Source organism: Cyrtonyx montezumae, unplaced genomic scaffold, assembly GCF_038088225.1.
Source record: "Cyrtonyx montezumae isolate F1298 unplaced genomic scaffold, pur_monq_1.0 scaffold_14, whole genome shotgun sequence".
NCBI lineage: Eukaryota > Metazoa > Chordata > Aves > Galliformes > Odontophoridae > Cyrtonyx > Cyrtonyx montezumae.
The window spans coordinates 5,803,047-6,332,042 of record NW_027071870.1 but is presented as its reverse complement, the minus strand read 5'-3'; the positions used below and the strand labels follow the sequence as shown (position 1 = coordinate 6,332,042).

The 528,996-nt window shown below is 37.6% G+C and overlaps 7 protein-coding genes across 15 annotated transcripts; 1 reads left to right on the top strand and 6 right to left on the bottom strand.

The window, feature by feature from the left end:
* Positions 1-85,218: 85,218 nt before the first annotated feature.
* Positions 85,219-98,238, bottom strand: ARL5B (ADP ribosylation factor like GTPase 5B). The gene is made up of 6 exons (XM_065731574.1): positions 98,113-98,238; positions 91,534-91,594; positions 90,124-90,271; positions 87,244-87,327; positions 86,381-86,532; positions 85,219-85,280 (listed from the first exon to the last, which is right to left on the bottom strand). Exons 1-6 carry the CDS (start codon positions 98,156-98,158, stop codon positions 85,232-85,234), a joined length of 540 nt encoding a protein of 179 aa, XP_065587646.1. The 5' UTR covers positions 98,159-98,238; the 3' UTR covers positions 85,219-85,231.
* Positions 98,239-98,469: 231 nt separating this feature from the next.
* NSUN6 (NOP2/Sun RNA methyltransferase 6) lies at positions 98,470-116,053 on the top strand. Of its 2 annotated transcripts, none has more exons than XM_065731344.1 (12): positions 98,470-98,511; positions 101,312-101,409; positions 102,174-102,329; positions 103,679-103,758; positions 104,885-104,994; positions 105,933-106,086; positions 106,350-106,431; positions 107,080-107,199; positions 108,817-108,961; positions 110,873-111,021; positions 112,630-112,755; positions 115,444-116,053. In XM_065731344.1, exons 2-12 carry the CDS (start codon positions 101,335-101,337, stop codon positions 115,654-115,656), a joined length of 1,410 nt encoding a protein of 469 aa, XP_065587416.1. In that variant the 5' UTR covers positions 98,470-98,511; positions 101,312-101,334; the 3' UTR covers positions 115,657-116,053. The 2 variants fall into 2 exon arrangements, with proteins under 2 accessions (XP_065587416.1, XP_065587417.1); XM_065731345.1 differs by having other exon boundaries at positions 98,482-98,511; positions 101,315-101,409.
* A 2,720-nt stretch (positions 116,054-118,773) lies between these two features.
* CACNB2 (calcium voltage-gated channel auxiliary subunit beta 2) lies at positions 118,774-348,508 on the bottom strand. Of its 8 annotated transcripts, none has more exons than XM_065731335.1 (14): positions 348,413-348,508; positions 338,091-338,183; positions 194,941-195,060; positions 154,802-154,924; positions 151,909-152,045; positions 149,854-149,930; positions 146,028-146,161; positions 142,617-142,697; positions 142,237-142,295; positions 140,528-140,637; positions 130,402-130,553; positions 129,510-129,605; positions 128,491-128,676; positions 118,774-123,763 (listed from the first exon to the last, which is right to left on the bottom strand). In XM_065731335.1, exons 1-14 carry the CDS (start codon positions 348,506-348,508, stop codon positions 123,281-123,283), a joined length of 1,947 nt encoding a protein of 648 aa, XP_065587407.1. In that variant the 3' UTR covers positions 118,774-123,280. The 8 variants fall into 8 exon arrangements, with proteins under 8 accessions (XP_065587407.1, XP_065587408.1, XP_065587409.1 ...); XM_065731336.1 differs by having other exon boundaries at positions 118,774-123,760; XM_065731337.1 differs by lacking the exon at positions 146,028-146,161 and adding an exon at positions 145,863-145,882.
* Positions 348,509-374,755: 26,247 nt separating this feature from the next.
* Positions 374,756-405,047, bottom strand: SLC39A12 (solute carrier family 39 member 12). Its single transcript, XM_065731572.1, has 12 exons — positions 404,778-405,047; positions 401,114-401,395; positions 398,622-398,829; positions 396,504-396,685; positions 392,079-392,250; positions 389,439-389,611; positions 388,203-388,355; positions 386,966-387,076; positions 384,496-384,559; positions 380,726-380,884; positions 378,954-379,141; positions 374,756-374,884 (listed from the first exon to the last, which is right to left on the bottom strand). Exons 1-12 carry the CDS (start codon positions 405,045-405,047, stop codon positions 374,756-374,758), a joined length of 2,091 nt encoding a protein of 696 aa, XP_065587644.1.
* Positions 405,048-429,565: 24,518 nt separating this feature from the next.
* LOC136045460 (macrophage mannose receptor 1-like) lies at positions 429,566-463,172 on the bottom strand. The gene is made up of 31 exons (XM_065731334.1): positions 463,106-463,172; positions 460,739-461,137; positions 459,697-459,870; positions 457,975-458,139; positions 457,081-457,194; positions 454,725-454,871; positions 453,657-453,839; positions 452,951-453,108; positions 452,433-452,543; positions 450,882-450,997; positions 450,322-450,470; positions 447,569-447,768; positions 447,129-447,256; positions 446,289-446,376; positions 445,565-445,700; positions 444,217-444,255; positions 443,950-444,113; positions 442,873-442,940; positions 442,403-442,503; positions 441,581-441,723; positions 440,731-440,836; positions 439,751-439,947; positions 437,797-437,896; positions 436,868-437,100; positions 435,591-435,756; positions 433,952-434,104; positions 432,842-432,958; positions 432,435-432,602; positions 431,256-431,291; positions 430,790-430,915; positions 429,566-429,747 (listed from the first exon to the last, which is right to left on the bottom strand). The coding sequence occupies exons 1-31, from the start codon at positions 463,170-463,172 to the stop codon at positions 429,566-429,568; spliced, it is 4,434 nt and encodes a 1,477-aa protein (XP_065587406.1).
* Positions 463,173-463,808: 636 nt separating this feature from the next.
* On the bottom strand, positions 463,809-496,090 carry LOC136045465 (macrophage mannose receptor 1-like). The gene is made up of 28 exons (XM_065731347.1): positions 495,827-496,090; positions 493,203-493,364; positions 492,409-492,522; positions 491,261-491,407; positions 490,114-490,296; positions 489,154-489,308; positions 487,918-488,028; positions 486,598-486,713; positions 485,635-485,783; positions 484,611-484,810; positions 482,516-482,640; positions 481,489-481,576; positions 480,735-480,879; positions 479,545-479,580; positions 479,278-479,447; positions 478,567-478,649; positions 477,628-477,725; positions 477,131-477,270; positions 476,538-476,652; positions 475,369-475,547; positions 474,637-474,739; positions 472,888-473,117; positions 470,913-471,078; positions 469,398-469,544; positions 468,143-468,259; positions 467,359-467,532; positions 465,711-465,740; positions 463,809-465,176 (listed from the first exon to the last, which is right to left on the bottom strand). Exons 1-28 carry the CDS (start codon positions 495,891-495,893, stop codon positions 464,938-464,940), a joined length of 3,789 nt encoding a protein of 1,262 aa, XP_065587419.1. The 5' UTR covers positions 495,894-496,090; the 3' UTR covers positions 463,809-464,937.
* A 2,037-nt stretch (positions 496,091-498,127) lies between these two features.
* LOC136045459 (macrophage mannose receptor 1-like) lies at positions 498,128-527,783 on the bottom strand. The gene is made up of 30 exons (XM_065731333.1): positions 527,723-527,783; positions 526,260-526,661; positions 525,186-525,359; positions 523,682-523,840; positions 522,685-522,798; positions 521,883-522,017; positions 521,022-521,204; positions 520,070-520,227; positions 519,362-519,475; positions 518,933-519,048; positions 518,483-518,631; positions 517,287-517,486; positions 516,870-516,997; positions 515,801-515,882; positions 515,103-515,244; positions 513,451-513,486; positions 513,164-513,339; positions 512,193-512,260; positions 511,122-511,222; positions 510,023-510,159; positions 508,896-509,010; positions 508,123-508,319; positions 506,853-506,943; positions 505,305-505,537; positions 504,299-504,464; positions 502,962-503,114; positions 502,518-502,634; positions 501,885-502,046; positions 499,873-499,905; positions 498,128-498,754 (listed from the first exon to the last, which is right to left on the bottom strand). The coding sequence occupies exons 1-30, from the start codon at positions 527,781-527,783 to the stop codon at positions 498,609-498,611; spliced, it is 4,248 nt and encodes a 1,415-aa protein (XP_065587405.1). The 3' UTR covers positions 498,128-498,608.
* Between the last annotated feature and the right edge of the window lie 1,213 nt (positions 527,784-528,996).

Sequence of the window (528,996 nt, the reverse complement as noted above, 5' to 3'; positions counted from 1 at the left end):
AACTGAAGGGGAAAAAAAGAAAAAACAAAAAACCTGATCTCTCTTCTATTCAAACTGTGTACTTAAAATAAGGATTATTGCTCATCTTTGCTTCTGAATTTGTCCCCAAATGAAGTAAGCAATTTTGGAAGCATTCCTTATAAATAAGCTATTATAATGGTCTTTTAAAGTCATATAAAAGCCAAGAGTGGTTTTGGGAAACATCCAAATATTCAATTTCATTGTGGCCTTAAACTGTAGGAATGCATTCACATGCACTGTTGTCACATATAGCAAATAACATCTTCAAGCATAGCTCAGTTAAAATAAGCAGGTAAAAAATTCAAGATATTGATATAGGAATGGATTCTTCAATTCATCTTCATAATCAAAACTTTCTTGGCGCTCAGACACCAGAATGCAGAGGGCTGGAATTGAGCAATCTTTGAGACCATATCAACTGTTTTTCATGGAAGAGTCACACGGAGCAGATTGCTCAAAGAAACAGAAAAGATACCTCTCTTCACAAGTGGTACACTTTGATACAAGAGCTTATTGGTACTTTTTTTTCTGATGCTGGGACTTTTATGCCAAACAAGCCCTTCATCCATATCAGTTCAATACTGTTTAAGCAGTGATTTCTAACATTAACTTCTGATTGATATTGCTACTAATGAGAATTCTGGGTTTTCCTCTCCCACCATTTACTTCTGTTGGTTGCCAGAGAACATCATGAATTGAAACCGAGTAGTCAAACGCATCCAAATACAGAATTAATATTCCAAACTGTATTTTGAATAACAACCAATAAAAAGCATGACCTTCCAGTCATGTACTGCTCATAAACCTTAGACATGTTATACACACATTTTCTTCCTACAGCTAAACACCTTTAACAACTATTAAAACCAGAAAATAAAGCCATAGGACAGGTTCATATATCTTCTGGATTTGCCTTCTCAGCTGTTTAGGAGAACTGCAAACACGTGGCTTTCAGGATCACCTGCAGTGTTCAGCATACCACAGCTTGGTAACTTTTCTGCTATCAGTCATGGCTTGAAAAGTATGGTTAGCAGTGGTGTTCTTAACCATTATTTAAAGACAAGAACAGTGTTCAGATCTTGGCATCTAACGAGTTTATACTATTTTAAAAAAAGCACAGTCAGCTTATTTGCTTTCAACTAACCCGTGTTGCCAAGCAGTGAGTTGTGATGTCCTGCTGTTCAACAAAAGATTAATCAATTAATAAAAAATTACAGATAAGTTAAAAAAGGGGTTCATATTAATTAAGAAAACAGGCTTAAATATTTTAGATTATATTTTCAAGCTTTTCTGTGCAGCCAAGAGATAGGGTGAGCTACAGCTTCCTAATGTTCAGTGGAAGTTAATAGGAAGTCCAGTTTAATTTAGTCCAATCTGTTTCGAGCAAGAGTAGAGAGAGCCATAAGTAATGGGCAGCATAGTGCATACATTAACAGATATCAAATCTTTCCACACCACACTGTATTGATTCAAACTAGATAGTGCTCTAATATGCAGAATTATGAACCTAAATTAATGTCTCATTTGTTAATCTCACTTTCTGTAACAAAATCCGCTGAAAGTTATTGAATTCAAAAGCAGAAGAAATATAAATTCCATTAATAATTTTATTCCAAATATCCAAGAATGTATTCCATGAAGAAAAATCAAAATGCTTTCAACCTACTTGGTTTGAAAAGCAATTCTTCATCAACTGGGTGATAGACCAAAGCCCCAAGCAATTAACTAAATTAAAAATCAAATTGCTGGTTAACTAAAGGTCAAGAGAAAAAGCCTGTAAAGAACTAGAACTGTACCTAGAAAACTACACAAGAAACATAGCATACTAATGCAAAATTTTGTTTCTACAAGAACAGCACTACTGCTATCCACTTAACAGGTCAAACGGTGAAGCTGAGACTGCTAAATTCACTGATATCCAGGAATCACAGTTCAAAATAAGTCAATCATTATAAGAGTATAAGTAGTAGCTATTTTTATTTTTACATAACAAAGGAATGTATCAAATAGTTTAACTGATGGGTATCAGTATTTTCTGAAATAGAGGTTTTGAAATATTCAGATTTTCTAACCATTATCTCATGTTGTTAGAAGCTTGCTTTATGTGAGCTTTTATTAATCTTGATTTGATAAGTAGTTTAACCACTTCAAGTGTCTATATGTGGATCTTTTCATTTTGAAAATAGTTGGAAACCACTAATTTGTTGAATTCATAATTTATCAGTGAAACACACACTTGTTCTGACAAAGCTTCTATACAGATGAATCAAAGAGATTGAAACTGAGGTTTAAAAAAAAACTAAGAATAAAAATGGAGAGACTCGGATAGTCCAAAAACTAACCCTGGGAGAGAAGACTGAATTAACTCAGTATGGGCAGAGCAGGAAAATGGTATTAATCCAAAGCCTTAGATGCCCAAACCTAAGGGAAATAGAAATAGTAGGAAAAAGAGCTCATTGCAAAACTTAAAGGACAGTGTTAGCTCAAGGCAAAAGAATGTGAAAACTAGATAAATATAGGATGACAATCATGTAAACCTTCTGGAACTTTTTTTACTAGGGGGAAAGAAAAAGTAACTAGATTTATGAAAAATTTATATTACTAACTAAGCAGATAAAACAGTTGCCCAGCTTGCAACAATAACTGATCCCAGCAATTCTAGAGATTTATTTACCAGTAAATTAACATGAGCAAATAGCTGGAATGCATATATCTGCACATACCACCAATTTGCCTGTTAACCCCAGGGAGAAGAATTAAGACAACATATCTCTGCTATTGGCAGGGTAGTATGCACAAGTGCTGCAGTATTTATAAAGACAAAGAAACAACTTGTGTCTGGAGATGTACCAATCATTACAGAATCAAATTTTCATAATGTGAGAAATCTCTCATCAGGGACTGAGACCAAGATCTGATGTGACTTTCTATTAAATCCAACAGAAGCAAACATTTATATTTCAATAAAATTTCCAGTTCTGTTGGAAAAGCATTTCCCAGCTGACGTGGACAAACTTCATCTATTTCCCACTCCTCCTGATACTACTTTTTTAATGCTACATTTTAACAGTTTGCCCACCAGGCCAGTAAGATAGTGAAGACACAAAGCAGAGAAAATGGAGAGGGCATCAGAAAAACAGAAAGAGGGGCAATTCTTTTTTAAAGCAGTACAGAAATTCTGCAGAGAAACTGGAAAGTAGAAGGGGAACAAACTAACAGAAACAGGCACAAGGTTTGTTATCAAAGTTACTTTAGTAAACATGCAATTCTTATAAAATAAAATAAAAAAGAAAACTGTGAACTTGCATCAAAAATTAGGTTTAAAAAGATAAGTTAATCTATGTCAAGAGAAAATATATTGCATTTAAGTGAAATAAAGATTTCTTAATCAGTCTTTCCACTCAAGTAATTTTGATGAAAATTTTCTAAGTATTTAATCTAGAACTAGAAGTTCAAGCAGATTTTCAAACAAGAACAAAAAATTTTGTATTTTTCTTATTTTTCATACAAACAGAAGCAGAAGAAAATACAGTAGTTCTTCATTCAGTTTTTGTAGAGGCAGTTATGATAAATGTGTGAAACTATGGTATGAATTGAAAAAAATACTCTCGTTTCATCATCAAAAACCATTAAATTGAATATTAAAATTAATTTTAATGGCAATATTATAATATTTTATACACTAACAGAGTAGGAGTCATGTAATGTATGTATATATATACATTTAGCATCTTATTTTTCTCCTAACTAACAGCTTTCTGGAAACATTAAATTTTAATTAAACTTATTCTTTTTTTCCCCTGTATTTGAGAAAAGAAAGTTATCATGAATCTTCACAAAAAATTTTCACCCATATTAACTTTGGACATCTCTAGGCTTTAATTATCAAATTGGAATGGAATTGCTTTTAATAAATAGAGCAATGTCAAACAATCACAAAAACTGCAAATTGATCAGTTTTTAACAAGTATTGACAGGATTCTTGGCTTTGATGTGGAAGGTAATTACATACCATCTGTTTCCAATTAAGTGGAACTAATTCAATAGTTAACTTGAAAGAGGACTGAGATATAAATACATTAGGTTAAAAAGGATTATGGGTAAGTTTCCTTACCACTCATCCTCATTTGCTAAAATAAGTTAGTAGAATCAATAGAGAGGTTAAAGCCAAACCTAACTTACTGATCAGCAATATTGCACTAGTACTGCAGTTAGAACTAATGAAGGAAAAAAATCCCCTAACATTAAAGCAAAAGGTAGTAAACTAGATCAAATCAGCTGAATTAAAGTCCTATGTCACCACAGATTGAAATAAAGTAACACTTCAAGGAAATTCTTGGTATTCTGTTTTCGTAATGACATAGCATATCACACTGAAGAAGGGATATTTGATGCCGACTTGAAGCACAAAGGAAAAAGTCTAGAGAAGACAGAAAATACAAATCTGATCCCACTGTATATCATATGCTAATATTGGTTTCCACAAAGTGGAAACTAAATCACCAGTGGGTTCTTCAGGGTCCATATTAAAGCCAGTTCTCTTTAACATTTTCACGAATGACTTGGATGCCAGACTTGAAGGCATACTAAGTCAGTTTGCAGGTTATGCTAAACTGGGAGGAGCTGTTGACTTCTTCAAGGGTATAGAGGCCTAATCTTAATATCCAAGTAAAGATTATTTCCCAAACAAAACAGATACTTTCCAGTTCTGGAATTTGAGGAAATTAGATTAAAACATAACTCATTCAAAACATACTTGCAGTACAATTAATATGAAATTGAACTACTTACAATACAGAATGTGCATGGCTTAGGAAATTTCCAAGAAATTAAAGTACTTAGGAGATTAATGCTAAACTTTAATGCTTGCACAATGAAATTGTTTGAAACAAAGTCTGTGCTATGTTTTGAAACAATTTCATTTCTTGTGGGTTATTTCTTTTTCACTTGAGTTGATAGAATCTATGCTAAATAAGTTTTAATCTAGATATATTAATTAGTTAATGTGTCATGCAGTAAATTATCACAGATCAATATAAAATACTAGCAAATATCACATACCTTTCTTTCTGATTCTCAAATTTTATTTATATTGCTTTCTATTTAGAATGACTTTGATTACAGTGAAGAGTATCAACAGGGCAAGCAAGGAAATAAATGTAAGGTATTTGTTTTTTTTTTCCTTAAGAAAACCCAAAAGCCTTCTGACATTTTTCTGAAGAGTGATGGTGCTAAGTGATAAAAGGTGCTTGAGTTTTCTATTACTCTATGAGCTCTGATGGAACAAGAGTTATATCTATATCTTAGAAGAACATGCAATTTGCTCCTAGTGATATTTCTAGAGCCACCCCAGAAAGAGAATGAACCAAAACATCCTCAAGACACTATTTTCACCTTCCTACTACACAAAGTTCTCTCAGATCTCCTCATTATTTCTAGCAAATCATATAGATTTAACATGCTGAGTCAGTCCCAAACATCTGCTGAAAAACATCCTCCCAGTTAACAGGGAAAACAACTAAAGACAATTCATATTCCCTTCTCCCCCTCAAAATAAATAAACAAATAAAAGCACACTACTTCTATTTTTACCTGCAGCCTTCAGATCTTCCTGACTTACTACCCTTACTCAGCCTGCTACTTGCTCCTATCCCCCCCCCCCCATATTTTAATTTATCACACAGTAATGCACTTCACCTGCACTAAAACAAGAACCATTCAGCTGCTCATGCGGGAAATTGATAGATTGTTTTTGTGAGAGTTTAAGTCTCATAGCACAAAGATCCAGAAGGAAGAACATAAAAATGGATCTAAGAATTCTAATCAGTTTTAGTAACTGTTGCAATAGTCCACATTTTCTGAGCAAACTTCATAAATGCAGTTGTAGTTTTCTATATATAACCTTCCAAGTACATGCCCCTTTTCTTCATGCTGTGCACATTTCTCCCATGTTCCTCTGAAACACCAACAGTTTCGACCTCCCTCAAGTGATAGACTATGGAGATATAAATATCCATATAAGTCATCCAGACCTATTTAGTGAACTCATTAAGAAATGAATGGTACTTTCTATCAGTGTCACATAACTTCAAAATCTTCAGATCTGAAATATTCAAAATGTGCTACACAATGGTGAATCTCAGCACGTCCCTATTCTCCATAGAAAATAACTGATTAATGAGGTTTCTGATTGTCTTTGTAAAACCAAAAACTACACTTGCTGCAATCAAGGAAATTTGAGGACTTCAGATAATGTGGAAGTAATTTCATCATAACCTTTGTAGGAGGCACGATTAGAAATTAGGTAGCAATCAACATCAAGAGATGGTTACTTGACAATTGCCAGAGCTCAACCGTACACAGTTAATCTTCAATGATTGGTAAATAGATGTTAATAGATTTAATGCCTTTTAAATTCTGGTTTGGAAAGTAAATGCTTGTGACACAATAAATAAATGATTGGTCATTCAAAACTGAAAGAAAATTACATTTTTAGCATTAGTTGTGTAGAAATAAGGTAAAACAACAAAGAATGCTTCAGTAACCTAATATCAGGTAAAGTTTCTGGTAGGGAGAAGGAAGAAGCCTGGTGCAAAGTTTCACAAACAAAGAGAAATTGTAACAAGCAGTTAACTATTCTCAATATACGTAGTAAATACAGTCCAAACTTTACATCTTGTCTTCAATATTCTACGAAGAACCAAAAAAATGATTATTAATAGCATTTCAATTTTAAAAATCTAATGACAAAGGCAAAATCATGTTTTTGACTCTGTGTGGAGCACTCATTACATTCAGACTGGCCTGTAAATATACTTCAACAATTTTTCTTTTAAGTTAAGCTCTAATAATGAACATTTTCAAATAATAGATAAAATTGCAAAAAGTATAATCAGCTTTACAAAGAAAAAGAAGAATCTCAAGTTCTATGGTGAACCTTTGCCCTACAGATTGCCACCTCATATGTGGGAATGAGAAGTTAGCAAGATATCTGGAAGCAATTTTCAAGAAGCTTAAAACATCAAATCACCTTTAGATTTTTTTTTAATTTACTTCAGACTTAATCACTTTTCAACTCTTTAGTTCTTCTTAATTTGTTGCCAGCAAATGTGCCGAATTTGGCTGCTTCTGACCATGGACAGGACTGACATACCTTACCCATCTCATGTGAGAAAAGTAAACAGAACTTGGCAGATACTAATTAATTACAGGTACTGGTAACACTAATGAAACAGTCGCAGAACTGGATGAAGATATGTTTTGAAGGAGCAGGTGGTATAAATGTAGCACAAGTCTACTATCATAGATCTGTAGCATAGCAAGTATATAATTATATTACCAATGACTTAAGAACTTTGTTTCTGAAAAAACAAATTATTTGAAATCAAAGAGTTTAACTCAGAACCTAACACAGAATGATCAGCAGGAAATGAGAAACAATATCAAAATGTATCAATGACAGATACTAGATATCTCCTTAAGACTGTCTCTTGCAGGCAGCCTTCTAGCAAATGAATTACTGACACTTTAACTACACTGTCAGCTAACCCTTTACAGTAGGAAAACCAGGCGTAGCTGAGGGAATAACATCTACCACGGTCTAGAAAGACAGTGTGGAGGCAGAGAACAAACGGCAGTTAGCCAGTTGTCGTAATACTGCATGAGAAGGTTTTGTGGTCTTGCATATTTTTCTCTACAACCCACTGCATGAAATGCATGCCCACAGCTTTATACTGAAAAAGCACAATTCTGGCAAATACTAAAGGAATGTCTTATTTTTCTTAGATTTCTTATTGTCTTTATGAGATTGTAGTGGAAAAAGCATTCCAATGAAATTCAGAGAGACCAGTCATCGATTCCTGTTTGCCTGGAGATGTCCAGACCTGTTAAGGTATAGGCACATCTGGACAAACCAGCATAGTTGGATTACCACAGTAGTTTGTCATCATATATATCTTCAGGGTAAGCAATGACTTCTTAACTGAGAAACCCATTAGCAGGATATGTGCAGCCTGAAATATCAGAGGTTCAATTTTAGAGCATTTTCTCTTTAAATATATATTCTTTTTTTTTATTATTATTTAATGGAACTGCATTCCCAGTGCTTAACAGACATGGATTTTACTATAATTATTGTTTTGAGAAAGCATTCTTCAGGGGATGGGAGTAGAACTCTTGAATCTGCCTTGTCTGTTTCTAATGATTAACTTGTGATTTTTAGGACACTGGGATCCTCAGTTATCAGGATAATTCACTTTTGTCTCAAATTTTCTCCTCCCTTAAGCTGCTGTTAAAATAAAAAAACTATAATATCTTACATTTTGATCTTTCAACTTTCATTTGTATCACGGTTTGTTTGTTTTTTAATCAAGTAAAAATGACAGGGTATTTCTGGTGATGGATGGCCAAAATACTGACAAGACCTCAATATAAAAGAGTTGAAAGGATCTGAAAAAGATTTTAAAAATCAGAAAGTATGACAGAGAAAAAAAAAAAAAGATAAGAAAACCTGGAAAGACAACCTTGAAAAAAAAAACCTCATTACAGAAACAATGAAAAGGACGGAAATGTGCAAGGATACACTCAATAGAATGGCTAAAAACTGCTACATCTGAGTTCCATTCAAATGTCCAAACAAGTAAATTAAAGCAAGTTATTTAAGTGACAGAAGAGAACACATCTCTGCTAGGAAAGCCGCCAAAAAACAGTAAAATGTCAGAATTCTCAATGTTGCAATGTTCAGTAAATTTAATTTGTTAGTAGAATTACTTTCTGAATCCTTAAATAATGCTGTTACATTCTTCCCACAGTCACTTACAACTGAAAACAGAATGAAAGCACTATGCAGCAAAATGAAAACAAGTCTGTCACCCACACATCATATACATCTCCAAAGCAGTAGTAATGTGCATCTCTGCAAGCAGTATGCGAGAGCAACAGCAGCAAGCTAATCTTCAGTTTGGCTCATTTTTGGAAATTTTTTTTCACATAACATAAAAAGTGAATTAAAAACAAAAGATCTCACTTTAGATAGATACAGAAAAATATTTTGAATGGTATTTCATACTAAAAAATGTTTTTAATTTCTTTAGAAATGTGCCACTTCTTTTTCCATGTTAATTTTCCGTTCACTCCCTTGGACTTCCTGCCAAATTTAAACCTGCATTTAAAGAAATTTAACAAATTATCACATCAGGTCAAAAATAAAATTCACGTCATTCTGTAATTATTTTTCATCACTTCTAAGCTTACTCTTACAGGCAGCAGTACTCACTATTGCAGACTGGAAACAGACAGCACTTGAGAAGGCTCCAGGGAGACTCGTTGCAGCCTTCCAGCACTTGAAGGGAGCTTGCAAGCAGGATGGGGACCAACTTGTGACATGGTCTGACAGGTCATGGTAGTGGGTACATGTCATGGTAGTGACAGGTCAAAGGAGAATGGTTTTAAACTTAAAGGGGAGAGATTTAAGTTAGATGTTAGGCAGAAGTTCTTTACTTAGAGAACACTGAGGCACTGGCACTGCTGCCCAGAGAGCAGTGGATGACCCACCCTGGAGGCACTCAGGAGCAGGTTGGCAGGGGTCCTGTGCAGCTTGAGCTGGTGAGTGCCAGCCCTGCCCACACCTGGGGGTTGGGACTGGGTGGGCTTTAAGATCTGTCCCACCTCAGCCTATGACTCTATGAACTGGTTGGCTGGTCAAAGCCAATGGGTTGTGATCAATGGTTCTGTGTCTGGGTGGAGGCTGGTCACAATCCCAAGGGTCAGTCTTGGGATCAGTGCTCGTCAACATCCTTATTAATGACACAGACAATGGAATCAAATGCACCCTCAGCAAGTTTGTAGAAAACACCAAGCTAAGAGGTGCAGTCGATACATTGGAGGGAAGGGAAGTTACCCAGAGGGGCCTGGACAGGCTGGAGAAGTGGGCCCGTGTGAATCTAGTGACATTCAACAAGGCCAAGTGCAAGGTGCTGCACTTGGGCTGAGGCAACCCCAGGTATTTATACAGACTCTGGGAGGAACTGCTGGAGAGCAGCCCTGTAGAGAAGGACTTGGAGGTCCTGATGGATAAGAAGCTGGACATGAGCCAGCAGTGTGTGCTTGCAGCCTGGAAGGCCAACTATATCCTGGGCTGCATTAAAAAAGGGGTGGCCAGCAGAGAGAGGGAGCTAATAGTCCCCCTCTACTCAGCTCTTGTGAGGCCCATCTGGAGTGAGGCCTCCAGTACAAGAAATATGCAGAACTCTTGGAATAGGTCCAGAGGAGGGCCACTAAGATAATTAGGGCTGGAGCATCCCGCACCTGTGAGGAAAGGTTGAGGGAACTGGACTTGTTTAGCTTAGAGAGGAGAAGACTCTGGGGAAACCTCATTGTGGCCTTCCAGTACTTGAAGGGAGAGTATAAACAGAAGGGTGAAGGACTGCTTACATGGGTTGATAGTGATAAGAAAAGGGGGAATGATTTTAAACTAAGATGGGAGATTTAGGTTACATATTAGGAAGATGTTTTTCACTCAAATGTGAGGGTGGTGATGCACTGGAACAGGTTGCCCATAGAGGTTGTGGGTGCCCCATCCATGGCGGCATTAAAGGCAAGGCTGGATGTGGCTCTGGGCAGCCTGGTCTAGTGGTTGGTGACCCTGTCCATTGCAGATGGGTTGAAACGAGATGATCTTTGAGATCCTTTTCAATCCAAGTTTCTCTATGATTCTGTGATAACACTTCTGGTAAAAACTGAGCAAAAAGTTAACTTAAAGGTAGGCTTTAGGATCAGGAGCAATATGGACTTTCAAAAATTTAAATCCTGTTTTGTTTTCAGTAGAGAAAAACAGGGCGGTAGGCAACTGCACAGATGCCTCATCCAGGGAAAGCAATCTTTTCTTTTACTTTTTCTGTATCTGTATAAAAGTAGATGGCCAAGAAAGTGTGATGACCCTTTTTCATACCTGCAAATGAAGTGAGTCTCCAGAATTTTCATCTTATCTTCACAGCTTGGCATGGGTTCTAAAGATTATACTTTCTCCAAGGCTTTGTCCAAGGTTGGTAAAAAAAAAAAAAAAAAAGCCAAAATAACACAAGGCAACAAAGAGAACTGCATAACGCATAGTTACAGCTCCCTTGCCACCCTGAGCATAGAAATGGCTATCAGGAAGAATAAACAGTGAAAGACATAAAAGTTATACAGAAGAGGGAAGATTTGGTAAATGACTGCTGTGTGGTGGACAGTGCAGGTGTTTGCTAGTAGAAATGTGTTAGTATATATGCAGCCACGTATATTTTAACACAGTGAAGCACTGGGAATACAGGTTCCAGATTTTCTCCTGAATACAAACATTTGAAGTCAAAACCACTAGTGGAACAAGGTACTTCATGGAGAGGCTTCCAGTTCAAAGCAGAAGATTTGGATGAAATAAATTGAGTTAAAGACTCTTTCTCACTATTCTGTAGAAATATGAGGTCTTTCAATTCTGTCCCAGAGGTTAAACCAATTCCTCTACTACACACAGAATTAAAATTCTAATAAAACCAAGTGGAATTAAGATATGGACTTAATTACAACAATAAAAATAAGCTTTAAAGGTAAAAGAAGTATTCTTTTTACTACTGACAGTAAGTAAAATATGAATTAATGTAGCATAAATTGGAAAACCATTCACCATGTAATAGAAGCTCCAAATAGGATTATAGATGAAAATTAAATGAGCTGGAAAAGAAAGAACAAATGCACTGGGAATGCTGTTTTCCATATTATTCATTGTACTGGCATTTTCACTTTAGTTTAGATAGAAATGCACTGTCTTAAGAGAGAAATATATTTGCATTTCATTTCTTAACCTAAGAATTTAAGACTATTAAATTCTTTCTCTTGCCAGAAGTACTAAAAACCTATGTATTTTACTGTTAAATCACAGCATTATAATTATAATTTTTCCTATGATTATTAATCTCTAGGTATAAAAGTTTATTTGGTTTAAAAATTAAATAACTTGAACAATTTTACTGAAAAAAGAAGTAAAACTATAAATATGACATTAAATATTTCCTGAGTCTGACTTCAAAAATCATCACATTTTATGTCTCCATAGAATTAAAGCATCCTTAAGAGTAATGGGAAGCACAAAATGAATAAACATAGAAGAATGCTGTTAGCATCCTCTACCTCCTCAGCTAATTCCTAGAACAGGCTGTAAATCCCACACTGTCAAAATAAATCCTGTCAATGAATTCAAAAAGCTTTTAATCTATCCTTTCAGAAGTCAGCAAATCTATTTATGAGGGTATCATTAAAGCATAGTCATAAGTATATCCGCCTTAAAAAGCCAGTGTACCATTCTGCAACTGATTGTCAACCCTAAGCCTGCTTTGACAATGACAGAAAACAGTACTTAAATATTAGTACAGATTTAAATGGGTAGCAAAATCTTTCCTATATTTTTTTGCTTCTACTCATATATCTGTTTAAGGAATCCAATTCCAGTATTTTGTTCTAACTTTATATAATTACATTGCTTCTTTTTCAACTGCGTCCCTCCTGTATTTCTGTAATGCAAATATAACTGAAACTAATGAAGGAGTGTGTGTCTGAACACGCTTTTGACCATCTCTCTAGCGTTTTTCATCACATGGAGCTGATAATGTTTTCAAATTGTAGTGCTTAAGATAAATGAGATCTTTTTTCTATGATCAGTGAAGGCAGTTAAGACTTTTCTTTCTTCCAGTCTTTCAGTGAGTACATTAACGATTGTACAAAGACCATATTTAACTTGCTCATAATTACTATCCCTTTAGCATTATCATCAGATTTTCTATCAAAAGTGAACACTGGATGAACCTAGAACATAGATAAAAGATAAGAATGAAGAAGCTGCTGAAGAACAGTGTTTCAGTGTTTCCTGAAGCATTAAAAAATAATTACAGATCATACAGCCTTACTTCAATTGTTTGGTTTTTTTTGTTTGCTTTTTGTTTTTTTTTTGCTTTTTTAATTAAATTTGATTCTGACACTATATATAAAGCAATTCCTGAAGCTAAATGAAATAGAGTCTCCTGGCTCACCATAAGGGCCTCATCTGATACCAATTATATGACACTGAAAACCACCATTTTTGATCCAGTTCTTTATAATTATTCAAACAAAATAAAATTGAGACATATTTTTGTTCAGAGAACACTATGAGTCAAGTACAAAAGAGTAACATGAGTAAACATGCTTCATGTTATACTTTCATACAGTATTTATCTAAATGGTCTCTACTAGTTTTTTCTCAGACTTGCATTCCTAGTTTTTAACTACTGTGGCGTTGGTTACCTGTATCATATCTTCACTCTTTCTCTCAGAAAAAGCCATATTCACTCATCCAGAGAGGGACAGCTAGATGTTGTACTGGCGTACACGTGACTTGGTTTGTCTGAGTTTTGGATACTGCTGAGTACCAGCATTTTATGTTCTAGCTTTTGTTTTGGATATCACAGGAAATAGCCGAAGTTTTCCTTGAGTTACGGTTTAATTCACAGTTTGAACAACTTTCAAAGCATACCTTACAATTCGTAAAATTGTACAGGCGGGGCTAGAATTCTTAAAATTGCTCTGCTCACCTGCTTGTGTATTCATTTCCTGCTTTCTATGTTTCCCTAAAATTCACTTTTGAAGTCTGAAGTTTTCTCAAAGAAAGTTATGAACACCTCTTTCTCCCTACAGCATTTTTACCTGATCAAGGACTAAAAAAAACATCTGAGAGAATAGACTGCACTGAGGTGTATTTGACCTTAATGCATTACCAGCATCAAACTTACTATGGCAAATATGCTGTATTTTTTTCTCGCTGCTATGAGGTACAAAGCAAGACAAATCTAATGTCATCACCATTGTGAAGAAATGACAATCACCCTCCTGCTGTTCTTTTCAAATTCTTGAAAAGTCATTAATCAGTAAGTTAGATTTACTCTTTTGTTGTGCAATTTGACAAACTTGCCACTGTCAGATATTTATTTACAAAATACAGTAGAGAATACACTTTTCTATTTCTCTATGGAAAACTGTTTTGTTCTACTTCCACCCTACTGAATAGCAAATAGGCTAGCAGAACTTGCAGCACTCAAGGAATGAAACCATAATATCTTTTTCTGCACTATTTGAGCTATTCACGTAATTATAATCATCAGATCAACACCGTAGATAGATAGTCTTGCTAATATTGCTTAATTCATCAAACATCTACAAATTATGATGAGTTTTGTTCAAATTCTTTTGAGAGCTGCAGTACTTTGCCTGCAAAAACTGAATTTCATGCCTTTTTATCTCTAACAATCACAATTATGGGAGCATTTGCCATTAGTCCCCAGCAAGCACAAATATTAAACAACATTAAAACCACTACAGTTCTTCCAGGAAACTGATTGCTACGCTTATTGCTGTACTTATAATATTATTTGTCTACCAAAGTATATTATCTGTTAGCCATAAAATCACAGAACCTTCTAACAGAAGTTAGAAGGGATCTCTGGAGATCATCTAGTCCAACCTCCTGCTATACAGGTTCCCTAAAGTAGGTTACACAGAAATGCATCCAGGTGGGTTTGGAATATCTCCACAGAAGGAAACTCCACAACCCCCTAGGCAGCTTGCTCTATCACCCGTAAGCAAAAAAGTTTTTCCTTATAGTTTTATGGAACTTTCTATGTTTTAGTTTGTGGCCATTGTCCCTTATCTTGTTACATCTTGTTAATTATAATTACTTTATGTGATGTGAGAAATTGTCATTAACATGTCTGGGTAAAAAAGCTTATCTGTTCAGCTATAACTAGGTGTATACATATGCAGTTAACAGATTTCTTAGCCGAGGTATATACTTATGACATAGAACCAATTTCTGATCTTCTCACGTTACATATGGATAATTTTATGCTGTGAAATACTACTAAACAAAATAATGAAAAAGCAAAAATTTGAGTGATCAACAAACAAAATATTATTGGCAGTGTATTTCAGTGTTCTGTCCTACATAGCAGGTTTTCAACTAAACATCTCAAGAAAGAACATTTTATTCTTGCATGAGGGGAAGACTCTAAAAGCACAAAACAAAGAACTTGCACTAATTTTATTAGGATGCAATGAAAAATAGAGCAAATATTTCTGTTTAAATGTTGACTTTTTTAACCTGTTCCACTTGCAATAACATTATTTACCTGTTGTGTTAACTTTCTATGCTTAAAGTGACAGGATTTTTAAAGATGATGCAGCTTGGAATCAGTATGCCTAGTTCATGAACAGGATTAACGCTCCAAGCACAGTAGTGAAAACAACAAATGAATCTCATCAGCAAGTAAAACTTGGATATAGAAGTAATTATATGTATCAGAAGAATGAGCATTCTGCCTTCAAGGAAATAACAAAAGTTGTGTAGAATTTACATGCAGTATATGAAACGTTAATTTCTCTGTAAACAGTTGTGTTTTCAGCTTTGATTTACTGTCATCACTAAATGATGAGGATGTGCATGAATGCTAATATGATGATATTCAATTATTCATTTACTATGGAAGTGTAGAAGAGATGTAGAGTAAATAAATGGTCTTAGATTCATTGAAAGAATTTGTGTTTGATACAGGAGCTTAAGTAGGTAGAAAAATAGTACAATCAGCTTGATATTGAAAAAGTAAGTAGGAAGGTTATACGTCTTTGTATTTTTATTTTATAATTTTAATGTGAACATGAATGTTGGGAACAAAGAAGGGATCATATAGTTTCACCAGAAAAAGTGGAAAAAACTAGACTTTGTTTCAGAAATTATGTACAGACATGTCAGCATATATCTGCATCCATATTTAATGTGCTTTTTAATGCTAACAAATTTTCAAACACTCCTACTTCATCAAAAAAAGACTGCTACAAGTGCAAGTAAAATATTGTACGCTTCTTATGTCTTTGGCTCATAGAGATTTCAGGAAGAATTTTCATTACAAACAAACCTCTGTATCTGCATTCATAGTCAGAAATGTACATCAGGCTAATTTTCATAAGTGTTTACCATCCTTATATCCATCAGAGTTATCCAGAATTAGAAGTATTTAGGACTTTTGAGATCATATCATTAGTAGTCATCTAGCTAAATGCAAAACAGATACCTTATATCCAAAATAACAGTGCAAGCAGATTTCATGTGATTCAGAACTGAGATGAAAAGATGAGCATGAAAATTTTGTGTGTGGTGTACTGCTCTGAAGGTCCATCTTAAAATGCTCATGACATCATGGACTATGTTTACAGGATCCGGATGTTTGGATTCTATCTTAATAGTCAATATATACAGATCAATTACATTTCCATTATTATGTCCTTTCTCGTATATTTTTAAAATTATGTTCTGTTATGATAATTGCTTTGGATAATGACGACTTCACTGAATTTCAAGACAATTTTCCTACTGATTTCACTGCAGTGGAGGGTTTCATTCTTTTCATAAGAAAACTGTTTGTGAAAGTGAAGAGACTCAAATGAGATTTTAAAGTTATTACATTGCAAAAGTTTAAAGTTCTAATATGGATTCTTTTTTCCTATCAATTCTTAGGAATTAATTTTGAGTCAAAGTAACATGCTCACATAGTCATTTATAGACATGAAAACTTAATGGACATACAAATATTAAATAAGAAACAAAACAAACAAAAAACCAATAATGTGAACTTTTAAAGCCATATAAGATATGATTTATTCTATAAGAGGGAGTTAGGAATTCTTAATACTTTAAAGAAACAATAATATTATGCTTCAGCTTTGACATTTTGTATACAAGCATTAACACTGAAATACTTTTTTTTTTTTTGTATCAATATAAGTTTTGGTATTGGTTTAGTAATCAATCAGTTCAATTTCAGTATTGATGCCCTAATAAATTATTTTGTTATAAAATAACACATTTTGACAGAAGTCTGAGATTGTAAGAACTAAGATGACATAAGTGCACTTAAAAGACTTTGTATATGCCTCTGACCTCTAAAAGTAGATGTCAAGATACTACATTTAATTTTAAGCATTGCTGATAATATCAGCTGAGCAAACTGGTAAGCCAGCTTCAAAAAAGTACTGAGAAAAGAAAACACAGATTAAGTTGTTTATTTTCCTAAAAGTTTTTACATTTATTTCTGGGAGCAAAGTTATCTGGTGGGTTTTTAAGAGTACTTTTACACTGATTTAGTTAAATTGGTATGCTGCAAAGTTATGGTCACATTTACACTGTATATTTTTTATTCCGATTTTTTATTTTGATTTTTTTTTGTAAAGGTCAAAGCCATTTCTCTTAAACTATCTTCGTACCCCTCTTCCTACATACTCTTTCAGTGAATATACGAGTACACTTTAGACAAGATCAAGGAGAAAAATCTGGATAGGCTCAAAAGTAGTTTTGTATTCTGGCAGCCTAATCTCCACTTGAATCAAATAATCATGTATTTTGTGATCCCATTTCACAGACTGACATTTCCACTTAATAAATATATTAGTTTATCTATACATATGCACCAAAAGGTTCGTTTTATAGCTCAGAACTTCATTTAATCTGTTTCAGTAGCTCACAGAAAGGAATCTGTCTTCTACTGAGGCCTGTAAGAAGTTTGGATCAGATAGTTCAGAAAAATGAATCAAAGGATTTTTTGAGGATTACATAATTCATAATTCAATGCTAGATTCAATAACATAATAATTCCACCCACAAAATGGTATAATATAATAAATCTTCAATTACTGATATTTCTAATATAATAAATCTTCAATTATTTTTTCAGTAATGCTCACTGAAGTTTCTTTTCATGCCATTAAATTTAATTATTTGAAAACAGTTGAATAACAATTATTATGTGCATCAGCAAGCTAGATTTTGCCTTTAGTGATTTCATCGATGTATTTTGAAGTTTCAGTCTGACATTTAAGTTAGCTATTAAATGTAATGGTAGGAACCATCTGGAGAGCTATCATAGACGGAATAGCCTAATAAATGTTATCTGCCATGATGGAATGTCTTTAGATTATTTATTTTCTCTTTGACTGCAGACTGTGCTAGTAATTTCTTTACTAATTTTAGAAAATTCAGTGTTAAAGCCTAACTATTATGGATATTTGACTATAGCCATCTCCGTCAATCTTATGCTAGAATGAACTCAGACTTGTTTCTTAGCTTGATAAATACCAGCACTTTACATTTATTTTTCTTAAAGTAAGCAGTGCCCTAGTGAGGACAACTTACTGTTACTTGGTATCTTCACATTAAAAGGGTATGAAGATGGCATTGCAAATCCAAAATCCTAACTTGAGCTGTGGAAAGAATTTTCATGAATTCTTATAGGCATAAAATGAAGCAAACTCTCTGGAATCCACAAAAAATTAATCCAGGAATTCTGTGCTTAAATGTATGTGATCACTCACCCCAATATTCATGGTATCCAGCTCCATTCTGTTACATTTTTTTTTATATCCCCATATTAATCCTGCACATTCAGCCTCTCAGCAATTATGATTTCACTTCAGCTCCTGATAAAATTTCTCCAACAATGACATAGTTCTGCATACCATCTCCTTCCTGCAAGTCCCCACGTCTTCAACAATGCCGATGGAAAAACCCAATGTAAAATACAACAACAACATAAAAAGGGAGAAACATTAAATAATCAGACAGATTGGCTTTCCAGTAGATATTAAACATGCTACTACACTGATCTTACCTTTCAGAAATTATTTTTCTAGCTCTATGACCCTTTGCAATTTTTTTCTGTTTAGAATCCAATTATGATCCTGGAATTGTAGCTGGTATTCTTTAAATATTTTGGCTTCATGTTCCCAGGGCAATGTACAGTTCTTAACCATGACACAAAAAGTTATTGCAAACAGTGTTATTTTCATATTCTCTTTGCTATGCATGTAAGATTTGAGATTCATGGCTCTGATCCAGCAAATAAGTGCCTTTGTCTTAGCTCTTTTCTAAATTTCTGCTGATCACAGAATAACAGAACATCAAGGGTTGGAAAAGACCTAAAGAGATTGTCAAGTCCAACTCCCCTGCTAAAGAAGGTACCCTACAAAAATTCACATAGGCATCTGGACGGGTCTTGAATACATCCAGAGGAGACTCCACAGCCTCATTCCTGTTCCAGTACTCCAACTCCCTTAATGGAAAAGATCTTCTACATGTTAATACAAAACTTCCTGTGTTCAAGTTTTAGGCCGTTACTCCTTATCCTATTGTTACACCACAGAGAAGAGCCTGGCCTCACCTATTTATCTCCCATCTCCATGTAGACATTTATAAACATTTATCAGATCCCCTCTCAGTTTTCCCCAGTCTGAACAGATTCATCCTTTCCTCATATGGGTGATGCTCCAGGCCCTTAATAATCTTTTTAGCGCTCCATTGAACTCCTTCTTGGAAACCCCTGTTTTCTTTGAACAGGCAAGCCCAGAACTAGGCACAGTAAACTAAACGTGACCTCACCAGGGCAGAGTAGTGGGGAAGAACAACCTCCCTTGCTCTTTCTTCTGGGTATGCTCTTTTTAATACACCCTAGGATACTGTTGACCGTCTTGGCCACGAGGGCACGCTGCTCATGGCCAACCTGTTGTCCACCAAGACCCCCAGGTGTTTCTTCACAGAGCCCCTCACCAGCAAGTCATCCCCTAACCTGTACTCATGCATGTGTTTCTTCCTCCCCAGGTGCAACACTTTACACTTGGTCTAGTTAAATCTCAGCAGATTCCTTTCTGCTCAACTCTCCAATATTTCCAGGTCTTGGTAGCACAGCTTTCAGGTGCATCAGCCAATCCTCCCAGCTTTGCATTGTCAGCAAACTTACTGAGGGTGGTCTCTATCCCTTCCTCCAGGTTGTTGATGAAGATGTTGAACAAGACTGGACCCAGCACTGACTCCTGGGGAACATCACCAACTACAGGCCTCCAACTAGACTCTGCCCTGCTGATGACAACCCTTTGTGTATTGCCAGTCAGCCTGTTCTCAATCTAACTCACTGTCCACTCATATATCCCACATTTTATAAGTTTTCTAAGAAGGATGTAGTGGAATACAGTGTTAAATGCCTTGCTGAATTCACAGAATTGTAGAGGTTGGAAGGGACCTCTAGAGGTCATCTAGTAAAATGCTCCTGCCAGAGCAGGTTCCTTAGACCTGGTTGCACAGGTAGGCATCCAGGAAGGTCTTGAACGTCCCCAGAGAAGAAGATTCCATAACCTCTCTGGGCAACCTGTGCCAGTGCCAAGTCATCCTTACTGTGAAGAAATTCCCATGCACGTTTGTGCAGAACTTCCTATGCATAAGTTTGTGGCCATTTCCCCTTGTCCTATCACCACACACTGCTGAGAAGAGCTCAGCCTCATCCCTTTGCCTCCTGCTCTTTAGGTATTTATAGACATGTATCAGATCCCCTTCTAAATCTTCTTTTTTCAAGGCTTAACAGGCCCAGGTCTCTCAGTCTTTCCTCATAAGGGAGACGCTCCACACCCTTTATCATCTTTGTAACCCTCTGCTGGACTCTTTCAAGGAAATCCCTGTCTTTTTTGTACTGGGGAGCCAATAACTGTACACAATACTCCAGGTGAATTCAAGGTATGCAACATCCACTGCTCTCTTTCCATATACCCAGCCAGTGATGACATCATAAAAGTCTATCAGGTTGATCAAGCATGATTTTCCCTTGGTCAATCCATGTTGACAACTCCTGATAAACTTCTATTCCAATTGCTTGTAGAAGGCAACCAATAGGGGTAGCTAAAATTCTATGACTTGTATTACTTCATAATATTTTATTAAACTTTGATCCTCAAATGAATCTAGGCAACACTGGATTATGTCCATATTACAACTGATATTTCATTTCAGAGCAAACCACTCACTAATAAAAATTGCTGGGTACTCTAAAAAGAAGCTTGAAGAACCCAAGGATGATAATTAAAAAAAAAAGGAAGACGTCACCAGAGACAGTTGATGTACAGTCAATTTTAAGTCAAGTAATGTTAAAAAAAAATTGTTTACTGACTCCGATTTACCTCTGAAATCTATTCTCACTTGTGGTTAGGAAAAATACATTTGAAATATGTATCGTGTATATGTGAAATGCATCACTGTTAGACAGTCTTTGACCACACACGTTTTCTGTCTTACAAAAGCCCTAGAGGAAGAAAACAATGCATATTTCCTTCAGGAATAATTCACTTCTTTTTAGGAAGGAAAAACTATAACACAGAAAGCCATAATGTAGTGTAGACTTTTCAAATAATACTCGCAGGCATTTGATCACCATGGAATTAGAAACATCACAATATGCTATTCCATATTTTGCAAGCAAGAAAGTATCACACATAGAGTCTTATTACTTAGAAGAACACTGGAGCTTGAAGCCCATGCATTAAATTTGAGCAGCCTTGGTGAAAATTAGATCTCGTTCCCTCATTATGCAATCCGATATCCTTCATCTAAAACCAAATGAGATAATAAAGTAAGAGAGATGAGAGATATTTTCTGCATAAAGAACCATATAATCCTTTATCTCATTTAAATAATAGATTCATAAAATCTTTTTTTAAACAGCCAACTAAATGACAGAGTAAAATATTAATAAATCTGCATATTTTAATAAAACTAATACCAAATGCTAAATGGCACACAGACTAATTGATATCCCTAGAGATATATACAATAACACCAACAAGTTTATATTGTCAGTGGCTGTTGGTCTGAACTTTGTAAAGGATCATGTAAAGCAACAGATCACAGTAAAGCATAAATTATGCATAGGGTTGTGCATTGGCACAGCACAGCATTATAATACTGCTTTCATATATTTTCACTGAAGAGGAAATGATGCTGATGCTTAAGGCTGAATACCTGCTTACGTGCCCTGGTGGAATGGTAATATCCTTAGTGTTTTACCGAGGAATTTCTTACTTATCATAAGAATGGCAAACAGTTGTTGGGCATCAATTTGATGGGATGTTTTTAGGCATAACAACTGATTTTTCCTTATACATGTATGTAGAGTTTCTTTTCTCTGACTAACTTTTATCTGCATAAAGAATAAATATCAGTTTTTATTCCATTTTTTAAGATAGAAGTAGAAATTTTTCTAAGTGAAGTTTTCAAAGATTTCTAAGTGAAAAATAAAGGAAAGTTGACTCATTAAAAATCATGACGTTAGGGAAGAAGATGACTGAAGAATATTGTATATTATGACTTTTACTATTAATATTATAAGAACGTTAAACCAAAATGCTGACTGCGCTGAATATTTTCCAAATAAATTAGCTAAGCTACGAATACACAAAAACTATTAAATATGTTGATTTTCTACTAATAATACTTGTATGCTGTACAATTCTTTTACAATTTCAAAAGTGAATGTATATGCCTTTATTATTAATTTGAGAAGTTTAAAAGTGAATCCGATTTCCCAAGGGAAGAAGATAACAGACGTTGAAATTCTCAGCTGCTACACTACTGTAATCAATTCATACAAAACCACCACTGGAGATGTTCATTGCATAAATTTATATACCCTCCCAATCATGCAGCCAAATATAAAATGGCTTTATCAGCAAGCCAGGACTACTATTTTTATTCTCACCTTCACCACTAATTCAAAATTGATTAATGTCCATTCACATTATTAATAAAATGCCACAGTAATCTGACAGACTAATATCAAATTAGAACACTCTATAGCGTCTAGATGAAGGATACTGCAAAATTCTATTGAAGATATAATTCGTCCGGGAAGAAAATACTCAAAGGCATCTCATAGGATAAGCTCAGACTATTCTAAAATTTCTTAGTGCTTCCCTTAAAATAGACTTATCTGCACAATAAAATTGAAACAGAAAAAAACAATTATGTTAAATAAAAACATGTCATGATGATTATGTGAGAAGTAAGTGCGAATTCAAAATATACCTTGGAATTTCACTCAAACTATACTTACAGTTGTTGTCTTTAAATCTCTCCTTGCTTCCTCATATTTTAAATAAATACCCATTAATGATAATTCAAGGTAAAATTGGAGCCTTTTTAATGAGACATCATGGTCTGATGTGTCTTAATTGGATTTTTTTTTATCTATGTAGGAAGATAAATTATTTTATTTTAGTACCGACAGTGGATTTACAGGTGTGACAGATTCTTTTTAATAGGAAAGTGAAGTGATTTATTGCTGTATCATTTTAAAAACAGGACCTTCCAGGCCTCAGTATTTCCATTCCTTTTCAAAATCTAAACACTTTGCTGTGACTCCCTATTTTTTTTTTTACATTTCCATAAAACAGAGATACTTTATTAGTATATATTTTAATCATTTAATGGATTTTTTTTCTTTCTTTCAATATCATTCAAAGCTGTGTTTCGAACTGCACATGACATGCCAAGGATCAATGAAACCATTTTTTTTTTAAATCAGAAAGAATTACTTTTTTATTATTATTAAAGATTGTACAAGTTCTTGTACATGGCTTCCTATTGAATTCTGTAACATAACAACCTCATTAATGTAGGAATTATAGTCACTCTAGGGAGCATTAAATGAACAAGCATAACTGAATATAGGTGAGCAACAATTGTTTTTAATTGTGTGCTTTCATGTTGTTGGCATTCACTTTGTCTTAAAGAGTGAAATGACAAAAAGTTTGTATGAGCTCATAATGAAAATGAATATAGCCATGTCCTGAAAGATAAATGTGTGTCTACGTACAAACATGTAGACTTCATACATTTATATGATTAAATATACATACTTTTATATATGCATGTATACATATATGCACATTCATGTTATTCTTGGTGAAAACACAAAATGATTATACGCTTTCATTTTATGTGTATAATACATGCAGTAGCATATACAGAAATCATGCAAAAAGTGTCATTCTTGTCTGTAACTTTGAATTTATTACATATTAAGAACAAAGCTACAGAATATTTGGGAGAAGAAATAGCTGAGATTCATACCTCTATCCTTTGTATCAATTAAACAGTATAGAAAAAGGAGAAAAGTTCTAACATCAGAGCAGTTCTGGTGATCAGACATAGATAGAATTTACAAAGCTAAAAGGTTTTTAAACATAAACAAAGTCTTGTCATTAACTGTGAAAAAAAATCCATTAACATTGTTCCTTATGAATACAAGAATTCAAATGTTAAACAAAGCTTAAAAAACATTAACAGTTCCTAACTGATTCACATAAGTAGTCATCAGACAACAATATAAGACTTGTCTGCATGTTAAAACACAATACTAATAATAGTAAATTTTTACCTGCTATTAACTGTTCCCACAACCAGCTGCAGCATTAATTAAAGAATTTTTATACCCAATAGCGCCATGCCATCAGAAATATACACTTTTGGATCTGGTAGGATGCCTGGGATTAAAAAAGCAAGCAATCAACCAACTAAAACAAAAATCAGTGAGGTTCATCTTTCCCCAAGAAACTAAATTTAGAATACTTTTCACCTAAGCTATTGCCTGCTTTATAGAAGAGTCTGTTGCTTTCCACTATGGATAAATGATGGGTAAATTAAACAAAAGGAAGTGGATCTACTTAGTCCACATGAACTTATGCACTTCATTTAGGACATTTTTATTGGGTAAACTGTACTAAGAACTGTTTTGTAGCCAGTCATTTGAGAGATGAATAACTGAAAAACTCAAATGTATGTCAATTCTCTACATCTTTCTCTGACACTTTCCATCTCCCTAAAACCTTTTCTACACAACTATAATAGAGAAGAAATAACTGTAGAAAGTATACTTGTTATTTTCTTTCTGCAATGTATTTTAGCCCCAGCAATAGCATTTCAGAATTTAATTCTTATTGTAATCTTTAATCTCAGCATTTTTAATGAAATTGTGGGAAGCTGTAATACCATAATCATGAAACTCAAATCTCTAATGGTGTCATAGATGAGTGATGCACTTCATACAGTAGAAAAGCAGTAATATATTTTAGTGATAGAAGACAGTGATTTAACAAAGTTTTGTAGCAGATAAATCAGCAGTTTAACGAGATTTGATGGCAAGGTTCACTCAGTTATTTACTGCATAGAGGACAGGGTTGTATGAAATTGTCAGGGAGACCCTCTCATTAAATCATGAGGTTCAGAGTGGACCTCTGTGCTTTTCAGGCTCCTTCTTAGTCCCAGACATGGGACTTTTCAGTGTTTTTTATCTAAAGGTTTATGTGCCCAATCTGAGATACGATTTACAAGCTCTGTAAAGTTTCAGCAAGCTATTATTCATTTACCAAGGATCTCTCATTGGAAAGGAATCTCTCAACCTCAGGGCATAACCTTGAGAGGTATCCCTACTCAGGGGAAGATCCTGGCATGCAGCCCACTACCTTGCAGGAGGCCTCAAAGTGCTCTGGGCTGTACTCTTTTTACGTGGTAAAATGATTGACTGAGAGTCGTATTTGCATACCTGACATATTTTGGTTGGTGCATGCTCAATTAGACCTTGGCAATTGTGTTGTTATCTGTATTCAGATGCAACTATCATGACTGGACACATCAATCACAGTCACCACTGATGGTTATTGCTTGAGCAATATGGTTACAGGAAAAAGGTCAGGTTGGAAGGAAGAGAATATCATCATGGTGGTAATGTGAATGATGTACATTTTGAGAAAAAAAATCTTAATCCAAAATCGATGAGTGGGTGGGTAGATGGGGACTCATATCTTCATTGCTATATATGTACAAGATTTCCAGAGGACTCTGTTGTCCATCAAAGGAAAAAATATCCCTGCATAACTCAACACGATGACATCACACAGTATGAGGACATGGAGAAAAAAATGTCATCAGCAAGCATTCACCCTCAGTTATTAAGAACCAGCTTCATCAAGAAATGGCATATCCCTCAGCAGCAGTATAGAGAGGCTTGTGTTGGTTCACTGAAGATATACTCTTGCAAAAACCACTGTACAATAGGAAGGCATTTCTGTCTATTTTACAGTAATCACATTAAAAATATTTCAAAAGTTTTTGTTAGTGGCATTCAGATGGACATCCGTGGAAAACAAATTTTAAATCATTCCCTTTCATATTCACACGTTATCTTCTTTGTGCAGAGGGATGTAGTAAGTCAAAAAGCACGTCAGTACTAATGTAGGAATTAAACTTACCTGTACCTTGCTGCAAATGCAGGTCAGAAGCAGGTAAAGGTAGCTGAGATGAGATTTATCATATACATCATTTTGCACCACTGGCTACAGTAATTATGCAGCATGCTATCTATTGTCATCAGATCTTGTTTCTCTCTTTCAAGGGCACAGAACATTTTTTGGTGCAGGAAAAGCAGCGTTTTCCAATCTCTCCCATGAGGCTATGACAAAAGGTGGCAGAACAGAATCTAACTGCATCCCCCCCAGCTCTACACACATAAAAAAGTACATAATATTAATAATGAGATAATAATTTGATAAATTTAATAATAAACTGTGATCAAGACAGAAATAATATCACAAATACTAGGAAATTCACAGTAAAACTATACTTGTAAAGCTTCCCAAATTCTCTGCCTGTAAATGTTCACCAGCTCTTTCAGATGTATTCTTCAAAAAATAGTAAATGTCTCAGAAAATTGTCCTAGACACGTAACAAGAAATGAAATGACAATATCAGACGTCCACTTACCTGCCTAGTTCCAGTTTCTAAAACCAAATGCAGAATGGTCCTGGCCATCTTTCTCTCAGTAAGAAAGGCAATGGCAATTGTACACTTGAATCTACAAATCCATATTTTTATCCCATCTTCTCTCTGCCTTCTTTTTTTTTATTATTATTTACTGTGCTTACTGTAAGCAAAAATTCAGCAATCTACTCTTTTCTAGGAAGTGAAGCTCCACCTTTGCCACTAGATTTGTCTCTTTTACTCAAATTGAAATGTCTGTTAGATCTTCTGATACTACTGCTCTGTCTAAGTAAAGCATGATGAAGCAGAGCTTGTTGTTTTCCTCTAAAAACATCTCTTTGGCCTATACTCTTCTGGCAAATTTATATATCCACTAGATACTCAAGCCCAATAACCTGGGTATTATCCTAAGCTCTAATATCTGTCCTCAAATCCATGTAAAGTGTCCTTTCCAATATTTCCTGCAAAGTATCTTTAAGGCTTAAGCTTTCCTCGTCTTTCACACCCACACATCCCCCTTTCAGGCTTTTCTGTTTTTCCAATCTTGACAAAAATACCTTTACCCTATTTCGAGCAATTCAAATTGCTTTTGTACAGATTGCACTCTTGAATTTAATCTATTCATGACAGTTTTCCTCCTAGTTTTCTATGTTGCACTATTTTTTTTCACTGCCAGGTATAGCTTATGCAATATTGGCTGAATGCCCATTCTCTTTTGAATGGAAAGGTTAAGATAACTATAAGTAGTAATTAGAAATAACAGACAGAGAAAGATAAAATGGATATTAAATTAGATTAGATGTCCAAAACCTAACTTTAAACCATATTGGAAAAAAGTCTATCAACAGTTATATCTTGATCAGATGGAGGTAGTAATGATAACATCAGAAACAATCAAAAAAAGACTGAAGTGTTCAATAAAAAATTGTGTTTTACATTTGGGAAGAAGCAGAATAATGTAGATATCCAAAAAATGTAATTGACTTCACAACTAACAATAACTAGAGGGTCTGTCAATCAACACTTTACATGAAGTCACATAGGCAGTACAAAACTTGGAGTAGCAGATACACAAGAGAGTAGTGCTGCCAGCCAGAGAGACCTCAGCAAGCTGGAGAAATGGGAATCTCATGAAGTGCAACAAGGAGAAGTGCAGAGAGCTTCAGAAAAATTCGTTAAGTATTATAAGGGTCATGAAAGAAGAACCCTTAAGGTAGACTTCTTGAGATTCACTGTTGATCAACGCTGAAGAAGGTAAGTCCTTTTTGAGATGGATCCCATCATCTGCTAAGTGATGATGAAATGGCTTTGCATTATACATTTTTCTATTTATATCTGATGCCTTGGAATAAATGTTTTAAAACTGCAGATAGTTTTAAATGACCAAAATAAAGCTCTACAAAAATATTTAAATACTTAATACCCCACTGTAAAAAGAAAGGACCTGATATGAAAGAAGCACTTATGTTAGTGAAAGATGCTGATGTTTAAAGTTAAGCAAGAGTGAAACACAGAATAATGATTTCTTGTAATTGTGGCTATTAATCATGGGAGGGTATTTCCCCATTATAGCAGCAGACTCTACAGTTCTGTGTTTTATGTCTTATTAGAATCATTTACTTTTCCAGAGAAAAATTTTAGCTCATACTTGGTTGTCAGGTGACTCCTTGTTCTACAGCTGGGGTTGCTATGATCTGTTTAATGGTCAGCCTTCCCTGAAGGGCAGCCTTTGGCATTTCAGTATGGTTAAAGGTTAAAGCTACAAGAAAGCGAAGTAATTTTCACACTTAATTTGAGTTTGCAGTCCTGTACACAGTGCATACTAAAACCTATGGCCACTGAGGATTTGTTACCTTAGAAAAGAATTCTGAAACTACAGCCCAAATACATATTAGGCATATAGATTCTGATCTCGATAAATATATAATAACATGAGATGCTACATGATGCCATATAGAGGATGTTTGAGTGGATAGTCTACTATGATCTAGAAGTCTATTACATCCTTAAATATTCTGTCACTTTGCAGTCTTTCTCCCTTAGTGATCATTTTGTACATATCTTTAATTCTGTTTATTGGATGATACTGCATAGGGCTTAGCTGGACTGCGTGGTAGGGGTTGCCCTTCCTAACAGCAACAGTACTTTTCTGTTGTATATGAGAGTACATGAAGTTTTAATTAAGCTCCCCATTGACATATAACTGAAGATTTCAATAGCTTCATAAAGCAACATAATATAAATAGAGAGTCTGAAAGATTTTTCTCTTTATCCTTAGAGATGATTATAACAAAGATCATTCTCCATAGAAAAACTTAAGAAAATATATACCAGTTATATAACACAAGGAGCAAAATTACCTTCATTATAGCTAAATAATATTTTTAATGGAGTTGTTCTGACTAAAGTTATATTACTCCACATGAGATATGTTCAAAGACTTTTACTGTTCTTTGCCAGAGCACAAGGAAGATCATAACTCAACAAGAAATAAGTTGTTCCCTTGATTTCTTACTTGATTGCCATTCTAGTAAGGCAAATTCTGTAACACATTCACAGAACTCATTTTATTTTGATCAAGTTTGTTAATCAATTTAATCAAGTGGGCATAACAGAAAAATTGTCATTCTATCAAGTAAATATATGCACTGCACCCCAGAAATACATCAGAAAATCTCAAAAATGAAAAAAAGTTATCTTATGTACAGACTACTTTTCCTCTTTCTTCTTTCTACCACAACATTCACTTTATCATCTCCTATTTCTGCCTCATAGAGAAACGCAATTGTTCTTCCAACAGGAAACAGAAGGAATATGATTTAAATTTGACAGTAACCACAGTTTCACAATTAATAATTTGATCCTCATCAAATTGTCAATATTAGCACATAGATGATATTTAAAATGTTGTATTATTTAAATACCTTTTAACAAAGTATCAAAACCATTGCAGTAACAAAGAAATCAAAATCACCTCTGCCTTGGGAAATAAATGAAGGAGAAAATGGGTAAGTAGCACTCTCATCCACAGCAGCATTGTCTCTAGACAGCTATCACTCTCAAAAGCTAAGAACAGACAGTGTGAAAAGAATTTCATATCCAGCTGAAATGGCACAGGGTATTTGGTAAAGAAGAATGTAATTACCTGAGATGGAATTTCACTGGAATACTAAGTTTAAACCAAGGGAATAGTAATGATCACTTCAGAGCCTTCTTGAGGTTGAAAAGCAGGATTTAGGTGTAAGGAATAGAGCCAAAGAATCCAGGCTCTGCTACACAGAGATTTCCATTTTTGTGCATCCTCTGGATTGTATGCTGGAATGCAGGCCTGTTTCTTTTGAGACCTTTTTTCCCCACTTGGTGCTCTCACTGTAGTACCTGAGGGCCAGATCTTAAAAAGAACTAACATGCTAAATTTGTTTAATATAAATTAAATTGTGTTTCTCTAAAATAAGATCGTTGTGGGAATACAAGAAAATATTCAAAGCAGAAGCTGCAGAGCAAGATAAACAGCACAAGAAAGCAAGGCTGAGAACCAAGGACACCTCAGAAGATTGTATATTTGATGATGATTGTATATTTCTTTAGCACCCACATTAATTAATTTTTGAGTGTCAAATAGAACTGCACTTAGGCCATTTCACACTGCATTTGTGGAGTTGCTTATTCCACTTTTTTCTGATACTAGCTAAAAATGTGCTCTCTTTCATTATTTCATCTTTTCTTACTCATTCCTTGATCACTGAGAGGAAAATATATTTAAAATATTATATCAACATTAAGTTTTTTAAGGAAATATTGAATGAGGATCCTGACCTTTGATACGTGTAGATCACAAGGGTTCCAATAAGTAACTCCAGTTTGTATATATGTATCCAGTAATGCAAATAACCACATCCACAAAAAAAAAAAACATTTTTAAAGAATGAGATCTCTGATGAAGTGGTGATATTAAGCACTTACTACTACTAAGTGTGTACAAAGGAGTCCTAATGGCCTAAAGAAGATACAGTAAACATTAATTAAGACATAATTCATAGTCATAAACTAGGACAGGGACCATCCAAAAGATAGCTCTGTATTCATTAAAATTCAGTATCTCTGCACTGCTGTCTAACGATCTCCTTAAAAATCTTAGCTTTATCCCCTACAGACTTTTTGGAAACTGAACTTCTTGACCCCACGCAATCTTCCCAAGGCATACACATCATTCTGGCTATCTACTACCTGAAGAGGTCCTGATGGGGTCAAAGATATTATCTATAAATTCTGAACAATATCAAGTAAGACAGAAAAAAAAAGGGGAAAAACTTTTTCATATCACTAAATCATGGTTTTGGATAAAGGGGATTTTTTTCCAAATCTGATAAATACTTTTAAACATAAAATAGTCTATGGACTGCTGTATCTAATTGAATTTAGAAGAACTAACAACATAAAAGCTAGTAATTTGAATCAGAGATGAAGAGCCTATGGTCCAACAGAAAGTGAAAATATCACAGATCTTAAAGAAAGGTCTTCACATTATTTGTACCTATAAACCCCTCTACAGATATTAGAAAGGTTCTAATAACAGCAGCTTTATTTACTAAGAATAGTCTGAACTATCTGTCTCAGGTAAAAATACTACTCAAATAAGCCTTAGAAAAATACAGAAAATTGAAAAGTTATATCAGAAAAAAGTTCCGAAAATTTGAAATATAAAATCACAATATTACTAAATGTGCTGCTGAACAGTGTGCCTTGGAACAGCGTTAGTACTACAAATGCTAGTAGAAACTGAAACATTTACCTTAATGCTAAACATAGAATCACAAAGGTTGGAAGACAGTGCAGTGATCCTCCAGAGGTATCCCATCCCTCTGCTCAAAGTAGGACAACAGAAGCAGATTGCGCAGCTTAATGCTTAGTTGTGCTTTGAATACCCCCAAGAAGGAGACTTCACATATCTCTGACCAACCTGCTCCTTGTTTGTTGTAAGTAAAGTATTTTTCTTGTTTGAACAGAATTTCCTGTGTTTCATTTTGCCCCCATTTCCTCTGATTTTTTTCCACTGCATATCACACATAAGAACCCAGCCCCATTATTATTCGTACCTCCCATCAAGTATTTTTGCATATTGACAAGACCCCTTTAAGCCTTCTGCTGTCTAAGCCCTGTTTCTTTCTGTTTTCCCCTTGTGTGTCAGATGCTCCAAGTATTTCAGCTGTTTTTGCATCGTTTGTGACCAGGACCTCGTCCCCGTTCAGCAGTGGGTCCTGTTTTTTATTAGCCTTCCTTTTGCAGCTGATATATTTGCAGATGGCCCTCATTTTCATCTCCAGATATATCTTGGTTTCTCTAATCCCATTCCTGCATGGTCAGACAATGTCTGTATGCTCCTGCCAGGACATCTGTCCCTGCTCCTACATGTTAACTATTTCCTTTTCTGATTTTGGTCAGAAGCATTTTGTTTAACCATGCAGGCCTCCTGCCCCCTTTATTCAGCTTTTTACTCACTGAGGTGGAGGTTCAGAATTGTGACCCTAGTTTTTTACTTAGAAGCAATTCTCAGGATCCAGAACACCACCATCTCTGCAGCTTAAGGCTGTAACTGACCTTCATATATTTTCTGAAACTGACTGAAGGATAGTTAACTCTTCCATCAGTACCAAAGTCTGAAAATGTGAGGTTTCTTCTAGTTGTTCGTAGAAGGCCTCATCTAGTCCTAACGCTTAGTTCCTGCAGTCTGTAACAGATGCCCACCAAAACACTCCTTGCTTTTCTGCCTGCTCATCCTGAACCAATTGGAAATTGGACTAGTAAGCACAAAAACTAATAAGATACCTTGAAGAAGAACCAATACAGATTTTGTGGAGGGAGATTACAGTCTCATGGCCCATTGGAGTCCCTAGAAAACAGAATGATTCTTTATTTACTTATGACATTTTTCACAAAGTCAATGTCACATTGCTAGAATACAAGAGCCATAGGATAAGAAAGTCTCCCTGCTGACAGATGCAAAATAGAAAGTACAATAAGCATAAACTGTGTGTGCTCAAAAAGTGAAAACATACCCATTTGAATTCCAGAATCTGGTACTCTTCTACATACTCATAAATGGTACATTTTCATGAAGTAAGAAGTTATAAAGTGATAACATCATTATTATAAGTTCAGGATAATAAATACAAAAGCTAGAAGTAGAGGTCTGAGAAAAAACACGCCAGTAAAGAACTGGCAGGTAAAATACCAAGGACGGCAAGGTAATGCATATAGGAGAAGCAACACTGATAGTAGGCACACACACTAGTGCATTCTGAACTATAATCCCTCACGGAAAATACATTATACTGTTTTAACAGGTTAAATATGACACTTTACTTAAAGTAATAAGAATGTTAGGATTTTTTGGGAAAGACATATTGCAAATGAATGTAGCAAAAAATATCCCAAGATCACGAAGCACATCATAATTGGGCATTCCTCTTCTTTTGCCAAAAAACAGAAACTCTACAACAGTACCAGTATGCAGAGAATGTGAAAAGTTTGCTTGACTTCAGAAGTGACTGAATCCATTCATTAAAAAAACAAAACAAAAAAAAAAACACTGAAGACCACTAAACACAAAATAATGTCAACTGGAAAAAGCCCTGAGCTGTAGGTTGCATATAAATGGGAGAGCGTACTCTGAGAGTATACCTCCTCATCCCTGCCTTTTTCCAAACCATGCTCTTACTTCGCTCCTTAGTTTTGTACTATAAGTCATCATCCTACACTGAAGATAGTACTCCACTGAAAGAGAAAACAACTGAAATACATGAGTTGGAAAATTATAGTCATAAATGAAACAAAAATCTCAAATTCATGTGTCCTGAGAATTTAAGCATTATCAAAAAAAGGAAAGTAAAAAGACATGAAATGCTTTCTGAAATTCTACTCCTTTCTTTTTCCATATCATAAATTTTCATGAATTTGTTCAAGATCATACATTTCTCTGATCATACACTTCTGATCATTCAGGAAGTATTGTCATCTGCCAGATCTCAAAAGAAGCAGAGAATTGTACATGTGTTTAATGTGTTTCACTCCTCTCTAGTTGAGGGATGTAATATAAGTACATCCAAAACAATTTCCTATTATCTCTTTTAAGGTGAGGAGTTTATATTCTGAATAAAATAACACAGTGTAAGCTAATTGCCATGCTAAATAGGCCGTGTTCTATAACTTTGGATGTCTCCATAGTACATAATATGGAATCCTTTTGTTATCTCTTATAATCTCATTTAGCAAATTTTACTTCTTTACACCCATCAAATTTAGTTTGAATCACTTCAGGGACGTCCACATAATCTAAACTAAGCTATTTAATTTAGGCACCTTAGTACAAAGCCAGTTAATGTGAAATCACAATATAGGTGGGCTCCTTCAGAAGGCAGTTAAAATCCATTTACATTCTCCCCAGCAACATTATCGGAATCAAAATAAAAATGGCTTCCTTCAATTAGGTGCCTGAAGCTAAGTGGGATGAAGAGACCCTTGCAATGACTGGCAGCAATTCAAATGTTAGAATACACATCATGCCCTAAGCTTATAAAACATAAACTAATTATCAGTGTGATACCTTTATTATCTCTGTGTATTTTACTGTGAAAACAAAAAGCAAGAATTCCTGCCTGAGCAGAAGAAACATGAATTATTCACCACCTATCCATGAGCCCAGTTATGGCTTTCATATCTAAAGGTGCCATTGTTGAAGCATTCTCACTAAATAAAATGATTTAAATGAGGTCAGTCTGTCTTTCTAAGTTTGAAATAATTTTTTCTATATGTTGTTGTTTCAATTATTTTTCAGTGGAAAAAAAAACCACCACAGCATTCACATATGCAAATAAATAAATAGCCACCACAGAATATTTCTTTCCCCAGGACAGTTTTTAGAAATATGTCTCAAAAGTAAATGATCTCATCATATTGCACTGAAATTGCATACTTCAGGGAAAAGAGTAGTTTAAAAAAAAATACAATTGTCTTACCAAATATCCCACATGTCTATGGAAGAAAACAAGATACAAGAGAATTCAGGAAACAGGAATACAGGGCTGGCAAAATGAGTGGCACTATGCCAGAAACTGGTTCACTGCCTGTTATTTCATTCCGGAAAGACAGCATTGAACTGTAGGGACAAGAAAGGACAGTAAGAGAAAAGGAGAAAATGCACCTCTGATCTCCCTTGTACCACTGTGTATGAACAAGTCTTTTGATAAAGTCTCTAGTGTCCTCAAATAGCACCAAACAGCAGCACTATATACCTTTTCTCATTTTTATCATATCTTCTCCAGCTTTGAAAATCAAACTACCTGTTCATCTCCATCAGTAAGGAAAGCAAACTCACATGTCTCTTTGTCTTACAGAAGACAGCGAAATCATTGCCTTTTGTGCTTTTTTGCCAGCATGGACTTTTCCACAGTCCTGGAGAACACTTTATTCATTGCAATAGGAAGAGCACAAAAAGATGAACTTAAAGCTATTTAAAACATGTCTGGCACATGAAGTGCACGTTCCTTTGTGGCGCATGGGAAGAAGTACTGTATTTCAGTGTACAGTGGACTCGCATGAACATGATCTGCCAAATAAAAGTGGCCTTTCCCTTTTTTTTTTTTCTCGCATTCTTTCATTATTTCTAGAAATACTTAAGTTTCACGATAATAGCCACAAAAGGAGAGCTAAAGAGGCTGTGTCCCATTTCCTTTGCTGCATGGGCAGACATAGGGAGGGTAGCAGCCTGGGCCCTACCAGCTGGGCCAGACACATAGCCAGCAGTGCCAGATTTGTATGCATTTGTATGATTTGGATCCTGAGATACTAAATGGTGCAAATTATTTAACGATGACATAGATAGCACAAAATTGTTCCAGCTGAAATCACAAAATACATCACTAAATGGTAGAAAAATTATATAACTAGGGACATAAATGTTATCTTTACCATTTAAAATTTTCTTCAATTAACTAAGTACAAATGCATTTAAAACAAGGTTTTCTCATTCCTCCCTCATATTACCTTTATTCTTGCAATTTGAAGGAAGCAGTTTTGCTGCTTTCTAGGGTTTAAGGCTCTCAGACATGCCATATACACATCAACTAAAAAATGAAGCAATTAAAAAAAAACATTTTCCTTGCTTAGTTAACAGACAGTTATGTCACTGCATCAGAACTGGCTGATTTTGGTTTGGGTCACCTCATTATTCACCTAGTGCTTCAGTGCTGCTATCAGCTATGAGAGCTGTTGCAAAAATAGGGTTTGGCAGTTTGCTGTTGCTTTGTCTTCTGCCTGACAGCTTGCTTAGGTTTCAGTATTACTAAAGCATATATACTATGAAAAACATGTTCTGATTCTATAATGCTCAAATATGACTGTTTTGAAACAAACAGCTCTTCCTATATCTTAGTTTTTTTTCCCCCATTTCTAGATTCAAGCTGTAGGAATTTTTCTAAAAAGAAATTCAGATTTTCTATCAAGACGATGTTTTCTCATCTGAAGACCTTCACCAGATCCAGGTTCCAGCCTGGATACAGGAAAGCACATCTTTAATTCAAAGCACATGAGTAATGCCAGTGAGTTCTCAGACTCTGGACTGGTGCCATTATAGCTCATTTTTGCCTTGCTACGTAATTCTCCATAAGCAAAAAACGTAAGATACAACAATAGCTAATATAATACAGCCAGAGCATATCTTATGAGCATGAAGTCCTGCTTCTCTTATCCTTGGAAGCAGTGGCACTGGGGTGAGAAAAAAAGTGAGATAGGTGAAGTCTTATCATAGTTTCTCTTTCCAAACTAGCATGCATATTTTCACTGGATAAATACATAGGTTATAATAAATCAGCTGTTACACTAACTACAGCACTGGTCCACATCCATCCTACATGTATTTAAAATTAGGTATTGTGTAGATGGTCATAATACATTCCTAGGAACAACCATTAGTAGACAACCTATGTAAGATGGTTCAACTTTGGGAGTTAAACTGACTATCCATTAAATCAGCTGCTGAGAATTTCCAACACAGCCGTATACTCTAGGTAAAGCTAGGATTTCAGGGCCTTTTTTTTTTCTGTGAGAAAATAAGAAATGAAAATATCCATGAGTGGACTGATTGCTTCAGTTTTACTAAAAAATTGGTAAAAAAAATTGGTATAAGTTCTCCTTGGACAAGTTCCATTTCTAACTGATAAGCTCATATTTCACAAACACTACATGTTTTAAATCATTATCTTCTCCTCTACAAAAGTAGGCCTGTCAAAACAAAATCAGTGACAAACACATTAATGGATTTTTTTTGTTTTCTTTTCTTTTGTCCTTATATAGTGTTCAGCTTTAAAATTCTATCCACAAGTGTTAACATCAATCAGTACAGAAAGTCATATCACAGTTACTTCTGCATCTTCTATATCTCTTGTCTAGTTATTTCTGATTCATCCAATCTGTTTGACTTTGGTGGGACAGCTTCAACTACATCACCTATATGGCTCATAGTTATCCATTGTTATGGCCTCAGGAGACGGGCAGTACACAAACCACAAAAAAGCTCAAATGTTTTTTTATCCTCCACTCTTGTCCTTCCCTCTATAAATATATACATATTTTTGCATTTCATTAACATTCCTCCCGATCTTGCCATGCTTTAACAGATTCCCTACATTGAAATCTAAATTGAAAAGTTAAGGAGGTAATCTCACCAAATGAAATTAAACTGAACTCCTAATATAGTCCAAATGAGAAAATCCTAACAATGGCACTTCTCTCATACCACCTGAGAGAAGGAGTTTTCTCCCAGTGTAAAAAGGGTCCCACTCCCAGTAAGGATGCATGTGCTGCAGAGTATAAAGCTATAATTTCCAATGGCCAAGAATAAAGATGTGACTAGTAAGGTCTCCAGCGTACAGAACACTACCCTTGAAATTACATTAATGCAAACTGCTTATTCTAGTCTCCACTAGAGGTGGTACCAAGCATATCTTGCCTCTATAACACATGTCCACATTTCTAGACTGCCCTCTGTTTTTATTTTACACCATTTGGTAGACTAGCAAAATGGCCAGACCTGGTTTTCACAGCTTTACAGCACCCCATGGAGAATAGGCTTAGTGTCCGTCAGCCTCCGAGACCCAGGCAACAGTATCAGGGCCAAAAGTATAGCAGCTCATTGCACAGAAGAGATTAACAGCAAAGATGTCTATATGGAGGGGTAGGCATGCAGTGCATGCTACGCAGCTCTGATTCCCAACATCATCCCAGAGTGGAGGGTCTGTGAGAGCAAACTATAGCTCCTTTCTGACTTATGTGTGCAAAATAACTTCCCACTGGTACAAGGATATGGTGAACACTTGGATGTCAAGAGACAGAGCTGGATCAAGGCAAAGACCCTTATGGGCTCAGGAGGTGAGCAGTTCTCCTATGGGACCAGCACAGACATCAACACCTTGTGCTTCCTCCCCTCAGAAATATTGTAGAGATCAGAGTGACAGCCACGATGGGAAATGCAAACTCTATTATTACGTGAAATCCAGCTGCACATTGCATTGCAGTGACCTTCTTGGGTTTTCTGTGTTTTGATTACCTGCTGTCCCATCGACTTCATTCCTCAAAGGTTAATGAGGCTAGAGAATATAGAAGCAGAAAGGTCAGCCAACAAAATGTTGATATGTTGACAGAGCCTAAGGAATGCAAAAAGAATGCAGAAGGAATGCAGAACCACAAGAATATATGAAATACTCCTGTATTACTGATATAATGCTACAGCAAAACTATAAACACATCTTCATCAGAAAGCTCTGCTGTACATAAGGCAGGGAGCTGATCCTCTCTCTCAAGTCCAGAAGGATGCAAATTTAGAGAACCAGCGCTATTGCAGCCCCAAATCTGAAGCATTTTTGCTATACCTGTAGTATGGTGAAGCATGACGAGGATGCTGTCAAGGAAATTACTGCCTGCCTTCCTTATCACCTGCCCAGTCGCTGGAGCAGAAACACGTGGAAGTCTACGGTTTGCTTTCCAGCTTTATGGTGTCATTTCTCTCAGTCAGCTCAAGTCTTTCAACAAAGCTATGTAACTGACAGCCAACACAGAAACCTTGCTGCTTTCAGAGGTGGTACAAGCAAGCATCTCACAGCAGGAGACTTCTCATTTTGCCAAGACTGGGAGCAGAAAAGGGAAGAGGGTCCATCCTTCAATCTAAATGACAATTAAGAACAATATTTAAAGGTAAATTTATGATGAGGCCATTTCAGGCATTTTTTCCATCAGAAAAAATTTTTTCTGAACATTTTATTTTTATTGAACATTTGGGGCCAAAACTGTTCATCAGAAATGACACATTAGTCAATAGGTAGAAATCCTTGGCCAAAATTAGCAAGTGATCCTTCTGATCTTCTTTTTTAACATATAACAAGTACAGCACTGCATCTGTGATTGTAGAGACAACCCAGGAGGAAGGTTAAGAAATTTCTTCCACTAGTATTCACTTCTACATAGGCACTTCAGTTTCCACACAGAAGCTGGACATGACAGAAGATGAGACATAGCATAGGAAAGGAGAGGTAATCTTTTGATTTGACCAGTTGGACTCAAAGAATAAGCTTAGAATCATTTATTACAATTGCAAGATGCTCTTTGTGAGAGAAGAAGCTGGAGGAAAGACCTTATGCCTGGTATCTATTATTAACAGTAGTATTACAATCTTCAAAGAGCACCAGAGGCAGAAAGGCTTCCATTGCACAAAAAAAATGCAAAAACTCTCAAAGAAAAGCAGCCACAGCACGTTGCATGATTCCTAACTAAAGTCAGTGTGCATACAAAGTAGGTAAAGACATCAGACTTTAAATGGCAGCTAAAGTGCTGCATTTAAGTGCCAATACTTTTGTTTCCCATAATTCCATACTGTCCACATTACAAGTAAGCCTCGAGAACAGCATAAACAACCACAGAACTCCTGATCAAATGCAAGCACCAGATGTATGCTTCTTTTTGACAGCAGTAAAGCAACACAGGGATATGTAGAGATACAGGAGTAATGTGGCCTTTTCTGCTTGTCTGACTCTGACATAAAGGTGCCCCTGTAACAGTTGTATTCTTCTGTAGTCATGCATGTACTTACATACCTTCTAATGGATCATTATTTTTGTGGAGTGAACCACTAAATGGCCCTGGAACAAATATGTGTGCATGACTAGGCCACATCAACACAACATTAGTCATCAGGAAGACACATCCTGAAGTTTGCTGGAGAAAAACAGGATTATTGCAGCATAAAAAAGTAACACAGGAAGAGAGCAGAGAGTATAGATGTGGGATGGTATCAGCAATACCAGTACAAGCAAAAAAAAAAAAATCACTAATAGCCTATCACTACATATATATATAAAATATATATACATAATTATATGTGCTTGTGCTCTAAAAATTTTTAATATCTATCTAACTACAGTTATATTACTGGTATGCTAATTAAATTGCTTCAAGTAAATTGTCTTACTTTTCACTGATCTACAGCTTTGAGAACCAGTTGCAAGTTTGGAAATCTCCACTTTCTGCACAATGGGGAAAAATACTGGGGCAACACAGGCTCACAGGTTACAAGGATGCAAGCAGCATTCTCGCTTATCACCTCTCCAGTCTCCTTTCATTTGGGTGCTACAGCAGGCACAGAAGGAACATTTCTTCTGTTCAGAGAGTTTCTTAAGCCAGAGTAAATGCTTCCAAGTTCTTCCAGAGAAAAGATGCTGGGGACAGAATCAAATGGAATTCATCGCACATTTTCCATGAAGATCTATCTGAACAGAATATGTCATTATTCCTACAAAAGGTAAAAACCATTTCTATGCTTTACAGTAAGGGAAAACCGGAAGATTTGTCTTAGTTTTTACATAAATATTGTTTGAGAGGGAGCTGGGATAAACAGAGTAGTGGCTATGGCCTTCACCTGTGTAGAATTGTTAAGCCTGCTACATAGAGAACACCTTAGAATTTAATTTTCCACTCTATGCCTGTAGAGAAATGAGTTATTTCTGTTCATAGAAGGTTGAGATGTTCTGAAAGAAGTTTAATCGAAATCAGCATTCACAAGAATTATTTGGTTTTATTTTGTTCAGTGTGTTTTGTGCGAAGAAGAACTGCAGTTAAAAAACTCTAAGTTTAGTCAGGACCTTAAGACTTGCAGAATTAATCTTCATGCTACATAACCTAGAGCAAACAGCTTGATTTTTTGTGACAGTACTGAATATGCACAGATATTTCAGAGTCTAGATCTCCAGACCCAAGTTCACAGCTCTTGCTATTACCAGGTGACTAGAGACAGATGCCTGAAAGTTCACAAGGCAATATCTGTGGCCAAAGACTTGAAACAGACCTCAAAGTACTTTTTCTGCTTGGAAGGAGTTGAGTGGAACACAAGAGACAAATTGGCACCTAGTAGAGATGCAAGAAGACCACCTCTTCACTAAGCCACTGTTTTTGGTTTGGAGCTGAACCTCCCTTGCATTCAGGAGTTTCCTGATGCACTGGCTTCATTTGTACACCTGACCTTTCTCCTATTCGCAACATATTATTTTTTCAATCATTACTAACACATATACACTCTTCTATATATGCATGAATGCATGTAAATGAAGATTACATTCACTATGTACGTAGCAGTAATTAGATACAAAAATATAACTCAAAAAACATCAAGGTTGCTAAAAAGAACATATGAGACTGTAATCACAAGGTTTCCTGGCCAACTGCAGGTGACAATATTTATTATTTTATAGATTTTACATACAAAATGAACTTCTAAGGTAGCTGAGACTAAATTTTCACATAACAGAAATTATAAACATTATGGTTATTCATATCTTACCACATCAATTGGACCACTGTTACAGACATAATCCGATATCCTGTCAAAGAAATCTGTGAATACACCCAAAATGCAATTATGTGAAAGCACATCTGTGCTTTCCTCAGAGCTGTGGGGGAAATTTTTTTGAGGTATGAGTGGTAGAATTGTCCAAATAAGAAGCTAATCAATATTAAAGAGAACTCTATGTTAATTACAAATAAAATTGTCTTGCTCTTGTTGATTTGATTAAATGTAATGAAAAAAATCAAAATAAAATGAGAATTAGTACAGTTAGCTGGCTGCAGTCATATGTTCTCAGGCATATCTGTAGCTTTAGAGGATGCAAAAAGACAGACTGGCATCTGAACAGCTAGCATGGACACAGCCATTCTAAACTCATTCTTTCCTACATTTACCAACTTCTAGTTTTAGCTAAATAACATGCAAAATTCTGAAACAGCAAAAACAAATCCACTTAAAGGTAACAATATAAATCTTAAAGTGTAAACATTTATCCTATTCCAACTAAATCTGAATTGTTCTGTGGATAACAAACTTACAACTATGCTTCAGAAGTCTGACCAACTATGGCTATTTATTCATAGAAAATAGTAATATTTTTTTAATTTTCATCATGTGTAGGAAATTGTTGCCTCATTGTTGAATGTGTGATGACTTACTAACTTTCTTACTATCATGACTCAGAGTTTACCTTTATTTCAGCTAGCAAAATGATACATACCACTCCAAACTCTTTGGAAGAAAATTTTTTTTGTTGTTGTTGTTGAGTAAGATGACACTAATTTTCTGCAAGACTAATGATTAGCTGCTAAAAATAATAAGTATGTAATTAAATTGTTTTTCCAATATATCAGTATATAGCAAAGAATTGTTCAAATACCATACTAAGGCACTTTAAGAAGACATTCTGAACACATGTAGAATACATTTACTTGTAAACAAACAAAGTAATTAAGACCAAAATCTAATGTCTTAGTGACATTTTTTTCCTGTGTTTATAATCAAATTGTGATTTCCAATTGCACTGTTGAGGTTCCAGTTAAAGAATTAGTTTGCTAAATCAATTCTACCCTCCTCTTATGAAACTTAAAGCATATGTAACACTCATCTGTCAAGTTATTTACCCTTAGAACCAGAAGTATTCAACACACTAAACTTATTCTTGTTCTGGATAGCCAAATTAAAATTAAAGCATTACAAGAAAATCTATTTTGATTTAAGTTGCCATTTGGTTAAATTAACGTTAATGATTTTAAGGAATCTATATTCCATTTTAATCTGAAGTTCACATAGAAAGTATTGAAGCTTAGTATAAAATACACCTCAAACTACTGAAGACTCAGACATATGACCACTTCGCACAGTTTAACAAGGCTAAGGCAATCTCCAAACCTATAGTATTAAGAAGCCACTTAATTTTGTTTAACTATGACTGAAATAGGTTTAACTCATGATTTATCACATCTGACAAGTGCAGAAATTAGAAGTTAACACAGTCAAGCTGATGAGTGCCAAGTTAACTTGTGTGTGTGTGCCTTTATGTAAAATCTTCTTTATCTTCTCTAATTAGACTGACATTAAAAGTATTCCATTAGTTAAGACAAACCCACCATTTTCTTTTGTAACAATGAGAAATGGATGATTTGCAGGGTTTTAGAAAAAGAAGATCATAACCTGCACACTTATTCTGAAAAGAGACAGGAGAGAAAGAAGAATGAATGAAAAAATTTGAGAAAAAAAAATAGCCTTTCACATATACCAGAAAAATATTTCTTTTCTTTGAAACAGGAGTTTCAAAAAAAACCCTCTTTCTTTTAAAATAAAATCAGTCTTTGGAACATGATGCTATGAAAGAATTTATGTTTCCATTAAAAAGCTAATTAATTTTGTCTGGCTGTTCTGCTAAATTTGTGGTCATGTAATTGGCACAACTCTGAAGAGTGTGAGAAAACTACCGGTTCACAGCTGATAAAGAGCTTAACATTTTCTTTTCAACACTTCTGTTACTTCTTTTTATTATTGTTTTCTTGCCACATTCTGTCTTACAGTTTCCTTTTTCTCACTGAAAAATAACTTTCAGAGATTAAATGATTTCCAGTATGTTTGTGAAATATCAAACAAGGTAATAATGAAAACAGAAAAATAGTCAAAATAAAAAAGAGGGACTGTCAATACAGTTAGGAAGACAGATATCAAACTTCAGAAAAAATGCCATGAAAAACATTGACTACATCAACTTAGATTCCCTAAGATGATGTTCTATATATTTTCTTAATTGTTCAGCAGTTGTTAAAAAACAGTCCTAAGCAGCTACACTACACTGTTCCTGAACTAATCTAGGAAACAAAATAGCTTACAGCAGCACAGTCCCTTAAATATATATATATACAGTTGGATTATTAGGAAGACTTCAATCTAATTCTGTAGTAAGAGCATCAAAAGCCATATGAGTTAGAATACAACTTGTCAGGTGACTTTTCTCTAGGAAAGTAGACTGTACAACACTGAGAACTTTATAGTCCTTGGAAGAGTTAGGGATTCTCAGTATCTTGAAAAATCAACTGAACGAAATTACAGCTTCGTATCAATCTCATTCATAAGATGAATTCACTTTTCTCCCAAGGAATAAATTAAAGAGCTTACATATACACATACCCTTAAAACATATGTGGGGGAGCGTGGGAGTCTACCTTGTGATGATTGGGCTGGTCTTGTTCAACATCTTCATCAATGACCTTGATGAGGGGACAGTGGCCACCCTCAGCAAGCTTGCTGATGATACAAAGTTGGGAGGATTGGTTGACACTCCTGAAGGCTGTGCTGCCATTCAGCAAGATCTGGACAGGCTGGAGAGCTTGGCAGTCAGAAACTGGATGAGTTTTAACAAAAGCAAGTGGAGAGTCTTGCACCTAGGGAGGAATAATTGCATGCACCAGTACAGGCTGGGGGATGAGCTGCTGGAGAGGAGCTCTGCAGAGAGGGACCTGGGTGTCCCAGTGGAAGACAGGTTGACCATGAGCCAGAAGTGTGACCATGAGCCAGAAGTGTGCTCTCGTGGCCAGGAGGGGCCATGGCATTCTGGGATGCATTAAAAAGAGTGTGGCCATCAGATCAAGGGAGGTGATTCTCCCCCTCTACTCTGCCATGGTGAGGCCTCACCTGGAGTACTGAGTCCGGTTCTGGGCTCCTCAGTATAAAAAAAGACAGGGATCTCTTGGAAAGAGTCCAACAGAGGGTCACAAAGATGGTGAAGGGCCTGGAGGATTTCCCCTATGAAGAAAGGCTGAGTGAACTGGTTCTGTTCAACTTTGAGAAAAGAAGACTGAGAGGGGACCTGATCCAGGTTTATAAATATCTGAGGTGTGGGGGACAAAGTGACGAGGCCAGACTCTTTTCAGCAGTGTGTGCAGACAGGACAAGGGGGAACAGACAGAAACTGCAGCACAGGAGGTTCCGCACAAATGTGCACAAGAACTTTACGGTGAGGGTGACGGAGCACTGGCACAGCTGCACAGGGGGGGGTGTGGAATCTCCTTCTCTGGAGATGCTCAATACCCGCCTGGATGCCTACCTGTGTGACCTGGTGTAGGGAACCTGCTTTGGCAGGGGGTTGGACTCAATCTCTTGAGGTCCCTATGATTCTGTGCAACTTTCACACAGGAATAAAAAAGCTAGACCAAGAGAAAAAAAATGTATCTTTAGACAAATTCCTAACAAATTAGTTTTGCTAAACTAGCGTTAGAGAGTTATTTGAATGGGTAAATTATTTACACAAATCTTTGACAGTTAGGAAGATTATGGTTCAGTAAAAAACAATCCTCTGTCCATACATATGTTATATGCAGGTATAGGATTAAATGTTAACAAGAGTATTTAAGGAGAGTTAAAGCAAAACATGACTTGAATTAGAAAGAAGAAAGCAAAGGGTAATATAAAGTATAAGACACCATCGCTTACAACATACTACAAATAACTCTGCATGACAAATTCTACCAGTGAAAGCAAGATTACAAATAACAGAAATCCTACAAATTACTATAGTGTACTGCAGTGTTTTTTGTGTTTTTGTTTTATGACTATGAAATCAATCATTCTGTACTGATAAGAAACCTGATCAAAAAAGAAATGGCAAGCAAGTCAGACACTGAATAACTGGCTTCTTGTTCCCAGAGATTGTGACTGAGATAGAATATCATGTAAACAGATATATAGCCACACAGACACTTACAAATACTCACATTGAGTAACATCAAACCAAACACTTTAGGATGCAACAGTTACTTATTACAGAGAAATATCAGATTATTGTTCTTTGTAAAGTGTAATCACTCACTTCCTTCATCATTCTGCCAAGCCATGCTGTGATCTGTAGCAACCTTTAGAAAATAAAATTTACTGTTTTCTGTTTTCCACCGAGGAGCTAGTTTCCCCTTAGCTCAGAACACATTTTACAATCCCATTGGGCCTGCTTCTCTGGATGACATCAAACAACGGTGCACTAGAAGCGTTGTTTTAGCCAGCAAGTATTTTGGGTCCATGACATGCACAAGACTTTTTTTTTCCCCTTCTATTGCACTAATCTTACACACAAAAAAAAACGGAGCTAAGAAGGTGCCAAAGAGCAGCTAAATTCAGTGAAAAAAAGCACTCAGAAGTAGACAGACTATATGCCAAAATACTTACACAGACCAAAGGAGGAAAATAAGTTAGCAACTCTGAACAAACTTACAGAGTAAAACTGAAACAGCAAACTCAGTAATATTAGTTAACACTCCAGAAGAGAAGTCTGCCTGTCTTCAAAACAAGAATGAGTAAACCACGAAATTCACAATGAGGCATCATGCTCACTTGACAGATGGAGGCATGTGCTCTGCATTGTGAAATGACAGAGGCAGTCCCAGATGGAAATGAGAATCGGGCTTAGTTATGAGTTTAGGTCTACTGACTGTCCTTGGTTATATGGAACTAAGTCCATAAAAGACAAAGTTATAAATGTGTGAGGCAAAGAACAGCCAGGATAAAGACAGAAGAAAAAAAAGATGAAGGAAACAGCAAAATAATAATTTAAAATAACAATTTAAAGTAGACAAATAAAATCAAAGGCTTAGATAATGTGAGGTGAAAAAAAAATACTTGAGGATAAGAAAAAATGGCAAGGTAATGTTAAGTCACCTATTTGAGTTTGCGATGTCATATTGGTAGAGGTAAGATTTTTTCCCAAAACTAAAAATATTTGTCAGGAATAACCTGGCAGTGGGATTAATACAAACTAAGAATATAGTAGGAAGAAATGAATGAAGTTTTTCAGGATACATTCGATGCCTTCCTGATCTTACTTAAGTCCAAAGGTCTCAGAACTCCTCATATTAATATTAAGACAAGCACTAAGTAAAGTTTATTCTGCAGGAAAAGCTCAGTCTCCCAGGAGTACTTCTGCTAAGTACATGATTGTCACATCATATTAAGATCACATCAAAACTTACTTCATTAATGCTCTGAAAGATTTCTCTAGTTCCCCTGTAAGCACAGACTTATTAACAGAGATGACTTTAGTGGTAGGCTTCTAGACTTTGATCAATTTAGCATATAAGAAAATACATACACTGAGATTTGTGGAGTACTTAATTATGATCCTTCTGAATTAAGTCTGTTGTGGCTTTTTGTTCAAGTACTACTGAGTCCAATTATCCTTCTACCATATCAAGCTTCACACCTAGACGATTTCAATGCCTTTTGCTGGGTTATCTTGTTGTTCAATGAAACTTTCATTTTACAACAGTTACTGAATTATCCAATTTTTGAAACACCTTAATAGCTATTATTCCTAGGCAGTACACTGATTCCCTACTCTACAGCTGTCAGGTAAAACTTCAGTAATTTCCAGTAAGTTATACTAAGCCAAGCTCAGAGTGAATCCCAGCTTGTTCACGTCTTAGTGACAATGAGGAGATAAAATTGAAAATTTGAGTTAATTTCTCTTTGATTAACAGAGGTTCAAGCTCAAATGAATAGATAAGAAAAGGATCTTCATGTGACTCTTGAAAGTCAATCAACTTAAAATGAATAAACATCCACTGTAACATTTCGTTAATGTAGACATGACTTAATAAAACATGCCACAGAAATGCAATCTGTGTAACTTTCACCTACCTAATAAAAAGAGGGGGGAAGAGAGTGTAGGGAGCTGGCTTGTCAAAGAAAAAAAAAAAGCCTAAAAATCAGAAGTACTGTAATTACCTCCCAAATAGTAAAAACAATCAACATCCAAAGAGAAAAGATAATTCAAAATAAAAACAGCTCTTGCCCCAGGCTTTTTCTAAAATAAATAAAAAAAAAGTAAGAAACAAAGAAGCCCAAAAAATATATAAAATGCAATACAGCAAAACACACTGGGAAAACAGACAATTCCAGGACTGAAGCAAACTAGAGAATTAAACACACTTGTCCTCTAAACACTGAAACTGCTTTCAGACTTGTCTGTAAGGTGACAAAACATCCAGGAGGAGATTGCTGCTGTGAGAGAAACAAGTGAATATGTCTTCGGGGGAATCTCATCTTGCTTGTTTTTCAATTACTCTCCTTCATGCTTGAGGAGCTTTCATTCAAGAAGAAAAACGTTCTAATCACCAGTAGCACAAGTTTCTCTGTGCTGTTTTTCCACATCAGTCCAATGAGTAAAGGCTGTTCAGACCTATCTGTGCTTTCTCACCTCTATTGATAGTAGCACTTTCACGCATGGCTTTCTGTTCACATGACAAATAAATAAAAGTGAAAGTAAAACTGTTGCATGGTAACACTTATTTAATATAGCTTGGCTACTTGCTATGAAGCATAAGTGCAGAAGCATATTTATCTTTGGGCTAGTGTTTTTCTGGTGTATGGACTTCCAGTTCTGTGACTACAACCTTCTACTTCTTTACAAAATACATACGATCAACTGTTTCTGAAGATGCTTGTCTGAAGAAGGGGTAGTTTGGTACAAGAGAGTTTGTATTATTAATATTATTGATTGTGGGGTTAGTTTCTTACAAACATTTTAAGCATGTTTATAGAAAACAACATTATCAGTGTATCAGACTAAATACCAAACAATTTTTTCACTGACATTCGATAGCTGTCCTTGTGGCCTGCAGAAATCTGAAGTTTGCAACAACTGTCAGGACTGTCAGAGATACAGGATATGAAAAACACACAAAAAAAACAAAGCAAGATACAGAATCTTTCCAGTAAATTTATCAGCAGACCAGAAGAGGTTGTAGAGCAAAGATTTTTGTTTTGGTTGTCTATGTGCATGGAAGAATTGACTAAGCAAAAAGTTAAATGGTAGTGACCACATTTTGACAGTAGTATAGCATTTATCTGAATAAAATCTTTGAGACAGGTTAATAATGAAAAAAACAATGTACAAAGTAGATAGAAGCAGCGAAATGAAAATGAACATTTTCCTAGTTTGCTTTTCATAAGTTCTGATATAGATGGGTTCTCCTTTTAACAAGCCTTTATTTACAATTCCCAAGATTAGCCTCTAAGCAACCAGTCAAGTAGCCTTCTATCAGTCTGACACAAAAAGTTTTAGAATTGCTAATCCTTTAAATAAGAAGATATCAGCATTCAAAAGCATGCAGAGTTATAATAAAAATTTCCACTTGACTTAATGCATTGTTTCTTATTCATCGCTTGAAAAATCTTCTACTACAGAAGTGGTGATACTGTCTAGACTTGCAAATTTCAACAACTTTTAGTGCAAAATGGTATTGGTCCCCACTGAAACAAGCTAATTCACTGTTTTTATTTCTCCTGTGTTTTTTTTTTTGTAGCTATATATACAGGCAGAAGCAACTTCATGATCTTCATGGCTTATGCGATTGGTTTGTTGGCTTTGCACAAGAACTCTACAGTTATAATTCTGTATTGCAACTACAGGAGATCTGTGGCACATCATGAGCACCATACATCAGCTTGGGAACTAGCATAGCATCTATGTTCTTCCCCCTGTGATCTTATAAGCATGATATATTTAATATGCAAAATATGCCACCAGAAAGTTATTTTGACCTTGGATACAATGATTATTTATCTCTTGCAGCTGGTGTGTCTGAGGGACAGCAGTCAGCAGTAATCAGTTCTCGGGACGAAAAACCTTAAAGTTCAAGGAGACAAAGCTTGAGAGAGAGTTTTAGAGCAGATAGGGAAAAGTAATAGTAGACACCTATCACAGGACATAAAACATTCCTTAATGTTTAGAGATTGACAAACATTTACATCAGTGTATGCATACATACAGTCTATAATAACATAACATTCATATATATGAGGTTATTGTACGTATTTTGACATTATATATCTAACTTTTAGGAATTTTAATATCTTCACGTGTTTTTGTCAATATCATCCTTTAAGGTATCATCATCTCAGAAAAAAGAGAAAGAAATAGCATACTCCACAATGGGGAAATGAAGAGTACAAAGCTGCTTCTATAGTAGCAGACAGCTGTGTTGCACATTTATTTTTTTCTTCTGCTGCTTTTGCATCTAAGATAGCATTCTGCAGGACGTGAAAAGATATAAAACAGACAAAATAAGTCTGTATAAAAAGAAAGGTTAATTTCATGTAGCTAATCTTATTGTACTAGTTTTATCAACTTCATAATTACTAATAATGTCTTTTTAATTATTGCACTGAGCCTCACTCAGCACTTTAAAAATCAAAACTAGAAGGAGTAGAAAACTGGGTAATATAGTGTTAAGCTATCAGCTTTTCTAATTTTAAAAAGATTTTAATCTCTGTTGCCAAGATAAATAAGAAAATAATATGCTCACAACAGATACCTCCATCTTAACATGATAACACTGAACTGCCATAAGTCTACACAGAAGTCACAATAATTTTAAAATCTTGCAGACATCAAAACCTCTTCTGAGACATCCCAGGTATTAGAACCATCAATCTGAAGTGTTTATGAGATCTTAGGAACACATCAGCAAAGCAGGATGATTAATATATAAAATTTGTCTTCCACGTAAAAAAATTGTAAAAGATTTTGTAATCCATAAATCTAAGAGTCAAAACTACTGCAGTCTTGAGGAGAGTCGTTTGGCAACAATAAAAAGAGAGAGCAAAGGAAGTTATAAGCAAAAAAAAAAACCAACTAAAAAACACAACAACAAAAAAAGCCTGTACGTGGAATGGAAATCAGGGATATAAATTTATATAAAATAATACAGATGTATTGAAGTTCTCTAAATAAGAGCTGATCCAAATTGGAATGCTGGTATGACAATTTTTCTCTTTGGTTCCCTTTTGTCATTACTTAATTCATTTCATTCAATACTCTTAAGGAAAAAAAGCATAATTGCTTCTGCAAGAGCAAATGCAAAGCTACTTTTCAAAACTTCTTTTCTTCCCCTAAGAGATGTGTATTAACACATCCCATCATAACAAACCTACAGGACTGAACTCCACCTACAAAGAATTTCTATAATTTCTGGCTGAAGAAGCCTCATGAACATTAGAGAAAGGTATCAGTCAAATTTTTGGCAGTCTATATGTACATGTTCTTTAACGAAAACACATGAAATTTTTGTTAGGACACACATTAAATTGGCTGAATTACTTGCTAAACTGAAAAGGAATCTGTCAAATATAGCAACGACTCAGTTTGGATCTGTGCACTTACTTCCTAGGCAGAAATGCTTGAGAAGAGAAAAACTAAAGCTTTTACTGGTTCCTATTGCATGACTTTTTACGTACTTCTGATGTGCCAGTTTGCCCCCCAGGGGCATGGAGCAGAGAGGCAGAAAAGAAAACCTTGAAAAACAGATCCACAGACAAGGGGAGTTGCAAACTGCAGAGTCCAAAAACTTTGCACATTGCCATGGTCTCTTCCCCATGTCTGCTCCACTTCCGAGTAGAAGTAAGCCTTCTGACAGATTTGTCATTTTGCATGCTGAGTGTTACAATTCCTCTTTACCATTGACAGGGCTGGGCAGGCAGAGCAATGCTCCAGGCTGCAGCTTAACAGATTGGCGCATATCTCTATCAATATAGACAGGCAACATTAGACATAAGACATTTTGCAAAGCCTGCACATTCTTTTTGCAGATGTTTAATGGACCAAAAGCCATGTCATCCTCTGCAGCTCCTGTTACAACCTGCAGACTGAGGAGGGCAAGGAATCTGATAGAGTTTTGTTGAGGACAGCCAGTTGAGGGGCAATTCCTCCCGTTAAAAGTTTGCTATCAAAGCTCTGGAGTTGCTCATACTCATTACATGAACAGTCCTACAGCCTTATCTACATAACTGCTCTCACAAAGTGTAACGTTTTTAAGGGGATAATCAATTTTCTTTGAAGAAACTCATATGATACTGTGTTGGATTTTTAATGAAAATTGTAATAACACACCAGTGTTTTAATTGATGCAAAGAACTACTGCACAGTCAGGGACATTTCAACTTCTTATAGTGCCCTGCCAGCAAGGGGCTGGGGGTACCCAAGGAGCTGGAAGGGTGTAGGGTGAATAACTCAAAAGAAGAGTATTCAGAGAAAATAGTGAGGAAGATGGTATATTTTGTTAGGCTTATCTGGATAGTAAACAGACAACCAATAAATAAAGAGAGGCTCACCTTTTGCAGATGGTTGAGGTTCACTAATAACTCCACAGGGGATGGACCACCAACAAAGAGATCCTTCCCCAGTGGTGGTCAGCCCTTAAACAGGATCTGGGAGAGGTGGAGCCAGACTCCACCCCTTCTGATCACACAGGTACATTGCCTTCACCTGTGCTCCTACAGCTGACTCAGTGCTCACCTCAGGTGATCAATCAGTGGTTCAGGCCATGATTCAACAGTTCCCATACAGAGGGGCACAGACAAAAAAACTGATTCAGACTGGCCAAGTGGCTATCCCATTCTATATGGCCTCATACTCAGCAATAAAAGATGAGGTGAAGAAGGAGGATGTGAAAATGTTCAGAGTGATGGCCTTTGTCTTCTCCCTACTGGAGATAAAGCACGATACCAATAAAGTTGTTTGTTCTGCATTATAGTCTATATAGGGATAAAAAAAATTCTTATCCATCCTTTTCTACTCAAAACTAACCACAATTTGAATAGATGTCAACGGTTTACGGGCAGGTTCGGCCCGGTTCCGTGACGATTGGTGCGGGGGACCCACGGACCCACGCCCCAGGAAAAGGGAAGGGGGAAAGGGAAAAGGGAAAAGGGAGATGGGCCTAGGAACAAAACAGCGGCAACGATCTGAGGAGGAAAGCTAATTTACTAAATAAGATATCAGAAAGCAAAATAACACAATATAATACAATATAATTGGAATTAAAGCTAATAAATCAAATAAAATGAGCAAGAGAGAGTGTCCGATAAACCGAAGGCCTTACGCTAACGCTGAAGGCGGACGGCAGCGAGCACCCACTGCTGAGTCGATCCCAAAGGAAAGAGAGTGTCCCGTGACCGCAGACAGTTTTTATCTTTCCCTCTGAGCGTAAACACGTAAGAACGCAAAGCATCGCAAAGTCCTCTGGGGAATGGAGTTCTTCTTCTCTTCTGAGACAGGTATACCTGGAACTATCGATGATCCACGGAGCTGGAGCATTAACTCTTTAACTCTAAATGCACTACATGATGTTATGATGTGGAATACCAGTACCAAAAATCATAAAACCATGACAATAGACTAGATAAAGAAAATAATTCAAATATAAGACAATATTGCATCTGACTAGCTTCAGTTTCTAGACTCCTACACTGCTCACCTAGCCAAGCATTTCTAGAAGTAAGCAATTCAAATTGTCTTACTTTCACTCTAGCATCTCAGAGGTATGACTTGTATCTTTCTGTTATTAGAGCACATGAGAATATATGAAATTCAGAATTAATACTCCATCTGGTGGCAGTCTGTTATGCTTCACAAAATCGTAGGAATTGGAAGGTATCTGTGGAGATCATCTAATCCAATCTCCTGCTAAAGCAGGTTCCTACAGTAGGCTACACAGAAAAGCATCCAGGCGGGTTTTGAATATCTCCAGAGAAGGAGACTCCACAGTCTGTTCCAGTGCTGTCAAGCTCAAGCTAAGAAGTTTGTCCTCATGTTCATGTGGAAATTCTTATGTTTTAGTTTCTGCTCACTGCTCCTTGTTCTTTCACTGGGCACCACTTAAAAGAGCTTGGGCCTGTGCACTTGCCTTCCACCCATTAGGTATTCATAAGCATTGATAAGAGCCCTTCTGTCTTCTCCACACTGAATAGTCTCATGTCTCATGGACAGAGGTGAGGCTGACTGGCCTGTGATTTCCTGGGCCCTCCTTGCCCTTTTTGAATACGGGAGTGACACTGGTTTGCTTCTAGTCCTCAGACACCTCTCTCCTTCTCCATGACCTTTAAAAATCATAGAAATCACTGCCAGCTTCCTAAGCATTCATGTGTGCATTGCACAGGGGCCCACGGATTTGCGTACACTGAGTTTGTACATACAAGCTCTGATGACCTTTCCTGGCCAAGGTGAAATCTTCTTTACCGCAGACTCTCTCTCACCTCCAGGGTCTGGGATTCCTGAGGGGCAGTCTTAGCAGAATAGACAGAAGAAAATACTGCATTCACTGACTACACCTTCAGTGTCCTCTGTTATCAGGGTACCCACCTTATTCAGCAGTGAGCCCAGGAAGTGTGCTACACTGTCAGGACATCCATTTCATTGAAACACACTCTGACGGACTAATCAAATGAGATCCATAGAGAGTAGTGTTGTACTCAAGGATCATCTCTTCCTTATCCATGGTGAGACACCTGACCAGAATTTTCCTTTGCTATAAATAGCAGCCAATTTAGTTTAGAGAAAGAAAAATGGTGAATAATCATTGCAGATTCAGTCCAAAGCTTGACTCATTTGTCTTTCATTTTCAAGATCTTTTGTAGGGAAAGTACTAAGGCAACTGTGAAACTCATCCAAATGAGTCTCAGATTTAATATAACTAGACAACTCATTCCCACCCTCTTTGCTCCCACCAGGCCTTGCTGTTTAACATCTAGTAGAAGGTGAATTGTCAAAACTGACAAAAAAAAGATGCCTTATTTCTTTTCTTTTAAAATATTTTAATATTTCAGCAATGTCACACAAAGTGAGAACTTCAAACTTAGGACTCATTCTGTGTCTTTACTACTTTTCTTTCACTTTATAGCTACGGCCATCTGCCTCTGGGTGCAAAATTGTCCCAGCCATTTAAGTTACATACAATTGTGCTTCATAAACAGTGAAGATCTTAATTGTTTGACTACAGTACATAGCTAAGAATGTCCAGAAAAAGCAATAGCTAGTCTTAAATTTTGAAGTTGCCTACTGTCAGAGATCACAAATTTGTCAGATTACTACTTCATTGTCCTCACTGGCTCTCTAAAGAATAGTGTCATTCAAAACCTTTCTATAATGTATATAGCATTCACTGATTTTAGAATCACTTGCTTGTTCCCCCCCAAAACAGTCTCTGGAACATTCATTAAGAACAGAGAGAATAGCCACAAAGAACCAGTTTCATTTTTAACGCTATATTTATGTGAGAAAACTCATTAAAAGTGTGATAAGTACACTTCTAATAGAAATGATATCATACGATATGTTTGTGATTAAGGCCTCTCAGACTTCCAATACTTGGATAAAATAAAATACACAAATCATTAATGCAATAAGATTTTACAATCAGTATGATCGGCTCAGCAATCATCAGTAGGTTTATTTTTTATAAAACTTACATTTGTACCATTAAAATTTTCTCTAAGAGATAATGAAGAAAAAAAGAATCAAGCATTTAATATCTAAACACTAATATAAAAACTTTTATTAGGCCTTTTAACCTCACCTAGAAGAATACTTCCACATTACTATTGAAGCTTATGAAAGAAGTCAAATGAGAGAAAGAAAGTGAAATTCAGTGGACTCCAAAAAAAACAAGTGCTCTGGTTATCAAAAAAATTCTGAGAAAAAACGCTAATCTAAAATTAAAATAAAATAGCATGCACAAAACAAGGAAGAGAATGTACCTAAGTTTTAAAATCTTCAAGATCAGATTGGTCAAGCAACCTAAGACAAACATAGCCAGAGGAATTCAGAATTACTTTTTCTGATGAAATCTGATTAAAAATAATCACAAAAATGCTTTCTGTAACATAAGCAGTCAATCACCTGTATTTTATCTGCTATAATCTCGCTTCTACAGATACGATACTTTCTAACTTAACTGAAAGAAAATTAGAACATCTATAAATTACATTCTGAATAACTAAATTCCTTTCCTTATGTTAGTTACATATAAGGTCATTCATTTCTTATTCCCTTGCTAAACAGCTGATGCTTGCAGCCCTACAGTATGTCACATATACGTGCAGGTAAGAAAATTCTTTTAGATATTCCGTAACATAGCTGAGGTGGTAAAGGTACCATAACCTTAATATGGATAGACAATTTTCATCTGTTGAAGTTAGTGTTTTTGAACTTTCGGAATTTCTTCTCTATATATATATATGCTTAGGCCTTTCTATCATCATCTGCATCCCAGGGACATCACACAACAAAATAGCATCACCAGGAGAATTCCCACTGAAGGCAACACAGCTAACAACAGATGTGAGAAAGCACAATGAAAAATGAAACAAGTATGTATAGGTATCAGAAGAAATAAGTTTTCCTCTAAAATTCTGGAGTGAAGCAACTGTTAATGGGAAATAGAAAGACCTGGTGCTTTTAAAACCTTTCAGTACAAAAATCAGGTACTATCAGCTGTGAAAATATGATTCCCAGTACATTTGGTGGATGGATTTATTAATAAGTGTTTATCTCCCTAAAAATGTGTTTGGATAATCTAAGTAAAGATTATACTAAATTTGTTTCTTCTGGACAGCAAATTACATCTGACATTCTTGATTAAAACATATTGGGATTTTTGAAGTCTACAGAGAAAATTGTTCCAGTATAGCACCTTAACAAGAGCAGTTCGCTACCTAAAAATTAGCTACAGTGCTGTAACTTACTGCACATACGTTATAGAAATGAATTGGTCAGCTATATAACAAAAATATTTTAAGTTGTGACTTTGTATAATATTCTTTATTCCTCTAGTCCACAGCTGTCTGAGGAATAAAGGGGTAAGATTTTTTCAGACACTTTGATGGACAACCTGAGGTAAAGACTGGATAATAAACAGTTTAATTCCATAAGACAAAACTCACTGCTCACTGATCTTCCTATTAAAAACATTCCCTCCATAATTAATTCAACATTTCATCGATGATATACAATATAAAAAAATTGAAATCTAAATTCTGAATGATGCACTGTCAGAGGCACCTGATTTGGATGTCTGACATCCTGAGAGAATTTTTATTATCTGCCCCACAGAGAAACAACACAAGAAGCCTTTTAAAAGGCTCCAAATTATAAATGTCATTTGCCTTTTCTTAAGCACAGGATGGCATTTTCATTTAAGGAAAAGTAGCCTAAACATAGATGCATCAAGTTCTAAAGCTAAAGACTTTTTCAATTATTTTTCATGAAGACTTAGAAGATTTTATCATGAAAGATACACCAAGTTTTCCTTGTGATTTCATTAGTATTTCTCTATAGCAGTATCTGCAGCCACACCATAGGCTTGACCTATTATGCTATTCATTACATATTTATACTGTAAATTGGGAATACTAGAGAGGAAAAACTCCAATTACTCTCTGAAGCACTAATGAGCCCTTCTTTGGCAATAACACACCCCCCTTTTCTGCTGATGCTTTAAAATGGAACTTGAGAAATTGGAAAGCAAGCAGAAAACAGCTGCAAAAACTAGTCTAGCTTTGGGGAGTTTATTTTAGACAGACTTAAAAACCAGGATGTTTAATGGAAGTTAAAGAAGGGTACAGCCCAGAGTAAGCACTATAATTAGAAGATGTTTGACAGTAGAAAATTCATCTATTTTGGTCAAAAGGCAAAAGAAGTCAACTGAGAAGACAAGCAAGCTAATGTAACCTCAGTCCTTTCTTTAATCTAAAATTAAAAACAAAAAAAAAGGGAAATGACAGGGAAAGAATCAAAATGGAGAAGAATGGGAGATATGAGAGATTATTGGTTTTAGCACATTAATACAGAATGATAAATCAATATCATTACTTTGAGATTAAACTCCTTCTCAATAAAGTAATCCCACTATTTGACCAACTGCTTATCTGAAGTATTCATAAGTCTTCATCTTTACTTAAACTGTAGCTAAATCACAAACCCAACCTATTTTTAACTAGGACACTGACAATTGTACAGAACATTCCACATAATACAGGGACTTTTATCTCTTCTTCCCTGTGACCTTCCTGCAGGCCCACAGCTTCTTTTTCCAGTAGCTCGTTTTTCACCTACTTCTGCAAAACCCACCTCTACTTCACCCTTCCATTTTATCAGCCCAGGTTGGGGCCTGAAGCTCATTCCTACTCTGCAATGAGGACATTCAGGGCAGTAGAAAAGAAGGGTTGTAGACACTGTCTACAGAAGTAAGAATGAAGTCCGGCAAGTTAAGCAACCTACTAGTCAACATCTGTTTTTGACATGTAACTTCATGAAAATGTTAGTGAGCTAGGTAGAAACAACTTGGAAAGCAAGATAACATTCAGAGTCCTGAAGGCTGTTGAAGAGGAAAATGCACTACGTACGTGTTCAGCTCTCTATCTCTTTGCAAAGCATCTGTTACTATTATGATAAAGAGAATATTTGGCTGGGTGCATTTTTGGTCTAGCTTCATACAGCCAATTTTATGCAGTATCAAGGAAAGTACAAAATAAAGAAGGGGATAGAGATTAAAATGCATATATGTTTCCACATCTACTCATCTTACAGTGGTTTCTTTGGCAATATTTTCTCTTGCACTGTTAATGCTAAAATGAGTTCCACACCAAATAATTTATTCCCTTTCTGACTTCCAAATGCTTTCATGAACTCTCACTTCAGAGAACTGAGCAGCCTGTGGCTAAAGTGAACCATCTCCTGCTGCTTTCAGAGTGAACAGATGTAGGCCAAGCTACAGCAGCTGTGCTGAGCCCACACACCAATCACTTTCACTTGGAAGGAAGGGAACAGAGATTCAGCACCTGCCCTCTGCCAAGCTGACCATATTTTCTGTTTAACACTTTTTTCCCCTTTGGTCCTTCTTAAAGATCAAGTCAAGATAATGCATAATGACTGCACACAGTTGAGAACTACAGTCAGTTTCTCATGAGGAAAGGGAGCATTTTCTTGCCATTACAATCGTGAAGTTACACTAAAAAGAAAATGTGAATTGTACTTCTCATCCTTTCCCTATCAGCTGAGCCTGCCTTTGTGAAAAAACATTTTGTAATCCTAAACTTCATACGTGAGCATGTGCAATATATGAAAACTGTGGTAGAAAATTTGCCTCTCAGCTGTAGTGGTCTAACAGCTGCTCTACACACTGCTGTCAGAAACGCTTAGAGGCCTTTGGCACAAGGCACTTCACAACACAATATTCAGGATTATTTTGAGGATACAACTGTGTATTTTAAAGCTAGTTTTACATATAAGCAATGAAATTATTATTCAGACATGTAACTTCCTTTATAATATTGTAAACTGAAAGTTTTGTTTCATCACCTAATCTCTACTACATTTTTTTTTTTTTTTAATATAAAAGCACAGTGGTTTTAAGAACCCCAGTTAAAGAAAGATGTGGAACTTCCAGAACTGGTTCAGAAGAGGGCTACAAGAATAATCAGAGGGCTGGAGCACCTCTCCTATGAAGACAAGCTGTAGATGTTGGGCTTGTAGAGTCTGGAGAAGAGAAGGCTCTGGGAAGACCTTGTTTCAGTCTTCCAGTATTTACAGAGAGCATTTAAGATGCTTTAAGAGAAAATCCTGTTCTAGTTTTTTTTTTTTTTTTGAGTTAATTCATTATGCAAAGGTGGGTCCCTGTAACTTGTCAATGAAAAGTCTAATTAGAAAAATATATTTTCTTAAGAGTAAAAAATTAATTTCAATAAAATCAAGAGAATTGGGAACCTCAGCCTAACCTATTTTTAAAATTACTTTCAAAGCTTGTTCAGTCATATTAATGCATCCTTTTGAAGTAACTGATAGACAATGATATATCTACCAGCATTATAACATAGAATTGCTAGCAAATGATCCCCTTAGTAAAACCTATAGGGTAATACAATTACTTTCAAGGCATACATATTGGGAGACTGGCATAAGGGAACATCTTACTTTATAAATAAAGTTGAAAACTTATTCTGTAATAAGGGAAAGTGAATAAAAGCTTATATTAAACTTCAACTTACAAGATTAATTTACCAAACATTACTTGAAGTTGATAGAGCTAACAACTTCAGAGAGCAAGAGAATTGACTTACCAGCACAAAAACCTGAAGGAAGGGAAATCACACAAACTAAACCCTGACATATACAACAATCAAGATGTTCACTTTTCTTTGCAAATTTAACACTGGTAGTGATAGCACCATTGGTTCACAGGCTCATCATCAAGCATAACCTTCTTGTTTGAGCAGCATTAGCACTGAAGCTGTAACTTGCTGTAATGAGCATTTTCAAAGTCAAAAAACCCAACTTCATTTCCATACAGATAGTACATTTTTAGATCAAAAGCATTCCCATGAAATATTGACAGAAACTACATTTAAAAGATGATATAACTGTACAGTGAAAGAAACATCCTTTTTAACTAAAGCATTTACAAGTCGCCTCTTTTTTTTTTTTGAAAAAGAATAGATGAATTTGTATTATTGAATACAGAAACAAAGCATATATGACAGGTGAGACAAAATTTATGTAAGCAATTATAGGAAAGATCCTCTGGGACAGTGAGAGCCCAGTTTACAATAAGCAGAAGTACCAGAGGGACAACAATCTGTAGTTTATTTCTGTCAAAACTGTGTAATAACAGTAGAAAAGCCCCTGCATTACATTCTGCACCCAAACAATGGCTCCACTAGCAGCAAACTGCTAGTCAACTGGCAGTTATTGCTTCAGGTTCATAAGGTTGGAAAAGACCTACAAGATCATCTAGTCCAACCATCCTCCTATCACTATCTCTACCCAACTACTAAATTAAGTCCTTTAGCACCTCATCTAAACGCTTCTTGAACAGCGCTAGGGATGGTGCCTCAACCACCTCCCTAGGCAGGCCATTCCAGTGCCTGACCACTCTTTCAGAGAAAAAATGTTTCCTCAGGTCTAATCTAAATCTTCCCTGCGCAACTTGTGGCCATTCCCTCTCGTCCTGTCATTATTTATCAGGGAGAAGAGGCCCACCCCCTCCTCACCACAACCCCCCTTCAGGAAGTGGTAGAGTGCAATAAGGTCTCCTCTGAGCCTCCTCTTCTCCAGACTAAACAATCCCATCTCCCTCAGCCGCTCCTCATAAGACTTGTGCTCCAGACCCCTCACCAGTTTTGTTGCCCTTCTCTGAACACGCTCCAGGGCCTCAATGTCCTTCTTGTAGTGAGGGGCCCAAAACTGAACACAGTACTTGAGGTGCGGCCGTACCAGAGCTGAGGTACAGGGGCATGATCACCTCCCTGCTCCTGCTGGCTACACTATTTCTAATACAGGCCAGGATGCTGTTGGCCTTCTTGGCCACCTGGGCACACTGCCGGCTCATGTTGAGCCGAGCATCAACCAACACCCCCAGGTCCTTTTCCTCTCGACATTCTTCAAGCCATTCTGCCCCAAGCCTATAGCATTGCATGGGGTTATTGTGGCCAAAGTGCAGGACCCGGCACTTGGTCTTATTGAACCTCATCCCAGTACTATAAACTCAGTACTCCCAGTACTATAATTCCTCATTCAGTACTATAAACTTTTTTCTAGCAGGAGATGCTAGAGAATGTGATAACTTTAGTAACTTCTTGTTTCAGACTGTAAATGATATTATGGAAACCCAAAGTATTTGGTAGATTTTGTAGCTCTGAAACAAAGATAGCTAAGCCAAAGCTGAAAATGTAAAAGTTTGTATTTTTGTAATATGACTATTTAAGAACATCTACAGGAATTTTGCTACCCAAATTGCTACCAAGTGCTTCGCTTGTTTTAAATTATAAACACACACAATACTTTTAAAGATAAACCAAGAAATGCAGGCCAAACTAGCTTACCCGCTAATAGTCAGGTAATCTTTCAAGCAAACGATACAAGATACCTCAGTTAGATGGTCAAGTTGAGCCCTTAATACTCACTTTTCCAATTAAACTGTCATCGAGAAGTTAGATATGTTTTATTTCAGCATTATTTTCCACCATTTCTAAGACACAGAATGAATACATTGCTAGAGAAACTGTTAAAGGAATGAATATTTCATGATTTTGAGTGTTGCTCAACTCCCCTTAAATCCAGTGAAAAGCTCTATAGTTCCTACAATAGACTTAAAAAGGGTCATTCAGGAATTTCGAATCTACAGAAAGTTTGAAAACCTCTAAGATTAATTTTCTGTTTTGATAACTGCCAATGAAACACAATGCAAGGTCAAGTTCCAGTGAAAAAAGGATCAAACAGTCTTACTGATGAATTTTCCAGTAGCTATTTACAAACAAGCTCTTCAGATCAATACTTTATCCTGCTTTGCAATGGGCTTGAGGTTTAGAATTTGTGATTAAAATGCATTTCAGGATTAATATTAAATTCTTTCAATTCAATAATGCTGAATACATATCTTTGCCTGACAGTAATAAGCTATTTCAAATTCACATAGAAATACTTGAAAATACGCAGACTTTTCCACTATACAATCTCTTAACAACTGGAAGATATTGAGTTTAATTCTGAGAACATGGAAAATGTTTTGAATATGATGGGTAAGAAGTATATTTGTATGCTACCTGAAAATTTAAAGCACTTCATTGGAAGAACAGATCGTAAGCAGATGCTTAATGGAAACTGAAATTGCAAATAAATTCAAATTAGAAGGCAGAAAAAAAAACCAAGACAAATGGTCCATAGCTCAAAAGTAATGCTTTAGTACCTCATAGTACTGAGTAAGTTATATCAAGCAGAATTAGTTATTTTGTTCAGGAAAGCAATAGAGAACATTAATTGACACTAGAGGAAAAATAATGAAATAAAAGCAAATGAGCACTACATATAAAGAAAGCATATGAAAAAGAATGTGTGAGGTTATTCACATTTGCAATCGGGCTGCAATTTCAGATTACGTTTGGACACATTCTGCATTTACCCTCTCTTACAACCTCTGAAGTGAAAGAAACTAAATCAATTATAATCATGTACCTTAAAGAAGGCTTCTTTAAGAACTGCCCTATTCATTTTCAGGCAAAACAAAGTCCTTAAATTCAGCAGGATTTCTGGAGCCATACTGATACCCTTCTGGCTACAAAAATCTTGCAACCACCCTCTCTGTTCTTCCCTGTATCCCCACTCTGTCAGCCTGAGTTGAATGATCAAAGCTATCCCTCAAGGTGTGATTATTTTCCTCTTGGTGAGGGAACAGTCCTGGGTCTCTATCTGCGTGCAATCTTCTACTAAGATGTCAGTTTTCACAGGAGTCACAGAAACCGTGCTACCTATAAGGCTTTCATCACTCTCCTACACCAATGGAAAAGAATAGGGCCTAAAGGTATTAGGCAAGAACTGACAGGTGGACAGACAGCAATGGATTCAGTTCACTAGATGTTCCCATTTAATGCCATTTTTACACAAGCACCCAAGACTTTCACACAAGACTAGCAGATGGCATCCAGGACCTAATTGTACTGTTGCAGTAGTAGCTAGATTCAAAAAAGAAGTGTTAAGGTAATGAAAAACACTAGATGTTTTGGCACTAAAGTTAGCTGGCACTGTGAATATAAGAGTTTTGTTTCTCTACAAAACCAAACCTAGAAAAGAAGTATTTTATATAACATAGGAAATATTTAGGGCTCCTCAGATTTCGTCTATTCTCAGATTTTGTTCTGAGTGAGAAGACAACAGAAGTCTTTTTATGGCAGAACATATTTCTTTTTAGATGTAAGTTGGAGAAATAGAACAATGCATTGTTTCCCTTTATCTTATTACAAAGCTGTAACATTTCTGGATAGATTTCCAGGTATCCATCACTGTTCCATCTAGGTTTCATCTCACTTTCCTTTCTTGCATGGTTACTTTTCTATAGAGAATTACAGTCATTATTTTTAGTTCTTCAGTCTACTAAAATGTAATACTATCAAATGAAAAGCTGATCCTTTATGATCTGCCAGCTATTCCATCCAGAGATTAAATTCAAGGTAAAAATAGCCATATTGCTTTATATGCAATTAAAAGTGGAAAATGTATACTGCTTACAGGATAAAAAAAACACCATGAGCAGCCAATCATGAACACAGATCAGAGCTACGTATGCACTGGCACAAATGAAGGCTGACATTAGCAGTACCCATTACCAAGTGGAACAATTTCAGCCGTAAAGAGATTAAATACAATGACACAAAGTAAAAAATTGATTAGAATTTATAGTACATGGAAGTTCAGGGTCTTGAAAAAAATCATTAATATCTTCAGAAGCCTCCAAGAACAAAAGGAGTCAGTGAGATTTCACTATCTTTTAATGTAAGAAAAAAAGTAACTTTTCTACAGCCATGCAAAGTGCAGAGAAATAAGAAAGAGAAGATTACTGCATGGGAAAAAGACAAATGCAGAAAATAATTGCTAGGCAAATGTAAACTTCAGTATGGCCAATTAATGTGAATTAGTGATCTAGAACTTAAGGAAGACTTGTAGATATAAGTTTATTGGTTATTCTTTTAATGTCCTCTACATCTGATTATCTCACAAGAAGCTGCAGCTGGCATGGAACACAGCTTGCATTCTATTGCTCTCGAAACTCTAGGTTCACAGGCTTCCGAGTGATACTTACATTAAATGGCAGAGCAAGTAGCTCATCCCCTATCATCAGGAGAGCACTTGTGCCCTCAGAGAACAAATGACATAGCCCCATCTGCACCAGCACCCTGTACCAAAAGGTGTCCACAACCCACAAAAGGGGATTAAAAAAGGAGGGGAATCAAATTTTTTATTCAGGTAGACAGTGATAGGACAAGGGAAAATGGTTTTAAGCTCAATGAGGGAAGATTTAGATTGGATGTTAGTGGGAAGTTCTTCACAGAAAGAGTGAAGAGGTGCTGGATGGAGCTGCCCAGACTGTGGATGCTCCAACCCTGAAGGTGTTCTAGACCAGGTCAGATGGAGCCCTGGACAACACAATCTCATGCCAGATCTGAAGGTTGCCACCTGCATTTTACCATGCTATTTCCATGCAGCCTTTGTTTCAGGCATATTTAAAAAGTAGATTATAAAGGCAGGGATGTATAGGTCTCTATTATAGGGAATTTCAATTAAGTAGTGGAGGAAAGAAAAAACAACTTAGATTTCCAGATCAAATCCACTTCTAACTTTTATTAAAATAAGCTGAAGGTTAGGTGTATACAGTGTACTATTTAGTTTGGTCATTACTGTAAGCATATCACAGGATTTCAGAGATTTAGAGACAGTTTGGATTAGTCTGAATTGACAACCACCTACTACAGTCACCAATATATGTGATGTCAAAGGCAGGAAGAGTAAAACTAGTAAATATGTAACTGGGCTTTTCATTTTTGTTATGAAATCACACCTTTTAAATGTATCCCTATTGGTACCAAAGCAGATTCGCAGAACAATTATTAAAGTTTTCTGGTTTAGTACCAGTATCTCACACTAGCAAGAGAATATTTATTAGGTGGTTCCCTGTCTTAATAAAACCCATATTTTTAAATAAGATATATGGAAATCTGTGTATTGATTTACTGCTGCAGATTTATAACCTTTCAACTTCAAATCATGATGTTTCAGTACATTAATTTAATGCTGAATTTTCTGTAGTACATATAAATACAGTATGAGCCAACACCCCCTCATTTCTCCCTACGTTAGGAAAATATTACTGCTCACTTTAGAAGACACACCAACATAGAACCCAACTATAATAAAGATTGTAAAGGATCATTTTTTCCTCTGAAAAACCTTCAAAACCTTATAAGTTGTACAAAACTGCAGTGAACTAATATTGGTTTTAATCCTTCCTATTCATAAACTAAAATAAACCCACCAAAAATAGAAAATATATAGGATCACTTGAGTTGTACACATCTTAAAGCCACCCAGTCCCAGCCCCCTGCCATGAGCAAGACTGCCCCCAACAGCTCAGGCTGCCTAGTGCCCCAGCCAACCCGACCTTGAGTGCTTCCAGGTATGGATCACCCACAGCACTGTAGGCAGCAGTGCCAATGCCTCACCTACAAGTGAAAAACTTCCTGATGACTAATCTAAATCTCCTCTTTTAGTTTAAAACCATTGCTCCTTTTGCTATCACTATCAGGCTTTGTAAAAAGCTGGTCCACCTTCCTGTTTACAAGCTCCCCATTTCAGTACAAAAAGGCTGCAATGAGTACTACCCAGAGCCTTCTCCAGGCTGTATAAGCCCAACATCCTCAACTCTTCTTCATAGGAGAGATGCACCAGCCCTCTGAGTATCTCTGTGGCCCTCCACTCAACCCTCTTCAACACTCCACATCTTTCCTGTGTGGAAGAGCCCAGACCTGGACACAGGGGCATCATGAGATCAGAGTAAAGTGGAACAATCACCTTCCTCACCCTGCTACCACACCACTGTTGAAGCAACCCAGGATACTCTTGGTCTCCCATGCTGCAAGAATACACTGCTCACTCATATCCAGCTTTTCAGCCATCAGAGCCCAAAAATCTTTCTCCACAGGGCATCTTTAAGTTTATTCTTCCAGTAGAAATACCTGGGACTGTAATGCCCCAGACACAACCAGCTTTGGGCTTCACCTTGTTGAACCTCATTGAGCAGGCCCCTTGTGGGCCCTGTTCCCAAGCTTGGTATCTCATTGTATTGGATCTACAATTTCAGAAATCTAGAGATAGTATGGGATTAATCTGATATATTATACATATCTGAGCTAATGACAAGATTCTTTTTATACTCAAACAACTCTATACTCAAATCAATTCAGTCTGAGGAAGACAGGACACTGATCACATTGTCCTAGTGTTGACATATGAAGCAGGTCATATGAGTCACATCCTAGCTCTTTCTGCTGACTACAGCAGCAGTGTAAATAGCTTAACCACTGACAAATATATTTGTCTAAATTTAAAAGATAAACAGCAGCTACAATGTCTGCCAGGTGTTTTTGTTTGCTTGTGTGGATTCATTTTCCCACTGTTGCAAAAATGAACTGGGGGTATTTTCCTTACCAAAATGCACACCTTTTTAAAAGCAGAGGTAATTTAATCTTAACCACACAAAAGCAATCCATTTCTATAAAAATGAGAACTGGAATTGTATAATGGAGAACAATTATAGCTAATTTTGGTTGAAACTTCCTGTCACTTACTTAGCATACATTAACATTAGGTTCTAATACAGATAATAAATAGTCCACATTTTTATTTTGTTCCTCTGTTTTCAGAAAAGTTCTAAAGCTTTAATTATTCCTCATTGCATGCTACAGAAATGAAGGCATAATTCCTGCATCAGTCTAACACAAGTACCTAAAAACTCCCCACTCTTTTTTCCTTTCTGTGATTTAATGCAATAGTGACTGTTAAAAGTAGACAAGAAAGTTAAAATTTGAGGAGATACATGAACATTCCTTTGCTTTTTAAGCTTCCTCGACTTTCTCTTTTCCATATTCATAGCTGAAGTCAGCTTCTGAGAAAGGTCACAAGTGAAAATTCAAGAGGCAGGCACGTATAACAGTGCTTCTGAGAACTGTTTTTTCCTATCAACATGAAAAAAAAGTAATTTTAGCATCACATTGAAAACTTTTCAGCAGCCCATTAAGCCAATAAGAATTCTCACTGACACCTCTCCTTCTTCCTGAGAGGAGAAGCAAACAAAAGTAACTTCTAACAGCACTAGCAATCAATCCTCTCATTGATTTTGTGTCACGATCTGAAGACTGAAGAGATAGAAGTGTTACGTGACTGAATGAAGTTACAGAACAGTCGAAGCTTCCAAGGATCAGGATCACATCCAACATGCAAAGATAAAGGCTGCTCCTGTTGTACCTGCTACCTCTTCCTTTGACTCTAGTAGAAGGATGTGCCCAGTGCTTCAGACAGGCTCATTCAGACTGCTGCATGCTGAACCCAAGCAGTACTTGGGTAAAGAGGCAGCAGATTACACATCACACAGCTCTCCAGGCACAGCCAAGGGTGAGAGCTAAGCTAGCATGAATAGCAGTAGAGATAAAATAAACTCCATTCTTTATCTCATATCCATTGACTTGCTCCAACATAAAATAAACCTGTTTGTATCAAGATACAGGAAGAAAGAAACTGAGGAAGTTGCTATTTTTGTTCTACTAAAAACTATAAGACATGAAACCTATGAGGGCCTCAGAGTCACAGAATAAGGCACCTAATGGGCTTCAAAGCCTCTAGGAGTATAGAGAATTTCCATTACCTTTGTCTTGAGAAATAGCACCCTCCCTTGCATCTCTGACCCTGATTCACCTGCTGTACCCAAATATATATTATATACACACACACACTCTGGTATATATATCCAGAAAGACCAACAGACATAAGTGCTGCAAACTTCTGCGATGGTTCTTGAATGAACAATACATTCCCAGAGAACCAGTGTAGACACCAATAGTAGGACTTTGGATCTGAGTTAATGAAGTTTGTACATCCATCAATGCTTGCAAGGAAGTCTACAATGCTACAACTGGTACAGCTGTCTAAGCATTCTTCCAAAGAGATATGTGGATCTGGCTCCTACGTTTCAGCATTTTCCCCTTTGGCTATGAGATGCCCTGATAGAACTGAAGAAAAATAATCCTCCAAAGTCTGTAGAACTCCCACACAAGATTTTGTCAAACTCCTCAGAGAAGAAAGAGTACAACTAAACTTTGAAACAGAAAGAACTGAGAGTAGTTAAAAAAATAAACAACACAAAAACAATTTTTAATAGATGGCCAGAAAGAAGATTAAGAGCCTACAGTCACTGTCTCTAAAGTAATAAGTAAGTTTTATTAACAGCAGTGAGTTTCAGTAATAGACATCTAGTAGAAAAAAAAGCAATAGTTGTCTCAGGAAGACTAGATGCAGAGTAATTCCTTATTTCCCCTGAATACTTTCACTCCAGACTAGAGCAATAAGAGCACACAACTTGTTCTTCATTACAGGATATAGTAACCACTGTTTTAACGTTAACAGCTTCATTCAGGCACACTACTAATTCCAGAATATATCAGTAGTTATACAGGATAACTTAAGAGCCCTTCACAGCAATACACAAGACAAAGCATGCCATAGGTAAACTTTGCCTGTGGCACTCTGTGGCTGTAGTCTGTTGTTACTGCAACATTGAGGAAGGGACTGTTGGAAAAGATCAAAGCGGCGGTAAGCACCACTGAAAGTAAACAGAATAAACAGAAAGTAGTATAACAACTAAATTAGTATGCAAGACCTAGATCCCAAACCTCTTTAGCTTAGGAGTGCCAAGCTTCTAAATAACACAGATTTGCTAAATATGTCCCACAAGTTACCTCAGCTTCACCAGGGCCATAATAACTGCTTCTTGCTGGATGCTCTCTGAACACTATGCCATAGTTCTCCTGCAATAGGAAACAGCCCTACTACACTTGCCCAGTACTACATTAAATAGTAGCAGCAAGAAACAACCCCTAACAAAATGCCCCACCCTGCTTAACAGAGAGCTTACAAAATAAAGCCCCTCTCCCTCCTCAGGTGCCCATGATTCTAGTTTAAAAAGCTATCAGGAATGGAGCTTAGACTACAGCTGTTTCAAATAAGAAAATTGAATGCATCAGAAATGCTGCATCATGAAATGTTTACATTTTTAACTGTGCCGAGTCCAATTAATGTGTCTCCTTTCCTTTTGGAATAATTAAGTACTTTGCTGCTTCTTTTCTCTTTATAAAGCAGATATAAATTATTCATGTATTGGTCATTTTTTCCAACTCTCTGTTCCCAATATATTTTCTTGAATTATTCCTTATGTCTCATTTTCAGAAACTTTTATCATCTGCTTGTAAGAGAAAGTTTGTCAGCTGGGAGACTTCATTTAGCATCTCTATTTTGCAGCACCTCGGTTATCTAAACCAAGTAAGATTAAAAAAAATCCCAGTCTACTTTAATATATACAAATTACTTCTATGACAAATAGAATCATTTAGATAGAACGGCTTGGGTTGGAAGGGACCCCAAGGATCACCAAGTTCCTACCCCCCTGACTTTTAGGAAAGAAATAACAGTAGTTTTAGACAGTTTTCCTGAGGCAGTGTTTATTCAGCAGTAAATAAGGGGAACTTAGGTAGTGCTGGTGAACTCTTCTGTAACCTGGAGTTTCACATTCCCTGCCTTCATTCTCTTATTTTGAGTCACTTAAGATAATAGTAATAAATGAACAAACAAAGAATAAAAAAAAACTAATTAAAACTACTGGACTCTGGGCTATGAGATATGATACGTTTGGGAATGTAAGGACGTGTAGATATTGGAGAAAAAAAAAGGATAATTCTTGGAAACTGGGCAATAAGGAATAATCTTGGAAAAAGAGACTGTTACACCTGTGATCTTGGAAACAAATATACATGCTTAGGGTGTGGGAGTATTCAGGATGATGAAAATTCATTTTGCAGGCATTTCACTAAAGGTGCTCTGCTCTACTGCACTCGTAATTGCCTCGTCTCTTCCCTGGCAGTTCAGTGCTCAGAGGATGTTCTTGGCACCCAATCTACTTCTAGCTGCATTTTCTTTTTCTTGTTCTCCTAAGCAGGAAGATAGATGATGGCTATTTTGGACACAAGGAGGATATGGGCAACTCTGAGAGGGAGTCTGGAGCCAGGAGTGTAAAAAAAGATGAAGGATGAGGAGTGAGGTATTGAACGACACAGATTTTATGAACTTGGGGCAGACATATCAGCAAGCCTTATATAGCTAGATGGCTAGAATACATCTTACTTGGTTAGGGGAAGGAAAGCAGTTATCTGGACTGATGCAACTGTACTGTTACCAGACACAGAAAAGGGTGAGAATTTGTCAATATTCTGAGCGCTGGCAGTGTGACATACTCCAGCCATAGCAGCTATTTCTACGTAAATATATCACCACCTGCTGTTATTATCTATCATGTTAGTTTGCTTCCAAAATTCATCTGGTTGACAAAGACAACAATCCAAATAATATTTGAGCAGTATTAACGAAATCCCAAAAAGCTGGCTAATGGTGTATTTTAAATGATGCCTTTCAAAGACCCATACTGGATATGCAATTTATGAAACCAGTTGGCTGTGGATAATATTTGAAATTAAACTCTCAGAAGGAATCTGACTGCTACTTCCTTATTTTACATGAATCTTTAACGGAGATGTGTTTTTCAAAGGAGAGTAAGATGCAATTAATAGATAGAACACTTCTATTTTAATGTTAGTTCTTGAGTGGTGTTCCAAACTATATGCTTAATAAAAATAAAAATAAAACATATTGCCCTCCATATTTAAAGCATTTAAGCACTCTATACAAAAAGCTGTGATTTATCTAAGGGAAAAGTTAATTTATTTATTTATTTGTTTATGAATATATTATTCTCAGAACTGATTTCATATCAGGAGAGGCACACACAGAGAAGGCAGCCACTAGGAAAGCTTTTTCACTCTACTGCTCTGTCAAACTGCAAGTTGGCATTGGTGTAGAAATAAATGTTTCCCAGGAACAAGTGTGCAATCTCTTTTTAACATTATCCAAACCAGATTTGAAATCAAGCTGATACCTGGACATACAGTGATGGGAAAACTTTTGTGAGACTCTCTTCGTATGAAATTATACCCTAGTCTCCTCTGAGCAGCTAATTACAGTGATCTCAGAGAGGTCTCTTAAGCCTTGGAGAGTTGTGGCTCTGCAAATAGCTGCTAAATGCCCTAAAGCTTTCTAACATATAATTTATACATTCAGGCCTTACACACCACATTTTCTTCACATTCTCTAGGAAAGGGAAGTATTTTGATAAACACTGAACTGTAAGAAGTAAATGGGACAGCAAGTGCCCAAACTGAGAAATAAAATGAACTAAGCCATCAACATTCATACATGAGTTCCTCATGTATCCTAGTGTATTCTCACATCATCATTCCAACCATCTTCCCCTTGTCTTAACTGTCACTTAACAGGTAGTGGTTATATCAAGATACTTCTCTACTCACAGTAGAAATTACCTGCTAATATCTTAATGATGTGACTCAAAACATAACTAGCTATTAAGTGCTCTGTAGTTTAAATATTGAGGATCTAAGAAGTTCAGAGACATTTCAGCATAATACTTTCACCATCTCTAGATTTACAAGCTTCCCTTAATGCCATTGTACGTTTTTAAACTTTTTTGGACTAGGTCACATCTTTGTATTGGTCATTATAGAAATTTAATTTGATAAATACAAAGTCATCATTTATTCACAGAAAGCAAAAGTGCAGTTAAATATTTTAAACTATTTCTTTATAACCGTATCTCCTCCTCCTTTCTTACTAGAGTGAAGACAAACTTACAGAGAGAGAGATAGACACAGCTGTGTTTTTTCATAGTTTTTTTTTTTCATTTTAATCTTAATTCGAGTTTTATGTGGAATGTATTTTAAAGGAGGAGTTATCCCTACTGATAGCAGAATCTACAGTCCAGAGAAGCTCAGCACAGCTGCATATAGTTGAAACCAGTACACATTTCAGATGAAGTTATTATTATAGGATGTACCCCCTACTAAGCAAAATGACTAGAAAGCATCCCTTTAAGATCTCTGTTACACATTAGGTGGCATACACTATGAAAATGCAACAGGTTTTATTATTTTGCATCTATTTAGTGCTTAAAAATGCATACTCAGTGTTTAGACAGTTCAAATTTCTTCTCAGAAAGTGGTGATGTGCTGAAACTGGCTGCCCAGGGTGGTGGTGGAGTCACCAACCCTGGAGGTGTTCAAGGAAAGGGTAAATGTGGCACTGGTGGACGTGGTTTAAAGTGATCGTGAGCATGAGCTGATGGTTGAACTAAATGATCTTAGTGGTCTTTTCAGCCTTGATGATTCTATGATTCTACAGCACTGAAATTTCATGCAGATAAGCCTCATGCAGTACTTCTCTATGTCACAATATAAAAGCGAAGTTGTTTGTCTCTGATCTATGTTTGGCAGAACCTCAAGAGTTTTAAGAGGGTGATAATTTCTGATAAATATACTCCATAACTCAGTAAAGCATATTTAAGATTTTAGAAGTAATGTGGCACATTTACTTTTCACAGGTTGTCACAACAATGTAACCTAAGTTTTTCAACAGTGTTGGAAAACTATTCTGAACTCGTCTCATTTGTTTGGTTTAACTGTTTGATTTCTTCTTTACTGGATTTTCCTTAAATTGGCAGTGATATGCAGATCATCTTAAGTGAAATCTTAACAGTTTGAATTACCTGGTATAGAATACAAAATATGATTAGCTGATAAACAATACGCTGATTACCATGGAATTACTGATCAGTAACTAGGGTAAAAATTCACAGCTTCTGTGGAAGAGTCATCAAAATTGAAAGAATTTTGGATTATTAATTGGAAATATTACATGTACACAGAACAAACTGTCAGAAATCAAATTGCACAACTGCAGATAGTGTCAGAGTATCTGATGAATGATGTATTCACTTTCAACTGAAAGAGGAACTGATTCAGAATATGAATCAACCCTTGCTTTACTGCCATGTGAATACCTTCTACAGATCCTTCACATCTCACCATTAATTTTCATAGTTTGTAGCAGTAAATGTGTTGTTTTAACTCTTATTGCCTCCAAGATATTCAATCTCAAAATTTGCTGACTTCCATGAAGTAACACTGAATCTAAATTGACAATTTTAATGTCTTTTCTTTTATAACATTGCAGGGTGTGTATTGTCTATGTTTTCAAAGCACAATTTGCTTTCTTAAACGCATTGAGAAAATTGTACATCTCCCATTATTTTAATTTTCAGTTGCATTTCTGAAATACTGGTATTTTTCCTTTTAAGTCATGATTAATTATAGAAAACAGAGGATAGTTACCACGTTATTTTTGTTAATGTAATATTTTACAAGTCAGAAATAAACCTTTTTTTTTACTGGATCTATTTTTTTGTAACCAAACATTTCTATACAAAATGTGGTTTGAACTAATCTACATAGGAGGCCAATTGTTCTGTACCTATACAGATATCTGTCCTTCCAGGGAAACAGTTTATAATAGATATGTTAAATATAATTGCTATATTTTGATGGCAAATAGAAGGAAAATGGAGCTGTTAAAAACAGGAAATTTAGCAAACATCTTTAAGATGTTGAACTCACAATAAAGTTGGGCAGCATTGCATATGGATGAAATAAACTGATGAAAAGGAACTATGTTCTTTTGATCTCCAGATGAAGCAGATGGGATCAAATGAGATCATGGCTGACATTACTGAATAAACAATTCTAAATTTTTGGAAAAAAAATCTTTAACATCATTTGTCAATCTTCTACAGACTCCATCCAGTAGTTGGTCAGGAAAGAACACAATGCAGGACTGGTGCACACAGGGAGAATTAATAAGAAGTATTGCCTACGCTTGCACTAGTCTCAGTTTATTAAGCTATATTTTATGTTGTGGAAAGTATTCAAATGAAAATGCATGTAATATATAGAAATTATTAGTCCTTATGTAAGAATTACATTTGTAGCTCTAATACTCATTGTTTGCATAGCCCAATTTATTAAGCGTATCTTTAGCTCCACTTTAATATAGAAATCTGGAAATGAAAACTCAAAATCCTCTGAGTTGTTGCTTCATTTAGATGCTGAAGAAGGATAAAAACAAAGAATCATAGATAAATTCATGGAATGATGAAGAAGAGCAGAGTTCAGTCTTTATATATGGTTTTAGATTACTCTATCTGTAGAATATATCTTTGTATGTCAGCTGTACCTAAGCTTTCCATTTTGCTAAACCACATTCTCCTTGACTGCATTCTAATTGAGAAGAAAAAGAACAAGCATTTCAGTAACAGGCATAAATCTCTGATCTAGAACAGTTGAATTCAAATTACTATAACTTGATCTCCATGGCTATTGATCATTCAGTATGTTTCAAAAACCTGACCAGTTCAGCAGGTATCATTTAAAGATTATTTGTAAACAGTATAAAGCATGGAATGGCTATTAGAGTTAGCAGATTTGCATCTAGTGTCAGAGTGAATGCGACGGCACAATCCTTCCAAGCTCAGACCTACTAGAGGCTAAATTAAAGCTTTTCTATATCAAGGAGTTTAACAAAATGAACACTTTAAATGTTACGTGGCCTAAAAATTCTGCTGCAGAAAAAAGCTGACCAAGATACAGGATGGGAAGGCTTTGTGAGGTTTTTGTTTGCATAGTGAACAGCAGGGTTTTGATTTTACATATATTTTTCATACAAATTACAGATTAAGAATAGGAATAGAATTTTCTTTTTCAGTGATCTTTGATAAGGTTTGTTTTACCATGAGGTTTTTGGATGGGCCTAAATTTGAGACATTGCAGAGAAGTGTACTTACATATTTTGGAATTTTTGGAAGGGGAAATACAGAGAATTTAGCAACTCCTGATTCTATTCTCTGATCAGCTCCCTGACTCACACTGTGGTGACATGGATGCTCAAACTCATGCACTGAGCCTGGAGATACGACTTCAGTTGAAGTGGCTGACGTGGGGAGACATTAGCCCTCACTGTCCACAGAGGTTCAGGCCAGGATGACTGAAGAAGGCATTAAGTCAAAGTTAGAAGTTGGCTCTATATTGGCCCAAGAAGACTCTCACATTTCCACATGTGGGTTGACCTCAGGCACATCCACTGTCCAGGCCCTTGCCCACCTCTTCTTCCCCTACTCATCTTGCTACATACAGCCTTCTGACTACCCAAACACCCCTTATGAAAACAAATAAAGTACACACCTCCACTAAATGTCAAAAAGATTAAGATTTTCAAAAGATGATCTAAAAGAAAACATTTTAAAAAGAGCAACCTATAAAACTATAAATGTGACAAAATACACCCCCCTGCAAAAAAAAAAAAAAGCAGAAAGCCACACAGAACCCAACAGTGGAGTCAAAACAAGGCCAACAGTCACAGTGAAGCAGGGCAATGTTACTAACCAAGAGCATGCCCATCATTATTGGAAATAAAAGTAAAACAACAAAGAGGAGCCCATGGTTTTACAAGCAAATATAAGCATTAGCACACTATGATCAGAATGAACAAGGCTGGAAGCATTATTAACATACTGGAAGGAATTAACAGCACTGCAGGAAAGATGCAAATGGGCTATCAATTACAGGAAAACAGAATGTTAATTTTGAATTTGACACAGATGAACAATTTGGTGTTACTGGGACACAGTAATAGTTGTTCTTCAAAGAAAAGATGCAGGTAAACCAATGAAACAAATATTGTAGTAAAGATTTTATTCCCAGCTGAAGAAGTTTTTGAACTAAATGAACAATAAAATAACAGTGGAAAAGTTACAGTATACAGTATTACCAGAAGGGAATAAAAACCTCAGGTAGAGTAAAAAGATATGTCATGGACTGTGTTTCTTCCACTGGGGAGTGAGCACTGATAAGAGGGACATCAAGCCAAAACAACTGCAGATGTTCAAGGATATTTCTTAAGGTGAAGGTCCATCTATTTCACATTCCTCAGGCTTAGCAGGTAGGTAGAGCTCCTCTTAGCTGAATGGCTCACCAGCTGAATTTGGACATGTGAAACCAAAACAAACATCCATCCAATCTCTCGCTGTCCACTGGCTTTTGTGGACTGACTGCTTTCCAAGCTTCTCTTTGGCTCAGCACTGTCAGATTCAACCCTCTTACCTTTAACTTGTTACTGATTCATCAGGATTCCATCCACAGCAGAAATAGATCTTGCAGAGATATCCAAGTGCAAAATCATACTAAAAAACTTGCTGAGTTCATCACACCGTGCAATTTTACAGTCAATGTTTACAAATACATGCAAATAAAAAAGTTAACACTGTACCCAGCCACAGGTGATGGCAGGTACTTAGATACCTCATGGCAGCAAAGAGCATGCATCTATAGTATTACTATTTCTATGCATTACTCCAATGGAAATTTCTTTAGTGGTTATATTAAAAAAACAAATAGGAATTTTATTTAATAATAAACATTATTCTGCTCTGAAAAGTTGTATTTAACAATTTCAGATGTGATCAGAATACAAGTATGACCAAGAAAGGTCACAGCAATGGGATAATTGACCTTGCCAGCTAGAAGTACTCTTCTCTTTTCTTGGAACATTTAACTCATAGATGCAGTCAATTACCTTCAAGTAATGCCTGCTTCAGGGATTTTATTGCTCTGTTCATCTGAAACGAAGTAGATTTACTTGCCTAAAATGGATATATTTTGCTCGAAGTTCCAATGGCTTTTCAGCATAATTTTAGGAATATTAAAATTCCCTACAACTTTATTACCAGGCTTTAAAAATATCAACTGTCATCTGCATTTCAAAGTAATTATCTATGAAACTTATAAGTCAAGTTCTCACAACGTTGAATTCATTAGTACACACATCTTTAACGCAGATTTAAAGGTTCAGTGGTAATTTTCACTTGTCATAATATATGTATATTGGACAACTTAACTTAAATCCACATCCACAGTCTGTGGGAAGAGTCTATGGGTCTTTAGCTTAAGCCAGAAACTGTCAGAGGGAAAACAAGGCAGGGCAGTATGCCAGGTTTTGCCACTCTGCCACCAGCACAGCTTCCCAGGAGTGTTACAGATTTCATGGGTAAGAAAAAAAAAACCATCAAAAAACTCCCAAAAAACAGTTGATAAGTCAATGGAACAACAACCAAAAAGAAATAGATTGGAATGAGATTGGAATGTTAAGCCAATGGGTCACACATGGGCCCCTCATCCATTACACGTTCAGCACAATGGAAAAAAAAATAAAAGCAACTCAAGTTCCTTCTACTCCCAGGAAGTTTCTAAATCAGTCACAAAGCAGAAAGCAGGCAGAGCTTCATTTAAGACAGAAATAGCCTGACCTTAGAGTGCTTCCTTTTTATTTTTTTTAAATTCATTTATAATCGCCTTGTTTTATGAAATATATAAGAAATATTATTGACTGTGCAATCTTGACTGCACAGAAGAGACAATCAGACCAACAGCTGAGTTTAGAAAGTATGGAATGTAGTTGTTCATTATCCAGATACACACCACCGAAGTCAAACTAAGATCTCATTTTCATTGCAACTAAAAAACAAAGCAAAAAGATTCACAGGAAGCAAAAGAAACTTCACACAACACTTGCACAGAATAAGTGCATGGAATTGCAAACAGTCTAATATTCTGTTAATTACCTTCTAATTAGATAGCCCTGGAAAGAAGAAGCACTGCTAGATACAGACCCTACTCCAAGTCCCCAGACGCTTTATATAGCGTGTTTATTCTCACAAAAGCACAGGATTTAATTCTGCAGTAATTACTTCCCAATTTTCTTCTAGAGCAGAAGTATACTACATTTTCTACTAAAGCAAAAATTGATTCTATTAAGTAGCTGCTGTCCTACAATTTACTGAAAAAGAGCAAAAGGAAAATATTTTGAGTTTGTATTCATCTTGGAAAGGAGCAGGGTTCAATAGTAGCCATTTGATGGGAAAACCAGTTGTGAAGACTTTTTGTTGTCAAATTTTAAAGCTTGGCCAAAGAAACTTTTCACAACACAAGATTAGGATTACCAAACACCTGAGCACAAGATCTGAGAGCAGTTTCCTTTTTGAATCTGGCCAAACAAATGAAACTTTTGCTTCAGTTCTGCTCTCTACAGAATGGAAAGAGCAGCTGTGGGAATAGCTGAGGAGAAAAAGGACAAGCATGCAAATGACTCTGTGACAACGTTTCTTACAGAATGCAATAGTAAACCAAAGACAGTCCCAAACCAGAGTTTGGAGCTTTATTTTTAAACAAAATGGTTATATTTTCTGTCACAACAGATTTTTACTGATGTTGAATATCAAGATTTTCCTGAAGTAACTATCAGTTTTAGCAATACCAGTTATGAAAGTTGTATTCTGAGATTATTTTTGGTGGACACAAGTTCAAGCACCACATATGAGTCAATATTCTTGCCAACTGTAATGAATCATTTAAGAGGAAATACACAAAAATATGAGATCATGAAATATAAGAGGGAAAAGTATACCTTTCTATTTGCATTTATATAAGATTGTTTTTTTCCTCTTATGCATATTGTGAAGTATTTTACAGGAAATTATTTTAAATTCTGTCCATGTGCAGCATAGCTGTGGATTGAATACTGTTCTATGATTAAATATGATGACACCAGCCTCTAAGAAGTCATGAAGGAAAGATATAATGGGGACAGGAGGAGAACAGATTTTGCTATTTTACCCAAATTAACGTTGCAGTTTATTTGCAGCATTGGTCTCTTCTGAATAATTGCATCCAATCACTGTTGCTTCTCTGCGCTTCCTTCCATCTTCATCTGCCCTCATGGTATCACATTCATCTTGAGGCTCATTTGGTATTGCACAACAGGGTATCTGGCAGGTAACCAGCACATGAGGTTACTGACATTACACATGCATGCCAAATTGATACACTCACATGTATATCTCATCTCTCCAAAAGTACAATTAGAAAATGTAATACATTTGGAACAAATTGACATGGTTTTGTTTAAATTATTCTTCAGGCCTAAAATAGAAATAACTTGTGAACTGCAAATGAGCTTAGAACAACTGCTTTGAGATTAGCTTGATTTCATTAACCAACAGTTAAGAAGTCAGCTCTAGGTGCCAAGCAGAGAGATGCTAGATGGCAGGATGCGGTGCATTTTTGCATTGTATAGTTTATCAAATCAGAAACAAATGCATACAGATCTCCACAAAACTACTGGAGAACTGATAGACTACTCATTGGGACCACTGCTACCCTACTCACCACTAATGGTGGAAACAAAACTGCCATATCACTTCATTTGAGCCTGACTATGCAGTAACTCTTCAGGAAAGTACACAGACTCTTCCTTGTGGCTACACACAGCAAAGTGCCTTCATAATTTCGGAAGCAGAACTGCTGACCATCTGCTTTGTGATTTCTGAGTAGTAATTGTGCAACTTTTAGAGTTGAGGAACAAATATCAAAGTTCAGAAAAATAGTGCAAGTCAGGGGCAGCAGGCAGAAGTTATTATAAAAATGAAGTATCACCTTGAGCCTTGTGTTTGCTTTGTGCATGACTATCCTCAAATGGAGGTACAAGAAAACGTCTAGAATGCAATAAGTTTGATGACAGATGAGAGACAAAATGGCTTTAAGCCGTAGAACTGAGTTTCAAAGTCCTTCAGAACTCACTGAAAGCTTTGCCAACAGAAGAGACCCAACTTTCCTCACCTCTGTGTTTTCCATTGTAGCAAAGCACGGTTCCCGCAGCTGAGCTGCTACACACAACTACTCCATTCTGATGAGGAATTGTCTAAATCCCTCACGCCTTCCTTGAAGTGAGCCAGAGAGGGTTTGGCATGGCTATACCGATCCTCTCCTGCCATCTAGGGGACTCATACTGATGTGCAAGTAAAGGAACAGCAGACTGGTTTCTCAGTTGTAATGCAGCCCAACCCAGCATAACTGGGTTAAAATAATAAATTCTTCTATAGTAAACTTCCATTAAACACACAGCAATATATATATATATATAAATTTAAGCCTCATTTTAAAAAATACATGCATACTTTGAGTTACTTGGCTATATAAGAAGCTTTTTGATTTTCCTGGATACATCGACAGCAAGACATATGCTGCTATAGACTGCATATAATTATCAGCATCCAATAGACAGAGAGAAATAAAGGATCAAGATACCTGTGGCCCCCAGAAACAGTTAGAAAAACTACCCCTGATACTTCACTCAGGGCCAAAACCTTCTTCCCAATCCACCATTCATATGAAACACGCAATTTTTCAGAGCCCCATCACCCCAACCCTTCCACGACCTGCACGGACTACACGACTACCTTAGCAAAAGCAAAATATAATAATATTCAGCATTGAAAGGTCATCACATCAATTAAACAAGAAATGAACTAGTTAAAGATGACTCCAAGATGCAGATCTCCATTGCTCATGGCTAGCGAGGTATCATGACTGCATCTTTCTTACTGCTCTTTGCTATTGTCTGCAGGCCTATTGCACACAGCAGACTGCAACAGGAAAAAGTAAAACCAGCAGAACGCTAAGCGCAGTCACACAAACATACACACAAAAGTCCAAGCAAGCTCTTTTTCTGCTCTTCCATTCAGATTTGCTTTCCTGACCTTGAAAAGGAACACAAAAACAAACACCCTTCAATAAAACAAACAAAGACCCATATTCCCATAGCTGAACTGATGTGAAAGTCTCTTTAGGATCAAAGCTGGAACTTGTGGGACGGGAGGAAGCAGGTGCCCAACCAAAAGGCTCTGTGAACTGGCTGCATTTGCAATAGATGGTGGCCCTGATCTTGCCCGGGGAAAGGATGGAAAACAAAATACTTTCCCTAAAAAAATTATACAGTAACTCTTCAGTTAATTTTATTTTGCTAAAAATGTTTCGTAGCTCTGGCCACATTCTTTTCCCATTAACATGTGCAGTCACAAAGAAGTCGCATTCTGCCTAAGGAGAATTCGTGCCTATGAAAGCTGATGCAGGCTCCAGCTGTAAATTTCTGAAAACAAAGCAGATTTAGGTCAGATTGGACAGATGTGGACATAACGGACAGTCCTATGTAGGGACACCAAGACTGTCAAGGGATTGGAGCATCTCTCCTGCGAGGAGAGGTTGAGAGAGCTGGGACTACTCAGCCTGGAGGAGGCTCAGATAGGACCTAGCTGATGTATAAAAATGCCTGAAGTATTTGTGCCAAGAGGATGGAGCCAGTCCCACCAGCAGCATCCAGAACCAGAGGAAACAGATACAAACTGTAACTGAACTTTGGGAACCTTTACTTTGTGATGCCAAAGCACTGACTCATATCCAGAGGCTGTGGGGTCTTCCTCAGAGATCTCTAAAAGCTGCTCGGACATGGCCCTGGCACCTTCCTGGGGCGTCCTTGCTGGAGCAGGGCTTGGAGCAGATGGACCCACAGCTACCTTCCCACTTCAGCCATTTTAGACATAACATTCAAGAAATTTCATTTTTCATAAGAGTTTTGGGATTTGTGGAGGGAGAAAAAAGAAACAAAACCCAAACTATATCACACTGTACTAGAAAAGTCAGAATTAACATACAAAGGGCAAAACCTTTGAAAACACTATTGTTTAGAAGTCTATCCTCATGAAACAATGCTGAGATGAAACAGGAAAACAAATTCAATGGCTGTACTTTTATTCTTTTCCAGTTTTCCCAACTGAATGACTGACCTGTCTGTAAGTACCTGCCTACAAACCATTTTCTCCAGTTAATCTTTTGTTCTACTAAACAAAAATAAACAAAAAAACCCCACACAAACCCAAGCCCAGTCTAAAAAAAAAAATACCTTGAAGTGAATAAAATTGAAGAATGGGAGTAATTTTTCATCACAGCATTTTTTTTTCTCCACCCCAAAAAATGCATCTCAGTGTCTATAATACTTGCGAAGAGGAAGGGCTCCAGTTTGACTGTGGAATTTTTGTTTTCAAAACATTAGAAAAAAATCTATGTTGCATTTTTAACAGTGAACAGTTTAGAAAATAAAATGTAGTAAAAAAATTAAATATGAGTTATAATAAAATGACATACTTGCAATCTATAGCAACTGTAAGATAGCATGGTAAAAAAAACAGTAGGAAAATTGTTTCCTCTTCAGCCACAGAAGATCCAATTAGCATCCTAAATGAAAAACAAAAAGAAAATACAAAACATCCTGTAAAGCTTATTTACTATCTACACATAGATTGACAATGTATGCAGGGTTTTTTTTTTTTTTTTTTTTTTTTTTTTTTTTACAGCATCACAGAATGGCTGAGGCTGGAAAGGATCTCTGCAGGACATCTGATCCAACTTCCTGCTACCTAGGGTGTGCTGGGAACACACCCATGTGGCTTTTGAAGATCTCCAAGCACAGAGACTCTTATCCAACTTTCTGGGCAGCTCTGTGTTAGCGATGCTGGTGATATTTTGCCTAACAGCCAAGAATAATATTATACTTATTAGCATCAACAAAGTTTTGGAAAAAAATGTCAGAGCCAAGAAAGCTGTAATATTCTAAAGCATCCCACTTTAAAACTGATTTTAACTGAACCACTTATCCATAAAAGGCACTGAAAGTGATGAAGGACACCAACCTGAAAGTTCCACATCAAAAAGCAGCAATACTGTTGACAGGTGGGTATCGTAAATGGAGAACTGTCATAATGAGCTAAGGAGAAAGCAGATAAAAACCTCTGCTACCATCAAGAAAGATTTTTTTCTGTTTAAGGGTATTCAAAGGCCTTTAAGAAGTGATAAGGAATTTAAGGTTTTTCAATTTAATTCTAAGAAAAAAGAACCAGGCATGCAAGAGCTAAATATACAGGATTACATCCTAAATTATATAAATATAAAACTGAAAATAAATCTGAATTACAAATGGAAATCAAGTCACCAAACAAGAAACCCATTCACAGTATCATTTATTTTTTCATTTATAATTAATACTTTAAGAACAAAACAAAACTTATTTTCATGAATTAGGACAGTTGTTAGCATGAAGTTCACAGCAAGAAACTTTAGCATCAGATCTTTACCTTGTCTTTTTTGTTTTGTTTTTTGGAAGTACAGTTATTGTCTGTTGTTTTCTGAGCATTTTGGCTTGACAGTCGACATAGACTTACTCCTGAATGTGCCTTTTACTAGCGAGCACTGATGTACAACTTTGTTCAAACAATCACCAATTTGAGACATATTCAAAGTCTCCTTTTCAGCACAACATATTTGATGGTCCTATTAAAATTTCATAAGGCTTCGCTCAAATATGAAAGAAACCAAACTGAAAATTGACAAAACTTAAAACTTTATTTAAACTAAACTCACTGCGCCTGAATTATCAAAACCAGATTTATCAAAACCGTTTTATCACTGAAGAACTCCAGCCAATTAGCTTAATGTTTCTAATGAGCAGGCTCCAAGTAGTGTTCAGGCATGCACAAGTCCAGAATGCCTCTTCTGGAAGCCTGCCAAGTATTTACGTAGATTAGGTATCTCATTGCTAGGGGGATTCCACTAGTAATTGAGAGCCTATTTTGTTCTTTTTCTCCCCTCTGGGTTTGGGCATTGTTTGTACCTAATGCTCTCATCAGTTGGTTTTGTCTGTTGTTTCAGACAACCTTCACAGATCTAACTTTATCACCTTCAAGTTGAATTAAGAGTTCAGCCCAACCTTTTGCCACCAGTTTTATAATTGGAAGCTCTCTACTTTTTCAGCTTCCAGTTGCTATGTTTCACAAAGTATAGAAATAGTTCTCCTCTCCTGCAAATAATAATGAAAACAAAAATAAGGCAATATATTTTCTGTGCAACAAAAACTGAAAACATTTACATGAAGGTCACTTCATTGTGAAGTCCACAGACACAGCACCATGACTCTGTTCTGTTTAGAAGACTGGCTTCCCTTTTGATTATACATTCATTTGGAAAACATCACTCACCAAAAGGTAAGGCTCGTGTATGTACAGTATTTAAAATTTTAACAGATTCCAGCTAGCCTACACATAACACTGACTGCCATGGTTCCAAATATAATTATCAACAGGTTTATTTTTAAAAAAGTTTTTCAAGGTCTAAATGAATAAACCAACACTTAATAAGAAAATTGTTATTCACTATGCAGAGATCTATTTTCAGGTAAAAGAAAAAGAACCATAACCTAGAACTACTTATCAGACAAAAGGAGAATAACAGATGTTTTTTAAGGCAGAAATTAAATTATATGCTGAGTTAAAAGCCACCTTAATGTTAACTATAACTAACCCCTTCAGCATTTAAAATTTTGTATTAATAACTATTAACTATTACGCTGGCAAGAACTCTGCTGATGCTCCAGGAAGTCCAACTGGAGATATAGTTATCTTTGGAGACTAAAAACTATGCCAGAGTAAAGTCAACCTACTCACTACTTTTTCCATTATTAAACAAAATATCTAGATTTACGTTAGTGTTATAGAAACCCTTTAGAAAGAAGTATGAAATATTGGCAATGACAAAACAGATTTTTAAAAAGCTAACATTGAAAAAGTTAGAATACATAGAGGAATTTAAATGTTTAAAAACAGATTCACATATGTCCATCCAGTTGAAGATTAGTGTATTAAAAAATGTTACGAAAATACTTTGTGTTTCAGTTCAACTGCACTTGATTCAAGTACAGCTTGGAGATTGGCTGATATAAATTAAACATGATCACTGGCTCAGCAGCCAGAAGTACAGAAAAATGTACATGTTCACAGGATAAATAGAAGTCTCTTCTTCAGAAAAAAAGAAAAAAGCTATCTCACTCCAATACGGGAGGTCATCCACTCCAAGCCTTGGCATAACCTGAAAGAAAGAGATAAATTACATTACACGGTACTAGTTTTGTTCCAACATCTTAAAAGTGTTGTTAAAATAACCTACTAAAAATAAGTAAATTAGCTTGACTTGGGAAATATAAACAGCATAAATTAAACTAAGTATACCTAGGCTTTAACAAAAACAGTTTGTCAAGTGTGCCGTTTTACTGAAGCTTGGCAAGGCTTCAGTTATTTTCTTCTACAGCTATAACATGCTAATCTTAACTTACTTAGAAGTATGGAACCATATAATGAGAAACTACCTCCTTGAACACTATAGACTGTTCAGACTATGAGTGAAAGACAAAGGCTAAGTTACCCAGACTGAACTGGTTCAAGAGAAGGCACTGTATCAAGAATTCCACAGCCCCATTATGAAACTGTGAGTATGCTTTTATTGAACACCAGGACTGCATGGGATCTAACCTGCCTCCTCACTCAATTCGCATCTCTAGATGCATCCCTAGACTAGGTCTCCCCTACATTCTGGGAAGAATTCAGTGAACTAACTCTGGGGATTTTTTTTCCATAAGTTGGCATCACTACTGTCACAGTCCTAGAAATTTTAATTACTAATTTTAATTTATTATTTTTGTAAGAAAGAAGAATTGGGGATGATCAGTGTTTCTAAGGTGATGCTTGAGAAATTCTCTTCTCCCTAACAGGGGTTTGTTCAAAGATCAGACTTCATGCAGGTAAGTATTCAAAACTGCCCTTGCCAAAACTGGTAGGAAAGAAGCAGTTAACTCTGAGTAAGACAATACAATCCCAAGATTCAATTTAAATAAAAAAAGTAACTTCCTGCTAGCCTATCCCACCCTAAATAAATGCAAGCTGTTGATCACATCACAATGCATCTCCATGACATTAGAAAACATCACAGTAGGAATAAGAAAGACCTTCTCACTCCCCAATACTCAGTTGTACTAACTATTTGTGATGCCATAAGACCACACTGTTTTAAAGACTGTACAACACAGCTAAAAATCTCTAAGTATTAAACATTAGAAAACTGCTTTAAAAATCAAGATGAAAAGGCAGTGATCCCATTTATCACATATATGTACTGAAATAGTTAAAACTTACCCTTCTCCTGTCAAAGCACAACAAGACTGAATGTGCCATGGGTGATCCTTTATGGAGCTAAGGGTGAGGTATGTAGATATCTCAGCAGCTGTCATGCAACCCTTCATGTCCTGCTTGTTTGCAAAGATGAGAACAGCAGCCTTCCGTAAATCCTAAAAGTAATTCAGAATATACACAATTGTTATTGTAATAAGCTAACAAGCTACTGCATTAACTGAATGTATGGGAACTGCTGAATCATGGCCTGAGCCACTGATTGATCACCTGAGGCGAGCACTGAGTTGGCTGCAGGAGCACAGGTGGAGGCAATGCACCTGTGTGACTGGAAGGGGTGGAGTCTGGCTCCACCTCTCCCAGATCCCACTTAAGGGCTGATCACCACTAGGAAAGGATCTCTCATTGGAAATCCCTCCTGTGTGGAGTTCCAGGCAAGCCTTGACCTTCAGTGATAGGTGAGCTCTTCCTATATTACTGGGTATCTTTATACCACCTGGACAATCTGTCCAAAAATATACTATCCATCTTGATTATACTGTTTGGGTACTATTCATTTGGGTATTCACTCTATACTGAATTTCTCAGAACTGCAATCAAGCTACTTACAATTTGCAAAGTAAAGAGTGATTCCATTACAATTGAGCAAAATGTGATTTGGTTACACTTGCATTACAATTACACCAGAAGAGTGCTTCATGTTCTTTTTCCTATTTATGTTCAATGTACAGTTTTAAACCATGGCCAACACTCTTGCACATTAAAGCACAATTTTTTTTGACCATTTAATTTTTGTTAACACAGGAGGCAGGTAGTGCAATTTGACTGTTCATCACAAAGGAAAACAATTATCCCAATCCCTACCATACCTCATGAGCCAGCATTCTATAAAGTTCTTCTTTTGTAATAGAAAGTCGCTCTCTGTCAATGCTGTCAACAACAAGAATGATGAACTAAGGAAAAAAAACAAAAGTAGTATAAGATGCAAGTACAAAGTATAATTTATAGAAATCATGTTTTCAAGATACCATTAGCACAGGTCTTTCTACACGAGACAGAAGTGAACTTTCAGAGCTTGTTAGAAAAGAGAACAAGAGGTTTACTGTTACAGTCTTCCATTATGGCCCTAGGAATCATACACTGCTTGTGCATTTCAGTACTGCCATTAGGATCTACTTCTGTGTACTACAGTTAAATTTCCTGGTTGGATTTTCAGCCCTGACACCATAAGCAAAATAGATGTGTAGGTACCAAAAGTAGATCATGGATCACACTTAAAATGTGAATGACAAACTTGCTACAGATTTATCAGTGAAAATAGCCATTCCTGCCCACTACTATTGGCATGCTCAGAAAAACAAAAAACTGAAAGAAGCACTCTCAGCAAGTCACCATTACCTAACTCTCAAGGCTTAAAAAGAACCATTTCACAATCATACAGCAGACCTCAGAAAGCTGTTTACCTGTAGGGCTTTGCACTGTGATATTACATAACACCTTAACCTCATTAAGTTGGCTTCTCACAACTCTGTACCCTTGTACCTAGGCACTTGGAGATAGCTATGGCAGTGATTTTACCCCTACTACTCCTGCCAGGCATTCTGATGGCCAAGCATTTGGGGACCCTGAAACACTGCGATACTTGATACATCAGTATCTGTATGTATCACACTGCTACAGGAAGCAACTGTCACTGCTATGAAATTTACTCTTTATTCTCACTTCTGTACCTTCTAGTTCACAGCCTTATAATAGTGGGGGAAAAAAAAGACATAGCCTAACAGTCAGGAATGCTCACTTACATATCTTGTATGCATTATGCAACAGCATCCATACTCAATTCATCAGCATTCAACACTTCCCTGCTCAGAGTGTGCACCAAGCAGCACAAACAGCTTGGGAAAACCAGTAGGGCAATCAAGAATGCAGGATCTGATTATTTAGAGAAGCTTTAGAAGTTTAAAGTAAGATGGAACGCATGCTGCACTGGAAACACAGCAGATGACAAATGTGACTGTCTCCATCACTCTTCTACACAGCTCTTCCACTAGGAATACTTTTTAATCTCTTCCACTATCTCTTTCCCTTTTTTTATCCCTTTAATTTTTTTTTTTTACAAGAATAACCATGACAGCTCTCTCTCACTCTAAATCCCATACCTGTAAGCCTGTCAATATCTGTATAAAAATTATGATCCGATTCTTAAACAGATGGCAGAAAGTAGCCATGTTAACTTGAAACTAAGTGGAATATGTATTGAAAACTTATTTGTTTTTTTTTCCATCATTCCAAAGATTTTCTTTTAGACTGTTTCAATTTCTAGGTAAGGAAAGAGAGAAGAGACCTACAAAAACTGCATGCGAGTTAGTAACAATAAGGATTTGAAGTCACCATTTTAGTTCTCCAACATATGCTCCAAATCACTTTGTCTTATGAAATTGAGCTCGCTGCACATTGAAAATGACCACAAAGTATGAAAAACAAGTCAATTTAAAGCTGCTGTAACTTTGTGATGTCTAGCTGATGATGAGGAATGGTGAAGGAATTATTCATAATTGGGCGCTAGGATTAGCATACCAAACAGACCCTTTTCTTTTCCAGCAGTTCATAGCAGACAAAGCTTCTACACTGAGTTCTTTCCAAATACTAGAAAGCATTGGATTTCACATACTTAGTAGACAATACAATTAAGATAACCTCCAGATGAATAAAAAATGAACTAAGACATGCATATCAAATCCCCAAACCAAACATATTCAATGAACAAACAATTATTATTGTACCAGATCTTGCTGGCAGAAGTCTCTTCATCCCATGTGTTTTATGTGTATACATACTTTACTGGACAAAACTAAAAGCAAGTTTAAAATACTAAAGCTGAAGACTGGAATATCATCATCATCAGGCTTCCAGTAGATACAAAAACATTTCTGAACATCTGAGCTGGATCACCCAAGGAGGGTGATGAGGCAAACAGACAAAAACACAACAAAAAAACCCACCAAACCTCTAACATTTTCAGAAGGATGGAATGTTTATACAGTTAGTAACAGCCATTCTACTTAAAAACTGGAGGCATCCCTGATTTTAGTAGAAATCAGGTCTAGAGTCCTTTACATAAATGTACAAGTCTCAAAAGTGAAACTACACAGATCTGAAGTACATGTTGCATCCATAACATCTTGGCCTTTGGTACGTTCTACTGCAACCTTTCAAACTTATGGTGCATTACCAGTACCTTGTGACTTCTACACAGCCAGGATTTCCTATCCTTTGAATAAAAGCCACAAGGTGATGAACTTCTTAAATACTGTCATCTAGATAGGAATTTTGTTTGTTGTTCTTAATTACCATTACCTCAAAAGCATTTCAGACTGGATGTACAGAACTTAGGCTAACTGCTGCAAAACTTCAACGAATTTGTAAAGTACGTAGCAGAATTTGCTTTATAATCCACTTGAAAAGTACACTGAAGACCTCAATTTAATTTCTAATTTTATTTTACTGTAATTACATTGCCTAGAAAAGTACTCTAACTTCACATTTTCTACTGAAGATCAAACATTAAAGTAGATACTTAAAATATTACCAGGAAATTGGCTTTTCAGAGACACATTATGGTTTTGGGATTTTCTTGAAAAAAAAAAATACAGCTACAAACTTCATAAAAACGAGCAGTATTCCTAATAAAAAAACATAATTTTAAACAAATGTATTGAATTTGCATCTTTCAAAGAAGCTTGACATACCTCTGTGTTTGAATAGTAGGTATTCCATGATGACCGTAACGATTCTTGTCCTCCAATATCCCACATTAAGAAATGGGTGTTTTTCACCACTATTTCTTCTACATTGCTTCCTATGGTTGGAGAAGTATGAACCACTTCATTCATTAAGCTGAAGGAAAAAATACCACATCTTAAAAACCAGACAATAAAATTCATAAGTCTTGTCAATAACACAAAATTTGCTGCAGAAAGCATTCCTAGCTTCAATAAAAAAGTTGAAAGAATGGACATTTCTCCAGTTATACATTCACATTCTTAAGGTAATGAAGTAAAAAAAAGATTACTTTAATGTCAATCTAGTTCAGCAACTATGCTTGACAAAGTTCTTGTCTCATTTTTGTATCACACTGCAGATGCCAGCAACAAAAGGTAAGCACATACAGAGGCTTAAAACAAATACAGGTAGCATCTGCAATTTAACAGTGCTCTGTTATTAAAAGACACTGATGGATTTTTAAAATGCATGTTTCAAAAGGAGAAAAGTTGTGATTCTGAAGATCACAAATAAAAACATCATTCAATTGTGCAAAATACAAAGTAAAACACAATTTAATCAGAGCACTCAACTTAACTTGATCTCAGGACCAAAACAGACCAGGATCCTCTGGTCTCTTAGCTGAATGTTTCTGTTTTGTTTTTAAAGGTACCTCTGCTGCCTTCATACCTAAACATACAGACAACCAATTCATTACGTACTTTCCCTTTTCCACATCCAGAGTATTAACTAGGTTCCTGCCAATATTCTTGGATTTACCATAGATATTCCTGCAAAGCTGGCAAGATTTGGGAGTGAGATAACACAGCACAGTGATGCTACTGAACTAGTTTATGGTGGGGCCCTAGGAAGATAGAATACTATTATTAGGAAATCTTCCATCACAAGTTTTAGTCACTGCAATCAGGAAACATTAATGGATCATGCAGAGTAGCTAGAATTCTCTTAATTTAAAAATCATATTCTCTGCATTTCTTGGTCATGGGACTTTTTTCAACTTGCAGTAATAACCATAGGCTTTGATAGCAATGGAATTTGCAGGTCATTATGTGTTTGTATATACAATCTTGATAATCAATTTACAATTCAGTTTTAAAACCTTGCACTTGCTTCACTTTGCATGTCAATACTAAAACTAAGCACACTTAGAACAACTAATACCATTCATGTACAAACTGTGATTTAGCACAGCCCTAATGATTCTATGAGGTTGCAAAACTGAATCTTCAATGATTAAATTAGCAACAAATACTAAAGTGTAAGCAGAATAATAAATAAGAATCACAGAATCAATAAGGATGGAAAAGACTCCTAAGATATCCAGTCCAGCCATCCACCTACCATCAATATTGCTCACTGATACTTTGTATACTTACAACTGGTAAAGAATGGTGGTCTTTCCAGCATTATCAAGTCCCACTATGATTACTTTGTGCTCTGCATATATGGAAAGAAAGACAAGGATAAAATAGTGGAAATAATTATTATGGTTAGTCCCTTTTTCTTAATTGAGAAAGCAACAGCATGTTTGCCCAAGTTCAAGAGTCCACACAACAGTGTCAGCCTCCAGGAAAGAAAACAAGACTATCTTCTAGGGTACAGCTTAAGGACAAATCAGCATTGGAAGACTTCATACAGCAATGCTTACTAGTACAGTTTCTTCATTTAAAAATACATCTAATTTTAGAGATAAAGAGAAAGAAAAAAATCACTTGAAAGAAACATCCATATTAATACTTATAATACAACATAGTTGAATCACCTTAAGTTATTAAGAATTCTCAGAGAGCTAGTTTCCCAGAGCATGGATGAGTCTGTCGATCCTCTGTTATGCAAAGCAAATCCAAAGTTTGCTGAAAACATAGTCTGAGTTGCAAGAACGAACAGCGGCCATTAGTTAAGGAACCACCACCACCAGTTGCATGGTAAAAGGAGAAAGCTATATTTTCAATCAATCACAATTTCCAACACTCCAATTCTGAAGTGAAATGTTCCGCTTATACAACAGTAGGTGTTCCCAGTGCTGCAGTGTTGTTACGCCAAGCACAGGGGACACAGGGAAAGAACTCCAGAACACATCCGTTCCTTTGTACTTGGCCCTTCTTAGAATTTCACATACAACAAGACAGCCAATGAAGATGAGAGGTTTTTTGATACACATCTGAAGTTAGAAGACACTGATCTGCTTGCTGATGAAAAAGCAAAGCACTTGAGAGTAGAGAAAAGTTACAAATAGATATCAGAAGCAAAACTTGGAAAAAAAAGCTTGTGAACAGTGTCCCCCCCCCCCCCCCCGTGAGATTTTACCCAACAAGCGTTACCTATTTCCCTGTATTAATTTCCCTTTTGCTGCATCCTGCCTGTCCTAAGAAAATAACTTTCCCTGGCCTGAAGCCCAGTAATTCTTTTATCCACTTAAGTGGAGACACCACTAATTAACCAACTTCCTTGACACAAACATAGTATGAAACCCTCTTCTCTGCTTTCAAACCTAATAGTCTAGTTACATTGAACGATTTATCTTCTTTGCCAAATTCAGTTAAAGGGTTGGCAAAGTTTAGCACAGAAATATGCTTCTGTTGTTTAAAATGACCACGTTTTCAACTACAGTCTGGGAACACTACAGATTCTACTTCTGCAACACTGCATTGTTTTCCAGGAGGAAAAACAAAATGATTCCAGTTTGACATTATGTCTGCTCTTTCCAGCCTCTGCGATTGAATGCAGAGCCTTGCTTTGGAATGAAGGTGAGAAGCACTCGACAATACCACACTACTTAAAGTAAGGAAGAAAAAAAGTATTTTTCACCATTCAAATGACAGTTTGATAGATAAACAGTTTAACACTCATGGGAGATTTGGGGAGGAATATAGGTAAATAGTTCAGCACTAAAGGAGGGGATGATGACAACAGAACTTATCTGTGTCACTCTGAAGTCGTTAAGTACTTTAATCAGTAACTGAGTATGCAAAAACAAGTCACAAAAGTGTTTAATTAATGATGTAGGGATGAAAACAAAAGTGATAGAAGTAGTTTCCACCTTTTATTACTGATTTCAAAATGGTCATCTATGATAATGGAAATCGCAAACATACAGCAAAGTCAAATTTTTATCTAGTTGGGTTAGGGTATAGAATTTTTAATCATATGCATGAGGAAAAAGATATGAACTTAAGAACTGTCCTACAAAGACAGAATAAAATATTAACAAGTACTTGTTTACAATAGCAATTAGTTGAAGGTGGATTCTTTATATAAAAGAAAGGATGATTATAGTGTAAATCACAGGCAGCAATTTATTCTCCCACTCTCTCCTCTCTGTGTTCTGCATTTACAGACTAACCCAGGTTCTTCCCTTACACTGGCTGATACTCAAACTCAGTGAGGGCTGTATTCATAATATCTTCCCAGTCCACTGTGGTCCCAGCAATGGGAAAATAAAATCTGTAAGGCAGTTACCAGAACAGAAAAGCAAATTCATTATAAATCAGGTAAAAACAGGAAAAAAAAATGTAATAGGAATGAGTAGAAACAGTAAACAAACACATGAGAAGAGACATTACTAGACCACTACTTAAAGAATCTAAGAAATTCTGCTATATCAACCTTCCTTGGGTGGTTGTTTCAAAAAAAATATATATATACACACACATGTATTATTGTTAATATATTGCTGTGACTCTAATTTATTTTAACAACAGGAAAGCAGGGATGATTCTACAGATACCAGAAAATAAAAAGGGATATTATATGTTCTTTCCTTCAAAATATTACTAATCAATGCTCCTAAATGCACTCTTAAACATTCCCCTGTAAAAGGGATTCAAATCTAAATTAGGTTATCACAGTTTTGGAGCTTCCTAATTTTAAAAGAACACACACAAAAAAAAACCCAAACAACCAAACAAATGAGAAAATACCAACAAAAATCCCTGATTTCTTTAACAATGGGTATGATTCTCTTCTTTCAACATATCTGAAAGGAGATATCAGTAAGGGAAGGAATACTGATAATTATCAGGCTGTGAACCAAAAACAGTACATCCAGTTGATAAAGACAATTCTGGAGGTGTCAAAGCTGAAAGCAGAAGGTAGACAGAAGTTTGCTGGAGAGGAGGCAGAAGGAAAAGAATTGTACTGAAGTTCAAAGACTTATCAATACAAGAAAGATCTCTCCACACTAAGTAAAAGCCACTTTCTATTTAACACAACTGTAAATAGAACTTATTGCTTCCAGACTTATAAAATATGAGTGAAGAAAAACTGTGAATGCCCTTCAACAGTCACTAGACTCAAAATCCATTTGGTTTTTCAGATAATGGTCCCTGCTAACCTAACCCAACTGTAGAGTCTGGCAGCAAGCCTGTAACTCCACAGATTGCTTCATTTAAAAGTTCAGCCACCTTGATTTTGAGTCTAATATTATTTTTATTATGGTATTTCTTCTTATTTAACAATGTAGTGTTTATTCAAAGCAATCTCAACAGCTCTCATTCAAAACAATTAAAGATGTGTGAACTTCACGTGCTGAATCATTCACACATCCAAACAAAGGTACTGGCAGAAGAGTTGCCTTTATCAGGGCTGCTGATGTTCTTTTTTCTTTATAATTTCATTAAGAGTTACTCAGACAGTATTGGTAGAGTAAGAGAAACAAGTTTTACCTAACTGTCTAACTGCAGGCAGTAAGTTCCCACCACTTCTTCATACTACATGCTGCTACACAGACCATCTTGTTTAAGTACTGAATCACTGCTCAGGAATGTAATTTCTGAAGTCTGATTTTTTTTAAATACACTTTTATTTATTCAAAAATGAATTGTTAAAAGTTCAACCTAAACATGCAATAACTTACAACCAGACTTGAAATGGTAGCAGGGACAATACCTGAAGCCTTACTCAGGCAATGTTTTTTGTCAACTTCAAAAATACGCAGTAAGAATGAGGAAGCCATCACTGAGTCAGCTTCAACAAAGGGAACTTAGATTTTTAAGTTAAGTTTCTCTTGTAAAACACCTACATACCAGTTGCCATTGTTTACTTGTGACTTATTAAGAGCCATTACATACTGAATAGTCACAAAGACTAGAAAACCAGATTAAACAAGGCTTTGGAACAGTTTTGACGGCTATTACCACCATCAAGTCAAAAATTAAAAAAATAAAAGTAAAAAGTGATAGTCACTGTTCACTACTGTCAAGCTGGAAACAAATACTTCTAAACACATCTGCATAATTAAATAGATATTTGCTGACAGATTATGCTTAGAGACATTCGTATTCACTGACACAGAGATCAGCACAATGTTCCAATTCCATAAGCTTCCCTGTGCTGCAGCTCTTCCCACGTACCAGTTTTGGAGAGTAGATGGTGTGCTGGAACGAGAATCAAAGAATGCTCTGCAAGGGGAGCTGGAGAAAGAGCTGAAAGCTTTCCACAGCTAAAACTTTCCACCACTGGTTATTGCCACACATCCCCCAGTTTCAACTATTATTCCTTCCTTCATGACCCAGTACAAGTTTGCCAGACAGAACCATTTCCAAAAAAGACTGAGCCACCTGGTACCATTTCTGTTGTACAGGGTGCTGGAACTGAAGAAAAGGCTCAGTCACCCAGGAGAAACACACAGCTGCTACCCAAACCTTAATGTTAACAGAGCTGAAGAAAAAATATGCTCTTAGAAGACATCAGCTGAAGACATCAGTTAGCAGAGGTTATCACTGGATGCTTCCAGGAACACATTACATTCATTCTTTCCAGTTTGCCTCCACTTCCTCTTGCTTAACTTTGGAAAGGATGGTAAGAGAAACAAATTGCAAGAAATGTGTAAATTAATATAGTAACATTCAATGGTTTATTAGGATGTAAGGTGTCTTTGTTTACTACAAAGAAATCACTCTAAATGAACTCAATTTTGTGTGTCACACATCGACTGTGCTGAAGCCTAAAGTGCAGAAACACACAGCACTTGTGTCAATACATTAGCATCAGAAGATGGAAACTTTGGAGAAAGCAACTCACATTCTTCACATAACCAATCTGCATTCATTCACCAGCAGATAATTCTTTACCACATTTAGCTGTCTAGGTTATCGATCAAACATCTTTTAGATTTGGCATTTTCAGCACAGCTGCTATACACCATTATGTAAAGCAGGACTGCAGTGTGTAATTAATACTGGAGTGAAACACCCGGGACTAGCTGTATCTTCAGAACAGCCCCTCTGCTTTGCTCATGTAATTACTCTGACCGTGCTCAACAAGCAGTATCATGGGTCAGCTTACAAATGCTCTGATCTGACATATAACTAGTAAAGCAACAAAACCAACTCACTGATTACTTCCTTCATATCATGAAGAAAATAACTATTTAGAGAGGAAAATTCTGCTTGATGGGTCAAAAATATAAGGCTGAAGAGAGTTTTCTAGGAGAAAATTTCCATGCTGGTCAATTTTTTTTAACCTCCATTTAATGCAGTAAGACTCAGGATGGATAGAACAAAAGATGATGAAAACTCACCCCAAAAGCCAAAAGGTAAGGATTTCATGGTACTGCCTCACCCACTGTAACTGCTATACTAATGGTTAAGACTTCCCCCCTCACTAATGAAATGGCATCAACGCAATCCAGCGTCCTCACATACTAACAAAGAAAGAAACCAAAACAATGGAGCAGCAACTTTTACTCCCTTCCTGAGGATAAGTATTGCTATCATAGGGGACCATACAGAGCAAGATTAAAAGCCACTGAGTTAACTTCTAATCCGTTCTCTGCACATCCTGGTGGAGTCCTTGAAGGAAGGGAGCAGCAGTGCAGCATTTAATTGAAACAAAACAGAAGAACAAAAAACCAAGGCAGTATTTAAGTTTTATAGAGACCTAAAGGGGGAAACTACAAATTCTTTCAATGTTTTTTCCAGTTCAGATTTAAAAAAAACCAAAACATTTATCTGAAGATTTATTTAAAACAATCATTGCTGTAACTTAATTTGAAGACTTCAGGACCAACATTAAGGGGTGGGGTAGATATATGGCTTGGATCTTCCTCCTGCTCCCATGCCATGGGAAGACTGTTTGGCAGACATATGTTAATAAGTCAACACACTGAGACTGTGCTCAGCAATTCACAGAATAAGAACAGAATACATTCATTCACAGTGATAAGACTACTAAAGGGATACCAGGTGAACCTGCCTCCTATAACTTGAGAAACTGTTTTGGCAAAAGAGTGTGACATGGAAGACACTGACAACAGAAATGTTGAAATCTGAAAGAAGGAATGTAATACATTTAAAACAGGAACAGAGCGTGTATTTTGAAACCTGATAGCAGAGCAATCACATCATCATTTTGGCTGCTCCAAACTCAGGGCCTCAAGGAAAAACAATACAGATGACAAATTGCGCAAGTATTTTATTCTCTAACCAAAGGCTAGGTAAGCGAGATTCTTGGAAACAAACACATGAATAGATACCAAAGTGTATTTTATTTGACGATATCTGAGCTGAAGGTGGTGGCAGTTCCAAGTTCTGAATCTCAAAGCTGAGCACAGAGCACAAGGCATTTGGGAGAGAGCTGTCCCCGATGCTCTTTCCGTTCTTGGCTCGAGAAGTGATTTTCTTGGGTCACTAAATGCGTTTAACTAGCAGCTTTTGCCAAAACACAAACAGAACTTTACCTCAAAGGACCCAACACAAGTTTGTGGGTTGCTTTTCTTTTTTTCTTCTGCCTTGATACTAAAGATAAAAACACCGTGATTTCGGCAGCAGACTCCAGTTGAAAAAAGGAACGAGGGACCTCAGAAAGCCAGCACGGCCACCAACCAAAGCCGGTGGGCTTAGGTTAGGACAGACGGAGGAGGCGGCCCTCGCCCGCCCGCCCGCAGCCCCTCGCCCCCTCAGGGCTCCGCGCCCACGCTCAGCCCCGCCCGCAGCCCGGCTCGGCCTCGCGCCCACCTTGGTTCCCAAAGAGACTCCACAGCTTGGCGAAGATCAGGCCCATGCCTGGCCCAGGCTCACCTCGGAGCACTCGGAACCCGGCGAGGCGACGGTAACGGCAGCTCCAGGCAAAGACAACCACGGGGCGGCGGGCGGGCGGTTGAAGAGGCGGGCATGAGCAAAGCCCCGCCCTGCGTCACTCCGTGCGTCATCACGTACGCCCCCGCAGGTGGTGGCTGTGCGGTGAGCCGCGCTAGGCCGCAGTGCAACATCCCCAGCCTTTCCGGTTGCCATGGTTACAGCCGGGCCGCCACCGCCGCCGCCCTGTCCGCCTCCAACCAATCATCTTGCGCCTAGGGGGCGGGACTTCCGGTTCCTATGCCGGAGGAGGCGGGAGCGGCCCGGCGCGAGTTCCAGGTGGGGACGGGGACTCGTGAGGTGGGGGCGGGGAGAAGGTGTGGACGTGAAGTCGCGCTCGTGCGCTGATCTCACAGCCCAGCGATAGCTCGATTGTAGTCAGAGGATGAATTCAACTATCCATCCCAGCATGGGGGGGTGTAAACTGCGTTGTCCTTCCTCATTTGAAAGCTTTTTGTTAGGTCATCACCTCCCTCTGAGCCTAAAGCTGTGCTGCATCTTTCCTGGGATGCTGGCATTGAAGCTGCCCACGTGCAGTTGTGCTCTGAACCTCTGGTTGTATGTTTTTAAAGATCCCCAGTCGCTTACAATGGTTTTATGCTCTTCCCTGCTTGTTTGAGCTGAATTGCTCACTGTTTGTGTGCTCTTCCTCTTGGGGAGGGACTTAGAAGGGCAGGTAGTGACAGGACAAGGGGAAATGGCTTTAAACTAAAAGAGAGCAGATTTAGACTTGATACTAGGAAGAAATTCTTTACTATGAGGATGGTGAGACACTGGAACACGTTGTCCATAGAGGTTATGGATGCCCCCTCCCTGGAAGCATTCAGAGCCGGGCTGGATGGGGCTGTGAGCAACCTCGTCCAATGGGGGTGTCCCTATCTATAGTAGGGTGGTGGAACTAGATGATTGTAAGGGTTTCTTCCAACCCAAACCATCCCCTGGTTCTTCTGATACAAGATGTAACATTGTTAAGCTTACTAGTGTTCATCAATGGATCCCCCTGCCCTGCAATTTTTGTTTAGGTAAGAGAAAGAGCTATGTCTCTGAACCAAGGAGATAAGGAAGTTCTTCTGAGTCTTTGTGTCAAAGAAATAGGAGGTCCTGCTTGGAATCAGTCACTGAATATATAACCTACTTGTGGGAAACTTGCATATGTAACATAACTGAGAAACTTCTACATTTGTAATATAACTTTTGGAAAAATTCTGCTTCTGTAACACGAGGAACATGTATAATCTGAAGACCTTTTGTATTAACTGTGCATGATAGGATTATCTCCGTGCATCTAGTGCTGGTATTAAAGAATGTCTCCTTTCTAACACTTCGAGAGTTTCCTGATAGGCCATCCTACAGTGTCAGTTCCCTTCCCTGAACTAAACAGAGCAATAGTGGATTTCTTGTGTTTGCCACATGAATACATGTGCTGAGTCCATACTCCTTACTGTTCATGACAGAGCAGCTCTTCTGTAGTAACACTGTGTACCAGGCCCTGTGAAGTACTCAGGGCTTTTTTGCTTTTTTTATTATGTATTCCTGAACCAAACACTCAATGTAAGTGTTCATTAACTGTTGTTAAAAACACAGATCATAGAATAACCAAGGTTGGAAAAGACCTCTGAGGTCATCTAGTCCAACCATCCACCTACCACCAGTGTTTCCCCTCTAAACCATCCCCCTTAGTACAACAGCTAAACATTTATTGAAGACCCCTAGGAATGGGGGGTGTTTCCTGGGCAGCCCATTCCAGTGCCTGACCGCTCTTGGAGAACAAACTTTTCTTAATGTCCAATGTGAATCTCCCCTCGCACAATTGAGGACATTCCCTCTAATCCTGTGGCTAGTTACGTGGGAGAAGATGCCAACCCACACCTCACCACAACCTCCCTTCAGGTAGAGAGCAATAAGATCACTCCTGAGCCTCTTCTTCTCCAGTCTGAACAATCCCAGCTTCTCAGCCACTCCTCGTAAGGCCTGTGTTCCAGATCCCTCAGCAGCTTTCTTGCCCTTCTCTGGACACACTCCAGGGCCTTGATTTCTTTCTTGTAGTGAAGAGCCCAAAACTGAACACAGTAGTTGAGGTGCAGCCTCACCAGGGCGGAGTGAAGAGGGACGATCACTTCTCTGCTCCTGCTGGTGACAGTATATTGTGATACAAGCCAGGATGCCATTGGCTGCCTTGGCCACCTGAGCACACTGCTGGCTCGTGTTCATCCAAGCATCCACCAACACCCCATGTCCCTTTCCTCTACACACTGTTCCAGCCACTCTGCCCCCCCAAGCCTGTGGCATTGCCTGGGGTTGCTGTGGCTGAAGTACAGGACCAGGCACTTGATCTTGTTGATCTGTATCCCATTGGCCTCAGCCCAGCTATCCAACCTGTCCAATCCCTCTGTAGAGCCTTCCTACCCCTGGCAGACTGACACTTCCTCCCAACTTGGTGTCATCTGCAAACTTACTCTCAGTGCCCTCATCCAAGTCATCAGTGAAGATACTGAGAAGAACAGGCCCCAGTACTGACCCCAGGGAACATCACTCGTGACTGGTTTCTGGTCACGAGATGAAATAGGGGAAAATTACAGAGAAGTAAAACGTTCTTTGGGGAGGGACAATGTAATCTTTCACCAGACAGCTTAAACATTTTCCCATAAGGGTCAGCTGATCTTCTTTTCCTACTGTGAATTAAACACACTCAAGATAAAACTGATTTATCATGCTGCCGTATTTTTTTTGAGCCCATATGAAAAAGAAAAATAACTGTCCACACACACTGTCTGTTAGCCTCAACTGGGGAACATATGACATCAAAGATACTGGTAACATCTTTGCAGTGTGAGTGCTCAGTGCTGCAAATGCTGGACTTGCTACTTAGCCTGTGCTGAAACCTGATAGGCAATAATAGCATTACAGTCATAATCCAATCAATGTTTGGAATTTTACTCAAAATACTGCAATGTTAAAACAAAGAGTCAGAAAGTTGTGCAGCTCAGTTTGTGGGTACATCCTATGTTACATCTGTGAACTTAAGCATTGTGATGAGAAGTGCCAAGAAAATATGTTGCTCGTTTCATTTCTCTACCAGCAGATTTTAAATGCTAAAGGAAGATGTCCTTTTTCCCCAAAATCTCTTTCCAACATGAAGTTGAAGAGTATCTCAGCAAAGTCTTCAGAAATAATGAGGTATGTGAAGCAGATATCACTGCTAATCGTAGTAAATACCACTCTAATCAAACACTATTAATATTTATTATTTTCTGTAACCTTAGTGCTTTACAATAAGATATTATCTTGTCGTTATCCACAGATTTTTAAATATAGTTCTATTAATATTATAAAACTATTCTTTAGGACTGCTGGCTCAAAATAATGTTAAATATTTAACCTAAAGGGTTGAGTTTTAACCTGAGGCTTCAGTTTTGGATCCTACTGTAGGATGATCATGCTGGAAATTAAGCACATATATATGATTGAGAATATTAATGAAAAATACTCCCTTACTCCAGAGCAAAATCAAAAATGCTATGGATAACTTATGATTTCCTAACGTCAAGTGACACAAAAATGTTTTTCTATATTTGCTTAAGAGTTAATTCATATTTTTGAATGTGCTTGTCCATCTTCTCAGATATATTCTTTCTACAGTTCCTACAGCATTACAGAACTCACAGACAGTAGTCTTCAGTCACACGCCCTCTTGGAATATTCCTATTGGAATGATCTGGCTAATAGGACCATTTTTCCAGCAAGTGCTTTTCTAGAAACTTACAAGGTCGTGTCTGGAGTTTGGTCTTTGTTGCGTAGACATTCCTCACTACTGCATACCATACAACCATTATTCCTGCATTTCTGCTGGATGTTTATTTTAAGTTGTGCTTCCACAGGACAAGAGGCTATTGTGTGAATCTCTTTAATCATTGTTTTAAAATCTCTCCTTTCCTGGTCAGCTTATAACTGCTTTAGGTACGAAGGAGGCAGAGAGTAAATATCAATCTCTGTTAAGCCATCTATCTCATCCACCAGCTATCACAACTGTTAGAGTTAATACCAACTTGGCCTCGGTAAAACATGTGAAGAAATTGCTGCTTGAAGAGATCCAGAAGGTTTGTGCAATTTCTTTGTTGAACTAAAAATAGCAAGTTGTTTCATCTTTTGCCTGATTAAGAGAGCTTTTCATTACTGCAAACTATTCCTTAACTTAATACATGTCCACTGGTATTAACATTGTATAGTCATATTGATCTCCTGTCGGCATTAAGTATTGAAATTCATCGTCTAGCAGTGTTCAGCATCTAATACATCCAAGATAATTAACAAAAAAGGAAAACGACAATCAACTGTTTTCTAAATGGCTGGTAGAGACCTTAGATGAGACTGGGTTACCACTGTAGTAAATACAATGGAGGCATCTCAGTCTGGAGAAGATGATAGAAGAAATAGTTAAAATCTGTAGTTCAATATTCTGTGTTGGGCAACTTATTTTTGGTGAAGATTAAAGGAGTTTGAATAAATACTTTATTCTGAAAACTGTTTAGGAAATGTAGAGGATCTGTATGGTGAAGAATCTGCTGCCACAGTGATGCCCTACAGCAGCCATACTTATTTTTTTTTTTTACCTGCTTGTTAATCTGTTGATCATTTTTTCAATTTTTACTTACCTAAATTAAACATGTTTTTCTCGATAATACACAAGGCACAATGTCAAAGAGCTAGATTATTTGGAAGTTCTATCCTAAATCTTCAGTCTCTTTAAAAAGATCCAGATCTTCAAGTGAATTGTTGGTGTTAGTGGGTGTACAGGGAGCTGTTGCATGACAGGAGCCAAGATGCCTCTGTGATGCAGAGGCAGTTGACAGCATTCTGTTGGCTGGAACGGTAATGAGTTATGCTAATTTTAGCTCGAATCTGGAAATGGGTACTGCAGTATAATATTTTGCTTAGAGGGAAAATGCCTTGCTGAAAACTGAATTGCTTGGCTTTTCATAAGCTTCTGGTATTTCTAATAGTGGTTATATTAGAAAATTATGTAACACTTTCTAACAATGTTATGCAGATGGATCATTTACATTGTTAAGAGAGAACATTTATTAGATGCACAGTAATTTATAGTTCTATGTGTTTGGGGCACATCACTTAAAAGCCTCGAGCAAGCACACAGCTTTCTCAAATCCATATTTTTTTTTAAGTGGCAACTTGTCATTTCTTTTGCGACTTTATGCACAACTCATCTCTCAGTACCCAGTATATTTTACGTTGAAAAGAGAAATAGAAAAAGTATTGCCAGCTTGAAATATATATTAAGATACAGCGCATGAGTAGATTTTAACATTGGCTTGTAAACCAAAAAAAAAAAAAAAGTGTTTTCAATTTAATTAATGAGTTAAATATTAGTTTCTTAGTCTTATTTAATGTACTTCTTTTTTGTTGTTGTTTGTTTGTTTTAATGTAACAGCAATTTAAAGGAATCTCTGTTCCAGTTCTTGAGCACCCACAACTCCAGGACATCTTATTAATTCCTTCTATTGGGCCCAGGTTTGAATGTTTAACCTTAAAATACTATAATACATATTTTACTTACAAATTTAATTTTAAACAGGATAACTAACTGGCAGTAAGCAAAGCACAACTTCATTTATATTGATACCTAGAGGACAGCCACCATCTGAATGGGTCATAGTTTTATTCATTAGAGGATACAAGAAAGCACAGAGACAGTTAATTCTCTAAGAGATAAAGTTATTAAAGGGAAAATGTAACTGCATCCTCTCTGGAGTGCTGGGAAGGTGGCAGACCAAAGAAGTAAATTTTTGTGGGGGCTGGATAGAGAGTTACAGAGTAAAATAGGTAAAGCAGTGTTTTCTTCTCCTGGAATCTGGTCCACACTGAGACCTCAGGAGATTGGCATCAGTGATGCTGAAAGGATTCCTGGATAAATGTTATCCCCTTCAAATTGATTATTTGTTTGTAAGCTAAACTTGGCTATTTCCATCGTTACATCTGTGTTTGCCCCTTGGAGTTTCTTCACTGTTTTATGGAATTCACTGAAGAACACTTTATTTGAAATACCTTGTTCATAATTGAGACTATCCTACTTCAGTTTATAACATGATTAGATAGAGATCGGTAACGAGCAGTTCTAGTCAGTAAATACTACATTCACATTCAATTGTCTTTGTAGAAACTTGTTTGATTATAAAAAGAACAGAATGTTCAGAAAAAGTTTACACTAATTACTTTGGGTAACTCTCTTCTTCAATTCTTACTGCCCAAATGCCCCATGCCTTGTCATATATGTATTATGGAAGTATTTAGCAGGTGTTAAACACAAAGTCACTCGACAGTCTAGGAAAGGATAGATACTATTTCTTGATCTCAGTATAATTTATTTATATTCCTGTACTAGGTTTCTAATAGTGGCAGAATATATCTCAATCTGGTTTATTTTGAGAACTGTTAGTGTTTGGTTTTTTTTTTTGCCTCTGTCCTTTGATTCCTCTGGAACTAAAATTAAACTTTTTAATTGGCCACATGATAGCTACATATTTTTTCTTCTTTACTGACAGAAAAACAAATTACGAACCACAGAGTTTACTTGGGAAAGGGGTATATTATTTCAATATTTTGGTTTTGTTAACTGAACTGCATTCTGTGCTTTTAGGCAAGACTTAAAAAAACATGAGTCTGAAGTGATTGTTGGAGCACAGTGTGGGTATGCAGTACTTCGAGGAGCACATGTTTACGTTCCTGGGATCATATCTGCTTCGAGATGTAAGAGCTCTCTGCGTTTTAAACTTCTAAATAGGGAGGAAAAAAACATCACCCCTCCAATAAGTAATGTAATTCATATTGTCTTCAGTTCACAGCTGAAATGTATCTTATGTTATACCGTAAATACATATTTCATCTGGCTTTTGTTGAAAATTTTCAATATTGCTGTGCTATACATATAGAAAAAGGTATATAATTATTTCTCACTTTAACTTCCACTTACAGTATTTAAATCCTAGGTGAAGTATTAGTTCTCAAAGATTTCATTTTCTCATATTCATTTTGGAAAACTTTTTTAAAGAAAATTAAGTAAAACCTGTCTTTTTAGGGTTTCTGTTTGTTTGTTTTTGAGCTAGTGACACTTTCCAGATTTGTGGTGCTGTAATAAATGTATGCTGATTATGTAGTGAACAGTATTTCAAGAAGTATTTTCTCTTTCTGTAGCCACAATGGCAGTTGACTTTACTATCCTGTCAGATTCCAAGTAACAAATCTAGAAAAATGGATTTTTTCCCTACTGGTAATTAATTTTTTTATTGTTTGTCTATGAGACGTCTCATAGAAACTTCTTTTTCTGTTGATGAAAAAATCTTCAATTTTGATGCCAATTTCTTTGGAAATGGAAGTTTGTGTTTTTTTCATCTTCCAGTGCTGATGAGACAAGATAAAACTCAGCTAGTAAATAAACTAAAGGCTTGTCTAACTACTTAAGAAACAAGTCTGATTTGTGACCTAGTGGTTCTTAATAGCTCTCAATAATTGATAGTCGTCATTCACTGTGTATGCTTTCAGGGTCGATGCCTGTTAGGTCTTTTAAGAAACTCCAAATTTTGCTGTGATATAGGAGTCAAAGCAGTCTACTGAAAATCCTAAATTATTTGGTCCTTACTGTCTTATCGAGTATAAGATTAAATTCAAAATTTCTGTTCTTTGCCCAGTTGTGAAAGCTGGAGATTTTGTCTCAGTATATTCAGATATTGAAGGGAAATGTAAAAGAGGAGCCAAAGAATTTGAAGGAGTCAAAGTTTTCCTTGGAAATGGGATTTCAGAACTGAGTCGCAGTGACATTTTCAGTTCACACGGCAGAACAACGTAAGTCCTTACTAACTGCAACCTGTAGCTATAGATATTTCCTATTTTAAATGTAAGTTTTTATAATGGTTTATCCAACTTAATGATGTCATTTTAAAGAATATCAATTGCTAAATTGTAAAAGTAGCTGATTTATAACTGGCTTCATTTTTGTAAGGTTTTGTTTCAACTTTCTATGTATATGATTTTAATGCATAATGATTTTAATACTGTTAAAAATGATACGCCTGGGTACTTGAAATAAATTTTTTCGTGTTTTTCAGTGGGTTAGGTGTAAGAATGACAGAGCCAGTCTATCTTAGTCCTTCATTTGACAGCGTGCTTCCTAGTCATTTATTTTTACAGGTAAGTTTGTTGCAAAAATAAACATCTGTACTGGTTGCAGAACAGTGAGTGTCCTCTGAGCACTGGTAACTCCATACATTCACTATGCATTACAGAACCTAACTCTGTAAATAAAATGTTTTATCTCAAATAAGCCCTTCTTCAGTTATATTCCCCGAAAGAGTAAATTACTTCATTTGATAACAGTCACTCAGATTTGTTCTGCTCATACAGTTAGCACAGTTCAGCTTCTCAGTACCTTAATTCAGCAAGTTTAAACTCCTGCCTATTCATCTAATTACTTGGTCCTAAACTACACCAATACATTTCAATAAACCAGCTAAGTATAAAATACTGGTAATAAACAGAACTGCTGTATGAATTGTGCTATGAATTCATTTTATTTTCAGTTTTAGCAGTGTAGCCTCCCTAGTCACAAATCCTTAAACTTCAGTCATAGATACTCACGTGTGGGTTTCAATAGACAGAGCCAATGGAGACTTCAAACTTCTTCTGTCTTAAGTATTTCATTTTCCAGTAAGGAACCGACAGCAGTTCCTTAACTGCTGAATTTTATGTTTATTTTTAACATGTTTTGTTCATTCTTTATTGCAGGACTATTATAAGCCATAATGTTTGAAGTCTCCTGGTTTTGTTTTTATATGACAGAACTTACCTTCAGTGGTTGTGAGCCATGTTTTAAACCCTCAACCGGGAGAGCGAATTTTGGACATGTGTGCTGCACCTGGGGGAAAAACGACCCATGTTGCAGCATTAATGCACGATGAGGTAAGAGAAGTTGCTGAACATTTTCTGTCTCAGTGAAAAAAGTCTGAGCACCATCATTTTAACAGCTCACATCACTTCTCTGTCAGAATGCACACAGATAACTTAGAATAGCAAGCCACTAATTCACTAACTCAAACACTCTGCTTACCAGTATGCTTTGTTAGTAACTGAAATGAGCACAGACTACCAGAAGGTCACCATCCCATTTAAGACATGATGTGCTGCAAACTGATCGGTTGAAATACGTTTGATTTCACTTATTTGTAATGGAAGAATTTGTTGCCTTGCATGTTGCTCAGAAATACACTGGACTAATGAAACTGAAGATTTATGGGAATCACAGGTTGCTGCTGTGTGCCAAAAGAATGCCTGGCATTAAAGTAGGAATTGGGAATAGTTAAATCTTGAGGATTTGTTACTGTCCAGAGCCCAGTCCAGACCACCATTGTTCCCCAGATGTCTTAAAGGAAACTTTTCCAGTAGTGACTGGAATGGGCCAGGTGGGGGAGACCTGCTGGATTTCATCTGCTCCTGTTGGTGAGCACCTCGCATGAGAAGGAGTTACCTTAGTAAGCCCACAGTACAGCACACGTGCAGTAAAGCCACCATTTCAGCAACAGCCCTGACAACTTTTAAGCACCATCAGAACTTAGTGTGCATGTACAACATGCTGGATGGTAAAGGGAGAAGCAGTGGTGTCATCTCATATTAGAAGTGATAATGCTCAAAGCAGCTGGTGTCCAGATACAAGTGAAACAACGTAACTCCTTTTCTTTCTTTCCAGTCCTAGACCTACACCTTGGCTAACCTGGTCACCACAGTCAACCAGCATACCTTCACTAACTTCTTTCTCTTTCTTTCCTATAGCTCTCTCGTAGAGAGCTATCACCAAATAAGAAAAAATTGTCCTGTTTTCCCAGCAGTTCTTAATCATTATAGCAAGCCCATTCATAGTTATTGGTTTTTGAAGGATGATCACTGTTCTGGATTTCAGTGACGATACTGAAAAATGCTTTCTTTCCTGTTTACAAATTTCATCTAGCAGGTAGTGCTGTGTGCCTGCTTTGATTTATCCTGCAGAGGAAAAGAGAATTTTTATTCCAACCTGAAAGGAATGATGCAGTAGTTGTTATTACCACAAGTGTAGTGGTATTTTATGACCCTGAGTCAGAGGTACAGCTCTGGGTGTCCTTTTCTAAGAACTCAGCTGTATATAATAACATCTCCATGCAAATTTAAAACCCGTTGACCTATTTTACCACATATTTGAGACTTTACCTTTTCACAAATTATTAATTTTTTTATGTAATTTTGTGCTCAGTGAAATGATACATAACAAACAAGAAAATACAAACAAAAATTGTTGGAAGTCAGATATTATAGGTTCCCATTTCAGACTGATCATGTCAGACAGAGTATGTAGAGCTCCAGACCAGTATCTACCCCAATGGAAAACATGGGTGAACAATGACTACTAATAATATTCTTTAGGGAAAACTAAGCTTCACTCATTGCACTGATCAAAGAGAAGGGAAAAAATAATCAGGAACTGCATATCCACTTAGTCCCAGTGCTTCTGATTTAAAAATAAACAAAACAACAACTCATTTTTTTCAGGGTGAAGTAATAGCAATGGACAAGATAGCTAACAAGGTCAAAAAACTTAAGCAGAACGCTGAGTTACTACAGCTGAATTGTATAAAGGCATTTTGCTACGACGGAACAAAGGCACTGTCAGCTGAGAATAAAGAGGATAAACAAGGTAAAGTAAACCATTTGGGTAATAGTATTTGGAATAAATGTCAGTTTTCTATCAATAGTATTGCATCTGCCACTGGTCCATAAGTTTCTGAGATCTTGGCAGACTTCCTTTGGAAGTCCTCTTATTTTCTTCTCTGTGTTGTTTTCAGCTTCTCCATAAAGCAAACACAAAGCTTAAACTATCTGTCCTTATCACAACCTAATATGCTCAAAAGAAATGCATTCCCTTTCCAGATAGTATCAAAGATTGATGAATCCTTGAACCTTCTTTCGTGATAACTCCATGCTCTGAATTGTTTTGCTTAGTCTGAGAAATAAATTACTCGTGCAGAATGCTTGGTTTTTCTGCCTCAAAATCCTTATCTGTAAGATTGGGTTATTAATACCTAACTCCCAGGAGTATTGTAAGGTTTAGTTCATTAATGTTTGTTCAGCTGTTTAGGGGAAAGTAATATAGAAGCACAGTGTATTATTTTGAGTTCATTTGCTTTTCTGAAGTACTGTATTTACGATACTGGTTCTGTTCCCATGATGGGACGATTTAAGCAGTATCTGCTGTCCAAATTATTTTTAGTTGGTTGTGTGAAGTGTGCTGTTCTTTCTCACTCTGTTTTATTCCAGTCACTGGTTAGCCTAAGTAGGGATCACATTGTGTAACCCACCTTTCTTGTCCCCATCCCTTATAGTTATTCCTGCTTTGCAGGAATTAAGGTATTTTTCTTAATCACCTCTGAATGTAGGATATCGTAGGTGGTTTGTAGCACTTGCACAGTTGAATGAGAGCTAGCTGTAATACTGAGAGATCACAAAAGCTTTTCTGTACATCCCTGCAATTATGGCATATGACATATTTTGAAGGCTGTGGTAATGAATCGGAGGTAGATAAATCAATAGTGCCAAAAGAGTCTCATTTTGTGATAGTGGGACAAGCTACATAAGCAGTAGTGTGAAGTCATCTACTCATTTTCACTTGTGACCTGCTTGCATATTTGAGAAACAGAAGAGGAAAGAAGTCAATGCATATCAGTGTCTCTCTTCCTCATTGGTTACTCAGATACACATACAGAGCTCCTTTTGTCTTGGTGATTATGAGCTGAAGAGTCTCCTGAGCTCTAGAGCAATAGACATTTTGGGGCTGTTAAGGCAGTGGGATTTGGAAAGGTGAAAGGGTGGGCTCTGCAGGTATAGAAGGATCGTATTTCTTTATCTGGCCAGGCAATATTCAGAAACAGCACCTGCCTTTTTCCATCCTTGTCTTCTGAATTGTTACGTTGCAGAAACAGCACATGTAGAACACGTACTGGAATTAGAACATCTAGCATTTCTTGTTATTAAGTGCTCTATTGTCTGTATGAATTACATGAAGAGTTGCATAGGCAGTCCAGTTCTTACTATACACCTTATGTTACACCTGGTGTAGGGAACTTGCTTTGGTAGGGGGGTTGGACTCAATCTCTTGAGGTCCCTTCCAACCCCTATGATTCTATGATTCTTATTACTTAAGGCAGTCTTAATGGTTAACAGGCTTCTCTCAGTAAAGATTTGTTCTCTTATGAGCTGTCTGTGTTTCCTAACAACCTATACACACAGCTGTGCACCTAGCACCTCTGACCAATCTTACTTCAACATTTTTGTTTTTTACATTTTACTTTCAAAATATCACAGCTGAAAAATATTGATGTCAAAAGCGAGTATGCATTGTTTGAATCTACAGAACTGTAATTCCTTTTCTATCAGACAGCATCTACCACCAGCAGTGATGAAACACATCTCTGGATGAGACCGCTTTTGCAGACACTATCAACAGAACTTCATTGTTTTATGGCAATAAAGCTGTAGCAGCCTGCCACTTCCTATGGTGAACTCACAAGGAAAGAAAAGACATTTTACATTACTGTTTTTTTCTTTACAGAAGGGCCTCCGTTCTTACCAGAATCGTTTGATCGAATCCTTCTTGATGCTCCGTGCAGTGGGATGGGGCAGAGACCAAACATGGCTTATTCCTCAACTTTAAAGGAAGTGACATCTTACCAGCCACTGCAACGCAAGCTTTTCAGTGTGGTATGTATTGAGTAGTTAAATTTAATTTAATTTCTAATAAATTAAATTTATACATAGTTTGCACTGTAAAACTTACCTTCATTTGCCAGAATATTGCTTCATTTTCCATATCTTTTTAGCAGTTAGGCGCTGGGATGAACACATTTCAAAGTTCTTTCTATTCAGGGCAGATGTAGCACCAGAGTTCTGTTACACACTTCCATCAAACTGCTGTTCTGCAGGACGTCCCTCTTCCAAATACATTTCACATCTGTTGTTTGCCCATTTCTAGAAGTTTTATTCCTAGTTATTGTTCCTATCTGCTTCTACACCACATTCTTATTTGCTGAACGGTACTGGAAACCATTAAGTACCAACCTCCTTCCTTTTCCATCACAGGATAGCTCTATTAAGGTTTCATTTTTCCAACTGGAGTTTTTTCTGTCACAAAGCCATCTGCAGTTCTCAGCTTATTCCTAAATTTAATTGAAGTCTGTGCATCTTGCCTGATTTCCAGCTGCTCTTCTGCTGTCCTTTGTCCCGGGGGACCAATGGTTCCCAGAACACTTAGACTTGTTCTTCTGCAGATGTGTGCTAGGGTGCAGCCTGCCCCTGTGGAGCTCAGCTGTCTGATGTTAACTTCTAGCCATTGCAATCCTTCAGTTTCATACTCTCCATACATCAAAAGATTCGTCTTTCTTTTCTCACCTTAGAGGAAGCAGTGCATTTTTCTTATGTTCTGTATGGATTTGTTTCCCTTTGTTGCATCTGGTCTTGCATAGAACAAGCCAAAAAACTTAAGTCATATGTTCAGCTTTGTTTTCTCTCTTTCATAGCTGATGAAATCAACTAGGAGAAAAGTTGAAATCATTTAGGAACACTTAAATATTTATAAAACAAGATAGTGTTCTCCTGTCTTGTATAAAACCCTATCATTTAAGTAAAGATTATGATAGCATTCTGTAAGCCTTTCAGCTCCACCAGATCTGCTTCTGGGTGAAGTCAGTTCATTGGAGCATGGGAAAGGTGTCTGTAAGCAATAGTGACCAAAAAACTGTATTTTTTTTTCCCTTTGGTTTTGTCAGTTTCAGTTTATAATAATTGGAAAGGTCTAAGTCACAGAGCAGGTGAAAGGGTTTTCTGTGCAGCAGCATGGGCTCCTACCACTTCCTCACATAGCCTGCAGTGGTCCTATATGGAATAGATGCTGGAGCACAAAGCCAGGAGGCCGTATTACAACTGCCCTTGTTAGTGAAGTCAAGATATATGGAACAGCTGACATCTAATTTCACCAACAGAAATAGTGTGTAACCATCCATGCTTGGCAGCACGTGATGAAAACAACACTAATCTGTATGAGATATGCAGAGCTGCACAAATAACAAATCCCACGAGGTGAATCATCTTGGTATCATTAAGAAATGCTGATTTTGAAAAGAAAAGCCTTTCTAATCTGTGTGAACCTTTAATGTATTCCCTGAGAAGAATTAGCATCCTAATATTGTTTTAGACAGAAAGATTTAAGTGTTAATTTTTAATATTATAACTTAGCAGTTCCTTGGTCACTGTTACTTAGTATGAAACATTTTGCCTTTAAATATAAGCTGAAATGTTTCTTTTTCCCTGCAGGCAGTGAAATTGCTGAAGCCAGGAGGTGTTTTAGTATATAGTACATGTACAATTACACTTTCTGAAAATGAGGAGCAAGTTGCATGGGCCCTGGAAACCTTTCCATGCCTCCAGCTTCAGCCTCAGGTACTGGTATTTATAGGGTAGTTGACACAAGCCAATGAGCTTGTTTTGGCACCATAAGGGAGCTCAGTGTATTTACCATCAATAAATCTCTACAGTAGAGAGTTTTAACCACTATGGATAAAAATAATACAAGAATTTCTGATGCTCTTCAAACCTTTTTTCATGCTTAATTGAGCTTCGTTTAGGGAACAATAAGTAGTTTCCCACTGTGTGCTGAGGCTGTTTTGATTTGTACAACAATCATTTAACACACACAGGGATAAAAGATCGCTCAGACAGGTTAAAATTTCTCCTGCTATTCTTTCTTTATATGGGAGCCATCTTTGTGTTACATAAAGAACAAGGGAATGGATTTATTTCAAGTTCAGTGGCCCAAGGCTCTACTTTGTCTTTTTTAGAGCCACTGACTACCATAAAAGTGCCTAAGAGGAGATAGTGCAATTCTTATCCATACTGCATACCTTTCAAAATTGCATCCCCTTTATTAGAACCTAGAGGCAGTTTATCATCAGACCACACGTCCGCAGTGCTCGTCTCCTTTGTCAGTGAGATGAGTTGGAGTGGGTTAGTGGTCATCATCATGGCACTGTGAAAGCCTACCTCAGGTTCCTGTTTAACTTGTACATTCCTTCATGGCTTGTGTCTGTCTTAAGAGTTTGAATGGATCTTTTAACTGAATACATTTGAAAAATACACAGTGATGTACAAAAGGAAAATATATGAAGGCTGCCAAAGGTTTAAGAGGACCAAAGCTTTTCTTAAAGATTTATATGCCAGGGTTCTTTTGCACATTGGTACAAATTCAAACTTTCCATCTATTTAATTTGTTTTAAAATCTTGCTCTTTCAACTGAGGTCATTAAGCAAAGCTAACAGCACGAGAAATTGTACTCAGTACAGTGACAAAGCAAAACACAAGTCCTATTAACTTACATGCAAGATTCCAACTTAATACTTGCTACCTCACCAGTAATATACCTTGAATAAAGCACTTTGTCACACAAAAGTGACATTTATATAAAGATTAAGGTTTTGTGTATAGCATAGCTTAAATAAGATGACACTAAATTATTTACTCACAGATGATCTATTGTATCATAGAACCAGCTCCCCACATGAGGTGATCTTTTCCAATGAACATGAAGCTGGAGCCTGGGGTTGACTCACCTTACACTCCTTTACTTATTCCCCATGTTCTTTGTTCTCCCAGCAGACACCTGCTTTATACCCAGTCCACTGTTTCCCACATTCTCCCTTTGGCAACAGGTCTTGCAATCAGGCTGTGTGAGGCAAAACAGGAGGTGGAGCCAGTGGTATTGATCTCAGAGGTGGAGGTTACTGCATGGCAGCTGATCCCGTGCCTGTGCACACTTAATGCCTCTAAGGGATTTATGCACAGGAGATGGTATCGTCTATCAGCTTCAATGCAGTAACTGATCTGGAAGGAAAAAGGAGACAGAGAGTAAATCCACTCTCTGAATGAGCAAGTCACTGCACCCTGTGCAGTATTGTTTCCTGAAAAAAAACAACCCTTCTGCTCCAGTACTTCAACTCACAACCCCTTATCTCCTTTTGTATATTAATTGTTCTCAGTTTGCAACAGGTGCCTCTTTTTGCCTCTTACCTGGAAAGCACTGAAATCCAATTAAAGGAAAGGAAGAGAATGGGGCGGCAGCCTCCCAGCTGCTCAGCCTTACAGCTGGCAGTGCATGTTAAGCAGTTAACTGACATGGTGTGCTGGTGGTGAGAGCTCCTTCCTGTGTTAGCAGGCTGAGGGCTCAAGAAGCTCTCCGTTACAGATTAACAAGGGAGTTCTTTCTTTTGGTATTGCCATGCAAGCTTTTACAGATCTTGTTCTATCTCCTGACTGAGTGCATTAGATAAATGATCCGGCTAAGAATCAGCTTTTTCCAGGAATCAGCATTTTTTATTAAATGAAAAGGAGTCATGGGGAATGCTGAGAGGAGGCCTCACTCCTACGATTTTGATGCCAAATGCCCTCCTGATTTCAGATACCTACGCTGTTCCTTCCTCTGTCCTATACATACATGTCAGGGATGGTAATGCTGTTCCCATTTACCCATCAGTCCAATTACATGACATAGAAAATCTAAAGTGCCACATTTTTCTGGTGTATCATCTTCCTAAACAATGCCTCTTTAGGCAGCGTTCTTTCATTCTCTCCAGTTGAAGTTTTCTATGTGAAGGTATTTCTACCACTGTTACTGGGTAACAGACTAAGGAATCTCTTTTTGACCACTTCTGGCTCTTTACACAGAAGGGCTTCAGCATTTAAGTGAAAAACCCAAAACTTGCAGATGCGTTGGCTGCTGCTAACAGCCTTCTTGAGACTGATGGGGATTTCACCTTTTGGGACTGATTTAGACCTATGGATGTCACCATTCTCCATAAGTGCTCCAGTCACTAAAGTAGCAGGCTAAGCAGGCGTGGCCATACCACCAGCATCCCAGAGTTCCTTGGACGTGCTCTATGCACTCATGTGTGCTTGCCAGATAAAGACAAGAAAAGGAGGGCCATGTTACTTCTGAATTCCCCTGCTGTGTGCATGACACAAACCTAGCTTGTCTGCATTAAATTGGGCAGCTCTGCAAATACGGAGAGCAGTACGTGTAGGAAACCAGGGACGTTGTACTGATGCAGTAATTTGCTTTTCTTCTTACTTCCAAAGGAACCTCATATTGGAGGAGAAGGCATGAGAGGAGCCGGGCTGGCGCTCCATCAGCTGAAGCTGCTGCAGAGATTTGATCCATCTGCTGGGGCTCTGCAAGGAACGGATATGGGATCTTTGCAAGACTGCAGGGAAGAAGATTTGGTTTCACTGGCAAATAAGGACTGTATAGGATTTTTTATTGCAAAATTTATTAAGTTGAAGGGTAAATAAGCATCTAGCAATACAACCTGGAAAAATACCTCTGTGAGCCTAAGAGCAGCTCAGATGTGAAGTGCATGTGGTAATGCTGCTTGGTTGCCAAGCCAACGGGTGACGGCAGCGTTGCCATGGCAGTGCTACAGTCTGCCAGCTGTTCTGCTGGGAAAGAGCCACAGGTTGCAGAAAGTCGGGGCTGGGGGAAGGGCAGCATCATTTTTAGGTCTGATTGCTTTTATATTCACAGCAGGTCAGTGCCTGGATGACAAGTATGTTCAGTCACGCTTTTGTCTGATATCTCTCGCCGTGTGAGTGGCTTATCTAGTGCAGGAGAAGTGGGAGCAGGGGCTGGGGTGGTGAGCTAAGCTCCTCTGTGAAATGCAAACAGAAATAAAACGGATGGGAACTATTACTATGCATTCTGGAAAAAGATTTTTCTACGGTGTTTACCAGTTGTTAATGCTTCATTAAACAGGGCTTCATGAAACACTGTAATGTTTTACAAATAACTTTTATAAATTGATACTTAGAACCTCATTTTTATTTTAATACAAGCAAGATTCTCTGTACACATAGTATATACACAAAATACGATTAGGCTTTGTAGCAGGTCTTTTATAGCAGCATGAATATATTAAACCATCTCACTCTGGGAATGTAAATAAATATTATTTCAACATCAAACTTCCCATGCATAAACTGTATTGGTTCTGAAACAGCCGTCTGGAGTGGCTGACAAATGACAATTGTAAAATCAAACATTTGCAATAGAAGGGGCTACAGTTATGATGAAAGTATCAAAAGACAGAAAACAGTGCGTTAATATCATCTGAAATGTTGCAAATTACCTTTCAAACAACTAAGAATATTAACTCTTAACTGGTTAGAAAGCATCAAATCAAATGAGGTTGAAACTGGGGGAGCATGCTAATGAGAACTGACTCCATACACTGTCAAAGATGTAATAATTTGGATTTCTTAAACTTGTTGCATACATTTGCTTCAGTTACAGAGATGCTCTCTGTCTGAATAATGTTTTCTTTTTGCAGTACTGTTAGAAATAGCACAAAGATGCAGGGAAAAGAAAAGCACACTTCAAAAACCTAAACTGACGTGTGTGTTTTGTCGATGGTTCTGTTTTTCTCACTGATTAATTTTACACGTTTTAGAAAGTATTCTCTGTAAAAAAAAAATCTCATTTTGCACTCCTAATTATTCGGTTACTGAAAGGGATACTTATTTACCTTTGTACTGCCAGAAGTGCTCATAATCAAAATCATTTATACAGCTCAGCAGTCTGGTTCTTTACTTATATTTGTTGTGAGTGTTTTGATATCGTACATTATCTACTGTTCTTAAATAAATCATTTCTTCCATTCTGGTAAGGTTGATTAGCACGTGCTCTGTGAGGCCTATCCCAGCAGGGCAGGACAGAACTGGCTTCTTTTGTAGGTCACGCCTTGCTGTTAACCACGGCGTGCCAAAAGAAGACTGAAAGTTCTCTTCTTGTTTCATCAGTGTTAGCTGAGCAAGCCTACCTAGAATCAGGATTGCTTCTATGATCAATTACAATGTGTTGAGTCTAAATACGGCAAAAGAGCTACTTGCTAACACAAGGTATTGGTCTTTTACTGCAAGTATGTGTTGAAATTTATGACTCAGTGCTGGTAAAAAAAAAAAGAAAAAGCTTTTTAAATCAGAATATATAAATTCTGTAAACATTATCAGCATACATCGACTATATATTGAAGTTTACACATTCATATGAACGGAGGAACTTTTTGCCTCCGGTTTCAGTAGCAGGATCTGTGCAGTGCTGGATTTTAGTAAAACGTTTGATGAGAATTTCCCATATTTTTTCAGTTTTGAATCATGAACAGGCTTTTCAGGAGAGTGATCTCACTTGATTTTATATGAGAAACATCTTAGGGCCAAAAACACCACAACTGTACATGTCTTATATTTGATTCCAGTGTAGCTGCAGACCGGACTTAAACTGAAAAAGTCATTGCTGATATCTGAACTTTTAACTATGGGAGCTGAAAAATCACTGCTGGGTGTAAAATACCACATTCAGTATACTACAGGGATGCACCTCGCCTGTTTCCCTGCCATCTTCTCTCTCTCAGTAATTCCTGGGAGTCAGGGGGAACTGACAAGGAGGAAAACAGAGAGAGACAGGGAGAGGGAAGGAGAGACCTCCATCAGGCAGTTCAGAAGACAAATGTAGTTGGGACACTTTGAGTTATCCTTTGAAGGAGCCAGGCTCCTTACTTTGACTTAGCTAAGTTTGATGTCTTGAGCTGCACGGCTGCCCTTCTTTCTTTTTCCTCTTCTTTCCAATCTGATCGTGACTTTAAAATTGCAGGAATTTAAATACTCAAATCATTTTCACAACTTCGATGTGTGGTGCATATGTATTTTTGACACATAATAAGGTTACTTTCCTGGTAAGAATGCTTTGCAGACTGAATCATTATGCTTCAGTATCAGGTGCTGAAGCGCAGTATACATACATATATATTTATTTATTCATATATATGCATATATTAGATGTACGATCAGATCCTGTCTATCAAAAAAGGAAACCAAACCAGAATCTGAAAAGTACCTTTCCCTATTTGTAGAAACAGTGATTAGTAATGGTACCAAATCTAAATATTTATCTTTGTCAGTATAAAAAATATTAAAAGAGCAGCCCAGTATAGTATGACATTATTAAACAGCTTCTTTCTGTTTACTTGTGATAGAGCCCTCCAACTTTTAGATTGTGGGGTTTCATCCTTAAGGAAAAGAAATAAGAATTCATGGCATTTGACAAGAAGTGACTTTGGAGTAGGCAATTTGAAATATAAAGAACCTTTGTTTTTATGGTTTGTTCTTCACTACTGAAAAATTATGAGCAAATCCTCTTTGGTACTGTTAGAATTTAATGCAGAGTAGGTATATATGATAGATAAGTGGTAAGAACCAAGTAAGAAAGGAGACAGATAAGTTAGAAGAACCAGCTGGATTCCTATTATCTGATATAAATCTCTTTTGGGGGCTGCATAGGAACAGATCTCTAAAGTGGTAAGCTATAAAAAGAAACTGTCTATAAAATGACTGTAACATGATTTGTTTTACAAAAAAAAAAAAAAAAAGGAAATTATAGACAGTAAATATAACTGAATAACATTTGATTAAAAACATTTGAAATAAAATATCCTTGTATTTTAAAGAATGAACAACTAAAATGTTGGTAAATGATCTGCAATAAAATAGGAAATATGAGTAAATGCACAAAAGAAGTATTATATTACACTCAGAAGAAGAATGTGTCCTTCCTTTAGACTGGGTGTAATAGTTGTTTGCAGCGTGCTTTATTTTCATGGGGAAATAAAGAGGGAATAGAATTAAAGTCAAAACTGCAGGAACTAAAAAAGAGATTTATCAGAATGAACACTTGGGAAACAGCTTGATCAGAGGTCAAATGTGATCAGAAACAAAAGCACATCTCCAGGAGGCTTCAGCAGCTACCACAGGAGGTACTTGGCTGTTTAACCTTTTTACTCGGGACAGACTGTGATGAAAGCAGTCAGACCAGTCACTGCATTCCAGGTAAAGGAACGATAACGGACCATCTTAAAACCTCTGCAGTTGTCACAGAACACAAATATGACTTCACGACCCAACGGAGATTAAAAATGACAATTGACAGTGAATTCGTGAAAGAGAGTAAGTTTGAAGGGGCATGAGAATTGGGCAGGAACTGCACATAGAGAATGCAAAGGATCTTGATGAGCAACCAGGTGTGTAGGGAAAGGTGAAAGCAGGTCTCTACATTGATTCGGGGTTCGATAAGGAGGACTGACTTTCGTTATTCTCCAGGAAAGTCATTCTCCTGGGCATCATTCTACAAATTTCTGTGAAAACAACTACTCCACCCAATTCCTGTAGCTTTAAAACCTGCCTTAACTAACTATGGCCAAGTCCTTAGAAGGTACTCTTTATATTTTACACCTTGAGAAGCATACATTCTCAAAGACTTCTCAAATTCTAGATTCCTGATGCCAAACACACTGTGAATTCACTACTATTCTAGACAAGGTGGGTTTTTGTTTTTGTTTTCCTCTATAAACTCATCTTTCTAGGTGATAGATAAGCTTCATAAATCTACTTCAAAGCAGTTTCTTCCAACTCTTAATACCGTTGTGTATAAACCTTTCTGCTTATCCCTCAGTCCCGTCTCTTAAGAGGCCTGCAGACTGTCAGTCCCACCTCCTTCCAATCCCTCCTCAAGAATTCTTTCTTCCATGATGCCTGTGATGGTAAACAACTGACAGACCTGAACCTTTGTATTCACTGCAGAAGATATACAAAAAAACAGTCAACACCAGCCATACGTACACAGAAATGTTCCCATTCCTTCCGTACACTGAAATCCTTTGGAAAAATACAGAACTAGGGCTGATAAAATTCTCTATGTACAGCTCAACTGTTCTGTCTGCCTCCCTTTCCTTCTCACTCATTAGTTTTATCTTTTTAGTCCATTTGAACAGAAATGCTACAGGTTGTTTTGTACCACACAAACACAAGAAGACTCTGGAGCTCACTGGGACCTCTAGCGTTCCTCAGATTCAAAGCTCCTGAAACCACATACAGAAATATGAACTCATTGGTATATCCTTATGCAACCAATATTAAACTTCCTATTTGCAAAACTTTGCAAGTACATTTCATCACAATAACCTTTGATATGTTCTCCAGGCGGAGTATCTTTAAAGCTTCTTCTTGAAATAATTCTGTTAAAGTGCTTTTCAAAGTAGTGCTCAGCAGGCAGGTGGTATTGTGCAAAATCTGTAGTACAAGCTCACATTACAACTTGATTTGTCACTCTTAATTACTGAAGAAAAAAATACCTTAGCAAGGCTAAATAAAACCTACAGAGTGTCTGCCTAAGAAATGTGTTAGTATGTTGCCTATACATTGTTAGTTGAACTATACGGAACGTACTCTCACTAGCTGGATGAGGACATGGCTTTCTTTGAAAGACATTTATATCCCACAGATCAATATCCAGACCATACTTAAATACTGGGGCTTGAACTGTGTGCTTTATTTTTCTTTTTATTGGCCTGTATGTGGCTACCTAAATCTGTGGTTTTCATATACTACCGAGTGTCTTGAAATTCTGCCAATCAATTCTCAAAAAGAACTAAAGAAAGGTGGAAAAATTAAACACCTCCTGTAGCAAATTCAAAAGAAGAAAATAACAAAAATATTCAAGGTATTGTACTGGAATCATTACATCCCTTATTGGAGGCCATGGCTGTCATGTAACAGTTACAGGGAGCAACAGCATTTACCATAGCTGATAAAATACCTAAAGCCAGGCTATATAGAACAAGACAATACAACTTTTTGCATTACAATGTGATCTGATATGATTCAAACAACAAATTCTGTCAGTGTTTTTCTCCACTGATACCCTGAGAAACCCCTTGTACCAAAAGCCACTTTTTAGACGGTCTACTACAAGAGGTCTACTTACCTATGCTTCCTTTGCCTACAAAGTCATTTAGTGGTGTTTAAAGAAATGCTGAGAATTTTGTTTATAGAAAAAATACTCATTTCCTTGTGTTCCCCACAGTTCATGCTCTGAGCCAAGTATTACCCTTGAATAACCACAACGATCAGCAGCACGAGCAGGAATGTCCAGGTATCTGACAGCAGAATTTCACCCTCTTGAGTCATGCATTAAATAATGCATATTAAGAATATGGGAGAGCAACATATGTTTGAGGGAGTCAAACCAAACTGCTTGGATGCTGGATTAGATTGGAGAAAGCATGCACCTCCATTTCACTAAAATGATAGTCAAAATCAGGCAATGCTGATAATTCCCAGAATTAAAATAATAAATAAAAAGAAATTCCAGCTAAATGGATTACTATCCCACTACAGTTTTTATATAATGTGCTATTTACAGTGAAATCTAAGAAGTATTTCGTTCATACAATTACTACAAAGACTCTGTGGTGCAGAACAGTCTATGCAGTAGGCAAGGGTATGGAATCTGTAGCCAAAAATAACTGTGAATTTCCCCTCACTTACCAGTGTCACAGGTGATCAATGCAAAACAAACTGTTTTCACTCCTTTTGATTTCAATGCATTTTCTACAGTAAGCTTGCAACAGAAAATTTTGTCACATTTTGCTAATCTCCCACTGTCAGCACATTTTAAGTGAAGGAAAAGCAGCGAGCTGGCTGCAAAGTGGGAATGCAGAGGAATTGGAAAGTGTAGAAAAAGTGGAGAAGCTACAAAAATTTATTTTCCAACAAAATAATTCTCCACAAGCTGTGTAAACTTTTCTTACTAAACAAATACTCTAAAACACAAAGATTTTACAGTTCCAGTGAAGCACTCACAGTAACGTTTGCCTGGTTTGACACTCTTGAAGTCTCAACAAGAGCCAGCAGATTTATGCTTTCTCAATTACCAGGGTCAGTAAACTCCCTCATATTCCCGGACTGCAATTTGGATTTTTAAATTAATAACACAGTGCAGAAAAAAAAAAAATCGTTGGGCTTCTGAATTACCGTTGTTTTCTTCAATAGATTCTCAGACTTTGCTGCTTAATGTGCCCATGCACACATCTGCCTACCTGCCACCTACTCACTCACATACATACCTCTGTCACGTGTGCTCTGTTATTCTGACAACAGAACTAAGATTAGGTGGTGTCCATTGCAATTTTGTAACCTGTGTAAACAAGAATAATTTATAGTGGTAAGCTCTTTACCGTAAATTCAAATATAAAATTTGGTTTGCAAGGACAGGGTAAGGTGTAAGAGTTATTTAGATCCTCTATCTCAAGCACTCCTCTGTATTTACATTTAGTATACGCTTTCTGCTACAGAAGAAAAAGTATTTAGATTGAACACTGTAACAGATTTCCTAAATGAGGCTAGTTCCAGTTGCCAGTAATTCAAAAGCAAATCTGCTGACTTGGCATTAGGACTCTAAAACAGTGTGATCAAACTTATATAGTAAGAAGGTGTCTGCAGAAATAACATTTATAAACTGTATATACAGTACACAGTACCAGTACATAGAAAATAGATTTTGACCTCATGATCCCCTGTGTGTAAGGCAAGACTGAATTCCGTTCCCAAATGGAGTCCACCAGAGGTGCAAGCAACAGATAGTGGCTCTTAAACCAATATGCAAATCAAGTGCATAACAAATTAAAAATCAGAGCGGACAAAAATGTTTAGATTTTTATGTGCTGATTCTGGCTTGCTGAATACATGGGAAGTTATTAAACATCAAATGTACCTTAAAAAAAAACCAAAAAACACTAACAACACCTTGATGGCAACAGATATTGTTCAAGTGGCAGCTACCAAAAAAAGCTTGAAAAATGGCATAGTACAACATCAGGAACTCCGCAGCTGTACCACGCTAATTCATAGAGCACTAACCAAAAAAATAAGTATATGAATATTCTATTTCATGCTATTGCTATGCAAGCAACAGCAATACAAATCAGCATAGAGAAGGATACCATATGTTCTGCAGTGAACAACCCAAAGACATTTTCAAGGGGCATCATTACGAGACTTCAAAGAAACACAAGAGTGCCAGAGGCAAAAGTTACTGACGGATGTAAACATCCCTGTTCCATTCTCCCGCGTCGTTACGTTTTTTAGATATCACTTCCCCATCCTTGTCACAATATTGGTCCCTCGATTTATGACGACTTCGCTGTTTGTTGCATTCATTGTGGTCCTGCTCCCGGTCCCTCTCCTTTGAGCGATGCCTCGATTCTCTATGTCTGTGATCACCATGGGACTCGTCTCTATGATTGTGATCCCTGTGAGAATCGTAGTGGTCACCGTGCTCATGTGAGTAGTCCTCCTTTGGCTCTACGTAAGCCGAATCTCTGCTGTCTTGTGTTTCTGAGTCAAAAGTTTCTTGCCTCGGAAGGCCTCTAACACCGCTGCGATGGTTATGGTGTTGGGTTGAAGAGCGATGGTGGGATTTCTTGATGGGTTCAACCCGTGCTTCTTCTTCAATTTGTGAATTGCTGCGTTCAGGGACTGAGTGGTCATTCCTCTGGTCTCCTTGAGATCCCTGCTGTCACAACCATCAGTGAGTTCACACTCATGAGGCACACATTTTAAAACTTTCACCAATACAAAATTAATCTAGAAAGCATCATGAAACCAATAAAATTTAAGTACACAACACTCCACTTCGGACCTAAACTAGGAAAAAAATAACATTTGAATTCAACTTTTACTGAAAATTCAGTATTATAATACAAACAATTCCTTCCACTCTAATCCAAAAGGATAGTGGTGAGACTTTCTGTTCTCCTGTGAGATGCTTCTGAGTTTGTCAGTTACCAATAATTGCCTACCATACTCCAGACAAAAAGAGCATGCAAAAGTGAGACAAACTGCAGAAAAATTAGAGAGGACACATCACTCCAGGAGTGGGCAGGTATCAGCTCAGAATTTAGACACCTGCTTGGAACAGGCACCTTGGGAAAGTGATTTTAGAGGGCTGAGGAGAATCCAGAAGAGAAACAAGGAACAAAATCTTGGCTTTTTGTAGTAGCTATTGTTTCATTCTTTTTATTACCTTTTAATTTTTTATTTTTTAAGTTGAAAACACAAATGGATCTGTTATCAATAATGAAGTTTGTATTATGATACTAATAGTATCACTGACCTTCTACTTTCCTCAGCAATAAGTTGATTTCATCATGGGGACTAAAGAATGAACGCTGACCTCATAATTTTAAGAGATCAGGAAAACAGACCATTGCCAAGGAACGCAGAAGGACAGTAATATTATCACCTAAAGAATTTCCTAAAACACCACTACTAGTAAGAAACTAAAATATAAATTACCAGGTAATATCAAACCTACTCTCCACCAGCTTAATGCTTTGAAATCACTGCAAAACGAATAATTGGCATTATTTAACTCAGTTTGGGGTTTCATTCAATTAACCTGCTTTTATTCCTAAACCACAGCCAAAGGTTTGTCAAGCTTAATTGCAAAACCTTAAGAAATAGTTTATAGGAAATTTGAATTATCTTTCTCACGTTAAGCTTGTGAAAATCAAGACAGAAACATTGCTTCTGGCACAAAATTAAGTTTTAACAGAGTTACACAATCATTTGTTTGTGAAACTGTACTGACGTTACCAAAGTTAGCCTAAATTTTGCCCTCCTATGTTCAGAGCAATCTGAAAACGAAGATTGTCTCCAGGGGAGCTCACAGATATATTTCTTTCTGTTTTTGTATGTTGTAGCAAGGAGCTGGGAGGAGGAAGAAATTTGTCCTTCAGACACAGATCCTGGCAGGTGTGTTTCCTAGCAACCCGACAAGTAAAATTACAGGAAACAGGGCAGGAACACAACTGCAGGAATTTATCAGAATTTCAAATTAGCAATTCAACAACTTTGACATATCTTCATATCTAAGACAAAAGTTTGTATTATAAACTTCTCAGCAACCAGATGAGTTGCCTCATGACAGCAAAGCACCATAAATGGTGGTATATATATATATATATTTTTTTTTTTTTCAATTCTTGGTTTGATGGTTAGGAAGATAATTGTAATTTGCTGGATAAAGAAGGCAGTAATTGTAAACAACATTAGATGTGTTCTAGGTGAACTCTATGAAAGTGAACTATAAATGGAATCAAATTAAAAGCTAAAGAATAAAGCAATGCCTGCTTCAGATGTGTAAAGGTATTTTTATTAGTTTGTAACCGTGACTGTTTTTAAGGCACATAAACTGGATTCACACATGAAAACCCTTTAATTTTCATACGGTCAAATGTTGAACATAGAGGCTCCTCTACATACTTTCAACTAATAATATCTACCTTTGCTGTGATTTGAGAACAAATACAAGATCCAAATCTGCTTTGAACAAAACGCTGGTTTATAAGCTTAGATGCACCTTTTCTGCTACAATGAGCATATGTGGAGAAGCACAGTCAATACATTTAGAGACAGTACTGCTATTATCCTGCAAATGCAGACTAGTGTTGAAGCTATTAAGATTTATGGGCAAATTTACTGACAGTTAATTTCCCTAAGTATTACAAACACTGAGCAGGTAACGTTTCAGTATGGACTTAAGATCTGGCCTAATGTTTTATGGCCAAATTAGGGCTCTGATATAAATTGAATTCTGCAGTGCAGAACTTTCATGGCCCAATCTCATAAGATTTTCACCCAAAATGGAGGAAGTTTGACGCAAACCCATTTCATTATTCAGGTTGTAATTTCAAAGATTAGGGGTTCTTGAAAAGAAGTCCAAGCAGAGTTGAAGAAGGATAGAGGAAAGTCTGTGTTCACGCACTCAATTGGACTTGCTCTGTTTCTTCCCAGAGGTTCCCTAATCACCTACACCATATGTTTGCTCTCAGTCTCCTTTCTGGAATTTGCCAGCCATCTCCTATAAGCAGAAATCTGAGAAAAGTTGTCAAGACACTTTTCTCCCAAGCTCTCCACCAGACAGGCATGCAGGGTGTGGTCTTCCCCAGCTTCATCTCATACAATCCCAGGAGGCCTCATACCTTCAAGCATCTCATGCCATGCAACGCACACAGTCAGCATTGCACTGTAGAAGTAACAGCTGGCAACACAAATCTGTCATTGCAATATACACTTGTGACTAACAAAACCCAAAAACCAATTAGGTCTCATGGCAGAGAGGTGCCACATATTGGACCCAGAGGAGAATGAGTCAAATGCTTTGCTGCGCAGATGTGACCCTGCCAGGCCAACTGCCTGCTGGCAAAGTTTTTTCTCTCTAGAACCATCCACGAGAACAAGGCAAAACATAAACTTAAATTTCTTCCAATAATAGGTCTCAACATGACCAAGAAAATGGGTTCAGCTATCATGATTAGAAAATCCACTCCACTCCAAGACCTTGCAGGCTCAGGTTTGAGGTGTCAGCTGAATGCGTACCAGGAAATGGAAACAAAAGGAACACAGAAGTTCTGCATTCCATAAGGAAACCCCACTGCTCTGCACATTTGAATTAACAAACCTACAAACAGTGAAACTGCAAACGAACTTGCAATTTTAGTCCTTAAAATTAAAAAAAATAAATGTTAATTTGTAAGGAGATACAGCTAACGCAACATTCCGAAAAGTGCTTAGTTCCTCCAGAGATTGTGGTTAATAAAATGAGTGAGTTATAAATCCACACCCAAGAGACATTAAAAAAATAATAAAAAATAAACCCTTGAGTAAAAATAATTAACATGTTTACAAAGCAAATGAAGTTTATCTAGCAAGTCTGCACACAACAATACTGAATTTCATACTCAGAAATTCTTCCAGCTCACAACATTTTTTCAGGGCGTTTCAGCTCTGAGGATAGAAAAAAAAAAAAGGCAAAAAATGAGCTACAACTTAAAGTCTCTTTTCCTGCAATTGCTTTTGAAAGCTGAAGAGGGAAATGCCCTGCAAGTAGGATGAAACGATTTTTCTTGGTAAAGGGAGAAGCAGATAATTCTGAGGGAAATAAATTCAAATAGTTCTAATAATTCTAACAGGAAATAAATTCTTCTAGACAAAAAAAAAAAAGTTTTGCAAAATTGTAAAAACAAAAAGGAATTTAAAAAACAAATTGTCAGCATTTCAATTAGAGTGCAGAGACACTTTTTTCTTTCATTTTCTATAAGGAGTATTTTTTTTTGAAAAATTATGGCTTCTAACTGATAGATGCATGCTTTTTTTTGGTGCCCATACATCAGCTAGGTGGATCTAATAAGCCACCACTGGAGCTGGGATAGACACATTTTAACCTCCACTGTAATCTTTCTGACCTCAAGGTAATGAAGGAGCGTCTTTAAAGTCCTCATTTCATGCCATGAAATGTATATACAAGGGAGAAAATCTCTTTACACAGATAACCTCAATACAATTATGTAAAGCAAAAGTTGAAAGAGAGGACACAGTATGCCCAAAGACAGCAGGCAGGTCAGTGCGGAGGTGGAAGAAAAGCCTGATCTTCCCAGCTTGACAGGCAGTACCCTGGCAGTTCAAGGCAAGCTGCCTCTCAAGTCTGTCTGCTCAATATGCAGAGGGACTCTGCCTTTATGTAAGAGTTTGGCTTGGAAAGGAAGGAAATGTGCACTTTTCACAATGAAAAAAGAACAAAGGAAACACTTCAAGGGCCACCCTGACCTTGAGACTTCACTAATTCACTTAGCCCCTTTCAACCTCCACATCTCTACATGCTGTGGGGAGATGTGCACAGGTTCCCTCCACCCTTTGTGGTTCTGTTCTGTGCATAACCCAGTTTGTCATGCAAGGCCTCTAAGGGTGGGATTTGCCTCCTAGTGCCAGTGTGCCTTTCAGTCAGAGAGTTACCAGAGGCAGCAGTGTGCATAGTATTAGCTCAGTTTTATTCCTCTGGTTGGATTACATACAGCTGGCTATAAAAATGCTTGTGGCTAGTACTCATGTTACTGGCACAGTGGTGTTCCTGACACAACAAAACCTTATTCTACTCTGCATTACTATATGTTTTCAATCAAGCTTGCTTAGCCTCAGGAATCAAAATCTGCACGCTAGTCAATATGCAAATACATGCTACTGCAAATACAACAGCAGTAACAATAATGTGCCCATATCTGGCTTTCATACTAGAAATGGGCAACTGTCTACTGAAAAAGCACTTGCTTTATCACCAACCATAAAATATATTTAGCATATTCTAGCATCAGACTACCACTGTGCTTTGGAAGGGAAAGTCAAAAGAAAATTTATTTAAAAAAGAAGGGAAAAAAAAAAGAGAAGATGGTATAAAAACTGTACCTGTAAATTAATATTTGGACCTGGGCTAATAGGAAGAGTGGCTGTTGCAAGTGTCCGAGTGAGAAGCTGGTTAGGAGGATTGCTGCTAGGTGGATGTGTGGCCTTCCAGTAGGCTTCCAGATAGTCAGCAAGGTGCTCACAAGCATCTTCCAGCTGGTTCTCATCAAGAATTACATCAAACATTTCCTGATAAAGGAACAGTTTTAGTGAGGATTGCCACCAACTCAAGGGAGGTCAGTTTCATATAAATATTAGGCAAAAGATCAGTCACAAGCATCTAAACTTAGGGGGAGAATTTCTTCCCTGATCAGAGAGTGAGAAGTCTTCCTGATGGCAGCTGTGAAAGCCTATGCAGGCTTCTAGCATTGTTCATTGACTTTCTGAGGAGCTGAGAGACTGGTCTCAGTAATGAAAACATTCCCCTCACTCAGCTTCTTAACAATGGCAAATTTCCACATCTGTAACTGAACTGAACCTTTGTCTTCTGGGTTTTCATCACACTCCTCACAGCTGTTTGCTGCTTGCTGCATCTTACACATGGCCTACATGCATGTCAATAAAAGAACTACACAGTTCTCAGCTATGTGGTACCCCACAGCTCTTTGCCAAAATTGTGATCAAGAATGTGAGTGGTGATGGACTGTGGTGACATATGCTGAAGGAGAGCTACTCAAATCACCTGCCTTACCTTAAACTGCGCTGTCATCAAGAGTCCAGTTTTAAAACAATAACTCAGAAAAATATATAAAGTAAAACAAACACTCAGTTTGTTCAAGAAGTGCATGTATTCAGCACACATCCTAAGAAATGTTTGTGACAAGGAGTGTTTTTCCCCTGTATGCTTGTGAAGAGCTCAGAGACCTCAGGAGGCATTCTGCAAAAAGGCAGTAGTGAAATATGGCCAGAAGGGAGCAAACAGTCCTAGCAATTACATAACTAACTTGCTTGACAGGAAAGGCATCGTTAGACAAGAATCAGCTCTTCTTGGCCGAACAAGACACAAATCAACATTAACTCACCGGAGGACACTGTGCCAGTTTATCAGCTGCCACCATTTGAACATTAAGGTGTTTGGCCTGAGATTTCCCTCGAGATTTTATTAACCTCTGTAAGACCTGTGGAAAATAAGACATTTATAGAAGTATGTTGGTAGTGGAGAAACAAACAAACAATCAAACCAACAATAAGTTTGACCTCTCTTCCATTCATTTTGAGATTTTCCTCAGTAAGCAGCCTGTAAGCAGGTACAGACATAAAGTACATCTTTATCCAATTAAAATCCACTTGAGCAGATTATTTTCTTCATTTGTGGCTTCAGGAGCACCTCCTGTGTTGCTAACATTCAGAACAAGCTAATTTTCATTTACTCCCCAACATCTAGGGGCTGTTACCAACACTAAAAAGTTCCCTTCCTGTTTTGCTCCACTGCTTCTGTGTTTGTTTCTAAATAGAAATCATTTAATTGCTCTCCTCACAGTAATCTCACCATAATTCAATCTTGTCTTTCAAGTGCCTCTTCTCAGGGCCTTTGCAGGTTTTTCAGAGAATGAATGTACATAACCAGGAAGTATTAGATTTCACTACATCATTCTGAGATTCATTAATATAAAATCTTCCTTTTTTTTAATCTATTATTGGGATTGAATGAATCATTAGCATCGCTTAAAAGATTGATACTATAGGACATGGGAACACACATAGCACAGTGCCTATTTTAAAAAAGCACTGGAGCTACAGTGTCTTTTCCCAAATGTGTTTTGGTAACCTGAAAGCTAAAGTATTCTTTGATTAGTAATATTTCACTATCCAAATTAAAACATTAACAATATATAACTTTAATAAGGATGCATGATCATCTGCATTTACTGAAGAAAAACACCTACATAGCAAAAATATCAGTAAAATATTTACCTTAGGAGAAGAAATCTTTACATATACTATAATGGGTGCCAGAGAGGTTTTGCTCAGCTGCGCTGGGTGATTTATGGTATCAGCATCAAGCACTACCAACTGCAGTGTCCTTGCTAATTCAAAAATCCGTTCAATTTCACTTTGAACTTCAGCTGCAGGTACAGAGAAAATCATAGTCAGGAAAATGTTCAAAGGCAAGTAATTGTGAGCAACATAAAAAAAAACACCTGAGGTATGCTGATGTGTTGCTCCACCGAGGGATAATGCAGTTGGGAGCAGCCACTAACTGCTCATGCCCCTTGGATTCTGGGGAATGAAGGCAGCATTAGTGAGAGCCCCAGCTTGTTTTCCCTGCAGGGGGACTCTGCTCCTCTCTGCCTCCACTGCTCTGTGTGATTCCAGTCCAGAGAGACACTGTGCACACTTTCCCATACGACCCTATCCCAAGTACATAGGAGAAAAACCTGCTGCGTCACATACCTATCCCTATGCCATCATTCCATGTAAATAATTTTGTTTCAGGCATTAATTCCACATGGCAATCAATGTGCTCAAACTGGACTACCTAGGAGAGGCAATAAGATGTACTGAGGTGTTTACACTAGCAGAAGTTTCTGTTTTTCCATTTATTACAACTTACCAAAGCATCAAAAAATGTTAAACATTTGTGTTAAATATTTGGTTAGCACATGTAAAATACTTTTAGAAAGAAATAAATTAGTGTAAATTATGCTCCAGGACTGTCCTAAAAACCCATGAGCTCTGGAAAAGTTATTTTATCAGAGAAAATCATGTCTTCTGCTGACTCCTGATACCAGCTCCCCAGCATCCTGCCTGAGGGAGCTGCTTCAAGGCAAACCTCCTGCCCTGCACATGCTTCACAAGGGATGTAGAAACTGTCTTCATTCCCAAAGGAAACAGAAACAAATGATGCAATAGCAAAATTATCCTGGAAATGGAATGACATTTTCCTGCTCAAGTCTTCCCATATCTGTGCTTCACAGAGAAGTGTCCCTCTACTCTGCTCTCTTGAGGCTCTTTCTGGGGTATTGTGTACAGTTCTGGGGCCCCCAACACAAGAAGGACATGGAGCTGTTGGAGCAGGACCAGAGGAGGACTGTGAAGATGATCAGAGGACTGGAGCACTTCCCTAACACGGACAGGCCGAGAGAGCTGGGGCTCTTCAGCATGGAGAAGTGAATGCTCCAGTGGGACCTTATAGCAGCCCTCCAGAACTTGAAGGAGGCTTACAGGAATGCTGGGGAGTGCCTTTTTTGTAAGGATGAGGGGAAATGGTTTTAAACCAAAAGAGAGACAATTCTTTACTATGAGGGTGGTGAGACACTGGAACATGTGGCCCATTGAGATTGTGAATGCCCCCTCCCTGGAAGCATTCAAGGCCAGGCTGGATGGGGCTGTGAGCAACCTGGTCTAGAGAGAGGTGTCCCTGTCTAAAGCAGGGGGACTGGAACTTGAAGGTCTTAAAGGTCTCTTCTAATCCAAACTATTTTATCAAACTACACAAGTTGAGAGACTTATTGCGAAGTTAAGAGAGCCAGGCAAAATTGTAATCCTCATGGGTTTCCTTTTTAAGATTGTGCATGCTCTGTGAAACAAAACCAGAATAGATACCTATCCAGTTCAAAGAAAAGATTAGAAGATATCCAGCAGACACTTCAGTGCCAACAAGAGGTACCAAAAACTTATTAAAGCTTTTCCTGAGATTACACTATCGATTACACTATCAGCATGTTATCCGCTGTGCTGGCCACAAGCATTATGTTTACTGGAAAACACAGCCAATGATGTCTGGATAACTGAAGAGCCATTCACTCAAGAAAACCCTCTCCCTAAATAAAGACGTCCTTTTCAAGAGGTGTTATGAGATATATTTTTGTTTTCTTAGAACAGCATAAAAATTAGGCAGCACAATAAGGCTGAAAATTTTCCGGGAGAGTATTCACCTCTGTTAATCTCCATTTACCTTAAGGTCTTTTACTCCAAGTTTATAGGTGAATACTATGATCACTTTATAAATTAAGTAACATCTTAAGTGACCAGCAGAAAATTTGTGTGTGATATTCTCTATGTGAGGAGTTTGATGCTGTTCTGGATCTACTGAAGGTAAACTCCATCCCTTTGTAGTTACCTCCTGTTTTAGCTGAGTCCAAGTCAGTCTTTTACAACAGAAAAGACTGTAAGATGTACATGATGTTCTGGAACAGAAAGCATCATTGTGTGCTTTCCTGCTTGTCAATAAAAGCAAATGGCCCTGCTGTGTGAATTAGGACCACATTTTTGAAAACAGGACTTCTTGGCACATTTATGATTACATATTCTGCAAGTTCAATGTGTATAGATATCGTTGGAATGATTCAATACAATTACCTCTGTGATTTATTAGAAGATAATCAATAGCCTACCCTTAGCTAAAGTCCAAGCAGCAACTAGAATAAACAGAGCAGAGACTATTTGTCGCTGTATATTGACTGTTCTAAAGATGAGATTGAACTGCTTTCCTGCAATTGCAAACCAGATTCAACACTTCAGTCAATACAACAACATCAGCTAATGTAGAATTCTTAATACTATTTCATATAGCTGAAAACCTTTATTCAAGACAAATTGTATCAACAAAATCTGTCTTTTTGACAGCGTTTCTTAATTTTGGCTGGGGAAGCAGTGTTTGCTACACTACTGGAAGCATTTCTGTGCCAGTATAGGATACATCACTGTATACTAAGATTACCTGCCATGCTTTTTGAAACAACCCTTTGCTAGGGCTGAGGATGCCTTATTATCTTCTGTTGTGAATCATATTCAGGGCAATAACTACAGGTAACTATAGTCCTATGAACCAACAGTTTCCACACATGTCTGGAGGTGGAGAGAGATCTTTTTCATTGATTAAAGGTCATTTCAGTATTTATCTTTCTCAACTCTGGAATAGGAGAAAAGTTCAGAGACCAACACTGCATGGCTTCTGGACTAATATTGTGCTTCTGCCTCTAAAAGGAAAAGTGGGTGGAAAAATGTGCCAGAGGTCTCAGTCTTCTTTTCTTTCACTTGGAATATCTCTCCAGCTTCTGGAAAAAAAACTGATTTTTTTTTCCTGAAATCTTCCTTGCATTACTTCTAAGTTAGAATTTTGGAAAGTCAGAACCAAACTTCTATTTCAAAACTACCTGGAGAATTCATCAAATATATCAGATACTAACAGAAACAAGGGTGTCTGGCAGAAAACTCAAGAAAGCATTTGTAGACATGAGAGGCTGATAAATTAAAAGAGGTTCAAGATCTTCATGCCACTCTTTCCCCACCTGTGTGTAAAATGACATAAAGCCACATGATAATCCCAAGCAGCTTGAGGCTTAGCAGACTGCTTTACCAAATCTGAGAATTTAATGCCTACAACTGATGTTCATGACACATTGAACACATCTTTTCTTCGCTTTAATCTACATTAGCTCCTTGAAGTTTTGAAACAGAAACACCCTCTTGGTCAATTCCTACTTCTGCATTTCAGTTCCATGTCTTTTATAAGTAGGGAAGGAGTCTTCTGAGGCTTAGCTAGCTTTTAAGCTTTCCCCCTAAATCTGATTTCTGGGGTTGTACTTCCTAGAAACATATATATAAAACAATTGACATTAAATTGTCAAGCATTGAGAATACATAACATTATCATACATACTTCATGTGTGCATAAATTGTTACTATAGTTTCAAGCATTTAACTGGGCTTTAACATAGACATCAGTAAAAAAAATATACAATGCTGAAATTTACACTGAAACTTCATTACTATTTCTAAAAGTTTTTCTGCTTTACTTTCAAAAGCCAAAACTCTGGGATGCCAACCAAATGACGTGAATGGCAGCTTTATATTTGTCTTGAGACACATTTACAAAGGTAGGCATTTGACTGAACATGCAGACTGGGTGTATATAGCGCCTGACTTGTTACGTATGCACATACAGTTAGGTATACAGCAGCACAGATTCACAGCCCTTTGACTGTGATCAATTTACGATACACACAGTGACATTTTACATCAGCGTTAATGAGTGCATTAGAATATACAGACTAGACACCTTAGAAATTTATAGTGGAAAACCTAATCTTTAGTGTTTACTTTTCAATCTCAACTTTATTTTTAGAATTACTTAAGAAAAAATGGCAAGATTTACAGGGGGAAAACAACAGCAACAAAACAAAAAAAAATTAGCAACACAGAACAACATTGACTTTTGTCTGTCAGTGAGCCAGTTATTGGAAACACAGTGGTTTTGTGAGGTACAATAAAGCACTGAACACAAAACAGCAGGAAAAGTAATTTGCAAGCTTGTATACATACCCAAAACATCTGGAAAGGGAGAGCGTTAATGAAGCAAAGAATGGAAAAAGCCAAAACAATCAGGTTCTTGTACAAAGCATACAGCATGAGGCAAGGTCATAACAAATGTAATATACACAGAAACAACAAGAAGAAGGTTTGGGTCTTTTTGACATAGAAGTGCAGCAAAACACAAAGCTCATTCAGCAGTTTCTGCAAATGACACGTGCACATGCAGAAATTTAACTAAGCCAATTGAGACTGATTTTCAGGTGAATGGGATTTAATCTTGTACTGTACTTGCTTGAAAAGTCTTTTGTGAAATTAGATTTCTTTAGAGAAATGAAACAATTGCCCTTTCCTTAAATTTAGTTCTAGCATCTTGCGTGTTAAACATATAGAAATATTGACAAGCACCCGTTTCCCATTAATGAACAGAACAAGTGTTCATATAGAAGAATAATTAAACTGCACTGTTCTACTAAATCTTTATGAGCTAGTCACTATACTATAAGATCCTTAGATAGATTAATTTACACTAGAATACTCAAAGAATCATAAACAACCTTGGTTTCCAACTAATCAAATCCCCAAGTCTGTTTTTATCTGATTTCTTTATGGAAGCAAACTTTCATTCAGTGGGGGTCTAGCATTAAGCCCATTGAGACCTCCCTATAATCCCATAAATCTAATTCCTCACACTAATTCTTACTCCTCTTTATCACATTGTTTGTGTATGCCTCCTTGAAATCATTTTATTTCTTAAGTCAGTCCCAAATAGTAGTGATTACTTGACTGTTTCCTATATTATACACACTTTTAAACAATACGTATCATACTACAAACCTACATTAGATGATGAGGGAAGAGGTGTTGATTGCCCAGACAGCAGTATTTGGTACTGATATAGCAAGTACATTACCTCTGTACCATATTCACTCTTTCAAAGAACAAGAGCCACATATTAAAATAATACTTATATTAAAAAAATGAATATATATTTTCAAATATGTAAGAAATAGCCTTCTCTGCTGCAGTTGTAACAGCTGCTCACAAATGTGAACATTACTAGTTGTTAACTGTCTAGCCCCATGATTTACCCATGCACAAAGGTAGGTGAGAAAACAATAGCCTTCCACTGAATTTGGAAGAGAACTGGATTAATACAGAGCTGTTCTGGGGAGTTGTATTTGTTGTAATGGAAAGCCATTTTTAAATTATACCAGACATAAAATAAGCATATAGGTTTCAGTCCATGCTCACCTGTCTGTTCAGGGAGGAAACAGACCAAGAGGAAGACAGCATCTCCCACACCTCATAGCCATGAAGCCAGGGACTCAACCCAACTCAACCCAAACTTTTCTTCATTAGGACGAATTTCATTGCAACAAATACTATTTCTACACATTTAAAACACTGCAGATGATGTGGACAGAAATGCCTTCTTTTCCTAGGGGTAACTGGGAGAAAAGTCTCATTATATTATGCAAAGGAGAACGCAGGTTGAGAAAACTTATTTCCTCCAGCAGACTTGCAGCAGATACTAGAAAAGAACTAATGTAACCCAAATCTTGACTTAATGATTTATCGATGATGGATATATGTAAAAATATGTTTAGTGAAACTTTTAACAATATTCATCTGCAAATCTAATACTCAAATTAAGAAATGCTAAGAAAGCTGTTCTAAGTCAAACCTTTCATGGTCTGTATTATAAGATAACATTCGTGGGAACACAAGTTTTGTTTCTATAGGAATGCTGTCTCAATCAGTTCATAACTCCCATACACTATCAAATGATTGGCAGTATTAAATCAATTACTTTCCCTTTGTTGTCAAATGCTTGTAGGTATCTCAGAACATATTGTTCTAATCCTTTTCTGGAAACTAAATACATTATTTGTGGGCTATTTTATGGAATTTACTGTACTGGTGTTTCACTGATCCAATAAAATGATTTTTCACATTAAAATAACCCAGTTCAATGACAGGCTGTAATCATTTTTATTTTCCAGATTAAAAAAAAAAAAGAATGACTGATTAATCACAAGCTATCGCTCATTTAGCATGGAGTAGGATCAATTTCAGAAACGTTGTACCTGATTATTCAGAATAATTACCATAGCAAAATTTTATTTCAAACCAGGAAGCCATCCTAAAGGAAATTACAAGTCTGGAGATTATTTCTTCCAAAATATAACATGACCTTGAGACTTCTTTTACAAGCCACTACTAACACTTAGGACATTCTTGATGCTACTGTGCACATGACATCAGTACTGATTGGACAGAAAAGAATAATTCCTCATACTAGGTTGGCAATGAAGAGAATATCTGTCTAGTTAAATGACTGCCAGAGAAGCATTTAAATTAAGATGACTTCTAGAGAATGAAAAGCTGTAAGACTGGTATTTTGCAAAGCTTCCAACAGTAGTTCCAGCTCCATAAAGTACTGCCTGGTTTCCATCTGCATTTTGACAATCAGTGTGTTACCACGCAACATGCTGACTTTGATTACATGTTATTTTTCAACAAGTTCAAGGCTCAAATTTCAGTTGCAGCCCCAGTACTGAATACCTATACAAATCATGCCAGAGACATGCAGGGAACATTGTGGGGAAAAAAACTGCCACCTATAAAATGTCTGGGAGAGGTGTGCTGGATGCTGAGATTCAGAATAGACACTATTGCATACCACACTTCAACTCATAGACTATCAGGCTGTAGGCAGCAGAACTTCCTCTCCCACTGGGGCTATCCCATTTTTTATTAGAGAAGAAACAGCCACTCAACCAAAAGAGAGAGTTCAGCACTCAGTATGCTTCACTCTGAAATACTGGTCCCTCTTTCACACCAGTTGCAGCAGAAGCTTGACTCTGGGTATCGTACATTCTAAATGTGTTTTAATTACTGGCATATTAAGTGCTTTGAGTGATGACGGAGCTTCCCTCTTTATGAACAGAATTTTATGTTTCATACAAACGTTCTCTGTTAAAACTGATGGATTTACTTGCTCAAACAATTTTAGTCAAAGCAGTATTTTCTGTCTCGTTCCAGATTTAAATTGAAAATGCCCAATTTTACATTTACAGAACTTCCTTTGCATTCCTGAAGATTCTTTCTTCATACATAATACGAGAAAGTGAAACAGTGGCTGGCCTCTGTCGCTGAACAACTCTACTTCTCCATTACTACTCTGTAAGTTAAAAGAAGCAATAAAACAAAAAAACAACAACAAACCAAGGCAGAGGACTGATAGAAAAGTAGTCTGAAAACCTGTGACCAAAGACTGAACCACACCTACACAAACTACACTATTAACAATTTGAACAGTTTACCTTTATACTATTTCTTCCTAGATTGCACAACTGATATTTGTAAATCTAATAATATTCTTACAATGGAATATTTGGTGACTTACAAATATAGCATACTCATCACACAAACTGAGAATAAAAATTCCCCTGTACAGTCTGAGGTTGTCACCCATGTCTGAAACGTGAACCAACTAAACACTCACAGCAGTGGTATGCTGTTATCTTTTTTGTGAGCCGCTGCCAGAAGAGGACACCTCTGGCTATAAAGTTGTTTTCTGACTGACTATTTCTGCCCCGAGTTATGCTACAGCAAGCTACAGAACAAGCTGTAACACTCCTTGTATTCTCCTTTCTTTGTCCTTGCACAAGGGCTTAGCCACTGACTTACTAAATCAGGTCCGTTTTCTGACTCCAGTTCTTTTCATCTCAGTTTTCCTTCCAGCCCACTGCCATCATTTTTCCCTGACTTCCTTCCTGACCAGTTTTCTTCATCCTACACTTTTCCTCAAGCCTGGACCAAATTCTCTTCACCAACTCCTTCAACTTTCCCAGCTCCTGCTCTTTAAATCCAACCATTTCTGTGCTGGAGTCTCACACCTCTTGCTTTTTTCTACCTACTCCTTCAGCTGAACAAAGTTTTTACTCCATTTTGCCAGCAATGTAGAAAATGAAAACAAGCACAAATACTTTCCTGGTTTAGTTGAGTTTCACTGATCCAATATACTGCGGGATCAGCATCATCACTGGACCTTGACAAGTCAAGCCTGGTCTTTAATTGATTTAGATGTAAAACCTGGGCGGCACTAGCTGCTGTTTCTACTAATGCTTTTAGTAATTTGATCATGTTTTCTCACTATTTTCACAAAACTGTCCAGAAGTATATAAATGAAATACTCTTTAGCTCATTTCTAAATTTCAAAACCCTATGAGATAATAAGGCATACAGGAGCGTTGGAGTAATGGTTTTGAGAACAATTCAGAGATAAAATTATTTTTTGCCCTAACTTCATTGTTAAAAGTGACCTAGTTGCTCTAACATTTCCCAAGATAATTCAAAATGATTTTATATATCAGTTACATTTTATGACAGTTTTAATCAACAGAAACCAGATCTATAACGTGAAATCTTAAGTAATAATAATAGATCTTAGTTACAAAAAATACAGACATTTCTATACATACAACTATATGTATTTTGGATGTTTCCAACTGAGATCCTGTCAGTACTTCCATTTTAAATTAATCTAAACTGTTGATAGTCTTAAGTAAGGTTTGCCATGGTATAATGGTAAATAATTCAGAGCAACCATTTAATCTTTTCTGGTTTTTGTTTTGTTTTTTAATAAGACTGACCTGCATTTATTTTAAAGACTCTTTTCCTTTATGTATTTTTGTGATAGCTGTTTAACAAGTATGAACATATTTTATCACAGGGAGTAAATGCTATGCTTTTTACTGCTGCATGTGTTTGTAAAATAGAGTGAATTCATTCTTTGAAGTTCAATCTGGGAAATCAATCATAGCAACTTCTGTTTATGTTCCATGAATAGGCAACATCCATCCTTAGTACACATTTTCAGTTCTATTCATAAAGAGAACTACCTTTTCACTACATCATTAATCAGATTTTGGCCACAAAACAAATTTATGTGGAAGCAAATTCTTGTATATGAAGATATCTTTACATATAACATTACATATTTATGTTTGAAAATACTCAAAACTGAGACAAACTCAGAAGCCATCAAACTGTTTCTAAGTGAAGGTTTATACTTTCCACATAACTGAAAACAGAAGTTTTCAGAAATAAATCTTCAAAAAAGTAAGTCAAACTTTGTGTGGCAAAATAACATTCTACAAAAACAGCTATTTTATGCAAACATTAAATAGTCAATGCTCAGAAATTTTGTTATAAAACTAGGGATAAGTAACTGTCCCACAGATTTGTAAGATATGAGTTAGTGTCCAGTAGAAATCAAACTCTCCGAAGGCTTCAAAGAAATACACGCTTGTAAAGGAAGAGCCCTAGTTCTGTCGGCTTTAAATTCATGAAATGTGTACTTCAAGGTCTTTTTTCATATCTAAAATATCAATAGATATCATTGTCAGAATCCTATCAAAGATGCTATCATCAATATCTACGCCTGAATACGTGGTGTTGTTGATGTTAACATTTCCTCTGTTTAACCAGAAGAACATCTATTTAGATTTTATTTACCTTATGGACAACTACTTCCCACTAAGGCCAACAAACAGCAAACACAGAAAGTGTACATAAGCAGGATAAAACCATACATGCACTACATGAAGTTTATGTGGTAATGATTTAAAAATGACTTCCAGAGACAGGATTTCTGAACTACAGGAATCATGACTTTCTCACAGCAGAGAGAAGGCTATTTTTAAACTTACCTACAAGAACTGAGAGTAGTGAACTTTACAGCCAATTTGCAGGTAGCAACATTATAAGTACTTACCTAAGCTTGATCTTGTGTTGGATCGCTCTATTATCGCATGCTTACTGGGGTTGTTTAATACTGAGCGTTTGGCAAGCGAGATGTCTGCTGTGACTCGTGTAATTGATATACTGCAAAAATAAAATTAAATAATATAGAAGAGAATATTATGTATTTCGAGGACAAAAGAGGCTCATTTAACACTAAAAGTTGGCTAAGAACACGAAAAACAGGTTTTCCTTGGCGCCTCAGTATGGTTTGCAAAAAGTAAACAGAAGAGATGTAATTAATTCTGCTAAAAGAACGATTGGGAAGACATCCTTCTTTCTGCATAGTACCAAAGTGCAGTATGTCTGTGATCTGCAAAGTTACACCAGTCTGGAGAGAGAAAGGTAGGGAAATGGCAGAGTTGTGAGGAAGATATACTTCCTCCCTAAGGGTTCCAGGCCTGCTGTGGTTAGATCTTGCACCAGTAGGCCCAGTTTCAATTCTGCAGTTTCAGGGCTCTAGAACATTATGCTTTCTGAATGGAGGTGTAATTTGGCCCAATACAAAAAGGCTGATTTCTCCTTTCTTAATGTTGACTGATTTTTTAATTTTTTTTTCCCCAAAGGTACTGAATGACATCCTGGCTTACTTTATGCAAAAACATAGTGACAAGCAGAGTTAACAGGTAAAGGTAGGACTCACCAGGCAAAACATGCAATACTAGTTTTTATTCTTTAGTTAAAAGGTTATTGGGGTTTTTTTTGTTTGTTTGTTTAAACAGAGTACAAGAGGCTATCTGTATTTTTTCAGAAAGTTCCAGCAATATGCTGGCCATCTAAAAATCAGAATTGAAACATAAAGAATCTAACACAGGAGTGAAAAAGCAAAACTCTGGGTTGAGTATCTGGTAGGCTCAGTTCTGTGCTTAGGAGAAAAGAAGTGCCAAGAAATAAGTGATTACTTCCAGTTTGCACTGACCTGCTACGTAACCTTCTGTATGTTCTTCTTACTAGGAAAACAGTTAACTCAGTCTGTGTTGCTTTCCAGGGTCAAAATGCACCCTTTGGCTAAATTCCCTATCCACCTCTGGTCTAATGAAGTTTTAGAGGTCACATTTTTCCAGTGCTGAGAGTTAAAAAAGGCTTATGTTATTCAGTTCTTCTTCCCTGTAAGATTTTACTTGCAATTTAAAAGAAGGAAATAGATTTCGAGAGGGGGAGCTCCTCTCGAAGACGCATACTTAGATGCTATTCATCACAAGTGTAATTAAAAAGGCTGTTTCCCAGTGAGTTAAACATGTGTATATACTTCCTAAAACCATATAAAATTTAATAGAGCCAGAAACTAATACAGAAAAACAGGAGTTATTTCCACAATACTGATTAGTAACATGATCTTGAAAATTTAGGCACGATAGCCCATTAGCTTTAAAATGAAATTCAACATGTCAATTGGGATACTGGTTAGATATTTTTATTTACTAATTGACAACTTTTCCCCTGCCAATTTAATTCCAAGGTTGTATGGGGAAGAATTTTCCTGTTTTTCTAATGCAATTACGTAATTCTGAAGGAAACAGTTTTTCATTTTAAGATTTCAAAAAAATTTTAAGGTCTTTTAAATATTGTTGGAGATGGAAGAAGCCTGCTCTCAAAACATAGGCTATGTCACTGATTTTTAAAAATTAATTAATATCTAAGAAGGACCTGAATTCAAGCAAGTTTGCAATGCAAAGTACTTACCGCCCTTCAAATCTATGTTTTAAAAAATCAAATAATGCTTTTTGCATCATATCTGTTACCTAAAAGCAAACAAACAAGAAATTAATAATTAGATAGAAAACTGGTAATAGTTGATGCTAAAAATATAGAAAAAGATAGTAAAGCTGACAGTAAAACTTATCTCTAAACAATATGACAAGAATGTAAGTAATGTTGTCCTAGTCTGAATTTGGATATGAAATAAAACATATATAACCACGATATCCTATTGACATATAATCTGTTTTTATTTTTGTCTATGATGCAAATTATATTATTCAGCTTAATTACCTCCAAACATTCAAAACCACATGAAGCAAAATACTTTTGGCAAAATAAAACAGTTCACAATAATCTCTTACCTCATATCCCTTCAGAGAAGGTCCCACTAAAACTACAGGTCTCATAGAAGGCACTACATCATAGGGAGGGATGTGCTCTGTCTGTAAAACAGAAAAAAGCTTTCAGTACTGCAGGACTTAAGAGTCTAAGACATCACTTATAACGTTAGCAACTCTGAATTTCCAGTGCTATCACCAACAGAAGAATTGTGGATTCATTAACTTTTCTTGAAAATTAGTACCGCAAGGACATCACAGGTTCAGGGATTACTTTTGAAGAGGCTTTTCTTTGACTTACTGCTTTCTTTCTACTTTCATGTTTGCACTGAGTAGTTGTAAAACTGTTAGTCTGCAGATATTCACATGCGCCACTGCATAATTCATGACTGGTTGATTGAAAAGGTTAACTTTAATAGTTAATGACTTGACACAGTTGTCTCTGGAGGTGTGACATCTTTATTCCTACTAAAATTTTACTTCAGCAAATTACAAAGGATAAAAGTAATACAAAAAGGAATGGGAGAAGCCTAGAATCTCACTTTTAATGCTCAGATCTGCTGACTGATTTGCAGAATGTGACATCACTGCAAATTCTAGTGGAAGCATTCATAATCTGACTTCCACATTCACATAAACAATTCACTTCCAAAAGGAATCAAAACAATTACTGACCAAGTTAGTATTTACAGAAAATTTCCATAAACAGAACTTGGGATACCAATACTTCTACTCTGGGAAGGGTCCCAAGAGCAGACTGTGTTACTATAATATTCACCAAACTACTTACTGATGTACTGTGCTTAATTTACAAAAACTATTTTGAACAAGAAAAAAAATAAGAATGCTTGTTTCTAAAGACTGCCACAATTTTTTATATTGCTATTGAAATAACATATAACCAGATCAATCTGTTTTATTTTCTTTAATAAATGACTAATTGCTAAGTACCTCCAAAGGTGACATATATTGGCTTATCAAGAAGGGCTTTTTGTTTTTAAGAAAGAGTTTAGTTTATTTTTTAACATTTTATTAACATTTCTAATCCAAACCCAGGAACTCGTGGGTGATGCAGAAAGGCAGTATGCCTATTTTTCAGATACCTATACAGTAAAAATACATCAGTCAAGACCGTAGAATACAGTCACTGTTCACTGCTTCAGTACTCAGCATATCCCAAGATGTTTCACAATAAGGTTAAAAAAAGAATATATGTTCCAAAGCAGAAAAACACAGACGAACATTAATACAGTGACAGTACAAAATCCCAAACAAGCAGCAGTCTAAAGCAGTCTAAAAACACAGGAAACATTTTCATGAATGTTTAAAAAAATAATTTCTTACTTTTGGTTACCTATAGCTTCACCTGATAATCAGTAAATGTTAGTGAATACCAGTGCTCAAGGCATTGTAAGCATGTCAACTGAACTCATGTTAAACAGGACAGAGTCTAACTCTACGCATTTCAAAGCAAATCACGCTGCACCAGTGTTAAAATGCAGCCTTATGCTGTTCTTACTAACATCACTAATACTGTGATAAATCTGTTAGTCAGAAGACAAACATTACAAATGTGCATTTATAGCAAGACTGCACTGATGCAACAGATTTTTGTTTTAATGTGTCAAACTCAGTTAAATACATTCATGCTAGAAGTTAACTGGCTATTTGAAAATCAAGGAATGTACAGAAGTTATCCTAATTGATGGAATATGGAGTTCATTTAAAATCTGTTCTGTTGAAACAGTTTTGTTTTATTTTTAATCAAGTTTTCAGCAGGAGTTTATCTAAAGGAAGCATTTATGTTCTTCAATTTAGTATTAGAGAACCTAATATTCTCATGTCCTGGCATTTAGCTATACAGCTTTCACTTGTAGAGTCAAATTCAAATAGAAACTTGAAATAAAAACAAGCAAAGTTCAGACCACATGGTTCAAGCTCATCGATTTGACCTTGTGTGTCTAATTTGGGATGCCCACCCAATTTTAATTTAAATATCGGTACTACAAAAGCCACTGTGATCAGTAAAGTATCTGATATAGATTAAAAGAGATCCCACAGAATGGAGAGGGATGGAATTAATCACCGTTCAACAGTGGTTTGTCTGCAAGATGCATCTTCTAAAGAAGCTTATGCATCCAATACTTACCAACATGTGTAATTCCACATTGGCATTTATACTTGGTTATAAACATGGTTAATGAAGAAATTATTCAGAAGCATGAAAAAGCTGTTGATTTCCACAGTGGTAGACCGCAACCCTACTGCAGAAAATACTGGTGACTGAAAATGAGAAGGATCTAATATTTTTTAAGATTTCAAGAAAGAATAAAATGTTTTATTTGCTAAACATGACAGCATCCAAAACACTAGCAACAGCATCACTTGGCACTGTTTGCAAGCAGCAGATATAGTCTGTTGTCACCTGAAGATGCAAGTAGTTAAAAGCAAATGAAGAACAGCTATGAACACTTTGAAGATTTTTTTTTTTAAGTAGAAATGTAGCATTTAGTCTCATAAATTGGCTGCTACCAAGTGTCTTAATAATGTTTTCTTCCAAATATACTAGAACCATACTGCAATTTGCTCTAATAGGATGCCAGTGGTATAATTTTACAGCACTTAGTGTTATCTATGAACAGACATTGGCTCTTATGGAAACTAACAGTACCATTTACAATAGCTGAGGTACAAAAGCGTTTGACCAATGAAAGGCAAGAAGCTGGCTGGTAATTTGTACATGACAATAGGAAAAACTCGAGCTAAACTGCCAAAACAAGTCTGCACTTTCCACTGTTTTTTTCTCATCTGTAGATTTTTGCAACAAGTGAATTAAAAGTTGAAATACTGACTAATAAAAATTCACAGATTTAGAATCTTTGCTTCGTAACTACTGTCTGAGTATCTGATTAGATTCCAATAAAGATCTCCATAGATTGAGTTACAATGAATATACCTTGAAAAAGACGAGATAAAAAGAATAGGCATGCACTAGGGAGGTACATTATATTAATTCATTTGAAAAAAACTCCTCAGACATTTAGAAGGCCTTCTAAGTCTGTCCTATACATTCCATCAAAAAGGATAAATACTGTAGCAGAGTTTCATGGACACAATGAACTTAGGACTGTTCGTTTCAGTGCTTTGAATACTTGAACAGCTCAATTACTCTCCTCTTCAGTTCTAAGATAGCTGCATTGTTAAACTGGGGCAATAATCATAATGATGCCAGCAGCAGGATGAACACAGGTAGTGCTGATATAAACTTACCGATTTCTGCTTCTGCTTAGCTACAGCAGCATGGAAAAGAAACAAAGAACAACAAAGCATGCATGTTATTGGCTTGTCAAAGGACGCAGACATTTAACAGGACTAGAAATGTGACGCAGTGCAGGTGAGCAGGTGGACAAATGGGAGCTTGGAAGTCGGTGTTACCTTCTTAAAGAAGGGCATTCTTTTCTCTTTGGAGTGGGGTGATGTTACACTGTTTGCACTGGGTTTGGGGGAGCGATGGTTTGCTGGAATATCATTTTCTTCTGCATCTAAGCCAGTGGCATCTATGTCTATAGCTATATACAGACAAACAATTCAGAATTATCAGATGACAGGGAAAGCAAAAATAAGATAAAAAAGAAATAAAGAAAAATAAAACCGTTGAGAGTAAAATAAAATAAAATAATTTAATTATGAATACAAAACATAATGAAACAATGGGAAAAAATGGCATAATACAGTAGGATTAGAAAACACATGGCAGTTTTCCTCTGATCCCTTATTACAGAATTCAATCAGACACATATGGAATTAATTTTACCAAACAGAGGAAAGGCCAAGTTCTTTTTTTTGTTAGATCAGTGTAAACCCAAACTAATTCACTGGAATAAATAATACTTTCACAAATATAAACATCAGAATTTTTGCCAGCAACATCTGAATTATTTTATAGTGATGAAAGCTAATTAAAAATGAGTATCATCAATTGAAATTCAAAATGTACTAATGTGTTTTTAGCAAATAAAAAAGCAAAAAGATAGTTTCGGGCCAAAAATCAGCCTAATTGTGGCACATTAATACCTACATTTGTCTTATGACATACTACATTTGATACTTAACCATTTAAACAACAAATGCACAGCAGGCATAAGATACATTTAATAGGAGTAATAAAAGATCTACTGATAGTCAAAAGTAAAAAGAAGGGGTAGCAGAAGAGAGAAGAGATATAGGTAATCTGAAAGACCTGGATCCTATGTGAAGAGTGAGGATGCAGGCAGGCAAAAATGGAAGTGAAAGCAACAAACCACTGCTGTTCAACCTCTCTTCTCAAAGGTTGAAACAGAGCACAAAACTTGTACACATAAAATATATACCTTTCTTAGTGAACAAATAATTTCATTATAAGCAAAAAACAATGTCATCAGAAATAAACACATTTTCAAAAGGTCAGGTCATTCTGATGGAACGGTCCTACAGATGCCTGCTAACTACCCCCAAAACAAACAGAAAAATGAGAATTACATAAGCTTTCTTGTTACAACATTCAATCCTGATCTTAGGCGCTGTGGTCAGAAAACAAGTACATTCAAAATGTACAAATGCTATACAACATCACCCTTGTGTGTGAAGGTCTTACCCACCTCCTGACACCCATTACTAACAGGCTTCTCTTGCCCTGACACTATGGTGAACCGAATGTACCACTAAAGAACCTGTAAGCGTCATCATTTGCATAGACTTAATCCAAGCCTATAATTAATCACTGTAAACTATTATGAAACCATGTTAGTGACTTGCTTTCAGCTGCTTGATGAGCAAGACATCAATTAGTATAGTGGCATGTGTGTGCTAATGAAGTATACAAAAAATGAATATTTCTGTCAAGCCTGTGTACAGCTATTGATTTAAGAGACACCTGTGACAGCAATCTCTTATTTTTTTCCATATTTATAATCCCATGATCCTTGACAAGCCTTGAGTTTGCAGCTATCCCTTTAAGTCTGACCTTGACAAGAAAGGCTGCAGATCTGAACACAGCCTGTTCCTATACTTCTGCTCCTAAAAGCAGCTACAGAAATCACATAACACTTTCCTCTAGCAACAATGTTCCTTCATCCTCTTCATAAGTATAAAAAGAACATATTATCTTTTCTTGAATACAGGCCAGCACTATAAATCACTCAATCAGGCGCATTAGAACTCCTTGACTTCTATGTCCAACTAAAATCATCTGTAAGGAAAATTGGGGCTGTTAAGCTTTTCCTGAAAAAGAGAAATGCAACATTTTATCAGATAGATATTGATATATATTTTTCATTCTCAATTTTCCCACTACATAACGTCTGTGACAGTTGTTTTTACTGCTAATTATCTTCAGTTTGTTGTTTTTCTTTTTTGAACTAGTCAAAGTGAGGTCAGTGAGGACTGTAGGGGTTGATTACAACAGATTATTAAAGGATTAAGGGCCTCCTCTTCATATTTTTTTCAGTGACTCTTCACCTTGTTTATATGGGAAAAAAAATACCTGATCCAAAGTCAAAATATGTAATTATCTTATTTTAGTTATAATTTCTTCAATTAATTATATAATTGCTGGTTTTACCAGTTACTATACCTTCACAAAGAGGAGAACTGGTAACAGCAGTAATATATCATGTTAGAATTGAACTGTACTTAAAAAAAAAATCAAGTTCTTTTCTGTAGCACTAGTTACAAATTATGCTTCTTTCATCCTACTTGGTATAAGATAATCAACAAAACACCGCAAACTACAGATATAAACATCATAGAATAAGCTAACATACTACTCATATATTCTCCAAATCTTCAATGTAACTGAATCAATTTAAACACCTTTTCCTTGTTCTCCAGAAATCCACATTTCTGAAAACCACCATCTGAAGAAATGACTTAATGCAGCAAAAATTATAGCATCACTATCAATTAGTGTGCTGGCAACAATTATGCTCTTACCTCTAAATTCTGTAAAACATCCTGAAAATTACATACGTACTGCTATTTAAGTGTTTACAGTATATAAAAATATTCTAGCATTTCGTAAACAGAACATCTGAAATTACAAAACAGGTCCACAGGCACTTTCTACTTCAAAAATGCAGCCATTGAAAAATGGGGCCTTGACAGTACACATGACAGCATAAGGCCGCTGTAGAAGAAAAGATTAAAGTGTGTTCTACTGACTTGTAATGGACACTTATTATTAAAATAAATATTTTCTTATAGAAATGGTGGTCAAGGAACTTAGGTGGCAAAACTAACTAATAAACTTGGTCACTAAATAATTAAATACATGGTTTCACCAGAAAGACAGACACATTTTTCAGTTAATTTAACCAAATGAGGCTACTGCCACCATTTGATTCAACTTCTGTCTCTCTCTTAATGTGCAAATAAATACTTAAAAATCTTCATGACTATTTTAAGATGCCTGCTCCGTAGATCATTCTCCATATGAATTATCATGATAGGAAAATATACATCTTTACCCCAATAGACAAGATGTTAGCAATATTTGTAGTATTTTCTGATTTCAAGTATTCCAACTCTCCTTTTTCTTTCTGAGGAGTAGATAAAACCCCAAAATAAAGCAGCTGAATTTGAATATACATTTGGAAATAATATATTTAAAGCTAATGCCTGTGTCCTGTCCCAACTCATGATGATGCATTTGTTTGAACCTAACCTAACAAAAGTCAAAACCTGCCTATTTTTAATTCAGAACAGTACGTCTGTAAAAAACAAACAAAAAAAACCAAACAAAACACTGTCATAAAAGCAAAAAAAAAAAAAAAGCCAACCCAAAACAACAACCAGCCATTACTCAGATGACGCAGTTCAACATTATCAGAATTGTGATACTGAAAGCTACTGGTTGTTGATACTACTGCAAAACCTACTGGGAGTTCTTTTTCTTGCTGCTTCTCCCTACTAGAATGTATTTCTTATTCAGCAGGATTGCTTAGGGACTAAGCCTTTAATTATTCTATCAAAAGATAGTCTCACCATTTTACTAAACCTCTGCTATAAAACTTGATGGCAAAAACAAAGAAAGAAGGAATTACGTGGACTGTTAAGAACTCTATAATTGCCTAAACTTGATGGCATTAACTCTTAAACTACCCAAAGCAGCCTTGCAGGGCAACAAAACTGCACAGGAAATAAGAAAAATAGAACTAAATGTAATATAAGTTTCAGCAGATGATGCATCTGATCCTGTAAACCACAGGGCTTCTGACCCACTCACCAGATGATGGAGGCGTTGATTTTCTGGAACTAGGAACTATGTCACCCAGACTGGACGAAGAGTTTCCTCCTGATTTACTGAAGTAAAACAAAAAAAAAATTAGTTTGAAGTGTTACAGCTTTTTGAGTATTTATTCTACCTTATTTATTTATTTTCTAAATTAACTGTAACAGAAAATGTATATCTTAGACAAAATCAACGCACTTTGAACGTGGGGGATGTGCAAACACCAATCATGCTCCCCTCTGCAGCTTCACTCAGTTGCATGTGCTTTTATGGCCTTATGTCTGTAATGTGATCTAGCTATTAAACACATTAATACAATTATTAATATTATTGCTTACTACTATGATCGATCGTTATACCAATGAGTATATCTATCTCCTTTAACAGAATAGTTATAAAGAATGCTGTAGTGAAACTGATAGTGTGCCTGTCTACAATATTTTCAATTTCAGTAAAAATTTGTTCAGTATTTTGGTACAACCTTACAAAAAATAAGTGTGACAGAGGAAGTTAAAAACAGCCTAAGAATAAGTCAAGTTCTGCTTTGTGAAAGCCTACTCAAACTGTGCATATGAAATATTTTTAGTAAGTTTATTTCAGTTACTGTAATAAGAAACACAAAAATGAATGTCAGAAATCCTTTCTCTCTTTAATGTGGCAGTACTAGTTGACACTTTCCCCATCTTAAAATATTAATAATCACTAAGTAAATTCATTTGTAGTGCGGCAGTGTTCTCTCCAGTGTGAAGTGCTGGAGAATGAGTGCTCTTACAGTCTGGGTATAGACCAAAACATTGGGTCAGACTTGGTTGTAACAGAAACTCCAGGAGCAGAGCAAGGAACCTGACTTCTCCCTGCTGAGGACAGGGCCCTCATAGAAAAAGCATTTCACAGCCAGTGAACACAGTTGAGTAGCACAGCATCCTGGTCCCCTTCTCATGTAGGCATGCTCTTCAAGCACTGCTGCCCTTCCCACTGGAGCAGGAAGCCTTTCTAACTTCCCAAATATTTCCCAGCTGTTTTCCCAGTTCCAGCTCAGTGCCATTTAGACATACTACATACTATTTCCTACATAACCCAGGAGAAGCAAATGGCATTTGTTTCTACCTGTGTTACTATTTGATGGAAAACCACTACATTACAATTCCACAGTAAATTCCATATTATTATTGCCTAGCAGTATTGTACAAAATATTTATATACTAAATCTTTAACTGCAGCCATCATTATATAGAAATAGTGACAACAAATGAGTTGGCACAAAATTTCCATCGTAAAAGTATTTTAAAAGCTGTATTCAACTGCAATGAAGTTGACAAACCCAAATGTTTGTCCCAAGTTTATGAGCAAATTCATCTTAATTTTTTCTTTAATTTCTGAAATAAACTTCAAAGTTATTTCAAAATGTAATACTCTGGAAAAAGTAACAAATAACGTAAAATTTAGGTGGACTGATTTTTGTGTTTGCACACAGTAAGTGTAATAACTCCATTATAGATCATCAAAGACCACCACTTTAAGAATCTGTATTCCCTATGTAATTGCAATGACATTATTAATAAATATCTTTCATTAATTCAACATTCTTTAACAGCCAATCATAAGAATTAAAGAGATTTTTAGCTGTAGGGTATGACACAAATGAATAATACCAAATGATAGAGTCAGACAAGAGATGGTATATCTTAGAAGGATTATCCAGATGGCAAAGAGACCATCAGTAAGAAGAGGAATGCTCACCTGTCTCCAAAGATCGTGGCTCACAAAGGAAACACCACAATGGAGGGATCTCCAACAAGAGATTCTTCCCTCACAGTGGTCAGCCCTCAAACAAGGTCTAGGAGAGGTGGAGTCAGACTCCACCCCTTCCAGTCACACAGGTGAACTGCCTTCTCCTGCACTCCCACAGCTGACAGTGATCACCTCAGGTGATTAATCAGTGGCTCAGGCAGTGACTCAACAGGTCCCATACAATAGCAAACACAACTTCAATTTCCAAACTAACTGTTACAGCCAGCACTACTATTTTTAATGATTTCTTCTTATTACCTGGAGTAGAATTTCCCTTGCTTTGCCTTCTGTTCATGCTGCAGCCTCATGTTTTCTAGTTTGACTGGGCTTGGTATGAATCCTATTTCACAGCCTTCTTTTACCAACCGTCCTATCCACCAGTCATTGTTAAATTTCTAGAGAATGAAAAGAAATAAAGTATTGTACTATGAAATTACTGTGCTTGTGATCATTTAGTTAATATTTTTAACTTGCAAGTAAGTCATTTTATGTAATTCTTCCCTGCAGTTAATCACTGTACTATGTTATTACGGCAATGAAGAATAGTGGTAATGTTCAGAAATGCATAAAAATAATTATACCTTGCAAATTATTAAAATGCTACAGTACTTAAGCAGAAAGTTTCCCTCTCAAAACATCGTGAGTCTCCCTGGCTGCTATATCCTCCCATTTCACCACCTTTCTGCTTTGCAGCCTTTGCTCTTCATACATGGGTTGCTTTTACTCTACATTGATGCTTCTCCTCAGTAGACACCAGATTTCTGATCTGCTCTTCTTCACTGCAACAATTTTTACAGCTCTGTAATAATCTATTTTTTCTTATTCTGTTAAACAGTGTTCTCTATTTATAGTAAAAATACCACATCTCAAACGCCCCTACTTCTCTGAACTCACTAATATCTTATGAAATACAACTACATTCCACTCCCCATATATGCTCATGTGATCTGTATGTTAAGCAGAAAGTGACAAATTCACAAGGAATTGATATCTTTGGATAGCTAAATACAATTTACAAGTGCAAAAGATAAGTCAATTAACTGAATTTCAGCTGTATGAAATATGACACAATGGCTATTCTAATACAATAATAATTGTTCATATGCACATAGGAATTTTTTTTTCCCACAGTTCTGTAGAGATGCACTATTTATTTTTCCCTCTATTATTTATTACACATTTTTGCCTGAGACTAGGTCACAGTTACATATAAGCCCTGCATGCAAAAGTGTGATTTCCATGGGAATTACTACTGTCACATAAGAAATTTGGATAGTCTACATAATTTATGAAGCTGTAAGAGAACATCTGAACAGGAAGGAAATTTACCTTTCTAAATCTGAAGAAGAAAATAGCTATTACAGTATATATTTAATAATAAACAATAATAATTAACAATTGCATAGTTAGGTGTGAAATAGGTTAAACGTGTGGGCTCACATGAAATATAAATAATTTTACTAAGAATACCATGTTGGTGGATCAATGATATAAAGCCTGCTTAGTACAGAAATGCTGTGATGCCTTAAGAAAATTTTTTGATGTTAATAAAAAATAAAGGTTAAAATAAGCTCAATTTTAAGGTTATATAAAATATAACTAGCAGTGTAATATCTTATTCATCCAATTGGGTGCATTAATGAGTAAGGATACCAGCCTTTGATAGGAAGCTATACTGAAACAGTAATTTATCAAAGCTGTATTAGTTCAAACATCTTATTAAAATTGTAAACTTTCACTGAAAAATTCTAATTAAAGTTAAGTTACATTTCAAATATATAGGACAAGATGTGTTGAGGAAGACCAGTCATTAAGCCAGGAGAAGCTGCCATTAAATAGGTCTGTGCTGTGTTCTACATGAAGTTTGCAAAAGTAGTATCATTTAGCTTGTTAAATGGAAGAGATATATAATTAAAAAACAACATTAAATTAAAATTTGAACAGACATTATTATTTTGTCTTCTCCTATACTGCAACAAACCACTGCTCAACAAAAGCAACTTTAACATACCTAATAGAAATACTAAATCCAGATGAAACAAAAAGAGGAATTAAAAGCAAAGCAAAATTACGGCCATGCATTTAAGCCCTGAAAGATTCAGGAGTCTGAGATGCAGTAGAAGGAATCTGTCATCTGTACATGTACTAAGTTTTAATGAATCTAACTTACTAATAAAAACAAATTTCCCTCACGTATAATCAGTGCAGCCTTATTCACCATTGCCCATGTAGATTTTGAATTTAAGTTTTCCTTGCTTAAGCCTTCTCAGCAGTACAAACTAGAGAACTGAGTGGAGTAGTATGCAGTGGATTACAGAGCCGTGGAGTGAGAGCAGGCCAGAGCCACAGCCACAACAAGGGACAGTTAGGACAGGAAGGACACGGCTCAGGACCTGTCAGAGGTGGTTTGGTCTGCCCAGCAGCAGCTGCTGCCAAATGTGGGAGCAGCAAGGCTGCCAAGATCCCAACTCTCACCTGCATCCCTGCACCATTCTAGCACAGCTGGATGGTCAGCTTCCCTGAGTGGCTCAGGGGAAAAACAGTTTTGCAATTAGGCCAGAGCTCATGTTGTATAACACCTGAGGTTGCATAAAGGACTGCACTTTACTTTTGTTTTCCATTCCTCATGCATCCATAGACAACGTAATACCTCCGTTGAGCTAAGCTTCTTTTCAAGACATTTCCGAAGATTCAGAAAAGTTTGGACAATTCTTTATTTTTCATTATTTCCTATTCATTTTGACACACAAGGCTAAGTTCAGCTATGATGAAAAGCATAAATTCTATCAGAAAAAAAACCAACAACACTGTTTTAAGTCCCTTGGAAACAGAGGAAAGACTTGATGTGAAGTCTGAGGTTACCAGATCATATGAAAAACAAATGGAATAGGTAATCATACAAAATCATTTAATCTAACCAAACTGAGTCATACTTTTCCAAACTCACTGGAAGATCCTGACAGTCTTTTGTTTTTTCCAAAGACTGTGCCAGCTCATCCCTACCTTTGTCACAAGAGAGAGCAGAGCAATTCTTCTGCACTATCATCAGGCTTGGAAGATATATTCTTCACTATATATAAATTATCCCATCTTTTAATGGATGGATGGACCCTTAAAGACGGTCTCTGCTTACCCCTTCATTTTTACTTACTTCTTTAACGTGAAGAAAATCTTTAGCCTCAAATGAGATGGCCATGCCTGGGACTGGAACATCATCATCATGAGCTGCACTATAACCAACATTTGTCCGAACTGCAAATGCAACAGGTTTTGTCTGCAAAGAAAAAAGCATGAAGATTACCCTTGCGAACAAGTGCATTTGTATAAATGTACACACAGAGAGTGTACATTCGTTGTCTTATTTAAATGTAAAAATGGAAAAGAACTCTCAAAATATCTCTGTTCCTCTCAAAACTTTCGACGATAACACAAAGGCCAATTCACACGAGGAGAATGGATGACACTTGTTCCAAAGCAATTGAAACCATCAAAGTACTTGTGTCAGGCTCATCCTGAAGGTCAAAGTCTTCAAAAGTTACCAGCCATTCAGTGTGCAGAAAAACTGAAGCACTTGAAATCCCTAGTTGCCATTGAAAACTTAGAGCAAAAATCCATGTTAAATTTTTGCTGAATCAATGCATTGCGAGAATTAAATATGCTAGAAGTCACACTTGCAACTGTAGGAGAAAATTTTTTAATCCTTTTTTTAAATATAAAAACTCAAAACACAGCTTTGCACTATGAACTATCAATTTAAATGATTATAAAAAGTCACGTTCACTTACACATTTTGTGAATTTCTTGTAGCTACGAGCACGCTAAACTCACTTGGGATAAACCAAATCATGTAATGACAGAATCATCAAATGCTTTAACTTGGAAGGGGCCTTAAAGATCACCTAGTTACAATCTTCAAATCAAGAATTTCAAATCTTAAATCATGCAACAATCCATATACTGTGCTCAGTTATGATGGCATTGCACAGTAGATCTTCATTTGGCCAAGATTTATTAGTTCCTATCACAGCTCTGTATTGAGGAAGGCACGCAACACAGCTGCCTTGCAGCATTTTTAAGAAGTGTGCTTGCATTTGCATGGAACATTTCATTATGCTTTCAAGGCAATTATGAGCTCCCTACTGACTTCAGAGGATATAAGAATAAGGGAGTAAGACTTCAGGTTACCAATACTGAAAGTTTAAACTGCAGTGGTTTAGTACACTTCACATAGTACAAGAAACTAACTAAAATACACATGAAAATAAGAATTTAGGTGTACAAAGAAGAGTCATGACATTCAAACGTGATTATGGCCAAACCTAATGTAATTCAGTTCCACTGATTTACACACTGCAATCCAACTCACATCAGCAATGGAAGGAAAAATTATAAGAATGAGGTACTTTCTAATTTTATTTCTAAGGAACTCAAATCCCAGTGTGAGATTACAGCGTTAGCACTGAGCCCTAATCTATCTCCAGACAACAGTGTTAGCCTTATGAGAAATTATTTCATTGATATCTATTTGAATACAACCAAGATTAGACAGAGGTGGTATCCATCACATCAATCATCACTTCATGGTTTGGGTATAGGTTTGGTATTTTGCCGAGATGACAAACAAACAAACAATCAGATCTCCCACCTAAGGAACTGCGTCTATCTTTTCTTGGGATACTTCATGAATACAAATATAAAAACTTGAAACCAAAAATCACACAGCATTTTTCAGATTACCATATATCCCTTACTGCTCCACCCAGGATGATTCTGACAACTTGTACAGTACTAGAAGAAACCTGCTGCATTTACAAACATGATCAAATAATTATGGAGACATACCAATAATTCTCAAGACAATATCACGCTACCAGGCCTCAAAAGTATGGTTTGAAATGAAGGGAGAGAAGGTTCCATGCAGATCAATTTGGACTAATATGCTATAAAACCACATGGTTCCAATAAAACTCCTTAAATGGGACTGTATTTGAATAAACTGCCATAGTCAAACAATTTACATCTAAGTGCACATTCTAGGAAGAAATATTAGAATTGGGAGAAACAATAGCTTTTTCAGAACACTGGGTCAAGATTGTTAGCGTCCAAAAATATAACACACAATTTCAATGACAATAAATTTTTGAAGAGGACTGAAGAATGGGCTTTCTATTTATGTGGAACTGCAAATCTAAATATGCATTTGTACAACAAAATCATCAGGAAACCATCCAAGAAGGCTTTTGCCCCTTCTTTTCATTCTGTAGTTAGTGGAAACACACTAAAAAGTCTGTGGAGGAAGCTCTCTACAGGCTGAATTGGGCAACATTTAAGCTGTAAGGCTGAACGCACGTATGGGACGCCTGGATAGAACTGTTCCACTGCACGCTTCCCTCTTCCCCATCTTTGTGACTGAAAGAGTTTGTTATCTTTCTTGTTGTTTTGCTACACTTAGAATATTACAATGTTATAGTTGATTACTTTTTTTGCAGGTCACCTCTTCCAGAACAGAAAACCGATATATTTGAAAAAACAATAAATTCAACAAATTAGAAAAAGTAATTAACAAATTAGAGTACTATGTAAAAAGCTACAATAAAATTATCAAGGATTGTAATATTGAAAAATATATATCGTCTTTCATAATCCTATTGCCTTTACAACATACTGGAGATGCTACTCAAGAGGTAATTCTTTTAATATAACTTGACTGAATTCGCACTGTTAACAAAGTAAGGCCCAAATCAGAAATTACATTTAAAATACACACAGGCACGCCAGGTACGTGACTCTGATCGAATTCATCCATTAACGTGAAAATTATAAACAATCTGTATGGTGATGGAACCAAACAAAATGAAAGAAAATGATAGTCTCAATAACATAAACTTATATAAAATTGTTTATATGCAATAATGAATATTGCATATAGAGATACATATAACAATACAATCAAAAACTTTAAGTGAGCAATTTTTAAACACCCTGAACTACTCCAGTTTGATGCACAAGAGCACTTAACATGAATTTCTTGACACCAGCAGGAAAGGCAGGTAAGAACAAGCTAGATACCCATGTCCCTTAATAAGCTCTTAATAAGTTCACCTTGTCATTAAACAGATAGATAAACTGATAGAAAGAAGGGCACCAAAACATGGTTATATATTCGTGAATACATTTCTGAAAATGGAGATTTATGAGAACGATCATTCACAAAATAAAATTTGGCAATTCCTCCGTATCATTTTTAAAACATTGCAGTGTCAATGCAAAGCAGATATGTCTGAATCCTGGCTGCCCAATCTCAGATCTGATTCAGCTCTTGTAACATTTTTAGCTGTAACACAAGTATGTTGCGTGAATGACAGCCAAGTATTACTGATCTAGGCATGCCAAGAAGAAAAAAAGTAGTCATATATGTACTGAATACACTGGTATTTTTAAAGAACATCCTTGATAAAAGCCAACACTAATTATTGTTTTTTCAATATTCATACAAAACCCCACAACTTTCCTGACTTTAAAAATTATAGACTAACAGAGTTGATGCCTTGTATCTTATTATTCACTTCAATGAGAAAATGTGGATGTGAGCAAGCATTAAGCTGTCAAGTCTCCTAAATACTACTTCCTCACTGAAGAACCCAGAACAGAATATATCATTCATTGTTATGAAGAATGAATTTTCTGTAAAACATAGTAAACTATCGTTGTAGAACTCTATCTCAGAACAAAAATGGAAACATTAAGAAACAATTTTTGCCAAACACTGATGGAGTGGAGAACACGCCTGCTTATCCTTTCTCATATTTCCTACATTCTACAGCAAATATAAAAATAAATGTTCATCAGGGTATTGTATCTTACTTGTAATATTATCAGTGGATGAAAGACCTTAGGCTGACTAAAGACTATAAAATCTCTCTGCTGCATTGCAACCAACAGACAACTTCAGCAAGCTCATGTCCTTGACATACTTAGAAGTAATCTAAAATTTCCTTTTAGAGGGCAATGCCTTACTACCCAAGAAGAAGAGAAAACAGAAACTAATCTTAAAACATCTGAACATGAAAGCTATGCAGCAGGTAAAAATATCTTTTTTTGATTTCTGCTGTTGAAAAATTAATGTGAAAATGTGAGTAGAAAACAAAGTGGAACATTTAACTTCACATACTCACAGACACAGTGAAGTCCCATTTTAGACATTTGTCATACTGGTTGAGAGGGAAACTGAATTACCATGTGATTAGACCAGAATAATTAATCTAACTGCATATTTAAAACTAATTAATTTATGAAATTTATAGCTGGCATTTTTTACATGGCTAAAATAATTCTGAGAGTTCCACAAAACTTTAAAATTAAGTATGTTCTCTTTTCTTGAACTGTACTATGTTGTAGTAAAATAATCTGAGCGTGCTACACAAGTTGTTACTTTCCTATGGGGCTCAAAGGAGAAAGAGCATCTTAAGTAAAACAAAAACAAAAGATTTATTTTATTTTGACCATACATATCTGTATATCTTAAAATATATGTATGTCAATGGTTTGCAGGCTGGTTCAGCTGGGTTCCATGATGACTGGGGTGGAGGACCCATGAGGACCATGCCATTGGGAAGGGGGAAAGTAAAAGGAAAAGGGAGATGGGCCTAAATGAATTAAAGTGAGAGAGAGAGTGTCCAAAAAATAACCTGAATGCCTTACCCTAAATGCTGAAGGCAAGACAGCTAGGGAGTACCTGCTGCTGGGTCATTCCAAAAGGAGTGATCATTATTAAGTCAATAATATTTACAGTATTATTCTACTCTGGCACTTACTTACACTTACACTCTGCCTTACTCCTGTTTTATGACTAACTTGTATTCAGTGCCTACAAAAGCATTTGCACAGTATCTATCTCTACCTTGTGCTCAGGAAATACTGCATCCTGAAAATTACAACTTGTTTTCTAGTAGCATACTTAAAACGTGACAGGACTCTCTTTTTTTCCTATAACTCATTCTGTATTAGTTATACTATACTGTGAACCCAGTGGAGGCAGCCCCTGGGGATCCTCACCAACTAGGCGAAATTTCTGACACAGAAATTAATCAGAGAACAGGTCATCTCCCTCATGGCCACTAATTTTGGGAATGCTGCTCAATAATCAAGGTATCTCTACTCCCTGGATTCAGTGCTCTCCAGGCCACCTGCAGTTACACCTGAAGCTGGCTTGCATAAAGCAATGACCCTATGGCTGAAAAAATGCAAGCAGGACTTAAAGCTGCCTTTACTTCTAGCAGCAGGTGATGAGGACCTAGGGTTTTGGATCCATCTCATTTCTCACTTTATTGCATAATTCCCAGAGAACAGGTATGCTTCACTAACAGTAGCTTAAATGAAACCAGAATGCTGATCAGAATGTAACTTTTATGAAGCTAATGTCAGCTAAGTCCAGAACTGAATCAGAAAGTGTCTTTTGTTATCATTTGATGAACTGCGTGTTGATACTGGCATCTGAGTTCAGAGAACTCGTGTCCAAGTCAGTCTCTTCCCTTGCTGCTTTTGCATAATGTTGAGTGGCATTCATTGTACCTACATTTCACAGGCGCCTGTAAGTTTAGCTGAAAAGCAAGGAACTATTTTTCTCTGAGGTAATGAATATAATGGGTCTCTCTTGAAACGTTGCCAAGTGCGCACTCATGAAAATTTAAAATAATACACAATTTTTTCAGCTCAGGAAAGTTGACACCACTCGAAGTTTTCATTAGTTGTCTTTGCTGGGGGTAAAAATGCCAAATGTTGACCTACATTTGGCACTATTTGTGCAAGCCATCCCATATATACTGTTTGTGCCATAAGCAAAGTTAATACAGAGCATAGGACAACGATCAATACCAGTGTGACAGCCTGATAACTGCAGTCTTAAAATACATCACTTTGTTTTGCCCTGTTGATGGCTGAGAGACAAACATATAATGAAAAAGTACTGCAAAACCTGGGTGGATTACAGAATTACTGGATTTTTAATAGAAACTCACTTGGTTATTTTGAAAAAGTTTGCAATGTTATGAATGTTATGTTATGGCAACAGAAACTGCCCATGTAAAGAATGGAAAATAATAACAAAAGAACTTTCACTTTTTAAATCCTATTTTGGTATATCAATCTCTTATGCTGTAACGCAAGAAACAAAAATTAAAAACACCTGAGTACACAAACAATCCACAGATTTACATTCTAAATACTGATTATTGTTGGAGTCACTTTACAAGTAATTGCACAATGTCAAAAAATAGCATCTGCTCAGCAATCTCATTGTTAAGGAAGTGTCAACACTTGACAGATGTCCCAGAGGAAAATCTGAGTGAACCTGCCATCATTACAAGTAGCAATCAATAGCATAAGACTCAACTTTCTTTTATTCGTGTGGGCGTACCAATCAGACAAGACTGGTAGCAAGACAGAAGCACAGAATAATTTACTTAGGAGAGAATCTCCAAATTTGTCCATTCCAGTTCCCAGATCCCAGCAGGTCAGGTCAGAGCAGGCTGCTCAGGGCTGTGTCAAAGGGCATATCCACAGCCTCTTTATGCATCCTGCTCCAGCACCTGACAACCCTCAAGGTAAAAAGACCAGATAAGCCTGTATATGAGCGAGGAGCATGAAGATCTATAATGGACCACAAATGTTGGATTTCATGCAGCAATGCAAAGAAAATGAAGCGGTATCACAAGTGGAAACCACCATTTTCCTATTATAATTTAAGTGGTTTATAAAGGAGTATTTTTTAACCACTACATGGGTATTTGCAGTGGGGTAAGGAAGGACATACAATATTTCAGGTTAAGAAAGCAACCACAGTACTTTACTACAAAGGAGAGCACTGCACCCATAACCCATGCAGTGCCTGAGGCTTGGCTCTCAGACCTGTGCCTCCCAGAGTACCTCTAGCAAAGTGATCAAGGTGAAAAAAAAAAATGCAAAACCAAAATGCAATAAAATCGTGGTTAATGAGCAGCAGCCTGAGTACAGCTATGGTAAAACAAGATTCAAACTTTTCTGAATCATTAAAGCTTTTGATATCATGGTTCTGTCCTGAGGGACTTGGGAGACAAGTAGACAGCCAGAACATTCAGTTCTGGAACCAAACTTCCTTATTTCTCAGTCCTCAATTCAGTAATTGGATCTGAGTGGATTTGACCGTGTGCTTTCAAAACTGAGGCAATATGAGCTATGGGAAGCTGTTAGCAGTGCTTGCACTGCTTTCTCTGAGAGACTGTCTTGACAGTTTCTCACACACACAGGAATATGTACACCCTCATAGGACAGCAGCAAGCTATCCCTGTGATACAAGTCCCCATCACCAACAGCCTTCTCTGTTCAAGCAGGCTGCAAGCGAATGACATGCAAACTGACCTATTCAAGCTTAGGGATTATTTTCCTTAGGATAAAGGCCAATTGGCAAAACTTGATGAGGAAATCTATGAATCCTTCCAGTTACTTAGTTTCTTTGTTACAATAAGACCCATGCTTAGTGCTAAAGAGGGGAAATTTAACACATCCAACAGGTACAAAGGAGAGTCTTAACAATAGATATACTTAAGAGGACTTTTTTTTATGTCCTCTCATACTCTCTTGAGGTACTTTGGTTACTATTTTAACTCATCTTCACACACAACTTGAAAGTCATGCTTCCTACTTCCTTTTACGAAATTATATTTGAATAGAGTCACCGATGTCGGTTTACATTCAGCTCAGGAGGCAGCAAAGACTGAAATAGCTTTAGTGACGCACACAGAGTTTTTTCATACGAGTAAGGTCTTCTTTTTTTTATTAGAGCATACTGCCATCAGTCAAAACTCAGCGTGGCATGGTGATGTTTGCATGCATGTGTGCCAGGAAGGTGGATCTGCTGCACAACTCACTTGGGAAACTGATGGGAACAATTGGAACAGCACAGCTGAAGAAAGAAGTCTGTTTGTGCTTACTGAAAACATGCTTTTTCTGGCAGCAAAATCCAGCAGATGAAAGCTGTCATTTGCAATAAAAAAACTGTGCTAGGATTTCAAATTCTCTACTCAATGTCACAAGTGAGGACATTTTATGCTTATGAGACAGCATTTTAGTAGTCTTAGCTTTTTGGCTAAACTGAGCTTCTTTTAGATAAAACATCTGCAGTAACATTTTCAGGCTATTCACGTTCAGAAAATTCTCCAGGAAAGCATAAATCCATGACACAGCAAACACTAAATAAGCCACTAACACAATGGTTGGTAAAAATGAAGGTACTATTACCAAAACCACTGAAAAGGTATAGCATGGAAAATGTTTCTGAATTGGGTATAACATCTGCAAGTTTTCCTGCTAGTTGCAATTTTTACATAATTTCTCATTTCACTTTCTTCAACTGGATCAACTACTACAGCCAAAGGTTAATGCTATTATTTTATTTCTAAATAGTATGTTAAGCATCCATTCTTAAGAAACTGTGCTAAAAATGATATATTTTTTTTTTGTTAGAAACATATATTTGAAAGCAAGATTGATCTATTTACAGAAGTTATATACGTTGCAGGGATAATATGTTTGAGTTTTAGAAGTCACATTTTATAATAGTCCTTAACTAAAACACTGAACAAAAACAAAAGTTATTTCAGAACATGGTAAATGCTACATCTCACTCAGCATGCTTTTCAAATGGTTAGATCTTATAGGAATAGCTTATATTATCCTTCTCATCAACTGAATAAGTACAGTCTCTTAGATCTTGCATTGAGATATTTTTCATATATAAATTTAAATGGAATATCCACTCCAGATCTCCCTGACAACCCAGATACAGATTATAGATCATAGATACAGAAACTATGACACTTACCTTTAAAGTTTTGTTGAAAGAATGTTTTTTAAAGTTGAATGTTAAACTAAAATGTAGTTTAAATGTAGTTTTTTTAAATGTAAAACAGAAGTAACTTCAACTTAGATGAACAGTTGTATCTTTAACTTAGTCCACGCTATGTGCATTACTACTGTACTGCCCTTAACTTTATAATCATATATTTTCCTCTGTCCCAGTGTATACTTACAAAATCATAGAATCATTAATGTTGGAAAGAACTCTAAGATTGTCTAATGCGACCACCAATCCACCACCAACTTGCCCAATAACCACGTCACTCAATGCAACATCTACTCATTCCTTGAAAACATCCACAGACAGGGATTTGACCACTTCCCCAGGCAGCCAGATGCTGTATGAGGTGCCCTTTCTCTCCCAAAAATATAGTATAAAAGTCCAAACTCTTAATACGCAATAAATACAACACTAGGCCACAACAAGAAAGAAAACAGGAAAAAAAGAAAAAAAAAATCAACAATTGTTTGCTAGATGTGACCAGACTACATAGTTAATACTACAGCATTATATATTCACACAGACAGTAAAGCTAATCTTTGGGACAGGGGAGTTGCCCTTTATGTTAGAAAATGGATAGATTATGAAAACTTAACTCTAAGAAAGAGATATAATCAGGTTGAGAGCTTGTGGGTTAACATTAGGCACCAAACCAATAAAGGACAGCCAGTGGTCAGAATCTACTACTAGCCATTTGATCAAAGGGAGCTTATTGATGAAGCCTTCTTGCTTCAGCTACAAGAGGTGATGCTCTGGCAGTTTCTCACCCTGATGCGATATCTCACCTGGGCAGATGTTTTCTTGGAAAACAATATGGTAAGCTGCAAGAAATCCAGGAGACTCCTGGCGTCCATTGAGGATAACTGTGGTACAGGTATTGGACAGACTGACCAGAGGTAAAGTGTTCCTGGACCTGGTACTTAGTAGAGCTGATAAACTCACTAAAGAGGTTAAGATTGGAGATAATCTGGGCTGTAGCAACCATACCCCTATTAAGTTCGTGATCTCAAGGAGTATGAGTGTAAGAGAACTGTTATGTATGATTGAGCACCTGGTGAAGGGAGTGACTGGCCCAGGAAGCACAGGTACAAGCAATTCACCTGTGCTTCCCACATGAATGGAAGAGGTAGACTCAGCACTCTCAGGAAGAGTGCTCTGTAGCCAGAGAACCTATCACCAGTTCAGTGAGTTAACTTTTTCCTGTATGTGATTATTGATGTTCCTGATGACCCATTGTCTGTTATCACAAATAATTTATCATATGAAATTTCACAGCTTTCAAGGACCAGCAATGGCCCTGCAAAAAGGAAAGTCAGGACCGTGAAATTCAGGAGAGCAAACTTCCAGCTGTTAAGGAATTATTAGATGAGATCTCCTGGGAAGCTCTCATTAGGGATAAAGGAACAGAACTGCATCTTTAAGGATGCCTTTCCAAGAGCACTCCATCCCCCAGTACAGGAAAACAAAGGTGGAAAGGGAAATCTGGGGAGGGACTTTTTTTTTATTTTATTTTATAAGGACATGCATAGAAAAGATGTAGGGAAGTGGCTTTAAACTGGAAGAAAATAGATTAACACTAGATATTATGAAGAAATTCTTTACTGTGAGGGCGGTGAGGCACTGGAATGGGATACCCAGAGAGGCTGTGGTTGTCCAAACCCCCAACCACGTTCAAAGTCAGGCTGGATGAGGGTTTGAACAACCTTGTCTAGTGGGACGTGTCCCTGCCTATAAAAGGAGGGTTAGAATTAAGTCCCTTAAAGGTCCCTTCCAACCCAAACCATTCTATGATATGACATGGAACTGATACAGCTGAGCAAGGACCTGCTGGGCCCTTCACTGCAAGACAGACATTGAGGCCCAGGTACATGTCCGGAGAAGGGCAATGAAGCTGGTGAGGGGTTTGAAGCACAGGCCTTTTAAGGAATGGCTGAGGGAGCTGGGGAAGAGGAGGCTCAGGGGAGACCTTATTGCTCTCTATAACTACCTGAAGGGAGGTTGTAGTGAGCTGGGGGTCAGCCTCTTCTCTTCTATAACTGGTGATAGGACGAGAGGGAGTGGCCACAATTTTCACCAAAGGAGATTTGGACTGGATAAAAGGAAATACTTTCCAAAAAAGTGGTTGAGTGCTGGAATGGGCTGCCCTAGGAGGTGGTGGAGTCACTGACCCCAGAGGTATTCAAGGAACATTCAGACTTTGTGCTGAGGAACATGATTTAATGAGAACTATTGGTGATAGGTGGACGGTTGGACTGGATAATCTTGTAGGTCTTTTCCAACCTTGGAGACTCTATGATTCTATAACGAGGGACTTGAACTACTCTATAATTTCATGAGTTAGCACAGACAAACTTCATTTCCTAGTTTTAGGGCACCAGATATTGCATAGTTAGGGCTTTTTTTTTCACTCTGGTATATGTGCATTTTTCTATGTGTAAATAAAGCAAACATCTCTTAAATAATGCATTTCTAGATCCTGCCAACATTTGCATACATCAAGAGGACAACTAAAATCTTTATACTCTTCATATTCAACGCCAAAGATTCCTTGCAACTTCAACCGAAGAACATACAGATTGCAAGGAATCTTTGGCGTTGAATATGAAGAGTATAAAGATTTTAGTCTGGTAAATTATTTTAATTTTGGAAGAATAACAAATAATAATAATAAAAAAAAACGATTATGTGCCACCGAGTTTATCTGCTGTGAACCTTCTGCATCTAATATAATCTTCCTCTCACCCTTCAGGAGAGATTCTTGGCCTTGGATATCCTGTCTGCTCATGGCTGTGACCTTACACACCTCGCAGATGCAGGAATGTTCACAGTTACTCTTCTCTTTGCACAAAAGAGCTGCAGAAAGCTGAGCAGCAGTAGAGCTGCTGCTGCACTGCACTTCTGTAGAGAAATCAAGGCCTTGCCCATATGTTTCAGTGATTCCTTTCCACCAGAAAGATCGCCTGGAGGTAGAGATTTCAGTTAGAGCAGCATTAAGGCTTTTCTGACATTAGCCAGACACTAGCTAGACCCATGAAGGAGAAAAGCCAGCATGAGTGGCCAAAAGCCACTGTTTGGACCATTTGCCATCTGAGCTGTGCCAAGAGCAGCCCACATCAAGGCTTAAACATTCATGGGATTTCTCATCCCTTTCCTGTCCAAAAATGCTCCTTCAGAGTAACATGCCAGAAATTAAATTACTTGGTTTTGGTATTTCCTAACATACTTATTTACTTTTCCTTAGAACACCTAATTTGAATTCCTTGTTCTGAGTACAAGATAAAACAGGTTTCCTGGTGGGCGTGAGATCCAAGAATGAAGTGCTGTGATGACGCTATACTTGCAGAATATATCATACAGCTGGTGCACAGCTAGTCATCAAACCAGCAGATGAAACACTAGCTGGCAACAAACCTTTCCCTTATTATAGCCATGGAACAGCTAAGGTTTAATTCCAGATTGTATGCAACAAGAGTTATTACAAATGTTAAACAAAGAATTGCATTGTTTGTAATGAAAAAAAAAAAAAAGACTACATAAAAATGGAAAGTGGCAGGGACAAGTCTGATTTGTGTTTCTAGATATGTTTAATTTATACTTTACTGTGCTCAGTGCATTTTCTGTGTGTATATTGGGAAGAAGCTCCTCAGGCTCAACCAGCAGATCACAGTCTTCCCAGAGAAAATGCCCAAGACACCTCCCTGTACCATACAGCTATTTATCTAGGCACTGTCATTTTTTCCAGAGAGAGCAGATATTACACAATGTCATCACCTGATGCAGTGTGGAGGTCACCCAGAAGAGGACACTCACCTGAAGACCCCATCATTTTTTTTCCCATCTGGTTAATGGCTGTTCCCCTTTATTCCCTCCTTACCTATATTTCTCCTCTCAGTGTCTCATGGCCTTGTTTTTCTGTTCGTTTGTTTTTCCACCACAATGTGTCTTTTTCTATGAAGAGTTGATTTATATCTATCATCAACTGTGGCTGAATCTGGTGATAGAGCTTAGCACATGCAAGCTTGTCTCAACACCCTTTGCACAACACAGGTTCATAGGTACGTTAGGTTGGAAAGGACCTACAAGATCATCACGTCCAACCATCCTCCTATCACCATCCCTACCCACTGAACTACTAAATCAAATCCCTTAGCACCTCATCTAAACGCTTCTTGAACAGCGCTAGGGATGGTGCCCCAACCACCTCCCTAGGCAGGCCATTCCAGTGCCTGACCACTCTTTCAGAGAAAAAAAATGTTTCCTCAGGTCTAATCTAAATCTTCCCCGGTGCAACTTGTGGCCATTCCCTCTCGTCCTGTCATTATTTATCAGGGAGAAGAGGCCCACCCCCTCCTCACCACAACCCCCCTTCAGGAAGTGGTAGAGTGCAATAAGGTCTCCTCTGAGCCTCCTCTTCTCCAGACTAAACAATCCCAGCAACAGTGCCACTTACCTGTAATGCAACGAATTATTGGACAGGAAGTACTCTTTACTAACAAACATCCAAAGCTCTGCCTACTTGTAAGCTTGAAACTGAACACTTCATAAATTCAGCATCTTCTCTCCAGTATAGAAATTACATAAAATCCATGGCTATACTCCAAGAAGATCTGCAACCCTTTCGGAATTGCTGGTAATCAACCAGAAGGTTGCAAATGGCCACAATTGCATAATTCAAGTGCATAAATGGATTCTGAGGGTGCAGAGAAACAGATGGTAGAATTCTGGTTTTTATGTGTTTAAATGATTTTTATTAATAGCAATATTGTATTTCCCAGTGTATTTAAAGAATTTAAGAGACTGTAGTCAAGCTAGAAGTAGGATATTAATCCAGTTTATTTTTGTGAATAAAAAACTGTTTGTAAGCTACTGAGAATGGAGAGACAAAAAAAAATAGAAGGCATTATTTGAATATATTTTCATCTTGTTTTACATTTGTATTTCTTTTCAAAAAACAGGTATTCACACCAGACTATTTAAATTTATTGATTGCTATCAAATGCAAGTTTTCCAAGTACTTATTTTTATGGCTTTGTTCATTTTTGAGTCAGACACTGGAAGCCAAAAGTGCAGACTACCAGCTCACGTCTAAAACGAATCCCTTTCCGTGCAACGGGAATAAAAACTACTTAAAATGAACAAATTTAAAACACTAGTTTGAAGTCTACAATATTCAATGTAAAATAATAGCTATTTAATGCAGACTGTCATGATGGTTTTACATGAAACAATGCAGACTGGGTACCTAATAAAGCAGCATCCTTTCATTTCTTAAGGAATGAAGATGACTAGCTTATCTTTTTATACATCGCTAAACAATTTACATACATTTCATGTTGTCACTTTGCAATGTCACCAGTGAAGGATGTTAAATGAACTGGAATTCCACTATCTAACAGAAACTGTTTTTTAATTAACAAGATGGTTGTCTGATTATAATTTGCATAATCCAAATTTAAATGAAGGGAAAAGAATTTCTGGAAAAGAAAGACATTGCTTGGCATAACAAACATGCTGGGCCTTATTGCAGGTTCAGAATGCAGCAACAACAAAAGAAATGGAAGAGATTGTATGCGTTACCAAGCTCGGAGAAGGAAGTGATTGATGAGGATTTTATTTCAATAATTATATATCATACATGTAATATAAATGTCTTAATGGCATACTTAATCTATGTATGCATTTACTGAGAACGGAAATGGCTAAGAACACTAAGGGCTGAAAGAAAGAAGTATCAGTTCTCATGAAATGAAGAAATGCACTAACAGGGAAGAAAGAATGATAACAAGGGAACAAATGCAGAGATCTCCGGGAAAGTAGATATTAACATACTTCCAGTATATTCTCAAGTATAACATCTTCCCGTGGGAAGCAGTTCTCAGGGAAAAAAATTAGTTCAACAAAGTGACAGGTCCTCAGTGAAATCATATTAAGGGCAGAAGCACAAACTAACCTATATGAAAAGACAGCACATACATAACCTGAAATTTAGATAAGGTGCTTGAGGGAATACGAATATGAATATAAAAGAAGAAATAATGAAGATTTAAAAAATATAAATTTATATACAATCAGTTAGAAACGTATAAACATTTTTCCCCTTGCTTGTTAAGTGTATTACTAGTAAAAGGAAGATCAAAAAAAGTTCTCACCCAAAGGAAAATAACTAAAACTCAATGTTCCCGACAAAGCAGAAATGCAGTGTATTTCTGGTTCAGTCTTCAATTTTTAAAAAGTTCTCTACTCCTGCATATTTAATGATGAAAAAAAGTCCTTCTGGCAAATGAATAAAAACTAAGGATAGAGAAAGTAAAGCACAGTAAGACAGAAGTTCAATAAAAGTCAAGTTTCAGTGCACGATGCTCAGGCAATTTTTGAGCCACAGGAGTAGGAAGAAAGGGCTACCTCACATATAGAAATAAGTCTGGTCAACAACAAAAGTCTTATAAAGAGAAAGCTGGAAGATAATATAAAAAAAACCATACGCAGCAAAATACATCACAGTCAACGAGGATTTTCTCCTTGCTGGTCTGAGTGATGCTCTGAACTTTGCTCCCCTAACAGTTTCAGTAAGCAAGCTCTAAAAGTGCTTAAGAAGGAGACTGCTCGATGGATTGGAAAAGCTGATGGTAGGTGACTATCAAACATGGAAGATGAAGTAATTGATTTTCTCCAGCTTTGTGTCCTTTGTCATTTCTAGTCAGTATTTCCGTTAACTATTTGGATGACAGGTTGCTGAATATCCTTCTTAAATTTACCAACGATAGTGCAACAGTAGAAACAAACAAAACAAAAAGTAGAAGAAATGATGATAATTTGCAATTGTTTTTCTAAGCAAGAGGAATTACCCAAATGAAAGTAGGCCACAACTGAATTAGGAGTACTGGTGTCATTTTGGAGCTGCAAACTTGGCAATCACCAGCTCCAAAATACATAACTGAGCCTAACAACACACTCTAAGAAAGGGATCACAAGTAGAAGGAAGGGTCAGATGTGCATGAAAGGCAGCGCCCTTTGAAGGATGAACAAGAAAGAACACAGCCTAAAAGGCATGAAAACGTTCTTCCATGTAAGTTGAGAAGGGCAAGGACACTGACCAGAATGTCTGGGGTATAGCGCTGCAAGAGGGTGTAGGAAGACCGAAATTGGTTTGACCAGAAACAGCAGTGATGATCCAACTTCTAGTAAACAGTAGGGAACATATTTATTTTCTATCTGACAGAGGTTTTAAGAATGAGTTTTGTAAGTACACATCAGGAACTATTCAGGTACAACTCACCAGGAGTTTATGTAAACAGATATCTGTAAACTAGAAATACCACAACAATAAAGATTACTTTAACAACCAGGCAATAGACAGCAGGAAGTTAATACAGAAAACTGAAGTGTTCTGACTGTTTTGCCACTTTTTGATGAATCAAACACATGATGAACGTCATGGAGTCATGAGCAAAGCTAATCTCTCTTGCATATCTCCTAGTCTTGTTTTATTGGAGTAGAGATAACAAAGATATTACTAGTGGTTTTGTAATGATTTTTAGCTATTTATTTTTATGTTAGTCTCCACAGCAAACAGACAGACTCTATATGCATAAACACTTGGTTGGTTGAGTATCTATTTCTGGCAATCAACAATCTTCTTGTGTTTATTATGTGGTATCTAAGTGCCATACTCAAAAATTCATAAAAGCATTCATATGCAGTTTGCAGTGGCAATATGCAGGCAGAGAGAAGCCTAAATAATGTAAGGTCCAAAGTGACAGAAGGAATGAATTTATTCTTGGATCCCAAAAGAGTCAAGATGGGGTTTACAACAACCCAGAAAGTTACTGACTTCTTGGACAGAAAATAACCTGTACAGAGAGGGCCAACTCTACTCAGGGACAAGTTGTCTTTCTCATTTTAAGTCTTCTCCGTTCCATGAAGTTCACTGATCTAGGTTTAAGTACTTCAGGAAGTTATGAGCAGGTCTCAGGCAATCTAAAAAAAGAGGAAGGATTTTGTTTTGTTCTTGGCACTGTGGTGAGAAAGATGAAACACGACCATGGACTTGGAGCATCTCCCTTATCTAAAAGCAGTGATTACTGGAACTATTCAGCCTGGAGAAGACTGAAAGGGGATTTCATTAATGCTTATAAAACATATAAAGGGCAGATGTAAAGTGGACGTGGCCAGGCTCTTTTCAGTGGTGCCCAGTGACAGGACAAGGGGCAATGGGTAGAAACTGAAGCAGTGACCGAGCACTGGTAAAATACGCCCAGAGAGTTTGTGGAGCGTCCTTTTCTGGAGATGTTCAGAGCCCGCCTGGATGCTTTCCTGTGTAACCTACTCTAGAAAACCTGACTGGGAGTTGGAGTAGATGATCTCTGAAGGGCAGGCAAACCCTGGTGTACAGGCAGATCGCTCAGCAAGGAAAGCTTGCCAAGGACTAATTATATTATACAGGAACTACTCTGTTCAGCCAAGAACAGTACTGACTGCAAAGGAGGGAACTATACCACCTCCAGGCTTAGGACAAGAATGTCTACCAGCCTGACAGTTTTTGTTGTTGTTGTTGTTGATTTTTTCATACAAACCCCCCCCCCCCCCCCCCAAACAAACAAACAAACAAAAAAAACAACCCTGAAATCATATAATTTCCAGACATCTGTGTTTTTGCAACTAGAAGTATAAAACCGCCATTCACTCATTCATTATATTTTTAAAATGATTCCTATTATTTATTCTTATTATATGTAACAAGTCAAAGATGAGGTATAAACAGAAATTAGTTTAGAAATACCTAATCTATTCACCCTTTTCTACAGTCCAGCTCTGTATAATCTGTTCTGGCCTTGTTCTCAGAAATGTTCTCAGAAATCCCCCAGAACTTCATCCCTTCCTAGTTCACTGGCACCCATATTTCTTGTTTTTTATAACTTTTTTTTTTTTTTCTGCACAGTCAAATTAGCCATTTCTTAATTCACATTAGAGCTTACATCAAGTTTTTCTTCTTTGCTTCTAACATCCAGGAGCACTGGAATTACTCCAGCCACGCAGAACAAAGGTGTTCCTGGTACACTATGTACCCTGTGCAACAAGAGCTGTGTCATGGGAATTGGTCATTTTGCATGACTGTGTCCTGGTGTCTGCTCATCCTGACACCATGAATCCTCCATTCAGTAACTCTCCAAGCTTTCACACAAACTTAATAGATGAAGGCAGAAGCATATGCAAAGTAAGTTCTTTTAAGTTTTGAAAAAGCATAAAACTGGGCTAACCAATGCAGAAATGTCAACAGCATTTTGCAAATGATCAAAAATTAAAGTAACAGAAAAAGAATGTTAAACTCTAGCACTGGAGAACTCTGTTTTGATTGTAGTTCATTAACACAATAATCTCAATAAAGAGAAATTCAGTATGAAAAAAATCTAGGGTCTACAAACTACACTTGTTATCCTAAATGGAAATCAAATTAAGTATTAAACTCAACAAAAGGAAACATCAAGACATTCTGTGAAAAGGCTGCTTTCTTCTGAGCAACCCGTGAGGGTTTTTTTTCCCTCCCCTATCCTACAAGGCAGTAGTGAAGAGCATGCCATCTTTTCCCATTTCCCCAGCTATATCTCATTATATCAGATTTGAACAATTAGCATTGCAGAAGCTGCAGTGAGAGGCTTAGGACAAGCCCAGAACTCAGTCTTTAAAAGCACCCTGTAGATCCTCCATCATAAATATCATTTTCTTTCCAGGAAGAGAAAATCCCACCATCCTGACGAAAAGATCTTAGAAACTGTATCATCCAAGGGATGTTTAGCCTGGCTGAAGGCTGAAGAGACAAGCACAGTCCCATGGGGCGTAGGAGAGGAAGGAAGAGGAGATTTGAAATCCTGGGAAAATGCCTCACAAGGTCAGGAGATTACTGCTGATCAGTCAACAAATTGATGCACTATTCCCAGAAGGAAGAAGCAAATATGAAACCCTCATCCTTTCTGTTCATCAAAGTGCAGAACCAAAGGTTAATGGTAGTTAACTGGCTTTCACATTCCTAACGCCCTGAAGTTTCATTCCAATGAAGAAACAATATTATTAAAACAATAAATATTTTCACTGAAAGAATCTTCACAAAGGTAGGGAAGAAAAGTAGTCAGAATAACAAGTGAAATAACTGTGCTATAGAAAGAAAGTTTATTTTATTTACTTGTTCCGACATGCAGCTAAGATATACTAGTCTTGAGGTACACATTTGATTTAAATGATGCTTAGAAAATGAACTGGATTAGTGGTTAATTTGTTTAAATCACATTACTAGCAAACTAATTTCAGGTAAGAATAGTTTTGCATGATTTACATAAAAATAAATAAGAACAAAACAATAACTTACCAGAAGTTATTCTATTTTACAGAAAGTTTATTTCACAAGAAGTTTCAGAAGTATAGAAATATAATTCTTTATGCAGCATCACCCAAACCCGTAAAGAAGTAGGCATTCAGTTTTGGCTCTGATGTTCCCTGGCAGAAAAGCTTCATATCCATCAGAAAACTCCAAAACAATTGGAATTAGAACTCATAATAACACAACAATTTATTATTATAAATTGTTATAAAAGACAATTGAAAACTATCCTCTAATACAGTATAATGACAGAAGAAGGTAACTAACTAATCAGCTATTTTAGAAATAAGATAAGCCAGCTGCTTTAAAAATATTTCTATTAATGTCATATAAAATTTGGTTTTATAAAGTTGTGCTAATCAAGTGAGTGCTCAGTACAAAAAAAACAAGTATCTTCTTTCACCGTCTCATCAGCAGTGCTCTTGCATTTACTATAAAATGTTTGATTCTCAATTAGCTATCCAACTATATGACTACCAGTTTAGAAGGGTCAGTGCCCTCCACTCAGTGTTACTACTTCCATTAACTTTTGCAACGAATGTACAAAAACACTTCAGTTGTGGAGGCTATTACAATAATGCAATAATCAGAAATTACCTTTCATCCAACATTAGTCCTGGACGACCAAACATCACAAAGAGCAATTAAGAAATTACATCCATAACCTCAAGTTCAAAAAATATCACTCTGAAGAAATAGTGTCAGAGGGGAAGATGGTGAAACAGAAATCCTGAGTCATACAGTTTCCAAAGAGGAAAAGGTAAGTCTCCTTTTTAATAAAGCAAAATTATTAACACTACAGAATTCTTGAAATATACCAGGAATATGCATTGATTAAGATCAGGTCAAACAGTTTTATCTTTATTCTCCCTTTTCAGAGTAACCAGATTAAAGAATGGGAACATTTACCATGGTAAGATGCTGCACAGGTTTAAAAAGCCACCATAAGGAGGATTATGTTGCTACTTGCAGATATTCAGGATTAACTAAACTTTCAAGTGCACAGCAGAAACTGTGAAATTACAGGTATTAAGATCTGTGATTTGCTCTAAATATAGGTAATTTAGGTCATAACCATAAGAGATACGAACAGTCCTCTGAGATAATCCTCATGTGACACTGGAATTACTTTAAAAGGAGTATTTCTATAATAACTTTGATTAAATATAGAAATGTGACAGCAGTGACTAAATCTAGATGCTGCATGGCTCTTCTTAAGGTCCTTCACACAAATCTGACTGCAGACACTGGACAGACAGCACTAAGACTTCTCACAAGAAAACTGGTTTCCTTTGGTAAATTCAGGTCTCCCATCAGGGCATTTGTACATTTTTAAGATGTATTCCAAAGTGGTTTTGGAGATATAAACTCACTTGAAAAAGAGAAAATAGTTAAGATTTCTCTATTGTTTGTCACAAAATATCATTCAGAATGCCTGTAATCTCTTAGCATTTCGTCTATTATCTATGCCAGAGCCATTAATTCAGTGATCCCTTGAACTCAAGAAGTTAGTAATGTGCTGGAATATCTAAGGCTGGCCAAGTTACTTGCTGCAGTCATTTAGATAAGAAAAAATAAAATGAAAAAAGCAGAAGATGCACAGCTGGCTGCATGCAGTAGGCAAATGTTTTCAAGGGTAAAACAACAAGGAGCACTTGCAGTTCTCAATCATCCCTAACTGTCAGCTTTCTGAAAGTGACTAGTGCTGCTAATGTGCATAATTTCGTAAGCATTGGGCTACTTAGTTCTTACAGCCTGTGCTCATAAAATTTTATGATTTAGCTAAAATCATGGCTTTCATTAAAAAGTTAACAATAAAATAAAGCTAGCATTCCAGCCCTAGCAATTGTGCTAACCTTGACTAAAGGCACAGAAACTTTGGAGTGAACTTCATAAATGACACTGTTTTCAGTGTTCAGCTCATGACTTCCTGAGGTCTGCAACTAAACTAAGCTAAATTGCCTTTACTTCTGTGATCTTTTTTCTCTGTTTTCTTTTCAACCTTGCTGATTCGTCATCACCACCTATGGGTCTCAGATGTTCTTTGCTTTTTTGCTTTGAAGTTCTTTGCGACTTCCCCCTCTGCTCTCTCAGCAGGCACCTGCCACATCCTCTCTTTCCTTCCTCAGCTGACTCTCTCAGGATGAACTGGACATGATTCTGCCCTCAGATCTCTGTTCCATCACACCCGATATCAGCACAAAGCTGCTTTTATCAAGGGCCCTGTGGAAAAAGTGGGAGAAATACCACTCTCCCTTATAGCTGAATATGTGAAATGTTGGTGTTCCTTGTCACAGGCCACTGGCTTTGTGCTGAATTAATAACACGGGCCTGAGAATCTTATCTTGTCCTGCCTGGAAACTTGCTTTAGCTCCTAACAGAAACTATATAATGTTCACGTAACCACTACAGATTTGCTTTACCTTCTGCTTAGCTTTCTGCAATTGTGTGTGTAGTGCCTAATAAATATATTTTTACAATTAACAGACTGTATTAACCAGGAATTATCCTGTGCAAAATGAGTGTTAATCATCCTGGAGCAAAAGGTAGCAGAGAGGAGCACATGCACAAGGTGAAAGCAGAGCCCTGAATGCTATGACTGGCCGCAATTAAGGGAATGTGGCCTGAGGGGTAAAAAAATGGAGCAAAGAACCAATATCCAGCCTAAAAGACCACTTCTGGTTGTAGCATTAAATTATATCCCAATTTGGGAAGAGCAAGCTGCAAAGCATGCAGACACACAGAGTAGCAGCCACAAAAGATGCTGTCCTGAGATAGAAGAACCCACCAATGTCAGCTCTGTACTTCTCCCATTACAGCACTCCGTGCTGATGACCCTGACCCTAATCTCAGCCGCTCCCATCAACATTAGGACTCAGAGATGCAGTGGGGAAAGAAAGAGACGTAGATTAGAGAATTTGTATATATGTTATTTTCATTGCCTGTCATTTGAAACAATTGAAATAACAATATCTATTTAATTAAGAACTCTTGGCTTTACATATTAAATGCTTCCTTTTGTCCACCACAGCAAATTTATGAGCTATAAACTGGTAACAATTCAACCAACCGATTCTGTGACTGAGGTGCAGTTAATGAGGAAAGGCACCTGGATAAGAACACCATTTCTGAAAAAGGCATCCTTGTGTAATAGCAGCTAGAACATCAGGACTGCCTCCCAAAAGGTCAGTTCCCCTAAACCATGCTGGTATTTAGAAATGAAAAGTAAAATCTGGCTCATTTTTCCTCCAGATAGCAAAAGTTAAAGTACAACATTTTTTGCCTACTTAAAAAAAAAAAAAAAAAGGCATGTTGCTAGCTAGCTAAACCCAGCTCACTAAATAGACAACATTCAATCACAGTTGTTTTTTTTCTCCTTGTTTCATTCAAATTCTTTGCTTTGAATTTGCCCAAGCAGCACAAGGCAGATCTTTTTCAAATCATACTTCACACATCTTCATCTTACTCCTTTCAAGATTCAGGACTCATAAATACGTATATATATTTTTTATTACTACATGTAATAAATAAGCCAAACCCCAAAGTTATTTGGCTTGTAAAATCTTCTACTATACAGAGAAACAGAACATGTAGAAATGCGGGATAACTACTGAACAAGTTGTAGTTTTAAAAATAGATTACTAAACATGAAAATGAAGTGAATAAAACAGGAATAAACCCAATCATGTATAAGTCTCATAAACTGTACTTGTTTTCTTCTATAAAAAGTTTGAAACGCTGTATGCTTTTTCCAGTCACGTATGCCACTGCAAACCTTTCCCTGGTATCTTGAAATCTCAAACCAAGCAATATCAAAAATAAGGAAAACTTGCAACCTGCCCCTGCAAGACTATACATCAGGTTTTTCAGTTGGATTTCTCCTAAGGGCGTTCATTTATCTGGAAAGGTCAATAATATGTGGAATCTTCTGGATAAGATGTTCAGTTTTACATTGCTAGGGGCTGTATTTACCTCTCAAAAGTACCAAATGTTCCAGAGCAGAAGAATAGAGTCACAGCCAGAATTCAACAGGAAAATATTGTTGAGTCTTTATCATTTCCACGTATAATGATGAAGATTAATTTTGATGGGACTGGGATTTTATTGTTTGAAAATTCTCTGTCTCAGCAGAGAGAACAGCCCTTTCAGTGATCCCAATTGGCAAAGTACTGCCCAGTATTATGTGCACTTAGATGAAACATTTTCTGGCTAGATGGAGTGAAGGCATTAAGTATCTTCTGATCCAATGTAGATCGAACATGAAAACATGAAATACACTTTGCAGCTTTCTTTTTTGTCATGTTGAAAAGGATTATATATATATACAAATATGCATATATATATAATGTACACATTACCTATAGTTCAATATCTCCTTGGCAAATGATTTGCAATCATTATATATACTTTCCAAGGAAAGACAATATTTCTTCTTCCCAAAGGGAGCAGGGAAAGAGAAACTCACTATGAGGAAAGTAAACGCAACAGATATGACTAAGGTGGCAGTAACTGCAATGGCAAATTACTCCTGAAGCAATGCTGGCACAGGATGATTCCATCAATTAGGTAATGGATCCTACATGTGCTACATCATATCCCAAAAACCTTGCATCATCCAGCAACACATCCATAACACATTCCTCCCTTTCAAATGGGAAATTTAGACATACATAATTTCAAATTCTACGTTTTTCAAAACAACAACAACAAAAAACACCTATTAATATTCCTTTATCCTTCTAAACCTAAGACATAGCTTTATTGTATCACCTTAAAATGCAGAAATCTAAGCTTATTTATAATTTTTCAGTAGCATAAAAGGATATTGTCATTTAAAACCTAGCAGTATAGTATTTTCCATTTAATGGTTCTGTAGACAACTACACTGAACAGTATTACGCATATCTTAAAGTCTTTGTTACCATAAGCACAAGCTGGAGAGGAAGAAATATTTCAAACATAAGCAATAAAGCAAAGACAGACATCATCCAACCCTCTGAGGAAAGAAAGAAACGTCTGACATTAGTAGATTTTAAGACTGTCAATGAACTTCCACAAAACAAAAATAAATAGTAGAGGTAAAATCTATTCACAACCTCCAAATCTTGAAGGAGCTATCAAGTTTTTGAGAAACATCCAAAAGCGATTTTGAACACAACAATGTCAGTATTGAGTGGACGGTGTGTGATAAAAGAGAGGTGCTAAAACTCAGGACCACAGGGCTTTCAACATTTTGAGGCTTCAGTGCTTTAGCATGAGAAATCAACTTAATTTACATTTGGAACAATATTGCCAAAGCCATCACTAAATCACTGTTCAAACGATGAGCATAAGTATAGCTTCAAATGTGGCAAGATGACTCTGTAAGACATGTTACTCTCAATCTTCAAAACCAAGTTTAGTACAAAACAGACACATCTTGCTATGTTTATGCAATAGATTGAGATAAGATACAAGGATGACCAGAAAACACTATCTGAGGTACTACACATACATCAATACATAAATAAATCATTTTCAGATTTTATTTCCACAGGCTAAAACGCAAGGGATCACAAGCAAAATGCTACAACATTTTAAAAAAATGAACAAGGAATGACAGAACTTTGAAAAGCTTGCAAATGAAATGCAAGAGAAACAAGGCTTGAATGCATGGAAAGAAAAGTTGCACAGTGGATGGGCAGGAATTAAGCACATTGATCGCTCTGGCTCTATCCAGACATAGCAAACTCACTTAAAATTCTCCACATATGTTGAATTAGATTTTAACATTGAAATTAGCTACAGCATCTCATTTGCAAAACCAACAAGAAAAAAAGGAAAATTGCAGATACATACAAGAAAAAAAAATTGAACACAAAAATCAGAGATTATAATGCCTAACGATGCTAATCATTCCACAGAGGCATTGACACACAATAATAATGTGTGTTAAGGAAGATCTCAGAGGGATGTAAGTACTGAAGGAAGATGTTAAAAATAAATAAATAAATAAAAACCTACTAAAATAAATGAGCATATAAGGAAACAACATAGGGAATGAAAGAGGCAGTGACAAATTCAAAGGCAGAGGCCAAAAGTCCACTTCAATGACTTGTTTGCTCAGCATACAGAGCCCGTGAAACCTTACACGAGTCCTGGAAAACAAGGTTCCTGCCTTGAGAGGGAATCCAGACAAGTGAAAAACGTTCTATTTGAGACATTTACTTATTAAATTTGCAGGCTACTTTTCTCTTCTTGTATAAGAGCATGCCATTTATTTCATGTGGATTTTGCTTTTTCCACTGAGGTGAGATTTGCTTGTAGAAACTTGAGAGCCACTTTTACAAGATTTAAGACTCGGTACTTTAAAATAAGTGTATGAATACAGACACACACACAATTTTACCTCTGGAGATCATGTGCATCCATCTTTTTGCAATATGAGCCATATATTGAGTACAACAACTTCTTGCAAACTAGAAGTAGCCTCTAGGCAAAATATATTCTGAACTTATAAAAAATACTGATAACTTAAAGAACTTAAAAAAATGGAATACATGTCCCAGTTTATTAGAAGAATAAGAACAAAAACCAACCAAACAAAAAAACACACGCAAAAAAAGCAAAGAACTCAAAGAAAATTATATAAAAAAAACCAAACAACTGACATCCTTTGAATTTTAGAAAGACATTGCACATTCAAAGATCCCTTTCTCACTGCTAGTAAAGATAAGAAAGTTCCTGCTCTGCCTTAAAGCAGCATAAGAGGACCATTGAGAACTTTACCCAAACAGCCACCTAACACAGAAAGAAGGCAGTTAAAAATGATCCTAGCCACTAGACACAAAGCGCAGATAAAGCATACTGTCTACACAGTTAGTTTTATTTCCAGATCTAGGAAACCAAATATTAGTGATAAAAGGAATTTCTGCAAAGGAAATGACTTGCTCCCCCTGTTTAAGCTTAAAATGAGGGCAGCTCTCAAGTTCAGCCTTCTGACACGTGGCAGGAAGCAGCCCTCCCTGCCACTACTGCCTCTCTTCAGAGATGCACCAGCTGGGCAAGGAGTAAGGATGCAGGTTGCCAGGTGCCTTAATGCACTGTTGCCATGGCTTAAGGGAGAAGGCTGGGGATAGAGGGACAAATAATCCATTTCAGAAATTCAGGACTAGTAAACTTACGTCCATATATAAGTTAGCTGTTCCCTCTATAAACTAATATAGTGGGTATAAAGTAAAAGGCAATAATTGTTCTGCTCAAGAAATACAGCAGTAAGTGAGATGAACAGCCCTGGATCAGTGGCAAAGTACTGACTATTCATGAAGTGAAGCAGAAGTTGCATAAAATGTACTTTCAAGGGCATTATAATAAAGAAATTCAGGTAACTCATACTCAAAACAGTGGCCTGAAGGACTTTCTAAGAACACTTGATTATCTTCTTACTTTCATATACTCTCTTCAGGTTCAGAATGACAATTTATGACAATGTGGTTAACAGGATCAGAAAATTAACAACACTTGAAAACATTTTTCTTCATTACATTTAACTCTAATAGTTCTCAGTATTATTTCAACAAGCTGCGGCATAAACAAATGCTTTTCCAGCAAGAGAGCAAGTCAACAACATGCACCTATAGAAAAATATTATCTAAAGCTTATAACATTAACTAATTAGCATAGTTCAACAAAGAAAAATAACTGTGAATTAACTTGGCTTACGAACTTGTTTAAATAAAATTGATTTGAAATACGCTTCTTTTTCAGTGTCACACATTATCTGGATGTTGATCTCCTGCCTTTTTTTTTACCCAGTTTGGGGATAAAAGCACGTGACTTCATGGAGATTCCTTAAAAGACTACATTTTGACTTATACAAATTTGAATTTCCCTCACTATTTGAAAAAATGAACTGAATGACTAATCCCAGGTATGAACAGAGAATTTATATTATACTTAAGCATTCTACATTAAACAAAATATATTACTCAAAACTGGTTTTCTTCACACACAGCCTTCCATCTCACAACTTCAGGGATAGCAGGAGTGATTTAGAGGCCATTTAATACATTACTTTCTCTTCAAGTTCTAGAAGAACACTGAAATATATTTTTTTCCTAACCTTTCCCAAATACAGCCCTAATATTAGATAATAATTTAAGTGTTAATAAATAAAACTATTAAGTTTGCATGGCAATGGAGTCCATCCATGGAATTCTCCGTCCAATTATGCTGAAGCTGGCTCCAAGCTGTGGGTCCTAAGCACCACCCATTGGCCACGGCTGGATTCAGCTCACCAGTCCACACTGGCTTTTAGCTAGGTTGTTAAATCTTAGGGCTACTGGTCAGGGAGTGGAAGCAACTTCAATCTTTTTCGCCTCTAAAAGCAGACTTCAGAAGCTCTGAAAGCTTCTGTTGGTCATCTCAGGAGGAGAGATGCTGAGGAAGTGCAAGTCAGAAAGGAATAAAAAACGAACAAAAAGGCATCTGAAAATTTCAGACAAAGAAAGCGTACAAAGAAAATATTCGCAAAGAGTGAGCAAGATAAACTGTCAATGCCTTCTACTACAAGGGCATTTTAATGCAACAGAGATACGACAGAGGCAGCAGCTCGTTTTCCATAATTACTTTTACTGTGTTTTCGCTATTTGTCATTATCTTCTTGATGAAGGTCACCAAAAATTAGTATATACGTTTCAGACAGCCTGACTGGAGACAGCTGATATTTAAAGGAATGCTTGGCAGTAGCCAAAAGAAGCACAGAAGGAGTCTGAGCTTCAAGAGAGCTCTGCCGCACTGCTGACCCCACACTCAGCACCTTCTTTCACAGGATAAACAGTGACTGAAGCATTGTACCAGAGCTGCTTATTGCTAAAATACAGTGTTTCATACCCATCATTTGGCATTTTACAGATATTTAGAGAAGCCTAACTCTCCACACATGAAACTTCTTTGGGTGTTATTCAACTGACTGCTAAATCTGACAGTGTTATGCAAGAACATGTGCGTCCCCCACCTATGCAAAAGGCTTTTTTTCCTGCGCATATTTGATACTGATTTCACACAGGACCCAGCATTTGTTAAAGCTGTTACCACCCTTAATATAGCTAAAGCAACACACAGCAGCTATTCAACTGTTGGTAAAAGGCATCATCCACTTAATTTGCTGATCTTCATCAGTTTAATTTCCTTCTACTGCACTAAAGATCTCAAACCTCATATAGAATATTAAAAACTGAAGTCACGAGAAATGCAGAGTACTGAAATGCTAATCAAAAGTAGCTGAAAATTTCTTTAGCTGAGGAAAAAAAAATACAATACAGAGAATTTAAAGAATACATTTATAAGGTTTAGAAAGTTTTTCACTTACTGCAGAGTTCTACAAAAACATACTTTGCCTCTCTTTTAAGATGTGACCACAATGCTGCATTAGATTTATAGTCTTTGAACAAGATAAATTTGTGTTCTTAAAACTTGAGTCGCTGCTTAATTTACTAGTTAAATTCAAATAGTATGTTCTGAACTGCACCAACGCGTTATCTTCTATTCCTGTTCAATGTTATTCCACTGAAAAAGAACATCAACAGATTTCAGTAATTTGATAAGACACCCTCCCCCTTTTATCTCCACCAAACTTTCAGCTTGTTAGAAAATGTGTCAACCAACTTATAGAAAGAAAGAATGTCAGGACATTGGAAGTAGACAACTTGTTTCTATGAACACATTAAATGCATAATACTCTATTTTATCCAAGTAGAATGTTGTTTGTTTCTCTTTTTATCTTTTAACAAAAAGATTGAAAAGAAGAAATGAGCAAGAGAGACAAATTGAAGAGTTTGATCCAAGGAGAGACCACCCTATTTCTCCCATTTTTCTGATAAATGTTTTTTCTTAGCCATCAATTTGAGGAGGGCTCAGGAAATTGACTTTTCTCCATCTGCGCAAATGTTTCTCACTTAATTTCTTAATCCATCTTACAAAACAATATACTTGATACAATACCTCAGATAAACTGATATAGAACTTAAATTTATGTTTCTTTGATACATGCTCATGAAATGTGATAGTATCAGAAAGGCATTAATTGTTTATCACTTTTGAGAAAGAGAACTTTTCTGTGTCAAATAATGGGAAATAATGTCTACTATAAAATGCCCGATAAAACATTTGAGATTAAAATACAGTTATGGCATATTTAAGAGCTTTTCATCTCTGCAATTCCACGAGTTTACTTTAGTGGGCATTACATCTAATATTTTCTTTTTTTTTTTTTTTTTTTCCAGATAAAAGAACACTGTGGAAAGAGCTTCAAGTCAGGATTAATAATACATACTGGGAGAATCTGCGGGAAGTCATGTACAAGGACAGCTATTTACTGTGCCTAGAATTAATGATCACAGCTTCAAGAACCTAACCATGAATAAAACACAGAAAAAAATATCAGTGTCTCTGCAGTGACATGAAAGCTGCATGTAGAACGTAACGCATGTTGCATCTTCCAGCTGCTGACTCATACTTGTCTGGGTTTTTGTCTTCAGCAGTAGAAAAGTGCAAGATCTCACTCCAGACAGGAAAAGATAAAGGATTTATCAGATGAAAAATATATACTTCTTCAGTTCTGTTGTCTGGGGCTTTCAGTCTCCACCAGTCCCTCACATCACAGCACGCTACTGTCTTGGGGTGGCACCACAGACCACTGACCATCACTGTGGTCTACTGACAGATCAAAGAAATAAAAAGTGAAACAATTAACAGACCAACTGCAGATGGAAACTTCTCAATAAATTATTGTGGAACCAAAGCCACTGTCACTAAACCACGTTGTCAGAGATACAGTCTTAATTCTGTCCCAAATGAAACTGTTTCCTTCAGATGTCTGGTATGATGCCATGTTTTGGTTCTAGGAGAAAAATAACATGGATAACACACTAATGTTTATTGCTGCCTGTTAAGCGGTGTTGTAGAGAGCCAAGACCATTCGCAGCAATGGGTCCAAATATCTAGGAGAGAACAGAATTAGGATGGTTGACATAAAATGGCCAAAAAAGATATTCCATACCATGACATCAGCTGGAAGGAGTTCTGAAGGGACTGGAAATTCTGACTCTAGAGGTGCAACACTGTTTTTCTCCTAGGACCAAAACACAGCATCATACCAGGCACTGAAGAAAACAGCTCCATCGCAGCTGAAACTATGACACACAGCACAACAAGGGGTGTGACAGAAACACAAGTCTGAGAAGTGCAAAATAAAACTGAGTATCCCAAGCCGAAACACTGATCAAGACTGTCAATACTCAACTCCCTGCACCTTCTTTCTTTCCACCATGTCTTCTTTTTGTCCATCTCTTTCCAAGCCGATTTCATCCCGTTTGCATTTTCCCTGTCCTCATGCCTGCACCTTAATCACAAGCCTTCCAGAGAAATTCAAATTTATTGAAGATTACACCCAGCACTGAGATTAATGCCAAAATGAGCTATTGCTCTGGAATACTTAACAGCAAAAAAAAAAAAGCTACGTGATGCTGGATTACTTTATCTGGTGATTTGGGGTTCAGAAGAGTTTAAAATTAGAGGAGGGGAATCTTTCCCCTCTGAGTTCACACACACAGCAGATATACTCCAGCACAGCTCCTCAGTGTTACTATTGCAAGAGGGAGGTACCAACCTCCTTGTTTATCAGCTTTTCAGCCGTCCCAGTCCCCAGGTCACTCCCAGCAGAGCTGGAATAGGCACTGGAAACAGTCCTCTTTCTCATCCTCCTGTTGAGGTGCCAACTGTCACAGCCCCGCTCCTGAAGCTGACAGCCTTAGCAGCAGGAGGGACAGCACAAGGTGGGCCCACCAGGCAGAGGACAGACACATATATTCAAGTCTACCACACCATCAACAGTGGCTGGATTGTCAGGAAACACCAGGGGAGAAAATAACCAAGTATGCTTTTCAATGCATGAGTCACTCGTCTGGCTGCAAGAAAGAGTAAGGAGTCAAAATAATGACAGAAAAAGGAAAAAAAAAAAAACACCAACAAAACAAAAGCCAACTATAATAAGTGTTCGAAGTTTCCTCACAGCACTTCTGGGAAAGCTACTTTCAACTGTAATTTGACTATTATCTAAAGTCAGAAATGTATTTCCCTCTTCAATTACTGCCATTTATTACTGATGATTACTAAAAGCAACATATACAGCTGTCTCAAGATGGCAGGCACTCAGCATTTCTTCTAATGCTTATTTAAGTCAGGAAGCAACTCTCTCATGACAGACAGAGGTTACCTAAAGATAGCAGAACAACAAGTGCTATCTGCTCATCTATTTCATTTCAAGTAAACTATCAGAAGAGAACAACATTTTAAAACTCAATTTTCAAATAATTGGTTGAACGAATGGAGTCAAAAAGCAGCAAGCACATCTCTTCTCTTACTTCAACATTCTGACATCTCCAGTCAAAATAATCAAAGCAGCTGCAGTTTGAGCCTGCATCTTGCCTTTCAACATTTATTTTTCCTTCAGTCACTGAAACAAGGACAGTTTGCAGATCAATAGCACAAGAATATTTGCAAAATAAAACCCCAAACCACATGGTGGATCCCCACTTTCTGTATCTGTCAAACACAGATCCATTCAAAATACTAAAAACAAGGCTGAAGTTTTCAAACTGTTCTCTGGAATCCAAATTTAATATGAAACAAACCACACTGAGAATAGGTATCAATCTGAGAAGATTCCCAAAATAAGAATAAAAGGCAGTCCTGTTGATATATATCTTTGTCACCAATGTACGATTGAATTTTTCCAGGAACAAAAAAAAGAACAGTTTTTACTCTTTAAGACAAAAAGGTTTAAGTTGTTGGTTAGAGAATGAGGATTTTGTAAGAGTTAGAAAGAAGCAAGAAGGGAGTTTCATTTCTAAGAATTACAAACTAAAGAGAAATTCACATTTTCACGTCAACTTCTGGGGGCAACTGAAAGGACAGAAATATAGTGTGAAAGTATTTAATAGTATATATATACATACATTTAATACATTATACATATAATGTATAATGCATATTTAATACATATACATTTAATAGTATATATATACACACACTATGATAGTATTTCATCATACTAGAATTGTCCACATATGGACAGGTTGTAAACCACATGGAGTACCGATAGATATATTAAACAAGCAGAAAATGGGAGAAACCATAGGATTCTCTCCAGCAATAGCAGTAGCATCTAAGTTGTTTGCATAACTCAATTGGTTGTCACAGTACTATGTTCTGAAACAATGTAGTCTTTGCTTATGTGATGCTATCAGTAAGCTTTGACTTAAATTAAAAAAAAAAAAAATCCTGTGTGAAACAATGGTAATAACCATCATCTTTATTTAGCGAGAAGGAAAAAGGGTATAAAGCAATATTTCAGTGGACACTATCTCAGCTAATGCTAGAGAATATCACCTATTTGTTAACATTTCATTTCAGATTAAATGAAACTATTGATTGACAGGTGAATTTGAAGAGCCAGAAGAAATTATCAATGCAGGGTTGGAGGTACAAAGAAAATGTTCTGTGGTTTACATAGACCCCACAAGTGAATACGAGGGGAAGTTCATGCCACAGAGCTGTTTTTGCTCTAGCACATGCCCTGGTTTAACATAGCAGATAGAAAGAAAAGATGGCAGAAAAAATAGCAACAAACCTTCACTGAAGCCCTCTATGAATCCTAAAATGTTTTTAATACTTTTCTGTCATATGAATAATGCAGAGCCCATACACTCTTCAAGCTGTGTTTTTCCACTTTTAAACATTCTTAACTTGGAAACAGAGTATCTTCCTCCCAGGTATCAACAGTTTACTTTGGGCTTTTGTTTTCTTGGCTTTACACAATGACTAGTTTCTGTGATTAAAGTTTCCTAAGAAAACATTTTTACATTTGAGCTGTCGGTCAACTTTTGTACTGTACAAGCACCTCCTTGCATAACAACACACACCACTCAGGTGTTGTATCTTACAGCCATCAGGTGCCTACAGCAGAAAATACAGACTAGATGGGACAACAGAATTGCTTTCTCTGAGCTGCTCCATCACATCAGGTCCAACGGCGCCAGCTGGGCACCTCCTCATGGTGGTCCATTACTGGCTACACTGAAGTCCTTACTCCACCTAACATAAGCTTCTATAAAGCCAATGGAAGCTCTGACCCCAGGTACAATTTGTTCTCTGACAAACACTTCCGTTGTCTCAGAAGGCTAACCCTTAGTATAGCAGTATTCTTGTGTAAAAATTAAACACTTTTCAATAGGAAGTCACCAACTGTAGAACAAAAATGGCAAGCTCAGTTACCTAATACATGTAAACATATGTACACACGTGCATATGGATATATAAAATGCATATATATATATAAGCACACAGATATAAACATTCAAGCTGACAATTTAAAGCCTATACTTCACTGAACTGAAGAAAAACTAAGAGCCCCAATGCCTCTACAAGCCTACATTAGAAATGACTAACTTCAGCACGTTTCACATGCATATATTTACTTAAAAAATAATAAAAGATTTCTGAAAACAGAAAGTGCAAAACATCTCTAGGCAGATTCAATATTAAGCTGGAATTGAAAAATGATACATGAAACATTCAGAATAAAAAAGAAAAAATATTTAAGTTGTCCCCAAAGTGGATATTGCAGATTAAACAAACAAACAACAAAAAAAAAAAAACAATAAAAAATCACCATTTACATTAAAAACATTACAAACAGTTTATTAACTATCAGCAATTTCCTACATCTTTAAATCCTATTTTCTCTTCTGTTTGAATCAGTATTTTCTTCAAAGTAAAAAGACATATGTTAACTCCTTAAAAGAACCAATGGCGCTGAGATGGCTAGACCAGCTGCTGAGAAGTCATGTTCTGGATTATGGCATACCATCTCGGATGCTGGGAACAGTAAATCAGACTCTAATATAAACCTCAAGAAAGTTAACGAACCAAGAAATATATACCTTAACTGGAAATTAGTTTGCTTAGAACCACCAGCAACATCTAACTTTATCTATATTAGCCAAAGTGCTCAGCTTTACACCAGCCTGAACAGCATGCAAATACATTCTTAATCCCTCCTTTCCCACGCTTCATCAAACACCCTCACCCTCCACTAGTCACAAAAAAGCATCTCCAAATCGGCCCCTCACCCTCTCCTCTGAGCAGACTACAACCCTGTGCAGTCTCTGTTGACCCCCACAGCAGCATCTGGCCCCCTGAAGTGAGCATCCATACTCAACAACTCAGCTCAGCAGCCACAGGTTGGAGGCGGCAAGTGCTTATCACCACCTACAACCTGCAAGCAACAGGAGCATCAGCCTTTGGGAACCTCCCCTATAAGCTCAGCAGTGACAGCCGTGCAGCAGTGCTGACAGGTGGCAGATGGTGTCTGCCACGGAGACCAGAGGGAGGAAAATGTCCGGATGACGACTGGAGATGTCTGCAGGTGTTTGTACCTGACTTGCAACACTAACGTTGGTTAAAATATTTCTACTAAAGAGCTGGTTTAGTTTTGCATGCAAGAAGTACTATTTGAATTGCTGCCTTTTCTATGGTACCTGAACCACACAAATGAAATAGAGCAAAGAAGTCTTTTCTTATCCCGTGTCTTTCCCACTGAATTCTATTTCTCAGAGAACCATAGAGACAATGTACTTATTTCTGATTATTTGAAGACCATAAGAATACTAAAGGATCTCTCTCTAAGTTAGGCAACTAAATGAGGGCTGTGTTAATTTCCCCTTACACTTTCTTCCCCATTCAGTTCCAAGAAGCAGAAAAGGAAAGAATAGTTATGAAACAGATTTGATCACTCTAATCATGGTATGAACGGGAGATTACATGTTTTCTTGGAAACTGTACTGCTTTTGGTGCACTTGATTCCAGGTAGTGGGAGACCCCACTGGAAGAAACAATTCCAGTTCCCAGACAATGCAGCCGATGAGAACAGATAAAACAATGAGGGAAACAACCCCCATAATGTCAGGCACTAATGCATATCCACTAAAGCAGAAGAAAAAATATTATCATGAATATAGACAAAAAGAAAACTGCAGGTCACAGACAGCAGTGTAAAGCAGTGCTTTATGCCTCAGTGTTACAATCCTAAGAAAATGAAGAAAGGAGTATCTGCAGCCTGATACAAGCAGATCCAACAATGCAGAGCTCGCCCCCAGCTAAGCAACAACTACATTTGCAACTGTGCTTTTAGATCAACAATTCATTTATTTCCAGCTAGACCACTGTGCCAGCTCCCAAGTAATCCCAGCAACTCTGATACACAACATTAGCTATCTAAATGATAACAAGCAATGAAGTATTCTAAAACAAAAGGGCAAATGAGAAGAAATCAATGGAAAAATATTACCGTACACAACAGCTAACACAAAGCACCACCCTATGTTGCTATGGCTTTGGATGCTGCTCAGCATCATAGCACTCTCATAATTGAGAATGGAGAGGGTCTCCAATGATGTAACACCCTGACATAATAAAGGGACATAAGTCCAGATGATGGGCACTTCTCTCCTGCCAAAAGTGCTTCTGCAGCTTAAATAGACATACCTTAACAAGCTTTGCAGCAGCCTGCTAGCAGCATGGGGTCATTCAGGGGCTGTGAAACCTGTTTGAGAGTGAATGAATACTTAAATAACCAGTCTTGGCACGCTGCACTGGATAATTTCATCTGACAATCTTTTCCATGCCTTCAGCCTTGCAGGGATATGTAGACTCCATCCTAACCTGATAGATATTTCAAAGCAGTGGTCCCCAGACCATACATGGAACGATGCATTACGCTTAAAACATTTCCCTATTACTCACAGTCACGAGCCATCACCACTGTTAACAGCAGATATCAGGAAAACAAAGCATATCAGCTTATATTATTGCTATTGTATTCTTGCCTAAGAGCCAGCAAAGAGATGGACATCAAAATTTCAGGTTCACAATTCTAGTGTAAAAAAGATAAATTTAAGTTTTAAATTAGGATTATAGATACTTAAAGTTTTAATAAACTCAGAACGCTGACAGAAGAGTGGTAGGTGACTTGCAAACAAAGCAGAGCAGAGAAGAACTGAGATTTCCTATTCTGGACACAATTACTGACTTCTGAAAGGCCACAGTCCAACTTTGACAGCCATTTAAGAGGTGTCAGGAGCAAAGGGTGTTGAGAACAATCCTTAACAAAGCATAAAGAGTATCAGGCTGTCCCTTAGTCTCAAGTGAGGAACAGAACATGGTTTATTAGCTGGTATATTAGCTAAGCATTGTACAAAAGATAACTGAAATCAATTACTTTATTTGCTAAATTGCTGCAAATACATTACAGAAGAGCTCTAGAAACATAAAAGAAAAAAAAAGATTAAAATCTAAGAACATGAAGAGAGCAAATAAGAACAAAATTGCTTTTGCTGAAAAAAGAGGTTTACATACAACCCGAATAACTGCATCTCAGACAAAAAACAGTGCATTTGAGAAAACTCAAATATTCTCTACTGTACAACAACAACCACAAAAAAGACCAAAGCCACCTTTCTTGTATATTAGTTTCTTTAGCACTGAAATTTGAGATCTCACTAACATTTGTACCTCAGTTCTTTGACCCCACATATACCATCAACTGCAATAGTTTATGGGATAATTAAGTACTTCCTAGGAACTGACAGAAAGATCTTTCTTTCTTTTTGGTCCTCAACTTTCAAAGCCAAAAACCATGCAGAAATGACAAATTTTGAAAGTATTAATACTAAAAGCGACGTGTCACTGAATCTATTTATTGTCTTACAAATGTTTGAGATTTATGTCTCTATATAAATGCAAAATTTGGAAAAAAAAAAAAAAGCAGTACAAATCCTTAGAGCTGGGCATCATTAGGGTGCACTCATCGGCCACAGTGAAGATCCTCTTTAACCTATTCCTCATGTTATGGACTATGAAGAGGATTCCCAGGAAATTCTCAGTGCTTTGAACACAGAAATCCACCTTTCAGCATTTGCACTGTGAAAGTGCTCAAACAAACACCAAAACAATTATCTCCACTGCAGGTTTAACAGCTTCTTTTGAAGATCTGCTTCCCCTGGGAATAGCTTCTGGCCCGCAGGTACCCTCATCTGTTGCCTCTTTGCTTTCCACCCTTGTATGACAGTCGGGCTCTGGCCCTGCTTCCTTACAGTAAACCACATGCCAAAGTGAGTCAGCAAAATCTGCTTAAGCATTATCTAGAGAAGTAATGCTTTTAAAAGACAAGCGGACAGAATGAGTATTTTCTTGCTCTCCCTTCCGTTTTTATGTTACCCTGTTGGTTGCATATGGGATGTGATATTAGAGCCCATAAAAATCCAACATTAATAACCTTACAAATCAACCTAACAATTTCTCATTGTTTGCTTTACTAGCATAGCTTTTCTCTACAGTCTAGGTATTTTCCCTAGTTGTAAGAAGGAAAATGGATGTCATTAAACTGTTTTCACTGAGTGCATGACACAGTTCAACAGGTTTTTGCATACATATTTTTTTAAATCTATGCTTAATTCACTGTCATTTCCCCTCATTGCTGCATTATTCATGTATGTCACTCTTTTGTAATTCCTGTGATAGAATTACTTTATTTAGGATCAACACATCCACTTGCACCATTGAAAGGTGAAAAGTTAAAGCAGCTGTGTCAGCACTGCCTGGTGCTGGTGCCCATGCAGCAGCTGTGGAGTGGTTGCCTGGGGGAAGAGGTCAGGGCACAGGGAGCCAGCAACATGGGCACGAGTTACTGCCTCACTGACTGCTCAGACAGGGGAAGAACTAAATTGCCAGCAAAGACAGAAGACCACATTCTACAGTATTTCAGAACTCCTGGGTTAGGTTTAGTTTTTGTCATTTAAAATGTTTGCTTCAAATATAAGTGACAAATTCATACAGTATTTAAATACTACTCCACCTTAAGTGTTGTACTACTATGGCCTCTAAATAAAATGATTTCTATGCATTACAGCCTGATCTGCTTTTTAATATTTGGATGAAGAAACAAAACTGCTCACGTAGTTCCAGCTTTAATCTGTTTTAAAGCACAAGAGTTTTAAATAATTCATGTAGTGTTTATGTACAACTGGAATTACCATTGTTACAGCGGGCTGATATTGGCAGTCGCCTTTGCTACTCTGACTTACCACAAGTTGTCTTGTAGTCTCAGTGGTGTCAGACCTGGAGACTGTATCTTATGCCAGCTGGAGTGAAAACATTGCTTCAATGTATAGAAAGACAGTTTAAAAACGGGGTTTGGTAGCATTTTCTCTATGCACTACAGTGGCAGCTGTGCTAGAGGTCATGAATATTACATAAGGGCTGTCCATGCATTCAAGCCAGCATCAGCAAGCCAAATTCCCATAGCAACACTAACATAGATTTACTCATCACTAGGAGAAGGATCAGTTCAGCATTAAGTGCAGTAGTGCTACCCTGATTCGTCCGCAAGATATTATTACTGCAACTCTTCTTTTAAAGGCGGTGCATTTACAGATAAAATTCCACACTTCACCTGAATCTCAGAGCAGTCTTTATCATCTTTCCTAACAGAGGAGAAAATATTCAACTAAAAAAAAAAAAAAAAAACCTGATAAAACTGAAACTCCTGATTACAGTCAGCACCAGCTGTAAGATACAAAGGAAAAGGGAAAAAACAGGCTGCTTCTGGGGCACCTCTACTGTACTGATGCTACAGCAGCAGCACTCAACTTCAAAAGAAGTATTCAGCATCTCCTGTGGTTGGCAAGTTCCAACAGCTCATCAAAAAGCTGCTTGAGGAGCTGTTATTAAATATAGGTCAAAAATTATGTTTTGCAAAAACAACATCCTTAGCCTTCCTGTTCAAGTTTCCTGGCCTGAAGAAGCCCTCTGTTTATGCATTATATTCCCATATTATTTATGGAGCTGGCCCTCGCTAAATGATCAAATGAATTCCTCAGCGATGTGGACTCCTGAATTTATGAAAAACCCTCACAAAACAGGTGGTACAAATGGGCAAGAGGCAAAGCTGGTGGCAGAAAAGGAAACAGAATGGAAGATAGATCAGAGATAATGAAATAAAAACAGGCAAAATGGAGGAAGGGAGCCAGAGAGAAACACGGACATTGCAGGAAGAAAAAAGGTAGAGCTGAGGAGGAAGCTACATAGCGTATTTTAATATATAAGAAATGGTACTGAAAAACAGCTCTTAGAAAACAGTCATACAGTGAGATCTGGCAGACAGCAAAGGAAAAAGAGATTGAAATGAAGTGAAAAAGTGAAGGATAACAAACAAGATAAGCATGATTTTTACAGGAACTTAAAGATGCAGTAGAGATGAAAGAAAAACAAGCAAATACTTTTTCATTGTATTGCTATTAAAAGCCTCACAGTCCCAAATAAACACCAAGGAAGAACCTGAAGCTCATCTGGTATTTCCATACTAATCTGTCACTATATGCCAACAGTGTGAAGTTATAAGCAGAAGTCTTAACAAGTCCTAGAGCATATTACTTATAAGATCAATGAACACTTAAAGGGTAAAGAAAGCCTGTGAAGTCTTTAGGAAAAAGAGACCTTTCAAAGAGGTTTCATTACCATATGAGTCCTAGGGACTGATCCTTCATAGAAGGGAGATGATTAGGATGTTTGAGGGCTGATTTCTAGAAGTTTTAAGTGCCGTAGGGATCCACAGACAAACTTCTACGAGACTCACTAACAGCTCTAAGTTTTGACCATATGTACTGCAAATTAAAGCTCACATCCAATAAAATAAAAAAGTATATGTATTTTAAGAATATTACTCTTAAATACGCAAGGAAATGCTTTTCATGGAAGATTCAGATTCTGACTTTTTACTACAAAAACATCATTTCTACTGCTATATGGTATTATTTATAGGATGTCTGATGGTGTGCGCTCACACATTAAAAACATTTGTACCAGTAACAGATGACAGACTCTTAAAGCAGAACATTGCATGGACCTGTGATGAGAAATAATGCCTTACCTTTGCCTTTTCCAACTGTGCCTGGGCCTGTCGCTCTGCCTCTCTCCGCACTGCTTCCCTGTCTTCTTCCAGAGATACATCGGAGTCGGATGGACGGCTGGTGTAGGAGTCCGCCGAGCCCTGCACAAGGAAAGGAAAAACAGGATCACAAGTTGTTCTAGAATCCAAAGAAAAGCAGAAGTGGTTATGCACCTTGTCCTTCCCCTTACATCTGTATCTCTGAAAAGGGAATAAGTGCCAAAAAGGGAATGACACTCAGTGAAATTTATCTAAATAGACGTTTTCTTCGGGAGAAATTCCGAAGTACAGGTATCTTCCCTTGTGTTGCATTTCTTACGCTATCCCTGTGTTCTGATCTGTATGCATTTTAGTAAACTGTGCCAGTCGCTCTGTGGAGTTACAGCAGTGGTGCAGTGCAGGGCTGAAGGACACAGCAGCTTCAAGGATGGCTCCATAAAAAGGAAAACTCTAAGCAGTGACATTATTAGCAAGGAGACACATTTTTACAATCAAAACGCAACTTAACCATCAATAATTGCCATGACACAACACTCCTGCTGGCATTTAATAGATTTAGTCTCTACTATGCATTTTTATTTTAGGGCAACCTCTTTACCTGACACACTTTCCCCATTAGAACTGCAAATGGCTCATATCCATCTTTACCCCTCAGCAAGACATGTAAATGACCACAAATCAACTTCTCACTAATAAAATCTGTCTGGACAGAACACAGGTCCACGAATTGCCACAATGGAAACAGTCACAACGCCAGAACAGCTCTATAAATAATGACAGCTCTGATTTCCCTCTGCATCTCCCTGCATACAAAACAGAGTTCTACTAATTCAATCAGAATGAAAACAACTGTCCTCTCCACACTGTGTGTTGGTTTTTTGGTTTTTTTTTTCCTTTCCTCTCTGCAACACATAGAATATACACCAATAACGAAAAGACAGGGCTTACACAGATATCAGAATTCTTCAGACGTCCTCCTTTGGCTCTTTTCAGAAGCCTGATCCAGGTGGCCTTCATTAGCTAGTCAGCTCAGTTATTGTCCGCAGCTGCAGCGCCCGGCACTGATCTCACACAACATGTGCACGCTGAGCACCGCAGAATCACCGCTCCTTTCCTATCCATGCTCTGCTGCGAGAGCCTTTCTTCTCTTCCCTCTGCCTTTCAAGCTTGCAGCCTCACTGTTTCCAAGTATTCTAGTGCAATTAAATTCACAAATTTTCTCATGCCATTTGCAAAAAATCAGAAAAAAAAGAAGATATCCACACCACCACCAAAAAAAGCTCAGCTTGAATGATAAAAAGGTAAAACACGCCAGACTTCAGGTAAATGTTGTGAGAGATGCTTCAATTGATAATAACTGAGGTCGATCAGAGAAAAATACCTAGGGCTTTTTCATTTGGGGGGGCGGATTTGGCTGTTAAAAATAGTGCTTGGAAGAGAACCTTTTAAAATCCTGTGCAAAATGCATTCAGTGACATTTGCGAGTGCAAAGTTCATTTCATCTCCTCCTAGATTGGCTGGGGGTGGGGTAACGGGCTGCTCAGAGCACTGGGCATGCTCCATCCGCGCAGCCTTTTACGCAGATGCTCACATCACACCGTGCTGGTAGCCTATGCCAAATTGCCATTTTACATCTCAAGGGTAAACAGCTGGAAAACGCGAGGGAAAACTGGACAAGCCGGTACAGCGTCTCACTGCTGTCGCACACGTCTGCTGCCAGCCCGGCTCCGTGCTGCGCAGAGCCCTGAATTCAGGAACGCGCCTGTTGAGCAGCAATTAACCCCCTCGTCACTGCTCATGTTCGTCTGACACAGGCAAATGGGAAAAGCAAGGATGCTGTAGTATTCCGCTTCATGCATAAATATTAGATGCTAACATCCTTTCATAAGCTGGCATGGGAATAACATACAAAAGTCTGATTATCCAGGATATTTACAATTCATTGATGATAAGCAAAATTCTGACAAAAAAAAAGATCCGTGGAGCTTGGCTGAAGTGCTTGCCTTACATATGAATTCACAGTTACAAGAGCGAGGGAGAGAGAACGGAGATCAGAGCTGAGGGCAGTGGCCATGCACCTGTAGCAGCATGTCAGTCTCTGCTGGGAAGTCAGAGCCCTTCAGCTCCAAGGACTGTGTCCAGCTGTGGTTTGTGTATTAACAATATCACCCCATTGCAAGAGATGCAGCAACCTACATTCACACTTCTATTACAGCAAACAATAGTTGGCACTAAACTGATAGTTTAAAATAAAGGTAAATGTAACTATCACAGTTTTCTTTCCCCAAAGCCCATGAAAAATAAGCTTAAAGTTTATTAATCTGTCTCTTACATCAAGGACATTGTTCCCCATGGGGTATTTTGCTTACAGGAGACCAAAAACATCTACCATGTTCTAGCAATCTTCAAAAACTAAAATGCCTGTTGAATTAAAGTGAAGGAAGCAAAATATACTCAAACTTTCCTCGAATTTTGTAAAATACATTTTCCATTGGGAAAATGCTGAGAGTCACTGCAATCTCGTAAGGGCATTTCAAATGTATTTATTGTTTAAGGCTTCCCTTTATCAAGGTGTTGAACCAGTGGAGCTGGTGGAAATCAGTAGCAAAAGTTGAGTAGCAGCAAGTGGCCAGAAGCTCAGTGTAGATGTTAAAACACAGGTTCAACTGACATAATAGTGACCAGAAGTCAAAACCATTGCTTTTATCAGAGCTATATAAAAGCTGAGACTGAGATTAAGCCCCATGACACCAGCCCTAGCCTCTGGGATGCTCCAGGGTCCCCCAGCACCTGTTGGCTCCAAGTTGGGCACCACTAAACTTCCAGCATGGCAGTTCCACACACTGCTCTGGCACAGCACAGCATGGTGTTGCAAATCGGCCCCTAAGCAATGTTATCTCTAATGTTGTCCACAAGGGATATTGCCTAAGGTCCACAACATATAAGAGAGTCACAGAGCACAGAAACATCATTCCTGTGCTCCCTAAAAGGGACAGGATGTTAAATCAGAAATACTGAAACTGGAATTTCATCTTCTAGCCACAGAGATAATTTCCAGTTCTGGTCCTGTCTTGTGTTGGCCACAATCCCAACACACATCCAGAAACTCGTAATGATTCAATTTATTTTAATTACATTGACAAATCACAAGAATTAAACTCAACATTGCATTTATTTCCCCAGTGGGACAGACATGGTCATATAAATTTTCTATGGAAAGCAGAAGTCAGGAGCTTCTTCACTTCCTGAATATGAAAAAAAAATAAATAAAAAAATAGAAGAAAGGAAACAAAAAACAGCAACACCTGAAGTCTGACATCAGGAGAGAAGGGGAACATATAATACGTTTTGCAAGCTAGTATTTTTTTAATGTGCTAGGAAGGTTTTCAACTGCTTTTATCTGAAACAAAACAAAACGTAGACCAGTGTAGTTTCATCACAGTTTTTATCTAAGTTGGAAATAAACTGATTACTCAAGGAATACAAAGCCAAGTGGATATGCGTCATCCCTTCACTACAGGTAAGGAAACTAGTTTACCTTCCTGGGTTGCACTAAGCTTTAGAGCTTGCTCTGGAGACAAGCATGAATCTATTCCCAAGTGCTTCTGAAATTGTGAGTTTCTGCAGGTCTTCTTATTCTACTGCAGTGTGGAAGAGCTGCAGTAAGACTGGGGGCTGCTATGCTCCCAGTTCCTCATCTTTCATGGGAAACTGTCTAACAGAACTGAGACAACTCATGTTAATAATTAACCTATCTATTTATTCTTCCCTTTTCATCCTTCCTTGGCATGTTTACGAAACACATTTGTCTTAAAAATCATTTCCTGTTTTAATGACAGGCTGGACAAATATTTACCAACTGTCTTACCACTTACTGTATGAGAGAAGATTCTATATGTTGGTGGGGGCCTTTGCTTGTTTATTTGGTTTGGGTTTTTTGTTGCTGTTGTTATTTATTTTAATGTAAAGCCATACTTTTCACACTGTTAGTATGAAATCATGTACTCATATTTGATGTTATTTTCTTCAGGACCATAATGTCTTATTTTAGTAGAAGTGCAACATCTCCCAAAACTGTGTCCTCCAAGCAAGGAGCACTGTTTTGTAATCATGATTTTTGTTATTATTTTACATTACTTGCAGGTAGAAATCCATTATTTACATTAGGTGGTGCCTCAGGAGGTCTTAGTTTTCTTGTTAGTTTTCTTTGCCACCAGTAACTTTGGTCAGCACAGTGGAAACTTGAATATAGTCTGTGAAGAGTTACATTCACAAGCCAAATCTATTAATATGTTTTGTCTGTAACTGCAATAAATTCTCTCTGGGTTAATACAGCTATTGTTACACTTGCAAATTTAGTCAGGAATTTATATTATGTCTCCCTCGTGAAAAATAATAGTGGTCCTCTGGGTACCCAGTGGTTCTCCGTAGGCTGACAACCCACTTATGAGCTGAATATCATAAGGACAGGTAACTTTCAAAACTCATGAACATTATGAAAGAATTATCTTCCTAGAACGATCAAACAAGTTTCTGCAAGTAGGAACTTTTTACATGATTACTTATTAAATGAAGACATGAAGCAGTATGCAAACACAAGATTTTCAATGAATAAGGTATTTGTGAGTACACACTAAGTCCTCATCTATAATGCTAGGTTTTTCTCCTGGATGTATTTTTTATCTCCTCACTAATTTAAAGCTGAAGAGAATTTTAAATCCAAAAGGAGAAATATCTTCATACCTTCATACTTAGAATTGTTTCCCCTTCTAGCACAGTGAGACTTGCATTTTTCCTACTGATTAAAATATTCAGAATTTATACAGAGATGTTTTTACCTTCTTATCTTCTAACCACGCAGAAATCATGAGAATGGCATCATGTATCCTGATAGTACCTGATTTGACACTATATACTATGTCCATCTGATGTGCTACTACTGCTGGTGTGCCAGAAAATAAGGCAATAAGAAAAAAAAAATAATTAAGGATTACTTCTGTAAAATTTTCAATTCATTTAGAAATCTTCAAAAGCAATGCAAACAAAAAGGAAAATGCAAAATAGTAAAATTCAGAATGAAGTGAAACTGCTGCCATGGGCAAGTTTATATTTATAATACGCTAACAGAGATCTACTGTTTCATCAGAGAGTAACCAACCTGCTGTCAATGGGCCATGCAATTAGAACACCATCAATACAAGAAGTTGGTTGTCACAGTGGCCAGAGTTGGTGAAGGTGAAGCTGTCTTATTTAGGAAGATTTACCTAGACCTCTAAGAAATGTCACCGTTTTGAAAGATGTGGAAGAAAGCACAAAACACAACGCTGAAAGTGCTGTAAGACATCATACAGATTGTAAAGTTGACATAAGGGCAGCCTTTTTAAGGAAATACCAAAGTAATTCTGATTGTTCTGTATGCACTTCTGTTGTGTACAGCAAACTAAAGAAATATATTGAGAAAAAGGACAGAGATCACACATTCATCTAGAGGAATTGCTGACTCCTTGTTGAGGGCCATCACAGCGGGGCTGGCACAAAGGTGTGTCCTCATGCTCTCTAGCCCTTGGCATGGCCAGAGCTTGGCTACTTGCCCACTGCACATCCATTTTCACTTAAATCCTGTAAAACATTTTCTCCTACAAGCAGTATATAAGGAATGTGAACAACTCCTAGAATAGACACTGCAATTTTTGTTTCATTTAAAAAACAAAACACTATTGATTGGAATTTTGTTCTTTTTTGTTTGTTTGTTTTAGAGAAATTTAGGCATTGCTGAAGCATTGACATCCACAGAAGACCTTCATATAACAGGAGGAGGAAAATTTTAGAACAGCTGGAAGCTTTAGGGTAGTAATGTGATTAAAAAGGAGATTATACAGGAAACACATCTTCTCTTTACTGTCACCACGACTTTGTTAGGCTTAATTGCAGCACCCAGCTGGACATTAACAGGTTTGCAAGATGCTAATCCAACCAACAGCTGGATGAAAGCAGAGTTGTTTTTTTTTTTAAACAGCCCTCAGGTCTGCAGAAACCTGAGTTTCAGGCATTTTTAGACCAGGGGAACAGCTGCACTGGGTACTTTATCAAGCAAAAAATTAAAAAAAAATGTCCCCCAGAAAAGTCACATACTAAAAAACATCCCACACACATTCACACTAACATTTTCATAGTATCAGCCTAAACATTTGCTTTTTGGCTGTTGCTTTTCTAAGACAAAGTAACATTAGTTTGAATTTTTAGTGGAATGATGGGCTGGTTGAGGTCACTCTTAGGAAAACTTTCAGCAGTATATGCAGACTGATTCAGGGAGGGCAGATGAGGACCCCACAGCTACAGCTAAGCTTTCTTCAAATCCATGGCACGTTCCAATGTGCTATAGTTTACCTTTTTTTTTTTTTTTCCAAAAAACTTCAAAAAGAGCCAACTGCTTGAGACACTGCTGTACTAAGTACAGTCACTGCGAATGACAAACATTGCTTAAAAGAACTTGTAATTTGAAAGAATGAACAAATATCAGAAAAGAAGAACAGGATCAAGGTAGCAAGTGCAATGGAGAATAAAGCATTTTAACCATTCAGTAACAGCATTATGACTCATCACTTGCATAACCATGGTGGGTTGTTGTTAAAGTAAGTTTTCTATATGTATTATGGCAAAGATTAGTTCTGTGAGAGCCTCTGAAGGAGGATAATCTGGTAGATCTCTATATTCTGACAAAGAGATTCTCCCACTGATGAGAAAAGAGAAAGTTTAGCATGGTTTTTAGGATTAGGGCAATTACAGAAGTCTTAGAAGACCTCACTGCTCATTAAAATATACCTTATTGACAATATTCAAATAATTAGAAACTTTAGTTTTGGGGTTTTGTTCTTTTTAAATAAAATAGGGAATTCGTTTTGTTTTGTTTTTTATCAAGATAAGTAATTTGATATAGGATAGAGGAAGAGTTTAAATTATTAGTGAATTTGAGCTGTGAAAGTCAGAGCAATGACAGAGGTAAGAGATGTTGCCAGTGGAACAACTCAGAGATAGGTGTCAATAAGAAAAATACACCAAGGAAATGATGGCAAGCTGCATAAACTTGAATCATCTCACTTTTGCCTCAGACTGCCAGCACACACAACTGATCTTAACACAACTTGGTTGACTCATGACAACTCCTTAGAGCTGTGGTAACTTAACCATATGTCTAAGCCCTTAGGCAAATCAAGATTATTAGTAATAAGTTGAATTGTGATGTTGTTTACTGAAAAAAAAAGCAGGTAATAAAAAAGGAACGTTTTCAAGAAAGAAGAAAATACCATTTTTGACTGTATTAATGAACAGCTGATAACACAAAGGAAGAATTTTAAACTGCAGAAAGAAAACTCGGAAAAAAAGCTTTTAAATATATAATATATGAGTCGATATACAAGAACAAATGGAGAGAAACAAAGATTGGGTCAGCCACAAAATTGCAAGGGCTCTTAATTAGAGAGGAAAAAATGGAAAATGCATCTGAGGTGACAACAAGGAAACGGAAAGTCAACTAGCAAAGGAAAGATGTTACAGAAAAGCATGGCAACCATCATCTCAATTTGTCTCAGCTCACTTAAAAGTGCCAATTTAGATTCTCTGTTCCAGATCTTTGGTATATTTTTATCTGGGATTTTGGTTCAAGTCATTAAGATTTTCTACATACTTAAAAATAACTTCCCTTAAAAGTTAGCATGAAATGCTGTTAGTAATGGAGAACTCTGAAGGAAAAAAAAATATTTCCTTTGCGTTTCATCAAATTGTCTCTGTCTGTATAAGCCCTGCTTGATTTCCTAATTTAACCTTTTAAATCTACTCCAGATAAAAAATAAAAGGTTTGTCTTTTTGGTGTTTTGTTGTTGTTGTTGTTTGTTTGCTTGTTTTTGGTTTTACTTATTAAAAATGTTGAGGTTAAATACACGGAGTGAAGTCGATATTCTACTACTTCAAATGTAACTGCTGCTTTAGAGATGTATATTGGCTTGTTATCTTTCATTTCTATACTGTATATATGTTGACTAACTAATTATTTTGTTTCCATACATCTCTCTGAGATGCTTTGCAAGAATGAACTCTAAAGAAGCTGCTGTCATAGGTTAGGTGTCAGAAATGACATTTTTCTACCTCTGACAAGTTTTTTCCAGTTCACCTTCCTCTACTGAAATCTTGGTTTTTCTACTCATTATCATGTGTTAACAGCAATCAGTGACTGTCATGACACGAAACACTGTAATTTGCTCACTGCTTATGTTAGGATAGTTTTCTTATCAAGCCCTTTGTTAAATTATACACAGTGAAGACTGAGGAATTCATTAAGGAAGTGCTCCCTAGCTGAGAGCTGCTGAGAGCTCAGGCTCGTCAGCCAGCCACTTGGTGGTGACTCAGCCCAGGTGCCTCAGCAGGCACAGCAATCCCTGGGCATCTGCAGCCTCGCTGTATTACTGCCAGAAGCACCAAACAAGCTGCAGGCACACTGAGCAGCACAACTTGCTCCAGGACAGAAACGCCACGTGCAACACATGAATCCTCCTCAGTGGGTTACATGTCAGCTGTTTCCAAGTGTATTGCAAGCTGTGTGTGTCCTTCAGGTGTTAGCTTCAGCCTCCAGCCTTAGGCGTAGCACTTCAAAAACATCAGGACTGGCTCATTACACCCATTACGTCTCCTCGATGTCTAGCATAAAATGAAGCAATCTGCCTGCAGTCCTCCTGAGATGAGGTTCCTTACACTATCTAGGTATAAGATTTCCAATAATTAATCTCATCTGATTTCAAGAATACAACACAGCATGTAATACTTTATCATCAATGCAAAAGTCTCTCTGGAAAGGCCTTTTATTTCTCGTGACTCTGACATACCAAATTCTTGCTAAATTCTCTCTTTCCAGCATTTTCTATCTTCACAATTTTTGTTCTAAGACCAAAACACTCCAGTTAGTATCAACTGTTGAGATCCATTGTCTCTTTCCAACCTCAAACCTCACACACCAGGACAAGAGGGCAAGTGTATACATGCATGGTTGTAATGCTTGGCCCAGTGCACAGCATGCTCACGTCAGCATCACAATCCACATGGCTGGAACAATTTCTGATCTGCCAAATGTCCTTTAGAAACAGAATGGGCAACTCATAGTTTATGATTCTGACCCACGAACCTACTGCACTTTCAGTGTGGTATCTTAATCTAAGAAATGAGGCTGATATCTCTGTATATTACTGCCTCAATTGTCCACCTACAAGCAAAAACAAACAAGAACATGAAGAGTACATAAAACACTACTTCACCAAAACAGTTTAGTGAAGGATGGTAGGAAACCACCTGGATGATACATTCTCTAATAATGTGCAAACCTAAGAATATTTTTGATAATCTAAAACGTATATTGTAGTACAAATATATAACACCACTGAGATGTGACTTAAATAATGGGAGGCTTAAAAGAGGAATAAACATTTTAGGCAACCTGACAACAGAAACATGCCAGCTACTGAAGACGACGACTAGATGCTAACATGAAGGCAAAACAAATATAAATAAATAGGAAAACGATCCAGGAAATCGTAAGCACATGAACTTGTGATTTTTCTGAGTTCATTGCTGGAATAGTTTTAATACTCTGGAATGTTCAAAGTTTAGTAAAGTACAACAACCACTTCCCAGAATAATAAATGAATTCTGGATTTGACCTGCAAGACCAAACATTTTCTATTTTTTTTATGCACTAAAGAAACATCAGGAACAGACTTCTGCCTGATTTGGAACAGACCATTGGATCAGGAGAGCACGTTACATCACATTCCCCTCTTGAACCACTCCTTCCTTGAGAGGAAGCGTCAAATCACGAACCTCTGGCTGCTCCTTCATCTACTGCTGCAATACTGAAAATCAACAAAAAATACATTTGATTTGCTGAAAAATCCAAAATCTTCAAAAAGAACAACCAAAGACTAAAACATGTGCTTCAGCTCTCTCCTGTGTTAGAGGTGTAACAACATACTACATCTTGTTCTCAGGACTGTGAGATATTTCAGTTGCCTCTAGCTCTGTTCCCTCAGGCTCTTGCTGCAAGGGAAGGGCTCCAGCCCCAGCCACATCCCTCACAAGCTGCTGGGTGCAGAGGGCACAAAAGCACTTGCAGTGATGCAAGACTCAGAGTGGAAACTCACGGTCTCGAAATGCGTTGTGCTCTCACCAAAGAAATTCAAACAAATCCATGTCCTCCCTGCCAATTTGTATTCTTCTGGATGTGCACTGGCTAAAGCCTGCTTTGTCCTCTCTGCTCCATTGTTTGAAAATGAAATTAATTCTCTTCTTAAATGCATTTTGTTATGCTGGTTAAAAATTCATTACTTCCTGCAGTTTATAAGGAAACCAGTTTCTGTGTAAGAAATTACAACCAAAATCTCAGTGGGCATATAGACTGCATATGTGTAGCTACCACAACTCAAGTATCTTTGTCCTCAGATCCTCTGGAATATTCTCCAGAAATGCAATGATGGCTTCTTCGGTCAGAATAAACTCAGAAGTCAAAAACTGGTGCATGCAATTATTCCTCCCTAGGTGCAAGACTCTCCACTCGCTTTTGTTAAATTTCATCTGGTTTCTGACTGCCCAGCTCTCCAGTCTGTCCAGGTCTTGCTGAATGGCAGCATAGCCTTCAGGTGTGTCAGCCAACCCTCCCAACTTCGTATCATCAGCAAACTTGCTGAGGGTGGCCACTGTCCCCTCATCAAGGTCATTGATGAAGATGTTGAACAAGACCAGACCCAGCACGGACCCCTGGGGGACACCGCTGGTTACAGGTCTCCAAATGGACTCTGCACCACCAACGATGACCCTCTGTGCTCTGTCAGTCAGTAGTTATTCCATCTATAACGTGGTAACTCATACAGATAGCGATTTGTTGCTGCACCTGTCACAATAACAAAAATGTGTCTTCTTGTTACCCTGTACATTCTGTTTGTTGTCTGTAGGGTTGGATCTTTTTATGATTTGAAAAGTCATCATGTATTTTGAAGTCCTCTTCATTTTCAGTATCATCATAGCCAATGATTCAAAGAATAGGTCCTTCTTGTTTCCTCTTTGATTATGCTAAAATAGACTTGATTTAAATCAGAATTTTTTAAGTCGTGAAATCAACCACAGAAGTGCCAGAACAACATTGTCAATCGTCACAAGACAGAACATGTTGTGTAACTGCAGGACTAATCTCTCTCACCACACTTACAAAAACAGATGTCCAGGTTTATTTAAAATAGCCCTAAGCAAAACCAAATAACTTGTGGTTGTTGAGGTTTTATTTTATTTTTGTTGTTGGTGGTGGTGGTGGTGGGGGGGGGTTTTTTGCCTTTTTTAGTGTATTTTTATAAATGGGAGGCATTTGATTACAGAAAGATCTCAAGTCTTATTCTGGTGGTGACAAAGCTGCAGTGGCTGGAAGAAATGGTATCAGTTGTATCATATTTTCTCCATAAATGCACTAAGGGCAGTCCTATTCTGACAGTTTACCAGATTTTCTTCCCTGTAGAGCCCATCAAGCCTCTGCATCCAAACTGATCAGAGAATTCTTTTGGATTAAGGAGATATGGATGAGCAAAATTACGCATTCTTCTTTAAAAATCCACAGTACTCACGGGTAGAGGGCAATGGCATTAATGCACGCAGAAGAAGACTATTATAACCAGAAGACAACACAGTTTAAACTATTATCAGGTATCAGCAAATAAACAGATGTGATGATTATTAAAAAAAATCATTTTCTTGCTGGTGAGATTTAGAGGAACATCAATCAGCAAAAGCAAAATTTCACATATGGTGCTAGGCCCTTGTACAATGAGCCTTACAAATTGCTTAAGCATCTCTGAAGGCCACCCATGCACTTGCCAGGACGACTGTACAACAAACAACAGAATTATAGCAAACAATGAGAATAATTCCATCTTAGAAAGACCGCACAATAATTAGAGGAAACAGAATACAACTTCCTTAAATATATGTGGTATACCACAATGCAATGCATATGATCAATGCAGTATATTTGAGCAAAAACCTAATGCCCCTGTCCTTCAGTTCTCACTCTATATATATAACACCAAGCTTATACAGAAAGCAGATGAAGGCAAGAGAATTATGCTTAATTAAAGACCAATGACTTGAAGATTCAGAACTACATAGGGCATCCTTCAGCAACAAGAACTAGGCGACTGCTGAACATGATGAAGACTTCTGTAAGTTTTGATTTTTAACATAAAACATGGGAATTTCTATTTCACTGATGGCAAGATTTCTTAATAGTCTGTATTCTCTGAAGAGAATCACATTAAAAATCATGCTGGAGAGGACCTCTGGAGGACAGCTAATCCAAAAGCCTGCTCACAATAGGGCCAGATTTCAAAGACAGGTCAGATTGCTCAGACCAGTTGAGTTTTGAAAATCAACATGGATGGAAATTTTGCAACTTCATACAGAATTTTCTTTGTTATTCTCCCATTCTGGAAAAAATAGAAACAAGCTCTAATCTAACATAGATAAATACATTAAGAATAAATAATATTATTTATATAATAACTAAGCTTCTTAATAAATTTAGAAGTTATGTGACATTTAGTCTCAGAACTGGTCTTGCTGAGCTGTGTACACATGCAGACGAATACAAATGCATCAAGTTCCGCACAAGGCAACTTTCACTATATCTCATTTCTTCACATGAAAGAAACATTTTTTCTTCACTGAAAGTAACTAAGTTCTTATGCACTTCTGGGCAACTACATGTTATGAAAAGATATGAAGGACATTTTCCTTTCAGTATTGAGCATTTCCTTACAGGTAGGTTTGCAATAGAATTATATTATTGTAATAAAAATAACTACCGTCTTTGCTTCTATAAACTGGCATAACATTGTTCCCCTCACATAAAATTTCTGGAATGGTCTCAGTGCCCTTAGACTGAAGAGTTCAGTTTAGTAGGTCCCACACTCTTTTTGGATCTACACAACAGTGTTGTTTTGCTTGCACCAATAAACAAACACTCAATGAATATTTGCCAAGATATTTGGAAAAGAACACTGAAACAGCCTTTAAAAATGTCAAAACTGTATTGTTAAGTCCATTTTACTTGTTTGTAACATTTAACAGAACAATGAATCTATCCTTCATACCATAAAAGACAGTACATAATTCTAGAATTGAGTATTCATAGATCTTCCAGCAATTTCGCATCATGTATTGCTATATTAAAGTGTGTAGATTCACTCTGTATTACAAATGACAAAGAAACATGCACAGAAATTCTGAGGGCTTCCATTCATTCATTCCTCAGAGAAAAGCTTTCAAAATTGCTGGTTCCTGTAGTCCTACAATTACAGGAGTCAAAACAGGCAAGTTTCACTAAATTTTCTCCCTGTAAAAATCCTAGTTCATAGTCTGGTCAGAGACTCACAAAACAATGAACAAGCTTGACACTGCTAGCATTGCCTATTTCTACATTTAAAAATAAATAAAAATAAATAGGAAGAATTAGTGCTTCTTATGGAAGGTGCTATAACTATCCCCAGCTTTTCACGATTCTTCCTCATCAGCTGAAGTAGCTGTCTGGAAAATAACATGTAGACTGAGTAAACAAACAGTGCTTCACTTAGCCTATCAATTGCCCAGAGCCTGTTTACTATTTAGAGAAGACAAATCTTCATGAAGATAGATGCGTGTGGTTTGTTAAAGAGCTAGATAGATTTCTCTGTAATAGACATCCTCACAGCCAATATTAAATAGGAAAATAGGAATAAATAATATGTTTACTCTGATCAGTTGTTTCGGAAGTGGCATCTACTTATTATAAATGACTGGAAAACAAAAATCTATTCCCACACAGACATGAGCACAATCTCAGCAGTAAAAGAAGAAAATAAAGGAACAAATAAAAGAAACCATGCCTGGAAAGGATGAACAGAATAGAATCATAGAATCACTCAGGTTGGAAAATACCTTAAAGATCACTGAGTCCAATCATGACCTAACCATACTACCCTAACAACCCTCCACTAAATCATGTCCCTGAGCAGAATAGTTTCAAATCACATGATCTGAAGCAGATTGTTCTGGCTTTTGATTCACCTGTGTGGAAGGCGCCTATCAAAATGACATTTGACTATATTCAGCCTGCCTGCTAGGAATGCTTAATCTAGCTGTCATAACTACTATAGTGATGAAAGGTCAAGGGAGCAGTGAGCTATCTAGGCTGCCAAACACCACCTCATCTACTGTAGATGGGAGAAAAGTAGCTGTGCTACCCAAGATAGAGCATCTAAAACAGGCAGTCTGCCACAGCAGTCACTCAGGCACGTATGGCAGACAGCGTGAACATGCCTCTGTGACTTCAGCATCCCATACGCACTGCAGGGGAGTCACAATTCACTTCTTCACATCAAGCATGTTGCACGTGTAATCCTGCTGCTAATCTATCCACAGACTAAAACATATCGTAATCAAAATGCACGTCACAAACATTTAACAGGTGACCAGAATCTAAAATAAATCCATTGTTACAAGCACTGCACTGGGGCCCCTGCAAATTTTGGAAATTTCTTGCTGCTGCATTCATACACAAGACATAAAGGACCCAGTTGTTTTTTTTTCTTTTTAAACATCAGTCATTCCAGCTGCCTTCTAAATAGCTGTAACTTTTCTGCACAGGATTCTACCCTGAGACTTATAAATTCATGTACTAAAACAAGCGTGACATTAGTATCTCTTATCCACAGGACTTCTCTAGCCAGAGATGTCCCCTGACATCTCATTAAATATCAAGTATGAATGCATGTGGTGTAACCAAGAGTGAATTGTAAATAATTCCTAAATGCTCAGGCAAGTATACATATACACGTTCAGATGTGTGCAGAGGAATCCAAGCTAATTCTGTATGTGGTAGCTACATAAACCAGAGAAGAACAAGGAATTAGCCCATCTTCAGCTCTGTGTTTGTTGCCGTAGCCAGACTGGTGTCCCTACAGCTAACACTTACTGTGGCTATAATAAGCTCAATTTAAACTCCTCATTTCCTTTTATTTATTTATTTTTAAATACATCAAGACCCGTCGAGCAAATGACAATATAGAAAAGAAAAAATATGCTATTCTTGATCATGATTATATATATTTTTAAAAGTTCATGACGATTAACTTCAATGAAGCAAAATTTCAGCAAGAGATGCTGACCAGAGCTTTGCCAGACTCAAAGACAGCACAGAAACACCTAACAAGTCAGTAAATATTCTTCCTAAAAAGACATAAAACATCACTGAACTACTCAGGGGTAACACTGCTTTATCATACCTGATTACCACATTTCTGAGTACAAATATGCAATAACAACTGGATAAATGCTTTCAATAGTCCCCCAACTCATGACTGCTTTTCCAAAATACCTGAGAGGTTTTTTTTGTTAGCTCGTGCTCTTAGTTTTGACTGGCTTGCTTTGCCTTAACTCAGAGATCTGATACTCAAAGAACTTGCAGTGAACACAAGTAACAGCATACTCTTTTTATAATTACCTGCAGTAGGATATGTTATTGGAAAACAGTATTTGACTCTATTTTTAGAAAGTTGCTAAAGAAACAGTCAGACCTGCCAGAAAGTATGTGGTAATATCATATTTATTTCCTTCAATCAGAAATACTGTAACAAGAGCCAAGTAATTTAAAGATTTCATTAGGCCTTGGTGCTATGAGCACTGTTAGAAGCCAACTGTTACGAGGTCCTGAGTGAGACTTCCTTCTATCCTTCCTGATGCTGTTTGAGAATGGAGGATGATATGAGGTACAGGAGGACTACCTGGAGCAGACTGGAGGAGAAAATGCATAGGCTCTGCACTCATCTCCGCCCTTGAGTCTTCTTTCCCCACCAGCACTTACTACAAGCTGGGAGAGGAAGGTGAGAAGCAAAGCGGGAACTTACAGGAGTAACACAAGGATACTGACCTATGCTACATGTGTGTGAAATCTGTAAATATTTTTTGTTTCTTTTTTCTGTTTTTCTTTATATTCATGAGAACTGCACTAGTTCTGCCGACCTAGGCCAGTTTGCACATTCCTCATCTCATACCCTCTACTCCATAAACAAAACTCAACTTCTCCCTTGCCATTGGATCACCTGGAGCTGGTCAGTGTGACTAGCTTCTACATGCCAGAAACCATTTGACCTTTCTTTATTTCACAGGGCTCTTTCCTGTGTGTGCCTCAGTTATGAATCTGCTTCTCAGCCTTGGTGAGCTACTCATGTCTCATTTCAACAGTAAGAGATATGCTTGGAGTTTCTGCCCCTGCCTTCAGGTACCACTCAGCAATAATCTGCTATGGGAGACTCTGAGTTAATTGTAGCTTTTGATTTGCCTCACAATTTTCTGTCAGACACATGTTTTTAGAAGTTAGCTCCTGAGGTGGGATACTCAGGTTTAGCTTCAGAGGGCACAGCACGCCCAGGGCAGGACACTATGAAAAACAAACAACACTGTGCAGTGAAAGGCTGAGATACAGCTGAGGAGCCTGTGTATAACACCACGACCAGCTCAGCACCTCAAGGTGACTTTCACACACCTCCCACACTGCTCTGTCATGTATTGGAGAGGGATGGAGGGGTAGGCCAGGTGTAGCATGACAGAATCATGAAATGAAAGGGTTTGGAAGGGACCCCTGGAGATCACCTAGTCCAAACCCCAGCTAAAGCAGGATCCCTACAGTAGGTCACACAGGAAATGGATCTTGAGTAACTCCAGAGAAGGAGACTCCACAACCTCTCTGGGCAGCCTGCTCCAGTACAACACAAAAACTTCCAGTATACTGCCCCTAAGCAAAAAGTCTCCATCCTCAGTCACTGAGACTCAAATTAAAGAAAATTTACAAGAAAATGTATATTACTAAGGATAATATACCTTGGATGCACAGACACTACAGGAAGATAAACGCTGGTTTAATTCTGAGGAGAAAAAGTATTTTCAGTGCAGCTCCACAGATCACTAACTGGATAGCATGCTGGGCCCCTTGAGAGAAGGCAGAAGTGACCAAAACCTTTCTGTGCATCACGATTTTCCTCCTCAGTGTTTTGCTATCCCAACTGATACCATACCAACAGCTGGAGCTGTTCCAACACAGGATTGGAGCCCATGGCTCTTCCCAGCTTCCCTCAAGGGAATCCTGGAGCTCACATGCAAGGTCGTGAGTACAGCTGAGGTGTCTCCATGCTAGCCATGGAGACTGATGCTGTACAGAATGACCCTTATTCATAGGAAACAAAAACTGTATTGCTTCTGCTCTTTGACTGCTGAGGAGGATCCACAGGCAAAGGGCTGATAAGGGTGACTCACAAACCTGCATCAAGCTTTGGATGTGAGCACGTGTCTTTCACATAGTGCACTTCTTGCAGTACAGCCTTTTTTACACAATTAACTCCATTCCTAGTTCAGGCATACAACATTAATCACATAGCAGCATTTGTAACATGTAAAGACAGAATTTTTAAAGTAACTTCTCACCTTTAACAAGTTAAACCTCTATTCATACCAGGAGATAATTAAATATCATCTGAAGTTTAAACACGGAGAATCAAGATGTTAAATGATTTGTCTAAGGGTAGACAAACTACAGAATTAATTTGCCCACCATACATGTCTGCTCTACAAGTCACACTCTCAAGTACCACAGAAGTTATTTGTCTCAACACATTGCGAGATGTTGCCTTAGGTTGAACTAAGTCAAGCAAATAGAAGTTATTCCAAAATCCTCTGGTTTAATTTTTACAGCATTCTGCCACAGGTAATATGCAGAACTACATTTGCAATTCAAGTGGGTGGGTATCCCAAATCAATTAGTTCTGATTTACGACTTCTAGTCATGGTCCTGTGTTAGTCTGCAATACGATTAAAAAAAAAAAAAAGGCCATTGCTGGGCACTTAAACATGACTCCTTCCAAACTTAACAATACCCTAATTATCTTTTCTCCCTTTGCTCAGTTCATGAAATAAGGTAAGTAGCAGTGATTCAGACTAAACAGTGAAAACACATCAAGGTGTTTGCCCTGCTGATTTCTAGGACTTACAATAATAAGTTCCCAAAATAAATGAGGGCTTTTCTCCTCACAGTAAAATTCACTCTATAAGCAGCACACTTGCTGCAAACACAAATGAGGTTTGATTCACTAATAGCCCTTAAAAAGGAACTCTTCTCAGACTTGGATGTTATTTGAATGCTTCAAGATCCTCCAGTCCTTTCAAAATTCAGCAGACAGACTTTCATACTTTTTAACAGATAAGGCTGCCCTGCAGGAGCCAAAAGTGTAACTGTCATCTGTCAACATCATCTTTAATATTCCATGCAAAGTGCTCCATCCTGCAAAAGGACATAAGCAAACTCCAGGGAACTGAAGATTTAATTTAAATAGACAACTTCAGAACTTTTGCCTGCGGAGTGCAAGTGACAAACGCTAGATTTACAAGCAACAAAAACATTTGCTCGGACATCACAACCAATTCACTGAAACTATAAAGAGGTTTTCTATTCCTCCTAAGGATACCTGGGAAGAGAAAAATCTACGAAGAGTAAATGTTTGAGAGACAAGTTTTGAGTTTCTTCAGTTAAAAACTACTTGACTGAAAAACTTTCAAAACTGCATGTGATAGAGGAGAAAATGTATTTCAATTACATACGTAACTAGAATAAAGAAAAAAATAAAAACAACCAAACAAGATAAAGGAGATAAATGCTAAACATCAGGTATCACTTTCTAGAAGTGCTATTAAAGGGGAAGGAGGAGTATTTTAAACTGCAAATTCAATTATCAGCATTTTATCTCAACTATGGGTGTTCTGGAGGATAAAATGAATTGCATTTTTGAGGCATTAAATCCTTTCCCAGACCACATGCTTTCTTCTAAAGCACATACCCTTACCTCTGTCATTTCACTTTAGCTTGGCTGTAAATTTAGCGAGGACATGCATGTAAATAAAGCACTGCTACGTACATAAGTTCAACTGACAGACCTCAGGAAGGACATTTGAAAACAAGAGTGGAAGAAATACAGTGACTTTCCTGAAGCGAGTAACTGCCAAGAAAACTCACCCCTACTTCAGAAATACTCTCCTACAATTAACCTTTCCAACAGTCAGTTTGCAGAAGAAATTTTAACTAATTTACACTTATCATAGCAGCACCTGATCATTATAGTAGAGGAGCCAAGATAACGACAAGGCTGCACCTGGCTTACCTGTCTTACATACCTAAACCGAGGGGTTTGGGAAAGGCAGCAGGGGGACAGGGCTGCTGCTGGTCTGCAGCCCATTCAAAGCTGACTCAAGAGAGCAGGAGTAGAGCACCTGTGGCTATGGGAAATGTTCTGCTGGGCCAGGGGGCACAGGAGAGCCAGGTAATCCTCCCAGAAATATAACACAACCCTACACTTCCCTCACCCCTTATGTGCTGACTAAAAAGGCCACCTGGGGTAAACTTTGGATGATTTGGGAGCGTAATACTGAGCACAATTTACCATGAGAGGAGCACCCACTTCTTGTTGTCTTCTATAAGATCGACCTAAAGGGCTAAAATACTGTAAAAAACATTTAACATCCCCAGTCCAAAGTTTCATGTAAACGTCATTCAAACAAGAGAGAACTACAGCTGCACAATTTTATTTATGCACAATTTGAAATGCATCATTTCTTACTGTGCTGTGATAATGAGGGCTTTTTTCTGAATATTGAGTGGTCCTAAACCACAGCATTGTCTTTTGATAACTGATCCTTATGGAATATTGTCTCTGTTAACCAAGTTTTGCAGGAAACGACACACAAATTGAGCATCAGTCCTGGCAGACTTACTGTGCATCCAGAAAAACTAATAATGCATGTTTGATTAGGCACTGGAATAAAGGAAAACTGAAGAGGAAAACCAAAGAGGACACTATGTACAAAACTTGGTTACACCAGGCTATGGAGCTTCACTGTTAAATTTAATTGAGCTGGAATGGCACTTCACAGGATCATATTTCTGTAAATGTGTGTACACATAAGTATGCGTAAGAAATGTATACAGTGATCAAAGTGAGTTTCTCTATTCAAAGATGGGGATCTTAAGAGAGGTCTACTGAAATCCTCTAAGAGATACTTAAATCACGTTTAATTTTATTAGTGATCAGCTTTCTAGGATAAGGATCATAGTTTATGTTTCTAGCTAGAATGTCTTACAATCATTTGAAACTGTCTGAAATTAATCAAGAACTTCAAATGAAGTCCTGAGAATCTTCATTGTCACTCTTTTCACTGACACTGTCCTTCAGTGACTCATAAGTAATCGTGTGGGAAGATAAAACAAATGCCTTCTCCACAGTACAGAGCATATGGCTTCACGAACTACACATTCGTACAAAGAAGTTTTCCACTGATTCTATATTTTATTGAACAATAAAACTGTTCTTCAAGATCTCATAGCACAACTCTTCTATTTTTGGTGACTTTAAGAATAGCCTAATACATTCTTATCATTGAGTAAAAGCAAGCATATTGGTATGTTTGGCTGACAGAATAACGTCAAAAAAAGCACACCCCTGTTTTCCTCAGCATAATTTCACATAAAAGAAAAAATATAAGTGATATTTTGTATTGGACTTAATGAAATCTTGTTTTGTTTCATAGACCTCCAGAGATTCTGAAGGAAAAAATAAATATATGTGCACCCCCAAGCCCGCACAACTCATTTCCCTATTGGAACAGTATGTATCGGGAGATGAGACTGAGAGATGCACAGGACTCCAAAACCACTCTTAATTCATCTAGGTGACCCTCAAGGTACCTCAGCATTTCAGACTCACAGTTCCTGTTTACTTTACAAAGCAATAAGTAACCATAAAAAGTGCAGTGGAATGTAGAGACTGTACAAAAAAAAACCAAACCAAAACCAACAACCTCAAAAACTATTAATACAGACTGGCAATACAGACTTTACAATATAGCTATAATGATGCAGTGGATTAAAACAACATATAGTCTATTAAAAGCTTATAGCTGGAAACTCGTTGTCACTTGTCAGTTTTTAAAAACAATTAATTGTTCAAAATTAATTACTGCAACACCATATTGTTTATTGCTTTGGAGAAACTCTGTTCTTTTCAGTTTCCCTGCTTTGCAAAAGTTGGTTCAACTCTCACACACAATGAGCTCCATGTGCAGGCAGCTGCGTTTAAATTCTTTTCCTCAACAACCTCTTCCATGTTTCCGGCATGTCACAAACATAGCTGTTTGGCATTAAAAAACACGAGGGAAAAAAATCCAGGGTAACTCAATTAATTCCTAGGAATGTGTTGGAGAACCCAGAATGCCAGGAACAGTACTTTCATATTCAGAGAACATCGGTAGCCAAAACAAAGTGCTTGCAGTTGCAAGTTGCATGCAAAGATCACGCTGATTTTAATGCACAGAATGTATCTTGACTTCCTATAGAGTTCATAAACGTTTTTGTTGCTGTCTTTGCCTTTCCTTAAAGCTCCTCAGGTCTTTGTCACGAGCTATGTGTGGGTGGAAGGATCCATCCATCCACTCGCAGTGCAGCACTTGAGCCTTGGGCTGCAAACTCTGATGTCAGATACCAATAACACGCAACAGCACAGAGTTATTTGTGCTTTCCTTCTCATCAGCAACTCCTCTAGAGTGCCGTTTTACACAAACACTGAAGTAAGCAGTGTTAGATACTAATGGGAGCGTGCTGTGGGGTTTTTTAAGCTGGCTCTCGCGATGGACATTGCATTACATCGCTGTGACATGTTTGGAATTGGACAAAATAAACGACTTGGCAGAATCCCTATGACCTACCGCTGAGTTCAGTCCTGTAACCTACGTGTAGTCCATATAGATACAAATAAGAAGGAGTCTGAACTATCTGGAAGCAGGGCTCCGGCTTGCCTGTGTCACCCCATCACACCCCGTATCTGAGCGCTTTCAGGACCACCTCAGTGCCTTCAGCGTGGCAAGGAGCGGAAATTCAGCCCAATCCATCAACCAGCGTCTCACTACGTGGAGAACCGGCAGAAAAACGTCACATTTTAAAGCAACCACATCGCTGAGCACCGAAGTTGGACTACAGCAAGCATTCAGAGCTGACCACAGTTCTGAGAAATTCACAGCCTCAAAAGAGCATCTACGAAACCCCACCACCCTCTCGGGGGACGCGTCTTACCGCCTCGTAGTCCTCGCTGCCGAAGAGGTACATCGCTGCACCAGCCCGGAGCGCCCGATCCGCTTAAAGCGCGATCTCCCCCCGCATCTCCAACTTCTCCCCCTCCCAAGCCAGGCGCAGCTCCGCTCCTCGCTTCCCACGCCTCAGCTGCTGCTGAAGTTCCTCTCCCGTCGCCGGAGCGAACCCCGCGGCCGAGCGGGGCCGGGCTGCGCTGCCCCCCGCGCTGATTGGCTGCCGGAATCCCGCCGAGCCCGGCGCGGTACCCCGGGCTCCGGGCACTCCGAAGGACGATGCCGGCAGCCCGAAGTAGCGCGGCACGCCGGAGCGTATCCCTGACTCCTCCAGGGGCTCTGCGGGATGACGCGGAGCTATCCCGCTCCCTCTCTCTCCGCGATACACAATCATTCCGGGATTGTTTTCCGTCGTCACTCTCTTCTGCTGATTAATTCCAGGCTGCCCCGCCGGTGAAACGCGCTGCAACTTAATCCGCAGCGGAGCGCTGAGAGGAGGTAACGGAATACCTGTGGCCACGGACCTCCCGCTGCGGGGCAGGGATCCAGCGCAGCACAGCTCGGCAGGACAGCCAGGGGCAGCCGCCGAAGAGAGCCCAACGCGTGCCATTCTGGCAGACTTCAGACCACGCTTTACTGACGGTATTCAAAATGTAGCACTGATGACAGATGGTTTAGGCACAAAGTTGGGCACTCAGAAATGCTGCTGTGTGTTGAAGGCTGTCTTTCGCAGCTGGGGATGAGGCCGCCGGCAGCGCCCAGCAGCGACTCCAAAGCCGACCCCCTCTGCTCAGCCCCGAGCTCCCTACAGGTCTGCTTACAGATCCTCACGGTACCACCGCTAGCTCCACGTCCCACGGACAGAGCACATGCTCGTACAGGATTGCGAACATGTATGAATAAAATGTGTGTGTAGTTGCCCATATCTATAGCCGTGATGGTATAACACATAATGACATGGGCACACAAAGCACTAAAAAATAGCTTGGGCTGCTCAACTTCTTGTCTTACACAAAGAAAAAAGGACAAGAGTTTCTCACTAAGAGAAAAAACAACAGGGACGCAGTTCAAATACATTGCAAACATCCTCCCCATACCTCTTCCCCCAGCCCTCCCCCTCTAATTTCAAATAGATCTCACCTCTTGTCACTCCCTTGCGTGAGCTACAGCACGCTTCTCTCAACCTGCCTCCTCTGTCATCACAGACCTTTGGTCCTCTGCAGACTACTGGTGATGTGATTCATGAATCACAGTTTAAGTTATTGTAGGTATTCTAAAGCAGAGTTAAAACCAAGCTGCATACTCTCGGAAAGAGCAAATTAGATATCAGAACAATTTAATTTTACTTCACTGTCTTCCAGCCATATGTTTACAAAACAGCAGTAGTTTAATCTGTCAGCCAAAGTGGTCACTTCACATCACATCAATTGCAAATTATGCTTCACACAAATAGTATTATAATATTGTGTTCCCACCAAGTAAACAAAGCATGTGTCATTCCTACAAGACACTGTTAATAGAATGCAAGCTACTCACCCAAGACCATTGCCACTATTGATATTGAAAGAATGTGGTTACATATACTTATTAGTCTGAACATAATCGTCTGAGCTGTACTGCACAGCTTAACATCAAACCACACCTGTCAATACTAGGAAAACCAATGTCATCACCCATTATTTTGCTTGTCTCATAGAGCTCTTATGAGCAATTGAGGGGGAAAAACAAAACGAAGCAAAACCAACAAATAAAAACAGCAGGACTGACACAGCTGCTCCCAGTATCATCAATAAGGGTAGCATATTGTTTTCGGTGTATTAAAAATCACGGTGATCATTTTTGAACAGTTTCATTAGCTCCTGTACTTTGGACATGAATATGAAATCAGGGTCAGGGGGATTGCAGTTCACATAGACTCAGTACAGATGAAGGACTTTATTCAGACTGTCACCGTAAGTGACTTACATGTCACAAGCAATTCTCAATACAGACAGTACAAGCAGCCAGAGTCTGGCAGCTTGGACGGAAAATACGCTGAATTGCTCATTGCTCTCTTGAATTGAAACACCATGACAGGTACCCAAGTCAGGGTACTTTAGGGCTTCAGAAAGCAAATCTGTGTATAGCCTTTATGGTTCAAGAATTAAAGTCTGCAAAAGTGTCACCCCCTGTTGAGGAAATTTAAACTTCTAACAGCTTCTAATGATCTGCACTCCATTCTCGACTAAGCAGCAGTGGTGGACTTTCTCTGTGCACCCCTTCCTCCGTTGGCTCAGGGTGGCATGGGACTGGCCAGCACTTGGAGGACAGCATCACTGATGCTGGTGCTGATCCTTGCAGTTAGGCAGCACAGATGAAAAATCTCAGGATTCACGCAGAAGGAGTAAGGATGGTGATGGAAATGGGGGAGAGAAGTAGCTTGGAAAGAGCAGTCAGGCAGCAATGGGACTGTGGAAGTGGTGGGAATGGGAATGACAAAAAAACAACCGTGCAGGACTAGGAAGGAAGCAGCGTGACCTAAATGAACATGACACTAAAAGTCAGGCCAGAAGACGCAAACTAAGATTGGGCTCTGAAGCAGTTTAAGGTAATGTGGAAAGACCTGGACAGGAACAACAAGGCTACCTGACTGGCCTGAAGCTAGGTGGTGAGCAAGGAGTAGGGCAGAAAGATGCCGGCCCAGTGCTGGGATGCCCAGGCAGAACTGTCTGACCAAGCAATTAGAGACTAACAAAAATTCTCCAGGATGAGAACTTCAGCAGGAAAGCTACTTCAGGATACCAGCAGAGCTGGGATTAATGCAGAAAGCACCACAAGCACAGCAAATCCGCAGAAAAAAAATAAATAGAAACAAAGCTAAGGACTCAGCTGAAAGGTAGAAATGATCCCCTCCTCCACTGGTAATCTCCAGCAGGACACGTAACTGAAGATGTGACAAAGAGCTACACAAACTCAACTTGATCCAGTCTTCATCTTAAGAACCAGACTACACACTAATGGAAAATGAACTGCCTGGAGGTTTGATCACGAGAGTCAAGACCTTGGTTTGAAGTGAGGTGTAAATCACAAGAAGGAAATGAGTCACCTCTTAAGCTTTCTAATGTGTACAATCATGTGTAGAGTAGTCTTTACTTATCCACAGAATCCAGGACAGCAAAAGCAATACGAAACATCTGTTACCAGGAGTGAGCATGCACAGATGTAGGTGTGTCAACGGGCGTGAACTGTTTGCTCGGATTGTTACTGCAGATTTTTTCCTTACATACAAATTTATTCATGTGTAATAATACCTGATGGGAATGAGTAAAGAAAGCAAAGCTGGACTCTTCTCAGTGATTCTCAGTGAAAGAGCAGGAAGCAATAGCCACAGATTGAAATGTAAGGAATTCTATTTAAACACCAGGAAAAAAAAATCCTTTTACGGTTCAGGGTGAGTGAGTACTACAGCAGGTTTCCCAGGGACACTGTGGAGTCTCCATCTTTGGAAACGTTTAACAGCCACCTGGACATGGCCCTGAGCAGCCAGCCCTGACTGATCCTGCTCCAGGCAGGTGATCGGGCCAGACTATCTCTAGAAGTACCTTCGTACCTCAGGAAGCCTATGAAGCAAAAAATAAATAAATAAACTTGTATAAAAAAAAACTAGTTCATGTTGATATTTTATTGACTCCATCCCTCAGTTTTCATTTTCAAGGATTAAACATACCGACTTTCCAAACTGTCTAGGACAACTTTTACCTCTAGAATTTAAACTCTGACCTATGTCTTTTAACCGTAACTATGAATTGTCTCCACTAAAAATAACTCTGTATATCATACTACTTCAACACAGTGCCTTTGGGAAAACAAACAGAAAAAACTGCTGACACGGTTGTCAAGGTTAATAGACTAAACAGACGCTCCTTGATAAACAAGAATCTTTCAACTTGCATCCAACAGTAACAACTATTTTTCTCCTTCAAGAACTCTAATGGTAAACAATTGACTCTCTTTTACTTAAATCAGATTCATATTCAGCTCCCAGTAAAGAACGTCAACAGCTTGTAACCTTCTTTTGCACAGCTAGCAACAAGAATTTGCTTGTAAACATAAGGAGTGATTTATTCTTAAGGGAATTTTGGCTCTACGCCTACTTCTGTTTTTCATATACCTGTGGCAGAAAACTCCCAATATCTTTCATATGAGACCAAGGAACAAGAGCTTTCTCTTTAACTACCCAACTTCCAAACTACTCTCTCCCATATCAACACTGAATAGCAGCTTAACTGTGTTACTTCAATTAGAAAATTAGCAAGATCTTTTTTCATCTTTTTCTATGAAATTTAAATGCAGTACCCCATAGGGTCTGCGAGGGGCCTCCGGAAGGTGGAACAGAGGAGGACAATCTCCTCCCTCTCCCTCCCAGCCACCCCTCTGTTGATGCAGCCCTGGATACAGTTGGCCTTCCAGTGTGCAAAGAACTACCAAAAGAATCTGAAGCCTGGGCTTTCCTGTTCCTTAGGTATAATTCGAAGAATAGGTCTTCTTCAGTTCTTACAGCTATTCTTTGAATGAACTACACAAGTAATCATAGTGTCCGTGCAGATAGAGGAAATGAGACTGTGTTTTAAGAAGTATCCAAGTATTTTATGAAAATGGCAGGATAGTCTCAGCAAGGGAGACTGAAAACAAACTAGAAAGGCTATCACTGAGTACAGCACTGTGCTGTTGCAGTGAAGGCTCAGAGCCTGTTGCAATCAGTAAGGAATTCAGTCTGAGTTCCTCAGGCTCCTGCTAGCTGTTCCTATCTGTAAGTGAAGTTATGTGGAGGAATGATGTGACACAGACCTCCTTTCTTTTTAAAGCACCTCCCAAAAAATGTATGATTTAGAACTATTAAAAGGTTTACTCAATATTGTTTTTCCTAGATTTTCATTTTAGTAGCATTGGGCAGTATCCTAGAGCATGTTGCAAACTTCAAACCACAGGGGTGCTCTGCATTCAACTTAACAGACTTTAAATTTCCTTTCTGAATGTATTGTCTTTATATCTAGCTATGAATTTAAAATTCATCTCCTTACATAAAAGTCCGTACATCACGTAGGATGTTGGTAATCTTCCTCTACATATGGCGTACATCTGAGAAAGGGTTGGTAAGAACATTTCATCTGATGAAATTCAATTTCCTAAAGGTATATAACAAAACTATGTCAGTTAATTGAAGACCTCCTTAATATAATGTCAAATCTTTGATCCCCGAAGCAATGTTAAATTGAAGGAACAGTAAAATCTTGAAGTACGACCATGGAACTATTAGAAAGCTATTTGTATTTTATTTTTAAACACTGAAGCTGCTTATCATTTGCAGATTGTTGTTGGTTATTATGGTTACCATTCTCTAACACAATCCAATCTGCCTGCAGTTTTCTATTTCAGGATACAGCAGTGATAACATTAACAACAGACTAGACTTCTCATCTTGCAGATATACATATGTTAGGAGCACATACTATCTCCTCCTGCATTGAAAGATAACAAGAGCATGTTCTCACAGAAATAACAAGCTGCCTGCCATTCTTGCAGCTGAAGCATTTAAACCATACCACGATGAGTGTCAGACAAAGGTTTGATACCATTTTGCCTGCTTTATTATGGATCCTTTTATCACTCTGAAAAGAAAGATGCTATCAAGTTGGGAGATCCATCCACAGGTGATCGTTCCCATTTGTGCGCAAGATTTTTTTGTATGGGTTTGGTTTTGTTTGTGTTTGTTTGTCTTTAAATACAATGCAGTCACAGGAAACACCTTGCATTCTTGCAGCAGTGAAGTACAGAGTGGGGACAGACTAAAAGAGCAAGCAAATAGTCAACACACCCTTGCTAGTGCAAGACTTTCACAGAAATTGCCTGCAACTGAGGGCAGCCAAACATTTTTTAACAGCTCTAAGTTATTTCAGAGCTTTCAGTGGTTGGGGAAAAAAAAAATCACCTACACTATAAATAATAATAATCATACCCTTAAGACAAAACAGAGTTAATGTTCATTTTTACTACAGTTATCAATTTCAAGAAGAAAAATGCATATGCTTTTGAGTACAAGAACAGCAATAATAGAAGCAATCTTTGAAGTAAAATACATGAAACCTTGGAAAAACTTGGAAAAAAAAATAGCCTTGATGGCAAACATTCCTTAGAAAATAAAGATTTCCACTGAAAATTTAGTAAGTCAAAACTTCAGTGTCACCATTACATGCTGCTGACCTGCTACACTGATTAATACTTCAAATTAACATTAGGATGTAACTTCAGTGAGATGCATTCAACAGTGATTGCCAGCCACTGATGTCCCAGATCTGGTGACAAAAGAGCAACTGGGGGAATCCTTTTGGCTTGTAGCTGTGTACAGAAGCTACCATGAACTGCTATATGCATTAACTATCTCTGTCTGCATCTCCACATCCTGAGAATTTGGCTCAAGTGACAGATTGTCCTCTGGGTCCTCATTGTATTGATTTATCAAATATTACTTCCCAGTGGAAGGGTTTAATGCATTCTGATTTTTAGAATGAAGTACTAATTCAAATACGAAGTCCAATCATACCTCAAAGCTGTATTTATAGAAGACTTTGTAAAAATTTAAGCTATGGATAGCTCTGCTTTCTGTTATCATTTCAGAAGTGAAAGCATATCTGATCAGCAGAGCTATAACAGCAGGCCGCAGGAGGCACTGCTTTTGTTTTTGCACTAGCATTCCACATTTCCAATCAGCCAAAGTTCTAGATTCTCACCAAACATTGTCATTTCTTTGGCCTCATCATTTCTTCAAATCTCAATTCCCATTCTTCAAGCGTGAAATATGCAGTATTTCTGATGCTTAAATTTTGGCAACCCTAGAATCTTTATTAATTATGCTTAATTTTTGGTACAAGCCAGTCCTCACCATTTAACAAGCTCCAGTGAAATGAGTTCTGATGTGATGCGAAAGCTGGAACGTATCCCACCAGCAGAAAGGACTGTGTATGGTTTGAGACCCCATTCAGAGCTCAGAATAGGAATTAAGGGGCATTTAGGCAGCTGCTGCTGTAACGAACTCCTGCACCTCAGGATATGGATGCCACCAGGCACTGCAGGAACACTGTTGACTTCAATGTAGGAAGCCAGAAGCGCGGTCCTGGCTAACAGAAACTGTAACTGAAACTGCTGAGTTGTGGAAGCACAGCCAGAAGTAGTGTTTGCTACATGGTCAGAAGTCAGTAGAGCAATGAAGATAAGATCCGAACTATTCCTTGGGCAGAACTAATGCAACATGTGACAAAGGCATTTTCAGCACTCCCCTGATGAAACATAGCGGGTAGAAAACTCGTGGTCATACTACCCCATACTTTAAATGATAGAAACCTTGCCAGCAGCGCTGAAGCCTGAATATCATTTTTCTGCTTGACACTTTTTTCTAGTTCTCTGTTGCTACAATTCACAATCAGTGTTCGCTACAAAAAGAAATGCATGTTCAAAACAGCTCAGTTTGTCAGCACGGACACTGCTGAGAGCTCCTGCTGCAGGACCAGAACATGCACTTCAGACTTTTTCTCTGTCAGGCTTGCCTTCCCAGCATGGGGGCCCTGATCCTTCAGCACTTTCTGCTGGGTGAGTTTTAAAGGTGATCCCACTGGTGATTCAGCAGACATCCCTACACCGTTTCCAGGTTCAGATACATTACTCTACAGTGAGTGGGGTGAGGACTTCGTAGGTCACTGACAAGTTCTTCCTGAGTACAAAATATTTACTGGACAACTGATTCACAGTTAAAAGTGACTAACATAACAAGAACTCTGATCAAACCCATAATTATTCATCTCAGTATGGTCATGACTTACAAAAAGCCAGTATTTTAATTCCAAGTTACAATAACTTCTCCTCTCTTATAATCAGAAAACTGAATCTAAGTTATTTATTGCACTGCGCATGACATGACCTCAAAAGCAGATTTACACTAAGCCAGCATCAATGCAGAAAATTACTTTTAAAACTTAAGAAAACAATTACCTCAAGCATTTTTGTTCAAAAACCGTAGGATTCATCTTCTAAAAATGAAAGATTTCCGCTATTATGACACTCGTTTTTATGTCTATTCAAATTGCGTATAATAAAGATTCACTTGAAAGCATAATAGAAGCTGATTGTATTTTATTAACAGAGTATACCCAGCCAGAAAATATGGAGGCCAGAAATATCACTGTGTTCTGGGAACTAACCAAACTTCTCTTCCTTGAAAACCAGCAGAAATTTCTTAAAATCCTTGGTTTGAAATTGACTTTTATAGCACTCCACTGTAGTGTGAACTCCTGAAACTGTTACCTAGTTAAGTACTTAGGTAACTGCTTTCTCATATCCCCTAGTGATACTGTTTCTAGAACGATACTGTTGAAAAGTAATGCTCAGATTTCAAGTGTTACTTCTTCTAAAACGCAATACCTTACATATGCAATCCATTAGTTTATAGAAAGCAAATACTGAGGAGATTGCTCTTTCAAAGAATAAAATGACATCATTTTTCAGAATTGTTACATTATTAGAAAGCAGAAAATACACCCATATTTTATTATAATATAATGATAAAGTATATGTGGACATTACCAAGAAAGAATAGGAACCAATAGAACCTTTTGAATTAAAATTAGTCTGTGCAATGCTTAAAAAAATAAGCAAAATCATCAACTTATTATAAGGTGGAAAACAAAGTATGTCTGAATCACATAAATTTATGAAGAAAGATGCTGACCAAGTACTAAGTGAATTGCACAGGAACAATAACATGTACTTCACTGAGGACTTTGCCAGACTGAGGAGATACCAAGCTATGACTACTGCAATGAGAGTGATGCCCTGGATCAGTGGGAGCCCATTCAAAAGGAAATTCAGCTTTTATCCAGAATTGCTAGCAGAGTTTAAAATGATACATTTTCTGATATTAATACTCTACAAGTTTCATTTGCTATCAAGTTAATAAGTGATGACTATCCTAACTTGTCAATCTGTCAGCATCCTTTCAACAGCCTCAAAATATGCAGGAAAAAGAAAAAAAAAGAAAAAAGAAAATGTTATATCCACCAAACGACTGCAAAATCGAATGTATCATTAATGATGAGCTGCAGAAAAACAAGTTGTTTTGTGAGAAGCAGAAGTAACAAAGCCTGGTTTCCCACTCACACCTCCACAATACCTTCAGATCGCTCCCATTTTCCCTACACACCACATGCTCTGCACACGTGGTTCCCCTCCCCTCACCAAACTTCCCACCAGTTGCTGGTTGAACAAGAGGCACTGGTCTGGTTACACTGGAGTTAAATCCATGATAATCAGCTGGCTGGGTGCTATCTCTGGATGTCAAGGGTGCCCAGAGAGTGTCTTAACCCAAACACTGGCATGTGGAGCAAATAGCTCTAGCAGTTTCAGCCAGCCCCCAAGGTCTCTGTAGCTCTGAGACCTTTGTACGGTTGATGTAAATTGGTCACTGGTCTGAAGTTACTGAGAAGCACTGCTAACAGATGGAAAGTGGGATTGCATAAAGCTCATCTAGGAAACCAACCTAAACATCGGAGCTGTTACACAAAGACTGTCCATGAGCTTTAATCCTCAGCAGCTTGTTTAAATATAAGATGCTGCATGACCAGCAAGGTAAAAAAAGTATATTTTTCAAACCATCTCTTTCACAGAACATTGGCTGCTGTTGTTAAGCAGTTGAAAGCATTATATAAACCCCAGATTTTGAAGCAACATACATGTGGCACCAGTGGTGCATGAAGATTTGTACTTATAAGAATGGCACCTAAGGATTGGTAATAAAAAAAATATATGATTGAGAAAACTACTTTCACAAATATAACATCTGTATTTTGGCCCACACCAAAAAGTCACTGTGAAACAGAGCAGCCCACTGATTTAAAAGCCTACAAAAAATATATCTAAAGGCAAGAGAATTTCAGGGGTCCTTTACTTCCCTTCTTTCACACCCTTTTCATGTTGCATTTCTACGTTGTCCATCCTGGTAAAACAATAACAAAACTAACTGCTTTGATTTTAGAAATTTCCAGACTTGTTCATTGCAATTTGAAGTAAAAATAATAATAATAACATATTCCTTCAATGCTGAAAACATACATTCATGGATATCGGGGTAAGCTGGCAAAAAGACAGATGTCACTTCTTGGTGTCCTCACCTTATTTGCAATGCAATGACAATTTCAGCAGACCATAAGGGATTAGTGCATGTGATGTGCTTACAGTTTTCTGGCAGAAGTACCCATATCGTAGATTATGTCATAAGTCTGCGGGTTGCTGAAAATAGATCAGTGGTTAGACAAGAAATATTATTCTATTTCATGTTATTGTAACATTTTAATTGACTGGAACAATTCAGGGGTCAACTTATTAGAAGGAGTATCTGTCATTAAGGGGCATTAAGCACTTTACTTAATTACACGCGTCAAGAAATATGAAAGAGAAAGCTCTCAGGTCGTATCTCTCTTTCAGTCTTCCTATTACTTTCCACTCAGCCATCTAAACTACTCCTCTTTTTCAGTGACATAATGTTTGAGAACTGTTACTGTTAACAACAAGCTAATTTTCAAACACAACTTCCCATAAAATCCTTCTGAACAATAAATGCCTACAGCCAAAATTCACATCAGCCAAGTTTTCTTCCCCTCACAGCACATCTAGAAACCAGGAGAGAAACCAAGAGAACATGAAAAGGGTCCTCAGCCATGATGCTGACACAAGAGTTGGCCATCTGTTCAGCTGTGCACATCAAGCTTCACAAATGAAACTTTTTTTTTCCTTTCTTTTCCTTTCCCCCTGCTCTTCCTCTCACTGAGGGCCTGACATGCACAGAATACTTTCAGTCAAATGTTTCTCCTTTCCACTTGTGTTCCACTTTCCCTATCCAGCTTTATTGCCCCCCAAGACCTGCACATCCACAGCTCAGCTTTGTGGCACCTCCTTGCCTTCCTTCCACAGGACCTCTGTGACTATCCCAGACAGAGCCTGAGCTTCTTCACACTGTGATATCAGGGAAAATCCCAGATGCATCAAACTCACCTCCCTCTTGATGGCATTATATGACAACCAGCACACAGAAAAAGGAAAAGCTGCATGGACACATAGACATTATTTGTGCTAAATTCTGACAACATATAGCATATTTACACATAAAGAATATTTTACTCTTGCAATTTTATTTCTTTTTTACTTTCAACCTTTTTCCCTCATAAAAAGAAAAAAAAATCTCATTTTTTTCCCCACATGTAATTGCAATGGGATTGTCAGAAAATGCCTCTATTGCCACTCCAACTTATCAGGACTCTCCAAACTGCTTTACAGTAGAAAAGATATGTATTGAAGTCTAAACAGCTAAGAACTTAACTAGGATAATAACATAAGGAAGCACTACAGACAGCTGAAGGTAATGAACGTAATGCCTCTTTTCCTCTATTTTGAGCATGCACACTGAACACAAGTCTAGTTCAGCTGCAGATGGTAGTTGTGTACCTTCACACTTCATGGCACACTTCTAAAACATGCTGAATATGTTGATGGAACATGATGACATGTGGGAATAGCTTAATCCTTACTGCCACCCAAAAGTTGGAGGGGATTTTAATTTGGATTAAAGAGCAGTTGTCAACAGAATGAAAGTTAGCTACTCAGCTTCTCAACTGGTGATCCACAAATGATTCGGAGAAAGGACTGATCCAAACTTGGTTTCCTTCTAGGAAAGATACAGAGCAACCATTCTACAATATGCTCTGTGGCTGAGCGGTCGCAGAGTAACAGCAAAGTCACACTCACGCCTCCAGTGTGCTGCTTCTCTGCAACCATATTCAAACCTTGCATATAGCAAGCTTAAGCCAAGCATTTGGATCAAGCTTATGTTTACTATTATGGAAATGCATTATTTATACTGTTTAAATCTCCATTCTCTGCTTCCTACAGTGCAAGAAGGAAAACAAAGCGCACCTAAGCACAACTTTTCAAACATCGTTGTTATTTACATTTTATTCCAGAAGCTCAGCTGAAGCCATGCGTCCCTGCTCCTGTCATCCCCTGGCACAAGGGGACATGCACCAGGTAAGATAATGCCACACCAAAACTCCCCAAAGCATCACAGCTCAGCCCAAAGCAAGAAACAGAGCACAGCACGTGCGCCCAGGCAGAGAATGTACTTCAAAGAGTTGCCAGTAGAGAGTCCCATTGCTCTCATATTGAGGAGAAAACAATCATTTAGCACAATCCTAAGAACAGCGAGATACTTGTTTTCAGCTGTGGTTAACAGGACTACCGACAGAAGCACCTGCACAGGCTTTCACATCCCCTCACCTCCACCATTTGCAGTTTTTCAATGTCAGCCATTTAGCATCTGCCTAACAAAGAAAAACAAAGTAAAACAAACCAAAACCGAACAGCTCAAAAACACCATTTGCACTTCCGCTGTAAGTAGGGCGCGCTTTTCAACACCACTTGAATGCGGCTAGATGAGAGCGAAGTGAAACATTTTAACTGCAATTGAGTTAATTCGCTCGCCAGTCTGTATGTTTCATTTCAAAGTGCAGTTGCTCCCCAGCATCTGGCCTGGCTCCTGCAGCGTATGCTTACCCCCGGCGCACCCAGCTCGGCCTGTGGAGCCATCGGGCGTCTGTTGAGCATGCCAGCCGTGCTCCGTGCAGGCCAGCCCTCCCCGCAGTGACGTGTCCTTCAGCAGCAAAACCTCCACGGCTGAGCAGCACACCACCAAAACTTCAGCACATCAGCCTACGTTAACCACCATCAGCTCCTTCTCCTCCTCAGGCCTGGCTTAAAGCGCCAAGCTTTTGCCTACACGAGGCGATCGTGTTTGCTGGAGACTTCTCTCAGCTGTTGATCTGATTCAGTTCCTATGTTAGGTTACAGCTCAGCGGAGAGCCCGTCACCATCAATTAACAGGGAAGAGTGGGAGGGTTCTGAGCTCCCAGCGACGTCAGCCGCTTTGGGAAAGAAGCCTGCACACTTGCTGGAGTAACACAACATTTTATTAATCTCAGATGCATGCCCTGCAGCACACACGGCCTGCTGTTAACATGCAGCTGGCTGTGCAGCTGGGAGCAAATCACAGAGAGTATCTGAATGCAAAAAGCATATCTCTTTCTTTTTATGGGTCTGATTTTACTTTTTGTCCTCTTTCTGAACAGAAGTAGTAGGCACTGATACGACAAGCTGGAAATCTTAAGGCAGGATGGAAATCTCCCCTGTGAAAGAAAAATTAAGCTTGACTACAATAAAGGCAGAAGATATATTCAAATGAACCTCAACACCAGTGGCTTATAAAAATAAAAACAATTTAAGAAGTCACTTGTCACTTTGGTGCACTGGTGCACATAAATCATCAGCAAAACTCTCATGCTTACCATTATTGGCCCCAGAGAGTCTAAGACTTTGCAGGATTAAGGCCAGCTGGCTTAGGTTAAAAGTATGGGGTAAATGCTCCTGAAGGTGTAGCAAAGAGGAAAATGGCACAGGGAGCAATGAGAAGGGAGTGGTATAGAGAAAGAACCAGAGCAGCAGCTTCCTGCCCTGCTACCACTGAGACAGTAAGTGATAAAGCAGTGGTGGCAGAGAGCAACACCAAGAGAAAACATATGGGGGGGCTCCAGCTGCTCAGTGAGCCTGGCAAACTTCTCAGGTTATGCCTAGAGACAGGCTTTTCATATGCATGCTAGAAAAGCAAAGCCCCAGCAAGTCAAAACTGGGCTGTGAGAGCTGAAAATATTCCCTATTGCCAAATGCCAAAACCCTTAACTCTGACCTCGTAAGCAGACTGTGAAGTTGAAAGTAGCTGGAGAGGGACACTTGTTCATCTCTCAAGACCTGAGACACATATACATATAAACAAATATTTCAGACTGGCTTTCAGTTATATTGATAGGTTCCTACACATACGTTTATAAGGTATAGCAAAATCAATACAGAGCTTCTTTTCCTGCCCCCTGAAAAAATCAATGAAACTGATTTATTTATAATAGCTGCTTACCATGTTCTCAACAATTCTAAGAGGTGGCTTTGGTTTGTCCATGATCATTCATGCTGTTAAAACTTTCCCACAGTTTCAGATGCTAATATTCATGTTAGGTGCTTGGATTGCAAGTTAAATTAAATCAGTAGAATTACATCAGTAGAAAGTTTGCATGCATCTATGATGAAAGCCAAATACCCATTTCTCATGAAATATATATTTCTATTTACATGAAAAGATCTAGCAAGAAAATAAATAATAATAACACTGAAAAGCCATTGTATAGCATAGTTTGATTTCCATGAGGCACTTGTAAGATGCTTCATGAAACTGGAAATGCTGAAACCACTATTGTTTTCAAAAAGAAGCAAACAATAAACTTCAGGAATTACAGTTTTAGAAGGCTGTGAGAAGTACAGCAATTTCTGATGCAATGTAGCACTAATAACTTCTTTACAGTGCAATGATTGAGCTAGCTATTTGGCAAAATTAATATCCTTAAGAGCTTAACGCACGTGTGGAACACAAATACCTTGGGGCAAATCAGAACTGAAGAATACACCATCGCAGTCCCAGATGGAATATCAGAGTTGAAAATCAGAATATTAGGTTAGCCCTGATTCTAGAGGCGTGTCTTCTGTTCTTCAGAAAGTTTTCCAGAATACTGAAACCAAGCTTTCAAGATTGAGCTCTCATCATGGCAAATTTTGGCATCACAACATTGAAACAAAATAATTTTGTACTAGAAAACACTAAAAAGATGATTCGAACTGCAGATACAGTAACAGGGAAATTGCCTGGTAATGATCATGAAGTTTCAAAATCTCTCTAAATCCTCCAGATGTAGAATAGAAATTACTTCTTTTTTTTTCTGAAACAGCAACAGCACCACCACGACAAAACTTCTGAGCTGACTGTCACAAAACCAGAGCAAAGACAATGCCAGGTGACTTCTGCCCTTTCTTGATCACCTGAGAAGCATGAGGGCTGTTTAAGAGCTGAGCACTGTGCATTTCCTTACAAATTAATTAAAGTGCCTTAAAACAAAAGGGAACGACTGTCAGTCAAGTACAGAAAAATATAGAGCCCTCATTAAGATAGGAATAGGAACACAATTCAAAGACAACTATTTCCCTTTATTGCTTATGGCACTTGTGGAAAAGTAGCTTTAACAATAGATATCAATACTATGTACTTACACAGTGTTTTCATCAGGAGTCTCAATCAATTTTAAATACAACTCTATGAAATTTAACTACATATTTGGACTATAAGTGCTATGAAGCATGAGTTAGAAGCAATGAATGCTTAAATACTCAGTTATCTGTTAATAGAAACTTATTCGTGAGTGTCCGGTTATACTGTATTGTATATTTTTACCAAAGCAATGTATCTGGGTTCTCTTTCCACCCCAAGTTGAAAAGAAGGTGCCTAAGAAAGTTCTTACTGACAAACCAGATAATGTCTTGTTAGCGATCACAACAGGCAACATCTCAGAAGTAACAAAAGCTTAGACATGAGTAATTTTTCTCATCATCTAATTATTGTGCATCAACTGATCCATATGTGAACATGTGGGCACTCTTAGCATATGGCGAACAAATTAAGACAATTTATTGTAATTCTGCCTCATTATGGATTATGCTATCTGGCATTTGCTGATGGATAAATGCATGACTAGGTAAAGCATGATAACTTGTCAACCCACATGTCTACACCTAGTATACTCACAAGGATTTTTCTGTTTCTCCTTTTCTTTCCATTTTAAAGGTAGAAATTGCACTTACTTTGCTTTGGTTATCTGAGACACCACAATAGTTTTTATTCAATCAGGTACCTTACCAATCTTGCACAATCTCTCAAAAAACAAATACATTCACATTACTGAGATTCCTCACCCATCTTTTAGGTATCCTGACATGAAGATCCCACACAAAGGCCTCAGAGTGAGGGAAGTGCTGTCCCAGCCCTTCTCTTTCCCAGCCAATCCTGGGCACCAAGCCTCACCAGGAAGCATTATGGTATAACCCAACAAGGACCCTGGGAGTTTAATTTCTTTTTTGTAATGCATAGAAATAGCCAGGCAATTTAATGCTCTTTCAGTTCAGAAATACAAAAGAGATCTACTTTTAAATGAGTATCTCACACTTATAACATTAATAAATATTCTCCCCCGCTTACTTAAGTAAGCACTTGAGTCACATCTAATGAAATAGACAGAAAAAATGATGGCTGTAAGATACATGCAGTTGTATTTAACAGCTAGAAGTATTTCATTAGAGATAATTCATGTCACATTTCCTCCCTCCCCCCAAGTGTAAATCTAACTCCAACCACAGTGAATAACGGTACGCCCTCCATACATACATTCTGATTTTATACAATAGCTACAATGTTAGCTCGCTGCAATCTCCTTCAGTGTTAATTCTCTGAAAATGTTCTTATTGGCATGATATGAAGCCCACAAGGCTCTCTTTGCTTGGCTTTAGATTAGGCCATTACATAACTGTAACATCTGGGGCCCATTTCTACCATGCAAGTTCAAAAAGACACAACTGCTGTATGCAAATATTCATTTCTTAGTTTAGGTTTAACAGCTTAGGTTTAACAGAAGCATGTGTTTCGCAAGAGTAGGACTGATATGCGATTCTGTTCAACTGATCATATAGTACACACTGGCCCAGAAAATAATGAAATGTGCTGCAATCTTCTGAAGTTTATATCTTTAATGTATTCCAGTGCATTTTTATTTCTGCACTCTGTAAATTCATGTCTGTCTCTGCACAGGGGATAAAAACCATAGCAGACCATTATAGTCACAGCTGAAACTACTGGAAGGGAGAAAGTCAGTACCCTTCTCTTACATTATTTACTATACTGTGCAAATTCTAGACTCAACTGTGATCTTGCAGTGGAGACGGCAAAGCCAAACTACCACACTGTACCCCAAATCAACCCCGTGTCAATGTGTGAGTGTGAACGTGTATCAGTGAATGTGCAGCTCCACAGTGAAGTTGGATGGGAGTGCTGCAAATCAACAGAAACTCCTCATAAAACAGTCTGTTAATTGATGCAATTGGGAAGGATGGTGAACTGCTATAGAGTTTATTTTTAACTTTTCCCCCAGTGAAGAAATATCACCAAAGGATACCTAAATGCATCCTTGTAACTGCACAAACAATAAAATATTAAGAGGATTATCACTAAAACCTTCTTAAGAACTCCCTATTACTATTACAGAAAAAAGGGACTTTCTTTTGCTGAATGTTCTTATAAATCTGAAGAAGTATGACAAAAAAATAAAAATCACATGTTCGTAGCAAGGTTAAATTAAAATATACTATACAGAGAGCTCACTTTAGAAGAAGATTATCAAGACTGTAAAATACAGCAACCAAGCATTTGGTCAGCTTTAATTGAATTCTCATCTCCTCGCCTACCTAATCATATTTTGATTTCCAGAGAGCTCCTACACTTTTCAGCAAGGAGAATGTTTAACGAGGGGCTACTTTATATATAAATTTGCTTTCTTCATTCTCAGTATTTGGGCCCCAGACCTCTTTCATTTCAATCATTATTAACTTGTTCTTTGATTTTTCTGAGATGCTCATCACTAATATTCTACATAGCTTCAAGAAGTGTCTATCTTCACAATACCCAAGAACACCAACATAAGGAAGCATCCCACCTTCCTACAGCAGTGAGTGAGAGATCGCTTTGCAAGGCTTTGTAAGTCTTTTTAAGACATGCAAAATATGTCCTGAGCTTTCACCATGACCACATCTATTCAGGTGGTCAGGACTTCCCATCTTCAAGAAAGTGACTCCCATCTTCAAGAAAGGCCGTAAGGAAGACCCGGGGAACTACAGGCCTGTCAGCCTGACCTCGGTATCAGGGAAGGTTATGGAACAGATGTTATTGAGGGAAATCACACGACACGTGCATGGCAATAAAGGGATCAGACCCAGCCAGCACGGGTTCACCAAGGGCAGGTCGTGCTTGTCCAACCTCATCTCCTTCTATGACTGGGTGACCAGACAGGTAGATGAGGGAAAGGCTGTTGATGTAGTCTACCTGGACTTCAGCAAGGCCTTTGACACGGTCTCCCACAGTATTCTCCTGAGGAAACTGGCAGCCCGTGGTGTGGACAGGTTCACTCTTCTCTGGGTGGAGAACTGGCTGGAGGGCCGTGCCCAGAGGGTAGTGGTTAATGGAGTTAAGTCCAGCTGGCGTCCTGTAACGAGTGGTGTCCCCCAAGGGTCAGTTTTGGGGCCCATCTTGTTTAATATCTTTATTGATGACCTAGACGAGGGAATTGAGTGTACCCTCAGTAAGTTTGCAGATGACACAAAGCTGGGAGGATGTGTCAAACTGCCTGAGGGTAGGGAGGCCCTTCAGAGGGATTTGGATAGGCTGAACAGCTGGGCTGAGCAAAATGGGATGAGGTTCAATAAGACCAAGTGCCGGGTCCTGCACTTTGGCCACAATAACCCCATGCAATGCTATAGGCTTGGGGCAGAATGGCTTGAAGAATGTAGAGAGGAAAAGGACCTGGGGGTGTTGGTTGATGCTCGGCTCAACATGAGCCGGCAGTGTGCCCAGGTGGCTAAGAAGGCCAACAGCATCCTGGCCTGTATTAGAAATAGTGTAGCCAGCAGGAGCAGGGAGGTGATCATCCCCCTGTACTCAGCTCTGGTACGGCCGCACCTCGAGTACTGTGTTCAGTTTTGGGCCCCTCACTACAAGAAGGACATTGAGGCCCTGGAGCGTGTTCAGAGAAGGGCAACAAAACTGGTGAGGGGCCTGGAGCACAAGTCTTATGAGGAGCGGCTGAGGGAGCTGGGATTGTTCAGTCTGGAGAAGAGGAGGCTCAGAGGAGACCTTATTGCACTCTACCACTTCCTGAAGGGGGGTTGTGGTGAGGAGGGGGTGGGCCTCTTCTCCCTGATAAGTAATGACAGGACGAGAGGGAATGGCCACAAGTTGCGCCAGGGAAGATTTAGATTAGACCTCAGGAAGCATTTCTTTTCTGAAAGAGTGGTCAGGCACTGGAATGGCCTGCCTAGGGAGGTGGTTGAGGCCCCATCCCTAGCGCTGTTCAAGAAGCGTTTAGATGAGGTGCTAAAGGACTTAATTTAGTAGTTGGGTAGAGATAGTGATAGGAGGATGGTTGGACTAGATGATCTTATAGGTCCTTTCCAACCTTATGAACTTATGAACTTATGAACTTATGACTTCCCCGCAGTTTCCCCTCTGATGCTCAACAAGTTGTATATGCAAGCACAAGGTGAGAAGCATCTCCCAGCTGGGGAACCGCAGCTTTGGCCTGGGGAAAGCCAAGTCCTCAAACCGAAAAAAGATCAAGGGAAAGTAGTTACAGCCGGCATTAAGAGGGTTAAAATCCTTCTTCTGTACAGTTTTTTCTCAGCCTCTTCAACAAGCTATAAGGAAACCAGAAACAAGGAGCAGAAATTCACTAGGTCCAGCTAACACCTCTTGCGATAGGAGATGTCACAGCACTGTGACAGTCTTCAAAGCGCTGCAGTCAGAAGAAAATTCTTAACAGTAGAAAGAAGGTGATAATTAGTGGGCACAACAGAATTCAGATGCAGATAAACCCCTCAAGGCACAAGAGTCCCTGCTGTTACATTTTGATCTTAATCAGTCCCCTGGAAAGACCTTGAGCCATCACAACCATCTGCGGGGAAAGTTCAGACGCTGCATTCCTCTTCAGTAAATAACATTCACGCGACAGAGCTACAAGAAAGCAGGTAGACACGTTTTTACAACACGAATACATACAGAGCCAGCAAATGCATATTAAATAAACCTTAAATAGACTACCACCACTGCAGTTCTCTCAAACGCCACTGAGAATAAACCATAGTGTGTAAGGGCATCGCTACACGCTTACTTTCTGTTTATAATTCTCCGTATTTCTGTTCCTGCCTACTGCTGGTTACTTAGGTAAGTCTTTTGTCTAAGCTGATACAGCATACTTTGTGTCAAGTGCTAAATTAACAGATGAAGGGGAGAAGCTTAGTTCCCAGGATACACGGCAGGGGCTAAGCTGCCCCTAGGACTTCAGGGCTGAGAAATGCCTGCAAAATCTTGACAGACTTCCAGGAAAGGAGGCTGGTATTAAATATACTTAAAGTCTCCTTTTCATTGCTTTTATGTGGTTCTTTTTTAACTCTGGTCCTGGTTTTGTGATCAAGGGCTGACTTACCTGTTCCTCTGGTAAAATAAAAAGTCACCTCTTGTTGTGTCAAAGTAGTCCCTTTAAAGGACTGTACTCAGGGGTGTAAAAAAAAAAAAAAAAAAAGACATGCAAGAAATTGGTGTACATTTCCATTAAACTATGGGAAGGAGTTTTTCTGGGCATTATGCACTGCTTTCCACCACAAACCAGGCAGCAGAGGAACAGCTCATGATGGTGGGAGCTGCCCAGAAGGTCACATTATCTCTGCCAACAGAGACTTCAGCTGATAGCATTATTTTGTTTTCCTCCCTAATTCATTTATTTCCCATGATTACTTCCTTAATATTCTGCAAGAGCCAAGTACATGACATACCCTGCTTTTAAACCTGATTTTGCCCATAATCAGAAGTAATAGTAGACAGTGCACTTCCTATTAAACGTGGTTGCATACAGAATTTCAGTATTTTGTTTGAAAAGTTTCACTTTCAGAATACAACATATTTGTAGGAAGTACTATTTTTCAAAAGCAGAATCATATGGAGAATAATTTAACCAAAAGAACCTGAATTTTTTAAAAACTGAGGAATACCAATTATTGCATTTCAGTTCAGTAAACCAAGAAAAGTACCCTGCAGAAAAAAGCTGCTGCTCTGTGAATTATCAAGCACAACAGGAGTTATAGATGACTGCAAAACGTAATCTTGGTCATGCAAATGCCTGTCTTTCATACAAGAGCAAAGCCAGCAACAGTTTCTGAATGAACCTGGAGGGATGTCCAAGAGCTGGAGGAAGACCAGGACGTTTCCTCCTTCAACTCCTGGTGCACTCCTAACAGTTAGCAGCAGAAATTACTGCAAGGCCTCAGTAAATAAATCAGCGGCTATAGCATGCATCATTACTCCTGGCTTCTTGTACTGGAGACCAATAAATCCAACACGCCTGGACCATTCTCCCTCACTGAAGCCAATTGGCTTGGAGTTGCTGAGCCCATGGTAATAAGTTAATGCTCTTCTCCTTCAGAAGAGGATGGCTCCGGCCAAGCTGCCCCGTAGAAATACTACATGGCCTGTGATGTCTCATGAATGATGCCAAAGAGCTGTTTGGAAGACCACAAGGTAGCCCAGGCCAAACACATACTCAGGACCACTCTGACTACTCTACAGTGGCTGATCAGTGCCAGAAACCCCTCAGTGCTCCCCAGCTCCTGAGGACAGGAACAGCCTGAGTGCCAGAGAGCTTCAGAAATCCCAACAGGCAGAGCAAGGCCCCATTTATGGCCACAAAGTTCCTTTAAGGCACATGCCGGTGATCATTTAACCACTCGTCCCAAGCCAACTTGTGTACTTCCATTTTATAGCCTCACATGCTCATCTAGAGTTTTCTTTCCATCCATGGCATGAACCCACATGTTCACCATCCCTTTGAACTCCCATGGTCCCTCTCAGCAGCTGTCCCACACCTGGGACACCAGCCAGGCCCTTGGCAATAAAGAATCTTGCACCACTCCTATGGCCTGGGGATCCTGCCCTATGAGCACTGCTGGTATCTCTGGTGGTTTGCTTATGATCCTTCTCTTTCCATCATAGGCCTACTAAGTTAATTAACTCCATGAAGCCTTGGTGAGGTATGTAACTAGAGATACGGAAAGCCAAACAGTTGGACACACTGCTGACATCTAACTTTTCCATTAATTTAATGCAGATGATGTTGGTTTAAGGACTGGGTTCGTCCACATCTGCTATACTTACAGGCATTTGCACACTTTGGATTGCTGATGGCATCCATTAAAAACTAACTAACTAACTATTTATCTTATTGCAACTAGGGTGATTACCATGAACCTCGTTAAGTCAAATTTTCACTTACACTGCCCCTTGACAATCACTGTTTCCCTCTCCTCACCTTTTCACAACCAACTTTGTTACCATTAAGACACAGCAAATATTCAGATCACTATAACGTAATATGAGTAAAGGCATATGTTCCTTTTGTGTCACCAGGATAGAATTTCAAGTGTAGTGGCTCCAGGCAATTGTGTTTCCTCCTGGATGAGAAGCTGCTGGGCACCACCAGAGCTGCAGAGCAGATAACTGCACGTCAGCATGCAGTGCTGCTCTGAGTCTATAAGCTGTAGAGAAAACAGGGTGTTTTTTTTTTCTTTTTTCTTGTATTTTGCTTGTTAATTTTTTGTTTATTCTTGGCCGATAAAAGGTTTCAGTGGCACAGCAAATCAAACCTACTAAATCTGCATGCTTCAGCTCCAGAGAGCGGTCAGAGGCAGAAAGTAATCAGAGACGGGAATTAAGAGAATGATTCTGTGTCCCAGATCTGGTGACTGCCACAGAATTGCTGGGCAGTCCTAGTTAGACAAGAGGCTGCTGGAAAGAAGCTTCTAGAAACGAACAAATAAACAACCAAACAGCAAAAGTATATCTCCAACTTCCTATTTCTGGTACCAAACAGGTATTTCCTTTTTGTTCCTGTTGTAGAGAAGTGAATACACAATAGAAAAGAAACAATGTCAATTGTAAAAGCAATTAGGCTACTTGTGTAGCAGAAATAAAATATGGGAAAGGGATTAAGAGAATTAAGTAAATAATGAGGATATTTTTAAAAATATGCTTTCCTACAGAGAATATTTTGACTCTGAAGCAAAGGATTAAGAAAAAATAATGGGGGAAAATAGACACCAGTGGTGTCAGAAAAGCACAGCACTCTGCACCCCATGTTCCTACGCAAAGCTGCAGCGTGCTCCATGTCCTCCAGCCCAGACAAATCCCTCTGCCTGCCCCAAGCTGAGGCTGGGAGGGGTAGGAGCCCTCCCCAATCTCTTAGCTCCTGGAAGGCAGAGAAACACAGAATTCATCTTCTACATGCTGTAGACACTGAAGATGTCATTCAGAAACAAATGGGAACATTGACCTACTGAGGTGAATTCCCATAGAGAGCAGAAAATTAACTTTCCACAGTAGTCATTATTTTTCCAACTTTCCCCTTATCTTATTGTCCGAGCAACCTCAGCTACAGTCCCAGTGTGAGGAGCCCTTCAGACCTAGAGCTTTCTCCCTTGCACAGCTTATCCAAGCAGCTTGGCCGAGGCTGCATATGGGGGCTCGACTCCAACTTTTAAGCCACCTCCTTCAACAGAGCACCTTGGACAAACACAGCAGCATGCATCTGTCCTGGCGCTGCTCTGTGCATGAGAGCAGTGTTCTGCCCACCCATCCCGGCATGCCTCGCAGTGATTGTTTCTTCCTAAGGAGATTTAGGCAGTTTGCGTCAATCAAGGGTTTAACAAGAGACAGAAATGCCATCCCCTCTTAGCACAAACAGCTGCCAGCACCTTCCTTGATGATCTCAGGGTGCATGGGCGGCTGGCAAAAATTATCAAAGTTAGTCATTTCTGGTGTATCTGCCACTTTTAAACATACAACTTCATCCTGTATTTAAATCACAGGGCTGATTTTAAAGGACGCCATTTTTTTTCCAGTGGAATAGATATTTAAAATTATTCTGAACTCTTTCATAAAAAATGGGAATTCTTAGGAATATCGATGTTAAATGCTCAGAATAAACATTGAATTGAGTGTAGAATAATTAAAAAAAAACCCACATCAAACATAAGCTGAGTAAACAAGTCATTAAATTCCTCCAACAGTCTAAACAAGGAAATGAATATATTCTAAATCATAAATTATACTATAATTCCATGGGGAATATCTCACGCACTTTCAGAAGTGCAATTAGCACTCATATCTGGCTTGAAGTTTTGTCATATAATCTTTTTTCAGTAAATGAATGAATAATAATGATAAAAATAACTTGAAATTAATTGTTTCAGAATGAAATATCAACACAAAATATGCCTGATTTTGCAAGCTAAAAGCCCCCACACTTCTGCTTTTTAAACCTGGTTATGTTCAACACATATTTGCCAACTGGACAATTACGTAATTAGGAATTCTTTAAAAACTGGTCCAATCATTCCCACAATGAACTTGAGGAAATCAGCACCAAATTAGCAGTTTGCTCTGCAATTGATCTGCCTCTAATTAGCTCAGAGCTAATTTCTCCACCTCCCTCCTATCCATGCTCTTTGTCAACAGAACACTTGGACAATTTTTAAAGGAAGAAATGGGCAAAAACACTGTTCCCACGTTTCTTATTTTATATAATTTAAATCTAAGTATAATAATTTATAATAAAATAATTTAAATCTAAGTATTTCTGCTATGGCCCAGATTCTATTTTAAATAAGCTGTTTGATTTGTCTCACTGAGCACCATTAACTCTGTCACACTAATCCTTTTAGCAATACTTCCAAAAGTTGGGTTCATGACGTTAGAAGCTTATTACAATTACAGTACCTTTTAACACTTGAACTTCTGACCTGATTTCTTAAACATAGCAAAGACACCCAGATCGAGAGAATATTATTGAAAATAACAGTATTACCATCATTTAATCAGCTCCAATTTCTTTCAGCCTCTTGAAGCACAAGGCAGATGCATATAGCATTGTGCATTTGGACAGATACAAAATCAAAGCTGTGTCTTTGAATACTTCATTCTGACACTGTTTAATGGCAACATGAGAATCTTTAGGGGTTGGGCTTGTTCTGCTTAATTTCTTTCTACATTCTTCTGCTCTCAGGTCTTGGGCATCAAATCCAGAAGACTTGCTCTGAGCTCCTTTCTTTCTATCCTCCCAAGCAGGAGCTGCTGTTAGATCGGGTAGCCTAAGTCACAGACTGAATGCACATTTATCTCTCTGTGGCTTCCTTAAGAGCCTTCTCACTTTTCCACAAAGGCTCTGTGAAAGCATCCAAAGGTCGCTTTTGGATGTCAAAGAATGATTTCAAAACTCTTAGGAACTCCAGGTCCTGCTCACAATCCTGTGATTGCTGGGTTTCTTAGACTTTAATCAAAATCAGGCATCTCTCTCTTGAAAGCGGGGTTTTAAACATGCACTACATTTCTGTAAACAAAACTCAAACTCACTTAGTTGTACAGACCTGTCAGAACATCATCTCATTATCTTTTTGTTTTTTTAATATAGAAGTGTTGTGAGCCCACTCCTACCAGGGAAAAATGCTATCTCAAACACACCACAGAGATTTAAAAATAAAACGGCAACTGCTGGGATAGTTCTTGCCATCACTTATGCTCCCACAACCCTAATTACCACAGGGCAGAATCTGGCCCCCTGTGCAAGCTCTGTCTAATCCCTGCCCTGTATTCTGCCACGCCAGAAGGTTATTCCTTGAAACACTCCCGGTAAGCCGGATAATTCTAGAAATGACATTTCAATGCCACTGAATCAGTTTGTCTAGCACTGCGATATTATTTCCAAGCCCTCTCCCCTCAACTTTGTTTATATTTACAACATAGAAATGGTCACTTTATCTTTTTTGAGAAAAAATATTAAAAGAATGAGTACTTTGGTCTTTATATTAGGACATTATTCCCCAAATAACTCAATCTTTGGAGGCACAGCGTCTTCACTCACGTATTGTATCTCTACAGGGTAGGTTACAAATTATAAAATGTGAGCAGTCAAGTATCAGACAGTCCCCAAACTGATGTGTTAGTAAGTTAAACATTTCAAACCCATTTGTTGAGCATCTTAGGACTGCATAAAAATGAGGCCCTGGTGCAGCTACAATAGAGCAGCTATTTGGGCAACATTTGCCTCCTGGCTCCCTGAAAGTACCTGCGAGGGCAGGGTGTCACAGGGAGAAGTAGCTCTGAGCGTCCCCCAGGTTGGTGAGGCAGAGCAGGGAAAGTTGGGATTAGGTCACAGCATTGTCCCATGAACTTAAGGCCACCCTGTACCTCCTGCCTGAGCTGCACTTAGGGCTCATTATCTCTAACCCTGGATATAAATAAAGCTGGGGGTTTAGCACAGGAAACTAATCTTTATGATATAAATAAAACCAGATTCTGCACACAAATAGGTCTTCTCTGCTAAATTAAGACAAATATTTTCAAGTTCATCTCTTGTTGTGCTGGCTCCGTAACCTGCATGGAGTAAAAGGCCATCTGCAGTGCTGCAGCCTCAGGGGAAAGTACCATAATCATTCCCATACTCTACATTCAGTCTATGATTTCCCACTCGTGTCATGCAGGATTTACACAGGGTTAACTTCTGCATGAGGCCCAATGCTCTGCCCAGCCATGCAGGCAGGAGATGAGGGGCAGCCCTAGCTGCAGTTGCTCCTTCTTCGAATCCATGTTCCTACAGTACAGGCAGCTCCCAGCACAGCTGAAAGGAGACTGCTCAGCTGGCACCGGTGCCAGGAGAGCAGCATTAACCAGATAACTACACCTGTATTTTTCAGGATGGTCCAGTCCTTGTGCAACACTGCATTATTATTATCTTCCTTTTCATTTGCTGTCTCCTCAGAGCAACCTGGAGCCATTAAAAGGCCACTGATTTTGTTACATCTTAGTTTCTGATTTCACTTATTTTTTTCACCTGTCATCTCTTGCCTTATGTAAAATAAATTTAATATCCTTAGTGTCCTGGTTTTAGGCTAGGATTTAGATAATTTTCTTCCTAGTAGCTGACATGGTGCCATATTTTGGAATTAGGATGAGAATAATGTTGATAACACCCAGATGTTTTAGTCATTGCTGAGCAGTGCTGCACAGATCCAGGAATGTTTAGCTCCCTGTGCTGCCCTGCCAGTGAGGAGCTGGGGATTCACGAGGAGCTGGAAGGGGACAGAAAAAGGATAGTCACCCAAACTGGCCAAAGATGTGTCCCATAGCCTAAGCTTCATGCCAAGTGATAAAAGTTGAGTGGGAGATGCTGCCCTGCAGGAACCAGCTGGATATAAGTTACTGGGAGATGTGTTGATTAACATGTACATTGTGTATCACTTGTTTTGTGAATTCTTTTATCATTATTATTTTCTCTTTCTTTGAGAAAGAGATTATTAACTATTATTTCTCTTTCTTCTTCTGTGAGACTGTCTTTATCTCAACCCACGAGTTTTACCTTTTTCTGACTCTCACCTCCATCTCACTTTGTGGAGAGTGAGCAAAGAGCTGCACAGCACTGAGCTGCTGCTGCATTAAACACAGTGCCTGGTAAAACTCACTTTTAACTCTTCTGCTTATGCAACTACACTGATGTTTTTCATGCTTTGTTAGCACAGCTGTGATACAAAAAACATTGAATATTGTGTTATAGCAGCATAAGGATATCTGTGACTGGTCCTTAGCAGTCCCTTGATGACAAGTTTAGTAGGAAACTCAACAAGTACCGAGTCAACTCAACATTTAGGCATGCATTTTTCATCAAGTCAGATTTCAAAACATTTATCTAGGCATATGCACCTCAGTAAGTAAATTACACTATCAGCAGAACTCAGAAAATTCTGTTGGGATAAAAACAGCAATGCAGCGTTAGAAAACAAGAACTACAAAACAATGCTAAATTTGCAGAGCAGTATGGACATAAAAATGTTGAAAGGTTTTGGTGTGTCCCTCAGAATGGGACACCTCATACTAGACAGCCATAAAAGATGGGGACACGGGTGGCTTCCCATACCATGAACAGGTAATGTTATATCATAAAACACCACCTATTATAAACATTTCTGTGGCTCACCAAAATGCTTAGAGAGGAGTCAGCTAATTGAAGATTGTGTGCAACAGAATAATACTTCATAGTAGGGAAAGAAGAGGGCATTAATGTAGTTTTGGTGGAGCATGCAAGGTTAATTTTCAGAAGAACTCAAGATGATGTTTCATCCCTGGGATCTTGTTATTACTGAAGTATTCTTTCCTGTATGTATGATTCAGAGTCATCTATTTAGATTTACTAAAGAAAACTTAAAACACACGTTTTACTGTAATCTTGATAGAATTCATCTTGTAACTGGGACAATACAGATGGATGAGAAGAGCAAGTGCTGCCAGCAGCATAAAGTCACTGCACGGCAGGACTGAGACCGAGGCAGACAGTGATGCAGGAGCATGGAGGAGCTCTGCCTCCTCAGCCCCAGCCAGCTGTGTCCTGCCTGCCAAGGGCATCACTCAGATTTCTCAAGTCTACAGAAAACTGCAGCTAAAACTTCTCTTTCTGAATATTAACACTTGAAAATGCTACCTTAGACTTTCCAAAAGGGTTGGTTTTTGTTTGTTTGTTTGTTTGTTTTCAGCCCTCTACAGCCGATTGTCACATTAACACTGACATTCAATCTCTCCACGCCTTTTTGCTTTGAAATAAATTTCATTATTTCATCTTTTGTCATTTACACATAAAAGAGAAAATCAGAAGCTCAACACAAAATTTACATTAAATATTCGTAGCTTTCATAACAGCTGACATCTTTCTGGCACAATATAGAAGACAGTATGGAGTATTTCAAGTTTAGCACAGTCCTAATATTTATTATACAACATTTTTGGATTGAATTATCCTGACTTTTAAAAAAACAAGATTCAGGGACAGCACTAGAGCACTGACCTTCACAATCTTCCAGCGGGACAGACAGCACTGCTTGGATTTAGTCACATTTTTGTTGAGCTGTATTATTCTGAATAATACATCAAGGATGTATCACAACACTGCTCCAGGCTGAATTTTGGGCAGACCTCCCTGGCTGCCTCCTGAAGTCATTGATGCTTTGCACCATTGGGGCTGGTAAAGTATATGCTGGGGCACCACCTGCTCACAATGGACAGAAGCACCAGATCCAGACACAAGGATCTGGAAAGAGCACAGAAGCCAAATCCAACATTTCACTCCTGAAAGCTTCCAGGCTCCAAAGTTTCTTATAGGAAAGAAGTATCTTGGTTATGATGCAAACAAGAAGAGCTCAGCTCCTAAGACTGCAATCCCAGAATATCTCTGCCTCGATCCCCTAACATATTTCATCTGACAGCTACAGAGCAGGCACAGACAGGAGAAAGCCACCAAAGTAAGGCTTAAAACTCACGATAAATTGAGACCAAAATGGAGATGAAGTTGAACAAAACAAAAAAAATGAACAAGTAGCTGTACACAGAGTATGAAAAAGCAGCAGATTTCAAGCAGCTGCTTTGTTGCTCTGTAAACCAAAAACTCAGTGCTGAAGATCGTGTTCCACCACTCCTCTGCTTTTTCTGTTTTTCAAGACTATTTCATGAAAGGGTCAAAGAAGGCATCACATTACAGTGGTTTCATCTTAAATTAATCTCTACTATTTAATGGCACATTTACTGCCTGAGTTACATATATTTTTATGGCATACTTTGCTATTCGTACTGCACAGCTTGTTATAACCAGTCCATGACTATGCTGAATATTCTTATGGCCTAATTTAATGCCATTGTTCTAGAAGCTTTTACAAGTCAGCAAAGAAAAGAACACCCTGGTAGCATCCATTTCTCCTAATTTCAGCTATTGTGTGACTGGCCACTTGGGCTCCCTCTGCCAACAGAGAAAAACAGACATCCTCAAAAGACAGCACGCTCAATATGTGCAAAGGTCCTATCAGAACGTGAGAGAAAGGTCTCTGTTGGGTATGCAACAAGGCAAGAAAGCAATGGCCTCAGGTTGTGCCAGGGAAGGATCAGCTTGGATATCAGGAGAAATTTCTTCTTAGAAAGAGTGGTGAGGCATTGGATCAGATGCCCAGGGAGGTGAGAGTCACCATCCCTGGAAGTGTTCAAGAACTGTGGAGATATGGCACTGAGGGATGTGGTTTAGTGGACATGGTGATGATGGGTTGATGGTTGGACTAGATGATCTTAGTGGTCTTTTCTGACCTTGATGATTCTGTGATTCTGTCTTTCTAATTAGAGCTGCCTGAATAATTCATTTCCAGCAGCAGAGGCCAAATCAATGCCTTGTAACATTATGCAATGATTTGAATAATACTAGGTGTACACCAAAATGATTTTTTTTCTAGTTTACCTTTACTGAAATGCAAGTGCAAAATGAAAACTGGACTTAACAAGATTACAATTGTAAAATTTGACATCTGATGCAGGAATTAATTTTAAGAAACTTCTGAGTTAGGATTGTATGTTATTAAGTGCAAACTCTCATCAGAAACTCACACTTATTTGGATTTGGGTGATTTACTGAGCTATGAATACACTGATGATTTTCATTTTGCTGGTAACCGTTAAACATATCTTCCATCTACCCAACTGCTGGGACTTTAATTTCAGTCCATGCAATATAGTCATTACCACAGTTGATATTAATTGATAATTAAATAGAAAAGTACCTGAAGCACAGGCAGAAAGGCAGAAGTATCATTTTTATTCCCACCAGACAAGAATTGAGACATGGTTATAGGGCTGTATGTTTACCTTTTTCCTTGCCCTAAACATAATAAGAGACTTCACCAACCACAACAGCCATTTTTCATCATGACCTCCGTTTTTCAAATGGAAATGTTTGATTATATGCAAAATATTATTAAGCATGCAAAATTAGATATTCAGTGATTTGCATAAACATCTTACACAGTGTGCACAAAGCCCAACAGCTGTGATTTTCTTCACCCATGCATAAATAACAGCAAAATTAGCCCAAAGACTTGTACCTCACATTTTAACCAAGAACCCTTTACAGGGTAAAGGATTAGGTTATCACTTCCAGAAACACTAAAAAAACACTCTGCCTACACATATTAAAAAAAAAGAAGAAAAAAAAAATCAAGTAGAAATAATTTGTCAGAAAGCTTATATGAAAATGTTATATCTCTCAAATAAAATTTACAGTAGGAAAGAAAATATGACAAAAGATTATAATAAACAGACAAAATAAATTCTTAAATCTCAGGAGATTTGTATCTTTAGATGCAAGTTCTGAATGGGACAGAACTACAGTTACAAGGGACAGATTAACAGATATTCCTTGCAAATGGTAGAAATCATTTGAAAATGTTCTTAGTATTTTAAAATATTTCAAATATAGAAGTATTTGTACATTTGGATAATATTCACATTTTCCAAAACTCAATCTTAAAAAAGATTAATTAAAAATCCCGTTTACAACATTACAAAATACTTTCAGAACTTCACAATAATTAAAGTATTTTATAATATTTTGGCTAATCTAATTTACAATTAAACTTTCAGTTACTTTTAGAAGCCTATGATGACTAGCTATCATTGCCCGGATTTTAGAGAAGCTTTACTATTTTCTATTTTGTACAGCCATTTCTGTCTACTGAAATTGTGTGTAAAAGTAATTTTTGCTGTAGTCCAAGTGACTGTGGCGTGGCAATGGAAAGGGATGTTCCCTGTCAGAGGGAGAGATTTTCTTCAGATTTAATCAACAATTAGAAGGCAGGATGGTAAGGAAGAAAATGACTTGTATGACCTTTGCCTTCTTGCACCATGAGGTCTAGCCTATTTAAATACTTCATTTGAAGTAACCTCTTTAAACAGTGCAGCTTTTATTCAGACAGTAAGCTGCTCAAGCCAGACAGGTTTCCAACCTGCCTTCAGCATGATGAGCACATCAGTTACAAATGAAAATCAAACTAGTCAGGGAGTTAGTTCTGCAATGTAATGTGATAATTTGAACATAAGAGTTATAATTAAACCAAAACCAGAAAATCACTTAGTGCTAAGTCTTAAACATTTAGAATTCAAAAGAAATAAGAAAAAAGAAAGAAAAATTATAACATTAGAAGAAATGAACCAACAAAATTTATACTGTCATTATCCCATGGAAATAACCATAAAATTTGCAAACTTATCAAATGTAAAGGTTAATCACCCTGACTCTGATTTTATCTTCCACTTTATTTACAACTTTTCCAGAATGACTTGGCTATTTTTTATATTTTGAACTTACAAAATCAGGACAGGTTCTGGATAGCAGTGTCTTTGAGTTCCTAAACTGTATACCTAGCTAGTTCTTTAGCAGGAAAGTAGCAGAAATAACGTCATCCCCCCTACACTAAGCAGTATTTGGGGTTAAGCAGAGTTTGGCCCTGAGTGCAGCTTGCTGCCTTGCACCGGAAGGCACAGAGTGCAGTGCAGGAAAGAGCCTTGAGGCATTACTGTAATCCACAGAGGTTAAAGTGGGAAAGTTAAAATTATTTAATACATTTTAAGCCTATAGTACAGTAAATGGTCTGTTGCTAGGAAGCAACGCTGGCTAAAAATACAGCTTCAGTTAATATGCTGACTTGATGGCTAAAAAATGCCAGAAGCAAGTCTCACTCAAGTTGTTCCTCACATGCTTCCTCGGGTTCAGCAATCCCCTGCTCACACCCACAAAAATATGATGCTCACATGCTTCTGGACCTGGAGGCTATCTCTGGCCAGGTTGAGGCATGCAGTAAAGAAGACATCTTACTAATGTTTTTTCAGGAGTGCTCGGACCAGGGGATCTGAGGAAATAACTAAAAAGCCCGAAAAATGATTGGGTTTAAAGGTCTGACCTCTTTCTGAAAGTGGACTGACCACCATGGCAGGAGTCATTCCTCTCCTATAAGCAGAGCCCAAGCCAGTACTTGGGATCCCTGGGGCACCGGAGCACGCAGGCCGCAGTCCCACAGCCCTGTCCTGATACATAGCAACTGGTGTTTGCTCAGTTCTGTGAAAGCACTCATGAAAGTTAAAAGTTAGAAACCTCAGAAACATGAAGCAGAATTTGGTAGTAACAGTTCAGGGAAGTTGTGTCAGAGATCTCATCAGTTCCCTAATGACTCAGGACCAGTAACAAAGCACACCAGAACACTGCTTGTAGGAGATGAAAGTGCCATGAGAACCTTGAACGGGGAACCCAGTCTCTACAGGAGGCTCTGGATAAAGCCTCCGTTTTACACTTCATGGAACAGATCCTCTCAGCCACGCTTGGGAGGATTAAGAATGTATTGAAAGAAGAACAAAATAAATAGCCCCGAGCTTAGAATTCCAAAGGGAGAATAAATTACTGTACATAACACACAAACCTTGATCTCAAAATTTTGCAGCACCTGTTCGTTCTGTGTTAAATCTTTACTTAATGCGTTCCTCAAGTACACTTTGACACAAAACCTGAGCTTCTATTGGCTGTAAAGTATCCCTGATGATAAATGTACAAGTAGAAATTGATAATGGTCTTAAAAAGGTCCATCAAAAACATTAAAATTCTATCACATTAATAGGTAAAGTTCCTATTAACAATTCCAGTTATGATTGATTTTTTTTTTTTTTTTTTTTTTTTTTTTTTTTTTTGTAATTCAAGTATATTTTTTCTGGTTTTATTCTACAACCTTGTCTCCTTTCTTTTTAGGTGGTTTTCTGCCAGGAATGAAGAGATGTTGCTTCAGACAGCAGAAGTTGAGTTCTTCTTCTACACACTTTACTACTCTAATCCAAAGAGCGACTGCTCAGCAGGCAGGGATGAGGAGGAATGATTCCAGACTTGGGTGCACAATTCTATTCACCCTTTATCAAACCCATAAATGGAATTGGTCACTGCTACAGAGAGTGTGAGATTAGACCATGTTCATCTTTCCATAACAGTTAAGCCATTATTCAAACTGTTTTCTATTTTCCTTGGTTTCACTTCCACCTAAAACTTTCAGTGAATAAATCAGCTACTAGCACTTCAGGAAGAGAATGAATTCTCTCCAGACCATCATCTAGCATTACAATTAACTAGTCTGGAATGCCTGGGTTGTTACAGGAGAGCTTTTTCATTCCTTTTCCTTAAAAATGCAATATTTACACCAGAGAGTTTACATCGTCACTAGGAGAACACCCGTTCCCAGCGCCAATGCATTCATAACTCATGATGTAACTTGCAGCAGGAGGAGTCCCTTGAAAACTGTACACTACCAGAATACAGGAGTTTCCATTAGTGTGGGAACGTGCCACATTTCTCAGGGGAGTCTAAAGAATTTCCCTTAGCAACAATAAATCTACAGAAAAAGATACGAGCAGTTAAGAGCACTGGTTGCAAGTGAAAATGCACTATTATGAACTCATCTAACACTGCTCAGCTCCAAAAAATGGAGAAATGCATCCAGTACTTTAGACCAATTGTTTTTTTTATTACAATTTTTTTTTTTTATAAAGGAGGCAATATGCACATTTGTATTAGTTACAAACACGATTTCAATGGAGGTGCTTTAAGAACACACCAGATGATTTATTCCTTGGAAGATGTCACCACTAAGAAATAGCTTAAAATAAACTTTTTCAAATTTATCAATGCATTAAGGAAAATTTACAAGAAAGTCTGCAATTTAAAAGCCTCTCTCCCTATCTTTCCACCTCTGATGCAGTCATGCATGCACACAGAAGCTGCATAACTGTAGCTCCAACTCTCTGTGTTTCTATAAAAGAAGAAAATAATTGCATCTAATGGGATGTATCAATGAGATACAAGGTCACAAAAGGTAGGGTGATACTGTCAGACATACCAAAATCTGGACATAGTTGGAATAAAGGTATTAGGGGAGGGCTACCATGGAAATGATTGTATTAAACAGCTATACTTCTAGCCTATGGGGCACTGGCTTATTTCAGACAAATAAATCTCTTCCTCATCACACCAACTTCTCACTATGGATGCATAGCAGCTAAATACCATGTCCCATATGGAGCCTGGGGATCCCTCCCAGTCACTGCACCTCCACAGGCACAGGGTTGCAACTCCAAGAGCTGGCACTGGATCATGGGGTCTGCTGATCAGAAATAACATTCCCACTATGTTTTGAAAGGTGGGGGGCATTTGGGCATTTTGCCTATACAGAGATCAAGTCCAACAATGTAAAGAGTTGACTGTAAATCTGATGGAGAAAAGTAGTCCCAGTAGTGTACATGACCTGTGCAGGTGGAGAGATGCATTCCCACATGACTGCTCTGATGACAGCATAGAAGAAAGCTGTATGAACAATGCTATTTTATTCATTAGAAATATAGTACCATACACAGTACTTTCTTCACACAGTCACAAAGTGCACTGAGGTTAAATCAGAATAAATATACTGACATCGAAAACCATTCTGAGGTATTTTCTTATTAGATGACAACACTAAACACATGACAGAACTGATGGAATTTGAAACACTAATTGAGTGTATAGATTCTTCAGAAGGAATTTGGAAAGTAACCAAAGAGATTTTGCTCCATCTCTATGTCATTTTGCCAGGAACCAAGGAGCACGGCTCTGTTCTGCCTTGTCCCTCTGCCTGTGGTTTTGTTGGCTGTGGCACTGGGAACAGATCAAAATTTCTGGTAATCCAACACTTTTCAACTAACTCTTTATCTCAAAGCTCCCAAGAGAGCTTAATTAAGTTTACAAGCTTTTGAGAGTGACCTTGCAAGAGCCCAGTTGTCACTGAAATAGCTGGCAAATAGCTTGTTTCATATCTATTTACCATGGGAAAAAACTCTTAAAAAAAAAAAAGGAAAAAAAAAAAGAAAATAACAATAACTAAAAGAAAGTAAGTATTTGAGAGGAATCTTAAAATATAAGTAAGTAAAACTTTAAATAAAAATTAAAATTATGGACATATTCCAATAATAATTTTTAATAGTTGAAAATGTACTGGAATTTAGAATTCTACCTTTTCTGCAGAGGAGAATACAATTTATTTGTTTTCATATAAATGGTTTATTTGCAAAGCTGCTTTAGCTAACAAAGGGTGATTGTGTTTTGTTTCTTTTGTCCTCTGTAAAAGTCTGCTCCCAAAATTATTTTGAAAGGAAATTAATGTCCATTCTCTATTTCTGTTTTGCCTTATTAGCTCTCATTCTCTATTAGTTTTTAATGACTCTAAAGAATATCACTTTGTATTCCACCTCTGGTGTAACACCCACCTAAGCACTTTGAGTAATTACATGTTTCCATTCTGGAAAAGTCTGAAAAAATTATTTGTTGGATCTGAGAGAAGCAAGTCGTGGTACATGAACAGCTACCAAGTCAGCAAACTGGGGCTTCGAGAAGATGAAACCACAGGTCCTTAATACAGTAGGTTGTTCTCTAAGAATTCTCCTGCATGTTCATCTGTCTGAATAAAAGCAGAGTGGATTTAGCTATAATTTTCTAATGAATGAGAAAGACTGTGATTATGCTGAGGCATTCCAGTAACATCCCATTTTCACGAACAAGCAGGAAAATCTCTAGGATTGGACTGAGACAAAATCACAGAATCACAGAACTGTAGGGGTTGGAAGGGACCTCCAAAGATCATCGAGTCCAACCTCCTGCTAAATCAGCTCCCTAGCCCAGGTTGCACAGGTAGGCATCCAGGTGGGTCTTAAACGTCTCCAGAGAAGGAGACTCTACCGCCTCTCTGTGCAGCTGTGCCAGTGCTCTGTCACCCTCACTGTGAAGAAGTTCCCACACACATTTGTGCAGAACTTCCTATGCTTCACTTTGTGGCCATTTCCCCTCGTCCTATCACCACACATTGCCAAGAAGAGTCCAACCTTGTCCCTTTGCCTGCTGCTCCTTAGATATTAATAGAAGTGGATCAGATCGCATCTGAGCCTTCTTTTTTCAAGGCTGAACAGACTCAGGTCTCAGCCTTTCCTCATACGAGAGTGTTCCACACCCTTCAGCATATTTGTAGCCCTCTGCTGTCCATGCTTTACAAGGAGGAAGTGGTGTCATATCTGACCCATACTTCCCAGTGAGAAATAGAGAGGTAGATCTCAACAGCTTCTCAGCTGTGATTACATTATAGGCATTAGAGCCTATTTCACTTTACCATTTATGCTTCTGGGATTTCAAACTCCTTTCCCTGATTTCTTCAGAAATTCACACACCTCTAGGGAAGAAGTTTAGCTTCAAAGACAACTGAATGTCCCTTACTTAGTAACAGCCCTTGCTAGCCAAAGAAAAAGTCAGGTCTTCTGTTACTTGTACTTTAATGATAGGAAATCACACTGAGAAGTGCACCAACGAAAAAAAGAATAACCTCTTGCACATTAGTGCAGTCAAAGGACTCAATGTAGCTATACTCCCTTTTTTTCTTTCTTATAACAGCATACTCACTTTTTAGCTGTTCATTGTATATTCTTTATCTTCTTCTTTTTTCAAATGTTTACTACTTGTATTCAAAAAATAGCATTCAATATTATTTTAACATATTATTCATATTCACTATAATAGTCTTTAGTGCACCAGGCTTAGTGTACAAACCAAGGCAGTAAAATCTATTCTTACTGAACATGGATGAACACAGTTCAGACCTGAAGAGTATGGTACTGGTTGGAAATGCTGTATGATTAAACACTGAGCAACAGTTACTCTGAAGTGCCTGGTGAGGCTTATGAAATTAAATTTCCTTAATGAATTCTTACACACTTAGCTATCAATATTTCACATTGAAGAACCCTGTAACACAGCAGTGGCCTAAAGGAGAGTGATTTGCCTTGAAAAGTGGCCAAGGACATACTGAAGTGAGGAAACAGTATTAGGCATGGAGAAAGGGCAAAAACTCAATATATTATAATGTAGGTTTCACCAAAAGTAATGCCTCCTAATTATTCCCATGGAAACCATAACAGAGCACAATAGAGACAAATAACAAAGAGCACAATAGCACCAATAGAGCAAATTCTCAGCTACAAAACACTTATTTTCAACATAGTCACCACCATTAGCTATGCATTTTCAGTGGCGATGAACAAAAGCCTGCGTGCCTTGTAAAATCTGCACCAGCAGGGGAGACCTACTGTCACCATCACCAGTGCTAAAACACACCACTCACCACCTCACTGTGCTCTCATCCACTGTTTGGTCTCCATAAAAGTTCAGCAAGCATCAGCAAATGTCACTGGGTATGACCATGTCCACGTGGAGGGATTCAAAGGTACACTCACTGTTGCTTCTCACATACTCCCATGTCAGACATCATTCTGTCAGACCTCCTCTCTGCTGTCATCTGTCACATGGCAACAAAATGTAATGGAATACTGGTGGGAAGGTTCAACCTCTACTGCCGTCCCACCAACATCAACCTCTGATGCTGTGGGCCAACAAAATAAAACAGGAGGTATTACTTTTGGAACAGCTCTCGTAGATCTGTATCTGTTACAGTAGCAAGATAGAGACAATCTGAAGGTAAGGAAATTAGGGAGCAGAGAAAGCAGGAGTCGGGCACAATGGTAACTCCTTTGGTCTCTGCATAGAAGGGAGGCCGACAGTCTTCAAATGAGGTCTGGATTTTTGAACTGTTGAGCCCTGATAGCTACATTTACTTCCCCAATATTTTTTGTTGTGTTCAGAATAAATTATTTGGAATTGCTAATGTGCTTTGAATCTCTCCTCTCATTTCTAAGATGTTTTCATTTGTGACTGAAAGCGTGACATAATGGAAAAGAGAGAGATGTGCAGTGCCAGAGGGCACGGAGTGAATGGAGCACATGCTTCCACACAGGTAACTTTTTGCACATTATTTGAACATCTGTTTTCTCTGTGCGACATAACTCTGGGCATCATTGCCCAGATCTATCTGCTCTAGCAACAAGCTGATACATTCTGGGCTAAACAAGCAACAACACAGTTTGCACTGCACTACAAAATGCCTCTTACTGGCTGGCTCTTAAGACCCAACAAATAAACACTTCCTAGTGTGTGTGTAAGTATTACTCATGATCATTCAGAGAAGCTATGGTAACTGCTGTTTTTTTTTTAATTGTGGCATTTTTATCATAGTTCTTTCTACCGTAATAGTAAAAATGTGTACTGTTCTTGGCTTAGTGGTCTGCATAACACTTCACTCAGATCAGGTCTAAACACTCAAAAATTCTTCTGTATGGAAAGTCTTATCCTTAGTTTTCTTCAAGAACAATCTATGAATTTAAAAGGGAATTTAGATAGGTTTTCAATCAAACTAGCAGCCCCAATGAATTCAGTATAAAAGAGTTAACCGTAAGATATAAGCACCTCTTACAAATGAAAATAAACAGCAAGAAATAGAAAAGCCTGAGAAAATATTTTGTGAGTTTCCACGAAATTCTGAACAACCGTATCCAAAACATCATCACTAAAACATGGACATGTATCTTGAATATTTCTCATGAGCTCTCTCATTGTACTCGTGATTTTTGTACATTATGGCATATTATTTGAAAGGCAACATAACGTGATTATATAAAACTAACACATTAGAAAAACATGTTCAAGCAAGATTCTGGATCAAGTTTAGCAACCATGACCAGAACAAAACTTTTAAAAAGGCACAAAGATGAATTCAAACAGAAAACTTTACAGCCATAACATACAGGGACAGTCTAAGACAACAGCTCTATATAATCTATAATATCGATCAAACATGAAGGGGTTAAAACCTCCCCATTTTTTTTTAAATATTTATGGAGCCTTTGTAATACTGCAGTATGTTTTCAGCTCTGGCTACCCAGTAGCTGCTCTCTTCTCTCCCTATTTCCCTTGGCTTTCATATTTTTAGCAATAATTCTCCTTTTAATGCACTGATGATTTGAGTGAAAAACTCATAAACACTTATGCAGTAACATGTTTAAATTTGTCATGCATCAGTGGAAAAATAAACCATTTAAACTTTAAACACTCCCAGCCCACTTTTGCCTCCAGAAATGCAAGATGTATCTGGCAATTTGTCATAAATTTGAGTAAGAGGCAGGCCTCAGTCTTACTCACTGCAACTCAAACACAGGGAAACCACATTGCAAGTTTATATTGCAAGCTTCTTGGACTTAACAGCGGTAGAAAAAGAAAAAGAAAAGTCACAACAGAAATAACTAACCCACTGGAATATACAGCTGACATTCCTCTAGGTAGATGTTAATGTCAAAGGCCAATACATATACTACTGAGGAAAACAGGTATAATTTCCTTTTATTCACAGATGCTTCTTTGACTTCATTTTCATCTCACACAACATTACCTTGGGGGACAGGCATGTATTTTTTCCTGTGCTCTCCTCCATCCCAGAATAAACTGAAGATCTCTTAAAATGTCTCTTAGTCAATCAAGTTTAGAGCAACTCAGATTGATTCTGACTGCATCAACTGGTAACTTCTTTTGCCTTTTTATTAACCTCTGCTACTACTGAAAAACAAAGCAACTTTTGCATCTTATAAATGGAAAAACACATTCCTCTGCCTTTTCCTTCTAAATATTTGTGACTACGAAAGTCCATAGAGATAAGATGTAACGATTAGATGTCTGTGATATATGCTATATAGCTTTTCTAACATGGTATTAAGAAAAAGAATAGTTACTTGTCATTACTATCAGTCAACAACAACATCTTATTTTTAAACTGTTTAAAATTTGTACCTGATAGTTACAAACTCAGCACAGGCTACATAAAGATGAAGAGTTAATTTTAGTTTGAAATCTAGGCAGCAGTGGGGATACGGTCAGATTCCCAGCTTCCCTGAATCAAGGCAAAACCATCACAAATTTCGAGGGAAGCAAGCCCGTCAGCTTGCAGCAGACCACTTGAAGTTCTGCACATCCTGACAATTTTTCTTCTAACCAGATTATGCATGTAATTCCAATCAAGATCAGTGGAAATGACACTTAAGTATAAGAAGAAACTTAGGAGGGGATAATACTGAAGTAAGATTTTTGCCTTTTGTTTCCTAGCACTTAACATTGCCTGAACTTTCTGTTCTGCACAAGTCCTGTCCAAGTAAAGGGAAATGACCTGGTGGCCACAGCAGCTTTCCCACAGGTTTGAGCTTGGAGGATATAGACAACCCAGTCCTACTCCTGATAATAGAAATTCTCTCCAGCAGCCAGAGCCAAAGACCTAATTAGAACTTTGCTAAGGACACTTGCTCTATCTTTCAATAAACACTAAGAGCTGACTCCAACAAATACAAAGAACCTGATAACAACTGAAAAGAAAGAAAATGGCAATGCTGTTGGAGTCTGTGGTTATTTGACATTAGCACACGCTAGGCCAGGTCACAGTTGAGCCAAAACAGCAGCCTTTTGCTTTACTGGAAAGAAATTCCTGTTTATAACCAATGTAATAAACACGGCTTCTGTTTGGCTGTTTGTTTTTGCTGCTGCTTTGTTGTTTTTGTTGGTGGTGTTTATCTATTTTGCCAATAATTGTGCATTTCAGCCAAAAATATACAGTTCTGAGTCACGTCAATCTTTAAATGACAAGAACCATGATTTATCAAATGGTGAAGTCTCCATGCAAGCCGGAGTGGAGTAGACAATAGCTATGGAGTACCCCAATTACTACACAGATTGACCTCCAAGCCCACAGAAATAGTACAGCAGTCAGCACTTCTCTCCTTAGACCTTCCATTGGACCCTTGCTTAGCCTCTTGAAACAACATCTTAAAACAATCCATTGAAATGAGCAGGTTATTACCTGTCCAGGTTATATTCTCAACTCTTATATTTCCTGACTTTGCTCACTTTTGTAGCTACAAGCATTCTCTTACAGATTGCTATTAATCCAGCCAGAATAACAGCATGACCTTTCACTGTGTGTGCTTCTCTCTTCCATGCACCTTGAGATCCTCAAGCAAAAAGAACCCAACTGAGGGAACCTTTAATTCTCTCTGTTAGGAGTAGAGACAATACTCTCTATTTCAGACTAAACCCAAAAATACTCTGTATTTCAGAGTAAATCCATGTTCAGATAATTTTTCAGTCATTTTTACATTTTTTTCACTCTCTATTCTTCAAATGCCTGTCATGGTTTTATGATTTCTGTGACATGACTATGACAATGCCTTATTTAATTTCCTATTTGCAGTTTCACCCAAAATGTAAACATAAAAATAGATCTCTCACATTAGCCACATCCCCTTCTTTGTATTTCCATATTTGTTTAATCCTTCCTAATACTATCACATCTCTTAATGTTCAGAGCTCTAGTATATCTTTCTCTACATCTCCATTTTCTCCATTACCACTTTATGCTCTCCTATTTTTCTTTGACAACTTAATCTTGATTTTTTTTCTCCAAATTTCAAGCGGTCCCAAATCAATATACATAACTGAATTCATATTCTTTACTTTTTCCACAGATGTCCCATCTCTGAGTTGGAGCAAACATATTTCATTATTTATAGCCTCTCTCCCTTATTTCATTCCTCACTTCCTGTAACGCTGTAAAACTACATGCATCATCATATGACATCTTACGTAATAAAGTGAGATAGAAGTATCACTGTCTTTTACTAGCAGAGGAAATTCATCAGGAATTGTAATCTAACTATACTAAAGTCAGTCTTCCTTTTATGTAAGTTCCACTTTTCTGAATTTCAGTGACAATTAGTGATAATAACTACCAGGACAGAAATAATGGATACTATGCATTCAAGATTTTTCTCTTAAGTACTAACAATGACAACTCAACAGAAATGTAAAAAAAAAAAGAAATAAAGCATAAACACACTGTGTGTGCATTCTCCAGCATCCCAAAAATAATGTAGCACATTTCCTACCTATCCAAACCTTCCTTTCAAGGAAGATGAGTTACTACACTGAAGTGGCACACAGGCATCTTTTTTTTGCAGTGGACGCCACAGTCCGCAGTGACTTACAGCAAAACATGACAGGAGGCTCCATGGCTTTCAGCTAAAGAGCAAAAATGTATTTCTGGGTTTGTGTGGCTCACTGACATTTCTGCTCAGTCGGCTGGCCTGGCGCTGAGTCAAGGCCTGCGGCCCTCCAGCAGGCCTTGGACAGCTCCAAAGGCCAAGGACCTTTGGTTGGGGAAAACAAGGTTGGATGTGGAGCCCTGTAAAAGCACGCTACCCTTGGAAATGAGATCAGCTACAAAATTATCTGTCTTTCACAGAATAATAAAATGTATTTATTCTCCATAATATACTAGTATAAAAGGCTAGCCAACTATTTTAGAGGAAATGTAAGAGATGAAATCTTTCATTAACAGACATGGAACATTATTTTGAAGATCCTCTTGTATTTCAAAACTAAAAGTTCCTGTACGCTCAGTTCTTACCATCATCTGCTACTCAAGTTAAAAACACGATTTTAAAAAATACACCAAGACCCATAACTGCATTTTGCCCAAGACTGTAATTATTGACTTTTTCACTGACATAGGTCCTACCTACAGATGTTGAAGAGCCTTAAGGACAAGACTGATTATATGGAGGCAAATTAACAAATAGCAAAATGTGTACATTGGCCAATAAAGATTAAATTCGTGCCAGTGAGAGCACAACAAAATGATCACATCAGAGATAATTAAATGGATGCATTTTACAAATAAAATATATTAAAAAAAAACCCAACAACACAGGACACTAGGTGACAAGTAAATTTCACAGTCATCTTGTTCAGAAAGCCTCATTTCTTCATAGTAACTCTCAAATGCATTCATATGTGGCAGAACCAACAACCTTTAGAGAAAGGCATGACAATTTCTGTACATAATTCAAAATTGAAGCCACCATAGCTCCTCCACGACCATTAAAAGAACTTTAAAGAAAGTCCCAGAAAGTAACTGAAGCTCAAGACCACACGCATGAAAGCAAGGTTGTAATTCACGCATCTCAAAACCCCATAGCTTTACTGAAACCACACAGATCTATCACAAGATACTTGAAAGGCTTCTGAGGCAGACACAAATCGCTGAGAGACCTGTTCCTCAGCTGTTGAAAGCCACAGGACATTTATTTCTTAGACTTGTGACTTCTGAGGCAATGATCATACATTAGTCACGGGTCTGTCAGACACACTGGGGTGAAATTTTGCCAAAGGCCCCAGAAACTTCCTGGCTTTCTTTTTTTTTTGGGGGGGGGGCGGGGGGGATGACACAGTTAGGCAATCTGAAACTCTAAAGGGGAAAACACAGTTTGTGCAGGAAACAGATATTTGTACAACTGAACAAGGATATTCAAGCACCAAGCACAACATGGTCCCTGTCCTTAAAATCTTGTATTCTAAAGACACGGATGTCAACTTTAATTGTGGAATAACATACATTTAGCAAACACTCTGATTTTGAAAAGACCTTGACTGTAAGCCCAAGTTCTAAGCAGGTAGGATTTTTTTTTTTTTAATTTCAGCAGATGTTGAAATGCTTTGCTGGACTATAGCCAAAACTTTTTTTTTTTACACTTCTGATTCAGTGTTGAGTCCTCCCTCCTATTTCCACTGAATATGCACAAAAATCAAAATGAAATCGCCAGACAGGTAAAACTTCCAGAGTCAAATTCCAGATTTTCTAGAAGTTAATTCAGACTTTTTGGGTTTTAAACCAAAAGACACTCCAACCAAGTATCTGATTCTGTGAGGTGCCTTACAGGTTCTGTGAGCTATCTTACAGTAAGATAGCTCAAGTTTTCAATACATCAGAGTACTGAAACCATCATGTTCTGAAAAAATCTCATTAATTATTTTAAATATCCTCACTGTAATAGCTATGGTGAACTTATTCAAACTTGAAGGAGTGGTCACAAAATTATCCCTGCTAAGGAAATTATATCTCCCATTCTTTAGCAATGCATTTCTGCCCTTCCACAGGTGGATGTCTGAATTTAAAACAACAACCAAAAAGAAATAACAAAGGGAATGCGCACACAGAAAGAGGGAAATGCAAGAGTTATGTAAAATATTTTCATCTTTTTATAAAACTGCAAATTCCTTTTCTTTTTGCTCTCTACATCTCAACCAAATATCCAGTCACAAACACAAATTAGTACTAGAATACACTTCATTCAAATTAAGTCAGAAATCCTCAAAAAAGAACTTTGGCAGTTTCATTTTTTTGTTTTGTTTCTGAAGGGAAAAATGCTACACAAAGTAGAAGTAATCCCCAAACCTATTGTGGCTTGGATGCTGAGTATATTTCTTAATATAGCATTCAGTTCCAGTCATGTACGTCATTCCGGACATTTTTACACTAGATTTTTCAAGTCACTTTATCAATTTCTGGATCAATTTTACAATCCATGCCTACAGTTTCAGTGAAACAGTCATGTTTATAGTAAAGGGAATACAGTAAATCTCATCATAGATAAACCATTTCTTTTGTTCAACTGAACTTAACACCAAAATGTACTACCTTCGTGATACCATACATTTATTTCCCTTTGAATGAAAATAAGTAATGAAAGCATTGAGAAGAAAAAATTCTATTATATTCTTTGTGATTACTCCACCGTGCAAAACTCCTGGTAAGACTGAGCACCTTGGCAACCTCAAACACAGCCAATAGACACAGGTATTTCAAACACCTACACCTGGCAATGACAACAGCTGGAAAGCCAGAAGTTCACTCCCTTTGGAGGACCTATGTTCCAGTAGTTATGTTTTGGAAATAAATACATCTGTAGCCTGCTTCACGGGGGCTCCCAGATTTCCAGGTTGTCTGAAGCTTAACACGTTATCATAGATTTTAATCACTGGGCACTCTCAAGGGAATTTAAGGCATCTGTAACTTTGTACCTGGCAGTTACGTCCTTTTTTTCCTGAATAATCCTTACGCTCCAGACACAGTTATGTACTCAACACTGCTGAGGATAGATGAGAGATTTGGGAGCCCACTGGAGAAGCCCTAAAGCCAACTAGTGAGCAGCTGTCAGCATGCTGGGTTTCTGTGTGGGGCTGCAGTCTGGCGTTCTGCTGGTCAGGTCCAGTGCCCCGGCAGCTTACATAACTGCACGCGATGAGGGTTAGGGAAGGTCGCTGTTACTTACTCTGGAATTATATTTCATAGGTTACTTTATTCCCCAGCAGGGAATCCTGGTATCTGACACAGAAATAATGCGTAAGGATTAAAAAACAGTGTATTTTCTTAGTAAAAATGAAGAAAAACGACAAAAAATGCACTAAATGCCATCTCCTTTATGCCGCCGCACATTAAAACTCACTACAGCACATTGATCATCTGGAAACAACTCCTGGGATCATTTCAATACCATTTCAAGATCTGTATCAATACTACATATGAGAATGTCTGCAGTGGCAGACCACTGAAATATACAAAAACAGAAAATGAAACATAACTAAAACCAATGATTCTCCCTCTCAAACCATTTAAAACTTAAGGCTTTATATTGTACCCTGAAAGACGGAGCAATCTTGCGATTGCTTTAAAAGTAGCACAAATCCTCTGCTAGCTCAGATCAAAATTAAATATCACAAGCAAGTTGAAAGGTTATCAACCTTAAATTTACCAATTTAAGTTCCTTCAAAATATGATTATTCCAATTTGTTTTTATTACACTTCATTCTTAGAAAATACTGAAATAATTGCGATATTTTAATTACATCATACTTTAGTCTACCACACACCTCAGTCTATACAAGTTCATACTCAGGGAGAGAGGAAGTGGAAGAGAAGCACATTTTTCTACAAGGATGTATAAAGTTACATATTTTTGAACAAACTTTGCTCATCCCTCTGTACTTACCCAGGAGACATTTTTTGCCTTGGGTGTTTTTAGCATGGCAACATGCGAGGCTGAGATGACCAGGAGCAGCCCCACCAGCATGGACAGCAGGATGGAGGGCGAGTCCCAGTGCCTCTGTTCCCTTGCGTGTGCAGTCCCTGTGCCTGGCTGGCACAGGCACACTGAGCATGTGGTCAGGTAACGAGAACAGAAGTCATTTTTTCTTTCTGATGTACAATCCAGTCAAACAGAAGCAAATCTCCGCAGAATATCTGTCTTCAGCAGAAGCTGGCTATATTTCTGTATATCCATGAAACCCAAAGTTGGCTCTCCTTGTGGAAAAAGTTAAAAACGAAATTCAAAAGGACACAGTCTCGCAGCCACCTCCCTCTCGCAGTGCCGGCTGCTCACCAAGCTTCTCAAAAGTCCCAGGGCTTCTGCCTGGAGGAGAACTAGGCCCACTGCTGGGAGCCACGCGTGTTCAGAGGACACTGAAGAGCCCTCTGGAGCAACGGGAGCGCTGGTTGCCTGGATGCCTCACCCCATCAGGATGCCACGATCTGTTGAGCAGCAACTCGGGCTGGGATGTGTGTCACGCCGCTTGCAATGGGCAGCACAGGCTGTAGTGCAGGATGGGGGCTGTCCCACGCAGGCACCTGTTGTCCCCACACCTCAGACCAGGAGCCCACACACAGCAGAAAATCACCCTCCCTGCTCCTTCTCTTTGTTCCTCTGCCCTTCTGTCCCTTTACTTTTACCTCCTGTCAATCTAGATTACCAGACGGATCGAGGCTAAATTTTGCAGCTATCAGTAGTGATTAGAGTGAGTTGATTGAAATCGGATTATACAGGAGGACCTCTGCCTTCTCACTCGGCGTGGGCCAGCACCATTTGCAAAATGCTTATGCTTCGCCGCACAGGATCAGAGCATTTGGAGCAGTCCAATCTAAGAGAAATGGTGCAGCAAAAACAAGGCAGACTGCGTCCTATTTAGAGGGGGGGGGGGAGAGAAAAAGGATTCTGCTTTAATAGCTGCATGAATTTATATGGGTATGTTGCAAAGTATTTCCAGATGGCTGAGTACACTGGGGTCTCGATTCAGTGGGCAGAGCCGGAGAGCAGCATTATGTACCTGAAGTGCTGTGTACATGGTTGATGCTGCTCAAATGGGGATCCCATGCAAGAGCAGCTGCACGGTGTCTGAGCACCAAGCCATGAGAGGCATCATCACTTTGTGGGATAGAGTCTGCCAAACCTCACTACAGGTATCTACACAACTCACAAACATCACAATTCAAATGTGCACCTCCCATATGTATCCTAATGACACGAGAAAGTGACTTTCCTGGGCCAGACTTAAATATGTATCCAATTATTTAAGTATTAATATAGGCTACAAAAGGAGGTATGTATTAAAAAATTATGGCCTTACTGTGGTAGGGAACCATGAAAAGAATAAAACAAAACTTAAAATATGAAATCTGTGGAACAGAATGAGTAAAGAGGTGAGATGATGAAAGAAAAAAAATACTAAGTTTGTCTGACACCATGAATGCCAGACACAGATGCAGACTGCATGCTAGCGTGCCATTTTTCTAGGACTTCCTAATTAATAACTTAATATTATTATTTACCCATGATACAGACCTAAATTATGCTCCAGGCGTCATCTGTCAGTTTGTACTCATCATTTAATGCGCTCATATAAATGCAATGAGTCCATGATTACACAAATTTAATTTGTGAGTGGTCTATTAATTGTTTGGGGCCATTCAAGTATTATTAAGGTTTTTCAAAGATGACAACATGCAGCATAAACCTCTTCTTCTTTACTTAAAAAAAACAAACAAACCAAAAACAGGTGCAAACAGACAAGCAAGCATGTTTTCCATCTAATTATTGGATTTAAAAATAATCATGGTCTTCTAAAGATTTGTTGCTCACTCTGAAGGTAATTAGAACATTCTGGTTTGAATGTCCTAATGCTAGAATGAAGGCTTGTATGCACACTTTTTAATAGATCCCTCCATTTTCAATAAATCCATCTGCACACCTGGAGCTAAAACGCTATCCACCACTTGGCTCATCAGCAGCTTTTACCATGGGAACCTGTAGACCTTGATTTCTATCAAAGAAATGAGCAGGTAGTGGACTTCTTCTGAGGAGGCACAACCACCTATCTGAAACACTACAAATTAATGGGCAGTTTCAGTTTTTTTTAAGAGGAACTTAATTTTCTACTGTAGGTTTTCAAGTATTATCCAACAGATAGAAATTCTACTATAGTTAAGGAAACTGAAATTCAATTAACCCCCTGAGCACATCCTCTCCACCTCCCCCTGCACCCCTGAAAGAAAAAACATTACAAAGAATGCAGCTATTGAATGTTGACTATATTTGGGAAAAAAAGTTTCTAGCCTGTCAAAGATAATGGGATACAAAAAACCTTAAAACCTTGGATCTTACAGAAAAGCTTTTTGAAACACTATACTATACTCTGGCTGCCTTACATCATGACAGGTTGTATAAATCATGGGAAAACACACATTCCAGGAAAGTCGATGTTAGGAAACAGAAGATTGAACTTGCTTCCTTCAGTGAACTGCAAAGCTGGATTCATAGCTCTAACTTCATAGAATCATGATTAGTACTTCTCAGTTATCCTTTAAACAAGTAGACCACTTGTGAAACGGGCACATTTTGTAAGCTTCAGTGAAAATTATACAGATACATCTTACAAAAAGTTCATATGTATCCTTCTTACTACTGATCACATAACTTCTTGCTATTAATTGCAGAATCTATCTAGATAGAACAGTTAGCAGATCTTTGTGCAGGTATATACATACTTGTATACATTTTGCTGAACTCTGCAATACTTCTACTGGGATACAGATTATCCAAAATCTTGTACTGTTCCCTCATGTGGAGTATGGAATAATTTTATGTGGTCTTAAAACATTTCTGGCATTGATTTTCACTAGAGATGGACTTTCTTCTTGGATTCATCTTTAAATGAGCTACATATCAAGGCTTCCATTATCCCGTTTGCTGTTAGTGCTGACCACAGAATCACATGCAAGACCATGAACCAATCCATCATGATATACAAGGTTAACAGATGCACAACGACAAACAGACGCTGAGGATTTATGCACTTCCCTGCGATGACTTTCCCCTGTCTGAACAAGCTGTTGCATCACCAGAAGGATCATTCAAACATCTGACATGTCAAAGCTCGCTGAAACCAGTCAGAGGAAATACTTCACATCCACTCCTAACCACAGAAGTGGTCCGTGCTGCTATTTTATCTCCTCATCCAGAAATATATATATATATATATATATATATATATATATATATATATATATATATACACATATACCATGAGAAAGAAACCACACATTTTAAAAACTAAGGCAGAAAAAAATGCTCTGGACTTTTAGCAATGTAATTAAGATAGCCAAATAAAAGCCTGCCCCTTGAAACAAAGAAAAAGGACAAAAACAGCATTTGCCACAGACTACAATGTACAATAGTTTTCTCAGCAAAAAATGGAATCAATTAAAGCCTTTCAAGGTAAAATTGTCTGGAAACAATAAAAAAGAAACTGATCTTGAACACACTGGCACTGCTCTCCGGTTGGGGATCCTCCCACCCATCAGCAACACCTCATCATGGGCTGCTTCTCAGGCCGTACTTCTGTGTCTGGTAGAGACATGTGCTGAAGTGCAGGACGATTTAATTTCAATATCAGTGAAGTCCATTGTATTTTTACCCATTCATTTCTGCTGTAACATTTATAATCTATTATATGCTCCTCACCAAAGACAAAAGAGTACAGATTTTATGAACAATTGTATGCTCCGGGAATCTTCATTCTCTCTAACATCACTGGAATAGATTTCTAGGGAAATATAAATTCCTCATGTGAGATGAGTACATCATTTCATCTTATACACAGTTTTATTAGCAGTAGGGGAACAACCCTGAGATTGCTTATCATAATGATAGCATCTCTTACATACAGTGTTTACTGTATGTATGCATACTTCTCCATACATTTGTAACACAAGAAAATGCGATGTCCATAAACTCTGATGTCTATTCATTATTTCCTTTTACGTGACTTCAACCATGAAAAATACATTAAAGTAATACGATTAAAAAAATTAAAAATGCACAAAAGTCATTTGCTGAAAGAAATAAAACAGATGAAAATGACAGAAAACAAATGGAAAGGAGATACTTTCAGTACCAACCTACAGCAAGTTAGTTTTTAATGTGATAAATAACTCCAGAGGCTAATTTTCTTTTCACTGGTTGAAAATCAAACCAATGAACTAAAATACTCGATGTTTGTTTCATTATTATTTCCAGTTATTCTCCATAATCCCAGCATTCTCAATAGAGTGAAACTAATAGGTTGATGTAAGCAGGAGGAACCTGAAAGATCTTTAAACAGACTTGATCCTGAGGTTTTGTGGTCTTTGCTGAATCCCCACCACAACCAAACTGCATTTGATAGGGGACTAGGCTGAGACAAATTTGTCTAAAGCTGCTTCCTGGGAACTGCATAATTTCATTTTAGCCTCGGTAAGGGAAGGAAATGGCACAAGTCAGTACACATAGGCCAAAAGTAACATTAACATAAATAAAGTCAAATCAATGAGGCTGGCACAAGCCATGGACCAGGCTTTTGTCCTGGTCACACAGCACCAGGGCAACATCATCCATAGGAAGAATCCTCTGGAAAGCTCTGCTCAATTTTTGAATGATTTGCACTGAAACGGAACTGGATGATGGCCTCTAGTAAGTATCCAGAGGCTCAAATTCTTATAGGTGGACTGGGAAAATAGAAGAGTGGATGTACATGCCCCATAGCACTGTGCTAACTTTCCACAGTGAAACACTCAGAAGTGCGAGAAAGGTTCTCAGTGTGACACTGAGCAGTAATTTGAAGCAGTTCTGTTTCAAATGCATCATGTCTAGACATATTAAAGAATTTTTTTTTTTCATAGAGAAACTGATGCCTTTATTCCATTCCAAAAGTCGGAGGACATAAATACAGCTTTTACACAAAGCTGTCCTGTCACCAGTATAACAGATTAAACAACTAATTAGGCCTGACCCTATTTACTCTGCTATTAAACAAACTTCATCTCATATAAACAAACTGGAAAACATCTGGCATTTGAGTTTCCTCCTTCTCAGTGCACAAAATTTTAGAGCCACAGCTGCTGATGGCTTGTCAGGCAAGTGCTCAAGTAAAATGAGCTAAATTTATTCCAAAACAGGAGGCTTCAGAAATACCAAACTTTATGTAAAGGAGCTAATTTAACCCCATCCAAGTGCATAACAAATTCCTACTTGAAAAATAACAAATTTACCAGCACAGATGTTGAAAATTTAGATGCTGACATGACTGGAAAGTCCAGAAATTAGCCCCGTTGCAGGACCTGTGGTGGAATTTTAATTACAGCTTCTTTGCCTGAGGAAATGAATCTCATGGCAGAAAACAGAAGGTCCTCACCTGATAAACTCTGCTGAATATTTAACTCAGAATGACAGACATATCCCACATGAGTTTATTACCAATCCTTTTTCCCTGTGCCTGTCCCATGCTTACTCCCTATGTTTCTGCTTCAGCACTAAGGAAGCCACAGCCTTCTATTAAGACTGCAGACTGTATTTTTTTCTAAGTATCAGCCATCCAGATATGTATATAGCTCTTACATTAGGAAAATCAGAATGTGGTTCTTTGTCATGCCGTATGGAGACAGCGCTAAGATATTTCATCATTTCATTAACTGATTTCCTAAACCAAATTCTTTAACGCAGTAGTTGTTTCTTTTTATTTGCTTAATTAATATAATTTAATTAAAAACCAGCAGGAACACAACAACAACAAAAATCAACCATATGAATGCATGGAAAGATTCTTATCAAAACAAGCTTCTCGGGTCAAACTTAACTGTCCCCAGTGTAGAGCTGCCTGGAACAGGTGCCCATTGCCAAAAGATTTCAGCTCAGCACCTCCGACCTAGCAGGTGCTAGAAATGACATCTGCTCTGCAGATATAAAACAGAAATAACAACATAACCTCACAAAGAAACGTTAATTTGCTCATCAAAGTTTGTGAAACAATTAGATGAAATTCTAAAAGACTGCAATGCTTAGTAAAAATCATTAAAGAACAGCTTTCACAGGTATAACAGAGAAACTCACGCCACAGGCTGACAAATACTACAAGTTATACTTTACACAGGCCTCAAAAATGCAAGGCAATGGTCTCCTGCTTTCTGATATCAGAACACTGATGCTCAGACACTGATCTCTGCTCCTGCTGCTGTTCCAAGCAGCATCAGGCCTTGATGCCCATCACCTCCTGCATCAAGTGGCCTGTGACTGCATGGCTCAGCTCCCTAGAAAGCTTCCATACCATGCAATTTCAGTGCTATTGTGCATGGAAAGACAGGAGGAGTCGGGTAGCAAGGTGACAAGGCTGCCAGCATGGTGGTACAGCACACAAGGCACAGAAGAAAAGGGAGTGAGCTCACAAATAGCCAGAATTCCCCTAAACACAAAGCTTTGAAACCAAGCAAAATGCTGACAGCTCAGAATTTGATTTAAAAGTAACTATTCTGCAGTTATCATAAAGATATAATTATCATTTTCAAGTTCGAAATATATTCTCTGAGATATTGCAGTTGACTCAGGGACCGTACTCAGGAGAGGAAGAAATTCTGTGGACGCTAATAACACACAGCATCTGCTTCCAGGAGTTGGTTTATAAGTTATGTCAGACCTCAACAAGCTTCTTTCCATATCTGTATTACTATCACTACAAAGAGCAGATATAGAGGTTTCATAACAATGCAGAAAAGTGTAAAAAAGAGGTTCAAGAGAGGTCACTGAAAAGTTCACATTGGATATTTATAAGCAGGAAAATGATGCCATGCTTACAGCAGAGGAAAATTCAAACAGTATGTAAATGTAATATTTCAGTGGTATTTTGAGATATTGCATATAATTAACAATGGAAGAACCGAATAATACGAGAAGAACTCAGTATCTGATGATGCCACTTACTGAATTCCATTTGAGAACACAAATTAAAACTACTGAAAGCATAGACCAGTAATCAATGGGAAACCAAAGCAAGTCCTTCTCCAAAGGAAGCAAATGCGCTACATTTTGAGAAAGATTTCAATTACCAAGGTAGTAAAGTAATTGTAACATTTTGATTAAAAAAAAAAAAAGAAAGAAATGCTCAGGTCTTGGTTGCAAAAGGAATTATTTTTCATAAATGATTACTTTTTTCTGCAAGTTGCACAAATTATATATGGAAATCAAACATACAGTAAATACACTATAAAAGCTACTACCTCAAACCCTTTATATGCATATCTCTTGAAATATATTTACATCAAATAAATGATTTAATTGCAATTATTTACTTGAGTAGCTGAGCAATATATTTTCTAAACTTTAATAGCATAATTACTTGCACATTTTCCTTTTTACTTTCCTATTTATCTTAATTTTGACAACTGTAGAGCACACATAAGAACAAGAAATGAGCTAATCTGAAACATTTAAAATGCATTTAAGACACATCAACAGTAACATTGCATATATATAAGTAAAGCCAAAAAAGAATGAGTGTCAAGGTGGTTGGGGAAACAAAAACCTATTTTAACTTGGGCTTCATTTTTGGCACTGTTAAATACTCTATCAGCTGATACTATTGTCTTTGTCCATCTCTTGTATTGACTGAAATGTCACTGAAGGAAAATCCAAATAATGTAGACTACAGTGATAATTAAGATCATAAAGCCACCATTTACACACCCCAAGTTTTAAAATGAGAGGAAGCAATTTTTTTAATGTTAGATTGCTTATTCTGGGGTGGGTTTTCAGTATAAGTTAAGTAGTATAGATGAATTCAACCCTTTCTACCACTGATAGGATTTTCTTCTGCATCATCACTGTGCAGCATTGTAAATTATTTTAAACCAAACTGCTAAAATCAGGCAATGAAAATTATAGATATTTAGAAAAATGACGAGAAGTGCACAAATGTTTGAGACAGACTTTCATTTTAAACTCACAGAGTGGTGTATTTACAATGAAATAAGCAGTGAAAAGCTTTATAAATCAGAATCTATTCGACATACATCACTGCTCCTCTGCAACAAGCACCATACTATGAGGAAAGGATTTAGAAACAAAGATGCTCTAAAACATTCTCCTAAAGATAACAGTATTTGGTATTTGGGGACCATGTGTTAAGAAAGATACTGGCTTTAACAGTATTTTTAAACCTCAGCTTTCTCAACCTTATTTATATTTGCTATAAACAAAATAATATGATGGATCTGCATCTCTACTTCTCATGATTTAGCACCTACCTGCAGGGAAGACAGCAAGTGCAGTAGGAGCAGCCTGTCCAGAACACACCAAAGGAGAATAACTAACCCTGGTTAAAAGCATGTTTGTAATTAAGGACAATGAAAGGCTCTGAAAAGGAAAGGCAGCATTGAGGTTAAAAACAAAAAAAGTAAAAAAAAAAATAATAATAATAATAAATTTGTTCTTCCAGGTAATATTTGTGTATTACATGCATATATTATACTCCTGGGCTGCCAAACATAATCCAATATAATCAAAAGTATTGTACTGGAAAAAGGCCACAAATTGTATCATCTTTCATGAACGGAAATAAATGTTCTGCTAGCAGAGCTGGCTCAGGAGCAAGTCTCAGTGTGATGGATTGAAGTAATCAGCACCAGCACGTGGCAGAGTAATGTTCAGCAATTTGTCTGTCCTGCTAACTGGACTGCTGGGTGGTGCGTGGTGTGAGTGAGACCTGCTGAGCTCTGGGCACTGACCGACAGCCTCTGGAAAGTGAAAACATAAACGCATGAAGAAAAAACAGGAGAGATTCTTGTCAGCTCCATAATTTAATATAAACTTCGCTATCCCAATCACATTCATAGTTCATAACACTGTGGTTGCAATATACCTTAAATTTAAGCTATCCCTTAGCTCAGAGGAGACCCCTCCATTTGCAGCCCATACAGACTTTGCAAACACAAAGTCATAAACCCTGTCCTATGAGAAGAGAGAAGCTGCTCCAGACTTTTTCTCCAGCATGGTAGAGGCAGTCTGACCTCCTGAGTGAGGCTGGGATGCCAGACTGAGGCTGACAGAAGGTAAGGGAGCAGCCCTACGGGATTCTGAGGTATCTCCATTCTCCTTCACAGCAAAAGGCAGACATAAAGGCAGTACCAACAACATCAGAAAATTCATTTCAGCAAACTGCATCAACTCCAACCCTTGTTTCAATCTCCCAGACTTGAGAGTGCTGTGTGTTTGAAGATGGACCTGCTATGCAGAGCGCAGACCCCAGTTTCCTTTGATGTCCACAAAAAGGAGCACAAAGTCCCTGCTTCTAGATAGTCCAAACAAACTCTAACTGAAACAGGAGAACTGGACCTGGGAACTGAAAACAGTACTGGGCATACCTTCTCCAGCTTGCTGTCTATGTAGCTTAGGCAAGGAGTACCCCATTATATTACCTCAGATAGGCCTTAAATTCATCTGATTTTTTTTTGTTTTGGCAAGAACTTCCTCCTGAGTTGTGAGTAGCTGGTATGTTTTACTTCCTCAATTGATTCTTGTTGCAAAATATGAACAATCTTCCATTTCAGAAAGTAGGTTTTGCTTACTAGGTCCTGAAGTTCTCTGTTCTCAGACCAACCCCACTGATTGGACAAGTTATTACAACATGGTGTTGTGCTACAGTAACTACAGGACATCCTACATATTCAGTTTGAGAAGTACATTAACTTTTTCAGTTTGAACTTCAGAAATTCTCTAACATACTGAAATCATGGTAAGAGTTTGTATTTACATGCATAAATTAGTTGTTTATATTGACTCTTATATTAAAAAGTTCTACCTAATTTTCTAGGTCAGATCAAAGATAAAGAAAGTAATCCTTTGTTTACAAGATAAAATAAATCACTTTTCTACCTTCTGGATCAGAAATTCTCACGTTGAGTGATGACAACGTAGCATAGAATTTACTGTCGATTTGCGATTCACAGAACTTTGGACTTGGAGACCACTTCAGAAACTTGCCAGGTACACAAAAAAGAGCACAATGTCTAAGAAAATGACTGTAAATACAAGTTTTATTTTGTAGTCTAATTTGTCCTCTTTAGCGTGCTTTCAACTTTGAAGCATGGAAGTCAATTGCAACCCACAGGCACATGAACACACGACCATCATTTTATCAGCAAATTGCTTCAGGTCACTCTGACCTTGGCAGTTTTACAGAATTTTTATTGACTGCTGGTTGAATGGTTCTCAGACATATTTTTTTCCAGTGTAACAGCTACAGACTGGCTTTTCTCTATTCCTTATCATCCATGGTCTCTGTCTAAATGTATTTTTTTTCCGCTAACACACATCATCACCACCATCCCTTTGTTATTTTTATGGGATCCTAGGAAAACAAAGAACTTTTTCCCCTGTAATCACGCCATATCTCAAAGGGATAGTCTCACACAAGGACTTGTGATAAAACTGCATATGAAGGTGGAGACACTTCCTTTGAATCTGGTAAATATTTGGCCGTGAATGACAGAGCTAAAAGAACAGAACATACTTCAAGGACCTCCCCCTGTACTGGAGGTCACTAGCTCTGGAAAGGTTTTCCGTCTTCTCTACTCTTGTCTCTTTTTAATTTCTCTTTTTCAAGAAGTTGCTATTTCCTTACGTGTTTCAGGTCAGTAACAATCTACAGGTCTTCTGCATTGTTCTTTAATATGTAAAAGGATCACCTCATCCAGTTTAAAAATGGTATTGATGTCAACCCCTTAACCATGAATATTAGCATAAAAAAATATATGAAATGCAAAGCAATTTCAAAACCAAGTATAAAATAAGGGAAGAATATTTGGATTAAATACCACATTTGCAAAAGTCTGGAGGAAGGGTCCCAGGACCTCTCACGCCACTGCCAAACTCCTGCCAGCCTGGGCAAATGTATCACCATAAATGATAAGTCAACATTTCCCAAATGTTTTGTGTCAGACTCATCTGGGACCTGTCCATACATTATTGTCTTGCTTCCAACTCATATCTGGGAAATCCTGACTGCCCAGCAGCTTTCCTATGGCACACTTTATGACATTTGCACATGCCAGATTCCTTGCAGAAATAGAATATAGCTCAAAATACGTGGCAAATACACTGGGACATTTGACTCATGACAGGGTTGGCTAAGCCATGCTTTGTTGCCCAGGCTTTCTCAACATCTAACATAAGCCAGGTCCAGATAAAAACAAACAGAAAACAAATCTTACTACTTCTGAAGTAGACAACAGTTAAAAACACTTACCAAGAAAAAGAAAATGAATAAAATCTTTCTCCAGCAAAATTTCACAGACTTTCTCATGTCTCTACTGCATTCTTCCTCTTTCTGCATCTCTTAACTTCAGGCTATAACCCTCGCTGAGCACATCTTTTCACTTGAGCTTTCTGTACCAACCCTGATTGTTAAAGTCCTTTCTGTCATTGTCACTGAGACTTAATCTATTGCCTCCTGACTTACAGAACTGCACTGTCATTTTTCCTTATCAAAATAAATATTACTTCATTTTGTGTGAGATGCAAATATCTCTTTCTCAGACCAACTATCATCTCAGGTTCTTCCCTGGTTGCACAGATATGTCCTTGCCACAGTCAGGGTAATTTTTCCTTCCCTCTCCTACCCTTTGGTGACCTTCTAACCCCACTTTTGGTCTTTTGTGGACGAGTTCTTCTAATAAGTTCATGCTGACACTACTCAGGTGAATTGTTTTACCAAAATTTGAAAAATTCAAGTTACAAGAATAGCAGCTACATCATTACTAAACAGTATTTTTGTTTCTGAAAAATCTAAAAGCCTGTAAGAACATTTTACACAGTAACACTTGCTTTTCAATATTGCTATTTGGTAATGGAGATTTCACGTAATGGTTGATAATCCATTGATGTATGTCTCTTGGCTCATAAAACATAGAGTAAACATAAATTTAAATAGTCCTGAAGGAAATGTAGAACTAAGCCTTCCCTACCTTAGCTGTGAGGGACTCAAGAATCACCATCTTGTATTTGTTCACTAGTGCTGGTTTTGTGTAGGGCCATGTGATCTTGGTGCAGTTTCAATATTCTGGGACAAAAGGAGGGCTGAAATCCCTAGACTCTCCTAGACCACTTTAGTTTCCTTTTCTTATGAAATATCTTTTATTGTGTTTGATTCTGATTAGGCAAATAATTAATCAAACCAGTTCACTTTACTGAATCTTTATAACAGTCTGCAATGGGCCAAGTCTTACCCATAAATGCTCTTTTTAGAAATAGCAAAATATCCTGTTTCAGTAAAAGCCTGGCCTTACAAATTAATCCAATAAAAACACATGGAGAGCATATTATGTAATAGATTTACCTCATACTTGAAACTGGAAAGATAAGACTTGAACAGACCCATGTATGACTAAGTCATATTAAAACAGAGAAACCTTGAAAGAACTGTATATGCAACTTACCAAAAAACCACACAATCACAAAATACAGGAAAAGGAATAGCAAAAAAAAAAAAGAAAGGCACTTTGACTGGAATAGTTTCTGGTAAAACAAAAAGGAAATAAACAATAAATGAAGCAAGATATTTCTAATGAAAAATAGAGGTAGCAAATATCTGCCATAGTAGCCCAAGTTGTGCACACAAGCCCATAAGAAGTAAGCGTTATAAAATGTCAGGATGGTGGAGGTCATTGCCAGCAGTCTGGTTATAAACTCTGAAACAGAGTTTACAGAGCCCAGGGACAGCATGACGAATCTGACTGCATTTTGCCAGATGCAGAATAACTAGGGCAAAATTCTCAGAAAGATAATGATCTTCGCAATTCTATAATGGATCAAAGTTTGCTAATATCACCTTCAAGACAGTCCTTACCAGACGCATCACAAAAACCAGGAGCATTCCTTCTTTTGCATCGTGGCTCTAATGCTAAACTGCATACTCCCAAGCCAGTATACACACTTCAACATAGATGCAGGGCTGCAAGTGTCGCTGCAGCATTTTCTACAGCTGTTAAGCAGTGTTTCAGCCAAATGAAGCAGCAGTGTGGTTCCATCTAGAGGAAAACTGTGTAAAAGCTACTCATCTCTGATGACTAGTGATGCAACACTGTGGAGATAAGGCTTGCTACTTGGGGTCTCGGTTCTACAAACTATTTGGTTTTTTTTGTTGTTGTTTTGTTTTATAGCAATGCATGCTTTGTTGAACCACACAGAAAACACAATGTCTCAATGATCATAACTATTAACATATACATCCTAGACTGTCCTGGCAATATCTACACCCACAAATAATGTTAAAGTAGATGTGATTAGGAATGGTTTATAAAAGTTCTTGGGAAAGGAATCTGTTCTCTGAGGTGTAAATTACATGTTTAAATCAACCCAAACAAACACTCTCAGGTCCAATTTCACTTCATCTTCCCTTCCCTAGCAAAACGCTTTTAAGACCCCACAAAAGTAGAAAGTTCCTTGACTGTACACCAAAGTCTGGTGTTACCTCATCACTTACACAAAATATAAAATTCCTTCAGTTCTCAGGAGAAAGCAAAAACTTCCATATGTCTTAAATGGCCTGTTCCACATCTATCTTAGTTCTCTCCATTTCTTCCATTCACTAACCAACAAATTACCTTTTCTTTCAGCATCCCTTCTGGAAGGGGACATCTGTTCACCTTCAGAACCATTCCAAGACCTTTTTTGATAAAAGTTTCTGCTTGTCAAAGCAGCCTTGTTGCTTTCCGTGCTTCATCAATTCTACCTTTTCTATTGAAATCTAAAAGCTTTTTTTTCCTTCTAATTTTCCTCTCATTTCCCTTTCATAATTTATTCACTTTGCTACTCTGGCTTGATAAAAAGATAGCTATCTTTAATGCCTTTCCTGCTATCTGTTGTCAGAGAAGTCAAGGGACACAATTAGCACTATAAGACAGCCGGTTAATTTATTATGACTTCATAGTCTCATGAAATTGTTATGGAATGCCAACTCATCAAAAAAATTATTACAGTTGGCAAGAATTTTTTTTTCCTCCATAACTGATCATGAAGATGGAGAAAGAAATGAGATAACAGAAGATAAAAGAAAAGACATCATACCCTATAAGAATGGGGAAAAACTACAGGAGAGAGAACAAAAAAAATAGGAAAACAAAAACTCTAAGAAGAAAAGAAAAACATTTTTAGTGAGTGAAAATAGCAAAATTCTGTATGAGTCAGGGAAAAAAGTGGAAGATAGAAAGACTGTGAGCTGAAAATAACTACTGTACATCTAGAAAAGATGAAAATGTGTTACAGTTTAGATGCAACATCCTCTTAAATTAATTATGTTTATTTTTAACAAATACTCATTGTTTTCAGATTTTGTACACTACACTGTATTTCTACAGGCACACTTGAGTAGCAGGATTCTCCTTCACTCAGAAACTCACAGCCTCGTGGAAGGAAGCACTTTAAGCCTCTTTTTACCTGATTTATCCCGCTACAGAATGAATCACAGGCAGGTCTGCTGACAGAGCTTACACATCCTTAGTCACACTTATTACCACTAAGAGACTAACTACAGAGTACAGAGAGATACAAACGTAGGACGTACTGTAAATACACAACTTATTGTTATAACACAGGTTTCAGAAAATAAAGCCAAAGCTTTTTTTAAAAAACAAAAACATTGGAAATACAGCTCCAGAAAACTCTGACACTTTAGTTACTACGTGCAAAGATGAAGTCAAGGAGCCCACTGGTGGAGGAGAAAAAGGTGATAAGGGAAGCAGCTTGGTTTCAGAAGTCTGAGCTTTCTTTGCCAGAAGCAATGCAAACAATGTCATTACTTTCATACACCCAAATTAGTGGAGGGTGACAGAATAATGTTCAGTTTAGCAGTTGGTGATAAAATTACTAGTGGAAGTACAAATTCATTTTTAACAGATGAGGACAGGGGAACGTAAGTAAAAGGTAAAATATACTCTATTTCAGCACAGTTTAAACTGTGATAGTGCTGCTGACTTGACATTTTAAACATTTTTAATCTATTATTCAAGTACAGTTATATTGCATGCAGAATGAAAGAGAGAAGACTCTTTCTGTCACAATATTTCATCTACCAGCTATATTGTTATATAATTCCACTTCAGAATGCATAATAAGCTATAAATGTTCCATTTAATTCTCCTACATGTAAGAAGTTTTTTCAAAAGAAGCTCCTTTCACAAGTAAATTAAATTCAGAGGTCGTACCAAGGGAATGCAGCGAGAAGAATTTAAAGGAGGACAAGAAAAATGTAATCTTACTTCATTTCTATAAGCCAAAGTTCTCCAGTCCAGTTCCAAGCTGGAAAAATTTTAACCATAATATAAATGCAGCCATGTGAGTCAAAAATAAGCAATTATGACAACCTAATACATAAAAAGTAAAGCCCAAACTAATCGGAATGTGTGTAAGCAGTCTGGCTTTGGTAATACTCTACAGTGTAACTACGACTGTCTGTTAGGCAACTGAATGCATATGGCGGGCAGGGAATAACAAAGGGGACTTATTCCCCTTTAATTTGGGCACTGCAAAGTTCACCTGTGTTTTGGCAAGTTTACAAGACTGGCAGACAGATTTCGATCACATCATTTTCCCTTTAAATCTTACCACACCAGTTTTATTCTTTCATTGTTTTGTCCCATGTTAGCAAAGTAAAATATAACAGAAGCACGGTTCCTAAATAAATAAATAAAGCAAAAGGGCTTCCAAAAGCTATTTGAAATACACACTTCTTCCCAAATCCAAAGATTTTCTGCTGAACAGTTTTACATCAGTAAGATCCACCCAGCTCCACGCACAGCCAAATCACACTGAAAAGTTAAAGGGCAATTTTTGCTTGGCTGACCAACTACCTTAAGGTGTGAACATACTATGCTAATGATAAAAGAAGTATTTCAAATTTTACTATCAGAAAACCACAATTTCTCTGTTCTTCCTTTCTTCTTTCTCAGGATCTTTTATTTTGATCACACACATAGGAAAGCAATATGAAGGAAAATCCTCATAATAGTAGCAGTTCATCAATAACTGCTGTAACTTCTTGAGAACAACTACGGTTTCTACTATGAGTGACATCAGGAGCTATAGAAAAGAGGGACAGGGCTGATGGGATGGGAACACAAAGGGCTGCAGACATAGAGCTGGCATGTGCAATCTAAACCACAGGAATGGGATTAATATCAGCATATGGAAAAGGAGTTTGTAAATGTGAAGCAAGATTTCTTCAAGTCAAAAAACACAAAGTGCTGGTGGTAGAGAAGAAAAAAGGAATTTAAATCTGGGGAAAAAAGCCCTATAAATTAGCAATGAAGAAGAGAGATGGAGGCAGTGAGCAAAAGGAAGGAGGAGAAGATCATCCACTATGATAAAGAATAATCTGCTGAGAAACATGATTATATGATAGATGGAGGAGATTACAATACCAAGAGGAAGAGAAAGAAGAAAACCTCATCCAAACTTAACAAAAGCAAAAAGAGAACATTCCCTCAGGAGGTCTAAAGTACAAAGAGCCTGCTGTCTGCATCCTGCTCACTGCTGCAGGCAGAAAGCTCTCCAATTACAGTCCCCACCATTAGAAAAGCATCTTGAAACATAACTATGCCAAGTTCCTTAATTACATTAAAGTAAAACACAAAGTACAGGCCATACCATAAATTTCACTTCCAATCTTTAAATAAGGCTCATATTGTTTTGGAGTGCAGTTTTTCTGGTTGTTTGGTTTTGTTTAGTTGGCTTCATATTAAATTGTAATAATTATTTGGAGATGATTATAGTCATAGTTTGAATACTTTCTTGCAGACATCATCTGAATCCTTTATCAGATTAGTTGTGTATCTGAGACAAATCTTTTAAACACTGACACACACTTATTCTGAAGCACGTTGGCCTCTGTCTGAACAACTTTCATGGTAGTTTCCTATGCACATGCAGAGAGAACAGCTGGGAGCTGAAGACAGCTCAAGACTTCTAAGTGACTTCCAGCAGGCTGCAGCTTCTGAAGGTTGCAACAACATGTGGGCAGACTGAACTAATGTCTGAAAGCTAAAATACATTGGTCAGTCTTCAGGCTCCAGTGCACTTGGATGTTCTGCTAACATGCCAGCAGTCAGAGCTGTGAGAACGTTCTTTGGCAATGTACTTTTAGCACTAATGTTTTCAAATCTATTTTCCTAAAGCAGACAACATTGTCTACTTGTAGACCCCCATGGAGTTGGTCATCTTTCCTACCTAAAATGGATTCCATTTGGTAAATGGCATGACTCCATTTCACAGACAGGTGTAAAAGGAATAACGTTTAGATGTTCAAAACTATCTCCAGACCTCACCACGAAAAATATTTAGTTCCTGTGAGTACCAACACGCAGCCAAAATGTCCATATTATACACCATACCTTTTGGAGCTGGAGATGATACCGCAGGCAACTAAATGGATCACAGCCTCTATAGCCTCCATCACCCAACTGGAGAGCAACTGTCAGCACAGGCAGGGGAAGACTGAGAACTCTTGGGTGCAGGCTGTGTATGGAACTATGCTGAAGAGAGAGCAGGAGAGCCCAGAGAGAACACCTGAGACTAATTTAATCTTGTTCCTGTTGTGCTGCCTGCACGTTGCTGAATGGCAGCAAATCCTGGAGAGAAGCTGAGGGTGGATACATTCCATCCAGGCCTTCAAGTTTAGCCTTCCACACAGTTACAGGACTTATCTATATGCACTTATCTGACTAATCACAGAAAGAATCAAGGTAAGAACACAGCCATCTCACCTTCCAATTACTCCTTCCAGAATGCTGGTCCTCCAAATGGGAGTTCACATAACTAATTGCAGTGATCTGCCTAATCCTGACCCAAAACTTCGTTATAGGGATTGATAACGACTAAAATCTGAACATTTTTTTTTAAAGTCTGGATCAGTAAAAGTTTAGTTGCAAGAAAAATTAGTACACTTGGTCATACATCTTTGAATGCACAAAGTACAATACCAAAACCACTTTTCAAAAATAAATAAAAATCTTCTAAGTTGCATCATTTTCCACCCCCCATTCATAGTCAACTTAAGAACTGTAAGCTGATAACCCAGAATAAAAGTCTGATTTTTTCGTCCGTGAATCAGACATTAATAAAAAGGGTCATATCTTATCTCACATTAATTTCAGTACTTTCATCCCAAAAGAATCATACAGGATAACCTCAATTAGCGCAATGCCATGGGGAGCACCAAAAAAACTCAATAATAATGGTTTTGGATAATCAAGGATTCAAACAACAGAGATAATTTTTATTTGTAGTTAAGTAATTTGAGAACACGGTCATCTTTCACAAAAAGACCAAAAAGATCAAGGGCAAACCCCATTCCACTTATCCTAAGGAAGATGAAGCATTCTTTCAGTACACAGCAGGAACTGATGCTAAAGACACCTGGAACACCCTGAGGTCTAGCAGCATTTGCATAATACTCTTGGTACAATGAATATCACAGGGTAAGGTACGAACACAAGTATTATGTAAGACATTTGCTAGGCATCTTTCACCCCACTACCCACAGACATCCACAAAGTTAAGCTTAGAGTCCATGAAGTCCAGTGTGTTTAGTCTGAGCCCAACCTTGAGTAGATATCACTGTGGTTCATGCCTGCAAACGCAAATATTACATTCTGTCCCAATAACTTTACTTACAATGGTTGATGCTACCAGTAAATAACAGTAATAAGTAGAAACAAAAGGGTGGGTGATGCCTCTCAAGATGTCATTATTTTCATTTGGCCCTGAACTCCACTGCCATGAAAGAACCCATGAACAAGTGCTTTCAATGCATTCACATTTCAATTTCTTCTTAACGGTGGGAGTAACTACAAATACAATACTACACACATCCAACTTTTGATATGACACTGTATTGTTATTTAAAATAGACTAGAAATTGAATTTTGCATAATTTGTACTGTTTCTGTTGTACCCATGACTCACCTGAATAACTTTGTGTGTGCTTTTTACACAACAGTATCAACTGTTGCTTCAGTAAGAACAAAACACATCCAAAGTCAAATCGGCCCTACAAAACCACTATGGCCTCACTCGCCTTTCTAATTGTTTACATCTCTGTAATACGTTCCAGCACAAGGGATGCATTTCCAATAATTTTACTCTCTCTCTGAATCCCCAACACTTTTATTTAGATCACACTTATTAATGACCTTGCATTCGATATGAGAGCATTCTACGACACAGAGAAATGAATTGGGTATTCCTGACAACAGAGCTATTCCTCCTGATATATATGCTCTTTTCTTGTGCAACAAGCTAGCTACAAGCTGCATGTTGTAAATACTCAGCAACCTTAATTTGCAGCTTAGCCACATCATTTTAACCTTCTGTTTCTTATCAAATCTATCTGACAACTGAATAGTGGAATAGAAAAGGTATGTTAAAACATAAATGAATTACTTAGGAGATTATCACACCAGCTGAGTATAGTTCAGGCATATTTCAGCTTACAGCCAAGCTTTTTCATTACTAATACTTAAGCTTTGGCGCTGTCCCTCCTTGTGGAATTTATTAGAGACAGCCATTTTGCAATACAGAGCAGTCTTATCATAACAGAGTACTGAAATACCCTGTTCTGGAAAGCAAACAAACCATGCAGACCATCAGGCCATATCTTTGTCTCTCTGCTACTGATCTTTTTCAGAAGAACTGCCTCACAAGAGGATTTTATGTTATACACAGTCTTTTGTATACTTTCTGTGCCAGCCTATCATCCCTTGGCATTTACACTGATTTTCAGTTATCGTATATGGGTAAACATAGGTGACCTATTCTAATGACTCTACTTACACAGCTATTACCAAGAAAAAAAACACACAAACAAGAAAAAGTCAGAAGGGTCAGAATTGCAATCTTTTAACACTGTAAGTTACTTTGAAATAAAATACATCCACAGTAGGAATAAGTTCTGGGAAAAAAAAATGATACTCCTACTTGTAAAAATGATCTTTGTGTCTCTGTGCTATAAAAACTTATCTCACAGAGGCTTTGTTTGGTTGCTCAAATATATGCTAAAATATCTGACTGAGCCATACCATACCATCTAATATACTAGGAGCTGAACAAACAAGTTAGCATTGTACTAATACAAACAGAACTTACATAGGAAACCCGTACTCGCCGTCGGTGCACCAGCCCACAGCACTGCATGAAGAGGACAGCAGGCAGCAGTCAGTGTGTGGCTTCACCAAGCTCCGGGTAATCCTGTCTCCTCTGAGACACTGTCCATTTCTCCTCACTTTTCAGCTCCAGGTGAAAGAAAACAGGTAGAAGAGCCTCCAGATAGTCACCCTCCAGCTCTTGAGCTGTCCTTCTAGTTTATCTTGAAGATGGATGAAAGTTACTTACACTGAGTAAATCAATCTCTTCTTTTATCGATGATCAAAAAAAAAATAAATAAATAAAAGCAGAAAAAGCCAGGACAACAAAAACCCAGAGGCACGTCTTTATTTCCTCAGCATGCAGTTATTACAGTGAAAATCCCATATTCATATACACCTTTTATAACACGTGGCATAAGGTTTGTACCAACCATTCTGAACTTAGGCAAGACAGAGATGTAGCAGAGTCCTTGGATCTGAGTGCTGCAACACCCGGCTCTCCGAAGGGCTCCTGCTGCTGCTGCTGTTCTTGTTGCTGCTGCTCTTACAGCTTCCTTCCCAGAGCACAAACTAGCAGGAGCATCATTGCTTCACTGTTACCTCTTGTCTACCCTGGGCATATCCGATTTGTTATTTATCCCTTCCCAGCAGCCTGAAAAAATGATGGAGTCTAGACTTCAATTCACTCCGGATCCTCAGGACTACAGAACCTGCCTCCAAACAGTCAGATGCTCTGTCTGGCAGTACGTGTTTCACATGAATCGTCGGTACGACTGCTCAGTGCCCTTACTACCTGGCTCACAGCACAGGCTGATGCTGTGGCAGAAAGAACTTGATAGAACACAAAACTCAGAATATATACTTAGTATGCTTAGACCTCAGGATTAACACACACCTCCCTCTTTTGTTTTTCTTCAAACACTGACAGAGATAATGAAATACTTGGATAATTAAGATTAATGGATAATGTTTTTGAAAAGATAAAAGTCATACAGAATTGTTATCCTTAAAGCAATAAGGGAACACATCTGAAATCAGGTCATATTAAATTAACCCATTTATAGTCACAGGTCATCATTTAGGCAGGCATAGCTCTTCTTCTTGGAGAGACTGTATATTCCAGTGCAGACATAATAGGCTTAATAGTTATATTATATCTTAAAATTAAATCCTTCAGTACTTTATGGCAATGGTCTGAGAGTCTCAAACATCTCCATAACTGTACATCTCCGGTCAAACAAATACATGATTCACCTACTTTTTCTTTTTTAAAACCCTGACAAAAACTTAACTCTTTCACTGCTGACACTTTGCTGGAAAACAGAATACAATTTAAAATAATTAAAAAGGGGACTTAAAAAGGGGACCGATATATACTGCTTGTTAGAGGTACACATTTCTCCTTCTAATTTCATGCCTGAAGTTATTATTAAATTCCACAACGGAAAAATCAGATACAATACCAAGGAAGAAAAATGGCACCAGGAACCTAAACCAGCTGAACAGCCAGGAGCTTTCTTTCAGCAGAAAGATAATGAAGATATGCCCCAATGAAAACAAAGTCCTCTGGCTCTGTGCTGAAATAAATAACTAAAAAAGCCAACATTTACAAGTCTGGCAGCTAAAACTCAGTTTAGATACTAAATTCCTACCAATTTCAAGTACTTTTTTTAAAGTATGACTTTCCTCTTCAAAAATAAATAATAATCAGTTCAAAGCATCTGTGTCTTTGGGGACATAAATGCACACAGAGATTTCAAATCTCACTTTTTTCCCACCCATCCCATCTCCCAGGTCATCTAATAATGTACGCCACTTTGCTGCCTGGTTTCACCAAGCTTTGGTGTAAAGCCATAACTGTTAGTGAAGATGCATGGCTGATAAATCATCTCATCTAGACCTGCAGATGCTCTCAGCATCTTAAGAAGATAAAATCAGAGTAATGTAATTAAAAACAGGAAATAGTGGATGTAAGGACCTAATCTATGTAGCTAAATCTAAGTTAACTTTATTTTTCATCCTCCCAAGCACTCAGGTAATTAGTTATGTTAATCAGGAAGACAGAAGTTGGTAGTTTATCATAAAGTCACAAAGGAGAACCATCCTAGCCTACAGTCCGAAAGAGGGGTACCAGTACAACAAACAATGCAGACCATGCATCTCCTCAGATCAGCAATTCTCAGAGCAATTTTAGCAAATTCATTAGTAATATAGCAATAACAACAAACAGTGGGAAGAAAGGTCATACTGAATTTTATAATGAAAAAGAAGAATTTGAAACAACTAATTAAATAAATCCAGACAGAATATTACTGTACTTATAGACATAACAGTCAGTCCTCCATATTCTAACAGCTGCTTTCCTTTTTTCTGGGAGATCCATATAAAAATTAACACCAGTATGGAAACCATACTTCACTGTTCTATTTTACTTTTCTTAAAACAAGATTTGTGACATTTGTTTGGAAATCACCATAGATATCAGTTTCATCTATGTGTTTCCTGCAGTATTAAGGCAAACGATATGAAAAAACATCAGTTACTTCAGAAGATTAAACTGCTTCTGAAGTAGATAAATGCATCTATGTTTCTAACACTTTCTAAAAGCCATCACAACCACCCAGAACAAACACAAGCAACTCTTAGAAATCACTATCAACTCTTACTCCAGTTAATGTGCATTTATTCTCAAAATCAGAGGTTTTGTATTCTGACCACAAAATCTGTACTCTCAATCTGAACCTCCTCCTGAATGTACTTTCATGGACAGAGCTCAGACAATTTTTTTTATTTTTTTTTTTCAACATGACGTTGCCTTTCACAGAGGGCTGGGAAAGGGTTTAATAAATAATCATATTATTTATTAAATAATAATTAAATAATTAATTTGAACTATAGGAATGAAAGGGATACAAGATCAAATTTATCTAGAATTGAAAATCAAGGAAATTTCCTGTTCTGCAAATATGACTTTGTTTACAGTTCCCATTGTACAATGCAGTGAACACGGAAGTAGACTATACACATTCTTTGTTAAATTCACACTTCAACACACATACTGGATTTTACTTTATTTTGCAAGTGATTGTCTTTCTCGTTACCACTTTGTGATTTTCTAGCAGTGCGTACTACATATGAGGAAACAATGATGACTAGTCAGGCAGCAAATTTTATCACTATCCTTACACTTTCTGGGTGAGCTTAGCCTTAGGCAAATCTGCAACAATCGAACCTAATGAGTCTTGGCAAATCTGCAACCAAAAAAGTCTTTACACTGCTTTAAAAAATAAAATAAAACCACTTCCATGCTACCTTAACTTGATGGTGTAACAAGAGATCTAATCCAACAGTAACTAAGAATAAGGAAATATCACTAAACAACAGAATACTACCAACCTAGTGAAATATATTTTTTCCATACCCTAACACTGAAAACAATAGCTCTATAAAAAAGATCAACCCTCCTAATTTTGTATTCCTTGTGAAATGCACTTTAAATGTAATAACTAAATGAATATACATTAATATTTAAATGTATATTTTAAAATATTGCACTGAAATCTATTTTTAAACTTTAGTTAGCCATTATCGTTAAGACAATATGGGTGACTTTCAAATATCCAGAGGCAGTTCCTCCAACATATTTGAGTGGTGCAAAAGAAAGGACATATGTATTTATCTGAAATTAAATGAACAGGTTGGCATGAAAGGTTGAGTAGGAATGAACTCTTAGAGGGCAAATGAGTGACATGGCTATTTGCATTCCGCTCAAGTGCCTCGTATCAAATGTTATATAAGCTGAAAGGTGGGAAAAGAAAAAGAGGCTGTCAGTAAATTGTTATCATTTACTCTGATTGGCTTCCTCAGCTAAACAGCACTATCTGAATAAAGCCTCTGCCAGTTCACGGTCACCCAGAGCTCCTTGCCAGACCTTCTATAATCTGATCAAGTGACTGCCTAGGGCTAATGAGATGAATCTGAAGTGCTCAGTGCCAGCAAGCTCAAGGCACAGCTGCCCCAACTACCTCAAATGGCATCACATCAATTCCAATGAAAGCAGAGAAACAAATTTCTTTCTGAATTTAAAAAGAAGACAAGTCAAATAACAATGACTGTCCATCCTATGCTAACTTCAGAATCCTTTACTTAAGTTCCTTTACGTTGTTATTTCAGTTTACCTGCAGAATCATAGAACAGTGAAGGTGCACCACTGAGAAGAGTTTGACTCTGTCTTCCCTACTTCTTTCCTATCCATACACCTAGGTCCATACAAGCCTTCTCCTTCTCCAGCCTGAACCATCATAGCACTCAGACTGTCCATCCTGCTTCAAGCCCACAAGCAATATTTTGGTCATTGGCTATATTGCTTCATATGTCCACATCTCTCTTGTGCTGGGAGCCCAGAACTGGACTTAGCATTCCAGGCATGTCTCACCTGAGTTTACCAGAGGTGTGGTGATCACACCCTGGCCTGCTGGTGTAGCTCTTCCTAACACACAGCTCAGACAGCTGTCTGCACTTGCTGCAAGGACAAACTGCTGTCTTAATGTTAACTTGCTCAGGGCCTTTTCCGTATAGCTGCTTGCCACTCGGCCAGGCCCGCTGAGTTATTCTTCCTCAGGTGCAGGACTTTTCACATCTCCTTCCTGAACTTCACAAAGCTTCTGACAAACTGTTTCTCCTGGATGGAACCCTCTGGTGTGTCAGCCACTTCTCCCAGATTCGTAGCATCTGCAAAATTGCAGGAGGTACACTATATCCCACCATCCAGATCATTAATGAGAAGGTTATATTGTACTACCCCAGGAAGAACTCCTGTGAAGGGCAGCACTACGGCCGTCCTTTGGCTGGGCTCACACTGCAGAGCACAGCCCCATGAGCCTGACAGTTCATCACACACATATTTAGTCCATCATTTTCTCTACGAGGATGACGCAAGAAACAGTTTTAAAAACCTAGCCAAAGGCAAGGTAAGCAAAATCCACAGTCCTTCTCTTGTCTTCTGAGCCAAACACCTTATTGTAATGGGTGTAAAGTTCATCGAGACTGATTTGCTCACTTTTCCTAGTCGCCTACTTGTCCTTAGTAGTGGTTACCAAAAGGATTTGCTGCATCATCTTTCACAGGGACTGAGGTGAGGCTGACCAGCTTGGAGCTCCACCCTTCCTGAACACTGTGGTTACACTTGCTTTCCTCCAGTCTTCGCAAACCATGGCCAATCACCACAATCCCTCAAAGATTCCTGAGAGCTGTTTTTCTAGAACCTCAATTCAATATTACCAATACTCAGAATGAATTTATACAAACAAATATTTAGGCTTGATTTTCACATTTGCATCATAACAACTTTAAGCACTTGAACGTATTCCTAAATTTACATCAAAACATTTAATTTGCTTATAACTGTAATCCTTCTTCTAAAGCTTTTCATATCCACTTATTAGGTAGTTTAATGGAGTAAGCACATATGAAATAATGAATTATTTTTAGCTAAGGGATTTTTGCGTACTAGCCAGTGGTTAAATGGATGAATTTACACAGTACCATTTAACATTCTTTCCATGTAGCACTTCAGAGAGACTCATTTGGAGATATTTAAGTCTGACAGCTGTATATAAATAAAGTGTTTTAAGCATCTATACAAAACTGTATGATGGGTCCATGGTGACAGAGTAACTGTGACAAAAACATCTCCAATTTTTTTGGCAGAATAAGCTGTTTCTGAACCCCTGGGTTTTGTCTATACTGTATTAACTGTACAAAAAAAAAAAAAAAGAAGAAAAAAAAGAAGAGAGATATAGATCCTTTCTATTAAAAAAAATAATAAATAATCAAAGACAAATCAAAACCTTCTGCTTAGAAAGTTACAGATATAAACCTTGTTTGAGATTCTCAAGAATAAGCTAAGTCAATCCTTTTAGTGGTTGCTATACATTATGCAATACATTGCATGCAAAAAGATTAGTATTAAAAATATGATTATTGGAAACTACTTATGATATGACATTCCTCCATTGGTGTCATGTTCCTCTATGTGCTGCTTCATTTATCACATGCTGTACTCATCCCCTCTCAAGGCTTTCTAAGGGCCTACTTCTACTGACGTTCAGGAACTCTCACATTGCTTGGAAGAATGCAGTGACTCTCTTCAGCTAGCTGCTTTTCTAATGGCATTCCAAATGGATAACCTTTACTGCAAGGTGGATGGATGATTTGTATCATCCAGGAAAAATTCAAGTAACTGAATTTAATTCTTTAAAAAAAGCAATACTAGCTCATGACTTCTGTATTCAGTTAACATTCTTAAATAACCGTTTGCTGATTTAATCACTGACAATGAGCATTTCCCAGCCATGGCTCCCACCTTCCTGTCTTTCACCAGAAATGAATGTTGTTGAATTTCTATTAATATCATAAACATCCTCTGCCAGCTGTTCTTTGGAAAAGAATATTAGTACTAAGGAGACTTCATATTCATTAAGGCGGTTTCATCCTGTCTAGGCTTTACTTCAGAGTTTTACTGCTCAACTTTTTATTTTTTCAATAAGATACTACTGCTGAAGTTGCAGAAAACTATTTTTCAATGTAGACTGAAAAAGTACAAAGCTCTTTTAGCTCCACATCTTTTAACTTAGTGATCACTACACTGTTTTTGGTAGTTAGCATGTAGTCATTTATTAGCATTTTTTAAAACATTGCTTACATCACAATGTATACGTAATTCCTGACCACATACAAGTTATTTTTTTTTCACATTATCTTTCAATACTGTAGTCCCTCCTTGTTATCATAGTTGATCCTGAAAGTGGCAACATCTACAGTCTTTGTTGTGCTTGTTGATTTAGGGGGTTGGACTAGATGATCTCCAGAGGTCCCTTCAAATCCCTATGACTCCGTGATTCCGTAAAGACAAACTGCAACTTTTGCAAGCTCATTTTACAACAAGTTAAAATCTTCCTGACATAGATAATAAGTAATTTGCCTATAGTGATGATTAAACCTGGTTTGTATGAAGCTGTCAAGCTATCGGCCTACCTATTTGCTTTCTAAATATATTATGAAATGGACCAGTGGATTAGATGGTCTGACACAAGAGGAGATTTTCTGTGATCTGCCATCCAAGCTATCTAGTCTCCCTTGAAGAGATTCCCACATCTAGTCATGCATTGAATTCTTGATGCCTGCTCAGATTCTGTCTCATCATTCCCTTTGTCTGAAGTCTATTCTGTCTCCTGTATCCAGGAACATCAACTGTATGTTTCAAATTCTTTTCTCTGCAGACCTTAAACCCTATATATTTCACTACCTATACATCCTTTTCCTCTTCTCTTCTGGCTTTGACTTCATTTCCTTCTTTGCCTCTGGATCGTCTGCTCTATCTTCTTTCTCTTTCCTCATATGCTAAATCTCTTCATCACCCTATTTCTTCCTTACTTACAAGTCTTTGCTTCTTCTTATAATCCTCTACTTGTATTCATCATCCTCTCTATTGGCAGCTTGCTCTTCAGGTTTTCTTCTCTAACCAGTATTTGAACACAAGACATTTCCCATGTCTCATCCTATCCTCTTTCCTCCAGTTGCATAAAACCCTACAGTTTCTACTTAAAAGTTCTAATTCTCAGGCACATTCTACCAGGAGTTAAGGTCATAACATGCACATGTAGATTATATCAGAAATTTGGTGAACACTGCACATCTGGCAGCTTCTACATCTAGCTATCTAGGTTTCCTCTTTCAATGTCAAGGTCATCTCTGCTGCCATCTCAGAGAATATCTACATCTCTTCTTAGTCTTCAACTTAAAAGTCAGGAACTTGCTCTTTCTCACTGAAAAGAGATTCTGCTCAGCCTTCTCCCCTTCTTTTCTGCTGTTGTGTTTATTCATTCCTCCAGTTTAGGTATTTATTTAGTAAATCCAAGCAATTACATAATTTGGTGTGTTGAATTTGATTGTTTGAATAATATTACAATATATATAAGATGACTGTGTTATTTTGGTTTCTTTTTAAGTGGAGAATACTCTCTAGGCACTATTTTGATCAAGAGGTGTGGTGGCCTTTTCCTTAATTTTTAGCTCAGTTTTCTTCTGGAACAAAGATTTCGGTGATTGCTTCCCTTTCACTCAGCAGATCCTCTTCCCTTCCGCCACCTCATCAGCTTCTCCCCTGTCAGACAATTTCAAATTATTTGGAAAAGTGGAAGATTAAAGGTTCTTTCATTTCTACAGGCTTGTTGATAACTAAAAGATGGATAAGAGGCACTCAAACTTCTGACGACTAACACATTGTTGAGAAAGAGCTTAAATTATAAGCAAACATCACATGTTCCACAGGGCAGTTATATTGTATCATGCTTAGATGTGTGGTCACTCATAAAATATTATACATAAATCAGTCACAGAGCTTGCTTCAACTTGCTTAGAAAAGATTACTGTCATAGCGATACACAAAAGAAAAATATGGCAGATAATAAAAGGAGTCAAAAGGAAAAAAAGAATTGAGTTTCTCTAGCTCTTCTGCTCCTAGAATCATTGAATAGCTTGGGTTGGAACGGATCTCCAATCCCCATGCTGCAGGCAGAATTACCAGCAGCTAGATCAAGCACTAGATCAGGCTGTCCAGGATCCCATACAGCCTGGCCTTGAACATCCATGGGGACAGGGCATCCAAAAACCGCTCAGGCATCCTGTTCCAGCAGCTCACAACCCTCTCTGTGAAAAACTTTCCCCGACATCTAATTGAAGTCTTCTTTCCTATAAAATGCTTATGTTATGGATAAAGATGCTTGTTTGTCCAGTTGAAGGAATTGTTTTCTTCCCAACATGTCTCTTTTAGTTTAGAGAAAATGTATTAAGCGAGGACAACTCCACACATGTGATGGAGAAAAAAAAGATAATGTTTCTATTTAAAGAAATATTATATTAAATTTACAAATTGGACAGCTGCCTTACAGGCAGCTTGGTGTGGCCCAGAGATGAGATGGCAGCTGGATCAGTGTCCAGAGGTTTTAGGGTCCCCCAGTTCACCATACATTTCTTGTCCTCTGCAGTTGTTCACAGCATGTACACTATCACAGGATACTGGTACGCTGAGGAAACAGCTGTTGCAGATTTTCTATCTTAATTGCATTTCACAGAACTAAAGACACTGCAACATACAAAGATATAATTTAGGGTTGCATTAATTTCTTTTTTATCTGGTTCTGCATGAGAATTAAAGCATGTGGAAAGGGGAAAAAAAACAATACTTATACAGTCTCCATTATTCTGCTTAGGTATTCAGCAGCCTTCAGTGGTATTTGCAAAGCATACAGAAGTAAAAGCATTGCTGACACATTTCTCCTTTCTTTATCTTGCAGGGACTATATCTGAACCAGGATGATTTATTCTAGATCCTCTTCAAGGATACTAGAGGAAAAATCAGTTTCGGAAGATATATACATAGGCCTAAAATTGCATAATTTTACCGAAGTATTTTAACAGGACTCAACATTTTACTTTGGATTCAACTATGAGAAGTCTACTTCCTTAAAAAGAGCATAAATTCTGTAGTATTTGATTCCCCTGTACTCATAGACACTCATTTACCAAGTTCTTAAAAAAGATAAGAGAAAGCCTTTACTGTCATAAAAATATTTTGAGCTGTTTCAGATGCATCAGAAATTCATATAAACACAGAAATTCCAAAAATATCAATGCAAATGAAAAATACAGCAGGACAATGGTAGAGCAAAAAAGAAAATGAACTGTTCTGTTTAATTACAGCCACTAGGTGGCAAAATCGGCCAAAGTAAAATTACCAGCAACGAAGCAATTTGAAATGCTTTGTACCTTTAAAGTTGAACATGAAGGGGCTCATCAAAAAATACTCTCGAAAATAAAACCAGTGCCCAAACCTACCTTTATGAAATTAATTGTAAATATTAGTAAACTACTACATCTACCATTAAATAAATTACTAATATGACAAAGGTAAAAAGTTTTCAGCCAATGTTCGTGAAATCATATGGGGAAATTAGTAGACAACAATAAAAAATACTAAATACAAATTGAAACTTCAGAAAAGTGTGCCTATGCTATGTTCTTGACAGCAGTCACAGCAATGCTCTTTTAACCTTTTGACTATTGAGGACACAGTATTCCTTATGTTTCTCAACACAGAATCTGCTTGCTTTCTTTCAAACCAGCACAGTCAAACACTCCATATGGTTGAATTCTAGCAAATATTTTAGAAAGACAGCCAGTTTCTTAACCTTTTCTTGCAGTTCTTCATTTTCCTTCACCTTTTCTAGATGGTTCTTATCTTTTCCTCTTTATTTCTGGATGTCTGTTTGTTGAATCATGCTTCAATTTTAATTCATAGCTACCTATTATTTATACTTAGACATCAATGCATTGGAATTAGAAGTACCAATAATAAAAAGGTAACAGTGACACGAAATACACTGATGATAAACTCACTGGTTCATAAACTCACAGCGATTTATTTCAGTGAAAACCTGGTGTGATTCATAGGAGCACATGTGAAAGAATCCTCATAGAAAATGAGCTATTACTCCTAAAAACCAACTCCCAGGGTTATTTCATATCCTCTCTCTTCCAAGAAATTTGTGGACCCGGAGCATGAAGTGCTCAAAGACCACACAAAGAAAACAGGATCGCAGAATGTTCCCTCATGAGTCATGGGACAAATCTGGCTGGCTCCAAGGCTAAGTATGGTGAACTATAGTCAAGACAAAGTGGGCCTTTGGGCAATCAGAGAATGATAATCTTTCTGGACTTATTGGGTGAGTTAATGATATATAACATACAAATCACTGACTCTTCTTTTTCCCAGCTCGAAGTCTTTAATAGCCGCTTAGGCCATGGCACGATGGTGTCAAGGGACCAGGAGACTAGACAGAAGAGGGAATATGAGCATCAAACTGGAGCCGACCACTGCAGATATTGAGTGCTTTACAGTTTGGGTCATGCTCTTTACAGTAAAGAGGAAACAGCTAATGCTAATGCTGAGTATTGACACAATTTAGTTTGCTTTTTTTTTTCCCCTCTCCTCTCTAAGTGAAAGTCAATAAAAAAACATCCCACTCAGACCAAGGAGAAAAGAAAACAGAATAAACCAGACTGAGAGCGAGTCATTCCAAAGCAATTTGCACTGCCCAATTGGAAAGCTACCAGCTACACGCAGTAGATGTGGAATGTATTTTTGCCCGGTAGCATCCACTCCCATTCCTAGATCTGTGTCAATTAACATGCCAGAAAACTGCTGATTGCACTGACATATCTATAAAATCTATGAGCTTCTGTGTCACAGGAGAGATTGAAATAAACAACCGAAGCCACAGTGGTTTAAGTCCTACCTGGACCCGAGCTCAAGTAGTGAAGTATTTAACTGGAGCTGCTGCAATTCTGACCACATACTGCAGCTTCCAGAGGGCACTAGAGGAGAGTGATCCAGAGGGGGAAAACACAATCCACATGCATACACAAAAACACAATCCACATACATTTAGAAAGTCCAGCTTCTGCAGAAAATGAGAGACAGATACTTTCTACTGAATAAGATGGAGACAGATTCTTCACAGTAGTGTCCAGGAACAGGACAAGAGGCATAATGCACAAATAAGCAATCCCAGATAAATGTAAGAATATTATTTTTATTGTGACTGTGATCAAGCACTGCAACAGTTTTCCCAGAGAAAGTGCAAGGCTCTGACCTGACAGATACTCAAAACACAACTGGTCACAGCCCTAAGCCACCTGTTCTAGCTGAGCCTGCTCTGAGCAGAGGATCATACTTGACAATCTGTAGTGGTACCTTCCCACCTCCACCACTCTGTGATTCTATACACTCAAACCTATAACATTAAAAATAAATAAATAAAATTCAAGAAAACTTTCCTTTTACAATAGTTTCATTATCTTCCAAAGCCTACTTCAAGTATTCCCTGATGACTGCAAAACTTGTTGGACCCTTTAAAAAGTGGCATCTAACATATACTACAGAACTGTTCTTCTACTGGTAGACAAACTGTAACGTAAGGAAGCAAGGATTTCAAATGTAGCACAAAGCATATTTTTTACAAGATTCAGATTACTCAGTGAAATTCCATGGTCCATATTTCTTCAAAAGAAGACTACATTTTTGTAATACATCACAGTTTATATAAAACAGACCTTAAATTGAACAGAGTCTAGTAAGGTAAAAGAAGTCAGTGGATTTTTTGCATATGTTGAGCAGTAATTCACTATTTGCTAACAAAATTCCAGGTTCCACCAAACAGAAGTAAGGAAATAACAGACTTGTAGCTCAGTTTCCTAAAGAAATAACGCACTTCATCCTCCATGTCAGTACATACTAGGTTCATTTGCCAGCTTTGGTAGCATTTGTCTAAGGGGGAGAATCTCAGTAAAGTTTGTTTATTTCCGATTTTCTTTAAAAACTTAACCAAGTAAAAAGAAACTAGAAACTCTGTAGGAAGCAGTAAGGATGAATACACGTGTCATTAAATACAGGTCACAAAGAGAGGAATACTAAGACAAGAATCCTTAGAAACTAGAAGCTAAATGGATTTCAGCAGTTTTTAATTAAACAAATCCTCCTTTGTCATTAATATTTCTGCTCATTTCAGAACATTAAAGCCATAGAAAACATTTTGCTCCAACTTGAACCAAGACCTAAAAAGGATGCCTGCATTACTTGAGCACTCTCAAGTATTAATACCAACAACAATGGCTGTGCTGAGCAAGCTCTTCTAGAGTTGGCAGTGGTACCGCAGCTCACAAGGACCCCACCTCAGCCTCTGGTGGCTGCTAAAAGTTTGAAGAAAGAAAAAAAAAAGAGGCAGAGAGAGCAGTACCCTGCTGCTGGTGACCTCTGACAAATTTTAAGTGGTAACTAGCTGAAATGCAGAAGAGGCAATAGCAGCATGCAGCAGCAGTTTTGACTTACTTCATGGTAGAACAGAGAAATCCCGACAACTCAGAAACAGATTTACTTATTTTCAGGCCTTGAAATATTTTATTTTGAACACTTCCCAAGGAACTCAAACCAAGCACCTTGGAACTCCTCAGCATCCAAAGAAGGCTGCAGCATGTTAATGAAGAAGAATTTCCAGATGGTATGTCTTGTGAAGTCGCACAACTCATCCCTGGGGTACTGAGTAATGAAATTTCTATTTCCTCTAGCTACTTGTTGCCTGGAAAAATTCAGATGGCACTGAAGCATTTCACTCAAAAAAAAAAAAAAAAAAAAAAAAGCCAAAACATTTTAAATCTTGCAGCCCTGCTTTGCTTTAAACATGACATGGTGTCAAAAGTCCTTTCCTCCTGAGACAGAGGATTACTTCAGACTGAGTAATCTTGGCTCCCACGTTTGGATGTTGTATTATTTTGATAGCAGAGAGATCAGAAATTCAAAGAGACGAGAATGAGGGATCAGCAGTAGGACAGGGACTGCAGATCTCATGCCTATGTAGGGAAGATATGATAACTAATACAGTTCACTGTGTTACTGTGAAACAGTGCTGCAGCTCTAGTTCCTCTAGATGCATAATTAGGTAAAAAGGTTTTACTATCTGCTGCAAATAAATGTATAATATACAAAACAAACTGTCATGCCTATTCCTTTGAATTGCTTTGTAGATGCCATTTTGAGCCCTGAAATTAGGATAACACTAGATACAAAATGACAACTAAACAGAAAAATATCAGCTCCTTTTTGAGGAATGAAAATGAATAGCTAAAAAAACAAGTCAAAAGACAACTTGTTAGAAAATCACATCTGCACAGTCAGATGATGAAGGTAAGGTGGGTTTCAATAAAAGAAAAATCAGGTTTTTTATGCAGACAAACAGTTCAGGAAATGTAATACTAAGAGCCCCAAATTTTTCATTCAGTCTGTAATGAAATGTTTGTTTTCTTAAATTATGTAATATACATGTTTTTAATTCCACTTCACCTCCTTTATCAATCTGTACTGTAGCTGAACTTTCTGCAGGTACCTGCAGGCCTCCAGCTGCACACTCCCCACTATCTCTCACCTCTTCTCAAGGAAAGGAAAGTCAGGTTTGTCATCAGCACAGCTTGCAAATGAGCAAACATGCATCACTTCCCACACCCTCCGGTGGTCCAGCTTGGCTAGAAAGCAGCCACTGGTACTACAGAACAGTTAGAGATGACAACTATGACCCCACAACCACAGCTGGCCTAGGCTTGGGTGCTTCTGCACAGCTGACAAGCACCTCAGAGCTGAGATGTGTTCCCAGCAGCTGCTCCAATGACCCAGTTTGCCCCAGTTTAAATCAACTCTCCAGAATCTGCAGAAGGCTCAAGGCAGCCCAAGAATAGCTGAAGTCATTCCAATTTAGTACCACTGCTGAGTTAGTTCTTAAATGGCTAAAAAAATACAAAGTGAGGACAGCGTATCCTTTCACACTGTTAAGAGAGTACGTGAGTGCTGGGAACACAGAGCTCGTATTTCAATTCACAGCTCCTTGAAAGTAAAAAGAAAACACATCTTTATGCAAAAGGATGTTTCTCTGTCCCTAGCAGTCTCTCACCTACTCTTCACAACACAAAAATCCTAGCTGATGCTAATTCAGGAGTGTCTTGTCTTATTTAAGGACAATCTCTTCTATAAGAGGAGGTTATAACTCTTCTTAAAAGCAATACAGAATTTACACTCCTTCACTACAGATTTAACAGATCACTACAAGAAGTTACATAAATCTTTCCTCCCATCCATCTCCTATTCTTCCTTCTTCCTTCTCTTACACAAGATAAGAATTTCTGGAGTTGATGGTGCCAAGACATGGGAAAATCTGGACATCTTGCATTCAGACAGGCTATCCAGTTTGCAACATGCCACCTGACAAGCTACTGAGCTTGTTTTTGAATAATCAGATATTAAAATAATAATCAGAAAATAAACTTAAAATATTTAGAAACTTTTATGCCATCAGACAAAAGTGGTTCTGCATTTACAAGTATTTCTCCTTCTAAACAATCCTGTAGTTCCTAAAGGCAATACTAATAATCAAAAGAAAATTCATGTTTTACAAAACTTCTTTTTCATATAGTTATTTTAAAGGGAGCAAATGCAGAAGAAACTAAAATACAGCATTACAGGATAGAATTTCTACATTAACACACTGCCTGACCTTCAGTCAAGAAAGTGAAGTAAACAGGAAATGAGTAGAAAGAGCCCAACATGCTTTGAGAATCATAGAATAGCTTGGGTTGGAAGGGATTTCCAAGATCATCTAGTTCCAACCCCCATGCTGCAGGCAGGGTTGCCAAGTGCTAGGTAGAACACTAGATCAGACAAAGTAGAGAGGGACAATAATCTCTGAGAAGCACATCAGCTTTGTAGGACATGTGAAAGAGGATGTGCTTTACACACCAGGCTGTCTTTTCTCTCGGCTAAATTATAGACATGAGTGTCAAACAGGTCCACCCTGCTCATGAAAAGGAAAGACATTTCTCAACACAGTTCTGTGTCTTAGAATAACCAAGCACAGACCTAGCAGAAAGTGACTCATCAAGATGGGTAGCTGGTGCACTTTCACAGATGTCGTGTTGTTGGCATTGCATTAATCACAAGGATAGCAACCTTCTGGCACTACAACAACTTTCAAACTCACTGACAGGCTCATCTTTTCAGTACCCAACTACTTTGACAAAGAATAGAGAAAACAAATTCACAATTACAATTCAAATCTTGAAGCATTTTTTTGCTTTCCTCCTTTCTCTTTCAGATGGCATGATTTGTAGTTTTGTTGTTGTTTTTTCCTCACAGAGGGAAATGATAGCTGTAACAACTGACTGCATTCACAGCATAGGAACTTTTCTTTTTTTTTTAAATACAGCTGCCACCAAGCATTCAACAGACAGAATTATTTCAACACCAAACAAAGGAGAAGGCAGTTTTCTTTTGAATGAAGAAAGTGTCAGACATGTTTATGGACTTAGGTTTTATATTGCGCTCTATCAGATCCTGTGGATTTGGTCATCACTCAGAACCTCAATAGTATATTTAATATTTTTGTTAGAATTCATTGAAGTAAGTTTTGCTTCCTGCAAATCTGCTTCGTAAGTCATTCTACCCGCTACCTCTCAAAACAAGTCGTAAAAGCTGAATAATGGTGGGGATGACTATTTAGCCCAAGATGTCTCCTGAATAGATAAAGACACTTTTTCCTTTGTCTTTTTTATTTGTTTGCTTTTAACTTATATATATCTTTCCATATTATTTCCTTAGACAACATCCCGGTTTAATCATCTACTTTTCAGCATCCAGACTGTGAATAGAGGTGTAATATCTAAACAACCAACTAATTTCCATTTTTTCTTTGTGTGAATCATAGATCCTCCAGATCCTCAAGTCTAACCATAAACACTTCACAGAACTCAGAGCAAAGCATGTGTTCCAAAGAGATTGCACAATGGTTTTCAGAAGTATCATAAATAAGGGCATGAACAGAGGAAAGACATCAGTCTACTCAACAAAGGATTCTATTGCTAATAATACAAAAACCACTTTCATTGACAAATTGATACAAAGAAAATTTAATATTCACAAGGTGTTGAGCAAGTAAAGTCAATTCCACACACAGAAAAAAGTTATGGATTTAAATCTACAACCATTTTCAGCAGAGGAGGAACGAACAACAGGCTAGCACAAGAAACTTCATTCCACTTTGATACAAACCCTAAATTGAGATACATCTTCAGTTCTGGAAATATAAGACATCCAACAATCATGTCACATTGGATTTTCTACTGAGACAAATGTTAAAAATCCTAACTCTGTGGCAATCTATAAAGCACTGTTGCATTAAGTATCAAATGTCTCTTGAAAAGAAAAAAAAAAGATAGACTCCTGAACCATTAGTGGTACTTTGGCTACAGTAAAAATTGACCTAAAACCAACAACTCACACAGGCACAATTTTGTGGTTGTGCTCTTAATATGCTATTTTGAGCCTAACAATTTTTAAAAGGAAAAGGAATACATCATAAACCCATAGAATGGTCCGGGTTGAAAAGGATCTCAAAGATTATCTAGTCTCAACCCCCTACAACGGGCAGAGTCACCAACCACTAGATCTGGCTGCCCAGAGCCACATCCAGCCCAGTTCCCTCAACCTTTCCTCATAGAAATATATTTATCTCTACAGCCTACTTCTATGCTAATGAGCAACTGGACAGTAGACATCTCTCTCTGAAATGGCACCAGCAAACTTCTCTTCCTCCTTGACCCACAAGACACTGTTCCTCTATCTCCTTTCCATTCCACGCTCCTTCTCCAACCTCATGGCAATACTGTCAGAGTTTTTACAAAGAAGTACAGCTTATCATAACTAAAGAAGCAAGAGATATCATAGTCTCTTTTGACGAAGATAGATTCAGATAGAAATAGAGTGACCTACAATGGGGTGTAAGAGAAATCACTATTGGAAGCAGACTTGCACATAAGCTATAACATCTGTGCTTTACAAAAAAATTAAAATAAAATAAAATAAAATAAAATAAAATAAAATAAAATAAAATAAAATAAAATAAAATAAAATAAAATAAAATAAAATAAAATAAAATAAAATAAAATAAAATAAAATAAAATAAAATAAAATAAAATAAAATAAAATAAAATAAAATAAAATAAAATAAAATAAAATAAAATAAAATAAAATAAAATAAAATAAAATAAAATAAAATAAAATAAAATAAAATAAAATAAAATACACCTATTTCTGTTGTTGCTTAGGCATTTTTGCTGTTCCTTTAATTAAAATAATACACACAGGCTCAACCTATAAGAAATAAATGAAAAAAAAATTCCTCTTCAAATATTATCCAGTTGTTAAATAACTACAAAAACTAAACTATACTCAAAATTATCGAGATAGAACCAAAATAATGTATGCAAATGCATTCCAGTCAATATCTAAGATTTATTTATGGTACCACAGTGCAAGTAACACTTCCTCCACAGGGAAAAGGTGATTCCATATTATAGGTGCCTTGTTAATAAAATACGACTTCTAATGTTTACTATGATGCTTCTATTTTTCTTAGATAACAGACCTATTAAGAAGCAAGTCAATCTGAACTTACAAAATAAAAACTCAACGCTTTTAGAATAAGCTCTGTATTATGTTTTATGTGACATCAGATAAGCCTAGTCTTGTTCGAACTTCCAAAAAATTAATAATAATAAAATAAAAAATGAATGTTAAAGATTAAGAAGTAAGAATGCTTCACTCTAGCCACTACAGTCAGCATTTCTGTGACAGGATCAAAGCCAAGTGCACAACACAATGGAGAAGGAAAAGAAAAAAAGAAAAGATTCCAACCCCATGCATCCACTTACTGATGTGACGTCAGTACCATTCATACAATCAAACATTTGAAGATTAAGATTGATTTTGGAAATAGCCCAAAACATAAATACAGCACAGCAGTTTCCATAAGATCCTTTAAAACACAAACACTTGAAATGAAATAATTAATATATCTTGCTGATTCCAGATACCAGATATTGCCTCTTGACGGACAAGGTTCAATTATCAAGATTAGTGGTCTTCCATTTTCATTAGATCACATGCAACAGTAACAACAAAATGAATGAATTAGATTGAAAAGGTGAGTAAAATATGGTGTGGTATTTTTTCTTCTCCTATTTTGACTACTACAGCAACACTGTCAGAAAGCTTTTCTCAATGCTTTACTACCTTGCTAAATTTCAATAAAGCAGAGTATTTAAGCAGGTACTAAACTTTTAGCATGAAGAATCATGCTGAAATGTTCATCTGCTTTAGAGGGTTGTCAATATTTTTTTTTTCTTTTTTTAATGGCATTTATCTTGTAAATATTAAAAAATATTAAGCATGTGAAAAAAAATCTGCCTGTACGTGACATTGTAAGCATGACTGGCAATTCTTTTAATAGGCCTGAATACAAAATCCATACAGACTTTGACAGAAAGTTCCCAATCTCACAGCAAAGCACGTTTGAAACACAAACACTGCAAGCACAATGTTTGTACATTTTTGTGTGTTGGAAAGGGTAACATTAAAAGCCATTTTATATAACACAATAAATGTGTATCTCCATCAGAGAACCAAGAACAGGGTTCTATGGTCATAGCTATGTGATATATGATATGTTTTATATATTTTATAAAACAAAGGTATGGGACCTAAACTAAAATTATTTAATTTTAATGGTTATTTAATCATTTAATTTAATGGCTATTTAATTTTTAGCAGAGTCATAAGAACAAACAGGAAGAGAAGAGATAAAAACCAGTGGAAAGCGTGGGAGCCACGACTGATTCAGCAGCTCAGATGGTAGGTACTATGCACATCTGCTACTCAACTTCAGCACTGCAAATAAGATCAAGAAAAAATTCAATTCACCACTTTTAATTCCATACATTTTCTTATGCAAATGCCCTGAAAAATGTAAAACAAGATGAAGTGTGAGTTGTGAGTCAGTTAGCTATGCAGGAGAAGAATGCTAATGGAACTTATACTCAGCTTAACTCTGAACAATTAACTACAAACCATGGAATTATACTAATATGTATAATCAACTACTTATACTAACTGTGGAATCCAGATGTTTGCAGACATCTAGCTCCTTGCACTTGCAAAGAACAATCAATTGCCCCAGAACTTCCCTAGCAGAACAAAGAATTTCTCTTCACTCCCCTTTACTGCGGCTTAAATAACGAAGAATATTTTACATTTCAGAAGGAGCGACTATCAAGTTTTCCTTCCTCAAAATGAGCCCTGTTTCACAACTCTACTAAAGCTGAGCACAGATGCACTCTGGCAGCACCACGTTCCACTGCCAGACACTGAAGCACAGAACAGGTGGCCAACTGAGCTTCAGGACACAACTAACCCCAGCTAAATCTCCTTCCTATTCACTGCTGCAGTGATTCAGGAAAAGAGGAATGAGGATCACAGCAGGCAGCTAATCACTGAAAATCTGCAGTGGGATGTAGGCATCTTCACTATCCTGCTCTTGTTCTGAATACAGCTGTTCTGCATGAAAAATAACCTGATTTTCATCTCACAGTACGGAGTGATTTATTATTCTTTCAGTACAGCATATCTTCTTTGGCTTCACCAAGGTCTCTTCTGTGTCATCCTTAAAGTATTTCCTGAAAATCTAATTTCTGAAATCCAATAGATACTGATTTCTGCTATTTAGGTGACAAATCCATCAAGGAAGCCTGCTACAGGGAAGCATTAGGAGTTCCTCAAGCCCCATCCCAGCCCGGCCCCAAGCCACAGTGCCCCCAGGAGGAGTTGAGGGCCAAGGCCTTTCCCTTGCAGCTCCAGGTGCCTCATACACTAGTGCTCAGTTAGGGAAGTCTGCAGCATGAAAAATAATTCAAACAGTGAGCAAACAAAGGTGGGGGCAGGAGGTTGTTTTTATTTTGTGTTGTTTTCCCAAAGTTGTATCTGCAAAATTCATTAAACTAACTTTGGAACTAAATTTCTGTCCCATCCAACAGTTGGTTGAAAGTATCCATTAGTGCATCACGTTACTCTATCTGCTGTTAGGGAATATTGATTGCAAGTTGGCTATTAGTGGGCCTATCACGAAACATCTAAATGACACTTTACACTTAGCAGCTCCTGCACACCATGGCAACGGGAAGAGACTGAAGCAAAATGGTCTTGTTCCTATAGCAACTATCACACAGACCATCTGTAATCAGAAGGAATTGTAGCACGGGAAACAAAAAGGGGGACTCTGCATAGTGGAAGACTCTTCACATATTAAAACGCATCACACATTAACGGACTATTCTAACATTAAAATATTATTGAAATGCAATAAATCCACATAAGCTGCACAAATTATTTTTTTTTTACTTAATACAATGCTAATTAAAATTCACCATCTCTATTTCCCTAAGTACAAATGACACCATTATTAGCAAAGCCAATATTTTGCAGTCACCAAATATATCTATCACAATATATCATCCATGTATTAATAAAGTACTTGGTTACTATTTTATCTTGGAACTCATATATTCTAAGAGAGCTACTAGTATGGCGTTTCTTATCATTTACTAAGCAGACTGCTTTTAGAATATTGTATTATTTCAGACAGTAATATTTAGCCATCCTGTTTCTAAAATATAAAGGGTCATCTGGCTTTTGAAAATTGCTTCTAAAGAGATTAGGATATGAGAAAACAACAACAGAAGAGAAAATCCCACTCCGCTAACAGACAAAGCGTCTTCTATAACCAGAGAGGCACCTGCATGGCATGGTTTGTGCACTGAACAGAATGTTATTATATTAAGGCACATCACACAAAAGGAAATTCAATGTTAGCATGACAAGGCATGCTTTTCTTTATCCTTCAGTAATTAAAATCCTCAAAAAGTAAAGGAGATCAATATACCCAGGTGGGAAAATACTTTGTACTAAATGTAATTTTGGGTGGAAACTAATGGCCTATAGATAGACTTTAATAAATCTAGATAAATCTAAATAAAGCAGAACAAGAAATCAGTGAACAAAAATGATCACCATCATCAGTCCTTTTATTTTACTCAAGAAGATGTTAAGTCATAGAATATCCTTCAGGTTGAATGCAACGCAGAAAGGAGACAATCTGGAATAATTACAAAACCACTTCATTACGAGGAATGAGTGCTGCAGAAACCACCACAGCAGTCCAACAGCATCAGAAGTTTGTCTTCACAAGGGCTTACATGACAGAGCTTACTGCTTCAACTCACCTCCTCACCATCAGCACTTAAAACATATGTGCTCATCCAGATGTCCCTGTCTGTACACAGCCCAACTCGCTCCCCTGGGACAGCTGTGCAGCAGGGATGGTGACTGCTACCAGCATGAGAGAAAACAAAAGCCTCCAGACACAATGGCAGCTGAGAGCAAAGAACCATGGTCAAACAATCACTGCTCCTGAAAACCTACTGATTGCTGACATACAAAGAGCACTGTAAAAGGACACAGACTGGACAAACTGTTGCGACAATGACTGGCTGCACAGTGCCCTTTCCATGCTTCAGAAGTGACAGGGAAGAAACCAGGAGAAGACCTAGGGGGTTTAGGCAGCTCTTCCCATCAGGCGGTGCAAAAGCTCCACAAAAAAAAAAAAACAAACCAAAAACCACAACAAAAGACATTTTAAAAGGAACACGGACCAGTCCTGACAGGAAGGTGCAATGAGAATTAAAAACTAAAAGAGGAGACCATGAGGACTGAGGCCCTTTCTTAACAGAAAACACAGACTGCACTGGCACTTGGCCAGAATTTACTTGGTCAAATTTAGCTATGAAAGAATTCAGAACGAGTCATGTAAGCAGTTCAGACCACTGCTGAAGAGTGTCTTTCATGTTACAGAGCTTCAAAATCCCTTTAGTAAAGATGTCTGAATGTGTCTTAGACTGGGTTAAGTCTGGTCTACAAATTGCTTCCCACCATTGACTCAGACACTTCTGGCTCCATAAAGGACAGAGGAACACTCAGAGCAAGCCTGGAGTGCAGCAACTGCTGTAATTTCCTAATCTAGGAATCTGGTTCATGCATCTTTCATAAATATATGTGCACTACCAGGGAAATTAAAACTTACGAAGATATATTTTTTTAAAAAGCATTACTTTTAATCACAAGACAATCCTGTTGGAACAGAGATATTCCTCTAGTACAGGGTTGTTACATGTGAGATGGAATCAAAATTGTTCATATTATAAAGTTTTTCCTTGTGTCCAGCATCTGGAAAACTCCAGCATGAGATACATTCCCATTTAAACGACACTACAAAAGGTCAGAACAATTGCTCTCATTTTATCAAGGCCACTGGCAAGACTGATACTTGTTTTAGGTAAACTTAGTATCCATGTCATGTGTGGACTAAGTGGACTAAATATAAAATTCAGAGAGCAGAAGGAACAACCATATATTTAGAAATAAAAAACAGAATTTAATTTTCCACACCAACCAAAGAGCAACATTTCTTTATCCAAGAATATAATTCTGAAATGTTAACCAGTTCAGTATCCATCATCTGAATGTATTTATTGCTCATCCGGAACTTCCGTACAATGGCATGGAAACTGAGTGAAAGCAAGAATAACCCCCTTGTTGGGATACCATTTATAACAGCAGTAAAGTTGCTTTTCTACTGTAACTCTTTAAATCCCAAAACCATCCATGCACATATCCTAAGGATTAGTTATTCTTCACCTCCTCCTGAACACACTAAATAACCTGTTAGTATTAACTTCTGCACATTAAGCCTTTATTTTAATTAATCTGAATTGCCTTAAGTAGCTTGGAGTGCTGTTTCCAATATTCCTTAACATTGAAAAATTACAAAATTACAAAATTTAACACAGATAATACTTTCGCATTGTAGTCAACATCAGTTTATGTTCCATCAGAGACTCAATCAGTACAACCGACATGACTTTCTAGAACCATCCTCGAAGCAGCGATTTTGTGCACTAAATGACTTGCAGGTACTTGCATCCTAATTCAAATAAAACTGATTAACTGACATGCTTTGTTTTCCACTGTAGAAAATATTAAACGAATGAGGACAAAATCAGAGTTCAGGAAGTATGCTTTTATGCATTTGTGTCCCTAAGCTTAGATATCCCTTAAGCTGGTAGCAGTGCTGCAAGCATAACAAAATGTAATTTGCAGTCACCGACAGAATGTTCTGAAGATTACAATTGCATGCAACAGAAGATTTGTACTCAAAGGCTATATGAAAACACAGAAAGAGGAATCCATAACCCACACACATGCTCCTGGTCAGTACATTCAGCACAGAATATTAGAAATATATACAAGCATACTAGCAATATACAGAACTTCAGGTCTACCATAATCACCTCTGTGCTGAGCATAAATAGCTACACACTTATTTCATAAAGAAACTCTGCAATGTAATATTCAAAAGTATTTGATTTAAATGAATAAATAGCATCGAGCTGCACTGTTTACGAGAACTGTACTGTTACAATCAGAAGTTACAGATACACGTACAGTATGCTCTTCTAAGAGTGGCTTATGTATTACAAACGTTTGATGACAGTGCTTTTTTCTTTCCTGGAATACCCAAATAGGACACTGCTGCTGTTGACAGATGACCATTAAAACTTACTGACTTCTTACTATATTCTGAACTTTTTTTTTTTGCTCATATAACATAATGGAAAATTTTAATGCCACTTTATAAATAGCTTCTAAAGCATGGGCAGAAAGAAGCATGAATTGTTATCCCTTCTGTAATAAACACGTGGACACATAGCCATGTTTCAGCAGTGATTATGAAGACGGAATTACAGCATCCATCTCAAAGAGCCTCACTAAAATTTGTCCCTATGCACCCCTGTTTAGATTACTTTGCATTTACAGTATGCTCTACACAGTTAGTAGTGAAGTGATTATGATTTCTTTTTTTAATTCTTGGGTCACTGTGTTTGATTCATGTAATTAATCTTGTTGACTTCGTTTGCAGTCACAAGAATGAAAATAATTCAACTTCAGTGAACAAAACTATTTTTAAAAGCTCTTAATATTGATTCTATCTTCATGTTTTTGATCGGGGGACACAATTTATCATGTACATGGCCTTTTTAATGTCTGGGGAGAAAACAATGAAATAGCAACAAAATGTTTTTATCTAGCTGTATATTCAAATACATATTCCATCTCATGTAAACAGAACTACTAGATGAAAAGTTATTCCTCATTAAACGCCTCGGGCTAAACAGGTTTATTGTGAAGAAATGTCATGACAAACAAACAAAAACTGTTGTATCAATAAAACAGAAAAAACGAAAGCTCGCACTTAACCAACTGTTGCTAGTAGCAGGCATTCAAGACTTGAACAAACATCTCAGACTGATATGTTAGACACTACCATGGAAACATATGATATAATACCGGCCTTAATGGTCTGATAATCAAAACTATTCCTGGTATTTCTACAGAGAGCAACATTAAACATGCACGGGAGTTCACTTCTATCAAGTAAAATTGAGCAGAAATTGCAAGTGCTTCACAGAGGGTTGGGGAGCATACTTCTGACACGATTTCCACGTCATTAAGAGAAGCATAGACTTCAGAATAAATAAAACACTTCCCCGTGACCTGCTTTCACAGCAACTTTATTTAACACTAAGCGGAACCTACCACTACACCAACTATTTTCAGTCATACAAAGGGGTTTTACACGTTCAACTCAAACTGAACATTTGAACTACACACTCAGGCACTCCATAGTCCAGTGTCTTAATCTTGTCAAGTCCCACCTTTACATAACCAAAACAAATCCCCCATTATGTTGGACTTGAGAGACATTATTAGAAAGTTTATTTGAACAGTTCTTGGACACCAGAAAAATATTTATAACAGATAGATGTGGTAGAGTAAATTCAACTGGCAAATTGGTTAAAGAGGACAGGCAACATGAGTTACCTCTTATATTTGTATCAGGATGCATTATTATTTAGAAGCTATATATCAAAAAAGCAACATAAAGTAATACATAAAAGTCAAGTAATCTAGCCTGGAAACCTTATGAGACTTCTGAAAAATGCAATTGAATGCTATTTGGTGATTCTTTTTATATGTTTACACATACTTCTACTAGAGTATTTTTAAGGAAGAAAACATGACTGATGCAAAATATCAAATACAGAAGCACACCACTATCAAAATGTTTAGCTGAAGTTGATCAAAGTCACTGAAGAATTTATTTAAAATGACTTCTCACTGTCTCTTTTGCATTTTACAGCATGGAGACTTTCAGTACAGCAGAGGATGGGGTCTAAAATGCCCCTGCTTGTGTCACCCTGCTTGTCTTCTCCAAAGCAAGCAACAGGAAGCAGGATTAGCTGCTAACATTCTGGCTGCAATTGGCTATCTGCAGAAATCTATACCTCTCCTAAGAATCATATGAATAATGCATCGACTGCCTTGCCACATAGGATATATCTTCTAAAACACAGGTTAGGTCTCAAGCAGCACTAAGATCAGTTTTGTCTCGCAGTAGTGCATTACCTCAAGTAACGTAACACCAGGTTTCTTCTGCTGTTTTAAAAATGCTCATTTAGTGCTTCTAGCTAAAGCTGCTTCCTATTTGAACTTTGCTCCTGTGAAGAAGGAGGTTAGTGCAGTTCATTTTAGCCTACATAAATGTATTCTGAGATGTATTTGGGTGTTTAGTACTCTGACAAATAAGCAACATTCAACAGGAAAGCAGAAATGCAATTACATTACATGCTAAATACACAGCCAAGACCTGTGAGATATCTAATCCAGACCCTATGTTTGCAAACACAATTACAGTAAAATAGCAGTAACACTCTTATGGGAGGAACAAGCATGACTACCTGAGATCTGACTGTCTCAGCCCAGTTAATGGAGCCCTGAAGTAGCAAAACCTGCTGGTCCATTTTTAGCCCCCAGGCATTTCCCCTGTCACAGCCCCCACACTAGCCCTAGTTCCACATTTCTTATGCTCCCTTGAGAAATGCAAATCCTCCTTCCTAGTGCTGCTGCTGGGCTCTTGGTTTGCACCAATGGCCTTCCCCACCTCTGCAAGGGCATGGGACAGAATACAGGGGCTGCCCTGATACCACACACCCGCTTGTTTCACACTGACCAATGGCCCAGTTACTGCCGTAGAGCGAACACGGGCTGGATGTCATCCATCTGCCTCCTGGGGAAACATTCACTTCTGTCTCCTTCACTGTTCCTCACTTTCTCTCAGTGTGTGTAAAATTATCGTCTTTGGGACTTCAGCTGTTCTGTCAAGTTGGACAAAATGAGCCGGTGAGTTTCCAGGAAAAAAGAAGGCAGCAAGTGGAAATAACCCAGTATAAGACCCACTTCACTGGTAGGTTCATCTGAAAAACCAAGGAAGCAAAACGTGACAATGGAGATAACTCACTCATGGCATTTGAGCTGATTAAATCAAGTTCCTTTAAGCCAAGCATATATTAAAATGGGGAAAAATAATATGGTATGTAGGAAAACAGAACTCTAGACTTCCAGATGTTAAATCACAGAATTGTAGAGGTTGGAAGAGACCTCTAAAGATCATCTAGTCCAGCCCCCTGCCAAAGCAGGCTCCCTAACAACACCAGTTTCACACAAACCCTTCTCCATAGATCTGTAGCCTATCAATCTTGTCTCTGAATTCATAGAAGAAACATCAAGAAAGAGCAGGTAGGAGGTACTGCAGCATTAGAAAGGTTATTACTAGGATAAGAAGTGCAGCAGTGGTCATCCACAGCACACCCCTTAGGCTGATGCTGAAAGCTGTAAAAGTTTAGAGAAGTGATAGAAAAATGACTTCAGCCATGTTAAAGCAGCTGAGTTTGTTTATTTCAGTGAGAAAGTTAACAGGTGACTTAAACAAGGACTGACTGTCACCTGGAACAGGAAAGGCTCCCAGCAGTAAACACTTCTTTCCTCTCTTAGAAAACGTCACAAAAATACAAAGGGTTAGAAACTGAAGCTAGTCAATGTAGGTGAAAGTAACTGCATTTTGAACAATCTTTTGAGAGCAAATGTAGATGGGAGGGGACAGGGTTTTTTTTAATTATTTTTCATTTTTAGTAGAAAAAGCTATTTGAGGAGTGGAGGGAAAAATAATAATGGCATGGTTGTTTTTTTTTTTCAGAGCTTAAGTGAATAAAAGAAATTTCCAATAAGCATCATTAACCCAGTAAATACCAAAATGTAGAGAATTACATCACCCACTGATATCCTTACTCAGGTAATGTGAGGTCCTAAATTAATGTTATTGAAAACACAGTAAGAAAACTGATTCTCAATGCTATACTCTCTAAAGAGGCTTTTTATAAACCAAGCTGAACTTCAAGCTTTCGTCTCCTAAAACCTTGTTACTGATTTATAAAACCTTCCAGTTTTCATTTAGAATCAGAAATCTCGCATAGAACTCACATTTGTGTTTTGAATCATTGGGCATTTAAAGCTACATCTCATTTTCCACTCCTTGGTTTGCTGAAGCAAGGTTGCTGGGCATCGGGCTACTTGCCCCTCTGAAACCAATCTGCTGTTCCCTGTTTTCTCAGTTCACAGGGCCCCTGGAGTCACCACTTCTATTTGCCTAAGTGATGGTTCCTCATTACGAGCAGAGATTCATAATCCTCCAGCTGCTCACCCCAGTTTCACACAGGACTTTGGGCAGGCTGTAATCATAAAGGGCTTCTGTGCAGAACAGTAAGTCATATAAGGCACTTGCTTCAGTTGTTTTAGCACAAGCTTACTGATAATAGGGCCATAGACAGCAAAACTCAGCTTGAAAGAAACAGAAGTCTGATGAAACATTCTGCTCTGAAATTATCAGCTTCCATACATTCAAATATGTGCCAGTGATTTAGGGGAACACACCAGGTCCCTGGTACAGTAACTATTGCAGATCAGAAGAAAAGCCAAAAATCAGAGGAGCTATCTGAAATACAATTAAAAGACTTCACAGAAAATTCATAAGGCATTAGGCATTGTGATGAAATTTGAACTTAAATGCCCTTAGGGGAAGCAGCCACCATTGCAGGCACTGCACACTGACAGATAAGATGCTATTGAGAATAGAGAACAGAAATCAGGCTGCTTCAAATCCGTGACTACAGATGCGTTTTGCTTTCCCCCAAGGGTATTATTATCAATCTTAACGTGCTTGATCACAAGAGCTTCATATCCTTTGGGGAAAAACAGCATCCACTCATCCTAATGCACTCTGAACATATGTGAAGATGACGTGATTTCACTCCCCAAAGGCAGCATGATGCAACAGAAGTTGGAAACAAGCCAATGTTACAGATTCCAGGTCCTTTTAGGGTTGTTTTCTGTCTGCATCTGAAGAAAACAGACAGAAGCCTGCTGGTATGAACATATATGCTAAAACAAGAAATCAGTCTTGAGACAAACTAATCATTGCTCATGTGACACCTACTGAACAAACCTGGGGCATCAAATGAAGTTGTTCTCATAGAAATGAGGAGAAAAGCAGACAACTGCAACCCAGTGGGGTTATACTGTCCCAGGAGCATGCCCACAGAGCTTGGTGCCGCAGCTGATCCAGCCAGGGAAGCCTCCAGTCCCAAACCAGTTACCCAAGCACTTAAAGTGAGCATTTCACTTGTTTGTGCACATGCATACTTTACAAGGACAATTTCAACCTGTACAGCAGACAGCCTTCTACCATTCGCTGCTAAGGACTCCCTCTTAGCCAGCATTTCCTACCAGTCTCAGCTCAGTCTCAGAGGAAGGGGTGGCCACTGCCTAAACAGTAGTGGTTCTGGATGTAAGAAACCAGAATTCCCAAGTCTGTTAGTCCAGCATTTCTTACAAGCACCACTTTCACATTTAAAGGAGAGTAATAGTGGAATATCTGAATCATTAAAAAACGATGCCAAAAACGAAAGGGGGAAGAAGGAGGGAGGAAGATAACGACACAGAAAGAAAAACACATTCAAGGTCTATAAATCAACCACAAGTTCTTGAATATAAAGGCTAGGGAATTAATGGCATTCATACTGATTTGTTAGAAAATAAACTGCATTTAGTGCAGGCATCTTGTGAAGCTGCAGGTTGTAACATTTGTTTACTTTCTGTCACAAGGCAGAATCTGTTGTATCTCAAGTTGAAAAGTCCATAAACTAAACATTATTTTAAAAGTTCAAGAACTACACACACATCATTATATAATGCAAGTACTTAGTTTCCAGAATACACTGAAAGTTTTCCTCTTGACATTCCTAAAAAGGCAGAAATATTTTTAAAAGCATAGATTGAGCATTCTTTATCATTACTAACAATAGCATTCTTTAGTTCTTTATAAATGGCTCTTTACTTTTATTTACATCATATCAAAACACTAATGGAAATCACTTCTCATCTTATTTATATCTTGTTCAAAGGATTAAGACTAAGAAATATCCCAAGAGAGAATTTATTTTCTAGAGAATTCCTTTTTTTATTGAGCTAATTAAAATGTTCACTGGAGAATGTAAAGAAGCATTGTGATGCACTTTAGATGAATTTTAAATCAGGGAAAAAGAGCTTCTGAGTATAAGCAAAGAAGTCTTGTAGATGCTCCAAGATTTTTGCAACTTTATCAGCATCATTAATAGTTTTGTTTTGAAGGGAATTGTGTACATATACAACCCCATAACATACAAGGTCCCACACACAGTCAGTAACAGTAAAAAGGACTTGGAAAACATGACAGAAATAATGTCTTAGTTCTGTACATGTAGAGTTCTTGAACAGCAAAACTGTTCCCAGCAGTTACACACAGAGAGGGCTATACCAACATGAGTGCTTTCATGTAGCTTTCTTTCAGTGCTCTGGATTACAAATCTTCCAAAAGCTCTATGTTCAACTATGTCAGAGCAAAATAATAAATTATGTCAATGTTTAATGGTCAGACTTTGAAAATTGCCATTGTCCTTTTATGACTCACACTGGAGGATGCTCATCAGGCCTGATTTCCTGTCAATTGCTGCTTTACAAACCAGCCTAGAGAATGTAGGACACATGTAATAGGATCACAACTGCTCATTAATCAAGCACTGTTACACTCTGCAACGCTAAGTGCAAACATGTGGCAGTATGTGGTATATGTCATACCAAAACAGAGCACCAACTATGGCACGTGCTTCTGTAAATTACTGCAAGGAATTGTTGGTGGAGATTGCAAAATTGCACAAAAATGAATAAATCTATTCTGTCATAGCAATAGAGCAAACTGATGCAGTACACAGAAAAACTAGATGGCTGTTAAAATAATAACCAAATAGTTTACAGTTCATCATTAAAGATTTATAGAACCTGGTTCAAAGAAAAAGAAAGGACGCAGTATTGAAATGGAATGTAACAGATTTCTTCACACTTCAACTTCATAGATAAAATAATATCATAATTTAGAAAACAATGAAAATCGTGACAAACAGGACAACCAAAAATTAAAGGCTAAGAATTATAGTGACATTTACTCACACTGTGAAGTAATTTTAGAAGAAGAAAGTCCTATTTTAGTAACATTTAATTCTTCGGAGTTGTAATACCTAAATAAGTTTCTAGATGTCGCAGTGAGGTGCTGCAAACAGACCCCTACTACGAGGATTGCTATCCCACTCTGATCCTTTTTCTCTGACACAAGGATAAGTGCTCAGTGAGAAAAGGCAGAAAAAAACCCTTTCATCATCGGAAGTTAAGATTTTTCTGACAATGTCAAGGCATTCTCTAAAAAAAAAAAAACTTTTTTCAGATTCTTGGATTGTTAAAACATTAGACACTTGGTAATTTTCTTGTTGCATTACTGTGTATTCCTTCATCCACAGACAACAGCCATCTTTTCAGACTGACAAGAAATTCTTCCTAATATTTCTTGATTATGAGTTTCTCAAAAGAATGGCACTTCAGCTATAAGCAGTCAACCTGTTAGTGCTGACTTTTCACAATATATTACTTTTAAGAAAGTTTATTTGGGTCATATTTTCAAGTTCAGGATGGAGCAGTTGACAATGAAAGTCTCAATTAGAAAAAGCCAAACCCTCATCACAAAATAGCATCTCATCTACATGTTGCTACGAAGGTCGGCTTATACAGATACCTCTATTCCATTCAATCCACCTTAAAATAATTGCATTTCTGCACATCTAAGAACAACTGACCAACCCTGCACCACAGACCACAGGAGCTTCTCAGCTCCTACTGCTGCAGAAACAGCAGGCTAAATCTATGAATTTCAAGTCAGCCTTCTCAAATGTAATTCAGAAATCAGTAAGCCAACATTAAGTCAACAGTTGTTAACAAATGCATTTTAGTAACCATAAAAGCACCCCAAAACCCTTTAACCCAAAGTATCCCCCCACTGTACCTGCCCCTTTTCAGGGTTAGTGTCCTGCGCAGCTTCAGCAGGAGCAGATTCCTCTAAGTTCTCAGGTTCAAAGCCTTGAATTTCTTCCACAGGAATAGTTTCCAGCTTATCCTCAGGTGTAAGAGTTTCCTCTGCAAAACCTTCAATATTGCATTCCTGCAGGCTGTCAGGTGTTGGGCCCCGGGTCTCCTCTCCAAGAGCCGCTTCCATTGCCTCCTCTGGCCGTGAGAAAGCTCCTTGTGGAGGAGACCTGAGAGTGATAGCATCAGCCCTTGCAGGAAGAGACTACAGACACCTGAGCCCTGCTCCTAGCAGGTAAATAAAAGCAGGAAAACTTCTGTTTCAAAACAGTTGTAAGAAATCTCTTACTATATTCATGAGAAGTACTTATTAAAGAGTCAATTGAATTTTACTTGATTTAACTTAAAAACAGCTTCTTGAGTAAGAAATAGCAAAGACCTATGGCAAGAAAACTCTAGGCACTGCAATGGCAACTCGGAGCCCAGACTGGGGCCAATCAACTCTAATAAGCTTCAGCACCTGCGTGCTCTGAAGAGTGTTTTTTAAGCTCTCAGTAACCAGTCTTAAGGGCCCAAATAACTCCAAAAGAGGGCTAGGAGCACATCTGGAAACACTCCAGTGGGCAAGTACCAGGAGAAGCACAGAGTGAAGGAAACACTTTATACCCCACACTGCCCAGTGTAATAGAACCACTGTCAGCACCATGGCTCTCATGCTTGGATATGAGCAACGTGACAGAGAGTTATCCAGCTTGTGATCAGTTTAGTGCTACATTAAACACAAGAGGCTAGAGCAGGAATTTTCTGTTTACATTTATCCAGCTTAAGTAGAAGATAATGGAAGATTCTGCTAAGGGGATTACCAATTTAAAGTGTCAGACCAAATATGTATTATTGTGAAAGAAGAATGGAAAGCACCAATGGAAAAAGCAAAGGGAAAAACCTGGTTATGTCTACAATCAATTGGATGTACTTTAATCTGCATTTTAACTGATCTACCTGAATGTCTCATTTGACTGTTAGAGGTGGGAGGGGGGACAAAAAAAAACCAAAAAACAACCCACACTACTTCCATTTTTGTCACATTTCTTAAGTTAAAAGCATTTCTTAAATTAAAACAAATTACACAAATGTGCTTTCGTTATAAAAGTACTGATAGAAGCTTAATAGAGTCAGTAATAATATTATTAATAGCACTCAACTATTTTTCCTGTTGAATTAATCATAAGAAAAAGTATATTAAATGATGTGTGTAGACAAATTAATAAAATAATATATTTAACATTTATTGTACTGCTTAAATGCAATTAAACCAGCAAGCTGACGTGGGTTAAATTTTTAGTGCACACAATTACTTTTTCAGAGCATCCTGCACATCACTTTTCATGAACTGCAATTTCATGAATTGTTCACACAGCTAAAAATCTCAGTACTTGTATGAAAATACAAAAAAAAAGTAGGCTATTAATTTTACCTGTAGGGACCAAGATAGCATGCCTCCTGAACTCATAATGGCATCAAAGCATACTTATTATGTTGACTTTTAACATTATCAACAAAATATTAAATTCCTCATCAAAGATCATGTACAGCTTTGCTTATTTCTGGAAACAACTGCATACAGTTTGGAAATCAAACTATCGATTTCTGCATGGATATATTACATCTTGATCTCAGGAAAGAGAACACTTTATTTTGTTAGAGGGTTTGGTTTCCTTTATTCTGAGATATTAAAAAAATAAAGGGTTAATTTAGAAGCATCCTGACTAGGAGGGAGTCTGCGTGTCTTAAAATCTACAAAAAGCACAACAAAAATAAAATGTTTTAAACTTTAACAATCATCTTTACAAAGTTTTTTTTGATGGATTATCATGACAGTCAGTATCTTTTGACAGAAGCAGAAAGTGCAGATTATCTCAGTGGTTAAATTGATAGAAGATCAATAAAAGAACTAGCATAAGTCTGGAACAGAAAAAAAGCATGTCTCCAGAACTAAATACACACAAAGTCTGCTTCAATACAATCAAGATTCAGTGAACAGCTGAATGTTCACACACAAATTATAAAGCTGTCAATTAAAGAAAGAGGTGGGCAACACAGCATGGTACAGTACCAGCAAGGGAGCACAGCCTACTATGGGAGGTTTAAAGCTTTCTTTAGAATAACTGAGCAGAAATGCTAGATATTTCTGATAAGGTATTCCAAGGTATTTCTGATAATTTTTAATAAAGATGTATTTATTAATTGATCAAAAAATCATTTGTCATGCATAACAGATATAAAGATTTTGAATGATGGACGTGTCTTGCTCTGATGTTAACAGTAACTGTATTCTATGTTGATAGGGTAAGGATAAAAAACAAACATCAGCGTCTAAAAACATTGTGAAACAGACATCAAAAAGAAAGATGAGTAGTAGTAGCAAGTGCTAGTTGCCAGCTGCTGCTTCTACATCTGCCCAAGTTGACTGGGTGCTTGCTCACAACCCATGCAAGATGGTGACCACAGCAACAGCTCACACCAAGGACTGCACAACATACAGTAGAGCTCTCATTGTGATCACTACATCTGCACTTCACCAAGACCAGGGAAAGTCACACTCCAGAATACAAAGCCAAGCAATTCTTCTGGCACTCTCCTATAACTTCTGCACCTGGACAGTATTTTAGAATCTCTGATAGAAATAATACAAACATATGTGGAAAAAAAGAAGATACGAATTATTTGTGAGGACAACAAGTTTCATCTTCAAGGCATTTTCTCCCCTCAGAATAAGCCATTACTAACAGCTCAGATGACAGCTCCAAGAGAGGGAAATGGCTGTTACAAATCATGCCTCTATAGTGCTTAAATTTCTGAGCAGACAAGGACATTAAATACTGAATGCTCATGTCAGCTGTTCAATCAATTCACATTTTTCCTTCCCTCCCTTCTCATTCACCACAACAGAAGGGGTCAAGTTTAAAAGGGATGCCCTCACTCCCCCTCACACCACAGCCTGACACATATGCCTTGTGCATATGCTGACAGAGGCTATGAACAAAAACACATGCTGTTTTCTTTCCAAGCTAAAAAACAAAACACAGCATAAGTTTGCTTTGTTTGCATGTTCATCCACTACTCAGTCTTCAGCAAGCTGACACTAAAGAAATCACACAACAAAAAGTTTTTCCCTTGTATTTTTGGTGCTTAATCCAAAATAAGTTTTCTTCAACTATTTATTTCTATTCTCCCACTGCTTGAGGACAAGGCACCATTCCAAGGCCCACACCAGGACCCAGGAGAAGGAGGGCCCAGGTGAGCACTAGGCACTTCCCTGGGGCTCACTCTGCTCCCTGCCCTCACTCCTGCCCTCCCATAGCTTCTACCACTTATTTCCCTTACTCAGGTTGGTCTTGTAGCTACTGAGATTCATCTCAAATTCAGCACAACGTGAGACCAATCCTGGCCCTGAAGCATGAGTCTCAGCACCTCGTGGAGTTTTCATCATGTTCACTGTCTCAACTTCCCCTGCTCCCAAACCTTCACTAGATGCCTCAGCCAAAGCTACTTCAATATCAGAAGATATTCAGGATATTCAAGTCACAGTTTAATCATCCGTGCAATATACAGTGCATACTTCTTGTCTCTCTCTCTTTTTTTTTTAGAGGATATGCAAGATATTTGGAACAAAAGCTATTATATAAACCCAGCCTGCAAGGCTTCTCATATCTCAAGAAATGCAAAGTCAAATCACAATACCAGAGATATTACAGTATAATCATGCAGAATGCAAGTTTTTAAAAAAATAATAATAAAATAAGAAGGTCCCACATTACAGAAACTATTTTATTGCCAGCAGTGCATAGTGAATGTTACTAATAAAAGTTAATAAGAGTTTTGGGGTTTTATTTGTTTTGTTTTGTTTTTTAAAGCTTCATTTTGTTTACATTTCTGTAGAAGTTTCTAGGATAAAACTGCTTTTTTTAACTACAGGTTACAAACATTTAGTTATATATTCTTATAAGGCTTATTCAGCAATTAATTTCAGCAAGATATAGGCAAAAATATTTTTATTATAGCTTTTATTGTAAAGCTGTAAGTATTTGGAAGATTACATTCTGATGAAATTCTCCTGTTTTATTAAGGAGAATACTAGAGTTTACTAGAGTATGTACTAGAGTATACTAGAGTTTATCCACATACCAATACCACCTAAGTTGCAAAAAAAAAATAAAGGTTTGGACAAAACAGTCAGAAAAAAAGGTGATTATTTCAGCATTTCTCTGAAGAACTCCAGGAAGATAATGAAGAGAGAAAGCAGAGAAAATATCCAAGGTTTTCAGTGGATTTTTAGATCATATTTAATTATATGCAAATATGTCCATACAGTTTACTCATGTGATCATTTGTATTTCTCTCTATATATTTTATTACCAAGTCATAGGTTCACAGGTTCATAGGTTCATTAGGTTGGAAAGGACCTACAAGACCATCTAGTCCAACCATCCTCCTATCACCATCCCTACCCACTGAACTTCTAAATCATCTAAGACATGAAATACCATCTACTAGATTTATTGCCTGCAGGTATAATCTGCAGCGTAAGATGGGGGTCAAAATCCAAAGGGATAGGAAGTTTAAGAAGTATGTATTAAACTGGAGTTTCTGTGCCCAGTCTTGCACTTGCAATAAACAGAGTCGCTGGAATGCATACAATGTTTAACAGAGCACATGCCGTTTACACAAGCCAAAAAAAATCACTGCTAGTTGGGGAACATTGCCCTCCAGCAACAGTGGAGTAAATTCACACATCAGGTGCTCACCAGCCAGCCTTGAACTTTCAGCAGAGAAAAAAAATCAGATCAGGTATATATGCATATATATATGTATACACGTGCTATGAAAAAAATAAAAAAGCTCTTTATTTCAGCTTGCATATACACCTCATCACACTAATCCTCTTGCAGCAAAAACAATGAAGAAAATTATGGAATAAAAATGAACATAGTTAAGAGCAAAAATATCCTGATAAAGGACCATGGAGATGAAACTATTTGCAGCGAAGGATCTTGCCTTACTTTGAATATTGCTGGTATTTTTCATTATCTTACCATAGACCAAATCTTGATCCTTGGTATGTTTTCATAACAACTTGATTATCTCAAAAGTTATCTCTTGCAAAAAATACACAAATACTTCAAACTAATAATTGCCATGAAAAACATTACAGCAGTGACCAAGTTTTTGCTACAGAAAGAGAGACTTCAAGTTCTTGCAGAGGCAGGTTGGCAGGCCTAGGAAAACAGATGCTTCTAAGCCTGGCCTACACTGCTGTCCCTGAAGGGAGAGGTTTGAAGCCCAGCTGTACTGAAGTAATTTCTGGTAGATTCTCCACTCGTTTTGCTTCCTACCTTTTACTTTTTTTTCCGGACGTGGGCACATTCCATTAGAATTAATACTGGGATTGTCTGTCTGCCAGTGTGCACGTTAACTTCTGTTTCTCCTCAGCTTCAGAATCCCTTATAGTTCAAAAAAAAAAGGAAAAGAAAAAAAAAGCCCACCAGATCATATAGATTCACTTTGGGTTCTTTGAGCAGAAGGGAAGCAGTGAAGACAGGAGATATTAGATCCCAAGACAAAGTAGAAAGACAGACAGTGAAACAGGAATACAACCAACTTTAGTTCTCAGATTTGGAAAGTAGCTCACTAGCTATGCATACACTAAAATTATCATCTAAATGAGAATCATAAACCTACAGGGAAGCAAGGCTGTATGAGGTTTTCCATTTGCTTCATTATCCTGTATCACTTTATAGAACACTATTACATAAAATACGAGCTTTAAAATAGTTTACAAAACAATCTCTTGTTGAATCAAGTGGCTGTCACCAATTTCAAAGCTTTATATTGAAAAGGAAAGGAAAATGTCACTGCTCAGAAAAGCATCAAGATTGATATAATGACAATGATTGGTATGAGTAACAGAACTAAAATGCAGCTTCTAAAACGCTTGATCCAATGCTCCCCGGTTCTGAATTCCAAGACATCACTTTTTGGATTCTGCAAAGGAGCCCTTCTGTTGTATTTTTATTTGTTAGAAAAATACACCTGGGATTGTTACACATAGACAATGGTATTATTAACAAAGAAAAGCTCACCATGCAACATCCGAACAATAGGCTTTTTCACTATAATGTTTCTTGGGAATTATAGTATTAGATTAATGAGATGTGCAAATGCTTTAACGACTCAATCTCCAGAGCAATGAGTCATTCCTAAATGCAGAATAGCAATTACACTAAAAACAACTTACGTGATGCTGTATTATACACACTAAAGGTATAGACCATCTGATTTCAATAAAGAACAAATGCAGAAAGGTCCCACAGAAATAAGAAGGCTGAGTAGACACAGAAAACATCATAGCAATGTGTGTTGAATTTGTACGCAAAGAGATGAAATAAATACTAAACAGCTGCAGAATCAACTGAGATGAGGGTCTGACCATCAGGTAGAGGCACGAGAAAAAACACTTCATGCCACCAACCACAGGCAGCAAAATGAGACAGCTGTTTCCCTGATCCAGTGGGACTACAGTTACCATCTTCTGGCGTGTAATTCAGAGCAGAAGACTAATCTAGGTAATACAAATCAACTTCTGAAGAACCTTGTCTTTCTCTGTGACTGTTACTCACATAGAGGAACGCTGCTAGCTGGAGTGAGGGCTGAAGTGGCACTTTCTGTCTTGGCTATTGCCAACAGCATCACTAATATCATACAAACTGTGCTAAGCAACAGTACAGGTTGAATTTTTACCAGGTTCTCCCTTTTCTCCTAGAAAAGTAAGACGAAAGCAAGCAAGCAAAAAACAATTTTAAACATTAGAACAAATTGCACTCTTGAAAAAAAAAAAAAAAAACAGGCAAGTTTGCAGTGTTGATAGTAATTAATAGCTACACTCATAGATGTTTAGGATGTACCATGAAAGGAAGAAGCAATGTTTATCCAAATGTTTCAGTCACCCTCATTTATAGTGCCTAGAGACCTAACAACAGACTGCTAGCGATGAAATAAATCAGCTCTATCCAGAAATCCCTAGCACATTCTATGCGGAAAAACAGACAAAGTAAAATGTTTGTAGTCACAGTGGGAAAATCGCTTTCATTCAATCTGATACTCTGTGTCTTCTATTTACAAAGGCTGGGATCATTCTCTGTATTGACACAGTAACTCAATTTCCATTTCCTTCTGTTTCCAAAGCTATCTCATACTGAGCACCTGCTTACCTCACAATTTCCAATGCTTTGTTTTCTTTGTCAAAATGTTCATTCAAAACAGGGTCTCCTTCTAGAAGTTGGGGGCACACATGCCAAAAAGTTAGATGTGTAACAGGAACATCTGACAGCCCCAGAGCAGTCCATCCACTGCCCAAACTCAGAACCTTCTGGGAACACACAGCGGACTGGGGCTGCCTTGAAAACTCCAGGGCAGAACCAGAAGGACTGAGATGCCTCAAATCCACATAATTATCTAGTTTGAAAAGTACCTACACCCATTAGCCTGACACACAGAGTCCCAACAGTAAACCATGTGCTTTAGTGTCACGTTCACGTCTCCTAAATTCCTCCAGGGATGAGGACTCTATCACTTCTCTGGGCAGCCTGTTCCCATGCTTGACCATCCTCCCTGTGAAGAAATTCTTCATAAAATCCAATCTAAACTTCCCCTGCTGCAACCTGAGACCATTTCTTTGTATGCTATCATCTGTCACCAGAGAAGGTAGACCAACACCCTTACCACTGCAATCTACAAGTTCTGTAGGTTCACAAGGAGTTCTACAGATTGGTTTGATTAGGGTCTTAAAGTAAAATCCTTAGCCCTGGCTTAAACTGTGTCTAATATACATCTATACAACCATTCCTCTAAGAAATCCATACAACTAATGTCCTCTAAGGCTGAGAAGTGGTGTGAAGCACTTGATCAGTAACAGTATACTGGCTTCCTTACCACTGGGCTGGCCACCAGATGTGTCCTGGATCCACAGAGAAGACCCTGTCCCATACAGCAGTCTAAGCAGCCTATGCAACCCCAAGGCCTCAGCAAACTGCCAAGAACACGGAGGCAGGTAGCTACAGGCATTTGTAGATGAATCGTCAGCAGCTCACCAATCTGAGCTGTGCTTCCTTGTCCCACTGGGGAAATTCTTTCAGTAGCAGAGAGCAAACCAATGAAAAACACTTTTCTAAGCTGTCTGAAAAAGGTTTACACATCAGATTTTCGTAGTGTTCTGCTTCGGGTATGACTGATTATACATTTCGAGAACGATCCAGTTTTACTAAAACCCAAGGGCTATTGTATTCCTCATTCCTGCACGACTGCTAAAATAGCTCTTTTACAGAGTTAAATAGATTTGAGGGTAAGGTCCTTTAGTATGACTAAGGCTGAGAAAAGTCTTGCTCTAAGCTGGTGGTATCTTACAGAAGGCTGTACAAAGAGCTAGTAGAGAAAAATCACAGAATGATACTCTAAGCAGAGAGGCAAATGTTTGCCAGATTAACTGTAAGATGCAGCACTTAACTTCAGATAGGTGTTCTGAATAACCAGGAATAATACCAGTCTAATAATATATAATAATATCTAATAATACCAGTGAACTTCTAATAATATCTAATAATAAAAATGAACTTATCTAACATGAAAAATAAAATCTTGTGTGCTGCCACATACACTCTGCCTAGGAAATTCCTATTTCAGTTTTGAATAAGTTAGGAGTAATATTCCCTTAAGTCCAAAGCCACCTACAAAACAGCCATTAAGAGAAAGGGATTCAGTATCACATGACAATTCGATGACTAATTAAATGTCTCTTCCAGTGTGTAAATTGACCCAGAATTATATGCTGACTAATCACAAAATTTCTCATTGATGCCAAATTAAAAGAACTTTGGAAAAAGCAAAGTTACTAATTTTGTCTGTCAGTTTCTACCTGTATTTGCAGATGGCTTACCAACAGGAAAGTTCAGTAGAACTGGCAAGCCTAAATAGGCTACAGTTTTTTAGCCCAAAAGTTAGAAGAACAGAGCAACAAGAACAACATGCTGAACAACGTGTCAGTCCTAAGCCAGGAATGCAGTGCAAGTAGCTACTGCTGAAATCAACCCCAGGGAAACACCACAGAGGATGACTCCTTTCCTGACTGGGTGCCAGTGTGAAAAGCTGTGCACTATTTTCCTACCTGTTGTTCTGCAGAGGTAGTAAAAGCACAAACAATGTAAAGATCTGACAAAACAAAAACATTTCAGACCCTACTTGTCCCTGTGACTGATGTTTCCCTCTTATTTAACTGAGAGAATATTGTGGCAGTGTTTTCCATTACTAATAATACATCTTTGTGATTTCCCTGATGACTAGTGACTCTGAGCTAAATGTACATCACTTGAAAGTGCTTCCCCTCATCAGCTAGGATGGCCAGAGGGAGATGCTGGTAGCATAGCAATAGGGGCTGCACCTTCCCACCAGCATTTCATTCCATTTTGTTGCAATGTGAAAGATGGCAGCAGAGGGGCAGTCTGACAGAATGGCTTCTGATACGGATGTGAGTAGGAAACAAAGTTGTGGAATTGAAGTCCTCCATGCAGAAAAAAATTGAAGCCATTGACATTTGTCGATGTTTATTGAATGTTTATGGAGACCAAACAGCGGACGTGAGCACAGTGAGGTGGGTGGTACATTTCAGCAGCAGTGACAGCAACTGTGGTTCACTTCCACTGATGCAGGTTTCAACAAAACATGCATCACATGCATGTTCATGTTCATCACTGGCAAAAATGCATAGGCAATGGTGGTGTCTGCACTGAAAAATAGTGTTTTGTAGCTGAGAATTTGCTCTGTCAGGCAGAGTTACTGTGCTCATTGCAGATGTTGCAGTTTCCACAAAAATAAATAGGAAGCACTACTTTTGGAGTAACCTACACATATGTGGCCAAACACAATTCCTCTTCCCACAATGCAGCTCAGACAAGCCAAAAGTCAGGCACACATGATTTAACTGATCCTGATCAGTTAATCAGGAAACCAAGGATTTTCTGTGTACAGTGTAAGGACTTAGCTCCAGATCAATGTGAAGAATTTTGCCAAGGCAGAAAGCCAACTTCTGACAGAAAGAAAACCTGATTAAATACCAGATTTTGAAGTGGTGTTAAATTGCTTTTCACCATATTGATTTTCAGGCATGTAGGGGGGACCAAATTAAGTAAATTCAGAGTTGCACTCACCCTGCTGGAAGAAGAAAAAATGATACTTCAGACTGCCAAGAGTTTGGAACCAAAAAACCTTTTTAATTAAAATGCCCATGATCGAAAATCTAAGCATGTAAAATTTCTGGACGTTCTATTGCTTGTAAGTACACAGGCCTGACACTCAGAAAAAGTTTCCATGTTCTATGGAATTATAAATACAAATGTGACAGAGTTTTATTTTGTCTCCAAAAGTTTCAAATCCTTGGTCTGAGTTGAATGCTATACATTTTTAATTATTTTGGAGCAAGCATTTAAAATAAAAATCTTTTTTCTTAGTATCATAATGTAATCGTTTATGGTACCAACATTTGAGATAGAGGTCCTTCAAAAAGTATGCCAGAAGATATGTTGAAATAGGCAGGGTGTACATCAGCTGCCTGTTATAATTATATCTCACATCCATTCAGCTGAGATGATGACAGCCTAGACACTGAGAGAAAGTTAAGTGATTGCCAGAAATAAGGGATGGGAATTCACTGCATTGGTGACCTAAAGGCTAACTTGTAGACAACAAAGGAATTATTACCATCTTTTCTAAAATTACTACTTCCTTCTAGAAAGCTCTGCCAAGTTCTGAGAAGTAAAATAACAAAAGTGGTCTGCTAAGGATACAAGACAATTATACGACTATAGGAGGATATCTGAGATAACCATTAGGTAATACATCTCTTTGTAGGAATTGATTTTGATGAAAAAAAAACATAGCTCATTAATCTTCAAACTGACGTGAAGAGCTTGAGAGAGCTCTGCCTTCATTCACCTGCTCAGAAAAGCCCCTTGCAGTGTCTTGTTCTGTGCCACAGCCACAAAGCCCACAACACATACCACATATTACGACCAAGAGTTCATGAGTCAGCATGAGATGTGTACATCAAACAGCCTTGCAAAAATTTAGATGTAAATTTTAAAAAGTGTTTTTTCATCATTCGAGAGCAGTCATGTAACAAAACTTTAACAAGTTATTCTAAGTTAAGGAGTATCTGTTGTCAGAGGTATGTAGGAAATGTGGCTATAGTTCATAAATAGTTAATGAGTATTATTTGCATATAAGGGAAGCTACACTTAGAAGATATAATACAGACAGTGTACAGAATACGCTTTGCTTCTCAATCTTTTGTTAAATTTTTAAGTTGTGGCTTAGATTATTCATTTTGAAGCGTGCCACCAGAGAGCCTAGCTGTGAGTGGGAATAAAAGAATCCAGCCCCCTGGAAGAAAAATGACACTTTTTGGCTCTTACTCAAGACAGAACAACTCACATAATCTGTTCATAGGGTTTCTACAGGATTTACGATAGCTGTGCCTATTTGAAAGGCAATTCCAGCAGATACATTAAACTGGGGGGAAAAAAAATCCATTACATTTTACACTGGTTATGGAATCAATCAGAAAGAATCTATATGTTGTTTTGAACTTTCTTGAAGGAATACTGAGAACTCTATGAAATGCAATACATATGACATATCTCTCTGCAGAAAGCATGGATGTTGTAAGAGAACCTGCAGTTTATTTCTACTGAAAAGAAGTTGCTTTGAAGGAAGAACAGAAACAGCCCAATTATCTTACTGTAAAAGTTTTCTCTGGTAAGGAAGTCTGTTCTTATAATTGTCTCTTTGAACCTCATCACACCCAGTGAATGCCACTGTTACACTAGGACAAAAACACATTAGCCAAGGGGCTTGATCTCAGACAATTAATCAACTTGGTTTGTGAAAGATCACGTTCTGTGCTAAATGGAGAAGTTCCAAAATGCAAGTTCTAATCAAGCATTAACAAATCATTTAGCTAATTTAACTGGAGATTTCAGGAAACAAATTTAAAGGAAGAGAAGCATCCCATCATAAAATGGACAGTACCAGATTTGCTTTAGAATGGGAGGAAGGCAGAAGATGCTTTGCTATGGCTGCTGGGTTGGTGTGGTCACTGGCCACATCCCCTGCCTGTCATCAGGACACTCTGGCAGAGCAACTGGATTCAACTTATGTGTCTAGCCAGAGCTGAACAGTTTAGAGACCACCAAAACATGCAATTTAAAAATGAAATGCAGACAAAGAGGTGGCTCCAATAGAGAACTGTGTGCTACTGATTAAGTGCAGGAGCTCTTAAAGTTCAAGCAATACCTATGGGAAGCTTTCCCAAAATTTTCTGCTGATCTTCTGATGCAGCACTATAACCTTCAAACAGTTTCTCTCTTCCAAATCCAAATCAATATTTAACCTAGCAATGCAAATTCAAGTTATTTTCTATTACATGCAGTCTTTCTAAAAGAAATAAATACTACATGTAGGCTGATGATTGTGTAAAAAATATAAGGATTGTTTTAAGTAGCTCTTGCTTATGAAGAATTAATCAAACAAGATTAGAAAAATCTTAAGCCTCCAAGAGTTAAGTCATTTCCACAAAAAAAAAAATACAGAGCACACTGCCAGCTTTTCCAGACCATCTCCAATGAATCACAGCTTCCTAGTCCTCAAACCAATGCTGCTGCTCTTCCTCTTGGCTGTGTCATCTGATCTGGGGCTTTATCACAACACCACACTTACTTATTATGTAAGGTTATAACTCATTTTCTACATTCAGATTGAAAAGTAATGCAACATGGAAGTTGGTCAAATCTATCACTGTGCCTTCATGCTGTCCTTTTGGTAACAGCATTTTAAATACCGTTCACTTATTCTTGGATAATAACAGGTATGTAAAGATTTTGCAAGTTTTACCCTTTGATAGCTTCACACTGCTGATGGAGTTTAAGCAAACTATTTCTCATAAGAATATATTAATGTTTTATTTTGACCTGCTACCGTAACAAGACCAGTCTCCTTAGGAATACATCTCATTTTCATTTCAGTGTAAATATCAGATGATGGACAAATTGAAATTGATGTTGAGAAGTAATGTGTAAAACCAACTGACTTTTGATTATACTGTCAATAATTCAGGCAATTTCCTCAGTAATTATTTCAAGGACAAGGCTGAAATAAGCTTTAATCTTTTCTTACTATAGCCAAACACTTCCTTGACATATTAGTGTTTTCCTGAAACAGAATTCCTGAAAAGTAAATGAGTTCAAAGAAGGAACAAAACAGTATGTTTTTCTGAAGAGGTATGCATCTAACATTGTTTTGGAAATGTTGTAATGGGAGATTACTGAATATATAATAGAACTTCATTAGTTTGCAGGAAAAATAATCTCCACTTGCCATGTCTCTATTTCAATCTGCAAAACAACTTAAAATGAAGAAATACTGCTGGAGGCAATAGGAAGAAAGATATAAAAAGCAGACAGAGATATATTTATCCTTTCACTTCACCTGTCCCCCTTTCTTTCAGCTCCCTGCTCATTTGCAAGAACCACTTTCCTACCTAAGACCTGGATGACCTCATGATAACAATCATTTATCATACAAGCTAGCAGTTTATGTGAAACTTAGAATTAACACCATGCATCTGAACAGAGGCAGAACAACTCAGATATTCCATAAGATCAACTACTAAGGAAGGGCAGCTTTCCAGATTTACATAATAACTAGGGCTGCTTCAGGTCTTACTATTTTTCAAGTCAATTGTATCTGGAAACTGAAATGTTATGTGCCTATCAAAAAAGATGTGCACTCCACAATTCAATACCCAGGAAAAGCCTTTACTGTAAACTCATTTGAAGATTGATATTTCATTTTAGCAGTAGTGGAGCACAAAGCTTTTTAATGCAGCTACTACTCCAGCAAAGAAAAAGCTGAGTGAGATCAGACTAAAAAAACAACATTCAAACCTACAGGAACGTATAATCAGTGTTGGAAGTACTGTCTAAATAAATAGCCCAAAAGAAGACAGTTCTCTGCTGCAGCTGCCCATAATACTGGCAACTCCACGAGAAATTACACAGAAATACAACTTGTATACATTGCAATGTATCCAATCAGTGATGTACGAGACAAAGATTCCTGAGTCTGAGCAGGAATGCACTGGTCTTGTGAGAGACAAAAGATGCAACAGATCCCTCGGACTAATTGCAGAGTACCCCTCCTCACTGCCTGAACCCCAACAGAGGTGGGAAGGACTCTGTTGGACACCAAGGGAATGGGAAGCAGCTTGCACAGTAGCCAACCAGGCTCCGTCTCTTCCTGAACCGCTTGTATTTCAGACTGTGAGATGACATTTGCTTTTGGGAGGACCAAACAGTTCCCTTGGGTCAGACATTCGTTCCCAGTCAAAATGATGCAGCACAAGCCCAAAAATTGGTACAGTACTTAAAATTACAAAAATGATTTTGAAGTTACTTTTCTGTAAAAAGAATTAAGTCAGCATCTATGTTTACAGCCCATTTACATATAGGTATGAACTTGAATTTTAAAAATGAGTTAAAATATCTTCTCAGAAGAAAAACCAACATATTGTTGAAAAAGTAATTTTCACAGTGGATTGGTCCAATTAAAAAATAAAAGTCTGAAAAACAATCCCAGATCAAATCTACTTCAACTCACTAGGCCTAAAATGTTGCCAAAATACTGCACTAAACTTCATAAATTATTTTTGGACAGGTTTTGCATTAGGTACAATTAAACAGAATGCAGTGGAAAACTTGTCCCACTGCAGATATTTTGTGAGTTTGTACTTAATATAGTTAGAAGACATCCACGATAGCATATGAAAGAACCTTGCATCTCACCACCATGTTCAAAATTAGTATTTCAAGTCAGACAACGCCGCACATGAGAACCAGAAACCACAGTGAATTTCCTGGGATAAACAGGGGACAAAATAAAACAAACCCCTTGATTCTCATTCGATCATATTTCTAATTTTGATTCATCTCTTTACAACTGTGTAGCTTTTCTCCCTCAGAGCTCCTGCTATGCTTCATGCAGCACATCAAGAAAAAGAGGCATGAAGGTTCTCAAAGCAGCTGGAAGGTTTTGGTGCACTCAGATCATGAAAGCGCACTGTTTAATATAAAACTTTGAGAGACAGACAGCCAGAGAACAATCACCAGTCATGAGGATATTTGGACAAAGAAAAAAGCCTTATAAACACTCTTCCCACTCTCTCCTTATGCCATGAAGTACAATGGAAGTCTCCTATGTTATATTCTGCAAAGTTGCAAAGAGGGTGCAACTCTTCACCAGTTTGCTCATCTGCCTGAAACCCCTCATATCTGCCAAATGAGCTGAGCCCACACTCCACCTCCATGGCCCAGAGTTACCTGTCACCAGCAGAAATCCCTCAGGGCTCTGCTACACTAAAGTCTGTTGCAGCCTTCAAATGTCTTGCTACAAAGGGATGCACGTGGAGTCAGTAAACTTAGGTGCTGTATTTTTTTCTGGCTGCTCAGACGTTTCTCCTCTCTTTGGTATGCCCAAAGAAGAACAGAACTGGGATGCACATGTGAGAAGTCAGCAAAGGCACAGATTCAATAGCTACCACCTAGGCAGCTGCCACTGCCACTGCAGAGCCTGCACGTGCCAGTCCTCTCAGAGGAGGCCGTGTGTGTCATGTCAAATACCTCTGAACAGCCACTGCCCACCTCAGACATCTCACAAGAGGCTCTGGCAGTCACCTCTGCAGCCATCAAATATGGGCCCCATCTTCAAAACGTCACCGTTAGCTATGCTGCTTGGAAAGGCTGTGTAGACTTCAGCTGTACTGAAAGTAACATCGCACATCAGATCAAGGCTAGAAGGAGATGGCCTTCAGTTTTTAATAAACTATTATATTTAGTTGTTCTCCCCTGTAATTCTCTCATACCCTGCTACAAGATGCATGGAAAGAGTGAATAGATGTATAAGAAGCGTTTTAATGATGCTTTGCCTGTTTGTTTTAGAGGGTGTAGGTTTTCTGTTTTTTTCTTTGTTGTTTTTTCTTTTTTTCTTTTTCTTAAAAAACACATGGCAGCAGTTTGCTTTCTATTATTAGTCACCATTTGAGGCAAAAAAGAATCCATGAAAGAATTGAAGTCCGCAGATGAACTTCCTTTCCGCCGGGATTTTTCTCAGCCATCTCCCCTTCAGTCATGCATGCCAAAATCCCATGCTTTATAGGGGCATCTGTTCTATTCTCTCCAGGCCAAAAAAGGAGACTTTTCAAACCCTTACTACATTTGAGGAAATGTATAGCTGAATGAGCCTAATGCGATTTTCCCATGTACAACTGCTCTTCAGGCTGTGTGTACAACTGTCACCAAAAGGGAAAGTCCCTTTCTCTGCCCTCCCCATTTTCTTCCTCCAGTTACATACTCCCAATTCACTTCTTTCCTACTGCTCCTCCCCATCTAGCTAACTCTTACCATATGACTGGGAACCTGAGGTATCAGCCATTAGTGAAACTAAATCAACAGTCGATATGAAATGTTCTTATGAATCCCTGTATTGCTCTAAATGCTTCACCCACTCTTCTTTTATCAACTTGGTATATTTCATATGACAAGAAATACATTTACATTAAAAAAAAACCTCTTTCCTATTCTAGCACTACTCCTAGAGACATTATCTCACTTCGTATCATAATAAACAGAGACTCACTGGATTTGACTAAAGACTGATTAATATTGCTCGATACAAAAAGCACATCACACTGAAACTCCACTGCTTGACTGTGATTTATGGTCACACATTGGCCTTAAGAGCAAAGCTTGGCAACTCCCACTACTGCCAAGAGAACAAAGCAGTACCAAAATCACACTCTGTATACAAACCTCCACTCTAGGTAGCTTTATCCAAGTAAAATATATCCCCTTCAAAACCTGTATTTCACAGTAAAAAACATATGATGCTGGAATTCCATCCAATTAGAAACACACAAAACAAAGGTTTTAATCTTTTTCTAATAAACAGATGTCATAGCATGTATCCACAGGCATTGCTTTCAGTGAAATCAGTACAAATTAGAACAAAGACAAGAAGAACCTAAGAAAATAGGCCCAGAAATTAACTTCACAAACAAAAGATGGTAAAATTAAGCACAACATTAGGTATATTTTTGTGTATTACAATCAGTGTTTAACAGTACCTCCAGAAATTTGACACAGGTTGTTTTATTATGTTTGTAAGCTAAAGCCAAGCCTGAAAAGCTCCTTTTTATTCTGCAAGCCAAACACATCTCATCATTAGAGGCACACAAAGACTGTAAGAGTATATTTAATTATAAAAGAGCTTTTTTTTTTTTTTAAATTTAGTTAATTTGGCCACACAGTCTTCAAGAAACCAGAACAGTCCCAGCAGAGAAAGCATAGGCAGCTCTTAGCAGAAGATACTAAGACTGCTTAAAGCCACTGTCTGTTCCTGCGCTGCACAACTGACTTCCGTGGCTCAGTCTGCAAGTGCACAGCCTGAGTGCACTGCAAGTGCACTGGCAGCCTGAGTGTAAGATACAAATATAGCAGTTCAACCCCTCACAAAAGGGTAAATCAAAGCTAAGCTGTATATCTTGAAGAAAATCAATTAAAATACAAGACCACATTCCTGACACGGCCCAGTTCTCTGTTGAATTCAAGGCTAAGAGGCTTGTTTTCGAACAAAACTAAGTCAATATTTTCAAATAGATTTTAGTGCAAATCTTAGTTTTACCATTCATAAAATTCAATAGGTAATTACACAGCTAAGCAAATGTCCTTAGAGGAAAGTAGCAGAATAATGAATTCCCTACATAATTATTTATAGCTGTGTTTTTGAGTGAACACAGTGTAACAGGCATCAAGCCAACGTTTAGAGGCAGAAAAAACCCACAGATTTATAAAACCTTAAATATTTCAGTAAGCATGTCTGTAGCACACAGTCTATTTCACAACCTAATCTGTCTTTGTGATACACAGAAATCCCAGCAACTTAGACTGCCTCTGTGATTAATCATTAGGATTTAAAATAAAACCTTGACAAAGACAGGTCCAGAAGTGCAAGCACAAAATATGTAATGCTATCAGAACATGCAAGTGCTTAAAATAATGTTGCTGGGAAGTGCCACAGTGCTGTCTGCAAAATATTTTGTTTGATGGGTATTCTGAAAAGCCCCTGGGAACAAAATCATTACCATGCATCAGGCAAAATGGCAGCAAGTACGGATCAGATTCAATTCAGTCTTTCATAGCTAACCCCAAGAACAAGCTGCTTATCACTCCAAACCTCAGGAAAGATGGTGAAAATACAATGTTCTTTAGCTCCCTAAAGACAACTGATTACAGTTAGCTAGAAGTCGATTAAAACATGGTGTGTTTCTCCTTCCCAGATACACTGCTTAATTGCTAATATGAGTTCACAGCATAGGGAAAAAAAATTCTTCCTTCTCCAGCTGTTGAAAAGTCAAGCAGGAGCTGCTCATAAATGGAAGGAAGTCCAAGCTGTTATTTCCTAATGCTCTAACATCATAAATAACACTCTAGAGACAAAGTGAAACAATTCTTAAAAAAATACATATAATAATAATAATAATCAACAGATTGAAATATGATCCTAAGCCATTTCCTAAAACCTGATAGGATTTCAGTATCATAAGTAAAAAATAGAAATTAAAATCCATACCAATGGATAAAGTTCACATTACTGATGAGATTTAACTGTATTGAAAAGAACTGCTTTAAAATTTCTATTCTATATATAAAATTGCTCTTGCTTAAGTTTAATGCCTCTTCTATATGTATCTGTAACAGCACTGGATAAATGGCTCTACTCTTTTTCATTACTCTGAAAAACAAATTTAAATGAAACAGATCTTTGTGCACAGGGTCATGCAGGGTGCATTTCATCCTCCTTATACAACAGCAGCAATTTTCAAGCAATTTGAATAAAATACTATTTTTTTCCTCTCTCATTCAAATAAAACTAAGTTGGCATTGTTTCTACTACTGTAGCATTTGGTACACACTGCAGGAAACATGCCAGGAACATACCGGAGCCAGAGGTGCATGTGCCCTTAAGGATATGGACAAACACAAACACAATAAAGCTTTGTCAGTGCAAAAAGTAGACACCAGCTGCCCGCTCCTGCAGTAGCTTTAGCTCAGATGCCCAGTACTTCCATGGGTTGAAATGACTGAGTCCTTTTTCCAACTTGCTCTTGCATAGAACCTCCACTGCGCTATTCTCACACATTTTTTCGGGACTAGACACATTTGTTTTCTCTTACCCAGCACCACTTCCCAGCAGTGCTTGCAGCAAGAACCTGCTTGCCTTTCCCGCTCACCCAGTGAAAGGCTAGGTCAGCTGCAGATGACTCAAAAGCACTTTCCAGACATTCTTTCTTGTTTATGAGGAACATAGTCAGCTTTTAGCAATAAATGCTCAGGACAACTCCAGGAATCATTCTTGTGCATAGATAGGAGCATTTGTAGAGGTGCCCGTGGAAGTTGCAGGATAAATTTGGAGGTAAATATGAGAGGAAGTGAGATGAAAGGAAACAAGTCAAGGGGAAGAAAAGAAAAGAAAAAAAAGCATCAGTAGGCACAATGAGCACTGCTGAAATAAACAGGTTGTGTGCATCCCACATGCAGATCACAATCACTGCCAACAAACCTACAAACTACTTGCCAAGCCAAAACTGACTTCCCAGTTTTAAGGCAACAATGAAATATAATAGAACTTTGCTTCTACTGGTTTTGGATTTATTTGTCCATCCTACTTGTCTGCTGCACTTATCCACTTCATCACATTCTTGGATGCATTTTTTCTCCCGTAAATAGATGATTATGGCAGAACAATTAAGTTCATTTATATCGTGTAAAATATCCTCCAAGACAGATGCAAAAAAGGCAATACACAGCAGCTGAGCCAGCAAAAAGCAACTGCACCCATTCTTCTTAATGTATGGAGCATATTTTCATTATCTCATTCTCCAAAGAGAAGAGTAAGCAGTCCCAGCGAGATCAGGACAGGTAAGCTTGATGAAGATGCAGCCTAAGGTCTGAAATAAACCACCTAGCAGCAACTGTGAAGACACACTTCTATGCATCTGCTACAACTCAGTGTCTACCTGCACATGATTTCCTAGGAATGTTGAGTGATGTTTATTTTTAGACAATGCCACGTAATATATTTATCCATTAACATCTCTTCATTATTTTTACTAACAATATCATATCAAAACTGAGCTTTGCTTCAGCAATCTCTGATTTTTTCCTTCAGCTCAATTCCCTCCCCTTCAGGCATTTGTATTGTATAACTTGCGTAACTATTAAAATTGGACTTAGAGAGCAACACAAATCTGCTTTATAAAAATCTGCACTTGAGGAATTTGTGGTCTTTGTTCCCTTCACAGTCCTGGAAATTATAGACTACTTTAGACTATAGCTCACCTACCCTGATTTATAAGTCTGTTTTCAAGATTCTGATGAATCATTCCCCACATTCCGTAATCAGAGCTCCATCAACTATGAGAATACAACTCAACATCAATGTGGAGTTTGATGATCCATCCTCCTTGCCCTGCTCCCGTGAAAGATACCAAGAAGAAATACTTAAGACTAATTTCAGACCTCATTTAAGTAAACAAGAAAGTCAAAGAACTGTGTGTATCCAGTGTAAAATAAACACCCGTACTCAGCTAAAAATGTTCCGAGCTTAGCTCAACATCCACAAGGAGCTAAGGAAAACAGCAACACAGAGTCTTTACAAAGAATTCTTAGGACTGAGATATCTGTTGCAACTCCCAAACAATGCCTTTTTTTCAGAGTATTTTTAAACAGGAAAAAAATGCCATAAATTAGTGATTTATTGATCCAGGGTTTCACTTTCATCTTGTTCACACCACTGACAAACTCTCACGGTCAAGTAATATTTCACACCTATATCCAACAGATCTGTCTCTTTCAAATCAATGGTCTATCACAAAACCTACTAGCATGATCACAGCAGGACAAAGCAGAACATTTTTTGCAAACAGAGAATGCATACCAAAACAGCTAATGCATTAGCAATACAGCCACTAAATGGTTTGAGACAGACAGACACATGCAGGACAGGAAGGATGAGAGGGAACTCAGATGCTTCCTTATAGTAAAACCAAAAACTCTACAATTAAACCTCCTGAGTTCCAGAAACCCTTCACAAAAATAAATAAATAAATAAATAAATAAATAAATAAATAAATAATGCTGCAGCTTGAATCAGCAGAGCACAAGCAAGTGTATTTCTGGCTCTTTGGATAGGTGCAGTCAGGCTATAGCACTAAGCACCCCTTGTGCTCTCTGGGTTGTCCTCCACCATAAGCACACAGAAACTTGCCGTCTTTGGTCTGTAGCCAAAAACCCTTCACTGCATTCGTCATTATCTCTGTTGACCAGATCAAGTTGTTCTTCAAGCACCCACCTGTGTCTAAAATACCAGTGAGGCTCCATGTAAGAAGGGATCCCAAATATACATGCAAAGGAACAGGCTACAGGACCCTGCAGCACCCCTTCAAGCTTTTTCTGGCCTTTCAGCATCTGTTTGATGAGCACAATGCTGCCAGGAACTCTCCCTCCAATCCATGCTTTTAAATAACACTGGGAGGAAAAGCACAGCAGTGAGCACTGCCTCACACAGCACTATTTTAAGCAGGAAATTCCCAGGACTAGTAGGTTTTGATGCTTTCAAATGTTGCCACTTCAGGCACTGCCATCAGACTCCACCTCCTCTTTCAGCTTCAATCACCTGACAGCACTACAGAAACAAAAATAATGAAAACTACTATACATGGAAATGAATAAGAAATGAAAAAGAACTTTTCTGCCAAGATCAAAATGATAGCAACCAAATATTTTTCTCTGTCTTGGAAGAAAATTATAATAAACCTCAGGCCACAGTATCACTCTTTCATTTGACAATTTATAAAAGAAAATTATTTGAACATTAACACAAACAAGTCATCCAGACTTAAAAGCTGAATACCACATACCTGGCGTACAAAACTATTAGAGGTAGTATCAGAAGATGTACTCCCATCTGATCCTTTGAAGCGATTTTTTCTTCTTGCCCCTTTACCATAAGACTGTTAAAAAAAAAGAAAAAACATATTAGTGATACGGTGTTAGTTTGTGCTGCACAGACTGCTCCCTGCACAAGCTTTATCAGCACTTACAAGGCCAGCAGAGCTTCACATGATCAGCTTTGTGCTAATTGATAAGCAATGTGCAGTAAGTAACCGATGGGGCTATGCATATAAGTGCTCACTAACAAAGGTAGATTTGGCCAATTGAGCCTTGAATGTTTACTTTTTCAATTTAGATTCAGAGAAGCATTTCTAAACTTGTATAGTTGTATTATTCACACAAGTCAAAATGATTAAGAAGTACAGCATGTTTTGCAGCTCGCCTAAACGCACAAGCTAGGATGGGCAATACTGGATCAGCCTCCAGCATGTCACAGCTGTGAGCCAAGTCAGCTGAGGGAACAGCAGTGACCAACAGCTTCTGGGTTCAGATAGAATCCCACAACTGTGAGCAAACATAAAAACAACAATTAAAAAAAAACCCTAAAAGTTAAATTCAGGAAAAGTAGCATTATAGATAAAGAAGGACTAAATATGGAACTGGAAGAAGGACATGCTACTAAAAAGGCACCATTTGAATCCATCAGGAAATCAAAAAAACGAAAGGAGAAAGCAAGTAAAAGATGATTAAACTATGTTTTAGAAATACAGTAAATGACCACCTCCACAAAAAAAAAAATTGTTTTGTGAGATAAACAGAAACCATCAATAAATACTGTGAAATATATTTAAAACAAAACAAAACAAAACTGAGAGTTCAAAACCATGCCATTTGCTACCACTTTTGGGGGGATGACTGTAAACCATGTTATGACACCACGTCAAATACTTCCAGATAAAGCATAATCTTGCAGATTTGTTCCGTGCAACCACATTAGGATGCAGCCCTTTATATCTAGTCATATTTCTAAAGTTCATCTAAACTTGCATTAAAACCATGTCTTGACAACTTCAAGTATTATTTCCCTTCAGACTGATAAATGTAGTTTTTTGTCACTCATCACTATGCTTTAAAGGTCACTTTACTACTAAACCATCTTTCTGGCTCACTTCTCCTGTCTTTAAATACCACCCACAGGTCCCTGCAATAAGCAGGGTCTTTCTCTTCACTTCCAAGGTCTGCCTTGGCATATTCCCAATCTTAACTCCCATCTTGCATTCATCACTGAACTTTAAAGTTCCACAATAAGTCAGGGAAAAAAAAAAAAAGGAAAAGCTTCAGCAGCCACCCTCAGTTTCATGTTGAATTTTCATTGATTTGTATCTTATCTTCCCCTAGACTATCTCACTATCCTTTTCCCAATTATATTAAATATATAATTATATTAGTTATTCATTATGATTTTCTGACACTCTCAGTCCGTGCATCTACATCATTCCACCATCTTTGGCCATAAGCTGCTATGGCCCTGAGTTCAGTGACAGTGAGAAAACTGCTATTAGTGTATTGGGGAATGAGCTTGAAAATGTGTTACAATGTAGACAGCAAACCTTAGGATGAAACCAGGTCTGGGTGCACCAAGTGAGTCCCTCCCTGGGTTTTGGCAGTGCACAGAGCACCAGAAGGAGCTCCAGGCACAACTCACAGCAGATTTCATAGCAGGAAAGGACAGGCTCCTGCTCAGGTTCAGAGGCACAGTTAAAATTTCATGCTGGAAACATCTTCTGATCATGACTTCAAAATCTGAGCTTTGACTCTCGGCTAACAAACGTTAAATACAGCAGAATGCATCAGAGCCTAAAAGTAATCGTGGTGGGTGACAAATAGCCACTAGTAAGTAAGATCGTTTTTCAAATCAACAAATGCAGATAGTTGTCTCCAAGGGATGCGGCAGAACAACCTCCGGCTGTATCCAGACCACTCATGGTGTCTCTGGGGGACCTCAGAGCACTGTTTGAACTCCAGCACTACAACAGCAATATAAGAAGAATGACTCAAGTTACAATAGATCTGCCAACCTGACACTGACTCTCAGCAAAATAATTTAATGTGCTTCATCAATGAGCTAACAATGACTTAAGAGCAACAATCTTCGCCCAAACTGTGGATTTATGGCAAAGATATTTTGCCAAATTAATATAATTTTTGCAAAAAGAGAGGCTGTGGAGTCTCCTCCTTGGAGATCTTCAGAAGCTGCCTGAAAATGGCCCTAGGCACCTGCTCTAGGGGTCCCTGCTAGAGCAAGGGTTGGGCCACACGGATCCAGGTGGTCCTGCCAACCTCAGCCTTTCTGGGATTCGATGAAAACAGAACTGGACAAGAATTGGACAAGAATTAACAGCTTGTTGCTCAAGGCAGAACTATAGAAACAAACCCAACAAAGCCAAACCATTTAAACATGCTAGCATGCTGCATATCATGGGCATCACAAGGTGACTTTCTGATGAGTCGAGTAAGTCACAAAACATAAATTGAAAAGTGAACAAGGAATGATTTCACAAGGTTGTATTTCTAAAAGGAATTTTTGTCAACAGAAGAAAATTTTGATCCTACAAAGGACTTCACAGATCTATTAGAATAAATAGTAAACTGGATGTGCTATTACTAGTAAATTATTGAAGAAATGCTCTAGTTATCATTATAGATTGGATGGTTATTGGTGAAATATATATTTATTTTTTTTTTACACATGATAGGATAAAATATTAAGGTTACATACAATACATACAGATTGGTTTTGACACTGATGATCTTTAAATAAAACAACTTTTTAAAATAAAAACTTACTCATTATTAAAAAATGCTACCACTGGAGCAACTACAGCAACATTGTTACCTGCCAGCATTCTGAGCATCTATATATTTCTGTATCCTTCCACAAAAAATTAATTCACAAAAAAATGAAGATTCAAAGTATTCACATAGTAGCTCAAGTGTATAACTAATCTACATAAAGATCAGAGTATCTAGACAATTTCATAAATAACGTGCACTATAATATAGTGCAATCCCTCAGGAAATACTAGAACAATGTACATATATTCTCTTCCACAATCACATTTTTGTATTTGTAACTAGTTTTTTTTAAATATGCACTTTACTTAGAGAATCATTTATTCAGTTTTATAAGGCAAAAAAATGCTGCAAAACAAAATAGGAACGGTATCCAGATTTATGAGGACAAAACAAACAAGACCAGAATAAAAAAGCATTGCAAGCAGAGAGACAAACTGCTTCTCTACCTGCATAGCAACAACTAAAAGCCTTCATTTCAGGCAGCATCACAGCCCAAATCTACCTCAAACATACGCTTAACTTGATTTTTCAGTCACTGTTTGTTGGGTTGTTTTATTGCTTGTGGGGTTTTATGTGTGCACAGCAGCCTGCATATTTTTGTTCCAGTCTTATATAAGCAAAAACTGTTCAAGGGCAGCAGCTGCACGCCAACTTTGCACACAGGACGCGTTGGACAGGACAGCAGGCTGCAGGGAGGGCCCGCGACACAGATGTTTTTTGCATGGACTGATTCTGAATCAGAGGAAAGGGAGGATAACTTCAGCAGGTGAGAAAAGTCCAGTTCTGTTCTTCTGATTTTAAACAATACCAATCTGGGGCTACATTTGTCTCCTATGCCTTCCAAGCCTATCTCCACAGCCAGAAACACTGGAAACTTTTTCTAAGCAAGTGATATGTCTTCCACAAACAGATTTCAAAAAACGATTAAGTGTCTCTATCATGTGAAGAACCATGAATACTCATCCTGTCATGTTCATTATGTTTTGCTTTTTTAATTTACTTTTTCCATAAGAGCTTCATGCAAGAACAAGAACTTTGTATCAAAAGAAAAAATAAACACAATCTACCAGATTCATGCCATTCCGGGGAGAAAAAGAATCACAATGAACCCAATATGTTATTGTGATTTGCGTATGAAAATCAGCTGTCTAATCTATGTTCTGTTCAGCACTTGGCTGCAATTATGTAGCTAAAAATAAAGGGCTGAATCACAATGTGAGCATTGGCCAGCAAAAGCAGCAACCTGGGGCACCTTCCTTAAGCACAGGAGTCCTGCCCACCAGAGCAGCCCTAAGCCCATCCTATACCATAACTTATCCCAGTTCATTTTAATACAGTAGGCTCCAAGTCTTGACAGTAAGTCTGCTTATGTAAGAAGTTGGCTGAAGGAAACATTCTCACTGGATTTCAGCATCACTCCTTTACACAAATAAAGATCTGTATACATGTAAGTGTTTACAGGATCAAAAGTGAAGCTCGGTTTATTAGTCAGATGTGTGAAGTTCTTCTAAAATCTGTGGAACTGCCAGGGACAAGAAACACAACCACACATATTTATGTTTCACAGCTTCTTAAAATACCTGGCAGACTATGTGAAGCCTTAAAAAAAAATCTACCAAAGTCATCTTGTAAAGAATAGTTCATCAACAGAGACTTAACAAAGCAAAGAACAACTCTGTTTTCCAGCCTTGACATGCAAGTACATTGTGCAACTTTTGTTCAGACCGTGTAATCAAACAAAATATGGGAATCATGTGAAGCATTAGAGGCATGAACAGCAGTTTCCTAGTAATAAATGGTTTTACTTACAGCTACCTCAAGTTATTGCAAACATATGAGATTAATGTTGCCTAGTGAAACCCTCCAATTTTAATGAGGTTCTGCCTCAAGACATGAAAGGCATCTACCTGTTACATTTAATGCTCTAATACGTGTAACAAGCAGAAAGCGTGGTTTATCATTGTATCAAAATCCTATCATCTGGATGAGGTGAGGAACATTTCATTTGTACGGCTATTCACAGTTAGAGAACTGATCTTCAGTGATAGTCTGAAAAAAGCCTTCGCCACCAACCACTCCAATGGCATTACATACCAAAGAGAAATAGGCTACTAATTATAACAGATAAAATAGCATCAGCCATCAAGACTGATGCCATGGTTAATGGCAATGATAAACTCAGGAAACAGGAGTCATCTATGGAAAGTTTCCCTCTGCTGGACCTACTCAAAGAGTAAAAGAAGGAACAGATGAATTAGGCATCAAAGTTGCTGAAATGGATTCAAGTCTTGAAATGAAAAAAAAAAAAATGATGTAAGAAAGGAACCAGGGAGAAAACAAACAAAAAATAGAAAATAAAAAATCAGTGCTGGAATGAAGCTTACATGACTTCCAAAGTTGGAACTCCTTTGAATGGAATTGAATGACAAGTAACAAGGATCAAAGGAATACCAAAAGGTAAAGAGATAAAGGCCTCAGTACTGAGCTTTTCAGGACTCCCCAGCTCTAACCCACCATGGGAATGGAGGCAACAGAGCAATGTTGGACACAGCAACGCATCCTGGCTGGCCTTGCTCCCAGAGCTGGTTTTCAAGTCACCCTACATTGCTCTGTGGCAGGTACTTGGCCCTGTGATACACCTTTAGTGAGGAAACTGTCTACAGAGCACAAAGTCACATTCCCATTGCAGAGAAGAATCTCAAACCCTGATTTCTTCAAACAAACACTCTTTCCAATTATGACAATTAAGAAAAGACCAGAGATCCCTTGAGAAATCCTATCAAAGTGAGGTTCTCCCCAGTCACCAAGTTCACATAAGTTAAAATGCTGAGGCTGCTAAGTTCAGTCAACAGCCCTTCTTTAAAATCTAATACCTAATCAACAAAACAACAACAACAACACACAAACAAAATTATTTATCCAAACTTGCATACAGCATCCAAAATACTTGAGAAATGTCCCTTTTTTCCCACTAAAATGAAACCACTTCTGCTGAGAAATCTTTGGTGCTCCTTTCTGCTGGCCTGCAATGAAGTCTTTCCAGTACTGCCACCAGAAATAGCCCAGTTCTCACCAGTCTGTGCACTTCTGAGCAGTTCCCTGTGCTCCCACACTCCCACTGGGGCCCTAGGTCAGGGCACCCAGCAGTTTCCACTTCAGCAGACAACAGCGTGGGGATCTGACCTGTTCTCCTCTTCTCCAGCAACTCAGGATATTACACTGATCAAACTCTGCTGCCCCTCTCCCCATTGCACCGCTGACAATGTCTACTCATGACAGAGCACATAATGTCAGCCAGTGCTGAGGCCTGTGCCCAAACTCAGCCATGTCTCCTTCAGCCTTTAGAATCAGACACTACAGTTGAAGGCCACATGTCTTCTACCCCCCCACCCCCCCAATGAATTTCTTTGTTTCTTTTACAGACAAAAGAGACCTGTTTTGGCAAAAGACTTGCAGGAACAGCAGCTGCCTATGGAAAGCTTCCCTCTGCCCTGCAGGGCAGGAAGGCTGATTTGGGTTGCTTTGTGTTATTTTGAAACTCTTCCATGCTGGCACAGAAAAGAACTGAGTCAAAAGAAGCAGAAGAAAAGTAACTGAGACTTCCAGAGAAGCCAAGCTTGGAAGCGTACGGGAACTCCTCATCCACAACAGTTTGAAATTATAAACCTAGAGAGGAAACAAGATAAAAACAGAGATTGCTCTAGAAAATCGCTAACGTTCAAAGAAGTTAAGAGTGAAGCTGCTAAATTGCTTCACAGAGATTTTGCAGTCTAGGAAAATGTTAAAAAAAAAAAAAAAAAGCAGATATTAACTATAGCCCACAGATGCTATATGATGATGTGCAATACCTGAGTGGCCAAGAACTGTCTCTGGATGAGACAACCACGCAACAACTTTACCTGTTTCTGGTGAATCCAGGACAATGCAAAACAAACCTTAAAAGACTAGAGAGTTTATCAGAAAAGTAACAGCTAAAAGTTGAAGAGCTTTCTTTATCAAAGATTACTAAAATGTATTTTTTTCAGCAAGGAGCACAGCGCTGGAAGGAAGTTACCACTTCAGGAAAGAAAATACTACCTCTTGGCCAGGACCATGAAAAGCCCATTGAATTAGTTTGATTTCTTCTCTTTATTCATATAAGTCCTGCTCCTATGGCTGGCTTGCACGGATCCTGCCAGTAGAGCAGAGCCTTCCATGCCTCTGTCAAGAATGGCTATTGTGATTGCATGAGTAAAAAAAGGGGATACAAAGTGCGTTTGTTTGTCATCTATGAGGTATTCTCTCCAGTTAAACCGGAGAAATACACTGTTGCAAAATGTTCTCTTGAAGAATAGGTAAACCCTGTGCATCCTGATAAATCAGCTTAGCCGAAACGGAGCAGCAGAGGGCAGCGTGATTAATCCACAGGGAATACACCGTCGTTCCCTTCAGCCCTCATCACTACTGGACAGGCAGAAGGGAATGGTGCCACGAAAAGACAGCTAGAAATCTGGGAAGGGCAGGGCCCATAACTGCACTGATATTCTCGAATTGTCAACACGCGCTCTGCTCCAAAATTCCCGTGAGCATCAGCCACGGTCAATACAGAACGAGAACTGAGGACGCCCATCCCGACCCCGTGCCCGCAATTCACCTGCAGAACTGCAGCCCCTGCCCATGCCAAGAGCCACCCCAGCAGCCTTTGGGCCAGGAAGGGGGAGCACAGAACAGTACCAGGCCACAGAAGAAATCTAAATGCAGGTGAACAAGCTGGAGAAAACAATTAAGAAGGGAACTGTTTTCATTTCAAATGTGTCAGGCTGTTAGAACGTGCACTGGCGGATGATAGATAAGAAGGCAAGGAAAAGAACAGGAGGAAAATAACAATGGGGAATAGGGAAGAATTCATCCAGGGCATGATGCCTCCTTCCTCAACAAGGTTGCCCACTAAGAGGCCACGTAATTTACTGACCTGAGTGCAAAGGCCCTTCCTATAGCAGAACCTGGGAGGCTGTGGAATGAGAAAACAGAAACTGCATCTCAATCCTGGGGACTGATGGACTTTGAATTGGGATCAGAAAAAATTAACTGGGGGGAAGGAAAGGAGAAGAGGGACCAAGAACTACCATGAAGGACATTAATATGCCCTAATGAAATATGCTGTATACAAGTTGCCAGATCATCTGCGTTAATTAAAGTGATTCATTTGAATATTCTAATTCAGATTCCTAGATCTGAGAGGATCTTGAAAGGAAGATCTTAAAATGGTAATGAAGTCTATTTTTCAAAAATCAGATACTGATAATCAACCACTGATACGGTTCAATAGTTCACTTGTTTTATGATTACTGTAAATCAGATGCTGAGCTTATTATAAAAGGGTGACACCTAAAACTGCTGCTTTGCGGTGACACAAATTAGTGATTAGTGTCACTATCAGCACACGCACACACCTATAGCTAAAAGCAAAACAGATAGCTAAAAGCACACCACAAGCCCTGCCTCGACTGGGATCACACTGAGCACCCAGAACTACACACTTACAGTAACACAGACCTAAAAGCCACCGTGTCCCGGGTAATACAAAAACATGAACACCTTCTCCCATTGCAAAGAAGTTCCCAGGTCCCCCTGGTACGACTGCCAGGATCAGCACCTGCGGGGATTTTATTTCTTTTGCAGGTCTTGCTAGAAAAGCACACTATAAAAATAAGAAATAGATTATATGCAGTGACTATCTAGGAACAGCTCTCATGTATTTAATAATCATATAAGAGAAATTGCTTCCAGAGTGTTAACTGCATCCATGCCTCTGCCAAGCAGTGACAAGTTTGGCCAAAATTGATGGCCGGGCACAATCCAAGGTATCGACCGCAATGTACTGCCAGATTTAAGGAAACCCTCAGCTTTTCAAAAGTAAAAAATCTTTAGTAAGAGAAATCCTGAGGCTTTCTACAAATATACAGAGGCTCTTCAATTATATTTTGCTTAATCATAATTACCAGCAGTAGCACTTCAGAGAGAATACCTTGAGGAGTGATATCGCTCCATAAGCTCGCATGGCTTCTTTTTTTCCTTTCTGATCCATTACTTGGCATGAAATGTTTCTAGGATTGACACATAAGTACCTCAATGAAAAAGATAGTGATGGGCATAGCCAGAGGACCTGTCGGCAATCTCCTTGATTGTTCACTCGCTCTCATCAAGCTTCTCCTACTCACTGTGAGTGCTTTCTAAAGCAGCAAGATCTTACCATATTGATTTTCTGGAAATCACATTAATGGAGCAAAAACCCAGATCACAATAATTGTCTCTCACGATTAGGTGAATTTTATTATTCAGACAAAGAGCTCTTTTATTCCCATAGTCTTATTTCTTCCATACCAAAGGTTTGTGCAGGACTAGGGTACGTATGTACAAAGGAGATGTGATTGTTGTCTTGCCTGACAGAGTCTGGTTCTGAAAAGTGAAAATTATTCACTCAATCAAAAAAGCTGTGTCACCACTATCTTAAAAATTGGCTTTTTGGCTTTAGGTGTTCAGAAACCAATTCTATAAAACAGAAGTACTTTACCTGAATCATAGATAATGTAGGTGTTGGCAAGCTATCTTCCTCTCTAAAGAGAGGTTCTTTATAGCTGGTTATAAGGGAAGGAAGGGAGGTGGTGGGGGAAGAGAGTGGAAATCAGGTTTATGATCAGTGCTTGACCCACGGTACCCTCAGTAGCAATGTGCCATGATTTAGCAGTCACCAATTCTGTACATAGGGGTGAAAAGATACACAAAAAGGGTGTGGGTCAGAAGCAAGTTCCCTTGCTTCTGAAGAGGATGGCAAAGCATATGGCCCTGCCAAAACGCGCTCTGCGCTCAGAGACTGCAGACAAATTCACATCCAAAGAGACACTTGTTCAGCCCCACCTCGGCTGCCTTTCAGTGCCGGGCTTTGCTCTGCTGTCGCTGCTCCCAGCACCCACGGAGCCATTAGCGATTCCTGTGCCAGACGGGCACCGTCTTCCCGCGGCAATCCGGCACTCCCGAGGGCAGAAAGCGTCAGGGAGAGCTTTGGCAGCAGCAAACGAAACCGCCACCCCAAAAGGAAAAAAAAAAACCCTCCGAGCTCCAGCAAGCATGTTTGCAATTTAAAACACACGCACTCGGATTTTACCACCCTTTGACTGGGTTTAAAAATAGCACCGCAAGCCTTTTGTAGCCAACTATTGCAAACTCGAAGGCATTATGCAACGTTCCCCTATTGAGCACGAACCACCTTTCAGAGCTCAGCCCTCTCCCCTCGCGGTGCCCGTCCACCTGAGCGCTCGGACAGCCCCGAAACGCCGCACTCCCATCAGCGCCTCGGAACCCGCCGGGCACCACCAACAGGTTACCGGTGCGGGGAGCCCGGCCGGGACCTGACACTGGCAGTGCCGCCTATGGGGTCGCGCATCCCGGGGTCCGGCGGCGCTCCGGGTGCCAAACTTTCTCCCCCCGCTCCCCGCCGCCGCCGCCGCCCTACCTGCGCTGCCGCCGCGGGCAGGGGGTTGTCCAGCAGCTCCATGGGCACCTCCTGCGCCGGGCTGGGAGGCGATTTGGCCATGTCGCTCTGGACCATTGGCGTGAAGCCGGGCAGAGCCGAGCCCCGCGGCGGGGCAGAGGCGGGCAGAGCCGAGCCGAGGCGGGGCGGCGCGGCGCCCCTCAGCGCCCGGCCATAACCGGGGAGCGGGCGGGAGGGCGAGCGGGCGGGCGGCGGCGCGGCCCTGCCTGCTGCCGGCGGGGAGCGCGCGGCGCGGCGCGGCGCCGGGGGACGGGGCACCGCCGGCGGCGGGAGCGGGGGGAGGGCAGGGGGCGGTGCGTGGGGATGAGGGAAAGTGACAGCGAGCATCTATCTCCCTCCCGGCAGCGCCGGGCGCGGGGCAGCACCGCCCTCCACACCGAGAGCAGCGGAGGCGGGAGAGAAAGTTGGGGCGGGCGGGTCCCCGCTGCGGGCACAGGAGAACGCGGGGTGGGGATGGGAGATGTGTGAGAGCTGCCCGCCCCGCCCTGAGCATCGCCACCTGGGTGGGGTGGTGAACGGCTCGGAGCTGCGCCGACACAAAGTTCTGCGTTGGTACGGTTTTCTTGTAGCCCTTTGAGATACGTGTGCGCGCAGCAGAGAGGGCTGAGGAGTTCCCCACTGCCTGGCGGTGTGTAACGATGGCGGGGCAACGTTGACTGCGCAGATTTCTGAAGGATCTTTTTGTAACTCGGCCCAGGAGGAACACGCTGCTCCTCCGGTCTGATGGCCGGGGCGTCTGAGCACGGAGGCACACGATGGGCAGAGTGGAGTAGAGAGCATCCTCTACAGAAAGACTTGTTGCCTCTCCATGTCTTTCTTGGGCCAGGCCAGGCCAGGCAGTGCAGAGAGAGGGTTCTGCTTCTTATATCGCTCTGTGTTCATGAAATCTCTCCTCAATAAACAATGACAAATCATTAAATAAAGTCTGAATGACCTCCCATATCCTATATCCAATTGCAAGAATATCTAAATGTAGCACACAGGAAAAGGAGGCAATGAATCCAAACCAGCACAAAAGCGGTTCAAGAGGCACTTGCAAGGTTTCTCCCAACCACGTGGTTGATTTATCTCATTTTTCATTGCAGCAATAAATTTCCTCTCTGAATTAACTTACCCCACAGATTTTCTCATGCGAATGGCAAAAACATCCTATCAACTTTTTGTGAGGGAGTTGTCTTTCTCTGCAAGTGGAAGTGCTCCGAGGTCTGAAGAAGCTTCAGAAATTGAACTTGTCCAAAAAGTTCCACAGTTTTTGTGGGGTTTTTTCTTCTTCATTTTTTTTTAAGCTGTCATAGTATTCTTCAAAAATAATTTTTGTCCAAGATATCATCCATGCCAAAACAGAACTGTAATGAAAAGAATGGTTTTCATGTGCTCACACGTTATGCAAACAGTTAAATAGAAATGCCTACCTATAAAGGTGCTAGAGCCTGAGCTGCTTTCAGATGTCTTCTTGGTGACTGTAAGCAAAGTTTTCTCTTTACGCATTTGACGTGAAAAATGCATGCTTCACATTCTGATATCAGCCTTGGAGCAATTATTTGTTGCCTTCAAATTAGACTGCTTTAATTGAGTTACTTTTGTGACCAACGTAACAGTTAAGGGAGGACGTTGCATAAGTGAAGATTTGTACAAGAACCTAGCACAATATTTCTGCTCATGACTGCTAAGTGGGGTGATTTTATCTGATGATGCTGGCTTCCATTTCCAGCATCTTTATGGCTTTGGAACCATTTATTCTTCTGTTTCAAACACTCAGTACAAACAGCTCTTGATCCACCATGATTCAGTACAGCCTGGACTTGGTAAGTTTTCAGGCATCTGTCAATGTCTGCCTATTCTCTCTCACATGGCGAAGGGAATAGTAGCAATTTAGTTATGTAGCAGTGGTCTCTTGTACTTAATTTTTCACTTTGTGCAGGATATATTTCTACTCACAGGATTATTATTTTTTTAAAATATTCCATTCTTTAATAGTGATCATTTTGAAAGCGTTACAGTTTCTGAAACCATAAATTATACATCTGTGTTGAAAGGGAATTTCTACTTCCTCATAAATTAGAACTCAAATATATCAAACCAAGTTCAGTTTGCTGAGTTCTGTATCTTTAATTGTTATCCTTCTTCTTTATGAAAAGAGGAATGTATTTATTTATTTTGTTTATATATACATATATATATGTCACTCTGAAAGCAACACCTCCTATTTATTTATGTGAAAATTACAACTACTATTGGGTAGAGAAATTCTCAGCTACAAACTGTTGTTTTTCAACACAGCTACCATCACGAGCTATGTATTTTCACCAGTGATGAACAGGAGCCTGCATGCCACACTCATAAAATTCTACAGCAGTGGAGGTGACCCACTTTCCTGTGCACCTGCAATGCACCACCCACCACTTCACTGCTTGGTTTCCATAAATGCCCAGCTTGCTGATGGATGTCAATGGGTACCATTTTCTTCTGCATAGAGGAATTAAATTCCACAACTTCGTTTCCTGCACACATCCATATCAGAAGCTATCCTGTCAGACCACCCCTCTGCTGCCATCTGTCCCATGGCAACAAAACATAATGGAATATTGGTGGGAATATCCACCTCTGATGTTGTGGGCCAACATAATAAAATGGGAGGCATTACTTTTGGAGCAGCCCTAGTACAAGCACTGCGGAGAACAGGGACTCAGGGTGTAAATAAGGGTTAATAAATAATAATAAATAAGGGTTTTTTTTTTTTTTTTTTTTTTTTTTTTTTTGTCACAAAGAATCAAAAGAGAGAATAGCTAAATCCAGGGAGTTGGGTTGTATACGTTTCTCTAAAACTGAAATAAAGCAATTCCCTGACCCTCTCTAAATTTCTGAATATTACATTTATTTTGTTTCTGCTCCTGATAACCTAGCTATTATTTAGTAGAAATTATCATTCATTGCCTGCTTCACCCTTTTGTTTGTAGTTGAGCAGTGTTTTCTAACCTTGAAATGTACATTGAAAATCCTTCAGCTGAACACTTACCCTTGCTGTCATCCATCCCTCTGTGTGCTGTTTTTGGCCACATCTCCAGGAGAAGGGTCAACGTGTAAAAACAATATACAGAGATTCCAATTTGCTAGCTGTTTCTCAGGGGGAAAACAACCTGCTATTCCTGACCACTTCTCAGAAGAAAACCACTCTGCTGCATTTTTCTTATACGCTCTTATCTGCAATGGAGAGGTGTTGTGCATGCTTATTGGGACTTTTCTAAACATGTAAATTTTAAGGGATCAGAAGGAATGAGAAGCTATTTGTTAAGGAAAAAAAAAAAAGCAAGCCTTAGGCCGACTGAGAAGATAATAAAAAAGCAGTTCTTTTGTTCCTTGAGAGATTAGATGTTCTTCTAGAGCAAGGAGCACTGTGTTACTTTACACATTTAATGGTCCTTGCCATCAATACAAGAATGTTGGTCTCCAGCACTGTTTTAACCTTTGCTCTCTTGTACAGTATTGATTTAGTCCATAATTGTCACAGGAACGTGCAAAAATAAAATGTTTTGCTTTCATTTGAATAAATGCTGCTAAAAGCTAAACACTTATGCCTGAGAGAGGTGATTAAAACCTTGCATAAATAAAGACCTGTGAGCTTATGATGTCGCTATGAAACTACTGAAGTGCTTGCAACCCAGTATGTGTTTAATATGTCTTTAAAGCTCTGATACAGCAAGCTCTTTAGGTATACCAATTAAAAGTGTTGGCACCCAATTCCCCTGCGTCAATTTCTGCTTAAAACACACTGAGCTCAGTATTGTGAAAACACACATTCACTTGGTTACCTGGAGTTAATGTCTCAGAACAAACACGGTCCATCTTTTTCAGCACTGCAAATTGCTGTCGGCATGCAAACTGAAGAGTCTCCCCTCATTTTTGTGGTTTACCTTTTCCACAGCAAGGCTGAATAAAACACTCAGTTAACATCCAGACAAGCTCACTTATGAATCTATTATCAGTTTGTATCAGAACACAACACAGGCTGGCTGCATTAAATGAGCAGATCTGTCCTTCCAGCTTCTGTTCATTATGCTTAACTGTGTGGTATGTAGGCGAGGTGCATCAAAACCTTGATTGATACTGTTTTGATATATTCTCGGGGGGACAGGATTAGGAGGAAGAAGTTTTCTCTGTGATAGAATATAAGAGCAAAGTACAAACACTGGTAAAAAATGCTCTTAATGCACAGGAAGGCTCACACTACTTAGAAAAGACACAACACCTACTAAGCACATATTTTTCAACCCTCTTAAAAACGTGACCAAAAAAGGCACACTCCTGCTTGCTGGCTGCTCACTTAGCAAAAGGCAGTTGTGCTGTCCACTGTTTGTGTACAGATCTTGTTTTAAAGAAGCACTTCTGTAGAAGTTGATTCAGATGATTCTTTCCTTTTTCTTTGCCCTCCTATCATAGCTGAGACCACATATCTTCTTTGTATCCCCAGTCCTTACCAACTATGGTGTTCCTATTTATAGTGTCATTGCTCTCTTATTATTAAACACATGAAACACAAGAGCACAAAAAGGCTTTATAGCACTCTCACCCACAAATATGCTCAGCCCATGTGAGTTACTGACATGAGAGACAACTTTTAATAGACCATCCAGACTGTGTCCAAGGACAGCATCCAAGCTCTTCACAGTTTCGTGGTCTTGGCTTGTCTTCTACCCTTCACTGAGCCCCAAGCTCAGCTTGCGCTTTTATGATTTAGGGAGGATGTTTTGGGTTTTTTTCTACCCAAAAAGTCTCTTATTTGTGGCACAAAAGAACTCCATTCACAATAAATGGTGTAAGAAAAGACAATGCCAGCCTCTAATCTGTAGACAGATTGCAAAACCATCAACATGGTAGACAGTTAACCCTTCATTGCATGGGCTCTTGGCAGAGTTAAGTTGCCTAAAGGTTTACAGACTCTTCACAGATTCGTGCATCTATGGATCGGGAAGCAGATGACTGGTGGCCATGCTCCACAGTACCACCAAGCTGACTGCAACACCTGGTGTTTGCCAGGAGTCACCTCCCTTCCTCCTCGCCTTGGCTGCACTAACCCACTCTGCACATCCTGCTTGCTTCTCCCAGTGTGAGACACTCCATTCAGGCACTGAAATTAAAATGTAGCAGAAAATTAATTACCTTTCCATAGGGTTAACTCTCTGCTGCTCTATCTCCACCAGCCATCTTACTGCAAGATAAGTGCAAGTGCTGGGCGGAGCAGGGGACAGCAGGAGCCTAGCACTTGGAGCAGAGCTGCACAAATTCCTTGCTGGCAGAACACCAGCCCTGAGAGCAGCTCAGCTATAAACATCAAGCTGCAACCAGGGTCAGTTGTGAAAACATTACTGCAGAATAATGTCGGTTTGGCTTCTGAAAAGTAATTTTTGGTAAGCGCTTTGAGTTTATGCAGCAAAATGAGGGGGAAGAAGGCAAGTCTTCAAGCTTTTGTTTGTTCCTTCTTTTTCTCCTTTACTGCTAAGCCCTTTTTACTCAGCTGCCCTACAGTCCTTAGTAAGATTTAAGTTTTCATTTTGTGAGGAAGCAATTTTCAATAAATCTTAAGTAGCTTTCAAGTTTCAGAAGAAAAATGGCAGTGAAAAAGAAGATATCAGCAGTCATGTTAATACAATTTTGTATATACTGTACTGTCCACAGTCAGTTGCCATCAGACCCCTCTTTACTTTTGCATTTCCAGAGCAAAATTTTGAGAGAAACTGCTGCCCTCCTGAAACACCAAACAGAGTACAACCTTGCCCTGCTTCAACACCATATTGGTGTAGGCAAAGTACCTCCTCATTTAAATGAGCCATACCAAGGTACCCTTCAAAAACCTAAGAGCAGAAGTTTGGGCAGAGATGATAATCATCAGTATGGAATCCCACATGATCTCAGTGAAAAAAGAAAAAATATTTGCATGCAAAGAAGAAAACTGTGGTCAGCACCAAGCAGGTTTATCCTACATTTTGTAGCTAAATATATATTTTAAAATTATTTTGACAATGTGTATTTTCTAGTACTTTCTCCAACACTTTTTTCAAATCTGAATGGCCTGAAACACTCAGGAAAAACAGGCAGTGCTGCCCCTGCTGCCTGACACAGGAACCACTGCTCATGGTGGAAGCCATGAAACACAACTACATCCCTTTTACTCGCTTCCTGAATTATAATTCTCGAAGAGAGAGGAATGAATTCCATGAAGTATTGTTTGTGAGTGCTGGGCGTTCTGACAAAACATACAACACCAAAGTGAACCTTTCATTTTGCTTAAAGTCATTCCTTATCAGGAAACCTTTACATGTTTGCTTTTACTTGCATCCCTTACAAAATTCTGCTGCATCCATGGCCCAGTAGCAGAGGATGACATTTATAGGGGCATGCAGTGAAAGGACAAAGAGAAATGGCTTTAGATTGGAAGAGAGTAGATTTTGACTAGATATTAAGAAGAAATTATTTACTATGAAGGTGGTGAGACACTGGAACAGGTTGCCCAGTGAGGTTGTAGATGCCCCATCCCTGGAGGCATTCAAGACCAAGCTGGATGGGGCTGTGAGCAACATGGTCTAGAGGGAGGTGTTCCTGCCTGTAGTGGGGGATTGGAACTAGAAGGTCTTAAAAGTCTCTAAAAAAAATAAAGAAAAGAACCAACCTGAGGCAAGTCCAAGGCCCGGCACAGCCCGCGCTAGCTCCATGGCAACGCACTGCGGCAGTGACTCTTGCTCTGCGCAGGGGGCACAGGGACTACTGCTGCTCCCACTGCAGCACAGCAGGTTGAGAAACACAATTTGGACAGTGATAATGAGCATGATCTTAAAAATTGCCTTCCCAAGAATGAAAGTCCTGAGGAGTTGCTATAAGACAAGAACATCAGTCATTTATTGCTAGACTATTGGGTGCGGACTGGTTTCTATAAGGAGACAATGAAAAAATAGTTTTGAGTATCATATTAAGCAAAACCAACACAAAAAAACAGTCTGGAAATGAATTTTAACATTCCAAATTTGAAACTCCCACTACTCAACAATAAAAATAAATGGTGTTAAATCAATTCGTGCAGCTTTGATAATAATACATGTTTACCTATGTCTCCCCATGAGTGAATGAATCCCTGTCAGGCCCACAAAAGGAGAAAAACTCTATCATTGATGTCTCTATTTTCTTCTAATGCAGTTTCAGTGAGATGGTTATATTAAAGACTCCCAAAAACATTGGTTCCTTAAGCAATTCTTGACACTGGTACTACATTACGTTAACCTAGTTTTAAAGTCATATCAAGTGCTTATCTGAAGGTTGATGTAGTCACGATATTTCCCAAATAAGTCTTTAATCTTGTTGGCTCCCTAGCTGAGCCCACTCAGTAGGATCACCTGATTTTGCATTTGCTGTCAATGAGATCTGGCTAAACAAACTTGGGGAGTACCCAAAATGTAGCCATATTCTGCTGGTTATGAAAAGCGTGTTTGGATGCAGTCCTGGAGCCCACCCTTCACTAACAGTCCCACTGAGGGGTGAAAATTTTCATGTTCACCCAAAGACAGAAGCATCAAAAGAGAGAAGAGTCCATGCTCACATATTACATGGGCACTAAACACTTCTCCAGTTTTAGTATTCCTGAATGAGCTGCATATAAACTAGTATGAAAAGGAGCCTTGTGTGTCACTTATATAAGTAGCTTCATTAGTCTTACAGAACTGTAAATGAGTTACAGTATGCTATACACTAGTTTTTAACTGGATGCCAGAATGCCAGACATTACACTTTTCTTTCTTCTGTTGAGAATGCTTCACTATGGCTTGTAAACAGCATCACAAGTCTTCCTTCTTGAGAGTATTCCAAAGCACTTTATACAAACTAATTAAAAATTTACTGAAGCAAATATTTTGAAGTCTTCCAAATACTCATCTACTATTCGACACACAGCAAAACATGTTTTCCTTTCTACAGGCTGACACAAAACATTTAGAGTAGATGAAACACACATGAAATAAACAACACTGTGTATTAAAGTCTCCAAACAACAGAATAATACATTGGTGAATTATATGGCCAGCGTCTTAACAACTTATCTGTGTAAGCTGTGTGATTAATTGCTAAGGGATTTGCTCTTAGTTCACCGTGAGGTTGTTTGCTTTGAGAAAATTCTCTCCCACGTGTTCTTACCAGAAACAATACTGTTTAATTCAGTTTTGCTATATATGTCACCCAGCATAAAGGAAACAATGACAGTAAACACAGTGAGATAGTCAGGATAGAAATGTTAGCTGTTTGCAGCCAAACTATTGTTCATGAATCAACTCCTGGACTCCTGCTCTTTCAAATGCAATACGCTAATTTTAACCAAGACTCATTTTTCATTCTCACTCATATGTTGGGTGCAATAGTTCTCAAACCAGTAAAGAGGCCATTTGGCTGAGCTAGGAATGTCCTGAAACTGAGGATGGTCACCCATTCAGTCACTGCAACTTCATTTGCTTCGTGGTTCCTTCTGGAGGAAGGACTTCTTTTTTTTTTTACTGTGGCCCCTAGTCTGAATTGAAAGGACCTAATAGGAACTTTTGTGAGTGTAGGTATGCAAGATGTCCTATTTTCTTTTTTCTTCCTAACTAAGTGAGCTTGAAGTCATGATAAGGACTTTTTCTTACCTATCTTACACTATAGTAGTGTAAAAAGAGCGCACATCAAAGTATCAGCCAGAGGGTGAAGACCATGCAGGAGAAAATAGGTTCATAGGTTCATTAGGTTGGAAAGGACCTACAAGATCATCTAGTCCAACCATCCTCCTATCACTATCCCTACCCAACTACTAAATCAAATCCCTTAGCACCTCATCTAAACGCTTCTTGAACAGCGCTAGGGATGGTGCCTCAACCACCTCCCTAGGCAGGCCATTCCAGTGCCTGACCACTCTTTCAGAGAAAAAATGTTTCCTCAGGTCTAATCTAAATCTTCCCCAGAAAAAATCTTGTGTCCCTGTTGCTCAGAGACTTCAAAACCAGAAGACTACGTGCTGCTTATAAGAGCTCTTCATAAAGTGCTGCTGTCAAAATGCATGCTACTACACATTGCTCTCAGTTCACTACGTATCTGAGCCTCTGTTTTTCTTTGATTGCACATTTGCAATTGTGCAATAACAGTCTATAAACTATTTAATTAGAACTCATGGTGTGGTTTGCAACTGCAGTAAAAGTTTGTTTACAACAGGCCAGTATAGAGTTTATGCACAATCTCTTCAATCGAGTACCTAAAATCTGCGTTGTAAGAAAATTCACCAGTCTTCTACATTTACTACCATGCTTCAATTAGAAAGAGCAAATTATCTTCAAGTATCTTACATGTAGAGTCAGTCTTCCAGTACATTTAACGCTGTCGTTACACTGAATGTCTGTTGTTTCTAATTATCTTGCACTGTCTAATTTAAATGCAGACTTCTTCAAGAAATCATTCTCAAATCTTCGTAAACATCTATTAGAAATAATGTCATAAAGAGCCGGAAGCATAGAACATTTAAATTTTTCTGAGATGAACCCATTCCTGCATTTTAACCAAAACAGACAGTGAATTATTAAAATGTCCTTTACAACAGGAACTAAATCTCAGGATTTTCACATATTCTTGGAATATGCAGCCATTAAATTGAAAACCAGTCTTCCCCTCATCGCAGCTCCCAAGGAGCCTTGTTTACAGAAGAGACTATTGTGATAGTTATAGGAAGCCTCCAGAGAGACTGTGGATGCACTCTTCGGAGTGTTCAGTAGGGAGAAAAGTTAACTGGTCAGCTCATAAGTGCAACTCTAAATAGAAATACAGTGTTCATTGATTTTAGTGCCTCTGAGACCACCTTGCACTCCAGGAGTGGGCTTTTCAGGTTTGCTCTTTAGTACTGTGGAATCTCAGTTCACTTTGTAATACACTTTATATGCATGATCCAATTTCAGAATAGACTTCACGTTTTAGAATTACCTTAAATTGTAGAGTTAATACATGACATCTTTTAGTGGAAATCTATCCTATTGTCAAATCAAATTAAAAAAACATCCAAATCCAAGCAGAAAAATAAGACAAAAAGTACTGAGAGTACGAGGGATAAACAAAGTTGATATCAGATGCCTAAAAATGTCCCTTTGTGTTTTTTGCATGATAAAATAGATATCTGAATAGAAACCAAAATATACTTTGAAATAGAAACCAAAGCTCCATCAGCACAGTCATTATATGACTAGTCTATGCACATATATATTTTTATACTGATGAATGACAAAAATGTTAAAAACACAGATAGCTTTTAAATATATAGACACCATATTTCAGAATGCAAAATATTTGAAAAATTGTTTTCCAAAAAAACTCTTTAAAAAAATTGTCAAAGAGGTAAAGTGATGTATTGCAAACCATCAGTGCAAAGGAACACGGAGCATTAACTAATCTTTCCACATCTTCTTTACTGACATATGCTTCAGTAAACAAAGTACATAAGCATATAGTGAGGCAACAGATACAGTGGTATCAAATGGAAGACCAATTAGATTTTCAGAACGTGGAGAGTTAGAATTAACATTGCATTACATTCAAAATTACACATCAAACAGAGCCACGTGCAATAAGTGTAAAGTTTATTAGAAAAACAAACAAACAGTCTTTCATATCTAGTATCTTAAAATTGTTTGCTGCTTAACTACCATCATCACACAAATATATGGAATCAAACCTATTCAGAATAATTAAATGCAATTACTTGATCACTGAGTTTATCATTTATACAAAAAGAAAAAAAGAGAGGTCTATGTATGACTGGCCAACTTTTTTGACAAAGGCATATAGTAAGAGTCACTTGTAGTCCTTAGGTCAGATTCAGCTGTCTGTTATTCAAATTGTAGTTTGGGAAAGAGAAGAAAAAAAGAAAAATGATTGTGAAGTAATATGTTTTCCAGATATAAAAAATGATAACTCACACAGGAGCTAAGTTAGATGGGATACTTGTTTTCTGTAGAACATAAAATGTTTTTCAAACAGTTTCAGTTTTTACTTATCTGTTCTAGATAGCAATAGAAAAATCACAGTTAGCATGTGAACTAACCCCAGTCTGACAGTCTGTGTACTCCACTAAGTAGTCCCACTTCACCGCTACGTTAGCAGCACTTCTGCTGAATCCATGAGGCAGTACTGCTGCAGAGGTACCATCAGTCCCCTTCATTGTTTGTTACTGGGACAAGGACCATATAATCTTTGACAAACGTACAAAGAAACATCAGTCTGAAACTACAGTTCTCCATGACACTCATGACTAAGGATCAGCCTTCCCAAGAGGCATTTTCATAATCTCTTGTATCAAGTTATATTTTTCTCTCTGTAAAAATACCCCAAAATGTTGTGAGTTAATTACATCTGCAGATGATTATCATCTTCATATTTCTAGCAGAAAAAAAAAGCCACACCATAAATTGTTAAATATTTGTCATTCTGTGGCTTTGCTGAGAGTAAAATGCTGCAAATTAGAAATCCAAATTATTTCATCACCTTCTCTCCCACTTCAAAACAATTTTAAAACACCAGCGCTGATCCATAAGGATTTATGACATCGAGGGTAAATGAAAGCCTGTGTAGAACAGCAGCTCTCTTGTGGTGAGATGGTTTGGCTGGGTGAGTGAAGGTATCTCCCAGAGCCTCCTTGAGCACCAGGAGCCTATACCATAAGCGGGCAAAGGGAGAAAGATCGGGCAGCAAAACGCAGCAGGCTGCCAATCCTCCCCAAGCCAGTATTGCTCAGGTGGCCGTCAGGGACTGCACTCTGTCCTGCAGCAAGCACTCTTCTGTGTGACCAGCTATTTTAAATCAGCTCTGACTTATGGCTGTAGCCGGCGTGATCTCTGGCTGGTGGGTGCAGGCCATCTCTAACGTTTCTTCTGCTGATTGTCCTTTTTGTATTAACGAGGAGTTGTTTCAACTGAAGATTTCTCCTTGTGGCTATGACTACATACATGGGAACTATGAGGTCAAAATGCCCTAAGATAAGTACTAAATACAGGATTTCATGAATGGGAAGGGATCTTGTTGTAGAGTCTATTCTCTGTATATTTTGAGTGAGTCTCAAATGCAAATTCTTTTAGCACTTACCTACGTATATTTAGAGCAAAACCAGATCAGACTCTTGTGGTGGTACTCTCAGATTACACTATAATCAAGGGAAATCGTGCAGAGTTCTCACATTTCCCACAGACTAAAAATGCACAAAGCCTAAAAAAGCAAAATCAGTTCATTTAACTAGAGCCTTTGAAGCTGTCTAGGAAATGAACGCTGTGCCAAAAAACAACTACCAAATATACCACAAAGCAAGGACATCAGGACTGACCAGGCTGATGATAAAGTTCCTGGAACATCTGACAATTAATCTTAGTTTGGAAGGGTTTAAAAATGTTGGCTGATATGACTAATTCCCTTTCACTCTAGTGAAATAGCATGCGTATGCCAAGAGACTTCTGCTTGTACAGCAAGAACTTTAAAAGAAAAACACAGAGCTATACATCCCACTTAGGAAAAGGTCAAGATGACAAAAAAGTACACTTTGCTGACAGGTACCATGGAAGGAGCTTAGATATAAGGGGAGCAGAGTCAAAGATTTAGGCTCATTGACACATAAATTATGATTCTGTTTCAGAGTATGAAGTGTAATTGGCAGCAGCTTATACACACCCACAACTTGAATGTACTGAGTGCAACTCAATCAAGTACCTTGCGTTTGAAGTACTGTTTGATCCAATAGCTGCTGAAGCCATCATACCCTGAAAGAGGCCTCAAAGGATGAAAGTATAATCTGTTGCCTAATGACTCTGATCACTATCTTGAAGTTAAAATTCTGTAACTCGGACAGTGATGGTTCCTAAGTTTTCATCAGAGCAGCAGTATCTCTACTTATCTCACATTGTTCTGCACCTTTGTGTTCTGGTATTTATTCTGACTTTAATTTGTATTATCAAATCATTTCCTCTGGGGGGTTTTATTATTATTAGAGCCTCATAGAACTTACATCATTTTAAGTGCAAATGGGTTGTAGCAATCGTGGTGGTTTCTCAGATTCTAACAACGATGCAGCAAACACACTTCAAAGAACACAATTCAGGTGTGTGAACATCACTGTAAAAATCACAGCGTACAGTAACAGTTTCAAAAATAAAATTTCAGTAGCATTGCTTGTGAGCAACAAAACTCCCAAGAGCCTTGTAACCATCATACTCATATTACCAGTGGTAGCATTTCTAGCTCGTACTGACAGACAGTCACACCCCGCTTTACAAGGTGTAGACAGAACTTTTTGAAAAGGCAGTAATTTTTTCAGCCACATGAGCTCAAATCAAGCTTAAAGGACATCTTAGTGAGAAGACCCGTATAAAAAAAATAACAACAACAAAAATTTCTAAGATTTCAGTTGTCCTGAAATGGCTTCACCTTTACAAGCTGACTAATCGAATAATATCCAGACTAGTTGAATAATAACCAGTTATTTGAAATGTTAAACACTTACAGAAGAGCTCTGAATTGAGACAGAAAACATGCAAGTTCTAACTATTTCAATAGATATTTAGAAAAAGCAATTATGCTTTTCAAATTTTTTATATATCTTATAAGGGTGAACTATTTTTGGATGTTTATCAAGAATCTTTGAGAAGGAAAACATTAATGATATAAATATTCGATCATACTTATAAACAGCCACCTCCTCTACAGGCACTAAGAAACATTCCCAAATACTATAGAACGCATACTTTAAATACATGCTAGCATTGTAATTGGCTTTTAAGTGATAAGTCATTTGGATTCCTGCTAAGACAGCTTGGTTTGTCTAGCTGCCTGCTGGGGTAATGAGAATGAGAAACCACCTTTTGCCCCCGAGATTTTATCAAGAATAGTTTTTAAGCGCTCTTGTCACATTTCATATTAGCACGAGTACGAGAAGGGTTGCTGAAATTAGGTCAGGTTCTCTGAGCATTGCCAGATAAGTCACTCCATGGAGGAGATGGAATTGTTAGAGCGTGCTCTAAGCTGTACAAGTGATTAGGCAGAAAACTCTCTATTTAAATTGCCATGAAAGGGTTTTTTTTTTTTTTTTTCCATTTCTGTAATATTGCTGGAACTATTGTTCTTCAGCTAATGACATTGTCAGATATTAGATAACACTTTTTGCCATTGTAGTTTGGAAAACAGGTGAGGATATTGAGTCTACATAGTTTTTCTATACGGATATAATAATGTCAAACACTAATACTAAAGAGCCAACGCTTGGCTTATGATCAACAAGCCTGAGTGACACGTTTAATTCATTCCCACCCTTACACAGCTCTCCTGCACAATCACAACTGGTGGAAGTTTGAAACCTGGGGCAGTAAAGTAGCAGTACTGCACCTACCTGACCTGGGTACTTCAGGCAAATCCACTGCTCTCATCCCAACATTGTTTTATATTATAAGCTGATGGAAAAAGCAGGAAATGCTATGGCTACATTTATTGTCAGTTTTCCCATTTTGCAGTATTAACTTTATGTGAATGCAGCTGAGCTTACTGCAGTCGTGTTCCACTTCAAAAAAATTTAAAAAAAGGAAGGAAAACTCATTTCAAGGTTTTGTACAAGCCATTATTTTAAATATCAATCCCACAAATGAGATATAATCAGATACATGTTATTGTTCCCTTACAAAATAGCCTTATCAAAGATATTTGAAGTATCCACCTAAGAATCTAAACCTCTGTCAAATCTTAGGCAGAAAACAAATTCAAAGGATAATAACCCATTTGCCACAGCAGCTTCCAAATTTTCTCTTCCATTATCTTAAAAGCCTCAGACAATTTGATCTTACTAAGAATTCCCAAATGAGGAGCACAAATACAGTTAAAAGAAATGAATGTTTTAAAATGAGAAAAACAAAATATTACTTCAATGTTTTTGAAGGTTTAAAGCCTTTTTTCACATTTGGAATTGGCATAACTCTTCATATATTTAAAAAAAAAAAAAGAAGTAAATATTTATTGCAAAGCCTGGCTTTGTATATCCAAAATTTCTAAGGGCGACAGCCAAATGTTTTGTCAATTCAGTGGGAGATCCCAAATAAAAACAGTTCTTCTTTGTTGTGATATCCAGTGCATAATAATGGAGTAAGCTCTCCTGCCAGAAAACAGCTATTAATTTTTTTTTTTCTATCTTGGATCTGGCCCACACCATAAATAAATGGTTAGCATGAAGTATACAGTATTCCTAGGAACACATTTACTACCACTTTCATTAGCTCTAGATTTTCTCCAAACCATAAATGTGTTCTGAGGCCCAGCATGCACTGTACTTGCAGCGGTCACCTCACAAAACACATTAGTGTTTTCACATGACTTATGATATCAAATATTGTTTGCTGTGAATGTTTGAGTAATGTGCATCTGACCCAGAAGAAATTACAGCATTTAAGAAATAGAGACTAGTTTCTCTGTAGAAGCAATAGCATTAGCTTCTAATTTCTATTCTCTACATTTAATACAGGTCACGAAAAATATCTGAAAAATTCCACAATGAAATAAATCTGAGTGGGCTACAAACCAATAAGATTATACTGTTGGATTTTTTTATGCTAAACCAGATAATCTGCCAAGAAAGGGTTACAGATACACATTTTTTAGAAAGGGCATTTTAAAGATTTTGCATTAAAACAATTCTTGGATATGTATGTTCTGAATTTAAATATTATTAAAGCATAGCATTTTGGGGGTGACTTAGAATTATTTGCAATTCTATAGCTGTCTTTAGCATATGGAGGAGAATTAATCTCATTTTACCACAACCTTACCCCAGTCATAAGGTGAAAAAAAAAAAAGAGCTCTTCAAGAATAGAGAAATGTTGAAGATTTGGGGAAAAGAACAACAAAATTGCTGCAATAAACCCACTGAACATTCCCTAATTCATCTCATAGGCACTTCTGTCAAGTGACAACTAGTTGTAGTCACCTGACAGACCTCTGAGAAAGCATGTGATGAAAGTATGAGAATTACTTGAAACAGCACAAAAATGCACATTTGCAATCTTCCAGAGAATTCATTTCTCTGTTAAAATAATTAATTCATTTTGGCTTTTACATAAAAAATGTTGAATAGATAACTACATTTACTATTATCAATATCGAGAACATTTTGATAGCAAGAAATAAATAACTCCATTTTTATTGCTGAAGGATAAATATATGAGCTGACATATATTTAGAAGGAGGCAAAGATTTCTCTTTACAATTATCTTACTGTTTTTTCTTTCTCTATAATTATGAGGTTAACAGAGATGTACCACTCAGCTAAGAAGAGTGCTTCGAAAAGCGAGAGCCATCTAAATTCACTTAATGTTTTCTCCTCAGTGTCTAAAATAAGAGCACTTACTTAGTAGCAGCATGAGAACAGCACAAATCCTCACCAGAGCTTCATCAACAACTTGATCTTGCTATCATGCTTTAGGCAGCATGCTCCCTTTTAGGCTTTACCCAGAGCAGCTGTGCCCAATTTCAACTGTTATTTTTTCTAATTTCAAAATTAAATTTTGGAAATTGGAACTTTGGTTTGAATGTTGTCATGTTGAAATGGAGTTGAGGAAGCTGAAGTTGCCTCTAAGAGAAGTTTCCTGTGTAGGAAGGTGGTGGTTGAGAGTTGCTCACTGAAACTCAGTTTGCTGTTAAAGTTTTGAACAACAGACTGAACTACAGACATTTTTTTTTTGTAATTTCCTTTTCAAAAGATACAGAAGCTGCATGAACCAATAACCTATTCACCAGTCTGCTCCCTGATTTCTCTCTCAAAATTGCCAGTTATAGATAACTAAACTTTAATGTACCTGATGAAAAGACTCAGCTAAATAGAGGAGCGATATCCCAATTACTGCCTTCACAAAGAAAAGCTGGTCAAAGTCGCACGTGGCAGACACGGTCTGTCATAGCCAGTGGGCTGCAAACTGATTGCACTTTTCTCCCACACCTCGTGGAGGTAACAGTCACAGCCAGCAGATTCCAGAGATAGAAAAGCTGTTATTTTCTTACACGTAGTCTACCCTGTTAAACAACTTATAATTTTCTCACATCCTGAAATACTAAAAGGCAAGAATCCTGCTTTCATTACACCCCAAAATATCTATGGATCCTCTCAAGGACTCATGGCTCTTCATGCCTCATTGTGCTGTACCAGTTCTCTCCAGTGAGTAGAGATTTCTTATTGTATATCTGGCCCCTGGGGGACACCAGGGGAGCCCTGATGTCTGTCAGCTGGTACTGCTGCTGAAATGACTCTCTGGAGTCCTTGCAGGGGTCCAGAATTGCTTTGTGCAGATGAATTTCAAAGACTCCACGTAGGAGTCAGGCCTGAAACTGTCATAGAAATAAACCAGGCGCTCTGAAAACGGTTCTAATCAAAAGGTATGTGATTTATACAGTGTGCATTAAATTGAATTAAACGATTAAAATGCATTGAGTTCAACTCTGAGGCACATTAGGTTGACTGTTGTAGTTCATCAGTCATGTTTAACTCGAATTTCTCCCTGGTTTTCCTCAAGGCAATCTCTGAAGTGTAGGGGCCTATCGCTTTAACTGAGGATGCATTCGCTCAGATAAAGAGACATCTTAGCAGCTTGGCATTTTGAAGCTCATGTTCCAGAGTTATGAACAACTTTGGAAAGAAAAGAAGTGCTATCCAAATAGAAAACTTTATCTGATGGGCACATTTGGGGATTAACGAAAGCATGGAAATCTCGCAGCACAGTCAGAACTGCACAGAGCAGGAAACTGAAGAAGTTTATTGGTAGCAATTAAACTGTTAACTTTTGAAAATAGGATGTTTTTCTTTCAATTTCAGAGCGTCAGACGAGGTTATTAATGAAGTGATTTTTGGTTCATTCTCTTCTTGTAGCTTTGGTAGAAATTGATATGGCTGGAAATGATAGGTAGCACATAGAATTTGCAAATTTTTTGTTTTGTTTATCAAAAAATGCCAACTTGTTTTAACTTTTAAAAGTAAAATATCTGTGACTCTGAAACACTCCGTACACCATAAGCTGTGATAATTTGCAGGGATGTGGACTGGCTGGGAGTGTTAGAATTAACTGTAGTCCATTTCGCCTCTCCTTCACCTCCCCTTTCTAGAGCCTGTAGCAATAGAGAGTAAGGCAACAAAGCTGGTAACTATATGAGGGTATGGACAGCAGGCCGAGTTAAAGAGAGGTAATGTACTGCCAAAACCACTGTGCTGTCATTCATGATAATTACTCCGTAGTCACAGTGATATCAAGCATCACTTTTCTCTTTCAGTGCATGGGGTTTTGTTTTTTTCCATTTGATTTTTCCTCTGTTGTTTAGAAGTTTACTTTCAGCTCTTTTTTATCCCCCCCCCCTTTTTTTTTTCATCTTGGAGCAGATTAATTATGGAAGAAGAATTTGCACCAGCGTATCTGTCACCAGCAAGCAATAACAGGAGCCAGCCAGAACCACAATGTTAGACTTATTGGAAGGATATTATGAGATCATGTTAAACTTAACAAATTGAGTTTGCTTCTATTTTTCTAAAAATCAGTTCCACAATGGATTAGTGAACAAAATGTCATTGCGGTGACTGAAGGATGCAAACCAGATAGAGGTTTGTTGAATATGTTCATAGAAGAGATGTTTATATCTCACATTTTAAATAGACGTAGGAGATAAATGAACATGCAATGTGTTTTTCATCAAGCATACTGCCTAGGAACTTCAGTACTTGGGAAACCATGCTAGTTTTCAGCTATACTTCAGATGTTCTCCTTATCATGTAGATCACAGCAACGGAGGCTCCATGCAGATTTGTGGGAATCTTTTTTGTTGTTACAAATACATGAAAAAGCATGTATTTGTTTTTTGTTGTTGTTTTTAATATGGTACAAATCAGAAACTATCGCTCTTACTAACATTTCATCCATAAAAACTGACCTGAGAATTCAGAAGTGGTTTACATACTATAATTCTTAGTGATTTTCACTGCTTAAAAGAATTAGAGAGCAAAGTCTCAATTTGAGGCTAATTTATAAACACATATGCAGCAAACATGAACGTCTCTTCTGCCAAGACTTTCTGTTTCTTACCATGTGGGCCACTAATTCTGACTGCTTGAAAATGCTCAGACAAATCTGGTCTTTACTGACGTAATCGGGGCATATGTAAGTGCAGCAGAAGGGAAAGGGACTATTTGCTATTCAAATAGCCATCCTGAATACACAGAGAAGTAAATCTTAAGTAAGATAGGAACCTGCAGGTTTTTTCTTACTCTCTTGCATCTGGAGTACATTTTATGGTGTGAATTCTGGAGAAAGGGGGAAGAGATGAAATATTTCAAATATGAGAGTCTCAAACCAGACTCTTGTTAATGCTATGGTTTACATTCGTACTTGAACTGTAAGCTTCAACAGTGTATTTTCAGTTCACCAGTATTTAGTTCACATCATCAACAGCTCACAGTTTATATTCCCCAAATCAGATGACTATCCATAGCATAGCTTATTCTGGGGAACAGGAGGCAGGGAGAGAAAAGGAGCGAAACAGAAAATCACTGCTTTTCAGTGAAGTGTATTAGAATTATTTCTAACAACATAGTTCCATAAAGGAGAATTAAGGTTGAGGACAGAGGGTTAATTAAGTGCCATCCAGCCTTTTTTGCCATTTTTATGGCATATTAAAATATTATGTGCTAGAAAAGAATTTGCAGCAGTCTTGTTTTCTTAGTACTTCCTAATAATGCCACACAACACTATGCCAGATAGTCAGCTGTTATGTTGTCTAGAAAAATGGCATATTCTTGCTAATTGCAAGCACAGCAAGCCAAATTAAATAGGAGGTTTTCTGGTAGTGGGAAATGTTAGAATATGATCTCATAAGCTTTATTTCTTTCTTATTACTTGAGATGGAATTGAAATTCTGCACATAAAATTATACAGATTTCATCAACCATGAATATGTATTTTCCTAAAATATATGGCTACGAACATATGGATCATATTTTTAAGGCATATCTCAAGTTTAAGAGTTATTAAAAGTCATCTGTTTTGTAATATTTAAACTGTTTCCAGTGTTGAAACTCTACTTCTTAGACATGACATTTTCCACTACCATTCACAGAGAATTGTGTGGTTTTAGGTTCGCCAAAGAGAATGAAATACAATGAAGAGGAGCTGATTGGCTTTGCATATTTATTGTTTCTACTGGCATTTACCCTACTACCTACAAGAACCTCTTCCTTGGGCATTTCCTTGTTCTGACTTTTCTGGTATGTATCTATTATGCCATGTTTGTCTCCAAGTGGAAAAGGAGATGCTTTGCATTTGTGCAGGATGATGAATCACTATGCAGTTTAGAGTGCATCACCGCTTGTATTCATTTCTTAACCAAATAAAAGAAGCCTTATTTTCCATTGCATCTTTCCTTCTAAAGCTTCAAGTTCCATTAGAAATGATCACCAATGTGGTCCTAGATAATGTCAAAACTGTTCTAATACTCATGGCCATTACTCCTTATGTGAATATTACCTGGGGAACAAACTGCATGCTTGGCTTTAGCTCAGCCGTGGGTGTCATGTTTTCTGAATGCTGCTAGCTATACTGACCTGGGCAAATTAAATGATCAGATGTATACTGTCCGGTTCTGCTTTCCTGAACTTTCTGGTGATAACAGCTACTTGCTGCTGAACTTCAGTACTACATATATAGATTACTCCTGTGAGCATAGTTTATAAATGAAATTCTCATTGGATTGGAACAGCAGCCAGAAAGTAGGTTTATTCCTGCTCCAGAGCTAAGACTAAATGTTTACACAGAAATATGAAGATGACTTTTGAAGTACTGAAGGACACAGCACCAGACGAAGGGGATAAAACCACCCAAGACCACCAGGGTTACACCAAAAGACCTCAATGTGGGTACAAAATGACTTGTGCTTGTGCCCGGTACTCATAGCCGAGTCTCTCAAAGGAGGAGAATCAAATTGCTGATACCGCTGGTGTAGGTGGTAATTTCTACTTCTGTGTTAAATTCCCAATGCTGTGTTGTTTTTTCTGAACTTCAGAAGTCACAAGTAGTATTGCTCCAATGTTGAGCAACCATCCATCAGCATGGATGGTGAAGAATGAGACATTTTGTAGGACTAATTTATGGGTTATGATATTTGCATAGCGCAGACAAGCAGGTGATAGGGTAGATGATAGAAAGACTTTGCCAGACAAGCCAACACGTTTTTGTGAGTTGTGGTGTGCCAGTGGATGCCATGACTGACATGCAAGGACAGAGACAGCTGGGATACTCTGAAACCATTGCCAAGCCTGGCATATAGATGCTGCTCACACATCATGTACCCAGAAGCCAAGCATAGACATTGCCCTTGTGCCTTCATTGCAACATTAGCAGACATGGAAAGAGAGCAGAAGTCATTATGGGCTTAAATTAAGACTGGGACATGACTAGCCCAAGCACTTATACCTACCTTTCTCTGTCATGGGATACACCAAAAAAGTTTCTGCTCAGCCTCAGAAGAAGGACGATGGAGGACTGCCAATTCAGCTTCAAAGGGACAAAAATGTCATATTGCATGGGATAACGTATATATAGTATGGGATTACTGGTTGGTCAGTGCTATATTGGAGCAATATGTAGATGGCTGCTAGCCAGATTCGCTTGGCTAGGTAGGCCCATGGTTAGTGCTCTCTGGCAGCATCAGGCCTGAAACTCTGGGAAGAAGGGACTGCCCCACCGTGCCCCATTTGTGTGCTCATGGTTGTACTATGAAGGTGGAATGAGGCCTCCACACCAGCCCTGACTCGGGGCATTCTCCTTTGTTAATGAGAACACCATGGGAGGTTCCTCTGCAGAGAAGTGACGTTCCTGTGGGTCATCTGAATTGCTGGGGTGCTGCGGGGTGGGCAGCAGGAGCCTGCACTCATTGAGTTATTGGCCAGATTACTTTCACGATATTCCTGATCTCCAAAACCAAGACAACATGAACCGTCTGGGAATTTGCCTGAACTGAGCTCCTACAGGACACTGCAGCTATAAAACCTTTCATCCTTTCACTGAAGCCATTAAAGTGCCAGGCTGAAGGATGTGGGAGCAGGAGGGAGGCCTCGCAGGGAGGGCTCTGTGGCCACCGGGCCCTCACTGCCTCCTGACATCTGCCTCCGCACAGGAAGCAGCCGGCCCTCTGTGTCCTACTCCCACACCAGGGTGTTCTGTGTGGCTTTCTGTGCTCCTACCCCCACACCAGAGAGCTTAGCACTGACTTTGGGCTGCTATGCCACGTCTCCCTCTGTGCCGGCTCTCTTATCAGAGACATAAAAGGATGAAGGCTCGTAATACATGACCCATGGCAGTGGCTGTGCACATAGGCTTTTTGCTCTTTTGAGGGAAGGAAATGAAGGTGGCTCAAGTAAAACACATTCCATGACTTTATGTTTTGATTAAAGCCATTGTGTAACTACTGCTTGTACTTTCTGTAGTCACATTCCTAAGGCTGCAATCACAATAGAAGGCAGCTTATTTTTAAGATGAAAGGAAGACTTGACAACAGGTTACAGTAAAGCTAAAAACAATAATAAATCATTCTCTTGTTACAAATTATCAACCTTAATCTTTGTTTGATATAAACCCATTTTTGGTTTCAAAATGCAAGCCAAAAACTGTTAACAATAATAATATGCTTTCTTCAAGGCAAGGTGAAAGAAAAGAAAATATGTTTCCTAAGGATACACTGCTATACCAAACAAGTTATCCTTTATTAAAAAAGACTGTTCTTCTTTTTTCTTTTACTTTGGAGAAATGCCATCTTCGTGTTTAAAGCTTAAAATACAGGGATGGAATAAATGGCAGTATTTAAAACATGCAGATGAGCTCCAGAAACTTTCTAAGGGCATTAGGATAGTTGGCTGCAAAGAAGGCGCTATTTATCTTAAGAGTCACTGGGTAATGTGTAACATATACAAAAAAAAAGAGGTACAAAGTCAACACTTACTCTTGAGCCCGTGTAGTTTGGAACTGGAATGATTTTTTATGAGGTTTTCTACCACTTAACTTCCAGGAAAAGGCACTGTAACAAACAAATTCCTTAAATCTTCTCTTTTATCTCATTTTCTATGTATGTAAGAAAGCAAGATATGTAGAATAGCAAGATATTTTCTTACTTTTATTTTTTTTTTAATTATAAGAGCACAAGAAAACTTAGATGGAAGAAAGAAATGCTAACCCCCTTCTTTCAGAAAAATTGCAGATTGATAAATTCTAGTGTTTCAAAGAAATGCTATGATTATCTAGTCAGAACTGCCCAACAGGCTGTAAAACTTCACCAAGTAATCTCTCCATCAAGCACGTAACATCTGTTTGAGAAATTGCATACCTCTCAGAGAGATACCCAGCCATGATTTAGCGGCTGCAAGTGATGAAGTTCTGCAGCCCTTACTCCGGATTTGACTCAATGAAAACATTGGCATAATATGTTCTGGCTGTTAGGTTTGGAGGAACAGAAAGAAATATCTGGCTTTAAATAGAACCTTGTTTGAAATCTGTATGAATAAACTCTACAGAACTTAAAACAAACAAAAAGAGAATGCATCGTAGAAATACTTATGCACCACCTTCTCTCTTGCAAGGACAGAAACTCATGTTCTTCAGCTGCTTTTCCTGGGCTGTGATAAAAAGATGAATCCTGCAGGTGGATCTCTTTGATTTAAATTGATTTAATTTTCAGTGATATATAGAAACAGTTTCCCTGTATGAAAGATAGTCTAGTCTCGCTTTATGTCTGCTATTTCTCCATCTTCAGTATCCAATTTTAAAGATACTAATGCCAGGCGAATTAGAGCAGAGGCACCAGTTTTAGTAGGCTCTCACAGGTGCCACAAGAATTCAAACTTGTATATGCTAGTGAGATGTCAGGTATTCAGCATCAATACCACCTCACAATGTAACTGAATCATTCATGTTCTGGTGTACACTACAAACACATGTTGTTGTGGCAGAAACAAGAAGTTATGGGCATTCTGTTCAACGTGTTTGTGCACACAGTGGAAGCTGGAAGCTGAATGAATATAATTACTTGTTAAATGTGATCAAGAAACCTGATAAATATATATATATACACAGCCAAAAGATGGTATTTTCCAAAGAGATGTGAACACAGTATGCTCACAGATCATTTCACTGTGAACCTCTGCTTGTATGCATCTTCAGAGAACACACTGCCAGAAATTAATTGCCCTTTTTCAGACACATTAATGATAGAAAACCATTTTAGAATATCATAATATTTCCAAAACATGTTCATGTTTGTATGGTTTTTTTCCTGTTGTAGTGAACATGAATCTCGTATAAGAATTCAAACAACAGTAGCCCTGTGTTTTGAAATAACAAAAGTTTCCAATATTCACTGGCACCATCTGATACAGGAATAGATTTTGCTTACGTCCAGTGGTGCCCTGTTATTGCTTGAATTGATGGTCACAGCTGAAGGTCACTGAATCGGTGCCAATACAATGAGATGAAATACTGGAAAGCTGCTTTAAAAAAAAAATAATAAAATCTTACCTTTCTAAAAACGAGCACAAACTCCTGAAAAATGTAAACTCTCAAAAGAGAAGCTAAGGCTTGTCAGCTGACTACGCAGCCTTCAAAGTTAAACCAACAAAAAAAGCAGTCATAACATTTGCACACCTACATAAAACAGGTTAGTGCTTTACTTTTTTGACTTTAAACAACTCAGTTCATTTCCCCAGTCAGTTAGAAACTTCCTGTGCGACTTTGGATAAATTGTTTAGGTTTTTGAAGGTATGTAAATATACTCTTAGATGCACATTGGAGTATTCGCTACAGATTCTCATAACTTACAGGCACATAAAATAGGTGCGTAGCAACCTTTAAAATTAACTTTAGTATTATTCCCAAAGGTAGCCTGTTGATGACTAGGGATCCACAATCCTACAAATCAAGGCCATTATATAATATTGACAATATTTTTCATTTTAGATTCTGATGATAAAGTAGCACAGTGCCCATAAAGCCTCTGAGAACTGACTGTGCACTAGAACAGCACTTGATATCTTCTGCAATATAAGAATAATTGTCCCTCCAGTAGGAGCTGTCAAGTAAACACATAGTGAGACAGACACACAGTATCACCACGTAGCCTTTTTTCAAGGTAGATTAAGACAAGGAAGGAAAGGATGCACTTTACTCGCATAAATATGTTTGTTCTGTAACTTGCCGTCCCTATTTTCACAGTTCATCAGAGCAGGGAGATGTAATGCATTTCAATTCTCACATAAAAACATGAATTAGATAGGGGAGGGTTCCTTATGTCAGCAATTGAAAGCGTGTAAGTAACGGATATCACAGTGTTGAACATTGCTCAGTACTTCCTGGAAGCTGCTCAGCACCTCAGAATTAGAATGGAAGTTTTGTATTTGTTTCAGGCTTGACTCTGTAATGCAAAATTAAATGAGTCATCTGTAATTTATGCAGAATTCCCTTGAATCCAAGAGGACTAATTACACACAAAAAATCCCTCAGGTTAGGAATTGCTGTAGGTCTCTCAGAGGGCACAGCTGGAAGGCACTACTGGTGTTTATTAATGATGGCTTAAAAGCAACATCTGGCTCAATGATTCCCTTGATTTGAGAAGGCTGGAAGGGATGGTGAGGGAAAGAAACCATATTTCTAGATCAAGAACTTCTCATTTTCACCTGCCACACAGGACCAGCAAGACAACCAAGGATCATTATACAGGCAAAGTGAATAACGCACATACTATAAAGAGATTGCTGTATGCAAATTAACAGTTTGGTTTTGTTATACTTTTTAGTTTAATATAAATACACTTATTTCTTATACTAAGAGACAACAAAGTTTTCTGCTTTGAATTATTCAACTACAGTTAGTCCACTTTAATTATGGCGTTTAGATGTGCTTTATTCTTTTCTTCGATCAGATTGGCAGTGATCACTGAGAGCATTCAACTAGAACAGCCTCGACAAAAACTAATCAAAAGCCCCTGTGAGTTTGAACATGGGGGTCTGGTAAACTCAGTAACAAATAAAACATATTTCTAAACATCTACATTTCCAAAAAGAAATCCAAAAATCTGAACAATAAGTTAATAAATGGAAATAGTTATCTACTGCTCAGATAGAAAAATCCCAAAAACTTAATTTATATCTTGCTATGACAGACGTGACAAAACTGAACACTATCCACTGTCATAAGTGGTACTTCAAGATTTCCGAAAGAAAACCTATATTTTAATTTTCTGTTCATATATAGCCAAGAGCAAGAGGCAAAGCCAGCCTAATAGTAATCCAAGGTTCTGTAGAAGAAACATCAACCAGGGTCGTCGTGTCTGAATATGAGTCATTTCAGGAAGCTAAAAAAAGAATAAGACACCAGAATGAGAGCGAGATATATTCATCTCTGGGAAAAAAGTCTTATGGGAAAACAAGACATACTTCATTAAAAAAGGCTTTCATCATGCTGGGTTTCTGGATGCAGCTATTAATCTGTAGCATGTTCTGTACATTGTAACAACACAGATCTTGACATTGAAATACTTCAATTAATAAACCTCCATCCGTTTTTGTTCTCTCACTAACACCGGCACGAATAGACGAGATTCCAAGATTTACTAAGAGTAATTTTATGCAGCTGTCTGTATGGGCATTTTTATTGAGCAAAATTAGTGATTCCCATTTGTGTGAATAAAATAGTTTGAGGTATTTTGTTTCTGTACTATATATAGGGTCAATCCTGCTCCTACTGAAATAATTGGCAATGCTCTTTCTTACTTGGGCTCTAGTAAGCACGTAAGTAGAAAACAAAATCTATTTAATATGCCAAAAATAAAAAATAAAAAAAAAACCTTTAATATTTTTCTCTGAAAGTTTTAAATCAAGTAAAGCAGCAGCAGCTGTTTATAACCATATTAAAAGCTACTTACACATTGACCTTCCACCCTACATGATCTCTTTTAGCAAAGCTCTAAACGAGATATATGCCTCAATAGAATCTGTGAAAATAATGCCCCAGGCTCAGACTCTCAGCATTCATGTTTTGTGTTATTGACGCCAGGAATGATACTAACAACTGCTGATATCTTCACATCCATTTTGGAAATGCAGTAATGGCCAGTGCTGATTTATGTTATACACATGGCACAGTAGGCTGCTGAGAATGTTTTAAAAGAGAATCCTCAGCAGGCAGCAGCATTTCAGCATCCAGTGCAGATCTCCCCTCCCTCCATCTAACATATCTGCATGTTGCCAAGTGTGCAGACCACTGTAATGGCCTTGTCCAGCAAGACGTCCCTGCTTATCGCTCTGACAATAAAAGCTGACTGCTGTCCCACTGTCAGCTGCGATTCCCCTTCTCCCTGAACCTGCTGTACAGAAATGGGAAAGCACAGCAGAGACAAACACTATGGTTGGAAAGCATACGGCGATTCAAGCAGTTATTCAGTGCTGTAACACCACCCTTTAATAGCACTGTATTCCAGCTGCTGGAGGAAAAAGAGTTACTGATAACTGAACGACTATTTTGTTCCGGTTCCAGCTCATGTTTTTATAATGAGCAAACAAAGGACAGGAAGAATTAGCAAGTACAGGGCTGAACGAAGGAATGAGGGCTCTCAGCCGTGTGCTGGATAAACACAAGCTCCACCATCATGGTGAACAGCTGCTGTGCCACAACAGCACAATAAGCCACTTTAGAAATACTCTTCTGCCTCTGAAATCAGAAAGATTTTTAAGGTTAGTCAGTGAAAACTTCAGGTAGGTGCCTCAGAGAACAGCTGGCTAGCTCATATTTCTTGGATGCTTAAATACTTTTTCCTGCTCTTATCCTCTTCATTTTAAATTAGACAGTAAGTCTTCTCTGGTCAGGAACCACACAAACCTACATGATTTGTACAATCACTCAGAAATGACATTCCAGTCCTTAGGGTTTAATGCAATGCATGTACTTTCATAAATATTTATCCATAGTGATTACATCACAGATACTCATCGGAGACGCTGATTAAAGATTGGGAAGTTTGTCTCTCAAGAGGAAAGAGAGATGTGCCTTGTCAAAGAAACAATTCATTAGGAGGGAGTTACTCTGTTACATTTCATATTTTGGCATATGCAGCTTTGATTCAGATTAAATGAATGTTAAAGATAACTGTACTTGTTACAGAAAGACTGGGGCAAATACTGCAGTGCTATAATTATTGTTATGACCCTTAAACAGAGGGCAGGCACACAAAAAAAATCTCTCAATATTGCTCATAACACGGTGTTTTTCAGGGGATTTAATTTTGGTTAAACAACATCTAAAGCCTTGATGTTACAGGTTTTGACTTACATGTATATCTTGAAGCTATCAATTTACAACGTAGTATTCCACTAGAGCATACACAGTCACAAGACAAAATGAGCCTCCCTTCTTCCCTCCCTGATGTCTATGAGGATGAAATTCTGCAAAATTCCCTGGGTAAAACAACGAAGACTATAAATCATTTTATCACTTGCCCTACTCCCCAGATTTTTAATTAATTAGTTTACCCTGCTTGTAAATGGAGCCAGAATACCATTTTTAGGTATAGAAGCAGTTTTGTGTGTTCTATTGCTGCAGCAGTCTCACAGTGCTGTCCTGCCAGTGAGCCTCTATCTCCTATCCCTCAGCATTCCAGAACACAAAAATCAGGAAGTAAACATTCATAAATTATGCTTTGAACCCCATTTGGTATTTGTACAGCTTTGTCAGGAACACTGATATTTGCTGTTTTCAGATGAGAACACAACACTGAACAGAAGTTACTTCCATGAAGAAAACTGAAAAATATATAAAGCACTGCAGATTTTCGTTTATGATGTTCTATGCAAACACACAAAACTTCAGATCTATAGATTCCCTTTGATATTCGGTGCTTGCGTTTCTGGAAAATGCAATGGCTGTTGTTTTGAAAAAAGCAGAGAAAAGCTGCTTGGAATCCCTTTTGTTCATAAGAGGGAGGTGAGAGAAATAGAAGATACTCCTCTCTTCTTCCACTCACATCACGGTTATGGAGTTGAGAACAAGTTGTAAACGTGTTGATAGGGGAGTTTGATCCCTGATGGATTCTGATCCTGCACTGAAGGGAAAATATGACTAAGCCCTTAGCCACTTTAATAAAACCATGCCTATTGAAAAGGAAGGCCGTATAACTTCCAAATTTCTCCAACAGAACAAGATGCAACTATGCAACTTAGTACACAGTGTTCTTGTCAGTTATTCACCACCTCAATCCAGACAGTTGATGCATCTGCAGCTCTTCAGCAGCTCCCTCATAAGCTCTTGGGAACATTTTATGTTACATTTCTTCTATTATAGCAGGAAAAAAAAGGACTGAAATACACCCAGGGTCTAAGGTCAGTGACTACAAGTAGATTTTTAAATCGGTAATAATAATGACATGGCATATCAGGTTTCAAATGTTATTCTTGAACCTGGCAAATTACATCATAGGCAGGAAGTAGGGAATGATAGTAAACAGAACAGAGACAGGCTGAAGGCTCAAGAAAAGCAAAGTAAAAATTCATAAAGAGAGAAAATTCCTTTTTTCCCCTCTGGATCTAATGACATAGTATGCTCAGTGCTTGTTTGAGAGCTTGCAAACAACTTTACATTAATATACGTTATCTAAAAAGTGTGACACTTAGTAAGCTGGCAAGGTAATTAGGTTTTGTGTTGTTATGAGTGTAACATTTAGCTACCTCTTCAATAAATGATGTGTCCTGAGGCACCTTCATGAGTTACGACTCCACAGCATTCTGCAGTTCTTAGACCTCTCTCATAATGTGTCTTCACATTTTATTTTTCTATAGTTAGATCACTGCTATTGAACTAAGGGTATGAAAAATTATGGGAATTATGAGACAATCTAATGGGTTTTGAATTGCTTAGAATCTCATCCAAACCTCTCAGAAATAGAAAGGCAGGCCAGAAAGAGCACAGGATAAACATGCCACATTTTAGTTCAGAAACTGCAGATTCATGTTGAAATAATGGATTAAGAGTATATAGAAAAAAAGAAGCAAAAAAAAAAAAAAAGTTATCAAGTTATACAAGACTTTTTAGAAGACCTGGATGTTCAAATATTTCTTTGTTACTTTCAGTTATCTCTAATTCTTCAATTATACCATTAACCTGTCTAAAAGTCCTCTGTGTCGCTTTCATATGTCACCCTCTTTACAGTTTTATTTCAGTCTTTCATTACTAATTACATCTATAGTGACAGTGACACCAAACAAATCCAGATCATTTTTCTAAGCTCTGTACACATACAGGGCCAGAAGACATGCTCTTCCCAAGAAACCTACAAAATTTCTTTTCCTTCAAGTTCATCCCCCTGCATTCGACACCCATCTGTGATACAGCTATGTTAGAAGAGAAGTATAATAATAGGCAGAATCTCTCACCATTTCTGCTAAAGATAAATACAAGAACATTCCAGCTGTAGCAGTAAAAATCCAGTTTTGAATGCACGGATCCGTTGATACAGAAAGGCCAATATAAAGCCCTAAGAATGCCGTTAGTGCACTTATAAAATTCATCAAAATTGCAATCTTCGTGGGGAGCCCTGTACTCAGAAGCACAGCAAAATCTCCTGCATAGAGAAAGACAACAAAAAGTTGTTAGTGGCTAAATCTGTTTGAAAGATTCTTCATAATAAAAGTACAAAGGAGACAGCAAAGGATGGAGGATTACCCTTAGATTTCTATAAAATTGGTGGTGTACTCATCTTGTGTGGAAAAACAACCACCCTAAACAGCTTGTATTTGTTTAGCTGTTCCTAAAGATAGCACAGAATATATACAGGAGTAACTTCTGCTAGTTCTCAGTGTTCTGTGACATTTCCAGCTTGGATAAATGCAAAAGGGAAGTCACATGTTTTCCCCAAGTTTTAAATCTTACTTTTTACTTGCCAGTTAAAATCATGCAAGCATATCTACAACCAGCTTTCTCAGCGTTGTACAGGTGCTACAAGTCAGAAAAACCTATGCCTGTCCAATTCCAGTTCTAGTTTAATTCCACTGATTTCAGACCTAATTAAATTTAGTAAATTGTACATAAGAAAGCCATCATGGATTTTTTCCTTCTAAAAATCAATGGTTTCCTAACAGGCCCACATAAATGATTTTAGTTTCTTTTCTGTGCATGTGGAAATACCTCTTTGACACTGCACTGCATCACCAGAACTAAGAAGGTCTCTTTGGAGTTAGCTGTTCAGTACTTTCATGGTTTCCTTGCTATGCAAACACGAGTCACCAGTTATACAAGAATTCCCCACCCACTTTTTGAGGGGAAGAAGTTTTCTACAGATACAGCACTTGAAACCTCCACACATTTTAAAATAAGAAAAAAACAAAACCCAAAGTTCTCATTTTGGACCTGCCAGCATATATATGTTCATCAACACAATGTCAGGAACAGCTTCAACAATACTGAAAGATTTACAACAAGGAGATAATTGGGAAAATTTTTCAACAGAGCTATCTTGCTGTCCTGTCTGCTAGTAAAATGGGTCATATATCTTCCTTTATTATCTTGTTAGTCTTGATTAGTAGCAGGAACGAGAGTACCCTGAAGAATACATTGTTAAATGTCTCCACTGCGTATTAAAACTCTTGCATAGTCTATTGTGTCAGATATGGCATTTGGCACACATGGCTCTTGCTCACAGACCACAGTTTTCTTCTGTTTAAACATGAGAATAAAGAGCTACTCTGATCTGATAGAATTTACAACTGAAGAAGATGGCAGCCAATCACACGAGGGAAGAACAGAGAAGTACAAACCCTTTTTACATACTCGCCCCATGTGTATCCATTTAGCATGTTTTTTTCAATCACAGAATCAAGGAATCATTTGAGTTGAAAGGGACCCCTAAAGATCATGTGGTCCAACTCTCCTGCATGAACAGAGACACCTACAGCTAGATCAGGAGCTCAGAGCCCAGTCCAGCCTGATCTTGTGTGTCTCCATGGATGGGGCATCCACCACATCACTGGGCAACCTGTTCCATTTCTCACTATCCTTACTGTAGAAAAAAACTTTTTCATTATAGCTGTTTCTCCTTGCCCTATCCATGATGGTGCTATAAGCAGTTCTCACTAATATAATACAGGAAATAATTCTTTGGAAAGCACGTAACTACAAAGCCAGTCAGAAATACACATATATTTCTTACCCATTTCATGAGGAATTTCATGGCATAAAATAGCAACAGTCGTTGTCACACCTGTTTCTGTTGAGGATGAGAATGCTGCTCCTATTACCAAGCCATCAGCAAAATTGTGAAGACTGTCACCCACCAAAACCATGATTGCTAACAAGCTAATTCTTTTCTCTAGGAAAAAAAAAAGAAAAATAAAGAGAAAAAAGCAACTAAAATGCCCAGAAGCTTAAACACATATTCTTGCTATGTTACAAATGTTTGTTTTTGCTAAATTAACATATAACAAAAGTCACAGGAAACAGAGGACAATAATTTTTATCTCTTCTGCCCTTGTTATTGCTCTTCTTTCAAAACACTTGAAATGGAAAAGTAAGTTGTAGAATCATTCAGAGATTAAAATACCAGAAAGTATCATCCTGGCTTTTTTTGTTTGTTTTGGGTTGTTTTGAGTCCAATCTCATGATATGCTCTAAGAGTTTCCATTAATCTTTCTGGTTGTTGAAATTTGCACAAGTTTTCCTGCATCCTATATTTCTTTTCCTTAAAATGAAGGAGGTTTTACACTATATAGCTATAATGAAGTCAAATAGTATCATACAGCTGATCATTGTAAATCTGTAAAGCATTATAATATTAATAATGAGTTGTATTTTCAGGGTATTCATTTTACAAGATTGCATTAAGCACAGAGAAAGAGAAAAAAGGCAATAAACCCCAGAGTACCACTATTAGTGCAGTGTTATATCATCATTTCCAACTTTTGTTCCAATCAATTAATAGCAATTGCACTCACAGTACTCCTGTCTACAGCGTCACTCATGGATGCAGGCACTTGTTTTTCCCTTCCCATATGTTCAGTGAACTTAGTGTGGACAGGACATTTGATGCTTGAGACATTTAGCAAGACTTTCTGACATGACAGGAGAGGCACTGGATGTGATGTTAAGTGTTGATGTCAAGGCAGGGAATTGGACACTCTCTGTGTATTCTGTAACCCAGACAGCTGGGCAGCATGCTGAGTGAACTTGTGGGTGGGATTTCAACTCCTCGAGTAGCAGTGAGCCCAATATTTAGACTTAATGACTAGGCTTTGGAACAAATTTTATATGCTCCCCAAAGTTATCCACAATCCATTTTATCCACAGTCTTACAAGCAGGACCTTCTAAGGCCTCCCAGGAAACTCATCCAGCTTCCCTCTATGCAGGAATGGACAGTTTGCTTTGCAAAGATTTATGCCTGGAAAGTGAGGTCATGATTTGGGCCCTAAGCAGCATGTGTTTTCCCCAAGTGTTGCTGAACCCTCACAGACATAATGTGACAGTCTGAAGAGCTGTGCAGAACTGCCTGAATATTGTTATTACAAGGTTTCACCTCAGAAATGTTGTTCCAGAGGTGACCATTTTATAGTGATGGGGAGATGTTTTTCTTATAAAAACTGCCTAGAACTGAAGCTTCCAGGCTATTATAAAAAAAAAAAAAAAAGCCAACACATTACACATAAAAGCCTAACAACTGTATTCAGAAAATCCTCCCCAGTTGCCTGAGAGCACTGCGGGCTCAGAACAATTGGCAGACCTGTTAGGTTTCCCTGCCAGCTTCCAGAGCCAGACATGGATGTCCCCAGTTTGCACAGTTCTTTCTAAACACTATGTGCAGTTTATAATCAATAGTGCAGAGCATGAGTTACATAGAAATAATAGATTGTTGCACTAGATTGAGGTTGTGATTGGTAGTCAGGAGCGGTGAGGATGAAATCAGGGCCTGCCCTGAGACATGATGTGTCCGCTCTATGGAAGGACCTGACTGTTGAAAAAGACTTAGCATAATTACTGGAATTCATTCCAGTGTGTTGTTTATAATATAACATAGGGGTCAGGTTAACATTATGAAGCAATTGCAAATGTAAACATCATGAATGTACTCAGCAGAAAGTTAAGACGATGTGTATATAAACAAATCAGAATGATTTCTTCGCTTTTAGCCAATTTTAGAGCACCTTAGTTACTAGCAATTGTCTCACTGCATTGCACTGCTGCAACCGTAACTGTTAACTATCAGTTTGCCACCATTTCTATATCCTCTCTTGTTCTTAAAGATTGCCACCCTTATTTTGATAATTTTATCTGCTGAAATAGGGGATTGATACTCATAACAAATGCTTTCCATACATTTCCTAAGAAAACTAATGAGTACAGGACTCCTATCAGAGATCGTGCTTTTTGAGCTTTGAATACAAGTTTAAAGCAAACATTTAGCCATAAATATATATATTTTTCAATATTTTCATTACTCATACAGCAAGAATATTTCTAGTTAATATAACATCTGAGAATACAAAAGAAAACATGCTGGTTTATCTTTCAAGATGTTGTAGAATGAGAGTGAATATATGAGAAGGAGAGGGCCAGCAGAGAGATCTATCCTTCCAGTAGTCCTTTGCTTTCTGGGTTACTCACTGGCTGCCTCCTCTCACAGTCCTACCTGAAATGCATTTCTGAAGGGGTCAGATTTCTGCCTTATAGAGTCAGATTTCATTCTGTTTGAGGATGGAATTAACATTGAGCTCAGTGTGTTTATGCTTTGAGCTCCTTGAAAAAAAAGTTATTACGATATAAACTTGAAAATAGGTATTCCCAAGGAAAAAAAGCCAAGTCAAACAACAACAACAAAATAACTATGAAACTCACAGAGTGATTGCCCTTCCCTACTATAGCTTCACTTACTAGTTTCTAATATAAAGGTAAAATTGAACTGTGAGTAAGAAATGGGAGCGAAGAATATTAGTCAGAAAGCACATCAAATTTAGCTATACACCTTTGGCAACTAATAACACTGAGATCACTAGAAATCTGTTTCTGCCGAGCAAGGAGTTATGCCTGAACAGAATGGAAACATCTAGAGATGGACTAGACAGTTCCACTGAAATTGGCTCTGCATTGTGTACTGCAGGGTAGGTGAGACTGAAGAACTAGAAATACAGTTTTGAAATGTCTCAGAAATGGAAATGAAGTGCACAAGAACAGAGAAGAATATTAAAAACCTAGAAGAAGATAATGGAATTGTTAAACAAAGCAACTCATGACATGAGATTTAAGATAACAAAAAAAGGAAGGTTGATTATAGTAAATAAATTGATTTCAATTAAAATGCTTCTCTCTCAGTTGAATGACTTCAACACCACTAAATTCAACAAGGTTACACAAGTAAAGACAGTTTTATGGAGTAAGCAGCATCAAAACAGAGAAGACAAGAATTACTTCAGTGCTTTCTGAAGAAAACAGTTTATACTAAAACCAAGAGCCATCCTGAGTACAGAATTCCACACATGTAATAAATCATCTCTAGTTCAAAGAGGCTATTACTTTACCATGTAAGAGAAGGAAGCAGAACTATACTAACATAGTGAGCAAAAAACAAAACAAAACACAATCACTTCAGTACCTTCAGAATAAAGGCCCCAGCAAAGTTTACAATTATAAAAATCTGTTTCATATTAAATTTTGAATGCTCCTTTTTAAGCAAAGGATTCAGAAAAATAGTTTGCACCAGTGAATAAACAAACACTAACGCGTGGACACCCTAAGATTAATGAACTTCACTATTACAGGGTTGGCAGTTGTAAAGGTCTTTAAGCAGTGATTTAATTATGTATCCAAGCACCATCAGATGTGGTGACGTAGCACACAGCAAACACAGAGCTAAGCCAACTTCACACTTTCTATTCCATCTTAGGTCTTAAAGCTTTTCCTATTGCTTGCCTGATCTTTTTATTGATACTAACTTTTTGTGCTGATCACTTTGTTGCCCGGAGGAACTTCAGCAGATTCAGAATCTTCTGGGCTTCTCTAATTAAAAGGAAAGATAATAGATAAGTGTTAAGGGGCTTTTCCCACTGCTGCTATAAATATAGGAAAATATAAACTCGTGCATTTTAAAATAAAGATTGCTGCTGCTATTTTGATAGAAATCATTAGCTTTATATATTGAGTGCTGACAGTGTGACAGATATTGAATAATAATAATAAAAAAAAAACCTTTGCTCCTTTGCTCAGAATTTTTTTGCAGTTTTATAATCCCCCCAAAAAATCATGCTTCTGCTTGGATACACAAATATCTGAGCCAAATGTGGAACTATAAAGGACATCATAATTCAAATCTTATCTTTCAAGTTTGTCATAAAAATACAACTGCAGTTTCATGCTGGATAGCGGATTTCCAAGGAAAACGTGTATATACCAGTCTCCTTGGTGTTCCATGACTTTCACAATAGCTACAAGCACTATAGCCGAGTTCTCCTTCCCTACTCTCCCTGCTGTTTGTAAAGCTGTTTGCTGAAAAGAAAATATGCAGCATGAGCAATTATTAAAATGTAGCTCATCAGGATGTATTTCATTTACATTCACAACAAAAACTGTGCTGTCAGAGTTACTGAAACACTCTTTCAGGAAATAGGAAGAAAGGTTAAAGAAAAAGTCTTTTTTTCTTCAGGGTGATAGGCCCCAGTTGCCTGCCTCGTGGCCTTTCCTCAGGGCTTGATCATCAGCAGGCAGCCCCAGCCGGGCATAATAGCTCATGAGCACACTCTGCTGCGTGCTTTACCCTTAGTGAAGAAGTAAGGAAAGATACAGCGGCTTCGTCCTGGCCCCAGAGAGTTAATCTGATGAATCAGCCCTAATGTTTAATTAAAGAAACTGCAACTGTGGGAAGAGAAGGGAGAAGGTGAGGAATGTCTCTGTCTGACCCTCTAGCTTCCTGGGACTTATCTTTCTGTCTAAAGAAATTAGAGGTTTATGTAAGGGTGAGAGATGCCAAAAAAAAAAAAAAAAAATTGTTTGAAACTAGAAAAGTTGAATTACTAATCATTATCTTTTTTGGTTGTCCAAACAAAGCATGAAAAGCATATTAAAGCTATTATGGCAGCCAGTGAAGAGTCAACAGCAGCCCAGAAGAGTGCTTTGTTAGGGTCACTGACCACCACTGCAAAAACTATAGCAGAGATGGGTATTGGCTGCAAAATAGGATGTTTCTTGGCTAGTATTAGCTTGGTTGTGGTATAGGATTTGTGCTGTAGAGGCACAAGGAGCAAAAGGAAAGGATTTGTTTTTTAAATTCTACATTTAAAAGGAAAAATAAAAGTCTTTAATTCCCATGATTGAAGCCAGCCATATGAATTCCAGTAATTGTTTCATTTCTCTTATAATATTTATTCACATGCCACTTCTTTGATCTCTGGGTCAAAACTGCAGGGCTGATCACTGACCTGAAGGATTTATAAGCTTTTCTTAGTCAACCAGCGTTTTTCTTACTATTACTCACATGACTGAAAAATTGGCTGTTCTTGTACAAGCTAGCTAAGTCAGGTTAGTTTGTGTGATATACACAACTTCAGGGTGATCTTGCAGCCAAAAGGAAGGACTAGATTATTCCTTACCATAAACAGGAAGCAAAGACATGACTCATAAATTAGTAAACATTTTTCAGTAGGCTCTTCACTCTGCATTCAAGTGACAGTTTCTCAACTGTGCTTCAGAGAAGAGCAGTGGCTCATGAAACTCACCCATCACAGCTGCTTGTTAAAATGGATTTCACATTATGGAACTTCTCTGATTTAAATTACCATGAACATAAATATCTATGTATTCCATAGATAGGTGAAGAAATTGGTTGGAAAAAGAGAAAACACGTTAGAAGTAATGAGTGAATTTACTTTGCAAAGAAATCTGTCTGTATATCCTCCACAGATGGATAGGAAATTATGTAATTTCTTACATGTAAGCACTGCTCCCAGATATACAGCTTGGTTGTATTACTCTTCAAATTTGCAGAAAAAAAATATCCAAGCCAATATCAAGATCTCTTCTGTTCAGCACTTATATACTTAACTCTCCCAGTAGCAAAACCTGAAATCCTTCCCATGGGAGAGTCTGCCCTTACATATAATTTCATAAAGAAGTATTTGAAGATTTCTTTTTTTCTCTATCTCAACAGTAGGTAGTACAGGACGTGTGTAGTTATCTGCTACATACTGAAGAAAAGTCATTAGAAAAATTTATGCTTGAATTTTCTCTGTAAAAGGTTATTATAAGCTCCAAAATCTATAGATTCCTGACAATCATGTCATATAATAAAGGAAAAAAAATCAACAAAGACTGAAAACTAATATTGATTTATTATACTAATTTGGTTCATTTTTGAGGAACAAAGAAAGAAGAACATAAAAGTCAGGGAAGTATTTCATATTGGCAACCTACCAACTGTATGGTTGAAGTAGATTTGTCTCTGTCTGAACGTTCATTTAATTCAGATTCCACTGGAAGATCATGGGAATGTTCCCAGTGCCCATTAACTAAAGAAAGGCCCTGCTGAATGAAGATGCTTTGCAATTAATTCTTAAATCCACTGAACACAGGTGCAGTTTTTCTCAAACTTCTGAGAAAATTTGGCACTTACAAAAACTGTTTTTATTGTCTGGCACTGACATTTCCTAATGCTTATTTGGTTAAAAAAAAAAAAGCTTGAAACGTGATTGCAGAAATATATTTTATTTTGAAGCTGAAAATGAAAAATTGTTTAAACATTTTAAAGCTTTCTTTTTAATTGTGAGATGATGATAATGCTCTTCTCTCTAAGTATGTAGCATTAGTAACAACTTTTTTTTTTTTTTTTTTTTTTTTTTTACCAGGCTAAATTTCATTATCAAAATGGTCTCATTCCATTCATTTCACATAATATTCTTATGGCTGACTCAAAGATAGGGAACAGGGACTCAGTACTAAATATCTAAATCAGGCCAGTCATTAAACAGTCTCTGTAAAACCCAACCAGCTAAGCTTACACTCAGCTTTCTTAAGTGACATTAAAATAGCCTCTCATGCTGAGAAACTTAACGAGCTTTCACTCTGTTGCATTATATCCCTGATGCCTGAAAATAGTCATCTTTTCAGGCATCAACCACACTAAGACAACAGAATTCTATAAGCATGGAACGAGAAGAGAGGCATTAATATTATAAATATATTAACAATGTAAGTTTGGGTACTACTGACCACAAAATTTATATCAGATTTTCAAAAAGTTTGGGATAGAAGGAAGTCAAAAACATTTGGAAATTTTAAAATATCATTCTTCAAAATATATTGTGCTTTCATCTGTTTCTTCAAACTGCGCCTAGAGCAAATGGCTATCGTTATTACTTTGTATGAACAAAAACTGTTCACCTGCACCACTCCTAGTAGACATGCAAGATACATTAAATTAACTGCTTCCTTTTTTTTTTTTTTTGAGCTACAAATATATGAGCATATAAATCTATGGAGCAAACAAAATAGAAATAAAAAGTCAGCCCGGTAGAAGCGGCTTAGAAAGTGACTTTCCATGTTTCAGTCATACAGACAATAACTATTTCCATAGCTATTTTAATAATTTGTGCATTGCAAAATCTTTAAATGGAAGAGATTTTTAAAAAGGATAAAATGTACTTAACTTTACCTGTTCACGTGGTGTTACCAAAAGAAAGAAACATTTTTCAATCAAAAAAAATCCATGAATCCCTCCAATTATTCCCAAAAGTTTCCAAATATATTCTTTTCCCTCATAGAAATGTTCTACCTCTTGAGCTTCATGTTTATGTAAACCAAGAGTCTAAAAAGAGATATAGTAAAAAATTCAAGTTACACCGTTTTAACTTTTGACATACAATAAATTGCAATAGCAATTTGATTCATTTCCAAGATTTTCTTTTGTCACCTCTTTCAACTTAAATAGTGTTTTGAGCTAATCATCAGAGTAGATGAATGAAATGAATTATCACAAGCTTCATCATTTCAAGAAACAGTTATATCCTCTGAAAATGCATAAAGGACAATTTCATAATTTTTTGAACTATATAGATAACTACAGTCTAAAAACTTGCTTGTGTCATCTTCAGATTTAAATTTCAAACAGAAAATAATCCAGAAGGCTTTCAGCTGGCAAGTGCTTCCATTTTTTCCCCAGGAGAAAAGAACAGTAGCCTTACTTTGCTTCCCTTTGGAAATATGCAACTTTAAAAATTTAAAACTCTCCCAGTTTGAGTTCCAGAGACAATACATTAAATACAAAAAACATTTCACCCAGAATCATTCATGAAGGCACGAAACTCTATGACCGGTAGAAGTCTCCTTATAACAGTTGTGCCATACCAGAGGAAACAGTCAAAAATAAATGAATACACAATGGAAAATTTGTTTCTGTTTTACACACTGCATATTCTTCAAACTGACTGCAAATTTTGGAAGAAATTGTACCATTCATGTTGCTCAAGGAAGTAGTATTAACTTGGTTGAAGGCCCCGGGATCTACAGAAGAATTTGTGAAGGGAGTTATTGATGCCTCATAGAGCATCTGAACAAATTTTCCTACAATCTGCTGAAGAATCTGCCTTGTGAAAGCATCTGAAGAACCTGTCTTGCACAAGACTCATGAATTATCTGAAAAGTTTTTGTGGAAATGGGAACCCTATTTTCTCTGAATTAATCATTCATTGAGTTCTGCTTCTTACTCCTTGGAACCCCTCTCTGAACTAGAAAGCGTAGATGTATTTGGAATGCTAAGTAGTTGATTTACAGATTCAAGGGAAGCTTTATTTTTAAACCTACTAACATTAGCCAGGTTGAAATGAAATTCCCCTGTATGTCAGTGTGCACGTACTAAGATCTTGAAAACATTTAAATGCGTATTACCTACCTGGGGGATAAGGTGTAGCAATGCATCTCCACAAAGGGTCCCAACAGCCAAACCAACAAACAGCTGTAAAATGAGCGTATAGATTTCTTGACAGGAGTTGAATAAAATCAGGGTTGTGCCAAACATAGACCCAACAGTAATAAGTAAAACTGCAGCAGTGCTGTAACCATATTCTGTAGAGGAAAAGAAACAAAAATAAAACCTTACCTTTAGCCTTCAGTATCTGCATTTGTGTTTTTACTAGGGCGTTTCATACTTGTTTTTGAGGCTATGAAGTGATTCATTGTGCCACATTCATTTTTTTTCTAGTCATGTGTGATACCGATGACAGGGTTGGAAGCCTAAAAAATTGTCTTTTTCAGGCTTTACAGTTAATACACTCTAATACCAGCCTAAAAGTTCTGATGAGAGATGCTCAGAGCAGCACAGTGAAATCCTGGTCTACATTGGTTCCCTGTCTTAACAGGTTTTTGCTTGTTTCTCTATGTCATCACCTGTGTATTTTTACAGTCGACACTACATTATTAACCAAAACATTATTACCAAAGTAAAGAGACCAAGACCTAAAGCTTCAAATGAAAGCAGGTATCTATTTTAGGATCTAGGTGTAAATCTATTGGTTCAAATGTTGTTTACAACTGCACTGTGGGCATACATTCCTTTAGTCATTGCATCAGGACCAGCAAATTATTTTTCCCAAGGTACTGGGATTTTTAGAAGGTTACTCTTATAATTCTTCTCTAATATGCTGTTCTTGTTTCCAAGCTCTTGCACAGTATGAATCCTGATTAATCTGTATGAATGTCTTATGATGGAGGTAAAACACTGATGGAAAACAGACAAAGGAACTAATGCCAAAATATTCAAAAGCGTCCCTTAATGTTTCACACTTTAATAGCTCAACACCTTATAAAATTAGACAGTAAATCCCACAGACTGCACATACAATAAGTTAGAGTAGATACTCATGGAGGTCAGGCCTTGATGATCTATCCAGAACATCACAGTCTGTCAGTAAAATAGAAGGAAAACTAAGAATAAAATAAATGAGCCTACGCTAAGGTCAGGCATAGGTCAGACATTAAACCCATTGCTTGTCTGTGCCAAGATAACAAAATTATCCCTGTACTCATGGAAACCTTTCTTAACCAAGCATGGAGAAAAGACTGTACAAGGGGTTCTGGTTCCTTCCCCTCTGCATTTGAATAATAGTTCAGTTTATCCCTCATCTACACAGATCTAAACATTTCTGAGATCATTAAAATGTCAGTGATAAGGCTGACAGTATTGGAATTAGGATATTCTCACACACAGTGAAATCACCATGAACCTTTTAAGTGACCTGGATAAGTTCTTTATTTTCTTGGTCCTTTGATTCCCAGTCTAAAAAATGGGCACATCACCAGAGCACAGAAAAAGATAGAAGAATTAAAGACTGCAAAACATTAAGATAATGAGAGAGAACACAAGAAAGAAGGATTGTTACCTCCTTGGGAGCTTTAATAATTCCCCTTACTCTGTACATTTCTTCATTCTGTAAGTCAGCCAGGATGTAAGAAAAGCTTATTAGTTCCTAGCGGATCTAGTCATCTAGAGCTAGCAATGTAGATGTAAGGATAAAGGTACTGAAGGTGCTGATTTTCAGACTGACAGGTTTTCCCAGGAGCATCAAAAGAGATGCTCTCAGTGGAACTGATTATTGTCAGATGCTCATTCCTTGTTGCCCATTCCTGGCTCCCAAACCCCCTGCCAGAAATTAACACTTCCTGTCATACACCAGCACATCTATGGTTCTAAACACTTCCCAGAAAATTACCTGCTTAAAGAAAAAAACAATAAACTCCAGAAATACATGATAGTGGAGCAGGGAGTAGTGAAAAGAGAAGCTGTATCAGCAAAAATGGTGGGGCAGATATGTGTGGAAGTGGTGGCATGTGAAGGCTATGATTCCAACTAGAAATAAGCTATCTGATTATACTCTGCCTCAGTCCTTGTTCCAGCCCTATCACACAACCTCTACTGTCCACAAAATTAGTTTTTTTTACTTTTACTTTTCATAATAATATGCCCAAAGCTGTAAAATATTGCTGACTTTTCTATGCTGCAGTATTCACACAGAATTTATCTATATTAAGTATTTGCCACATTATGGTATCAAATGACAGCTTACATGGTGTTGAGGTTATAAAAACCAGTGTAATGACTTCAGTATAAATCCCTGCAGAATTTTTGTAACATTTCTGCCCACTGATGAGGGCCCACTGCAGCTCACCTGTTGCCTACAGCAAGCATTCCTCTAAGAACTGGGGAAAAAATATCACATATTAAATGAGGGGGTTGGACTCAGTGATCTCCAGAGGTCCCTTCCAACCCCTACGATTTCTGTGTGATGATTCTGTGAGAATTAATTTCTAAGCTTTTCTAAGGTAACATCAAAACCATTGTATTGGGAAGTGAGGGGATTCAATGTTATTATCTGAGATGCATGCTATGAAATCATGCAGTGCAGAAAATTACAGACAGCATAAATCTCATCCTGTTTGGTTTAAGGTCAGTCGTGAATGAAATGTTTCTAGAAGCCTTCACACTCCTTCACCTGAGTTGGAACAACACTATACTGACAACAACAATATAACTCACTTTCCAAAGTTGTTGGTGCAAGTTTTGTCTGCTTGGATTCAGGAAGCTGACACGAACAACTTAATAGTTGCTGAACGATGGCTGGACTCATTTGCTTGAAGTGCTCCTTGGAAATGGATGAGGAACTATTTTTTAAAAATATGTTCACAAGTTCATCAGCAGAGAAACAAACCTATGTAGAAATACATAGAAAATTACTGAGCATGTTGCATGCATCCACATTTCATGCTACGGTAAAATACGTAATCTTAGGAGAACAGATGGTTACACAATGTAGAAAAACTTGTTTTTCATATATACTATTCTGATTGCATTAATTCAACTACTTAATATAATTTAATGCTTTTTTCAGGGAAAATATTAGCAAATATTTCAGAAATTACAGAACCACAGAACTGTAGGGGTCGGAAGGGACCTCTAGAGATCACCTAGTCCAACCCCCTGCCAAAGCAGCTCCCTAGCCCAGGTTGCACAGGTAGGCATCGAGGCAGGTCTTGAATTTCTCAAGAGAAGAAGACTCCAACTCCCTGTGCAGCTGTGCCAGTGCTCCGTCACTGCACTATGAAGAAGTTCCCACACACATTTGTGTGCAACTTCCTATGCTTCAGTTTGCAGCCATTCCCCCTCATCCTGTTGCCACACACTGCTGAGAAGAGCCCAGCCACGTCCCTTATTAGAACTCTTAATACCATCTAAGGATCTGACGTGACAACTTCAGATGTTTTATTACTGTGTGTGCTAACACAAGTCATGTTCTTTCCTGTTAGCCTACATTGCTCTGTAACAAGGCAATACTGAACGTTGTCCTTGCGCTGCATGCTTATATCTTCAGTAAGATATGGGCCAAAGTTTGTGTTCAAATTCTTTTAACACCATATCACCTCAAGGTCAGCATGCTAGCTGTTACATAGTCTAGATTTGGTCTAAGGAATACTTAATAATCATACTTTTAGAGGCACATGAGAACTTCAAATACTTTCTGTTCATGTTATAAAGTCTCTTTTCAAAAAGAAGAAAACTTATTTTGAAAAATGTCATGGAGGAATAGTTCTTCCATCTCCAAGGTGGAGCTTCTGGTTAAGATACAAGCAACCAGCAGTAATACTGTTCCAGTGGGAATTCCTATAAGACCTTATAAAAAGACAAATTTCATAGCAAAAACTTCCCTTACAGGAATAACCTTCATTTTTTATTCCCATCTGATTTTCTGTCCTTCAAATTCAAAGAAATATTTTTGGTTTTGCTTCTTTCTCTTAAAATAGTCTGCAACTGAAGATTGAGGAGCTCGTGACTATTACTTTTCTAGTCACAGAAACTTGTAAATTGGTTTGGTTTCTTTCAAAGGAAAAAATCACTATTTAAATAATTTAAAAAAAATTATAATTAAGCTTACTTTTAAATAACTTCAGAAGTCTTTCCGCATTTGTTCATTCATTAGTAAAATATACCTTGCAGCTCTCTAAGAAATGGGATGAACTGAGCTCTGATACACCGAATCTGAATATCACACTCAGAAGTTCAGAGTAATTGGTGATCTTGCTGCTTGAATCTCATCAGTTCCACCTCCAAGTAGGACAGCAGCAAGAGAACTCAGGAACTACCAAAGCAGAAAAAGCCTTCAGTTTGTGTTCGAGACAGTAATTTTGGTAAGAAGCATGGAACGTCAGCCAGTGGCATCAATAGCTAGAAATCTGGGGCACGGCTGGGTCTAAGCAGCATTCCTCAGTGCTCAGTACTCAACAGTATTATTTAATACCTTCATCAGTGTCAACAGATTGCATCATCCACAGCCTGCTGAGATTACAATAGACACACTGACACTACTAGCTGCCATTCAGAGGGATCCTGACAAGCCATGGTCCTTCCTGAAGATCAGCAAAGACAACTTTAATTCACCTCTAACAGAATAACCCCATACCATCAATAAAGGCTGAGGAAAAGCAACCGAGAAGTATCTTAACAGAAAAGCCCCTGGGGTCCTGACAGACAGCCTGAACTAGCCACCAGTGTGCCCTGGTGGCAGTGAAGGCTCACAGCACACCAGTGGGTAATTAACGTCTTCTGCTCAGCACGGGTGGGTTCACACGTTGACTGTGTCAAGAATAATAACCAGCAGTATGAGGAAGATAATGCACTGACGGCTTCTGAGATAGCTAGGAGGAGCAGCAAGGAGAGTGAGAAGCCTGAGCTGTTCTGTTTGGATAGGACAAGGCATGCAAGGTACCACATCTTCACCTACCTAACACAGTGATAGGAAAGATGGAGACAGAACCCTCCCAGAGATGTACAGGAAAAGGGTGAGCAGCAATGGGTAGTAGTTGCAGCAGGTGATATTCCAATACCTTGTAATAAAACCGTAATCAAATAAGGCAATACAGTACTGGTACAAGTTTCCCAGAATGACCATGTCATCTTCATCCTCGGAGGCATTTAGAATTCAACTGGACATGGCCCTGTGGAACCTGATCTAACTGGGGTCTTTTGGGAAGGAGTTTAGATGGTCCCTACGAACCTAAATTCTCCTGTGATTTTACAGCAAGTAATTTAAATAAAAAGATCTTGTCTTGAAAGTAAATAGTCCACACACAAATAATTTTTAACACTCATGTTCTTGTGAGGACATGAGGCCTTGCACCTTTTCCAATGACAAGACCTTGCCTTTAAAGCTGTTTAACGCAGGGAGCTAAAAGAAAATTTGCACATTCTCATATGAAAAACTGGATGGTTGGATGAATGGATTGATGATTTTTGTTTCCAAATACATATTTCTTTAATGAGAAATCATAAATGAATCTGCAGTAATAAAGTTTAATGAAAGCTAATATTATTGTTCTTGTTATATACACAGCTTACAAGTATTATATGCATTTTTAAGATCATAGCAACAATGACTTAAAAAGAAAGCAGTAACCTTTTTTTCCTTCTATGATGATTCAAAAATCAAATTACAGGTCTTAATCTAGTTAGCAAACACAAGCTGTAAACCAGACAATGCCTCATCTGTGGCAGTATCTGTTACTCACAAGGCAAAGATTTGTGCAGAAAGCACAACACTGAAACACAAAGCCTTCCAGTGGAAACATATGGAAAAGAAAATAGATGTAGGTAGAAGAGGGATGGAACAAAGAAGAGAAGTTAGGAATGAATAACGAAGATAAATTCTCTCCAGATTCTTTGTGATTTTTCAGTGTCTATATAGAATATTTGGCTCTGTTTGACCCACAACACTCAGACAACACTCCTCTGCACTTACTTTGTGATTTACAGTCAGCCTCACAAGTTCAAGAAATCTAAACTTGAATTTTATGTATTTTTGTATCGCTGGCAAATGATTTTGCTTCTTGTATGCTTAATGTCACTGCTGATCTCTGATATTCATAATTTAAAATGACAAAATAAAGTGACTTTTATTTAGAATTATTTTGAGACTCCATTAAATGCTTCATGTCAGCTCACCATCATGATTCTGTTTTTGTGGACACTTGGATGAAATAACTATAACGAAAGGATTTGCATACAAGATACAAATAAGATTACACAAATCTATCAGAATGGCACTTAAACAGATGCCATTCATCTCAGTCCCACATCATAAAGCAATCACTCAGCAAAAGTCAATTGCACAATGCCAGGAAGAAGAAACACTGCCTTGATATTAAGATGAAGTATAAAGAACTGAAAGCAATAGAAACATATTAATTGAAGTATACATTAAAAAAAACTTCTGTCTGAGGAATGTCCTTCAGTTTAGAGGAAAAAAATTACCATGTTGTTTATAACAGTGATCAAAAATTCTTTATTATTTAAAATTTAGGACAAAGATGACACCACCTGTAATGAGCCACTGTCCACGCTTCAAAAAGAGGAAAACTGACTAGCAGCTAAAGTTCTATCTTACAGACTTAACACATTCTTTAAATGAGGCTTACTGGCTCTGTGGCAGACCAGAAAGTATTTGGAAATCCACGATCTTCAGTTTACAAAAGCCTATTAAAAAGCAAGTGCTGTAGAACCTTTACATCTTTTATTTTTCACTTAGTGCAGAACATTCTTTATCTCAACAAAGTCATGCAAGGGGCTCTAGAAACTCTTGAGACATAGGAGTGGAAAAAGTATGCAAAAACACTGAAGCTTGTGCTCTGCATCTTGAATGAACAGCAGGTCTCTCTAATACTAATCATACTGTTGGCACCTACCAGCACTCCACAATCCACTTCTATTATGTATTCAGTAGTCTGAAAGTTACTCTGACAAATAACATTTAAAAGAATGTACGTATATAAAAATAGAATTTAATATCTACACGAGTTTTTGAAATTCATAAACGTTATCCCTGAAATAACATCATATTTGCAAAACTTGAATTATTATCAATGAAATACTGTGACTAATACTATAATAATATAAAAACAAAAGTAAATTTACCTGATTCCAGTTTGTGTTACTCTCACGATCTTTATAACCTTTCAGATAGTCCTCTTCTGCATAGTCTGGTCTGACAGCACCTGTGCTTGCCATACCATAATGTCTTCTTTTGTAACTTAGGAATTGCCCATTTACAGTGCAGGACTTTCTGGCTGTAAGCACATTGAGGAGTTGTTCCAGTTCTGGTTGTTTATAAAAAAACAGAAATGTTAATGTTACAATGGAAAAATAAACATTTAGGTAGACAAAAGTGAAATCAATTTTTAAAAATTTCGATTTTGATATTAATTCAATTCCTTTTTTTAATATTTTTCTCTCCTCCGTTCAGTACCGCAGATTATTTCAGTATAATGCCTCCAAAAGTTTAAGTCACCTATATACTCAGCATTTCCTCTTTTACAGCACCACACTGACTACAGAAACTTCAGGGAAAAACAGATGTGACTGAAAAGCAAATTATGTTTCATTTAACCACAAGTCTCTATCAAAATTATCCACAAAATATTGCCGAATATTTTCACAATTTTTTGAGCTGTTCTGCCATGGGTGGGTATTCAGGAACTCCAGAAAGAAAGGTCTTTTATTGGGTGTCCCAAAAGCACCCCTCAGGATGCCTCACTGCCCCTTGCACTTCTGAAGCGGAACACGGGGCAGAGGATTTTCTCCCTTGTTTGTTCAAGTTACTAAACTGGAAGCATGCCCAATCACAGCACTGAAGTAGGCAGGAGGGAGCCAGGAGCCCCAGACCAAATCTTAGACAAGGCAGGGAATGTATCCCATGACATAACTGAGTGAAAGGGATGTACTTGCTAATGAAATGCTGAATTTTACAAGGAGGCGTGATCTATCACATTTTTTCCCCTTCCATTTTATTCACTCTGGTCACCATCCTTCACCCCTGTGCTTTCCAAGATGAAGCCATAATGATTTTTTCTGTAAACCTGAGCTTCTACATTAAGAACATACACACTGACTTCAAATTTAAACCGATGAGATTAAGAACGTTTTCATAATGATTCTTTGTTTTTTAATACTGCTATTCAGAAAGTACATTCTTAACAATACATCTTAGAGAAAAGCTTACACTATCTTTTCTTTCCCTTAAGCAAACAGTTGTCAAGCTGGCTTTGTTTGCTAAACGTAGTCAAACCCAATTTCACATTTTTTCCACAATTCCACTTTCTTACATTTTTTCTTCCAGTTTCTTCCAGGAATTTAAATAAATTTAAAGGGACAATTTAATTAACTGAAGGTTAAAGTACACTTACACTGTAACAAACTAGTTAAGAATATTTTTCAGTTTCCCTGAGTGACATCTTATCTCCACTGACCATAAAAGGAAGGCTTTCTACTGTCTTCACTGGGGACCACATTTTACCATACAAAGCTATTGAGTAACACTGAGCCCATCTCCATTCATTCTTGTGAGTCAACTTCTAGGATCCACATAGGCATTTTTAGAAGGAACCGCTTTGCTCCAAAGCCAGTTTATGCAAGCACAATCTAGGAGACCTAATATATGGCTCTGTTTCATAATTTACTTCTGTGATTTAATATATCTCTCTGCAAACTAACTGCCATAATAATGTGTTTACCTATGCTTAATTCAACATTTTAAGCAGTTTTAACCCAGACTTGATGCTACTTTTTAATAGTGCTTTGAGTATCTCGTAAAAGCGTTGATTTCAATGTACTCACAAAGGAGAAGTAGATGTCTTATCATAACCTTCTAAATCTACAGTATGTCCTGAATAGATTGTTTAGAACTCTGCATCTAATTCTTCTCCTACAGGGGTATGTCTGCACTGCACTGTGAGGGACCAGGGTGCCTAACGTGTCTACTGCATGTGAATTTCCTCCTCTACTCCTAAGTTAGTCTTGTGATGTGGTTGCAGTAGCACAGCACTGCAGGAAGGAGCAACACAGATGAGGCCCTGGCAATCTCACTGCCCTCACAGCAAGACTGCCACCCACAGACTTCAGACTGCACTGAGAAACTGTCATAAATTATGAAAACAGTATGTATTTAATAACCTCAGCAACAATATTTTGTCTCCCAGAGAATTATCCAAAAAAAGAGTTTATTTTCCAACACCTACAGGTGAAGAAATACTTTACCTGCCACTTGAAGCTCTGTGGTACTGTTTAACGAATTGAAAATATATTTTATAAAGAATTCTGGGGAGGGCAAGCTTGCTTTCCCCATGCAGACTCCTTGGAGAGCCAAAGTAATAATCAAAGCAGCCAAGCGTGGAAGAGTGTTTTCATCAGCACCATCTCTGTCCATTATATCAGCATTTTTCTCCAGAGTATTCACATCAACACACTGAAATCAGGAGAAAACAGCATGAAGACAGCTCTGGTCACTTTGATTTAAATAACAAGAGTGACAGGAGGAGAAAGTGGAGAGAATGTTTTCAAAGCCAGACAGAAAAAAAACACCGAGGTTAAAGCTGTAATTGACAGCAGGATGGCAAATGAGAAACAGAGGACAGTGCCAGGAGAACAAGGATAGAATAAAAAAGGCTGAAATTTTACTCAGATTCTAAGGGGAAGAAGTACAGATCTTCATTCAGGTTATTTCTGATCAGTGATATTTCTGCTACTCCTATGTCATGCTCAGTTACCTTCACATTCAAGAAAGTGGCAGAAAAGCGAGCAGTTTTTGTTAAGGTGCAAGACACTGGCCCAAATAATACCGACTTTAACTCTCATTAATCTCAGACTTGAGAAAGAATTATCTTAATGTTTTCCCTTACTTATTTCTTAACAACATATGAATTTCATTTATGCAATAATTATACAGAACAAGATGGAAAGCTACTGCTCTGCAGATAAAGGGTGACTTCCCTTCCAGGTGACCAGAGATGCTGTAGACAGTTATGTACATCCGTAAGTGTGGATGTAGGCAGGTCTGAAATGAGGGGTAGCCTACAGCACTTTGTTACCTGAAAACAAATCCCCTTCTATCCTCCAATTTTGGCTTTCTTGTTCATTTTCACTGCAAACATTTGGAGTTTGGGAGAGAAAAAAGAAAATTACAAAAGCTCATTTACCTTTTCCTATATTAACTGAACTGAAAAGTCAGATAAGCCAGTACAGTAATCATTTGTTTTACACACACCTCTCTCTACATGTGCCTTAAACACTGTGAAGCAGAAGCTAACGTTTTTTTCCTGTCCATGCATTCCAGTTTCATTTCCAGAACCCCAAATTTCTTCTCTCATTTGAAATAACATACTAACTGGTAGGATTGAAGATACTTTCTATAAAGCATAAGCATATAGCAAGACACTAAAACTGCTTTTCTTCTATCACTATTGTGCAGAATTGGCTCTTTTCCACAACTCAGAATCACTATGCTTTGCCAGTGCAAACAGACCGCACAGCAAAGCACTTTATGGATTGCTATTCCGTCTTGACATGCCAAACATCCACTGGTGCCTCTTTATATTTGCCCAGAAACCATTGAATTTTTTGAAAATCAGCAAATTCATCAAGACCTAGAATCAAATATATTGGTTAATGAATAATTTATGATGGGGAAATGATCGCACAAAGAACACAGAAAGAACTGGAGGCCCTCGGTGCTCTCTGCTCAACCAGGACTCCTTGTTTTCTGTGCAAACAGAAGATGACTCCTACTATGGTATGGTGCAAATTAAAATTCAATGAAATAAAAAAGGGGGAAGTCCAAGGTTTGCAATAGACCAAATTTAACTTAATAGTATAAAAAGATCTAGAGAACTTCTCACAGCAGGTCAACCTTTACTTTAGTAGTTACCTAATCTGAGAACCCTAATTTTATTGCTTTTTTTTTTTTTATAAGGGAAAGAGTATAATTTGTTTTAGAGTGTTAACTCCGGGATATTATTCTGTAATTGTATTGGACTTGAGTTAAGGAATAGTAAATAGTGGTAATAAAACTTGTCGCATTTATAAATATAAAAATTGAATATACTCAATACACTTTTCATTTTTAAATCTTTAACCTTATCCACATCAGTCTTTCTGCAAGGCACGTCCATGCTCAAAGATAATTAGAAATGTGTCACAAATGAATGAGCCCTTCTGATATCTTTGGACATAATCTTAACTCCAAGCCACTTTGCACAGACATAGAATCTCATAGGGTTCTCATGACAGTAGACAGATTTATCATTTTCATTGTACAGCCAGACCAGTTTTAGAACTGCTCTGCTTTATATCACTTGGATATAATCACTGGTAACATATCTACATTAATAAGTAAATAAAGTAGATGAGAAAGTATCTTCTGTCCTGAGGCCAAGTGAAGCAATCTTGCACCTATGCAGCTACACTCTTTCCCACATGCCTTAAGCAGAGCAACTGAATCAATACTAGCTGTTTCCACAACCATATCTCAGCAGAATCTATGGAAGTGTTGGGCAGCATGCACCAAAAAGCAAGTCAAGGAAAAAGCTAGCACTGGTCTGCAGGTACACTAAGAGACCAGACCATACTCTAATTTGCCAGTTGTCTGCAATACAGATATGATGCTTGAACTAGCTTAAAGGCACTGTATTAGCTGCTTAAAGGCATACTATCAGCAGCAACTATAAAGGTATTTTTAATTATACTTTCTTTACCTGGGTTTCAGGGATTTTAAAATGTTGCTTTACTGCAGCCAAAACATCTTCTGTTTCATTCCGTGAAAAATAATAGCAATCTTCATCATGTCTCAAATTGAGCATACTCTTTAGGTAAAATTTATAATCCTTATTACTCAAGTTGAGTTTTGAAGAGCACACATCTCTATGATGAAGAATGTAGTAGAGAAGAACAAGAGAAATTCTCTCAAATACTTCTTCACTTAGATGATCTTCTAAATCTCCACCAGCTACTAGTAAGACAGCATCTGGTTCTAAGCACTGTGAAGAAATTAAAAAAAATGCAAATTCAATTCAAGAAACACGTTGCTGGTCATCTGTAATTCAATTAGAAAGGATAACAGGAGAATTCAACTCTCAAATATGAAGAATCAAACCTAAGACTACACAGATGCAGGCTGATGGAAATGGAAAAGGAGGATATGTAATTTCAGATCTACAGCTGCGAGATCACACCTTGTGTATTTTTTTTCCCAGAGCTTCTTCTGTCTTGAAGAAATGTTAAGCTTCCAAAGGATTTAAGATTTACTATAAAGCAGGAAGAATTGTTATCAAAACTTCACTGCAGAGAAATGAGTCTTCCACTGATTTTAACAGATTTTATTCCTGGTTAAAAATATATTAGATAAGGCCTACTGCTCAATCATTTCTATATGGGTTAGATCCTCTAACTATTGTCATTCATTGTGTAGCTAATTTTTTCCAGTTGGCTCTTTCCAAGCACTAAGTAGCCATGTCAGCTAATCTCAACCATTACAGTACAGCAGCCAGACAGTACATTTGTGAGAAGAAACTACAACACATGAGAGGACCATAATTACACTCAAATAAATTTGAGACCTAAGAAAAACGCATGTTGTCAGACTGAACTGTTTATGACTACAAGCATCACGTGCTGGTTGATGTAGCTCACCTTGCATATTAGTTCACTTTCCTACACAGAGGCAAAGTAGAATCAAACACATTGTGTTCAGAAGCCAATGTTCCCTAGAGCAATTGAGAGAGCTTCCACATTTTAATATAAATAATTCCAGCAAAAATTGACACAAATAGTCAATATAAGAAAAGAGAACTGTGGATGGTAATGACCAATTAAATATTTATACTCATAAGTAAGATCCATTTCAATATGACATGATCCATCGTGCCCTGCCTAAATTGTCTATCAAGGCCTAGAAGTCTAACTTTTTAAAGTGTACGACTCTGAACATTGGCTAGGATAACACAGGTATTCTGTTTCCCATCCTAAAAGTTAGCCAGCTAGTATTTTAAAGTGCCTTATAGCAAAACAGAAAAAAAGATACCTTACCACATTCTGTACATACTGGAATAATTTCAGAGGCTTCTGTAACATTTCAAAACCCAGTAGGGATAAATTGTAATCAGTGAGTTTTTCATTTGCTCTTGCAAGGAAGATGATTGTAAAGTATTTTATGTTGTTGTTGTTTTGTTTGGTTGATTGATTTTTCTGTTTTGGTTCTTTTTTTGTTTTTGAATTAATCAGATACATTGTAAAAAGGTCCAGTTCTTCTACTGTATATGGTCAGCTCGCAAAAAATAACTTGTAAGGAGATATCAAGAGAACATAAGTGGGTTCATTACTTGTAAGTCTTGCTGTTAGGAATAACATACAGGCATAACGATCTTGGTATAGAAAAATATATTTGCTATTAAAAAACAGAGCCCAGATTTGAAAATGGGAAAAGTGCCCTGATTTCCTTTAAGAGATCAGAATTTAGAAACAAAACAAAGCATCTCTTACAATTGCAAGAAATATATACCTTTGTGTGTTAAAAAGATAAAGGAGTCTCAGATGATGTTCAAGAGCTTCCAGCCCTCACCCAAGGAATCTGAGAGACAATTTGTAACAGCAAACCAAAAAGGAGTCTAAAAAAGTGTTAAACTTCATTGCTTTTAAATATCCTTTGGAGACATAATTAAAAAGGAAAAAAATAAAATAAAATCTGAAACCAGAGTCATCTGGTATGAGTGGAATCCTGAATTTAGAAAGTTCAGTCTGAAATCAATTAGTTATTCCCAACAAGCATGAGAAAGAAAATGCCAAGCTAAGGTGGGGCGTTCTGCTTCAAATTTTGGAGACCTTGAAAGACAACAGATCTGTTTGAAGCACTATCTTAGCTTACCAAATCTTTTAAATTATCTTGAAAGACCTCAGCACAGCACCATGAGGGCTGTATGTAACTGAAGATGCCAGCTCTCACCCTCTGGATTTTCTGTAGTGAGCTGCTTTCCTGTGCAATGCAGGATGGATGGATGGATGGATGCAGTATTGCTAATAAATCCAGCACTGAAACTTACTGCAAATGGTGAATGCCCTTACATTTTTCCCCACAGAAAATTTCCAAGATGAAGCCTAAAGAGATTAAGTAAGCTGCAGCAGAGTTTCATTTAGATTTCTTCCATTCAAGGATGCAGTGGTTATGCTCTCCAAATAAAGATAACAGACGATAAACAATGGCCACTCAGAGAAGCTAAAGAAGGAGGGAGAAACCTGTTTTGAGATGATGAAGAGACCATTACTATTTAACACTTTCTCACTTTTGATCTGGGTCCATACTTACAAACACTGAGAAAATCTGTACAATCTTGTTATTAAAAAAATATATATGTATATGGAAAAACAGACATTATGTATGAAATTTCACACTCGGGCTCACAAGAAAAATGGGAACATTGGAAGGAAGAGAATTATGTGAGTACGCACCCTGTGCACAGCAAGAATATTTCTCCACCTCATTGGCTTGGCCAATTGCCAAAGAATGGTACATCCTCAAAACAATCACCTTTATGAATATACATAATTCTAATGTAAAGCGATAGTCAGCTGTATGTAGGTCACAAAACCAAGCCAGACCTGGAGAAATATTAACCAAGGCCAAGACTGACCAAGCCCTTCGTAGCTCCTTTCAGTTAAGTTGCTCACTTGCCACTGTCTCCCTCCTCCCACAATCTATGATCTTATTACTCTTGTTCCTTTCCTTGTCAAACCAGGAACTGGCTCTGAAAATAGCCTCAACTCAATTTGACAGCTGAGAGTTTTGTGGAGCTGCACCTTGGACTGCTTCCAGCTTCAGTCTGGATTTGCAGATTCATTGTTCTGTCTTTGATTTTCCTTGACTCAAACTGCTTACCAAATACCTCCCCAAATCTACAATATTTCAATGAAGCTACAGATGAATCTGTGCTAATCCTTTCAGCTTTACTTTTATGAAAGAAAACCTGTAACAAAATATGTGACAGAACTTCTCTCAGTTTTTACCTATGTCTTCCACAGTGAAAATCTTCTGTGAGCCTAATTCAAGCTTATGCTTTTATAGATAGATCAAAGTGAAACAGGAAAATCCTTGTTGGAAAATAAACACTTGAAATCTTTAAAGGAAAGCTATTACTATTATGTGACTGAAGTACAGGGTTTAAGGCACAGTTGTCACGTCTGGAACTTCTTTACAAGAAGAAACAATCAGCATTAATAATTCGCAAAGATTCAAGCAGGGACTATCAATGTTTGGCTGCAATGAGTTTTATGCGTGTTTATGTATTTTGTCTGATTTTAATGTAACAAACAACTTTAAAACTCACTGAAGATTCTGTAAAAATATCACTCATTAATTGAAAAACTGACCAGATTACAATCCTCTTGCATGCCATAAATCCGCTGTGGGCACTCAGCTCTCTCCAGCACCATTTTGACCAGTTCTCGTGAGTGGTTTGTGTGGAGCTCAGGGTTGTCAGCTGAAAGAAGGCGTAAAACTTCCATCAGATAGCCTCGGCTGGGAGCAGAGCTGCCATCCTGCCCGTGCTCTTCCCCAGGCTGTCCTTCAGCAATGAGCATGCTGAGCAGGAAAGTGGAACATACCACTCCAAGAGCTGGGTGCTTGCTCAGAAAGCACATCTCCTCTTCCTGCAGCGCCTGAGCTGCACTGAGTGTTGTTTGCACTTCACAGCTTAAACTCGAAACCTGAGGAATCTGAATGGTAAAGGGGAGAAAAACCCCAACCCCTTAATTAGTGTGAATGCAATATGTTTGAAAGGATTTATTAATTGGTCGGCTAAGCTGATTTGCAGTGACAAGCTGTTTTTGAACAACAAGGAGCCTGTAAGGGCTTTACAGCCCAGAACAGCAGGAAAGTAAGACAACCATGGCCTTAACATTTCCGTAGAATTACCAGTAAGAGATTGACTGAAACTGCTTTTCCTTCCTCATAAAAATAAAGTGTATAGTTTTCATTTCAGTGTAAAGGTATTGCATTCACTAATAATCCTCTTCACTAAGAACAGGAAAATACCATAGCTTTCACTTTCATTCCATTATGAAACAGGTTTTTAGTAGCAAAAAATTTCTGTAAATAAAGATTACTACTCTACTTCTGATACAAAGTACAGTAATTATGTTAGAAAGCAACGATACGGAATATGTTTCATTTTCAAAACACTTCATCAACATGACCAAACTTCAGCTATACCATACAAAACAGAATGAACAGGATAGGATATCCTTAAAAATTAGTGACATTTTATGATCACAGGAAAGAGTTACAAGACTGAGTTCATAATTTCATTCGTATAACTCAGGGAACAAACAAGACAAACACATCAGAAAGAACAAGTTCAACTTAAACTCTAGATGCAAAACATTCTGTATTGTAAAACTGTCTTGACCCTATCCTTTCCCAGTATAAAATCACCTTTACTTTAATAACAATCCATCCCAGTACAGAAGAAACACAAGAGTGTCACTTCTGTTTTCCACAAAGGCTTATTCATTTTACTGACTGGCATATGCTGGCAGCAACAGACATTTGCAGATAACAATGCACATGTATTAAACAGTCGCACACAAGATCAGCATTTTTTTTAAAGTGCAGTAAGATTTGTGTGTGTGTGTGTTTGATTTTAAAAGAAACCCTAATGGAGTATTTTAAAAGAAAAAAAAAAAACTGCTGAATTCAAGCTGGCATTCACTCACTAAAGTTGCTAAGTTCAGATACTAGGAAAACTTTTGGCATACAGATAAATGTTACTGTTAGAATTGTTATGGGGATACATTGATATCTAAACATTATTTTCTTACCTTCTGAAGGGAGAAAGAATGCTTGTGTATCTAGCTTTGTGGCCTTTTGAATCCACAGAAGTATTTAGCTGCTGGAAGTCCAATGTTTTTAAAATTCTTGATGGTGCTCTGGAAGCTGGAGAGGATTAGTTTATTGCTGCCTTGAAAAGTTTTCAGTTGCTATGGAGAGAGCTGCTCTTAAGGTAACAATGGAGGTGGACAGGAATTAGTACATGCTCTTCTTGGCAAGTTCTAAGCATCACATTATTGAATGTATTTCATATATTTTGATAGTTACTTTATGTAAATGGTGCCTGCTCTACTCTAACAAACACAAGATATGCAAAATCCACTGAAGAATGCATTTCATTACAATGGGTAATACAATCAAGCACCCTCTTCTCTGCTATGTTACATTAAAGGAACAGTTTTACAATACACTTGAATTTCTTTTTAAATTAACACTTTATTTCCATTTGCAAATATCAGAACAGAAAAATACATCTTTAAGCCTTCTATTAAAAAAAAAAAAAAGTTGTTTTTCTTTGGGAAACACTGTCCATGGAGAACAGGCTCTTTCATCCCTTCTCACTCTGTACCACACTCACATGAATTATAAAAGCAGGGGCAGCTCAAACTGCAGTGAAAAAAAAAATTCCTCCTCCCACTCCAATTTTCCCGAGAGGTGCTGTTGCAAAGTTGACATTTATGTCACCACGCTGCTACTGTGTTACTGCACTAGAACACAGTGAAAACTGATGACTGACAGATTTGCACAGTGACAAGTACACCAGTCAAATCATTCTCCTACCTTCCAAACCTTCAGTGCAGTAATGAATAATTAGCATCTCACTTTGCTCTTCATATCCTGAATAGCAGTAAGGCTGCTTACCTTACTAGTAATGGAAAGATAGTGATTCACTTTAGAGCTGTACGGACAGAATCCTGGGTTCTAAGATACTGGTAGTGCTTCAGCTCAAAGGGAACAGTCTTGTGTTAGTAAGATTGAGAGCTAGCAACTGATACTGGTGGAGGAAAAAAAAAAGAAAACAAAGAAAAAGAATGAAAGAAAACAACATCAACTCAAGCAAAGTGCAAATGCAAAGAAAAGTTCTCAAAAATACAAATTACAGATATATGGAACAGTGTAAACTCTTGTGTGATCAAAGCTGAGCATTAAAGAAAAATCAGTCCTACTACTATTTACCCAATAATACAATAAAGTCCCAACATTTGTATTAAAATGTGTTTTATTTTACCTTCATAAACAATTTTTTTTGTTATATAACTGAAAAGCAGAAACATATAACAGGCATCTCTACCCTTTACATAATTTGTTCTGTGAAATAAAGCTATGTCCACATCTGTTCCACTAATAAAAAGTTTCTCAAATGATGTGGGAATAGCTTCCAACACTTAATTCTGTGGATTGCTCAATCTCCAAACAAACATAGAATATGTTTATCTGTATATAATTTGGCATTTTATATATAATTAGTAATTGAAATGAAGAATTTATTCCGTCCAGTTAACGTGTGTAAACAGAGGATAAACTGTTTCAATTTGATGAGAGAAGCTAATGTTTAAAAATACACATTTTATGTTTCACTATTATTGAAAGCTTCTGAGAGAAGATTTGCATAATAATCCTGGCAGTACCATTAATGTTCATGTTACAGAGTGACGGTAACAAAAAGAAACATTCAGTGTATTAAAAAGCCACAGATGACAATTAGTACATGGCACTAGGATTTCAAAGAAATTACCCCTTTTTTCAGGCTAAGTATTGCAAACCTCCTTTTCTGGCTTCCAAATGAGTTGCCCATTGGTGGCAAAGTTACTGACAGGGACTCAAGCTTCCACCTCTGCTTTAACCCTTACCATCACAGCATTGCCTCTGCTTTCATTCATGAGCTGTCATCAAGGAAATTTTCTGTCTGCACAACAATTGCAGGACAACTTTTTACATGATTTCTGATCATAATTGCTAGCTCCTTTTTCCAAACTCCTCTATAACTGCATTATTCCCCTGCTACCCACTCATGCTGATACTGCATCAACCAACAAAATGGAATAGTGATAACAACAGAGCCATGTAGATAGATGCCTAATACAAGTTAGCTGACAAATACAGAGAAACAGAGTCACTCACTGAAATGACTCAAAACCTCAAGAAACAACCATCACTAGTATAATACTCTCATTTCTTAAAACAGCCTCTCCCATTTTGGCTTAAATTTAAGTTGATTCAATTTAAATGATGCTCTGCTTGCTGTAGAATGATCATATGCATATGGAGAAAGAGCACTCAGAGATATTGCAGAACCAGGTATCTCAAATCAAAGTAACTTGCCCTTCTAAGATGACAACAGACCAAAATGAGAGGCATGGCAAACTTAAATAAGCAAATGACACTTTTTAAATTTGATTTTATGTTTAGTTCAGGACCATCTCATGCACAGGCAAGGATCTGACATCAAGAATTTGCAGAGATAAATCATGATTTTTAATCAGTTTGAATACTTGCAAGAGTAACAGATTGCTGACCAACACCACTGAACAGCCTAGTAAAAAGAATATCAGAAAAGATAAAAATGGGATCTTCCCAGAACTTGTATTTTATTTGATGTTTGTGTTCATGATCTCAGACAAAGCACATCTTCATGCACAAGCACTACGGTTTAAACCTAAGAAAGCTCATATTATGATGCCCCAAAACTTCCATGTCTAGGAGTTAAGGCACTTTCCAAACAGCACAGTCAGACACAATATGATAAGCACATGCAGCAAGCCCTCTTTGATTACAGGATTTTCAGCTATTCTGTTTTAATTTTAAGTGAGCCAGTAAGACTCACTGCAGCTTGTCTTGTTTCTCCCACCTACGCACCTGCTGTAAGAACAAAAGCAAGCTGCCCATTCACAAATGCCATGAATAACTACACTCTGCAATTTACTGTTTTTCAAAGGATCAGTGAATAAATTATATGTGAATAGGAAAACTTTCGAGAGGACTCACTGAGAGATGACAAGGACATTCCCATGAGCAATATCAACCCAGCAAACCTCTTAATTTTATTCATACAGCAGAACAGGGAGAGGATGTAGACATCATTTTAGCAGGACCCCTGCTGAACTTCACAGCTTAACTGAGAAAAACAGCAATATAACTCTTCTTCCTTAAATACTGTAAAACTTATTTTGATGGACTAAGCAAATGTGGTTTTTGCCCTTTCATTAATCACAGCAATTTTGCCAAATAGAGAATTCTGAAGTACTGCAGATTTCCCATGTTATTAATGTGATACGTGCACATTAGTATAATTACAGCCATAGGCAGCATAACGACATACAAAAGGACTACATTTTGCAAGAAATTTAAGTCTAACTTCTATATATACAGGATCCTTGCCAATGAATTACTGCCAGAGTACTTAAAAAAAAAAATCAGTGTTTTAAAATTACTACAGTCTATTCAGCTTCATTAGCCTCACATGTCAACCCCAACGATATCATATATATAGAGTGCCAATGAACTAAAAGGACTAAATTCTATGGAGGTGATTAAAGATATACGTTAATATAGTTTCATATATTAATATGTATCTCTGGAACAAACGTTACATTAGTTCAGGATTGATACATTCACATGTTAGTAGAAAGTTTCCTGAGAGAGCTGGAAATCTATATATAATAGAAGAAAGGAATTCATGGATTATTTCCACTCTAGACCAGCAAAGCCTCTTAAGTTTTAAGAAATGTACCTTCAGAAGTATTTTTTCACATACTGCAGAAATAATTATTGACATCTATTGGCTTAGGATGTTCCTGGCATAAAAACTTAGATGGGTTAACAAAACATTATTTCACACGGAATGTGTGATCTTCCTAGGTCTCATTAATTGCCCTCATCTTTCTACAAACTTCAACCTCATACAACTCCACCACTGATTTTCTGGTCAGCAAAAAATGGATACATAGGTAACTGTGAAGACCATTCAACAGTATCATTAATCATAATCCAGAACATAGATACAGCGGGAGATACGTGAAGGTGAGGGTGTTTAGGCCAGGTTGAATGGGACCCTGGGCAATCTTACCTAGTACTTGATCTAGCATTTAGCAGCCCTGCCTGTGGCAGGAGAGTTGGAACTTTTTGGTCCTCGAGGTCTCTTTGAACACACACTGTTCTATGATTCAATGTCAGCTTCAGCTTTCTCACCTTTTTATGCTATAAAGATGAAGAAAGCAAGTAAAATGAGTTATTAAGTTCATAAGTTCATAAGTTCATAAGGTTGGAAAGGACCTATAAGATCATCTAGTCCAACCATCCTCCTATCACTATCTCTACCCAACTACTAAATTAAGTCCTTAAGCACCTCATCTAAACGCTTCTTGAACAGCGCTAGGGATGGTGCCTCAACCACCTCCCTAGGCAGGCCATTCCAGTGCCTGACCACTCTTTCAGAAAAGAAATGCTTCCTGAGGTCTAATCTAAATCTTCCCTGGCGCAACTTGTGGCCATTCCCTCTCGTCCTGTCATTACTTATCAGGGAGAAGAGGCCTACCCCCTCCTCACCACAACCCCCCTTCAGGAAGTGGTAGAGTGCTATAAGGTCTCCTCTGAGCCTCCTCTTCTCCAGACTAAACAATCCCAGCTCCCTCAGCCGCTCCTCATAAGACTTGTGCTCCAGGCCCCTCACCAGTTTTGTTGCCCTTCTCTGAACACGCTCCAGGGCCTCAATGTCCTTCTTGTAGTGAGGGGCCCATCTTTCCACCTGTTTGGTTATGCCCTGGAGCGTTACCAGAATCTACTACATGCATTCTTTATTTCTGTTTCTTTAGGTTTCCAAAGAGAAAAACAAGTTGGTTTACTAAGAATTTCTCATCTAACCCAAAGCACTTACAGTTTCATTTTACATCTGATTATACGTGAATAACCATATAGCACTGCAGCACAGAACACCAATCAGTAATAAAATGAAGAAATAAAAAGTTTTTAAAACCAAAACTAATGTTTTACTAGTTATGCTATTTACCATGTAGGAAACAGACTTACACATCACATATCATTTTCAACATTGTCTTCTGACCATGTGCAGTGCTGTAATGTGATGGAAAAAGCAGCAATGATGGTGGAGCAGCACAGTCCTAGGCTGTAGGAAGTGAGGATATGCTCAAATGCAGCAGCCACAGACACAGAAACTAAGGGGGAAAAAAAAAGAAGCTGCTTATCCTTGGGTGCCCTCAGGTAGATAGGAATCTTCAACAAGACATCCTTACCACCACTACCAACTCTTCCACTGGGAAAGGATAAATCCTGACCGCACTTGTTCTGGTCACTCAGCATTGCATGCACCTGAGCTCCCCTGGGCTGGCCCTGCCTTCCCACCAGGTGCTCAATCACTGATTCAAGCCATGACTCAGCATTTCCTCTATGCCACAGCATATTGGAATGGCCCTTTCCTGTTGGATAGCCACCCTTTGATGTTTGACAACCACTCAGAAGTCTCTTTGTGCTAGGTATCATACTTTACAAAATACTTCTTAATCATTTTTACTCTAACAAAAATTGAGATGTGTTCTCACAGTTTCTGTATTACTGTATTTCATTCCATGTCCAAAATTCCAAGCCTCTAATTCTTTTTACATGAAAGCCCAAACATGCTCTGTTGCTTCCTGACTCCATGTCCCTGGCAAATGATATCACTGCTATCTACTTATAGTCCAAATAGTTGAATCACGTAAGATCTCAATAGCAACCCCTAAGTCAATCAATCCATTTTCAAAGCAACTCACAACCTGCTAGATTATTTACTCATCCTCAATTTTTCTAACCTCCTTTAATTTAGTAAGTAATTTCCTGTTTGGTACCACACCAAACAGTTATATGCAATTATTATTGTGAAGTCCCATCAGATTTCATCTACTGCATCTCCTTAATTCAGAATATCAATGATTCCATAACAAGTTAATGAAAAAGTATCTTCCTAGTGGATTATTAATTACTTCCTCTTAACAGCTAAATGGAAATTATTAGAATATACTTTTAGCTATTTTTTTTTATTTTGTGAAAACAGAAGCTAAAGAAAAATTGCAAAATTAGTCCTTTCTAGTTGTATTCAATAAGTTACATTACTGAAAATACCAAAGTACTTAAAAGCATTAGAAGTATATAGTATAAGAAGACTTTAACATGAAATGTTACTAGATTGAAAAATCTGAGCTGCTGCTTCAGCTGCCAAATCTTTCAATCTCTTTTATTGCATTGAGTTTCTAGGTAAGTATTTGTACTCATTCTAGCAAATTCATCTGCAAGTTACTAAAAATACATATACGCTCATCCAAGTCTGAAACTGAAATTCACTCCATTAAAAAACAAAAGCATAGTGTATAAAGGCCAACTAGATAAATTTAAGTCCCCTTAGATTGCTATTTATTAGAAAATAAAAAAACTTTGAGTTTAACATCTTCCAGCTTTTGAAGATAACAGCACTGGCATAATCAGGGATCTATCCCATTCTTAAACTCTTTTTTCTGTTTTTTACTACTTTTGACCAAGTTATATTGTTAGACACATGCATTATCATTTCATACAAAATGCAAAAAACAACTATTGTGTCTAAAGGATGGATTTTGAAAGAATTACAAATTGGTATGGGCTGGAAAGGACTTTAAAGATCATACAATTCCAATTCCACCAGCACAGGCAGGGTCAACTTCCACAAGACCAAGTTGCTCAAAGCCCCATCCATCCTGGCCTTGAGTAACTCCAGGGCATCCAAGCTTCTCTACACAACCTGCTCCAGTGCCTCACCACCCTCACAACAAGCTTTGGAGAATTTAGACTCCATTTTTAACCATCTCAGAAACATCAGCTCATTGCATGAACACATTCTGCTGTATCCAGAAAATAAACAAAGACATATAAAAATTATTATTATTAGTTTTTTGGGCCTTTTTTAGGGGAAGGATAGGGAGTTAACTAAGGCTATTCTTATACCACAAACAACAGGAATGACAAGAACAAATAGGAATAAACAATAAAAATAAAGATATATTAAGGAAACCATACAAGATACTAGGTTTTTGGTTTTATTTTTCAGGAAACTAAAGCCAACCTTCTGTCAAGCAGCAGAAGATAACCTGCTTTAAAGAAACTGGTGGTAGGAAAGCTATCACACCTGTGGCCCTGAGGTTGGGAAATCTTCTAATACTCAGCTGAAAATCATCAAGTACAAGAATTTGCAACACTATCACTTAATGTGATTTTGGCTGCTATTTTAAGCTCTAATTACCAATTTAAAGCTTTTACCACACAGATAATCTACTCCTAATCAGTACCTGTAGTCTCCCACATACTGTTCCAAGAACTGCTTGTCTGAGTTTTCTATTTAGTTCTAATTATAACATATCGTGGAGAAAACAGTAACAGAATGTATTAAACTTGTGCTTTCATCAGGGCAGCAATGGGAAAATTAAATAACCCTTCCAATTTTTGAAAATTTGTGTCCACAAACTCCTTTTTTTGCAGATGCAGATATTGTATAATTTCCATGCTCCCTTTGTGAAAAATATCCTGAACTCTAATATTTAATAGACTTTTTTCTTTCATGTTAGTGCTTTTCTTTTCTGTCTTTTTTTTACACACTGTGTTTATTCATTTGTTTTCATTGCTAACAATCTTTCTGTTTTCCTTATTTTTCATACATTGACTGATGGCATTATATTTATATTGCTATATATAGAAGTACAATTGGAAAAAGAGAATACAGTATAAATTACTTTATGATGTTGGGACAGTTGATAAAGGAAAATAAAAGATTGTTCTGTCAAAATCTTTTGTTACAATCTTTTTATTGTAACAAAATCTCTCTTAAAAATCACATTTTTACACAGATGTAGGGATTGCAGAATTTGTCCCGTCTCTATTTAACACAACTATCTTACTTATTGATAATCACTCTTACTTTATTTTTAAAAACTCCCACTCCCAGTTTTGCTCAGTTTTGTTTTCAGCTTCACAGAAAGAGCTTTTTTAAAGTATTACATGCACAAACTCACACACATGCAAGTCTGGCAAATCATAAATGTGAAGTTTAATCTCACTTTCCACAACTTAATTGAGCTTAAAGTGAGTATTTATTAATGACTAGATCTAACAACTAGATGTTGTTGGACTACATCTATCAACATCAGCAGCTCAGTGTAAAGTTCGAACTAGCCAAGTAGAACAAGTCAATGCCTGGCAGTTGTTAGCTAGAAAAAGAAAGCATTAAGTGGATTAGTATGCAGAGCATTTGTGCATTAAGGGAAATTTTTAATTAACCCTCACTTAAGAAGTTTGGTTTTGGTTTTACTCAGTTTTATTTTATATTTTATTTTATTATTTTTATTTTATTATTATGCTGATAAGAACTGAAGATGAAGCCAAGGCAAATTTATTTAAGAAGAGAACTAAGGTTCTTTATAAATCAGTGGCAAGGAGAAAAAGGGGAAGTGGGAGTTCTGGATTTAAGAACTTGTCCTCTGTACACACACCTTCAGATGAAAGTCTGCAGAATGGATGCATCCAACATACTGTTTTTCCTCCTCATTCTGAGTGATGAGTCCGTGTCAATTGTCTCTCTACATCGTTTTGAGTGACAGTGAACTGCCTGACTAGAAAAATTCTGTCTATTAAAGAGAATAAGCATAAATTCAGAGACTGCCTGTCTGTATATTAGGATAACTGGCTGTGTAATAACTTCAGTTTGCTTGCCTACTGCTGAAACAAAAATCTTAGAGATAAACCTGCCAAATGACCATCTTTACTGTCATTTTGGGAGAGGGAAGTATGTGCATATGAGAGAGAAAAAAAATCCCAGTGTTTCCTCTCTGCATGCTCCTTTATATTACCTCTTCTTTAATACACCCATAAAGAGGAATTAAATCTTCCAGAATGCAAACATACAGCTCTGTGTCTATTAGATAATTTTTTAACACAAAACTTCATACTTCACAGTAAAGCTGTCACACTTCTGTATTTAGTCACTGTAGGCTCCCTGTATAGTGTCACTAGAAGAAAGAGACCTTCTAAGAGGCAGTTCATTTGATCTACTCTGGAAGACTGCTTTTGGAGGAGAGGAATTGTACTCTAGACTTTGTGATTGCATTTATAACTTCCTTTACAGATGAGAGCCTGCCGCAATCATCTCTGATGCAGATGTCTGTACCATCAACTACATTTTGCCAGTTGACCCCTCCCTGACTTTATATGAATTCCACTCCTCTTCCACTCCAGGAAGTCTTGAACAATTTTGCCTATTTCTAATGTATTTGATGGAGGAGGAGCAGGACTATCTCAAAAATAGTTAATTTCTGCAACTTTTCTGCAAAACCGAGGGCTAGAAAGAGCAATCTACTACGGTGTACATGCAGGAAAGATGCAGATGTAAGAGCTATAGACATGAAGGAAGTCATAAGAATATCATAAACCATCTAATTCAAAACAAAGAATCCAAAGAAAAGATAATTGGACACAATCATCATCCATTAGATTTGCTATTTGTTTACTTTATAATGGATTTCCATTCATTTTAATCGTCATAAAAACAATTCACTAATTTAAAAGCAGTATAACAGGATATTACACACTGGAATGTAATAAAGCAATCCATAACACATTGCATCTGTGGAACTAGCAATTTACAATCACTTGGAAAAAAAAAAAAACTGCCCATTTGTTAACTCAGAACCAGATTTTATTCAATTTGTTCAAAGAAACGAGAAAAAAATTAACAAGGTAGGAAGTTCAGTGACCTTTCTGCAATGTGAAAAACAGCAATTCTAGCTCTGAATTTGGAAATGAGATATGAAAATAATTTTCTTTTATTAATGAAAATAAATGCTGCCATGAAATAATAATGAAATATAAGTCTTAACTCAGGACTTACTTTATATTTTTATTGCTTAAGTTATGTTATAATAAAGATGATAAAAGTAGACATGTAGTAATCACCTACTTGATAGGCCATTTTATCATTGTTGCCCTCTGCTGTATGGAACAACTTCCAAGTGTTTCTACTTCATACACTGGTGAATGATTAGCTCTAGAGACAGATATTCAAATGCATATGATAGGATTGATTCTGCTTATTTCTTAACTTTTGGTGGAAGTTCTGGCAACAGAAAAACATGGATTTTTGGCATGAATTAAAATTATTATTGGAGTTAATATTAGTCAATATTCAGAAGAAAAATATTCTTAAAATTGTTTTGTAATAAATTCGATCTATTCCAGCAGGTAATTTTGATGCAGTTAAATATGCTGCAATACTCCATAACAGTAATGTATTGGTAAATACTATCTCTGAATGAGTATTGCAAGTAGTAATAATAAGTAGTAAAAACAGACAAAATCTAGCATGAATAGTCTATGAATTCATGACTTTTCTGATTTCTCCAGTTACAGTTTATCTCCAGTACTTCTGTCCTCCAATTTTTTTTATTTCCATTTTTTAATGGATACATGCATCCACCTGTTTATCTCAGGAGGAAGAGCTATCCTTCCATCTCACAGTACCAACAATGAGCCTATTTTCTGGGAAGGCACAATTTGCGCTACAGGACAAGACAAGATCTACCCTTGCAAGCACATCCTCAAATGTATACACATAAAATTACCTTTCTCTTTAGCTAATGAAAACAATAGAGAATTACATGAATGTTGTCATAGATTGTTAAAAATATCCAAGACCTAACAAAACAAATTATGTTCATGCTTGAAGCTTGGCTTAGCCTCACCAGTAAGTTAGCCAGAATTTACAAATATGAAGCAGTTTGGAATATATCATCTTTCCTGACATGGATTTTCTGAAGAATTCTTGGCTTTGTTGAAAATCCTGTTAAAGGCATTAGTTAACTTCATTCTGTTTAAGGAATCTGCATATCTTTCATTACATTTTGTCTGAACCATATGAAGAAAAGTATGGGAAGTGAAATGAAAGAATTACCCAAAAAGGCACAAAGAGAGGAGTCTGTGAGGGCTATGAAATGCCCCATAGGCTCTGAGGAAATGTTTTATCTAGGTCAGTACTCCAACAATAGAAGATATTAGACGGTACATGCAAGTTTAGCACTGTCTGCTTCCCATACGTTCCATTTTAAACCAATCTCCTACTGGTTTCAATTTGTGTACTGTAAAATTGGATCAACAACAGCTGTGTATTCATTTTACCCACAATCTTCATGATCAGCAATACTAGTTTTCTCCAGGCAACATTTATGTGTTTCTTTTTTCTTTCAGTTTTTCTCCTTCAGACCATTACTCCTTTCCATAATCATTTTACTTCTCTCTACATGGAAACCACGGCTTCAAAAATACCAAGTTGTGCATAGCGTGCCACAGTCTTGAGAAGCTGGAAGTGAATATTCTTGATTAGTTTCTAGAAGAACTAGCAGAATCCTTTCATTTGCACATGCACTTCTAAGTGAGTATTGGTAGCAGGCATTTGATTTTGTTAGTTCCTGGAATCAATATGTTGTTTTGTAAGTCATCATAACTTCGGTACTGATGTATAAAGGCAGTAATCCACAACATTTTTGTCCTCCCACACATTCTTTAAGATAGCAGTTCTAAAAATCAACACAAGGAAAATATTTTTGAGATAGGTGTGGTAGATAAATATAGTATGACATACACTAAAGCTTTTGACTAGAGAAATCAATGACTGGAAAAACCATACATTTACATCCAAGAATCCAGTCCTACGGCTTGCTCACTGCAATAGAAAGTTACAGGGGAGTAGTCTGTGCTGGTGACATAAGACTGAGCTATAAATACAGATTCGAACAGTGACTGGTTCAGCATTTTAAAGGAGTTAAATAATGAATTCTTACCTAAATTTCAACTACAAATACATGTCATTCACCACATTTGTAGATGAATATTGCAACCTGCATTCCTGCAGAAAATCTTGACTCTTATTATTTTGTTGATGTCTTAGGGCACATTATCTGCAACCATTTTTCATTCCACATGCTTGGTTAGCTCAGAAAAATCAAAGTTTGTTTTACCTCCTATTGTGTGTACCTCTGAAAAATTACCAGAACACTTTTGAAAAATAATTATTTATAATCCACATATTTTTCACAGAATCTTGTATAATATAAATTATGTATCATCCTAGTCTAAGTGCAAATGTTCATTTTTATGGGATAATGTTTTGAGTTGATAACTGATAAGTTTGATTTGACAGTACACTCTCTCCTGCCAGTTTTCCTCAGGAACTGATGCTTGTTTGAACTATTTCTCTTCGTGTCCCTCTTGACAGAACTCAACACTTAATCCTCCCCCAATCCTGAACTTCATATTTTTCAAAATGCTCACTGTTAGTATATATCTAACCTGCTAAATGCAATCCTTGGTGCACTTAGTAAATGTCATGTCCCCAGACTGGAACTGTCAAATTAAATTGCTTATTTTCAAGCTGTTTACAGAAATGTAATTTTCTTTCTAAGCTGTTGTTTTCCAGGTTTCAGCTAGCTTCATATAAACACAGTCTGTTTTTGTTTTCTTCTGTCCTTTTAGCAATGTATTGCATTTTTTACATACGAGTCATCTGGAAACACCATTATTCTAAAAGTAAAAGCATTTAAAAGAGTGTTTGTGGTGACTCACGCTAAACATGTGCATACTGTCTTAAATTGTAGTGATTGCTTCCAGTTGTTAGCAGACCAATGATAACGTAGAAATAATTTAGTAAGATTTTAATATGTAAGACAGTGACAGCACATCGTGCTGACGAAGGGTTGAGGAGTGCTCCACAGATAAGCAAGTCATTACCTGGTGAAGTTAAAAGACATTATTCATTGCCTGAAAAACACACAAAGATGCTTTAGGTATATGTCTAGTCTTCTACTTTCCATGATCTTTGAGTTTATACCTGAACAGGAGTGGACAAGCTAGGAAATTCTGAACAGACATCACCTGAGGAAGCATTTCTTTTCTGAAAGAGTGGTCAGGCACTGGAATGGCCTGCCTAGGGAGGTGGTTGAGGCACCATCCCTAGCGCTGTTCAAGAAGCGTTTAGATGAGGTGCTAAAGGACTTAATTTAGTAGTTGGGTAGAGATAGTGATAGGAGGATGGTTGGACTAGATGATCTTATAGGTCCTTTCCAACCTTATGAACTTATGAACTTATGAACTTATGAACTTATGAACTTATGAACTTATGACATAGAAGTCATCCTACCATCTACCTTAGTCATCCTGGCTGACTGCATTGCCTAGTGGTGCTAGGGTAATATATTTAAATATATTACTTACATTATTAAAGTAACTCAGGGAAGAGCTGCTCTGGGGTGAGTCAACATAAGAACAGACCAGCTGTGGTCTGTTCCTTGTGGACTTGAGTTATATTTTCTTTTTTAGCAGCATGAATTCCAGACACTATTTACTAGCAGATCAAACAGGCACCATACAATTCATGGATGCAGGGTGAGCTACAGGCCTCTGAAGCAGGGCCATGCATAAGATGGCACATGCCTTACTATGGGGATTTACAGAAGCATGAGAGTAAATGTTACATGCTAGAATAGGTGGAAATGCTGGCAGTATTAGGTAACACCTATCTGCTTTAGCATGGTTAATCTGAGTGTATACGTCAGTGTAGTCAATCTCTGTTCACCTCCCTAAAAGCGTAACCTTTGACTGTGTAAAAACATTGGCCTATAGTTTCCTTAATGGTATTTGTGTTCATCATATAAAATAATCTGTTGTTTGATAAGGGAACACTGGAATAATCACTGATTTTTAAAGGTTCATAAAAAAATGGTCATTCATGTTTTTAATTCTGATGGTCCTTTTATGGTAGCTATAACCTTCAAAGGTCTGCAGAAGCTCAAGGTATAATCCTGGCCTCACCCAAAGGTAGGAAACTGGAGAGGACAATGACACTCTGTCATTACATCTATTTTAAATATTCACATGAAATAAACATTTCTTAAGTACACATTTTGGCCTTGGCTGTAACTCAAATTGGGAACTCATCCACAACTGTATAACCCAGGACTAAGAATCTTAAACTAAACATAAAACATCTTCATAAGCAGTCGGTTTAAAAAGTTAAAAAGAATCCACTCAATGGGGAATGGAGCTCTTAAACAATGTTTCACAAGGGATGATACGTGAAACATTAAGGATGAGAACAGCATCATACAAATTTATCATCCAGACAAAGAATTCATTTAGAGTTTCATTATAACCTATTGTACAAATATGGAAGAGAGCTGCAACAGTATTACTAAAATGTACTGAGATTTCATTTTTAATTTGCTAATCGAGCCACTGAATATTCATGACTGCAAATTCCTTGCAGTTCTGCAGTTCATTTCTCTGCAACATAGTTTTCACTACTGCCATAAAAATCTAGCCCAGTAGAAAATGAAAACTAGCAGACTGTTAAAATTTCTCTGTTTTGCAATTTCCCTTGAATTCCCTGTGAAATAACACAGTACTGCTCTGACAAGCCTGCTCCTGCTCAGACTTGAATGTCTTCTTCAACAACAAAAACTAGTGATCATGACAGAAATTTATTCTTTAGAGCTCCGCATTAATTTTATCTTCCTCTGATTCCAGATGAGAGAACTGATTTTTTTTCTTGAAAAGGAGACACTTTTAGTTGCTCACTATTTTTCTGCTATAAAACTAAAGCAAAGACAAAAGAGCAAAATTACTGAACACAGCAACTACTGCAACAATAATTGTGTGTAATGATTGCTCAAGGGTGGCAATAATTCTAAATTGCTTTTTTAATGGATTCAATGCAAAGCATTGGTCTAATGTTTACTATCAAAACAGCTTCTAAGGAAAATACAATTGCGTGACTAAATAACAAGCGTTTCAAACAGTGTATTGAAAATATTTCTTTGTCCACAAGTTACTCATCTGTCAAATATAACATTATAGGTATTTGTTGCCATAGCTATTTAACCACTAGTTCGTTTTGTTTAATAAAATGTCGTGGGACATGCCCAGATGATAGAATTACTGAAATCTCTGCTGAATTTATAAGACTATGATGAATTTCACTGACAAAAGGGCTTGTTTAAGTACAATTTATGCCATTCCAAAACCAATTTAAATATAGAAAATAACTCACTAGTTGAGATTGGCATTTGCCATACAAAATCCATCACAACAGATGTCTCAATTCCCTGAGACATTTTCTCCAGGAAAGACAGATAAAGTACACCGGCTAGATACTCACAAATTATTGAACTTGAATTCATTCAGTACACCTCATCCATCATATTTACATAAGGCTCCATCCCTGCCAGTCATTGCATGATGTGCAGCACAGAGCATTTGACTAGAGCAGAGCCTAAATGGGAGCACAAAGAAAACACAGTTTACTCTTGGCAAGCCTCTATCTTTAGCAGCAGTGAATTTCACATAAAACTTCTTAAGGAGCAGCTGTATGTGGTCACAGGCTTGTTTACATTGATGTGTCTCATTTCACTTTTGAATGTGATTTTTGAACTGTTTTTTATAAACTGGAAAAATAAAAAGGTTACAGATTAATTTGCTGTGATGTAAAGAAACTTTTCATTTCTTGTTTTAAACAGGCCAAGCTACATTACAAGGTATATGGGCATGCTCATATATTTTGTTATCTTAGCAGTAGACAAATCTTTAGGACTTCAAAATAAGGTTCTAATTTTGACAAATATATGTCTAACTCTGGGTCATTGCTAAAATCGTAATCACCCTTCTACTAGATGATCTGCAATAGTGCATGAACTATGCTCTCCGCCTGTGTACCAGGCCCTTAAAATTCGAGCAGAGTGTGAGGCACAAATTTTTTCAATACAAAAAATCCCACATTTACTCTTCTATGAACTATCACATGCTTCTATTACTGTATTTACCTCAGAGCAATTCAGTTTACCCCTGAGAAAGTTAGATCATTTGTTTTGTAGTGCTCAGGAAACACAGAGATTATGACATGGTATTTGTCACTTCATATTCCTTTGGCACTGAAGACCTATTCAGGAATAGATTATGCATTAGTGCAAGCAGCAACAGTGAGGTTCCTTTTTTCTTACACAGTCACTATTACAGTGACGTTCCTCCAGCATATTCCTACAAGGTCTTGTGTTCTTGGGATTAATGTGAGTTTTCACTTCAAAAAAAGTCATTTCTGAAATCTTAAATATGTGCAGTATTCCATTGCTCCCTTCTGTATTTGAAGGAAGAACAGGGAAAAAAAGAAATACTGTAAACTGATGACATCTGATGTGTCAATGTTGTATTGTCTCTAAGTGCCTAAGTGTCTTTCACTTCTCTTGGAAAATTATCAAACAAATGCACCTAATGAAATTCAGGGAAAATGTGAAAGCAAGAAAATGAGCACTTACTGAAAGACAGTAAATGGATAATTACTGGAAGAATGGTGATAAAGAGAGATAACTTCATCCTGACAATAACAACAAAAAAAAAAAGTAAAGTTGGAAATAAAAGTGGCTATTAAATATTCTCAAGGGGAAGAAATCTGGAGTGTAAACAAGTTTCTGAAATTGAGCCATGAGAATTCTTGTCAGTTCTATGCCACTAATAAGTTAATATCCTTGGCAATTTTGTGGACTTTTGTTTTAAGATTGAAAAGCAATTAACATGCCTCTGTGAGATAAACACACGTTATTATCCCTTCATCACTGAGGGAGAAGCAGAGCAAATGCTCTTCGATTCGTCACACGGTGCGCAGTTGCCTACCTGGAATACTGAAGTGGTGATCCCACAGGGCTTGCAAGAGAAGAAAAAAAGAAAAACAGAAGAAAATGATCTTTTACTACATTTGCTTTATTTGAAAGTCAGACGTAAGAACTATGAGGGAAATAAAGTCCTATAACCCTCATTAGACCAGTGAAAGAGCATTCTAGCTGGAGAGAAGACCAGCACATTATCTCATTCACCAGCTAAAAATGTAATTACGAAATCGGAATCAGTTCTTTTTTAATCATGTCTCCCTGCAGTTCACATCTGTGCCTCGAGGCCCTGCCTCGCAACGATGCTCAGAGCCCCACGCAGCCTATGCCCAGCTGGGCAGCGAGTCGGGGACAGTTCAGTGCAATCCCCGCCAGAGAACGAAGTCTGCCGTCACACCGCAGATGTCCTCGACTCCTCTAACAGCGTTTACTGCAGCGAAAACAAGAGGCCGAGTTGGGCTCGCTCCCCGGCCGCAGCGTCTCTCGCTCGCTAGGTGTCGCCGCCGGCTGCCGAGGAACATGGCGCTCAGCGCCGGCCGCCATCTCGGGCGCGAAGCCGGTGGTGCGGACCCGCCACGAGCAGGGCAGCGCGCTGCGCCATGCCTTGGCACGGGCTTTCTGCCTCTTGTGGCGAACAAGCTTCTCATATCATGGAACTATATCACCAAATGGAGTGGGTTGTAAGACCTTAAAGCCCACCCAGTTTCCACCCCGTGCCGTGGGCAGGGCTGCCCCCGCCAGCTCAGGCTGCCCAGGCCCCCTTTCAAGACCCACCTTTAGCGCACGCAACTCTGGGCAGCAGTGCCAGTGCCTCATCGCAGCCTTCAGTGTAGAATATTTCCTACTAACATCTATGGAATTGTGGGCTGGACTGTGTCCACCTGAGCTTTCAGTATTTCCCAGCTGGAAACTTCACAGCCTCTATATGCAGCCAGCTGCAGTCTCCAATGCACACACCAATTCAGGGCGCTTTATGTGTGCTGCAGATACTCTCTCATGGTCATTTCTTATGATTTGTCAATAGCTAAAGTTATGATAGTCTACAGACAAACAACACTACGTACATTTAAAATCATTTCTGTCCAGATGTAGCTGAAGTAAAAATTGAAAATTTCTTACACGAGTTTATGCAACTGCTGAACAAAAAATAACAATCTTCTAATCTAGCATTAAGATAATGTAGACTGTACAAATTCAATGTGGGACATATAAGCAGAATACAGCTGAAGTGAGTGCAGTTGTTTGATGTCAGCCTATGCAAATGAAGAAGGAAAACACTATTGAGAAGCCTTGGGATTAGACTGGATGGGACTTTTGTAAATAGATTGTTGTCCTCAGTTACATGCATCTGTCATGTGGATAGAAGCAGCAGAGCACTCATTTCCAATGTCCAGCAAAACTTAACCTTATCAAAGGTTCACTGTATCGAATATTAGATTTAGGCATATTTTCTTGTAAAGACTTTCTTTGTAGGATCAGTAATTTGCACTGTCCTATGAGCTTCTGTCAAATATCTTAACATTATATTATAAACTACTACCTTCTCAGTTTCCATGCTGAATTAGTATGCAAAATAAATGAAAAGAAATGTTTAGATTTGTTTTGTTTCCAAAAGTGATGCTTTTCAAGAGGGAAAACAAACAAACAAACAAAAAATTGCTCCGTTAAGACTTGTTTTGATGGTTGTTCCGTGAAGTAGCCTTGAGTTATTTCATGAACTGACATTAGAGATAATCATCTGAAAATGTTAGCATGTGCCATGCCAGGTGTAGCATAAAATATCCATTAATGTTTGGATTCTGAGGAACTCAGTTTTTCTCACTTCATCTGTATCTGCAGCATCTCCAGCTTCCCATTCCTACACTAGTTTTCAGGGCAGCCAGTCTGCCTTTTTAAAAACAGTTCCATAAACCTCTGGCAAAAGAGATAGTCACTGCGTTCACCAGTATGCACTCAATTTTTTTGTATCTCCTTTTCATCTCAAGCACTAGGCTTTGGGTTTGGGACAGGAACAATTTGAGGTTTGGGACAGGAATAACTAATACAAGAAAAAAATTACAATAGAAACCCCATTACCAACATTTTAATCACAGTCTCCATGGATATTGTTTCCCTACATTGATTCCTCATAGTGTCATTCAGTATGTCATAGCATTGTTATTAGTCGAGACAAATATATGTGAATTTTTCATTCATTTTTAGTTTCCAACTCATTGATCGGCTCTTGTGAATGTATCTAGGCTATTAAATCTACATGGTCAAGCAGCTAAGTCAGAGTATTACAGTTCTATTGTGTAAGGAATTTACCACAATAAAATAAATTTTTATGTATATTTAAGCATTGTTTTGTATTTGTTTCAGTATGTCTTAAAGTAGCAAAGATTGGAAATTTCAACAAGACATTAAACCATCTGAATGCAACCATAGGGGTCACATTTGAAATAACTGGTTTAAGTTTTGTCTCTGTTTGTGAGAGGCTGTCGTCATTCTCTAGAGTACGTGTTATTATTGTGCTCTGATGTACCTATTTCTTTATTTGCATTGAGCACAGTGAGGATCTTGAGTGAGTAGTTTAGTTACAGACATCTATGCTTTACATATTTAAGTTGTGTGCAATGAGTTCCATTCCCTTCAGGTGTCTTTGGTAGTTGAGCATGTGCATCCTAGAGATTATGTTGCCATTGCAAATTGTTATTTTAAAAAATGGGGGAAAGATTGTGTGAAAGTTTGTCCAGTCAACTTTTTGTGACTGTTGAAAATGGCTTAAAACCATTTCCACAAAATGTTTGCCTGTTTCTTCTTAAGACATGCTGGGTTTATTTGTAAGTTTGTTGTAAGGATAGCAAAGAGTATCTTAATACGAAATTTACCACCTGTATTAAGTTTCTGTGCTTTGTCCAAGTGTGTGAGTGGAAAAAAAAAGCCCTGAAGAAGTTACACTTCACTTCTGTTTACCTGCTATTTAAAATGTGCAAAAGGATGATTTAATTATATTTTTAATAATTGTAATGAATGAATTTGCATGTTGCAAATTGATAACATTGATTCAGCCTGTTATCTACAGCAGTTTATACAGATCAACAAAGCTAATAGTTCCACTGATACTTCCTGACAATAATTGTACAAAAACAGCAGAATAAAAAAAAATTAAGATTATTGCATGCATAATTGATGAAAAAAATAACAAGATGAATTGTTTGATCACTCATTTTATGTTTTGGTGTTTGAAAGGTACTGAGACAGAAAGAGCTAAATTTCATCATCCTGGGTATTTACTATCTCCAAGGCATTGTCATTCACTGTGATGCCATTGTGTGTCTTTCTTTTGAAAGGTATGAGTGCATCTGTCTCCACTGCTCTCATATGAACGTAACTGGAAATTACTGGTCTTATTACCATCTTCTTCCTCATGTTACTTTTTTCTTCCCTGTCACATTTCTTCTAAATGTTGAAATGATCCACCTGTTTAAAATCTGCTTGAGTGAATCAAGACAACGTCTCTACAGCATTGTTGTAAGGAGAGTAGAAGCAAAGATTTAAATTGATGGATGGTATGACAGATTTGTCAGCTCCAGGAGTCACTGTAGTGATTCTATGCAGTAATATTTTTGTTCTCCATCTCTGTATTCTTCTTTTGTGGACATGCTTTTGTCTTACGTTAAAGCAGTCAAGAGTATAGCAGCTGCAGCCTGTCTCAATTTCCTGTTTTCCAGAAGAGAACATTATGATCATCCTAATCCCATATAAAAAGTCATGAAAAGCTGCATTTTTTTCTTCCCTATAAAAATTTGTTCTAAGTGGAGAAGTAGAGAACAAGGGGGAGCTGTTAAAATGCCTTATTTAAAACTTGTAACAATTGTTTGTGAAGGGATATCAGTTCTTAAAAATCCTAAATATTTTTAGCTGTATTAGAGGAAGAAAAAAGAAGTTTCTGCAATTCCTGTTTATTCTGCAAGCATTAGCATACTGGGATCACAGTTGCCTATGATTCGTTTTACTGACATCATTATAACAGTTGTTATGTTCCTTGGATTCTACCTTCAGAACTTACAAGCAATGTAATTTCCTGTAAGTAACAAACAGACTACATGCTGCTCTTTCTGGGTTGCCATTCCTTCTCCTGCATTTACAGTATGTTATTACATATTATAGTATATACATATACAGTATATTACAGCATATCATACCTTTCTTCATCAGTGTTCATTCACTATTTGGCGCAGCTCCATCTTCACATTTTTTTAGAGATAAAACCAACCATGTCCTGCAATGCTACTCCAGTTTTCTATACTAAAATCTACCATTCTGTCAACAGTTTTGTCTATATGCAGCAGTAGTCTTAGATATAAGAAAATGTTCCAGCAGATGTAAAGCCAAAGTAGCATGGAAAACTGATAAGATTAATTCTCAGAAAGCTGCCTCTGTAGCTTTGAGACAACAATTGAGTTAATTCCATTTGTCTCCCTGTTTTTACTCTGGTATTTTGAACACCATATTATTTCAGCTTTTCTAGGACCACACTTACAAAATAAAGCTTTTCCTTTGTCTGCAAGAAGATTAAGGGTTCTGTATTTCTATTCCTGTCACAAATCGATCACAGTTTACTTCTAAGGAGGCAATGTATCCTTCAAAAACTAGTAAGGAAAATCAAAAATTATTTATAAAGGCAAGGTGAGCACTTATGCACACACGCACAAACATACACATACTCCAGTATAAATGCTTATGTTTAACAGCAGAGGCAGTGTGTCCTTTTCCCCACAGTGAAGCTAATTTTAACTGAGATATTCATAATAAGCAGTATTTTTCCTGTCCCAGGCACTGAACTGAGAGCGGATTACCGTATACAGGTCTTTTTGAAGAGAACCAGGCAGACATCTGTCTTGGACAGTGAGATAATGCGCTGGAAGGGGTGACTCTGTCCTTTGTAGTTTTTGTAACCAAGTCTAACACTTTTGTGTAGTATTCTTATGTATCTGAGCTATGGATGAGGTGTGCAGTAATGTGTCAGTTCATAAAATCATAAAACCATGACAAAGCAATAGACAGCAAAGGAGAGGTGTAGTTGGGATGTTCCAGACACACAGCTTCCTGTCCCAGTGGCTGTTCTTGTTAGATTGAATGAGCTATCCTTGCTGTGGTGATGGCATTCCACGCTGCAAATGTAAGTAATGATGGCAATACCTACTTAACATGAGCACTTCTCATCTCATCTCAGGTCAGGGCTATGACCTTCTTTCCAGTCCCTTAGGCAGCCGTGGAACTAGTGCTTTAGCTCACTCAGTCCTCATCCATTTTCACTGCTGTTCTCAGCAGGGTGCTTTCCCTCTTTCCCTTTTCTGAGCAGGAACAGGCCTTTGCAGCTTCTCAGTTTCTTGCAGGGGGATCAACAACATATTTTATACCTATTGCCCATGATTATATGCATTTCTTGTTCAGTTGTGATATTAAATTCAACGACAAAATAGTTATACATAAATATCAATACCAAATGATTTTCTTATGATAACACCAGTAGTGGGCACACAGAGCAGCCTGATTATTGATCTCTTCTTGCTTCCAGCATGGAAATGACAGTACCTGATTCTTCTCAGGAGCTGGCATGCTGTGCTGAGTTTGTCACATAACACTTCTCCTGTGAGCTCCCAATTATTATGGGTACAGACCATAAAGCTTGCAAATAACTTTAAAAGAAAAAAAAAATATTTTCTATTATGTCTTTCCTAAAAATGTATTATGCAAAGATAATTTTAATTTATGGGGCTCTCTGACCTTAAGACTCCACAGCCTGAATTGTTTTTTATTGTAGAACTGGAAAAGTACTTTCACTGTTTGCTCACCCAAAAAGACGAGCATAACTGTTTATTCCCAGATTCCTGTAGCACATATCAGGAAACAATTTAAACTTCAGTCATCTCAATGGGAAACAGGTGGTGTTTTTCTCCCTCCATATTCAAAGTTCACTGTTATTTCCTATTTCCTCCTGAGAATAACTGTGACTTTTTTTCATCAGGAGCAATGGGATTATGGGATTGACTTTATCAATTTAGGAATCTTTTCTCATGTGTTTTTATCTCAGGGCTTTACAAAGTGTTCAAAGGGCATGATTTGTAGAATTTATTTCTGATTTACTGCATTGTTCTCTCTCTAAATAATCTCTAGTTTTCAGGGGTGGGTGTCTCTTGATTAAGTACAGTCATTCAGACATACTAGAAAGGGAAAAGTCTTACAATATACAGTGTTCTTCGATATCTGTGATTGGAGAGTCTTCCGTCCACACAACAGAGGAGCGCAAAAGAAAAAAATGAAAGCTCACACAAAAGCATCTGATAGCAGGTATGTGGTATCTTGATAAAACAACTGAAACAAGGAGTTACTTCCATTCTAAGCTGCTAACAATAATATTTTTACTTTGGATACTTTATTGTTTACTGGCTATCTAGAGAAAAGGTCAATAATGAGGATAATACAAATGTGTTCTCAAGCCAGTCAGACACAAACACGTATATCCTGGTGCAAAAATCTATTCCACATGTACAACTTACTCTCTTTAAATAAGGATTTTAACTTTTTTGTCAGTCATCTTAAACCACAAGAAATCCTGACTACTGTTCTTACAGATGGTTCTGAGAGAGCATCTGTTTCTCCTTATAGATAACTCGATAGAAGCTCCTCTGCTCTAGCTTCTTTGTACACTTATTTTTCTCTGTCCTTCTGTTTGCTAGGTGCCCTACAGAAGCTTGAAGCAAAGTGTTTCCATAACTGAGCAGGAATGAGAAAGATGCAGAATGATTGACTGCTCCTGAGGAAAACACTACTACTGCAATACAGCTGAAAAAACTCTGAAAGGAGATCTAACGGAGTACGTTAACAAATGAAATTAAAATAGGAATGGAAGAATTTTGTTTCAAAAAATCACAGAAGTTGTTTTATTCCTCTAGACTGGAGAGTTAATTAATGAACTGTGAGAAACTTATACAATATAACTTAGCTATTTATTACATCTGCTTATATTGTAAAGGGTCATCAGTGTTGCATACTGAAAGCATAATTACTGAACATAATTACAACAGACAGATCGTCTCTGGTATTAATTTGAACCTGGTGGAAAAATGCTAACATTTACAGGATGATGCAAAACTGCAATTGTTCCCAAAGTTCTGACCAGGAGTAGAAATACAGGAATCTTTACAATTATTTTTCATCAATATATTTATTTATTTGTAAGGAGATGATATGTAACTCACTGAGACATGTACGGTGGTAGGTTTTACATTAATGAAAAGATACTATATTAAACTGTGGAGCTGCAATTCTGAAATAAGCAGCGTTTCCCAGCATAGTCTAAATAACACTGAAACAGTACATGAGGAAAAATTACGTGAAGATAGGAGTAATTATTTCCCTTGTATACAAAAAAAAAAAAAAAGAGAGAGAAAAAAAAAAAAGAAAAAAGGATAAATGAGTTAAATTAACTATTTCACATAGTAAACATCATATGTTTATCCTGACACTTCTCAGCCACTCTCATTTATGTGAAAAATGGGTGTACTCTTCATATTAAAAAACAAACTAATATTTTGGTGAGCATATCTATGTATGCATGCATGTTTATATAAATCCATTAACTTTATGTCTGTGAAGGGATAAGACTATTATTTGAGTGGGAAAATACAAAACTGGCATGAGATTTGACTAACAGTCACACAGATTGTTTTGCTTTTGTTTGGTTTTTTTTTGCAACTTACAGGTATTTTGTCAGACTACTTGTTGGTAATGTGCATCTTTTTCTTGAATACCCACTGCTGCTTCTGATCCACTCATTCTGGCTGAAATACTTAGCTGGTTTTGTCCTTTGTTCCTCAAGTAGAAGTAAACTATACTTACAGCTCCAACTATAAGAAGGACTAATAAAACAAACAGCCACATGATGCCAGTAGGAAGTATTGTCTCCATTTTCTGTCCTGTAAATGAGTGAAATAGAATCAACACTTCTGATCTAAAGAGATCTTAGAATTCAATCATAAATGATATTTCTTCCAATAGTCCAAAAAAATGCAATACACGTGTAGATTTTCCATTCAACACATTGGCTTTCTGCATTAACACAACTGAATAAATTACAGTTTGACCAAAGAAGAGTTTAATTCAGAATCAGCTAGATTTCCTGCAGCTAGACACGAATTAAGTTTACGGAACTTTTATTTTTAGATATTTTCAAAATTAGTACTTAGAAACTATATTATTATTTTCACGTTGAATTTGAATATCTCTTACTGAAAGAGTCTAAACAAGTCTACTTACCTATATTTTCTGGTGACATCTCTGTCTTTTCTGGAGCTTTCAGAAGAAAAAGAAAATATTTATTCTGAATGCTTAAAAAAGGGAAGAAATTTAAAATTCCTAAGACCAGATGCTCCTGAGAATTCACCCCAAACCCACCTGCTTTCTCAAGGAGATAGAGCTAAGCACATGTAAGAAATATCACAGCATTCTACTAAGAGCATCTGATCTCAGCCAACAGGAAATGAGATTATAGCCGGATTCCTGTTACTTCCAAAAGGATTTTCAAATGTGTTCTCCTCTGAAAAACCGCCCACGAGATCTGTATTCATTTGTAGGCATTTTCTGAAGCAGAAACATTTCATGAATGGAGGTCTTGCAAGTTAGAAATATATCATGAGGATATTGAGCTGAAAATGATCTTTGAGTTTAGCTTCTTTCTGCTGGAGATAGCCATTCGTTGTGGATGTAGTCCCTGTTGTAATTGCACTTCCTAAACTTAGCAGGTAAGTCAAAGATGAAGAGAAATATGAAATTTACAAAACCAAATATTCATGTTATTTACCACTTTCATTTAGTGTCATTCAACAATCAAACCCTTGAATTTTCTTGTAGGTCATAATTTTGGTATCAAGAGATGATCAGCATTTTATTGAACATGATTTCACCATGCTGTAGATGGAGAGGCACGTGAATGCATGTTATTATAGTCCTCAATTCATCAGCTCAAAGCACAGCAATGAAAGTAATTACCACATCCGGCATCAGACAGTTTTCATTGCATTCACCAGAACAGGATTTTTTGATAATACATTCCATTGAAATGAAACAAGACTTGAACTTATATTGTGTGATATTTGGTGGAAATACCTAAGAAAAACTATATTTTTATTAAAAAATGGGCAGTCTTTGTTCTTCTGGTTAGACATAGGTATCTGAAGTATTCCTGAGACCAGCATGGAGCTGATGATGGCAGCTTTACAGGACTTTGAGCTGCAGCCTTATGAGGAGGTAGTCAGAAGCCACGTGGGATATCCTGCTGTCCCTGAGGCCTCAATATTTTGGCAACAGAGTGCTATTTTTGTTTGCTGGTTTTATACATAACCCTGTAATGTTTTACACTTTTACATTTTTTACAGTGTGTAATTGAAATATGTTATGAGGCATTATCAACCTCAATATGTTAGAAGTGTTACTTACTTTTTGCTTTTTTACAGATATATCCTTTTCTGAAAGAACAGACGTTGGTGTTCCAGTACCCAGTCAATGCACATACTTCTCCACAGTCTTTATGCATTCTGTTTGCAGGCTCTCCAATTTGCCAGTAGACAAAATCCAATTCTGACTTGTCTGTCCACACCCATTGTTCTGATATTTAAATTGAGCATACATGTATAAAACAATTTTATAGAACAGGTTGTGATAGAAAATGTTAACATGTATAGATAATTAAATGTTTCAGGTACATTTCTAAGTGCACATGAACATGCTTTGAAATAAACATATTTGATTCTTGTGTATGGTTTTCAAATATGGATTTTTACCTTCTTATAAATGTATAATTATGTATGATATGGTAATGTATAAATAAATATTGAAGGTATTACCTCTGTCATCTCTCTTTAGCCCTATCCAAAAGTTTGGAGATTTTCCGTGAAGTATCTTAATGGTTTCTGCCAGAAAATTTGCTTCAGTGTAGTCTCCTACAGACACCAAGTCAGCAGCTGAAAAGTATTAATCACAACGTCTCATTTTCTTACAGCTTAAGCCAAGAAACACTTAAACATTTCAAGTAATGTTCACCAGTCTTGCTACGGTTATTGTAATCCTGTATTTTATACTGGGCATGACTGAGCTGCATGGCTGCAAGTCAGTAAGACAGGGATTTTGGTTTAGCCTTTTGGAATTTAGAGAAAACAAATTGCTGTCCTTCAACACTTTCAGACAGGTCCAGTCACACCCCAGACTGCAGGTAGGCAGAAAGTGATACAGAGGATGTTTTCGGCGCCAAGCATACTGTTGCTACAGCTCTGCCACTTGCCAGTGGCTGGGAAGCATTTTTAGCAGTCCTTGAATTGTGAAGATGTTGGACTAGATGGTCTTGGAGGTCTCTTCCAACCTTTATGATTCTATTATTTTATGATTCTGAAATGTAAGCTGTTTCACAGCAATTCTCAGTTAAGAGTGAAGGGAAATCTGAGACATGGAATAAAATGTCTTCTCCCCTAATCATAGCTGGCAGCAGGGATTCTTCCAGAGCAGGAGCGATTCTTCCAGAGCAGAGCAGAGCAGGAGCAGAGAGTTCAGTGTTTTACTGGTTCATGGGAGCCAGGTGACTCAATCTCATTTATTGTCCAGACATTCAAACCAGATATTAAACAGTGCTCTAGTACTACCAAAAAACAAACAAAAAAAGCCAGCCACCCAAAAAACAACAAAAAATCCAACCAACTTTCTCCCAACTTTCCTATGAGTTCTAGTTCATGTTGTGAACTAAGATTTTTTCCTTCTACCCAATTACCAGAAGGAACATCTTTTATTGTTGTTTTGAGATATCAAAGATACAATTCTGTTTTGAAATGCCATGAATCATGTTTTCTTTGAAAAGCAAACTAAGAGCACCAGTTGTGTTTTTAAAGTAATATAAGATGTATCAATATCATCCATTCTTTTATGGATTTCGTTGCATTTTTAGTCTTCTAAAACACAACACTCACCTAGTCGGGCACACTCCTGACGAGCTTGTGACCAGCTTTTTTTCCTGACAGCCTCAAAGTAGTAGCAGTGACCATGGAAAGGTATCCAAGATTTGTGTCCTTCTGATTCAGGGCATATTCCAGGAAGCTGGGGAGGCTCAGTAGGTGCCACTACTGGTAAGTAAATCATGTATTTGGAAGTTATTTTATAGAACTTTTTATTCCTATTAAACAAGTAAGACAAGTCTAAAAAAACTGTATTAGGTTTGTTGCCAGAGATAAACCAAAGCATGTTCTAATAAAAGCTTGAATATGGCTTTGTTTGAGAACTTATTTTACTTCATTTATATGTCAAGGTTATTAGGAAGATACACTAGTTTACATGAAGTATGGATTCTCTAGTCAGTAAAATATCCAACTGGTTTTCTAGCATAAACATCTGCCTAATTAAAACTGTTTTTGTTGTGGTTCTTTTTTTCTATATCATTTCTGTCCAGTCTCAGTTTTTGACAGGATCAAAACCTTGTGCCAGAAGCTGTAGTTGTGAATGAAAGGGTTGATGTGACTTAACACAGTTTGCAGAGTTTTTTATTAAACTGAATCCTGAATAAATTCCATAGTGATTAATACATTAGAAAGATTTTGGATGAAAAGATGAATGCAGATGGAATGAAAATTAAATGTTCTGCCAGATTGAATTTTCTTCCCGTGAGTCTTCCACAGTCTTTCTTTCCTTGTTAGGGAACATTCACCTGTCAAATTAGATTTCCGTAGTATTGAAGTAAAAAGAGATATTATATATAAACTCTGAGGATTTATTTTTTATCAAATTACAACATCTTAGGATGTAATTTGGCATGTAATTTTCTATTTTCTAATAGTTCATTATCTTCCCTAATACTGAAGAAAACAAGAATATTTAGCTGAAGCATAAAATCAAATTTACTCATTTCTATAGAAACTATAAAAGTTTGCACTTAAAGGTTCCTCAATGGGTTATGTACTTTGTACTTATGCTCACAGGTGACCAAAAGTTGATAAGTAATTAATTTAGAGCAGATGTTTTAGCAATTTTCAGTAATAGAAATTCTCTGACCTGTTTGTTTTCTATATTTTTATCCTGTGTTTGTTAAAGGCTTTGGAGCTGTTAAAATCAAGTTTTTCTTCCTGTATTTCTGTCTGTTACTCCTTTTCCAACTCATATCAGATATAGGGAGTAATTAAATTAGATTTCTTTGGGGTTGGTTTTCAATATTTAAAACTGATCATCTGTTTGGATTAATTATGCCCACCAATTAATTAATCAACTTCTCTTAGTGTTTTGTTCCTTAGTCTTTTGCACAACCCCAATTAGAATCTTTCTGTATAAATTCTTGTTTTCTAGTCACCTGAAAATCCTATTTGACTAACAGCCTTTTCAATCTCTGGTGCCCCAAACTGGATACAGAACTTCATGAATGACATTTCTGAGTGGGTAACTAAGAAATCAATAAGCTTTCAATTCTCAATTTCTTAGGATTCTGGAAAGAATTCCCAACAACTATTAATGTGTTAGATAGCTGCTTATATATTCTGACATACTAGTGCATAAAACAAGGTGGTTTATTATATTGGTAAATCTTCATACCTTTTAGGTAAAACATTAAAACCACTTACTTACCATCTGATTTTTTACAGAGGGAATAGAGTTTTTCCTTGCATGATGTCGTTTTCCAGGTTCCATCAGTATCTAGGTAGACACATGCTAACATCTGTTTTGGTTCCCCGCTGGACCACTTGCTGTAAACTAATCTCCATCTGTCAATCCACTGATACTTGCCCTCAGTCTGGAAGCAAAATCCATGCAGTAATTTCAAGGTTGCTAAGAGTCACAAAACTGCTACACCGGGTCCTTAGAGGTAACCAGTATGTATTCATATGCTTAGAGTTGCAACCTTTTTGTGCTTGCTAATTGCAACAAGATGTGCAGTGTCTGTTACACACAGATATGATTGCAGAGTGATTTTCTTTCAGCCATCTGAAAACAATCTAACATTAATTCAGAGCATTTTTTGAGATAGGGGAAATGGAAGGGAAAAAATACAGGCAAACGTGAGTGAAGGCATAAAAATCAGGCAAGGCATAATGTTGGTACCACCACCTAAAAATCTGCGTGCTGTGGGTGGAAGTGTTCTTAATAGACAGTGCTGATTGCTATCACTTCAGTTGTAGATATCGTGGCTGATTCATGGGGAAGATTGCAGCATGTCAAAACACACCTACCACCCAAATGTTCACCTTCCTATGTCATACAGTTGGCACATACATCTCAAATACAGAATTATTCTTTTTCTCATAAAATTCTAAATTTTTAATGGGATAACTTACACCAGGAAAAATAATTCAATTGCTCATGCGTAGTTGCCATATTATAGAGACTACAGATTCTTTTATACCATTTTTGCCCTTCATTCTTTTCAAGATTGTATTTTTCTACTGCTAACCATAAACAATTCTTCTCTGGGATAATTATTTATGAACATTGTTTTACAATCAGTCATAGATCTCTGATGTACAACTAGAGATGCCGTGTCACAGATGTATGAGGTAGATAAAAACATGAGAGGAGGGCAGGAGGCACTCTATCTATTAGATTAAAGTAAGTTTATGATGGAGATTTTACAGTTTCATTGAGACCCTCTAGTAACTCCAAACCATATACAACATTGTTAAGTACTGGCTTGCAGGAGTATTTCCTTGCATTAAAGCACCTTAGTTCACTGAAATCTCCACTGTGTGAATCTTTTTTGATGAACAACATACTAGATAGGTAATGCACTAACATAACATGCTGCTTTAAGCAATACACTGTCAGAAATTCCTATAGGTTTCAAGATGAAAGCATTCAGTAAGACCTGTGCCTGTCAGCTTAACTGTCTGTAATGCACGTGTTCTTACCATGTAGCTGTTAAGGCCAATCCACATAGGCTGTCCATATTCCTGTGCAACTAAAAACAGTAGCGACTGGCTATATGGGTCTAAAATACTTGCAAGTTCTGAGGAATTGCTATTGCAGGATTGTTGTGCTTCTTCCCAATTCATTTTGGAATGGGTGACAGAGTAGCTAATCCCATCTGAATGATCAAAAGCAAAGTCCAACACTGTTTTTGATAACTTAAAGAGTTTGGGGTCTGTAGGAATAAAAGTAAAAATGCAAGACTTCAGAATGCTTAGATCTGGACAACTCGTGTTTTGCTTGAGCAGTTGAATAACATCATTACGTACAAACGTACTAGAAAATTGCTAATTTGAATGGAATGTCTTCTCATTAATTATTTATAAGTAATAGATAACTTCAAAACAGCAGTAGACTTCCCAGATTAAATAAATGTATTTTCAGCCACTGGGGACTTCAAATCAGTAAATTCACCAAATCTTATATAGCAGGGAATCAAAATAGCACACACGCTCCGTACGTTTTCAGTATACTCTTTGTGTTTTGCTATCTTCATGACTGTGACTGTCAGGTTTGTTTGGATAAATGTAAAATTTGCTTACCAATTATGATAATTTATAGATTATTATGAACTTGTGCAAATAAAATGCTTATGATATTTTAGCTATTTAATTAAACTACTTTAAACAAAAACGTTTTTCTTTCTGATTTAAGTTTCTGATAAGTTCTGATTTGCTTTCTTAAATTCTTTTCTCCAAAACATTTCCAAGTAACACTGTAATACAAGATGGGCTCTGAAGTTTTATTGATATTTTGCCTATAACTAACTGACTAACTATGAAAAGATAACTGTGATCTAAATTATGTTAAAAAAGAAAAATGATTTTAATTTTGTCATTATGAATTCCAGGATTAGTGATGCAGAACTCACCACTGTTCTTCTGGCATATATACCCACTGGATTTGGAACATGGCTCATCACTCCATTTTCCTGTATTGGTATGATCTCTCTTCATAGAAACGCAGTCATACTGTTGGAGGAAGGGAAGGAACACGATAATGAGAATATTAATTTTAGATTAATATTAGAGGTTTCAAAAATAAGTACTCTAGCCTAGCTATGTTATGGTAAGTTTCATGCCTTTTTGTTTTTTTTCCTTTTAATTCTGACATTGTTGGGTTTGTATTACAGCTCAAGAAACACCATCCTCTTATCTTTTTCCCTCCTCTCCATCCTCCTCTGTGGTGGCTAGTTCTGCCTTGGTATTGTCTTGCACGTTTCTTCAAACTTCAGCTCAACCTGTATGTTCATTTAGTCATTTTCAAGATGTGTTTGAAAGTCATTGTTATTTTCAAAATCTTTGTCACTGTTTCCATCTCAGCAGATGAGCAGCTCTAAGTAGCTTTTGTTTTTAAATAGGAAAGAAATTTAAAAAAATTGAGGCTGTTCTTTTCAAAGTCAAATAGCTGTTATTCTTGACAGTAGCATCTAAGTGATGATCATGAAAGCATCATAATCAACTTTAGTTCTTAAAATATCTTTTACTAATACCAAACCAATCGGGTGCTGAGTGCTTAAGAAGCTGGAACTTCAAGTTATGATCCATAACAGCCTGCTCTGCTGTCATGCAAAAAGTTTAGTAACACCTAATTTAGTGACTCTTACTCTAGTGGTCTCTGCAAAAATAGAAGCTGACGATAAAGAGATAGGAGTAGAGCAAATGGGCAATTGCTTCTAAAGCTAGAGCAACTTTTTAAGTGATATTTTACTCCTTTGAAAATCGTGGAATGATAGAATATCCTGACTTAGAAGAAACCCGGAAGGATATTACTAATCCTGGTTCCACACAAGACCACCTGAAATTCAAACCCTACGTATGAGAGCATTGTCCAAATGTTTCTTGAACTCCAAGACAGGCTTGGGGCTGTGACTACTGCCCTGGGGAGTTCCAAAAAAGGGTTATCAGAAGGAGATAGTTTGTTCAAGGTGAAGGAGAGAGTTAGAATGCACCTTTCTTGTTTGTTTGTTTCTGGCTGTTTCCCTGAAGCACTATCAGAGCTGTAGTGAAATTGAGTCATGTTGTGCTTCATCCTATTTGTCTTTCTACACACTTCAGGACAGGGACTAGAGCAAAATGGGCAAAAGCACAATGAATTGTCTGAGGTGAAAATTAAGCTGGCTCTCTGGCATCTCTGGAGGAGTGAGTTATAAAATGAGGGGAGGGTGGACAGCAAGTAGAGTAGTCCCATTGAAAGTGAAGGGTAGGTTCTGAAAAGAAGGTAGGGAAATAAATAGAAGAAAGTGGTTTGCATATGTGGAAGGGTATTTTACTTACAACATTATGGAGTTTAATTTCAGACCTAGAAGTGTAGAGCGTTTCATTGGTTTGGAAAGCAGCTGGCATCTATCAGCCCTCAGTAGTTCAGTTATGATTTTAAATATGGAAGAAGTAGAAAAAAATTTGAACTGGTGCATGCTGTATTTCTTTATTTTCCAACAATTTAATTTACCAAACACGTGAAAGTGTTTCCAGTGTGCTAGCTTCTAAAATTTGAATGCCATACTTGCATTTTCTCCAAAATAGAGAGCAAATTACTATGAAAAAATACTAAAAAAAAAAAAAAAAAAAAAAAACTTTATTCAGTTAGCCTGTCCCAGAAAATTCCCAGATTGTTTGTCAAATTCGCATCAGTAACTTATTCTCTTGTGCTGTGAGGGTAGCCAGTGTATTCAAGCATTAAGGCACTATATCACTCATCCCACTCTATAGATAAATGAGTAAGTTGGGGAAAATCTGAGGCAAAGAGAAGCCAACTGAGACAATTAATGGAAGTGATGCTGTTCTCCACATTTAACCTTACAGTAAACTCTGAGGAGTATTTACCTGTATCCGATTGTGTCCATCTTCTGGATGGAGGCTGTCATACAAAATGGGTTCATTGAGTTTTGGGCAATCTGAAGCCCAGTTTGTGTAGGAAAGGGCACTTCCATCAGCCCAAACAAAGTCAAGTTCACTAATTATATCATTCAAGCCAATCCAAGGATTGTATAAAACATCCTTCAAATGATAAGTGAGAAAAGCTAAGGGAAAAAACACACAATAGGAATGAAGGTGAACATATTATGTCATTAGTCAAAACATTGATCAAATTATAAGATCATAAAGAAACCTGTGATTATTCTTTTTTCCTCTTTTAAAATCTTTTAAATACATTATAATTACCTTTTAATCAGAAATGTACCCAATTTGATTACGTCAAGATTTTACTAAACCTTTACCCATGAATCTCAATGCATGAAAACATTTGAAACTATAAAGGAAAAAAAAAACAAAAAACAACTATCTGACCATTTGTCAAAAGATTTCATTTATTTCAGCCTTCAGTATGAGTTGATTAACTGATGGACCTACAAACGGAAGCCCAGAAACAGTCAAGGTGGAAGTGTGCCTTAATTTGACATTGTACTGCTGAATTACTTTGCAGAATTTAGTCATTTGAGAGGTACAGTAATATATTCATTTATATTTATAACAAAAGTAGACCATGGGTTCTTCTTCATTCCCTGTCAAACCCTACAAGCACCACATAGGAATTTGCTACTTAAATTCTATGAACAACATAAAGTAGTTGCATGAAATGAGAGCAAGCAAATCTTCGCACGAGTAGCATGAAACAGATAGCTCCAGTTCTTTCAAATCTGAAATGTTTTATGCCACGACCATATTACCCGTGTTGAATTAACACATTATAAAAATATATATATATATATCTACGTTCTAAATCTTCTTGCCACATTTTTTTTCTGGAAATGATCAATATTTACAGAATAAGTGCTACTATCAAAAGGGCCATTGTACTTTACCTTGTACTTGTTCATTTTGTATGGTAGCCAGATGTCCTCCAAGGTTGATACAATCTCTATTTGCAGTATACCAATATTGAAATTGAGAACCAAAAAATTTGTAACACTAAGGAAAAATGTTAGGTAAGTTATCAGTGCATGACAGCAAAAGGAATTTAGGCATACGTGACACCAGCTTAGGGAGGAATTAGCCCCATCAAACCATAAAAGATCTGGCAGGGACTCAGCACTAGAGGCAACCAAGGCAGAATTTTTCATGACTTTAAAATGTACTCCCTAGCTTTCTAGAAGGAACTTTTCTAGAAGGAACTGTGAATGTCAGAACCAAATTCAAGCAATCATTTATAATTCATAGGACTTGATGTGTTAACTTGCTATGCTGGAAAAGCCATTCTCCATCATCAAACAAAGAAGTGATGCCAATAAATACATAAAAAAGCCAAGCCCAGGAGTCCATTAGAAGTCATATGAACTTTTTGAAAAGCGTTTTTGACGTGCAAGATGTTGTAATTGAGCATTATTTCTGTTTGATTCCCACTCAAACGAGTGACTGTACATTATTGTTGGTTCTATCAGTTGAATTAAGTTCCATCTCTAAGTACATACTATCAAGATGTGTTCCATGGTAGCTCAGGTGACCACTTCTCTGAAGAATGACAAATATATATAGATAATCATAGAATCATAGAAGTATAAAATCATCATTTTTTAAGAGTTAGCTAACTGGAAAAATTTTTAATATGACTTTGGAAAAAATCACTGTCAAAAGATATCTGGGAGACAAAAGGACCCATGTACAGATACGTCTACAAGGACTAGTGTCATTGTGTACAGGTGTATATTACCAAACCTGATTTTTAAATAAAAGCCAGTTTTCAGGACATCCTCCTGGAGGCGAAGTTACTGCTGGAGGAAGTGTGGCATTCACAAAACTCTCATGCCTTTCACAGATAAAACCATGTGAATGACCACAGCTGACATCATTCCACAAACCTGGAGTTTAAATACAGATAACAAGACACTGAATAAAAGACTGAAATTTGCGGGAAAGCTAACTCCTGTCTCCATATTAGTAGCTTTGAAAACACTCTACCTAGGAATGTCAGGTAGTGTATTTCAGCTGGATGCTACCTCCTATCATCACTTGCTGGAGGAATTTAGCCCTGCTGTGACTGTAGGAGTAGTACCCACATGATGTGGCAGACATGGCAATTCCCTCAACTCTGTGTAAAACCCACCAACAGCATTGTTATGCTCAATCCTGCAAATGTATAGTAATGCTTCCTCTGTGAAAAAATAATTGAATGTAATGCTTCATATGCTCATTAGGCCCTTGGTTATCTATATTATTCCTTTACTCACAATTCCCTAATTGTTTTTTGAAAGAACAACTTTCCCTTTACTTGAATAGAACATACTACCCATACGGATGGAAAATTAATGACCTGTTTGTCCCTGCATTATCTAACAAAGTCAATTTCATATATAATCCCCTTTTATGGCTAGTATTGACCCTTAACTAACATCAGATACAATGACTATACTTTATTAGTTTTTTTGTCAAATTACTGAGAAAATACATAAATACATATTTACAGTTTGTAAGATATATTTAACAAACAGGGGAAGAGTAATAACCATAAAAATTTAATTTTTAAAAATTGTAACTCACCATATTTTTTATCTAAGACCACACAGTGTTCTTGAGCAGCAGCAAAGTTGGGTTCCCCCTCTGCCCAAGCTGCGTAGTGTAAAGTACTTCCATCTATCCATCTGAAAAAATGAAAGTAACATATTAGCTGCTAAACAGACTATGTTCATCCAACAATTCAGAAAAATATACATATGCTAAAAATATGTATTTTTTTGTATTTACAGCTGAGTCTGTCTGTAATTTGAGTTAAACAAGAATAAAAAATGTTAGATAATGAGACTTTTCATACCAAATCACAAAACAAAAATACCAATATTCCCTATTAAAACATAATTTAAGCCAGTGGTTTTACCGTGTATTTAAATCAAGAGGAGAATACGTTTCATCATAACTCTCTCTGCCCTTGCAGGAGTACCTTCAGAAGGAACTCTGGGTGTTCAAAACTTTTTGTTTTTTTAAATGGATCAATATATAGCACATTTACCTACCTAAACTGTTGGTCAGCATTCAGGATTAATCCTATGAGATAGGAATGCAGTTTTCCATTTGTTAAGATCTAAACGCACACACACACACAAAAAAAAGTACTTTCAGTAAGTGTTTTCTGTTACTTACTATTTATTTAATAGAGAAAAAAAAAGGTTTTTAGTGCTATTGGTACAAAGAGATGAATGATCATGCATATGTTTGAATGAATGCGTATAGTCACCAGACAGGACTCCTGTTGAAATAAATACCATAAATCATATAATACTGCTTTGTTATTTTATTGCTGCTTTGCTACTTTTGAGTGCCCATACTGGTATAATCAAAAGTTTCAAAGTTGGGTTGTGCTCTCAGTTTTGAAAGATACAAGGAAGACTTGTGAAATGAAAATAGCGTAAAGTATTTTAGTTCAATGCAGTAAGTAAATATGCATTTTCCTCTTAAGCTGCAGTGTAATTTCTGTGTCCCAAGCTATGTTCTCTATTCTTTTCACATCCTTTCCCACACAAAAGCAAATGTCAAAAATAGCGTAACATAGAACTTAGGCTGTGTGGCAGGTTTGACATTAATAAACCAAACAGGGTTATGGCAGAGGTCTGAGCCAACATCCATGCTATGTAATAGGGGGCATGCTCCTGCCATGGGCACGTACCCATTAACATAACCTTAGGTGAGGTCTGGGCAGTGCTTTTGAAATATATAACTAGTTTCTAGATGTTTAGCAGCAATATTAATTCATGAAGGTCTTGATTGTTCTTCAGTTCTAAACCTGGAACAGGCTAAAGCTCTCTTTGAAAAGTTGTTTAGGGCAGCAGCATGATGTGCTGTGTCAGAGCTACCCTGGCAGTAGCCTCAGATCTATGTATAATACCACCATTCAGAACATGGCTAAAACATAGGTTTCAGTTCATTGTTCCTCATACGTTTAGTTGTATTTCTTTTTTTCATTGAATACTGAAATCTACTGCTGATAAAATATATTAATATTACACAACAGACATGTCCTCCTGTACTTCCCAAGCAAATGCAGCAGGGTATATATGCTGTATATGGTGAAATGTAATCAGACTTCCTCTTACATATTTCCACAAAAAAATTCTTTGATTGTTATCTCCAATAACAGCAAGATCTCCATGGTGGCTTTTGCAGAACATTCTGGCTTTTTCCATAGGGATACTCTCTGTGCTGATAAAATACTGTTTGTACCCTCTTATAATCCAGCCATCTTCTGTGACTTCATACACTGCAACACAGAAGAGGAGACTGCATTCTGCACAGTTCTTGCGAAAGCTGTTGTTGTTACACAACAGCATCCTCTGGGTGTGAGGAGATAAACAGGATCTTACAGGCAGAAGGGCTGACAGGTTCTGGCCTCAACAGTGTTCCTGTAATGAAATGGAAGAAAAAGATGCAAAATATTTTCCAAATGCTGAACTAATATAGGTGTTCAATTAATAGCAATGATGTTAGTGACAATCAAAGTTCCATATTTTTTCTGTAATACAATGAAAGAAAGAAAATGCTATGCTTGGATGTTAATGTACTTTGTACAGTAATAGGAGATTCCATATGGTTGTCAAATCTGAGAAAAAAATTCAGATTCTAAACAAATTTATTCTTAAAACAGCATATATATTTACTATCATTGGTTGGTGGAACTTTTTTTTTTTCCTGTGACATTACCTTGTGAAGAATCAGATTTGGCTGAAAAACCACCATCAAGAAAATTACATGAAAAAAAATGAGATATAACACTAAGTGGAACATTGGAGCAATATACCTAAACATGCCAGACCAAACTATGAAAATACAAGACAAATGTAATCTTTATTTTTTTTTTCCCCACAGGAGTTCAACATAACATTTGTACTCCTGTATCTGTAATTGCATTAAATGAAGTGTGTGACACGCATGCTTTGATAAAAAAAGTTGGTCACCTTCGATTGAAAGATGTAAAGGATGATAAATCATGTAAGTTCTGCATGCACAAAGCATTAGGACTGTTTCTGTACTACTGACTAATGATGGTAATTTCTTTGGGATGTAATTTGTGCCATTCATAAACTAATAACAACTAATAAAATAGACTACTACTGTTGAAGCTTTTACAGATAGTTCTTAGTTGTACTGATGATTCAGTTGAAGAATTGCATAAGCAACAAAGATATTTACACAGCATCTCCTTGAGATAAATATCCATGGCTGCTACTTTTTAAGCATGAGAAGCTGAGATAATGTGAGTTGGAACCAGATTATTTTGAAAAATTAACAAGCACAAAAATAATCTTCAATATGAAAATATCACTTTGAACACTGCTCCTCACAAATTGTGTGAAGGAGTCTGAAGAGAGCCACCAAAGTAACCATTCTGGAAGCAAAACGTGCAACTTGATAGAAAGCCATAACAGATTATTCTCTTATTTGTCTGTAGTTATAGTAGCTACATTTTGGAAAATGAACAAACAAAGTATGACATTTTTAAAACAAGGCAAAACAAGGTTGCTAATTTTCAGTTGAAGCACTATTCTGAATGCATTGATATGTTTTGGCCTATTGTTCTATATACAGAATTCCTATTATGTTAACTAGAACATGCAACTTTGAACATGCAGCTTGCTTCACACTATTCTAAAATATGAAATTCTGCAGCAGAAATGCTTTTCTAGAGGGAGCTTAGTGTAAAAATTAGCCTACCTTTCTCTATTTCACAAATCCAGTCCTGGCTGTATTCACAGTGTGCGTTAATCCAGAAGATGGAATGCTCTTTGCTGATTGCTCCACAGTTTTCTAATGGAGTATCGTCAAAATGAATTGTTTTCATATAACTCACCTACGATGGAAACATAACTTTGATTTTTATTCATATTTAACAGAGAAATGAGCTGACCTCTGGAAGAAAAGAGGTGTAGCTCCAATGTTTCAAACCACTCCTTATTTTCTTTGTGTGGCTGCACAGCCCATGTGGGATATTAAATCAATGTAGCATTTTGTAAGGAAAAAAAATAACAGGGGCTCTAATCTTACACAGCATTTAGCAGACTCCAGCAGTCACATTAAACCTTTTTGCTTTGGTTTGGAATTGAATGAGGTTATAAATCAGTAGCAGGGAAAGGAATGTGGCAATATATCACCACTGCCAAATAAACTCAGGTGATATGATTCCCATCTGCTTACCGCCTAGATTATTATCTCTTTAACTGAAACTTCATGTTATCACCACTTTGAGGGTTTAATCTCATAGTTTATAACCTTTTTCTTTTCCAAACCAGTATGAAGAATAATGACTTAGGTTTACCCAATGCTAAGGCAGTCATTCCTGGTAATTCTTAATACAATTTTCATCCATGCCTGTCATGGAAATAGCCTTAACAGCAAAAAAAGTCAGAACTGAAAGGAATTGGGAATGTTGAGTTCTCACCGGCGATCTGTCACTCCAGGACAGCCCACCATCAGGATCCATACGCTGCAAACCTATCCAGAAAAGCTGAGATGCTGGCGGTTCCTTTCTAGTGTATGAAAAGATATGTTATGAAGAAAAGGGCACATCAGCTGTGTTAAGTTATGTAAGTTATATGCTCTCACACTTACTGAAGGATTTGATGACTACTCAGTGCTTTGAAACCAATAATATAAATGTATGTAACAGTTGCAAGGATAGGCTAGGAAGCACTTTGTCTCTAATAGGGGTATAGGTATAAGTGCTTCAGAGGATTCAAAGGCTCAGCTGCTGAATTACTAAAAGAAAATTATGGTAGAAATTTCAAAAAGAACAAAATACCGTTGGTCTGCAAACTCCCATTGGTGCACAAGTGTTCATCTCTTAGAATGGCCCACTTTGAAAATAGGTACATTGAAAACAGTATATTGCTTTTCTTCATTGAAGTTGTGGTTATAGTGTTCTTTGAAAAATGAAATATTTATGTTTACTTTACTAGAAATGAAGGAGAAACATTCAGTCAGTTTGCTGAAGGTTCTTTTATTGCTTTAGGTTTTTTTTTCTCTTTGGTTTGTTGGTGCATTTTTTTTTCTAATTGCAGAAGTCTGCAGATGATGACAAATTTTAGGAAATCCAAAGATGCCTTTGAAAATAGTACCAATATGATTCTTTTTACTCAGTTCTTTTTCTTACACTATGACTATAAAGAGGTATAGATTTTCATCAAATTATCGTGAGGGATTCAATAATATATATTTATTAATTTCTATACAACATATTGTTAAACCAAAATATAAATTATTAGATATTTATTTTACTTACGTTATTAAGTCTTCTATCACTCTTTGCTCTTCTTCACTATTAATAGCAGCCAGATCTCCTCCTATTTCTCTGCAGAAATCTCTAGCTTCAAACCATGTTTTCTTTTGGTTGTTTTCTCTCATAAAGATCTGTATATAAATTTTAAAGTAGAACACTATGTTTGCAGTGTATTAAAAATAAGTCTGCCGACTGCCTTGTATGATCAAATTAGGAAAACATTCCATTAGGATTATCATGTATAACGTAGATGAAAGAATATACTACTTGGATAACCCTAAGTATCACTGATACAGTGATAATTGCAGTGTTCTCCTTGGGCAGTCTATCTAAAAGCTCACTGCATTCATACAGCGAGGTGTCATTCTCTGAAGCTTAGACTTTCTATCAGTTAAGGACACTTTTGTCTCATGGGAAGGATTATAGGAAAAAATAATACTTACTCTGAAGCATGAATTAGTGCTATTATTTGTATTCCAACCCAAAGGACATTTGAGAATAGAATTTTTTCCAGGAGCAAATGGACGAGTCATTTTTTCTGCGAGTTTTTTGCAGAGAAATTTTGCTTTGACTTCACAGTTCTGAACATCCCATAGTCCAGCTACATTTCCAGTCCTTAGGGCAACACAACCTACTTCTTTCCCTTTGTGAAATAGAAAAGCAAGTTAAAATGTGTTTTCAAGTATTTCCCCTGACATTTTTACAGCTCATGCAATTCATTTACAAAAGACTGTTCGAAATATTATGTCTAGTGTCTGCTCAGAGAAACAGCTTTCTAAAAAGAGAAAGACAGAGAGCAATGCTTTCCCCCTTGATTATTGTTGTTGTTGTTTGTTTGCTTTCTAAGGGTAGTCTTGACTGCTATTATAAAGAAGATACTGAACTTCTTTTTAGCTTAACTTTAGTAAGACAATTCCCATACTGAGTTTTTAAGGATATGCCTAAACTGTGAATTGAAAAACAATGCAGAGATCTCTGAGCAAGAACTTCTGTAGCAAAAGCAGCACAGCTGTGTTAGTAAAGAACTGAAAGGAACAAAAGAGCCCAAGCTTAGAAGTTCATTTACACTGTCCTCCACTGTCAAGACCCAAGCGCTTTATCTAACTGTTGTGCTGCACTGCAATCCCAACCCCGGGAGCTAACTCAGGTACTTCCAGCATGGTGCTGCATTGCGTGGCATCAACATGTTGTCAGTTAACTAAAAATAAAGACAAGTTGAAAAATACACAGAAAGAATGAAATAGCAATTAAATTGGAATGGCAAAAAGCTCTTCACAGTGTGACTCCTGGAGTCTAAAAACTCTTGCAGTATTGTTTTCCATGTGTTTTTTGTGGGTTTTTTTTTCTCTCAATTTCATCACTTTAATCTTTTACACACAGCTTGATTTTGCTCTTGTAAGCAATGAGGAAATTATTATTTCCATGGTGTCACATTCCAAAGACACTTCTAGTTGATATTTCAAACACCAAATGTTCATATGTAATCATGGCTGTGTTTTACTAATAGCTAGTTGGGGAAATCAGTATTACAGCACCGATTTCCTCAGTAGAACAAGTCATTTAAGGAAGTAGCCCTATGAAAATCTATTGTAGTTCTCTCAGAGTTCTTCACATAAACTGGTTCAGTGCAGCATTTTCCTTTCTAGCAGTAAGAAACAGGTGTGAATGTGATGTGCCACATCAGAAACTGAGTACTTAATATTCACTTGCCGTCAGACTAAATTGTTATAGAGAGGAAAATGTAATTGGCAGGGAGTTCTAGTGGTCTGCAATACTTTGCTCAGTAACACAAGGAGAGCTTTTAAGATACTGAGTTCTGATGGTCTCAATGTTGGGACAGCAGGTAGGAAAGTCAGCAGGTGGAAGGGAAGAAAGCTGCTTGATCACTATATGCTGGCTGCTGTGCAGAAGTTTGGGTAAGGCTGCTGAAATGCAGAGGAAGTAGCTCCCTCATAGATAGACTAGCCACTTACAGCAGGGAGTTCAGGGGGTTTGGAGATAGAAAATGAAGCAGGTAGACTTCAGAGAGTCAGCAGCTGCTCAGGGCAGCCATGCCAACAAGAGATCAGATGTATTAGCAATTTGTTAGGTATTATGAAAACATAGAGAGCCTTTTAGGGAGCTGGGAGCATAGAATCAGTTGCAAGAGAGAAAGTCCTTGCATTCCTGAGTTCAGAGCCAGAGAGAAGCAAGCTGCCTGCCAGTCCATGGAGAGAAGGAGGATGTCTGGCTGCCAAGCTGTCCTGCCTGTTGTGTTTTGTTTTAAAAATTGTTTCTTACAGTGTACATTAAATAGAACTAGCAGCAACAATTAAAAGGAAAGAACAGGGCAACTGACCCTGTGGTGCTGGAAGTGCTAATGCTGGCAGAGTATCACCAAGCTCCAGCTGCCTCCAGGCCCTGCCATAGCAGACTAAACTCCTGTCACCAGGAAACAGCCTTGGAAAACCCAGAAGTGATCCCAGTGCTGGAAATGACACCAGCTGGAACATATTTGTGATGATCCTACTGTAATTTATGACTCTCCATTGGATCAACTGCTGAAATGTTTTCATTTGCTGAACTAAGTCAGACAGATATCAGGAAGAAAGCCCTGTGATAGTCTCCCCTGACCAAAACCTTAAGATTTGGCTACTTGCAGATAGTTTCACAGCCTTAAAGGCCAGAGATAGCTAAATGTAGTATCACAGAAAGGAAACATTCTGGGGTCATAGTAAGGGTTCGTCTGTGGGGAACAGATACTGTTAAGATCAGGCTAAGATCTGGGGTCTTATGTCTGAATTGCCTAAATCTCTCTGATGAAAGGGCAGTGGGAAGGAAAAAGGTGTACACATACTCAAATCTCTTTTCCCTTTAAATCTCTCACACTGTGAGATGGAACATGCCTGAAGAAGGCCACTGTGAAGACAGTGCCTGACTGATCATAAGTGCTGAGAGATGGAAGCACAGCTAGGTGCCAGCTTATGAGGAAAGGAAGCAGAAAAACTGAAATATCCATTCCATAACTTGCAAAAACATACAGCATGACATCTTGGGAGCAGGGATGCAAAGGTATAACAATGCCTAACCATGATGGCATTTCCTATACAGCATTTGAAAGCATAGGAATTCCTGAATACCCCTCTTCCTCAGCAGGAGTCTTTTAAGATCCAGCTTTAAAACAAAAACTACAGAGACCACAGAGGGCAAGGAGTACCAGGCATTGCTGAGTTCCAGTTTGTGTAAAAAACACCTTCACCAGTCTCCCACTTGAAGATCCCTTGCTCTTCTGTGTTGGAGAGACCAATCCAGAAGCACTTCTCAGAGCTCAGACCAACAAAGCTGGTCAGGTAAGCTTGCTCATACCTGAAATGAGAAGAGTTAGATGGAGATTAAACCTAGTTTTCCCATAGGAATTTCTCAGCATCCTAAGCTACACAAGACTGGAAAGAATGAAGTCTCCTATAAGTTTAATCAATCAAGGAAATACCTCACAGGACTGAATATCAAAGGTACTAGCCCTGAAAGTGTTGGAGGCTGAACTACACTGAAAAGTTGCTCTTTGTGGAGCAGAAACCACTGTGGTCTTTTCTTCCAAGGTACTGGAAAATATGAAGATAAAACGTATTTAGTTTGAAAAGTCATATTTATTATTTTTCTCTAAGAAGATGACATTTTTCTCTTCGGGTTTCACATTCTTTCTCCCCTAAAGATTTCCTCAGCTATTTTATAAAATGACAAGATTATTTCATCAGAAGTTTTTAGAACATTTCATACCTGTCTTCTATAGTTGTTAAATACCCATGCATCCTTTCACAGGTTTTCATTGCTTCTGAAAATGTTACAGGTGCATGTCCAACTAGATAGCAGTAAGAACCATGTCTCATCCAGCCCTGTAAAGAAGGTGAATGCGTAACAATAAACTTGCAGGAACAGTTCATGTTTTAGTGCTTGAACTCTGTACACTCCTAAATCATTGTATTTTTTTATAAACTAATACAATAATATATCATTTAAAATCCAGTAGGCTGTTAAAAATTAAGCTTAGTGAGCATGCAGAGAGATTTAATGCATATAAATTTCTTTCTTCAACAACTAATAAATCACAATTTTAAACTCATGGGATAGTCAGAGGACCAGAATAAGTATTCAGAAGCTTATGAACTGTAGGGTAAATAACTCCTAATGACGATACTCCACCAGGGAATAGTATAGAAGATGGTATATTTTAAGTAGTTCTATATAAACAGTTATACAGGTAATACAAAAGAGAAGATGGCTCACCTTTAAGATGACAAGGCTCGCAGAGGACTCCACATGGGAGGGATCTCCAAGAAGAGATCCTTCCCTGGTGGTGGTCAGCCCTTAAATGGGGTTTGAGAGAGGAGGAACTAGGCTCCACCCCTTCCACCCACACAGGTATATCACCTTCACCTGTGCCCCCATGGCTGACTTGGTGCTCACCTCAGGTGACCAATCAGTGGTTCAGGCCGTGATTCAGCAGTTCCCATACACGAACCAAATATTCCTTACTGAGAATCAAAGAGAGTAGTTGTTTTTGTGGGACACTCACTCAAATTTCCTTATGTTTCTAGGCTAAAAGAACTGTAACTAAACTAATTCTGACTGAAGAGATAGCAAAAAACTACTGGAAGATAAAATATTCAAAATTATAGCTGGATTCTGATTTCCCCTTCTCTTCTAGCTCAAGGTGTGCTTGCTGCACCCAAGAAAGGTTAAAAATATATATATCTGTGCTCAGTATTTGGCATCTGCCTAATTCCAGCAGTGAACTCTGCCTAATTCCAGCAGTGAACATCAGCTCTTCCCTGTATAGGGTGATGGGAAATGTTACTAAATACAGAGCAGTGGAAAAATAGGAAAAATAGAAGAAAAAAGAAAGAGGAAAGTGGTAGGATAAAAAACACATCCTAAAATTAAAATCAGTTCATAAAAGTAAATTGATTGCATTGATATGGCCTGATTAACGTGATTTGTCATCATCTTGTATCATGTCACACAGTCCAGAAATGTTTCCCAGATTCTATTGTCTTCAGTAACCACAGATGGCTGAACAATATAAGAATGCACAGAACCATAATAACATCTTTAGCCTTCTTCACAGGCAGTTTTGACGGATAGTGGGGTTGACTCATTGACACACACACACAAAAAAAAAAACTTTGTTAAAAATAAGGCAATGTAATGAAAATTATAACCACTGATATACAATTACACTTAAGGGAAAAAAATAATTTCAGTGTCAAGTGGAACCTGTGAAGAGGATGGATTTTTGTTAAGTAGATTTTGGTTCTGTTTTAGTCTTACCTTTGTACAGGCAGGATCAGTCTTGGGTGTTCCTGAAACTCCCTTTAGTGGCTCTCTTCTGCAGATGTAGCCTAAGTTCCTATCACAGGTACTGTCTGCCCAATATCCGTCCTACATGCAGTTTGAGAAGTGAAACATAGACAGGCAGGATCAATTTTCTCTAAAAATTTCTTATTTTTATGGTTTTTTTTTTTTTTTTTTACAATATTGCTTCAATGGGAAAATAAGAATCTGTGTTCTTTGAATGAATTTAAAGTATTCTTGCTTAAATGTCAGGTTATGTTAAATGTCACTGTCAGACTGTTAAGATTTGCTTGTCATCTAATGTCCACCCACAGCCAGATACGAACATTTATCTATTTATTGCAAATTTGACTTTAAATTTAATTTAGAACAAATATCTCATATCCTTATGACTGAATAAGGTTATAATTCCCTGATCTAGTGCGTTCATAAGGTGACTAGAAATAAATAAAAAAAAAAAAAAAAATCAAGCTGTACTGGTAGGATGATTTTACCTTTCCTGCCATGACAACACAGTCTTCTTGCCCATTGACTGCATGGGTTGGTTCTCCAGGCAACCATTTGGTATATGTCACAGGAGTCTCATCACTCCATTCAAAATACATCTGAGTGTTTAAGTCATTCATGCCAATCCAGAGCTCATCCATGGCTTCTAAAAACAGAAATCCACCTGCGTGAGTGTGATGGTCTTATAGGACCAAGATTTTATGGAGATGAGCTGAAATATGAGCTCATTTAGACTAAACAACAGTGGAATTTATTTTAAGATCTAATGCACATTCTGCTTCCAAGAAGCTAAAGAATGAGATATCAGCAGGAAATGAGGTTCCTTGGAATATAATGGCTTTTACTGATGAAGCTATCTGTAGCTACACTGTGTCTGAGGCAGATAATCAGCCCAACTACTGCAGGAACTAGAGCTGTTATTTCCTTCAAGTGTTTTCATGCCATGAAAAACAAATGCAAATCAAAATGAAAACAATGAAAAATGAAAGTGGTAAAGATTCCTCTTGTTTCTGTGGGTTTGTTGTTGTGGTTTGGGTTTTTTTTTTCCTTAGCTCTGTATCTGTGAGTTGTTTCACATGTATATTTACAAGGCAAATCAGAAATTCCTTAAAAATCCTGTAAAATTTATAATATAGTTTTCTGTTTCTCCAACATCATTTTGTATTTCCAACATCATCCTGTAGAAATACTCACTGTAACCAAGCTGAGACAGAATGAAGGCATGTTCTTCAGGGTTGTGGATACTGGCCAGATTGCCATTGCTCTCATTGCAGGACATTAAGGCATCTTTCCATGCCCTTGGCTCTCTACGAATCATGTAACACTGACCTGCATAGGGCAACCATCCTTCTGGGCATTGAACAAGTCCTGCATCCTCTCCAAAGAAAAACATATTTCACATTTTTAAATGATGCAAATGATGTAAAATAGCCACAGTGACATTTTAAACCCATTAATTAATAAACATTATTTCTATTAATTCCTTCAACGTATAAAGCATTTTAGACTGTACACCGTACTTATACATAAAACATTATTTAAATAAAATAAGACAATAGTGGAGACAGTGATAACTGGACTTCATTGGAGTGAAATGTTCACTTGTAGGCAGGGAAACATTTTGAAATAGCACACAGTGTTTTCACAAAAAATATATAAATATATAACATGTTTTTTGCATTTTTTAAAGGTATTATTACTGCAGCGCAATAATTTTATGTGCACATGGTTTTCTGTAATAAGCCTCATTAAATAAAAACACCAGAGGAGAAAAATGTAAGGGGAAAAGTGCAGTAGAAAAGTGATCTGTAAGAAGTTGATCTTGGTTGCCATTTTTGTGGGTCATGCACAATCCCACTGAACAGGTGGCTTGAGCCTACTGCTGTAGTCTTAGAGACTTCAGTAATAAGGCTAGGTATTTTGTACATACTGCAGGAATGGTGAAGAATCTCTAACTTGATTTTCTTTTACTCTGAATGTGCAGTCCATCATACATTTGGGATACTTAGAAATGGTTTTGATAATTGCCTCCAGAATAATGAATACAACCATGAATTAGAAAATGCTTATGCGGTTGCTAAGTTCCAGGAACATCTGCAATATTTGAATATATTTTAGTTAAGAAATAAAACATGTTTTATCTCGTTCTACTTAACAAACAGAAGAATAAAAATACCTTTTTCCTTTTTAAGTATCTGTACAAATTCATCTTAGTGAGATGAATTATACCTTCATTAAAAGTTTTTTAGTTGCTTGACATACCTAATGGAAGACTGGAAGGACCCAGTGTGGAGTTTTCCTTTTTACAGATATAGCCAACTTTCTGCTCACATGGCCGGTTTTCCCATTTAGCATCTCTTTTGGGATTTAGTACTGCACAGAGTTTCTCAGGTTCAGGAGAAGGGCTTCCTTCATAATATAGAAAACAAATTACTTTTATGTGTTTTTCAGCTTTTATGCCAGCAGCTGAAAGAACAGTTTACTTTCAGCCTTTTCATGTGTCAATTATGGACACATGAATTCATTACTACAACTATTTTTCTACTGCAGATAAGGAAATGACATTTAAAAGCACCTATCAAAACATTTCTTTTGATGCTTGTTGCATAATTCACTTTTTTTTTTTTGCATACTTCATTGCACACTTAGAGCCTCAAAAATAAGACAGCCCTATGAGTTTTGTGACAATTGTCAATTTGCACATGAAGAGACTAGACATTCTGCATTGATGGTTGCAGTAAGTCCTCCTTTCAGCCAACTGTTTAATCAGCATGCTCGAAGGTCTCACTCATGTGAGTGTTAAGAAATGTATTGCTTAGAACCATCTGCAGCACAACTGATGTTCTTGCTCAGTCACTACACAGTGAACAGAAGATTCTGAACATCGAGGGGTGGCCAGCAGGGTGAGAGAGGCAATGGCCCCCCTATACTCTGCCCCTATAAGGCCCCATCTGGACTATTACATCCAGGCCTGAGATCCCTAGTACAAGAAAGATGTAGAACTCTTAGAACAGATCCAGAGGAGGCTATGAAGACGATCAGAGGGCTGGAGTACTTTTCCTATGAGAAAAGGTTGAGTGAGCTAGCCTTGTTTAGCTTGGGGAAATCAGTGGGAAGACCTCATTGCAACCTTCCACAGTTGAAGGGTACTTACAGACAAGAGAGTGACTCTTCACATGGTCTAATAGTGATGGGACAAGGGAGAATGTCTTTAAACTGAAAGAAGTGAGATTTTAGGTCAGACATTAGGGAGACTTTTGTTTTGTTTTTTTAAACTTAGAGGACCTTGAGGCACGGGCACTGCTGCCCAGAGAGTTGTTATCACCCTATCCCCAGAGGTGCTCAAGGCTGGGATGACCAGGACCCCAGGCAACCTAAGCTGATGGGTGGCAGCGCTGCCCACAGCAGGGGGCTGGGTCTGGAAGGGCTTTGAGGTCCCTTCCAAGCTAAGCCATTCTGGGAGCCTGTGACTGAAGTGGTATCTGGCCTGCCGCAGTAGTGATACTGTACACAGACTGTAGGATATCAGAGCCTCTAGTTTCACAACCCATGAAACACTCTGTTTTGTACATAGTCTGAAGTCAGTACACAGTTACGTTGACGTGAATGCATGGTAATGAGCTTAAAGACCTCAGATACATTCAAGAAACCATATTCTGAGCTAATTTGGGGGGCAGAAACACAGTATCTTTTAAGGAAAGATATTCAGATAATGAAATTTGTAGATGTGAAGAGGAAACATAAGAACTACAGAAGTGTGGGATGCTTGACTTCAGAGCCAACTGTTCCTCTTCTCTGGAAGGCTTGAAATATCACACTAGCTCAGAAGACCCTCTACCAGACTCAGTGCTAGGCTTTCCTCCCATCTGCTGTGCCAGACAAAACTAGGTGGCACAAGGGCCCTTTGAGAGGGCCAAAATTGGAGTGTGTGTATTTGTTCAGCATTTGCTTCAACTATTACCAAGAAAACCATTAGAAGATCTTCAAAGATGAACTGCCAGTGCTGTGAACTCTACTTACAGTCTCCCTTGAATTTTAAAGAGGAGAGCAGATAGGAGGAAAAGCACAGAAGTTGAAGACAAGGCTCACTGACAACAGGGTCCTTGCAAGCTCAGTACCTGAGAACCCTTATGAGAGGGCGGAGACACAGCTTTCAGCTGACTTGAAGGTATCGCTAGTACACTACTGTAAGGATAGGCAGTAGCAGATATAGCTGCTTTAAATCAGTTTTGCATTGCACAAGAGATACATATGTCACAATCCAGTAATAAAGAAGGAATTGCTTACCTCTTTCCAAGGATCAGGGCCCACCAAACACTCCAGTGAAAGCAGTCTCTCAATAGAGATACAACCCTTCCCACTATCAGCCTTTAAATCAGGTTAGGGAGGGGTGGGCCCAGGGTGAATTGCTTCCACGTGTGCTCCCCGGGCTGACTATGCCCCTTCATCAGGTGTTCTGTCACTGGTTCAGGCCATGACCTAACGGTTTCCATGCAGCTACCATTCAGCTAGTGCTTGTCTAGACTTTCACTTCATATTAATATACATTCAGTATTCTGTCTCGAAAAGTTAATTCCAAAAACTAATTGAGAAAAAAACAAACAACAGTGATTAATACCTGGTGCCCAGTTGAAATATCTGAAAGGAGCACCACCACTCCACTGCCACCCGCTGCTGGGGTTCAGACTGTTCAACCCAATCCAGAGAGGGGATCTGTTGCTGTCAATCAGATCTAGGGAACAAAAAGAGCTGGAATTCTAATAACGTTTGTTGTGAAATGCTCTTCAGGGTCAAATTTTGCAAGAGGATAATAAATATATGCTTAGAATTTTCCAAGTTGAGTACAGAATTTGTGCTTACAAGTAATATATTCAGAGACTGCCATTCTGCAGATGGCATGCAAAAGACTAGTTTGTATATTACTTTATCTGAATTTAACACTGTTCTACAGTTATTAGTAAACAGTATTCTTTAGAAACTAAAACATTTAATTGTTACTGTTAATATTTACATACAAGTTCTTTTAAGTTTGGTACAATTAATACAGGGCCTTCATTCTACAGAGTCTGTGCATTATGAAACAGTATAAAATTTTTGTGCTATTTTAAAAAACCTATTTCACTAGCTCTTCAAGAAGAATACAGGTTTATTAACACAAAAGCCATATACTGACTGCTTACTATAATAACTATCCTATAGTAAGGCCTTTCTCTTGGACTGCTACATTCATGTTTTCTAAGCTTGGTCCAAGTCTTGCTTAACTAATTGGAAATTCTTAACTTATTTTGAAAAATAAGAATTATTTGAAATAACAATTCCACAACTTTTGTAAGTTCCACTTTTAAAAAACATAGATTACAGTACCCTTGATAGTTCTCTAGCAATACAGGTGATAATATTACATTATCTACTCACTGTAATGTGGTTAAAGCACCAAAATATGTGTAATCAGTCAAGAAATCTTAACACTCTTTTTACGATTTGACACTCTTTTTACTGCTTGTTTTTTCACCTCTTAGATACATTTGTTCGTGTATCTCCATGACACTTAATAACTCCGCATTCTGCTGCTTGCAGCTCTGCCTTGCTTGGTGCCATGTGAGAGCTGACTGGAAGTTTATCTGGTAGAAGGTTCCTGTCAAGGGATCTGTACTCCAAAATTTGTCATTATCACTGCCTGTGTGAGAGAAAGAAGACTTAATACTGCAGTTTGTTAAAAACATCTTAGAAAATGTTATAATCACATTTAACTACAAAGCTTTCTCGTGAAATTGGAACATTTTGGTTCAATAAGCCTCAATTCTGAAAACACATACCCTTCAGTTATTGTGCTCTTTGTTAAGTAAAAGAGGGTTTGCCACTGACATTAACAGAAATGAGCTGTGATTCTTTAATTTCAATTTTTCTGCCAAATCCAATACTCTTCAGCTTTAAAAAAGGAAGCTGAAGAATCCAATAATAATAATAAAAAAACTGGGTTGGTCAATATCTGCTCTGAAAACCTTTTCAGCAGCTCATAAGCTATATCTGAATGAATTCTTGGTTGAAATGTGATTTAAATTAAAAGATTTCCAATTAAGGAAACTTTTCTCCTTAAATTATGCCATCATTAATTCCATTCTTTAAAAATGTGTGCCCTATTTCTAGGCTGCATAGTTCATTGTGACTTAGAAATTGTCTTCTGAAAGCTGTCAGTTCGCACAACTATGTACTAATAAGTTGTGATTACATTTCCATTAACATTCTCTTTTGTTAAGAAAAATGGATTTCTTGAACCATTCTTCAGAAGAAATGCTTTCTTTATATTCATTTGTGTTTCTTTCTTGCTGGTTTTCTTCTATTGTGAATTCTCTTTTAATTCTAGACCCAAGTAACTATAGTCTCCAACAATTATACAAGGCCAACTTCTTCATGCATTCCCATATACGTAATATGAGTATTTTGCCATTTTTTAAGCTGCTGTATACAAAATTGCAACAGAAAATCATTTTCACTACTGTCAGTGAAAAACATGTTGGTGGTTGGCAGTTGATAATGAATAGAATCTGATTTCTCCCATCTATCAAATGGCAAATACTCTTCTATGATAGAGCACTGCAAAATAAAGTCTGAGGCAGCATTTTCATTGCCTTCAGTAACTACATATTTTAATGTCCTTCATTCTGCTCTCAGATGTATATACATTTACCTATGGCTTTGAGTAGATCATGAGGGAGAACAGGGAGAAGTCATAGGTAGAGCTACAGGAAAAAGCTGACAGTGACTATTCTAGTAAGATCTGTGAGACAGTTTCTTCCTTTTTTTGCCTTTCAGGAAAAAAAAAAAAAACCTGCTTCTTCCCATGAATTGTCTATCAACCTCATGATACAAAGCAGGAATTTGCATGGGTGGGAACAGTTATACTACTGATATCACAAATAGCAGTGAGACTGGGATAATTAGACTCTGAATAGCTTCTCGATTTTCAGATGCTTTAGTTAAATACACTTGCATTTAAAGACTACTGGTCTCTTCCCAGGTGTTAGCTACTGATTCCAGCTTGACTGCAGACTCTCCGATTTAGGAGTTTTGGTTTTTTTTCTGTAATGAAGATTATGATATGGCATAGATATTTCTTAGTAAAATAATGCAACTACCATAGTTTTCCCTTCCATGTTAGTAACATCATTCCAATATTGCTGTATTTATTGAATAATGTTCTACAACAGCACCTACATCAGCATTTATGACTTACCAGCAGTGGGACAGAACCCATACAAGTGGTCAGTGTCGAAGTTGGGAGTTGTTGCACACCAAAACAAACCATCCAACCGGGCTGCAGCTGTGCACCCTGAATACCACTTCCCACTCAGCTGGAAAGGGAAAGTGCATGGAGCTCCGTGGGAGTTTCCTAGCAGCGTAAATAGATCTACAGGGATAAAACAGAAATGATAGTATAAGTATGGAATCTCTATCTATCTTTATTCTCCAAAATTTTTGTGGAGAAAGTATTCCACATGTTATGTCAGTGTAACTGGGGACCTACTGCCACCAGCAGTCTTCCACAAAAGCTCTGCATAGATTTTGCAGTTTACCATCATCTCATGAAATTGCCAGCTGTAACAAGTGGAAATAGGGCAGTTTTGTACTGTAAAGAAAAACCGTTCTCGTTGGATAAAGTAATTTTCTAAAAATAGCATTATTTTTTTTCTTTAAGTGTCTTAATTTCCTGCCATCCTTTATAAATAAGTCATTTTTTTAATTGTTGGTTTGGGGTTTTTTTTTAAGCATCTGAAATCTTGTGGAGGAACAGAATGGTAGTAAATATGGGATTATTTGTTTACATTTACTATTGGAGTATTAATCTTAAAAGTTCTTTGCCTTTTATCCAAGATTGTTAATAGCATTTTATTACTGATAAAACAACAACAAAAAACAAACAAACAAACAAACCAAAACAAAACAAAAAACACCTAGCTAGACTGGTATTTTACTACTGGTCAATTAAATAAACCAAAGTGCTTAGTTTAAAGCTAATAATGAAAAATAGGCTAGATCCACATTTCATTTGAAAGTAAATAAAACCTGCAATTTTCTGCACATATACTATGTTCTGTGTGAAGCCAAGCACTGTTATACCTCAGGACAGAGGAATGTTACTTGTGTGAACTGATCATCTTCCAGTCCACCCTTTCTTCAAGGGGAACAGCTGATTTAGACTATGAGGAGCAGCAATAAAAGGGCCTGTGATGGCTAACAAGCGCAAGACACTGTCAGGATTAAACTTCAGATCTTACCTTTATAGTCTTGAGAACACAAGTCATCCATGGTTCCATAGATTTTCCATTTGTTCCTTGTACCTGCTCCTGTGTCCAGTACAATATTATCTTTTTTTCTTTTACTGACACTGAGAAATAAGTTTGCTCCATGGATTACCAAGGTTGAGTTTCTGCAGTCCCATTTTTGGAATTCATTTTCTTTGTTGCAGGGATACAAAGAAATTTTAGCCTGTTCTTGCTTGTAGGGCACTCCCAGACATTGTGCAAATGCCACGCTCATCACCTGGTGGTCGGACACCCACCTGAATTTCTGTAATTCATTGTTTTTGTTACAAGCAGTTACTATGACTGCATGAGAACTCTGAGCAATTAAGCACAGTTTATAATCTTCATTATATATTAAAAATATTTCATTGTCTGTAAGACAAAAGAATAATCATCATAGAATCATAGACTCACTCAGGTTGGAAAAGAACTTAAAGATCGAGTCTAACCACGACCTAACCAATACTACCCTAACTCTAACAGCCCTCTGCTAAATCATGTCCCTGAGCACCACGTCCAAACATTTTTAAAACACATCCAGGGTTGGTGATTTAACCACCCCCCTGGGCAGCCTATTCCAGTGCTTAACAACCCTCTCTGTTAAGAAGTGTTACCTGATATCCAGTCTAAATAGAATCATAGATTACTCAGGTTGGAAAAAATCTTAAAGATCATCACATTAATGTGTTTATGGTGAACAAATAGTAAGGGAAGCTTATGAGGAAAGATATGTGTTTTGCTGATGTTTCTATACTGATCTCCTGACTCATGTCATGAGACAACAGAGGTCTGAGTCACTTTTGCAAAAAGCCAGACAGCATTTTCAAATAATTTTCTTCATTCTGAGATGGAAAAATGAGTGAAACTCTTGTAAATACAATACAGAGGAATAAGAGAACGTAAATTATGACATTGTTTCCAAAATGTCATCAGTACAATTGAATTTTCATGAGTATAATGGATGTTATTTTTCCATATGCATCCTGAAATATATTTCTTTCATGATTTCCAAAAGAAATCTCACTGAAGATTCAGAAGTTTGCCATCATTCTGTGCACCACGTGCTTAATTGTTCTCACAGACATCTCCAACTGATTACTTTTATGTTTAATACAGTTAAAGGGTGAACCTCCTGTGACCCCTTCCTTCTTTTGTAATTGGTACGTTCTGCTATTTTTTTCATAATGATGAACACTGATTTGTAATTTTGCCCTGTTCTAATGTCTCCTCTTTTATACGTTTATAATAAGAAACCAATACAATTAAATATAATCAAATTCCACACAAATTCTCACAAGATCAAACGTTGAGCGGTCTATGGGGGTAAAGATACCATGCAGGAGTCTTTCTGTGCATTACGTGGGAAAGATAGTACCCTACCAGTAAACAATATAGTTAATGCTTCCAAAGAATTATGGGCAGCCTAAGTTAGTACTCTACCATGTCTCATGGGTCTTGCTGGTAAGGGTTATCTGCATCACAGTCATACACCTGTGAACATATCTAGCAGTTGTTCAGTTGCCTGTGAATGGAACTGCCTGCTTTTCATAATGTCAGATAGTGTATAACTCCCACTGGTTTTGGTCACAAGAGAGAGAAATTTCATCTGCAAGGACTGTACCAGGACTTATGGGACAGGAGAGCAAGGCTTTTCCCTTTGGTACATTTTCTTTTCAATTCCATCCACGTTCTATTTGTCCAAGACAATAACTGCACAGGGGGACCATGAAATACCCTTCGAAACACAAAAGTACATTCCTAAGACAGGGATAGGATTTTAGGATGATGTCAGTGTTGAGTAATGAGTGGAACAGAAAGGGCATAAGAAATTCTGATTAATGAACTTATGACAATTTTTTTGTTATATCTGCATTTAAAGCTCAATCTCACCCTAATGTTTAATGTAACTTTTACCAGTTAAGTAATTTATGGAAGTTTCACTTCTTCACATCTAAATTAAGAACTAAGACATAGCTTTTTCTCTCCTTACACATTTAAACTGAAAGCTGCACGTTGGATTATATCTTTTAATTATTACATCTAACTACTTCAGAGCATAATGTAGCATGCTAAATTTCATCTATTGCCACACTGTTCTGACTTCTGACTCCCAACTTCACCCTATCCTGATCTTCCTTTCATTTTAAAAGTGAACCAATATCTTTAACTGCATCTTTCATAAACTTTTGAGAACCACTTCAGTTAGGATGAATACAACACGCAGGATAGCTGCATTAAAAAAATAATATGTAAGAACAGCAAGGTAACAAAGCCCCCGGAGCACTTTCATATCTATTTTTGCAGGAGATAGTTTGCAGGAGATAGATGACAACAACTCACCAAGTGTCTGAAAGGCAGTAGTAACGAAAGAGAGGAAAATTAAGATCGCAGAAGTTAAATATTTCATTCCTTTCTTCTTAATTGCAAAGAGATGAGCTGAAATTAATTGCTGCAGTAGAAATCTTAAAGGAACAAATGTTGCTGGGTCCTTCATAGCTTTGGAGAGTTTTGGTTGAAGGAAAAAACTTGGCTCCAAATAAGGAAATATCCTGTCACATGTTATATTTTTGAAATCTATTAATAATTACAGAATTCTGACTTTGCATCTGAAACTTAATTTTCACTGACAAATGAAACTACTGTGCCATTATTTCATGAGAATTTACCCAGGAGCGCCAATACAAATTAGCCAGATCTTCACAAATCTTTCTGTTAACTGATGATTTTGGCAGCAAAACAGTTTGAAAGCTACCTTTCAAAATTAGTTAATCCATAGAGCATGAATGCATTTTAACCCTTGAAAATTCTTTTCTTACACCAAGTGCAAGACAAGGAAGGAGGAATAATCTCAAAGAAATGAGCTGTAGCCCTTTGTTAATGGGAAATCAAATTTAGCTACGGTGTAAAAAAGATCCTTTTTTTTTTTTTTTTTTGGAAGGAATAATATTCAGCAGAAATTACCTTCAGAATTTTATTTTTTGCAGTTTTATTATTAAGAAAAATTCACAATACATTCTGCAAGGCTAAAGTGTCACTTATGTGCAAAAAGAAAGCCATTTATAGTGTACAGGTGTCATAGAAGTGTGTCACCAATATCAGCTATCAAAATACGACTATTGTAATGATATTATTTATTTTATTGGAGGGGGCTATTATTCATTTGCTTACTCTTTTTGTTTGCCTAGGGTATATCACTGGACATCAAATGGCACTTGACTGAAATCAGCCAGTTCTTATAAAAAAGATAAGCATGTGTACATGTTGCAACTTACTCAAAGAAAAAAAATGTTTAAGATGAAAGGGAATCGGTAGAAATATCTCAAGCACAGAATGCCCTTCATTCCCTGACCTCTGCAATATTTTTTGCTTGACTGCAACATCTGCCAGCCAGGAGTCCAATGTCATGAGCATCTTTCTTTCCTAGGGACCTCTCTTTTACAGTTCTTACGAACTTTTCAAGGGTCTGGTTTCCCCAGAAATCATTGAGATCTTTTTCATTTCGTTTTTCAGTTAGCCATACACACAGAATTCATAGACTGCAAACAGCACAGGAATCTTCTAAGGCACTGCTTTATGCTAAACTCCTTACTGGACTGGATTTTTTCAGGTGAAGCATGGGCACAATGTCCTATCTTCAGCTCAGCCAAAGAGCTGGAGGATAAGAGAAGACATCCAAAAATGAGCTGCCAAGCGAAATAAAAACAGGAATAGATTCAACCAGCTTTGTCACATATATTATTTTATAGCTTGTATTTCTTCTTAGTTATATGCCTTGTTTTCATGTTTTCTCCCATTAGCCTCTCTCTTAAGGTTAATGACACATATGACACATTCAATCAGCAACCATAAAACATCTCCATATGCTAATTCAACAACACTTAAGTGCCATTACATCAGGTCTTTTATTTATAGATACACAGATCCCTTTTAGTCTCATAGTTGGTACAAAATATTCAGAGTTGTAGAGTATGTCTAATCTAAGTTGAAGCCATGAATGAAGGACAGATATCTTACTTACAGATGCATACTTCTACAGTGCTTAACCCATACCAAAAGAATAATTGCTACTTGGTTCATATTGTATGTTTGTGCACATAACTTTTACTAAGATTTATTTGTTCTAGCTAGATTACTTTTTAAGCTTGGATGAATAGAGTAGCTGTGTTAACACATTACACAGCACTGTGTTCACTTTCTCCTTTGCTGCTGGCAGGATCATTTTCGTTGTTCCCTCTGGCCGGTGCACTGCTGTACTCTAGCAGAATGTTGTCTGGCCCCGCTGCTCGTTCAGCCTCACTTTGGATTTTAATCTTGAAGAAGAAATAAACCATGAAGCCCATGCCTACTAAAATGATGAGGACCAGAATAAGGAGTATCCAAACAGTGCTCTGATCATTGTCCTTTTGGCCATCTGCAAATAAATATAAAGCAAGTAGAAGTAGGTCTACTATATCCATAAATAAATATGTAAACTTCTAAAAAATATGGGTCTAATTTTCCCCTTAGTTACTGTGGTGTTAATCAGGAACCCAAGTTTTTGAAGGAAGTGGAAGATGACCTCCACATCTCCAGCCTTTTTCCACTGCTCTCTTGGTTAAAGAAGTTGTGGTCGTTAAGAAGTAAATACACTTGTGTGCTTTTTTCAGGATAAGAATTACATTGAGAGTTTAGTGTAGTGTCATTGCATCAGTTCACTCATAGACCTTAGCATGCATAAGGAGGAGAAAACAGAGGAAGATCAGTTTACAGAAGCATTTACTTTTCCTGAGATTCTGTATGTCTCCTATTGCTAAAGCAATGCTGGTGATGACTTCAATGGAAACTGAGTCAATTAAGCCTACATAAATAAATAGATAGAAGCCAAATAAATTGTAAGTACCCATTAATTCAAGTATTTCCTTTCACATCTCATGAAAATATACTGGGAAATAAAAATAAAGCCTACCTTTCACACTTGCAACTGCTTTAGGAATAGCTGTCAAAGGGAAAGACAAATATTAGTCAAAAGCACATTTCCATCCAGAAAGTTTCATGATCAGCAGAAGATCTGGTAACCTTCACATCCAGATTACCTCATCGCTTCTCCTAGAAAGGTGTTTGCTCAATTAATGAAGTTAAAAGTGCGTGATTGATCTTAACCTGGTGTTCACAGTAATTAAACTATAGTAGTTTGCATTTTAAGTTACCTTCGTGCCTCTTTTTCAATAACCAAATAATCTCCAGGCACAGGTACCTTCTGACTGGCAGGCAAGCTTTACTCGGGTTTATCAGTCTTTTCCTCATTTACTGGGTCTGCATTCCAGCAGGCTGGAAATAGCTTGGTGGGGATATTTGATAATTCTCCCAGACAGCACACAGTTCCTGTTGAGACCCAGTGCATTCTGATGTCCCACAGCCCACTTGCATCTGTAACCACATTTATCAACTCAGGTTTTCCTGTGCAGTTTTTCCCAGCTGTGCAGAGGGCGCCATGGGCGAGAGACGTCCCTGCACAACGAGCTCCAGGCAGGCACAGGAGAAAAGCAACTGTTAAATCATCCTTTGGAAGGATGCTGATTTTACTGTAGTAGAATGTTTGCTTGTTCTGATAAACGATTCTGCTGGAGAGCTTGTTGGCAGGAGCTTGTGCTGGCATTTTTCTGACATTGTGCATAAGGGCCATTCACTAACAAACCCAACCAACAAAACAAGTGTAGGTGTTGAGTGTGTGCTTTCTGCTACAACTGGTTACAGAGAAATAACTTTCTGCAGTGACTTTTCCTCTAATTGCCCCAAGAAAACTAGGAGTTGCCTCAAAAGAGGAATTTTCCTTTTCAGAAAATGCTCGCCAGCACTACCAGTGCGTACAGCTGCCTTCCTCACCAGCTGCAGCTCTGCTTGGAGAAAGGGCAGAACCTCAGAAACACCCCAAACCCTGAGTTTGCGAAATAGGGCAGGAAATAGTACTGTTGTTTTTTCTTTTTTTTCCCCCTCATCTTCTGTGGATACAAGAAGTACAAAAAATACCACATGTCCATTGGCTCACCGTATTTCTGCTTCCTGACCAAAACAGATGGTGCTCGATTACATAGAAACACAACATTAAAAAATAAATGCTAACCAAAACACTTCTTCTATTTTCAAAGGTCACTATACATCCTCTGGATTCTGCTTATGTTCAGAAATGGAATTGCTTCATCTATCTGTTGCAGGAACAGTGTGTAACAGTACAGAAAGAGGAAGAAAAGCAAATCATTGATACAAGTCTTGTTCCATAGCAAAGGATTAACATTAGCAGGAAAATCTGTGTGTGTGTGTGTGTGCATTGCAAAACCACAAAAAATTCAACAATTTTATGGTCAAAGCTGATCCTTTTTAGTTGTGAATTTAAAAGTCATTACAGATTGTGAGAAAATCTGAAGTTATAACACAATAAAACATGATGAGGCCTCTGTTTGTAACATCTTTTCTGAATGTTAAAACAAGTGATAAGGAAAATAAATAAATCATTTTATGTGACTCTGTGTGCACCTTTTAAAATAAAGATATTATGTGTTATTTCTACTAACAGAAAACCATAAACATCAAAAGCATGTATTGAACCAGTCACTTACTCTTTGGTGTCTTACAGATAAAACCCTTTTTGGAGGAGCAGGGGATGCTATTCCAGGACCCAGAGGAGGCGGAGAGCTGCACGCAGTACTCAAACTCACGCTGCTCTTTCAAGGGCTCTGCTTCACCCCAGTTGACAAAGTCCAACACGCTGTTGTCTTGCCAGAGCAGCTGCCCTGGTGTTTCAAATGTTTTAGCAATACCATTAATTACTAATAAAAATTCTTCACTAGTATTTGTTTTCCTTTAATTTGATTAATTTACCTAGCCTAATAAAGCAATACCCCTTTCATCAAGAATCTTGTTTGTGGCTATTTTATAATGCATTTAAAACAGTGTAATTGATTTTCAGTATAACAATTTAATTTTCTCCATATAGTGAAGCCTGATGGGGCTATGGTCAGACACATCCAGCACAGGCTCTGCCCAGCCAGGAGCAGGCTGGAGTCTGGATCACATTCCCAACCAGAGAACAAAAAAGGAGATGGGAATATTCCCTCTAACAGAGCAGGCAGGTTTGTGCTGGCAGGAAGGCACGTATACTTTCACAGATCCTGGCAACAGTCAAGATCCTTCACTGAAGCCAAGCAATCTTTTTTTCTTCATCCTGTCACAGGTATTGTTTAAAAGCACAAACTTCCAATAATTTTTAAATCTATTTTCTTGTTTGTCTTTAGTGACTCTTTACCTAGAATTACTTCCTTAAAAGCAACAATATACCTAAATCATATTTCATGCATTTAATGAATCCCATTTATGACTATATATAGAAATTAGAAGAGTTACCAGCTATATTTCTGTATAATCCTATCCAAAAGCCACTTGTCTGGCTCGTGTATAAGTCTGCATGTTCAGCTAGGAAGTTGGATTCAGCCAAGTCTTCCACAGAAGTCAACATTCCACCTAACACATGTAAGAAAGCAAACAGAAGACAATTTGAGGTATTCTGTAACATAGAATTCAGCCAAAATTAGAGGCTCAGATATAGGGTAAGAGTAATAATAAATCCCTTCCCTTCCTTGCTGGCAGAGTGTAAGGAAGGGTTAAAGCAGAGAACAGGAAGCAGCACAGGCAAACAGTACAGGCTGTTTGTGATGTTGCCTGAAATGAAAGACATGAAAATTATGATGGATAAGGATGGAAAGATGATGAATTTGAAACATCAGGTAAATAAAACAACATATGATTTTTCAAGTGTTTGGATAATATTTTTTTACAGATATTATGGAAGATTATTTATTCTTAATGGATTTGACAGGCTGATATACAGCAGGTAAAAGTGCTCAGCAAACAGATTTGTGATTCAAACTGCAGAATTAGTTTTTCTGGCCATGGAAGCAAACTGTAAGTGGAGGAGGATAGAGCTAAGAAAATCTAATGGCATGCAAAACAAAAGGACTTGTTTATTTTGGGCAGAATGGTGCTTCCCTTTCTTCTTCACGGCCTGCTGAAGTAAGATTGAGGTACCTGGGTACAAAGTGGTTCAGCACTGCAGACAGCACACAGCCAAGCAGCAGTCCATGGTCTTGGCTAGGGCCAGACTCCCCCAAAAGGAGGGCGGGAGGCATTTGCTCTCACCTGGCTCTACAGACTGCCAGGGTGCCCATCTGTGAGGTGAGGGCCCTCAAGCAGTGCTTGCAATCCCTTTCAGATCACACATCACATCTTTGAAATAAGTAATTGCTACTATACTATTTGCTTCTATTCTTGTGTAGGGAGATATATGGAAAAGTAGACATAGGAATAGAGATAAGTTAATCCATTTTTACATCTCTCTAAAAATAGAAATTTTATGGATGAACTAATAAAACAGGGTCAGGAATAAGCACGTGTGGTAAAAAAATAACTTACAAAACCAAAGACAACTGATCACCTTAATTGCATCATAAATGATAAGTAAACAGCGTCAATGGTGAGACATGAGACATTGAAGTTATCCTTTGTAATATAAGTAGATTTTGCAACATTGTCAAGATTTTTAAAAAGCGAGTTTTTTTATGCCAATATTAAGATCCCAACTTTGAATAAAAGCAATTATTACCTGACTGAACACACTGAGTCACAGACTGAACCCAGCTCATTTCATTAGCGTTGAAGTAATAGCAGTGGCTTCGGAAAGGAATCCAAGCTATGTGACCTGATTGAGGACATTTTCCAATATCCTGTGGAGGATCAGAAGGAAGTATATCTAAAAGAAATGAAATATTATGAATGCTTTCATTGATAAGATATTGGTGTTCTTCAGATATGAAATCAAGATTAAAAAATATTTCTTAAAAGTAGTGACAGTGTACTTTGGCTCACATTGCTAGAATTCCCAGTGACTACGTTGAGTGACAACGAGTAGCAGAACTGCTCGGTCACAGCCGAAAAGTGCACCTGTGCTCTTCAGTGTTACCATCCAAATGAAACTGGGACTGCCCAAAGGATAGCTGTGTGTTCAGGGCTTTTTTAAATTCCACTTGTTAAGACCGACAGCTTCATAGAAATAAGAGATACAGTAAAAAGCAGATTAAAAAAAATTGTGTTTTTAGGGTTTGGAGCTTTTCTACTTTTAAATAACAATTTGACTTTAAATACAATGCCTATTAAACTGTAAGTTACAACTGACATTTCTAGTCTAATACTTTCATTGAGATGATAATTCTTACATAATGAGTTTTACTTCAGACAGAGCATGGAATGATCTGAAGCTCAATGAATATTTGTGTAGTTGCCCTTTATTTTCTCACACGCAATGATATTATGGAAGGAAACAGTGACATTTTCTGTTATTACTTACATTTTTAATTAAAAAGAAAGTAGAAAATATTTGGAGATGAAGTTCACAACATGGAGTAGAGAAGAAATTATAGCTAAGCTACAGAAAAAACAGCTCAAAAGAAACTCAGAATTTCTGTTAAAATACCACATTAGAACTAACAGCACTTGATCTAGGACAAGTGAGATATCAGAAAGTTCAGTCCTATCCCACAGTATGCCAGAAGCATTTTAATTTGAGCATTCCTCAGTGAAGTTCACAGAAACATTGTGATAAGAGGAATTTTTTGGTTGGCCCAATAACAGATTATTTTTTAACAACATCATAAATGAGCAGCAATCACCAGAAGGCCTGTCTCATTAATGACAAATATAACTATTCCTCCTTTTCCCAGTTTTTAGAATCTAATGACAGTGAAGCTTTTACTGAACACTGGTTATATTGAAGGAACAGAATATATTTTACATTCAGTGGGCTTTATTGACTATGACCCTTCCCACAAAATTTCTGTCAGCAAAAAGTTTCACAGTAGACAGTTTAAAAAAATAACAAGTTTATCTTTTTCTCCCCCTCCAGTCTCAGTTATCTGTCTACCAGAAACACTGAAATCCTACTTCTCACCCAAGTCCATTAAAATGACAGGATTTCTGCTGACAAATGAGAAGTTCATCAAAATAAAATACCATTCTTGCAAAACAAAGGTATCATTTCTAAACATATACATAGAAATATGTATGTTAGTCAAGGCAGATTCAGCAAGGTTTCTGCCAGAAAACCAAATATTATCAAACTTACCCTCAGATTTTTTGCAGACAGAATAGTGTTTTTCATTACAAGGTGCTGTTTTCCATTTCCCACTGAGCTCTAGGAAGACACATGCTATTTTCTCTTTTGGTTCTTCATAGTGCCAATTAGAAAAATTGATTTTCCTTCTATCACTCCATCTGTTGTATCCATAATTCTAGAATTGAAACACACTTTTTAATATAGTTTTTCCACACCCTCATCTTCTGTTGCAGATAAGCCAGCTTCCGTGAATACGCATTTTTGCAGTGAGATGTAGAACTTGGTATATCTGTGCTTGCACTCTTAGAATATTAATCAAATCAGGACAAAGCAACACAGATTTAAGACATAGCAGAACAGCTCCAATGCAGTAACAGCCCGTGAAGGTGTTTTGAAGGCTAGATGGTGCTTCCAGAGTCCTCTTGACAACAGTTCCTTGTTGGTTGATGTGAGGAGGCAGCTCAGCACAAAGAGCAAGGTGACCACTAGGGACTCAAAAGCCTGCAGAACCACCAGGAGGAAACAGGGACCTGAAGCTAGCTGTCATACAAGGACACGGAGGTCAAGTGCAGCTCTGAAGAGAAGCGTTCAGGAGGAAGCTGCAGCTACCATCATGAAAATCTGAGAAAATTAGAAGTCTCTTCGGAGCAAAAAAGAAACACAAGGAAGAAGTCTTTAAACCAAGTACACAAGCTCCTCTTGCACTCAGCACAACTAGGGCAAAGTCACTGCCTCGAGAGCTGGAAGAGCCTCAGAGCTTCATATCTTCAGAGAAGATATGCGGTGGCCCAAACTTGTTCATAAGAAATTAATAGCTTTCTAAACCAAGTTTCTATGATTTTATCACCCAGCTTTGATATTAAGTGGACTTAAGCACTAGTATTCTTTTTGGATAGAGGTCTCCTGTGGTGTTATGCAAGTGTGGAGATCTGTGTCAAGCTCAGTGACAGTCACAGACCAATCACATACACATTCTGAGATTTTGTTTATTAAGGAGAGGTACTGTTAGAGGCAGTAAAATATATAGTGCAGCTGTTGCTGACATATCTCAGACACTGTGGCCTTCTATTGGTGCTACTGCATCATATAATCAGAAATGATATTGTTACACAACATTATATGCAAGATCTCCCTAGGGATACTGTGATTCAAATGTATTAGTTATATGTCAGTGTGGAACCATGGAATGTTATCACAAGTAAAGAAAATTATTACTTATGAGAGAACTAAACTTCAATGTTAATGTAGTTTACTGAGCTCAAAGAAAGATACAATAAAATCTTGTTGATAATGTAAGTGTATTCATTAATGACATATTTTCTGAGAAGCTGAAACTCATTTTGGCACTCGGTTATGTAGCTAATGCTCACACCAGTGTTCCTCTAGACAGTGACGGATCTGGATCATCCTATTCACTTTTTTGGATGCAGTTTTTTGTTTATTTGTTTGTTCCTGTTTTACTTTTAATGCTCTTAATCTTTTGGACTCTGTGCGTATAACAAAGAGGGTGTTCAGAGGCATACAATATCTCTGTGAAACCTTCTGGTCTAAAATTTGTGAGAAAAATACAGGTGTCAATGATCACAAGACACTAGCATTAAGGATTTTATTGGTTCCTTTGAGTAGTATCCATCCCTCCTAAAAGTGGACATCTAAAAGTTTACCAGGTAGTTTGACCTATGTGTTTCTCCAAGATTCCCATGCAGTTAGTAGAGAGATTAACAGTGTTGTAGACTCCCATCCCTCTCCGTTGCCTGGGATGAAGTTTAAAGTTTTAAAAGACGCATAATGATAAATGAAGTGAGTGTTGTCTGCCATTTCTAAGCCCCTAAACCTATTCATACTACAGATCAGAGTGTTGAAACTAGGTGATCTTTGAGGTCCTTTTTCAACCCAGGCCATTCCATGATTCTATGATCTCCCTCCTGACAGTAAACCAAATAACAGCATTTAACTGTACCAATCATCAACTTATTAATCTTACCAAATTGCTGTTGAGTCCAATCCATAACGGCTCTCCATATTGTGCTGCCTGGAGCAGGAGGAATATATTACAATAATAATCTGAAATGCTGGCAAGCTCTGAAGATTTCTCCTTGCAGGCTTTTCTTGCTTCCTCCCAGTTCATTTTAGAAGGAATGATTAAATAGCTACTGTTGCCATAACGGATGAAGTCAGAATCTGGAGCAGTTGTAGAATGGAAGAGTTCAGGCTCTGCATAAAGATTAGAGAGGTAGAAGAGAAAATACTGATAGTTCTAGCTGCCTAAAAAGCAATATAACTTCCCAGTAACGAATAAACACCATGTAGTAGATGGATATTTTGATATTTTGTTATTTTGAATTGGAAGTACAAGCACTAAATAAAACTATCATTTAAATTCAGGAAATATGTATTAAAGGTAATTTAGAATTGTTTGCAACTATAATTTAAGTAGTGCACTCAGGTATTAGGGAGAGGCAGAGGATAACTGTGTGTGTCTACAGACATACACTCCCACCACATAATGATTGGACTAGGAGATCTTAATGTTTTTTCCCAACCTTAATAATTCTATGAAATGATATGAATATGGGTCACAAAGCTATCCTTGCCCAGTTCTCTCTAGATTCCCCTCCTGCAGTGCAAGTGAAATTCCTCCCAAGCATAAGCATGGAGCAGGATGTGCGTGCCCTCTGAGTTTCAAAAAGAGTGAATTTCATTCTAAGAACAGTTTGTGACTCTTTTCAGTGTAGGATAAAGTGAAAAAAAGAAATTGCAGTTACACCTTAAATGTTATACATGGAAGTAGAAGACATGGTGAGGAGGACAGTAAAAGCATTCATGTTCATGCGGTGCTGAGAACGTCTTAAAGCGTTCTCACTAGGGATGTCCTTGTGCAGTTTTCTGCCACTGCATGGGGTACAGCCCAAAGCATCTGGCCCAGCTGTAGCTTCTCCTTTTATTTTTAGCTGCAGAACTTGCCTCTCCACTCAGCAGTTCCTGTTTCTCTTCCTGCAAACTCTGTTCTATGGATGTGTCCCCCATTCTGAGGATATATGAAGACAGTTAAAACTTCTGTCCTTTTGATCCTTAGTCTTGACTTTCAAAAGCATTGCTAGGGACTGGTGAGCAAAACAACCAGTTTAACTGACTTTAATTAACCCCTTCAAGGAGATATGTGAGGGTTTTTTGTGAGAGAGAAGGGTTGATGTTGAGGGCTGATGGCTGCTACTTGTCAATTAAACAGCTGAGATACCTATGATGAATGTTACTAATATACGTGTCTCCATGCTCTGTATTTGCCTTTGCAAAATAACCTTATTCGGGTAAACGTATCTGTGCCTGTTGACACGGTCAGAAACAGCTGAAGTCCTTTTCCGAACAGAGAAAAGCAGGCATTTAAAAGCATAGAGCCTCTAACTTGTGTTGGATGCTTCCCTCCGGATGAGATGGATCCGGCCTCCCAAGAGACTACTGTGTGCAGGCAGTTGGCCTGTGTGTGGATGTCTGCAGTGAGGGTGCACTCAGCTCGTGTGAAAGCTAGGAGGCGAGTGACTGTAATGCACAAATTTTTCTGTAATCCTTATCCCAGAGCAGTCTTCATAACTAGAATTCTTGAGCTAGGAAAAGAGACTTGCTTCCTTCATCTCGGTTTCGGTACACACAAGCAGAACAACTGCAACAGAAGACTTCTGTGCCCATATTGTTCAGTACCAGTCTTCCAACAAAGAGCATGAAAAATAGAACTTACTGCTGTCCATCTGGCAAATATAACTTCTGTTATGGTGGCAGTCTGTGTTTTCCCAGTTCCCTGCTTCATTTACAGATCTTATCATCATTGCAATACAGTCAGGCTAGGGGAAAAAATAGGAAAGTTATAGTTAAAGTGAAAAATATCTAGCAAATAGAAAAGTCTAAGGAGGCCAAATTAATAGGTTTCTTCTCTAATTTTTTTTTAACTTTTGGTTTAACATCATTTCTTGGAAAAGAAATGTATCTTAGTTTGTATCTAAAGTAAGATTACTTTCCTCATCATAATATTGAAAGAACTGCTGTTGGTTTTTTAAATCTTCAGAGTGCAGAAAAAGTATATTCACTATAGGTTATGCTAATCCATACTTAATTTACTGAATTTTTAATTTGGATTCATTCCGTAAAAAGAGAATAATAAGGTGAAGTAAGAAATAACAGCACTGATTATTTTCAGTAAAATATCTGAGGTCTAATAAGTCTAACTCTAGTATAGTACAGCAATCCTTTTCTGCAGTTACAAACTTCTTCACAGGAATAACTACATGCACTTAACAGGTCTATTCATCTCTGAGTACAGCTTTAAAAGCTTTTTTTTTTTTTTTTCCCTCTCCAGTTTTCTGCTTTAAGCAGAAGCTAGGGGTCCTAGCTGAGACAGAACTCAGGCTGTTTGATCATCAGCTAGGTTTGATGATGCTAAGTTAAGCATGTGCTGGTTTTAATTTCTGTTTACCTGTATTGTCATGTACTTCCAGCCAACCCTACTGTATTTACTCAAAGGGAATCCTCTTGCCCAACATGAATAATCAAAAGGGCTTCCATCTGACCACACGTATGAATGCACATAATTAATATCATTTAATCCTATCCAAGTCTCACTGGTGACATCCTTTAGATGGAAAGTGAGGAATGCTAAAAGACAATAAATTTAAAAATTAGTATTTTAACTGGAGTAGTTTCATTACATTAAAAATATAAAATAAATAGTTTTTAAGATAAAAATGTTACTCACAGAGTTCTTGTAAACATTATAGAAATTAGGGATAGAAAGGAGTTTGAAAAGACTAATAAGTCTTCCTAAAGTTAGCATCAACTGTACATATGTCCTTTGTGATGTAAGTTTGTATACCGTCAAACTTGAATTTCTGTGGGCAGTTCAAACCTTTGCTATTTATCACATTTTCCAAGGCCACAGGAAACATTATTTTTGTCTTTCCACCTTATGCTGTTGCCAAGAGATGCAAAGTGTCAATAACTCACTCCAGCCTGCGCTCTGGATCAAACAGCTTTGGATTTTCCTTCACAGGGGCTACATAGATGGAGACTGTTTAGATAGATGCTATTCAGATCTGGAGGCTATTTTGGCCTCTTTACAATGGCCAAAATCCCAGTTAGTGGAAGCAAAGAATGAGTTTTGAAGGACAGAAAAGGTGCTGGGTAAGGTCAGAGGGATTCAGGGGAGTGATGGATGAGGAGGGAGCAAAGGTTTTGAAAGTCTCTGGGCAAAAAGTTTTTTCCCCTATTGCCTCCTCCTCCTACCCTGTAACAATGCTGACTCATGTTCAGTTTGCAGTTCAGCTTCAGATATTCAGTGGTGGGCGTATCTTGCAATAGAATCACGAGTTTTTATCTTTACAGTCATTACATGATTATTCTACAATTTCCCAAGGATCAGCACTGCCAGGAGGTTCTATGCACTGTCATCAATACATACAGGACCTGAACGTTGTGATCCAGTGCAAAATGAAGAGTTAATATGTCACTTCCGAGTGCTCACATATTTAATAATCACAAGAAGGAATTGGCCACAGCAGCAACAGCTACAGTCTTAACTAATAATTATGACCTCTTTGGTGAAATTTATTGGCTTTTGGTGCTAGGTATAATGTTGAAATGTCATACCTTGTACTTGAGCATTGTGTATAGAGGCCAAATTTCCCCCTAGTTCTATACATGCACTTCTTGCTGAGTGCCAAGTCAGTCTCTCTTCTTCTCTGAATCCAACTGTTTTATAACACTGTAGGAAGAGTACATTTTTAGACAAAATTTCAGGTGTCAAAAAGAATTACATTTGATTTGATTCATCAATCTCTGCATACAAAGAGCAGCAGTTGGGGGAGCTGCTGAAATGCCACAGTCAACAAGGAGCAGACACAGCTAATCACAGCTTCATGTGTGCAGGGCTCAGACCTGTGGCTATACAGAGTTAACCCTGGGAACAGATGAAAAATTCCATAAGCTGTTGAAAAATTAAGCAGATATCCAAAGAGGTCAGGTAGAGATGTGGGATCACATTCCTGAAAAGTATGATCTTTTTAGGGGCTTAATTATAACTTAAAAAATGCAAGTTCAGAGGTAACAGGAAAGAAAAGAAAAATGAAAGTTGACTCCACTGCTAATTAGAATGTCATTTAAGAGAGTAGTGTATAAAATGAGTGTTTATCCAATTGTTTACCTATATCAAATCTAATAATAGCTAATATTTGTTACTGTACCTTATTTTGAAACAAAATCCACGTTTCAGGACATCCCCCCAGAGGTGGAAGTACTGTAGGAGCAAATCCTGTGTAAGTTGAATTGGGCCTTTCACAGATGAAGTTATTTTTCAAACCACAGTTTATATCATTCCAGAAGCCTGTAAATAAAAGAAATGCAGTCACTCTCTCAAATGCTCTTACTGCCATTACAGAGGGTAACCCAGTTGATATATATAATTCACAAATGTAACCATCCAGAGGCACATGAAACAGTTGGTGTGTATACTACCAGCCCAAGTAGAGCCCTCATCCCCCTGCAGTACCTTTGTCTTCTATCAGCAATGGCTGATAGATTGACTTGAACCTCAATGTACTTGTTATGAAAAACAGTTCCTGTTGTTCAGCAGTCAATTAAGGGGAGCCTTAGGCTTAAACACATGGAAAACATTTAGTTTTTGATGACATAAACCCGTTAAGATGCTTGAGCAAATGTTTCTTGTTGCTATTTTACTCACCAAAATCTTTTGTAATTACCACACAGTTTTCATCATTTGAAAAACTAGGTTCATTAGGAGCCCAGGCAACATAGTTCACTGGAGTCTTACCCAACCAGCTGAAAGAAAAAAAAAAAAGACAAGCAGTTGCCAGACAAACACCTTCAGCATCCATTTAGTGTTATGAGTTCTGTTGGGTAGAAGGACTGAGCAAGGTGTGGATAATGCCCAGAAAACAAAGGCTCTACATAAACTGAGGACAGATCCACAGCATTAGTGCTGCCTCTCTCCTGTTCAGTACTGTCACACTGAAGTCCCATCAGTGTTCCATTTGGCCAAAGGCTGAGTAAATATTGATGGACTCAACCGCTTCTTACAGTCTGGATGAGACCGTAACACCAGAGCATAGACTTGCCTATCCTTTTAGAAAGGTGTCCTGATGAAACTCTTCTACAAACAGATCTCTAAAACAGGTTCCCTTCCAGGAATTTCAGAGAGCTGTGAGATGGACATACTTCAGGCTCATGTAACTGGTTAAATGCTTCTGTACGAATCTCCTGTACTTTTTATGTAACTATTAGAGATCTAAGTCAGAGTTAATCCCAACATGAGGTGGATGTATAAAACATCCTAAGTTTTGCTGTTTAGGTTCACTGCCTGTGAAAGGGTGGCTGGGTCTCAAATTAATATCTCCCAGTGTAAGACATCAAGTGAAGTGAAGGTTACCCATGAAATTCTACCAATTTTGCTCAGCCTGATTTGGAAGGAAACCACACTGTTTTGCTTGAGGATAGAAAAAACTAATATTCCTCATCTCAGATTTCTGAAACCTACCCAGAGTTCAGTTACTCACGTGTTATTAACTTGTAAAGGGAAAGCATGTAGAAGTGCCCCTACAGAGTGAGATGAAATTACCATTGTTATCCATTAGCAGCTTTAATGCTCTTCTTTTACACCCACCTGAGTTTCTGATCAAAACTGACAAATAAGCCAATGAAATATGATTCTGCTTGGAGAAATATACCACTCTGTTTTCTGTTCATCTAAAACAAAAGTGATTGGCACAGTTAATCACTAGGCAGTTCTTCATCTGTGTTTCTGTTTGTTTATTTTACAGACTCAGACCTGGGCTGCAAAAAGGCAACAGATGCAGGATGTCTGAATTGTCCTTTGCTACACCTTTAACATTCACATGCTTTTTTCTCTTCCTACTAAAGGTAGTAGTAATTTCTTTACAGATCCTGGAAAAATATACCATAATACAGATATGTAATGTGGGATGGGAACTCGGGACTTTAGTCTGGATAAACAGCTAAAATCTTTTTATTATTTCATCTGCTCTGTATCAGAATTGAAAAGTCCCTCATCAGCATCCTTATCCCAAGGACCTCAGCCCTTCAGGAAAGCTGTAGTCAGAGTCCCACTGCCCATGAACTGCCTGTGTGGATGGGGCTCAGGTCCCTGTTTTGTGCTGGATGCTCCAAGACCAATGCAACAATCTTACCAACCAGTTAAAACAAACAAACAAAAAAATACAGTATAATTCTTAGCGGGCTAAAAAGTGCCCACAATCATTGAGCTGAATTAACAATTGGTGCATACATATAAATAAAAACAGTAGTTAATATGTAAATATTGATATATTAGATAACTAGAAGGTTCAGTGCTTACATATTTCCATATAAATTGTCTCTCATTTTCATTCTTAATGACAACGAGATCTGCAAAGTTCCTCTGGCAAATTCTCCGTGCTTTATCCATAGGGACACGTTCTCTGCTGAAATAGTACTGCTTATCTTCATATGCAATCCACCCATCTGCAGTTTGTACTGCTTGATATTCTGAAAGATAAAAAAAACATGTATTTGACATATCTCTTCTGTACAAAGTGCAAAAACTATACAGTAAAGCCTCCACACAAAGAGGAAAAAGTCCTACCATGTTTGTTATTTGGTTCAGGTTTTAGCAGTGTACCTGTAAAATAAAACATCATCATTAACAACATTTCAAACACAAAACAAGCAAAACAAACAAATAGTAGTAAAATCATAAACCAGATAGATTTGATTTATGTAATGTTACACATGGACCTCCAGTTGCATCAGGCCAGATAATGACATTGTATGCTAAGAAGTGAGATAATTAACTTCTGACCCTATCTCATTGGGATCTCAACTAATCTATACATATAATAACAAGGTCTGATTATTTCCTTTGTTTATTTTTACTACTGAGAGCTCATCTAGGGTCGAGATAAACTGATCAAAGTATTTATGTCACAGTTTGTGAACTCATCCTGTACATCTCACAACGCTCTGTGCACAGTGCAGAGGGCTCAGCGTTCCTGCAGGACCACGCAGGACTTCAGTCTGCGTTCTGTTGATGTGTGTGCACAACTAATATATTGCAATGGAACAGGAATTCTTCCTATTTAGGTAACTGATTTTTCAATGGTAATGTGGTGTATTTCTCATTGTTGGTATTAGATATACTCGGAAGTTTGTGCAGCTGCTTCTTCTTTCCCCTCTCTATCCTTCCTCTCACTACTTCCTCATGGTCATCATGGTCATCCACCTTCCTTTTAACTTAAGGGAGACTTTAAAGTGGACTTAGTTGTCCCTCAGGGCTACACTAATTCTATTTTTGGTCAGCTTTTTAATATTCTAGTTCCTGTAGCAACTTAACCCTTTCTTTGGTTCTTTTCTTTTTAATTATCTTTTTCACAATGGAAACCTTTTTTTTTTTTTTTCCTTTTGTATAGGGAACTCTTAAGTCTCCTACATCTTCAGGTCTCCTGTGTGAGCCCATAGAGGACAGAAAGACAAGGAGGAGATAAAAGTAGATAAAATCTCCTTTTCTTGCTAAGAAGATAAGTATCTTTGCCTTGCAAATTTATTCAACTCACAGCTAAATGAGATAAAGCCAGAGATAAAGTAATTCAACTTCCCACATCTGAGTGCAATTGAAATATCTTGATTTGTTTGTCTTGTTTTGAGTGTTATCTTAACTCCTCCACTTTTACAAAAAGAAATTCCCAGTATATTTCTTATTGTAAATGTGCTGAAATCCATATAATTTGTTTTTGAATTTGTGCTTATCACTCCGATTAAATGGTGAAGCAGTCATACCTTTTTTAGTTTCACAAATCCAATTAAGCAAATGTTCACAGTACAAGTCATTCCAGCGCATTTGGGGTGATCTATTAAACATAACACAATGTTCAATTCCTTTATCATTGTTAGGTTCATCTTCATCCCAGTTCTCATAAATCACCTGTGTGGGAAACACATCTCATTTGTTATGTGCTTTGAACTGAGTGGAATTAATTGAGATTTTTGTCACACAGTGTCAGGATCTCATCGGCCCAAGCAGCTCGTTTATGCTATTGAAAGGAGTTCAGAAAGCTCTGAGAGGGTTGGGGAGTTCCGACAATCTGTTCACTTTCCATCACTCCCCAAAGGTGAAAAGATTACACTTTCTAGAAAGTGCCATGGTTTTATGATTTTTGACAGAAAGCATGCATCTGATGGAGGAAAAATGGATGCATGGAGGGAGTGACGTTAATCTGACTCTGTCAGAGACGGAGAGCCGACTTCCCCGTGCTGTCACACAGCAGGGCCCAGGCTGGGGTGTGATGAGGATCTAAGAGCACACGCAATGGAAGATGGGATATAGTGTGGTGTTAGTGATGAGGTGATCCACTTCCATTGGAGAGCTGAGACAGTGCCATTGCTGAGTAGTGAAGTTGTTTAGCTGATTGGTTAAGCGCTGCCTGGCAACAGCTGAAGTTCAACGAGACTGGAAGAAACCAGTCCATTAAAACCATGAAAATCTATATGTTATAAGAGCCAGAAAAACAATATCCACAAAATAAGTACTCACAGGAGAACCATCAATCCAAGCAAATCCTTCATCGGGATTTAAGAGAAACAAACCCATCCAGAAACCCTGAGTTTGCAGTCCTTTTTCCCTTAAAGAAATCATACAATATAGATGTATGAATGTAGAAGAAGAGGAGCCATATAAATGCTGGAAAGCATGAAAACATGCAGCTTTGAGTCACATCTGAACTGTGAGCTGGTCCTTCCCTGCTGCCCACAGCCAGGCTCACTGATTGCACTCTGCCACAGAGCTCTCAATGCTCTGTGGTAGCATAGGAAATGTTGAAGTAAATTTGGGGAAGTGGAGTAGCATGGTGCTAGCTCATACTTGTGGCTGAAACACAGTTCTGGCTTGTAGCAGGAGTTCACAAAAAGAGGTTTTAGTAAAAGTAAACTGTGAATAGAGAGCTATGATATGACCCAGTGAATAAAAACAAAGTAATTTCTTTTTCAGCTTCTCTGATTTCCTCCTTGGCACTTCCTGTAATGGCACTTGTGGGCAAAGTGGCATCTACAATGTTAACAATAAACAAATGAAAACACATTTGATTTGAGGCTAAATAGGCTAAAAACTTCCATGTTCACTCAAGGGTGGTTTTATTTTTATTGTGGGGTTTTTTTGTTTTGTTTTTTGTTCTGATTGTATGTAATAAAATATGAATTCCAACCACTAAAAAACAAACAAACAAACAAAAACAAAAAGCACAATCAGAGCTGAACATTTTAGTGTTTCCCTTTTAGAAGAGGGGACTCGTGTCTAAAGTTATCTGGTTTGGAGAACAGCTTTAATGAAAAAACAAAAAACTGTGATAAAAACTGCAGAATTTCAAAACTATTTGGGAAGATTCAAGTTGAAACATATATTTATTTAAAATAGAATTCAGTGTAATATTTCCAAATGAAATTATTCCATTTTCTTGTAATGTTTATCTTTTTTTTTTTCATTTAATTACTTGGCTCCCAATATATCTTGAATTATTATTTAGCATAGCATTAACGTGAAAAAGAATTATTGTGCAAGTACTCACAGCGCTAACTGCCATATTAAAACTTGATCTTCTTTTGAATTGATTGTGACCAGATTTCCTCCTATTTCTCTACAGAATTCTTCAGCTTCGAACCAATTCTTTAGGTTTTTGTCCCTCACAAAGAACTATTGAGAAAAAAAATGGTAATAAGTTACTAAATATAATATATAAAGTTTAACATAAATCATAGAATCAAAGGGGTTGGAAGGGACCTCAAGACGTCATCAAGTCCAACCCCCTGCCAAAGTAGGTTCCCTACACCAGGTCACACAGGTAGGCATCCAGGTGGGTTTTGAACATCTCCAGAGAAGGAGACTCCACACCCTCCCTGTGCAGCTGTGCTGGTGCTCCGTCACCCTCACCGTAAAGAAGTTCTTGCGCACATTCGTGCAGAACCTCCTGTGCTGCAGTTTCTGTCCGTTCCCCCTTGTCCTGTCTCCACACACTGCTGAAAAGAGTCTGGCCTCACCACTTTGTCCCCCACACCTCAGATATTTATAAACCTGGATCAGGTCCCCTCTCAGTCTTCTTTTCTCAAGGCTAAAGAGACTCTGTTCACTTAGTGTTTCTTCATAGGGGAGATCCTCCAGGCCCTCCACCATCTTTGTGGTCCTCCGCTGGACTATTTCCAAGAGATCCCTGTCTTTTTTATACTGGGGAGCCCAGAACTGGACACAGTACTCCAGATGAGGCCTCACCAGGGCAGAGTAGAGAGGGAGGATCATCTCCCTTGATCTGCTGGCCATACTCTTTTTAATGCATCCCAGAATGCCATTGGCCCTCTTGGCCCTGAGGGCACACTGCTGGCTCATGGTCAACCTGTCGTCCACCAGGACACCCAGGTCCCTCTCTACAGAGCTCCTCTCCAGCAGCTCACCCCCCAGCCTGTACTGGTGCATGCAATTATTCCTCCCTAAAAATGATTGCCTGTGTAATTTAGATGAGTATTATTTTAGCATTCCTTTATAAACAAGACAACATCTGTCAAAACCTATAATATTGAACATTAGTAGTATAGCCTGTAACTATCTTTTCTATTTTAAAATAGTAAGGTAAGATTAGCCTATGATTCTGGGAAGAACAAAAAGTGTCACAATAATTTATTGCTTAATTGGAACTTTGAACACTGAGGGGCTCAAAGAAAAATAGAATAATCTAGTCTTAGAATTGTGCAGTAGAAAGCAGGAGATTATTCAGAAAAGGGAGGCAGGTGAATCAATATGTAGAAATAGGAAAGAATATAGATGGGGACAGACATTTTTCAAGGTGCTGATGCAGGCTGAGGAAGAGATTTTTATATAGTGGTACAAGCTTTGCCTCCTAATATGAAGTGCACATGATTTTGAAGATGGACGCTTGACATTTTGAGGCAAGGATAAGCAGCAAGCAGGTAAATGGAAAAAGTAATGTGAGTAACAACAGTTAGCTGGGTGTGACATAAAAGTTGACACCCTTGTAAGTACAGAGCTAAAATAATGTGCCTTTCCAACAGACAGAGTCTCAGGAGAGAAAGGGGAAGGATACTTACATAAAGACATGGAAGAGCAGTGTTCCATATTACTGATATTTTCTTCATCTATTTTGCTTTCTCTTTACTTTTGATTTTCAGAAAGAAGATATTTTTATCTCAATCAAGAGTACACACAAAGCTTTTACTTGCTCAAGTGTCACCTATGGCAAACTAAATCTGGATCTAAAAGTACCTCTAAAAGTATTGGATGTTTTGTGAAAGAAGGCTGACAGAGAGCCAGGCTCCCATCATCTTTCTCTCAGGAAACATTGTTTTATTCAATTGACACAGACAGCTCTTGAGATTTACTACTATGCTTGTCTGAAGTCACAAATTCTTGGAAGTAGTTACACATGATGAGTTTCTCACCTCTCATTTCAGTAAAATGAAGCTTATTTTTAGCTTCCCATTTTCATTGCAGTAAGCTCTTCCATTATTGATTTTTGTTATATTTGATGGACTTTTCTCTTTTTTTTTTCTTGCACTTGTATTCCCTGGAGTAGACAATTCTCCAGAAATGCCCAGCACTCAAATCTCTTCATACCGGGCCAGGCACTCAGGCTGGCAGGGCAGCCACACACTGACCTTGAAACAGGAGTCAGCCTGTGGGGCTCCATCCCAGCCCTGGGCACAGGTGGCTGTGGGGACCTGGGCAGGAGGAGTCGGCGGTGACAATTCCACTGCCCACTGCTTGCAAAGGAAATTTGCAGTCTCCTGGCAGCTAATGACATCCCATAATCCAGCATCAGCTCCAGTTCCCATGGCAACGCAGCCTTGCTCTTTTCCTTTGTGATACATAAAATAAATGAATAAAATCAAAGTCTAATTGCTCTCCAGGAATTTAGATCTTTGTATTCATAAAAAAAATATGATATAAACCTACAGATTATGCAGATTTAATGCCATCGCTGTTATGAAATTATTCTGAATATCTCTTGCCACAGCATAATATGGGTCACTGAAATTCAGAGAGACAGCTTTCCCAAAACTGGAGATTGCAGATTTAGCATACAAATCTTCCTTATCTTGACACCCCAGGAACATCACAGGGCACACAGCACTTGATTTTATTTTATTTTTTTAACAGATGGCCTGTCGACTGCTTTGCAGTTCTCAGAATCCAGGTAATTCAATTTTAGGAAAGCTGATATCAAGTACAACAAATTTATTTCAACCCAGAACTTGCTACTGTAGCCTCTAGTCACCTTTTGCTGTAATGCAGAACAGCTGGACTCCTGCCCTCCATTTCTCACCTGTGGGTCCAATACTCTGCTGATAATCATTTTCCTCCAAGTGTCGAGTTGTTGTAAACAGGTGTTAAAAATGTTAAAACTAGTAATACGGACTATGGATCTTGTCAACCCCTATACAACATTGCATTCAGTGTAGCCCATAAGAAGTGTTCTATCCAAACAGCATCTGACACCCTGCTGTGGATGCGTGTTACACTGGAGCCAACACAAGGTCGTGTGGTATTTCTCACCTACAGCTGTAAACACAAAGTAACTTCTCTTATTTACAGTACGAGGAGGTAGAAAGCAGAAACCTGAAAGCTGCTTGAATTTCAGCCAAACTCTGATTACAAGGGTTGAGCTTATGCAGAACTTACCTGGCATTGCAGAGTTCCAATGTGTGAAGGCAGGAGTTTTGCCACTGGTCCACCTGAATATCCCTTGTTCTTCTGTGTCAGAGAGACCGAGCCAGAAATACTTATCAGACCTCAGCCCAGTCAGACTAATCAGGAAGGCTTGCTCATTCCTGAGGTGGAAAACAGTGTTCAAACACAACATATTGCCTTCTACTTTGGATCTGATTGGTATGAATAAATCTATTGTGCTAGCATGACCCCAAGGAAATGAGTCCTCAACGAAATGCAGTCAAAACCTAAGCAAGCTTTAGTGTGGTAAAAAGAATGTGCTGAGGGACAACTTTCTCCTTTCAGCTGAAGGCATGCTCTCCTTTCTACCTGGTTTTGGGAATGTGAATATTGAAAATCACTTAATCACCATTGCAAATGTCACAAATTGTGTTGCCTCAAGTCTACCAGCAAGTGAGGACCAAGCCACAGTCAAATTTGGTTCACATTGCCTCTGAAAGCAGTAGTGTTACTCAGAGGCAAAGAAACACAAAGCCCATTTGAAAGGTAGGTGCCATTGTACATTCTTTGATAGAAATGTACTTGAAGAATTCCCACATTTGTTCAGAACTTGGCCTAGAAGATAGCTTAGGAAATATTTTGCTAAGATCTTGTAGGTTTGAGAGAACAGTCATGAGAAAATAAAGGAAAATAGTAGTTATTTTTCAAAATAAAGTAAAAAAAACTAAGTAGAGGCTGGATTCATTAGATATTTAAAACTACGAGAAAATGGAACTCAAGAGCCCTCAAATTTTGAAAGCAATTTTAACTAGTTAAATAAAAATCCTTAAAACATTTTTTTTTCTTTCTTATTACTAACAATTAAAAAAATATTATTAAAATGCTTTCCAAAGCTTTCAAATTAAAAAAAAAGAACAAAATTTGAAGGCTTCTATATTAGAAATACTAATTTTGAAGTAGAAGATAATTTCCTACCTGGTTTCTACTGTAGCTAGATAAGCTTTGTTTTGCTCACATCTCTTATTTGCATCAGAGAACGTAGCAAGTGCAGAACCCACCAAATAACAGTGAAAACCATATCTTTTCCAACCCTATGAAAAAGGAAATGAAGAACTTAATGTGAACTTTAAAGAAATTTCAATATAAAATTAGCTCTGCTCTTCTATAAATAAATATTTGATATATCATTTGCTGCAGCTGGGACTAAAAACAAGATGAGACTAGGCAAATCTGTTAAGAAACAAAAGCAGTGAGATTTTCACTGATATTTTTCTCCTAAATGCCTTCCTTATGTAAAGCAAGGCATTAAACTCTTCATCTTTATTATACGTAAGTGAATTTTCGAACAAAATTTGTGACTGTGCTATCATATTCCAGTTCTGTATAAGACTGGGTTAGTGCAAACATCACCATAATAAGGCTGTGACTCATTCAGGGGGAGCTGCGGCCACATCTTCCATAGCTGCAGGATCTGACACAATATAATACAAAATTATTTCGGTTCTGAAATTAATTCACATATCAGCACAGCTCCTCAAAGCAGCGCTTCCTCCCTTAGAGGAATGGCAAGTAGACTTTCTGAGCCAAGAGGTACCCAGACAGTGCTTGTTTGGGGAGCAGGTGGAAAGGAGGAACCTCACTAAAACATTCCTGCTTCTTTTTGTTGTTAGAGAGACTGATGCTGATTAGTTTTGATTTAATGATTCTCTAAAGAAGATGAATTTTGGAAAAATTACCAGTTTGGAAAACAAAAAAACAAACAAACAAAAAAAAATCCACCAATATCACTGAAAGGCCAATTAAGTAATCCACTAGCAGTAATATGGTACATGAAATCTGCTCTTCTTATGTATTGAAATTATTTTATTTTGTTTAGAGTTCTTGCAATATAGTAAAAACCTTGCTGTGAAGTCTTTAAATAAAAGATCTCGGAGACTGAACGAAGTGGCTTGAGATTATTTTGCATGTTTGGCTAAGAGTATAAATAGAACAGTAATGAAATGCTGTGAAAGGTGTATTGATTTTGTTACAAGGTGGAACGCTTTGTAATGGAAGGAAAGAAAATATTCCTTTAGATGTAAGGGACTTTTTACATTCTTGATTCTTTTCAGAGCAAAATTGAAGTATATGCATATACTAGTATTTTGTGGGAAAAAGACTAGATTCCTCAAGAGTCAAAGAAACAAACACCAAGCCACAAACAAGAGTCAAAGAAACAAACAAAAACATGAAGAGCAAGTGAATTAATTCATGTTGATTTTTCCCAACATAAATAACTTATGAGAAAGCATTTACTTCTTGGCAGCCTGGATCCTTGATCTTTTCTTCAGGAGACTGCGATGAAGGCTTCTTTTTACAGATGTAACCAAGTTGCTTATCACAAACATTAGTTGCCCAGTACCCATCCTGGAAGAGCAGAGAGAATAAACAAATGGAAAAATAGGGACATTCATAAGCATAAGAAAATAATCATTTTCTTTTTTCGTTACAAGATCCATTGATGTATATTACATAAGAAGATTGTTGATGAAGATTTCCTAAAAAGACACCTTTGAGGAATGGTTTAAGGTTTAATTGGTGCTGTTTTGAGATAAAAGAACAAAATAAATTAGATTTTTGAGTCTCAGTGTTGCTGGCTATTACAACTACCTATTTCATAAGGGAGTCACTAAAAAACATCTTATTCAGGTGGTAATATTTCATTATGCTTATGCCAAAAAGATAAATGAAACAAATAACATACACCTAAACGTGTCACAGGAAGTCCGATTATTTCATCCATCAATGAGGAGACTGAAAATAACTGGTTTCTCTTAAAGAAGTAATTATGTTAAAAAAATAAACCTGTAATAAGAGCTGAAATGCAGTAAAGGATTAATTAATGTCTAATACTGATGGACATAAATATTGTTCCAAAACAATCAGTTGAGCATTTTCAAATTGTTTTGCTTTTTGTTTGTTCATGACACTTTGTGTACGTTTATGCACGTACATGTAATTGTGTAAAAACCCAACATGATCAACTACTATAGCAAGAAAATAAAGTCTACAGGGCTTTAGATTAGGTTGTTTGGCAGATGTGTGTCACTGCTCTTATTACATTAGAGATGGAGAACCATGCCCCAGTGCCAGGTCTTCATGCCCCAATGAAGTGATATCAAGGAATTTAATGTTCTATCAGACTGGAAAACAAAGTACGTAGGTGGCATCTTTGATAACCACATAATATATTACTAGTTCATCTTCCTTTCTCCCTGGAGCTACAACTGGGTTGGGTAAAGTAAATTCTAATGTACAACTCATGGATCTGGCTTTGCACAAAGAAAAAGATTTCAAAAGGTAGCATCGGAATTATGGTGCTTCTCTGTTACTGATCTTCCCTGTTCACTGAAGTCTTATCTGATTGATGTCAGATTTGTTTCTAAGATTCTTTTATATTTTAAGACTCCTGAATAAGTATATAGTGGCATTTGATTTCAGTTTGATGCAGTTTTTAGTATGTATTTTTATAAAGTGTCTACAAAGTTTTACCTGCCCCTTCATAACAACGCAGTCCTCTAGATCATTCCTATTGGTGGGATGTCTGCGCTGCCACCTGGTGAATGTCACAGGGGTCCCATCACTCCACTCAAAGTAGAAATGAACCTTTAGGTCATTCAGGCCCAGCCATAATTCTTCTGTTGGCTCTGAAGCGCGAAAAGAGAAAGGTTTGCTTACTGTCTGCGATAGAGTGAACACTTTCAAATCCAGAACAAAGAGGAACAGATAGAAGTTAGGATGTGGTACACAAGAGGTGGCCTTAATGCTTTAATCAAAGTGCTGGTTTCTCTTCAGACCTGTAGTAAGGTATGACTTGGTTGGTAGAGAACAGGCTACAGATGCCACACAACACACACAACAAAATACCCCAGCATGAATGTAATGAATGAGTGACCGTCTCAGTGTGCCCCACTGGTCAAGAGATGAGATGGAGTCCAACGTACAAAGACACTTGCCAATATATTTCCTTAACTGGGGATCTCTAGAGGGTCTGTCAGGAGTGGTCATCAAGTGCAGCAACTGAGACAAGTGTCAGGACTGGTTGTGGCAGATTTAAGGAAAGTCAGCAATTAATTTTTTTTCTTAGAAGGAATTATAGCAATATGTTAACCTCGACCCAAGGTTTTAGGAAGTTAAATTTCTTTCAGATTTGAAGTTTAGTCCTGGAACTATAGAGATGTAGCAAAAAAATGGCAAGTATTAGAGATCTTTATGTGGGAACTCTTACCTAATTCTGTTCTGAGTAAGATTCTTTCTTCACACATCTCAAAATATTATAAAATGTAGATAGTTTCTTAATACATATATTTATGCCACAGCAACAAAAGCTAACAACAACATAAGTTAGATACAGCCTTCAGCTTGTGATATTTCAGAGAAAGCATTAATATTTAATAAGCCCAGCTTTTGTATTGCAGATGGGCCAAACAAGAGGCCCACTTACATACTCACTGTAACCAAGCTGTGACACTAGAAAGCTGTATTCAGCGATGCTGTGAACACTTGCCAAGTCTCCATTCTGCCTCTTACAGGAAGTCAGAGCATCCTTCCATGCTTTGGATTCTCTTTGAATGCTGTAGCAGTGGCCTGCATATGGCCACCAACCTTCCGTGCAACTTATAGATCTGATTTCCTCTAAAATCAAAGCACAAGTTTTCAGAGCAATTTAAATAAAGAGTAAGCAATAAAGAGTAAAGTAACACTCTTTACAAGAAGTAGTACTATATGAATAAACACAAAGTTGCAGGTAGAAATTCAAATATCTTCAAACACAAAGCAAATGTCATTAAGGCACAGAACGCTGAACTTGAAAATAGAATAAAAATTATTATCCTTTCCATGTTAAGTAAAGCACCATTAAAAATGTCCACATCGTGTCAGAAATGCAATTAAAAGTTTTACTCCAAAGAAGAGAGACCAAGACAGAGGTTTGCCTCTCTGTTCTGCCTGCTATAAAAACTGCTTTTATAACATTCCCACACAACAGCCTCTAGCAGATCTCTCCTTATGGGGCATGTCCATAGCTACATTGATCCATCTTTGAAATCTTAGGTCTCGGTAGGCAACAGACGACATACAGTCTGGGTGAATGATGCTGCTCCTCCAGCTCTGCATATTTGAACTCATTCAGTTGCATATAGTTGTTGTAGAGGATTTTTTTATATTGAGATAAATCAATATAAAATCAATTCCTGTAGTTGCTCATTTGGAGTAAAGGAGAACTGTAAACTTACAACTATTTTTACACAAATGCAATTTCTATCACTGGTTCATAGAATCATAGAGTTGCTCAGGTTGGAAAAGACCTTCAAGATCATCAGGTCCAACCACAAGTCCAACTGCAGTTACTGTGACAGAGCAGCTACTACTTGTTTTGATAAAACGAACAATAGAACAATGGAACAAAAAAAGCAATATCCTCCTATAGATGATAAATATATTACACCTTTGTTTTCTCATTATGTATTAAGTATGCGTGTGCATGTATAGCTTTGCTTTAGGAAATCTTAGTTTAAAAATAATGTTGCCTACCCTATCTTTTGTAAATTGGGAATTGCACTCTCTGGAAACCAGAGATATTTTTTCTTTCTATACATACCTTTTGTATTATTGTCAAATTTTGAATTGATTTTTCTCTTTTTACAGATGTAGCCAAATCTCTGGTTGCATGCTTGATTTTCCCATTTACCATCTTGTCTGGGATTCACTGTGCCGCAGAGTCTCCCAGGAGCTGGGAAAGGACTTCCTTTGAGTAAGAGAGAAAACAGATTCTCATAACAGATATATAGAAGAAGCTCAACAAATGGATTGTGTTATCAGTAGAACCATTGTCTTACTGTGATTTTTTCAGTGCTTGATGTGAAGAAGCCCTCCCCACAGGATGACTGCTGTTTTAATTTACAGGGTACTGCTCTTGGTCTTTATACATTGTATGAAATAAATGATTCTCTCTAGATTATTTCCTAGGATAGTATTGGGAACATTATAGTTCTTTTTCTGATATACTGGTACTCATAGACAGAAAAATTATTCTAATATATTTCAAGAATTTCGCAGTTCTTCTTTGCTAAAGAACATGTTTTCTTTTTTCCTGTTTTCTTGTAAAAGAGCCTCTAAAAGGAATAGAGAAGAGGTGACCTGGTACCAGAACTGCTAGTGCTGAGGAACGAGAAGGTGAGCAAGGGGATGGGACTGCCTGCTGGGTGGTGGCCACTTCCAACAGCCAACCTGCTGCCCTTACTGTGCTGGCAGCAGCAAACCCTATACCCACCCCTCTGCCACCACTCTGGGCTGCTTTCCCTCCTCTCTGGGCAGTCTCTCTGCTCACGTGTGAGGCACAGCACAGGCCTCCCAGTCTCTCTTCCTACACATCACTCCATACAGTTTTGCATATAGCATTGAGGAGTTATGAGCTCACTCTTTTAAGTCTCTCTATATTATTTAGAATTTCTCCAAACGATATAGTGCTATTATTTTCTAAATATTTTGCTACTTTTTGAAGATTTTATTTATACTTTTGGATAACATTATGGAAACACTCTGATCTCTGATCTGCAAGGTTAAACATTGCTCCAAAACAGACTCTCCATTCATAAATAAGATCTTTGCTTATGCTAGAAAATAGAAGGTCTTTGGCCATTGTAAATTAGTAGAGGCATCTCTTAGATACAAGCAGCTGAGGAAGTCCAGTTAGTTGATGTCTTATTAGAAACTATTCCAAGATTATAAATTAAACACATTTCTTACCTGGAGCCCAGTTTAAATATCTGAAAGGACTGCCTCCTGCCCATTGCCATCCACTGTTGAAATTCAAAGTGTTCAATCCAATCCAGAATGCAAAACTGAATTTTTTAATTAGCTCTAAATTAGAAAAGAAAGTCAATAGTGCCTTCCTATTCTCATTATACCATTCTCATATATTAGCAAGTTAATCTAAAAGAAATAAAGTCAAAAGTAATTTACTTTTCTTGGCTTAAACCAGTCCACAAATACTACTATTCACATTAATGATGTGAACAGATTTAAAAATTAAGATGTGTAAGTGAATAATTGTAAAGATAGCAGAGACCTCATACTGGCAGCAGAAATGGCAAATCAGCATCTGATTTCACTATTTAAATAAGAGTTTATTCACTGTATGTTCATATTTATAACCTCTATATTGTTAATAATAGTCCTTGAAGCACAGAGGAAATACTTAAGTTTGAGGACTAGACCTTATTCCTGCTTGGAAAAGAGTACACTGGCAAGTAAGGCAAGTGGAGGGAATCCTCCCACCGAAACAGGCTGCAAACATGGCAGCTCCTACCTGGAATACAGCAATGGGATGGGGCCACTTTCCTCCCTGCGCTGGTTTAGGACCAGCCCCAAAAAAACACCAGCTAATGGAAGAACTGCTCAGAGGACCTTCCTTCTGACTCCTACTGAACTATTCATCATCTTAATTGAGCCAAAAGACAAGGCAACCAACTTCATCCTCATGCTCTGGAGCAGCACAGTATCCCAGCATGTCTTACAGTCCTTGTTCTCTAGCATTTTACCTCCCACATATGCTTGCTCATGTATCTCTGTGATGCTTAATAGTTCAGCATTTTGCTCCTGACAGCTTTTTCTCGCTTGATGCCACGTTAGGGATGATTCTGAGTTTATTTGATAGCTAACACCAGTTGAAACATCTTCTGTCCAAAATCTCTCTGTGTCATCTGAAAGAAGTGAAATTGAGTGCTACCATTAGGGTATTGGCATGGTATCAGCTAAAAGAAGATAAAGTATGTAATGATGCAAAAACCATAAGAATGTACAGCATCAAATACACATACAAGAAGTCATGGCTTTACACTGCACCAGGAAAAATTCAGATTAGATATAAGGAACTTTTTTCCTTTTTTCTAAAAGGGCAGTGTTCTGGCAGAGGAAAGTGCTGGAGTAACCATCTCTAGGAGATCAAAAAACTTGTAGATGTAGCACAGAGAGATGTGGTTAGTGGGCATGGTGGAAATGAGTTGATGGTTGGACTAAACAGTCATAGAATCATTAAGGTTGGAAAAGACCACTAAGATCAAGTCTAAAGTACCAGAAAGTTTGAAATTGGATTAATCATCCATTTAAAAACTACTTTTTTAAAAAATAAAACATGAGATTTGCGTTTTTAGAAGGATGTGAAATGGTATCCAATGTTAAATGACACTTGTTTTAAATCCACAAAAGGGGTACTATGTCAATCAGACACATCTGTATATTGAAAACAAAATTCTGGATGAAGTTAGAGGAAGAAAGCCAACATGCAGTTGAACCGTGGCCGTGGAAACACCAGAAAAAGAACTTCGTAGTTCATCAGCAACAGAAGTAGTTTGTTCAAAAATTGCAGAACCTGGCCTCTGGCAGCCCTAGGAGCTATAAAAATTGTCTGTGCAACACTAGTGTGCAGATAAGCTGTAATCTTTGTTTGCAGAACAACTCACAAAGACTTGTGAAACGGTTGCGTGGTTAGGAAAGCAGTTGGCAAGAAAAGCAGAGCAAACTACGTCCAGAAGTGGACAAACCCCAAGCACGGGTTGGTTACAAAGATAGGAAAGGAAGATAATTTTAGCAGCAGCATGTTTATGGAGGCTGGCAGGAGACAGAAGCAAGATAAGAAATGAATTTAGAAGTAGCCACAGTGTATAGAAGTACAAAGGAGACATGGCTGGGGAATAAAGAGCAATGAGAATTTTGGAATGAAAAATAACTGTCCAGAATCAGCTTGTCATGCCATACAGTTAAGTCACATGGATGAGACACATTGGAAGGAGCCTTCTCCGTTCTCTGGTCCATGAGGAGAAGCAGCCCCCTGCAGCAGGTGAGTCAAGACCTGACTGGGCTGAGCCAGGCTCCAGAGGCTCCTCTTCCTCCCACTCACCAGAGAGGCAGCCCTCAGCTGCTGGGGCTAATGTTCAGGCAGATTATTCTCACTGAAGATAATCTGACAAGGGAGTGCACTTTGTAGCTGATAACAAACTCCACTGATGGATGAATGGTTTACTTGGCAAAAATTAATGAGGACTTAATAGATCTATTTACCAATTTGCCTTCCTATCTAAATAGAGACGCAATACTATCTTTTTAATTTTTTTGTTTTTGCATCTAGAAATTTTAAATAAAATGTTGTTGAGCCATAAGTGTTGCGTTCAGAGTCTTGTATGCACACTTAGTAGGAAAAACTGATTCTGCCCAGTAAACGCTGTGGTTTCTGAAAGCACAAAAAACACAAGTAGATCTCACACATAACGGAGTTTACTGTATTATAGTATTCTGTGCAACTCAATATGTTTATTTCATTACTCCATTAAAAAAAAAAAAGAAGAAAAACAAGCTTAAAAACAATACAAAATAAAATAAAGCAATACAAAACAAGAAAGGCTGACCAAGGGAATACAGATCAGGTAGCAACAGTCATCACTACACAGAAAAGAGTTTTGTTTTCACCTGCACATTCTTCACTCAAAGAACTATTGCAGATTCACCCTCAACTCAGATTCTCCAGGGTTAGCAACAGTGCATCTTTTAAAATAACTACAGTATTGCAGAAGAATTATTTTATCCTGAAATATCTCATACATAATTCCAATCCCACATTCATGCTGACAGTCATTTTTGTTGCTGCTTCACTGTTTCTCTGTAGCTATATACAAAGATAGATACACATCTTCATACTAGAACTGTTCTAATTTGGTCAGAAATAATGGGAGGAGCCAATTCCTTCTACTCATAGATCACATCTTGCAGTAGAAGGGAAAACTTGTGCAGTTAACATGAATATATAGCTCTAAAACTCTACAGTTGCTCATCATACTATGGAGATGATAGGGAGAGTAAATAGAGATAGCTCCATGCTACCCCATCCCCCATTGCCCTTCCTTACAGTGTCATATAAATTAGCACTTCCACAGAAAGAAACACAGGTTTAAGTATCCTGCTCTTATTACCTTCTTTTCTCTCAACATCTGTACATCTCTCTTATTTCATTCTGTGAACTGGGAGCTACCAGGATAGTACCCAACATATTCTTACATCAGGTATCAAGTCTGATAAAAAATATAAAATAGTCTACATATTAAAACCATAAGTCCTCTCAAGGAAAAATATTCTTATACCTAATTTAACACAAAACCAACAGGAAACTTACCCAGTGACTTTGACTGAAATGTACGATGTACAAAGCAAAGGAAAACCAGGAACCTGGCAAGAGTCATTGCAAATTTTATTTTGCTTTCATTCCTCTACCAGATGTATTGTATAAAGTCTTTGTCAGTGAAGATAGCGACAGATCCTTCTCTCTGTGAAAGCACTGACATGCTCTGAATTAAGGACACATCCTGTCATGTGACATTTTGAAATAACTCAAATGCATACTATAAACACCACTCTCTTTGAAAAGCGTGTTGCTTACAAAATCAGTATCAGTGAAATTCAAAATTGTGACAAGAAAACTAGAAAAATGTGATAAGTGAAATAATCAGTCAATATATAGTAGGGTGTATATGCCAAAGTTGAATGTCATAGGAGGAACGGCTACCTTTGCTTTTATTTATAAAGTGTTAGGGGAAAAATGACTGAACTAGCTGACTTGAAAGTTAAGAAGTACTTAGAAAAACATTTTCAGAAAAAAAGTTGCTGAACTTAAACTAAAGTCGGAGCTCAATAAATTTTTAATAAGTTTGCAGGTGACATTCAGGGAGAGCTTAGGGTCAGCAAGGCACACAAGAGCAACCCAGAGTAGCAAAGCTGACTGGTGTCACAGTGTGAGACATAGAAATTTACTTTACTGAGCAAAACTACATTCCATATACATCTGAAACCACAAATATGAAGGGAAAATACCTGGGGGACAAAATTTCTGCCTCATTCCCTCTTCTCCCTGAAGTGCCATGCACACTCTGGTCCAAGTGAGCTATATGTTGCTTCAAGTAAATGGTTGCTTGTGAGGTTTCAACTCCCCAGGGCTGCAGGGCAATGGGAGATCAGTGCAAACATTGAAGCAGGCTAAAAGTTAACTGAGAAATGCTGGTTATCAGCATTTTGGGATCCATGTTCTGCATGCTACATTTTGCTTGTGCTAGTGGCTAGACTCACCACCGTGCTAAATTCTTGGTTTTACTTACGCTAAAAATACTGGGTTCAACTGCCTAGAAGAAAAAGTTTATTTTTCTTTATTATTTCTTTTATTCTCCCACTGTGCAGAGTAGATGCTACATGGCCTAATAAAGACAACTAATGTGCTGGTGCCATCTGTTAAGTATGCAGAGCTGTTATCTGTGGGTCACCTAATTTCTACTTGATACTGATTTCTGCTGTTTTTCTAATGGCTTCTCTTTTTTTTCCTTGCACATTCCTCATACAGAGATATCTGCCGTGTTCCTCAGTTTTCAGTTCCTTTTTCTTGCATTTAAATATGGCAAGTCAGTGCTTGTTTAAGCTGAATTCAAAGGAGTGAGGTGATAAACCCTCTTATTAAGAAAAGTCATCGTTCGGATGTGAGCACCTCCCTTCTCCTTTCCTCAAATAATTTTCCTGGTGCCTTGGATGGACTGTTCCTGGCAGTAGCTTAGCTGAGTCTTTCTGCTGTGCCCACATGTCTACTAGCAAGTAGTAACAATGACTGTCCGGTGCTCCTTGCAGGCTAGTAACCTTCAGCAGCACATTACTGAAGCAGTATTTTAAGTATAGACACTTTTAAAAATAGTGCTGTTCATTTAATATCACGCTGCTTCTGAGAGACAACCTTTGGCAATCAGTACCTGCCATGATGAATGAGGACAAAGGTTGCCTCTATCCTGCAAAAATAAACTCATCTTCAGAATGGAATGTATTGCAATTAACAATCACGTTAGTAGACTGAAAACATATACATAGCTGAGTTTTAAATGAAACACGTATACAAAAACACACACACGTATAGTATTTCCTAGTATTTTCCATGGCAAAAAATGAAAATGAGCAAGGTTTCAGAAATGTGATAGAAAGCATAACAAGATGACAAAGCATCAAAGTCCTAAACCATGGTGAGTGAGCACCTGCTTAGATAGGTTAGATAAGTTCTTACCTTCAGAAGGTAGATAAGTTCTTACCTTCAGAACCTAGATAGGTTAGATAAGTTCTTACCTTCAGAAGACCTGTAAGGTCCTCAGATAGACAAAGGTTTCCAAGTGAGATACCCTTACCACCGCTACTAACCCTTAAATGAGGTCTGGGAAGGGGTGGATCCTGCCTGCATCACTTCCAGTCACTCAGGTACATTGCATGCACCTGAGCTCCCCTGGGCTGGCCCTGCCTTCCCACCAGGTGCTCAGTCACTGATTCAAATCATGACAGCATTCCCACTACAGTTTTATATCCCAAAGTTAAATGAAACAAGTATATGAAACTCCATTTTTTTCAGATATATGCAAGAGGATACAGCTATAAGGAATCATAAAACAGGCAGACAGCTGAAGCAAAGTTTATGGGGCAAAAGGATTTTACAATTGCAAAAAATCTGAGCAGTTGGAAACTTTTATATTTTTTTCTGTTCTTTGCATAGCCATGGGAATCCAGTTCTTAATAGTAATCATATTTTATTGAACATTCATTCATGCAAGTTGACATCATTTTTTTCACTATGTTGTTTTTTTCTTGACAAGTAATTCACATTACCATTTTTGCTATGGCTCTTAAGGGGAACATCTTGACTGTTACAAAACTATAACATAACTCAGTAATTCTGATTGTGTAAAATACGCGTGATATGAAGGAAGCTGCTATTGCAAAAAGAGAAGGATTTGATTTAAGGTTGCAGGTGTCCTCACTAGAAACATTTAACAGATACACCCTTTAATTTCAGCAAGTAAATTTCTTCCCTGAATTAGTTTGTGCCACAGAACCCATTCTCACCAAATCTTTAATAAACCAACACATCATTTAGAAGTATTTCAATCTCGTGACAGATGATTTCGTCTTTTTCTCTTGTAGAAGTACATTAACACACCAGCTCCAAGAAGACTGAGAATGGCCAAGAAAAAGAGAGGCCAAACAGATGGATGAACAGGTGGATGAGTCTCTTCATTCCTTTCCTTATCTGAAATGAATGCATATTACTCTGAGAAACCTTAATATTTCTTTATTACGCGTACAAAAGAGAACAGCTGTTCTCTGCTGAACAGACTCAGTCTGTACAGAGCAAATCTGAGCTCTGAATAACTGCTGATTGGTATCCAGATCCCTTTTGCTAGTGATTTAAGTGGATCTGGGTTACAGTGATATACAAAGTTATCTGTCAAAGCATGCTTAAGAATTCAATGAGTAATGCATCTATGATTATTTGACTTTTGAGACTAGTCACCTTCTTTTCATGGCTCTCTTCTGTTTTGAATTATGCAGTGAATAGAGCTGAGTAGGAAATTAAATTAAAGGCAATATTCTGTTTCCATAAGGAGTCACACTGAGGTTTCTTACTCACTGGTCAACACTGGCTAGAGAATCTCCTCCCTCCTCATTCTGCTCTGCAGCTGTATGCTTAGTCTTTTATAAAACACTGAATCCATATGAGAACAACAGCATTACATAATCTTGTTAACTTTCAGCATGTTCAGGGCCTTGGAAAAATAATTACCTTGTGTTTCCCCCAGTATAGTGCTACTGATCTGCATGAAAAACATGGTAGAAACTTTCCCCTATCTTCCAGGGCCTTACTGTGGAAATGGGGAAAAAAGTCTGTCTGAAGATCTTAGGACAACAGAGAACATATCTTGAAAGCCACGAGTTTGGTTTACTGACTTAGGGGTCACGCTTTACATACAGTTTTGAGATGCTAATTATTTGGAAATTATTTTTCCTATCAAATTGTTTGCAATAATACCTATGGAAGCAAGTTGCGTATACATCTATATGGGTTTTGGCAGCCAACTTGCAGTTTTTTTTATCTCTTCTCTAAGTCTCTAGCTGGGTCACTGATGAGCTTTTTCAGATCAACATTAACCCTGCAGTGATCCAGCTACCCAAAAACATCCAAGCGCTCTAGCTTGTAAAAGGCAGAGTGGGATTATCCTGAGTAATTTACAATCATTCAGCTCAGTAACTGTCAGCAGGGTGTTCTCTAAAAGGGATAATAGGGGAAAACTCATTTGAAGGGTTTTTTGTTTTTGTTTTTGGTTTTTTTCTATTTAGGTTCTCATTAGTTTTCTTTGGAAAACTTACCTTTCTGCAGTAGAGGACTCCCACTTGGTTCAACTTCAACAGATGTAAGAGAGAAATAATATAACACTTCAGTAACGTTCATAAGGTTGATTATTTCTCTAAAATTATACAGGAACAACAACAAAAAAACCCTCTGAAGTATTACTGTTACGTTAGTAAAATTAATTAAATAAAGGGCATCATAAGTGAGGCAAAAATAATTTGATAAGGTTTTATCTTCCTACTCAGTGTTAACAAACTATAATATTCAGTAAAATCTTTTAATCTCTACTGAAATCCAAATAATGACTTCAAAGTGTTCATTCAAAAATATTTTTGCATTTTACTGCAAATATTAGCTTACTAAGAACATGATGTACATCACCAGAGATTAACATCATGTAATGTATTCTAATGTCACCATATTTTGCAGGATGCTGCTGTTATAAGCCTGAGTTTCTTAAATGTCTTCCCTAGAAACTGTGGTGTGAATTAGGGATTTAATCATCCAAGGTTTCTATGCATAACAGAGGGACAACAGATCTCCATAAAGTCATTTGTTGTTACTACTGTTACAGAAAGAGGTGCTACAGAAAGAGGTGCAAAAAATGTCTCCAACATAGGAAAAGGGGAAAAATAAAACATAACATATATTCTTAGTCAGCAAAAAATTACTGTGAATAAAGGTTTTCTAAGTATTTCTCCTCGAGTTTCATTTGCATTACAGTTCAGACAAAGTCATTACTGAGTGCAGAATTTATAGAAGTAAAATATAAAATGAAACTAAAATAGAGAGAAATTTAAAATGAACAGATACAAAGGAATAGTAACTGAGGCATGAAATAGCTGTATATTAGAGCATTTTATGGGCATGAGTGCTTTATTAATATTTTAGTAAGTTGGATAAAAATATGTGATTAGTATTTTTTCCCAATAACATTTATTCTATATTTCTCACAAAAACTAGGAGCTTAGCTATTGATATCATTATTCTTATCATTATTTATTTACAGTTCCAGCTTAACTTTTTATAGTTCTTACAGTAATATATTTCAAACCTCAGGAAGAAATGTCTGAATTTCTGGAATATAATTCAGAAGTTCTTAATAAATTGTAAATGGCACTTAACTGATTTACTAACAAAGTCATGCTTATTTAAATATGAAAAACAAGAGTGCATGGGGAATATTTAATTAAACAACAGTCCCCACTGCATCATGTTTTATGCACATGGCAGAACACAAAATAAAAACCTCACTGCTACTACAAAAGAAATTACACAGGTTTAGAGACAATACCCTAATATTGTTGTCTAAACCTGTATAATTTCTTTTAGGTAGTTAGATTTTAGCACCTAAATTTTAAGAATGAAATCATAGTGTTTTCTTTAAGGCAGCTATATTTTTTTCATCTCCCCTTGGAATATAAGAAAAAAATGTGTTACTACATATTCCCCCCCCCCCAAAAAAAAAAAAAAGATTAGTCTGCCATATCTACTATTGGACAAAACTTTTAAGAAATTCTGAAACAGGCTCTACAGTGACCTTCTTTATATTTTCATTTAATAGAGTAGTGCTCACGATACTATGAGTGCAAAACAGCTAGCTGACCTTTTAGTATTCCTGAGGCATTAATGTTTACTGAAGTTGTTGAATCAGGTCTAATATTACAACAGTTTTCGATGTAATTTTTGAGTACAGCACACTTGAAAAGGAAGCTTGAATAGTCAGATGAATTCCACCTTGCAAGAGTATAACATCTATGACGATGCTTAGATCTTGGAAAAGTTTTAGGTTTGCACAAGTGCCTGCATTAGGTATTTGGAAGTTTTCTGAAAGTCTCATTGTCAACCTAAAGCTCATACAAGACATTACCATATTTCCATGTGAGACCAGACGTTTCTGCTAAAACGATCACAAATATGTGGAAAGGTGGGATATGTCAAATCAAATCATCATAAATTACTTCCAGACTTGTGATAGAGGGGAACGACAGTTACTAGTAAAAAGACATGCTCTGTTTCTAAGACCTACCTTTGCTTTTTTTGCAGATAAATCCTTTTTCAGAAGAGCAATCAGTGTTGTCCCAGTAACCAGATGGTGCAGTCATTTCCACACAGTGTTGCTCCTCGTTGGATTCTTTCTCCTCCCAATTGACGAAGTCCATTGCAGCATTATCCAACCACAACCACTGATCTAAAGAGAAATACATATAGTAATACATTTTAAAATATACCACATGGATGTTTTAGTACCTCAGAAAATTACTTCGAAAGTGTTATAGTAACCCATTTTTCAGTAGGAGACCATCATTTTTTCTCACTGGAAGATCATTGAAGAAAGATGGAAATACTGCAATAAAACTGCAGAAAATTACAGTAGAAATAATTCTATTTCATCAACTGACATCCAAAATAGCTACAGACAGAATGAGAAATGCCACAGTAGAAGAGAATTCCTTAAAATTACAACTGAAAAAAGAAAAGAAAAAAAATGGTTAAAGTTGTCCATATTTCAAAAGTAACATCACACAATTAAATATAAAATAGAGAGACTGCTAGAGTTCAGGCATCATCCATTATGACTTCCTGACAGTAGTCTTTATTAAATGGAAGTATAGATATTTGCAAGGCATTTTTAAATTAAATATCGAAAGTAAGATATTACCATCCCCATTTCTGTAAAGTCCTATCCAGAAGCCTCCTACTTTGTTTCCAAGTGGCTGTATTGTATGGATCAGAAAGTCAGATTCATCCACATTTTCTACTGAAACCAGTGTAGCACCTGAAAGGCATTAACAAGAAAATGAGCATAATCTAGGCAAGCAACTGCTGGAATGATCTCCTAAGGCTGTAAAAATATTAACTTCTGAAACTTATATGCATGCTGGCTTCACATATTTCTTCTCCATAAGTTGTACTTGATCCTTATGTGTCCTTACCAATTTGGGGCAGTCCTGCAGAACCCCTGCAGTTGGATGATGGCCATGGTTTCTCATCACTGCCTTGATATAAATAAATGTTTTTAATGGCATTCTAAAATTAATGTTTTCACGTTTCTTTGTAAAAGTCCTGTGTATAGATCTCATCAGTTGATGAAGAAGCCTCTCACCTAAATGACTGCACTCAAGGGAGGCCTGGGCCCAGCTTGTCCCGGCTGATGCCTCAATGTAGTAGCAGTGTCCATGGTAAGGGATCCAAGCTCGCAGATCATCTGCTTCAGGGCATTCTCCAGGCAACTGAGCAGGCTCAGTTGGAGCTACAACTAAAGAAGACTGAAATTGGTTGGAAGCTCTGAAATTGATATTGCATTGTGAGCAACACATGAAGCAGGGTATGTGTATAAATGGGGTACAATTTCTGTCAGCAAGCATTAACTACCTCAAACTACTCTTGACTGTTCTTCTATGTCCCAACTCAGACAACAGGGAAAGCTAGGCATTCAGAATTGTGAAACATCTACTCTCCAGCCACATTTCTTAGGATATGGCAGTAAATCACGTCCTATAATACCTATCTGGCTTGGCAGCACTGCGAGTGAAAGAAACCCTCAGCGATGAGGATTCATATCTCAAACTTGCATTCTCACATTACAGCAAGTTGTTGTAAGCTAACAAATTGCCGATATCACAGTCCCATATCATATGGCTGCCTGTAGCCCATGTGTGGTCACTTTGTACAAAGGAATCATCAGTTTAGTGTCCCACTGCCAAATCAGTTTCATTATCATGTGTGCAACTCACTTCTACTGGTTCTTGCACCGCACATGAAGATCAAATGTAAGCCTAGAAAATTTAACTCAGAAGCCCCTTTCAGGTTTTTATGCCTGTCTTGAATTTCACACGTGGAAGAGACTATATTGTGTAGCCTTGAAGTCAAGCCAAGTTAGTCAAGGAGGGAAATAACATGCATCTACAAAATCTACAGATAAACATAACTCTGGAATACCCCTACCAGGAGTTAGATTATAATCTGTATTTCCAAGCCTCTTACATCTAGATCAGAATGGCTTTAGCTCTAGCAATAGCAAATGGAAGTTAAATTCTTGCTAGCATTTTGGCTCCAGTGTGACACGAGAGCATGAACTTATCCAGGTGTTGCCATCCATGCAGGCAGTGCAAGCTCCAGCACTTATATTACACAGTCTCAAACATGATTTATGCCCACACCTCAGGAAGAGCAAAATACCTTGAAGACAGAGTTTTATCTTATGCAAACAGTTATGACTACTATAAAAGTAAAGCAGCCATGTATATTTGTACAAGAGGCTTTCATGTGCCATAGTCCTGAGTTCATATATCACTTCCAGATTCTGCACAGAGGTAGACATAGTATTTTGAAGTGTACTGTTATGAGGGTTTTAACATAAGCCATAACAAAGCTTGTAGGTTTAAGCGAAGTAGTGGAATTAAGAATGTGCCTTTTGAATGATTACATTCACTTGCTCACCATTTGATGTCTTACAAACTGAGAAGTATGTTTCATTACAGGATGCTGTCTTCCAGGTACCATCAAGGTCCAGATAGACACAAGCAATTTTCTTCTTTGGTTCCTCTGCCGCCCACTTAGTGAATCTGGCTTTCCTGTTATCAGCCCATTTGTAATAGCTCCTAGTCTGAAAACAAGTTAAGCTTTGGCAATGAAGTTCTGTGGCTTTTATAACAAACAAAGCTCAGGCACAAAATGTTCAATTTTTAGTAGAGTTTTTCAGGAAAACAAACAAACAAACAGGTACTGTTCTGTTGTTTTAAACACTATTCACTATACCAAGCAATGTAATTGAAAGCTATAGTTTCATAAGAAGTAAGAATGAATCATGTTCAAAGATGCATTGCTGTCAAGAGAATTTTTTTTTAATTAAAACAAGCTTATAAAACATGTTAAGAAATTTAGATAAGACCATTTTAAATCATTTACCTCACCTCATAACAAGAGATGCAATTAAAAATAACTCACCCCTGGTATTCTGCTTTAAATTTAGACTGCGAGCAATTTGTTGAGTAAAGATTACTTGATATTAAACAGTTAAAATAATCTATAAAATCTCTCTCTAATACTTACAGCAGGTATTATGATATAAATAAAAGTAGCCCCATATATGGCAGAAAGCTACGATGGCTTTCTGAGCAGCTAACGGCTTCTGCTCAATAGCTGCACTTGGCTTGTGACTCTCAGTCTGCAACTTGATTTCTGTTACCATTTCTTTTATCATTTCTGCAGCTTTCTCTTTGCATTAGTTCCAACCTGCTCAAGCTTTTTTGATTATTTTTTTTCCACTGGATTTGCATGAAAACCTGTAACCAATTTTTACAAGGCCTTAAGAAATTCACGTACCTATGCAGTGAAAACACTAGAAGGACAGTTATTTCAGAATTGCTATAAACTGAGCATCCAACTGAAATAGCAGCAGAAGAGCTCACTGAGCACCTGAACCTCACATTTGTCCAACACTTACAATATTGCTGTTAAGACCAATCCATACAGGCTTTTCGTATTTCAGCATCTGGATCCAAAGGAATGAATGGATGTAGGCATCTAAAATGCTTGCAAGTTCTGCATGTTGGTCTTGACAATTTTTTCTGGCCTCTTCCCATTGCATTTTAGATGAGACAATTAGATAGCTGCTATCACCATAAAGGACAAAGTCAGAGGTTGGATTTGTTGCTGGTAAGTTAAACTGTGTGGTAACTATGGAATAAAAATAGCATGTATGAATTTAAAACAGTCCACTGATATTCAGTGTAGAAGAAATAAAAAACAAAAACAAACAAACAAAAACAAACAAACAAACAAAAACAAGGAGTGAAATAACCGTAAGTTAAAATATTCATGAACAAAAATAAAATCAAATAAACAAAAAAAATCTTGTAAAATATAAGCCAAATTTGTTAATGTTAAAAACAGAGTAAAATCCTGGGTGCTGTGAAGTAGACAGTATGTTTGCTAGATGCCTGACCACTGTAGAAATTTCCGTTATAAACTGGATATTTGTGTTCCCCCAATTCAAAATATTTTTACTACATCTGGGTATCTGAATATGTGTATTTCAGTACACTGGCAAGAGAGGGCTTGGGGATGGCTTTTAAAATGTTTACTGTTCTCTTAGCAAAACTTGAGACTGATAGTCAATGTTAATTGATTTCTGTTGACTAAGTAACTAGCTGGTCCATTAGGGTTGTGTGAAAGTTGTCTGCAAGTTTGAGTGAAGCAGTGTTTATTTCAACCCAGAGAATCAACGGAGTGTAAAGAACAGCTATACCCAAGATTACATGAGACAAAAATCTCTTCCTCAAGGTCTGTTTGCTGTGTGGGGAGATGGGGTTCAACAACCAAGCTAGCTATGCTGAGAGTGAACGGACTGCAGCAGCTGACTGAAGAAGGAATGGCTTTTTGTATTTCTTTTAAACCAATGATGTGATACAGGTGAAGCAAAACTGTTTTATCAGTGGTTTTGCACTATTCCCATTGCATAGCTGAGCTACAGTGATTTGTGTAACTACAATTCCATAGCAGGAAGATAAACATACATTTCTTGTTTTGATACAAAAATATTCTTTGAAGACAAGGACACTGACAAGAGACTGTACATTTTAATAGAGTTCCTACAACACTGGATAGAAGAATTTCAATAGAAGAGGATTATATCTTCTCAGATACATTCAGGAGTAACAGCGATCACTGCAAGTCCATAATTTTACTCTGCACTTAAAGAGGATGACTAAACATCTTCTATTTCACTAAGAAATCTTCTCATGGATTATTCTCTAGCACTATTCATGATTTAGATACAAAATCCCAATTAAGACACTTGTTCCTCTCCAACAATTTTTTTGAAACAAACTGCATTTTACAAAAAGTTTTGCCTTAAGGCTGGAGGAGCTCGTAAAACCTGACAGATTCAGAATGAGATTGAAAGCTAGAAAAAGTGACATCAGTTTGCAATTCATTTTACATTGTTCTTATCGAACCAAGATATTTAGAGACTGGGTTAAGCAAAACTCACGTGAATTCATTTGGCATATGTAGCCTCTCTCATTTTCACAGCTATCATCTCTCCATTTGCCATCTAATTTTATCATGAAAACACAATCCGTCTGAAAAATAAGGCAATGTACACCATCATTAAAAAAGGCAAGCAGGATACAGTGAGGTGAAGATCCTATGCTCCTAGTGAAAGTCTGGAGATAGAGAGGAGCTTATTGAGCACCTATGTAATTTGAACTGTTTGACAAATTCCTGACAAATGGCATGTCCTGATAAGTATTAGTGACCCATTTGAACCAGACACTCACTGATGCCAATCCAAGACTAAAAGAAAGGTCTATAAAAATGATCCCACTGGTTTTATTAAGAATTCTGCGATAACTGCAGTCATTACAGTCTTCTCAATTCTGATTTACAGTTCTGTAGATCTATTTTTAAAAATATACGTCTGAAAAAACCATATATGAGCTATTTAAAGCACTGCTCTGGATTTATCATAACTGAAGTAAACTGTCTTGCAGATAGCATGTACTCTCTACCAGTTGTTTGTAGTCATTATGAAGATATCATTATCAGATGTCTTTGAAAACAACAAATATTTCCCTTCCTTATTTTTTAATTGCTTCAAGATTTCCTCCAGATGACTCCCCTGATTTCAGGATCGGTCTTGTCCATCTTTCATTATTTCATCTGAGCTTCTTTGCTATGCTGACTTAAACTAGTTTTAATCATAAACAAGCTGACTGATGGCAGATGTTAAAAGTATCCACTGACCATCTACTACCTAATATTTCTGCAGAAACTCCGTTGGAAAAGAGATTTAACTTCAACAAAACAACTGCCCTTTAATTGAATATATCTTTTTATATCATGAGAAACTAGTGAAACAATGTGAAATCACACTGATCAGGAATGGGAAACACATGGACAAATTTATTTTGTGACAGCAACCTTAATTTTGGTTTTTCATAACTTTTTTACATTTTCTGTTTCAACTTTAATGCTAGTGGTAGTTTGTGGAAGAACTGATGCAATATATGTCTTTTTTATTTGTTTGTTTAACTTTTTTTTAATATAATTGTTATTTTGCAATAGCTCAGTCTTTCTCTCCTTCTTCTTCAGAAGCTCTGCCAAATATTTTTGGTAAATTTGGTATGGCTATCAGGTACTTTGCTAAGCTTTCTTCTGCTTGCTAAATGACCTGTCTCAGCATTTTCTTATTGTTGCTGTAACTTTCCTTTTAGGAAGATCATCTAGCTGTCTAAGATACAAAGGCTAATTTTCTATACCTCCACAGTGTTGTCTTCCAGCAACTCAAACTCATAGTAGTCAAAGAAGGTTTGTTTTGTCTCTGGTGCACCTTCAACCCAATTGGTGTAGGAAACAGTGCTCCCATCTGCCCAAAGAAATATGGACTCTCTGTTGATATCATTCATCCCAATCCAAACATTGGTTGTAGCGTCCCTTAAATTATAGTAGACAAAAGCTAGAGGGAAGCAAAAAATTCTTATTAAGGAAAGTTCATCATGACTCATCCAAAGCAGGAAGAAATGTGGACAAGCCTACAACAGCGACTATATTAGAAGGATAACATTTCCTAATACAGAGCGTATCTGCTTTTAATTGTTTAGAAAATCCTCTCTGTAACATACGTTAAATAAGCATTATGGTTGGGAAAAACAGACAAAAAAATCTGGAGCAAATTAGAAAATGTCTCTTTCCCTAGACTGTATGCATATGTAGTAATCCAGAAAAGTAGTATTGACAGTGAGAGAAAAAAACAGATGTTTGTTGGTCTGTGGAATTTGGACAACCTCACTCAAAAAAAGACTGAAAATTTCTCAAAAACCAAGTAACTGAAAGAACTAGAAACACATGTTATTTCTTACACGTAACGTGTGACTTAGCAAACGTTCCACACTTTAGAATTAAAATCAAACAAAAAACTGACCTGGTAAATAAGCCATTCTCAGCAGATAAGTTAGTAATATGTATTCAAGAATATAGCACATTCCTTAGTAGGAGATGAGGTAACGTGTATCAGAAGAGTCCATATAAGTACCTTGCACTTGCTCATTTGGTATGGAAGCCAGGTTTCCTCCCAGATCAATACAAACTTCTCGTGCGTCATGCCACGCCAACTTTCTTGTTGTATTGGAGGCAAATATTTTGAAACACTTGGGGAAAAGAATTGCAAGCAGTTCATTCAAACTAGCAAAAATGGGAACTGTTGATTGTGAATACTATCAATGAGCCAAAGGACACACAGTTCTCCATAAAAGAAAAAGAGAAAAGGAAAGATATCAGGACTAGTGTAATTTACAGATTTCAAACGCGTTAAATCAGTGATGTGCAAGATCTTTAAGCACATATGTGCAGAGAGGTAGATATTTGGCCCCTTTATTTGCACAAGGTGTAATATAAGAATTATCATCTAACTCAATTATAACAATGTGAGGTAAATAATCCTGCTATACATTTTTTCTTGTATGCTCCCTGCAGTAAGAAGAAGTCAGTTTAAGTTTGGTGGCATTGGGTAATACAGTTGCAGAATGTGATCACTGCTGCTCCTTGTCTTGCTTCCAGTGACTATGACAGCAACTGCTCATTGTGCCATACTGTGTGAAATACTATTTGACATCTTAACTTAACACTCTCAGGATGCAACTGTAGTGCAGACTATGTACATCAAGCAAAACAGCCCTTGGCAAATGGAATTTTAACTCTAATTGGTACAAATACTTTCATTACAACAATGAGGACTTCCAGACCAAGACTGTATGTAAAATCATGCTCAAAACCATTTCAGTTCGTCATCACATGTCTGAACTGAAAGCTTTGGCAGCTCTTATACAAGCCAGCAGAATTGCTCAAATGAGTTCTTTCTAAATCACTCCACCTGAAGTGCTTTTTTTCAAAGCCTAATCATTACAAACTTCATTTCCTAACATAAATACATAACACAAGAGTGAAACTGAAGCATTATTACACAGTAACAATATACTGTGTTTGTCTGCAAAGTTAAATATCTATTGTTACCTTCGGAGAAGTCGTGGTATACAGTTAGCATATGCTGACTGGATTATTACTCCTTTATTTCATAATCACAAAAACACACTTTTGTGATTATAGTTCTTTTTTTCAGTCATGCTGCCATATGCAATTCATTTAAGATACTGATTGACATACCTTATTGTTAAAGAAAAGCCAACTTTCTGGACATCCTCCAGGTGGCAATGGAGAAGCAAATGTTGAATTAATAGAACTATTATGCCTTTCACACACAAATTTATTGGTGACACCACAGTTTACATCATTCCACAAGCCTAAAAATAGGTCAAATAAACAATTTAAGATGTTATAGCATTTGCAACAATCTCTTCCTATTTTGAATATGAGGATAGCATCTACTTTTCAGATCATTGAAGTGAGTAAAAAGAGCCTCAAGCTACATTTATGAACTTAAATATTGCTTACAAAAGGAAGATGTTCACAGGCTTTAGCTGCTCAGCACCATTTGTGGGCTTCTTGCTTAGCAATTGTAAAAAGAACAAAAGACAGGAAAAAAAGAGCAAATACCCTGGTTACCAATAACTTCATTCTGCTTTTCCCACTCCCATTAAGCTACCAAAGTAAAAGAGTTACAGGAAACAGGATGAGAAAAATATAAACGTGAACTGCGTGACCCTGCTGCTTCTCTTCCAGTGCCCTCCACAGTGCCCATACCAGTTTATGATTTGTTCAAGCTATTGTGTCATTAAATCACAGGGAGCAGAGGTAATACATCAAGCAAACATGAAAAGAAAATGTTCAAAATGGATGAGATAGAACATTCCAGAGCTCATTCTGAGAGCTCATTGTAATGTTCAAATGTTATAAAATATTTGACATCTACTTTCTTATTGGCTGTACTTTAAACTCCCTTTATTTTGTAGCTACGTCATAAATACTTTCTTAAGGTCACAGAAGTGAAGAGATCTGCTCATCTATCAGGTTCTTATTTAGAAAAGTAGTGCAGAGCCCTGTAATGCACAATGCCAATCTTACAAACCCAGAGAAGTACCTGTATTAAATTACACATGGGACTAAAGTCTCTCCATATTGAATACATAGACTCTTCTAAGACTGGAGCTTATGCCAGTCATTGTATCTTGCTGTCTTGTCCTTCTTAAGGAATCTCAAAAAATAGCAATAAGCTTGTATGGCTTCTAACAGCAGAAGTTTGTCAGCACTGATGATAACCCAAATGGAGAAAAATAAAATCTAATAGTTTAATATCATTATCTACCTTGTTTTGAAAACATTACCACACAATGTTCCTCATTATTTGCAAAGTTAGGTTCATTAGGAGCCCAGGCCACATACGTTACTGGAGTCCCATCTATCCATCTTAAAGAAAAGGTACACAAATAATTATTAATTAATACTCTTTCAGCTATTAGATGAGAATACTAATGAACATTTCACAATGAAGACAAGATCCGTAAGCATTAATTAGAACTGGCTAAAAACTGTTACATATTTTTCTCTCTTTAATTTTCAATTAAAATTTAATTAATTCAAATGTGAAGAAATGTGTGTAAAATACTGCTGATTGCAATACAGAAAAAGAAAACACCAAGAATATTTTCCATTGACAGGCAGGAGTGATCAACTATTATCCAGTATCAGAAACTATTATTTGGTTAGGCATAATAAGTAATACAAAGGATATTATAAGTTTTATTTATCTTATCACATTGAATCATCTACTTAATACTATGTTTGTCAATCTGAGTATTCTTTGATGAAAATGAGGACAAAAATACTTTTCTGTGCATTTTTCTCTGAAGAGGAATATTTCAATATGTTATTGAAGTAAAGTATCTGGAGACTAACAGGCATTCTGTTACTCATTCAGAAGTATCAAAATTTAAATCCTCAGTCCAAAGCAGCTTCCACCCCTTCCTAATTCTGGAGGGCTTCTCTAGAGCTACAGTATATAGATAAAAATATATGAAAGATAAGCTCCACAGTATCAAAATCATTTTATTTGTGTGTGTGTTTATAAGTAAGGTATACCTCCAGTTCATGGGGCCAACCTTTGAAACAGACTTAGAAAGCATAAAATACAGCTGCCAAGCTTTCCTTTGGGCATGCATTGACTCAAGAAAATAACAGAAAAAATGTTTTGTTTTGTTTTTATCTTTGGGAAAACTACTGGAACTAGGTTCTACAATTTTTTGCTTCTGCTTTGTACTTGTTAAACATACAACTGCCTTTGATCCTTGTCCTTGAAAAACACCACATTTAGTACCTCTGGCTACATAAAATAGTTTGCTTCTGCATATTAACAGATGCTGTGATGATCTTAACTTACCTAAATGTTTTATCCAGACTCACTTTCAAACCAATAAAGTATTGTTCTGACTCTGTCCTGTATTTATCCTAAAACAGAAAGAAAGTACTTTAAGGACCTGGGGGTTCTAGTGAACAAAAATCTTGACATGAGTCAGCAGTGTGCAAGTGAGGCCCAGAAGGCCAATGGTGTCCTGAGCTGCATCAACAGAGGGATGGCTGGCACAGCAAGAGATGTGATCACTCCCTCTACTCTGCCTCTGTGAGGCCTCATCTGGAGTACTGCATCTAGACCTCAGACTCGCAGTACAAGGATATTGGAGCAGATACAGAGAAGGCCACAGAGATGCTCAGAGGGCTGAAACGCCACTCCTGTGAAGAAAGTTTGAGGGAGCTGAGCCTGTTTAGCTTGGAGAAGTCTCCAGAGAGACCTTATTGCAGCCTTCCACACTACTTGAATGGAGCTTATAAGCAGGAGGGTGATCGACATTTTACATGGTCTAGTAGTGATTGGACAAGAGGGGATGGCTTTAAACTAATAGAGTGGAAATTTAGGTTACATAGTAAGAAGAAATTCATTACTTAAAGGAGCAGTGTGACACTAACACTGACTGCCCAAATAAGCTATGAAAACCCCATCCCTGGAGTGTTCAGTGCCAGGTTGGATGGGGCCCTGGGCAGCCTCATCTATGGGTGGCAGCCCTGCCCATGGCAGGGGGTTGGGACAAAATGATCTTTAAGATGATTTCCCAACTTAAGCCACTCTGTACCTCTATGATAATTTCAAAAAAATTATTTGATGCTAAACAACTAGAAATGCTCCTGCCATGTAGGGAAAACCAAATTGCACAGGACAAAAAGAGCATTTTGCTGGGAATTTCATCAATCTCAGTTACATTTCATTGACAAAAATACTATTAGTTCTATTTCTAAGGTAATTCAAAGTTTACAGGCAGATTATTGAAATTATTTCTACTCTGTATTGGTTCTTACATTTTTTATCAATGCTCTCTGTATGAACCTCCTCTCACTATTACTACTAATAACAGCCAGGTCAGCAGAATTCTTTCTGCAAAACTCTCGGGCTTCTTCCATGGAGAGCTGTTCTGTGCTGATGTAGTATAGCTTATCTTCGTATATGACCCATCCATCTGCAGTGGTTCTATACTCTGGAAGACAATCAAGTTAGCCTTAAATTGTTTATTTGTAGGACAAATTCATTTGGGAGTAACAATTTTAATTAAAAAAAAAAAAAAGAATAAATGTATGCAAAAACCTACCATATGTATCAGCTGGTACAGGTTTTGGCTTCACTCCTGCAAAACAACAGAACAGAAGGTAAAATATGCTTCTGTGGCATGGTTTTTGTGACTGACTGCAAGGAATCAAGCAACAACTAAAGCAGACTTCTGCACTCCTTTGCCATTTAATAGGAAAGAAGCAAGCTTAGCTACAAATTTCAGCTACGCATTGTGAAAATATATAATATTTCAGTCTTACAATTTTATACTATAATAATAAAATCACTCAGGTTGGAAAAGACCTTAAGGATCATCAAGTCCAACCATGACCTAACCATACTAACCTAATAACAGCCCTCCTCTAAATCATGTCCCTGAGCACTGCATCCAAATGGTTTTTAAATACATCCAGGAATGGGGATTCAACCACCTCCCTGGGCAGCCTATTCCAGTGCTTAACAACCCTTCCTGTGAAGAAGCGTTTCCAGATATCCAACCTAAACTTACCCTGATTCAACTTAAGGCTATTTCCCCTCATCCTGTCACCTATCACCAGTGAGAAGAGACCAACTCAGCACCTTTCAGATATTGGAAGAGAGAAATACGGTCTCCTTTTCACCAGATTAAACAGCCCCAGTTCCTTCAATCTCTCCTCATAGGGCATATTCTACAAGCCCTTCACAAGCCTTGCTGCCCTTCTTTATTTAAGAAGCTGTGCTTCATTTCAGCAAAATCATAGCTAAATTGTGTACCGGTTAAGAACAATGTTAATTAAAACAGTCTCCCAGGCTGTGAACAACAGTAGATTTACCTGAAACATTTTAAGCTTTTGTTTTATATTCCCTTTACTGATGCCCCAGTAGGCATATCATAATTTTCCAGAAGAGGTCTTCTCATAAATAGGGATAAAATTAACACTAGATTTACTTCATCTCTAGCAAACACTCTCTTAATCTCAAATATTCATAGACCAAAGGAAATACAACTGTACATAGTGGCAGAAAGTTTTTTCTGCCTCTAGTGGAAAAATAAATGCCACTGCTTTGAACAATTGCTTTTCTAAAAGCTGATGTTTCCTGCGTAATTTTAGAGGAGAATTTGAAGCACCACTTCTGGACCTGTTTTACCAATTTTGCTTAACTAAATTGCTCTAGTTATGAGTAGCCTCAGCAACTACTGCCAAACATACCAACTGTGATCCTGAACACTTGTCTTTCACTAAATGGCTCTAGGAGGAACTTTTCTATTGGAGCTCTTTCCCTTAGGAAAGTCATCTCCTGTTACCTCTTTTAGTGGCCTATAGTGAGTAAATCCAGGCAGATTTCAAGGAAAAGATATGTTTGTACACCAGACATTTTTTAGATTTGTTTTCATCATGATCAGTGTTGTAAGGAATGCACAACTCCTTCCCACATCAGGAGCACATAGACAAGTTATTATACAAAATGTTTGCAATCTATGAAACACCATTATTTATACACCATTATTTACATGAAGAAATTAGTTTGTTTATTCTTATCTGTCATTGAAAAATCCTTGCCTGTAATTACATAACCTAATTTTTTTTTTGCATACATTTGGAAAAGGTCCTGATTTCAAAGTTCTGTTTCTTTCTCCAGCAAATTAGATTTGAAAACAAATACTTTGAAAAGTTATTTAAGCTTCCTAATAAAAGAGAAGAATAAACTTACCTTTTTTAATTTGACAAACCCAGTCATGCTGTTCTTCACAGAGTGAAAGAAGCCAACGCTTAGAAAAAGTTCCACCATTGATTACACCACAGAGCATGTGTCCTGAACTTCTTGGATGATCACTCCAGTCAGTGTACCTAACCTATAAAAGAAATAATCTTTTAATTTGTTTCAGCAGATGCACAGCCCATTGACAAAAAGAAACAAAGGTACTGTCATTTACTAAGAAGAGTACAAATAGAGGAAAAAGAAATAGGTGAAACAATTTTTACAGTGGGGCAGTGTCACTAATCAGGAGATAAGGCTGTCTTGCTATGGAGGACTTTTCTTCCTGTTCATACCTCAAGTCCTAGACACAGTCAGAATAAAAATGGGCAAATGGGCTGCTTCTAATGAGCTTCATCTAACTGAGCACTTCACCCCAACCCAATGTTTTGTGTTCATACTTGACTTTTGGGAAAGAAAATATATTAGAGTGCTGTGCAGAAAGCTGCAGACCATAGTGAGATGCAGATTATTTCCATGTGTTCAAATGTGTTGCTGTAGTTTTACTGGTGGTAATAAAGGTTAACAGCCATATAAACGTTGGCAGGATTAGTGTTCTCTTTGAAGAGGAGAACAGTAAAACCCAGAAATGGCATGTACAAACCCCAAGACATCTTAACCAAACAAATCTGGTGAAAAATTAAAATACTTACTGGAGAGCCATCACTCCAAGCAAATCCTTCATCTGGATTCAAGGAAAATATACCAAGCCAAACTCTTTCAAATGTACACTGACTGCCTCAAACACAAATTATGAGACAGAACAGTTTGTAAACACTAATGCAAACAACATCCAGGAACACATCATTAAACATTCTATAGCATTTTCCAAAGTGCAATGATGTAGTAATAATTATCCTATTAGCTCTGCTGAAGGCTATACTTATGCATATATTCCCCACAGAAATATCTAATATTTACCTTCATATTACCTGCCCTACCAGCCTCTTTGATACAGTCTCCCTGCAGTTTACAAATGATTAAACTCACTGGAATTCACAGTTTGAATGTGCTGGTGCAACAGATGTAATTGGCAGAGCACTAGCCCTGCATTCGTGACCTATGCACCAGTGTACTAACTTAGAAATGTAACTGAAACCATTAAAAACATGTTAGTAATTGTTACATACTATAGAAAAGGGATACCTCATGCAATATAATAGAATTGTAGAATTGTTTAGGTTGATAAAGACCTTCAAGAATATCCAGTCCCTAGATAGTCATCAATATTGTAGCAATGGAGCAATAAGAGCAGCTGACATTGTATCACTGCTAACTGCCAGATCAACAGTCACTCTATGTTAGCAAATGTGCCAATGGTTGATCTATCAAAATTACTGATTGTTTTGATCTTATATTTCCTCTGTACTCCGTTTTCTAGGAAAGGAAAGGACTTCCCTGATTTAAAGAGGCTATTGCTCTTGATGATCTCAGCTTTTGACTATGTCTTGGTAAGTCAAAAGTAAATATATTGATAATATTTTCTACCCTGCTAAGAATACCACCTCCTACAATTTCATGATACCCATTAGCCACAAAAAATGTATTTAGGTCTTTTTAATTAAACAGTTAACACTTGTATGTAGGTAAAATTTAAAGTTATCACAGTGTTTTTTGATTTCTAGGAATCTCTGTTTCAGAAATTATCTGAGTATTTATAGCAAATCATTTTAATCATCTTTAAAGTCTTATAAGAAAAAAAAAAAAAGCACAGATACTCACCTGTTTGCTCTTGTTACCATTTTTTTCTCCTCCTCATTATTAATGGTGGCCAAATCCCCTCCAATTTGTCTACAAAAATCTCGAGCTTCAATCCATGATTTCTTTTTAATATCTGATCTGCAAAAGTACTGTGAAGAAATTGCTTTAAAACATATTCTACAAGTAAAAAATAAAATAAGGATATACATGTATATCTATAACATAATGAAATACACATATATGTAATACAAATAAAATATATAATGAAGAAATATGTTCTTGATCAAATATAAATGAAGTTTCATAAAAGACAAGTAATACCCTATAGGAGAAGTAGCATGGATTAAACTGGTTATAATTTTTCTGCATTAGAGTGGTCTAATTATTTACCACAGAGGTGACAAACAAAGCATTTCTTTTAACTATTTAAGCACTTACTTTATAACAGAAATTAGCATCATCATTTGATATCCACCCTCTAGGGCATGTTGGTTCTGGAACAGTTGTTGGAATAGGTGGGGCTGTTGCACCAACTGCCCATTGTTTGCAGATATATTTTTGCTTAGAGTCGCAGTCAAGAACATGCCATAATCCAGCTGCAGTTCCAGTTCTCATGGCAACACACCCTGGTTTACTTCCTTTATGAGAAATAAAAAACATATTGGCTATTTCATCATACACTCTAAACTGTTTGAACCTTAAAAACTCTGAGAAATGCCCATTCCCTTCAATAGCACTTGAGTAGAGAAATATTCTAGGTGTTTTCCACTGAGATGAAGACGAGGTTTCTGTCTGAGGAGGTTATAATCAGCTTGAAGGTTTTCCTTGTTTTTCTTTCTATTTTGAATGTTCTTATAGTGAATTCTATGGGTAGAAAAAAAAATATTTTTCACAGAGAAAACTGCGCTTATAATGAGGATCTCATTCTTACTTAAGGCTCAAAGATATATGATGAAGGTTCATCTGTTCATCTGCTGGCTTTGTAGAGTACCCAGCAAGATGTTTTCTCTTGTTGCATTGATAGAAATTTTATAGCTCTGTGCTGTTCACATTTTATTCAGAGATTTATAAACTTGCTGAAAGATTTGAGAAAAACTTTGATGAATTATGACTTGGAAGGATGTATTCTTATCTTGAGGAATGCAGATTCCCTCAGAGTTTCAAAACCTTGCTTTCTGTTCTTTTGTGCCGTTTCAGTATTATCACGTGAATGCAACCTTCCTAACATAACAAGTGATGGCACAATCTGTTTTGATTCTGTCATTTTTTAATTCTAACTTAAACTCCTTATTACAGTTGCTCTGTTTCAGACTGTTTTCTCCAGAGATGAGTGCAGAATAATCTCAGGAATTGCCTGTAACCTGTTTATCAAAAAGAAGGCAATTTTCAAGATTCTAATTATGATAGTCTTTGTGAAGATGAGGCATAGATTTAAACTTATGGGTAAGTAATATCAGTCACCCTTGTATAAAACTGTAACTCAAATTGTTCCTTTGTAGTTAAAGCACAGGTTTAGGGAACTGCCTGCACCTGTAAAATACATCAGAAGGCTAAGCGATAACATTCAGAAGATGTTGCCAATAAAAATCTGAATAGGGACTGTGGGCTCCACCACCCTCAGTCACAGCACCTACCAGGCATTTCTGCATCCCAGTGCGTGAAGGAGACGCCTTCACCACTGCTCCACCTGAAAGTTCCTTGTTTCTCCATGTCAGAGAGACCAAGCCAGAAATATTTCTCAGGCCTCAGCCCAACAAGACTAGTCAAATAGGCTTGTTCATACCTGTATGAAGATCACAGTAACACATATGAGAACAAAAGCATTTATCCAAGTTTATTTAATTTCAGCGTATCTAATTTATCTAATTCAATTAGACAGCTGATGATGAATTCTTTTCTCCTTTTCCTTGCTTCAGATGCCATATAAATCAACTTAAGTTACTTTTTTTTCAACTACAAACTGCATCTGTAGCTTGAATAATTTACAGTTAGATCTTGTGTAATAACTGAGAAATAGTTACATGAGTAATTTGAAACATACAACTTTTACCTTTTCATGAGACAAAGAAAATTCATTATCATACCTACTTCCAACTGTGGCTAGATAACCTTTTTCTCCTTCACAAGTGCTGTTTGCTTCAGAAAATGTTGCTGGTACATGTCCAAGAAAATAGCAGTAGGTCCCATATCTTTTCCATCCCTATAACACAATCATAGAAACTACTAATGAGTTTTAAATAATTGTGGGGTCATGTATTAAATGAGGTATAGAATTTCAAAATGAATGAAGGATAATAAGCATAAATACTATGAACTAGCAACTTTTTGCACTGAAATTTCAGATTCCTTCTAAATGGTTTCCATAAATAGCTCAATGTAACTTAAGAGATAAACTCCATCATAAATAATAAAAGGAATATGTAAATAAATAATAATTTAAGTAATTGTAGATTATTCTCAGATTAGGTCCATTTTTGATCTGAGAAATTAACGTTCCAGTCTTATATACTTACTTCTTTGCAACCTGCATCAGTACTTTCCTTTTCTCTAGCTGTTTGTGATATAGGTTTTCTTTTACAAATATAACCAGCTTTCTTCTCACAGTCAGAGTCTGCAAAATAGCCATCCTATGAGGCAGGAAAAAGAAACAAATAGCAACGAAATTAACATGAATAATGTAAAGTAATTAAAAAGATCTTTTATATGCAGTTTTCTAAGTTGGTAACAAAACTAAATCTGCTCATGCTAAATGGTAGAGTGCTATGGCTGGTAGTGATGAGTGGCAATAAAGGTGACAGATTTCCTGGCTACTTTTCAGCTGGAGCAGGTCCCCAGACTGTTCTGCAGGTCCCAGCACAGGCAGTTGCACCACTCAAGGATGGGCAAAGAAGCAGGCACAAGTGCAGCAGCAGGAATCTTCACGTTATCATTGCCACCAGAAGAAAAGCAGTAGGAGAACGTATCCAAATGACATTGAAAGACCTGCTTTATTTCAATAGTGACTTTGAGATGAAGCTGAAGAGAATGTAATCAGTAGTCCAGCAATATTTTTATTTATTTTTTTTCTTTTAATGAAAGATCATATTTGAGTCTCAACTTTTGTCCTCATATCCCCTTTTCTAGGCCTTAGACAGCTGTTGAAAGAGAAGGTCAGATTATTCTTCAGTTAACAATTCAGTTAATTTTTATATTAAAATCAAATGCATACTGAAAAACGTTACCTGGCCCTTGATCATCACGCAGTCTTCTGGCCTGTTCTTGGTACTGGATGGCTCTCCCAGATGCCATTTTGTGTACGTCACAGGCATACCATCACTCCATTCAAAAAACATTTGAACCTTATGATCATTCAGCCCAATCCAGAGCTTGTCTGTTGGCTCTTGAACAGAGAAACACAGAACTAGAAAATACCTCTCATACTGCTGCATTCTTTTCCCAGCTATCAAGCTCTAGAACACGTAATCTAGAACATGTAATTCATAAAGCAGAACATTATTTAATTTGTTCTATGCTTATTTTATATGCTAAATATTTCACACACTTTACAATGCTTACAGTACATGTTTGAAATTAGGTTGTAACGAAATCATAGAATCATAAAATATCCCAATCTGGAAGGAAAACCACAAGGACCATTGGGTCCAACTCCTGTCTCCACACAGGACCACCTTAAAATCCTCATCTAACCAAATCCGACTGGGAGGTTGGCTGTGCAAGCTGAGGCTACCCTGGAAGACATCTGGTTTACACTGGCCTAAATCAGTGCATGATTCTATGTTTTTAGGCATTCTTTATTAAAGAAAAGCTAGTAAAAATAAAAGGTAAATTTAGGTAGCATTTAGAAAAATGAGAGTGATTTGGAAGGATATTTGTGATTTCTTCAATAATCACTAAACTGGGGGATAATACTAGAATGAAAAAGTAAAAGAAAGCAAACTACGTTCCTGTTAGTGCTGCTTATGAGCATGGTTGGGCTGATTTGAAACAGAATGCATTCCACCAATCTATAGCTACTGGACCTTTGGCTCCTTGTATGTCTTTGGCTGCAATATTTAATGCTAATAAAACTTCTGCTTATCAGTTCAGCTAGCTGGTAACTCCTTTCACATAGACAAGGGCAAAAAACAATTAAAAAAACAACAACAACAACAACAAAAACCTGGAAACACTCACTATATCCAAGCCCAGACACTATAAAGCTGTGCTCCTCAAGGTGCTGGATGCTGGTCAGGTGACTCCCTTCGTTCTGACAGGAGGTCAAAGCTTCTTGCCATCCTTTGGCTTCCCTGAAGATCTTGTAACAGTGATCTACATATGATACCCATCCATCTGGGCAAGTAATAGGCCCAGTGTCACCTAGGAATAAATGTCAGTATTTTAGGAGATTAAATATAAATATGATTAATAACTTGCTGTTTTAACTAGGAAAATAAAAGCTTTTTAATACATATATTATTTAGCACAAAATCTACAGTTTTTATAATGGTTAAATGACTGTAAAAATTATATTAATGTATAAATGGTAACATCCTCTTTATTACTTAGAAGCAGTTTATCAGCTAAGAAAAATCAGAAATCGTCTACTTTCCATAGAGTACTTATGAATTTTTGAAAGATTAAGTATATCTGTAGATAAAAGTCAACTAGACAAATTTCAACCTAGACATATGCACAGGAAAACACCAACAGGGAAATATTTACTTAGAATATCTTTTATCTTCACTGTGTGTCAATTTTTCTTCCTTTAATTGTATTTACTAACTTCTCTTTTCTGAAAAATAACTTCTGTTTTTTCTCCTTTTTTTATGGTCAGTACTTTGTGGTTTCAAAAAGAGACCTGGCTGTTTGATTCTCTGTGTGGTGTGACTAGAGACTGTAATGGCTGTTAAATCATGAATGAGAAAAAATGGAAGAGAGTAATGGTTAAAAATAGTTCTTATTTATAATAAAATTCTCCTTCTCATCGCTACCAAAGAGAACACCAATCAGTTCAGACAACAGCTCCTATTTTTAATTATCAACATGATAACATACCTGAGAGTAACAAGGTAATGTTTCTTTTTTTACAGATGTAACCAAGTTTCTCATTACATTGCCAATTTTGCCATTTAGCTTTTGTCTCAGGATTCAAAACCACACACAGTTTTCCAGATTCTGGAGAGGGGCTTCCTTTGGGAAAAATAAAAATTTTAAAAAGAAAAAAGGTGAATATTTCTAAGACAAATAGAATGCTAAGCTCAAAAACAAACAGAAGAAATCACTCCTGGTTGAAGCAACAGCCTCAAAGATCTTTACATCTTTGACATATTCAGCAAGGACTGAATCATAAAATCACCAAGGTTGAAAAAGACCTCCAAGACCATCCAGTCAGCAGTATTTTGCAACTAAACCACTTCCCTCTTAGTAAAACAACTAAATGCTTTTTGAACTGAGGCAGGTCTCTGGTAGTGGGAATGCCTCCATGTAATATAGCACATTTGCAATTTAGCTTAAGTGTACGTAAATGTGTAACTTGCTCAATCTTCTGACATTTAATATTTTTTTGTTGCTGGAGACCAGACATGGAAAACTAAATATTTGTAGAGCTATAGTATTGTTTTCAGGTGTAAAATATTTTTGCAATACATAGAAGTTTCTGATTTATATTGCTATAGAAAAAGAAAACATCTCTATATCTAACACAAGAAAGGCTAACGTACATGTTGTTTTGGTGGCTAAATGCTAACATTCTCCTTTTTCACATGCTCAAATAATCTCAGAATGTATTTTAAAGACGAATTTGAAATATGTATTCTTTGTCTTCAGAAATACAGAATTAGAGTGAAGCCACAGCTACCTGGAGCCCAGTTTAAATACTGTAAAGGAGTGCCTCCAATCCACCCCCAGCCACTCTTCAAGTCCAGTCTATTGAGGCCGATCCACAGTGCAGAATCTGTACTTTCTGTTAACTCTAAATAAACAAAAGAAGATTTATAAATCACTTTTTAAATTGCAGAAGTTACTAAAAATTTCTACAGGAAGGTATGAATTTCTAGAATATCTAAGCACAAATACCTTCAGATGCTGTGATAAATTGAAATACACTCAAGTTTTGATCAACAGAAAATACAACAGCAATCAACGCTCTGTTACTCTTTGTATCTTTTATTGCAAAATGACATCACAGAGAGTAAATTCAGAATTGGTAATTTTTTTATTTTTATTTTTTGTAGAACAACCTAAATCTTTACAAGATTGGATATATTTAAGTGGAAATATCAGTAGAGTGTAAGAGTAAAGTCTAAAGTTAAAAATCTTACACGTTAAATTCATCATTAAACAATAGATAGTTTCTTCCATCCCAGTCCTCAGATAAGATGCAGTAGGCAGAGCCACATTTGGGATGTGTGAATAACTGATACTTTTCTAAGTGCTAAATTAATGGAAAACAAACCAAACAGGTGCTAAACTGCTTTTGACACAAAACATATCTTTCTTATGACATAAGCAAATGTCTTTTATCTTTTTTTTAAAAAATATCACTTCTTATTAAAAACTAAACTTTAATTTTCAAAAGAGTGCTTTTTCTTAAAAAAGAAAAAACAACCAATTTTTAAAACAATATATTTCTAAAAAAAAAAAGTCAAACTGCTGCATTTGCAGCGTACTGAAACACTTTGAATTTCATTTAGACATCTTGGAAAGTTTAATATGAACTTGCAAATTCTAAAAGATTTTATTTACTTTTTTTAATATATCTAGGCTCATGGGACCTTAGCAGGTAGTCTATAGCTTCAATGATAGATTGAAAAGATCCTAGAAGTAAGTAGTCAGGGTTGGCTTTACTTCCTTACCTTTAAGATACATTTGTTCATGAATGTCTGTGATACTCAATAATTCCGCATTTTGTTGCTGACAGCTCTTCCTTGCTTGGTGCCATGTGAGAGCAGATTCAGAGTTTATTTGGTAGTGGACATTTCTTAACACATCCGTAGTCCAAGTGGTTTCTCTGTCTGTGGAGAAAATAATTATAATGGGGGGATAGTAACTCACTCACAGAAAAATGATTTGCAGTTTTCCTTATGCACAACTCTTATTAACTGTTGGCTCTGTTCTTCCAAGATCATGGAAAATTTTAGGAGCAGGAAAAAGAAAGATGAAGGTAAGACCCCAGCAGGCAGCACTGAAAGATATTCCCAACTCTTGCACAAAGATACATAATCCAGGATTTACTACTAGGGAACTGATTGCATATATTTCATGGAGTGCTGTGGCAGAAATCTTAGTTTAAATCTATAAAAAGATATCCAGCTTCTTCCCTTTCTTGGCAGCAGTTTCTGCTGAGAGCTGTGAGATACCTCTGTAGAATTGAATTTAACATCAGACAGTTCTTGGATAAATTCTCTTCTGCTAAAAGCCTCTGGTGGTACCTGCCAGACAGCCTGTGAGCTCAGGTACTGCTGTGGTACTGAGCCACATGGTGCTCCTCTTCTGACTATCTTTTCCTCTTTGATCTGGCGAGATCTATCCACGCTTATTAAAATGCAATACTAAATCAGGTTAGATATTTGATTATTTCCCAAAGCTAGTATAAACCTGATTAAAAAAAAAAAAGAGAATTGAGAACTGGCTTTCAAAAGTTTTGATAAGTATTCATTGACCCTATGTCACATGCCATTTAGGCTTACTGTTGTAGATACATTTGTAGTGACCTCAAAAGCATACTGACTGCAGAGCAGTGGGGAAAAAGGCAGGTGAGAGCTAAGAAGACCAGAAGAATTGCAAAAGTTACCTGTCAACCATACAGCTAGAAGGAGAGATGGAGAGAGAAGTGAACACAGAAATGGAAATAAATTTTCAGAAAAAAATCACTTTCAGAGAAATGCCAGGTGGGTGGAAAGACTGCTTTCCAGACAATATAAAGAGGGCTTATTGTGAGGAAAGTGCTCAATGAGAGAGCACTTTCCACTTAAGAAAAAATATATATACATATATATGCAGATAAAACATGTTAGTTTAATCATTATGCTTCCTACAGCACTTATTTTTATGCCCACATCCATCGCAATGGGAGTCCTCAGAGAAGGGTTATACAATAATCACAGAATGTACACTGCCTGGGAAACAAGGAATAAATCAAAGTTATCTTGCTGCTCAGCAACACACCACAATTAGTGGGATCTGCATGCTATTTTACTCTTCAATCAGTTTTCTTCAAATCTTGATGCAACGTTATTTCCTTGTGTAGAGTGCTGTAGGATGTGGCAATACACTACGATTTATTTATGTAAACCATGCAACATTATACAGATACTAATACTCTGCTAGCACTGGTTAGCAAGGGAACAGATAACTTACCTTTTAACGGACAAAATCCATATCGCTGATCTGTGTCATAGTCTGCAGTTGTTGCACACCAAGGCCATCCATCTGAACGGCCAGCAGTTGTGCACTTGGCATACCACTGCTTCTTGTACATGAAAGGGAACACACAAGGTGCCCCAAAAGCATTTCCTAGCAGTGTAAAGGTTTCTGAGAAGGCAAAAGGATAATGGTAGTATAGAAAATAATATAAACTGTCAAAAATGCCATTTACATTAACTGATAAATTGCATCTCAAAGTTCTTTGCATACTAGCTTTCCCATTACTATAGCACTATGTGGAAAATTGATCCAGAGTAATCAGAGCTGTTGGAACAGTCCGAGAAGAGGGTCATGAGGATGCTCAGAGGGCTGAAGCATGTTGCCTATGAAGAAAGGTCGAGGGAGCTGGGCTTGTTCAGCATGGAGAAGAGAAGGCTCTGAGGAGACTTCATTGCAGCCTTTCAGTACTTAAAGGAGAGTTTATAAGCAAGAGGAAGACCAGCTTTTCACACAGTTTGACAGTGACAGAACAAGAGAATGGCTTTAAATTAAGTGAGGGGAGAAGTAGATCAGACATTAGGAAGAAAATCTTTGTTCAGAGGGTGATGAGGCATGGGCACAGGATGCCCAGAGAAGCTGTGAATACCCCATTCCTGGACTTTTCAAGGCTGGGATAGGTGGGGCCCAGAGCAGCTTGATGTACTGGGGAGTAGCCCTGCCAGTGGCAGAGGATTGGAACTGAGTAGGCTTTAAGATCCCTTCCAACCTAAGTTGTTCTATGATTCTGTGAGCCTAATTATGGACTATAATGTACTACAATATTATAATACTATAATACTACTATAATATTACAGTGTGTATAGTACATGATATATACATTATATACAACATGTATAATACTTTGCTAAAGATATGAAATTTAATTCAAGTTTAACTTTCTTGGTACAGTGACTTTCTACAACTCTGATTGTTAATGAATGAGTCAGAATGTTCAGAGCTGAAGATCCAAAACACCCTAATACTCACAAAGAAATTAATGCAGTGGCTGAAAGACTCAATTTTCTGTACCTTCATATCTCTGGGAACATAAAACATCCATGGCCCCATAGATCTTCCAATTATTCTTTGAACTCATCCTCTTCTTTAGTACAACATTATCATGTTCCTCCTTTCCAGGACTGAAAAACAAGTCTTCTCCTTGGATTGCAAGAAGGCTTTCATTTCTACATTCCCACCACTGAAGCTCACTGGATTGGTTACATGGGAACAGGGTGATTGCAACCTCATCTTTCTTCCATGGAACACCCAAGCATAGGTTCAGTCTCACGCTCATGAGCTGATGATCAGAAATCCACATGAATTTTTGTGATTCATTGTCTAGATGGCAAGTGGCAGTTCTAACTGATTTTGCAATAGAAGCCTGAAGACAGAGTTTGCTGACTTTATTATATATTAAAAATATTTCAGTGTCTGTAAAACAAAACAATGGGAAGCATAGGTATAATAAATCTAAGTGACACAATCTGCTTCCTATTCATACAAAATAGGAGTCACTGCTTTCATATCAAATAAAAACATTTTTGGAAGGAGTCTACTGCAACATCAATTTTATTGGTCAAAAAACAATAAGGTAGATAACAGAATTTGTATTTCTTTACTGTATATCACTATATCATGGATTAGTGGCAGCAAGAATCATCAGAAGAGCTAAGCATATCTTGTTGAGTTTATTTATATTAGCCATAAGAATTTCTTCACACACACTGTGGTCACCATTACCCTTTATCCTTGTGTCCTCAGATACACAGCCTTGCAGACCTCTGACCTCTGCAAACATTTTTCATGCTGTCAGATCTTACAGGTGTCCCAGTAGTGTCACAGCCATCTTGGCTGAGTCATACATTTTCTCTCCAGGATCCAGATTTTTTTCTCCTTTTCCCAATAAATGCAGGTGAACTACTCCAGGCCACACTGAAGGATCATGGGCCTTGCTGACCTACAAGACCTGCAGCGCCTACTGTGAGCCATTGCAATGTAAAACTATGAGTGAGACTGGGAAAACAAAAAGTATGAGAAGGCAGGACTTGAGAGCTGTGGGATTCATAACCTATTTGGGTCCATGATGCATCTTTTGATCACTGAGTATCATATATACTCAAAAAGGTATTGAAAAAATGTAAACTCATAAAAAGAGCTTGGAAAAATTAATTCAATTTATAATAAGCAACATGGTTCAGTTCAGCTCCTGCAGTGATACCATGTACAATTAAGGAAAAACAGAAACTGTTAGTCAATCTGTAACAATTAATTATACTCAGGAGACATCTGGTTCTCCAAAAGTTGTGTTTAACATCTTCATATCTGTGCAGGTAAAGAGATGAAAGTTGTATTGTCACTGTAAGTCTACAATAAATTCCCAAATGTAATCCAACTGTTTCTCATAAATTTTATTACATTTGTGTTCCTAGTGCTAATGGATTCCTCAAGTCTTTCACATACAGTGCTAGAGGACACAAGAGGAAGGCACTTACCCGCCAGCTGCAAAGCACCATGAATGAGAGGAAGAACAAACAAGAACCCAGAGAACCTCATTGCAAGTTCTGCTTTCTTTTCCTCCTTTCGCCAAAAGTTGTACAGGGAGTGTTGCTGATAATAAAGCCCCGAAGAAGTGAGGACAGTGACCAGTGCTTCTCAGTTTCTAAGGCTGGAGAGAAAGTCTTGAATGCTAAATGAGGAAATATTCTGTCACATGCTATGTCTCAAAAACAAACAAAAACAAAAAAACCCACACAGCACTAATTTTGCCTTTGATGGCACACTGCTGCCTTGAGAAAGCAGGTGATAGACACAAGGTTAGAGCAGTACTTCACTGTTCTCTCTCCTGAAGAAAAATTCACGGAGCTCATGGGATTAAACCAGCAGTCAGCAGTAAAACACCAAGGAAAAATTCAGCCTACGCTTTTAAATCTACCATCTTGCATCACACAGTGAAAAACCTCCATCACGAAAGCACACTGGTCTTGTGCTTTCGTGTGTGAGAGAACTGATTTTTAAAGGACCAGAATTTCAGTGAAATTCACTGTGTATAACACAATTAAAATTTCTTTCCTTCTCACTCTCCTCATTAACCTACTGACCTTGATTTCTGAAGCAATACAGCTAGGAGACCAGCACCCAAATCTGCCTGAGGAATGTCTCCCTTTCAGTTCAGTCTCTGTTTTCCTTTGGAGTAGGTAAATCTTGTCAGACAGTGATCCCAAGAGCCAGCCACAGTTTCAGGAAATGCCACATACCCGTTCTTACTCAGCTCACAGAACAAGCACTCAGGAGTTTGGTTTCAGTACCTCAGTCTGGAAGAAGCAGTACTCTACAAACCACAGCAGATGTCTCTAGTTGTATAAAGGCCTCACTTTATCACAGTAGGTTTCTATCAGGTAAATATTTTGTTTTGTTTAGAAAAACTGTAGTATGGAAAAAAAAATTAATGTGTTGTATGAAAATATTATTTGAAGTGCAGTAGCATACTTATTCTGCAACTGTAGCAGTGTGATAGCAAAGAAATTTGGCATCATCTCTTTGCTGCCAAGATGATTACATTTCTTAAATACAGAGTTGTTTCTACTTGGCTGCTCAGAAATAAGACAACACAAGAGAGTTAATTCTCTGTGAGTTTTTGCATGATTAAAATAAAAAGGAGAAATCAGATTACAAAATAAGTAATTACAAGGAAATGGTCTGGATATTAGGAAGTTAAGAGCAAAGATAACTGAATTTTCTCTTTCAGATGGTGGCAAAATATATTATG

Excerpts from the sequence above, each read along its gene's own strand:
- ARL5B (XM_065731574.1), bottom strand. The coding sequence starts at position 98,158 with ATGGGCCTGATCTTCGCCAAGCTGTGGAGTCTCTTTGGGAACCAAG. Across the intron at positions 90,272-91,533 it reads ACCACCATTCTTTACCAGTT|CTTAATGAATGAAGTGGTTC; the intron begins GTAAGTATACAA and ends TTTTTCCTTCAG. Across the intron at positions 86,533-87,243 it reads ATAGAATGCTGGCTCATGAG|GATTTACGGAAGGCTGCTGT; the intron begins GTATGGTAGGGA and ends AATTACTTTTAG.
- LOC136045459 (XM_065731333.1), bottom strand. The coding sequence starts at position 527,783 with ATGAGGTTCTCTGGGTTCTTGTTTGTTCTTCCTCTCATTCATGGTGCT. Across the intron at positions 518,632-518,932 it reads CTAGCCACAGTTGGAAGTAG|GTATGAACAAGCCTATTTGA; the intron begins GTATGATAATGA and ends ATCTTCATACAG. Across the intron at positions 513,487-515,102 it reads GGTTTGTCAAATTAAAAAAG|GAGTGAAGCCAAAACCTGTA; the intron begins GTAAGTTTATTC and ends GTTGTTTTGCAG.
- SLC39A12 (XM_065731572.1), bottom strand. The coding sequence starts at position 405,047 with ATGTGCTTTCTGAGCAAGCACCCAGCTCTTGGAGTGGTATGTTCCACT. Across the intron at positions 396,686-398,621 it reads CACAGAGCTTCAAGTGGCAG|AACTGGAACAACTCCTCAAT; the intron begins GTAAAGTATTTC and ends ATAAACAACCAG. Across the intron at positions 380,885-384,495 it reads CAAAGTGATCAGCACAAAAA|AGAAAAGAATTAGCTTGTTA; the intron begins GTTAGTATCAAT and ends TTTTTTTCCTAG.
- NSUN6 (XM_065731344.1), top strand. The coding sequence starts at position 101,335 with ATGTCCTTTTTCCCCAAAATCTCTTTCCAACATGAAGTTGAAGAGTAT. Across the intron at positions 104,995-105,932 it reads GATCATATCTGCTTCGAGAT|TTGTGAAAGCTGGAGATTTT; the intron begins GTAAGAGCTCTC and ends TTCTTTGCCCAG. Across the intron at positions 108,962-110,872 it reads GAATAAAGAGGATAAACAAG|AAGGGCCTCCGTTCTTACCA; the intron begins GTAAAGTAAACC and ends TTTTCTTTACAG.
- LOC136045460 (XM_065731334.1), bottom strand. The coding sequence starts at position 463,172 with ATGAAATATTTAACTTCTGCGATCTTAATTTTCCTCTCTTTCGTTACT. Across the intron at positions 442,504-442,872 it reads AATGCTGACCAACAGTTTAG|ATGGATAGATGGAAGTACTT; the intron begins GTAGGTAAATGT and ends TCATTTTTTCAG. Across the intron at positions 431,292-432,434 it reads TATCTGTAAAAAAGCAAAAA|CTCCAGAAAAGACAGAGATG; the intron begins GTAAGTAACACT and ends TTCTTCTGAAAG.
- CACNB2 (XM_065731335.1), bottom strand. The coding sequence starts at position 348,508 with ATGGTCCAGAGCGACATGGCCAAATCGCCTCCCAGCCCGGCGCAGGAG. Across the intron at positions 130,554-140,527 it reads CAACACAAGATCAAGCTTAG|CTGAAGTTCAAAGTGAAATT; the intron begins GTAAGTACTTAT and ends CTGTACCTGCAG. Across the intron at positions 129,606-130,401 it reads TAAAGATTTCTTCTCCTAAG|GTCTTACAGAGGTTAATAAA; the intron begins GTAAATATTTTA and ends TATTTTCCACAG.
- LOC136045465 (XM_065731347.1), bottom strand. The coding sequence starts at position 495,893 with ATGACTCTTGCCAGGTTCCTGGTTTTCCTTTGCTTTGTACATCGTACA. Across the intron at positions 488,029-489,153 it reads GCGTTGTTATGAAGGGGCAG|GATGGGTACTGGGCAACTAA; the intron begins GTAAAACTTTGT and ends CTGCTCTTCCAG. Across the intron at positions 479,581-480,734 it reads GATTTGTGAAACTAAAAAAG|GTACACTGCTAAAACCTGAA; the intron begins GTATGACTGCTT and ends TTTATTTTACAG.